We start from the raw sequence: 576,716 nt of genomic DNA on the forward strand, positions 1-576,716 counted from the left end.
TTTTCAAGTCAAGGAAAAAAGCAAATAAACTTCCTCTTCAGCACCACCTTTTTCAGCAGGATTATGGAATGCAACGTATAGAAGCGGAAAAACATTCTGATGCTTCCAGAAAACTTCCAGTACTTGGAGAAGGGGGAAAAAGAAACCTTGTCAGGACCTGCCACAAAGGCAAACCACTCTTTAGATTATAAACTAGAGTCATAACTGCATAAGAAGTTTACATAAACCTTGATTTCTTTTGCCTGAACTGTTAAAACCACATTGATATTCCCTCTGCATCAGCCTCAGTTCTATACTTTTCTCTGGTAAGTGACATATTCGGAGAAAAGAGGTATGGAAGCCGCCAAAATAAGTATAACGCTTACCACACACACTGACGAATGATGTATTGGGGGAACAAACCAACAACTTCCCTTGGATCACTTCCCTGAGTGGAAAACACTGAATCTGATACAGTTTACTGCCAGCAAGAGCTTATTTCTACATTTGGTAGAATTTCAAAGTTTAAAGTAGCTTTATGATCAAGATTATGAGGAAAGGTTTTCAGATACTATGCAAACATCCCTTACTATACATTACTATGTTTTCAATTTCAGTTCTACTTACTGCAGCAAGATGTTGCTATCTTGTTTCATTTTCAAGCATATATATTAGGATGCAATCATGTGCAACATACCTGTAAGAACTGGAAAGGCTTATAACAGCAAAACAACAATAATATGAAGCAGATTGGGAGCTGAAAGTCTTGGGTTTGATATCCATTTCTGCAGTAGATTCTCACCACTGGAGAGAGATTCACTGTTATCATGTTTCAATTTATGCAGTTTTCTCAGTTTTAATATGCTTGTTAGTGAAGATATTTCTGTAAACTAAAATCCCAAATCCCAATTCATGAGGGATGAACTAAACTAGGAAATTAAAGCTAAAAAAATAGCATAGCTGTAATAAAAGAGTTAAAAGCAGACAGAATTACTTCAGTGGAAGTCAAGAGTGCTCTGTGCTGATCCAGCTGCTGATGGCTCTGCAGGACTACTTGAATCTCATATTTTTCACAGTATCAGGACAGTGATCAGAACTTACTTTTCCAGCTCTCTAGATTCACCACTTTGAAATGAAAGTCAAAAGTCTACAGGAGGCAGCAATAAAATGAATTATTTTAAATTACCTATTGTTACTGTACCTGGTTGGGGAATAGAGCCAATCCGTGCTGTCACTGGAAACCTTCACTATTACCATGCAAAAAGAGCCAAGAAGGGACCCACTGGTGTTCTGCCAATAACTGTCCAGAGAGCAAACAGGCACTCAGTTCTGAGGATTATCATGGAATGTACAGCAGGGAGGAAGCATTTTCACAATGGACCTTCAGAGTTACCACCTTTTGTTAGAGAATGCCACAGTTAATAACTGCAGCTGATTGCAGCATTCATTAGCATTACTCAGACTCCTGCTCAAAAACACAAATCTGAAATGATTCTTCATATAGCCTAACGAGCAAGGTGAACCTGGTAGCCAATAAACCCTCGTTAAGAAAGGGAAGCTTGAGACAAAGAAATTCTCTCTGAAATTCACTTTCTGGAACATTCCCTTTTTAATTCCCACAGCCCCATGCCAGCATGCTCTGTTCCTTATGTAGGCTCTTGATATGTTCCTATCACCTTTCTCAGCAAAAAGTAGTAGTTGCTTCTTTTAGATCCAGTCTCTAAATGTTTCATGAGATTACATATATATTGACCTAAAAATCAACACCAGAACACAAGAACAAACCCAAAGGAACACACATTTCAGAGCTGATCCAAAGCCCAGATTATTACAGAATTTTCTGGGGATTACTTTAAGAATTGTTATATTTCTTTAATCACATGTTTATATTAAGGATATATATAACGAACCCATTTATTAAAAGTCCTTTAGATAGGCTAATAAACAGCACATAAAGGAGTCCTGAAAAAAACAAATTTTTCAAGAGAGTATAATAATAACACTCATATGACTCCTCTCAATCTTGCTCACTTACTGTGCCTCCCAGACTGAAAGGACAAGCTGCTTTAACTTGGACTTGTTAATTTAACTCTGTCCTTTCTGGGCCAGAGAGGCAAGCATGTATTACAGACACTTAGCAAGGAAGTAAAACTACTATGACCATCTAGCAACAAAATCTAGTGTAAAATAAATTACAACCCACGTATAATATCATTAAATTTACGGTAACTATATTGTGTAGGGCTAATATTGTCATCCTTCTCAGTAAACAGTACTTAATTCACAGGAAGACTCAAAACAACAATCCATGTGAAGAAATGGAACTTGATTCTAAAAGCAAAAAACCCAAACCATCACAAAAATACAAGATATTCTTAGGTAGCTGCAGTGCGTTTCTGAAGGGCTCTCAGTGTGCTCCCTTGAAGGAGGAATCAATTCAGGGCTGGCAGTCAAAGCCCTATTGTTCGGGGCTTTGCTCTTTTCAGTTGTCACACCCAAGCTGCAAGCCTTCGCAGCAATGGAGGTCTGAAGCAGTTACAGAAGGAGCAGCATAACAACGGAAAGGAACCAAGAGCTAATTTACTCTCTGAGCTTACCGTACTTGGTGCAAAACAAAAATGCTGTGACGGCAGAGTGACCTTATATTTACTGATTGACCAGATGGCAAGAATTACTGACTTATGTAAGCCTGGAGCCTTCTTCACCATCTGACGCCTGTTTGGTAAAAATCAAATAAAGGTCTCTGCACAGTCTTTAGTGCACAAACCTAATCATCACAAGACCATTATGTTGTGCCCTTAGAAGAAAATGCTGCAGGGAAAGGCAAGGAGCGAACAGGAGTGAAACTCTTGGATCCTCAAAAAGGGATTTTTTCACAGCAGAACGGAGACACACGGGTATAGCACAGCAAGTAGGTTTGTGCACCTGCTGCCCAGGCCCTAACTCTTTTGCTAATGAATAAGTGAAGCCAGCCTCCAGGGCTGTCAATCTGGCACCTTTAGTAATTCACACAAGCGCAAAGTTCTCTAAAAATAAATATCAAGAAAAGAAATGTAAGTTGTCTCACTAGCAGGGCTTTTGACAGGTATCTTGAGTAATATTAATTTTCCTTTTTTTTTTTTCCCTCCTTGTAAAAATACCAGTTGAATCGCCAATTATTTTGGGCAGTTTCTAAAAACAAGCACACATGGAAATCACCTGGTTCATCAGACTGATGGCAACAGAAAAAATAATTATTATACTGGAGGTGCACGTGTGTGTTTGCATGCACAGACATACAGAACACTTTTATTTAAGAAGCCATATTATTGCACAGCTCCAGTTCTTGTTCCATTACAACTAATGCAAATCAAGAGCAATTCCATTTGACTAAATTCACCCACACCAATGGAAAAAGGGCACAAATTAAGTCAGAATCACAACTGTAGCTCTCAAAAGACCTGTATAAAATACAATTGGTCCCAAACCATTTTACATCGGTTTTAGCAATACGACTTCAGTAGCTGCAGTGAAATAGCTCCTCATAGCATGAAACAAAGGTTGAAATTAGGCAGGATGTATTTCTGAACAGTACACCCCTGTAACCTCAAGTCAGATCCTGATTGAAGAAAAAGAGGAAAGAAACAATATCAACCGTGTCATAATCACATCTGTAAAGTACTGAACGTTACCTCGGGGTTTTGTTTTTTTTTTTTCAAAATTAAAATCTTGATGAAATCTGGATTTTCTTGTGTACATTTTCTGTGTAGGATGAACTTACTTATTGTTACAAAGATGAAAAAGTAGTGGTTGAGTCCTCCGTGAACAAAATCTCTGTCATTAAAGAGTTACTCTCAATTAATGTAGTTCTGAGACACATATTTGAATCCCTGTATAACATGCTGGCATACAGATAAAGAATAACTTCAAGTGGAAAAGTGGTAACATGGCTTCTTAATGACTAGCAAGTCACTGTTTCAGCTCTTGGAAAACCATTTGCAAATTTTACATTAGCTTGAGGATTCTTGCAAAACCCCAAATAGATACAAAACCTTATCCCTTGCTGGTATGCAAAGCATGAGGAAAAAGCCCAGGAAGAGACACGTAAAGTCCAGCAAGAGAAAAATACAGGTTGAATGTCAGGGGGAAGGGAAAAAAAAATAATCATTGAATGCTAAGAAGATAATATAATGGAATAATTCCTCAGGAAGATAATATTTCTTGGGATGTTAAAACTGTCTGTTGGAAGAAAAAAGGGCTACTGGGAAAACATTCTTTCTCAAAGCAAAAACCTGACATTAATGTTGCAAAAGAAGGACTAAACAAGATTTATGAACTGTTGTGTTCAGGCTTCTACTGAAAATTTAAAACACCTAGGACAAAATACTCTGTTCTTACAGTTAGTCACATAAGTGCTTACAAAGGCTATTTTGCATGCATGTGATGGTGATACCTTAACAGAGTCCATAGAATAAACAAAGCAGCACAATAAGCCAAGAGTGCAATATGGAAAGAATATTTTTCATCTTCAGCATCTGCCATGTCCTGCTCACTTGCAACAGGTACTCAATTAGTGCAACACAGTTGTGCAAAGCCATTTCCTATCCAAAAAATATTTGCAAAATATTGAACTAAACTACAGAACCGTAACCTCAACATTCACAGATCACCTTAAGTTTAAAGCAGCCTTTGTTGACATTACAGTGCCACATGCTTACACGATCTTATCAGAGCTGCCCTAAGCCCTCTTAAATTAATGCTGAGTATTTTTAAAAACAAGCATTGCAGAGATGAGTGATGTGGATTTCCTCCTTTCCCCAAAACACATGTAAAAACACATCCCCTCATGTGGACATGCAGCACACGCTGCCACAGCCAACAGCAAAACAAGCTCCCACACGCAGGGATTAACAATGCCCCGAACCTCCAAACAGCACAGCACTTCGCAGGTTGCATGTGCCTACCTTGCTGGGATGGACTCGGTACACTAGATTCATTCTCTCCCATTTCTAGAAGACAATCAAGTGGCCTGTGAGGATCCAAGCTGTTTTACCAAGTTGACTTGGTTGCTGTGGAAGTTTTGACCTTCTGACTTTCAACTGTAGCAGGTAACCGTATACCCGACTTTCTTCTGTGCATAATTAGTACCCAGCTTCCTGAGCTACCTGGGCTTGCCTGACCTGTTTCTCTATAAACTGACATCATATCCTTTGATCTCCCTTGATTAACATGTGCTTCAGGCAAGGCTGCTTTGTCTTCTCTTGGACTCTCCTGCTCATTTGCTCCCCACCCTTTCCTTTCACTTTCGCGCAGGTAGAGATCTGAAGAACGTTTCTTTTCCGCAGCAGGTGTTTTAGTGAAAAGTCCAAACCCTGTAAAAAGTTTGCAACTGGTTTTGAACATCCTCTGAATTTGCACTTCATAGGAAAGCTAAATGAAAACAATTCAGTTGGTTTGTGTGGGATGGGAACTTTGCAGCCACAGCTCTCCACTAAGGAGGATGATCATCACAGACGCAGTGCCCCTCGGCAAAAGCTGTGCAAAGAATCTAAAACCTAAAAACCAAAACCGCCCTTTTACCCCTTCACAAAGACTACCTCCAAGGAAAATGCTTTACTTGAACACTGTAATTTTTAGATTGTTTTGACGGTGTAACAGAGAGGGGTTATAAACAAAACTAAATATTACTTTGTTTCTTTTCCCCTTCCTTCTCCAGCACAAGGACACAAACTTTTAAGATAATCTTATCCAGCCAGACTTCAAGTTGAGTTCCCAGAAAATATTTACTCTTTCTACTGTGGAAATCAAATAAAAGGTGTCTGATACATTTGTGATCAATTTGTTGAACAAGTACACCTGCCTCTGCCTACAGAGTCAGTTTTATGTTAACATTTTAACATTTACATTTGCAACTACCAATGACAAAAATCAAAGAGAAATCACAGCACTATTTTAAAGGAATAATGACAATTTAGAAGAGCTAAATATCTCTCACAGCTCTAACCTCCATCTGTATTACACTCAAAATGGTCTAATCAATAGCATTAGAATTTTTTATCTATTAAAAAAATAAGTAATTTTAAAACTAAATTGTATTGTCTTCCCCTTTTTTAAGGCACTGAAATAATTATTTTCTAGAACACAAACATGAAGGAAGAATATCTCCCCAACTGCACAGCTGACACCCAGTGACTTTCAGTTCCAATGTTGAACATCATCTTGAATTAATTTACTGTTTCCACTTAAATGTAAGAGTGAAACATTAAACTGAAACATTCATTTAGTGGATTGAGGTCTTTCTCAGATCAGTTCTAAGACAGATCAGTTCTCTACTAAATTATTTTTGTGTGCAGAGAAATGCAGAATTAAGAACCTTGCTGGCTCCATGATTATTTCAAGAGTAAAAACCTAAAGTGGCTTTTCCTGAAATAATCCAGTAGTACAGTTAATTAAATGAGTATGCAAGAGTGGATATTGAGACTTTATTAATAGATCTATGTCTATTCCTGTACCCTACACTACTGTAACTTCTAAAAATGAGAGAGTTCTTACCTTCAATACTGTTTTCTGTGAAGTCCTCCCCTAAATAAAGCCAGATACTAACTCCAAAGAAAACAGAATTCTAAAGCAGAAAAAACCACAACTATTCTTCTTAGCTACTGAGTACCAACACGTTCCTTAAAGAGTAAGATTCTGATTTGAAGCTTTTAGCACCTAAAGAAACATTTTGTAGTTTAAGTTCTAGCATTTTGTCACATCACCTTCTGTTAACTCTTAAATATTTTTAAGAATTCAAGAGATGAGAGTGATGGTACTGAAAATACTTCTTCCTTTCAAAGGAAGTGAGAATAGCACAAAAAGGAATGAAACTCAAAATTTTTCACACTCTCTCTTCCAACAATGCCTGATGGTGAGAAACGGGTAGCTTGCTTTTATGTTCTCCTAAAACTGTCTGTTGTGCTCACTTGCATGCAATGATTTAAATGGAGTGCTTTCCAAAGGAAGAACTCTTAATTCATGCACTCTCTAGAAAAATTCAAATGTGTAAATGCAACGGTTTTCTTCTGCTCCCAGAAGAATAAAGTTATGCTATATATTTACCATACAGCAACTACAATGTTTCTTGATTCTAAGAAGTGCATTTGACAGACAATGAATGGAAATATAATTTGATAATGACAGCCATTAGGGTTACAAAAGAGAAAATACCTAACTTTTAATGTTGTTCATGAAGCCGTTACTGCAAATATTATGGATGACCACACGCCCACATTCAATGTCATGAGAAACAAGACTACTCTCCAGCAATAGTGATAAGGCATAGCATATGACTATTGTCTCAAGTTTTCTAGGAGAGCTCCACGAACATAGGGAGAGGCCCTCACAACCGAAAGCCTCCAGAAAGACAATGGTTTCCTGGAATTGCTGGCCAAATTGTTTTCAGGACTCTCATTTCTACCCAAGAATCTATGTTTTTTTTCTAGAGTTAATGGGAACAAAGTAATATAATTAACATCAGCTAACACAGATGCTGTAATTGTTTTTAGTAATGCATTTAAAATTCCCAGACATACTATGCTACATACACTACAAACTTATTAGAAAGTCTGGGGGAAGGGGGGTTGTCTGTCCAAAAGAAGAGAGTTTCCGTGTTTTGAAAAAGTTAACAGTGAGGCACACTTACCACATGTAAAACTGCACAGATAATACAAATCTTATCTACAGCTCAAATGTCAGTACACAGCTCTCTTATGCAAATCACCACGATGACTCTGTGATCCAGTCTCTGTGAAAGCTTGCTAGCTGATAACCAAGTGTTTTAACAGGTATCATATGAGAAGAGCAGTCCACAAAGTTTCTTGCAGTGACTGCCTGTCTGGCACCACAGACTGACATTCTTCACAGGAAAAGTAACAAATATTTCCCTTTCAACAATGGCAAGAGTGCCTGCAGAAAAGGGACAGCCCTCTGTGGACACAGGTACTGATGTTCAAGTTCTCGTATTGTAGTTGGTGGTGATTTGTTTGTTTGGGGTTTTTTTTTAAGAGCAACATGGCTAATTTTATTTGTTCCACAGAAAATGGCACAGTAAAAGGAACATGATTATTTGGTTAGCCTCCAAATTACAAGCAGTTGCTTAGCCTAAAACGTCAATTAAAATAGATGAGAAGGAAAAAAATATTTTCTTCCCCTGTTAAAATGGATTAAACACAAAAGCAAAGATAACCTGTCTCAAAAACCACACTGAAATAGGTTTTCGGTGTTTATGCAAATGATGCATTTAAAGAGTGACTGAGTGCCAGCAGGCAGACAGTGTACAGACAGAGCTAAGTAGCAAGTAAAACCCACAAAAGACTTTCTCCATCATGGATCAGACTTTCATCCCACATTCCTCCAGCTTGTCTGAGTTTTATTGCCAAGTCAAGTTGTGGCAAATAGTTTTTCACCAGTTACAAGAACGCTGTAGTATAAAACTTCATGCAGACACAAACATCTCCACTTTGGAGCTTAGCGGGAAACAAAGAAACAGTATCATAGAATGGCAAGGGTTGGAATTCACATTTATTTCTAAGCACTAATAACAGCTCAATGCAACTTTTTGTCAGAACATCACATACCAACAGAAAAACATCACTTTGTTGAACAACTGCTTTTGTGACTAAAAGATCTTGTTTTAATAAGTCTTACATTAAGAAAGTTTCTTAGGTTCAAAAATGCTCTTGTTTTTTGTTGAGTTTCTTCCTCTTCTTAAAATTTATTTTTAAATGACCAGAAAAGGCTCCAAAACATCACTCTAACCTGCAATATATATTGGTGTGGACTGAACAGAACTAAGATTTAAGTCTCCCAGACCCAATAAGAGGTGGTTTTCCCTCTTGGCTATCTTGTTGAAGGATGGTTGCACAGAGGAATAAGCTCCTTTTTACAAAAGCTCAACCAGCAAAATAACTAACATGCACCTCGAGCTCTCCCTGATCCCTTGTGGAGCGAGAAAAATCACATGCCAAGGGAATTTATTAGCATGCAGAAGAAAACAAGGTTCAAAACATCCATGGAGTTTTCATTATTTCTTTTTGCTTTGTTAATAATGCATACATTAATTTTTGCAATGCCTGGATTATGAATAATTGATCTGTGTCTCTGAGACCTATCGGTCCTGACATGATTGACAAATGTAGTACAGCAATGGGGATCCAACACTCCCATTCAATTTTTTACTCCATTTGATGGCATAATGACCACAACAAAACAACTCAACATCTCCTTTTCTTTACGTTCAACATCCCTATTTGGAAAGCTGAAACAAGAACCTCTTGGCAGCTTTCCTCTAACACAAGCATTTCTCTCTCCATAGAAAAGAGGTGCTTTGTCAAAATGTTGTTTCTGAAGTTTCTTTAAATATCTTTTTTTGTAATCTGCTCCTGCTCTTCCATTTTCATTCACAGCTTTAGCAACCAAACTAAAAAATGTTAGCAAACCAAATCAGCAACGGCCTCCCGATTCACTTCTAGTGTTTTTCAGACTTCCTACTTTAGTGAAAACTCAGATGAGCCTGTAGAAAATAACAACTCAAGCTGACTTAGCAGCTGAAACATGAGTGCACAGAAGCCAAAGCTACAGACATATTAGTCTGAAGCTGGTTCGTGGAAGAAGGAAAAAAGAAGAATTAGCTTCTCCGGTTTCCTTCTAATTTTGTCTTTTCAGAATTAAACAAAATCAAATTATGTAACCAAGCATAAAGATGTGATTCATGGAAGAAGACACTTTACAATCTGGGCTTGCAAATGATAGTCATGTAGAGTATAAGATACAGGAAAAAGGGTATCAATTTCACTGCCCTTCGATACACCTGATAATGTATAAAAGCACTGGAATTAAATGTGTGCTTATTAAATATGCTATCTGTTTTACTTCATCTCGGCACGATTTATTTCTTCCACCCCTATTTTTGATGAATCTTGTAGTTATAATTGAAAGCAAAGGATAAATTGAATGACAAAAGCAAGCAGCTTAAAGGAAGTGAATAAAACAGTGATAAAATGAAAAATGTTTCTTCTAATACTTGTCAGCAAGGCAGCTAACACTATAAATACTAATACTAAACTTCATTAAGTAGTAAATCTTACTATTACTACATTGCTACTCCAAGATGACATTAAGAAGCACAGATTCTAAAAATCTGATACAGGGATCAAAAGCTTATCAGCCTGAGAAGTAAATCAATCACAATTTTACTCTTACTCTACCCTTTCAGAGAAGGCACTTCATAAAAAAAAAAAATGGGGGACCTTGTATTTGGAAGATGGACACTTATCTCTAGATCCATCTAGCACAGCTGGAAAGGCTTGTGGTTTAAATAGGTCAGCTTACATTCCAGCCATGCATGCAAGCTTTTATAACAAATACACAATACGAAATACAGTAATTTAACATGGAGATGGATTTTCAAGCCAATAAGGACTTGGATCTGAAGTACTTTCTATCCCAGTAAATATAGAAGAGCCAGGCAGAAGCTTATGTGTGAATCTTCAGACACCAAAGATTGTTCCAACAGAAATGCTGTAACACATATATAAAGATACACATATATATGTGTATGTATACCATCTAGAGAAGAAATATCATGGTACCAAATTGCCTCTCTTTGAGATTGCTACATACAGCAAGACATTCATTCCCTGAAACGCTGGGAGTTACAATACATACATCCCACTGAGCACCTCAAGTTGACAAAGAGCTCCCTACTGAATGAAACAAAGCAACAGAACTCAACTTTGTCATGTCATCAACCAGGCTCAACAGTGAGTCTTTCCTTTAGAAGTCTGACAGATTATTGTGATAAATACACATCTATTGACAAATGAGGAGATATACTGAAAGTAAGTTGCCACTGAAATGATACTCCTACACACATCCATTGCTTTTATGACCAGTACACTTCCTGCCTCCTTGTGCAAGGTGTGGTCTTCTTCTGAAGCTATGGTAAGATGACTCAGATCACTACTCCCACAGTTTCCCCAGTAGGAAGCTATTTACTTTTTCCTAACACTTTTCAGTTTTCTGCTACTCCAAAAAAAGTTAATCAGCCCATGAAGGAGCACAGAGTACAGGAACAAGACAGACTTTTTTTGCTGCTGACAAGCTGTAAGGTGAGCACAGTCTCTTTGATCCAGCTGTACCATGCAGTATGCACATATACAAATTCAGCACACTCCATCTCCTCCTCTCCAGCAAGATATTTCCACATCGCATTTGCTTACAATCCTCTGCAGACAGAGCATGTACCATTAGTCTATAGTAAAGCACATTTCATTAGTTTTTAACAACTACTCTGCAGAATCAGATAGGTAGGGGACACAGCACTTGGACTATCCAAACTGAGGCTCACGTTCTGGCCTGCCATACCTTCTTTGACAGTAAAGCATAAGCATCACATTTAAATTGTGCTTCAGATTGAATAAATTCTTTTTTTTCCAGACTAGTTAGTTCAATTATTTGCTGTAAGTAACTTCCCATATAAAGCATTTTGAGTATGGAGTATCACTCTTCATAATTGCTTGCGTCTCTGAATTATCTATGTCATACTTCTAAAACATAGAATGAGCCCTATTTTTACAGAAAGACTAAAGGCAGCAAAATCTTATTTTCCCAAATTGAAGGGGGAAAAAAAGAGAAAAATTATTTTTAGATTAGCATTGTATTCCCTTCTCCCCAAATCTGTAATAAATTTTTATTTTTCCCAATTGCAGTGTATTCTTGGAAAAAACAACTCTTGGCTTTGTACTTACTAGTATGCAGTTTTGCATTACTCAATATAATTTCACAGTTTTTTAATATATAAGCAACATGGGAAATGAAATGTAAAATACATTACCTATTCCCCTTTTTCCCTGCTTGCACTCTACACACTTGTTTCATATGCTATAATCAATAAATTGTCTTGGTATCTCAGGATATTATGTAAAGCCACTGAAACAGTACAAAAGTGAAAAGAGAGGAAGAAAAGTTAATTCCACATCCATAATTAAGAAAAGGAATCAGAATCTCACTTCCAAACAATGCTCATGGTACATCAAAATAAAAATCTTAACTCTTGTCTGCTCTGGGTTCATCTTTGCATGACTTTCTACCTTTAAGGTTAAGAAGAAAAACAAAAGCCCAACAGAAATTGCAACATTATGAGGCAATAGAAGAAAATTAAAGAAAACTCATACAGAAGTAAGTTTAAAGTGTCAAGACTGGCTGATTTAAGACATCATTTTAAAACACAACTTGCATAGTTATGTTTCTTAACCAATGTTCTAACGTAACCGAAGTGTTTATAGATTAGTAGTACTAAAATTTCATAAAGACACCGGTAGGTAGTCTAACAGAAGGCTGAAAACACTTAACATATCCCACTTCCATCCCAATAATTATTTAAAACTATTTTGTTTGTTTGTAAATAAAAGAACATTTCTAGTAACATTACAGAAATTGGATGGACTTTTTTCAACAACACTGTATTGTATAGACACATAGCCTTTTTTAAAAAGTCTTATTGATATTTATTTTCTTGGTTTAGTAATTTTTTAAGGCATTTGGTTGTCTTTGCAGAAGAGGAATAAATAGCCAACAATCTGGACATCCTGACATGAGCTCTGATTCAGTCTTAAATTTGTTATCTTTTCCTTCATTGACATTAAAGCACTACTTGAAACACTTGGATCCAAAGTTTCTGTAACCTTAAGTGCAGTATGCAGTTCCTTCAATCATGGTGGTTATGTTTAAGTTAATACAATTCTATAAGCAGACACTTAAATGTGTAATCCTACCTACAGACCAAAGTTGCCCTTAGGAATACAAGTTACCATGAAATTCAGTCCAGAGCACTTTACCCTAACTTTCTCATGAATCATCATAAGCTACAAAACATTTCTCAATACCCTGTAGCAAACTTAGGGCTTATAATGTAAGTATAAACCATTAAAAAGATAAATAGGAAGTCCAAAGTGACAGTTTACAACATGAAGAATAAAGGAGAAAAAACATTTTGTTAATGACATCTGCCTTAAGGCTTTGGCTATACAAATTTCAAACCTCTCACCTGATTTTCTGAGTATCTCCAGTTATAAGGCAGTAATTCTACACAGTTGGCTGCTGCTGTCTTGCCTCTGTGTTTGCATGGGGACAGAAAGAGAATAGACTGCAGATAAAAAGTTTATGAAAATACTCTTTGTTTGGGATTTTCTAGATTATTTGAAGTCTGATAATTACAAAGTATCCAGTAAATATAATAGATTCTTTGCAGCTTCCATTAAAACAATTCCATACACTGGTTTTTGATAGCTGGTCAGGTTTCACAGTATCCAAAGTGCTCTAAAAAGTTTCAATCTTAATTATTAACAAAAACATTGAACTCAAAAAGAAAAAATGAAAGCGAGCATATAGCAAATGACAATTGCTTTTACTAGTAGGAGAGAGATTTATTTTTTTCCCTTTCAAGAATTCCAGGGTAAGACAATCGCAGCTGTATACTGGGTGGAAGAAACAGGCACAAAACAGCTAGGCAGATCTCCTGTCCAACAATTCAAGACAAGAACCCAACCTGTTTCCTGCAGCTTTGACTTGATCATTGGGCACCGAAAGAAAGAAAATTACTTCCTTTGGCACCATTGAAACTAAGCAGCCTACTACTGGATTGCCCAGCCTTTGCCTACAGGCCAGTTGCAACTTTTCCCTTAATAATCACCTCTGTAGGAAAGAAAGAAAGAAATTAGTCCAGTGTTCCCTTAACAACAACCACCTTCCAAAAGGCCTTCTCCAGAATGCCAAATGAATGAAAGCCATCCATGATCTCCCTAACAAAGCACTATGTACAATTACAGTGCAGCAGAAAGACAGTCTACACTGACACTCATATTCAAAATTCATTTGAATTGTTGTAAGTACAACTTGTACAAGGTCATGTCTGTCACATTCCTCAGTGTATACATTTTGTTCACAGTCTGATATTATTGCACTGTAAGAAAGGAGACAAAGGAGAAGTGTCACTTCCTAACAGTGTTTCAACCACAGAAAAGGCAATCTTCTCAAGGTTACAGTTGTAACACAAACCCCATCTCAACATCTGTCAGCATTGAGCATATTGATGTTGATTTTCAGAAGGCTCTCAGGCTAAGAAAACGTTACCTGGATTTAGATCTAAAAGCTTATCATTTTAGGCAAATCTTACTAAAAATGGTTCTCCTCTTGAAAGCATAACAACTGCATGGGACAGAATTCACAACATGTTTTGCGCCTTTAAAAAAATAAAAAAACACTTGGATTGCTTCCATTCTTATTGTGTTTCTTCTACAAAGAATTAAATACAGAGATAAAACATGTAATATACAAACCTAACCCAGCTATGATACATATTGAGAATAAAACATGCAAAAATGCAGAAGTCAGCCTTCATGAGCTCAAGAGATGAGCCAATTGTCAACTGCTAGGTTAGGACAAGGGACCTCAGCCCATTCTCCTCTCGTTGCCAGGCAACCATTCCTGTATCCTTAGCTGTATTCATTAGCCATTAGCCACCATCAGGCTTCCTTTTCTTTCTTCCCTCACATAGGCTCCCACTCTGAGCTGTATGAAGAGGGGGTGAGAGGGGGAAGTTAAACAAGATGTCTTCATCTCTGATCAGAAGTAACATTCTGAGTTTTAATAACTGATAGATTTTAGGCAATTCTCACAATTCATGCAATTGCATTGTAGTGAAAGATACAGCATGATTACATGGCATAGTTCTTCTAGTAAGAGGACTCTTAAAAGTTGACATTAACACAAATCATCTAAGATGTCTATTATTAGCCAGTGATGATCTCACATTGACAGTACTGAAGTGCCCTTTGAATTTGAAAAAAAAAAAAGCAAACAGATGACATCTTTTTAACTCTGGAAGAATGGCATTCAACATGAGAAAATGCTATTCTAAACCTTGTCAAGATAAATAAAAATCAATTGACCTCAAGTAGAAATGTGTTGTCTTTAATGTATTCCATGGAAACAAATAATACTTCAAGCACCAGAGGTATGGATCTGCTGTTCTTAATACCAACATAAACACGTATTACCTCCAGAGCAGTAGTTTCTCTGCCTGCCCAACCTCAAGTCACAGGTTAACTTCCTCTTGCAGACACTAGCAGGTAAGTTACGCAGCCATAAACAGAGCTAGACAATGCAAATAAAGACAAAAACTCTTCCCTTAGAGTTCCTCCAGCTTAGCTTCAACCAGAGCATCTCTCATCAGCTCCTCACATTGCAGCCCAAGCATCCATGGTGGTACAGGGAAAGTGGTAGAGCCATAGCTGAAGTTAGAGGAGAAGACAGATTCTTTCCACAGAAGTTCATACTTGAATAATGCTACAATATATTCCTGGTATTTCAGTCTTGTTATCGTGTGAGTTTCCATGAGACTGAAGTTTGATACAACTCCAGTGAAGAGAAATATTAAAACACTTAAAATTTTCTTCAGGGCACTAAAAAACATCAAACATTGCAAACCCCCCAATTCTACAATAGGGAAACACAAAATTCCCAGCGTGTTCCTGTGCTGAGGTCTCTCCTGAGCAAAGAAGATATGTTGTGTCTTTAATTTTTTTTATTTTTTTTTTACTTTTGAGACCACCATGAACATGTTTTTAGATTTGTTAACCACTACTAGAGATGGAGCTTGATTACTAGGACAGGGAACATATGCAAGACTGGGAAAAGTTCCTACAGAGAAAAGGCTAAAAGAGCTTAATCTGATATTTAAATGGAATTTAGGGTGTTCTTAACTAGAATTCTAAATAACTAAGGCAGAATCAGAAATGTGATAGCAAATAACTTCTGTTATTCGCACACAAAGCACACTGCACAAGAAAAAGGGGCTTATGTGGTCCATTTTATATTACAATTACTTTAATATAACAAGCATAGTTCTGCCTGTTTGCTAATTAGGCAAATGTAATAATGATCAATTACTGCCAGATTTCTTAAACATTTATCTCTGATGCTAGAGTATAATGAAGACTGTAAAACAATTTAAACCATGAAACCATCACGATATAACTGAAGAAACCATCAAATTTACTTGGTGGCACCGAACAGGGTGAAGAGAAAAAGCACTAGAATCTGAAACTGTTCTTGCTGTGATCACATGGCCCAGAGGCATCAAGAGAGGTCCTGTCTTTATGGACAGCAGTCTCTCCACAATCCCAACCCTTCATCTGTTGTGCCAAGGTTACTACTTACCATGCTTACATAAAATATTTGAAGTGCAGGGTGGAAATGGCTATCCTGGCCAGTCAGACTTATCCCTCTCAATTACTGAGAAATGCAATTTTGCTTTTGTTGTGCTTATGTTCTATGAGTATATTCTGCAAGTTCTAGAGTAACGTAATTTCACCATTGCAAACCCTTCTCTCTTGATCTGTATCTTATTAAAGCTTCAGTTCATTAACACTGTATAAGTACCATGACAGTAATTTAGAGGAATTCAATATCTGCTAAGAATAAGATGTCCTGGCCATCTGTGAGTCCTCAGGTATTTCCCAAGTACCTCATATATTAAGTTTTAATTCATGCTTTCCTGGAGCCCTCTCTTATAGGAGCATCTGCATTTTAAAACTGTTCAATTCAGAAAGTTATTAATAGCAAATTATTTAAATAACTCCACAGTCCTTAAAGAAATCTTCCCATTCTCATAAAGTCCTTAGAGAAGTATCCCACCCTAAAGGAGATACAACTGAGCCCATGATACAATATCATTAAGTAAAACAAATTATAAATTAAACCAAACCAGAACAGTTACAAGTTGCCCTCCTGGCCTGTGGACAGCTGAGCAGGCTCACTAGAGGCCCAGCACTCCTTTTGAAAACACTGCTGACAGCTTCACTTTGATCTTCTTTTACAAGCAAAACTGTTGAATCTGATCAGGGTCTAGAAGTACCTGATTCTAGAGGACGAATCCTGGGCCTCTAAACCAAATACACAACTGTATACATTTGGATAGGGAACTTTCTAAATGTATTGTGTTACCTTTAACTTGCTTTTATGGCAAGTGCAAGTATCATACTGCTGAATACCAGGGATAGGAAGTAGCAGGTACTTTCTATTATGGCTAATAGCATAGGTTAAATTTGGAGAAAGTTTCACTTGAAAATAATGCTTTTTGAGTACAGTAACGTCACTAACCTCTTCATCCATAGACAGAAGGACAGGTGGATCCAGAGAGCTTCAAATACTGAAAATTACCCACTTGAAGTGATTTCAAAGAATGAACATGAAATAGTGAAGCCAAACAAGGCATGGCCGTGATAAATGACTACGTAGAGATTAAGAATACTTAACTATACTTGCAAGCAATTGGCTGTTCATAAAGTTACTAAAATCATTTTCTGCAATGATTTCAGAAAACAAAACCAGTTCATCTCAACTTATCATGGAACACAGTAAGTTAATTCTGGAGAAGACTGAAAATATGCAGTGTTGAAGGATACATTTTCCATATACATGCATAATAAAGCATATACATATATAATCAAAGTTGTAGAATGCTGGAATTAGAATGCCAAATCTCTGGTTTAGTTCTTAATTTCCTACAGATATTTAATTACCCATTCATCATTTTCACTGCCTTACTCTCTACATCAAGTACCATGAAAATAAAATCAAGGATAAAAAAAAAATGTGAATTCCAATTCTAGCAATTTTGTTTGCAACTGAGCTCATGAAACACAGGAGCTAGAGCTGCAACCTGATTTTCAATTATTTATACTTTGCCGCCTTTGTAATTTCACATCTTCAATTCAATTATAATGATTTCTCCTTCATGTGCATATTCAATTTTTACACAAAACCAGATATTAGCCAAGGCAGTATGAAAGACATGTAAGCATTTATGCTGCTGATTGCCATTTTCTTTAATTACTGAAGCCTTCCTCAAATTACTGGCTCATGCTTACACTTTTTTTTGACTAAACAGTTATTTAAATGCTTTACTTCTTTGTTCTGAGCACATAATATCCTCACATTTCTTTCTTACTGAACAACTATGATGAGAAGAAAAGTTAGAATAGGTGTTTGAGATATTTTTTTAATTTACCTTAAAGCCAAGACAGAAACAGTTTTGAAGAGACTTTTTCACGAAGCCATATTTTCAGTCTGGCATCTGCATTAATTCTCTGCAAAAAAAGGAACGTATCACATTTCATAATACCATTCATTAAAACAGAAAACTAACCACTTGCAATCATTTCAACTTATAAGTAGAAATAGAGGACATATTTTCCTGATACAGCAGAAAGGTAGAATGTATTTTTAAACAAGATGATATTCAGGAAGTATTTTTCTCATTTAAAGAAATAAAGTGACTGCCTAAAATGTCAAAACCAATGCCCTCTCATCCAGCATCGTCTGGTTCATGAAACAGCAGGTTCTTTTGCAGGGGCTTATGGTGGTGGTTCTACTCTAGTACTAAACAATAGACAATTGCTTTGTTTATCCATCACTAAAGTAGAAGTGCTGTTATTAAAAAAAAAAAACAAAAACAAACAATTCAGTTTTTCACCTATTTCCTCACTTGCCATCTCATTATCATCCACATAAATCTTACTCCTTTTATTGAAATGCAAAAGGTGTCAGTGTGTTCCTTCCCCAAGCAAAACAAGGTAACTCAAAATATTACAGTCTCTCTATATATATCACACACACTGAATCTGTAAGGTTGGAAAGGACCTTGAAGGATCATCTAGTCCAAGTCCCCTGTATATCATGGCAGTTCAGCACTAATCACAGCTTATTATAGAGAGTACACAGGTAACTGTACTAAAAACACATAAATCAGATAAAACAGATAAAAGGGAAGGGGGGAAAATACAGTAAAAAAATAAATCAGTCCTTTACTTGGATGAAAAGGCTTATTTGATCACAGGTCTCAGGTAAAAGCTTCACATTAAGCCACTTTATCTGTCTTACAGTTTTACTGCTCAAAAGATGAACTACGAGATTAAATCCAACTTTCTATTAAGCTCTAGAGATAGCCACATGCCATGCAACTCATAAGACTTTAGGGTTTGGACATCAGTAGTCATATATTGAATATAGGAGAGAAGCATTTCAAAAAGGTATTAACACTAATAGGGCTTACATATGTGTGTCAAGGGAAAAATAGTTGCTACATTATGATACTACTCAGTCATGATCTAGACGTACAGAAAGAAGCCAACTGTACAGTTCCAGAGAATTCTGAGAGATTCTCTTAAATTTACCCACTTAGAAGTATCTTTGATTTGTTCTAAATATCTACTGAGAAGATTAAAAGGCGGGGGGAGGGAAGGCAAATCACAACTTAAACCCACAGACTTTTGCGGTTTATAAGTGTGAAGAACACGTGCAGGGGGAAATTTAGCACACACAGAATGATTTCTTTTTAAATTAAGAAGCAGACAGAAAAGGAACACAGTGAACTCTTTCCACAGACAGTCATCAGGTTGCAGTTTTGTCCAGTCCTGTACATTTAGACAGTCACAACATTATTTTAAACATTCAGAACATTTTAAGGTTTTTCTGTCACTATGACTAATAATTGTAGGCCTCACATCATTGCATCTTCTAGAATCATAGTTAAAAATGGGACAACACAATTTGTGCATTTACATAGGAACAAGATTCATGATCAGGGAGCTGAAAAAAGGTCATGTTTCAGTTATCCTTTTTAACATATAGAGACATTTCACTACTGAACACTTTTCTGTGCAGGAGTTACTATTTTTATTATATACTTCAAAATTTGTGTCTATGCCACATGTAGCTGTAACTTTTAAGCAGCTAGCAGAAGTACAGATAGTGACTCTGAAGTAATTCAAATAGGCAAGCATTAGCCCAAGGAAAACCATTCCTGTTTGCACATTATTCTCTCCTCAGCAAAGTTTATATTTGGGAAGGTAAGTATTTTTGCTGGGAGAGAATGTTGCAAATTAGAACAGAAATCTCATTTGGCTTAGAATTTTTAATTCCTGTATTTCACATGAGGCTCTGAACTCAGTGGAGAGAGAAGGCGGGCAGAGGAGGGAGGAACACAACAGCTAATGGATTAGATGTTGTCACTTATGATCCATCATCATATTTTCTCAGATTATGAAAATGAAATTTTCCCAGTAGAACATTTTATGCTTGACAGATTGGTTTACACATTGAAAATTGGAGCACTTGGATTTTACAAAAGTTCAGATCTTCTGAAACCAGTGTTTATGATATGCTTTGACAAAAGTCAAGAGCAACATTCAGCAAGACAATGCCAGAGACACTTTCGGGCAGTGAAATGGGTGAAGTCACAAACTCCTTAATGATCACTTCAGGAAGCCTGAATTTAACACTTTTTCCTTGACTATATAGCTGGCTCAGAAAGGTCATTAGACTATTATATTCAATGTTATGTAGAGCAGCACTACACACATGCAAAGTTTCTATAGCAACACTTTCTTAATTCACTCTTTAAGCAAAACACTAATTAGCTTTTTATTATAGCCAATTAAAAAAATCTGCACACTAATTGACAACCTCTCTACTCAGAATTTAAGCGTATGCAAAAGAAAATTGCAGTGAAATTTTCTGTGCTAATAGCTTACTTCCTATTCTTCCTTCTTAACAGAACAGTAAATTACTCTTGATAGGGGCTGTACGTCTATTTTCAATCTAAAAAGTTTAGATACACAGAAGTAACCTATCCTGATATGCCCGAAATCTTAGTAAAGTCTGAAGATTACAGATTTCAGAAAGGAAACAATGTATTCAACTGACTTAATTCTGCACTGCAGGAAATTGAGCACAGGCCTCTGCACCCAGAGATCAGGTAAGAACCAGCAAGCAAAACATTTTTTCTCTCAGAATATTTAAGCATGTTGAGTCAAGGGAGAAAGATGACAAAAACAGTACTAAAACTCAAATTCCTCAGGGCAGCAGAGGCATTTTCATTTGCTTCCTAATACTTATTGATAGTTTCCTCAGATGTCTTCTACACAGCTGGTGATGACAGCTTCTTTGTATGTCACTTCTAGTAACAAATATCAAGATATATTAGTCAGAAAATAGTCAGCGAGCACAACGTAAAAAGAAATACACAATGCAGAAAAGTAATCAATGACAAAAGCTAAACCATCCTTCTTGGTGAGATGTTATGCAGGATGCTAAATAAAAAACATCATTCTCCTTACAGTTTCATCATGTGAGATGTCAAGATTCACCTTACTAATAAATAAATAAATACACAGAGAACAAAGTAGCAGATGGCTCTTCGGACCAGCTTGGCGTATCCCAATCAAGAATTAAGGGTACTTGAGGTATCAGTAGGTCTGCCGGTTAAGGACAATCTCTGTTCACACCATCTTAAACTTATTTACTTCACACTGTCTTATGCTGCACTATTAGTATAGACACTTCAGGTATCTGACCAGTTATGTGGGAACACAGTAGCTGCAACCAAAAGAGCTTCCTATCAGCACCTCACCAACACATGACAGTTCACACATCTCTGCACTGCACATCTCTCCCTTCTCTCCCATTGGAGGAGAGCAACCTGTGCCCCAGAACAAGACCTGTCAGTCACAGTAATGCAGTACTGAATACCTGAGAGTACCAGAGCAATCACATTGACTTCTTTTCTCTTTTTTTCCAGTTTTTTTTTTTTTCCAATGTTTCTGCATTGCCATTTCAAGCCATTAAATATTTCAGATAATGGGTCTAACCTGACAGTGAAATATTAGACACAGACAGTGTTTTTGAAGGGAAGATTTAAGGTAAACTTCAAAGACAGCTGGTAATAGCAAAACTACTTACTGGCAGTAGCCAGAATCACTTACACTCCCAGTATCAGACAGGCTCCAACCAGTGACAGTCATTTCTCAAACATAGCATCACTAGGTACCTTTTTCTTCCTTTCTTCTCTGGCTTGCTCTTTGCCCACTCAGATTGCCTTGAACATGTGGTCAGGCAGGTGGTACGTGATGTGAAAACTCTTGTGGGAGTAAAACAACAGATAAGATTTCTGGCAGTCTCATCCCTGCCAAGAAAACACCTTCAACTGCCTAAAATATGAACCCAAGCCAGCTGTGCAGTCATCCTAGTCTTTGTAAAAGCAGACAGTTCACAAATCAACATGATAGGTAGGTATACACTTCTTTCAGCTCCATATTTCCTGCTATGATTATTAAGGATTCAAACATCTTCATTAAAAGAACAATTTGCACATTCAGTTGCAGGTGAGAGTTACATTCCACTTTAAGATTCCAAAAGCAATATTTTTGTTGTTGATTGTCTTTTTTTTTTTTTTTTTACTGTTGCAGCAGGGCTAACTGCAATTAAATTGACTTTGCCTAAGTATAGATGCTAAAAAAACCCCTGTTATTTCCAAAAAGTAACAGGATGGCTTTGTTACATAGCTAAATTACTCACCCACTGCTATGACCTACCATAAAACTAAAGCAGATTAAAACAACAGTCTAGGCATCATTGTGAGCAGGGATCTCTACAGTTTTGAAACATCCTTTTTGACTCCTTTCATTTACTTTTCTGATTTTGAAACACGTAGAACACAGAAGCATGATTGCAGCAAATTTTGACAACTACAACGGATTCTTCTCACTTGCTCAATGAAAAGTATTTCAAAAACCCTTCCATCACAATATCTCTTTCCAATTTCCACACAAGCTTGTGCCGGCAAAAATATATGCCTGGACCAGTGGATGATGAGAAGAAGAATTGAAAAGAAATCATCATTTTCCCATAACATTGTCCAACTCTGAAAAGAGTTCGCACTCTCAATCTGAAGTTTGGACATAGACCCCAAAAGCAAAATTACTGTACTAAAGATACTTTTCTTTCTTCACCAAGATATGAAGAAAAGTATCAACTTTATAAACTACTACACTAAGACTACCCCTAAACCTAAGACAACTCAGTTTCTATTACAGTGTTTGAAGAAATAAAATGTTTCTAATTTCTAATTCTTACTAATACTCTATTAAAGATCTCTGACTTGAAATCACATCAGAGAGTAAATACTGAAAAGTTCTCCTTCTTTTGTGCTGTCATTACTTCATTTACTAGAAGGCTAAAAGTTAGGAGTAGATTCAATATTTCTTTTGAAATTTTAACCTGGGACTCACACTTGCCACATAAGCTCTGAAACCAGAAACTGAGCAAATAGAAGAGAGAATGTTAGGATCACCATCAAGTTCTTAGACCACAGCATGACAGAGAAATTATTGCATCTTTATAATTTTTATAAGGTCTCCCAAACTTCATGCTTCTTTATCAAGCAAAATACATGCAACAAAACTCCAGTCTTGCTACTGAAGGCAGGTATAACCAGCTCATTTCTATAGGTGATGATATATATTTTCCCACTTCATCATTTCAAAGGTAAGTACAAAGACCTATAAAGATATGAGAGATTAGGCCTGGAAAAGAAACAAGTGTCTCCAAGGATTTCCTCATTCCAATTTTAGGAAAATTCATCTAAGTAAAAAAAGGATCAAACACTGAGGAAACTACAATTAAAACTTTCTATGGAGGAATAACACTATTAAAACAACCCAATCTATTTTCCCTCTCCAACTTCTTCCATCTAAAACTTCCAGAAAACACCTACTGCTTAGTACTTCATACATCATCTTATGTTCAGAGCAGCATATGTTTGTAGTATATGCATGAAAAAAAATCAATACACACAATTCCAACCCCAGCAACACACACAGTTTGATGAACACACTGCTCTAGATAGTGCAAGGCTACATCTGGGTATCAACAAGCAATTTCAGTGCTATCACACCCTTGTAGCACCTGATTGATTCACTTTGCATCTTTGTCGCTCAAAGTGCTAGAAGAAGGGTCAGTACAAGACACTACATGGAGAGAAACAGGGAACCTACATTGGATTTATGCTTTGTCTTTGAGAATTCCAACAATTTGCCTTTAGACATTCAGAGAAGAACAACTAAGGATCTACAATTTACATTAAAGGACAAAGACGGCTGCTTTGAATTGGAAGAGAAGTCAAATAAAATGGGTTTAGTTACAAATTCTCCTAATACCAACAGCAGAATGCTATATTTTTTTTGGGTGGAAAGAACTTTTATCTACCTTCTCTGCTCCTAATGGGATACCACAGGGGCTCTTTTTAACCAGTTTCAAAAGGTCAGTCATTGTCTCAAAGTGCTTCTTGTCAATGTTAAAGCCACAGTCTTTTCTTTGATGCTGAGTTAAAAGAAATATTTGCTGGTTTTGACCACTAAAAACTGAGATCAAGGCTCACTGCAGCACTTCAAAGCAGTAAGTGCATAACACAAAATGACCAAGGTAGGGTAATATTCTCAGGGAGATCAAAATAACTTGTAATGATATACTCAGTGATACATTTCACTTCCAGGCTGGTCAAAAATGCACTGAAGTTTGCAGAACTTCTGTCAATTTTAACAGGTTTTGGAATATGCATTTTATGCCCTCTGAAATTATATTGGGAAAGTACTATCAGTTTATCAGGTTTAGTGGGCACACACATCACATTTTATCTTTAAGCTTCTTCCTTTAACAAGAAGGAAGGTTCAGACACTTACCATTTTCAGACACTAGAAATAAAGCAAATGAGAGGAAATGTAGATTTCTCAAGTACAGGGAAAAAAAAAAGTTCATCTCCAAAATTTTCTTCAAAATTTATTTTCCCCCTTGGAAAAAAAAAAATCTGACAATGTTTATTGGTTTTATTTGTGTTCTCATGAAGACTTATTTTACTGTGAAAAGAAGGTATGTGTGTCTCTATAAATAGATTAAATAATAAAAAATAGCAAAAAGTCAATTTCTAGACTTCATAATTACTTTCATCTAATAATTTGTTGTATTTTGCAACTGCTAAGTTATAAACCTCAACAAAATAAGGTTTATTACAGCACAGCTACAGATAATCATCTGTCAGCATTTTTATTAAACTCCTTATATCAGCAGAGTTCATAAATTGGCTATATATATATATAAAAAAAATATCATTCCAATGGAAAATTTCTGTAGTAGAGGCCCAAGTTGTTTCTAAGTCAGGAGGAAAAAACTATACCATGCCTCTCCCTCTTCTCCCAGCACACAAGCAGACAAATTTTAAAAACGGAAACATTTCTTGACTCATTGGAACAGGTTACCCAGATGAGTTGTGAAGTCTCCTTCCCTAGAGACATTCAAACCTCACGTGGATGAGTTCCTGTGTGACCTACTCTAGGTGGTCCTGCTCTGGCAGTGGAGTTGGACTGGATGATTTTTTCAGGTCCCTTCCGATCCTTAACATTCTGTGATTGGCAAAGGCTGAGCTGCCATTTTGTATGTGCTCACTACTATAAAACCCTCACAGTGCTGATCCTTCATGATCCTCCAGTTCTGTGCTCACCAGGACTTTAGGCATCTGGCAAGTTCAAAATCTCCCATGTCCAGAGAACCACAGAGGATTTGTGAGCCCAAGAAAAGGTGATTCAGTCTTAGTGCTCACAAAGAACGTGGAACAGTTTTCAATGCACTTTTATATAGCAAAATGTTTTGTGGTTTAGAGATGCACAAAGTAGTAATCGATGAGCTCATTCAGGCATGTTACACACAGTACAGTAACTCAAGAGTTGCACACTAATGAAACCCGACTGCACTTGAGAGAGCTTATCCTGAATTATGTTAGGTATTTCTGTCCAGCCCTAAATTGTGTTACCTCATCTAATCCTTCAGAAGACATTTAAGTCTTCCCATGTTCTCACAAAGGGGATAAGACAGAGATAAAAGTCTCTTCTCTGCTTTCACCACAACTTACAAAACACCCCTCCAGAGAGTCAGCCCCATCAGGAGCTTCCCCTCCTTTTCCTTGCAATTTGAGATCAGGAGCCCTTAATGCTCCTGAATCAACAGGAGAGAAGATGCATGACTTCCACCCAATTTTGCCTTTAGTTTCATGGTTAGGATATGTCATGGATGTGGCACCTACATCTCAGATCTACTCTTCCTCCTGCCCAGATAGGCCCTCTGGACTGCTCAGCTTTAATCCATTGGCATCTTCTGATTTTCATCTTCCTTGGACAACCCCAGCACAGTAACACTCACCTGGTGAGCACTAGCAGCCCCATCATCTGTCCAAGCTCAGAGGAAAAGGAGGAGCTGATTCATTTTGAACAGTTCAGCCACAGAGTTTTGCTGGCTTATTATTGGTCACCACATTTATTATGCAACACATAAACATGAAACATTTTTTCTCAAAATATCCAAAATAGGCTGCTATTCTTCTACTTCCTGAGCAAATATAAATAAGTTTTCCTTCCAATGGCTTTTTAAAGTTATTATTATTAAAGAGTTAACACAATGAAAAGCCATAACTACACTTTTACTAGGAAAACAAAAAAGCCGGGATACAGACGATCAAATTTATATCATTGCTAGAAGCCAAATTCTGTGCTATTGTTGGTGCTGAATTATTTTAGTAATCCAATTAACTTCTGATGTTATCAAATGCAAAATCAGATAACTAATAACCAGTTTGCACAATGAGTACACCCACAATACTGATAGTAACACAATTACACAAATTTCCATTAGCCTACCCTATCAATTAAACACAAAAGCAAAGGATAAAATACCTATTTTACAGTAGCAATTATAAACTCCTGTGCAAGTATTGCATATAGTGTTGAAGAGCAGTAACTAATACTGAAATCTCGCTTGCTTGGTTTATAATTATAGCTATTGCACTACTGTAATGTATGGCTGCAGTTAACTGCTGCCAGATTTAACTATGTCACCAGCAAGTACCAATCAAGACCATATTGATTTAAGAGCACGCAGCACTAAAAATCAATGTTCCAATAGGTGGAACAGAGGTGACATCAGAATTGCAAAGTCCTGCCTAGTTCACCATCAAAACCCAAAATTTCTATCCTGAACAATTCCACAAAAGAGATTTATAAATGACAGCGAAGCCGGAACAGGGCAGAATGCACAACTCTGTTAATAATGCAAGCCCAACATTCTGCTTCACCGTGGGTAAAAAAATACAATAAAAAACAAATTCTAAGACCTTTACTGATCTTATTTTGAAATTAAACTTTTAAAAAACTGTAGAAATATAATCTTGCTGCTGAAAGGCCACTGAAAGGTGACTTATCATTCCAAACACAGGGTTTGATTCTCCACTAGTTCTCCACCGGGTAAGTCAGAAGTAGTCCCAGTGGCAATAAAAGCTACTGTACTGCTGGTGGAGGGCAGGTCAGACATAACCACTAGCAGCACTGTGATTTAAGACTCTCGTGGATAATATGTCCATAAAAAGATAGGGAAAGCTCTGATTGCCTATTATGCATCACTAAGAAAGAGATCAATATAGAAATCTCCAGAGGCCACTACCGTGCACTGCACATGTGATTTAACCTTCTGCAGGCACACACAGAAAGCACTGAAAGCTGCTTCCCTGTGGCCCCATGGGCAGCGTCTCTGTCATACAATACAGCATCAATCAGTACTGAAGATTTCCTCAGGTAGGACACATTGGGCATCTCTCCTCCTCTGCCTCACCTCCTTCCTTTCTCCCTGCTGGATTTGTTTTGTCTTTAGTAAAGTTTAAGCTTTTGCTTTTTCTAATGGGATCAGAAATTGACACTTTTTCACCCAGCTCCCTGGTTTCAGATTTCTAGGACGGTACTGACATTCTCAGCTCCATCCAGCAGGAATGGCTCTGCTGACACATCTGCACACAGTTTTGCTACCTCAGAGGAATATGCTGTGGATTTTAATGCACTATCAGACAGTGTGTGCCTTGGCCTCACCCCATCACTTCTCAGAAGCTAATGTATGGGAACAGAGTCATATACAAGTGCATGAAAGTTTGCCCAAGAAAGATTGTTTTCAGCTATAATGTCCAATGAACACTTAATGATAGACAAGTCACTATGACTCTTGCTTGGTGTGCCAGGTACAGCTATCTCATATTAACTTGTGCTCCTCCAGCTTTACCCACTGCCATCAAATGCCATTTTAAGCTTTTTGAGGCAGAGGTTGGGTTGGGAGATGGGGTTATTTGCATGGTAATGCAAATACCAAATACAAAAGCTGCCAGACACCAGCTGGAGCTTCTAAACATAACTTCAAACACCAAGTGTAACCTGTTATTTCTACATGGATTTCAGCTGAGGGATGGATTTAAAAAATCAGAGGATAGAAACCACTTTTTAAAGATAAAAAGTGAAGTATTAGCTACTCCAGACACTTAATTTTCTTCACAAGATAGGAATACTGCTTAAAATTCCCCTCTCCACAGAACAGCATCCTTTTTTCTTGAAAACATGAAAATAAAGCTAATTTTTGATCCTTAGCATATGTCACAAATACATGTAAGCAGCACCCTTGTGAGCCTTACACCCCTTTGCTAGCAAAGCTGTGCAGATTTGTGTTATTTACACTAAGCATAGTTAATAACTTACGATAATCACGTCTAGCACCAAGCTCAGAATGAACTGCTGCCAAACTGATAACTGTAGCTATGAAAATTGATAGCTTTGAAATTTGTTCCAAGGTTCATACCCAGAAAACCTGACCAGCAGACACACAGAAATCAGAACACTTTCAAGAATACAAGTACTCTGCATTGGACCGAATTAATTAATTATTTTTAAATCGCCCATTTTGAAGAAAAACTGTCTCCAACTTTGGTGACTGCCTGTTTCTTTCCAACTTTTGCTATGGAAAAAAAGGATGCCTGATTCTTTCTATCTTTTGCAGTGTAAAAGTAAAATATCATTTTAAAAAGTCTTCAGGCCTTAAAACATTTTCAATTGCAACACTAACACAACTCCCATGTGATTCTCCTGCTGCTCAGAGTTAATTGAGCCTTATTATTATTAACTCACACATTAAGTTGCTACAGGAAGGAGTTTGTTAAGCGTTCTTCCTCCATCCTCTTTGAGTTACTCTTTTAGACATTGAAGAATGTGCCTTATCAACAGTTAAGCTCATAATGATACCAGAAAAATAATAACAATGACAAAGCAATGCAGGGACAGAGCACTGGACACTAAAAGGACATACCATTAGACAGAATTGAAAAGAGTGGGAAAAAGGAACAGTTGTTTTCACATAGCTGACATGGCTAGAAGTCAGACTGGGTAGTACTGTCTATATATTGGATTGCCCAACTTACCACTGCCTGGCATCTGGCTCCACATGCCTAGACCACCAGATTTTCTGAAATGTGATTTCATTAATTCACTAATAGCAAACATCAAGTCTTACCACAGCCTGTCTACTTTCAGGGAAATTAAGTTCACAACATAGCAAAAGCAGACTCAGATCAGAAGAGTTGGGTAGAAGGGGCAGATAAAATAGACAGGTCAAAGGAGAGAGCAGAAACAGACATAAGGAGCAGTGAGACTCACAGTCAACAATGTTCTCCAAATATCTTACTGCAGAACCTAACATAAATCACTCATTTCCTTTTCTCATCTGGAAGCACATGAGGATCATACTAATAAGCTGTGCATCCCTCACCTTTATCTAACGTTGATATGACAAACTACTAGTGGTCTTGCTCCTTCCAAGATAACATTAAGGATCTGGTTACAGATCTGTAGTTTCCAGGCACATTTCTAGGTATTGGTCAACTCTGTGGGCACTGCTATGATTCTACATTGCACAACTGACTAGAATCATTCAGTCTGACTAGAAAATTGAACCACAAAAACCACATTAATTTGCAAAGTACCAGACAGCTATGAATTTCAAACACAGATACATTTCTTATATAATACATGCCCCACTCTGTGTCCTAAATAGACATCACTGGAGGTGAAATGGAAGCTGCTGTGGCCTTGTTCTGTACTTATCTTGTCAGTTATATCTGGTAAGAAAGAGGAGACAAAAACTCTGATGCAACAGAAAAACAGTTGAATGAAAGCTTGAAGAAAATAAACTGAATCAGAAGAAAAAAAAGGTGTATCATATTTAACACACACATATACTACAGGAAGTTGAATCAATATCAAAGACAGATGAAGTGTTTCTGAGTTGAGTAGCTGATAACTGAAACTTCAAATGAAAACACTTGTTTTGAAATTCGTGAGATTTTTAAGTATCAAAGGGGGAAGAGGAGTGTGAGTGAGGGCATGGAGGAAAGAGGCGTGAAGGACAGGAGAAAACTGTCCTTCATAGAAGTAGAAAAAAATCACTACAGGAGAGACTGACTGCCAAGTACAGCAACTAATCCCATGAAAAAAATCTTCAACTGGAAACACTCATGTGCTACAGGTAAAACAGACAGCACAGGAATGTCACCTGGAATAAGATGCAGTAAATCAGAATCACTAGCATATGGTGGTCTAGGAAGGTACAGTAATACAGCAGCACCTTAAAACTCTAGATTCAAACAGGACACTTTCAAACAAAGCTATCACTGTAAACAGTGCAATTTATTGTCTGCTTTCTGCAGTTTGAAACTGCTGATGCTGTTTAATCAACTTCTGTCCCTTAAAATATTATTCCATTTTGCCATAAAATATTCATATTAAGCTTCTAGCACAGGTTTCTGCACAGGGTCCTATTAAGCTCTCATGAGGAGCTGAGTCAACATATCACATGCTCAACCTTTTAAACCAGTGTTTCTCTCAGGTTATGTAAAAATGAAAGAAAATTGGAAGACATGGTTGCACTTTTTCGTTCTCCTTAATGAAAACATGACTGTAATTGAAGAGCAACAAGAGAAGTAACATGTATGCTCCATAAAGGAGTTTAAAAACATTCTAAATTAAGTTCCAGCAAATGGAAGGTATTACTCCAGCATCCATCTCTTACTCTCCTGCACATTATCCAACTTCTGTGCTAAATGACATCATCTTATCGTAGTCCACACCTGCTGAATAATTGATTGTTTTGACATTAAATGTTCATGCACAGCAGGACACATCAAATCACCTCTACGACCACAGGAATTGATCTTTTGAGTTGCCAGTCTGCCAAAACTTCCACAGAAGTCAATATCAGTTGTCCTTACACAAAGTGTACTGAGTGTTCATGGTTTTCAGCTGACTGTAGAATTTCATGGTCTTCAAGGTACATTCTCTGAAATTCTTCCTTCGGACCTTATTTCCCTTGAACGGCAATATATGCAAGGACTTGAATGACTGCCATCACTTGAATATAAACATGTTTTCAATGATATTTGGTTATCCTCACTTCCAGGCAAAACAGTAGGGAAATTTATATGTAAATTATTCAGTACATAAAGAATCTGTACAGAAACCTCAGCTGAAGTATCAGAAATATTGAGAGGATTACAGGTATCTTAGCTGTTTATTAAATTATACTTCCTGGATGTTAGACTAATCATGAAGATTAAAATAGTCTTACTGATTTTGAGAGGAGGCAACTGAGATGCTTTTGTGTACTTGTAATAGTACTATTGCAATGCTGAGCAAAGGAATATACCTTTGCAGCTCAGACCACCCAGGGATACTCACATCAGAGCAAAATTTGGGTAGTTTTCTTTTAGTTTTTCTCTCTCAATTATTGGACAAATCTAGAGTGACCAAGCTTCCAAAGACTCAGTCTCAATTAATCAGCATCTTAGCTGTCATAACAAGCACAAATGATTTGGTTACTGAAATTTGATAAAGATTCCTCAGAATGAGAATCCTCTCCTTCTTTACTACCTGATGTTTAGACGTGTTATCAGTATCTTCCCCTAAACCACATAATTATTTAGTCAAATGGTGTCTTACTCCACAGCAAGCTGAATGCTACCAGAAAAGCCAGGTGCTTCTCAAGCCCTGAAAAGTCATTGGACCGAGCAAAAGTTCAAAATATATAGTTGCATGTGCCACATCCAGAGCTCTACCATTCTATCATACTGTGAACCCTGCTGAAACATATGGCATGAGCAAAGAGTTAAAGAGTAGAAAAATGATAGGTTCAAACCAAAATTGTCAACATTTAAAACTGGTGGGAGGATTCAATAAAATGGCTTACCACAAGAGAGCATGCTTGCATATATAAACTGCTCAACAGTTAGGTAATTCCAGCATAGGCTTTTCATTCTTTACTTTTTTTTTAATTAAAAGATGCAGCTAACCTGCGTATCATCATTGAAACCAAGGACTTTATCAAAGTGAAAAGCCCAATTAGCATCAGTCCTCTCTGGATGTATGGGCTAACGTATCCCTCATCAGCTCAGTAAAAACCCAAGGGTGCCTCTGCTCTCCAGAACTGCAAAACTAATAAACAATTTCATTTAATTTGAAACAGACTACGCTGAAATCCAGTTTACCTCAGAGTAACAGTGGATTGCATGCTTTTCTCCAGGGCACGTGTGGAAAAATAAGTATTAAAAAAAAAGCAGCTAATGCATGGAAAAGTACACCGAAAAAGACTCACATTTATCAATTCAAGGGGAGAGAGAGTGCCATATTTATCAAATATGAAAATTCACAGGCTCAAAAATCTGTTACAAAGTGCACTGAAGACATGTTTTCATGGCATCTTTTAAGGCAATTAAGATAAATTTAAGTAATACCAAAGAAAGTAATTTTTCTTAAATTACTTTAAAGAAGTTCTCATTAAAACAAGAAACCAACTACCACCAAACCCAGAAAACAAGTTTCACGGAATAGTTTTGACCAGCTCTAAGATATATACAACGCTTACAGTTTCACATCTATTTGGTGTTTATTTGAACAACTTAAGTATTTAATAGATACCTTCCCTTTTAACTACCATAAATGTCAAGAGCTTCCTGTAAGGTAAGAAGAGCTCCCCAAATGTTTCAATGATTTTTGAGCTTTATCTGAAGTGGCCAACTTTAGGATTTTGTAATGAAAGCAACACTACAACATTTCTAAAACTAACAAACTTCATGCCTACACATTTTCATCGGAAAACATATCCAAGGACTTTCACTGAATAACAGTGCCTCTTCTTGCACTTGACATTTATTAGTCATGATTTTAAAGTGAGGAGTATTTAATTACAAATAAAGGATCCCTGCCTTTGATAACTCTCAAGGAACTGTTAAGTATAAAATAAAAAATGATTCTGCCTCCCCTTCGACTTTGCCATGTGTATTTTTTCTTCTGATAATTCTAATAAAACAGGTTGATAATCAAAGTCCAATTTAAGACTTAACGAAGCAGTAAAGGTTGGGGTGATGAAAAAGAAGCTGAAACAATAACAGTAAAAGCACAGTCATAGACTATGACGATCCAAGAAAAATTTTCTGGCCAATTAGATTTGATTGTGTTCAACAATAACAAACTACAGAAGTAATTAGAAATCACATACAGTATTAGCAAGTAACTAAATGTTGGTGCTGGTTAACTACATTTTATGCTTCCTGAAGACTGTCACATCCTTCTACTGCATGTGTTTTAAACAAGAATCCAATCTAATCATCAGAATTGTACTTTTGCCTCCCATTTAATTGCGGGAAAATTGTTTCCTGAATTTTATCTTCCTGCTGACTTCACTATTATGAAACATTATTAATATTAAAAAGATATTATGGAAAGCTTGTTCACATATATTCCAATGTTGACAGTGACACAAGAAATTAGGAAGAAAGCTCTGTCACTGAAGTCCTGAACATGGTTTTTGTAATAGACACACGTGCTTATTCTGCAGGTACATATTTTTGTTAAAAGAATATTCATGGAATTGTTAAAGTCCAATAGATATTCACTCTGTAACCTAAAACCACACAACCCAGATTTTCACATGCCACTTTATCAGGCCCAAACAGCAGCAAACCAAAACTGTTCTGCCAGCTCTGAACAACTGAAAGCCCAGTTGTTTATTCACTGAAAAACAGAAGAAGAAGAAAAGAAAGGCTTTGAAACCACAAAAACACATCACAAACACACAAAAAAAGTGCTTTATGCCAGTGTTCAAGACTGAGGGTTGCTCACAACGGCTCAGCTGAACACTACGGCAGGGAGTCCTTCTTGATGTGCAATTAAATATAGCCAATCTCAACATTTCATAAGCATCTTTGTAGTCACAAAGGGTGTATAATAACATAGCAGTGAACACACTGAAAAATGTGGAGACAGAACAATGCTTAACATAAATGCCCATAGTCAATTTCTCCTTAGTGCTTTGAAGTACTAAATAAACACAAATCTCACTGCTAACATCACAAGCAAATCCAAATTGCTATTGTGCTTTACTGTGCACCCCCAATCTTAATGTGTCTGAAAATAGAGACAGGAAAAGGGAGAATTTTCAGAATGCACAAACATGTTAGTAGCTTAATGGACTTCCTACAGGAAGTCTCCAGGTAAGGAGACTTTTCAGACAATTAATTACCAGGAAAAAAATGTAATTCACAGGAGATATTTCAGCAACATTTCCACTGGTGTATCACTGAATACAAACTGCATGCATCTGTCTGTGCTGCTGTATCTGATTAAAAATAAAATCAAACATTACAAATATTCTGTTGAGTACCTAGCAAGTCATATGGCAAGCTTTCAGAAAACCTGATTTCAGCCATGATTCCCATGGTCAAGGTCTAACAAGTGCCTATGCAAGATAGATCTTGTTTTATTGACAGTCACAGGACATGTGGTAACATTATATCATTCTTTACTTCACTCTTTCATATTTAAATTCAGAAAAACCTCTTTGTGGCAAGAGGTAGAGCAAGCTTGTATCTACTGTTCATTTTGGGTTTTCAATCTCAAACGTATTAAAGATTTAAATAAAATAAATAAATTCAAATTGTCTTTTCATACAGTCTTCACGTGTGAAGTAACCCAGTCAAGTTCCATCATCATGCAGTAAGGAAAAATAAGAATAAAAAAAAAAAGCAGGACTATAGCTAGATTGCTCTTCTATAGCAGCTTTGTGCAGTGTATGATCCTTCAAACCCTGACACAGATGCAGTAATTACAGTTCAAGTTTAACATAGTCCCTTTTACTCTGCTCTCACCTTTAAGCAAATTTCTATGTAACGGAGGGCTAGGTTCATCTTTTATCCCTCCCTTCCACACAGTGCTCAGAGATAAGAGGATTTATCAGAAGGTAACAAAGAAGCATTACATTTAGCATTTGCTCAAAGCAAACTCTGGTCAGAGCAAGCTCACCAAGTTTCTCTTTTGTCACCTTAGTCCTGTTCTAAATTGTACATTCATCCACAAAAGCACTGCATTAATCCTGTCCTGTGACTCATTATGTTGGGTAAGACTGGAATAAACTAAAGATGGGAGATGATTCCTTTCACACAAACCAATTTCAATTTTCAGAGTAAAACCTTGAAAGGAGGAAGAAATAACAGGAATGTATTCTATCCAAAACATGGAAAGTCATTACAATGGAACTACAGCTAAACATCATAGCAAAACAGCTTTTCCATGTCACCACTAAGATAAATACAATAAATATTGTCTCTGATTAAAAGTCAGAGTTGGTTCTTTGTAATCATGTACGTGTGCTAGACACCTGCTGCAAGATCACAGTGCACCTTTCATAATGTCAGCCTGGTTGCTGTAAACACTTCACTTGCCAGTGTTTCTAAGTCCTACCCTAACAAGAAGCAGAATTAATGTTTTGGCAAAAAAACTGACACCGAATTTCTTTGAACATCATAGGGTATCAGCTTTGCTAGGTCTCCTCCTCTTCAGCCTTTCCCCTGAAGTTGACAGGATCTGGATGTCAAGTTGTGGGAATCATTTCAGTTATTTCTGTTTAACACAGGGGACAGCGAGGATGCTTTCAGTAAATTTTCTTTAAGTCCTAGAAGCAAAAGTGATTTTTTTTTTAAGCTCAATTCTAGCAATATTTGCTCAATTTAACTGAGTTATATCACCATGATGTAAAAGGAACAAGACTGGAATCACCAGGTAACATGTTTATCTAACAAAATTAGAGTCATCCCAGTTCTAGGAGAGTATCTTCAACTTTCGTCAGCCCAAAATGCCAACATTTACTTACCTCTGCTCAAAAGCATCTCCTAGAGAGCAGCAGGAGTAGAAAGAGAATAAAACTATCTACTACCTGGCTTACAGATTCAACAAGCAACACCTGCACTGTGGCTCATTTTTTACCTTTGTGTACTACCATCTTAAAACCTGAAAATGATGAAAATTTAAACAAAGGTCTCATATCCCCAAAGTAAGAAAACAGTTTGTTTCACTATGTCTCATACTAATTGAACGGGAAGGACTGCTTAAAAACAAATGGCAAAGATGCAAGAACAAGAATATGGAAAACAGTATTTTGATTAGTGCTTCACTTCATAGGGAAGGAACAAATTACTCTGGTTATGTAATGGAGTTAGCGAGTTGCTCTGTTAGGGCACAGGAAATTAGCCAATGACCAAGAACCGATTTACCTCCAACTTTAATGGGAGACTCTAAGACCCACTTTATCCTTAGAAAGCTTGTCAACTGGTTTTGACCATGTCAGCTTTATTTTGTAAAATGGATCACTTAACTACTGTCTTGGTTTCTGACTTGAAATATTAGTTCTGTGTTCATGCCTTGCCATTGCTTTGCATAAAACCTGAAGTTTTAAAAATTAGATATTAAGACCATATTCCCTCAGTGCCAGTCTGAATCTTTTAACTACCAACAAATACAAATCATCTCTTGAAAATAATGTTATATGTCTGCTTGGTTAAATATTTAATAATTATTTAAATTCAATACTTACTAGTGTTGGAAACATTGAAATTAGTCAAGTAAAAAAAATGGCTTCAAACTCAAGCACTGGAAATGCACATTTTGTGCACTTCATTTCATTTTATAGTCTCCAAGAACTATTACAATTTTTAATAAACTTGTATCTGGGATGTGAAGCCAAACACTTATGCTCAAAAGGCACAAATTTATTAACTAAAAGACACCCAAAGTGGTAACAAAATGTATTCCCCAGTGGTATATTGCAAATGGGCTGTAAGAATTACATTGTATTAATCCAGCTGCAATTAAAAAATAACAGCTGTACCATTTGCATTGCAATGCCCCACTTTCAAGGAGGACAAACATGGTTCATTATTCATTATATATTGCTGATTGGCAAACATTTTTCTTAGTCCAGTAGTGATGTCTCTTGGGCATGACTGTTTCTCTTTACGATTGCAAACTGAGTTCTCCTGGTATCATGGGGTTTGCAAATGCTAACAATCTTTCATTCTTTCCTCTAAGATGTTCCACATATCAAAGAGAATGATAAATTTCTGCTGAAGCCAACAAAACTAAGCAACACATGTATATAGACAAGTATCTGGCTAACAAGTTTTTAAAGTGTTACTGACAGGTACTTTTCTACAATTAATAAGTATCATAGCCTCCATCTCGTTACTAATAGAACAGATTTAAATGTTTGGCAGGTAGAAATGGAGAAACAAAGAAAAAAGAGTAGCTAAAAGTTAGCTATGAAATGTACAGAACTAGTTATTAAATTTTACAATCAAACATAAGTACTAATGAGATGATCTTTCTTTGGAATGAATGCTGCAAGCAGTGGATCAAATACGGGCATTATCCTGCTTCCACAGTTTGCATGCTCTGACTTTGGACTTGGAGTACACACACTGATCTGTAAATGTTAAGACAGTTAGAAAAGCATTACAGTGCAACAGAACTTGTATGATTCCTTAAAACAGACACAAAGTAGCAGTAGGTCAAACAAGTATGGTCTGTAACAATCAAATACTGTCATTCTGCCGTATACATCAGAAAAATCTTAACTAACACAGCTTCATTATAATCCTGATGGCTCTAGCTCCAAAAAAACAGCTTTAGAAGTCTCCATTCAAAATTAATTTTAATTGAAATGTTATCTCCAGCCCACAACACTTTTTAATTAATATTTACTCAATTTCTGACAGGTTTTCTAACCACACAGTAAAGATAGCACCAAATCCTATTCAAGATAAGTATCATACGGAACTCTTCAGTCTTGTTTCTTTTGCTGACTAAAAAAATGTCAGCTGTTTAACCATTTGCAAACCCCGTGATTCTAAGGAGCATAAAAGCAACAAACACCTTTCTTTTCACATCCAGACTCTCAAGAAGTAGAGCATTTACACATGTAACAGTATAAACAGTATTTGAAAGTTGTATTTGACAAAAAGTAAAGATTTAACAAAGCAAGTTGTAAATATATCTCCCAACAAGTAAGGATACAGACATTGGTTTATCATTGATGTATAGTTTATCATTTACACATATCAATGTATACTTTAGGCAATTTGTTACACTTGTAACACATCAGCATTCTGAATACTGATGACTTCTACAATTACTTTGCAGTGTTAGAAGCAACTGCACAAACAGCAGAAGGTCAGGTTGCAGGCTACACATCTTTCCATTGCATTCAATGTTTTTTACTGAAGGCTTCTCTGACCAAGAGTACAGCAAAATTTCTATTGACTTTGCTTACCTATGAAAGCTGGAGCAATGAAGGTGAGGATTTCATGGGATTTCATTGAACCTATGGATACAGGCAGGATGCAGTTTGGTGAAAACTAGTAACGCTGAGGTGAAAACACTGCCACATGCCAAGCTTCATGTACAAAGATGCATCTATTGTCTCCCTTGCCATGGTGAGTATAGCTAAAAGGGGATTCCTGGAACCAGGAACCCATTCTAATCAGTCACTATCAAGGCTGGGTGCAAAGGAAGAACAGGTTGAGAAATACATTTTTAATGGCTTTCTACTAGGACCTCTTTTTCCCCTTCCCTCTGAAGAAATAAAATCCAGTCTTTTGGAGAAGTAAGCAAAGGTTTGCAAAGAAAAATGATGCCTACCAAACCAAAAGACAGCAGCATAGACTAGATATCTTCTCCATAAAGTTTATAGACTGAAAGCAATAAAAGATGACTTTACCAGATGAGAAGCAAAATAAAGATACTGTGGCAATGGAGCAAGGTTTCCTCACAAGCAAAAAACATTGTCTTCCCTCAGTTATATCTTCCCAGATTAGGCAAATGAAAAGCAGCCCTGTCACTTCTCTCTTGCTTTTCTCTGTGTTTTATTTTGCTTTCACAGAGTCTCTCGAGTGCATCAACACCACCACAAACTTTCTGACTTACCTCCATCATCTCAGATGTTCAATGATGTTCACCAGCAAGTGGCAGAACATAAACATCTATTTTTAAAAAGCACATGGCAAGTTTGTATCATGGCAGGCTGTCTTCTCCTTGTTACAGACAGAGTAAGAACTACCATTCCTTCTAGAATAAAAATCCAACCTAGGCAGCTATAACAGTACTGTTTCCTTGCACGATATCAGTAAGCCTTATTTCTTGTCATATCACATTTTCTAGGTAAAAATTTCAGACTGACAGTTTATAATCACTAGTACAGGGAACAACTTCGGAGTGTTTCCTCTACGATAATGGGAATACGACTTGACTCGTGGGCACAAGGATTGGGTTGTGAATATATTTTCATCCTCAAAAATCCGAACTCCACACTGAATCTAAAGATCTGTAAAAGTTTGCATGTAGACCTGACCTAGAACCTTCTTTCCTCACCAAAACATCTCTCCTTTTCATTGCTCAAATCCTACTGAATCCATCAAAAGGCCTTTACAGTTGTGATAGTCTCTATTAAGCTTGCTACTACATTAAAATCTCACCCACACTGTGGCTTTTTCAAGGTCCGGACTGCATGTTGCAAAGGTTGCCTGTTGACCCAAAGCAGCATTACAACACGGTACATCTGAGAACTGGGAAGAGGACAGCACAGGCTACCTATTTGCAAACCTTCTGAAGGAAAGCACAAGAGACTTTAAACACAAGTCTGAAAAGTCTGAATCAGAGAGAGAAAGAAAGAAGCAAGAAAAAAGCATTTAAGAAGAAAAATAATGGCACAACATTGATTTTTATTCTTTTCAGTAAATTCATTAATTTGCTGAAATAAACTGGTCTTCCAGGAATATTAGATGTGTGCACAGTACCAATTTTATCACCATTTGAGTTCCTCAACATTGCATTTATTACTTGCCATATGAACTCTACTTCCTTATAATGTTACTTCTAATATGATTTAGTATGATCCAATAGTTCCTTAATAGGACTGGTAGCTGAGGTTGGATGGTGGTGTTCGTTATTTTTAGGGTTTGTTCTTTTTTTAATAAAGGAATATGACAATAGTCATGAATCACTACTTCCAGGCCATAATACTGAAGCAATTTACTTGAAGGATTTTTTTTCTCCCCCCTCTGGAATTTTGTGTCCAATCCTAAACTGATTTTGGTGCAGAGTATAACAAAGCTTCACAAACTTTCTGTATAGAATCTATAAAAAGGAAAAAAAAAAAGAAGTTGTGCATTCTGAACTTGAAATCCAAGTGAACAGAAACCTCACTTCTTGCACACTGCTGGCAGGTGGTAAGGGGGAAAATTAATGCATTTCTTCCCACTCTTAATTCTCCAGAAAAGCAAAAAATGTCTTTAAAATAGGAAGTGGTTCACAGTTTATGCAGACCATAAGTGCTCCCATCCTACCTTACAGTGGAAAGCACAGATGCAGTGTCTGTCAGGAATGTCTTCAAGTTCCCATGACAAGTACAAGGCACTGCTTGTTGCTCTAGGCTACGCTAAAAGTCACAGATTACCCCAAAACTCTTTCCAAAACTGTTTGCTACACACAACTTTTATTTTCACCACATAAAGTTTAGCATTACCTTGGCTGCTACTCAGTGAAATATTTCTCAAGCACCTGAAGCGTTACAGTCACTTTCCATTAAGTGAAACGTTTGGAGACTTCAGATAAGCTCAGGGGAAAGAAAAAAAAAAAAATCAAAAATCACATGTAGGGCCTAAATGTAAGAAAACCAGCAGGCTCTCACACATTAGAACAGTGTGGGTTCCTGAATTCAGCTTCTAAGGAACCCAAATACAACAATAATGATCTTGGCACAGGGCATTTCCTGCAGATTAATGACCAGCAGGGATGAGTTGATGGCCCACAGGGAAGCCAAGGGCCATTAACCCCAGCCAGTCATTAATCCCCAGGAAATGAATGCCCTGTGCCAAGACCATTTTCTTATTTTAAAATGAAAAGCAGCAGAGGCTATGTAGGGTTTTTGTTTTGTTTTAATGAATGATGCTACTCAATTGCTATCTCCAGGGTATAGCACCTATGAGAGTCAACTTGCTATAGATTAACTAAGACTGCAAGTGCAGAGGATGGGCAAAGCAAAGCACAGGAGCCAAGCACAGGACCTATGCAAAAAATACTCACTGTAAATGAGGCTGACAGCAATTAGGACATGGCTACAGCCCTGTTCCTTGCTTAGGAAAATGAAGAAGTGCTGAATCACTGTATCGTGAGCAAAGATGATGCTGTGAGCCATATTTAATCATTCCTAACTCTGTTGCTGTGCACACTTCTCACTAATAAGAGGCATGTTTCCGCATCATCCATGCAAAAAACTAGTATAGTGCACTAGAGCAGAGGGTACCATGGACTTTATACAATGAGGAAGAAAAAGGACAGTTATGTTCATTGCCATTCCTGTCACACCCATACCAAAATAATCTATAACAATATTCAATTTGTGTGGACAATTTCATAAAAGCTGTCAGTTTATAGCAAGTAGGTTTGGCTTAGCATAGACACAGAAAAAGACAGAACAGTAAACCCATGTTTACAAGCTGGCCTGTCACCATAAACCTCATTCTTCTGTTAAACAGGCAATTTGAGTGCCTCACTACGGTGTTTCTTCAGCACAGGTAACAAAGCAAGGCAGGAGTGTTCCAACTACAGCCCATGAGTGAAGCCAACTCGCAGGTGCTGCTGGGATTCACTACGATAACCCTGTGCACCTTGGACAAAGTCACACAGTATCCGCAAAGACAATCATTTTTAAGGTAGAAAACTTGCACATAGAAAGGGGTTTTTTGAAGGGCATCTTTGGGATGTTAAATCTTATCAACATGCGGCAAGTCATATAGTCTAACACAAAACTGGCTGGCAAAGTAGTATGTAGGGGGAAGCACAAAATCCCCTGAACAACACTTTTAGAAACATTCTTTTTTATATTGACAGTATGTAGATGAAGAGAGGGTAAATCTTACCTTTAAATTCAGAGTTTAGCAGATATTCATGACGGCACATCGGTAAGCCTAAGTTTGCTGGTCTATAATTGTGTAATTAAAGCTTCTTGCTAACAGCATTATCACTGCTTTAAATACCAATACATCACTAGACTTCAGGTTAAGAGATTTTTCTTCTATAAATACCACCCTTTTGTTTTACAAGTTAAATGAGGTTTTAGCAGAAAAAAAAAAAAAAAAGATGAGGCAGAACAAAAGCCTTAAAAACTATTCTGAGCAACTTATCTCCAAGACATTTCACCATCCTCTTTTTTGTCCATTTTGTCTCACTTCTAACTAAACTACTCAATCCTAAATAAATAAGCAGTTCTCTTTTCTCAAGAAGCCCTCCTGCTTCCTCCTCTACATTAGAGGTTACAAATTTCCCTCCTAACTTGGTGCCTTTCAAAGACACTTGCTATTTCTCAGAGCTTTTAAACTGAGCTTACTGTATGGAGTATTCTCTTTTCAAAGATGAAAGTATATGAAAATGGATTTTTCTGTACTAGGGAAGAACTTACATGTGTTTTTATTTAGCAGTAAACAACTTAGCATGGCTGCTTGCTCTTAAAGTTCCTAATCTTATAGAAGGCTAATAATCAGGAAAGGAGTACATATAGTACTTGGGAGCAACAGACTCTCATCAAGGGGAATGATCCTAGAACTCTTAACAAGTGCTTGCTGTCCTCTGGTTATGTATAATTTACTGGGAATAAAAATAATTCATGAAAATGATTCATTAGGGACTAAGAAAAACCAGGAAGACTACAGAAATCTGATGCCCAGCTCTTCTAGTTTCCACGGAGTGGAATACTAGGAACCAAATCACAGAACTAATTCAGTTCCTTGTACAAAAATGCACGAAAACACTAAATGAAGTTCACACAGGCTCCATGAAACGCAGCTTTTAACTACTTGTCCAAGCCCTCTACAGACATACCAAGTGGGAAAAACCACTAGCAAAAACATCTTTACACAAACATATCATAATAGCCCTTTTTCTTCAGAACAGATGCCCTAATAACAAAGCAACAAAATCTTACTCTGAAAAACATCTGTTGCAATGCAATCTCCACACCAGCAAGTCTTTCCTGCAAAAGGGCAACAACCAGAAAGGGCAAGAAGCTGCAGATCAACGATGGGGTCTCAATTTCCAGGTTCACCTTCACCACTACATGAAAGTTACTACAATATATATCACACAGTACTGGATTTCAAAAGTAGTATAAAAATGTTATAAAGAACTAACCTCTTAAATACTCAAACAGCTGCTCAGGGTTTTACAGCCTCAATCCAGTCCTGTACAGCAGAAGAGATCTTGCCAGCCTATCCAGGAAAAGATAAAGATATCCTGATCTTACAACGAGTGACAGAGGCCAATCTTAATAGATTAGGGGGCAAAATTCTGATATACATCTAACAAAACTTCACTGATTTGGGCAAAATCACTAACCACAAACATATTATTGGGTAATATATGGTATTCAGAGAGAAAAGACAATTCTCAACTAAATTGTATTACTTCATTTGAATTGAAAATGGAAACCTTACTATGAATTTATGAATACAAGACTTTATCTAGGTTGACCTGCTTCTGGAGAGAGGTTGGACTACATAATCTCTAAAGGTCCCTTCCAACCCTACCATTCTATGGTGCTGCAGTGTAGTAGATATTAATACGGACAAGCATTGTAAAATAACCACTATTTAGTGTGGAATTTGTCCCTTGGCTTCTTTTTTATAAAAAATTGTTACCCTTTAATAGAAATAGCTCTGGTTTTTGACAGCAGAGGTCCCAAGTGAAAACACAGAAAAAACACAAGCACAAGCAAGGTCTGTAGAGGTTTAGGGTACATCCACCTTGTGGGCACATCCACCTTTCAATCCACACATCACATACATTTTCCTTAAGCTTCAACTTGAGAGGCAACTATACTTTTGGAGAATAAATGCAAATAAAAAAATAATCCTAAAATCATAGAATGGTAGGGTTGGAAGGGATTTCCAGAGATCATCCAGTCCAACCCCAACGCAGAAGCAGGTCCACCTACATCAGGTCGCATAGGAACATGTCCAGGCGGGTCTTGAAAACTTCCAAGGAAGGAGATTCCACAACCCCTCTGGGCAGCCTGTGCCAGGGCTCCCTCACCTGAACAGTGAAATAGTTTTTTCCTATATTTAAGTGGAACTTTTTGTGTTCCAGCTTCATCCCATCACCCCTTGTCCTGTTGCTAGCTACTATAGAAAAAAGGGATGTCCGAACCTCCTGACACCCACCCTTTAGATATTTGTAAATGTTAATAAGATCATCCCTCAATCTCCTAGACTAAGCAGCCACTGTACATCTTTGGAAAGAGAAGAAACTTTATACTCTTACACAGCTTAGAAGAGACTTTCAAGAATTATGTGAGCATTCCAAGGAAGTATTATCTATTCCTCACTATTGGTAATTTATTTCCAAGTTCAGATAGGACTAACTAGATCACTATAGTTTACGGAAAACTAGAAGAGATTATTCTCAAAACTAACAAGGAAGATACACACACATACAAAACTCTTCACAACTACTATAGTGGTAATTTGTACTGCCTGCAGCTTTTACTTTGAAGGTCAAATATACTCCGAGTCATCAAAGAAATTGCTCTTCAAAAGGTGAGAATAACAGTTCCTGTATACAGAAATATTCTGCCCAGCTATTTTGTGCAGAGAAGACCAATGACAGCCTTTTTTGTTCCTAGCTGGGAACTGCAGGCCAAATGTCATGCTAAGATAATAATGGGCTGATTTCAGAATACTGAGAAGCACCTTGAAAGTGAAAAACAACTTCCGCAGAATGAAGAAACGGCAACGTTTCTGTACCACTGCAGCCTGAGATGATTTAGGGGAGCAATCAAATTAGTTTCGGCATCTTTGTTCCTCTAATTTATCAATCTGCAATTACTGTCATTGTCATAATAATTTGTATCAGTGCTAATCTACTCAATTAAGAAAGAAGCAGATGCTAAAAGCTAAATTAGACAACTATAAGAACATTACTGATTCTCCAGTTAGCCACGGCCCTTAGAGTAGATAGCTTCTGTTACTTACTAACTCCATGTTTTTCTTCCACATCAACACCACCAGCTTCCATTTAAGAACTTGCATCTCTTATTTAAGATCTTCCATTTTGTATCTACTCGTACAGCTGTATTTTGCATAAATGAACACATACTTCAGCATTCCTTGATATAGCACCACTGCTGAGCACAAAATCTTGATCACCTTTTCACCTTCCAACCCTTGCTATGAAAAGTAGCATATGACCAAGACTGATTTGTGTTTCAATCTCACCCCGATTATTCAGCACACAGAAAAATTCTGGAGTCACTCACTCTTGTTTACAACTTATAGTTCACTAAGAATATTAGAGATGTTCTTTTCCTCTCTCCACCCGCAATCAAGAGGGAGTCACTGCAATTTACCTCATCTGTCCCATATTTCCACAGCAAAATGACTCACTCAAACATAATTTTTCACCAAACCAGATCATGCAGAAGAGGAATGCTGCTCTGCAAGAGCTGCAGTTAGTAACACAGATTGAAAAGGGACTTAAGGACTCGCCTGTGACCACAGGATTACAGTATGTTGTGGTTTCCATCATACTTGGCAGGTCTTTCTAAACATCTTGTTTAAAATGTCACATCCTACCCCCTCAGAACCTCCCCCCAAACTAATTCTATAAATGACTTCATCCTATTAAAACCAAAATGGATTTTTTTGAAAATTAAGAAGCTTAAAGGACTTTGTAACTCCTTGGGTTGTGGGGCTTTTTGTTTAATCCTTTGTAAATAACAGATCTTTCCATACCTTAATATTCCCTTTTCACATTTTAGGGCAAAAAGTCATCACAGATTTTGGGCTGGGATATTTTTCACCACATCCTCATTTTATTTCAAAAGTAAAGTAGTTAAAGAAAATTGCAGGAAAACACTACTGACTTTATTTACTTTCTTATTTACTCCACAGCAGCCAGACACGTCTGTTTGTACTGTTCCAGAGAGTTGTTACTGCTAAAAGGTAATCTAATTGAGCCAGAGCCCTCAACACTTCAAGGAGACAGTTATAAATAATTCAAAGATGCTGAACTTAGTGGAGCTATCAGAAAGAACATTCACGCTACTAAGTTAGTCCATCTTGTGTATAGCGTGACTTGGCCTAAACATGTTCTAACATCTTTACAACTAATTCCAAAATTCAAGACTCATTCACCAACGTATCACATTCTTCTTTGTCCATCTGTAAAGCAAATAGTGTGAGCACTTGTAAACCCCCTTGAAGTTCTGTTTCTGCTTACACTCCTTCCAAAAACTTGGGCTGAATACATAAACTGGTAAGAACTGGGCATTCTCAGGAAAAAAATTCAAACACCAAACTAGCTGAACCTCGGATGTTGAGAAAATGAAGCTTTTAAATTATTGAGTTTTTTAAAGAATAGCAAGCACAGAAGAGTACGATACGTGAAAAGGTCTGTTTGCTTCACTGCTAACTTCCCAACCTGATGTCTCTGTCACCTACATTGCTCAGTTTGGATTCCTGTGTTGAAACTCTGGCTTTAGGGGTGAAAAAAAATCTAGAAAGAAGGATTAAAATTAGGGGGGTTATTTTTCTGCTTCAGCTAACAAGGTGGCACTGAGGTTTAGATTCCCATTTCCTTTACCACCTCTTCTCTTCGTGTGCGCCTCTGTAGCACACTCCTAAGAAGAGAAAACACTCCTAGAAAAAACAGCAAGCATGTCAGACTGAGTTCTGCAATTTATCTTTAAATAGATTTCAATAGCAATCTTTCCATTTGAATAAAAGCTTGCTTAGCTATTTTGCAGAGAAAGAGTCTGAAGAATCAAGTATCCGTCTCAACTTGCAAAAGCCTTGATAAGCACATAAGGACAGTTCATTTCCAAAAAAGAAATGTTTTAACACCCATTTAAAACCATTTCACCACTTTTTAAAATGTATGTTTTTATAATCTGCTGCTTGTATAGAAAGTTTACCCATAAAAGAAACTGGAAATTCATGTCATAAACATTAAGTCTTACAGGTTTCCACCAACTACAGAATGAAAATAGCATTAAGTAGTTAACCACTACTTATCCCTAATTGCTGGCTTATATTTTAAAGGAAGTTTGGGATTCATACTTTCAGTAAGCCCAAGCACTAATGATCTCAAAAGAAAAACTTCAAGTAAATAGATTAAGCAAGCTCCATCTCTAACCTCTACCCTCTAGCAGAAGCAAACAGTCAGAAGTGTACCTCAGGGAGAAGGATATCAGTCTCATACTTCTCGGCTCATGCAAGCCTAGAAAAAACATGAGATTTAAGAGAGCTGGGAAAGCATTGACAGGAAAGATTAGCAGCAATGGTAACATGGGGAAAATAACACACGACATAGAGACAGTTGATGCAAGTCAGACTTTCTTTTACAAAGTAAGAGAAGCTTCTCATCAGCCTCCAATTTCAGGCTTTGGAATAAATAGCAAATATTTTTAATTCTCAGGTTTATTTTTGTCTTTCTATTCCTGTAATTCTACAGCTGCTTGACATATCATATATTGTCCTACCTGGTTTTTCCTCTGTCAAAAAAATAAATTTGTCACCTTCCCCTTGTTTTTGGAAAGGACTGACAGTATGTTGGGAATGGTACTAACATTACTTCATCATTTGAAAAATAACCCATGGAATTAATCAGCCCACCTCACTTTCAAGTGATATAAAACACAGTTCTACTGTAGTAAAATTCTCAAGGCGAAGGAAGCATTGCCATGATTGCTTTGCACATTTACTATAAGCATCTCAAAGTGCCACTCCAAACAAGGGTGACAAATTTGGCTACTATTAAGTGATATGGACTTGCCCTTATTTATATATGAATGTATTAAATGTGTGTTGCATTTTTTAAGTAATACAAGGCAGCAAGGATTAAGCAGGAACACAGAATCTGATTTTTAGAAAAAGAGAGAAATTAAATAACAGATGACTGTCTCCAGACCACCTGTCAACTTAAGCAGTAATGAAAATATCCTATATATTAAACCGTGACTGAAGTTAAAGCCTGTCAGTTTAGTAGGAATGGAGAACAGGCTTCCATAGTAACTGGCTTATGCTTGTTTTCCCTGCCATTAACTATTCACCTACACTGCCGTAAATTATATTACAACTAACCAAAATACTACAGGTAAGGCAAAGAACAGCAAGTGCTTTGGCCTCAAAGAAAGTCTGGCAAAAGAACAAAACAAAACAAAACTCTTCCTATACTTTGTTTTGCTCCTCAGCTTTCTTCTGAAGTACTAAATGTGGATAATTTTCAACAAAAAATATATACATCCAACATCTACATAACCTTTTTTCAGCTACTTCTAATGGGTTTTATTTGCTTTTGCACACTCTGTCTAGCACTGATTTTTTGTTTGTTTGTACTGTTTCCTTTTCTCTAAGAATAATATGCCTCCACTAAAGAATTAGGAAATCGGTATTTTCTAATCGATGAAAACGAAAGTATTCTAATGCATGAATCTTTGAAATACATTAAAAAAAAAAAAATAGATGGCTACTCCAGAAAGCCATTTCTCAAACCTTAACACAACCAAAAATCCTACCCTGATGAATGTACACAGTACAAAATGAAGAGCCACTACAATTCAGCTGGGTGCTATGACCTGTGGGGACATCTCGGCACCCACATTGTAGCAGAAAAGCACAAAATAATCTAAAGACAACAAGTCTTGCTAGAGGAAAATTTTTATCTTCTATCAGAAGGCTTAATCAGACTCCTAAAATTCATCCTATGTTTATGTGCTTCCCAAACAAGAGTCAATTTACTTTGGCAGACGAACTTTTAAAACACATTTACTGAGAAGTTTATGCATTTTATTTCTTACAGTTGATACACGAGTCTCCTCAAACTTTTTTCCTGAGATTTCCTGAAAGTGCATCACAAGCGTTTTTGTCACAGCTTTCACACATTATCAAGCTTTGTTACTCATATGAGTTCTGCTAATACTTAGCTATGAATCCCACAAAATTATTTCAGGATGAATCATACCTTAGCAGTCTCTGTAAACATCCCTGATGTTTCACATTTGCATCCTGTACTTATGACTCTTAAGCTGCCAAGCATATGGTTTTAGATGAGATTAGAGACAGATTTAAAGAGATATGGGATACACCTTTCCACACTACCTTACACTGGTATTACTTAATACCATAATCATTTAAGGAAAAAAAAGAAATGTCAACAGCAAGTCCTAGCCAGAAAAGAACACATATCTATCAGAGTACCTAGAGAGGATTACGACCCTCACCACCAACTCCCTTGAAGTTGTTCACACATCTGCAACTAGCAACACATAAACTTGTATTAAAATACAAGAAAAACAGGAGTCTGGAACAGTCTCTCTAGGATGTGTGTGTGACCAAGCACAGCACTGTAGCCTCTTGCATCACCCCAAGTGTGGGGAGGAAGCTGTGTAGGGGACTGACATATCCTCCCAAAAACTTCCCAGATGTAACGCAGAGCCATGAGCTACTGTCCCTACCATGGTACATCACAAGACTTATCTTCAAGGGTGGCAGCAAGATCAACTATGTTTGAGAATTTCCAGCCTAGAGCAGGCTTTCAAACTGCATGTCCTGCCTGCAAAATACTGAGAAATGTATATAGGTGAGACACTGAATAAAGGAGACTTCAGGAAAACTTTTGTAAACATCACATCAGCAGACTGGCTGGCATCTCCATTCAATGCACTTGCCAAATATTTCAAAGGCTACTGCTATGAAAATATAAACCCAGTAACTCTCTCAGTTCCACGTATTAAGTGGAAAAGGCTCTCTTTTGGCTGCAACAAACGGCAGTTACATCTTCTCTCACTTGGGTCCCACATCTGCCTACCAGATGCAAAGCAAGTGGTCCAACACCAGATCTCCTCAACCTCTGCCTGGAACACATCTCCTGAATACAGCAGTAGCAACTTGAACTTCAAGTAGGTCCTGAGACAGTAACTCCTGTGGGCAAGAAATTGTCATCCCCCAAAAAACAAAGCTGGTTTTCTCCCTACAGCTTTTGCTTGGTTTTCCTAGAGAGCCAAAGCAAACCTGGTAGTACTTCATCCATTTTCTTCCCTGTAAGAAATAGTACCAAAAATGCTGTAAGTTAACAATTACCTATAGCAGCAAAACCAGTTACAGTTTTAGTAGCATAAGTGGGATAAAGATAAAGGGAGTGTTTATACTGTATATGACATATTACATAAACTGAGGATCCTAAGAAAGATATTCAGAAATAACAACGTGCGTGGTTCAAGTGGGACAGTGTTCAACCTACCTAACAATGGGCTAAATTTTCTTTCAGTGCTAGTCCTATCCTCTTACTGCCCAACTAAGCACATCTGGCTATTACAACCCCATGCAAGAAGCAGAAGAAAGTCAAGTAGCCATCGAGCTGCTTAGAGGTTAGAAGGCCAACAGTAGTGTGATGCTGAAGTTCTCCAACAGATCATCACAAATTCAAATGAACTTCAATACATGCAAAAACCACTGAACTACTGTAGCACAAAAAATAACAGTTGTTTTGATGACCATACAGAAAATAATGTTCATTAAATAAGCAGGCATTACCCAAAGTCCTCATCATCCCTGTGAACAGGTGGCAGCATGTCACAAAGTCTCGGTGATCTGATTCAGCTCAGTTATTTTTTTATTCCCCTTGAGGCTTCTCTTCAGCAGTTCAACGGTGTTTAAGAGAGAAGGGACACACAATGTCCAGAACATTACACTTTGAATCTGTCCTGAAATGAATAACTGCATGGAAGTTTGGAAAATTAAAAATACCAAGCTAGTCTCACAGATCCATAATTGAATGCTCCACAATGGCACAAGCTGGGCAAGTCAGCCATAAATTTTTACACCTTAAGCTTATAAGTGGCAGAAGGGAGACTTGGGAGATATTTCTGGTTCCAGTTATCTATCACAGTTAGAATTTGCATTAGTTAGCATATCTAACACCAGATGATTCAGTCCAGTGAGACAATAAATTGATGCTACTCTAAAACTTTGAAGGGAGCAACAGAATAGAGTCTCATGTACCCTAGCACCTTCCTTGCTAAATCCTGAGCTTTCAGCCCTCCTCCTACCACCTACCATAATGAGCATCTAACAAGCTGTCAGAGCACAGAGCAGCATGCCTAGTGAACAAAATACAGCATTTCATTCATCTACAACTAGAAAACTATGAAAATCAATGTCACAGTGTCCCTGCCAAATGTCTTCTTCACTTCTCCTTTTCCTATTCCTGTATCCTCAAACACCACATCCAATTATTCAGGGTTTGGGGTTTTCTTTATTCCCCATTGCTTAGTCTTTCAGGACAGACATAGTACTCTACAGCACTCTTCCCTGCAAGTCAGGATTTTTCTTTTGTCATGGATCTCCTTACACTACCAATGAGAAAGCATCTACTTCACATGATGATAATAATAACAAGGGCAAGCATATTTCAATATTGATTTTCCTGACAACCTTAAATAATATTATCCTATTAGTAGTACACTCATGAGACAAGGCTAAACATATCTTCTTTAGGCTAACAGTTACAACGATTAGTACTACTACTACCATCACACTTTATTTAATCCAGTAGGTTACTATATAAACAACTATGTCTAGAAAAATGAAGAAAAAATATGTAATTATTTTTAGGAAAAACAAAAAAAGTCACTTCTGCCTCGAACACAGAGACATGAAGAGTCTCTGGTGTTTTCTGACACCCTGATGTTACCAGCTGATGGCTTGTGATGGCTTGCAAAATCTAAGTTAAACAGATCCTTTCATAGTTACCTGAGGTGTGAACCGTCTTGGTCTCACAGAGATCCTGGACTGGTTACACTTTGCACAAACAGAGGTGACAGTGCTCACCATAAGCCCCTCCTTATCTGCTCTGAAATTTTCAGTCAGCCTCATCCAAAGAAATCTATGGACTACTTGCACTCTACAGTATCACGTTCTATTATGTTAAAATGTTCTACTAGTCAGGCACTTAGAGTTATATACCAGTTGACTGCAGATCATAAACTAACATGACTTGCATTAAAGCTCACAGGAGATAAGTTACTGAAGTCCAGCAAGACCAGTACTACGGATAGATGTCATCCTGTAAAAACAAATACCACAGTCTTCTCCCTTTACATTATCACAAAGTCTTCTAGATATTGTCATCTTTGAGGCAGCAACACTATGCAGAATATGTAAAAGAGTCAAAACCACTACCAGGAATCATCCAGAAATGTGTTAAATAATGCAATTTTTTAAATGGCTTCTTTTTAAATCTCTGGAACACATTCTTCAATTCTTCTTTTTTTCCCTTCACTCTGAAGCAGACTCAATTACTGCATCAAAGAGACAGCTAAAGTGAAAATTAATACAGAAAAACTAATTCAAACAGGAAACTGGGGGAAAAAAAAGTTTTACGTGGTAATGGATTACATTTCATTTGGTTCCTCTGAAAGGAAAAGGGGAGACCTCAAATAAAAGAAGAGTATATACATTGAGTGGTTTATGGTAGTAGTAATCAACCTTTTGGTCTAATGCTCTGCTGAGAATCAGGAATGTCAGAAGCTCATTCAAACATGAGCTGCACTAAAAGAGAAAGCTTTGCCACATAGGGCTATAAACACTAATTTTATTCCCACTGGAGTCAGCAGCACAATCTCCATGAGCATGCTGCAGTTAGATAAGGAGCTCCAGAGAGCAGGAAGAATCACGTACGCCCACATCATTCATCTGGCTGTGTATTTGCACCCTAATGTTCTTCATCATTGGGGTTTTTGTTGGTTTTATTTTTGAAGGACGGTATAGCAGTGGACTGACATTCAGTTGTTCAAAAATAAGATGACTGAAATAGCTTTAAAGATGTGAAAAAAATTGCAGGAGACAAAAAACTTGTCTAGAATGTCCAATCTTTTACAGAAACCACAGAGAGGGGTCAGCAGAGCACAGTGCCTGTCATTCCCACTGCAATTATAATCACTGCCAGAGTCCAATCAACTTAAACACTCCAGGGGTGCTTGCGAGAATCTTTTGACATATGACTTATGGCATTTATTGACCAAACGCTGAACAAGTCAGAAACCTTAATGAAAAACTTCACAAATTAGTATTACAGGCATTCAAGTAAGAGAAAGGAAGAGGTACAGGCAAACTGCACACTGGAAATGCATTCTGAAAAGGACAGAAGTGTTTTATGATGGCTAAATGTCAACTTCACACCAACAACAAACTAAACACAGAGCCAGGGGTAACCCTTATAAAGCATGATATACATAATAGTGGCAAATTGCTGTGAAGAAATACTGCTGTTTTTTTGTAATGTGTATAAAAATACATGGTGTTAGTAGTATGCATGTACAGTATATTTACATGTATATCAATATGTATGTGATAAGCTTTTTGGTGGACCAAGTCTTCAGATTTTTTCCCCTCTTTAAAATGTTCTCTGGTCACTAAGGCATGCAAAATCATTCACACCTCTCTAAAGCCCTTCAAATCTCAGAAGTTCTGAAAATATAAAGTCCTTGAATAGAAAATAAAAAGCAATATTTTATTATGTTGGACAGTAAGTCAATCATCAACAGTAACTGAATCTGATCAATCAATTGTACAAGTGTTTTGGCTCAGGCTAGTCATTAATCAGAAGAATACACCTATTATCATATTCACAGAATTCTAATAGAGATCAAAATTTAAAGAGTGTGCAAAGGTCTTGATTAATTGCTGTTTTCACTGGCAGTTGCTCCAACATAAATTCTATCTGATGCCTTTCAACATGTAGTTCCTCAGTAAAATTAGTATTATACCTTTAATTTCAATGTTCTCCTCCAGAGAACTGCACAGCAGCAATGTGATGCAGAGGGGCTTCAATACCATCACCACAACTAAAACCTCCTTGAGGATGTAAACAGGTTCAAACAGGTATTACTGTGAAGGTAAACTGTTTTTATTTGGAAGCAGCCCTACACTGGACATAGCCAAAGCTTACAGTCATTGCTTGAGAAACACTCAGTTCTACCCTTCCACTCTTACCAAAATTGATTTGGTTTACTTGAGGTTTTGGGTTTTTTTAAGAATATTTTCTTTTGCAGACAAAGTTATTTTTGTAAGTTCCATGAAACTAATGTTGGAAAAACCCTAACAAATACCAAAACTAGGAATGGCTGAATAGTATCCTGTTTGTCTGAAACATTCTGTTCAAATCAAAGACTGTTTTTTTTTTTTTTTGTAGGTTGGAAGGGTGTTGTTCTTTTTTTAAGCTTAAACTTTAGAATCCCAGGAATAGGTAAAGTCAATCTTTTTCCTACAATTTCACAAGGTAGTGATTCAACTTCTAGGCTTATACTTCCATACCCATATAACATTCAGCCTCAGCCTCCAAACCCTGATAAATCAACAAGCAGAAAAGTCTGCTTTTTAATAAACAAGGAAAGCTGGTTTGAAGGAATGACCAAGATTAATTCCATTTGAAGTGGAACCCCCTAGCTAACGTGTATCATCCCAATGCCATGCAGAAAATCGCTGTTCTCACTTCTGTTTCTCGACAAACCTATACAGGCTATGCATATTTACATGCCTGGGATTTTTCACAGAATCAAAGGGGCAATGGGAACAAGCTAGAACATAAGATGTTCCAAAGAAACATAAGGAAAAACTTCTTCACTGTGAGGGTGAGGGAGCACTGGAACAGGTTGCCCAGATGAGTTATGGAGTCTCCTTCTATGGAGACATTCCAAACACACCTGGATAAGTTCCTGTGTGACCTATTCTAGGAGGTCCTGCACTGGCAGGGGAGTTGGACTAGAACCCCCGAGGGACTCCACTAGACACAGGCCTCCAATTAGACTAGGCCCCATTGATCACAACTCTCTGCCTTCTCTCCTTCAATTGGTTAACAATCCACTTACCTGATCATCCAAGCTCACACTTTCTCAGTTTTGTCATGAGGATGCTGTGGGAGACGGTGTCAAATGCTTTCCTGAAATCAAGATGAACCACATGCGCTGCACTACCACTATCTATCCACCTGGTTACATCTTCATAAAAGGCTATTAGGTTGGTCAAATGTGACTTCCCTTTGGTAAAACCATGTGAACTGCTCCTAATGACCTTCTTGTCCTTTAAATGCCAGGAGATAGCACCCAGGATAAGTTGTTCCATAACCTTTCCAGGGATGGAGGGGAGGCTGAATGCCTAGACAGTAAATGATTACCCTTGCTTTTCACAAATGCAGAGATAGAGGTCCATGAAATTAATACAAGCTCATTGGATCAAGAGAGATCAAGATCTAGCAAAATAGAGTATTTTGAGAAGTCACAATAAAAACCTTCCAATCTCCCCATTTTTAACATTAACTTTCACAGCAGTTTGCTGGGTCCTTTGACAATTAGTTACTCACCTAAGTTTACCAGCCTGTTATGTATCAGACATTCTATTTTTAATATCCAATTATAGATGTGACAAGAAATATCTGAAACTGTACAGAACTGAGTATTACACAGTCCCTCACAAACAGCACTCAGGGTGTACTGAACATTAAGATGAATAGTTTCACTGACAACCACAAGGATTATTGTGCTTGAAATTAAAGAACTGCTTAAGAGCTTTTCTCATTGAAGTTAAATGCAAGTTAATATCATGACCAAAAAGCATCCACAGCCTCCTGGTTCCCTCCTGATACGAGACTTTATTCAACAAAATTAAATAAAATTGCTGCAATTTCACAGAAGTTTCACATGCTTAAAACCAGATTAATGTCACTGGGGAAAAAAATTCAAAGCAAGTATTTCAGACAGACAACCTATGATTCAGTCATGTTTAGTACAGCACTTTAGAAGCCTACTCTCCTCTAACTTAAAGCACATCAACTGCACAAACAACTAACTTATTGAATAAAATCCCCTTTTAAGTAAATCCATAAATCCTTTATTGTAGTTGATAAGAGGGGCAGATGTAGCTCAGAAGTCTGCCTGAAGCTGACAGCTTTTGATATCAATCATTAATGCATATTCCATTTTATCAAAATTTATTCTTCAATATAGAAAGACAGATTTTTTCACCTTATTCCTGGATCAACAGGTCATTGATCTTAAACAGTTTGCAGAAGCAATCCTGAATGCAACTGTGTCAAGAACTTTCAGACAAAAGGAGTTGAACTGCCTGATAAAAAAAAATAAGCTTGATGGAAACAACCAACACGGATAACAACAATATTATTTTGATCGGTGACATAAGTTCAAGGAAACTGTCAAATTAATTAACCCAACATATGAACTGTGAGAACCAGGCTGCATTTCTTGTTTTCAGACAGCTGCATTTGTATTCTTTCATTTATTTCTTGAATCAAGTTGCAGGTGAAAATTCCAGGTCAGGAAGAGGTTAAGAGACTTCAATTGACACTAGCAGGAGGACTATGAAGCTTTTCTTACAGGACTCTGATCTGAAGACCACATCAGCATTTATGTCAGCTGTCCAAGTACCTGTACAGAAGCCAGATACATCACTTGCAGAGCTCAGATAATCACAAAACTTTCTAGACTCTACAGACTACCAGAAACATGTCGAGTCAGTAGCCACGTTGAATTTGGTGACAGAAGTCTGTTGCTTTGTGATTTCAGTCATGCTACTCAGACAAGAATTAATTTCATGGCCTAATGACCAAGGTCCTTATTATCCAATCTCTTCTGTTCTCAAACACAGAAGAGCCTGATTTGTTCCGTTCAGCAGGCAGACATACGCTTCTCCAGTCAAAACCAAAACAGACCACTGCCATCCATGAGGATGCTTCAGAGAGCCCTTCTCAGTGAAGAAACTTCTCTGCTCAGTCCTCCTCCACATGTCCTCAGGAGTGACAAATATAGAACTGTACTACTGACAACCATCGAGCTTCTAGTTACAGCCACGTAAGTGCAGTATATTCAAGCTGAAAAAAAAAAAACAGCTGCAAAAACACTGACCTGTTACAGGAAGGGCAAAATGACTTGTTCCCACAACAGAACTAGTCTCCATCCTACTCCCAGCGGCCTCAAGCAATGCAGAGCACATTTTTTTCCCCCCTATAAGAATGACAGATGTATAATGTGGTAAGAACTGTTTTCTAGTGCTCTAGTTGCTCTTTCTTTCTTACTTCACACAACACTTAGTCTGGAAGAGACAGATAAATATTTGACATGGTACCATTCCAAACGCTCCCCACGATATAAAAGTTTTTTTAAAATTGAAATGTTTTGTTTTCTTGTCTAATAATGGCTTTTTTCCTGCTTTTAAATTCACTGTAATCACAAAACAAATAACAATTTCACATACATATTAAAAAAACCTCTGATGCTATTTTACTGTTTCTGCCAGCTACAATTGGAATAAGAACAGGATCATACCTAATGAAGTCAGCGCTAAAAACCCTCATTTAATCTTTCTAAATACACAAGAACTTCCATATGGAGCAAAAAATAAATCATTTTTATGACTGTTTTCTGACACAGTTAGGAGGAGTATAAAAGACAACATGAACTAAAATACCCAACTGTGAGAATTATGAAAATATGTCAAACGTACAATGTGACGCTAGGATGTGATGAAACCAGTAAGAGACAAATGCAGAGTAAAAAACACACCTTTGGGTTTATTAGTGGCAAAGTTTTTACAGTGTACTTAAAAGAGAGTTACAAAACTAAGCGGGACTGAAATAAAGACTCAGAATGTGCTGTGACTGCAGTCCATCACAGGCTAAACTTAAGAGCGAAGACCTGTAGCTTTTTTTTTTTTGTCAGGCCATTAGTAACAGATCAGTTTAATAGTGTGATGCACCTTGCAATGCAAACATTTGGGAGATGGAGGAAACAACTCCCTGAGATCCTATGGTGGCCTATTGCATACCCCAGTTGATGGCTATCAGAAGTCTCACCAACACACATTAGTTGACAAGACACTATTCCTCCAAATGCTTGGAAATTGTTTTACTCTTAACTACCTCACCTATATTAGTCACAAATAAATACAAATATTCTTAAAATTCATCACTCATCATAGTTCATCTCCCAAGAAGCATATTGCCATGATCTGCCTCTCATCTACAGCTCCGGAATATCATGAAAAGCTTATGAACATGGTGAGAATGTTCTGTCACCTTGCAAGCAGTTCAACTCAGTTTCTGCAAGAGACCACACAATGTCCACTTCTTCTACCAGGGAACCTAAGAAAGCAAGGCTATGGGTTTCCCCAGTCATTATCATTCTTTCCTCCTTCCCTACCCGTATGCATACAACTCCTGTCAATGCTGTGCAAGGTCTTGGCTCAGTGGGCAACGGAGCATTATAATTCCTATAGTCAGACTAAGGATGGCCAAGGCATATGGGATGAAAACTGCTGTCTCCCTCCACTCTGAAACATATTAGAACTAGCTATGAAATTAGTAGTTAATATGATAGTACACAAAAGCAGCATGAACATCTCATTGCTCTTGTTAGTCATCTGAGAACTAGATTAGAAATTTTTTTCCTCAAATGGTTTTAGGCTTTACTCAGGAATTAACAGTCTCTATAAAAAGGGAAGCATTAAAAAAACATTTAACAGCTGGATACAACATCTGTCTTTGCCAGGTCATTAGTACTTAAAAACAGTTAATTTATGAGACTACAAGGTTACAGAGAGACTGTCAATTAAAACAATCACACTTCTTTCTACTTTAGATCTTGTTTGCTGAGTTTTCCAATTAATTTATTTTTTTTTGAAACTCAATTTATGCCAATGGGAAAGAGTTATCAACTTTTCAATATTCCAGCAATTTTGTCACAATAATGAGTCTCTTTTCTTTAGACTCCATTTCATGGAGTTGTGTGATTTTTTATAGTACTTTCTCAGTATATCTCAGATTCATGCTAGCAAAGTTTAAAACATGAACTTGGAAGGTTAGAAAAGGTAAATAAAACTCTCTCTCATGTAATGCATGATCTCCTTAAATTCCAGCATTTAGGGCAATCTTAAATATTTCTTTGGGACATGGTAAATGATTTCTGAGTGGATATGTAAGGCAGGCTGGACGTAGTCAACTGCAGTAGTTTTCTTGCTTTGATCACAAAGACCTTTACCACAGACACACAGCCTTCATTACTAGGGTAATATTTATTTATATTTAAGAATATAGCAAAAAAAAGAATGCTTTTGAAACAGTCCAATTACACACTCAACAGGGAAGCACTGGCTCCAATTATAATGAAGCACTTGAACATCTCTGTTGTCAAGCTCAGAATATCATACTACTGTTGAAATTCATTCCCTGTCAAAGGTAAGAAATTCAAACCTTTTCATTTCACAGTTTGAAATCCAAGTTTGAAAGCATCTTTTTTTTTAACTAATCCCAGTTCTAATTATGCAGATGTAGGCCTGTACCTTGCACAGGTATGCCAGTATTTCAATTATCAAGGCTTGTTAGGAAAATATGCTTTCAAGACATACTAGCATACAAATATCTCAGTGTGAACAAACACAGATTATTGAAAATTTAGCATCAGAAGTTACTTCTGCAGAAAGCAAAGATCAAAACCTAACTCACACCACCACAGTCATACAAATAGACACATTAAAGGCAATGGAAGAAAAAGGGCATCAAGTACGGAAAGGATAATTGACTACAAATTAATACTCAAGAGGGATCTTTGTTCACTCTCCATCTTCATGACTCATGCCCCAAAACAAACAGTTGTGGGTGAAGCGAGTTTCTTGCAATTATGGTTATATATCAAACTTACACCTGTTGTTGCCATTACCCAAAGCACAGCCTTTACTGTCTAGAACAATTAACGGCACATTATAATTACACCAGTACTGCCAGGGCAACATAGCCCTTTGATAGTACATGCATGTAGTTGTAACAATTTTCATGTCATATAATACTGTTGATGTAAGAAGTTGTACTTATTACAAAAACCCAAATATTCCAGGGGCTACAAGAATACATACCAGAATGAGAAACAAAGCAGAGCCTGCCCCCACATACAGGGCATCTAGGTGACATACGTAGGCTGAAACGAAACTCATCCATGACTTTAGCTGAGAAGTTTAGTTTCCCTTTTGCTAACCTCTGGGAGGCTTTCAAGAATCAAGCTCAGCTTCAGCATTAGTCCTCCTGAAACAGCTGCAACTCATCACATTATAATCCCATCTTCAATGGCTTAATCCACCTTTTCAGTGCACATTTCCTTTCATTAAGCCAGTTGTTGGCCTATGGCTCTTCATATTCTCCCAGACTTCCCCAAGACTCTCTCTATTAATATTCACTTTGTGTTTTTTTCCACACATAGCGTATTAAATAAATTGGTTCCATCAGTTCTTAACGTTTTAAGAACACAAACATATATCTGGCCTAAGATGCATGTTATAACTCACATATTATACTGTAAGTCTGCCAAGTTCCATTTCACCATCACTGAATGAAGGATGGGGGAAGTGCTAAACCAGATGTAGAAAAAGAATGTATGTTCTCCTGCGCTAAGAAGTTCCATGACAAGATTTAACACAGGATGCACAAACTTTAATCATTACAGAATCATGGAATCTTAGGGGTTGGAAGGGACCTCAAAAGGTCATCTAAGTCCAACCTCCCTGCCAGAGCAGGACTACCTAGAGTAGGTCACTAAGTTACAAAGCTCTGAAAAAAATTGTCTAAGGAAATATTGTGCCCCAAAGACTACAATGACAAAGTCCTGACTCACTACCTGTCAGGTGGCTGAAGGCAGTGGCTCAGGCAGCCTGCGGCTGAAGAGGATTATAGCTCACAAGTACTGCCAGTATCAGTGAGACAGCAAGTAGCAGACAGTTCATTTTACAAAAACTTAATGGAGTGTATGGCCCTGGCTGCTTAATACAAGCACTGTCAAGGCATCTAAGCAAAAAGTCTCAGCTGTCACAGCTGACAAGCTGAGCAGAATTATTTGTCACACTAGAATAGATAAGAGACCAGTAGAGTGGTGTATGGTAAGATTCCCATACATCTCCATGCTGCAGTCTCAGGCAGCAGGCATGTGGTTTCCTCCACTACACTGAAAGGATGTTATCTTCCAAGGCAGTATAGTTAAAATGTTATTATTTCATCTTCATATTTTAACTACATTATCCTTCTTTTTGCTCAGTGTTTTACATTTTCTAATTAAGTGGTCTCTGACTTCCTCTTCATTTTTTCCTGAAAGAGACAGCAGCAAACCCCTGAATAATCTCCAGGTCATTAGCTAGTGTAATCATGTCATCAATATGTCAAATTATGCCAGCTAAAGAACTAACCTGATGCATCTGTTTTATAACATAAAAGCTTTCATCTGGATATTTCCTCTAACCCCATCAAAAAGGCTATCATTTATTATCTTTCAGCACATATGTACTCATTAACAAAGCCTTCCAAAGAGCCAATTCTTCCCCTGTGGCCTTTACACAGGAAAGCTTTCATTATCCAAAGTCCTGGATGTACACAGTCTGATTCTTTAGGCTATGTACCATTTTCCTACACACAGAAACAGGGCCTTAAAATTCTACTATTCTTCACAACAGAGGAGAAATCAATGTTTTTCTTTTAGCAGCATTTACCCTTCAAACCCATACTGATATTAGCATTGAGCAACATAATCAAGAAGGCACATATTTTCCCAGAAATTCAATTTCCTGAAACTGAAAAAAAGTTGTTCAAAATCATCAGTCAAGACCTATGAAACGAACTTATTTGGACAGAAGCCAAACCAATCTGATGTACAGCTGTTGATCTAATCTTAATATCTATTATGCAACCTAAAACAATCGTAATTCAATTTAAAACTCCACTACTATAATGCACAGCCATATCCTTCATAAAATCATTTTCTGTTCAATCAGCTTACTGCAGCTTATCAAATCTGAGAGTTACCTTGGTCAAATGTCTTTTTCTGGAATGATTCTTATGAGACTAGGTCCTCAGGAAAGGCCCCTTGAGATTAACATAGTACATATGGCAGCATCACTGCCCAACTCTCATACAGAAATCTGGGTTTTTCCAATGGCCTAACAAACAGGTAGGTTTGTACTCTCTGTGCTTCTGATCCCACCTTTTACCTCCCTGGAGTACTCTCCACTGTAATACCTTGTAAAAACAAGGGCCTTACACTGGACCAAGCAAAGTATTCTAGATTTTTCTGTAACACTTGCAAATATTTAAGCCTTTATTCAGAAGGTATATAGTATAAAACAGTGCTTTACAGAATGAAACTAGGCTAGAGGTTTATCATAATTTAAAATCATTGCAATCAATTCATTGTCTAACACAGAGGACAGTGAAATGTTACTAAGCTTGGAATATTCCTTTTAATTATTTTAATATATTAAGCACATAAGAGAAAATTAGGAAGCTATGTCCATCCAAATTTTATCAAAAGTTACTTTAAGAATATAGTTTAAGAACATAGTTTTATTTGGTATCCTTTAAAAACAAAACATTATCTCAAAATCAAACTTCAAATGTTTGTAAATACATTACCAAAATTAATACAATGAAGATTATTTATGACTTCTTGTCTCCATGACCAATAATCACACAATAAACAAATGCCTGAAAGACAGTATTTTGCATTCAGCAAGGTTTCATTCAGGATCAACAGGTAAGTTGCCAGAGGGCAACTACTTAGTGATAAAAATCCTCATTAGTGTACCTCTTTTTTATCCATGCAGACTGTCCATAATTATTATCCATTCAAGACTGGGGAGGGTGCCACCTGAACCATTCTGCTTTTGGGGTGAAGTAATTGAAGGCAAGGTTTATGTTCATAATTTCAAAATTCTTCATTGTGTAAAGTTATTTCAGTACTGAGAGTGCCAAACACTGACGCATGATTTTCTGCCTGCGACCTTTTAAAGAGTAACTGATTTGTTATTCACAAAATGGTTATACAAGCAAGCATTAATAAAGAATGTATTTTAAAGCAATTCTCTCAACTCATTCTTTACACTGGCAACTACTATCATATGCAGATATATAAAATGAAGATCTAAGCAAATTGCAAAACAATCATTTGATAGATCAGAAAAGCTCTGCAAAAGTAACATAACAGCTTAAGTTTGAAGCAACAAATCTCCTTCTAGTCAATAGAAAAAAAAAAAAAAAAATCAGTATTTCCCTTCAGAGAGATTTCTCATTCAAAGTTTTAAGAAAAGATTCTGAAGGAAAAATGAAGTAATAGCAAGAAATGCAAGCAGTAAAACAAACTGAGCTGAGTTATAAAGCATTATCAGAAGGCTGCCTACATTGTATAAATGTCAATCTGACTCGCTTGCTCCTGGCACTTCTTGCTTTACATCTAGAGCCCAATACTAAACCATCAGATGGCAGAAACCCATGCCACCACTTAGGTACAGTCCTTCAGTTTGAAAAGTGCTATGAGGTTACCACTGGATGCGACACAAATACTTTGGCCACACTGTTTCCTAGACAATGAAACAGTCCCAGTGTCTCAAAGGCAGTTATTTCTCACATTTCCTCACAAGAGCACTATAAGCCACAATTACTGAACTCCTAGCAAGAAAGGAAAACACTTAAATGAATAAAATTCAGCTGAAAGCATCATTATCTAGTCTCTTATTTGACATGTATTGAATTTAGGAGTTTGACTGTTTCACCAAAATTTTTAAAAGGAAACTTCAACATGTCACCTTATTTCAAAGGCCTTCCTCACTTCCAACAATTTATTATTTCCTGCACACTGTACATTAACAAAGTTTCCACTTTGTCTATGCATTACAGAGGTAAGACCTGAAAAAACTCCTACACACAAAAAGACATAAATTTATGGACATGTAAAAGTCAGGGCAAGTATCATCCTGAAAAACAAACAAATATAAAGAAAAATAATAACAGAAAAAGTGTCTCATCACTCAAGCTGAGAGACATTCCCCATGAATAGAAGATTTGTATATTCATGGACATTCATTCAAGGACAGAAGACTTACACTTAGTTGAAATCCTATCCAATTCCTCTAAAGACAGCCCTTCATATACACGGACCCTTCACAGTGTTAACTTGGCCTCCAAGCAGTGACACAATCAGCTCCTTCCTTAGGAGAAGACTGACAGAGGTGTAATGTGCTTCAGAAAAGCAGCTTTTAGAGTCCTGACCAAGAACAGCCACATTGATGATGAGGTAAAATCTAGGGACACTGTACCAAATTGTGGCATCACAAAAATCAATATTGTGAATTTGCAGAATCAAGACAGGGGAGCAGGAGGAGATAAAACTAATCATGAATGAAAATTAGAATGAATATGAGAAATAAGTGCACACAGTACATGCTTGCCAATTCACACTGTTCAAAGTGCTTAACGAGTGCTCAAAGAACCTAAAAAAGCCAGCACAGACACCATTAATTTTTATTAATTCACACTTCCAAAAAAGCTCTGTCACTTATACAAGCAGCAAATAATGATTTTGAATGCAGTTAATCAGCCATACAACAAGAACAGAGAGGAACAACCATAAAAATAAATGTAAGTATTTCAAAATTATTTTTTTATAATTAATAGTTTTGGGGGAAAAAAAATGCTCAAGTTTTACTCCTCCCTATCAATTTGGCCAACCCATTAACAATGTTTTATATCGTGCTTTCTGAGAAAATATCATTAACTCAAGCTCACAGACCAAGAAACAGAATTACAACATCCTAATTACACAGAAATGCGTAACAGCAAATGGGCAAAGACAACCACATAATACAATAGAAAATTAGGAAGAATAAACAGTAACAATTTAAATCAAAGTCTAAGCAACAAGTGTAAAGTTACAAGACATCAACTTCTAAACGTAAAAGATTCTTGTCTTGTACCAACATAAAATATAAAAATGACACATTTTATCAGTAAATAACCTCCAACAAGAATCCATCCACATTTATGAACTTCCCTTTTCCCTAAAAGCTTCCAAGCAAGGATTTTGAGGCATTTACTCAGAACCACTTAGTAAGTTTGCACTGCACTGTAAGATTCTAAGAACTATGTACGTTGGCACAAGTTAAGTTTGAGATACTGACTGCATCAGGAAAATGGGAAGACTGACATTCACGGTAGCAGCAATTCATCTGGATAGCACAGCAATATATCTTTACTTCCATGTATAAAGAAACACGGTCTAAACATTAAAACTTTGTGTGTGCTGAGGAAGTAGCTCCACTACTCCTTTTCTACAGTGAAAGGAGAACATTTAACCTTAAGAGCCTTCATCCCATGCTGGAATGTAGACAAAGCTTTGCTGGTTGCTTTGGAGTTGCAAACGAGGAAGCCTTTTTTGACAAGGAATAATATCAAACTGCAGCAGCAGGGCCATTAACATGGCTGCATTATCCCATCTGAAAGATTCTGTCACCAACTCTGCTCATTCTGACATATACAAAAGGGAAGTGAGCCCACAGTGAGTTTCCCTCATCACTTACCTGACAGCTGGTGGAGACTGAATGATGGTCTCCTGGCAAACAGCATTAGGAAAATACGTAAGCAAAATACATCCCCTGATATCATGCCTCGCTCTCCTAAATCTCATCCAAAATTCATAATTACTAGAGCTTCAGGAGATGAGAGAATGGAGAAAGTAGAATGGCTTACCTGGAAAATGAGAAGGCAGTAACTAAAGCAGATAATTTCTTCCACTTCTCAATATCCTAGCTATTTCTGAGCCTTAATCAGCCAGCTCCTCCCCTAAAACCTGCTGTGGAACAAAAGGCATACCCCAGAAAAGAATCTTTAATATCATCTTCCTTGTGGGACCAAACTGATATATTTTAGCCTATTTCTTTATATTAAATGCAATGATTTTAATCAAATTCATTCAGAGGACAGAAGATTAGTTAAAGACGAGAAGTAAATGAAATATTAAATTAAGGTATCACTGGGAATTAAAAGTGAAATTTTATGTTATTATCGGTGGTATATTATGAATAAAGAACACACAATATGCAATTAATATGCAGTACAATATGAACAGCATTCAAGAAAAATGGATTTGATATGTAGGACAGGAAGGTCATGAATTCTTAAAACTCAATTCAACTTGCATTACTCAATTTTCTTATTGGCATCTGCTTAAGTATTTCCAGGTATAGGAAAAGTCACTACAAAATTCTGACATATTTTAAGGTGATTCAGTTTAATGACAGGCAACAGAGTATATTTCCTATAAAAGCCAAGGCACTAAGGTAAGCTTAGTTTCGTTTGAGTAAACAGTTGCTTGCCACATGGAGCTACACAGAAAGCAATATAACAAAGACCAGTAGTTCACAAGTCAAACAGTAGAATTATGCCACTAATTAAAAAAAGTTGAAATATTCCTAAAACTTAAAACTCCCAGCTTACCTAAATGTTAAAATGTATTGTTCAGAGTCACTAACCAGTGCACATTTTCCTAAGGCACTCACTGTTCTGTTTATGGATATTTTCATGGAGAATATAACTACTAATGTTGTATCAGCATAGCAGCACATTTCACCTGTAAGTATCACCGAGGGGAACAGTAATAGTAGTCAGAAAATAAGACAAATTATGCTGCATATTAAAGAATGTACATTTGATTTAAAAACCTTTCCACCTGTACTTAAATTATTTTTTCATCAACACAGAGGCACTGCCACATCATCATTCTTTGTGTAACACTGATATCACTAAGGATTTAATCACGCTCTTTCAGAGCACTGAAAGTTTTTCTTCCCTCACTAAACTATACCCAAAATCATGTACATTTTGAATTCATAGGTATCTGAAACTCTTCAGAAAACAAACAGTCAATATAAAGGTTTCTTTTATTGCCACTTGACTCTGCTCAGGTGCAACAGTGCATAAAACAAACTCAGTACAGGTGTGTACACAGGCATGGACACATGCAGACATTGTGGTATGCATTTGGGGAGCCTGTTTTCAGATTCCTTAACCTTTCCTTTCCTATTCTTTCCCTCTTCCTCTGGCAATCAGATTATTTAAGCATATTGAAGCTTAAAAAAAAAAAAAAAACACCCTATGTATGGAGTACAGTTTTTTTATATTAAATGGAAGGGCAGAGACAGTCCATTAGTTTTTCAAATCTCAACCATAATTGCAAGTCAGAGCCATGTATGTTTTACAGTTTAAGATTTCTTTTAAATAAAAAGATAAACCAATGTAACTTACAAGCTTCCATAAAACCAGCAATTTTTTCATCCGTTTCCTAAAGACATTCAATTTATTTATCCAGTATAATTACAGTTTCACAATTCTCTACGTATTCCAAGCCAAGTAATCTATTGACATCTCATTTCTAATAAATGTTTCATGCTTCTTCAAATGCACTCAGATGACTGTTCATTTTTGACAAACAGCATTTAGAGAGGGCAATTGTGATCACCCAAACTGACCTTCTACACTTCACTTGCCAAAACATTCTACTCTGTGATTTCTGCATTGAGATCACATGCATCTAGCTGAACTAGATCACATCTTTCAGAGTTATATATAACCTTCAGTTAAATACTTAAACCAACAGCAATACCATAGTTTGGTTAATTTAGGGGTTTGGATATCTCCATCTATAGCTGTGATCCTCAAATTCACACAACTAGTAGACTAATTTCTTCCATACATGTAGTACATAGGTCAAATTTCCAGCTTGATTCTTACAGTTCAAGCATTTGATAAATCCTCTCAATTTCGAAAGACAATTATTACTTCCTCTCAGTTCTGAGGTCCAATATTAGACTCAAACTTTCCTTCTATGCAAAAGGTAACCCTCCTAGAGTATTATTGCAGCTCAAAGACCAATAATTCCGTGTTTAAGCTTCTTAAAACATTACATCTCATGTATCAAATTTCCTAACAAATATCAAGGATGTAATTGTAATAGACTCATGAATAGCTTTTATGAAGGAGGACATTGTGAAGTACTTTTTTCAGGGATCAGCTCTAGTACACATCTAAATACACCATTTTTTGTTAAAAAAGTAAATTAAAAGGAAGTATCACTGATACATTTGCCAAATTTTCAACTTTGCTTTTGAGATTCATATTCACATATGATTTGGTAACCTAAGAGCAAACATAAAATGTGCAGATTAAGAATATTTTTCTAGGTGAAGCACATTGTAACAAACAACAGATAACGTCTGAGATACTGACTTATTGCTTGCCTTTTTAAATTCTCTTCTTCTGCAGAGAGCTAGAAGGAAGTGCAGTGCATTTAACTGATTAGACAGATATCTACTTAAGACTCAGAGTTCAAAACTTTTGCTTAATCCAGTTTTTAGGACTTAAGACATGTCAGACAAAACTAGTGAATATATTATGGTTTGAGAATGAACTCATACATGGAGAATATTTATTTTTAACTGCTAAAAATATTACTTGGTGTTACACTCACAGTAGAGGTATGATACCAGAATGCAAACAGGAACAGAATTCCACATTCAGCATGGAATAAGAACAAGAATTTTGAAATGCTAAGTAGAAACACAAGGAATATGGAGTAGTAGGAAAAAATCCATGTCCTGATTGTGAGAAAAGAAAAATCTTTTAAAGCAAAGCATCCAGCATAACACTTCCAGTAAAAATTGAAACATGGAGTTGGCATAACTTGCACATACCTACAGTAAACCCTATTTTGTGAAATCATGCAGTGAACTGAACATCAAGTCATCTTCCTATAACATAGTACCTATAGACTCACCGGGCTTACTACAGACCCACCATATCTCCTGTAGAAACCAGTAAGAGTTTTATCATTGGATTGAGCGGTTCTGAAGTGATACCAAATAAAACAATAGCTTTAATCAGCTAAATTGTGCAATTCCTATTAAACTAGAAGCATTGTACATTAGCTAACATTCACAGCAATAATACCACCAAAGGTAGGTTTGGTCTGATCCAGATTTTTGGGAAAGATGCAAAATGTTTTAATTTAAAATGTTTACGGTGCAAAAGATAATATTAAATAACAATTTGCCTCTACTGTTCACTTCTACTGAACTTCAAAGCCATGACAGCTGTGACAAAATTTTACTTTTTCTGCTAGTATTTTCCATGTAGTTTTATTGTGATGCCTTCACTCAAGCTTCACTCTCTGAAACAGAAACAAGAGTTGGTCAGGAGACTGGAGCATCTTCCTTATGAGGAAAGGCTGTAGGAACTGGGGCTGTTTAGTCTGGAGAAGAGGAAACTGAGGGGTGACCTCATTAATATTTATAAATATCTAAATACTGGATGTCAGGAGGTTGGGGAAGCAATTTTTCTATAGTAGCTAGCAACAGGACAAGGGGCAATGGGATGAAGTCAGAATACAAAAAGTTCCATTTAAACATAAGGAAAAACTATTTCACTGTGAGGGTGAGGGAGCCCTGGAACAGGCTGCCCAGAGGGGTTGTGGAGTCTCCTTCCTTGGAGGTCTTCAAGACCCACCTGGACATGTTCCTATGCGACCTGATCTAGGTGAACCTGCTTCAGCAGGCGGGTTGGACTAGATGTTCTCTAGAAGCCCCTCCCAAACCCTACCATTCTATGATTCTATGGTCTCAGTTTGTCTCCCACTCATGTGGAAGTTTAAGGGTAGAAAGATCCTGTAGCTTAACTGCAACAATTGGCCACACGATACAAAATTAACATACATATTTATTTCTGTAACAAAGAGAACCTGGTTAGGATCTTGATTTTACTTTTGGTTATACTGATTCAAGTTAGAAGTAAACTCATTAGAGGCAATAGACCATGGTGTAAATAAGAGAAAACTTAAACCAGTATCATAGTAATTCCCTGCTGTTGTAAGATGCAGGAGATTATTTCATTTAAATTCATATTGGATCTGTTGACACAGGGTACGCTAATGCAATATAGCATCAACAAAAAGTATTCTTCTGAAATAAAATCTGTCCAGTTAAACATGCATCTGATTTTAATGATACTATTTTTTTAAAACATTGGAACCATCAATTTTGTTACATTATCAATTAAGATAGTTTCACACCAGAACCTGATTACACAATTACAGTTATGGCACATAAAGTTAGTCCTTTAGAATATAAGTTTCATTCATATCTAATATAATCTATTATAATTAACGAATCATGGAAGAGTAGTTACTAAAACACATTAATGACACTATGGCAGTCATGAAAATTATATTGTCATAGCACAACACAAAATCAATGGGACTATAAAGCTTTGTTGTTTCAGTATGTAACTCTAGAATTAGTTCATTTCTTTTCTAAATTACTCATTCCAAATTGACCTTCACAGAAACAAACAAAAAAGATTTTTTGCCTATAGGTACATGCAAAATACACCAGTGTATACATATATATACTCCTTAACAAAATCATCCATATTTCTAAGAGTGGTTGTTATTTCTTCATTCACATATCATCATTCCTTATAAAAAAGCAAGATAAAATCATTTCACTAGTTTTCTATTAGAAAAGAAATTAAAAGGCATCATAAGACATCCGAACCACATTTCCCACCTTTCATGTCATGGTTGACTATATTTTTGATGCTGCAATACAGAAGCTGTAGATTTAGGCTGCATTTCAGGAGTTACTAAATCAAGTCCAACCACTAAGTTACTAATACTGCCAGGCCCATCCCTTTCACAACCGATCATCTTTGCTCCAATGAAAACACCAATAAGTCAGAAGGTACAAGAACGTGACCCTTAATACTGTTTTTTAAAAATCAGGTTATTATAAATCCTAAAAATACTTTAAAACCAGCTTTCTGAAGGAATTTACAGTTCAATCAGAACTTAAAGCTTCATGAGGTTTTATGTAAAAAGTAGATCTATTCTGCAAGTCACAGTTTTCATAATTGCCCAACATGCAATTGTGAAGTTACTGGTGTAACTTCATCCCAGATTTTCAAAGCGAGTGAATGAATAATAATGGAGACACTCCACAGGATTTCCCCGGAACATCTACAGTGGTCCACTACCTAGCTATAAAGATTTATAAGGATCAGGTTGCTCAAGAAGTTTAGTATTTAAGAATTATCAATTTTGATAATCGCTGCTAGGCACACCTAGAGAACATTGCAGCTCATTCCCTGGAAGCTTTGCTCTTACCGAAAGCCAAATGGTAATCCATACACTAGCTCACTATTGACGAAACCATCCAGCTAGCTTTGAGAACCCTGCTCTCTAGGCTGTGGTCTCAGTCAGGTAGCTGGGAGCAAGCACTGCCTATTAGCTCATGATAGTCCTGTGGGGCCTTAGCCATCCTACTTTGGTAGAAAACCACGAACTCTTGTCAGCATGATTTCCAAACCAAATTTGCTACGTCCCCTACAACTTGAAACAGAAATATGGGGAGGCTAAGTTTATTGGAGTCTCAGGGAGTAAGCTCCCCCTGATTCTCTACTGTCTTAGAACACTTGAAGCAGTGTCTACTACTAAAAGAGAGGGACGTACAGCTGCATATAGCAATAATCAAGAGATTTGTCCCCTGCTGCATCAAAGCTGCTGTCTAAATCTATGAATCATCACATCACCATGCTCCTTTTTGAGAATGTAATATAGTAATATAGAAGGAAGTCTCTGGATAATTCAATGAAGAGCTGCATTCTTTCTTACTTAAGAGGATCTGTTTAGGGTATCATCTTCCACAATCCACTAAAAGGCAGAAAAAGTAATCAGGAAAAACACTGGGTTTTTTTTTTTTTTGAAAACATCTATTTCCTCAAATTCAAGTATGCTTTTCACCATGAATCCTGCATGAAGCTCCTCGAAACAAGCAGCAAAAGAAATGCTATATCTTTAAGTTATACAAGTAGAAAGAGATGGGATATGACTCTGCCAAAGCATTACTACTGATCCTGTATTGGAAGGCATTCACAAATTCTGAGAAAGGATTGCAATAAAGCAAACATTACAGGATTAACAATCAATCCATATTTCACAGAATCCCAGCATGGTGGGGGTTGGAAGGGATCTCTAGAGATCATCCAGTTCAATCCCCTGCTGAAGCAGGTTACCCTTTATCAGGGGGCACAGGAACATGGCCCAGGCAGGTTTGGAAACTTCCAGAGAAGGAGACTTTACACTCTCCCTGGGCAGCCTGGGCCAGGGCTCCCTCACACTCACAGCAAAGAAGTTTCTCCCCACATTCCAGCAGAACTTCATGTTTTCCAACTTATGCTCATTACCCCTTGTCCTGTCACTGGGTACTACAAATAAATGACTGGTCTCATCATCTGGACATAACTCTTTATTATAAGCTATTTATAAGCATTGATAAGGTCCTCTTCTCAAGCTTCTCTAGGCTTTTTTTCAGATGAATTGGAAACATTTGCAACACTGGAGAATTATTGTTCCTCTCTCCACTTGCTTCAAATCCTAGAAGACCAGTGTTATGGCTCCATCATGTACAAACATACATTCATGTGGTCAGGGAAAGAAAACCTCAGACCACAAGTTTATTTAGTGGCTTAGTGAACCTTAACCTGCTATAAAATCAAGACCAAGAACGTAACACTGCTGTTTCAGCTCAGTGGTCATTTTGCATTTAGCATGTCATATCCTAACACTAACAGCACAGGAAAAGTTCTCAAGGCCTTTTCCACAGCAGGTAAAATGACTTGCTTTCCATTCCATAGAGTTTAGAGCATAGAGCGATCTCAACATTGCAAGACATTGACAACGATGCATCAAGGACGAATGTAAGCTGAGCAACTTAAAAGTGGTTTATGATGTTGCCTACATTCCAGGTTAATATGCGATTTTTATACTGGCACATTACTGTGTCTGAAACCACTGGAGTTATGCTGCAGCTTCTTTACCAGATTGCATTATATTTCTTCACAGTTCCTCTCTACTTTCAACTTTAAGCAAACCCCAGGGAACATAGTCATTCAGTATCTTTGTTGATAGCTTAGCTTCTTCAACACCATCTCTCTTGAGAGCTTGCTAGGTGTATCCCTCCAAGAAAAGGCTTAACTAACAATTTGTTCCAAGTCCCAAGAAAAGTAAAAATAATTTTAATTATGTTCTCATTTCAATGCCAGGTCATCTTCTTTACCATGACAACTAACTGCATTCTGTACTGCAACAGATTCTGAGAAACAAATGAAAAACAACGTAGGCTCCTTAAGCTGAGAAAGCAGTTTTATTCATTCAGCAGTAGGCACCTGAAATGCCTATCATAAAGAAACTATAAAAACATTTGAATGGGTATTTCTTACTGCAAAGTGAGGCAGAAGAAAAAAAATCTGAAGTATAGCTTGAAGACAAGTCGTAAGAATACCTGCATTTGTCAAGCTTCAGTTGATCCTAAGGTATAGAAAAAATATGAATGAAAAACACCAGGACAAAGAAAGGCAGCATGATTCTCCCATTTGTTTAAAGGAGCAAATATTGCTATAAAAGCTATAAAACAAGGCTCCCTCACTTCTTATTGCAAATGTATTCTTACAAACATTGCAAAACCACCAAACTATTCAAAACTAAAATGCCAAGGTCTATATTCCCCGTCTCCTGCTCTCTCTCCTAGCTGAGTTGTGCCCCCACTTTTATTTCTACATGTATCTACTTAACACACACACAGAGGAAAAACTGCTTAAGAAAAATAATAGATAACCAAAGACATGAGCATAGACACAGAGAAGCAAAGCAAATGGACAAAACATATTTTAGGAGATTCAAAAAGGAATGGAACATTTACATTGGGGGAGGAAGAATGCATATACTTTTTTTTTTGGAACGGTACTCTATAAATAGGGGAATGTTGAGCAGCATCATCTTATGTTTTACAGGAAACCAACAAAATTTTTTCAGATGAGGTAAACTGAATTAAATTGTATTTATGAAATCAAATCTATCATTTTCTGAAAGATATTAATTGTACAGCTGCTGACTAAAGAGTATCACCTAGGATACAGGATCCGAAGAAGAGACATACTTTATAAGAGTAACTGATAATATAAAGCTTGTAATGAATGTTACTCTGTGAACTCACAGCAAATCCATAAGGTTTCCAGTAAGTCAGTCAGCAGCTCCCAGTGCAGTGTTTTAAGATAACAACAGGCACAGCATAGATGATTTCAATAGAAGGCATAGGTGGACTTGGAGGAGTAGAGGTGTAAACAACAGGAACACTTAACCCTCAGAGAGCAGCTTCCCAAAAAGATGGACCTGCCTACTCTCACATTTCTCAGTCCCGTCACTAAACAATGCATTGGCATCTTCAGGCTTTTAAGCTCCATCTTCTGCAAGCCTCACATACCAGACTATCTTCCTCTTCCCCATTGAAGTTGAAACCCTTATTACTTGAAAACTACAACATCATGTATCTGCTGTGCAGGTGTTTTGCTGGGGAAGGGGAGCTAGGGTGATTTGTGTTTTTAATCAAAAATTGGATCATCATTTCTTGGTTATGGCTTAGCCAAAAAAAAAAAAAAAAAAAAAAATACTATCACAAAATACCTTGGTAGAGCTGAGCTCTCTTCTATAATATATTGAGATGCCTTAAAGCACTAGAAGTGTACGTACTGGGATTGTGTAATATTTTACTTCGAAAGGTACTGTATCTATACATATAAACTGAATCTCCAAGAGATAAATTCATAATGTTGCTGAAATCCGAAGAAATCATCAGGATGAGGATGGTTTATTCCTACAGGTGTATCCATAATCTAAGAATAATTAAAAAAAACCCAACATCCAAATCTACAGAGCTGACAAAACACTATATAAGGACTCTTAAATAAACAGTTTGATCAGCTCCATTTGCTGATCCCTTTTAAACATCGTTCCAACGTAGCATTTGTGCTTCACCCTGCTCCCTTTTAAAAAAAAAAAATCAAAACTCTGCCAAAAAGACTGTCTCCTTCATAGGTCCCAAGGTATAGGAAACACTTTCCAACTCAGATGTGCTGTATTTACAATAGCATAGTGTTACAGAATTATTACATATACTAAGAATGCCATGAGGATGCTAAACATTACACCTCCTCTCTGAACTACAGCAGGGTCAGAGCCCCTATGCTTTTATATTTCACTTAATTTTCCAATACTCATGTGAAAAATAATGATCATACACTTTGGCTGTTTTGAAAGTTTGTTTTGCACACCACTCAATATTTCTCAATTAAGAAATAGCAATTACACTATCTTGCTTGAAACCAAAATCTGTTTGTGATGTCACACGAGTCATTAGTTCTAATTTGCACATATGGAGCTGCCCATGCCCTCCTTTGTGCTAAGGCATGTAACCAAGATCATGGGAATGTCCACCTAAGCAAGATAGTCAAGACTGAGCTTAAATTAATTACTGCCTGAATTAGACCTCTGAATTTTTGTTGCACTTTCCCCAAAGTCTTTGCCACAGCAAACTAGATCTCAAGGTCTAGTTTACTCTTCAAGTAAAAGGGCTTTGCTTTGGGCTATGACAGACAAAGGACTTGCAAACAACTCACTTCCAACTCTGTTACTAAAAAATATTAGTAAAGGAAGGGTTAATGCCCAAGTAAGTTGAAGTACAAGTAGAAACTGAAACACAGCAGAAATACACAAGTCTGGTGAGCTGGAAAGAACCTTTCAAGTGTGATACACTTCATAGCACAACCAGAAAGATGTCCTACATGGGCACATGTCCTCCTGGGTTTCGCAATTCCTGCTAAGAGCAGGGGAACTTGTCAGCTCAAAGGGGTTGCACATAGAATCTTTTCTGATCAAGCTCACTGAATAACATTTCCAGTCTTTCTCCAAAGCTGTATATGAGCAGCTTCCTTCCCCTTCCAGTCAATAGTCTTCTATTACAAACACATGGTTAGAGCACTGGACATTAAAAAAAAAAAGAAACACATCCAAAAAACCTCAATTGAGGATAACTTGTCACAGTGTCTCACTTAGACAAACCCAGCTCTCCATCCACTACTGGGAAAATAAACGCTCAAAACTCTCATCCTTTTATTTTATAGTACTCACCTATTGCTGTATTAGTTTACACTAGCTGCAAAAACTCACCATTATCTGTAACAAAAGCAATTCTTGTGTTGGCACAGACTTTCCAATAGTCTTCAGTCCTCAGAAGACAAACATTTTACATACAGTTTCTTTAAGGCAAAGTACACAGTATTCCATTGACAATTTTTAATTTTAAGACAAACACTTTTCACTTTCAGTTTGCTACAAGCTAAAAAGAAAAAAAATCACTAGACATATGAGCCTTTTAGGAGTTTTATTTTATAAATATGCTAGCCTAGAAAAACTCTACTCATTTTGTAGATGCTTTATAGCCCTATAGTACTTCCACGGACAGTCATAAACACTCTTGCCCTCAGAACAGATGAAATAATCCCTCTAAGGAGTTAATAGTGCAATAATGCAATAGTGAAGGATTATGTTATGGTCTTCTAATTACTTTATGGCACCCTATAGAGAGAATCAACTTTAAACGGCAACACATTGCTGTTGATGAAAACATTGTTCTACTTATGTGTCGTTTTAGCATGGCATAGCAGGCTGTCACAATCTACCTCCTGCATGTGAGTCAAGTTCTATAAATTTTAGATGTCTTAATTATGTATAGAGACAGTTAGTTCAAGAACACTGAGACAAATTCTTTCCCAAAATAGGGAAAAATAAAGGAATGCCCTTAACAACAGATGTTGGAGAATGGAAGGTGGCATTTGCTGCTTTTATATATGAAGACATTATGTGAAATCTTGGCTCTACTGAAGACCACTGGAAGCAGTGACAAGTTTGCATAACCTGTTTCTAGAGCTACAGAAGAGTCACAGGAGATTTGTTCAGTTATCATTAACTATAGCTGTAATTTTCCAAGGAGCCTGAAGACATGCTTATCAAATACAGCCAATACTATTAACTCAATGGAAATCGATTGATTTTATAACAGGAATTCAAATCTATAAAATGGGCATATGTACTTGGGAATGAATTCTGAATGGATCACATGATTTTGTTCTAGTAAATACAAAAAAACCCTGCAATTATTATTTATTGCTTAAACAAAGACTATAATTTCATGGGGAAAAAATCCATTAGGTGCTAATAACACTTTTGAGCACTGAAAATATTCCTAAGATGTTCTAGCCGAAATAATGACTCAAGGAAACATAGTTAAAGACACTTTGCTCCAGCTCTCAAATATACTACACATACTACATGCATTTCAAGTCACTATTTTGACTAATGACTTTTTTGGAAGCTAGGGGTCAGCACATGAGCTTCATCCCCCTGATCTTTGCTCTGCTGATTAGGCTGCTATTAAACTATTACACCTTTAAACTACTTCATGGTGCTTTTCTGTACATTTAGGGGGATTTTCTGATTATCATTAACATGTTATAGCTAGAGTCAATCATGAGAAAATGATCAATTAAGCAAGAGATTAACAATTTCCTTTGCCCCATCTGACCCCCTAAAATTAAGTGGTTCAGGCTTGATTGCCATGCCACAACAAAATGATTAAAATGCATTTTACCTCGTTATTCACGTTTGAATAGCAAATTACCTAAACCCAACTCAGTCAGCCAGGGCCAAGAGGAACTGCAAATTGTTTGTTAGCATGGTCTTGTGGGTATGTCTTCTTCACGTATCCTTTCTGCCAAGTGTTCTAGTACACCACTTGAAGCAATGCTATTTATAAAGCAACTACACAAGACAGTTCAGAGTAAACCAGTTAGATGTTTTGTAACAGCTAAAAGGCAGCACCTACACAGACTCTCAGAATCAAAGAGGAGAGTAACAATTTCTTCATTCCATTTGAAAACTCCCTGAAGTCAATGGAATAACATGGATACTCCAGGAACAACATTGTACAAACCAGAAGAGGTGCTAGGAACTGGTGTGATTTTAATGAGCATTTGGATCTTCAGGATTTCCAAATGCATCTTCTAAAAGTGAGGCTGTAACAACTTCATTGACAAACTCATGAAAGGTAACTCCTCCAAATCTTATCTTTCCCTATTTGACCAGGTTATCCTTCCTTATGTCCCTTTCTTTAATTACTTTTTCTTCTTAGGCCATGAAGAGTTATGTATTTGGTGATTACAAAGGGACAAAGCGATACCATTAACATTATGAAACTAAATATCATGTTTATATGCAGAGATGTGGTAATCAAAAGTCAAAGCTTCTACAAATCTGAAGAGTCATATTTAGCCAAAACTTTTTTTTTTTCAAGGCATTATGGAAATATTCTAGATTTCTCTTTGGAGTACTGCTTCGCTCATAAGTGTTATGCACCATTTAAACTTCAAATACCACAGGCTTCTATTTATATTGACCTCAAAACCATTTACTGTATTGCTGAAGTCAAACGGGAGGGATGGAGTTTGAGGGATGTGTAGGCTAACAGTGCTGAGTTCTACTTCATTTTCATCTAATTTTCCCTACTTTCCTTCTCTCTGTTTACTATAGCAATAATTAATTATGTAAGTAAAACAATCCTGGAACTGTCTGGTTTATTCATTGAAATGATGTCATCAGTTTTCACACTGTCAGAACTCATTTTCCATCCTTCTACTAGATTCACATTTCAAATTTTCTTCCAATATCAGAAAATGAAGATTGGGCAGATAACTGCTGATAACACAGTACTAAGGATTGCCTTAGAGAGCTTTGTCCTAAAGTTTGTACTAATGTATCAATGAGATAGCATCCAAAGTACAAGTTAAAGGTGTTCTTCAGTAGTTTTAGTGAACATGTTTTGATTTCTAGGTAAGAGAACAAAAGTCAAAACTCTAAACTCTCAGCAAAGTTAACAATTATCTTAGATATTCATTTTAAAATCTGTTTTAAAACAAATTCAACACATTTCAAATACGTACACACTAATACAAAGAGATGTCTGCTGTGGTAAAAGCAGAGCTAATTGGGCTACATTAAAACCCCATATGAGAAACGAACAGAAAAGAAATCTGCATTAAATGCAGGTGACACTGAAGTACTCATTATTTCAAAAGTTCAGTTCCTTCCTGATTTTTCCTAGGACTTTCCACAGTCCCAAAAAAAAAAAAATAAACCCCTGCAAAGTTATTCCTCTGTTTTTAGAAATCTATTATTAGCCATAATGATAAAATGCACTAACTTTTAAAAATATGCTATGACAAAAAAAATAACGTGTACTGAGAGACTTTGTGCTGTTCGCCAGATTGCAAAACACATGCACATTGCTGAAGAACCCCTTCAGAAACACTCACACAAAGCACCACAAAACAATTCCTTCTATACAGTGTGAATTTACCTATTGCAGTTAGTGGAAAGTGGTAAACTTTTGTCCTATTACAAAAAGCAGGTTACACTTTTCAAACATCACAGAAAACACAAGGAGGACAAAAGTTCTTCTTCAGTGTAGCCCTGGACCTGTCGGTAAAAGCCACCAATCTCTATTTGAAACATCAAAGGCATTTTTAGACATGTTAATGAAGTTTCTTTCATGGTGGTTTTAGTAAAACACACTGTGTATTTTTGATTGCTATCACAAAACTGAAGTTCAAGGAGAAAACAAGTACGACATTTTTTATTAGAAGTGATAGTAATTTAGATACTTTGCCATATCAGAGCTATTGCAAGTATTTCTTATAATGAAATTCCAGTAGATATCCATTCTTATGCTAACAGTTCTGCATTAAAAGAGGTTTACTGATATTGCTCATTAAGTTAATTTACCCAGCCAGCAAATATATAAGAAAAACAGCTTACTCCTCGATATGTTTACAAGCAGCAATATGCATCATAATAACCATAACCCACATTGAAAGAGAATGAAATACGATAAATATTGAAGAAAAGAATACTATCAACTTACAAGTACATATTCTTTAGAAACAAATAAAAACACATAGCTATATACATATATTTTTATGTGGCTTGTACTGCTGCATGCAACATTTGCAAAGTAATTACCATAATTCTCAAATACTTCTATAGAATACCCGTGAAATAAATCCGTTATGTTAGCGGTGTTCTCGAGTATGGATTCTATTATACAGCTTTGATATACATTCATCAGGTAATTGGTAAGATCTCCCAGCATTTCATCCTTTATGAGCACTGAAAAGTCAGTATTATTTACCTGTTATACAAATATTAATAAAAAGTCATAATCCAGAGAGCCTACACCAGGTCAACAGGAAGAAGCCCAGAACCATCCAAAGTTATTTCCAACGTCCAGACAAGAGACCTGAAAAAGAGAATAACAAAGGGTTTGTGACAAAGCTGACACAGAGTACTCTGAAAGGAGCAAAATCAATTGTGACATTTTTCATTTATTTGTAAATGCCTCTTTGGCAGCATGCTCACTCAAGCCGACAGTTGACTCTTATAGAATAGAGGAGGTGATGGTAAAATAGAGGAACCCTGACAGTTGCTTTAATGAGATTCTGCATTAGGACCACTCGACCACTTTCCCTCAACAAGGAGTATGTACGCCCTTCACTTTCAATCTTACATCCCCCAATTTGGAAAGCATTAATCCTATGAAAAACTCTACTCAGCCTTCTCTAATCAGCATCACAGCTCTTCTTTCTACCTTTCTGGCTTCTTCTTTGCTATCTCACCGATACTTACACATGGAGCCCACTCACAGTTTTTAATACGTATAAGTAGAGCAAATGAAACTTCAATTTGATAGTATTCCTTTAATCAAAGTCTAGTTGCAGCTTGTGTGGTGACAGAAGGACAAGGCTCTTGAAATAGATCTTGACTGATATTAGGAAAGAGTGCAAGCTCACAGAGCATCCCACCAGATCTAGGAATTATGCTTGTGGAAGTGCTCAGTGCAGAAATCTCTGACATATTTTCTTTAGTGCAAAAATAAACAGGAAAATTGGTAACAAGACAGGAAACCTGCCTTGTAAATACTGAGAGAATGATCATTCTGAGAACAGAAGCAAACAGGGAATTTTAGTAACTGTAACAACGTGCAGCATGATACCAAGTATTTCAGGAAGAGGCCACTGGTCTGAAGATCAAATGTGTGAGTGTACTCTGACATACACCTCCAGTCTGAGCTACTTCATTCTCAAGTTTTGAAACAATACTTTTTGGAGGGGTTTACACCTGTTTTCTAGTCCCATGTCACTTACCTTTCAATGGAACTAAATGACAGTACTGAATATGTCACTATCTTCAGGCTGCATTGAAATTAGCATTCTATCCTCAGTTAACATCAATAAAACACTTGTTAGTACAACATTAAGGGTTTTTTTTAAAACAGACCTACAATCTCTTACATTAGAATTGCTAAGAAAAGTTTGAATCCTAGCTCTTTTGCATAAGGTAAACAAGTTTGAGTTGAAAAAAAGCCAAAACATCTGCAGTAATATTGCTCAGTCTGTGTTTCAGAAAACAATTCCATATCACCTCTGTATGAATCCTGGCCAAGTCACTTTCGGGGAGGTTTGCAAGGAATTCATCTATACCACAATCTGCTAGTCAATATTTACAGAAACTGTAAGTAAAGATCTTTCATTTCTTGAAAGGGAAGGAGATGCACCTTCTACATGAGTTAGAGCAGTTTGTTTGACAATCTTCAGAGAACCAGCACAGTAATCCATGCTTTAAACAGAACTTCCATTTGATTCACCTGCTTCAAGTAAGCCCACAACTTTTTAAAGTATGGCACAGCTTTCTAAAAGAAATATTTTTGGCATCTTCAATTTGATGATGCAGACAAAAAGCTTAACTTTGTAGTATTATGCAAAATCCTTCATGGCATATATGATCTTTTTACAAGTCTCAACACATAGAAACAAGGACAGTGACTCCCTTTCAGTAGTAGCTTACATTTTCTCTTCCTGAAGATTCACACTTCACTGAAGCAGTTTAAAATTAGCGTAACAAAGCCTAGCTCAACATTAAATCACTTACTGAGCATATCAATCTGAGTTAACAGAAAACACAAAGTACACTTCAAAACAAGTTCTCTGGCAGTTTCTTCTGACTGATATCAAGTCCCAAGTTAAAAGACCCTTCATATTTCATTTCTAGAAATACCAAGTTACTCCTAGCAACCTTTCACATTTGGATGAAAAGCAGAGAAGGTCAGATTCTGACCTCTGTTCCAGTATGGGAGCACCAATGAAAAATAATGAAGTCAACACACATTTATTCTAGAAAGAAAAAAATTACTATTTAGTTCCAAGGAAGGCTGCTTTGTAATTCAGACAGGTGATCTGGAGGCACAGCAGAGCAATAATGACTAACGTCACATACTAGAGAAGGTATAAATTTTAATGATACCACTCATAAAATACACATTTTAAAGGTTACAAAACAGAAACGAGCTTACAAAGAAAACACATAAATCATTCAAGGTGTTAGGTTGCTACTCCTTAGCTCTTTTAAGAATTAACAGCCTGCCCATCACTAAATAAACTAGAATACACTGTACTTATGCAGGAGTGAAATGGAAAGCACACTAGAGTTCAGCGAGCAAACACCACTATAGTCTCTCTTCTTAGCAACACAATATCTATAAACATTTATATCTTCAGTAATTTTATTGAGTAATGAATAAATCAAACAAAAGCACTTGGCCAAATTCACTTACATCTAGACAACATCACATAACCAGCACTATACAGGCTAGGCAATAGACTAGGTAAGTTACATGAAGTTATTATCGCTATTTGCTCAAATGCAATTCCTTGTAGTCTGTTAAATATCTTTAATACAGCATTGACATCAATGAGAGTAGATCACCTGAATGTTCAAAGAGTTAAATATCAGTAAACAAAGTCCACTACCACACCCTTCAAAATGTCACGATTTCAAATTTGTATTTCCTTTTTTGTACCATCATAATAGTTTAGTCCGGTTTAGTCTAATCTATACCTCAGTTAACCTCCCTGAAACAACAGGGTGGCTTTGGGAGTAAATTACGACATGAACAGACTCCTCGGTCCTGAAAACATGTAAATCTTGTTTTCAAGAACAGGGAAACATCCTCTGCACATCTTTACGTGCCTCACTATGAGACTGTTGTCTAAACTCCATGACTGATACGGCATACCAGTTATGCCAATCAAATGGTCTAAAGTACACATCAGCTGTGTGCAGTAACAAGGAAGGACACTCAGAAAATACAAACCTTTTCCTCATCTTGTCTTCCACACTGATGGACAAGAGTGTTGTAAAGCAGTTTTCTATCCCACTTTCCACTCATACCATGAGGATGAAACATGGCCCTATATTCTCATTTTTAATACTTTAATTGATCTAAAACTGTACATATTGTTCTCACCATACAGAAGCTATCAATGGAGGCAAGTGGTTGTTCAAACGGTGACTTAGGGCTAATAAGCCATCATTAATGTTGAACTTTGACAGACTTGTCACTCAAATCCACAAACCATCTTCTGAGCTGAACTGGAATTTACAGAAATCACACGTAGTTATTTCTCTTAAGTCACATCAACTGGTACCTCCATTTCACTGCAAGTAACTTACACCTCCACAATATGCATGTACTCCAGACTCACCACAAAAAGCTTTCACTGCACAAGGCTTTCTGCATACTGGCTCAAAGATCATGAGAACTTTAGTTTTCGGTTTTGAGAGCTAATTCAGCTTTGATGTTGCTTTTCTTAATATCCTTCTACATTTAAGCTGTTTAAAAATAACTAATTTTTGAGTTATTCATTAATGTTTGTCTACTTTGGAAAAAGACACTTGCGTAAGGTCATTTTGACTTGCTGCGAAGTCCAACAAGGCTATCAGATAAGGCTTCACCCAAGATCCTTCCATGTCAAAGGGAATATTTCTAAAGTCTGGATTTGAACACAGAACGTAGATTTGGGATCTCATCTCAATCCAAACAGGAGCATGGTAATCAGCCACACAATTCCACAGCTTTCACTGGAAAAGTTCATTAGATTTAAAGCTGCAACCTTGCATTCAAAAACTCTGCACTCAATTACCAGTTATCACAGGCAGCCAATCTCTAAAAACTGTTCTGCTTAAAAAAAATTCTCAGTATTGGGTTTACAATGGCAATTAACATCTACATCTTTTCGATAAGCTGTTGTCCTTATGCAATGGTCTTCAGTTCTGGAATCTTTCCCTGTAACTCTGGACGAACCTTATTTAAGTAAACTGCTAACATATTTTTCCAATCTTTGTTTTCTTTAGGAAATTATTTAAGAAAATCCTTCAACAGTGATCTCAGCATTCATACAGCAGTGAACTTCAGATACAGTAATTGCATTGCTGTGAGCTATGACGACTTTCCCATGGGGGAGAAATGACCTGGTAATTCAAGAACGACAAAGTCAAAAGTAAGGTAAGCTGGGGGAGGGAAAGGATTTCCCCCTAGGATGAGATAAATATAATTTCTCACAGCAGTGTATATCTCTCTTAAGCCTCAGGTGGTTTTAAGTTAATGAGATTAGTTCCAGCAGGCAGTGAAATCCCAGGATATAGGATTTATATTTCAGCAGTTTTCACTTCATCCAGCAAGCACAGTGAAGTCAATCTTTGTGTCATTTTGTTATTGTGCTGGTTTGGGTCTCATTCTCAGACTCAAGCCTGGCTAAAGCACCTCATAACTTTGACTTGAAAGCTTAAGCATCATGTAAAGAGTGTTTTTAAATGTTTAAAAGCGAGGAGAAAGGCAGCAGTCTTAATCCATAGGAAAAGATTTTTATTTAACTTTTCAGATGTACTTTTATGCCACAGAATTTGATCTTGTATTTTTTTTTTTTTTAAATACCAAGGTCACACACATTTTTATCCTGAACAGATACAGAAAAGCAGTATGCATTGCTGGAAAAAGCACTGCTTGTTGAGATTTAGTCTCTAAGAAGACAGCTGAGGTAGACTGGCTACCTCAGTGTCTTCTGCATGTTCAATGATTGCCAACCAGCTTGCTAACAACAAAAACAAATTCCTATCCAGTGACTAGCCACTCCAGCCCACAATTTCACTCCAGTCCCCAGTTCTGCTCATCCAACACTACTTTCACTTCTGTCACCAATTCTAGCTGTAACACAAGTTGCACCAGGGTAGCCTCTTGCAGTGCTAGGAGTGGGCTGCATTTTGTCTATCTGATGACAAGGCACAGAGCAGAAGGATTAAGAAGTGTACAGAGTAATTATCTGGAGCTACCAAAAGTATAAATCATTATACAGAGCTCTTAAGCAGAAGGCTTTTAGAAGGTAATAGGGGAAAAAAAAAAAAGGGGGGGGGGGTTAGATAGTAACACTGATCTCTATGCACTAAGAATTCTTCCATACCCAGCCTGATTTTGACTTATAATCATTGCATATCAATAACTGCTAAAATAACAATTGTTTCGCACTCTGCGCAGCATTTTTAACTGTGAACTGAAGTTAAAAAACACCCAAAACATTAACCTCAGTAACATTCCCAGTGCAAAGAAAATGTAGATAAATCTAGTTTAAGTAGTTCTTTCCCATCCAACAGAATGACCACAGCCCTTTCCTCCTCTATTGCAAAACAAAAGATGTAGACCTCACATCCAGCAAATGCTTACATTAGTCCCAGGCTTTTTTCCAAGATAGTCTGATTAAACTACATATCCAGAAAGCGCACCAAAAAATTCTTTTCATTGGGGTAATATAATCTCAAAATACAATATGAGTTTTATTCAAAAGATTTTCTAAGCCTATCACAGGAAAAGTTGTGTTTATTCTAGTTTTAACTTATGAGTCTGAACTTAACACAAGCAAATCACACCCATCCAGACATTACTGTTTTTAAACATTTTTATTGGGTTTCATTTTTCATCTGAAGTCTGCCATCTCGTTCTGTGCCACTGCATCATCCCATTACCTTTATTCTTCATCCTCCACAGATGTCCTTCCTACTTCAGTTTTTGGTACTTCATTAGCCAGATTTCTTCAGTTACATCTGTAAAGTTCAGTCATACCTTTGCCAAAGGAAAGGGTGTGTTCTGTCATCTGAGTGGCAAAAGCTTACGTAAAAAGGGCAACCCTTCAAAGCTGTGAGATCGACTTCCTCTTTCTGTGGAAATAAATATTGAGCTGGAACCCCACCTAGTACAAAAGTGTAGCATTTTTAATTGGAGAGGCAACATCAGCCAATGAATCTCAGGACAGAGGCAAACACCTGACCACAATTTTTTTTCTGACACTATATAAAAATTCATAACCATTGGAATCTGATATGCTGAATACATATCTAAGCTTTCAGTACCAGCCACTACTTGGACTGGCTATAACTTGGAAAAACACAGCTGTATGGGGATTTAGTATCACATGCAAGTGATACTGTAACACGTTCTGTCAGGATAGCTAAATGTTTGCTTACCTGTGAAGTAAATACACATTTGCTCTCAAGTTAAACCCAATGAGTATTTTCAGATGCACATAGAGCAAAGCATGCCGTTTTCAATTAAATGTAACATGCAAATACGATTTCCAACAATATGAAAATGAACTACCAGGGTAATTGTTCTGGAAGTACTGCAGTTATAAGTGTCATCAGAATGCATTATGTTCTCTGTTGGCATAGGAATTATTTTGTAATGGGTCAGGGAACTCCTTTCACACAATTTAATCATCAGCACACAAGCTTCAAAAAGGAAATCTATTTTAAACCTCTCCCATCATTTCACTATCAGTCTCTGAAATTAACAGGTCTACCCAAAAAATATTTCTACAAGTATGACCACAGAGCAAGTTACTTCAAAATAATTATTTGAAAACAACAACATGAATAGTCTGCAACATTCAAGGCCACAAGGGTCAAATGAAGCTAACAATTTGGATGTCTCACACAATCACAAGTCAAGAACCCTTACATAGAAATACCTGCCACATGAGATAGGCTTCAAAAGAATGTCCATTAATAGACATACAATGTTCTTGAACTTTGCAGGGAAAAAAAAGTGCAGCTCTGTCATTCTATTTTAAAGTGTTAATATGTGTTCAGTGGCTTTAATCTACTGACTAGCTTTAAAAAGAAGTCTAAATACCTGCTTTAACCTTATCTTTCGTCAAGTCCACTTCTACTGCATGCAATTTCATTACTAAATGAATCATTGCACAGAAGTTCCCTTATAGAGCCTATTATCAGCATTTGTCTGAAGACAGAGCAAAAGCATTAAGCTTCCTGAAAAGTGAAAGGAACATCTAGCAAAGAGGGACTGATTTTGAGAAGTCTGCTGCACTCCTCCTCTAGTTGGTAAAGAGCTGCAATTTTATAACTGCAAGTCAAGCTACCAATAGCATCTTCTCCATCTACCCAGTACTATGCATCTGTATAGCTGGTTGTATATAAGTAAGCACAAGAATGTTGTGCCTGTCACTTCATTTCCATGGAGAGGATGTAGAACAAAGTGTTTGAAACAACACTTCCACCATAAACAGAATAAACTAGTCCAGTTCTGTCCTGGAACGTATGACAAAAATATCTATACAGAGTTAGGTATGAGTTTATCTACTCTATGCATTCTTTTTCTCATCTGTATGTTTCTCTTAGTATTTGTAACACTACAAGAAAGTTATCCTAATAATGTGACTCAAGATCTGCTTTACAGAAAAGAGGAAGGATGTTAATCTCCACTATAATTCCTTTATACTGCCCTAACAACGGTGAAAAGGGTGCATATACGAGAGCAAATATACTTAGGAATACTACACCTATACAGATACACACTTTCCTGCATGAATGGAAACCAACCTTGGTACAAGTAGAAAAATATCACATAGTTGAGTGAAGAAATTCCACTTTGCACATGAACATAATCCAACAACTGCTGCTCTGCTTGGCCTGGGACAGAGCACACCCTGTCAGAGGCTGAATATCAGGCATAACATAACTAGATGATAAGACTGATGCTAGAGAACGGCAATACTAAAGCTTCTTTGCTTTGCTTACATTGCAAAATATCCTAAAGCAAGACTACTTCTGAGAAAGAAAAATAACAAGACAATAAAACATCAAATTTCAAGTCTCACATTTCCTGAAATTTTTGCTCCTAGGTCCAGAGGTCTGCCTGACACAGCTGCCTAGATATGTCAGGAAAAATTTGGCTTCCTTCTGCTTCAGGAATGCAGCAGCTTAACCTAATGCATTAGAACCTTGTCTGGGAGAAGAGAGAGCTGCTGGCATCAGACTGATGCATATGAAAGAAGACAGACTACAAAGTTTAAGGAGTGTGGAAACTTTCGGAGAGACAGTTCTGTGATTAAAAAACAGATAATGAAATGGAAAGAAGTTGTCAAAAGAATTTTCATTTTCCTTTAGGTTTACTAAAATAAGTATTGATTGGTACATTCACCGTTTCATTGCAGTAAGCATTAGATTGGGGCTATTGAACTAACTCAATATGATGCATCGCATGACAGCGAGAAGAAAAATCAACCGCTCAAGTAGTAATCTTGTCACATCTCTGAAGCCAGACAGGACATGAATGATCCAATAGGGAACTTCCTCACAAAGCTGGGAAATACAGTTGGGAATTTAGCTCCCTGCCCAGCAGACTTGGTTCTAGAGACTGAGATTTCAACTTAGGTTTCTGATCACAGTGATCATTAACAGTCACCAGTAACACCTTTTGCAAGTTAATCCTCTTGTTCTTGAAAAGCACTCCAGCAACACTTCCAGGCATCTCAACACAGAATAGCCCTAGCTGGCAAAGCTCACATACACACAGGAATAAAAATGAATGCTTTTGGAGAGTCCTTGAATGGAGCTGCTTGAGTATTTTTATTATTTTAATAATAGTGAAGACCCATATAGTTAGAAAACAGGGCAGTTATAAATAGAGTACTCCATCCATCTTCCAGTACAAAGTGCCCTTCACTTTGCACAGCAGACAGAAGCACTGCACTCTTCTGTGCAGCAACAACTCAGTGGCTGGAAAACAAACACCCACAGACAATCCTGTTGAACCACTAGACCACAAAATCTCCCTGGAACAACTATGTACATATCAGGATGTTACATATCCCTCATTAAAAGGAACACAGAACCACATAAAAAAACAGCATGGAGGAGTTCCCCTTGCTCAGCCCTTCACATAGCAGGGCTAGAGGGGGAGTTTCCACAACCTAATGATAAGTTTCGTTTGCTGAAGAATGGTCTATTTTAAATTAGTGACAGTGTGCCAGTGCTTTGCAAACATTGTAGCAAGGTTTGCTTTGTAATGTTTAGATCACAGTGTAGATTGTGCTGGAGCAAACTGAGTTCTGCTACAGTTCACTAATGATTTTCACACTTGGGACTCCAGTGAGTGCTTCAGTTATTTCACAGGACTCCACTTACAGAATGTCTCATGTATTAGCTTGCAATAGCTTCACATTCCTCAGGAAACCTCAAAAACGTCTAACAATCTCTTTTAATACTATGATGGAAAAATCATCACATGAATATTAGCAAGAGTGGTCCAGAGAAAATTGTCAAGTTTTAGTGTCTCCTACTTTCAACCTCACCGCACTGAGTTTTCATATTCATTGAATTGTTGGGGTTCAAAAGAACCTCAAAAGTCTTCTAGCTCCACCTCCTACTACCATGGGCAGGGTCACCTTCTACTAGCCCAAGCTGCTTCAAGTCACATCCCATCCGCCCTTGAACACTTCAAGGGATGAGGCAGCCACAACCTCTCTGTGCAACCTGTCCCAGTGCCTCATCACCATCACAGGGAAGAACTTCTTAATATCTCATCTAAACCTCTCATCAGTTTAGAGTCATTACCCCATACCACTACATACCCTTGTAAAAAGTCTCTCTCCAGATTTCTTGTCGGTCCCTTTAGGTACTAGAAGGCTGCTCCAAGGTCTCCCTGGAGCCTTCTCTTCTCCAGGTTGAGCAACCCCAATTGTCTCAGCCTGTCTTCATAGGAGAGTTGCTCCAGTCCTAATCTTTATGACTCTTCCCTGAGCTCACTCCAACAGGACTGTGTCCCTCTAATGTTGGGAGCCCAGAGCTGAACACAATACTCCAGGTTGGGTCTCAGGAGAGCACAGTAGAGAGGGAGAATCCCCTCTCTGGAGCTGCTAGCCACAATTCTTTTAACATAGCCCAGGATACAGTTGGCTTTCTGGGCTGCAAACATATGTGGCTAGGTCATGTTGAGTTTCTCATCAACCAAGATCCCCAAGACCTTCTCCTCATGGCTGCTCTCAATCCATTCTCCCCTCAGTTTGTATTTGTGTTTGGCTCAATGTTGTCAGGAAACTTGCTGTAGGTGCCCTCACTGACACCGTTCATGTCACCAACAAAGACATTAAACAGTGATGGTCTCAGTAACAACCCACAAGGAACACCACTTGTCACTAATCTTCACTGTGACATCAAGCCATTGACTGTAATTCTTTGAATTAAACCAATCATCCAATTCCTTATCCACTGAGTGGTCCATCTATCAAACCCAGGTGTCTCAATGTAACACTGACTTCAGCACCGGTATAAAAGTCCTACTTCATTGCAATGGAAATAATTTCTGCAAACAAGCAGAGAACATGATTTACTTTTGATCTAAAGAGACTTGATAACCTTGAGTTTTAAACTGTACATGGCATTTCCCTCATCTTCACTTACCATAAGAAAGGCAGAAAGTCCTCATCTGCAAATTACTAAAAATAATCATCTGCAAGATGTGACCTTGGATAAAGAAATGTTAAATTGGCCAGCAAATTTTTCTGAGGCATCACTGTTATTAACTTGCAATTTTTCCATTTCAGTCTGCCACTGATGCTTGGCAGGTTATAATTTTTCATTTTCTCACTTGGCTGATGCTCACTCAAGGAGAGATTATGGAGATAGTAGTGGAGAATTTTTACAAAGAGATTTTTTTCCCTTTTCACTCTATCATATCAGGATACAAATACAAATCATCTTTATCAGGTGGGTTACCTTCTAGGTATAATGGAATTACTGTTAACATTTAGAATTCCACTGGTAGGAATAGTTGTTGTCTCATTTGGAACTCAAACTTTCAAGTGTGTTAATAGTTGTACAACTGGTACCTGTTTAGTGCATTCCCTTTGAACACAATATGGCTAAACTGCACCTCAATTTCATAATTAATATACCATAAGAGTTTTAGAAATTTTGGTGAATTAGCCCTTCTCCTTGAAGTGACCACTCCTTACCTCTTTTTTTTTCCTCTTCAAAAGCCATTGATCAATTTCTCCTTAAGGAGAATATTCCTTACTCTGGACAAAAATGTGTTTCAACACATCCTATTTACATGTTTGATTTTGGAGTATTGCTTTTTTCCAAACATCCTCTCTTCACAAGGAAAATGTCCAGAATGTAAGTATCCAAATGAACATAAAAGAGATTTAAAAAAAATGCTATTTCATTTAAGTTGTTCTGGTGATGAACCAAAACATCCTCCTGCCAGAAGATCCATTTTGTGACAATTAGCTTTGACTAAAAATGCCTATCCACCAAGCAACCCAACACAGAAATTGTATACAACATGTTGTGAATATTTGCAGAGCTTTCCTCATTAACGGAAAAGATTCTTCAATTGCTATTATTCTAGTTAGAGCTTATGCTAGAAGACACATTGTTAGAGGAAGTCGAAGAACACGTTAAAGCCTGGTACACAAGAAGCATAAGTCACAGTGGAACGCATTGTTACCAATCAGAAACTACAGTTCAGATGAAGCTGGAGCCACTCTGATGTTGTTACTGCTAAATCAGCATTAAGTTACAGTCCAAAGGATATTAACACAGCCTGACAAAACATGTCATTGTCTCCATAGCTATGCATTTTTAGCCTTCTCATTCAAACCACAAATATTCAGTACAAAGCATCATAGACCTGTTGCAATCATTGACCTGAGTGCACAAAGAAACAAGGTCATGTTTATTTATTTCATCTTTGCTTTGTCTTTTTAAATTGTATTTTCAAGTATTTAGTATCCTAACAACTGTATTGCTACAAATTTCATTCTTGATTCATTGAGAATAAGCTTCATCATTCACTCAATGGGTTTACAATTGTGGCTGGTAACTAGAGCAACATCGTAAGGTTTCTAAGTCGTGTGACCACACAAAACTAAATCTTAAGATTTGAATTCACCACTTTTTATGGGTTTTTGAGATTTAAACATGAAAACATCACTCATTTTAGAATAAGACAGTGAACTGAAAGCACAGGAAAGAAAAGCAGCCTTGGCCAACACCATACAAGGAAACTGGCTGCATATGAGTATTGACCAAGTCTTCCAAACGCAAGCTCATTCTCTATTGTGTTTAGTTAGATATTCACATTCTGTAACTTCTTGTTAAGGGAGGTTATTTACAAAATAAACACCCAAACAAGCAAAACATCTACTTCAGTTCTTAAAAAAAGGGTTGATAATTTTTTTTTAAAGTTCAGGACTGCATTTCCAATAGCCATACAGTCTACAGAACAACCAGCTGTCAGCTGAGGAGCTCCCCAAAAGCCTATTCCCCAGCCTTGACAGAGTTACTGGTTTCTGTTTCCTTTCTTGTAACACTCATGAAAAGCTCCTCTTAACATCTCTCAGTCCCATTAACGCATCCAGCAACACCACGAAATCAGCACTCGGGGAGCACAGGGAACTCCAAACTTCTTGCAGCCTCCTGGGTAGCTCCAGCAGCTAAGGCATAGAGCTGCACAGCATCAATCCTGCTTCACTTGATGTAGAAGTCATGCCAGTTTGACTATACAGAGTTTCCAGAATTATGTAACTTCTGCTCATATAAAATATTAGCTCTGCTCTTGGCATTTTAATTCTGACTCCAATAAAACGTTTTCCTGTTAACTTGGAAACAGATCAGAGAAACTATATTTCACTAATATAGAAATGTATTATTCTAAACTACTTTATAAGTGGGGAGGTTGGGTTTCACATTTTGTAATTGGACTCATTCTATAAACTGGTTAACATTAATTCATTTCTGTTAGTGATCACTTGTTCCAGTTGGGAAAAAAAGACAACTTGTATTAGTCTGCATTAGTCAAGATTGCAGTACAAAACACTCAGTCTTTTCACACCCTTCTTTACACAAAATTAACTCTCTTCAGACTACCAAAACATGAGAACATCCATGAACTTCAGATGTGTTGAGCTGCATCTCTCTAGCAATCTCTGCTTGTTAAAAGGAAACAAAGTGTGATAGTACTACAAGTTGAATTTTAGAAGAAAAAGAATTGTTTGAACCCTTATGGGCCTGCCTAAAGCAAATAAACTCATGCATAGATCAGGAAAAATCAATTGAAACAAACTGCTCATGAATCTTCGTTACTTTAGGCATAAAATTTCCAAGTTCTCACTAGATACTCAATTCAGAAAGCTGCTCTTGAAGAGAATAATACTATAAAACTGCATTCCAACTTGGTGCCAAAATTCTTTTGTTTTACTAAATCCCACCCAACTTCACACTACGACAACATTTCGACTTTTCTTAGGTGTTCATTATTGAAGCCTTACCTTTACAACTGTATATATGATATTCTGCACTGTGTAACAAGAAGAGACCTCATTCTCTCCTCCTTGTACCATCTTCTACTATTAACTAAAGAGATTCCATTGATGCCCACTGACTTAAAATTTAAGTTTTATACCCACATACTCCAAAAGTCCAAGTACTGCTCTTATGCCAATCTATGTACACAAGGACTAACTGAAACGGATCCTGCATGTATGAGAATAGGGGTTATCTATGGAAAGGAGGAATAAGCTGTTAACAAAATTAAAGGATACAAACTAAGGTATGTATTTTAGTAGCAATATTTTAGTAGACCAATATTTTAAAAAGCCACAATAACACAAGCTACCCAATACCAACTTCAATACATTCAATTGCAAAATTCTGCGAATTTTAGGATGTATATCTTTATATTCTTTGAGTTAGTCCACATGACATAGCCAAGGGAGAAAATAAATCAAACTCACATACTCTACAGCCTTCAGAAGTTCACCCTGGAAAGTCTTCTGAAATTTCTCCTCTTACTAGTGTCTTTGATAAACACAGAATCCCTCTTTACTTCCTATTGCTATTGTTTTTATGAAGCCCCAATAAACCAGATTGTCACTACTTGAGCTTGCAGAACACACTCCTGAATAATTTAATTTTCATTAGCACTTCCTTTTAATTTTTAGCATGCAACAAAGACTAACGAAATACTGTACTGATCTCTTAAGACCCCAATTGGCATTTCAAGACATCGAGGACTAAAAAAATGACAGAAATCATATACACATTACTGCATGTTATGGTACAGTCAGTGCCTATAGGATCTACTAGAAATTAAGTCTTAATAAAAGCCCTGGCTTGATTTTTTTTTTTTTTTTAAAAAGATGAATAGGAAAGACTATGGTAGTATTTATATGAGCTTCTGTAAATATAAGGAACTCCTTAGGAAGAGTTATTTAGCTAACCAAGATAAGAACATTCCTATGTCTAGATCTCCATCAGTGAATTTGCAGATTGCTGGCTTCCTTTTCTTTGTAAAATATCTAACAAAGTTTCCACTCTGAGCACTTTAAATTTGTGAGGCACATCTCATATCACTCAGACAATTTCCTCCGTATAATTGCAAAGAAAATTCTGTTTTCTTCACAAACCAATGTAACTTGGTGTCGATTTGCACTTTGAGCAGAAGTACATTCACATAGCAGGTTGGAATACTTCACTTTGCTCAAGGTAACTGAAAAGTTTCTAGATGACATTCCTCCAAAGCAAGAGATTAAAAAATAAAGGGCTTAATAGCTCCTATAGAGCACGGTAGCAATAATCTGAAGTTTTCCTATGGCTTTCAGTTATTATAGAACCAATATCATAAATGTGAGCCTTTTAACAGAATAAAAACCAAATTTCCACTAATGTGGATTTTAAGATCAAAGTATCTTGACAGTTTCCTTTTAAATCGCATTTATTACAATTCTCAAAAACTGAATTACTTTGATATATCTTTTACTCTGGCACTTCTAAGCCTTCTCAGGACATCAGTGATTTTCAGACTTTTGAACTGCAGTAAAAATAATTATTCACAAAAGGTCAAGAAAATTCTGCCCGCACTCTCTTTTTTTTATTGGAAATATTTCTATCTTGTCTTTCTAGGAAGTGTCATTAATTAGCTCCTTTCAACAACAACAAAACAAAAAAGTAGTATCACCCTTAAATGTTGAAAGATTTGGACTTCAAAACTGATTCCCACAAAGTATTTGCTAAATAAAGCAATAAATTACTTAGGCTTTGCCACTTGGAACATATTATGTAACTTGAAAGACATTTTATTTCATAAAGCAAAAAAAAAAAAAAAAAACAACCACCAAATCAGGCAAAGAGCAGAAAGCACTCCTTGTACATCAGTATTATTTTTCAAAAATAGACTTAATCTTGAGAAAGATGGAACAAGAGTAAGTTTTTTCAGATCTTTTAGGCTTGAATGATGTACCAAAGAAAAGGCAATTCCGCATTAAGAAGTGGCATCAAGAACAAGTATTTTACTTACAATAATTCAACTATAAATTGATATTCACTAATGCTTCTTTCCCCTCTCATGATGTACAGGAACAGTCTTTACTGGAAGGAAGACTAGTTAATAGCTCCCTCATACCTCACCTCACCCTTCCAAGGACAATCAATTCATCTGCCTCCAGGTACTAATGCACAAAGACAACATCATCAAATTCTGATATATTACAAACTGGACAACTTGTTTCATTCATAGCATTATATATACAGCATACAAGAGAAACATAAATCTCTGTTTCCAAGAAAGACTATCTCAGGTTACTCCCACATAACTTGAAATAACAGTATTTGCTTAAACTACATGTTTCTGAAGAAATGTACATTTCCTTTCATACATCTCAGATCCCTCTTCAAATAAGATCTCAGAAAAAAATCCTATAAATATTTTCAATAACCTTTCTGGAACTCTTTTCCTATTCAGAAACTACAAGCCTATCTGATCAAGGCTGCACTTATACAAATAAATTCTTGTATGCTTTCATATTTTGGTATATAACCATTACTTCTATGAAGATGTGTATTTCATTTCAGTTCCCTAAACTCAGAAGTATATTAATAATTTGTAGGTGCAAGAACCATTTGTACTTTACTCAACAAAACAAACAGGCGTATGTTACTTTTTACAAACAGAAAGAACAAAACATAACTTAAGAAAAACCCCAAACAAAACAAAACTCCAGACTTGTGCCACAGAGTATCCTATGTTTGAACAGACATCCCAGGAAAAGCCACACTCACCACAAAGATTACTTGAAATACATTCCATTTTTTTCCTTCAGAGTAAACCTTACTTGCTCTAGAAAACTGAAGTGTTCTTTAGAAGTCATTTAAAAGCTGAGACTCACAAAATAGACATGCAAATTTAGGAAATTTAAAATTTAATTATCTACTGAACTTCAAAATCTAGACTTAAGTGCTGATATACAAAACACATCAAGCAAGAAGTGTATACACTGAATGACTTTTTGTTACGGTGAAGTATGAACAATGCAGAAGAGCCACGAGACTGCTTTGTAAATGAGTTTTTCCACACACACACTTAGGAAAAACAGTTGTTAAAAAACATAACTTTTTTTGACCAAAGATGAGAGTGAAAAAGCATGTCCCAAAAATAATAATTTTCAAAGTGTTACAAGTAGATAAACAAAGCAAATGAAATGAAGGCACAAGTCAGTAATCAAAAAAAAAAGCTCTGTAATGAAATTGCAAGTCTGGTAATTGATCAGAACTAGAGATGCAATTGGGGTTCTTTTCCCCTTGGAAATATCATGTTCCTCACAGTCTCTTTGATCACTAAATGTTTTTGGGGTTGTCTTTTTTTTTTACTATTTTCATGAAGATATGAATCAAACCATCTGGCTTGTGCCAGACATGCTTGCCCATGTTGTATCTGTTTTTCAAACAGCAGACACTCACCAAGCATCTAATACATGTGATTAGCTGGTAGGAAAATATGAATTCTATCAGATTTTAAAATATCTTTGCATTTGTTCTCATTCCAACCTGGGAGAAAACCAGATACTTGTGCATGCTTGTCTGGGACTGAGAAAGAAGACTGAATAACTAGTAATTCAGCATGTTGAACACATGCTCACACATCAGCATCTGGACCAACACTTTGGCCTGAAAACAAGAGCAGGCTTCTCAGAGTATTCCAACATATGCCCCTTGGGTAAGCACTTACATAAATAATATTGGATAGGCTTTATTCTCAATTGATACAGTAAAAAACACACAGTAATGCAGCACCTCACTACTAAATAAAACTCTGAGGCATGTTTCTGACACTATGTAAATATCTCCCTTTCTAATTAGAACTTTTTTTCTCCCCATTCTCCACCAGCTCCAATGCACAGTCTGAATGGCTGTTACAGTGCTGTTATGGAATAAAGGAGAGAGTACTGCATCATAACTGTCTCCTAAAGGTGATGGTATGGCTGAGAAGCAGTAGCCTGATGTGATATGCAAATCATTTTCTTCCATAGGTATTCTCAGAGACTTCTAAATTAGTAAATCCACTAATATTTTAATAGATTTCCATAATTCAGCCTTAGACACTATGTACTATACAAGCAAGAAGCACAGAACAATTCACATTTTTATGCAGTTGACTCCCAAGGTTCCAGTTTCCCCCTCAGAGGTAGTTCCTTCACATTGTATGTAGATGCACTACAATGGTTCCCACAGCACTAGCTAGTATCACAGGGAAGATTACAAAACTCTGTACATCCCCAGCATAATCCTCCATTTGTTGTAAATATAAGGTGTGTATCTACAGCAGTTCAATGTTCTTTGCTGTCCTCTAATTATACTCTCAAACATTCATGCCAATCTACAACCAAGTTATTTGATGCAAATCACCACAAAAAAGTACAGTTTAACATGTCCAAATATTATCATTAAAAAAAATCCCACCACAACTACACAAGGGAATGGTGAAAGACAGTTAACTAATTTAGACTGCAGTACATCTGTCCTTAGTCTCACCCAGCATGATGTTTGTGATTCATAGATATAAATCTCTTAGAGCATAGTTTCAAAAAGTCAGATTTCATAATTTAATGTTTCAAAGCAGCCTGCAGGTCCCACCTATTAATTCCTCTGAGACTTTACCATCAAATTGTTTTCTTTCCCCCACAACAGGCACGGTCACTCAATTTCAAATTTCACATGAAAAGACAAATAATAAAATTAATCATCTGGCAAGTATTTTTCACAGGGGCTTTTGCATCACATTTAGTGCCTACAAAGTGCACCAGACTGCCTGTAGATAACCAATGTTATGGTAGATGGGATGTGTCCAAAGGTGTTAGAGGACCTAGATAATGTCACCAAGAGACCACTGCTCAGCTTTGCAAAGTTGTAACGGCTACAGGGGGTCATAAAGCCTAGAAAAGCCAAGTGTTATGCTCATCTGTAAAAGGCATAAATGAAGACGCAGGAACCTAAGATCAATCAGCCTCACCACAGCACTCTTGCCAAGGTATGGCACAAACAAGTTTTGAGCAGCTCCTGCCTACGCATGGACATCAACCCATATTACACAAGCACGGTGAAATAAAGCTATTGAGGGTCAAATGTAACTCCATGACTTTGCTGACTTTAAAAACACATTGACATCAAGTACAATATAACCTGGTATCCCTCCAAAACAGCTAGAAACACTGATTTCACTTAGACAATCTGGAATAAAACAGCAGCTTCAAAGTGTAAAACTTACTTGAAGCCCCGCATACAAACACCATCTGCTCTTTCGAAAAAGGTATAACATTTGAAATAACATTATTTTCTCTTCCTCTTCCTACATGTCATCATTAAGAGAATAATTTTATTTATATAAAGAGCCCACAAAATGGAGTTCCATAAAAACATGAACATATGGTCAAATAATTCTGAATAGCACTTAGCATATTCATCCATAAAATAAGAACTATAATGGGTAGATAAATACACCGAAGCCTGCTTGGAAACTGACAGTATACACATGGTTTGCTGCAAATTATTTTTTTCTTAAGAATTTCTCACCCATCACTCTACACAGATATTTCTCATTACAGTTTTACCAAAGTTACTCTGCTCAAACCACAAACTTGGCCTACGTCACCTTTACATTACACATTAACAGTAGTCTTAGGCCTAAATGAAGTCATTTTTAAATGCTCTCTTGTGAAAGTTAAATTTTTGTCATCACTCCAAAGACAAAGCTTGAAACAAATCTAGGCAATCCCCTAGTAGGGAAGGGAGAATCTATGTGGAGCTACTTAAAACACTCAATAAAGTGCCCAAATACAAACTTACGAAATGATCATTTGAAAACAAAACAAGCCCTAAAGGAGTGTGTGTATATACTCATTAATTACTTTCTGCTATTAGGAGAAAAACAATAAATGGTCAACTATTTACACTTTGTTCATGCATTCAGGCAGGACTCTGTTATTATAGCATTTGAAATCCCATTCTTCCTTCTAACAGTACTTGATATACTATCATCCTTAGTAGCATTTGATGGCTTAGGAACTGATGAAACTGTGCCAAGAAAGGTAAGTGGCTTAGAATTTGTTGACAGATCACTAAAAAAAAACAAACACAAAACACACTTCTTCAGACATCTTCAACTCTTACAGTAGTCAATATTACAACAAAAATATCACCTTCTCTTCAGCATATATCACAAAACTTAAGACACTTGCACACTATCCATTTGAGATAAGCACAAACGTCTTCACATCCCCCACGATCCCTCCAGCTGTAGTCTGTTCCAGCTGTAATTTGCTGCAGTATTATAACCAGCTGGTTCTCATTGCATACAGGATTCAGTTCACCAAACTACACTCTTTAATCAATCCACTGGTCATTTGTTCAGTATCTTCAGGGATTTAAAGGAAAAGACTGGTTTCATTGAGTGACGTGGATTTGCTTAGGTCTTTTTCATTTCTGGGGACAATCCTCTCCTCATATTGAAGGCTGATTCCTGATATCTTCTCCAAAAAGCTGAAGACAGCCATATTCTACCTGACTTGCACTTCAGCAGGATTTCTACTCTTCTTGCCTCACCTAAGCATCACTATTCTGATTTACAATTGTTTTATTTCTCCTTATGCTGCCTACAATCCCACCAAGACTAAGACCTGAAGGCATTGCCTGCTACAGGCATGTAAAACTGAGTACACTAAAAACTACAGAACAGTCCTGCTGGCTCTTCACTGCAGGAGACAATGCATTATAACACAGATTTCCCCAAATCTCTGCAGGATCTACAAATCCCTCCTTGCAAACCCTCCACTAATTCCCCCTTTGACATAGTATGCTCTTCTGTTAACCAGCCTGTTGTACTCAGCAGTTTCCTAAAGCAGCTCAAGTGCTCTTTTGTATGAAAGTTACTCAACAACAGCAGGATTTTTTTTTTTTTAATTTCACTTTTCTTTCATATCCTGGACTTCAACTACCTTTATATCCACAGTACTTGTAAGGAAACCTTAGTCACCGGCATGTCAATCTAACATTTTCAGACAATGGCCAACATGTAGCACTGGTGAAATTGAGTGTAATCACATCTTCTCATCACAGAAGGATTTCTTTGCCAATATGACTTGGAGATCTTCAATCCTAAATACAGAACTTTTAAAACAAGTTCACTCTTTCCAAGTATTTTAGACACTTCTATGCTGTTCTAATTTCAACATTATCCTGTTAGGAACGCATTTTATTAGTTTCTTGTTTACATTTATGTATTTAGATACAGAAATATTTATTCTCTGTGACGGTTTGGGAGCTCTGGAATGGGCTGCCCAGATGGGTTGTGGAGTCTCCTCCTCTGGAGACATTCAAAACCCACCTTAATGAGTTCCTGTGTGACCTTCTCTAGGTGGTCCTGCTCTAGCACAGGGATTGGAATGGATGATCTTTCAAAGTCCCTTCCAACCCTTAAGATTCTGTGATCATCTATTTTGACATCTCTAATTCTCACCTACTCTTAAGATGGACACAGGCTCTCAATTTTTACTCCTAAAGGAAAAATAGCCCATTCAAATTAAAAATCTTCCTTTGATGAATTATCCTAGCTTATCCTGCAATAAGTTACCATCATTGCTGAAGACACATTTCTTATTTCTACTGCAAATGTGTCTGCCTCATTTTAGTCAATGGATCTTGTTATACCATCATTTTCTACTTCATCACAGAATTTTTGTTCACCATGCACACACTTAAACATTGCAATCAAGACCATCCTTGCCTTACTCTGATAATATTTAACATATTGAGCTCTTGGAATTTCTCCCTCAGGAGCCATTTTCAACCCTTACTCTTTCTTATAGTTCTTCTCTGAATTCTCTTTGACTTTAACATTCTCCTTGAAGTATTAACATCTAAACTTGACTGAGGATTCATGGAGTGATCTCATTAATGTCAAATACAGAAATGTTTTACATTTTCTGCTGAGCCACATTTAATTTGATAATACTGAGCCTTTTGCTCAAGATCTCCCATAAGTTAATCCATAATTACATGGAAAAATAGTTAAATAAGAAGCTCAAAAACAACAATGAAAAGAGAGTAAAGGAACAGATCGGCAATCCCACCAAATCAACCTCCTAGATGACTGTTACATACTTCTCCACATAAATACTGTATGATAGATGAAACTTTCGTCTCTGTATGAAGAGAACTGTTGAACTAGAGAATTTAGAGTTAACCAGTCTGAGTTAAAAGTAAACACTTACTGATGTCAACCACCAATGTCAACAAAGTCAGGATATTGACATTCAACACAAGTAAGGGATCAAAAATAAATACCACCATATTCTCACTTCTAAATCAGCTCCTGTATGTATTCTGTGCTTCTCAGATCTTCATACAGAAAAGCAAGCATGTTTTCACAAGAAACCAGAATAAACAGAGTTCACAGACCTTTACTTGATTGTTTCTTCACTAAGTTTTCAGATATTCCAGTTCATAACACTTTTTGCCCTGCTAGATACCAGATGGCAAGAGATCTCATGGCTAGTAGATCACTCACAGAAAATAACAGCTCTTCTCCACTGGACCCAAGTGCTGTACTTGATTTTAAACCTTATAGGAACTATATATTTACTTCAGAATGAATTATGACCTTCCCTACCTCCCTGCACAACGACGTTAACCAAGCATACACAACTGTCAGAACCAGTAGATGCATATTTGAGGAAACAAAGTGCATTAATGTACATGTTGCTACAGCTCCAAGAATAGAGCACATTGTTTTCAACAGATCGTAACTAAGTCAAAACAGAGTTAGTTCAATAGAAGCAATTTCCATGTCAAATTTCAACTCTCAACCACTTCAGCAACACAGCTAAGGAACATGAAAATCTTTAAGAAAATTAGAGGGAGAAAACAGGGGAGAAGAGAATGTTTCTTCTCACTTCACTTTTTGTTTTAAGAGCAGAGTGGTAGTGGGGTAAATCAGTGTTTTTTTTGCTGTGAACTAGTATTTGTGTTGATGCAAGTTTTTACACTGACATGACCTGGAAATCTAAAGCTTTTAAATAAAAAAAAAAAAACAAAAACAAAAACACACACACACACATACACCACAGTACTTACTTGAAACACTCAAACAAAAAAAATATACACAAAAAAGTACAGGCAACTATAGAAGTCAAGAACAAAAATCCCCACATGCTTACTTGACTGCGCTAGCAATTGTTCACAAGATTTTGTAAGAGAAATAGGTGGACAAAGAGAAGAGAGATATCATGTCCAGAAGACTTCTATTCAAAGGCATTTGATTTGCAATCAAAATAACATGTACATAAGTTTCAGAAACTTATAATAGAAAATCCAAACAAAAATGCAAATATCAACAGAGCAGTTTTCTGCAGAAACTGCTAGCCAACATACCAGTCTTGTGAGCTAAGCTGTGGTGCATGTTCCACAAAAATAGGAATATAAAACTTTACATTAGCACAAGTCCATTTCTTCACACTAACATGAAATCATTCTGCAGTTCATGCTATTGACAGTCCATACACAGACCTGATGGTTGCCAGATTGCCAACAACCTAGACAGAAGATATGAACAGAGTTGGTCCCTTCTCTACACAGCCATCTAACAGAAGGTTTAGGTATATATTAAAATAAACATAACTGACATTCCCGACACCAGGTACTAGGTTTATGCTGAGATATATCAGGCAAGGAATAAAAATAGTCCCAGAAAGCTGCTACTTCCCACAGGTCAAACACAAAATTACAACTTCAGTGAAAACAAGAAAGGTATCAATGTATCTCCACGGGGCAGGAAAATGAAACAACTTTGTCCCTCAAGACACAAATAAAAAGGACATTCAGTATCTATTCTGTATCTCATAACTGGTGATAACACCTATATTTCGTAGATGGATTAATTCCATTTATCTTCAAGAAAATGTTACGACCCTTGTTTTACAAATCAGTAAATGAAAAAGTTACTACACAGGAAGGCAACTTACAAGATCCCAGTTCTATCAACAATTCAGAGCCATCTATCAATGGCAGCCCCACATTACACAGCACACTCCTAATAAACTCATTCATAAATACGTGTATATTTCTAGATGCCTGTGCTTAGACAAAACAAACACCACAGTGGAAAACAAACAAACAAAAAACCATAATAGTCTAAGCACCATTGTGCTGCGAGCACACGGTCTTGGTCAGCAGAAGTACATTTAGAGTAAGAGCTTCAAAGACAGGGAAAAAGCCTGAGGATCTAGGATATGGCTCTTTGACAGTTTAACTGTAATGAAGACCTACATCACATGCTCAGAGAAGGGTTACATGTGTGTCACTAAGAACTATTCCTCTGAAGTAAATCTGTTTATTAATAAAAAGAAAAAACACTTTACAGGTCTGGTTTTGCATTGTTTGTATTTCTACTCAGAGATTGTGTGAGAAAGGGAAAAAAACCACAACAATTCTGCAGGTATATACCACAGTAAGTGACAAGCCATGACTTCAGCTATGAAGATGGACAGCGCAGGCAGTCATATGATTCAGCATGACTACTGAGAGCTGCTACCACAAAAAAAATCTCCAGCTTGTGATACTCACATGAACCCTGAGCATCTTTTTATCGACTCTGGGCAATTCTGACATTTTTACCACTTAATAATTTTTCCTGCTTTAGAAAAACAACCTGGACTATACCCTTCAAACCAAACAAAACAGCCTCCCACTAGCACAAACATAAGCACTGCTTCACTATTGAGCAATTTGGCCTATTAGTATTGTCTCAGCTAACATCTTGAACAGTGTAAAACTTTTTTGGCTTTAAGGATGTGAAAAGAACCTGTAAAGTTTAGATAGACTTTAAAACAAGAAAAGCCTGATGAAACTTTGGAGAAAAATGTTTTTCTGCAGGATTACTGTTTCAATAAAGTGTTGTATCACTCTACAGCTTTTTAGTTTCAAAAATCCAGCTGAAAGACACTGCAAAAGGTCTGGTGCAAAAGATCATTCTTTGGCTTGAGGTGACTAAGCTTTATGGTAGATTATCATACAGTTCAGATATCTACTAGGCACGTGACCCAGGACCAAAATTCACTAGATATTCTTTTGTCATTTGACAATACTGAAGATAAGTGCTGCATTATGGACGCATTCAGACTCATAGGAGAGCTCTTTAGACTATAATTCTTAAAAAAAATATGGAGTATTACTTGATATTCAGGACTCTGGCATAGGTACAGTTTCATCTAATGCTTTCCATGTGCTAACCACTGAACAAATATATTTGCCTGTAAATGCAAGAAATATGTACCAAGTAATAAATAAACCAACATGAAATGGGTTATTCGTATTAGGGTAAAAGTCAAAAATCTTTATTTCTCCCTTGAATACTTCTAAATCCAGATGACTCAGCAGAACACTGCAAATTAAAGCTGAAGTCAGCAAGATGGCTCAGAAACGTCTGCAAGTGTCAACTCTGCAGCCTTTGCAGAATACATTTTAATTACAATTTTGAGACCATCTCAGACAAGGAGCTCCCCATGGATGGAGAAACCAAGACACTGTGGATCACACAGCAGTCATCCTATACTGAAACCTGCAAAACAACTCACCTGGGTTTCAGATAATCTGAGTACACACAAAACAAAGAAGGGGAAAGTATGTTTTCGTCTAGTTCGTTGTTACGATGGCTTCCAGAAAGTTTCCCAGATGTCATATATCACTGTGTTTTGGGGGTTCAATCATAGAATAGTAGGGGTTGGAAAGGACCTCTAGAAATCATCATATCGAAACCACCTGCTACAGCAGTTACTCCTCAATCAGCAGGCACAGGAATGTGTGCAGGTGGGTTTGTAAAGCTCCAAAGGAGCCTCCACAACCTGGGTAGCCTCTGCCAGGGCTCCCTCACCTAAACAGTAACGAAGTTTTTCCTCATGTTCCAGTGGAACTTTGTGTTCCAGCTTGTGCCCAGTACCCCTGGTCCTGTCACTGGACACGACAGAGAAGAGCATTGCCCCATCCTCCTGATAGTCACCCTTTCACTATTTATAAATGCAAAGAACTACCGCATAAATTCAACATACAACTCAGTTTCTAAATCCCGCCGAGAAGACGCTTGCATCTAATTTCTCCCGGCAGATAAGTGAGCAGAAGGCAAATAATAAAATACTCCGAGTAATTCAGTGGCGCACTAAGAACATAAAAGAGAGCGGGAAGAAGGCAGCTAATCGTACGTAGGGCACCCTTACAATGCAGATTTACCTGCTGTACTGCACATGGGAGCGGGCTCGAGCCGGGCCCTCCCGCCCGGCCAGTGCCAAGGGACCGCGCGGACTCGGGGCACCGCGGGCACTGCCGCCGGACCGGCGGCGCTCACGCCCGATGGACGCGGTTCCCACGCCCCGCACCGCGAGCGGACCCGGAGCTCGGCACACTGTCTCGGAGATAACTTTTTTTTCCCCACCGACTGGAGAGTTACTTTTAGGAAAACACCCACTAAACTGCCTCTCTTTGACAAAGTTTTCCTCCGCTGCCTATGTGGAGTGAGAGCGAGCTCCGGCTGACAGCCAGGCTCCACAGCAGCCCGCAGCCCGGCGTCCCGCCTGGGGAGGGGGGGATGCCGGTACCGGGGCTCGGCCGCTCGGCTCCGCGCCGCGCCGCCCGCCACCTCCCCGCCCCGCCGCGCCGTTACCTGCCCGCCCCGGTGCCCCGCCGCCGTACGGCCGCCCCACGCTGGCTGAGAGAGGTTTTCAGCAGCCGTAAAGCGGGCAGCGCGCTCTCCCCGAGCGGCGCCGCGGCCGAGCAGGGGCCACCCCAGGAAGCGGCTCTCCGGGCGGCCGCCGGCACCGCGATTTGCCCCCAGCAGTGGGGGCCCGGGTGGGGCCGGCGGGCGCCGTGGCCTCTCCCTTGACACCATGTTCGGAGCACTGAGGCTTGCCCACCTCCGGGACTCCCTACCTGCGCGGGCGGTGAGCCGCTTACGCCGCTGCGAGCGGCCGGGGCTGCCGTGCCTCAGACCCCCCACCACGCCTCAGTCAGCCGGGGCCGAAGTAGAGGTTAGCGGGACCCTGATTCCCCGAGGAACGTGGGGAGAGAGACACAAGGAAGCTTTTCGTAGGATAGGACAACAGGTGGTGAGGATCACGGTGAGGCCGGTACCTGCATTCAGGCTGCAGAGGCTGCAGCTGCTGGGGGATGAGAAGATTTCTCTCATAATCTAGACTCGTAGTATCTCTCAGATACAATGCTGTTGAAGTCTTGTTTTTAATGCTTTTTTGGTTATAGTTTGGTATATGCACAAAACCCTGCAGGTCCCTGTTAAATGATAACCCACTCTATAACCACAGACCCACCACCTGGCAAGACCCACACGTTTTCCCAGCACAGCTCTGGGAGCAAACATCAGAGCACTATGGTCACAGGCTGACACTAATATCAGCAGGATCAGAAACAGGTGCATACCATTTTATGGCTGTCTCACCTGCTCTGATTATATTGCTTTTACAAGGCCTCTTAATGTCCATAGGTAAACTTTGATCTTGAATGCAATCACATTACAATACTGATTCCTTATAAAAGAAAGGAGTTTCCTCAATACAGATTAATGACTTAGTTCTGCTTGGAAGCATTTAGCTGTTCATTTTGTACTCTATCTACAATTTGTCCTGTAATCCAGGACGCTATCACACAAGCTGCAGAGCTCAGACATCTTCAACAAAAGGCAGAAGAAGTAACAGCCTGTTGCATTTCACTGTCTGAAGTCAAGGTTCACATTGTTTACCCCAATTAGCAATAGAAATACTAGTTTTAAAAAGGGAAATATCAAGGAGCATTTCCCAGAAGAACATTTATGATGTTCCTCCCCATGGGAGGGAAACCTTTCTTACAAAAAACAGAAAAACAAGGTGTTTTTCCAACTAGGTGATAAGAACTGCTATTAAAAAAAAGGCATCTTAACCCAACAACTACTGAAGAGAAGGCAGAAAACAGTCTTTCAAAAGTCTTCTGTGCATATAGTACACATACTATCAGACAGAAAAGCAAATTTCAATCATTTATAGCAGAAGTAGGTTCTGCTAATAAAGTATTAATGGGAAAGTCTGGTTGGACTGCTATAGCTCTGAAAGCAATTTCAGAAAGCACAAAGCAATGCAATCACTGAAGAGCAGGTGAACTAATCTGCAATCCTCATTAATAAAGCAGTTTTTCCAACATTAAGCAGAAGCAAAACAACTGCAACTGGAGGCATGCTTTTCTTGCCCAAAGAAACAGAAATCTATCAGGCATTTAGATGTACAAATACATTATGCAAAGCATGATTCATCAGGTTTTAGTCACAATTGTCTCGCCTCCTGCAAGAAGATATTACAACTCTCCTCCTTCCTACATTCTTTTTTCTAGATCACCTGCAGGTTAGAGCCATGGCTCTGGTTTTGCTACTCACATAAGCACAGATTTGAGGTTTTTATCCTGCATAGCTTAAGCCAGCCAGTCATGCCCTTTCCGTGTGAAAGGCTGAGACTGAAATTCAAGACAGATTTACCACCACCCCCATCCTGCATTTCCTTGCTTCAGCTGTGAAACACTTCTAGATAGTCCAGAGTGGGGCACAAGCAGTGGACTAATATTGCATCAGAGAAATTGTATCCAATTGGTGCACCAGCCATGATTGAACATGCTTTCACACAAGGCTCTGAATACTTTGGGTAACCAGGAAACTGACTGCTTGGAGGCTTATGCCTCTGCTGTATCTTAGTAATAAAATTCCTGAGCAAGCCTCTTACTCTGAGCAATGACAAAAAGTCACTTGAGTCTAAAGTTTCATTACCCTTCTGCTAAAAGCCTTTTTTCCCCCCCCAAACCCTTGTCTTCCTGCTGCCATTCTAATAGTTTTTACCTTCCTACAACTTTTTTTTCTAGAAATTAGCCTCCTTACAGGCAGCAGGAGGAGCAAACATTCACTTCTCACAGTACAGAGGTGCAGCCAAAGGGAGAAGTTTGAGTCAACTGACAATGAAATGAAAATTATTTTATACTGGATCAGGACACACACTTCAGAAGCAAGTCACAAAAAGCCAAATAGTACCCCAACATTCAGGAAATCTGATGTGGATTTACACTAGGAAGAAAAAACCTCCAAGCAATTCTATTTTGCAAAAACTTGATGTGACATGACTAGAACAGAACATGCAAGACCTTCAACTTAAACCTCCCATAGAACTTTTCTGAAGAGTAGTACTTTAATGCACATAAGTAGTTATGTCCATTTACCCTTATCAAAAGTATTTCAGGTAATTTGGAAAATTACAGTAACATGGAAAAGTTGAATGTTTAGACATTATTGGCACGAAGTTAGTCTTGAGACACTGGATAAAGCAGAAAGAAAATGTTTCTGCTTTACAAAAGGGCTAAGTTGAAAGGAATCCATTTGATGTTTAACTACTGACTTGAAACTGCTTTCAACAAAAAATAAGCTTGCTTTTCTTCTCTAGATTGAAGTACGGTTCGTTAGCTTCTCTCTTTTTGTCCTCTTTCTTTTTTTACCAGCCTGCTAAGTGATTGAGCTTCAGTCATTACACGAAGCTAAAGTGCCATCTCGTGGCTCTATTAGCACTTGCTGTTTAAGACTGACCTTTCAGGTCTTCATTAGAGAGACTAATATATACATATATATTTAAATATCTGGTTTTTTAAAAAGAAAGTTCATCCTAAGAACATTAAACAAGAAAGCCTACCAAACTCACATGTTTCTGGACTGACGCTATGAGGATGATGATCTCCGGTCCTTGCTGGAGGACATGGATCACTGAGGTTGGCAGGACTGTTTATTCCACTGCAGGAGGACAAGGGCATCCACACTGTCATTTTAAAAGTATGAAAGGGACCTACAGTCCTGCTTCAAGTTTTCCACTCACTTGGTATTTAATCAAGGAAGCTACAGAGACCAAGATGACTTGTAGATATACCTGCAATATCAAGTCTGTCTTCCTTACATGGACTAAGGACACCACACATTTAAATGACAGAAACCATACCTGAGGAAACAAGAAACTAAATACCATTAAAAGCATGTGCCAAATATAGTTTGAAGATCTAAAATTCCTTTTTATGAATACTCTCTTTTATACTGAAGAATTAATTGAATACATGTATTTTACAGAACTAATCCATGATTCAGCAACAAAATTAATGAAATGAACAGCCAGCTGGGGCTGCTGCCAGGAGTGGTCATTTTAGACTTATCAGCCTTGGAAAATGACCTGTTAAATAATTTGGAAAAGTGCACTACAAACCAGGAAAAATTAGTAACATCTACCTATGAAGTCTAATAAAGAATTGAGACATTTAATGGATGGTATGAACTTGCTAGAGCTGCTATCTATGTATCAAGCATCCTAAGGGTTGAACACACCTGCCTCAACACACCCCCTGACAAAACTCCAGTTTTGCTCAGTGTATGTCTCTCCCTCTATACAATGAAGAATGCTAGTCTGTTGAGGCAGTCAAGAGCTAAACAGCATTATGAAATGAGAAGGTTACAGGATTATGCCTGGAAGGCTAGCATGGATTCCCCAAGTACTTAGAAAAGGCTAACCAAACAAGAAGCAATGCACTATATTAAGACAATGCCATTGGTGATACATTATCACATAAACAGTGAAATACCTCCTAAAAAAAGGCAGTAGTAATACAATAAAAGTTGTATGGTTCTGCAGTTTCTTTTAATTCCTTAATTTCCTTGTAAAGTAGAATAACCAGCAAAAGCAGGCAGTTCTGATTTTTGTCCAAGCTTTCACTAGAGTAGGATTGTTCAGTAGAAAAGATGACTCCCTGCTTAATAGAAGTATCACAAGTTCTTGGAAACCTATAGGGTTGAAATGCAAAGAAAGTCTACCATTTCTTGAGTGCATTTCTGTGGGGGAATTTGTCAATCTTTTCCCTCCTACTCCAGAAAACCCTATCCTAAACTGAAACATAGTTCTCAAAAGCCTGGGCATAGTTTATTTCTAGTATTTCTTTAAAAATATACAAAGCTTGTAGTTTTTAGGGAGCACAAGAACCAATCTGGAAGTTTTTGGCTTCTGATAGCTGCTCAGGATAGGCGGCAGATGAGTACAAGGAAATACCTCTGCTATGCAGCTTTTAATATAAAAACAGTTCCAAATAAAAAAAATAATTGCAAATCAAGAAGTAAAACTAAAAATAGCTTCCTCTTCTGCACCACACCTCCCCAGTTGTGTCTTGTTCCATTTTCCTTTCAGATAATAACATTATAAACAGGAACAGGATGAGTTACTGCTGAATCTCCCTCCTATGCCCAGACTGGCCCCAGGATGCTGTCTTTTAGACATTTTTTTGTAAACTATCTCCATAATTTTACTCTTAATCAAAATGTTGCCATTTTGTAACTATTGAGAAACACAAAAAGTACCATTGCTTGTCCTTAAGTCCTGTTAAGGATATTAAGGACATTTCCATGTATTATCAGAAGCAGGTTGTTTTGTCACTGACTTGATAAGATCAGGACTTTGTGTTCTTAACAGGCTATTTCACTTTATTATGACAGTTCAGTATATACGTTACAAGATCTTCATTGACCAACTCGTTGAAGAGATGTAAATTGGTGACTACAATCAACATCCATAATAAGCAGAAGCAACACTCAAAGTTGTTTCACAAAAGAAACATCTTATAGCCACAGATTATGGAGAAGAAACTCTGCCTCTTTTAATTATTTAAAGGGAGTCACTTCAGTGGTGGGTTTTACCAGGTGTTTGTGAATTGAAACAGAAAATGAGATTGCAGAACCTGAACCTTAATCCTCCAATTTCATTTCCTTTAATCTTGCTTATAGAATGTAACCTCTTTTCCTTAGCTATCCAATTTTTCACCAAAGCCTGGAAGGTTTAGATCCTCTTAGGTCTTTTTACCATGAGATACATGCATTGCTATTCTCCAGACAGACATGCCTCACCTCTCTCCAGGTTTCTCCACCTCATACTCAACACAGCATTCAGCTTCTAATATAAGATGGCTAGTACAATAAAACTAGAACAGGAACAGAAGATAGAGCATTTCAAATGGTCATTTGGCAACCTGCAGGGCTCACACTTACAGCAAATACTCAGAGCACAGGTAGAGTGGTGAAAACAACATTAAGACTAAATAAAAGCCAATTTATATTTACCCCCATTGAGGTGTGAAGCTGGGATAGATAATTTGTTTCAAATAGAGGAGGAACATTACAGACATTAGTGCTCCAGGCTTTTCTGGGTCTTGATCATTTAACTCATCCTGGGGTTTCTTCACATAACCTGACCTCCAGTTTGTGAACAAGAGAGGTAACTGCTGCAGGAGATTGTGGGGAGGAGATAACCCCTGATTACTTAGTTGATTTCATCAGGAGCTGCATTATAATCAGCACTTGCTAGAAAAATAAAATGCTTAAACCAGCAATTTTTAAACCAACAGAAACATGAGTTTATTCTTTACCCTATCAAAGCATTTTATTTAAAAACAGCAGGCCAGTGAAATAAAAGACAACCTAAAAAATCCTGGTAACTTAGACACATTCCATTTGGTGTGATAAAAGACAAAGACCCACATTTCTTGCAACATACAATTTACTTCAAAGGACAGTAACATAGCCTATTATTTTAATGATTGTCCTGGAACTGATCATTTTGTGAAGTACCAAATAAAGTGCAGTTAAACTAAATATTATCCTCTTACCTTCCAGAGAACAGTATTTCATTTAAGCCATTCAGATAGATAGAGGTAGTTTTAGTGGTAGAATTGAAAGCTTGTTTGTAGTTATTTGAGCTCCAGGACCTCAACCTTACTTAGACTTGTTCACCTTTTTAAAACTTCTCAGAAACTTTTAAATTTCATATGTCTTTTAAATGCTCAGCTGAAAAACAAAGCCAGCTTACAGGGCTCAGGTCTGACGTCGCATATGCCAGTACTTCTGAATCAAGACAATAAACTTCTACCAGAAAGAGAATCTTCTTCTTTCACTACACAATTCACCGCCACCACTCAAATTAAGAGGAAAGCATGGACAGCCTTTACTCAAAGATGCTTCAATTTGCCCTTACAGCGTTAATTGGAGTACTGACATCTGAGAGAGCTCTCTGACTCACAAGACACATTTTCTTCTTTACTTGTATTTCACCAACTTGAAAGAGAAACATTTACCAGACTGGTTTCCAGACATTCAGTGTTTTTAATAATATTTTTACCCTGTGGTATAAGCAGTCCTACCCAAATATATAACTGTGCCAGCAGAGGAAATTGTCTGTTTTGCTCTTACCTCCTATCAGTGGATATCAGGAAACAATGTCAGATATGCTCATCAGTCACAAGTAATTACAGATCCCTATCATCATTGTTTTTCCACACAATCACCTTACCTCTGATAAGACAAAAAAAGCCTACACATTGTGGGAAGGATTCACCAAGTTTGCTATCAGAAAAGTAAGAAAATAATGAATAAGAGCATTGTCCAAATGTTTTTACTGTTGTCTGTAAATAGTAAGAAACTTTGTTTTTTAAAAAAATAAATTTAGGCCCAATGAGCTTCTGGACACCTCTTAACACTTGCTTTTTAAAAGTTTTCAAGAAAATACCTAACAGTGCTCTCAATTTAGTTTGTGATTCATTTTAATAACTAAATAGTTAAACCCACATTCCAATCAACATCCTAATGAGTAGAGGATTTGCCCAGTGATCCATCAGAAGAGTCACTAGAGACTATGCCCATTGCAGTGTTTCCTTACAAAAGGATCCAATTAAGTGAACTGAATGAATGAAGTGACCATGTAGAGCAATACTATAACTTGGAAGCAAAATTATCACAAGAGATTCTGAAACAAGGAAAGAAGGTGCAAGTTGCAAGAAGGTATCAGCTGAATGTTCAAAATGTTGGAACAAGAACTGTGTTTAAAAGAGGAAGGTACCAAAAGAGTCTGTAAAAAAAACCACCAATAACAAGCTACAATTGTGAGGCACTTTGCAGAAAATAGTTACAGAAACAGAAGAATTTAATTTCTATTTAATACCAACTGCAATGGACACATGCTGTTCTGTGTTTGCATTTGTTGTGTATTTTTGTTTGTGCTACCAGAAAATAAGTTGTTCTGAGCAGGGCCTGGCTGTTTGTTTGGCATAAACTCCCCTATTACACAATGCTAGTTATACTTAACTAGAGGCTCTACAATGCTATACTAATCCTCTCCCTGAGGCGGGCTAATTAAATCAAGACCTGATAAAATGCTCCTACAGTTTTCATATAAATCAACAGAATCAAGGACACTTCATTTTTAGCACACCAAAGGATCAGTGCAGAAAAAAAAAAGGAAATCTCATTTAAAAACACATTAATATAGCAAAACTGTACTCTAGCAGTAGTGACAGAGATAGACTCAGGCCTCTGTGTGCCTGTTGGGAAGCTGCAACCTGCAACTCAAGACATTAGTTGCATTCAATTGACCTGTTAATATGGCACCAAGCAGAGACAGAAGAATCCAGTTTATGGCTTGCATTTCACATCCTTGATGTAGTTTCTTTTCACTATCAAGCCAGTTGAAGATTAACAGATCAACACCTTTCCATTCCAGGACCTCATAGCTTTTACAGGTTCACAGAGGAGCGAGGAGCGTGATGTGCAGCAGGAATAGCCCATCATACCACACTAGGATTGTTTCCTGGTACCTACTCCAAGTTACCCTTGCAAGAGTTTGCACATTCCTTATTCTGCTGCTGTCAGGAGGCCTCTTCTTGCCATAACTCAGACCTAAGTATCTAAAAAACCTGAAGAATACCTGAGTCCTGTACCCTCTTTGCTGTTTCCATGGTATTTTCTGCCCTGTTATGTGTACTATACCCACAGCAGAGCAGGTTCTGTTCAATAGAAATCCTTCATGCAAGAGCATTCATGAAGCCTCCATTTAAACCTGTACCTAGTCTCATGATTAAACATAAACTAAAAAAAAAAAAAGAAACCCAATGTTTGCATTTTCATTCTTTTACCTTTACACAAAAGACTCAAAGTACAAAAAAGGAGAAGCGCAGTGAATTGACTATTTTCAAAGGTAGCTTCAGGTGATTATCAGGGACCAGAGGATATTTGTAAACATTCTGTCACAATATAGCTTTACAGGAAAAGCATTTACATGAGCTGGTATGAAATCCATGCAGTAAAGTTCATTCTATAGTTCAGTAGCTATAATTCTTCCTTGTTTTCCAGATACATAACCAAGCAAACTATAATAAAGGGAGTCAAAGTGTTCAAACACTAAAAGATAAATGTAAACTTAATCAGACACTAGAATCTTCTCTGCTTCTATCAGTGCTACTCATTTGTTGCATATAGCAAAAGTAAAGTAATGGCAATAAAATAACCCAGATTAAGTGGATTATTTTAGGGGGTTGTTTGTCTAGGGCTTAGGTTTTCTGTGAAGCACGGCTTGTACCCAATTTACTTGTCCTAATGCAGGCCACTAAAGAATATGTCATTAAAGTTTTTAATTTCAAACACACTTCTGTGATTGCAATTTAAATGAAAACACACAACTTGGAACCCCACTTGATTTCTTTGCACTAGTTATGGACTTTAATTCTATCAGGGTAAACAAATCCATAGCTGAGACTGGTAAAGAAAATGCAGGGGATCTCGGTAATTACAAACAGCTAAATGGTGGATGTCAGGAGGTTGGGACAGAGCTTTTTTTCTGCTGTGACAGGACAAGGGGCAATGGAAAGAAGTTGGAACACAAAAAGAAAAAATATTTTACTGTCACAGGGTGAGGGATTCCTGGCCCAGGCTGCCCAGGGAGAGTGTGGAGTCTCCTTCTCTGGAGGCTAACCCACCCAGACATGTTCCTGTGCAACCTGATCTAGGTGGACCTGCTTTAACAAGGGGAGTTGGACTAGATGATCTCTAAAGGTCCCTTCCAAGCCCTACCATTCTGTGAAGCAGAAGGGATCCAGAAAAAAACGTGAGAGGTAGCACTGCTTCAGTAAATGTTTTCAGGTAGGGCAGAGGGGTGTTTTAGTATTTCCATTGATTCTCATTTGAGTTTGCATCGTCTTGGGATATAAGAATTTTGCTCTCCATGGCCAAAGCTTTTAAAACTAAGAGTGATTAAATTACCTTTTGAGCAAAACTTACCACACAGTCTGCTAAGGTAGCAACTTAAGTAGAATAAAAGACCATTTCAACCTAGCACAGGCCTAAAGATGCCACCATATAATAAATAGCTTTTCATTGGTTTGCTTTCATATGGAGCACCAGCACATGCAGCAAGACAACAATTTGGCTCTCAACGGTCAGAGTTTTTGAAGTGTGATGGTATAGCTGGATCCTTCCAAGGATAAAAATGCTGTCAAAGCAGCATACAATTTTAGGTTTATAAGTGAAAGAAAGTGGAGAGCTCATCAACAAGAATGTCATTTCTAAGAATAAAGACAGGAGGGTTTTTTTGCAATGCTATTCATGACTTCAAGGGAAAAATTAGAGTCTTTTACAGAACTACTAGGAGAAAGCAGCAAGGACAACAAATGTCAAGTTAAAGCAGATATATTTGCTGGTGGGTCATTTAAATTGTGCCTGAAGGATAATCCCAGCAAGATCGGTATTTCAAGTTCGTTTAGCAGCACCCCTAGCTGGGATAAGGAGGTCTAATCTCTTTATTAGAACAACAATGTCATTAGAAGAGAATTTGGGAAGAGGAAGCTTTTCAACTTTTTTCATTTTCATGAAGATTTAGCAGGATGACTTTAGCAACCACCTGGAAGCTGTGGCTGTTTATGATATTAGCTATTAGTCTGACTGTGTGATAGATTGAAAGGCTGACTAGGCAACAGACTAACAGTTACATAGGTGTTGCTCATAGAAAAACAGAGACTAAAATACATTATTTACATTTGTTTACTGTTTACCCCTTTTATTTTACAAATGGCAAGGTACAGCCCATTTCCTTTTGCACTATAAATGTTGTAGAGTGATACACTCTTTACCTCCAGACATCTTCATTCCCTTTCAGGTAGTATCTAGAATTCAGATGACGTAATCAGGTTCATGCGGTTTGACCTTCCTTGACTTTCTTCCAGAGCTCCTGCAACTCTGTTACCAGCAAAGTTCAAGACACAAGTAAAAGTCTTCATTGGGGCTTAATTGCTGTGGGAATATCCTCTAACAGAGTATTAGGGTTTATTATAGAGTCTTTGTACTGTCCTTTAGCCTCTTCCCAATCTAACCACTTACATCTGTGACAGAACAGTGTCACTACCTTCCTCTATAGTGATACCTTTTTTTCTGTACTGTGAGGAAAGAGATACTGATAAAAACATGCAGCACCATTCCTGAACTGCCAACTGCTGAAGACTCTCCGTCTAATTAAAAGCAAGTGATTGATCAGAGCACCTCTGAACTAAGAACTGAAAAGTTAAAAACCTGTTTTTATTTTAAGCTGAAAGCCAATTTTCATGCCAAAGGGTCCATAATATCTGGGAGCACATAGTAAACAGATGCTCAAGAGCCCCATCCAGCTGAGGAATGAAGTACAATATAAAGCTTAGAGCTAGTGCATAAAGTCTCTAAACTGAGTAAAGATAACAGGATTTTTCTGGTCCTTGCTTGTACAGGCTCATAATCACTTGTTTTTCAAATTTCCTTGCCTCTTTTTTTTTTTTTTGCAAAACCAGAACTGCATGAAGAAAATGCCCAGAAAAATGTTTTCCATAGCATGCAAAGAATTCAGCACCAATGTGAGACATTTGACATACATAGTGCCCAGTTTTTAGCTACCAGTGTAATATTCTTTAGCAGCTTTGAGTATGATTCTTAAGAAGATGGCATATGTCCAAAGCCATTCTATAGACTGCCTGACTGCTCAAAATGGTATATCCTAGACTGAAAGCATCATCATTGTTCTCAATGGTCTATCACTTAAAATAGACTCACATCAGTAGACCACCATTAACAGTTAGTAGCTGCTCCTTTGGGTCTCCCTCCTCGTTTTACTCAGACTTGAAAGAGAAATGGCCTTAGACAAACATTTTCATTTTGAAACACTTCCTAATCTAAAGTTGTCTCCAGCATCAAAATGAACAACTGCAGGATGAATTAAGCCTTTTAAAAGGTATGACTTTTGCCAAGTATCACCATCTGGATCTTTAAGTCCATAAAATCTCTGCTACAGGGGCTAGTGCAGCACTTGCATTTATACAAGTGGGAAATCAGCCATTCCTCAGACATAGCTGTACTTATTGATGCAGACAAGGTGAAAATTACAACAAGATATCAACCAAGGTAAATCAATATCAAAGCCTGTTCACCTGGTCTGACCGTAACTAGCTATGCTGAGACTGACCACTTAGAATCTCCTAAGTACGTTGTATTAGCAACAATATGCACACACATCTGAAAAAGAAACAAGTCTTCATAGCCCATTGATTTTGTCCTCTTGGACTTCTCTACCTGAAGCAAAAGGGTAGTTGAGGGGCAAAGAGACACAATAAGCTGACTAGTTTATAACTGTAGCGTAACACAATGTGTATGCGTGACGGAGAAGGAGTTCAAACCACAAGCAATTACCTTTTTCCATTAACACTTTCCCTTATAAGTTCTCACACACTTTAAATTTGCTCACTGCTGGTACCAGACACTGCACCTCTACAGAAATTGTGATGAGCATTATAAAGTATGCCATATTAGGCTAAGGGGAAAAAAAAAAAAAAAAAGTAGCTTATTTGCCCTATTCCTAAGCTTTATTGTCAAGAGTAAGTTACCTGACTTACCTTTCAGTAGTCTAATGAGAACAGTATTTTGGAAATTCTCTCACAGATAATTTAAACAAACTAGATCTGATATTTAAAGTCAGGAAGACACCACATTGTACTGTACCTACTACAACCCTGATATTTAGCTAAAATCAAGACCATCACTTTTACTGCCAAGTCAAGAGAAAAAAATCCCCCCAGGTTCCTGGGCTATAATTTGCTTTGCCTGCCAGTATACCCACATATATTGAAAGGAGTTTTATACAAGTGCACCAAAGCTTGTAAAACAAAAAGTTAGGTTATGGTCCACAACTACTGTGTGTCTTCTCTAGTTGCTCAGAGCTTTATCCAAACAGGTTTTGGAAAGTCTCCACAAATGGAGACTACACAGCCTTAGTCAAAATTTGTTCAACTAGAATCATAGAAACATTACATTTGGAAAAGATCTTTAAGATCGAGTCCACTAACTTCACACTGCCAAGCCCATCACTAAACTAACTTAATGAGAAAAGTTTTCCCTTAAATCCAGCCTAAGCCTCCATAATTCCACTTTATGTCCATTGCCTCTTAGCTTCCTGCCATGCACTGCTGGGAGGAGCCTGGCTCCATCTTCTCTGTGTCCTCCTCAGAGGCACAGGAAGGCTGCTGTCAGCTCCTTCATAAAACTAAATCAGTTTTCTTGTACTCACTCAATGCACTGTACCATGGGAACTATGGTTTATTTTGAGAGATGCAACTCTATGTCCAAATTATGATTTCAAAAAGAAATTGCAGCAGTTTTATCTAGAAACCAAAGAGCTCATGTCTTTGCCAGCAGTAAAACAGAAAGGCAAAAACATTTAAAAAGGAGAATTTATGTAAAAATCAACCACCAACAATTTTTATTCATTCTTAATCAAGTTAAAAAAAACAAACCAGCCAGCCCTACTTGCCAAAAAATATTCTTTTAAAAGCAAAAAAGAAAATCCCCAATAATACAGTGCTAGAACTAGAACACCCACCTCTTTTTTAACCCAGGATCTCAGCCATAAGAGTGCTTTGTAAGTACAGACACATTCACAAATAGAACAGTAAATCCCTAGTACCATTTATGCAAATACTGAAAAGGCATATTCCATACAAAAGTTTAGCAATAAAAACAGAGAAGGTCTGATTTAGTAAATCCAGTTTGTCTTTCTTGTTATTTAGCAAACACCTTCTACTGAAATCCTACAGTTTGTTGACAGCAATCTAAAATGTGTTAAAGTAGGATACACATCCAGAATATCTTATTTACTAAAGCAGAATTATTTTTGGAGAAGCTGAATGCAGAACAAGCTACATCGTGCTCTAATTTACAGCTGAGTATCCTGTTTACATGCTGATGTCCATGTTTACTTTTTTGGTTACAGGAAGAAATGCTGAAAGACTCAAAATAATTTTGCCTCACACTGCCTATCAAGTTATTCCACTTCCATAGAAAACAATGACTTGGAGTCGAGTTAACTCATGCAGAGAAATGAGAGAAATCAGTGTTGTTTCATTGCTCTAAGACAATGCCATATTAACAGCTTTACTACAAAGATTTTCTTTGCCAGGCTTCTTTGCCCACTCTCTCTCTCTGTAATATACACAACTTCCTTCTGGCACTTTTGCTCAGAATATTCTTCAAGTTATTTTTCATTCTATCCAAACCTTATTCTGCCCTCCCCTTCTTTTTCCACTTTCACAGGGCAAAGTACTAACATTTTTACAATATTTGTCCTCTGTCTTCAAGCTACAGTCTTAACACATCAGTGTCAGCTGTGGAGCTATACACAACAGAAGTTTCTATATTATATGCTTCCTTTTTAAGCTTTGTTAATTCATATCCTGAAACACAGGAGAGCTGGCCTTATAGAGAGAGTTAAGAGGAGGAAGCCAGGACAGTTTTCCATAGGAAACTCTGTACAAGCACCAGCTGGATGTCACAGCCCAATGCTCTGCACGGCACAGTGGCACTAAAATGCTGTTACTACGCTTAGACTGCTCCAAAGAGGAACAAGAAAAAGCAAGGAAATAATCTTATTCTGTATCAGAACGAAGTGCTGGAAAGTCAAAGAGGAGAATTCAAGCTCCATCCTCCCCATTGAACACAATCAAAATCACTCAGTCACTCTCATGCATCACAGTGACACTAAAGTTAATAAGCTGTACATGAAAGAAGGGAAATATTGAGAAGGTGGTGTTGTAACACATTCCCATTTCCTCTTGTTCTCCATGCCCTCAAAAACTTCTCAATGCTTCCAGAATACCAAAAATACTCTTTGCTTAAGGTCTGTCTGGGAGGGTACCCACCTTGCACCCAATTCCTACCTCCTCAAATAGATTTATTAATAACTTATAGCAATACACTCATACAAATAACTAGAGCTGACTTAGTCTCTCAATTTTTAATTTAATGGCTGATTTACCCTACCTTCAAATCACAGCTAAGGAGCATGAGGCAAGCCATGAGGCATTTCCCAGCCACAGATAGAGCCCTAAAGCACAGGCTATGATGTGGCAATATAGAAGTGTTGATGACTCCCTAATACTTCAAACAGGATGTGCACAATGCCCAGTGCCTCTGGGCTGGTTGTGTGCACATGAACAAGTTAAAACAAGCACCCCTAATTTTTATCCATTCTTAACAAAAAGCACTGAAAATTGAAAGAAGTCCAGAACAAAACCAAACAATAAAATCCCTACTCTTCCCTTGTGAGGAGCAGCTACATGGGGGAAGCACAACAGGATAACAGTCCTGTCCTATTCCTGCTGCTCTTACTTGCCTAGCTCTGCAGACACACATATTTGCCCCCACCATTCTTAGCATATCCCAAATCACTACACCTGTCAGAAGCAGTGCACACGAGGAAAATCCTCCAAATTCCAAGGTTATATAGAAGGGGGAAAAAAAAATAGCAGTTTCTTCACCTCAGGGGCAAAATTGGACTTCACATGTGTGATGGACTGAATAACACTTCATCACAAGAGCCAATTTTCTTTCAGCTCCCCTGCAGCTCTTAAAACATAGATCTTAGTTTTGTACCTGATTTGCTAAATGGCTTTCTTCTCTATCATGCATTTAAAAAACTAAGAAGGAATGATAAATACCTAATTTCATGATATACAGTGCTCAACAGAAGGTATATATTTTAGGAAGGAGGACTGTTCTCACCTAAGAAACATATACTAATAGAAAAATCTGAACCCAAACAAACTAAAACAAAACAAAAACCTCACAAAAGACCCATGCCATTGCCCCTCTTCTACAAGGGGAGAAGGGGTATCATTTCCTCAGGGAAAAGAAAAGACAGAAGAAAAAGCTAAGTAGCTATTAATATGGAAATCATCTTTAAAAAAAACACCCAAATCTGTGATGTATAACAAAGAAAAAGCCCCAGGACAGTTCCATCTCACATAGGTTGAACTGTAGTGCTAACTAGAATAAAATGAGTGGTGAAAAAAGATAGGACAAAAATATATATACAGTGTAAACCTTGACTCAATAAAGTATTTTAAAACATAAGTATCTAAACAAAGTAAACTCTTAGGCATTTTTTTACTGTGTAAGGCTTCATTGGAAAGAATTTTTTTCTTACTTTTTCAAAAAGCATTCTTTCTCCCCCAGCTCTGAATTCCCTCTTTAGACTTGTTATATTGCTTTACTGCATGAAAAGCAAGGTGAGGGGGTACAGCTCCTTGGCTGCACTTCTATTAACTCCCCAGGTTTCCCTCCCTGCCCTCAAAACACAAAGGGTTCTTACCTGCCCCTTAAGATGATCAAAAAATCCACTTCCACTCTGAGCAAGGATGTTCTTCCCTAACTAAAACTGTTCTTCCTATCACCCTGTTTTAAGCCTTTTCTCCAAACCTGCCTTGCAGCTGTAGGAAATTAGGGCCCCAGAGCCACAGCTGCTCTTCCAATACCTACTCACTTCTTCCCTTCTCACCCATCATCTCGGGTTTTGCCCCCTCTTTCTGGAAGTTTTTTCCCAGCAAAGACTGGGAGAGTTAAGATTGTGGACATGGAAATTAAAAATCATAGAATCGTAGAATAGTAGGTGTTGGAAGGGATCTTTAGAGATCATCTAGTCCACACCCCTTCTAAAGCAGGTCCATCTAGATCAAGTCACACAGGAATGTGTAAAAGTGGGTTTGGAAGCCTCCAGAGGAGGAGCCTCCACACCCTCCCTGGGCAGCCTGTTCCTGTGCCAGGGCTCCATCACTCTCACAGTAAAGTACTTTTTCCTTACATTTAGATGGAATGTTTTGTGTCTCAGTTTCTTTCCATTATCCCTTGTCCTGTCACTAGATACAATATAAAAAAATGATGCCCCAACCTCCTGACACACACCATTTAGCTATTTGTAAGTATTAATGAGTTCCCCCAAAAGTCTAAAACAATGAGGAGGTTTCAATTTGTTAGATATGAATATCATCACAGAAATTCAATTTATCAAAATCAGTGCTATGGGATAAAAGCTGGTTTTAGAAATCCTCACTAGACAATGCAAAACTGACCACTCACAGGGGACATCACGAACTAATTCGAAGGAAGGTGCTTGATTTATTTGCCTTTGCTTTTGTTTAACATTGTGAAAACCTGAAAGTATCCAATTAGAAAATAAAGTTGAGCCAAAGATATAAGGTGGACTGAGTACAGGAAGGTCCCTCACTGCTTTCAGTGTATTACAAAATATGTGATACCTTTTGTAATAATGTATCAAGAATAAATCAGCCTTTCACAACTGAGAGGAGACAGTCTTACTTGTTCTGATGCTTTTCTGCCTTTCAGAGGCGAGTGTGCTCCAAAATATTATCACTTTTGTTGCTTCCGATATGTCAACTTGGAAAGGAGATCACAGAAGTGAGATCAGGCCTAGACAAGCATTTTAGTGCCTTTTTTTCCCTTGTTTCAATAGCTTTCAGGTGGCTATCAGTGTAAATTTCAGTATCTCATACCAAGCAGATGAGATTTTTTTACTGGGCTCAGTGTCCTTACAAGGTTCAGACTTTGATGGCATCGCATTTCATTTTTAGCTATTGCCCAACTGAAGAATAGCAATTATTTAGATATATCTTGTGACTCACTCTGCGGTTTTCACTCTGGAAGAAGTTGTCAGGAAATCACCACATCTCAAACCACCTTCATAGACCCAAATCAGAAAGTATTATTCACTCATTCTCAATGCAATGGGAAGAAAGACCCAAACCAGGTGTGGTGCAACACAGGAACTGGAAGCAGCTCCTGCCCCGGCCACAAAGACTGGACTTTGCACGGCACTACTGCCTTCTCCAGGTCCCTTTTAACTGAATCTCACCTACAGAAAAGCACTGATTTTGTTTTACCTTAATGCTGCCTACAAAGAGCTTCCCAATTTCAGTCCATTAACATATCTTTCCTGGGATCTATTAACATGTCACTATAGAACACCTTATTCTTCAAAGTTTAACATGGTTTAACTCTGTCTTAATCATATTGTTCTACCACACTTTATAGCTTGTGGCTTCAGGGAACCTTTGCCTTTTATTAGTATCCATATACAATCATGATGTCAGTCCAAAAATCCGGTGCTGCTTTGGGTTTCATAAATTCTTATCCCTTTGATTTACTTCATATATCTGCAGCTCTCCAAGAAGGATGATGTGCAGGCAGGGCAAGGAATGAAGTGTTTGAGTCCTGAACTGTGCCAGCTTTGCATGGTGGAGCTGTACCTGTCAGGAGATACAGTCACTTCTGCCCTGCAATGAGGCTCGTCAACGTTAACAGTAATACTAGCTCAGTCAAATTCTTAATACAGTCAAGGTGAGTGCTGTCCTGACAGCCTATGAGAGCTGACAGACTTTCATGCTTGCAGCTTTGCGGTGTGTGACTGTGCCTGGCTTGACAGTGCCCCATAAGGAAGATCTCTCATGCCACAGTCTTGTCAGAGTCACGGCATTTCTGGTTTGGGCCATCTAGGAACTCTGCTGACTGCCTTGGTGAGGTGAGGACTGGAGAACCTATCTGTCACCCATTTTGAGTCATTTGCTCCTCCAACTGGGGAAAAAGAAGACAAGGACTGAGAATCCTTCTTAGGCATGCAGTTTCGGATCTGTGTTTTATCCATTGTTTAGGGTGGTATTTTACCCTTTGTAATGATGTTTGTGAGGCACATAAGAAAGTTTCAGTGTGCTAAATGTATGGCATCTATATGATAAATCTCTTATTTATATCACTGTCTTTGTTACTGGAGATGACAAAACTAAGTTTATGCACTTGTATAAAAGTAACTGCTGGCAGTTCTGTTGTCTTTTCCAATTCCATTTCTACTGAGAAGCATGTTTTAGTTCAATCAAGGTGCCGTAGACCTAGCAGCATGAAGAAGATGGATTCACTAATTACATGGAAACAAGGTCCAGCCTGCTATCTCAAAGCTACAACAGATCCCTCATATGCACATGCTTGTATCCCTCTTGTTAAAGAGATTTGTCATATGCAGGTGCTTCTGTTTTGTCTTTGCATCATGTCAAAGCATCTGAACAATATTTCATCTATTTTCTAAGACACCATATGACTTCATTTAGAGTAGCATCCAAGCAGTCATTGTTTGGGTCTGCTTAGACATTTGTTGCCCTTTCCCAGTTTCTTTACAAGAGTTTTGAGTTGTTTTTTTTTTCCAAGTGAGAGCTGCTGCAATGTTCTATATGTGGTGCAAGTGTTCAAAGGCACTGGAAATGTGCAGCTTGTACAGAATGCAGCTGCCTGCCTGTGAAGTGGTATTAGACACAGAGAATATTGATTCTTTGGCATCTATATCAGCTTCCTGTTTCTTTCTGAGTATAATTCAAGTCCTAGTTTTTTACCTGTTTGGATCCTGAAAGGTTACTGCTTTTGTCTATATGAATTGCCATGGCAACTGTGGTGCTGGAGCAAAGAGTCATGAGCTTTAACAGCCTGGGGGTAAGCAGCAAAACACTCTTAATTTAGAGACTTTCATCTCTGAAATCTGGCTTGTTTTACCAGCTTGATTGGGCTGTATTTTCCATACTTCAGTATGACTCACTGTGATCTGTGAGCTACAGGATCCTGATTTCCAAGTGGTAAGGAGGGAAGAGACATGAGTGTGTTTTTGTTTATTTAGGAAGGATTATATTCTTTTTCCTTCAAATAAACACCATATTTAAAAAGTCTAGAATGAAACCCGAAGGATATATTAGCTCATAGGCAGAGACTATGATCTTACACTTTACTGCAAGACTGTGGCTCAAATCTGAGGCTGAGATGAGACATTGAGCCCTGTGACATCACATTTGCTTATGCTAAAACTGAATTGGGCCCATAACCCTGTGTCTTAGGTGTATTAGTGCCCCAGCCTTAGCAGTGCTAAGGGGCTGCCCTTTGCAGTTCTGCAGTCTTTCCCATGAGCTGCTGAGGTAGTGTTTTCCCATTTTCTCACATCTCTGTTTATTGTTCCCACGGCCTTGCACCTGGAAATCGCGATAGTGTTATACAGCAGGTTCTCATGGGAAGCCAGTACCACTGGTGTGAAAATCAGGACTTTCCCCCAACCTTTTCATACCACATTTTGTGGATTTTAGTTTATATTAAAGACAACTAAAACACAGCCCACAACAAAGCCGTATTTGCATGCTAAACACTATTAGTGTTTTAAATGTTAAAATATTATCCAATAACATATGTGCACAGGTTAACGACCAATATGAGATAATTTATCTAATTACCATATTGAACTGTAATCATGCCACAAAGAGGAACATCCAAGGGCCAGTTTAAGTTGATCCAATTGGAAAAAAAAAGAAAGCATACAATAAATAATGGCAAAGTGTGCCAAAAACTTTATTGCTTTCCTCTTCATCCTTCACCATTGCTGCAGAGGAGAGAGTCCCTGGAGGCCAGTTATGGGAGGATGCACCACTGCTCTTCTCAGCTGCCTGTAGAGTTTTTCCTTCTGTGTGTTCTCAGCTGCAAACTCACCAGTAATACTCTGCACATGAGAGGCTGCCTCAACCTCCTGCATACAACAGCCCCAACAATGTGAATCTATGAATCATGTGCTTACAATCACGAAGGCAGGGAGAGTCACAAGTGGTGGTATGACAGATAACTCCCGTGGCATTTTGCTTTTTGTCAGTGGGTCTATCTCACTCTTCCACTGGCAGAGCAGAAAGCAGTGGCTACTTGCATTTTACACCATAAATACCTTGCCTTAAGTAACACACAATTTAAATCTAGGTAATGGCAGACAGACAGTTCCTCATTTGACCAGTGTTCACACATATCTACTAGCCCTGACAGTTTGACCTGCCATGCTGCATTTATTTTAATCAAAACTGGTCCAGCTGGGGATCTTCTCAATGGGAGCAGCTGAATGTCAAAGCCCTTGTTCACTATAGAAAAAAAAGGCATCCAAGACTGATGCCTTCAGATTCTAGAGGGTGTTTCTGGTCACGCTTTTTGTTGTTCTGTAGCACTCTGACATGATTGTTTAGTGATACTGCTGACCTAGCTGATGAAATCATGGGAATCATCAAAGTGCATTCTGTAGTTTGCAGGGGGCTGGCAGTTTTGCCTTCTGAGTAAATCTTTTCCAATCTGATTGTTTTATGGCTGCATTTCATGTGTTTTATCGGGACTTTGGGATTTAACCAAGATGTACTACACAGCTGATAAACAGTTGAATCCATCCCCAGAATTTCAAAGCCAAACCTCCCAAGTAGTCTGAGTACAAGAAGCAGACATCTGCCCACTCACCTTTTGACAGATACGGCTTTATGTGAAAGTTCCTGTGAAATTCAGTATTATTGAAAATACTGTTTTCCCATTCACTTGCCTCATTTTTACCACTAAAACAGTTTTTAACAGGGGAGGATGTCTCCATTTTCTTTGGGTAAATGATGTGTCCCTACTTTCTTCCTAGAACTGAAAGCATCAAACTCTTACAAAGGGAGCTGAAATGGCCCTAAAAAAACCAAGTTTATGTAAATTCAGGATGTCCAGAGGGGCACTGAGATTTTCACTCATGTTCCTTTTCCTCGAATACCATTGCTTGCATGTAGGGGGATGAGTTAAGCCCCCGGGAAGTCATTCAACTTCAGCCTTTGAGGCAATTCCCCTTGCACTTCTCCTTACTTAGAAAGCTTCAAAAGCAGCTATTTTCACAACCCCAGTATCAAGAAAGCAAGATGCTGTGATACAGTGAGCAGGGCTGTGGCTCCCTGGCCAGGGGTGTCTGTCAGAAACAGATCTTGGTCTCCTATGGCAGCAGCGTGGAATGAGGGAGGAAAAAGGAGAGAAAGTCTGAGACAATTGTAGTTTCACAGTCTCCCTTTTCAGCTTGCAAACTGGAGATAAGAGCAGACAAGCTTTATGACAGCGTGGAGAAATCGATAGGTTTTTATTGATTCTTGTAGCTGCAGAACTCTCACCCAGCACAAGTACAGGGGTCAGAGTATGAGTACATGACTGTCGTGCTGCACTACGAGTGTGCTCCTCAAATCGTGCTATTTGATTCACCAAGGATGAAGTCTGCTCCATTACATGACTGCAACAACAGCAGCTGACCCAGGATCCCCTCTCAGCGGGGGAAGTTAGGTGCTGCAAATTATCCGTTGCACAGGCTGGAGACTACAACAAAGCCAGTGGCAGCTGCAGCTGAAAACATAGCTTCATGTAAGGAAATATTTCCTTTACAAAAGACTCTTTTCAAGCAATTATACAGAGCCTATTTCAACAGTGTGCCATTCCAAAAGAAAGAGGTCCACAAAGTTGCATGTGAGGAACGACACAGAAGTGAAAACATCAAAACCAAACCTCTTGGAAAACTAGCTAAGGAGTGGCATTAGTCAAAATAGAATGAAATTGAGAACTTGGAACAAGGATCTAGTTGGGAAACAAAAGGAAATGGAAACAAAAAGCAGTCAAAATTAAATGAAAATGAAATTAATGAAGGCTAGCATGAAAAATAGTTGAAGAACCCTTGTAAGGTTTATATTTGTTGTTTTGATTTAGCAGAAAAATTAATTTCCTTAACTGACATTTTCAAATTGTGTTGGAAGTTATTTGACCTGCTTCAGCCCTACTGAGGAGCTGTGCATTAAGTGTGGGTTCTGTTGCCATTTTCAGTTGCTCTGAAGCTGCCAAAGTGGCGTAAAACTTACTGGAAGATCTTTCTAATATTATGACCCACCTTTGCAGGTGGTATTTATAGTTGATTCGAATGGGTAGCAATGGACCTGACCTTTGTGTCAGGTCTTTCATTCCCTATTTCTTCAGCAGAGTCCGTTACCACTTGCTCCAAATTCCTTAAACTCTTCTCTTTGACTTTGTGCTACTTTCCACTTCATTCCCAGACTCCACCATCTAACACTCTACACCTGCTTTTGATGTCACCAAACAGGGACAATGACTATAAAGTTATTTTCCTTTACAAGTCAAACCTGGAAGGTCTGTCTCTTGTTGTTCATTCTATTTCCTTTGCCGGTATAAGTGTCCTTGTTGTTTTTCCCACTAGTGAAGAAAGGGCAAATGTCATATTCACTGAAGCAAAGCCTTTCCTTTGAAGCGGTATTGATTTTTCCTTTTCCCTTCTGAAGCTTTGCCAGGCTCCATAAAAGCATGCTTCTTGTTCAGAAACTCTTTGGACTGAGATACAACAGGGGCAGCAGAACCAGCGGGACACAGTGAGAAGTTGGGGCATCTGATGGGGAATGACAATTATGACAGCAGCTAGAAAAAGAAAGAGATCATTTTATTTTTAACTGCACTGTGAGAACAATCGGGGATCAGAAAAAAAAAGCCAAGTGGGAAACACAGCTTTAATTCCAGCTTATGATTCCTCTTTGTCTCAACCTGAATGGGAGTATTTTTCTAGGGTAAGCTGTCAGCAGCGAGATGCTGAAACCGCCAGAAGGTATAGCTTCACTAGAGGCTTGACCATGAAGGTGACAACCACATGACTTTCTGGCACAATGCTATAAAGATATGAGCTTTCCACTGCACCTATGTCGAAGGAGCAGCATCACATGGAGCTGCAGAGAACGTATTTATCATCTGTGTTCTAGAGAGTCTCTCACTCTTAATAAGGAGATGGGTGCTGGCTCTAAGCCTTATTTAAAGATGGTGCCTCCCAGAGCCTCCAACACTTGCCCATGGCATTTTCTTCATGCTGAGACTCAGAGGAAAGAATGTCACTTATTGAAACATCAATGCCAATTTTTGCCATGCTTCTGTATTTCTTGGGGCTGTCAGGCTGAGAGAGCTGGTCTTCCAAAGCTCATTAGATAAACAGCTGCTGCTGGAGCTGCATGTGAAATTACAGCAGCTGCCTTTTGCAGAGTAGGTCAAGTAATAATTATACAGTCATTGATTTTTGTAGAATTAGTACCTACTACCAGGAAATAAATAACAACAATAAGAATTATTCCTAATGCTAGTGAGTGTGGTCTCACACTCACAAGAAGTATATCCACCGAGTGCCGCCTTCTTATTACCTTTTGTTATTCAGTCCCATCTCTCAGTCAGAATGTTCTTTAAAACCTGAAATCCATAAAAGGGCTTCCAAATTCTCAGCTATTTTTAGAGCTGTGCAAATGTGACAGCTGGAAATGAGTTTTTTTTTTTTTTAAACACCTGTGAAAAAACTGTTATCAACAGCAATGAGAGGGTTCTGTTGATTAAAGGATGTTTTCTGCTCCTCATTTGTAAGGGAAGTGATTCATTAAGTGCTGTCTGAAAACCATCTTCATACTGAATAAACCGAAAATGTCTTGTGTTCACTGGGGCTGACAGGAATAGCTTGAACACCCACCACCACTACCTCTGATGCTGACCTACACTTTGCACATCAGCACTGCTCCAGCTGATGATGACACTTGTCAAGGCACTTCAGCCTCCCCCAGCACAGCCATCACTAGCTGCTGCTTTGTCCTCCCCCTACAGCCAGCTGCATCCATCAGAGCCATTTTGCAGTCTCTTTCTCTGAGGATTGGAAGTATCTTTAAACTGTGACACCCTGCATAGGGGAAGAAAAGCATAACTGGTACTATTTGCCCCATCGAGACCTAAGCACAGCAAGTAATAAATACACAGAAGCTATTTCAGTGTCCTGGGTCAGCTTTGGCTTTACACTGTTTCCTGCAGTACATTTCGGGGCACATCACACTGTTGACTTCTGCACCGGTGTTACCCGTCCAGTTCTCGTGTACATTTGTTTTCATTATTTGTGCCCCCTCCTGCTGTTTTTTCTGACAAGCTTGGGATCTGAAAGCTGCTTTCCCAGGCCTTTAAGTAACAACCCATCATCAGCTGTACTGTGTACAGAAGGCTGCAGCTTGAATTTGTTTTCACAAAAGGCACATCACAAGACCTGTCTAATCAGCAGTTACCTAGCTTGCTCACACCAGACAGAGTCAATTTACAGACCATGCCTGCTGTTGACCCTGCTGTCTGCTCTGAATTATTCCAGCTTGCCTCCACTTTCTGAAATTAAATGTTAGTATTTTTAATTGCTAGTTTTAACTCTTGCCTAATTGGGCACAAGCTCATGTTGTTATGGATCTCTCCAAGGTGAGCAAGAGGGATGGCATGTAAAGGAGCTATAGCAGTGTTTGCTGGTGGTAACTGAACAGGTTTGTGTCTTTCTGGTCCTGTCCATCTTCCACAGACTCTGAATGATGATGAAAAAGGTCAGGTACTGTTGTCCTCTCACTGTCCCTGCTGCCCAGTTTATGCTGCAGACACTCCAGCTCTTGGAATGTGACACCTCATAGAACCGCCAGTTTAATTTGAAACATCTCTTATTGCTGCTGCAGCTGAATGAGCTTGTAGATGTTGATGGATGTATCTCATGGGTAGGTTTCTCCAGCTTGCATATGCTAAATGCTCAGTGAGATCACAGGAGGTACCTTGAAAGATCATCTAGTCCAATCCCCCTGCCAGAACAGGCCACCTAGAGTAGGTCACACAGGAACTTGTCCAGGTGGGTTTTGAATGTTTCCAGAGAATGAGACTCAACAGCCTATCTGGGCAGCCCATTCCAATGCTCCCTCACCTGAACAGTGAAGAAATTTTTCCTTGTGTTTCTTTGGAACTGCTTATGTTCCAGCTTGTACCCATTGCCCTTTGTCCTGTCATTGGCCATCACTGAGAACAGCCTGGCTCCATCCTCCTGACACCCACTCTTTACATATTTGTAAACATTAATGAGATCACCCCTTCAGTCTCCACTTCTCCAAGCTAAAGAGCCCAAGCTCCCTCAGCCTTTCATCAGAAGAGAGATGCTCCACTCCCTTAATCATCTTGGTGACCATGCACTGAAACACAAATTACTGGGGAAATTATAGCATTTCTTCCTCTGACTTTTAATGAGACTTTTATTCCTTCTATGTAATCAGTTGTTCCCTTCTTAAAATTAATTTCACATTATGGGAGAAATACAGCCCATCCTACGTGGTTTGCTATATAGGATGCTAAAGACTTACAGTCAGCAAATTCCCAGTTCAGCTTCTTATAGCTGAACTGATCAGTTTTCCCTATCCATGACCAGATTCTGACCATAGCAACACAGTCCCAGGATAAGCATTCAGGAAACATACTGAGCACGTACCTGAGGTACTGTGAACAGATCGCAGACCACAGACATGATGAGGCCGAAGACGTAATTTCAAATGTGCTCTACTTTGGACACTCCAGCTACTGTCGCTTAGTGTCCACCAAAACCACAGCGAGGTCTGCTGTAACATCAGTGACTCAAGGTCACTGTAACCAGTGACTCAGATTAAAATTTTAAGGTTGGAAAATGTTTGCTTGTTTTTCCTTAAGATTTTACCAAGATTAAATTTGCTCTTTCGATTTCCTTAGCACATCAAATCGTGGACCTACATCCAGTAAGACCAGTGGTAAAAACCCAAAATAAGCTGTTTGGTGGCTCCCTATTACTGTGTTTTTCTGATGTCATGTGGAAGGATGCCTAATGGACTCAGCAGGGCAACAATCATTTATCCTTACCAGCCTGCAGGAAGAGATGCTTGCCAGTGCCAGTGTTGCCTTTTGATAACCTTTCTTGATTTTCCAGTGAGGCACTTCCAGGACAGCCCTTGGGGCTATGGAGACTGCAATGTTTGTTGAGATGAATGATTGTTTTATATCATAATGCTTGTACAAACTGTTGTATTCCAGCATGACTTGCAATGACCAACTTAGAGGGTGTAGATGTAACAGCTTCGTAACATCCCAGGGTTTTGTCACTAACATCAACAAAGCAAAGAGGTTTTTAAACTCAAAAGCTGACACAGAAAAACATTTACAATTTCTTCTTTCATTAGCATATACCTGTAAGACTAAAGGGAGAAGATAAAAAAGATAGATGCAAATCTAATTGCAGAAGCTGTCAACACCAGCAGGGAAACTCCTGTTGTTAAGGATGAAAGACAAGATATTTCCTGTTTCCTAGAAGTACATTAACTTTGTGAAAACCAAAGAAAGCTAATGGGCAAGTAAGAATGCCACACAAGCTCCTTCTCCTCTTCAGAAAACACTATGTATAATGTAAGACTGAAGCTCAAGACACAGAGGTAACAGCCACAGTATCAAAGCAGCTTACTTTCTGCTGATCAGATGTGAACCACATGTAACAATACCAACCCTTAACCAAACAATTCTAACTTAAACCAAAGTCTGCTGCCTGGTATCTAGGTTAGCTAGAGGACAACTTCTTGGCAAATTCTTCAAACAAATGAAAGTATTCCTAGATGATATTACAGTCCATGAGTCTCATGAATGCTCACAGCTGTTCTCTGAAATTCAGAATCTTCTAGCTTTGCCCTCTGATCTCAGAAACCAGTTTTACAGAAGCCTTACAGACAAACAGGATGGACATGCACCTGATGGTGATTGCACCACAGGTAGTCTCCATTAGCTGGTGCTTTTCATATTGATCTCTCCTCTAAATGGATAATGTTTAGTAGTTTCGTAGGCACCGAAGCCCATCAATATCTGTCAGTTTTTACACTTCTTTGACCTCAGCATGGGGCAAATATTGCTATCAATTTTATCTGTTTTGTTATGTGTGTTTTTAGTTTTTCAGTTAATCTGATTGCAACACACAGCATGAGGTTCAGAGGTTTGAAGAAATGCAGCCAAGGCATTCATGTAACTCCTCTCTAAGACATAAGTGATTACATTTTGCATAGTTATCTTAAGGCTTCTAATCATTTGCAGAACGAGTTCTCTCTCCAGTAAAAGTAAGTTTACAATGATTTAAATGAAGTACTGATCTAAAGCATGTTTTTATAAATCTTGTGGTCTTAAGTGCTTGTCAAATAGATGCCAGAGACCCCACGGAAGTCTAAAAATACTTATGTAAACCCTTGTTCAAGGGCTTGACATCGATCCATCTATTGTACATCTTCATGCTGAACACGGGTTAAAATCATGCAGCTCACTGTGACATTGTATCTAGAGGCTGCTAAACTGACAGACATAATTTGTTATGCTGCTTACAAGTAATAAAACCCCTTCAGCTTTCGAGCTGTTTTTGCAAGCACAACTCTCATTGTTTTCACATGTGAGCTCTCGCTGTTCTTACCATCTCTTACAGTCCTTAGAGAAAGGTTTGAAGCCTACAAACAGACTCAAAACTAGCAGGAGAAAGAGGAACATCTGACTACATAAAAAAAAAGGACTCTGCTGCACCAGAATAGGCAGCTAGTCTTTTTTGTTCAGTATAGCTATTCTGTGTTAAATGCATCTAAACCCATACTAACTTCTAAGGAGAATCAGCCTACTTGATCAAAGAAGCTCAAACTGGCAAAACACAGCAGTCTCACCAAGTGCTACAAGAAGCATCCATTTCTGCTGCTGTGCCAGACTGCTCAGGAGTGGTTTGATGCCCCAAATTCACTCTTCTGGGCTGATTTTTCCTCCAGTTCTTCCTCCCTGCTTTCTTTCCCCTACAGCCTTTCTCTGTTCTGCACTCCTACTTTGCCAGCTCATTCCTAACAAAGCTTTCCCCTCAACAAAATAACATCACATGAAAGAAAATTATGTTGTGGAATTGGCAATGCTTGTAAACCACAAAACTGCACCTAAGCTATGAAGGGTCTTAGAGCTATTTAGAGAGATGGAAGAAATAAGAAGAATCCACCCAACTGTGCCAAAGCAGAATCCATCCTGAAATGCATTCTATGTTGTAGGAGACATATGCACCTGCCTCCAATCTTAGATATCCTTACCATTGGGAAGCTTCTATACTATGAAGTTTTTAATGTGAGGATTGTTCATTACTTCACACTACCTCAGAGTCTTTGCTGTTTAATTCTTATCACTGCTAATCTTTTTCCCTTAGCCATAGGCACTATGGTAATAAAATGAACAAAGGTTGTGAAAAGTGTCATTCTGATCTACACCACTAAAAAAATTATCTATAGCACATACATATATACAAATAAAAGCTTTAGCTCATGAAAAGGTTTCTAGCTTTCATAGATAAGTCAACCTGAAGGACAAAAAGAACAGCATTTTTTTCACCTACTTTTAGTTCCTCCTTAGCCAACAGGAAAAACCAGACCCAGCAGGCAATGATTTATGTAGTACTAAAATTCCTCTTCTTACTAACTTCAAATAAGATGTAGGCAGCTTCCTTATGCTAAGCATGTAATATTGGTGGTTAAATTTAGAGAGTAACAATTTCATCCTCTTAACCTCCAACTTCCAGCCAGAAATATATAACAAAAACACTTCATCCAATCATATCTAAACAATTATGTTCTCCTGCTCTTTAAGAACCAAGGTAAAAGACTATTTCAAGTTATAAACCAGTAGAAAAGCAAGTTTGATGCTTCACCTGTTATTCATTCCCTTCTGTTATGGAAGGTGTTCATCCTTCTCAGGTGCAGTCAATAGAAATGTTGCTGCTAAAGCCATGGGGTGAGCAGGAGCTCAGCTCCGTGGAATAACTGTAGCATAGATGCAGGCACTGTGAGAAAGCATCCTTCAAAACAAAGGTCTTGGTGTCTGTGCAGTCAGGAAAAAATACATTAACACTTGTCTGAAGTGTGGCCATGAGCTAGAAACTATTCATAGTCTCTTTAAGCTTTTTAATCTAGCAAGCAGCAGAGTTTACAAGTCGCTGCTTATTTCTGGAGGCACATCCTTGCCCTAGCTTGAGGTTGGTTTTTGGCTGTGAAATTACACCTCCAGCATCTTGCAAAGGGAAAAATTATCATCTGGCATGTGTGTGAGGATAATTCAGTGGTGGCTGTGAACTTCCTGGCATATGCCTATCATTATTGACTGAAGGGATTCTTGTACCTACCCACAAGCAACTGGTCTTGGCTGTGCTAGATGTAGATGGATTTCCATTCCAGCCCGAATGTCAATTCCTCTGTGGCTGGTAATTCATAAGTTAACAGAGGAGTTTAGTCTCCAGAGCTGTTCTGTACCCAAACACTACTTTAATAGAAAAAGAGATCATGAATGTGCAACTACAAGAAAAACAAGAGAAAGGAAATTCCAGTCATAAGGAACAAGAAGATTGATAAAAATAAGTGAAGAAAAGAGAGATTTAAGTTATTTCAAATATTTACATTTGTGTGAGACAGTATTAACGATGTGAGAGGGCATGAAGAAGAATAAAGTGCACTTATCACAGAAATGGTTTAAAAACAAACCCAAAACCTGAAGTAAGATAAAAATAAAATTAATCATAACTGAAAGGATTGGGGTAATGTACTTGAGTAAATGATGAATGAATTGGAGAGAACAAAATGTACCTAGTAGTGGTCCATACTGAAACAACTTAAAAAAGATCAGTTTCTAGTTTTACAGTAAAATTCCTGAACTGAACTGTAGAATGGAATGAGAAGCAGCAGGGGACAAAGAGGAATTCACATGCAGTATTACAACACAGTCCAAATCCCAATAACCCCAAAGCCCTTTCAGGTTTAAGATAAACTGTATTGTTGAGAAAGGATGACTTTTTTTTAAAAACAAAGTTAACCATCTCAAATGTACAAGCATTACTAAGAGTTTATTAAATCTGACAATATAGGTTCCCTCTTCTGTCAAACACAGCAGAATTTGCAAGCGTTTTCACACTTCCATGGTGTGTCTCAGAGCTACAGTTGGGAGTGTTTTTCTGGAGAAGTCTCCTTGCATGAACTTAACCCTACCATTTCCTCCTGGACAAGGAAAATCCAAACAACCATGGTTTAACATGGGAATCTCTACTAGCTGGCTAAGAATTTGGATGTTCGGAGATTGGATTTGGATGTTACCTTTTTCAGTGAAGGTCTGTGCTTCCACTTTCATGAAATCACTCTAGACTTACCTGTATGCAAATGAGAGCAAAGTTTATTCATCTGCTTAGCCAAATTTCACCACTACACAGGAGTAACCTTACGAAAAGTAGAAAACCAACACTGTACAACCATATCTTTATCATCACTCAGCAAAATATTGCATGACTTCTTCTGAAAAAGTATTTGGTGACAAACAGACCATATCTTATTTTTAGAACTTTTTATGTGGTCTCTACTGCTTTAAATTACTGCTGAAGGTGTTTCTAACAAATTACTGGATGAAATAGGTAGCTGTGCATCTCACTCTCCCAAACAGCCTCCTGATAGAAGGTTCTGCCACAGCCCTCATTTTATTCTGGGGAAAACTTATTTTGAGTACACTAATACTAGGTCTCACCCATGACTGATTTGCAGGCACATGGTTTCTATTCCTCTTCTTCACATCCATAAGACACATTCACACTCCAACCCAGAGCCACGTGGTTTCACTGACTCAGTGCTGAGACCAAGCTCAGAAGACCTGCTGACGTAGGTATAAGGTATATTATGGTTTTACAGTATCAGGATGATGCGCCTTTTTGGGAAGCACCTATCTGTATTCAGCTCCAGAGCGTGAATACCTGAACAAACACATTCCTCTTTGCAGAAATACAGATGGTTAAATAACTTGGGGACGTCTAGAAACATCCAAAAGCTCTTAGAAGCCCTGGGCACAGATGTTTAACTTACACTTGGCCCTCGCAGGACTTCATACGAATTTCTGAACTGATCCTTCTTTCAGTAAGTCAACAGCGAAATTCTCAACTTCCACAGCCAACTTCCACGGACAAAATCACTACATGTTTGGGGTTTTTTTAATAATAAAATGTTACCAGCTCACATGGTCTTTCCCAAACCTCTTGTTAATTTGCTATTATCATCTGTGGTGCCAGTCTTATCAGCTTGTGTTTGAAACAAGGTAACTGACTCATATAGCTGTAAAGCAAGAAACCTGAATACTAACTGCCCAACCCTAGAGAGTTACAAACTCCATTTATTATTGTTTTAAATGGCATCATTCTACAGCTAAACTCGTGAATGCCGAGTGCCTGGCACTGCTGACACTGAGAGGGGAAGATTCAGATGACAGGCAAAATTCAGTTATTTCTGTTCTGAATTTACAGAAAACATGTGGATCAGTTGTATGTCTCTTCCCTTCCAGAATGGAGCAGAGCAGAGCAAGCTTACAACTGCTGTAAAGTGTCATTGTGTCTTTGCCATAGAGGTTAACATATAGATTTGAGGATCTGACAGAATGAAATGTTCCTTTAAAAAAAGATTTTAACATAAAACTTGCTATAGCATAAGCCTGCAAACTTTTCTCCACATCACCCTAATTCCTGGGGATATTTTTTTACGTAGAAGGCTCTTTCTGAATTTGACTTACATGCAAATAACTAAAAGCATATTTTAAAGCCCATTTCAGCTCCTGATAGTCCTCATAAATCAGGTAGTTATACTTGTAATAATTTCTGTGAGTGGGTGTTCATGTGCGTGAGAGGATACGCAAAATTGGACGGTGAGATGAGCCATGATGAACATTAAAGGTCCAGAAGCAGATCAATAGCTGGTGTAAATTGTCAGGGCTTCATTGATTTCAATGGTCCTATGATAAATACTAATTCAGTCAGTACTAAAAAAAATGTCATCGTCTGAGCATCTGGTCAATAACAGTGGAGAATGCAGAATGAGCTATAGGTGTTAGCTCCACGCTGAGTACTTGCATTTACTTTTTATTTGACTCTGTTTGGTGCAAAAAGGTCAAATTCCCAGTTGATTCACGTGTTTTGAAATCTCCCTTGTTGCCTGGAGTAGTGCTCATGGGTATGTGTGTGGAGAGGAAGATGCATATACATATACAACTATAAACACACACAGGAAGGCATTTGCTGTGTCAAATACTAACATCATTCTCACTGCTGTGACAGTGCTTATGTCTTCAAATGTAAAAGAATCAACAAAGCATTTTAAGACACTGTATGGAAATTATTTGTACGAATTTGCTGCACTTCTGTGAGATGTTTTTCAATAGCAAGGGACACAAAACTCCAAATTGGCTTTAATCCACAATTGACATACAATACTTAAATTCCTTTCAGAAACCAAAACTTATTACAGGAATAATACTTTTCCATGGATGTGAATTACTATTATAATATCAACAAAAAGGAACGAAGCCAGGTTGCACATAAAATTCTACATTTCCTAAGTGATTCTCAACAGTTTCTTCTAAACGTTTTCCACCAGACACAGTTCATTACTTTGCTCTAACCATTTCCCATTTCACAAAGTTAAGCCTTTACTGGATCTGTAAATAAGAAATCAGTTCTACAACAGCATTACCACAATCTAAGAGCAAAGGGGCGTTTGCGTGTTGCTGGTTGTGAACTCATCGATTCTAGCACGTGGTTCTCGCAAATGCCTTATCAAATGCTGCTAATTTCTAGCCTGCATACAAACGTATTGATGTGCCAAAAATGAAAACAAATTAGAATGTTTAGAGTAAAAGCCTGTCTCAAATTGTTCGTATTTATTTGGAGGCCTCAGAAGGACAGCTTAATCTTGTAGTGTTATTCTTTCAAACAGAAAAGAGATTTTTAATGTTATTTGAAGAAAGTCCCTTAGCTTACAGACTGAAAAGCAAAGCAGAACTGCTGCAACAGATATTTTGACAAGAGCTTTGAATGAAAAACAACAAAACCTCTGTGGGGAATTTCCCATTAATCTAATATATTTTGGAAGCATAGTTTCACAATAATAATTAAATTATCCTGTGTTCACTTACATTAAAAGGCAACCATCTATAATGGTTCACAACTAGAAAAAAGAGGGTGAAATAGGCCAGTGTTTTAAACTAACACCACAGGAAAAAACCAACAACTTACAAACATCAAAGGGATGCCACGATGTTTGACAGCTTCCTATAAATTCATCTGTTTCATCTCCTAACAAAGTTGGCAACAGAATTTTCAGCATTTTCTGTGAAGTGGTATATTTAAAGTTGTAACATGTTGATTTGTTAAAACTTTACTTATCTGGTTTTCTCACTGTTTCAATAACCAAAATATCCAATAATTAAAGTCTATTGACATAGGAATCCATGTTCAGTACAAACACCATTCTCCTGTGGAACATCACATTCACATAGTTCATCCGTGTCATGCAAGTCTTTAGGGGGTGGAGAATACCACATATAACCGAGATACCATTGAGCAAAATGCATTTTTATCTGCTTTATTTCTCCTAGAAATGTCAGCACAGCACATTATATTGCCTGTAGTTTTAATAGATAAACGAGACAATGATTCCATTGTTATTTTTTTTCTCAAAATGGTAGAACACATTTTCTTAAAAAGGTCTGCAAACATATTTACAAAAGTGTGAAGGAAATAAATGCAGGCTTTTTATATCTTTACTGAACTTCCAAAGACTGACTGATATCCTGATTTTATTGGAAATCTGATACAAGAAATTAAATATCACACTCAGTTTTGCTTTCTTGTAGGCTACCATGGAAAACAAATCAAACAGATAAACAAACACTTAAAAAAAGAACAAACTCACACTCCATGAAGCATAATGAAGATATTCCAAACCCATTTCCTATGGTTTTCTTTTGTCTCAGCTTTAAACCATCTCTTGGTCTTTCTGAATGTTGTTTTAAAACGTGGGACACCATCTTACTTTTGGAAAGCCAGCTGCTGTAACGTAATTATAAAGTAGCCACTAGAATATTGTTCACAGTATCTGCATCACAGGAAATTACTTTTTTTCCCCCTTTTTTTCTTTTTCAAAGAGGAGTGATAAAATTTGTGTTGTTGCCTTCATCTTTCACATTTTAAATAGTTGGCTGACAGAAATAAAGTGTAGTGTCATGCTTGATTTACCTAAATCATTTATTTTGTAACTAATAAAAGTAAACAATTACCAGATACTGTATATATAGAGATATATAGATATATGGCCACAAATAAACTATAGTAGAAAGTTATTTTGGTTTTGATAAAGTTAAGAAAAGCACATAAAATCATATTTCATTAATATCTTGTTTTATGGCCATCAATATTTTTATATTTTTATGTTTTGTTTCATCAACATAGCAAAATACAATCTTCCTATTAAACAATAATTATCAGATGGCAGACAATTCTTTTTATTGGTTTACATTGGCAGGTCACAGTCTAAAAGCACAACCACATCAGGCAGAAATTTCACACAGACCGCCCTGGATTTTGAAGACTAGTTGTTATGCTTCTACCAAAAGAGCTTAATTTAAAACTGGGGACTGTAACAATCACTAATTAAATATATGGATTTCTTTTTTCTTGTTTTTTTTTTTTTTTTAATAGGTAAATGAAATGACTGAAATTGCAATACTTGATTTTGCTTTCAGCTTCAATTTTAACATTTGTGCTTGACGTTTGCAAACACACTTTGAACTTCTGAGCACTCGACTATGAAAGCTGAATCAGTCCAATAAAACCCAGGTGATTTTTTTTTTTCCCATCATGAAATACTGCAGATTTATTTTGGTTAGGCCTGTTCCTTGGCTTTTATTTTGGTGTGGATACTTGCATTTTTAACTTATTCCTGAAAACTAGGGGAGATTTGCATGAAGAACTATGACATCACACAGTCACACTGTCAGTACTGGCGTAAGAAATGGTTGCAGGTGGGACTGGCCCATAAATATGCAGTTGTATTAGCTGTAGAAGGCATGTTCATGTCTTCAAAAACCAGACTGGTCTTAAGATATTACTCTTTATTTGAGACAGTTACCATTACTTCATTAAAAAATGACAAAACAGCAATAAACATTTTAGCTCTTTAATGAGCAAAGATCAGGTCTCTTAACATTGGAATAATATTCGTTATCCAGATTATCTTTATTTCACTCAGTGACCAGTAATATGGCCAAGAAGTACAAAGTAATTTTCCATCAAGTAGTATACAATTTTTGTGTGTAATAAGCTTTCATTCTTGAAAAAGAGTAACTGAAAAGAAATGTTTCTGTTACTGCAGTTAGTTTGTCAGAGAAAGTTCTTCGCATTATCTTACAAACTATCAAAATTGCTAGTAATTTGAAAAAATGTAAAAAAAAATCACATAACTTTAGTCTAATAGAAATATAGTACAGGTAAGAGAGAAAGTATTTATCAGGGATGTGCTCTTAAGTCCATCTCAATTATTTCTTTTATATAAATGTACATCTGATTACATATACAAACATTTGGAAAGGACTGTGGTGTATAATTACTGCAAAGCAACAGGGGAATGAAAATTCTTTTTGTGATTTTTAGAACATTCATTTCAAATCACACAAACATATGTAGTACTCGGATCTTTTTAAGTTTTCAGGGTTTGTCTCTCTCCCCATTCTTACGTAACCTCTTTTTCTACATTGTTCCCATCTGGTCTAAAGAATTCATTTGAATGGCAAAGCTAATGTATAGCAAAAGGGGAACTAACTTTGTATTAAAGTATTATAAATAAACTTTGTAACACACAACATGGTTTGAAACAATCAGCTGAAAGGTGTAATCAGAGCGGTAATGCTGAGACGTGATATTGCAAAATACCATTGCAATGAAATTTTTGGACACACTTTACCTTACCAATTTGAACTAAACAGATTGTAACTAAATCACAGCAAATTATATATCCTTTATCAAAGGAGATTCCATTAAAGTTATAGTTATGTTAAAGTTAGAAATTATTTAGGTGGAAAGGAAAATGTATATTAATACTACAGATATTTTTTGTCTGGGATTTGTATAAGGGAGGGTTCACCCCTGTATGCCTAGAACGCCACAGATACCTTTAAAGAACTGTTGCAATTCCTTCTATTTCTGAAGCTACCATGAAGTATATGACTGTAATTACTTTTGCCCCTTTAAAGAACTTCTTTAGGTTGTGCCAATTGATGGAGAAAGCTTCTATTAAAAATTCCAATGGGATGAGAAGAATTTTAATTACGGCTTAATCAGCAGCACAGCCACCAAGCATATAAATTATCATGCACATCGTGCTAAAAATATCCAGTTTCCTTTATTCCCACAACTTTTATACTGACAGCACTTATGTGATAATGTTGTACCTGCTAGTCTGTAAAACTTCTTTGACTGGCAGATTTCAGCATAAGCCCCTTTCTAAGGCCTTAACAGCATTGGTGCTTTGTGTACTTATTCAAATATGTAAATATGGTCTACACAAGAAAACAGGTCCAAATAAAAATTGGTGAAAATTATCTGACATTCCATTAGTGTGTCCCTTGTGCATATTTATAGGTTTTTAAAATTTTCAGTCATAGTTCTTTCCTGTTTGTGTTGCACATGCCTAATTCCATTACGTAACTTAAATCTTCAAAAAATTAATACTTGAATGTGAATGAAAAAAGTATCATTCAGGACAACTGCTTCAAGCAATTGCAAACAGTTGGGTTTTTTGTTTTGTTTGTTTTGCTTGTTTTGTTTGTTTCTTAAGTTCATTTGATATATGTACAATTCTTTTTTTTTTTCAAAACCCCAAAAGTTCTTGATATGTATATTCACATAATATTCCTCCATATTTAAATAGTAAGAGTCTTGTAGGTTGAAAGCCAAGTAATCTTCAGTAATATCACCTACTGTAATCCATCAAAAAATAAAGTTTGTTTCGTCTTGTCTGGCTATACCCTGGTTGTTGAGTGTGAATGGGGGTGGGGATGAGGATGGGGCAGAGTATTGTTCTGTCCTCCGGTAAACGTATTGAATGTGTGTAGGGGTTGAATCCCTGGTATAGTGTTGGGGATCATTGTGATGGTGTTGGGTGTCATTAAGGGAATGTCATCAGGAGACCTTCTCATAGCTAGCGTGTAGTCTGGGGGACAGGCGGTCCTAAGAACCACCTCATGTGGATGAATGGACTCACATTCATGATCCAAGTCAGTGTGCTTCATTTGGAGGGACATTATCTCCTCTTCTTGTGCATGGGTAAGATCATTGGTAGTAGTACGTTGTGGGCTACATCTCCTATGGACATCATGTCTCCGCTTGTCTTTTTTGTAGTACAATGCCGCAAAGGCCAAAATGTTCAGGAATAGCAAAGATGCACCGACTGCAATAGTAACACTCAATTCCGTCGAATAGTCCCTTTGATCCACAGAAAAGGGGCTGGGCTGTTGTTTGGGATCATCCTGTTTGGCTGTAGGAAAGGCTGAAGTAACAGAAACTGAATTTTTCCTTGTTGGTCTGAAAGTATTGTCAGTTGATGGCACTTTAGTTGTGGTAGAGGTATACTGCGAAATGTCGTTAAGATTGTGCAGATGAGGTACCAGTTCCAACCAAAGGTTCACTTTATTGGCCCTATAATGTTCTTTCACTCGTGGTTTTAATCCAATGTGAAGATACAGTTGGTCTTTCTGAGAATATCGGGTCCATGCTACTTCTTCAAAACGATTTGGTTTCGTATGGATGAATTTTGTATCTTGTGGCACTGGTTGATTTGGGTCACTAGAAGAAAAACAAACCCAAAATCTTCAATGTTACAAAGCATCTCAAAAGGAATTATAAAAATTAACATAATTAAGATTTTATACTTAATGTTTAAGTCTACTGTGAACAGAGCAGAATGCTATTACCTAAAATTAAAGGCCTTAATAATCTTGATTAGAAACAGTATTATGCAAATGAACCCTTCTTTTACACAGACTGCAGTGACTTCCCTAGGTCCCCAAAAGGCTAGTATCTCTCACACTGCAATCTGCTGCTGCTCAGGACACATTGCTAGCAGTGTGGTAATGGTGACAAGTGTCTACGAGGCCAGTGTGAGAGGACATTAACCTCTGCTTTTTAAATTTTTTTGGTAACATCATAAAGCTCAGTCTTTCAGTTCATATGCAGTATCTCCAGCCTTGCAGTGGTGAAAGATCATGGTAGGCACAACTCAGTACCACACAGACTGACCGAGGGTCCAATGACCTCTAAGAAGGTAGAAAAGTGTTTTGAACTACAAGTGAAAGGAGAATTCAGGCAAATGGCAAAACTTTTCAAGTTTAAAGTCACACATTTTATGGTCAGAAACATCGATTTAAACCAAAATGCACTCCTAAAATAAAACTGTATTACATTTGATGCAATATTTATGTAATTTTCTGTCTCATGGGATGAAACTATCAGTGCTGGGATCAAGTCAGTTACTCTTGTAACCACTTTTAACTATACAATATGTTAAAATATGTTAAATGCTTAGTTTTGCACTTTTCTGGGGATCCTTTAATTATTTTTGCGTCCAAGTATTTTTTCAACTTCTTCACACAGAATGGCTGCAAAGATATTTTTTCCCCTCTTTTTGGCTAGAGTGTGTGAGCTGAGGGACTTGACAAGAGCTATAAATATTCAACCCCAGTCTTAATTCCTTATTCATCCTACAAGCATAGAGGCATTCCCAAGGGAGAGAACCCAGGGTAAGCACTACATCATTACATCCCGAGTTTGTAGACAAGACTATTCATTATCTGGTACTCACCCAGTTTTTGCAAAGTTAGTCCAGTACGTCATCACCACTGCACTTAGCATGACATCGTTTTTGGAGAAATTACATGGGAATAATTCGGTAGGACCAATCATGGGGATTCCTAGTACGTAAGGAACCTCATCTCCGTGGGCTGCATCTGCCCATGCAGGTACCTGATCTGTCTGGCAATGATGGTAGAAGGCATAGAAATATGTAGGCGATCCAAAATTTGAGTGAAGATCTGCTGTAGCCACTGCTGGTGCAACCCACTGGTGATCAGTAAACAAAGCCAGCAGTGTTTTCCTCCTGGTCTCAGGATTGTGGCGATCTGCCCAGTCTGTGTACATAAATTTAATAGTTTCCCTCAATATATCTTTGCCTTCAGGGTATCCGTATAAGTTATCGACAAAATTAGAAACCGCAAAGTCAAAATCACTGGCTGATATGCCATCTTCACTATCCACAATATTTTCCACGAATTTTAACCCTTCCCCTTGGTTAACTCCCAACATGATGTCGTAATTGAGGAATTCTCCTTGCTCCATCAAGATCTGAGGATCATCTGGTATCACATCACCATCGATTACTGGTCCGAAGGCTATGTGGTATCTTGCTGGTTGAATGTCCTGGTCGACAAGTTCTCTATAAGGCTTCTTCTGTAGACATTCTACCAATTCTACAGTGTCTGACATGTTGCAACCAACTTTTGTAGCCAACATTCTGGCGTATTTTGCAGGCTGAAAACTAACCGCCCAGCTGGAGAGAGCTGTTCCGCTTTGAGCTATTGCTCTTTGAAAAAGTCCTGTGGGGAGAAACATTTAAAAACTACTGAAGTGACCTTGAAACAGCTGCATACTCGAAAGATTCAAAGGAGTTCTTTGAAACAACAGAAAACTTTAACAGAAGAGATACTTGAATCTTAATAGCATTAAATGCACAAGATGGAGAGATCTGACTGTCATTGTACCTACAGGTAATGTATACAAAATAAATGCAGTATGGGCAGAAACTGAAGCAAATGATTCTACCTCAATGTAGTCTAGCTGAGGAACGTATTTTCAAAAGAAACTCAGGAAGAAAAAGTGCCATTACCTTATTTAGGCTAACACTATCAGCTTGAAAATTGTTCCTAAAGTTAAAGCAATTCATACATTGGAGGCAAAGCCAACAGGTTGCTTTGTAATTCAGAGATTTAAACGCATGTTCAGCTGCTCATTTAGGGAAGAGAGAGTATGATCTGGTGCTGCATATAAACATGCAGCAAATCCCAAAGATTTCAGTGCAATTAGTCTGAATTTATGCTTATTTAACTAGCACTCTGGACCAGGAACTGCACTCACAGAAATAACAAAATATATATAAATAGATGGTTTCCTCTCCCTTCTGTAAGCATTTTTGAGCATATCATGGTCTCACCCACTTGTAATCAATGAATCAATCAAATTTTTTTGCTACTGACTTTAATGCAATCAAAACCTCCCTTCTTCTTATACTACTTGTGCTCTCTTTGTGTTGAGGCTTTGCCTTTTCCCACTCTCTTTGGGGAGGGAAGTTCATGTTTTGAAAGACATTTTTGAGTCTGAACTTGCACAAAATAACGCTTATCTCTAAGGTCAGAAACAGACCATATTTAGGTAGCTATCAACTTTCTGGGGGTTCTTTTGCACTTTCATGGAAGTGCAGCCAGCTCATTTCAGTAGCCCATCTTTTGCACTGGAAAATATTTTATACTGGACCCTACATCCTATAGCTCACAGTAGGCAATGCAAAATGGTCTACAGCATACTTAAGTTACACTGATTTATTGTATATGGTCAAAATTTGGTCTTACTTATGCTGACAGAGACTTGGAGTAATTCCACTGACTTTGGTAGAGTTGTTAAGGGACTGGAAGTGACATCTGGCCTCACTCAGTTTTGCTAAGAATGTAGCTTTGGTCTAATGCTTGATGAATAGCTGGATACTCTCACTAAAGGACTTGGAGTTGAGGTGCTTAGTTTACCTCAGAATTTTATTCCAGTAATGCAAAAGATGGCTTTTACTTTGATAAGTAACATATTTCTATTGATAAAAACCTTCCATAGCCTCTAAATCAACTCACAGATGTGGCTTTACAGCCTCTATAGCAGTACCAGACCTTGTACACTTAGAAGTTAGTTGGAATCAGTTGCTGGCAGGAAACGTTTTACAAGCTTCTGAGGAATTTTTAAATCATTTTTGACTGTATTAGGTCCAAAGCCAAAAGTCTTAAAATCAGATAGGTGTAGGGACTGAAATATGTAAACTCAAACCTTTCCTTAAATTTATGAGAAGTCATATCCAAGATATTATTTCCTTGCAAGATACGAGTAAAAAGTTAGAAAGAACTTAAGCTATAAAGCAGGTAAAAATATATTTGCATGTTTACAAGGTCAGATATTGAGCTAGCATAAATCAGTTCAGTCAGTGGAATTACCACAGAGGATCCAGCCATTGTAATAAATGTAACTAAATGACAAAACTGAATTTTCACAAAGATATATTTCACGACACTTCATAATGTTTCCTTTTTTTTGCATATTGTGTAAATCTATTTTTATGGCTTTATTAAATATTTCTGAGCAAGGACAGAAAGTGTAAGATCCATATTAAGAAAATGCTGATAAAAACACTATGCCCTGCTAAGTGCTACATACATACTAAAGGCTGGATTAAGTCAAAGTGGTCAGGTTCTATGGCCATGAAGACACCTTAGGAAACAAAATCCTTCCTCCTGATGAAGAATGCTTACAGAAACATTCCTCCTCTCAAAACATTAGGTAAAAGATGAACAACAGCAGGAAAAATGATTTTCATGCCACATAATTCCTGGCAAACATTGGTACCACATGGGATGGTGAACTACATTTTTATCTCACAATGTGTATGACTGTTATAGCTTATGGGCTTCAGACTGATGGAGAGAAGATTTAGATTTTCAATGGACCACATCACTTTGTGACTCCTATTCAAAGTCTCACCAAAGTAAATAGTAATGATAATTTGCATATATTCATCTACATTTTCAGAGCACTTTCTAAAGATGGGTGCTGTCCTGCTCACTTGCAGATGGGTAGCTATGAACAGCACCATCTTGAAATCAGCTCAATACTGCCTCTCAACTACCAAGGGATCCTTTCAAAGGGAAATGAAGGAAGCAAAGGGAGCATCCATACTTACAGCTTATGAAAGAGGCTGGTTAATAATGTGAAACAAAAGGTTTTTTGAAAATGTTAAGATAATTGAAAATGTTTGACAACTAGAAATAACTTTTCTAATTTGAAGCTGACTACCTTTTATTTTAATACTGTCTTTAAAGGACAGGTCTAACCATCCCGAAATGAAACTTAACATACATGGGGCTGTGAAGATTTAATTGAAGATTCAGTCTTCAATAAGGCATGTTTTTGCTTCCTTACAAAACAAATCCTTAAAAATTTAGTTTTACAATTGGATTTCAAGTGTACATCCTCAAGCTCTATCCCATCTTCTCCCAAATCCTTCGATCTGCTATGTTGGTAATTTACTGCAACAGTTTCCCCAAACGAAATCTGCTTCTGGCAGAATTCTGGCAAGGTAAAATTTGCTGATAAAAGGCAACACACGACTGTCCAGATATGTAAATGTGGCATTTCACAGTAATGTCGTGTTACATCAAGAAGATCAAGATTTAGTTCAAGACTTAGAGTGGGATAAACCAGGTCTCATTCAATCTTAAGCTAAATCCTCTATGACAAAAGTTATTTTTGTGAGTTCTGATAAAAAAAGATGGTGCAGTGTGACCCTCAGATTACAGTGTAATGAGGCAGTGCTTACATCTTGGTCTTTTAGGCCAGTTTATATACATGTCCTATTTAACTGCAGCTAGTTATGAAAAAAAAGATTACATTAAAAAAATCAAATTGTCGAAACAGACTAAAATTTAATCCACAGTCTACTTTCCACTACACTTTTCTTATGACAGCTATATTTTTCTCTCATTTGAAATAGTGTAAAGGCCTGATCTAAAGAATCTGCCACTTCCATTGACCTCAGTGGGCTGTGCATCATGATTTTGGGTAAACTCAGCTCTTTTAATGTCAGTGAAATTATTTTTTTATGACTGGCCAATTAGTCCCCCAGGGAGATCCAGAAATATAAATCAGTGAAGGATTGTATGCATAGGGCACAGTGTGAGGTCCTGCTAAAACTAAACAATACAGATAAAAATGTGTGAGAGCAGGGAGACAAAAGTAATGTGATCAATAAGCAACAGCCATGCAAATGAGAGAAACTGTGTGGAACTGTGGTGTCAAAATCATAAGAAAAAAACATTGGGTGCCTCAAACAGCGTAGTTTTAATTTCCTGATGTCTGCCTCAACTAGAAAGAAAAGGTGTTAGTTATGGAATAGGAAAAAACATAGAAGAAAATCCATTTGCAACTTGGATGCTTTGACAATTTTGGATCATGCATGCAAAACATTCAACCATTCTTGTATTAGATGACAGCAAGTGAAAGTTCATGCAGTTTCAGACAAAAGATTTGTGAACTAGGTACTTGTTTCCTTCACACAAAATAACAGTTTTAAGGATTTCAGCTGTTACCCTGAAAAGAGAAACCATGTCATTTTAGTTTTCTTTAAATACTGCTCCTCATGGGAAACTAAACATGCCTTTCACGACTGTCTGAATATAGGTGACCTCATCTACTGTGAATATGACTGACTGGTTTTCCAAAAAGGACACCCTTGGGTAGGAAAGAAAGGAGATAAAAATGATGTGCCCGGAAAATGCTGTTCAGAACTCTGCTACAGTGTTTCTACAAAGCTCCATAGGAAAAAGAAGAAAGTGACCTAAAATTTAAACATGCACAGAAGAGCTGAGGGAGAAGGCAGCTTGTACAGCCTTTAAAAAGTTTGCATAATATTGAGCTGAACTCAACAGTTTGTAGGAACAAAGAGAATATACAGAGCATCACATAGTACTAATGGTGGTGGCATGCAGACACCAAAATTGTCAAAATTTGCAACCTGCATAATACCTTTGGTTGAATTGCTCCAACGGTTACCTTCAGAATAATGGGATAAAGTCAACAGATTGACGCATGAACCGCCTGCACCAGATCCAAAAACAGTTATTCTTAATGGGTCACCACCAAAGAACCCAATATTTTCACTAGTCCATCGCAAAGCTTGGATTAGATCAAGGAGGCCATAGTTTCCTTTTGCTGCTTGGTCCCCAGTGCTCAAAAATCCTGTGAATGGAAATTAAAAAAGAAAAGGTTAGTGAGTGCTCTTCCAGGTAATCCTCTTGCAATTTTCTAAGCAAGGTTTCAAAAGTATATGCCATTAAATACTATGTAACTACACCATTTTCCATGTTCACTGGACAACAGCTTTCAACTGTGCACTCCTCCTGAAAAGAGTCATGTGTTATCTACTCTTTTTGCTATGATATATTAATGTAGGGAAGATGAATATACATCTCATGCAAAACACTTATCTAAGATTTCACATGACACAACATATCACTCCCAAAGATTTTGTGTCAATTGAACTGTTTAAGAGTAAAGGCTTAGCAAGCAGACAGGCTGTAGTCATTTTCTAAGTGATTTGATCAGCTGCGTATTGCAGTTCTGTACTTATATGCTTTGCACACACGCCTGAGAGGCAACAGTTACACTCCTCTGTAGACTGTGTTTGGTTATGTCCCAGCAACACTTTATCTTTTCTTCTCCCCCTTGAAAATGCAGCTTCTGTCACAGGACAGACAAGCCAGGTTGAGCAATGTGGGCAGCTTCTCAGTAGCCTGAGTTTCATCCCATAGTCATTAACCTGAGATGATAGAATCTACATTAAATGCATAAAGGCAATTTAAGTCGGTTCTGTGACCCCTTAAGATCAAAAAGATAAAAAGACGGGTAATCTGCAAAGCACAAGAATTGCTCTCCTTTATTCATACTGGAAGAAAAACAGCAGAACATATCAGGTGCAGGGATGACCGTTTTACACTTCGTTCACAGCAGCACCCTGGCATTTAGCACTGCAGTTACTCTTTTGTCACTAGGCTACTGACTCTACAAGGTGGACAGTAAAAACTTTTAAGAAAGTCTATATTGATAAAGGCTTTGCTTTGCTTCTGAATCCCATTTGTTGATATTTCCATTTTTTAGCAGCTTAATAAACAGATGTTTAAATAGTATCAGCATTATGAAATAGCGCGGAACCTCCATTTGCATATAAAACTGATTTAATGCTCACTAAATCGACAGCATAACTGTTTTTCAGCACATGCTTTGTAGAGAAATGCAACCATTACAATTATTTCCACATTAATTAGATATTAGTGGGTCTTCTAGTCTCATCAAAGTTCTACTAATTTAACTCTCGAGTGCAGACGGACTACTCAAAAGAAGTTTACAGTAGTTTTTCAGACAAACGGTTCTCAAAGGAGCTCTACTGTTTCATTATGACAATAAAAGCAGGTTTTGAGACATTTCTAAGAAGACAGACACACGTGTGTATGCATACATAAAGTAAGGAGTTGACAAGAATACAGAGAGGTGAATGCCTGTACTTATATTCACATGTATGAGCAAAATGTCATTTGTTACTTTAGTATTCTTCTGATTTGACTTCAAATGACAAGCTTACTTTTGGTGTTTTATACTGAGACCTTCTTTGCTGTGAACTGCACTGAAAGCTAATTGGCCTCGCCGCCTCCGTAGTTGAGCTATGCTCCGTTTAGGGCGAGCAGCTTTGTTTGTGTAGGTCAATCCTGGGTTTTGTTACCATGGAGAGGGAACAGAAAGGTGACATAAGATGCCAGACCAGCAATTCTCTCACTTCCAGACCTAATGTACCAAGTCTAATGGGCATACTTCATTCACTGCAGCTGTAAGTAAATTGTTACTCTGATACTAGACTTTGAAATAACCAGTATTCTACAACTAGAACCTGCCACATAAGTGCATAAAAAAAGCAAAGTATCATCACTACCACAGAAGAAAGTACCATCTTGATATTTAGGGAAAGTCCAGAAAGAAAGTCATAAATGTAATTAATTCATTCTCATTTTACCATTACACTTGAGATGAAGATTATATTATTTTATTCTGTTCCACTCTCATTTTCTTCTGTGTACCAGAGGGGTTGATCTGCTTGCCTATGTGAAAGGATGGCCCCAGTATAACCCTTCCTGCACAGACGCATTCATTCCTATCTTCACGCTCCAGTAAAATGTTGTCCCCCATAAATAGTTTTTAAGGACACAGAGAGATGATGTCTTAGAATCTGAGATAGCAAATCTAATGAAAGCTTCCCAATCACTCTCACTGCCTTTGTCAGCCTGCTTGGAGTTGAGACATGGTACCAGTGACTGTAACAAAATTAAAACGTAGAGATATATGGAAACGACGGCGTCCCGTGGCTGCACACGCTGGGAAAGTCTTCCCCTTTCTTTGCATAAGTATATGACTGAGGAAAATCAGTAACAAATGAGTTCATCATATTAAGTACATAAGTGACTGCACTGATTTAAGAGATTAGAGGAAGGACTGACAGTGGCAGTCCTCAAAACACAGGCAGTAGTGAGATGAGAGCAGTTACAGCAATTACCAAAACCGTGCCCTAAGCAAGTCCCTCTCTGCTTTTTTCCCTTTTCCTGACTTGTAGACTCCCTGAGCCTGGACAGGATCTCCTCTCAGCAGAGCTGTAACATTGGTTCAGCAAGATCCTGTAGATTTCTCAAAGTGATTCCAAAGCATTTATTAAGAAAATAGATGGTAGGTTTGTAGCTAACACACAGTGATCACCCTGAAGGAAAACAAATGCTAACACTAAAACCTTCAGAAAAAGTTGGGGTTTTTTTTCCTCTGTATAATATGCAGGCAAGTGGGAAGCAAGTAAATCTTGGCCTGGAAAAGCAGCAGATTAAAATTATTGGCAAAGCCTTAGGGCAATCTTCTGCTGTTAAATGAGTTCAAATCAAGCCCTGAAGCTTGAAAGGGAAATATGAAATCCTTGGGAAATTATAAATATACTACATTTAAAAAATCTTTGTAAAAAGAATCTTGAGAGTGAAAGAGGAGATGTCTCCTGTTACTAAGAGTAGACACCAGGACCCTTGCATTCAGTTCAGGAAATGTGCCAGAAGGGGGAGCCTTCAGTTTATTTAAAAAAAATAAAAGAAAAGGAAAAAAAAGAGGATGTATTGGTAATATTCCCCTCGTTTATCTACATTAGACAAATTATGACTTGTGTCCAGAGCAACAGCTCCGATGAAAAAGAAATATCTCACACCTCCTCAGCAAGAACCACATTGGCTGACTTCCATCCCTACACAAGATGGATGATTATTGATGTTGACTTTCATGACATGAAACATTTCTATCTCATTTTTCAGAGCCATAAGAAGCCTGTTAATATCACCACCTGTTCATGCCTCCTCTTGTATGCAGTAGTATCAGCATCACTTAGAAGTGTTCAGAATGTCATGAAATCAGAGATAGGACTGATAAAACAAATGAGGTTTTTCTTTCCAGTTTGTGATTTTCATTTATCTAGTGAGGAGTGCCTCGATACAGATAAACTCATCTAACTAAACACCCGTAGAGAAATGCTTTAACACACAGCATCATGCCCAGTCTGCAGGTCTGTAGGCACAAGTACTTATTCCTATTTATCATTTAGATGAAATAGAGATTGCAACAATATGTTTTGTTTTACTCCCAAGAGAAGCTTTCCAGTTTGTAATTAATATAGATAACATACATTTCTTTGCATTTCTATGACATGATTATTACACGATCTAGATATTAAGCTAGCAATTTTGAGTCACAGAGGGGAACCTGCTCTTAAAACGGCTTTCAGTGTGTCTGAAAGCTTGTCTGTTTTTAAACTGCATCAGCTGGTCTAATAAAATATATTATCCTCTTCTCCAAACACTGTCTTATTATTATTATCCCTGGATTGTCACCTCACCAAGATGCTGTTGTCATATGCTACCACCTTTTGCTCTTGTAAAAAAGAAAAAGTGAAGTAAATGATTCCTTATTTTAGTTATTCCAGGAAGACATTTGCAAAGAAACCCCATATTTTTGTATCATTCACTAAAAAGGTTAGACTGAGTTAATTTTGTCCCATAATTAAGTCCCTCTACTGGAAATAGTCCAATCATCAGCTGAACAATTGCTATTTGATATTCCGATTTGAATGGTTATCTCTTTTTTTTATCTCCTCCAAAGAAGCAGACTCTAATAGAATTATGGAAGTAAGGATGTGGTCTTTTGTGAGTTTAAGAAAGAGATTTATTAAGCTCATTTGAACCATTTCTCTGTTACTTGTCTGTTAGATAAATAGGCAGAATGTGCCACAACTAGGCCCTATATTTTGTGTTAAGATAAATTTTAATGCTTTATAGGCTTATCTGCTTGGTTAATGATTTCTGCTTGCCATTCAGAGAAATCTTTTCCTAATATGATTCCAGCATTTTTTTAAGAGTAAATAAAATAATAGAGTTAGGAAAATGAAAATATTTTGTTGAAAAACTTAGTAGAATTATTTTAAGCTCTAGCCTAACTTGAGTATTCAAATTCATGCAGAGGAGAAGGCCAAGACAGATTTTTTCCTAATGTAAGGGACTGCTACAACCCAGTGATGCAGTAAAAGACGAGGCACAGGCTGGTGGGTACAAAAGTGTCATTTCACATCACAGAAAACCAAACCTTCCCTCTGATGAGCTCTGTCCATAGAAGTGTTTCATAACCCAGTAACCTTCGTGGCTGGATCAAAGTAAGGGGCAGAATGTCTTTTACAAAAAAAACCCTAACCTGGATGTGAGAAAATACACAGCAACAAATGCTCCTCGAAAAATAAAACACAAGTACTTACAAAAACTGGTCAAAGGATTTTTTCAAAGAGCTGTGTTACTGAAAGCAGTAACACTTAAGACTTTAACATTACCTACCTGTTTAGGCATGGTCTTATAATAACTTAGCTATGTTCCCAGTTACAATTCACTGTGCAGTCAAACATCATCTTTTATTTTGTTAAAAGCAAATGTTAAATTGTACAAGAGTAAATGCATCAATGCATAGTGGAAGAATAAATGACATCTTTTGAGGGAAGAATATACATTCCTTCTGGATTGCAAGTGCCTTGGTTAGGACTCTTCTAATATTGAATGGTAATTGCTGTATATAGAAAAATTCTGTTGCACTTTATACCTACTCAGTTAGAAATGTGAGCAAGACAAGCAAATTTTAAGCAATGTTGTTAAAATTAAAGAGCACATTTGTTTTCATCGTAGACATCTCTCTTGAATTCACATCAGTTAACTAATCTGAATGAATTACATGGGCAGCGGTGCTGTGAACATTAATGTATATGTGATATTCATGGAGCAGGGGATATTGCTCCTTGCTTTGCTGACCAGCACATCCTAATATTAATAGCATCTTTTAGCAGTGGATATGGGGTAAGGTGACTAAAAGGACTAGGAAGTCCCATAAGTAAGATATAAGAGAATATAAACTATTCAGTGCAAGAAAAGTATTCCTTTGTAGACATCTGCAATAAACCTCTGCTCGAGAATCAGATGAACAAATCTTCTGAAAATGCTGCTCAATCAAGAGTTTTGTATCACATTCATTTAACATAAAAACAAGTAATTGCACCATTAGCAAAGTACTCATCCATTTCTGCTGCTTTCTGCACGTACATATTAGTAATAAGATTAATGACTTCAGATTTTAACTTAACTTCATGAGATGTGCAAAACATCCTGCTGTATCATTATGCACTCTTTCCTGGCTGTTTAAGATATGCGAGCCACTGTATTTATATACAGATTTTGTTGTATGTCTTGTAGATAAATGAATGGCAGAATCTTTGCAGGTGGCCACAATGTGCCTCTAAACAATTAGAAGACAAATGTTCTGTTTCAAAACATTTGTTAATGGGTATACACTGTCTGGTTGGACGGGGCTCTGAGCAACCTGATCTAGTTGAATAAGTCTTATTGCAAGGGGGTTGGATTAGATGACCTTTTAAGGTTGCTTCCAACCAAAACCATTCTATGATTTTATACATTATATGCATATACCTGCAAACTATTCACTTTTCACATAGTAAGGTTACATGATTGTTCACATAAATTGTTCAAAACAATATTTCTGTTTCCTGATGTCATACCATAAACTCCATACCTTAACGACAAGTATCTTACAGACAGATAGTTTGCACTGATTTTTTACAGCCCATATCTCTGTTTTGGGATGCCTTAGGTTCGCATTTCTGCAGCGATCAAGTCCTGACTACCAACAGAGATGAATGTGCCATATAACACTGGTTGAAGTGACAGCGAGGAACAGAAAGGGTTCTGATATGAGGTCAATTTAATTGCAAATGTTTTAGAGCTGTGGAGTTCATTGGGGTTTTTAAAACAAAGACTCTCGTATAGAATGAAAATTCATCCAGTCAATAGAGTTGGACTATGTGGCTGACATGAAAAGAACATCTCAGAAACCGCAAAGTTCTTTGCATAGTTGTTCCCACTGTTAACATAACCTCAGTCAGTAAAAAAAAATACAGAACAGCTCAACTATTTTAACTGTCTTAATGAAGCTGTGTTACTGTAAGAACAGTACTTCAAGGTTAAGTGTATCAACAATAAACTGTACTGCGAGTAATGTGAAACAGCTGCAGTAATTCATTAACTTACCAAACTCTAAAGTGCTGCATCTGGGAGGTAAGATTGCTTAGAAATATCAACAGTGCCAACTTCACTGGCAAGTGCCGTTGACCAGCAATTGGCTTTTGGAAATTCCCATTCATTCCATCACAGTAAACAATTTACAGAATTGAACCAGTAAATACAAAAAATTGTAACTACATCCTTTGACATGTTGAAAGCATACTTGGAGAACAGTGTGTGATGATGCAGAAACTCTGATGTACTTTTTCAGCACTGCAATTTTACTGTTGGAATTTTTAACACTCCTCCCAGAGTACCAAATCCTTCATACTGATATTAGTGAAGTGCGTGGAGCCTACAAAAAGACTGGTCTTTCCTTGTGGCTCTGAAACAACAGAAGTTTTCACTTCCTTGCATATTTCTTAATTTCTGCTCCCATGAGAGGCTAAACAAATTGAACATTGCAAATTACAGAATTCTCTTACAGCTGTTTCAGTCTGGCATCTGTCACTTGCCAGCACTGATGCATTACAGCAAACTTCTAGCATAGAGGCAGAGTGCAAAAGAGTGAAGTGTCTCACATCAGAGCATTTTATTCCATTGTCAAAGATGTATTGGCATGACTGTGTTGGGTACAATGCAGCCCAAAGCAGGCTTACCCTCAGTCTCTTTCCAAAACACAGGTTGTTTTTCCCAAGCTGTATCAAAGTGTTTTAAATGACAGGAAATGTCTGGATGAAGCCAGATTCTTTTCTATCCTGGAAAGATTATTTTCAATCATTATAGAAGGAAAGATTTACTTAGATTTACTGTGATATTCTTGGCAAGTATGCCATAGATGTTGAAATGGTCTCAGATTACAATTTCTAGCATTCTCTGAAGGCTGTGAGAAGAAGGTGACTCTCTTTGCCTTGAAAGTTTCAGTAAGATGAAAAAACTCTGAGGGGGCTTTCAAAATTCATTAGCACTTATTCTTCATGTGGTCATTGGTTATTTTCCATTCCGTTGTGGGGAGTCTCTCACACTGTTAATATTTTCTACATGAGGCATTCATGCCTCAGTCCCTGTGACAGTGCCATGCATAGGCAGAGAGGAACCTCATGAGGTTCAACGAGGACAAGTGCAGAGTTCTGCATCTAGGAAGGAACAACCCCATGCACCAGTACAGGCTGGGGGTCAAATTGCTGAAGAGCAGCTCTGCAGAGAGAGACCTGGGAGTCCTGATTGATAATAAACTAACCATGAGCCAGCAATGTGCCCTCATGGCCAAGAAGGCCAATGGCATCCTGGGATGCATTGAGAAGAGTGTGGCCAGCAGGTCAAGGGAGGTTCTTCTTCCCCTCTACTCTGCCCTGGTGAGGCCTCATCTAGAGTACTGTGTCCAGTTCTGGGCTCCTCAGCTCAAGAGGGACAGGGAACTGCTGGAGAGAGTCCAGTGCAGGGACACCAAGAACATCAGGGGACTGGAACATCTTTCATATGAGGAAAGACTGCAGGAACTGGGGCTGTTTAGTCTGGAGAAGAGGAGACTGAGGGGAGATCTTATTAACATTTATAAATATCTAAAGGGTGGGTGTCCGGAGGCTGGGACATCCCTTTTTGCTATAGTAGCTAGCAACAAGACAAGAAATAATGGGATGAAGCTGGAACACAAAAAGTTCCACTTAAACATAAAAAAAACCTATTTCACTGTTCAAGTGAGGGAGCAGTGGCACTGGCTGCCCAGAGGGGTTGTGGAGTCTCCTTCCTTGGAGGTCTTCAAGACCCACCTGGACATGTTCCTATGCGACCTGATCTAGGTGACCCTGCTTCTGCAAGGGGATTGGACTAGATGATCTCTAAAGGTCCCTTCCAACCTCTATCATTCTATGATTCTATGTGTACTCAGGGAGCTGTGGCATGGGGCAGACCCACACAATGAAGCAGGCTGACATCTGTGATGTACTGAGCATCAGTGATGTTTCTCTCCAGCTAGCAGTGCACATAGAAAGGCTTGTCAGATGTGGGGCAACAGGAAGAACAGAAGTCAGATGTTTGCTACAGCACTGCTAACTGGGGAGATCAGTTACACAGAGGAAATTCTCTAAATCCATGCTGTGGAGTTGGGATCAGGGTGGGAAACATAAACTGATCCTGTTCTCTGCAGGCAGTTCCTGCAGCCAACATTTTGATTTGAATGCAGGGGGCACAGATAAAAGGGGCTTCAGCCACCCTCAGCTCACCATATCTCCACTCAAGTACAACATAGCTGGTCCCAAATGATCACCCAAGAGATCTATAGTAGATTATTATAGATGATCTTTACTGAAGAGTCAAATGAAAGTGTGATAACAATCTCTTGAAAGAGTTATATAGCCAACAGGGCTGGTCCACTAGAAGTGATCTTTAATACTGATTTCTGAATGTGCTGTAAAAGGAAAAAAGAGAAGGAGGAGGCAAGTCTCAGCTCAGAAATACAGCTGCAGATACTAATTTTACAGGATTTTAAGCGATGTGCTACACATAATGGAAAGTACAAGTAAGCCTTAAGAACTGATGAATGACATTTGGCATAGGTGGATGCAAAGGCAGATGCGGTACATTTGATTTGATTGTCTCCTCTTCTTAAAAAATACAGACAAAAAGATGGAGTTTGCTATAGGAAAGAGCTGCTATCTATGAATATTTTCATCTTTGAAGAAATAAGCAATTCTGCTGCCAGCAGAGAACATCTGCTGAAGTGCCTTCCACAAGCTAAAAACCACAGTTGTTAAAACATGGCTGAGTTATGCTCTAGGGTGACACAACTTTTAAAGTATTTTTAAGTTGCATACAAACTTTTCACAGGAAACAAACTATACTGTATTACTAAGTATAACAATAGATATGGTCTTATGAACCACTGTCTTAGAAAACAGTAGTAAAAACAAAATCAATAGTCTCTAAAAGACATCAGAGGCAAAGCCAAATGTTATTATATGATAAAGTGTGGAATAATAAAAATGAAACACATACTGATCCTTTCAGATATACTCAGGCAAAGCCCATATAATGAGGAAAGACCACATGAGAGAACAGAAGAGTCCATAGCCAAAGCCATCACTTGACTTTCCTACTTGGCAGAAGAAAGGGATGCCCTGAGGGAGAGACTCTTGTCTTCACCAAGACAGTGCATAGCTGTTCCAGTCCTACTTACTTCAAGTAGTGCAATATGCAAAATTAAGTAGCCCACAGCACATTGCATCTATACAAATATCTGTCCTTTACTATAGGCTTTCAGTATCCTCATTTTCAATAGCAAGATCAGAAACAAGGCATTAAGTTTTTTAGGTTTTCATGCAATATGCCTTGAGTTTTAACTTTAGATGATACAATTAAAGGCAGCAGCTACAAACCTGGAAAATATGTTATAGTGGCGAGTTGACAAATATCAATGTTCTTAACGTGCAAGGCCTTAAAAATCAAAATTGAACCCATAAAAAAGTCTGCTTTCCATTTTCCTTCAAGATTTAGGCAAAATGAGTTCATTATCTCAAGATAGCTCAGATGATACATAAAGATTTTTCTACCCATGAGAAATTTTTCCTATAGAATGAGCTGCATAATAGGTGCAGCTACTTAGATTTACATGTAGTTTGGATTCAGCTTCAAAAGCATCTTTTCGGTAGTGCATTTTAATTGATTGTTACATGCCAGAGAACACTTTTTCTAACTTAGGCCTGGAAATGGTCTTTGCTTTATAACAGTCACTTTGGTTGTACATTAGTACACCTTTTCAGTAATACCATGCAGTTTTTCAGAATTTTCAATACATATGTGAATGGGAGAAAGGATGGGTTTAATTTCACTAGAAGTGAAAAATTTATGTTTCAGAAATGAAAAAAAAAAATAATTACAAGTTCCATTGAAAGGGACGGCACCATAATTTCTGATACTTCTTCACAGTGATGAGATTTGCAACGAGGGTCCAATCAATGCTAATATATCTTTAATGAGCTGATGAGAGGGAAGTCAGAAATCTTCATGTAAAACTGTATATGCAAATCACTAGTTCGAAGCCTAGCAGCTATTTGAAAGTGCAGTCTTTCAATCAGAACACAGAAATTATGGAGCTAATTTACTGTGACCTCAAATCTCCTTATTTGAAAATAAATAGGAAAGATTAGCCATTGGATAAATCTACCAAGAACCTCACTCAGTATGTCATTACTTGCATCTCTGAAACAGAATTGACAGCTTTCTGAAAACACAGAACCATAGAATTATAGAATTGTTTGGTTGCAAAAGACCTTTAAGATCACAAAGTCCAACCCTTCATCTCACACTGCCAAGCCCATCACTAACCCATGGCCCTCAGCATCTCAGCTGCCTGGGACAGTGTCTGACAACCCTCTCAGGGAAAAAGTTCTTCCTAATATCCAATCTAAACAATCTATACAATTTAAATATGTCACTGGTCAGATAAAAAATGTTTAATTCAGAACAGTGTAAAACAGGTAGAGGCTGTTCTAGATCATAACAAGAATACCTTCTCTCTTTTGAAACTGTTATTTAAACAATATATGAGACTTAAATAAGATCTGACTTCTGTAGCCTGATCAGTGCACACAGGTCCTTTAAATGTGATGGGAGTTTAAATAAGTTTTGAGAAAGCCTGAGAAAGAAAGCTTTTCTATATTCCTTCTGTCTTTCTTCCTCTACCTTTCAGCTTCTCTTTCCTTCTCATTTTGCAAAGTTTAATAAGTGTTTGCTCTTGGAAATATACTTGGGGGGCACATAATCAGTTTATCACTTGACAAATCCTTGGGAACACCTGGCATTATTTTCACCCAAGTACTAACCATCTGCCACGCTCTCTGCAGACCCTACTTGGTTGACCAACTTGATCTACCTGTGACATCACATCTAAATCTGTTTCCCTGCTGTGATACAATATGCATCAGTAGCACAGTGATCGGAAACATGACACTCTGTCTCTCAAAACACCTAGAGGCATACTTGTCTTTACTGAAAACACTGTATTTGTGGCTACCTTAGGCTGCATGCAAGATTAACTTCTGGTAAGAAAAAGTAAGAAGAAAAAGCAGCAACCCAGTTTAAGCTTGAATTGATAAGTAAGGCAGGTTGGAACACACACCAACACCTCCATAATTACAGCTCATCAAGTTATATATCATGGCTCCCTATTCCAGCTGCTGTTGGTGTTTATGATGGTCAAGATGCTGAATCTATTCTTACACAGACAAAAAAACCTCATTCAAAAGTGAGAAAGTGTAGAAATTTAGCAGGTTTTTGACTTATACCTGTGGACCTCAAAAGGTCTGTGGCCTACTTCTAGGGGCCAAAGATCACCAAGAAGAGCAAACCAATTAAGAGCAAACAAATGCTCTTTACAACAGTCTGAGCCACCAAGGAAGACCTTGAGAGGTCTGTAATGAAAAAGTGTTACAGACAACTATTTTCATACACAGGCTTGTGCTGGAGAGATTCTTATACTGCTTTCATTTCTATTTACTGAACACCAGAAACATTTGTAAGAGCAGATTTGCCTTGACATAGGCATCAAGCCCAATTTTCTGGTAAATATCTACCAGTTGTGGTAAAATGTGAAGTAGCTAAGAGTTAACTGGATCACTATATGCCTGTTCCTTTCTTAGACAGCCTCTTACCTCTCCTAGTACAATGTTTGCTTTCTGCTGTGTCTAAATTTCCTGTTCCATAGGCAAGATGCTTTATCTCCTCACAATCATTTTACTGCGTTGCAACATGCATTTTGTGACTTAAAGGCAAGAAGCTGAAGAAGAGTCACAAATAGGATGAGGGTAGCTGTTACAGAGACAGTAACTGCCATTTACCAAAAAAATGATTGCTATTAAACTATTCCTTCCCAGCAGAATCCTGAGGGATTTGGCCACTGCTGACTGTACAGCTGTTAAACAAAACAGTGGGACATAAAAGATCTGTATTAATACACAAATCATCCACACAACTCCTGTGTATCTCTTCAGAGCTGGCTTATAATACACCAGGTCATATGCATATCCCTTAACTTTTCTAGGAATAATTTAAATAAATACAAGATGTCAAAGAATAGTCTTTAGCTCAAGGAAAAGGAAAGATAAAAATCTCAAATCCACACAAAGTTAATTGAGGCTAGAATCACTGTTGCTCCATCCATTGCAATTTGACATTGGTGCACTTCAATTAAGGCATAATAGAAGTGTAAAGTAATTTATATTTATGGATTAGATGTTGTCTGTGAAAAATCACTGATTAACTCAAAGTAGGCTTCCGGAATACCAGACAAACAAATATTGAGGTACTCTGAGTCTCACTTTTCAGTTGGCACCTCGATACCACAAAAGCAAAGTTGAAATATCTTTAAAGGTATTAGTAAGAACTACTTTATGCATGTGAGCACACACAGACACATCCTATCAGCATCTTGATCTTCAGGCTTCATGACATATAGTTTTGTTCACCAATAAAGTGCCAACACAAAAATACCTGTACTATTTCTAATAATTACCTCAAATGTTTCTTGAGTTGCTGAGAGGTAACTTTTGACTGTTTTGTTACAATTAGAGAATTCTTTGAAAGATTACCTGATGCAGAGCTTTAGTTTTCTGGAAGATGTTGCACAATGATTCCATTCCGCAGAGAGTATCATATGCATCACCATCACATCATCTGAAAATATGCATATACCCATCTCCAGATGGACCAGCCTTACTGCTATTCTAAAGTTAACTAATTCCAGTGAAGTTAAGAAAATTTGCCAGTTGAAGCCAGGTGTAATTCCAGGCCCTTATTTTTTTGAGGTATGTAAAAACAGGCCATTAGTAGGTGCATTCATAGATACCGCATCAAATACAGAGCATCAACAAAGTGGCTAAACTAAGTAATACTTAACGAGTAGCAGAAAATAATTAATGTTTCAGATAATTAAGCATGTGAGATGACTGGAAGCTGAAGTAAGGCTCTGGAAATCTTTGAAAAGAAAAACATGTGCACATATGCCATCTCAACTCGCAATAACTGAGATTGCTCTACATTTAAAGATTTCTGCATCAAATACATTGAAAGTAAACCAGAGTCCAGCTGAGGTAAATATACAGTTAAAGATGCTAACTTTGCATTTAGTGCCCCTATATTTGGTCCACAGCAGGAAGCCAAGTATTCAGCCTAGCTGGAGAGTATCACATAACAGCCTCATCTAGCGTTGCTAGTTTCACCTGTTTGCCGTGAATACAGAAACCTGGGAAGCACAAAGTGAGGAAAATAAAACCAACAAAATCTAAATTATGTCATGTTTCTGTCATGTGTTCTAAAATCTAATCTAGCTTTTATGAAAGCTACTCTACAATTATGAAGTAATACTTTGATACAATACAATTAAACAGTGTTTAAGTAGGAGGATTCTTTTATGGAGAGGGTAATATCCTTCAGTTACTCACATTTGGATGATATTAGGCATCTCAAGGCTTACAAAACTCACTTATAGCCAAGCTGAGAGAAGGAACGTGAATCTGAGGGAACAAATTCTGAGACCTGAACAAGAACTGAATTTTTGCAAAATGGTGACATCTAACAAAATAATCCTCAAAAGAGGACAAGGGTGTCAAGCACTCCTCTAACGTAGCTGAGAAACATGGCATTGACTTGCTCATAGACATCAGTTTTATTATTTTGCTACTATAACTCTTACAGTTTACTACAAAATGAACTAACACAAACAGTGTTCACATAGTAAGTAAAATGGTGCTAATTTGTTTTGAACACAACCAAATACTACAGGTTCTAAAGGCACTTTTTTAGCCTCAGATGAGTTGGAAAATCTAATCTGTGCTAATTTTCCCAAAACCAGATGGCGTATGAATTAAACGGTGCAGACCCTTTTAAGCTTCCATTCTCACTAGGTCCCTTTTGGGATAACTAATGTTAATTTCTTAGGGATCTCTTCTCCTACATTTACTTCTCTTAAATAACTGAAAACAGCCTCCTTAATTGTATAGAAGAATACACTCAATGGTAAAAAAGTGCCAGAATTCGGGCCTTAGAAGGGTAATGTTATGTATACAAAGCTTTTCATTAAAACCAGTATTTTTTGCATGGACAGTACAATGATTACTGTGTTATTTACAGTGGAAAAAATGTTTCATCACAGTTCAAAAAATACTGTTACCTATGGAGAGTTACCTATGAGAGTAAATGGAGAGTAAATATGGAGAGTAAATAAAGCCAAGAGTATGTCAGCAAACCTCATTCACTTACATCACTTGAAGGCAGAAGGTATGAACACATGGAACTAAAGATTACCTCATCTGAAAATAAAGATCCCAGACAGCAGGTATTAACAAGTGATTTTAGGTGTTGTTTAGTATTGTAAATGGCTTAAAGCCTCACCGCAGCCCTGGGCATAACTATATTAGAGACGTGTTTCTAGGCTTTGTGAGAAGGAAACGAATCAACGTGTGTCAAAGAAAAGTTGGGAAGGTAAAATAAGATGAAAAGAGGTTATTAAACCAACATGACTCACAGTTTCTCAGTAGCCTAAGAAGAGCAGATTTTTGCCCATGCCATTGCAGTATATCTTTATAAAACAAAACTCAACAAAAAAAAAAGTTTCCTAAAACCCGCAGTAGCAAGTTTGAGACTACCCTGTTCTCCTGGAGCTGCTGCACCTCCTTGCACAACATCTGCCATCACTCCCTCCTCTAAGTCAGATATTTCCATACGGCACGTAATCAAGCCCAAGTCCCAAGGTCTCTGATTTTGGTCATGATCCTCTCCTTAAGGAAGTAGGCTGAGGAAATAAAATATAAAGGTCTATTACTGTTCTTCCTTTCTATGGCATTTATACATTACCTTGAATTACTCTGGAATCAGGGTTGTTTACAGTATGCTACGTTTTTATCCTTAATCCTAAGGTGGTAGCAGTAATGCTCGGTTCCCAGAATGAGAGAGATACAACACAAAGAGAGGAGTGGCAGATCCAAGATTACAGAGGGAAGTTGTGATGGAAGAAACAGTTGAACCTGCCTCTGAATTACGAGGTCAGAAGTAGTATCTGGTAGACTTAATGAAATAGCTAGAGAATTATTGTGTCATTATATTTTGAAGATTGTTTGCAACCACATGACCACCTTTAAAATTCCAGCGTGAACATTCTTTTATCATACTGTATAATGTAAGCTGGGTGCTAACTGATGAAATAAATTGAGTTTTAATAGACTTTGCTCAACAACACACCCCAAATGACACATCAGTAATTACCATCAGATCGCAAGCAACATCCTGACAAAGTTACTGAATGTAAAGCGCATCTGCCAGATTGCAATGGATTGCACTCTTGGTGTGCTTGAGATTTGTCAGAGAATGTATTTATACCCAACATTAATTCTGCTGACTCCAAGGATTGTTTCAGTTAACAAAGGCATCTCTGACATTGCAATATAGAATCACGTCCCAATTCTGGTAATGTACTGCTAGCAAAATACCAGCTGTTTTCGGTGGAGGATCAGTGTGACACAAGGAGTTGATGTGCTGGCTTGATTAATCTTTATATGATTTCTCAGATTCTAATGTAACATGTACATAACTTTATATTTGTGTCAATGGTGTACAATACTTGACAGCTAAAGTACTTATGTTGCTCTTTACTCATGAGACAGTTACTGAAGAAAGAAAGTTCATCTCTTTTAATTTGTTAACTTCTGAAAACATCAATGATGGGTTGACTACACAAACTACAGAAAGGAAGAGAGTTACTCAGTAACTAGCAGTTTCATTTAGCACCATTCTGCAGATTATTTCTGTTTTCCTCCATCAGAACAAAAGGTACCACATGGGTTTTGGTTTTCAGTGAACCATCAGTCAAATTTAAAGATGAGGATGAATCATAATTTCAAAATATTAATTTTGAAAATATTTAACTAACTTTCATGAGAAAAAAATCACATGTGGTTTAAGAAATAAGTAGAATGGTGTCCCTAAATTTTTAGAACTAGTCTCGGAAATCTTAACACAACATGTTTCTTTCTAGGATAGAAACTAGAACTTCTTTCGTATCCTTTTATCTTCCCCTCAAAATTACAACTCATTGATGTAAATTTGGAAGACTATTTAAAAGCATTATGGGAGAGCATTTAAAAGCATTACAGAAGGTGGAATACTGTGCTCCCCTCTGCTGTCAATAAGGCAATCACAGCTATCACGGTCTATGTGGGAGTGAACCTCACCAAACCTTGAACTGATTTTTTTCCCCCAATATTCTCAAGATTTTAAAAAATTCTTTAAATATATAGTTTATAGTCAATTTCCCAGTGTCATTAGCTGCATGTGTTAAAAAAATATAAACCACCATAGATTATTGTCTGCTTCATTCAAAACCATTTTTAAATACTGCTGTGCATGCCCCCAGCTTTGTTTCATAACATGTATACATCATAGTCAACAACGTGTCATGTCTCACACTAAAAGTGACCGAACACAAATAATGCTGGGCAAGGTATGAAAAATATTTCCTTTAATGCTATAAATCACTTTCTGATAGCTGTTGGGAACTGGCCATGTAGGAGAGTTTATGCTTTGTCCTTTTTCCCAGAATTATGTCAAAACAGATATAGAGGACAGTGAAAAGGTGCTAGGTACTAAAATAAGGGCAGATAAAAGAACGCTACAGCTGGGCAGTCAAAAATGGGCATAAGAAAAGCAAGTGTTCACACCCCTGTGTAGTACAACACATCCTTATTTGTAACTATCTGGTGGTTATTTTCACTGATACTTTTGCCTTCACAGTGCTCTAGGTGACTTAAAAGCTATTTCTGATAAGCTCACAGGTATTGTGGGTTGTACTTCACTTTGTACAGCAAAGGACAATATCCATGTCTAGGTCACAGTACTTAGTGTCTCCTTTGGTTTGCTATTGCTTGAGGGCTTCAGTCTTACTACATTTCAAACATATATAATTTTAATCCCTTATCTTGTTCCATTCATAGGAGGAGTTGTGGAACTAGTAAGCTGTTCTCTGCTTTCGAAGTGTAACAGTGAGTTGAACAGTATTTAATATATATATATATACACACATATATATCTCTCTATATCAGAATCAATGAGTTTCATTGTTGACAAACAAAGATCAGACAGCTTTCTGCATATCACAATATCCATACAGCACCTTCCTGCCACACAGATAGAGCAGGTGCTGACTGATGTATAAAACAGAATAAATAAGGAGGCACAGTTATTATCATACCAATGGTAAGAGATCAAATAATAAAGAAAACAAGCTGGGATATAAGAATGAACTTATCCAAGACCTGTACGAAAAAGTCTTCAAAAATCAAAACCTTTACTCACCACTTCTTCTGAACTTGCTCATGGGGATTTTGTTATGCTTTCAAGGACAGATGATTGTTTTCTGAGGCAGTGAAGCCAGTGAAATTAATGAAGATATTTCCATTAATTTCATAGACTCTGCATTCTCCATTTAAAATGAGAATTGAACATTGGTACATTTCCTGCTGTTTATTGCTGTTGCAGCAAAATCTTGCATATATGTTTTAAAATCAAAACCCTGAAGCTATTTATTCCAAAGTGATTAATTGATTGGAGAAGATGAGTATTACAAAATAATGGAAGATTTGCTTCATAGATCACCTATTGCATCTATTTACTATTTCCAATAATACTGAAGAGAGAAATGGAAGTAGCAGTTATTTCATCACTGTATTGGCTTCTTTCATCTGTTTTCAAATTAGTAATCAGATTACCTTTCCCCTATACTCTCACTATGGAGAGGTGAACAGAATGAACTTTTCACCCCTAGAATCTTTTATATTCAAAGCATTTGCTTTCCCACAAGCTAAAGAAAAAAATAATTATAGAATCTTTGTTCCCACTGCAGGTACCTAGCAGGTTTTAAATATAATAAATGCATTCTGGCAAAGTTAATGTACCATAAAATCAAGCAGACTGTATCACTCTTTGATACATATACCTGGTAAACCATCACTGAAAATAACAGTAATTTATGCTAACAGATTATTCCTCCATAGCAAACCCACCTTCTCTGTCAGGAAATGTATTTTAAGATACAAAAACATAATCCCCTCCTCCCATATGTTTTTTCTGAGTATATTATTTACCCAGGATGCAGTGTCTGGTTTAAGTCCTGCTTTTAGTCAATTTTATAGCACAACTGAAACACTGGAAGTCAAGTGACTCAATGCAAGGTCACACAATGAATCTGTACCTCTGTGCTAAACCGCAGCTTGGATGCAGCCAACACCTGCTCCTTTGCCCTAGATCATCCTGCCTCTTCCTTTAAAAGCATTAGCCTCAAAAAGAAGTTGGTCTTGCACATTCAGTTTACAGTCATTAATGGTGGGTGAAGCTTGTGACTGGAATGTAGGGAAAGCCGCACTTGTAAAACCAACTTAAAGGGCTGCCGGCTTCCTCTTTGTTGTCACGATTGTACTTATCTTTCATGCAACAACACAGTGCAGATGCCAAGGTCATAAAAAGTTTTATATGGTTCTGCCTGCTGTCTCTTCAAGGTGGTTTGGCAAGGCGAAGGGCTACAGACAGAAAAATGGAGCAATAAAGTTTAAGTAGTGGCCCATAATATCCATCTGCAGTGCTGCAATGGCGATTAGGGATTGAAAAAAACCTTCCCGTGGCTCTAATTGGATTTTCTTGTGTTGTGTATAACCCTTGGGGACCCTGCACTGATGAAGGAAGACTCCTTGTGCTGGCTCTTTATCATACATGGTGACTTCATGGAATGGACTTATCTGTAAAAGGTACAAATTCCTACGGTGCTGCTGAGCTCTTACAATACTCTTTAGAGGCCACTGTATATTATTTACAAATCCACAATCTAATGAATTAGCATGACAAGAAACAACACTAATGGCCATCTAAAAATGTCTTCTTTACATTATAACAAGAGCAACACAAGCACCTGAATGCAGAAGTCTATGTGTGGTTTCCTAGTTTACATATAATCTTACACCTTATGGGTTTCTAACCATGAATATGAGTAAACTTGAAGAGATAATACAAAGCACATGCTAAAACGAAGTTTTGAACACAAAAAACCTATAGCATCTGAGAAATATTGCCTTCTGCTGAACTGATTCTGGTCTAATTTACTAAGCCTTGTGCTCTAAATAAAATTAGAAAAGCAAAATGAAGACCATTCCTGAGTCTACAGACAGTTTTCATGGGTATTTTCTTTCTTCTCACAGATTTTCTAAACTGCAGACCGAAGCAATGGGCTATTCCTGTTCACTGCTAATTTCCAAATCATCAAAACGGGAGAGAGAAAGCTGAAACCATTTAATTAAATGAAAAGAACACTGCAACTATTTAGTAGGAAGAAAACTCCAGAATGAATGACATTTTAGAAGACTGGAAATGTATTCATACTTTTGATACAAATAGAAGGAAGCTTGAAGGATAAAGTAACAAACCTCTCAGTCTACTGATAATTAGAGTGTTGAGAGTCTGGAAGGGGAAATCAAGAAGCTGGGAATATACAGGTACATCTGTGAGTCATCAACATAGAGCTGACAGCGTTATTTGAGAATTGAACGCTGTTTATCAAATTTTGTTCCTTGCTTATGATTGTTTGCTTCTTGCAATCAGACACTTTCTAGATGATCTGAAAAATTTCATAAGTTCACATGGACTGAGCTCTTGATTTTGGGAACTAGATTAGTGGTACAGAGTATTGAAGAGAGCATAAAATAAATGGGGTTAGCACCTCATTCGAAACCCTGATAAATGACAGCAAAGAAGGAAGAAGATCAGTTAAATTAACCCATGACACTGAAAAGTAAAGAAGATTGTGACCACAGCAGCAATAAAATAGAGGCAGAGAGTGCAAAAACACTGTGAAGAAAGATTAGTTTCAGAAAAACCAAAATGCAGACTGCTAAACCTGGAGAGAAATGGGAGAAGATAGGATAACTCCACTTCTACCCCAGTTAAATCCATCACAGGTTTGCATTGTCATATAGCAGGCAAAAATGATGCTTCTGCAAACGCAGCTGAGAACTTGTTTAGCAGCTGAAAGGTACTAAACAACCCAGGTGTCACAGTGTGTCTGTCTTATCTGGAATACAAAGCAAAAACAAATGGGAGTAAGCTCACAAAAGAGAAACAAAAAATGATAAGCTGCTGAAGAGGAAAGCATTTGGAAAAGATTAAAAGGTGGGTAAACAACACAAAGTAAAATGAATATAGCTTGGTCAAGAAACACCCTAGGGATGACAGGGATATTACAGTATGAATTATTCAGGTTGTCACATAAGGTTATCACCAGATATAATAGCATAAAAAAACTCCCATCAAACAAATGCACTTCTTGGTTATGAGAACAGCTATAAATAAGGGAAAGTTTCCTGAGAGAATAGGTGGCATACCTCCTTGATCTGAACTTTTACAACTAAGACACATAAAGCACCAGAAAGTTTTGCATTGGTGGAAACGGGGAGACGAAGACGGGAAATAGCTTTTCCCTGTCGGATTTCTCTAGTCCTACGTTTTTGCACCTTTGCCGATAGCATGATTGATAAATGATCCTTACAGTATTTTACCATAACTCTGCTCCTGCTTTCCAGTAATGAGAAAACTTTCCTTAAAAGGGCAGCATATGGGAGGCTTTCTGTGCTTTATAAATTTTATCCTCGAAGCAGGCTAGCTGCCAATTATTGCAGAAGGTTAGAGAACCTGGATGGTGAGTGCACAATATGCTTCAGATCCTCTGTATAGCTCTCTAGAAAAAGGCTGCTTTTTTTTTTTTTTACATGAAGCATGTTGATGTGATTTCAGTAACGCCTTAGAAGCAAGGGATAGGCTTTTCTGAAGAATTTTACATTTTCTGTCATGAACTGCCATCTAGAAAAACTCTCCTTCATGTCTCCTTTTATTTCCAGAGACAATAAAATTAACTCATTACCAGGGTCTGGTTGGTAACCAGGCCAAGTTACCAGATTTTACTCTGATTAGCAGCTCTTGTCCATTCCTACTGACATTTACATATCTATAGTCCATCATTTACTGAAAGGAAAATAACAGATATCTCAAGCTCTCCAGGGGTCACATAGCCATTAAAGAAGGACTCGGTCATGCAAGTTTTCCCTAACCAGGAGAGAAAAAGGCTCCCCACCTTCTCAGGAAGCAAGCAAAGATCTGAGCATGAAAACAAGCTTCAGGCTGAAATATAATCTGAACTGGTTGATTTTTCTTTTTCAATGCAAACTTTGATGCATTATGTACCTTGGCAGCATTTTTTTTGAAAGTGATTACAGAAGCATATGAAGCATTTGTGCTGTTTACCAGTTAGAATTTGGCAAATAACTCCTGTCTGCAGGCCTTTAGGATTAAAAATACATTATTTAAAAATGCCTCTAATAAAACCTTTATTTTTCCTTAGATGGTGAGATGAAATCCATGACAAATGAAAACTGCAACCATGATAACTATGCTTAGAAAGCTACAAAAATGGCTGTATTTGTAATACAATTGAATAGTTCTGCAGTCAAAGAGCTCTAGAAAACTAAAAAACAGGAGAAAGAAAAAAGGGTACTTTTTCAGCACCTGCTATTCAACCCCCAGTTGCCATGTTCATCAATCCTGTGCAGCCCTGAATGCCTGCAAGCATCCTTCAACACAACTGACACCTGCACACGCACATCAGTAATGCTATTAGAGCCTGAAAAGAGCATTTATGAAAGCTCAAGGGGATAAACTCTAAAACCCTCATGCACTTTACTATTGTGGCTGTTAACCTGCACAAGTGTAGCTGCAAAAACATCTGTTCTCAGAAGTGGAGGAGCACATTTCTGAAGGAAATGTGGTTCAAAATTTGGTTTCTAGCACACAGCAATTGAATACAAAACTGTTGAAGCAGGTGTAAGGGTCAGCACTAGTCACAGCCACAAACTGGTGTCACTCTTAATGCACTAGATTTTTATCAGTGCAGACCAGGGTTCAATATTTGAAATGTATCTGTTAGACTACAGCCAGCTCAGAGAGAAGTTAGCCTACAGTCTGAAGTGCTTGGCAGCTTTTTCTGGCAAGTCCTTGTCAAGGAAATATGCTGCTTCAGCTTGGAAATAGGTGTACTTTGAAAGTGGCTTCTGTACTCACCGAAGTCAAAGTAAATTGGATCAGGATCCCATGAAGAGTATTTGGACTGTCTGCTTGACACTGTCAAAATACTCTTAAGTTTCTCATTTGCAATAATGAAGACGACATTTAGAGTTCTGAAGTGGAAAGTGGTTTCAAACAGCTCAGGAGAGCTCCTATATTTAGCCTGTATAAGTACAGAATGAAATCTAGAGGCAAGAGTGGGTCATTTAAGTGGCACACAGGGAGGGAGATAGCTGAGCTCAAGAAAGACCCTGGCTTCTGCTGCTCAAATGGTACTGCTGGCCCTGTTGAGGGTTCCAATTTACTTCATATCTGCTAAATATCTTCAAGATGATGCCTGTTCACGGGGCTGCACTGCTGCTTTGTTTCAACACCTGAGGCAACCGAGACTCCAGCATTTAGTCCTCAGACTTGATTCTGCAAGGAGTTTGAGTACTTAGATTTAAGTGCTTTGCCCAATCAGGGGCTAGATCTTGAAAGTGATTAAAAACTCCTTGTAGTCTGAAGGAGAAGTCATTACAGTGCTCTTGCATAAATTTAGATTAAACACATCTCCAAAAAAACCTAAGAGCTGTGGAGCCAATTTGTAAAAAAACAAATGGCAGTACAATTATTGAATCATGTAAGTCTAAACATCGCTGGTTTTGTTTTTACAAGCATAATGAAATAAACCTTAGATCTAACCTCAGGCTAATTGTATTTCGAAATGGGTTAGATAGCAGACACAAAGTAAAACACTTCATGGCAAGGTTCTGAATCTCAACACTCTCCTTAGAGGGAAGCAGAGAGTTCCCGCAGCTGAGAACTAAGAGGGGCATGCATTGAGGCTATTGTTTTTTCTCTTTGCACTCTCAGCAAAGGCTATTTTCTTTGCCACAAACAACTCAAAGCTTACAGACTGCACTCTTAGACAAAGCCATGATACGTGAGGAGTGCTTGCATGTCTTATTCATTATGGCAAACGAGAAACTTCAAGTTCCAAAGAAGGTAAGTCTGTATTACTAGATCAAGCATAATAATATGAATAATTTTCAACATACTCTTCCTGCTGGCCTTTTCCCAGATAACACATTTAAATTTGTCCTTAATGAACCCCTACAGACTAGGAAATGATGTCCAGAGGCAGGTAATCCAAAAGGATTTTGCAGGAGCCATCTGCAATAAATCTGTTTGAAGTTTAGTTAATCTGCATTTTAATAGTTCACCAGCCAGGAAATTCAAGATTTGCAAAGTTGGAGGTTGGTAATACACCAAGCTCTATGGGATGAAAGTCTGTAAACACGAGCAACTCAGAACTCTTATTTCACTATATTAGCTTTCTACAGGCATCAGCTGAGGAGATGTTGCAAAACTTGGATAGCTCTGCATCCACAAACCCTGATTAGAAAAACTGAATTATTCCCCTGCTAAAAGTACCATTCAGTATTTTGTGCCTTCTGCTTTTCATCTGCATAACCATCAGCTCCCATTTTCTAGCTCTCTGTATTAATCTATGGCAGCAATTGGTTGAATTTTGCTAGTTCCATAAGAAAATCTTTTGTCATTGAAGGTGGAGAGGAACTTTCTGTGTCTTTCTGGCAGCAATCCATCTGCCAGGCAGCTAGGTAGCTCCAAGAAGGCATTGTCCCTGAAGATTATGGACTGTTAATTCAGTTTCTGGACAGTTTAAAAAAAAGGCAAACTATTTAATGGTTGAAGTAACTTGGTATTTGTTAGCTTTCATATGTGAAATATCTGAAGAGTCAATGTTTGTCTAAGCCTGACCTCATTATGACACTGTATGTCTGTAAAGACCAAGCATATCTTTGATAATCATCTAGACAAGTAATGATGCAAAAGTGTGAAGAAACCATGGTTTTGGTGTAGGGTACTTCCTTTTTACTTCCTTATTTTCATGGCTTGGTAAGCCCTCAGAGAAGACCTGCTAAAATCTCTTCTGAAGAAACCAGTATGGTCTTTGGATCCAATTAGATGAAGGTCACAATGTGACAGGAGATATTTCTCACCTGTGTTATAGTTCTATTTTAATTAGAGATTTCTCCTGTGTCATAACATTGTTGTTCCTTCTTCAACAGTCCTAGGTGAACATGTACCTTGTTTTGTACAGACACAAAAACAGGGCCATATTTGTGTGTGGACCAATTCAGTCTTTCAATGATTAAGCAAGAATCCCTTGGGTTTGAGGCAGCTATGGCTTTTACAGCAACTCTGAAATGGTCACACAACATCACCACACAATCAGCTTAAACATAACAACGCAAAAAAGATCTCCTCAAAATCTGGTATATGTGCTAATTCTTTTACTGGAACACAAGAAAAATCACCCCAAAGAGAAGGTCAATACATATTTTGGAGTTTGAATCTTGTTTTTACCAACAGATGAACCAAAAGCTAAATTTCTACCTAGTGTAACAAGTGCAAACTCTCTGCCTACCTATCCATGGACTGATTTTGGATTTTCGTGCTGTATATTATTTCAGCTAGTATACAGCTGAGAAATAAGTAGCTATTGAAGAGCACTGCTTGAGCATGTTAGGATACAAAGCATCTCTCCAGCAGTAGGTGGCAAGCCTCTCTTGATTTGTTAGCTGCCTCCTTTCCTCTTAGCTTGAGACAGATCATAGCTCCAAGGCTCATTTTTCCCACATAAGAGATGAGGATTACAATTCTGTCTTCTGAGGATTATTTTGGTGTCTACTGGTATAAAATGATATACATATCATTTATTAATAATATATGTTTGTAAAAACCTTTGAAATTGTTGCAAGACAATTACACTGAGATTCTTTGAAAGGTAAAAAAAACCCACCTTAAAAGCCCAGAGGTTCTAAAATGACAGTAACAAGGGATAACACAGACAACTCAATCAGACATTGCCTTTAAGAGACATTTCAAGTTATAATAAATAAAAACCTTATTATTAGCGTGGCTATCCTAGGGCCTCTGTAAATCCTCGTCTGATAGCTGCACAGTCATTAGCAGACTGCCGATGAATGACTCATTACCTCTCAAACAGTAATTTATGAGGCTGGATTTTAATTTTTCAGGATCATACTAACCCAAAGCTAAATACTACTTCAGTCTCATCGATGCATGATCCCTGCCTGCTCATCAGCTGCACTTGTGACATTTCTTGTTTGCTCACCAAAGCAGCACAGTGAGCATGACAGTAGAGAGATGACATTTTGAAAAGAGTATCACTATATAGCATCTGTTCTGAACTGTCTGGTTTTTAAACTACCTTGTAAATGGCAGGTTATTTTTCACATGTCAAATATTTTCATGTCATGTTTTCAGAATATCAGAAACCTCCTCCTCTGTCAATTACTGCATAATTAAAAGAATGGGCTAAATCAAATTAAGTTGTTTTTTTTTTTCCTGGTTTAGAGATTGACTGGGGAAGAATATCTTTTTCATCATGAGATTAGAGGATGGAAAAACACAGACTTAAAGCTGGAGCTGTAGGATTCTATTCTTCACATACAGACAGATAGTATTCACTTCTTATGAAAAAGAAAACCCTGACAGCCTTGTTTAAATTCATTCTGTAGGTGTTCCACATATGGAAGGGAAGTTATTGTTACTAAAGACAAAATCAAAGGACCTTATTTTGTCCACCATCTACCAGTCAATTAAATAATGTTGATTCAGATTTCAGTTCCACTTCTGAAAAAGAACCACCCAAACAAAAAAAGAAGCCATCAGATCCTGGCTTATTTTGCACTGTGAAAATACAATAAAGAGAGCTGATATATCCTAAATGAATGGCTCCACTCCTTGCAGTGCCAGCTACTCAATGCCTTCCTCTTGACACAGCTGGTCTCACTCCATGGCTCCTGTTATACCCGAGGTCCACGGGAAGGGGCTGGTTTGCACCACAGCTTCCTTAGGGGAACATCTCAGATACTGGATTCCAAGTATATGTGTATTTATTTTTAAAACAAGCCCAGTGTTTACAAATGTTTATCACAGCTGCAGTTGGAACTAGTGAAAGTAATTTGCAGTGGCCTGAGTATTTAAAATACCGCTGTGGAACTGTTATCTTCTGAGTTGCACATAAAGTGACCACTGGAACATGTCATTTAATTAACTGTCATCTACATCATGCTCTGAAAGAATGATCTTTTTCTTTTCTTCAAAAACTAGCTACAGTTTTAAGCTTATCTTTACTTCACAATACTTTCATGTTCATCACATTCAGGTTTTTGCTCTTTAAAAAAAAATCTTTTTAATAGAAAGCCAATGTAGTGTTTCATTAAAGAAATGTAAATAGGCTATGTAGATAATTTTGTTCATCTGAGTTGGTTCAGACCTTGGTGTAATCTAAATAACCTGATTTAGCTGTGAAAGATGGAAATGAAGGTGCTGAATATAAAAAAAAGAAAGCATTATAAGAAGGTTTTATTCTAATTCCGATTCAATAGCAACTCTGTAGCTCTTGGTATTTTTGGAAGAGCCATAGATGTCTAATCTTAGATTTGATGAATGGGGGTTACAGTGCTTTTAGGAGGAAAATAACAAGAGAACAGATATTGAATCAAATGAACAGGCACATTCTCATGAATAAGCCTGACAAGAGAGACATCTAGATTAAGCATATAGGAAAACTACTTCTCAGTACCTTGGTACCTATCTATCCGGTTCACTCATTTTCAGGTCAAAAACCCAATTAAAAGGAAAGCATACACAAACTGCTTGTCAAAAACAATGGAATGGTTTAGAATACATATTATTTTACATATACCATGATGGCAGCCAGAACACGCAAAGCAAGAGTACCTCACGAGTGCTGTTCTCTGACCAGAGATGAACAATATATAGATGAACAATAGATGTAGAAATATATACAGAATCACTCAATCTAATGCTGCCATTTCCTGAGTCAAAGAAAGTTCATCTTTGCCTAAAAAGGTATTTAAAGGCCATACATAACATCCTTCAAACTCTTCCCATGAAAGAGATTTGTATTCAAGCAATTCAAGAACTTTCAGGTATTTTCAAACCTCCCTTCTAAATGCCTCTTCTAAGTCAGTAAAAATTCTATGTTCTTACAATTCAAATAATTCACATCAGTGTAAAACAGACCCACATATGCAACAAGAACAGAAACTGACTGAGAAGCAGCAAAATGTCATGCAAGAAACTCAGAATTACACGTCATATCTGCAGAAAGAATGGCTAACAAACTGTGACACTGGCATCTCATCAGGCCAGACAAAACACATCTCCACGTATCTATGCAGAAATTGAGTTTTAAAGTGAATGTAAGAAGTACCATCATTTAAGTCATACAGACATGTACCTACTTCTTTCCTTGTCTTAAAAGGTAGGAGATTTCAAGAGCAATTTCCCTAGTATTCAAACATGTTAAAAGTTAAGGTTTATGTCATTCAGTAATTTAATTGCAAAACTGAGTTACAATGCCATAGTTGTTGGTGTTATACCTTTTCACCCCAACTCAGTCCCAAGTGTTGTTATGTTCCCATTTATTGAACCCTCTGGATATTGATGTCATGGTTGCAAATTGGCTTCCCTCCCAACCTAATAACTTGGAGACTCTCCCTAAAACAAATGTAATATTAAAATGCAGACAGGTGACCTAAAAATGGCCCCTGAGAGCAGGCCTGCAATTTCCTGAATCACACTTTCCTTATTCCCTCATTTGTTAAGTTTCGCAACATCAATTTTTATACTGTTGCTGTTTGATTCTGTCCAAATGATTGCTGAATACTAATGAACTGTCTCTCTTTGACAAATGAGTTATTGTTTAATATATTACATTAGGGACATAGAGACTAAACTGCTTACAGATACTAGACATTTATAGAAAATACATTTACATAATAGTATACTATTAGCGTAATGAGGTCCCATATCTGCAAATAAATAGGAAAGTTTCAATCAATACACATTTTTGTCAGTTAACGTGGTAATATTTTGTAAAATAAACATAGGGAAATTTCAGAAAATAACTTTCTTTCCAAATACTTGTTGATTTGTCCTACATTCGCCAGCTGTGCAAACGCAGCAGACATCACAAGTGTGGTGACACCAGCGCGCTTTATCATGAGTCACCACTATGGTTATCACAGGTTGGCTTTATAATGTAAAGATATACTATCAGGGCTTGAGACAAAGTGTATTCAAATTGTTCACCAGTATCATATTTTAGTTGTACACTCTTTATCACCTTCTATAGGAAAACAAAGGGAACATGAACAAAAAAAGTCTTGACTTGTCTCTATTTACACAGTGCTGTACAGAGCACCTGCTCCATGGGAACTTTTGCATTGTTCATTATTAATTTCTTTTTCCAAAAAATTAACTAAGAAATTCTGTGGAGAAATCCCCTCTCCTTTCTATTACCTGTCAGAGGCTGGGTACCCTCAGAGCACATAAAGGGAGTCACTGATCATCCTTGAAGACTACTGAGTCTTCTTAAGTTGTAACTACATTTTATTTTGACAAATATTTTCTCTTTTTTCACAGTTAGTTGTTTGAGGTTCTTTCAGTTGGAACTCAGACTACTTTATATTTCCACCCATTAAAGAATTTTAGCTGCAAGTGTTCAATCTACGTGTCTTTTTCCTGAAGTTTATTCCGACCTCACATAAGAGAAATCAAGATTGTAAAATACTGCAGTCCATACTGACTTTGTTACTTCATGGCAGAGTTTTCCAGTGCAATAGCGCACAGATCTGAGCTATTGGAGAGTGCTGTAACAAAGCTTGTAACAGAGCTTCCTCTTCAACATGAGTAGAAGACTGAGATCCTAAAAGTGCACTTGGCTGAATTTTCTCTGATTTTTAAGGCTTTTTTCTCTTATATCAAGGCATCAATATTTTCCTTTTGTTCAGTATTGCCTGCTGTAGGTGGTTTGGTTTTCCTTTCATGAGCTACTTCTGAACAAAGTCTATCCTTACTAGATCCATTTTATTAATATTGGCTGGTATTTCTATTTGAACATCTCAGTGAAATACATTTATTTCTATTTTGTGTTCTATTAACAAAAATGCACCTTCTGGAAGTATGAATGGATCTGTGTGCATGCAGCAGCACAAGCACAGCAGACTACCTTTCACTGGTTCAGATCACAGATGATAATGAAACAAAGGAGTAGGATCTTTTTATTTTTCAAATCTTACAGATTAAAAAGAGACAGAATGAAGCAGATGTGACATGCCCTTGTTCAGCTCTCGTATTTGTACTCAGCAGGATACGTTTACAAGATTAATTTTTCTGAATTTCTTTATAATCAGTGGCTAGACATAGAATGTGAAAACTAGCTTCTCTAGAAATTCACTCATACGTTTTATTACTGTTTAACTACATCTCCCCTTTGTTCTTTTTGTATTTTACGTATAGTCATTAAGCTGGGGGAACGGTTCCACTCGGTACTGTAAGTCTTTTTCTTATTTTGACACTCCCTTTTGAAAAAATCTTGAACTTTATCTGTTTTTATTTATGCTGCTTCCACATACCTGATTCAAGCAACAGTGCAGATACTGACTTAACCAATCAGCAATGTTATGATGCTCATAGAGACCTAAATATTCTGGACTATAAATTTTACAAAGTAGTAAAGATCATGATAGCTCATGAAATACTCTAATTGTTAGCACACTCAATGACACTTCTAAGAACAAGATAATGCTGTCCTTCAAGGCCGGGGCCAACGCTGCACTGAATGGATGCATTTAAACATTAATTAATTTACAATAAATTTATACATAAATCTCCAAAACACTTAATTAAAACAAAAATCTAGTAGAGACAATCCTTCGCTTAGAAATATAGTGTATTTACTTTGAAGTGATTGGTATCTTTTTTTGTTAGTTTTATTTCATTTGTTACAATTAAGTACTGTCTCCCAACAGAGCTCACTAATAGCAATTCACAGAGATTATCTACTATTTATAATACACAAGCAGATTTGTCTGATTGAAGGAACAAATCCACATACAGCAATAGAGACAAATTGCATCCAGAAATACACATTTAAAATGCTGCACCTCATCAACTCAACAAGAACTCTGTAAAACTATATTTTTATTCTAGCCCAAGTCTCTTGTCAAACGTTGTGCTGATCCCAGGCTCTCATTTATCAAGTCACTCACTAGTCAGCATTCCTTTGCCTTTTGCTTTTTCATCTTTGTCGTTGCCCTTCTCCCAAATACTAGATGTTGTTCTCCTTACTCAATGTCTTTATTAAATCTCATTTATGAGATTTCCCATTTGTGAAAGTAATATGCACTTTCTGCCCAAACAACTATGAAACATGACTATTACTTGGCAAATAGAACAAGCTTCTGCACTGTGTGGTTTTGATTTTCTTAAGGCAAATCTCCGGATCTTAGTCTCTTTAAAGAAATTTCTTATTCATGTAGGACAGCCAAGATATTGGCAAAAGACTGCAAGGTTCAATGCTACACCTCTGACTCCCCTCATGAATACAGCACTAACAGTAAAACACTACACTTATATTTTCAACACATTCATCCGTCTCTGAATTTTTAAGTTAGGCAAAGTGCAAACATTGCTACAAAGCATGCAGCATGTCTGGGTAGTTATAACCAGAATTATTGCAATTACTGTGAGCATTCAAGACATTGCTAACAGCAAGGAAACATTATCTGTCTCATTCATTTCTATTCTTATTTTGACCACACAATATTTCTAATTAAGTATCCTGTAACAATTGTATTTTATGAACAACATTTATTAAAGGCATTGCTGCTTTCTCATTTATTCTCTCATTTATTCTGTAAAGGTTATTAAGTTAATGCAACTGTCACTTTTAAATTGTGAGGAAATAAGCCCAAGGAGTATTATAAACTAAAATCAAACAGAAATTAGAGGTTGATATACTATGTATGAATTAATGCTGGATGAATGAGTCATTTATTGAGTGCAATTAAGAGACTTGTGGATTGTTGTTTTTTTAAGTTTTTTCTAAAGCTTTAACTAAAACTAATAAAACTAAAATAAATTCCTTTTAAGATTACAGTACATTATGAAGCCAACACACATAGTTCTGGACTTGCAGATACGATGTAATTTACTGCTGCTACCCAAACAACGGTGAACACCAACCTATAAAACCTGCTATATCCCACAGAGATTAGACCGCTCAGGTCATTGCATGCTCAGTATAGGGACAGTACCTTCCTTTCCATCTGCCTTCTTTTAGATCTAAAACGTTTTCTCCCATTTAGCTACACTTTTAAAACAGATATTTTGAGAACAACTATTAAAATATACAACAGAGAGAAAAATGTGCATCTAAACCTTACATCAACTTTTCTTTTGGATGTATTTGAAAATCACTTTTCCACATCCCTCAGGTGAAATATATTAAAGAGAACAAGATCATAAGAATCATAGATTCATAAAATGGTAGGGGATGGAAAGGACCTTTAGAGATCATCTAGTCCAACCCCCTCCACAGAAGCAGGTCCACCTAGATCAGGTCACACAGGAATGTGTCTAGGCAGGATTTGAAAACCTCCAGAGGAGACTCCACATCCTCTCTGGGCAGCGTGTGGGAGGGCTCCATCATCTGAACAGTAAAATAGGTTTTCCTTATGTTTAAATGGAACTTTTAAATAATAATTATAAAAATCTCCTTGGATTATGAAAGCTTTAACACCAGATCCAAATAAAATCTATGCTTAAATTTCCTGCCATAAAAGAAAAACACCTTTCCCCTGGAATGATCAAAACCACCCAATCTGATGTTGTACATGATGAAAAATATTATCTTTAAACTGCTGACCCAGGTCAAAATATCAAAAGGAGACAACATGTTAAGTGACAGCAACTAAATGTGAACTTCTTCATTAAAAGCATTTTCATAAGTCACTGAGTGATTTAACGTGACAGAACATTCCATGAACTCCACGTATCGGTACTTTGGTAATCAATTACAGAATTGGGTTTCAAAGCCAGTGTTTTGAATAGATCTTTAGTAGAAAGCTACCCATAAAATGCCAACTGAGGAACTCTTTGCTTATGTTTCTACTTCAAAAGTATTTCCAGAAGCTGCAGGAGTTATGAAACATGCTTTCCTATGACCTTTGCTCTCTAGTAACGAGATTAAATTTCCGTGGTAATTTTTCGCTCATTTAAGGCACTAACCTTTATCTTGCTCTTCTATCTGGCTTCTCATCTCAGAAAGCACGTAGGTACCTAACATATTTTTGGATCTTTACCCTTCAGCCATATTTGCTTGAAATTGGCCAACAGATTTAACAAGCTACTAGCATGGGAAACCAGACAGAAGGCAATACAATAAAACTAGCAGGTGGTATAGCCATGTAAGCCTTGTTTCTTTAGCAAGCCAAACTAAGGTTTTTCTTTGATACAATTTTCAACTCAAGCTTGAAAAGAAAAATACTGTAACACTGCCATCACATATGTCAAAAATAGTCTTTTTTTCACTAATTTGCTTGTAAGACTTGACTGGAAAACAAAATACAATAGCAACAATAAAGAAATAAACCCTAGCAAAATTAACTGGGCAAAAGAGAAAATATTTCAACAAATTGGGCTGGAATTTGAATTACAGTTTCTTAGATTACAATAAATGACGTCACTATCAACATTAATAATGATTGTACTGATATACAGAGAACTAACCAAGAGTATTTCCTATCATATCTCTACCAACTGAAAAAAATCTCATTTTAATGAGACAAATGATAAAGGTTGCTTAAAGCACATTGTTTTTCCTCTGCCACTGTTATGATGATATATTGCACCAACTAAGCAATGAGGCTGCAGTGATGTATTATTACAGAATATTGTAATTGTGCCCCTTTACAACAGATGATTATTTGATACACCATGAGAATACTTTTGAACACACGGACTCTGGCACATAGATCGGTTTGCCAAGGTTTAAACTTTGTGAAAGTAAGTATTTTGCTAAAGAAATCATTTGAGGTGCAGTCTGGAAAACAGGCTATTATGAGTCAACACTTGGTGTCACTGGGGTGAGTGCAAGAAAAAGCTCTCAATTCAAGAGGGCATCCCCTTTAAATAGCCTGTATCTCAGAGCAGCAATGCAGAAAACCAGTATGTCATGGGGCTGTGCCTAAATTTCTTCAAATAGTAGAAAAGAAAGTGTTTAAGAAGCAGCTGTAATGAGGGACTTGAGAAGAAAAGAAATGATGCAAACAGGGAACTGACATTGTGATGGATGGATTACTGGGAATGAGACATAAGAGAGGTGACGGGAGGATAATGTTATCAAGATGCCTCTACAGTCTTCATTACTTTTGTTACTGAATAATACACCTGGAACTGATATAACCAGGCACGATCATTCCAAAGGGAAAATAAGTGAAATAATATCAATTCTGTACTGATATTAAAAACTTGGACTAACATCCAAGTGCTGAGCAACACATGAGAAAAATAATGAGTATCGGTTTTGCTGCTAGAGACTGATTTTACACAATGGAAAAGCAACAGAAGGGGGTGAACTCCAAAAAAGTGAAAGGTCCTATCCTTGCATAAAATGTCTTCAGTAATTAGGCACAAGGGATCCATATGGCACAAGGCATGATGTACGTGCTGTATTTTCTAACTCACTTTTCCTAAATGTGAAGAAAGCTCACGTTTGAGTCTAAATGAGCAAATTCCAGGTTTCTGAAAGTCTCCTATTAGTAGGTTGTCTGAAACAAATAGGAGCAGGAAAGTTCAGTAGGAACACATCAAATACAGTTTAAGACTTACTGACAAGTTTGGATTTCAGTTTTATCAACAAATCCAGAGGAAGAGACATACAGCCACTTACTGTTTCCTGTGAACATACTGAAAGCACCTCAAGGAGCCTTAGCAGTTTCCCACTTTTCAATGAACTCTGCAATCTGCTCACAAAGCAAAAGTTCTACATCTGAATTTACAAATGTGCAGGTCCTTATAAACACTGGCCCTCATTTTACACAGATTAATAGGTCATTTGTCTCCTGCTGCTATCTCTCTTTTTAAAACAAACACATGCACACGAAGCTTTCAAATGGTTTGACAGTTTTCAACTAGCTTTCCTCTCTGTTTAGTTACTTGGCTTCTGTCACGAAGCTGACTTTCATACCCAGGCACAAATCCACTGCCCTCCCACGGCGATGCTTGGCAGTAGGCAGTGTGAAGCTGGAGCTCTGATTTCATTTTAGCAGGGGTTCTCGCTCGACATCCCAATAAGCTTCCCTGGGGCCGGGACTGCCGAGAGGGGAATTCCTGCTGAGGATTCAATTAGTGCTACACAGAAGTAGACCAGTGCCAGCCAGCAACTCATCAGCCCCTGTCCTGCACGCACATGCATCAAAGTCCATGTCTGCACCTCTAATTTGTGACTACTGCTCACTGTTCCCATTTTAAAGGGCAAGCGTTCAAGGGAATGGATGCACGTTCTGCTCAACCAGAAGCCGGGTTCATGGAAGCAATGTCAGCAGTGTACTTGGCAGATTTTTAGGAATTCATCAGAAAATAATAATGAAATGCTGAAAACTTATTTCAAAGTGAACTGGCCAATCTATTTTATTTATTTTAGAGGCCTGGCTTTTCAAAAGTTGGACTTGCCCTGGATCTTTGGATCTCTCTTTGTCCATCATTGAAAGAATTCGCTGAGATTTTTTTTATGTTAATGACAATTTAATTAGTAACTTTGCGTGGAGTTGAGGCTGCTAAACACATCCGGAGAATCAGTTTCTTCAAGATGAGTATCCAAAACTTGAAATAGATTGATATCATGAACAATTCTGAACTGTCTAATTGTCTACTCTGGCAACATGCTTCATTCTAGTTCTCGAAACAAGAATGACATTTCCAATTGGAAGCCCACAGGACTTAGTGTTTCTCCTTTCTATGAAACACTTATTCCTAACCAGAAGATATTGTCCATGCACCTTCTATGTGGCATAATAAAAAATCAAAACAGTCAATTGAAGGATGCATTTGCCAGGCTTTTCACACAAGTATCATATGAAGCATATTGAAATAAAATAGTTGTAGGTTCACTGTTTGGATGTCAGGTGTGCACCAAAGCCACTCTATCACTCCCTTCCTCAGTTGGACAGGGGAGAAAAAATATAGTGAAAGGCTTCTGGATCAAGATAAAGACAGGGAGATCACTCAGCAATTACCTTCAAGGGCAAAACTATTAATTTAATTTATTACCAATCAAGTCAAAGTAAGATAATGAGCAATAAAATCTAAATCTTAAAACACCTTCCTCCCACTCCTCCCTTCTTCCTGAGCCTAATTTTACTCCTGATTTCTCTATCTCCCACCTCCAGCAGTGCAGGGGGAGAGGGAATGGGAGTTGTGGTCAGTTCATCACATGTTGTCTCTTCTGCTCCTTTCTCCTCATGCTCTTTCCCTGCTCCAACATTGAGTCCTTCCCATGGGAAATTGCCTTCCAAGAACTTCTCCAATATGAGTCCTTTCACGGGGTGTAGTCTCCCAGGAACAGACTGACTGCTCCAGGGTGGGTCCCCCACAGGGTCATATGTCCTGCTAGCAAACCTGCTCTGGCCTAGGCTCCTTTATGTCTACAGGGTCACAGGTCCTACTAGGATCTTGCACCAGCATGGACTTCCCAGAGAGTCAGTCTTCTTCAGGCATCCACCCACTCTGGTGTAGGATCCTTCCTGGGCTGCAGGTGGATCTCTCCTTCTCCCTGGCCTCCACAGCTGCAGAGGCAGAGCTGCCTCATCATGAGCTGCACTGCTGGCTGCAGGGGAATCTCTGCTCCAGCACTTGGAGCACCTCCTCCCCTGCTTCCTCACTGACCCTGGTGTCTGCAGAGTTGTTGTTCTCACATATTCACACTCTCCTCTCCCACTGCAATTGCTCCTGTGCAGTAACTATTTCCCCTTCTTAAATCTGTTATACCAGAAGTGCTACCACCGTCACTGATGAGCTGAGCCTTGACCGGGGGCAGGTCTGTCTCAGAGCTGTCTGGCATTGGCTGTATTGGACATGAGGGAAGCTTCTGGCAGCTTCTCACATAAACCAACCCTGTAGCTCTGCTGCTACCAAAAACTTGCCATGCTAATCCAATGCAATCACATACATGTTCACTGTCACCAACATAATTAAAAAACATTACAAAATAAACTGCAATGGAAAATCAGGTTGCAAGGGGAGGTGTGTGTATTTGTAACATTTAAGGGAGTTGAAAATATAGTGAAATTAAAATAGCTCACAACAGTCTAATCTCTACAGTGGTCTATGTATGGCACAGCACAATATTCTGCAACACAGGGGAATAACTGGTCTTTTTGGAGAGCTTTAAGATGTAAAAACATGCTTTGTGCATTTCCTCCACTTTCAAAGGAAGCTGGAGCCATCCTACCACCTGTCTTGCAATAGCTCAGGTTTTAGATACTTATTTGTGAGGAAAATAAATTTACTCTGACTCTCTAATAATTTCTCTTTCAGAACTTCACTTCAGCCTTATCTTTAAGCTGAGTACCTAGTAATAACAGAGACTACTGGTGAAGGAGCTAGGGCAGATGGATGCTGAAACTTTCACTTCCTAGCACCAGGCACTATCATTATGTCATTTGGGTCTGCTCAAAGACAGAAAGTAGATAAAGATGTCGTGGATCCTTGTAGCTGAAATTTCCCTACTGCTGTGACACCAAAGGGGGAGAACAGTTGGCTTACTGCAGTGATGAATGAGAAAGTCATTATTATGAGATAGGTTAACATTGTGGTTTTTCCTCTATTGGCACTATATTTACCACTACAGATCTTCCCTGAAGAAGAGAAAAACACTGCCGCTAACTTCATTTTCCACTGTTCCATCTGCAGTCTATGCTGATACTGCACCGTACAGTGTTTTACTTCAGTAGCAAACAGAATGAGAACACAAAGCTATTTAAACTTTTTTTTTTAAATACAGATCTCAATGTCCTTATTCATGGAATTTTAGAATAGAATAGAATGGGATAGAATACAATAGATCCGGATGTCATTGACATCATCAAAACAGTCATTATAGCTCAGATCTTGAACAAATGTGTGTCACTGGAATATAAATTAAGCATTGTGATTGCTATGAAGCATCTGCATAGTACGTACCAGTCAGTAAACTTGTGAAGGAATTCCATTTTGCAGGAATCCATTAGAGTCTTTTCCACTCAAGCCTTCCTAACCTGAGCAAGTCTCATTAGACTGTATACCTATGCTCATATAAATCTTCATTTAGTGAATGATACTTTGGTCAGTCCAATGACAGACTGACAGGCAGGTTTCGTAGTAGTACAGATGGTTTGCAATATCTTTAGCTTGGATTCTTTTATCCCTCCTGTTCTGCTTATTCATGTTCACTCAGACTTTAAAAATTTACATTAAAAACTCTTCTTAGTCTTACGAAAAGTAACAGAGTGTGACCTTATGCAAAACACCAAAAAGACGCTAAATATAACATTCATAAACCAGATAGGTTAGAATGAAAGCCTTTAAGCAGTCCAAAACTGAGTCTGGCTTTCACCTACACTTACAAGCTTACAAATTCAGATATTAAAAAAAAAAAAAGAGTGCTTTTCCAAAACTGTTTTGTTTTCTTTGTCCAGCTTGACCTGAAATTGAGATTTATATGTTAAAAATTGCCTTTATACTCCCTTGGAGGCTGCCTGAGCTATTTTAAGTACTGTGTAAACCACATAGACATAACAGTGTTTCTTCCAACGTTGCTATATGAAAAAAAATGAAGCTTATTCCCACCATATATTGCTCACAAATGCCTCATTGTCCCTTTGACAAATGGTCTGTGGCAAATTGCTGAAATCATCTCTTGCAGCTCTGCAGCTTAAAAGATTCATGCCATTGAACACTCTCCCACAAAGGCTAAAGTCTAGCCTCAAAATTCCAAATATTGCAGCTTAATAAAATTTTAAAGACTGAGAGACCCTCTCCTGGGATCAGCTGTCAAACATCTTTTTGAAAAGAAGAGACATAAACAGCCTCCACCCTAGAGTCTGAATGGCTTCATCTTTGGGAAAAGAAAAGAAGAAAGAAAGAGGAAAAAAAAAAAAAAGACACAGCAAAAGGTATTTTTCACTGAAAATCCAGAATATGCTTTTTGATGTTCAAATGATAATGTTTTGATCTGCTATTGAAGACCATGGCAGAGATACTTATTTTATGTGTTAGGATGCTGTTTGTAATGAAAAAGCACAACTGATGTTATCTTTCTTCTGGTGTTTTTAAACATCCACTGCTCTTGTGGAACTTTCTTGGGAACTGAATTTATGTTTCTATCACACAACAGAGCCTTCCCCTGATACCTGCACTCAGTCTCATCAGCCCAGCGAAACAGCCAAGCTTCATCTAGGCTTTCATCCCTGCCCTTATGAAAGAACAAAGTTCAATGTAGTTCATGACACTTCTGATTGTGTTTATTTCCTTCTAATCAAGCCTTATCACAGATTTTTAGGAAGTTGCGGTAATGCTCTGTTACCATATGCTTGGAAAGCTAATCCCTCCTGTAGTCTCTTCTTAGAAGGAAAACAGACTCATGTTTGACGACCAGAGGAAAGCCAATATAGGGCCGTGCTTGCATGGACCACAGCATGCATGTACAATCCAGCATTTGTGCACAAACACCTTGCACTGGTGGTTTAAGGTTACATATAAGGTTGAGAACTGGAGCAACACATGGGGACACATGTCTTGATCTGTCACCTGAGTGGAGGAAAGGGGCAGTGGACTTATCTTTCAGGAGCATTGTCAGTAATTGTCCTCACTAGACCTTATCAGTCAGAGCACACTGTTTACTCCTAAACCATGAATGGCATTGTTCTCCAGCCCTCAAACCCACATCTTTAATTATGGATGTCTTGTATATTCACATCTAACCTATGCTAAAAAAAAAAAAAAAGATATCTTTTGTTGCCTCTGTCCAAGTTATTTTTTAATATAAAACCCACAAAATCTGTTACAACCACTTTAGATCTTGAAAGAGAAGAAGAATGAGAGCTATTTAATGAGAATTAATGGGAGCTGTACTGAAATCTGAGCATCCCCCGTGCTCTCAGACATGCACTACATGGGCACTGAGAGAGAGTTTTAAAACTTTGAAATTCCAACCTATTAATCAATACCAGAACACTTAGTGGTAAAACTCTTGAGTAATTAATGCTTAGCTGAAGTTACAAAGCAATGGGTTGTTTATGTTGTTTCAAGCACACTAGCAAGTCCCCATGTTCCAACTACAACATAGGGCTTAGGGAATAATCAATCATTTCTACCAAGTTAGCAAATATTATTTATTTTGAGTACTAACTGCAGAAAAGAGTTCAAGCTACTCCAATTTCAAATACCTTTTCTATGCAATATGACAGGAAGAACAGAACCCCCCTATTTCCACCCACACCATACTAAAATTAGAAGAATCTAAAATCTATTAAAACAACTATGTTCTCATTATATATTTTGTAACAAAAAGGTTCCCTGTGGCAGTTTTGCAATACATTGCAATCTAGCCTTTTGGTTTAGTGCCCACAGAAATTAAAGAAGACACTCTCATAGCTTCCAGAATCTTGCTCTTACCCTTCATTTCACAAAACTAGCAAGTGTGTATCCTATAGGAAACGTAAATGTAAACCAAGAAGCCTGCTCCATCCAAACAAAATTAAGCCTGCAGAACTAAATGAACTAATACTTAACTCAACAATGTGTTTGCTGCGCTGTTAATCTGGGCTTTGTTTGAACACCACCATTACTCAGTGGCATTTCAGTTGTATTGGCAGAAGCAAAAATTCTTTTCTTTTTAATTTAAGTGCCTAAGTTCAGCCTGCTCAGATAAAGTAATTGAGTGACGGTAAAAACAAAGGCACAAGCAAGTGAGGCTTTGTGTTCATCAGAAATTCTCTTGAGTTGAAGCAAATTTAAATTACTGTTATATAAATAACATATATATACACACAAAATATACTCTTAAATATACTCTTTTTTTAATTTGTCTCTGTATACATAGATATTTATACATATGTACACAAAAGGCAGCTAAGAGAATCAGCCAATATACAACTCCTTTCTAAAAATACATGAAGCTCTGAAGCTAGGATATGTTATTGTCCAAACTAGTCCATGCATGAAAGTAGTTACTACTTATGGTGTCCAGATGAAGAAGAGAAGACAATGGAGGCAAAATCCTTAGAAGGTCAAATAAGATATAAAATAACTTGTATGTAAAATTAAAGTATGTGAGTTTATATACACTGGAGGTTAAATAATAATTCAATACTTCAATGAGGAATGAAGAAAATAAGTAATTATTGGGTTTAAGTGTTATCAGCTACACTTTTTATGGTACAAACTATTTTTTGTAAGTAGCATACTGCCTCCAGCATGCTTGTAAAAAAGTAGAACAACAAAAAAAAAAAAAGAAATGGCCTTTCACTATTCCTGAAAAGCCCAGTTTTTTGAGTACATGAGAAAAAATAAATTCCCAGATCTGTGATCACAGCTGGAATGCAGCTTTACAAAGTTTATAGCTACATTATATTAGCCCAGTCATCATACATGAGGTCACTTTTGAAGAGAGGTCTCTAAACAAGAGGACTTCAGCAATGCTATTACATGAAAAATAACCACAGATATAAGTTAAATTGGAACTTGTAAACTCAGCCGTGCATTCAAGATGTATGGGAGCAACTGGAGGATCAGGGAAACTCCTGTGGCAATCCAGTGAAAACTGCAGGCTGCAATGCAGCTTGACCGGAGGGATGCAGAGCACACACAGCTGGTTCAGCAACATCTGCCTGGAGCACTAACCCCAGGAACCAGCCCGTGTGGGCAGCAGCTTCCCAGCCCATGCACGCAGTACCAAACCATCACAGCCAGCTGCTGGTACAAGGCAGTTGGAAAGTTCAGCGTTGGAGAGAGATGGCCTCTTTTCCCATTATCACTCTGGAAAGCCTGACCTAAGCATATCACAATGATATCAGTGGCACTGTGGCACATTACTGTTTCTTCACCTCTTGCTTTAACTACAGGTGACACAAATGTTTCTTCCTTTAAATTATAGTGCTCAGAGCAATCTTGAATTTCATGTTCTCACACTCTGGCATATAGAAAAAACTCTCAAATAATGGTGTAAATGTGGAGCAGACAGAGGTAAACAGAGCTGACTTTAAAAGATGGAGTAATTTTGTAATAAATTGGTTGAAGCATTTAGGGGACACTTGTTAAAGTTCTGAAACTGGCAGGTCTATGAATGGTATTGGCTTTTAAAAAAGCATTTAAAGCCTAAATGATTTCTGCCAAATGCTCTCTGTAAGTAATGGAGGAATGCCTACCATTTATGGGTAATTACTCATTTCCATCCATTTCTAAAAGCAGTGGCAGGAGGTAAGACATGAATTGTGCAGTGTTTCATTACATAAGGACACACTGGGTCTTTTTTTGGAACGTAACCTGCCAAAATCTAAAAGAATATATCTTACTAATAAATGATGTCTTCTCAAAGGCACTTTGCATTTCATAGAACAGAGGACAACAGCTAGAAAGGGCAAGAAGACTTCCAAAAGCTGGAATGATGAATATGATGGCTTCTTTCATGCCAGATCTGCATTACTCTGCAGCCTCACGGTGCAAAGACTTGAACTTCAGAGCTGTATACTATGTAATCTGAAAGTTGAGAAGAATAGAGATTTCACCACTGACACCTGATGATGACCAAGAAGAGGTTCCCAAGTTCTGGAGCGTCAAGTAACTTTCTGAATCCTAGACACTACCATTTCTTAGTGGGCAACCATGGCTAGATTGGAAACATGTTTAGTCTGTTATAAGCTTTTGCTAGGCTGCCTTCATGATTTACAATTACAGGTGAATAGAGTGTTTCCTTCATCCTATTAGATGAAGGAAAGGCTGTGGATGTTGTTTGCCTTCACTTTAGTAAGGCATTTGACACTGTTTCCCACAGTGTTCTCTTAGAGAAACTGACTGTTCTTTCCTGAAAGGGTTGTCAGGCATTGGAAGAGGCAGCCCAAGGAGGTGCTGGAGTCACAGTCCCTGGAGGGGTTTAAGAGACCGATGGATGTTGCACTTAAGGAAATGGTCTAGGGGTTGATAGGGCTGGGACAAAGGCTGGACTCCATGATCTTAAAGGTCTCTTCCAGCTGAAATAATTCTAATTCCAGCTGAAATAATTCTAATATTATAATTCGTGCTTCAGACTAAATGGATAACTGTGGCTACTGGGACTTGTGATAGCTTAGTTTGCTCTTAATCTCTCTGCAATTCATATGTAAAACTCTCGAGTTTGTGTAAAACGTGAATTCCAGAGGCAGAGCTCTGCCCTTCTAGACTATCAGCTCAAGGCTCCAGACAAGGAAACTCCACACTTTGCCACGTGGCCATAATAAATAGCTGGAACTGAGTCTGAGTGGAAATGTGATCTAATCATTGCAACAGGAATGCAATGAAACAAGAAATTTATGATGGAGTTATTGCGCTGCTGAAAGCGCCAGGGATAAACAGAAGCAGTGTCACGAGAAGGACTCAACACAATACATACCAATTAATTAAAAATTAAAATAATAGACAGTAAAATTGTCTGTTGTTCAAACAGCTAGAAATGCAATAAGCTGTATGGGATAGGCATAAATGTAGCAGTCTTGAAAACAGAAAAGCTGTAGGGCTTTAATGACATGACCACACTGACACAACCTATACCCAGCGTGTCCGGGGGACGGGTAATTCCCAGCAGTGCCACAGCCAGTGACATCTGAGTGACTGAGTAATAGCACTTTGGGCAAAGGGAGAGGAAGGAAAAAGGCTCTGGATCATTTCCATGAGTAAGGCCTAAGCTGGGATCCTGCCTGCTGTTTCCTCTATCCCCAGAGCTGAGCACTGCAGAGATTACCATCAAGACCAAGTCAGAGCCCAGGCACCAAAGCAGCTGTGATAAGAGCCCTGGTGATATGGGACTTGTCACGAGACACAGAGATTGATGGGGCAGGCATCATAGGGAACAGCTTTGACAGGGCACTCTGATGAGGGCTTGCCTACGTAATGCCACAATGCCTGCATTTCTCTTCAACATAAACTTTTCCAGTTAACCCTGGACTCCCTGATAACAAGCAGGCATCCCCCAAACCCAGCTAGGGAGTGCCAAGGGTGGGCTCAAGGCAGCATTGTTTGCTGACTGTTTATTTAAATGGTAAGCTTTAGGAAAGGAATCTGGTCTTTTCCCCCAAGTATCTTTATCAGTTGTAGAACTTTTAATTTGAAGAAATATAATTTTTAAAGCATCCCAAGTGAATAGCAGCTGTTGTCTGAGTTCTCACAGAGCCCACTGTGAATTCCAGGTCAGTTGGATATTTCAGTTGATTCTGGAGCTCTTGATGGGAGGGAAAGGAAAGATCAGGGGTAATGTATTGTCTGCCACTATGGGAAGTATACAGCAGAACACATCCCTTGGTATTGGATTCCTGATAAATAAAATGAAGGTGGTTATTTTTAATTTAGTATTGCAGCATGTAGGTCACAGGGAATAACAGAGGCTTTTATGCTTAGAGAATATTCACAATATAATTTACCTCTAATTTTTGTTTGTGTACTGCAGGGTCTTGTTTTAGAAAACTGCTCAATATGATCCTTAATTTTAACCCTATATTAAAGTATTGCAGAAGTCTGGAGCATAAATACTTAAGGATATTAACTAATTAGTTCTGTAATTGTTTTTGAAAAAGGAATGTTGCTATTTAAAATTGCAACCAAAAAAGAACGTTATTTTTAACTTATGAAATCTCTCAACACCAGCTGTCTCAACGTTAACTGAAAATATGCATGACAGTCTTCTCTCTTCCTCATATTTTTTACCTCTACGCATCTTTATATCTTATGGTGCTGCAAGCAAGTCCTGCCTAATCTGAAGTTAACTGCCATATCATTCTGGGTGAAACACCAAAGCTGCTATGTATTTCAGTTAATTAGTACCCTCCTTTTACACTGCTTCTTAATCTTTTTTTCCTTAGGTCTTGTTTGCTTATTTTTTTTCTCAGTCCTCATATTTAGACAGATGTTCGTGTCCCAGTGAGGCCCCGCAGTAAGCTCCATGTAACTCAGGGAACCAGGCACAAATCAGTTCTCAGGATCCTCAACAAATTCTAGCTCATCATTCCAAAGCCTTGATGAAAGTATCAGGTTTTTTCTGTCCTATATATCTGACTAGGAATAACTTGTGAATTTCTTGGGGAAAGTAAATAGCACTCTCTGTTTTCTTCCTGAAAAATAATTTCATGTCAAGGGATTTTCTACATTTGCTTTTTCCTTTCTTTTTACCCAATTTTACTGTATCACTACATCAACAGGGGAGAAAATCAAACCAATCCAAACCAAACCCTGGAGTATTTTTAGGAAGATCTAGAAAGCAATGTCAAACATGAAAAAACAATCTTGCGGTAATATTTAATTGCCTATATTCTGTCTGTACCAGTACAAATCTGGGTAGAATTTGGCCCAGTATATTTAACTTGTCTACACTTTTTCCAAATTCTCACATGTCCTTGATAATTAATTTTCAGATCTAAATACTGGGTAACAGCACATTGCAGAAATTAGGAGGCAAAAAATTAAACTAGTTGTCAACATCATACTGAGTAATTCAATAGTACTGGAATATCCTGAGGGTGGATATGAATAAATAATTCATGAAGAGCTGGTAAATTACATTTCAGCTTCTGTTTATTGCAAAACTAGATACTAGTCAAATACTTAGCTCTATCGAATAAAGATAGCCCATTGGGCTTAGATTAAAGAGTATTTAAGAGTTTTTCTCCTATATTTATTTTGTGCAGGATAGATTTAAGTTTTCTAAGTAGTCTTGAACACAAACAGATAAGATTATATCAGACAGGTCAAAGAGGAAATCTGATGACCTGCATAAAGCTGGGTTAATCCTTAATTCTTTCATAGCGTACACAAAAAAAAAAAAAAACCAAAAAACCAAACCTGAAAAGAATACATCTTTTCAGGTTTCAGACCAGTTTTTAAGACAACATGAAAACAAAACACAATTTAGAATATCTTCATGGTACACTTAGCATTTATAACTTTAGATGTCTAGTAGACAAACCAGTAGCATATGATTTCTCTAGGATCGTAGCTCATATTCACCTTAAAACTCTAAGCAAAATTCTATTAACACTTTCAAGCCAGTTTTAAACCAATTCAATGTAGAAGAGGTCAACAAATAGCATTCAGTGTGAAATTGCTGGCAAAGAATCACAAAATCATTTAGGGTGGAAGAGACTTCTGCAGGCCACCTGAGAAAGATGACCTTTCAAATCAGAGACAACTTTGAAGTTGAACCTAACTTTGAAGTTGGGTCAGGTTGCTCAGGGCTTTACTCAGTTATGTTTTTCATACCTCTAAGGAAAGAGATTATGAAACACCTCTGAGCAACTTGTTCCAATGTTTGACCATCTTCATTATGAATACTTTTCCTCATATCTGTTCAAAACTTCTGTTGTTACAGCTTGAGCTCTGTTTGTTTTGTTATTTACCAACAGAAAAGCCTCTGCCATTCTGCCTCAGGTTACATCACTGATTTAACATGATGCTGGGACAGCAACACTTAAAAAACTGAGAGCTATGGGAAATTTTTCTACCTACGTGGTGGTTGTGAGAATCCCCTAAATTGGAAAAATACCAACTTTCCTGCTATTGGGTCAGATTGAAAGACACATCTGCTTGTTATTGAGGAACACTCCTCAATGAAATCATCCTCCTTTCAGTGGGGAGTAAAGAACATCAGGAGAAGAAAGAAAGTGCCACATAAAGGTCATAGGAAGGGGAAAGCCCTAATATGCTGCAGCCTTTGCTAGTGTAAAGAGAAGAATCCCTTTTATTACCATAGTGATTATTCATACATACTAAGAGTAGTGTGATCAAGCCCTGCTCTCTGCAGGACAAATGCCAAACTGAGATTTTTAATTTACATACATGTATGTACAAGTCTCATTTGTTCTGTACAACTGTAGTTTGATAAAGTCATCAGGACAAGTTTGAAATCCATTGTTAATTGCATTAAACATTCTTTATGTCCAAAAATACCAGATACAATGCACTGCTAATTTATTCCTCAGCAGTAATGCTGGTGAATGAGTCTTTACATGCTTAACTTGGTTGCCCAGTTAGTTCCAAAGTGTCCAATAAAATTTATGAGTTTTGCATGGCTTTTGCTTTTTGGATATAGTTTGCCATCAAGTGCAAGACTTGTTTGCAGAAGAGGCCCTAGGATAGCTGAAATATTAGGATCATAAGAGCTGGATGCTACTAGTCTTTAGGGAAGTAATATGAAGAAAAGCTAGCAAGTACCTTCCTACCCTTTTCATGCCAATAGGAATGTGATTTGGGGTAGTTTCAGGAAAAAAAAAAAAAAAGAGAGTAAATGGAACAAAGCTACTGCAAGGTGAAATGATGAATAAGCTTCTGGTGTATTAAATCAAGCCATTGCATTATTCTCTGTTTTAGACCTGGGAAGACAGGTGAGGTGGGCCTGTGGGATTGTTACCAAGACAAAACTCATATTGTTAACTATACCATAATACTGTATGAGGTATCAATAAATAACAACGAAGCGACGATCTCTATAATGAGATTTACAATCATTCTCATCACAAAACCACACAATTTATTAGTGTGAATTGATACTCCAGTTGGAGATGTCCTGACAGTCAAATATTAACTGAAGGCTGTAGGTAATTTTAACAATATTTTCCTGTTCAGATGTTACATTTAATTTGTTTCTACCTGCTCCCACAGTTTGTACTGACAGCATTAAAAATCGGTTACTGCACTGTGGTATTTTACAAAGGTTCATGTCACTTCTTGTTACTTCATTTCATGTTGCAACATGACAGAGCACAGTCTGGTATAATGTACTGTGGCCTCCTATATTAGAAAGGGTCAAGCATTTTCTAAATAGTAATATTTATATTGCAATAGATATTAATATGGCAGTATTAAATGTTATATCAATCCATGGCAGCATGTTATTTTGTGTTTCTGTTAATTTAGATGGCTCATACACGCTTGGTTACATCACTCAATGCTCAGCACAAGAAATTTTTTTCTGTAGCAAAGAGAGTGAGGAAAAAAAAAGGATAAAAGTTAGATAAATAATCATCCTCCCACAAAATACACAAAGAAACTATTTTACATGGTAAATTCCTAAGCTTGCACATGTGTGCACCCTTCAGTTTAATACTTTTTCACTCTTCAATTAAATACTTTCCGTCCTTGGAAAGGTGATGGACCCACTCATCCTGAATGTAGTCACTAAACATATGAAGGAAAAGACAGTTATCAAGGGAGTCAACATGGATTCACCAAGGGGAAATCCTGTTTGACTACTGGTTGACCGACAGAACCCAGAGGGTGGTGATCAATGGCTCAGAATCTATTTGGAGGCCTGTGGCCAGTGGGGTTCCAAAGCAATCGGTTCTGGGGCCAGTCTTACTCAACATCTTCATCAATGACCTGGATGAGGGGACAGAGTGTGCTGTGATGACTGGTTGATTCACCAGAAGGCTGTGCTGCCATTCAGTGACCTGCTTTAGAGCTGGGCAGAGAGGAACCTCATGAGGTTCAACAAGGACAAGTCCTGCATCTGGGAAGGAACAACCCAACAAGTTCATCTAGTCCAGCTCCCCTGCTGAAGCAGGTCAGCCTATACCCTTCCTGGGCAGCCTGGGCCAGGGCTCCCTCACCCTCACAGTAAAATAATTTTTCCTTAAGTGGAACTTTTTGTGTTCCAGCTTTTGTCCATTACCCCTAGTCCTAACACTGGACTTGTAAGTACTAATGAGATCCCTTCTCTCCAGACTAAATAGCCCCAGTTCCTGCAGCTTTTCCTCATAAGGAAGATGCTCCAGTCCTGTGATCATCTTGGTGGCCCTGTGCTGGACTCTCTCCATCCGTTCCCTGTCCCTCTTGAGCTGAGGAGCCCAGAACTGGACACAGGACTCCAGATGAGGCCTCACCAGGGCAGAGTAGAGGTTGGGAGAACCTCTCTCAACCTGCTGGCCACACTCTTCCTGATGCATCCCAGGATGCCGTTAGCCTTCTTGGCCACGAGGGCACATTGCTGGCTCATGTTCAGTTTCTTATCAACCAGGACTCCCAGGTCTCTCTGTGGAGCTACTCTCCAGCAGGTCAGTCCTCAGCCTGTACTGGTGTATGGGGTTGTTCCTCCAAAGGTGCGGGACTCTGTACTTGCCCTTCTCTTAAATAAATTTTTTAAAGGGTCACAAGTGGAAAGTTCAGATGAAATCAAGTGGCAGTTTCCACTTGTGTTAGGGTGTTACAGAGAAAATTTCAAACTACAGAGATATTTTTATCATAGGAGTCTTGCCTGTACTGCTGCTTTTCCTCACCACAGAGGACCCTCCTATCATCCAAACTGCTTCAAGTTCAGTTTGTTTTGCAAGAATTTGTTTTTTTCTCATGAAAGCCATGGAAAGAAAGGAAAGCATGTCAGAATACTAAAGCAAAAGGGTAGGAATTCTAATAAAAGCCAGAATAAAGGCTAATGTTTAAAAAACAGAATATACAAAATGATAATTTATTTGACTGTACAATAAGCATTGGGAAATTAGGATTGAAGGAATGGAAAATCAAACATCTGGTATTGATAAGTTTCTCAGAAGCTTATACTAATTAAATAGTATTTTACTCTACAAATTATACTGTTGAGAGCTGAGTACACATAAGGAATCTTAGAATATTTCTCTATTTGGTACTGCATAACAGCCTAGAAGTGTGAGCTTTCTGTGTGCTGACTGCTGATGATGGTTGGCAAAAGTATAACTGTTGGTATAAATTTAAACCAATTTTGCTTGAAACAGGTGCAAAAGACTGTGTTATTTGGGCTTAAGCCAAACTCATTTAAGGTAATTTCAATCAATATGAATTGACTTATGTTAAATTTAATTAAATCAGTCATAAAAAAAAATTTAAATTGAAAGTGCCTTGATGAGAAGTTGTACAGAATTAACTTAAATTAGGTTTAAAAATTACATATGGTAAATTGTGCAACCATCTTTCATACATGAGTATCAGAAGTTAAAGAGGTAAGTCAGTAATGTGAGAGAGTTTGTGTTCCTGAATGCTGCCTGAAACAGTGATGGGGTCTGAACTAGACCTCTTCCTGAAGAGCAGGATGGGAAAATGAAGTCACTCTGGCCATTCTCTTTTTCCCAGAGTGGTCTTACTACAGACCACAGGAAACAATGGCAAGACTTTTCTTGGAAATTATCCATCAACTTAGTTTTAAAAAATGAAAACTGTCAATTTCTCAAAATCTTAGTATTCTAACCAAAGTATTTACCCAAAGAAAACAAGCACATAGAAACATGTTTTAACAAATGAATACTTTTTTTAAAAACTTCAAAATCCAAATTAATTTCCCTTTAAAATGTATTTTGACATTGCCTTTTGTTTTCCTTCTTTATTTTATTGCACTCTATGCCAACAGTTCTCTACTGCAAATAGTAACACAGTCAACTATAGCATAAGAGTTGAAGTATTTTTTCACTTAAAGTATTAAAGACATATCTGCCACTCAGCACTGATTAAAATATGTTACATTTTCTGGACTGAAATAAATCCTGTTTAGTTTACAATAGAACATTCTGACACCTTGACAATCAATAAAAAGTAACAGGGGCCCTTAAAATTACTTTAACCCAAGTAAATCCAAGTATTTCAATTATACTGTTTGATATTATGTCAAATCAAGAGAAGCAGTGAAAACCATGGCAGCTCCCCTTCTCTAACATCATGACCTGTCTTTTTCTACAAGTTCATAACAACAACCCAAGGAATTTCCATGAAATGTCTGAGTTGCCCTGAAACATAATTTTCCAGGAAAAAGTATTCTGCTGGAAAATTCCTGACCAGCAGGAATTGTTTCTTTCTCTTGTTTCTTTCTGTTGTATTTACTTCACAACTCTAAGAGTCCATACAACATGCAAGTGTACTACAAACCAGAAACCCAACTCAGTCATCAATAATAAATAAAAGTCCCAGTGAACTAGGAAAATAAGTTTCCTGCACCTGTATCTTCCATTTAAATACATGGAGAAAGAAAAAAAAAAATCTATTTCTTCCCTCGGGAAAATAGTTGCAATTTCTTTATAATCTGATGCATTAAGCTTCTGATTGCTTTCCACACCCTCAGAATACCCAGCATGGCACAAATTTTGACGTGCTGTCATGTAAAATGTTGTTAAAAGGTGGGAGGTTTTCAGCTACTTTCTAATTAGCGATTTGACAGAGTTCTTTTGGCCTTACTGCTGAGTGTGGCCATGGCACTGCATGGTTTCCAGCCATGGGTATGTGATTGCATCCTTAGCACCAAGGGAGACGACAGAGGAGCCAACCTCACTAGTCCTCTCACTTTGGCAACTGCCTTTGAGACATAAAACTACCAACAAAAACAAAAGTAAGAAGATTTTTATGGCAGAAAAAGGGAGAGAAACAAGGTCCAAATGAGAACCTTGGGAGCTAAAATCACACATAGAGATGCCCAGAGCCAGACACTAGGGAAGCACAGAGGCACAAGTATGCAGCCAAAGAACAGAATTGGGCCATCGAACAGGAACAACTGAAGTCCACCTTCATTAGAGAAGTAATAAGAAAAGGTGGGAGAAAAAAGGAAGCAGATGGGAGGGGGAGGAGGTGTAGAAGAGCAGAAATGCAATTAACAGTTTTCGAAGTGTTTTAAACGGCTATGAATTAAGAACTGCTAAAATTCACAGATATCAAATAAACGAGCATTTTCCACCTGTAGGTGCCAAGTACTCCAAGAGGAGCCATGCAGCATTAACTCCATCTGCAGACAGCAAAACTGAGATGCACAAAGGGAAAATAAAAGGCGTCCTGCAGGACAGTTTCAGAGGCAGCAACAGTGTCTGAAGAGCAGCCACAGCTTCATCCCTGCACCAGCTACAGGCCTTGACTATATTTTTTCTAAGCTAGTAATTGCTTCTACAATTAGAAAAATACTTTGTGTACAGAAATGCAGGCATGGGGGAGAATCAACCTATATGCAAATGGAGTCTATGAAGTTATGTGCAACTGGAGTTAAGCAGCAGTCTCAAGCTCTGCACGAGAAATTGAGTTTTTCAGAAATGGTTATTCTTAAATAGTCTTCTAGATAAACTCTGTGACCTTATCCATTTGAATTAACTGAAATGTATGAACACGAAGGGAGAAGTAATTTTTCAAGGATCTCAGACTCACATTTTGCACAATTTACAGGGAACAGAAGGTTCTCAAACCTTGAAGATGGCCATTAGCGTTTCTCAATATTTCAGCATTTAGTATGTAGCCAGGTCATTTTTAATTACCAACTCTTCAGACAGAATGTATTCTAAAGATGTATGCTAGAAGTGCTACAAAATCTTGTCATTATAAGTGATAAAAATGTTAGCTGATGTAATGACATTTGGGAAATAAAATGTGTAGAACATTCAAATTCCAGCAGAAATGTAGACTGACCTTTCATAATAAAAATGAGTAACCACATAGTAAAAAAAAAAAAGAACGAAAGAAAAATAAGATCAGACACATTAATATGTGTAAAAGTGAGGAAAGAGGCAGCAGCATGTCCAGCACCGGCTCCCCTTACAGTAACAATGAGTCAAAGGACTGTTGTGGATTGAAGCTCTCTCCCTTTTTTCCTGCTTTCTCCAGCTACTCATTTTCTTACTCTATTAAAGAATCTTATCAGTGAAAGCTTTAAGGTCAGACCTTGATGTGCACTAGAGCCTGTGTTCTGCTTTGGGGTGGGAGCAAAATTCTTTTTTCCATTTTTATTTCTAGCTTTAATTTGAGTTGATAGCTTGTTGCACTTTGACTTGCAGTGAGTGTTTCTTCCGTGAAGAAGTCGCATCCAAAAGTTAAAAGACTGTAAAAATCAAAGTTTCTGTATAGTGAACTTCACAGCCTGCCTGACCATGCAGGGACCATCTTGCCCTGGATGTAAAGAACTCATCCCTACAGAAAACTCTCTCTGGAAGAGCACTTCTAGGAATGCTTTATTCTAAAATTAATCAACCAGAGGCATCAGTGACTACCGACAGAAGAAAGAAAAATGTAAGCATTGAACTACCAAGTCTGTTGTGTGAAATGGCTACATGGAAAAATCTGCACATTCCACTAAAACTAGAATGCTGAAAAGAGACAAAGAAAGAAAAGCATTTTACAAGTTCTTCATAGTTTCATATTATTGCTCAAAAAATCCTAAAAAATCAGAGTAACTAGTATGTGGTAGAACATTTTCAGATCACACAATGAAAACATTCTCTTCCTTCCCACTGGTAAGACTCGTTCCACATAAACTAAATTTAGTTAGAAAGAAAGAACATCATTACTCTATGCACTAATCTTTAAGATAATGACATTTCAACAGCAGTGTGCTGTAACTCAGGGCTTTACAGAGCACAATGAAAACTAAGAATTTAGACATACACTGATGCCTGTAAAGGTTATTAAGGATACTAAACTTTCCTTCATTTCTTCACCTAAACTATGCAAATTCTGTTTTTAAAACTCTTGTCAGTTCGTACATTTTATACTGGTGAGATCTTTTACCTGTTGCACGTGTGCATCTTATTTGTGAGAGGGGGTTTTTTTTCTGATAAAGCATACATAATCTTGGCACTTGCTTTCCTGAGACATCTTTCAATCTTATTCTCTGTTTTACCAGACATCTCTGCCTGCACTTATACTGAAAGCAAAGGTCTTGCAATTACAGAAGTTTTGAAAAAATACTAGAGAAAGGAATTGATGGCATTTTCCAGAGAAAGTACTTCATTGTTCTTTGCACTAGAGAAGTTTCCAAAGGAAAGTATTGTTTAATTTAATCTCATAGTATCACGAAACAAGAGTTATTACCACATATGCCCCAATGCATTTTGTTTCCTTTCTATGCAAAAATTCTGCAGGTCATTTCTGTTTGAATGGCCAGTTCTTCATGTGGAAATAAAGCTCAGACAATGTCTTATTGAATAAAACAGGCTTGTTTCATGATTCATTACACCTCTTTTTGTCCTTATGTGTAAGCCAGCTCCTCTCAGTTCCATACCAAGGCCCAATGCACAGTGGAGGTTGTGCAGAGTCATAAAAATAATGCTGCAAATTCTCATCTATATAGTAAAATGCTCAATAAAAATAAGAACGTTTTGCAAAAGGTACTAATAGTCTCCATTTTAGAACTGATTTTTCATTCTGCATAAGCTCATTTTTCTTTGTACTTAAACAAAATGACAGATGTTCATAAAAATGATATTAAGGATTCCTTTTGGCACTTCTGTTCAGCATTGTCATTTATTACTCTTCTGGTAATAGAGTATGCAATGTTATTCTTATGAAACCAGGATCATCAAAATTGCCAGGTGTCTGATGTGTGATCATTCCCTCTATATGCAAAGTGCTTCCAAGTGCATTAGTCTAGTGAATTCTATGCTTATGGCTCAATTCTTCAGAGTGTTGTGTACTTCGATTATATACACCTTAAGTCTATGAGCTTAACGTCAATAATGTTCAGCCTCCTGTAAGACTGAGCCCTTGAAGAAAAGAAAATCTAATTGTGATTCTTATAGTGAATAGGTTTGTGTTCTTGAGCAAATCTATAAACTCAGACTACAAACTATAAAATCCATTCACATTTTCAAGCTCTTAAAAAGTCCTTTTTTTTTAGCAGAAATGCTGGACTGCAGATAAAGTTTGCAGTAAAGTCAGTGATAATAATAGCTGTCTAAACATAAAGCTAGGCACTTAATTTAAGATGTCTGGATTTGGTGGTGCTTGTGCAATCTTTTGCTTATGAATGATTTACAGGGTTCCTCTTGCCCCTAACACTTACCCTTCCTTCCTCAAAAAAAAAAAAACCACCAAACCCCAAAAAACTCAGATCCATTCATTGCACAAAGTGGACCCTTACATGGATAGAACAGGTTATGATGTGAAAAACAGAAACAACCAGCATAGAAAAGTTGAGAAATGTGGTCAAGGCAGCAGCTGGTAGCTGAACTCCACCATATAGACACTGCATGTGCACCTTACATACTCCCACCTTAACATCTCCTTTTTGAAGCCAGTAAGTAAACTTTCACGGTTGGTAGAAGAATAGGACCATCTGACAGGAGCTTTACGTATATCCCGTAGCAGCAAAAGAAATGGGACTCTCAGGGGACTCCTTCCAACCTTTGAAACATAATTTGATCTACTAGGGAAATCCTCTTTGTGCTTCCCCACATTTTCTGCCTTCTGATGCATTCAGTCTAGTGAGTTCCTTCTCTGGTTCTCTTCTTGTTACATACACAATCTGCCTTTTATTCACCTTCTTATTTGCCTTCCCTGCATTTCCTCATTTCAGTCATCTGGTGCAAGCAACACCAACACTCCAGCACACTCAGCCTCTGACCTCCAGGGTCTTCTCACTTCTATTTCAGTTCCCTCTTATTATAGCTTCAGAATATCTCAGTTCCCATCTCTCTACATAGCTCATATTCCCCATTTCTACAGGGCTCCAACTTGAAAACTACTAGTAAAAAAAATAAACATAAACTAATGTATCCTTTAATCATTTATGTGTAAAAAGAAAATGCTATTGTAGTTGATAAGAGTCCAAATATTTTTCCAAATATTTCAAGTTCTAGGGTATATTTACAGTATTTTTAGCTCAGACACATTCCCCTTTCTTATTTGAAAAAAAAAAAAAAAAGCTCCTAAGAACTTCAGTGTCACTATGAGGATCACATTTATTGGCATATTTCTGGTTTTGGATAAAGTGTAATGTTATTGCCTTAGCCACAGGGCAGTTAAATGGTAACAGATTTATTAATCACTGCTTTAAGAGCGATAAATCTGTTTACCCCCCAAATAATAGAGAGATCCTGCCTCCAGCTACTTTTGCTTCTTATCTAAAAGTTTTTATCCCTTCACTAAGAACTGAACAAGAATTTGTTAAAACAAAGGAATTTGGGAGATGTATCATAGTACTGAGGAGTAGTGAGGAGGCTGGGGCTAGAAGGAGAAATCTCCTAAAGCAGATCAGAGAGAAACTCCATTACTAGCAAAACTAGTTAGAAAATCCTAACCTTCTTACATGTGTTCCTACTATCTCCATAAAGGATTTCTTTCCTTCATTTATGCCACTTTAGAAATCAACCAATTATGTGACCATAGTCTGAGTGAGAACACGTGAAATGACACAGAGGATAAAAAAAAAAAGCAGCTTAATTAAAAAAAAACCCCAAACCTAAAAATTTAACTCAAATAAAACCCCTGCACCTTAATTTTTAGAAGACGATTACTATTGTAATATGAATCAAAATTACAAGACTTAAGACAAGGGTAGCTTCTCCCTCCATTCAACCCCATAGAACATAACAGGAAATTAGAATGAAATAGAAAAAATAAAAGTCTGGAAAATACAAAACTAGATTTCTAATAAGTACCCACTGGATTTGTGTGAAAGCTGAAATGTTAGGGACTCGGAGAAGGATTATGAAACAGATATTACTGTAGGAATGCTACCTCTCCATAGTGGCAAAATATGAGGGCGAAACTGTGTTTTTCACAGATAGAATTTTTTAAAAGATGTGAGTAAAATATCTTTTCTCCTATGGATTCATACTTTGATTAAATCACTCTCATTTTCCATTTTATTCATCCTGAGACAAAGATCTGTTGAGAGTTTCTTCACAAATACAGAGTAAAAGTTAGAAAAGCAACTCCCCAAAGCATTTTACCATCAGAAGCATCAGGAAACCCAAAATATAGCCTACATAATTTATCTATCTATACTGAACAGAAAAACACATCCCTTACAGTTAAGTACTCTCCCAAATCAGTACCTTAAATAATATTAAAACTAAAAAGAAAAAATCTAGATAAAGGCTGCAAATCTTCAGACTATAGTTGTTTAAGAGAAATTAAATACCAGAAGTTAAAAGTGTTATGTATTCAGATGCCCTTATTATTCCTAAAAAATTGACTCGTGAATTATATGAGGAAGATTCTGCCATTATTCTCTAATACATCCAAGGTTACGGTTGGACATGCTCTGTATTACTTTTTCTTTACAAACCTTGCAAAGTCTGAGGCCATGGAAATGAGCAGAACATTTGGATGGTTTTACAGAAGACCACTATGTGCAAAGCTGAATCAGTCATCCAAAGGTGCACGACTCATCTTTGCATTGAAGAAAATAACACCAAGACCTACAGATAGGAGTTCTTTTTTTTTTTTTCTCTTGTAAGTGTGGGTATATCTCAGCTTCAAAATGGAGATGCAAATTTGTGTATAGCTATAGAAAGGATGTAATCTCAGGCCAAATCTTGATTTCATACATAATTCACTTTTGCCACCATTGAAGTCATGGAGGATATGTTTCTTTATTCAAAAGGAATAAAATTAAGCAATTAAAAATGACTCCAACAGTTCTTGTACTTTAATCTCCTCATCATCCATCATCTGTCCTGTTCATTTAATGACAAATTATGTTCTTCCTTCATTGTTTACATATATTCTTGTTGTTGCTGTTTTTAACCTCACAAAGTCATACAGCTTTTTTTTTTTTCACTCCATGTCATAACATGGTGTAATCAAAACCTCGTTTTGGCAAGAAATGCAAGTTTTCTTATAAAGTTGCAAGCTTATCAAGGGTATCTGTTGCAGTGTTGCCCATCCCTCTGTTTTATGAGCACGAGTTACCATCAATATGAGAGAAGTATAGCAGAGTTCCCTTGCTTTGGGAGATCAATCCCCTTAATAATGACTTAAAAACAAAGTCACTTCAAGCTTGAAGGGCAAATTTAGCATATAACAGTCATGGGGAAATATTACAAATTGTTCCCCACTTTACAGTCTGTCTCCCTGATGAGGTTATTAGAGAGCAAAACCAAAAACTCAGAGGTTAAAATGAAACCTTTCTCCCTTTGGACCAAAACCAGCTCCAGATCTAAACAAGCTATTTGATTTTTGTCATTCCATGTGAAATAACTTCCTTTCTTTCCACAATTTTATATTCTAGTTCTTTTACTACTCACAAGGTAGATTTCAGTGTCAATCCACCAGTTTTAAAAGTTGATTGATGCCAAACTCTGTGCCAACTGCTACCGGGGGAGTTACGGTTTACTTCTTTTCAATAGTGAAGTGTTAATTTAAGGGCCGTGATACTGTGTCGGTAGTGGTGCAGAAGTCTTGTAAGCTTTCCACAGCACATAAAGTGGGAAGGATACAAGATGATGTTCAGAGTGAGGAACGAGAAAATCTCTTTGGTATATCCCGGATAGGACAAAGTTTAGACTGGAGGGCTCTAAATATTTTTGTTTCTGGATTTGTGCCTCTCCACATCAAAACTAATTATTTTCTGATGAGTAGATGCACTTAGGATATGCAAAACACTTGCTGTGCTTTGATGATTTCTTAGACTTCTGTTTCTGCATTTTGCTTCAAAACCCAAGCTTCATCTCCCAGCAAGTATCATTCTTCAGATGCTTTTGGGAGTAGTTTGGTTCTTCCTCCCCATTTGAAGGCGGAAAAAGAATCTAGTGATTAATTACCTTGCAAACACACAATTATCTCTGATCATCTGTCATCCATGTGGCATCTCTACTATGGTTAATGTAAGTCAGCAGATACATGGGTCTGCCACCCATCTCTATAGCAAGATACTTGTGGGAGAAGTACATAAAGAAGACTTTGTCTGAGGGCATTCAAACCAGTCATAAAATCTATCTTTTTTACTCATGAGCAACGCTGATTCCTAAGCTTTATGGTTCTTACAATGAACAGAACCGGGAGAGCGAGAGTGGAGTTCATCAGTGGTTACACTCTGCAGAAAGTTCATAGCCCACAGCATCTGCACATAAATAACAGGCCACAATGGTTGAAGGCAAACTGTGTCCGTTTGGGAATTTCAGACTACATTGCACCCTGGGACAGAGCACTGACAAGCACTCGTTGCACTTGGGACTTGAGGACAAAATCTCAGGACCTTGGGCATGGGAGAAGGTCACCCAGCCTGCAGCTTGAGCTCTGAAGTGTTTTCATTCTCTCGCACATTACGAGCAGCCCTGGCTGTAGGAGGGGTACGTGCTGGTGTGTTGACCTTCATTCTTTTATTTTCCAAGCTATGTAGCACATTAGTGGAGGAAAGCTAATGCAATTGGCATCAAAGAACTTGCATGCTGTCTGATGGGCTGGCAAGCTGCCAAGCCTCTAATCCACTATGTGACTGACAGGACTTCAGTCCCCAGGAGAAAGTGATTTTTAACACAGTTTTCTATTTCTCTGAAGTTATCAGCAGTTTCATTCAGATCATACAGATCAAATGCCTTCAAGGTAAGTGATTATTTAAGGAATTATTTTCAATGAGAGCCTTTGGTCCTAGTGTTCATCGTGATAGTAGTCAGAAGGAGAAAATGTACTTCATTTCTCTGATGTCAAGATTTTTTCTATACCAACTAGTGCCAGATGAGTGATGATTAATAATAATAATAATAGTTTGTATAGCTCTTTATGTATTTTTAAAAAAGGCAAGAAGTAAAGTTTGCAGCTAAACATGATATTCATGCCAAAGGTCACCTAATCAGATTAATCCAAAGCTTATATACTTGCACTGCAGTTTAAAATGCCAGCATGTATTCCAGCTGCATACATGGTGTTTGCCTACCAGAGCTCAGAGAGGAATAAAGGAGAAGGATACCCAGATTCAGCAAAGCTCTGCAGTGTGCACTAACTTTACTCATGAAAAGTGTCTTGAAGTCAGAAAATTAAATCACCTTGATGGCTTGTAATAGGATTTGAACTTGGCTAAAGCTTTGAGGTAAGTCTTTCTAGATCTTTCCCTTACAGTGAGTATAGAAAAGACGTTCTCTTAAAATTAAAATGGTGAAATGTCATTACAAGAAGAATGAGAATAATTAACTCTTTAGAACAGAGAATCCAGAGGGATTAGGTAAAACAGGAAACACATGAAAAGTGGTTTTAGGAAAGAATTCTCTCTTTCTCCTCTGTCCTTCTAGGCTGTTCCTCTCCCGCAAGAGCTTTCTGGATTGTGACAAGCACTGCCTGGCCTCCGAGCTCCCAAGGAAATTTCCTTTCTCTCTTTCAGAGGTCTGGGGGGTGCCTCTTCCCAGCTCTGCTCAGCATATGTCTTTTTCCCATGATGTAGACTATCCTCACTCACAATCTTCACCCACAGCTCTCCTGGGAACTGTGGGGATATCTGCCACCTTCCCTCTGGCTCACTGTGTTTTTAGAGGAGTGTATTTCACAAACTGAACAAACAGGTGAGACAAGCTGCCATGAGGCCTAAATCCAGGAATCCTCATATGCTTTGGTGGCCAAAATTTTTCAGTGAAACATACAAAGTGCAACCATAAATCTTGATCCAGGTCCTGGAAGGAGTGATGCTCTTGTTTAAATCTATGTCCCTCAGAAGTCCCATCGATTTCAAGAGGATGTCTTAGACATGTGAAGTAAAGCACATACATTTTGCAGGCTGTAGGTTTAGCTTTCATAGGAAGTGATAAAAGAGATATACAGCATTGCTTTTTCACCTGGGTTTTTACCCCATTTGTCCAGCTAGGTAGAAAAATGACCAAGGCTAGCCAGTAACTACAGAGAGTGTTTGAAGAGCCTTTTTACTGCACAGGAATATGAACAAGGTAAAAACTATCTGAAGTCCACATTTACAGAAAGTTTATGCTCCTTTCCTTTCATTTTAACATCCCAGATGAGGGGGTTGGGTTCCCAAAAAAGACTGTGTTCCTCTTAGAGAAAGCATTGAAGAAATGCTTAATGAATGACAAATTGCCAAAATACCTTGCAACTTGAATATGAGATGCAAAGGAATGAAGACTTGCATCCTCTGCTCCCAGTTGCACAGAATCAATCCATTTAAAATCCTGTATTTCCGTGCAGTTGGTTTTGCTCATTTTTACTCCACAGTAGAGAATAAATAATTAGGCAAAAATCTGGTTAAAATTCTCTAAGCAATGTTCATTTATCTACATTGCAGTTATCTTGTCTCCTAATTTACTAGTTAAGCTCCTTAATATATACTTTACAAAGTCTGAAATCCAGTGCAAGAGAATCAATTTTAGTATGAGAGATCCAGATGAGGTATTTGTTAGGGCTGGGTTTTTGGAGTGATTAAATACTTAGTGTAATCTGCCATCAAATTATTTTTGGAATTGAACACAATTTCTAATTCTACTATGTGCTAAAGCATACAAAAGATGTTATGCAAATCAATATATAGTCATATATATTGTATTCATGCTTTAAACATTGGGGGTAAGAGGGGCACAGAAAAAGGGTAGATTGATACCTACTACTTCATGTCAGAAAATTACACTGCTTCAAAAATTGATTGGAAATAAATAAAAGCTAGCTTTAGGTCCACATTTTACATTCCCAGAGATGGTTTTGAAATATAATAAATTATTGGAAACAGAGGCTTCACATCCTGCAAATTAAGTCAAAAAGCCCTCCAAGGCCAATACCACTTATGCTCTGCACATTACTGCCAAAGATAAAGCGCTCATTAAGGCTACATACTAAAGATAACACAAGCATGAGCAGTATCAAAGGAAACTGGATCTTTGCGAAAGCGAAATGATCTATTTCCATTTCTTTGGTATACTGCTCTTATGCATTATTTTCACAACCTATACAAATCAATATTCTCAATTTAAAATGTATAAACTGCACAAACACACGCAAAAGACTGGGGAGAATGCACTATTTGAACTCAAATCCAAGGTCAGATAATCTCAAGTCAATGCAGCTGGAAATATTCCAGTCCCTATGAATGAAACGCTAATAAATTGCATTGCAGAATGTACTATGTAAAGAGAATGTTAACTTCTTTCTTCCTTAAACACAAATTGAATCAATTCTGCACAAAATATATTCAGTGAAGATTTAGCTCCATTATGCTGCATCATGTCTAATATTCCATAAAGTATATTCTGAAAAGAACAATTTGTTTTCTAATATGCCTAATGGAATGTGATTTATGATCCTAAACAAAAATTGGTCACTGTGCTCAAGAAGCCTCTCTGCAAACAGTGAGAACTTGTTTTCAAAAGATGTTTTGCTTAAACTGAAGCAAAAATTAGCTAAGTCCACCTTAACAAGTGCATAAAACCATGTATCCAGATGGCAGTGAACTTGACTTTAAATGAATTTAAAATTTAAAGGGAAAATAACAGATTTTTATACGTCCAATAATTTATAAAGAAAAAGATATGGATTTAAATTTTCCTTTCTGTAACAAACTGTAATTGTTCCTTTGACATAGTCTAGTTTAAATTTATAGTTGCAATGAAAAACCAGAAAAACAGGCCTGAAGAGCTCAGTTAAGTATTTATAGAGCTACTAGAATTATCTATATTCTGCTTTAAAATTTTGGAGTATATACACATTAAATTGTAGCTTTATAACCTTTTCAGTCTCATGAATAAAGTTTTAAGATGTCACTCATAGCCTGATCTTTATTACTTCAATTTTTTTCAAGTACTGGAAGCGGAAGCTCTGGCCAAATTTACAACCAAAATTTACTTGGACTTTTCAGTAAGCTCTGAGATCTAAATCTAAACCATTGTGGTTTTAAATGTCAGTTGAACCTAATTATCTAGGATTTGGAACAGAAAAAAATCAAATAGAAATACAAGCACACAAAGAAACACATTCTCAGGTATTAGGAAGAACATACAGGGAACTAAAAACTACAGACAGCATCTGAAATGCAGTGAGCCAAATGGGAAGACTTTTGCCTGCTTAAATAGCCTTTGGTATGACTAACGAGCACCATGTGAAGGTACAGCCTTAATGGTTTATCTAGGACTTAAGGAAGAGTGTCTAAAAATCTAAAGTAAAAATCGATTCTGAAGTGACCAGTACTTGAAATGAAGAAAATTTCATTTCATATTTCTTGTGATTTATTATAGAATGATCACTTAGACCTGCATTGTGTTTACAACTGAAACAAAAAGTTCACTGAATTTAGAAAGCATTTGTCTTCTTTTCAAAATTTTTTCACATTTATGACTGTCTGAATATTAGATAATAACATTATTTTCTAAGAAGTTAGTTCCAAGTGAAAACAAAAATCAAAAGTATCTTACTCAAGACCCAATGAAATTCTGGTTATATATATATTTCAATGCATCAGATTTCAGCCAGACTGTAAAAAATCAGTATTTCCTTTCAAATAGACATATTTTGCCAAAATCAACAAGAAAGTATCAAGAAGTCTTCTCTCCTTTGAACTTTTTAAGTGTCAAACTAAGACAAGCAAAGAAATCAAAGCTGCAGTTCCCTTAGTATAATTAAGAGGTGGCTGGTGCCAGGCTATCAGTGCCGCTGTCAGCTTCTGTATTAACTCAACCCATTATTTTAAAAACTATCCTGAGTTTTGGCATCTGTTAGGAGAGCTAATCTGTTTAGCTCTTGGAATGTGTGTTTATTTATATCACATAAATAAATTATAATAACTTCAGAGAACTATTGTACTTGGGTAAGGTCTTGTATTTTTTTTGTACATCTGCATATTTGGGTGGGAGAATATGTAATTGTGTGTTAATCCTCTGCTTTCTACAGAGTCATACTTGCTATTTTACTGTTCAATATTTTCATTAAAGGTTGTTAATGTCTTTGCACCTTTAGAGACCACATGCTCTCTTACTGAGTTGAGTTGATGCCATTGCTGGCTCAAAATCCATTTCTTTACAGGAGGCATCAGATCCAGACTGATAACAAACCTTGATCTTGTAACAAAATTCCAAACCCACGCTATACCAAATTGTAATTTTATGTTTCAAATTACATGGCAACAGTGCATTGACCAGTTCCTGTTAAGACTGAACATGAGTAAACAGCTCCCAAACTATATCACAAAACTTTGCGGTAAAACCTAAACTTCGATCTGTGCCACTTTAAGACCTGAATTAATGAAATGCTGACCACTGACAACGAATGTCTCAGAGCATTCAATTCCCAGCAGGTCCAGCCCCCTCAGTGAGACATTTACACCAGAAAATGTCAAGCGTTCTCAGACTCAGACACTTGCTCTGTACCCTCCTACAACTCGATTAGTTCATCATCATGACAACTTGTGAACTTCTAACGCTCTACAAACATTCTCCAAAGATTAAATCAAGGTCATTGTATTCATATCTGTTTTTATGCTCAACTAAAGCAGACATGAGGACTGGTTGTACACAGCATTCATTTTAAACCACTCTGTCACTTGTCATTTCTTTAATCCACTAAAAGTAACCAAATAATGGAATAATGCAAGAAACATCCTGAACATATATTTGAAATATCAGATGGTTTTCTTCATTTATGATATGCACTTATACAATAAATTTAAAACTATAATCACCACAATCTGTAATGTGAAGATCTTTCAACTACCCTATCTCTGAACTTGTATTGAGTCCAGACTGAAGGGAGTCATAATCTTAAAATTAATTTCTTTCTATTAAGCCTGGTATAACCAATGCAGTAATAAACTAAGTGAAAAAAATAAATATGATCAAAGCAGAAGGGATTTTGAGATGAAATAAAGAGTAGCTCACTGGATCTTTAAATAGAGGTAAAGTCAAATAAGGCATAGTAAGGAGCAGAAATGAATATAATAACTTCCAATTAAGCTGTATCCATAGTGAAGTCAACCAAACATTCAGCTACAAAGAATACATATATATAACTCTATCACTTATAAAGTGGTCCCTATATCACTTTACATAATTAAATTCATATACTAATATGTAATAGACAATAAATGTAATACAGAACAGAGAAGAGGGTACAATAAATGTCTTCCATTTTAACCAGCCAACAAATACAATAGCCAAAACAAAGGAATTAGTGACCTTATATATAGAAAGTGTTCCTGATTTTACACATCTAATAGAAACAACTACTCACAGAAACACAATAAAGTGCAATAAACACTGTGGTCTTGCCTCTGAGTCTACTTAGGAATTTAGTGTAGATTACCTCTTAGAAGAGTCATGGGAAAGCAATCACTCAATATATAGACACTCTCCTTGACAGAAAAAGTTTTTAAAGTGTTTGTAAATTCTCTTACAAACTACTGCAAAAATCTGAAGTATATTCATGGTCATGGATATATTTATGCAGAATCTTTACTGGATGTTGTACATTGGTGCATTCAGCAACTAATAGTACAATTAACTTAATCAAAATGGCAGGTCAAAAAGTATTAAGAACCCAAATTATATATTTTCACTGTTAAATCACAATTAACTGTATACTATACCTACTGACTTTTGCCTCTAAGAAACAGGACACATAACAGACTGGCTTCAATTTGCTACAGTGAATAGCTCTCACTTCAGGTATGGAGCAAAGGGGAGCTGCCAGGTAAGGGAATTTCTTCCCCTATGTATCTGGTTGCTGAAAAGTGAGGCAAAGCAATGCACAGCAGTCTCTGAACACTCATATTAACATCCAGCAGTGGTCAGTTTAAATGCTGGAAGAAGAAAGGCACACATCTGCTTATTGCAAAAGTATGTCTCAAGAACTCTTTACCTCAAAGCCCTTCACATGCTCCACCTCACTAATTAGGAAAGAGGTAACAGAAATATCACCCTTATAAATTTGCATGCATGTGAGCAACGTCTGAAACCCCAGAGAAATGAAGGTTTAATCCAAATCAGCAATTTCGTGCAGCACTGAACTCTGGCAAATACAGGCTCATTCTTAACATTTCCAATGTCAGAAGCATTACATTTACTATCGGGTTTGGATGAGATATGTGTATGTTGATTGAATTAGGCAGATTAGTTACCTCCTGATGGCAAGAGGAAAGAGGAGAAGAATGAGAGCTACCTTGTGCCACTGAACTAGCTGGCATGTTGAGGGTGTCATCAGTAGTTAATAGTGAAAGAGCACAGGTCTGGTGCAGAGTAATTCTAAGCAAGACACAAACTCATAGGAGCAGAAACTTTCATTTAGGAAGCTCAGCACTGGCCAATGCATCTACTTGGTTTTTTTCTTTCTGTGTGTGTCTGAAAACAACTCCAAAACAACTTGAACAATAACAGGCAAAATCACAAGCTGCAGTAAGATTTATGATCATAGCAGTCTTATTTTATAGGTGCCATATGACATTTTATTTCTGGAAAGAAGCATCATTGATAAAGAGGTTTAATTGTCTGTCAGCATGCCTTATGCTGCAGTTACTTCATTTACTTCAAGCCTGAATCTCATTACTACTTCAATTCTTCAGGTTCCCCTGCATCTCGAGGTGGGTGCTTAATTAGAGCAGCCCTGGTAATGCAAGCAAATACAGCAGACTTCTGCTTTTTTCTCTCCCTGTCATCCTGACAAATCTAATAGACTATTGATTTTCCATTCTCAGAGAGATCAGGCTCCACTTTTACCATTCAATCATCATATTAGCTGTCCATTAACTCCAATTCCCTGGCCTGACAGCTTGTGGACACCTCCAAGGCTGTTCAATCAGCCAGTCAACACCCAGACAACAATGCAATTACAAATCTCTTCTAGACTGTAGCCCAGGTCTTAACCTTCTGCTTTCTCTCCCTTCCTGAGAAGTTTCCATTCCCTTCTTTGTATTTCTTATTTGTCAACTTAATAATACTATTGCTTATTTAATTGTGGTGCTTGAAAGGAAATATATTTCTGATTGACAGGACAATTGTGTTATTCCCTGGCAAAATCATAATTTTTAAGTGAAGTTATTCCTCCAGCTCTGCTGCACCTGTAATGGCTACAAACTAAAGCAAGCAGTATAAATGTTGGGTATTTGTTAGAGGAAATAAATTTGTCAAATCTGAGAGTTCTTCATTAACTTGAGCTATGCAATTTACCCTGCTGTCTTGAAAACCACAGTCAGAAATGATTAGTCCACTAAAGAGATCATGCAGTATTTGGTGAAAAGAGAAGAGTGATAATTTCACAGTTTCCCTTTGCTTATAGGTCAGTTCATTTTATAAAGAACGGTCAAGAATTCTGTGACAACTGTTCTTCTTTCCAATATTTTGGCATTAAAACATACATTTAGCTAAATTAACTCCACAATACTGACATACCTGTTCTTCACATACATTAAAGCACCATTTCATTTCTGTTTTTTAGCTGCTGACAACCACCAGCGCTTATCAGGCCATGGCATTTCTGCCAGTTGAAAATTGACTGCTCTGAGTATTTCATTCTGTGTTTTAATAGCTTCTAACAACTGTGGCATGAACGACCTGAGTTTGTCAAGCACAGCCATGCAATTTGGCATCAAAACAAAGAAAACACTTGTAGCTTACAGGGATTTCCTTATATAGATAAAAGGGTGTACTGAAAATTAGCTGCTTATGACAATCTGATCTATGGGAAAACAGCTTAAATTCCTTTTTATTGTTGTTTTAGACCAATAGATTGACAAACCCAGAATTCCTTGATCTCTAGTAACAATGGAAAAAGACTCACATGATATTTTTCAAAGCTTTCTCTAAGATTTTATGCAAAATGGGGCATTCTGGTGTTCACAAATTCTGCTTGACACGCCACATTTGACTCAAATATTTTACAACTGCAATTGTTAACAGCTACTTAATTCTGTACAATTCCACCTGTACGATGCTACCTTTAATTATTTGTTGATTACATTGCATGGCATTCTCACTGCATGCACTAGGGGATGCAGTCAAGCAACAGTGATCGCTTTCGATAATGGACATAACGTGTGGAAATATTTTGGTTCTTTGTTGAGGGTATGAGCAGGTGTTTCAATGTGAATCACCATTTAGATTTAATGAAGAAATGACTAGTTTTACATACCTCATTTTAAATAGAGACCTCTTTTAGAAGAAAAACTAATGTTCCATTTTAAACAACAGATACGCTTTCATTTATTACTGGTAATATTGTTAATTAGAAATCCGAACAGTTTTTACAGTGCATATGCAATTAACTAGTTCTGTAAATAGATTTTCTGCTCTGTCCCATGGATCAGGGATGTAACAAATGCCACTGGTTATACTACACCTTTTGCATCCTTTGATCAAACAATTTACTACTCTTCCAACCTGGCCAAATCAACATACCTCAAAGGACAGATTTCATTTACTACTCTTCCAACCTGGCCAAATTAACATACCTCAAAGAACAGATTTCATGTCCTCTATTAATTTCTCCCTAGGATTCTTCAAAAAAGAACTCTTAACCTAGTAAAGTACTGTGATGCAGAATATATTAATTGGGAAGAATGATACTGTCACAATATTCTAATAAGTTGATTTTATCATGGCATAAAATACCAATTCACACAATTCTTTAACCTTATGGTAAATATTTGACCATCTGCAAAATTACTGTCATCCTTAAATTCCACAGCAGGCTCACTGAGATATTAATAGTCGTTCAGCATCTCCCTTAAACGTCCCTCAGGGCAGACTGAATTTAAGCTAATCATTTGGTGGCACTACATACAGTTAGCAAAATTCAAAGACTATATGCAAAATGATAGAAATGAAACCTAATTGCACTCAAATTTTGACATGTCTTTCACACTTCACAGTCTAGCTGAGGGGAAACTGAGGCTATTTAATTTTATAACATCTTCATCTACTCACATTTCCACAGATCTCAGTTTTAAGTAGGTCTGCAGGAGACGTATTCTTAAATTAAAAATCAGTGTTTGTAGATATTCAGTCCAAGCCCATACACTCTCCTCATTCATGGTAGAATTTGTGTTAATGTGTCCATACTGCAATGGGCCAGGAAAGGGGCATGGTTCTCTACCTTTGCTGATACTGTGTATGTTTAATCCCAAGAAGAGTTCAGCCTCTAAAAGACTTCTATAATGTCCTTGGTCAATTATAAAATCTAAGGTTGTGTAATATATTGAAAATATAAAATATACACTAGTGCAATTTCTCCAGAACACTAACAATGCAAAGTTCATATTTCATTTTCTATATAGATTCTTCCTTGTTCAAGAGACAGTTGTTGCTGGAAGGGACTTAAACTTCCTACATTAAGTTAAGCACCTCTAACAACTCTTTCCATAGATGTAGGCTGAGCCTCTGACCTGAATGTCTCATGTAATTTTTGAGGCATATCTCTGCAGAAGTTTAAGGTTAGCCAACCTGGCAGGCTCCACAATGGCTGATTATTTCCTTCAGTGCAGCAAATTTGACCAGTGCATGAAGTTTGATACTTGGTTGCACAAAGGACACAGCCAGCAAGTTTAGAGAGCCTCCAAGAAGCGATACCCTGCTGCAGAAGAACTACACCTGAGTTAATAAAGTGGTCACAAAGAAATTAAATTCATGTTACTGACTGGACATGGAAGCAGGATAGGAAAAAATAAAATACATACAGAAATTAACTTCAACCAGAAATATTTAGACACTTCTTCCCATTCCTTCTTTGGCATCATCTGAACCAGGACTAACCTCAGAACCTGACGTGATCACTGTAGCATGGCACAATCTAAGTAATTCTAGCAGTTTGTTAAATGCTGTGGGGGTTGATTATAGTTGAGACACTTCTAATAGAAGGTCTCAAAAAGGAACCAAATTAAGACATTGAATTTTCTGTGTTTGCAATGGTGCAGCGGTTCAAAGTTTCAAGCAAGAAAGACTGAGGACTGCATGGCAGCAAAGGAGTTTGGGGCAAAGTGGAGAAAGCCTTGGCTTGCTTTCTGACTAAATGTTAAGATATTTAAATATATAAACATGAAGTAAAAGAAAAGATACTATTAGTTCTGGTCTAATTAAGGCCTTTTTTTTACTCATTAAATTCTGACTGGACTTATAACTTTTTATAGGAGGACTGACCTCAGGATCACAGAAAGAAAACCTGCTGATCAGATCTCTGACTAATCCTTCCTTAGTAACCTTTACATCCACTGACATTATCTTTGCCACCAGTGCACTGTTTTTTCTGTGACAAATTAAACAGGACCATATAAACACAATTTCATTGAAACTGCTATGATGGCCTGCATGTACATGATCAGATTTTGTAATGAAGATGTAATTTCAAGCAGTAACAATATTAGCTTGATCATAAATCTATTCAAATGCAACTTATTCAAATAATTTCAAAAGTCATAGAATCATAGAATGGTAGGGGTTGGAAGGGACCTCCAGAGATCATCTAGTCCAACTCTCCTGCAGAAGCAGGTTCACCTAGATCAGGTCACATTGGAACATGTCCGGGCAGGTCTTGAAGACCTCTAAGGAAAGAGACTCCACAACCCCTCTGGGCAGCCTGTTCCACTCCTCCCTCACCCTCATACTCACAGTGAAATAGTTCTTTCTTATATTTAAGTGGAACTTTTTGTGTTCCAGTTTCATTCCATTACCTCTTGTCCTGTTGCTAGCTACTATAGAAAAAAGGGGATGTCCCAAGTCCCTTGATTTATGAAAAACTAGTCGTTCTATCCATTTATACAGATGTTAGCATACATTCATAATCAGCCCCCAGCCTGATTCAATAACATTTACGTAGATTCAGCAGCGCTTACTTAAGTAGGTGCAAAGTCAACAGGACTACAGGCGTGCTTAAAGACTACCAAAATGAGTTAAGGTTAAAAAAAAAGAGACAAACTGGAGCCTTGAGAGAAGTCTTCACTGAAATAAGCAAATGTGCAATTAAAGCTATGCTCTAATTTAGAGACCAAAAAATTCTAAGGAGGGACTGTTCTAAATAATACATCCTATTTCTAAAAGCTTTGCACATCGTCCCTTTTCATCTGCTGACCTTACCATAGGGAAAATTGCTATATCTCTTTTAATAAAAATTACATATCTCATTTGAAGACTTGCAATTTGTTTCATCTCAAATTTTTTTTCATCTATTCCCTGCAGATGGAACTCCTCTTTAGACCTTTAATTAGGTGGTGGGGCCTTGACCACTCTAGCTTAGATTCAGTTTAGTATTCTAAAACAGCCACTTGTGTATCTGCACTCCAATATTGACCCTACAAATTTGTCTCAGAATATTGCAGTGTTTTCAAGTGTTGGGGCTTTTTTCTTGTTCCAGTTCACTGAGTTTCTTTCTTAAGAAGGGCACTAGCATTCTTTGAGCCTTGGTTTTATTGTATCAGAATTTGCAACTGACTCTTCAGAAAGACACTGGAAAAATTGATTAACAGAAAGTACAGAGATTTTGCTCCCATCTTCCACAATGTACTTTCTCACGCATCGCAGTACACGTTTCTGAATTGTCATTGCTACAGATTACAAGCATGATTTTGTGTGATTTATGTACTGAATATTTCATGTCTTTTTTGATACTATCAATGATAAGATTTTAATTAATTACTTACATGCATTATCTCAAAGACCACAAAATAATTTCATCCTTCTGTGAATCTGTTCAGAGTTAAAATAACAAACAAACACAAAACCCAACAATAAATACACACAAGATATCTCCCAATAGAAGATATCTTTTGATTTCTAGTTTACTTCAGGGTGGAAACTTGGGGTCATATTTTAATGTTGATCCCTAACTTAGGGCACTGTTGCTTCTTAACGCACTTTGGTCTGAATTTCCATTTGTATGCAAATAAGTCTCTGATTTATGGCACTAGTAAAAATATTATTACTCAACAACTCCTATTTTTCAAAATTGCTTTCAGGGTTTTTAAAATTAGATAAGCAACAATTTTCTCTGAGTTTGCATGCTGGCGATATCCAGTAAAATATTATAACATCACCCAGGTTTTTGCTAAAAACCCCCATTTTTTAGGTACATTGAAAACATATTTTTTAAGGAGCTTATTTTTTAAAAAAATATGAAGAAATAGATTTCTACTTTAAAAAGCATAGTATCTTTGACTGTCTGGTTCTCTGGTATAATAGAAGCTGCCTGGGCTCTTCATTCACTCTTTGCTTCCAAGACATTAAAGGATTTGTAATAATACTTGAAATTCACACCTGGGGTTACTACAGTTTAGTCATTGGCAACAAAACTACACATCCAAATGAAAGGAATTAAATGAAAGCAGTAAGTAGGAATAATGGTACATCATTCTTCAACAAAAATCAAATTTCAAAATTATTTTTTCAACATAACCAATCCAAAGTCAGTTTTATACAGTTGCCTTTAAGTTAAACCAACCATGACATGACCTAATAAAGGATATGTCTATTGAAGAAACCACAGAGTTAATGTTTATCCATGTAAAACATCATTTTCCATAACACCTTCTGTACATTTATCAATTACTTGGTAAACACACTGACAATCAATGTTTCATTGTTCTTTTACAGTATTTAAGTTTGTACTGCACCCATTACCTATCTATCATAATTAAGCTTCTGGCTGCTTACTCATTAAATCCACAAGAAAGGAAAAGAAGTAAGGAACCAGAAGAGCAGCACAAGAGCATTTGCTAAGGAATTTTCTTATATTGTCCTTCCATACTGAAAGAGCTGGAAGAGGTCTTTAGGTCTGCTGGTCTGACATACTCAATTAGAAATTAAAACAATCTTTTCATGTACATACATGGTGTGATTCACAGAATCCCATTTTATCTGTCGTGTTACCTCCAGATGAAGAAATGCTGTCATTAGATGACTGCGCTTCAGATGAAACGAGTGGGCAATTGCTAATTGCAGCTCAAGGCTGAATTTTCTCACTACCTCCATATTGTATGGGAGACAGTAGATGGAAACTGTCATCATCAAAACCACCACCACATCTCTGGTTCTGGTGATACTTGTGCCCACAGATGAGTAACAGAGAGGTGGGAAGGAGCACCAGGAAAACAGCACCTTTGTATAGCAGAAATTGGGCAATGCAGAAGCAAGGGAGTCTGTCCATCTGAAGGTCTTTAGGTGAACATCAGTTTCTTTCATTGTTTCTACTACCCATAGCTTTTACCACTTCACTTAACAGACTAATACAGAACCCAGATGCTGAAACTGTGTGATCTAATTATACAGAGCATTATGCTGTGAAATGAGCAATTTATATTGGAAAGTACAGACTGAAAATAATGTTATTTCAACACTCTTCTAAATACAAACCTGTCATTTATGGTGTATATGGTGTTCCTTTTTATGACAAAGAACTCTTGTACTTAATCTTTTCTCTTTTTTTGGTTTAGATTTCCCCAGGGAAACAACGAAATTAATATGTTCCTTATGGGAAAACACATGTTGGTAATAACAGTGTAGACAAACTAGGTAGATAACCTGGAATCACAGTCAAAAGTAATCAGATCAGTGCTGAGTTGTAGGCCAGAAAATGGTAAGTTTTGCCTTCTGTAATATTTCTAAATTAGGTTTCCCTGTATGACCTAAAGAAAGCATTACAGAAGACTGTACAATGCACCCTTATTAGTGAAAAGAGATTGTCTTTGCTGAACAAAGAATAAACTTTTGCATTTAACTTTCAAATCTGCCATCTGAAGTGGGAGGGCTCAGGCTGAGATGATTTTTGTGAGGTAGAAATCAGAGTTAGCACTAGAAGAGCTCAGAATTATGAATGAGTGAATGGTATTACAGCTTCATCTCCACCTATTACTTCAAACTACAATCAGAAACGTGTCTTTCTCTTAACCAATGGAGTTTTCAACTTGAGCCACAGAATAGCTAAGCCACAGAACAGTAAACCATGCCATTTCCAGTCAGCCTAAATTTCCTGCACTCCATTATAGCCTATTATGCTAGCTACAACCCCTAAGCCACTCTAAATAAATCTTCCTCTGTTTTGTACTTAGAGTCTCTAGAAGTCTAAGACTGTTATGCTTTCCCTCCCTTACATATTTACAGCTTGATTCTTCTTCCTTTACAACAGTGTAAATCAAGGGCCACTCCAATGAAATCAGCACATTTGTGCTGGTGTAAAAGAGGCATTAGAGATCTATGAGGCCCATTGTTCTACTTACATTAAAGAAAAATCTGTTATGGCCAGACATCAGATGAGTACAAAACATTTCCTTCAATATTAGATATTGTTAGAAGTATTTCAAAGTTCGCTATTATTTCTCATTTTTATGTTCTTATAAGCTACCTACGCAATATATACTTCCTTCCCTGTCCTTCTAAACAGGTGGACAAGGTTTTGTTCACATGAATGTGTTTGCCAAGACAGATACATAGAAGTGACCACGCAAAGCACGAATTAACTCTGTGGATTATTTTATAATTAAGTGCCATGTAACATGATCCATTCACACAGAGAAGATAATTTCTTAGTACAAGTGGGTGCTACAAAGATTATAAGGATCTGAATACGTATATTTATAGAGATAAGGCATTTTCTTCCACTCTTTCCAGTCCAGAAAAATATGATGGAAGAAAAAAATGTCTCACGTTGAAAGAAGGGCAATTGCCAGTCATGACGTAAAGCTTTTTGGCCTCTACTGGCAGGTCTTCATGATCACCAAGAACCCCCGAGAAACAGAGGGATGGACTTAAGTCCCATTTTACAACTTATCACACCATCCCATCATTGTACAAGACTACCGTTATACTATTTAAAAAACCAGCAGAACTAAAGTATCTCACAATTATATTTTGTATAACATTAAGAAAGAAACTGCATTCTGTAAAATCCTTATAACATGGCTGTGTTGGTACAAGACACTTTCCATAGCACCTCTAAATAAGCATTTGGGAAAAGCAATCTGAGTAAACGGTTTTAAAGACAGGTTATTTATTTATTACACAAGACACAACTTCTCACATTATTGCCTCAAGTAAAATGAATGCTGATAATGCTCCCATCTCTGAAACTGAACACATTTATATTAAAAATGTAGAAAGTACAGTATACACTGAGGTGCAATCTATTGACTGTGTCAGTAATAGCAGCTTTTTCATTTTTCCCCTTGTAATAGAAGTCATTGCTTGCATTCAGAATGTATTGTCAAGCTTTATTAATCTCAGCACAGAGGCTATCCTCGGCCTTGAAAGCTATTGCTTTTTTTAAAGAGACGGTATTCTTCTTCTGTGGCCTACTCAAGATCTATTTCAGATCTGTCATAAAAAGGAACCTCAAATTACAGGACAACTTAAACAACTCTTAGTGATCAGCGAACTGTTTAAAATCTCTGCCCTGAAAAACTTGAAAATGAATTACAACATCTTCAATTTTTGAAAAAGAGCTTTGCAGGTTGCCAATAACATTGTAAGATACTACTTTGTCTCATTATTCTCAGATGAAAACTGATTAGCGACTGAAGGTGATACTCTGAGCAGAGCTGAATGCATCATCTAGAGAAAGGACTAAGAAATCTCCCTCTTCAAGCTCTGTAGAAGGAGCAGTCACTCTCATGTCTTAATTACACAGCTGAAATTCCGACCCCACTGAGGTCATTGGGATTATTGTTACTTATAAAGTTCTTTGGTTAGGGATTTTTTAACTTATGAGTGCACAGAGGAAGTATTTATGCTACAAGCCACCCTAATATGATTTAGGCTGCTCCATTTTGAAGTTGAAATGATGGATAAGCCTGTACGTATTGGAGAAGGTTAATTGTTATAAGGTGTAACTTCTGCATAAAATTTTCTCTAAAGGGGCAGAATGTAATGGTGTAGGATACATCAGTAACTCCTCAACAGTCAGCATTTAGATTCAGACTTGTTGCAAATATAATTTTCCCTATTTTGCAGCATTAACACTAATATTCTTATAATGGATATCTACACTATTTGTCTGTTAACCATTGAGTGATTTGAGACAGAGGATCATAGCCTTTTAACAATTTCTGACATGTCTCTGACATACTTGCAACCTTGTTTCTGCAACTGTTTCAAAAATTACTTTTCAAGTGATTTGCATGAAAGAACCTGTGCAACTCTTACTGCCATGAACAAGAAACAAGTATCAGCATCTGTTACTAAAATGCAAGATTTTATACAGCATGTGATGTTTGAATTCAAAACCATTAATACTAGTATAGACTGGTAAAGACATCAAAATAGGAAAATATTTGTTTAATTGGTTTTGTGGCAAGTGTTGATAATCTGAATTACTTGTCTTTGGCATGACTGTGTGCTTCTACTTCAACTTGTCTCTGGAGAAATGATAGAAGTGTTTTGCATCCTTTAGTAAGACAGAAAAAAATTATGATCAGACTAGCACTTTTTTTTTTTGGCTTTACATGCAGGTGGCATAGACAAGGTTATCAATTTGTTCTTACTCCTTGTTATAAACTAAAATCATCCTACAGAGCTGGGTACTTTCTGCTGAACCTCAGTTTCCATGAATACTTAATATTTTGTGTGCATTAAGTTAATAGCAACACTTAACAAGATTTCTCTTGGCACCTTTCAGTTAAGTCATGTTGGAAATAAAAAATGCAAGTCAAAGAGCAAAATACTGAGACCTAAATCTTGAAAAGCGAAATATAAACCAAATACAATTAACAAAATGAAAGCCAGCTCAAACCCTCTGTGATTTACAACTGAAATATGATAAACCATCAAGTGCCTGATAACATTAAGCTTTGTGATTTTTTTAGGATTGATTGTAAAGTTTTCTTTTAAAAAGTTGAAGGTAGTTTCAAAAGTTTAATTGTGAGAATCCCATTCAAAACCACACAATAGAAAGCTACTACTGAGTCTTAGTGCAACGCTGGCTAATTGAAAGAACTCTGTAGGACAAACTAACATGATGTCATTACACTAGTTCACAAAAATGTTACTAAGTTGGCAGCTTCTCATTTAATAAATTTATTTGTGATTACTTTTGGGGTAAATGCTGCTGACAGAGTCAATTCTATTAACATACTTTCCAGGAATATGCTTAACTATCTTGCACAATTGCTCGCATATTGGTAGCACTAAAGGTATGAGTTCTTATAATCTATTTATTATATGACAGGTTTTAACCTATTTATTTATGATACAAAGTATATATAACTCAAGTACTGCCATTTTTACTATATTTGTTCATTTATGCACATTCTGCCAACATGAGAAATCATCAACTGCAATTCAAATTCCAGAAGAAAATTCTCATTTCAGCTGGAATTCCCAAGAAGTACATAGGAGTCTGGCTTTCTGTTTTCTTCTTGAAAACAAAAAGTACCCTTTACTAGACCTTTGGCCTATGGAAATCCGGTGTTGTTTCTTCCCTATGAATTGCAAAACCAGACCTTAACAAAATGTGTTGAGTGGCCTTTGAGAATAATTTATGCTTTTTTCAAAATGAGCTCACATTGAAACAAAGAAGCATTCTTGCAGTTACAGAATAATTGTACTGTTTAATACAAGGAATTGCTGTTGAAGTCAGCAAGAAATTTTTATGCCAAAGAACTGTAGAACTGAATAAATTTTGGATAATTTGACAGTACCAGTAATCAAGACACTGTACCATATACTGAGTTCCTTCTGGAATGAAGGACATGGTAACAATATCCTGTTTCACTGTGTTATAGGATGTTGAGAAAAATTAAGATTCTGGGAAGAATTTGTAATGTTAAATGAAAACAGCCTTTAACACTATACACTGATGGGATGACATTGTCATATCTTACTTTTGGCCAAAACAGTTCTCTTTCAGGTTAAAATTTCTCTTAATTCACATTTTCTTTAACTTTTCAATTTTTAGACTCAGCTTTAGTAGATATGGCACACTGTTTAAATCTACTTTGAAAAGATCCCTTTTTAATTGAAACAATACACCAATTTTCACATAAAATATAGGACATTCTATCTAGAATGACTGATTTTTGTTAATCAGTCTAGTCAGTCCTTAAAAATCAGATCCTAAAGCAAAATATAGCTGCTAAGTGTCTATGAACGAGACAGGCATGCTTTATATCAGAGAACATAAGACCCAAAACTCCAGAGTTATGTAGCATAACTAGAAAGTCCACTCTCTAATAACATCATTTTTCTTCTATGCCTTATTTTCTTCTGTAGTGAAAATTTCAGAACTAATAGTTGTGTCTTTACCTAGAAGATTTGCAGCTCCACTTCCTACAATAGATCTGATATCTATTCATTATCAAGTGTTCTGTAACAGGCTAGAAATGCACATATATATATACACATATGCACACAAGCATTTATGTATATATTTACAGATATCCTTCATTCTATTTTGCCAGGCATACCAACAATGTAGTTAATATGGCCATTTTAATGATAGCAATAGAATAAGGATCTTATCATTCTTGCACACCTCCATTTAAGGAAATATCTGTGATACCATTGCTAATTGTAAATACTGACATTTTTGCCCATTCAGTCTGTATGATAGCCTCCCATCGAGCAACTGAATGTAGTAATCAAGACAGACTTATGCCTATGATAGCTGGTGGAAATCAGTGATCAAGAACAGAGTTAACCAAAAGGCATAGACCTGGGCCATAGACAGGAATATGAAGGAGGAGTGAAAATTTATGCTGGTGTTCAAGACTTAATGAAGAAAAGGAAAGATGTTATTTTTTTAGTGGAGTGTCTGAATAGGAAAAATAAGAAAAGGTTAGATTTGACTGTGAACAGTCCTCACTTGGTCTAGTGCTGCATTGCATAGACACAACATTGTTTTGCCATTCAAGGCATGTAGGCAAGCTGCAGACTCTTAGATTTTTTTAAAAAAGGTCTTTGTCCACACTAAATATAATTGGATAGTCCTTAATGGGTACCCTATGGAGATTCTGGGTTAAAAAAAGCTGAAGGTGAAATTTCTATGATAGAAGCCAGAGATAAATCTGAGAAAACAAGTTTCTCTAGAAATAGGTAGGTAAGGCAAGTAAGCAGCTAATAAGTGAACTTAATTTGCCACTTGAGCTTTGCATAGGTATAATCAGCTCAAACAGGACTCTTCAAAACCACTGAATGTTAAATGGCTATAATGTTATTCCAGGGGATAAAGGTAAAGCTAATGATAAAAGCATTGTCTTCCAATGGATTCTGTACAGAGGAAATGGTATCTATCCACTATTAAAAGCAGTAAGCCTGGGAGAGTCTTCGAACCCTGCTGAGAATAAAAGTAATTTGCCAAGAGAATGGGGGTGATGTCCTGAGGAGAGTCTACTAGCAGATAGTGCTGCAGAGAGTAAGTGGGTTACATAAACTATTTCCATTCACAAAGCTAAAGATAAAGGAATCAACTCCAGTTCACTCTCAGAATTTCTGAATCAATTGCTCATGGAGAGGCAAAGGAGGTAGAGAGGGAAGGGGAAGATGCTTACCTGATATTCGGTCATATTAGAAGGAGGATATAGAATAGAAAAGCATTTCTTCAGTTTAGCACAGGGATATCATTAAACACACATACTAATTACCTGATCTAAAGGAACACAGCAAGGACTAATGGTCCTATTAAGTAACAGTTAAACAGTTAAAATGGGGTTTTTTTATTGTTTGAGAAGCAAACTAGGCTGCTGTGTTTCTCATACAATCAGGTATTCTAAACATAACTGCTTTCCTCCTTAGGAAGTGACAACTGCTGTCAAAGAATTTTTTGACAGTCCCTGACAAGCGTTGGTCTCATGTCTGATGACTTGAGCCCTGTGAATGTGAGACACTGTGCACTTCATCTTTGGTGGAAGCTGCCTGGTACCTGGCAGGTCTCAAATCCCAATCTTTTGCTGGCAACATCTGTCATGGCACTGCATTGCAGTGGTCATGGAGTGGAAGAAGAAATGAAAGCAATACAAGAAGGAAGAAATAGTTACTTTACTATCTAATACACTTCTGGAGTATACACTATCCAGTCTGTAAAACCTGTTAAATGCCATTACAAACTGCATCTTTTTGACATATAGCTAAAGTTTTGGTAAAACCAATTAGTTCAATATGTGTTTTTTCATTAAAAACGAGAGCTTGAGATTACAGTCCTTCCTTCTTTTCTTCCAGCAAGGTAGAATATGCTAATGTAAAAAGGCACAACAAATGGACTCTTTATTTTTGCAGGACAAAGAGCATTTGAACTCTATCAGTGGCTCTTTGACTGCCTTCAAAGCTTGTCTCTGACTAAATGAAAGCCTCTACTAGCTTCTGATTTGTACTACACTGTAGTACTTTCCATTGCATTAGTAGCTAAATGCATTTAATAGATTAATTGTTACCTTACAAAAATACAGCTAACAAAAAAAAAAATCAGAATTAAGATTGGCAAAGGGCTGTGTTCTCACTTGATGCAAAGTAGTGTAGCTCCCCTAAGAGTAATTTTTATTATGCCACTTTACAATGCCTCAGAATCTGCCCCTTAATTCAGCAAGCTAGTTCTGAAAGAAAAGCCTTAACCTTATCCTGTATAACCAGGATAGCACATTTTGGGGTCACTGATAAAACAAAATAGTTTGACTGGAATTAAAGCAGTTTTGTGAAGTTACAAAAGCACAACTCAACAAATGAACCTGCAAAATTGACCTCAAAGTAGGAGATCACTGATCCCAATCTCACTTAAACTGAGGCACTCCTGTGAAATCTGGGAGATTATAGGGATACAAAAAAAACCCACACAATCACAACAATAAAGAGAGCATAAAAGTGCACAGAATACATTTACATGGCTATACTCCTGATACAGAGGCCTTTCTTTATTGTAACATTAAAATAACTGGTTAACACCTCAGCATTCACATATGGGGGTTGGGGGGGATGTCACACGTGCTATTAAATTGTGCATTTAGTTCCCCTTTCCTCAAAGCAGTTTCCTCTGCTGTCCTCCTGAGTGAGGAAGAGCTGTAGCTCTTGCAAGATCTTGCTGCAGCAATATAAAGAAGTGACCTTTTAGGCAACCTCTTCTAGATGTGAGGAGGCAAACAGCACTGGTTTACCCATACTCTTCCTGCATGACTGTAAGGTGACAGCTAATCAATTGGCATTGTTGAAATACAGCAAATGAATTTGCATTTTGCACCTTTACAACAGCATTATGCTTGTTCTACTCATCCTGGCACCATCCCAGTATTCACTGAGGTTGTACTACAGCTAATAAGCTTCAAAAATGCTTGAAAATCTCTCATTGATTTTCATTACAGAAAAGCAAATATGAAGTCACAAGAAGCTCCCTAATGATAATTAAACCAATAAGCTTTAAATGCTATAGTGTTTTAAGGCAGGGCAGTCTACCTTGTCTTTAGTGTTTAGAAAATGGGAAAATATTTATGGGAGATAAGCTTTATCAAAGATAATTTTTGAAAGAACTTCCCTACAAATGCAAGGCTACTCCCAACAATTTGAACTTTCAAGAGGTTGAAGAAGAAAGCATAGATGAATGTTCTTTTGAACTCACTAGAAATGAAGCTAGATTGCTAGAACTGGAACAATAAGAACCATAAAAGCTCTGGTACATATAGAAGCCATATGCAAGGTTATTTCCCATAGACACTTGCTAAAATCATAAACACCGAAGTAGCAAAGATGTGCTACATGCTGCAAATCAGGAATGGAAGACCTCTACATGCACTTTATAAAGAGAAAGAATAGTATGCAGTCAGACCTAGGTAAAGATATACTTTATCATTGGTTCTAGTCATTCATTATTTTACCAGTCAAATATTGAGTTTTAAAGTAACCGATTATTTCTTTCCTATCACTATAAAACTGTGCAGATTGAAAGACACTTTAAGAGACAAAAAAGAGTTTATTAACCATAGATACAAGAAAAAAACATACATGCTTAGTGTGTGCAAGAAATCTGAAATAAGTTTGCTTTGGCACAGCCAAGGGACAAACCATTCCTGTAGAAACAAGTAGTAATTTTGTCAAAATATTAATGTCCCAGTTGATTACTTCACTCTCCAGCAGGCAAATATGCTTTTCCAAAACAGTTTTGAAGACTCAGTTACTACCATATAAAATACACAAATAGAGCAACAAGTGTCAGGAGGAATTTGCTTGCTTTTCTCCTGCTTCTACTATACTATATGACAGACAGTGGAGTATCTTTATAGACTTCAAAGCTCAAAGAGTGCATCTTTACCAGAAGAGTCCTTCTACATTTACCATAAACTTGGATGCTGGGTTAGTTATTTAATGAAAGAATATTTGACACGTTCAGCTGCCTAAATCCATTGTTTGGCTAGGAAATAAGGTTTATTATGTAATTTTACTCCTTTCAGAAATTAGGACATTTACATATTAAACCATAAATCCTAACTTCTTAAATAGAAATGCCACTAATCCTAATGGGCTGGGATTTCATTTGAAGGGCAGAATTTAGATGTCTAGCCTTTTTGTCAGGCTCTGCAGATTACCCTGTCTTACCTCCAGCTGCTGGTCCGAAAGGCTGTGAGTCTCCCCTAACTCCTGTGTTGTATTTATCTTTCCAGATGCAGAATGTCTTGGATATCTGAGGGTACCTTGAACAGTGCTATGCACTCATACTTCTGTAACTGAATCTTGGCCCACAGTGCTGCATATTAGGGTCTGGACACACTGCAGATAGAGAACAAGTTAGATAATGACCTATGGTTGTTGGCCACATGCATAATTTAAGGCTTTCCTGGATTGTTTAAATGGTGAGATGTTTTTTTCCCTCTGCTGTGTTGGACTGGAAGGAAGCATTTTTACAAGCTGCCTGCCAACGGAACTTGCTAAACCACAGACATGATACTGTTTTTAACCACGTGTTCCTACAGCAGATCAAGCACAAACTCTTCCAAACCTCTCCACCTTCTTCCTCCATCTGCCTCAATCGCTTAATAGTACTTTCAAAATGTTACACGTTTCACGTCCTACTGCTCATAAAACACAATAAAGGAAATAGTAGCTACCAGCCAACAGGCTAAATTCTGCTTATTCCTGCAAAGTGTGTTTCAATTTGCTTTTTAAAGTGAATGTTTTATTCCTAATGATGCCAGGCTAATAATGCTGAAGATTTATTTTTCAAGTAAAACACTGTAAGTGTAACCAAAATGTTCTTATTACAGCCTTTATTTTGTTATCATACAAAAAAAGTAAGAGCATTTCTATTGAGGAAAGACCAATAAACCCAAGAGCCTTAAGCAGTCTGCAGTTCTCTGAACTATTAATAAATAGGTGGACTTTTTTTTCCCCAGACAGCCACCTCAGAATATGTAAATACACAGAGAGCCATCAAATAGAGATTTCTTCGGTTTCTATAAACTCCATGCTCAAAATATTTCAAATTAGAAGGCTCTACCTCAGCTCAAATCAGACCACATCACCTAGGAATGCATGTAAACAAAATATGTATTTTCATCAAGATGCCTTTCATTCCTTTGATCGGTTACACCTCCTGTTGTCTAAATTGATTAACGGTCTATTTTCTGGGAAATTTGCTGTTTAAAAGTTGCAACTGATAGTTTAGAGTTTGCTGAAGTCTCTTGGCTGCCAGTTCTAGAAGGAGTTCTTATTATTAGAGGTCATTGCACCGGCATGTTTGCACATTCTTTGTGGTGTTTTGTCATACAGCACTAAATAACTGTCTGTCTGTGAACACGTATATAATTTTTTTTTTTAATGTTTTCAAAAAGTCTTAAATTCTTCAGCTCTGTCAGTCAGAGAATGCAATTTCTACGTGAGTGTCTCAAGTGTTGCAAATTACTTCCCCCTCTCTCCCCTCTCCCCTTTTCTAAGCAGATTTTGTGATATATTGAAGCTTGGCCATAAACATGACTCCTTTGTGTGATTACTGCAGGCTTCTGAGTGCTGTGTATTAAGGGTGTGCCTGAACAATGTAAACTCACTTTAACAATGCATCATATGTCAGGATGGAAACTTGTCTCTGTAAACTCACTGGTTGTTTCCTTTGTATGTTCCACAAGCAATTGTGTGAAATATTTTCTCTGAAGCTACCAAGGCCACAATTGCCAAGTGGTCTTACTGAAAATTAGAAAAGAACGTGCTAAATAGAAACTCTTCAAGGATGCAATCCTTTTTAGTTCAAGTTCAGCCCATACTGAAGAGCTTTACTAGATTTGGGAGCAAGGTTCACACCAGCCTGCAGGATTCAGCTGAAGGCCGTTTCCGCAATAAGGAGCATGTGGTACCTCTTCGTTTTACAGGGCACATGCACACAGACAAGAGGACTATTGAAAATTAATGGAACACATTTCATTTTACTTTCAGCTTTAGTTTGTCACTGATATGCTATCAAAAATGGCTTTCATTTCTATAACTCTCCAAAGATTAATAGTTTCCTACAGTTCTATGCAGTCTGTATTAGTATATTCTGACTTTCACTACAACATCATTTAGTGAGTCTCAGCTAGGTTAGCTTAACAGCAGGTACTGTGCAGCCAGATTTTCCCCAAAGAATTTGAAACCCTGGTTATGATCAAGGGCACAAAACAAAGGAGAATAGAGAGAAACAAGCTAAAAAATATTCTAGAAACTTTTCCATATAGTTAAGGGCAGGTGTCACACCTGGAGAGGTTATTATTTATAAGTCTTGTAGTTCATTCTAAATAAGCTTTGAGAGACAGAATATAATGCTACCTGTTTGCATCACATAGCAAAGCAGCAACCAGGGAAGAAAAGAGAAAGAAATGAGGGAGGGGAAAGAATGAAACATTCCCTTTTAGTTACGATGCACATAACTTTAAACTAAGAAATCATTTGAGATCTTGGGAGTTGCCTGGGTGTTAGTTAGGACAGATGACAGGATGATAGGTAGGGGGTTGATTCAGTGTAATAAAATTGTTTATTTAAATTAGTCACAAATGAAATAAATCAAAGATGAGGCACATAAGTAAAAGAGAAAGAACCATGTCATAGCTATAAAGAACCTTTAGAGAAAGCAGGGTGGTATCAAAGGAGAATTTCTTGAAAAGCAGTCCACAGGAATAACAAGAGGAAGAAAAAGAATCAGCTTGCCAATCATCAACAGTTCCAGGGTAAGAACAAAAAATTAATCCTGAGGTTTGCCTAGGAAATGATCAAAACGCTTTCATTAATATAAAGGAAACTCAAAACTTGAATTTAGTCCAGGAGTCCAGAAGAGAAGTCCTGCATTTCATTGGGAAACACACTGTCCACGACCTCAGGATGAAAAGAACAAAAAGGTGGGGAAGCTGGGGCAAGTAACTTATCACATGTTCATGGCCGATCACAGCTCTGTAGATTCCACTTGGTCTGTCTATGCTTGGCGTTCATGTGCCTACTTCAACCAGCAACACTGTTAGAAGTACACAGCTCTGAGAAAAGCACTCTCTTAACTGGTGTTGCTGTAAATTCATCATGGAAAAAAGTGCAAAATAATTCCCCTATATCAGCTTCTAGGAAAATAAAGCAATTTCTCAGATGTTAATGTTAGGGTTTGAAAATACTGCTATTTATAGCCTGGGATGCACTTCAAACTATAAAACAAGTCACAATTTGTGTCTAGAATCCTTGAAACGATATTTAAAAAACATTCCTCCCAGCTCGTAACACTCAGAGACAGCATTAACTGCATGGACCTAATGTGGCTTATAACTGCCTTGTCTGTTAGGAACAAGTTTAAACTAGACAGGTAATTAAAAGTAATAAACCAGTTCTAATCGATTAGCTAATCATGTCAAAATTCAGTGCCAGCAGCAAAGGTATAAAAAACCAGCAACTTGGGTTTTGGTGTCATAAGTATCTCTAATGGTGTTGAGCCACAGTAATTTCAGATAGGGAAGTTAGTACTTCATTACTATGAATGTAGAAATCATTACCACATCTCATTCTATACACCTAAATAAAACAGGTAATATAGGTAACTGACATCCTGAACGTAGCAGGAAGGTGATTAAATAGCAAGTATCCATGAAATGTTGCCCATGGGGCACAAAAGGCATTTTTATTTTTCTTCTGGCCAAGTTAATAAGTGGCCCACCGACCCCATCTCAGCACAACCATCGTTAAATTTCAATAGGAATGATGACAAGCCTTCATAAATAAAAACACCCACTTGCAATAGCTTCCACTAAACAAGGGCTAGGTAAAGCTCTCTGCTAGCCTGTGTGCTTGCAGCTAAGGGCCTTAGCCTCTCACACTACAAAGTTCCAACAGACTCGCACTGGGAAAGACAGGCAGCACTGTCCAGAAGAAGAGAGCTCAGTAATCTCCTGTAGGCCACCACAAGAGAGAGTAAAGCTGTTAAGTTACATTAAATGTAATGGCATTTCTCAGCAGAAATACAGTAGGAACAGCAGTATGGATGAGCTGGACGTGCAAGATGAGTATCCCGAGGAACACAACTGTGGTGGGGAATATAATGAGTAACTCCAAAAGTTGGCTAGTTAATAATGCCTACAGGAAAGAATTCTCTGTCTAATAATAGAAGCAACACAAGCACAGATTCTCAAAACGATCTGAAAACTGTTTAATTCAACTGCTTTGGGAGTAGGGCTCTTGATTTCTCTTTTTCTCTGTCACTTACATAATTTGGGCACTGAAGTGGTAACTCTATTATACAGTTCAACATGAAAATGGAGACTTTTTTCCAAGCTTCATTAACATAATGTTGCAAAAATTGTCCTCAATAGAAGCCCAATCATTTTCCAAGGCAATCTCTAGGACAATGTTGCTGAAAATAAGATGATGCATTTTTGAAAAGCAAAAGCGGGATTACAAAATACTGTGTACGATTCAAAATGGAGAACTCAGCATAGATCAGAACTCGTTATAGTTCCTCAGAACAGGATTCCATTTGGACCGCTATACTATATTTAACACTAGCCATAGCACTGCAAGTTCATTGCCATCAGTGCTTTGCAGAAATTGGCTGAGAAAACAGTCCATATTTTGCTTAGTCAGGTTGGCAACAGCTTCCACGGATTAAAACTGATATAACAGTATGTAGCTGGCTTTTTCTTTCCAAATGTCATGTTCAGGATTTTTTTCCCAGTCTCTCCTAAACAGTGTCTATAGAGTATACAGTCAACTAGAGCAAGATTTCTTTGTGATACTGGGAGGATCCTACACTGGATGTACATGAATACTATAACACGTTCTTTACCTTTTCTGTCCCAAAATAACTGATAAATCTATATGATAAACTGGAAACTGTAAAAAAAAATTACCATTGTAGTGGTAGGCTACATTTTATCATGTGCCCCACTATATCCAAACTCAAAATACTGAACAAAATTTAGAAGTGTATGTTTACTATGAGGATAATGTTGCTGCATCCTACAAAATTCTGATTGCATCTGTTTTCATGGTAAACCATAGCATGCATTAACAAAATACACTTTCTAAAGCAAAGAAATTGGAAATTGGGCTGTCCAGAATGTCTTCTCTGGAGACATTCAAACCGTACCTGGTTGAGTTCCTGTGTGACCTACTCTAGGTGGTCCTGCTCTGGCAGGGAAGTTGGATTAAATGATTTATCGAGGTCCCTTCCAACTCTTAAGATTGATTCTGTGAAATGGCAAATCTCAATCTAATACAAAAAACAGGAAATAAATGATCTGCAATTTCAAATCCAACATCTTCTGATAATTGAACTCGAACACACATTTCTGTCTTACAAATAAGCATTTATAATTCAGGTTTCCATGCAGCCCCAAATATGTATGCCAATTGTTTTTATTTGGGTACAAGTCACATTATTAATAGAAGAAGAAAAAGGAATCAAAAAGCAGTTTTCATTTTTCAGCGACTGTGGGTGATTGTGAGAAATCAACTGAAAACAGATTACGTGCTTTCTAAAAAATTCAAGGCACAAGTGTTAATGTATTATCAATTTTCAGCTATTTTTGGCAACATATCTTTTTCTCTGTGTGTTTGCACTCTCCATCATTGAAACAACTGCACTGTCAACAGAGATAACTCATTGAAGGAATGACACTATAATGGGAATCTCATGACAGAACGTCTCATGTATCTTACATAATTAAAATTAGCAAAAACATTTATAACATACTAGCAAAAAGAGAATTGATAAATATAAGTGAAAGTCTTGCTACCTGATGCAATATATATCTTGAAAAGTGAATATAAATAGCAAATATTACAATCACCGTGCAACTTACATTCTTCAACATAAGTAAGTTTTTCAGATACAGCATGAAACCAAACATCATGTCTTAAAGAAATATAATTCCGATTTAGAAATAATTGGGCAACAAGGTGTTACTTACTCAACAGAGCTTTGCCTTATGGGAATGCACAGAGCGACAGCTGATTACTTTAATAACTCCATTTTTACTTCTCTACAGTTTTCTATTCCTTTCATCCTTATGGATCCTAGGCAGTGAAGTCAGAGGAGGCAGAGTAAAGATAATGAAGCTTCTACTTGAATATGCTCGTTATATTGGCATAGTCCAGACTTAACTCTTGGAAGACCAGCTCAGAGGTAAAATGCAGTATTAAAAGTTTCAAAGAAAGTGTTTCTAGTTAATTAAGACTGTTTGTACCTCATTTGGATTAAATAAATGGTAAATTAATGCATTTTAGCTGTGAGACAGTTTAAGACTCCTTAGCTTTTGAACCAAATGTATTTGTTATGACAATGACAGAGGAAAAATAGTTGTGAAGTCATACAATGGCATCTGTACCTTTACTGCCCAGAATGGATCAGCATTTTAGTCTTTATCCAAAGCTTGCATGCTCAAGCAGAAGCCTTTTCATAAAACAAGATGTACAATCAGAAGTATCACCTCTAGGACAAGCAGAATGATCCTTTCTGCTCTATTAAGCATTGGAAAGAATTCATCTAGAGTACTGCCTCCACTTTTGGATACCACCTTCACGGACAGGAACTAAAAGGAGAGTGAGTTCTTCAGGGAAAGCAGCGACGACAAGAAACAATGTATAATAAGATGTTTAAGCTGAGGAAGAGGATATAAAAGAGAGAGTAGTCTGCCAATATGAAAAATGATAAAAATAAGTTTGATCCAGTTTGATTCTTTCCACTGCCCCAGACAACCTCTGGGAACCTGAATCTTGAGACTATACTTGAAATGTCTACAAATGGGGTCTCTTTGAACCAGCAGCCAAAAGGATTTATGTCTGAAAAGCACTGCAAGAGATTTCAGGGATTTGGTTCTATAATACATTTAAGAGAAGCCACACCTGGACATGAGAACCTTCAATTTTTAACAGAAATACTACCTAAATATCCGAGTTGAAATTTTCAGTTTTGGAGATTTAAATGAATGATGGAACTTTGGATCAAACAAACATAAAAGCCTTTAAAATGAACAGGTTTAGATTAGCAGGACTGTCTCAGGTTCACAGCATTGGTGGGTGGGTGAGTGTGTTAAGAGAAATCTTTAAGCTGGTGTTAAAAAGGAATTTCTGTAATTTTCCATTACCTTTACTTCAGTAACATTTTTCTCCATTAAAACACTGTATGCTGATTAATTAAACGACTTGGTATAATCAATGCACTAAAGAATATGCCTTCAATATTGGTTTCACTGAAAACTTCTCAGAGCTCTTTTATCGTGGTCTGTAGAGAGATGGTATTTTCTAGAACAAAACAAAACTGTATAGCAAGTGTGAAAGGGTGACAGAATAAAGGCACAAAATATGTAACTTTTTAGCTAAAGATGTTGAAACAAAGCATGTTCAGAAATGGAATAATGTGACAGGTAATTTACAGTGATCTGATGGAAGCTGGCTGGATGCCAAATAACCTGTTGTCTCAATATTCTTTTTTCCCACTTCAGATACTTTTGAGTATCTTTTTTTCAAAGCTGGTTGTAATTGACACATCAGATTAGTTACAAGATCACCTGCCATAAAAGAAAAGGGAAGAGCACTGACACTTAGTTCTTTAGGAGTAATGGGCCTGATCCTTCCTATACCGCTCAGGTACAGAAAATGATGAGTATTCATGTGGATAACAATGAGATCAACAGCAGCTTTTGTTCTGGATTAACTTCCCTAAATAACAGATTAACAAATATAGGGATGAAATGCAAAGACTTTGGAAGACAATGTGGGAATCTTGCAGGCTCTGATAACTGAAAGTAATGGAAAGGCTCTTGGTGACTCCTATACTCATTAGATGAGATTGAGAGATTTTTTGATATTTTTGGTTCCCCCAGCTGATGATCTGCATATTTAAACAATTAACAGTGTCTTAGACTGGTCATGCCAGACTGGTGTCTCTTCTGTGTTAAGGAAGCCACTTTCTAGGAAATCCAGTTATTAACATGAAGAAAGATTAAAAATTGCTGATTTTTTCCATTTGTATCAAAACAGCTCTAACTTTATAGAGCAATTGAGGAAATTCCTGTAGGCAAAACCATAAAACAAACCCATAGCCTTTTCATATAAGTTCTTGTCTATGTGCAGATTGTGACAAACTACGTCAGAATATAATTTAGAATATACAGACAGTAAAATTGTTCCATAGATTTTAGTTATTCCTAATTTTTCTAAGGGCATGGCAGGTGGAGTTTAGATTTATCTTCCACTTTATTTTACAATGCACAATAGCTGAAATTAATTTCAAGTCCATTATAATGCAAGGAAGTTACGTGGTCTGTTAAATGCTACTCTATCTGGTGAACACTTACACTTCTGCAATTACATGGGGCTATTTGCAGAGAAACAGGGGGAAACAATGAAACTGAAGGATACCTTCCTATATAGATATGATTGTGGAACACCACTACTTCTTTCCATGCTAAGAACCATAAAGGCAGCCTTTACAGTTATCCCAGCATTCTACGTACATTCAACATAACCTGCCAAACAAAACCCCCAAACTTGCAATTATGTGGTGTGGTAACTCCAATTATTTACATACACATTTTCATTTGGTACAATTTTTCTCTTCCTGTCACCAATGCCCTGCTTTTACAGATGAGCCACATACAGTTCTGTTTATCTTCTGTCTTTCTACCTACAATGCATTAACTAATTCCAGTGGCTTTCTTGAAAGCATAATGACTTTTCCTGTACTCTAGTAAAAATATATCCCCACAAATCAAGAGGAAGAAGGCTCAGACTAAGTGGCTGAGAAGATTTACATTCTATCACTAACTCAGTTATTACTCCGCTGAAAACCCCATAGCATCAATATAATGAATCCCTCAACCTCTGCTGCTAGCACAATTTTTCTTCCCAACCTCATTGGCTCCCAACTTTCTGCTTGACCTTTTACAATCTGTGTGCGGCAGAACTTCATTACAACCTTTTAATGATGCACAAATGGCACACAACACCAAGGTCACAGCACATCCCCAGTGACAACTTCTCCAACACCTCCTGAACAGACAGTGAGTTTTCATTTAAAGAGACAGACAGTCCAGTCAGAAAACAAAACCTTAGGATCTAGTACACTAAGCTACAGCTACTAACTCTCAGCTCAACAGCTATCAACACACAGAAAAGTGACCATGTCATAAAATGAGTAACTGTCCCCGCCAAATGTTTTAAGAAACAAGTTGACGTCTCATGTTGTCTGTGACCAAAGGAATAAAATGGCTCATTTAAGAAATTCAGCAAAATAACAGTATTTTTTCTGTATAGAAAGATTTTTCAAATATAAAAACTAAAAATACTAAGAGGTTAGCAGCATTCATCCATCTAGCACATTAGAAATCTTTCTAATGTCACAGCAGTCAAATGAATATCAGATGATGGATTCTGTTTCAAATAATCACCAACTTTATGTTAAAAACAGTTCAATCTCTCTTCTGTAATTTTCCATCTGAGACGTGAGGACACCAGTGCTTAAGCCTATTTAAAAAGTATTTCATTTTTTTTATATCAAGAGTGCTATATAAATGCAAAGCATCTCACTCTTCAAGCACGTAAACTGTAGAGCACATTATTCAGTATTGGTTAATGTTAAGTCACTGAATATATGCACACCTCAGCTACTGGTGATGCATAGTACAATGTTCCAAATATGTACTTAATACTATCTTATATACTTTTTGTATAGGAAGTAATTATCACTCCAAACCCATACAGTCATATCTAAAGTTACCTACTACGCAATTCCATGCTCCTCCTGACATTTTGATCTTCAGTTTATAATATCCATTCACTGTGTGCAAGTGCCTGAACATGAAGGTATACTAAATGCACTTTACATATGATTCTTTTCTTTCTCATAATGTGGAAATCAAGAATAACAAACTGAAGCCAGTGCAGTCAGATATACAACTGTGCAGATTATCTTTTAGAAGAATTAGGATCCAAACTAACCTGTCTCATCATATGCTACTTACAGTTATCACAGAATCCTAGAATTTCCAATGTTAGGGATCCACAACTTATCTGGGCAACTTTTTCCAGTGTCCTACCACTCTCATTTTAAATAATTTCTTCCTAATGTCCACACTAAATCTTATCTCTTTCAGTTTAAAATAGTTGTCTCTTGTTCTTTGGCCTGGTTTTGGATGGGTTAGAGTTAATTTTCTTCCTAGTAGCCAGTATAAGGCTGTGGTTTATGTTTGTGCTGAATAGCATTAATAACACAGGGATATTTAAGTTATTGTTGAGCAGTGCCTGCACAGTATCAAGACCTTTTCTGCTCCTCACCCTGTCCTGCCAGCAAGTGGGCTAAGGGTGCCCCAGAAGCTGAGGGAGAATGGCTGGGACAGTTGACCTAAACTAGCCAAAGGGCTACTCCATAACACAAGATACTATGGCCAGTACTTTCTTTTCCAATTCTCCTCCCCATCCTACAGGGAGGGAGGAGTTGTGCACAAGCAGCTCCAATTTGTGCTTAGTTGCAGGCTGAGGCTAAACTACGACACTCTGTCACTACAGGCCTTGGTAAAAAAAGTCTCACTCTATCTTTCTTTTATCTCCTTCTATATTGGAAGGCCACAATAAGATCTCCCTGGAGACTTCTCCTCTTCAGGCTGAACAACCCCAATTCTCTCAGCCTGTCTTCAGAGGAGAGGTGTTGCATACCTCTGACCATTTTCACAGGCCTTCTCTGGCCCCGCTCTAACAGGGCCATGTCTTCCTTGCACTAGGAACCCCAGAGCTGGATGCAGCACTGCGGGTGAGGTCTCATCAGAGTGGAGTAGAGCAACATAATTACCTCCTTTGACATTCTGATCAATTAACTGGGTTAAATACCTCACATTCTACTCGAACTGTCACTGATGTCACTTTCTCCTCTTGGCCAAATTGTTTAATCTCCCTGTACTTCCATTTACCCTTTTGTGAACACGGCATAAAACTTACTTCTCACCCGTGGATGAGTACAGAGATTGCTGTAGTCATAAATATCTCTGAAATCCTCGGACACACAGCAAACTAAAAATGCAGGACCATGAACGTGATTTCAGGTATTTTGCTATTATTAAAAGGAGGTATCAGGAGTCAAACACAATCACTGATACTAGCACGTTGTTATTACTGTCATATTACCCTGGATCTTAGACAAGTGTGGAAATAAAAACCCAAAACACATTCACTGTGGGCACTTGAATTGTGCTTCCTTTGGACAATGACTATTAGGGTCAAATCCTGCTTTCATGACTTTCAGAGAAGTAACTAATAAATTGTTCCGGATTTACAGCAACATAAATAAAACCAGATATTGGCTATGTTCCTTTAAACAGTTTGTACAAACACATAGATATGGTGCAGGAATATATTGCAAGTTTTACAACCCATGAAATAATCTTGGAAAGCAACAAATCTTAAATCTTCACTCTTTCATGCACTTAAAAAAACTAACAGATTCTCACAGATATTGAAATCAAAATACTGGTTTCCAAGTCAGGACAGGGACAAAACCCCAAAGTAATATTTTGTCTTACTGTCCTACAATACTCACCCAGCCTTGAGCAATTTGTAGTTCACAAACATCTTGAACTAGGCTGGTGTTTTCAAGTCACTAATGGATTATTCTTCATTAATTTTTCCTGTCATCTCCTTCTTTGGTCCTATATTCATCAGACTTGGTTCATTTGGTATTTACGTTAAAGAATTATTTTGAAGTACAAGGAGTGGAATATGGATGTGAGAAAAAATGTTTTAAAAAAATAAGTAAATAAAGCTCAATATAATGCCTGACATAGCCACTTAGAGTTCAGAGCTTGATTTTGATCTTGTAGTTCTACAGAACTTCACTACAGTCACATCAGGACAGAACTCCTTCCACAAGAACACAAAAGAACAACCAACCAAAGAAACTCCACAACACAAACCCCAACCAACTACTGAAGTTCACTGTTAATTATCACACTTTTGCAAAATGTTCTTTAAGTTTCTTGCTAGAATAACTACTACAGCTAGAGCTTCTAAGAGAGAAATCTAGGATTTTATTTTAGGGATTGCAGATAGACTTTCCATATGTCACTAAGACAGTAGGAGGTTTATATGCACTCCAGGCAGATGCCTCTATTCACTTTTTAAAGCTTTTTCACATTTCAAAAAGTGCATTTCTCCTTCCAACAAGGCTTCCAACCCCTACCATTCTATGATTCCAAGACAATTGGACACACATTCTGGAGAATACTGCCTGGTTTACATTTACAGAACTGTAAAGCATCAAGTGAGAAATCAAAGCATTCAAAGGTTCTGATTTTTGTTGTAATGAAAGTACCAGGATTTACTTCTCTTTTAATTAATTAGATTTAAATTGACCTAAATTGTAACTTCTTGGCAGTTTTCTTTTCATCACTAACAGGCCCTAAATTACAAAAAGATAAGACACCACAGAAATCAATCTATAGTCCCAATACTTTCATTAGCAAGGTCATGAAATTATAAAAGAATAGCAAAATTACTGTATGTAATTAAGAAGGAGGAGAATAGGAACAACTCAAATCACCAATCAGCAAATAATGAAGCTTAATGTATGAAAACATAAAGCAGTAAGTGTGGTTTAATGCACTTTTTATTCAAAAAAAACCTAAACCCAAACACTCAAAAAACCAAACCATCAAAACATTCCCTACAGGACGTGACGCTTCTGAAATACATTGGAAGTTCATTTCTTATAAATTTGACCAGATTGACATATAGCAAGACAAATGAGTCTAATTTTACTGAAGCTGAGACTTCCTTACAATCTAAAGCACATTGCTCTTTGCAATGGTAAGATTCTAATAACTTACTGAGAGAGGCAAAAAGAATATTCCTTTTAAGTGATACATATGAATGGAGATCTAGGTATTTGTGGAGAGAAGTAAGGCCCAAATCTTCATGGAGAAGCAAGCTACAGTTCTATCTAAATGAGCATGAGAGCAAACCAGAAAACTGCATCTGCTGCATATGATACAAAGTAGAGAAGTATATATTTTATCTTTTCTTTTTCGTACACTAATTAGCAGTCAAAATAATTAACATTAAAACCTCTACAAAATTATATTCTGGAAAAATACAGTTAATTGGCCTAATGGTTCAATTTACTGAGAACATTGCATGCATCACCTAACATAACTTCTCCAAAGATTTGTGATATTAAAAGATCCCCAGTGAATCTTGTACAAACCTTATTCTTGGACGTTTTCACAAAAAAGGCCCAAACATTGATGGTAGCCCTATTTTGGGGCATGAAACTGGAAGACAGACCTGTAAAAGTCTCTTCTGACCTAAATCCTTCTATGATTCTGGGGCTGGTGGCTTACTCCTACCAACCCATTTACACCCAAGGAGTAAAAGTACTTTAAGAGCATTTTTTAACCAGAATCTGACTTGACTTCTTCTAAGTTTTGCGGGGGCTTTTTTTGTTTGTTTGATTTGTTATTAGTTTTCCTGTTAGGCTGGTGGTTTTAGCCGTGTCTCTTAGAGGAGTGAAAATAACATGCTTACAGAAAGACATAGTTGGTCCTGAATACCAGTTAACATGAAGAAATATCCTTTTCTACTAGTCTCATTCTTGTAAATTTACTATATGATCTCACAGTAGCAAATCTTCACCAAAAAATTACTTCAGAAAGTCTTGTACAAGCAACAAACATGTGCTGGTACAACCATGTTTTCAAACTCTGTGTTCTTCTGCCTCATTACTCTCATCTAGACAGAGTAACTGTACATTACCAGGAAGCATTTCTATTCCTATACCTCTTGCACTAAAATTGTTTTTCATTTGTCCAAATGGCTCCTACCAGTTTAAAACCTTATGAAAATATACAGCTAACATGCACATGGATATAGTCAAAACACCTAATTGATTTAGGAACCTGTTTAGTCTGAATTTCATTATTAGTATATACAGCAAAAGAGGGAAAAAGCCCCAATAGGTACATTGACTTTTACATTACCTTAACTACAAGGACATGCTAACCACTTTTCAAACATGGAAGTAGGAAGTCATAACTAGAAGACAAAGGGTTTTTTTCCAGAGCAGGGAGTCACCCATTTACAGGATGACACATAATCAGTATCTGTGATACTTTATTCTACTATTAGCTCTCCTGGCAGTGACAGAGAACTTTTGTAATATATGTAACATACTTTGAACTCCACATCTGTTAAAACAGTCAATTTCAGTTCATGAAGACTACATATATGTATACCTATAGAATGCATACCTATAGAATTGATATGGTTTGTATCTATATATCCACACCATATCAAGACCACTCTAGTAAATCAGCAGAGAGTTTTTCATTAACATAGGTATTACTGTAGTGACTCAGCCATATCTTGTACAAGGTAGTGGATCATGTTGAAATGCTGTTCTGTCAACGTGGCTCTTCAATTTTATTGTCATTCCAATTTGCCCCTTTTCATATTAAAAATTAGTAATGAATTCCCCTTCTTGCTGGCAGAAAGAATCTTGTTACTCCCCTAAAGAAGTCCCCAGACAGAACCAACAATTTTCTAAAGAACAAAAGAAAACTGTTGCTCTAAGCTTCAGAACTGACCCTATTGACTGAAAGCTGTGTCTTGTTGCAAATGAATGCATTGGGCAAATTACCTCACACTGAAAAGACAAGAGAAAAGGCTTAAATTGCATTCATAGTCCATGTTTCCCAGTTGGTATTGTCAGCAGTTGTTCTGAGGCAAAACCAGTAACATCTTAATAGAAGTATACTACTGGAAATAAGTGATAAAATTGCCATCTCATAGAAAATCTGCCTGGGATCACTTTAAAGAAATATCTAGCACAGGTGGTGCTCTCCAAAAATGGAAAGAGACCATTTTGTAGATGTGTGGGAAAATGAAAGTTGTAATTCGAGGCTTCTTTAGAATGTCTGTTCCTTTCATGTTGTCTCTGTTCCAGCCCATCAACTGGGTTATATTTTTTTTAACTTTTCAATAATAGAAACTCCTGTTATGAATTAATGCTCAGGAGCCATATTTTATTCTTCTCCTTTATCTTTTTATTCTTCTTAGCATCAGTAATAGTGCAGTGCTACCTCTGCTGCCTTGCTTACCTAAGGTATTGCTATTTCTTCTTTCTCTGAGGAATGCAACATAATCTGACCTCCCAACTTTCAAATCTCAATCCTCCTACTCCATCTAATACCTTTATTTTCATTACCTGTTGCTATTCTAGCTCTTAAACTGTATCTTGTTTCAACCTCTTCCTTCTCACTGAAAGAATCTGCTAACATAATGCCTCAGTGTTATGCTTATCTATTTTTAAACCAGAATTGTTTTAAACTTTTGGCACATTACATACTTTAACAACCAAAGCACGATATATATATATTTGGCTATGATGTTAGCCAAAAGGAGCCCTTTAAATGTAACTGGTTGGCACAAATGAAACAAAAATGGGATTGATTACAGAAGACATCCAAAGTAAACACAGTTAGTAGCTTTACCTTCGTAAGTTACATTTAACTATACTTCTCAGTCTCACTTTTTAACCATGCCTCTGTATAACAATCAGGTGTCCTTTTTTTCCCCACACACATTGTGCATGCAGGATTAGGTATGGTCTAGGAGAAAATTATTAATCTGGTTAATAGCCACAGAAGGCAGCTTGGGTTAACTTGCTACAAGGTTAAGCACCAGCATGATCACCTCGCCTGACCATGGTACCCACTGAGTCTCTGCTGTCCAGGCAGTCATCAGTCAAGAGTGGCTCTGCCAGCTACTGCAGTTTTGAGAGTGGGCTGATTCTTCTTCATCTTGTAGAACTGCAACCTTCTGACCCTGCTTTTTCTAAAGTTTCATATCTTTTCAAGTAGGTATTTTTCCCTTGAACCTAGTTTTACTCTCATCATCTCAAGACTTCACTTTTCCATTATTTATTTCTTTATATTGCAAAGTTTTTATTTATATATGAGCTTTTTCAACTGAGCCAGTCACACAGCTGTGCTTCACAAACTTGGATCTGAGATAGGGAACCAAACACCTGAGACATTGGTCACAACCTGAGCTCAGCATTACTTGGAATTACAGCATACTTGTGTCATGAAAACTATTCAACATTTTTCTTGCATTTAGTATTAGAAAGCCAGACAGTTTATATTTTCTCTAAGTATTGAATTCTTTTTTTTTAAGTGTCCACTCCAAATAGGCTTTCTGCTCGTTTCATTTGTTTTGTTAAAATCAATTTGAAATCAGGATTTTATATTGCAGGACCAAGCCAATCTCATAATATGGCCACAGCATAATAACAAACTGTTGAAAGTTTCCATTGCAGTTCCTTCCTTATAGTAATTAGTAACTGGTGTTTTGCATTATAGCATTATTTAAATTCAATTGCTTGACAGACTTGCTACATTATTAAACCTTTTGCTCTTGGGGCCTCTATTTCAATTTCTGGTTGTGCTGGTAGAATCTGTACAATGCTCTCCAACGTCAAGTGGCAATTTTCTGAAGTTCATTGTTACTGCTAAGGACCAGTACACCCTCACTGATAGCAAGTTCACTTGCTTCCAGGAAAGAAGGAAATGATTAGGGTTAAATTCCCTCTGGCCCTCATTACAGAAACAGATTGGAGGTTTCAAGTTGGTAACTTCCACTATTTAAACATATTTAACTATAGCAATAGAACAAAAACAACTTGAAAAGCATTGTTTGTGTCCCTGTTGCATACATTGTCTGGGCTTTCAAAGAGGAGTGGAAGAGTACTTCAGAGAACTGCTTTTATTCATCTCTAGTGAAGCAGCTGAAAATGAAATACTGAGTCAATCAGTGGCAAGATCCCCAATGCAATGTTATTAGAGAACTATCAGGCCCACTGACAAGCAACAGGAGGTAAATCCTGCCTTCATACAAAGCCAAACCAGTGTCTACTGAGCACAGCAAGATCATAAAGCTTCTGCTAAGAACACCTTACATGCTGGCATCTAAAATATGTAACGCATTATCTATTTATATGCATATTATGCTAATTTTATACAAAGTACATGTGCACTTATACCAACACTCCTCTAAAAGAAACACTAATTATTTATTGGTACTAATCATGGCAACTGCACAGGCCAAGATGTGTCAGAGATGATGTGATAGTTGGGAATGACAATGAGCTCCCTGTAGTGATAATGATCCATCTTATCATTTTAGGGATAGGACGGGACAAAGAAAACATGTAGTTTCGTTAAATATAGTAAATAATTTCAAGACAGAAAAATTGTTCCTCCTAGAGTAGTTTCCTTTAAAATACCCCTGTGTCTGCAATGTGAAGTGCAAATCCCATTTTATAAAATGGAGGCCAGTAAGATTAAAAGCTGTTTTTCAGATGAAATTTATCATGCAATCATTCATTGTTCTCTACATCTTTCACCAACAAAAAAAAAAAAAAGTCTCAAATTGTATTGAATCATTTTATATTTATCTGTTAGTGGAGTAATTGGGTAAAACAAGAGTATTGGCTCTACCATGAAAGTCAAGACAAATTCCTAAAATTATGTTTAAAGAACATGCCTTGAGTTGTGACTATACCCAGACAGATATCCTGAAGAACAAAACTAGCAGATATTACAGGTAAAAGCAAAGAGATAGCTTTGATCCTTCAATCTTAATCTTCTAGGCTGAAGCTTTTTGTTAAAATGAGCAGGTAATTTTCAACTTTCGTGGTAAATATATATGATCAAGCTTGAGATATCTCTATCATCTCTCAACATCCCCAGGTACACAGTGCTGCAGAGGATGAGATGCACCTTCCCCCAGTTCAATTTTGCCTGTTACTATTTAAAGACGTTTCTACTCTTCAGAAATGTGTCTTGCATTTTTTCAAGATGTGGAATCTGCTTGCAGATTTTTTTCCAAAGGTGGTACATTACAGCATATTTTCATAACATCAGATCTTCCTTTTGCTTATTCCTGACTACTCATGCTATTCCTCTTTCTCCCCTAGGCATTCCTCTGTATATTTAAGACTTTACTACATCGGCAGACCAGGAACAGTAACACTGAAAACCAGAAGATTCTGCAGAGAGAATCCCTAACCCAGTCTCTTCAGCAGCTCATTAGGAAATAAGCACCAGCTCGAAAATGAAGGACTACATTGTTATGTTGTTGTAGAAGAAAGACACATTTGGATACACAGCATAGAATAACCACTGGATTTTGCATTCAATGAAGAACGATTTAGACAATTACAGTTAACACAAGATCTGTTTTCCAATCAGGTGCAGCAGACATGGCACTAAACTTCTTTAGCAGGCCAAAGAAATGAAAACAATACAGACACAGAGATCAAATAACCATCAGGGGATGGATGCTTCTTGGAACATCTGTCACAAGAGTGGGAACAGCACTGCTACCTATATTGCTCATCTTTTACAGAAAAAAGAATTCACCTTCCATATCTGTCAGTTTAACATTTACCTAGGCAGTAAATCAACTTTTAAATAGATGAAGATAAAGTCACAATAAATGAAGAACCATCAACAAAGGTAACATCAAACATAAGCCAGCATGCAAAACATGCTTATTATTGAAATTCTGGTTTTAGAGAATATACTTTTTCTTGAACATGGAAGTGACTAGATCTGAAATGGTAGGATTTTGCTCCTAATCTGACTTAGTCCTTGTGTGTTTTACATAGAAAGAAATGCATGATGATATTTCTGATTTCTGTCTTGCTCTTGAACTAATCACATCCTCCCATGGGCCACTTTAAGGAGAGTCAGTTTGAATTACACTGATTGCACATAGGAAAGAATAGAAAATACATATACAAAAAGGTAGATCAAGCAATTTTAATGACTATAGAAAATGAAGAAACAAAACTGCATTTGGAGTCAAGCAACTTGAGACAATTTCTTGAATTTACCATTACTATGGTTTTTACAGCAGGAAGAATAATCAGAAGACTTACCCCATCCCCAACCCAGGAAATTAATATTTAAGTGATAGCTTTAATGCTATGAAGTGACACAATTGCAAAGTAACGCTTACCAGTGATGAAATTGTCTGCTACATCTTTCAAACTCCAAGCTTTGAAGCTTCAAGATTCTCCGTGGTCTGGGTAGAAGTGTGACATTAATGCATCATAGGAAGAAGGCATGTAAGGAAAGGAAAGGCAGAAACTAGCTAGAGAACTTGAGAGTTCACAGATACAAGACTGCTCTCTGTGGGTTCCATCAGGGAAACTTGTTATTCAAAAGCCATAAAAGAAAACTATTCCCTCATCTGAGACTTTCTGTAGAATTTAAAAGAAAAGTGGCTTTCTTGAACAAATCAAAGAAAACAAAAAACCAAGAAGCATTTTTACAAGAAAACAAAGAATCCAGGAAAAAGCTATAGCATTGATGCTGTTCCCTGTCAAGCTATAGATCTGAAGTAGAAGGATTCTTGCTGGGATGTGTGCCACAGGGGAATTAGAGCACATCTAGACCTTGCAGTGTGGTGCATCACAGTTTCCTGGATAACGTCAGGATAAATTTGAAGACCTAGAAGCTTTACTAAGATTTTGCAATACTAATTGCATTGCTGGTTCTGTCCTCAAGAGTAAACTAATCAAATTTTCACATTCTCAAAAGGAGAATCTCTGTTTGAGAGATTGTCATTTGCAGTTTAACAGTCTGCTCTATAATCTAGATAGGACATTTTCTTAAAAATTACCAGTGACATATTTTATAATTAAAACACACTGTGGGTTGGAAGACAGGATAAAAGGAATAAATACTAGTGGGGGGAAGTCACAAACTAAAGCAGAATAAACAGTCATTAGAAAAGACCATCTGGCAATGAAAAGCAAGGGTCTGAATGAAGTTGTAAGATGGCTTTGCTGGAAGTGATGAAGGTATAAGGAACAAAACTAGTTTCAAAATCACTTGACACATATCTTAATAGTGGTGTGTGATTTGGCTGTCTGCATCACTAGATACCATGAACTTCATGACTCAGGGTGTCCCCTTCACTTCTGTGATGTGTTATTTATCCTAAATCAAGTAGTTCACTGGAGACATAACTCTTGCATTTTATGTAATCTGAGGCATGCTTCCTATTGGTTTGAGCATTGTCAGAAATTTATAGACATGCTGTTAGTTGCTAAACAACAGAAAAATGTGTCTTAGCCTTCAGTTCTGAAACGAAGAAAAACAAGAAAAAGCAAAAAAAGTCAACAAAATCTCCCCACTCTTGCAATATTATCTTGCTGAAACCTTGCAGCAAAATTTAAAAACACAGCAGCTGTCATTTACCCGATTCTCCAGTACTCTTCTAATGCCAGATAAGATGAATACAGAAATCTCTAAGGACAGTATATAAACTGCAGTATGAGAAAATGTGAAAGAGAATGCATTAAAATACATCAGAAGCTCTTCTACTGGCTTAGAATGGATTGATTCAGGAGAAAATCCTGTACGGAACTTACTGAACTGCTGCTGGCAGACAGCAAAGGCCCAACATGTGCAAAAGTGATAACTGGTGAGACTGCAGAAGACCTCTTGTCCATTTAAATGCATAGGTTGCGGACAAGTAAGACTGATACTCCACAATGATTTTTGGTGTTTTATTTTATTACTTTGGGCAGCAAATGTTTGGGGACAGAAGGGTAGCTACTTTTTAAAAAAGGTATCAATACCCTTGCTGCCTGCCTGAAAATTTGAGTGAGCCAACCCATCACCAAGTTGTCTCCTTGAGGAAAAAAAAAATTCTATGATCATGACATGCTCTGCCAAGGTCGCTGGCAGTGAAAAAGACCCTCAGGTCAGGAACATATAAACAAAAATGTTAAGGATCTATTCAACTTTGCCTACAACGAACCTTAGAGTCTTTACATTCTCAGGTATACCAAGGGAAAACTAAATTGTGAGTCATTCAACAAAATGCCATCCAGTGAAATAATGGCAAAACCAGATAGAATACCCCTAAACCTTGAATGATTATTAAAATCTTTTCTTGCCCAACAATAATGCACTCTGATTTTTTTCTTGACACATAAATTCCAAGAAGAGTGTGAATTTAGTTACAGACATAGTTGCAAACCACATTTGATATTCTATTTCATCCCAGCCATCCAAACATGTTATGATATCCTAGCAAAGTTACTGGAGGTGGGAGGCAGGGCATCTCTGGGCTGTGTAAATTGTATACAACCTATCTGGATTTGATGATTTTAAAGTCTTGCCAATAAGCAAATAGATAAAGCATTCATATCCACAGCTGATCCAAATGACCACGTCACCAAATGTCCTTGGGGAAGAGAAGAACAGATGTTTTGCAAGTAAAACTATGTTAACATATATGTATCTACAGAACACTCAAATGAAGACTATGAGCTTAAATTACATATCAATCCTAAAAAAGATTGAGCCAACTTTATTATAATCCAAGTATTCACCAATTGAGCCCCTCCACTGCCACCAAAATCAGTGTTTCAAGGGAAGATGTGCTGCAGCAGCCAGTTCTAGCCAGTATGCAATAGCAAATCCTGAAAATACTCCTAAAATAAATTTCTCAAGTCCCCAAACAAAATGCACAAACTTAGTGCTGATTTCCAAGCTATAAGAGTTCTTTTAGTACCTCTGATGCAACTGAGCTACTTCCAATGTTTTTTATTTGATACACTCAGCGTGCACTTCCTTGCACACAGCTTATTCCTCAGACAAGAAGCAGCACTTCACAATTTCCCACTGGCAGCAATATTCCTGAAACTTTTGAATTGAAGAACGTTAAAGCTTTGTGACAAAATCCAGACCATCTTCTGGATTTTCATTTCCAATCAACTAGAATTTATAGTATATTTTGAACAGTAACTCATTACTGTTGCTTTCCTTATCTGTGATTGCTTTGCTTGCCTGATATTTTTTTGCTGTTTATTCTTTACATTTGCTTTGACTCTTCCACTAATTGTCTTAAGATCTTTTCATCCACCGTGGGTTCATTTAGAGATATGTCACAAAATCAGTTATCCCATGTAAGAGTAGATATTTTTGTAAGTTATACAGGCAAACGTATGGGGCTTATTTAACAGTTCCAAATACTGCAAGCAGAGAATTAACGCACACAGGCAGTCAAACTAAAGCCATTAGTATCCTGTTCAGTTTGTCGATCTTTTTCCTGTAACAAAAGCATAAAATACTGAAATGAAGGGAACAGAGCTATGCTTTAGCTAATCATGGTTAGGAAAAAACTTAAATTCATAACTGCTATTTGTTGCCATCTTAACTTTGAATTATGGGAGGGGTAGTGAAACACCAGCATGACTTGGGCATATACAGCACCATGTTGTCAGTCCCTGCTCGGAAATTCTGCTGGAAATAATACTTCTGGGAATGACACTAATTAGTCACCAGTCAACATTACCATCTCTGGAACACTCTTCCCAGAAACAGCATCTTTCTGTAGTCATATTTCCAGGAATAATACATTGTATGTTTACGGAGGCAGGCAAAAAAGGTACTAGGAACTAAAAAATACATGAGGCCAGAGAGTCCTGGTTTTCAAAAGGTAGAGACCTTCATAAGGTCTGTTCTTTCAAAACACTTCCAAGTATTTTTTACTTAGAAAAAACATTACTATTGATTAAATTGATACAATTTTTATTGAACTGGGCTCCTTTGCAGCATGAAGTGTACATCAGTTTTTTGGTGGTGTGTGGCATAGAAAGATAAGAAAGCTGTGACTGATCTACTTGCTTTGCCGTATTGGAATCTTTTGCAGTCTACTTGGAGAAAACTATCTGCCTTGCAGCCTTTACTACATGAACAGATACCTTCTTCAGTTTTGTTAACTGGGTTATATAGGATTTGGACCCAAATAACAGTTTCCAAGGTAAACAGGGAGGTATGGGATAATTAAAAGGCAGATGAACAGGTTAAAGACATTGATTTTATAGGCAGTTAGGTCCATAACTTCGTTAGGTGCCTTATGAAAACCCAAACTGCTGCACAGCTGGATGCTCAGGGAACAGGGAATCTGGCTCTAGCTTTTCAATATTTAAAGCTATTGCAAAAAATCTTGATCACTTTATCATTTCAACAGAACTCCAAATCCCTGCACAACCTTATATATCACTTCCAAGTCACCACATAGAAATGCATTCTCTTAACCAGATTTCTGCAGCTGTTTTTTTTCTGCCTTATGTACTTCAGGCTCAAGGAATGACCTGATAGAAGAACACTGTTTAAAAAGCAATGATTTTAATTTGATCACTAAAGATTAAGTTGAAAGTCACTGATCTGTAGCATATTCATGGTCCTTTAAAACCAGGTGAAGCATTAAAATTAGAACTTATGTTGGAATATAGCATGGATGGTAATGTGAAATAAATCCTTTACAACTTCATCTGGATTTTCTCAAACAGGTACTGTAAAATATTTCCTTTTGAAAGTGGGTCCAATTGCAAGATTTGAAAGGAGAATATTCCATGAAATAGATATCTCCAATGAAACAATCAGAATTACAATATTAACTACCTGATCAGGCAGGCTGGGGGAATGGGCTGTTTTATAAGCAGTCTGTAAAAGTAAAAAGGTGTTCATACAATTGTACGATCATCCTTTTTAAAAGAGGAAAAAAACTGTTTATTCCACTTGTTTCGGCAGATATCCAAAGTGTGTTCAACAGAAGTCAAACCCACATTTGCTGAGGTTTCACCACTAAAATACTTAAATTTTGGTATAAATATAAAAAATAAAAAAATTGCTTCATCCAGGATTTGCTACAGAGAAAGTCAGCAAAAAAACCAACTGTGAACTAGTTCTCCTCTCCCTCATGAGACCACATCTCGAATATCGTGTCCAAGTCTTGGCCCCTCAGTTCCAGAAGGACAGAGAGCTGCTGGAGAGAGTTCAGAGCAGGGCCACAAAGATGATGGAGTGGAGCATCTCCCTTATGATGAAAGACTGAGGGAGCTGGGGCTCTTTAGCTTGGAGAAGAGGAGACTGAGGGGTGATCTCATTAATGCCTACAAATACATAAAGGGCAAGTGTCAAGAGGATGGAGCCAGGCTGTTCTCAGAGATGTCCAATGATAGAACAAGAGGCAACAGGTACAAGCACAAACATAAGAGGTTCCAAAGAAACACAAGGAAAAATTTCTTCCCCGTGAGGGAGCACTGGAACAGGCTGCCCAGATGGGTTGTGGAGTCTCCTCTGGGGACATTCAAAACCCACCTGGATGAGTTCCTGTGTGACCTACTCTCAGTGGTCCTGCTTTGGCAGGGGGGTTGGCTAGATAATTTTTTCAAGGTCCCTTCCAACCTTTGACAATCTGTGATTCTGCAACTCAAATTATACACACTGGCTTCGTAATTTGGAGTGAAAAGGGGTACCTTAAACCTTTAATTGATTCCAAGTGTCAGTTGTGCCAGGGATAACTTCTGTAACTGTGCCAGAAGAAAGCCGAAGAAATCACTTCAATGGAAACCTGCAGAATGCATATGCTAATTTTCATGAAGGTGACAACAATTTAGCCACTTGAATCTTGGCTTAATTTAAGGCTTCTTGGAAGATTAAATTGTTTCGGGTTATGTCCCTGGCTGATGTTCAGAAGATACCCTTTCCACATCAGCGCTTTTCTTAGTGACCACAATCCAGTAAAAACAACCGCAACAAAAAGCAGGCGGAAGCAATCAAAGCTATCAGGATTTTATGTCTTAGTCCAATAAAAGAATTGGGGAAAATTATTGAACTTCTGTTGTTTTCGTTAGCAGTAACTATGAAAAGGTCAAAACGTTTTGGCATTCATTAGACAATAAAATATTGCCAAAATATTTTATTCAGAAGACATATCAAAGATAGAGGTGGTAACAGAATAGGAGCCCAGTGCTTTTTTTTTTTCCCCTGCTTGAAATTTTTGCTCTCTTTTCCCTTTGTGCTTGTTAGACAGAAAAGAGGACCAACATGATTTTAAGATTACTGGCTTTGCAGACTGTAAAAGGAAGGTTTCTTTGTTTGATACCAATTGATAAATAGCAATGACAGCTCACTTTCCAAAATTTTATTCCTGTCTCTTCACGGACAGCTTTAAAGAGGAACACATCCATATGAAAACTCTCTTTCCACACTTGCTGAGGGCAAACTTTGACAATACATAGCAAAATAACTACAAAAACAAAAAAGAAACCCATCCAAATCCACAAATAGTAAATATTTTATCAACGACATCATGGCGCTCACGGCAGCATAAAACCTCACAAATGCTCTCAAGTATAAACAAATATGGCTTTAAGTCAACCTGTTTAGTACTTTGTGACAGAGGATGTGAAATAATGAAAATGATAAACACAGTGAAGATAGTGAGTGTCTATTCTACAGGTTATTTTTATTCTCTTTACAGATGATCTGTTTCCCTAGTTATATTTTCTTGCAGAACACGTAAAGAAAGGAATGTGAGGGAGAATATGTATGTCATTTTCTTGATCTTTTTAAAGAGCTTATTTATTGAAATTATTCTCTAAAATGTAAAGTAATATATGTATCAACTCCTATTAGAATTTCCTAATAAGACTGTAAATGTAAAAGAAACCTATTTATATCAAATTCCATTATCTATGCAAGACGTCTCAAAGAATACATAGATTCAGATGTGGCATATACAGCATTAGAAACTACTAGAGTTCCAGATAATTATGAAGAAACAGCCTGCAGATCTGATTATAAATATCAAACCTCTCTCAAGATTTTAAAACCTATTTTAAGTAATGCTGGATTCTATGTTCACACCCTTATTTCCAGAGCTGAAAGAGAATGAACACAGTATTTTTTTCAGTATTCTCTGTGAGAACGCTATTTCACATCTACAGCTTGAGCCCTACTAAAATGCTAATGATGAATTGTTAGTTGTCAAGTAAGGGGATATCATCCTTCTGCCTTACAGTTGTAACAAGCAGCAGGACTACATGATCTGGACCTGCATCAGAGTCTGGTGTAAAGCAATTCAAGAAAGCCCAAGCAGATTTCTGCCTGAAACTTCCCAGCATGGAACCAGCAAACAAGAACTCTGGGCAGTAATCAGGTGATCCTAGTTGCTGTTTAATTGAAACTCTATGGTGTTGACCTGTAACCTGCTGACCTGTATAACTGTTGACCTGTATACTTCTGCTGGTTAATGGAAAATCTTATGTACAGTGCAATTATTATTATGTACAGTAAATGTACAGTACAGGATTCTGAAAATAGCATTGTCTTAAGAACTGCTTTTGATAACTAATATTTCATTTGATTGGGCCAATCTACTAGAAATTTGAGCATATTTTTATGTCAGCAAGACCACTTCAAAAGTGGCATTCATTACGATTTATTCCTGTGCTTTCCTCCAAGGGAATTGAAATACAGTCATTCACGTTACGATTCTCTAACGACAATGACAACAAAATAAGATTAATAACTGCTGCAAAAAAGTTGCCAAAGAAAGTAATCCAACTAATGCTACAAAGAAACTGCCAACCCACTGAAGAAAGAAGCACAATTCAGAGATTGTTTCATTTACTGTAAGTATATTTAGCAAAGACCCTGGGCCAGAAAGACAGACGACAAATGGAGGTGTAAATTATAGACTAGTAAATGGAGAAAGGCAGAGTAAATTGGCATAAACTGAAAAAAACATAATTCAGAACCTTAATTTCTGAAAATGGCTGCAACATGGAACACAAGACTACGGATGACCCCCTGACATAGTGTTGAGAAAACTTTTAAACAGTACTAGAACTCTTGTTTATGTATCTCTCTGGTTGAAAAATGACAAATTACCATGGTTTCTAAGATAACATTTAAAGATTTATGAAAGTAGTTACCAAAGACTTGTATGCCTCAACAGCCACACAATTTATAAGATCAAAATTACAAACATGCCAACTGCTCAGCAGAATGCAGATATAAAGGGTATGTGCAAGAGGAAAGAAAATTAAATGGCTAAAATTGAACTAATAGGATTATAAACTTTACAGCACAATTTTTTATCAGTATAAACTTAGCTTTTAAGGAATCAGACATGTCACTTTGACAATATAACTATGCACATCTTAACCAAAACTCAATAAAAAAAACCCCTATTCAGTGAATAATAATGGGAAAGTATTACATTTATTTAATCTCTCACACAATAGAGCCAATGTGCCTACCAATTGGGCTATTCACACACAAATTGTATTTAACGACTTCCTGTTAATATGCTCTAGTTACATAATGAAAACGCAGCAATCTTAGAATTCAAGCATCCTTGTTCTCCGCTGGTGTCAAGCTGAGCAGTAATTGAGTCACTCAGGAAAGTACATTTGACCTTGAAGCTTTAAAGTTTGATTATCCCACCACTTCACAAAAACAGATGTAAAAGTCCTCTGTAATTTTCTTTTTCTTAAAAGGTGGGAGGCAGTAATAGATCTCGCATCTTAACCAATGCCATTTTCCCAAGACAAATAGAAAATTGTGGTTCATTTCAACAAAAACTTGATCTGGTGAGCTTTTGCAATGGCCTTTCAGCACAAAATGAATTTTCTGAAGACAAAAGACAATAAATCATCAATAAATTCATAAATTTTCATCCAGAACACTAGAAAAATTGATGAAGCAAAGCCTTAACTCACAGAGATTCAATTTTCTAATTGGGTGTTTCACCAACCATAAGCCATTTAACTAATAAGCAATTCAGAAATCTGAGAGAGTAGAATTTGTAACTATATTGTACTACAGGAAAAATATCAGTTAAGAACACGTGTGGCATACATAGTCAGGTTTACAGAGACACACCTTTATTCCTATAGTATTTCCAAGGAAAGGAAGTCCAGAGTACATGATACTGCCAGGTGGTTTTCAAAACTTTGTGCTTTGTAAAGACTACAGTAGAACATGCACCACGTAGTGAAATAAATTCTTGGTCTGGTTTTGTCAACTGTTATTTTAGATGTTAGAAAGAAACAATTCGTTTTGTTGGCCAAAAAGACTATCATGCAAATCTATCTAACCAAAAAGCTTCCTCTGAGTCAAGACTATCACGAAAAAGAAAGTCCTCTGCCAAGTCTTGTTCCATCTCTTGTCTCCCTCTTCCTCAGAAAGAAAACAAGTGCTCTCACGTCCTCTAGTAACCTAAGCAGTTTCTACAGCTTAAAGCTGTCCTAGTGCCACATCTCAGACTGTGATAGCACAAATAAAGAAAATTCCAACTGCACTGAATATATCACAGATCTTACAAGTACTATTGCTCTGCTTCTGCTAAAGGAGAAAAAAAAAACATAGCTCAATATAGATATGGCTGATGGTGAACAAAGCACTGATTAGCAAAGCAGACACACAACTTCAGCAGATTCTAAATGATGTGTTTGATTCTTAAATACTGAACTGACTTGTGAGTTCTTGAGGTTCTTTTTGAGTATGTCATAAGGGCCTTTTCATGTAATTTAAGATTCAATCAAGCAGCAGTATCTTACTACAGTGTTCTTCAACATGTCAGTAAACTTCCTTTTCTTCAGACTCTTACTGGTATACATGACTAACAGCACTGTGCATACAGCAGGAAACAAACTGTATTTATTTTGTTATAATGGAATATGATACAATTCATGCCAGTAATAAAGGTTTCTAATCAGAGTTCCCTTATGAAGAATGGCTCTCTGTAAAAACATAACAAATCCTTTGTCTGTATTTCAGTAAAGTTTTACCTATCCACTTTAATTACTTAAACATTCACTTTAACCAAGTTTGCTTACAATATGGAGCATTTGCTAATTCATGTCCAATGTCACTCATAAGCATTATATGCTAAATCTAAAACTAACTAAATGTACTTAAAGCCAAATAGATTTGATCTGAATTTACTACTATAAATTAAACATACCTAAACTAAAATTTTACATTATTGACAAAACTATGTAACATGGGAAAACTGACAAGTCTGTAACCTGCTGCACCATCTATTGACTAAAAGATACAACAACAGATCTCAGAAAAATACTACACATTTCAAAAGAACTTATTTTAAAACAGAATAGGTGTATGTGTGATAGACTGGTTTATCTAAGCCACAGTGCTCATGACCCTAATATTTCAGACCTCATTGAAGAGATACTATGTACAGTATATGTATGTAGAACATAATTGCTCTAGGTAATATATGGCAATAAGGACAGGGTGTAGTTTTGTTATTTGGGTTTAGGGTTTTATTTTTTGACTGAATTTCACAACGGCTGAACTGCCCATAAGACTTTTTTAATAAAAAAATAATTACTAGATCTTTAAAGTACAGCTGTCACACAACTCAAGCTCTCCAGCCAGAATAGCTGAAATATCACGTGTTCACTGTATATAGGTCACACATTATAACAATGCTGAGATTTTCTCAGTGACACCAAAAGCTATCAAAAATGGCTGCAGGATGTACCCTGCTTATTTACATATTTTAACAAGAAGAAAAGAAAAGAAAAGAAAAGAAAAGAAAAGAAAAGAAAAGAAAAGAAAAGAAAAGAAAAGAAAAGAAAAGAAAAGAAAAGAAAAGAAAAGAAAAGAAAAGAAAAGAAAAGAAAAGAAAAGAAAAGAAAAGAAAAGAAAAGAAAAGAAAAGAAAAGAAAAGAAAAGAAAAGAAAAGAAAAGAAAAGAAAAGAAAAGAAAAGAAAAGAAAAGAAAAGAAAAGAAAAGAAAAGAAAAGAAAAGAAAAGAAAAGAAAAGAAAAGAAAAGAAAAGAAAAGAAAAGGTCTATTAGTCCAAGGGGTGTGGATATCCTCTTCTATTAAACTTTATTTGTTTTAATTGTCTCCTTTTTTAAAACAAATTTGGAAAACTAAGTCAAGACACTTTTATTACTGGAAGGAAGATAAATACTGCACTTCCAAGCTGTTTATAACAATATGCTGTAACTGCACATGAATATTTTTCCTTTCCAAATAAATGATTGCTGAATAGATGCAGTGGCACATGATGAATTAAAAAAGGTACTAGTCCCTATTTATAGAACAGCAGTATAATTACACCACAAAGAATGCACTCCTTTCCAGCTATGTGTGTACAAAGAAGAGCCTAGCAAATTGTAAGGCAAAAAGAGAACTGCAAAAGTAGTAATTATGAAGATGGAGAGAGCAACTTATGAAGAAAGAATATAAGAAATAATATGCATAGCTTGGCTAAATAATTACTAAATGGACTCATTATTACTGCATACAAGTATTTCAAGGATGTAAATATGAGTGAATTGAAAAAGGACTTTGATAGCATTAATAGGTTGAATTAACACAGAAAAAAGTTGAACGGTAACACTTTATGTTTTTCATTTGTAAGCAATCCCAGATCCTTGAAATTCTATTACTTTCCATAAAGATTAACAAACAAAATAACTAAGTGCACTTTTTTCTTTTACACCACTATCTTGCAGTACCACAAGTGGAATGTTATAGCTCTAGGTTTGTTATGTATTTTAATTAAAGAGAAAACCACCCCACTTAATTGTATTCAGCGTTTACAGTGTATTCAGTAGGAAAGAGAAGGTGAAAGAGGAGAAAAATAGCATACATTATTGAAAAAAAAAAACATAGCGTGAAGAATCTTGACTTGTTATTTTCCGATTCCATCATAAATTCATTACACATCCCTCAGTAAAGTGAAAAGGAAAAGCTTTTTAAGCACTTGACAAGGGCATACACGTGTTCTAGAGTTGATTGAAATCTTTGTGTATATGGCTGCACACAGCACTACAGAAAAGGGTAACAAGGCTAAGCAAAACAAATCATGCATCAAGAAAATAATCAGCTAATTCTTATATGGTTTGGTTAATAGTTAAATAAGAAAAATAATTGATTCCATGCAATGGAGACACTACCAAAAACTGGACCGATATCACCAAACATCTATCTGAATGGTATAGTTAATATCCTGTTCTTTATAGGTGGAATATGTGACAGGAGCAACACTTAAGTCACACGCCATATAAACAAGTTGGGGAACTTAAAGGCAGGCTGCTTTGGATAGCAAAACTATTACATTAATAAAGTTAAGCTTAAAGAAATTCAGGACAGAACTTCCTGATTCAGATTATAAAATTGCATCACCTGCAAAAACACAATATGCAAAGGAAGTTGGGTAGGGATCTGCTTTATGTTGTTCAGAGGTGTAGAGCACGTAATTCCAATGGTTACCTAAATTTAGAGCTCATGGTGCCCAAAAACTTCGGAAAAATCTTACCTAATGCCTCTAACTTGTAGCCTAATCTAGCTAAAGTTCTTTTCTAAATCCATTGAAAATCCTTACAGGACTTTACAAGCTCCAGTGAAGCCCAGCCTATATCCTCAGCATGAAAAGGAAAATGATCTATCAAATTATTGTGATTTTAAAAACTTTTGACTTTTTAGGAAGAGTTCTGCTCGTTAAGCAAGTGTTAAGTAGAAAAATCTTAAAAGTCTTCTTCCTTTTAAAAGTTCATTGGAGCACCACTAAAGGAAGTCAGTACCAAAACTAAGCTGTTTCTCGAACACTCCAAAAAATCTAGTTATACCCTAAATGGAATTCAGTAGTACAATGGCCCTGTTCTCCCTCAAGGCTGACACAGCACTGAAGAAATCATGAAGGTGCTGGTGTTCATGTTAAGCTTGCTTGGAAAAGTAAAATGAAATGCATTATCTCAGTTCTATAATTTTATACTAGATCAGCAATTCATTTACGGCAAGGGCTGTAGAGCTTTTTCCAGCTGCCACTTGGGAGAATACAAGTGTCTAGCACCTCATCAGATCCACATCCTCTGAAAACTTGTGGAAGACAGGTAAAGTTTCCAAACAGTAAGTGTTCAGTGTACCTAATCTTTGCTCTTTTTCGAGAAAAGGGAGAAGAATCGGTGAAGTTTAGACTGCTTCACTTCATTGTTTCTCAGGAAATCAGAATTATAAAACTACCTGTGAGCACTTCAAAGATGACATGGATCAAAGTTATTTCAATGTGTAAGTCAATCACATCTTGTGAGAAAGAAAGTGGTAATTTCATATTTTAACTTCAGAAATACCTTCTACACAACCACACTTAATAGTTCTATAATCAAGACAAAGAAATATAGTAGAGATCTCAGAACAGAAAGAAAGAACAGTTGGTTATGCATCCATTCTTTTCTTAAAAAAACCAAACCACACAACAGCTCAGAATTAAAGCAGATCATAAATTTACCAACTCTTAGCTGTATCAGACAAAACAGACATCATAATGAGTTATGTTCATAATACTTTGTATGGAAAGCAAGCTAAGCTTTCCATCCTATCAATTAGTGGTACAGCCTACGCACCTCAACTTTGAGTACTCCATGAAACATGTGGGTTAGTTGAACTACAAGGCTGGAAAGCACCATCTAAACCAATAGATTATTCCAGGATGCTATTTATGAATAAAATGGTACCAAAACAAGAGGACTCAGAACAATGACATCCAAATACGTAAGAAGTGTCTGAAAAGATGAGGGGAATTAAAATATTCCCCACATCACATCTGTAAATGTGATAAATAACTGTGGCATTAAATTGCAGAGATAGAAAATCTGGTGTACAAAACTAGAGAACGATCTAGATTTGTACGTTCTTCTGGAAATCATCCGGCCTAACTTTCTCAAAGTAGAGCTGACTTCATGTTATATCTTTAAAGTTATTCTTTAGGAAAGGAAATCTGTTTCAAGGTATGGCTATGAGAATAGACTGCTTCCAACCATTGGTAGCTCCACTATTTGAAACCAAGAACAGATCACATGGAAAAAGCCTAAGAGTTTTTGCTATGTCTGGGAAGAGGGGTGAACCCCTTGAGGCCCCATTCTACACTTCATAACCTTGATTCTTTAGTCCCTTCATACCTAGAACACACATGGAAAATCATTTGCCTCGATGATATTTCAATCCTCCGCAAAGAAGCTTTTTGCAATCTTTAGTGAGAAAGTACATGTAGGGAGATTCATACATCACTGACACCAGCCATGAAAAACAAATGCATTATTTGCCAAACATCAATTTATAAGGTATCATTTAGTTGTTTCTCTGAAAAAAACAAATTAATAAGTGTTATTGTATGAAATATTCATGAATATGCATTACTATACAAACATTTTGCGCAACAGCTGTAAGATGTTTTCTAACTCATGGTTTAAATCATAATGACAATATTTTGAGGAGGTACATATTGCTGTTAACTATGATTAAAAGTGAGGATTAACCAAGTAGCCAATGGAATATACAACTGCATTATCACCACTGGTATCACAGGATCTTGGAAGTCACATGAATTTTTTTTAATTTCCATAGAAGCAGAAATTTTCTTTTTGTTTTGTGGTAAAGTACAACAGGCAGAAGCAAGAAAAAGGTTGTCAAATATCTCAAGGAATATTTTTTTCCAGACCCATTTTGATGCAAGCTCTGAGAGAAGAATAAGAATGAAATTTACAGCAAGGAAATAAGATGGAAACATGAAAAATGAAAGACTTGGGTTTTTCACCTGAGAGCTTTCACTTAAAAATAAAAAAAGCTGTACATTTTGTGCAAGGCAATGCCCAGCTCTAAATTGCATAGCTGTCAAGAAAAAAGTCTAAGATTATTTTCATTTCAATGATCCCTGTTCTAGATCACAGCTGCTTCTTCTAAAGAAGGAGATCCACTACCAGAAGTTGTGCACACTTACATGAAATCAAAACTGTGACTGTGATAAGTTGCAAGCAGAGCATGTTTGACATGATTTTTAAAGCTAAAAGTTTCTCTTCCCTGTTTTCTCCTTGACTGCTCACTTGTAGGATATATCATTAAGAACTTTACCTGTACCAACAATCCTTTTCAGAAATACTTGAATTTAGCAACATTCTATTTAATGATTCAAGGGCAAATAAAATCTCCCCAACTGCTACAGAACAGTGAATCCTGTGATGAGATGGTGACTAGTATGTTGTAATACCAGAGTATATCCTGATCCAGGTGCAGGAAGATTCAGGCTTTAGATTGTGGTATGGTAAAGAGTCTAACACTCAAGGAAAAGTAGTTGTGAGCAAATGAGATACAGCAGTCTTGCTGAATGCTGGATCCAGTGTTAACATAATTTTGCATATCATTAAAGGCTAAACTAGATTTGAAAGTTAGAGAGCTATATTCCTTAAGATTATGGGCATCTAATTGATGCTGAAGGTATCTCTTTCTGAAACCTTCAGGAGTATATTTCCAGCCCCACTTGCATTATACTAATGACATGAAAGCCTTTATTATTCACTTCTGTAACAGAGGATTTCATCACATGAGGTGGAGCTACAGTATCTTACTCAACGTTTGAGTCTATATACACATGTAATTTATTGCTAAACATAAACAAGACTCCAATCCTACCATATCTTACAGGTAACCCTTGCACAAACACACTCCACTATGTATTTGCACAAGAATACACAAAACAAGCTACTTACTTTTCTTTTGCAATCAAGAAAATGTAAAAAAAAAAAATAAAACCCCGAAACTACAGTTTTCCTAAATAAATTTAGAGAAAAATTAACAGCAGTTTTTCTCTTCTTAAACTGGGAACCACGTGGTCATCTTTATTTCTTCCTTTCTCCCTAGATTTTCTTTATCACCTTTCCATGCCAATGATGGCTGAGATATACTTCTGTTTGTCTTCCACTATACTTCCCAATAGGTTCTGGATCTCTATACTACACTGAAGGATATTGGACAGAGAAAGGTAACACAGTTCACCAAATGTTGATTCTTCAGAACTACCTGACCTCAGGAGTCAACTTTTAAGTTCTACATGGTAGGTATTTCCTACTTCTTTTTTGTCACATACGATTTTTTTTCTTCCTCTTGGAAAACGCAGAGGTTTTTGCAGCCATAAAGCTAATTTTTTACTTCCATTATTAATATACTCCAGTATTTTGACAGCTGTTACAGGAATATTCATTAATAACATACAGGGGAAATCAATTAATATAATGCAATAAAGGGCATGAAATTAATCTTTTATACAATATAAATGAAAAGCATACATAAGCTTTGATCTTCTGCCATGAAGCATTCTGCAGGAATTGATTTGATTTTATTTGTTATCATAAACAATGTGTTTACATGTCACGCCTATTTTAGGCAGGAAACTTCCGATAAATCTTTCAGTTAAAAAACATCTGTAACTATTCATGGTAATCCTATACATACAAGACAACTTCTATCAACACTAATTGTTCACTGATAACACATCTGATTATTTGCCCTAAGGCAGCATTATAAATTCTAAGTTGTTTTTTCACAGTTGTAATTACCATATGTTTCCATTAATCTGATTCTGTTAGCTCACTCTTTGCTTAGTGATCTTAGTGTCAATCAATTATTCTCCCAGCACATGCATCAAACCAATTAGAATGGATTCGAGAAACTGGAAATTTAATTTTTTACTTCCGAGGAATTGTTCCAATAATCTGAGTCACAGCAACTGCTTTTTAAACACAAGTGACAAAAAGACCTCTGTGTGTAAGGGGTTGTAAAGCTCAATAAATTATAATATCCAGTCTTTCTCTGTCCATTTTTTTTTTTTAAATGGAAGCACATAGATACCTTATCAAAATAGTGGTAAAAGTCAGGTTTGTCTTTTATATTTTCAATGTGTCAGAAAGGGTAAAGGAGAAATTGCTCTAGAGTAGCTACACACTTGATAGTGTTTCTTAGCAACAACTTCTTGGGAGCAGTTTGCAAGGAACTCCAAATAGGATTCAGGAAGTACTTTGTAGTTTAGCAGCTCAGTTCCTTGCCCCTTATTAAAATGACCCTGAATCTCTTTTGTTTATTAATAGCTTATTTAACCCAAAGAGTCTAGGCAAAGATAAATTTATAGTTACTACTTGTAATTCTGGTTGTGTTAAGATGATCCCTGCAAAAAATGTGAACAAGTTCTGCATTCTGTATTTGAAGCAATTTTAAACATTGACTCATTAAAAAAATAAATGGTGAAGCCTATATCAAACACAGAAGTGGAAACTTAAGTTGCAGTTGTTATAGGATAGTTAATGGACGCTTTATTTTTAAATTACTTGAAAGAATGCTTATACAAAATTTTTGTTAAAATGTTTTAGCAGCACTATAAAAACTGAAGATTACTAATCCTGATACTGACAACATGAGGCATAGTTAAACCATGAATTTTTACATGACCTTTGTTTACAGTATTACAGCTTTTTTAGTTATTGGCTTTTATTACAATCACTTATCCACATTGCCAACTCCATTGTACAAAGTACAACACATCATCTGGCTGTACAAAAGATCCTACATGTTATTCATTTAACCAATTTCATTACTGTTAATCTATAGCACGAACACCACAGAAATCAAAGCAGGTTCATTTTGAATGGAGCCCGATAAATGTAGCTACTATTACTGCACAGATGACAAACTCACAGTGTTTGCAAAGAACTGTTGATATAAAGCAGAAATAACAATGAATATTCAAATAGCATCACTGTTTTGTTCATTTCATCGAAATTAACTAAAAAAAAACCATTTTGCATTGGACAATTGCCTCATCTTTATACTATTAATTAAAAATTATACAGAACAATCTTTGTGTTCTTCGGTGAAAGGACATCAAACAGACGTTTGAGAGGGAAGACAGATAACTTGAACTGTAAAAAAATTTGGGAAATATCCTAGCTCACATATCTTTCTGGATCATGACCAGAACTATCAGGTACTCCTGCTTCTCCAATAACTACCAAAGAGATGCACTTGGCAAATCTATATGGCCTCGGGGCACTTCAGAAGCCTCTGGGCTAGCTAAAGGGCTGCTCCAGTCTAGTAAATCCTTTGACTGATGCCAGCAAAACAAGTGGCTGGTACACCTCTGTTCCTTCGTTGGAGAAAGCATCGCAGAACAGCTGTTCATTTGGACAGGTTGCAGATTAAGACATCTCAGAGCACCTCACCCTCTCCTACAGTCATCCAACTGTCTATGTATTTTAGGTGCTTGATAAAAATTCTGGTATTTCCAATCCTAGTGAATACAAACTGAATGGACATTGAGTGCCTTCCTGCCAGCTTCAGATTTTGCTCAGTGCTATTACTGCACATTAGTATGTTTTTATACTTGGATCATCTTTATCTGGAAGATATTTACAGGAAAGCACCCAAATTCCATTTCTGAAGGTCAAGTTCTAAGAAGATGAAAAAGCAATGGTTGCTGACTTTTAGGATCAATTTAATTTCAAAATAATCTAAACTAAGCAGGTAAAGTTTAGAAAATTTAATTTCACAATGAGAACTGGATTTTTTTTTTTTAAGTATTTTTAATTTCCTGTAAAAGCAAACCACAGCTTTTCATTAGCTCAAAAGTTACTTCATGTTTTGAATACAACAGCATGTTCCCTAAACAATTTTTATCCAAAGGTAATAATAATAAAGTGATTGTGGATACAGTCCTACGGAGGTGCAGGCTCCTCTCCAATGGTGCTGGTCTTCATTATACTTTAAATCTTCAGTTTACCAAGAAAATGCTCACACTTGTTTCTCATGTTTGATAAATGGACATACTGCTAGTGCCAAACTTATTTACATGATGAACAAGTTAATTACAACATACTAAAGACTAAAAGTTCAACCTCCTAATACTATTATTTTGAATAACAAAATGCACCTCAATGCTCCAAAATATAATTTCCATGCTAAAGAGTGAACATTTATAACTTATTTATATTTCTACATTCAGAAACATCCCTCTCTACATTCCTGACTGCAACACAGGTCGTAAGTACATTTATAATTACAGCTTCCATTCATGCAAATGACAGTTATGCCTCAGTATTTATCAATGGAAATGCTAGAGGATTCTAAGTGGAGTGTGACACTTCCAAAATCATGAAAAAACCTCTCTATCAACAGCTGACATACAGTAATACATTGAACAGAGTTAAACGTTTCGCTTTGGAGATTTTGTGCCTTAGCTTAAAAAAGTGATTGATAATGCTAGAATTAGTGATGGATTTGCTTGTGGCTTGCTGTTGCCTGTTTATCTGAGATGCATTACTGGAAATAATCACCCTGCAAAATAAACATCCCAATGTAAAAACAATCTTAATTAGAAACTCAATCCAAGCAAGCCATTTACCAATTCAAAAATAAAAATGGACAATTATATTTGAGATTAAAAAAAAAAAATCCCACCAGTTGCCTTTAACAGAGATAAACATTGTGAGTCAGACTACAGAGGTGATGTCTGTTAACCTAAGACATTCATCCTCACAAACATTAGCACAGAAGAGACATATACTGACAGTCACTACCCTTAAAACAATGGTTTAAGCCAGGTTGAAACATGTTGAAAAAGGGTAAAACATGTCAAAAAAGGGAGATAAAAAACAAAATCAAAGTTCATACGGAGCTATCACATTGTTTTAGATAGCTAAAGGCTTCTTGCAGTAGACTGATTCTGAAAAGTTGAGTCCAATAAATTCTCTAAACTATGCCTATAAAATAATTCATACCATATGTTCAGGACTTAAAGCTACAGTACAGCCCTGAGTGGGACAGCTTGCTGAAAGCTGAAATTCTGCTTAAGAGTTCTCTCTGAACTCAACAGGTCTTCAATATCTTTATCTACAAAATACACATGAAAGTTTAGGGGTTCAGCAACAGCAACAGTACAGAAGTCCTCAGAGGATCAGAGATTTACTTGCTAAATCTCCACTGAATAGTGATAGGGCTTACATATCTGTTTTTACAGTAGCTGATACAGTGATTAATCCACAATGAACTGTTAAAATACAATAATGACTTCATGAAGTACTTTGCTTCATTTCATCTGTTCTGCCAGAGTTGTTCTCCTGCCAGTCTGATCCCTCTCTGAGGATTTTTTCCTTTTCTCCACAACCTTACACGAAACTTCAGTTTGTTCCATCAGTACTGTCGTCACTCATAAATAATGCAGAGGTATGTCTAAATATGCCACAATCACATGTTCAATGATATTCAAATCTATCCTGGCCCACATGCTTAGACCTTAAGCTCTTCAGAATAGTGGGGTCTTGATGCACGTTTAGGTCTCTTGGTGTTATGATGAGTGAAATCATAAGGCAGAAAACAAAATAACTACAGTTTTTAACTTAGTCCAATTCCATTTGTTTCATTCTTACATTTAAATTCTTTTCACCATCATAACTTCTTACTGTAAGTTCCTAATCTATAGATGTTTCACACTCCTATAGTGTGGCTCCAAAACTTTAAGTTATATATAGAAGTATAAACATTCTCCTTCCTTTAGCAACATTCTTCACAATTTTGGTGTTTAAGTGGCTTCCTAAGGTGGGTGGGAGGAAGCTTCTTGCTGGGAGTCCAAACTGCCTCTAACAAATATACAAGAGAAGGGCATTAAATGAAAGGCAGAATAGCTTCTCTGAGGAGGAAATAGAGATATGTATAATAGTTTTAATCACGCAGATAGAGACGAGCACAACTGAGCAGATCCCCTATACTGAAACAGAAAAAAATGAACTTGAAATGATTAAATGGTTCTGCATCTATCATACTAAAAAGACCTACTTGCAAATCTGAAAAGACAGAGTTTAATTCTTAAAAATTCTACATTTATAACATTCAATTATTTTACTACACTTATGAATTTCTACCTTTTACTTGTACAGTAGTACAGGAAATACACATAGGTATGAACCAAAACCTGAAATTTACGTATTAGACTTACTCTTGAATATCTCTATTAAAAGATATACATAGAGGTATTTAGAATAACATGTTTAGAATAAACATTGTTTATTATCACCACCATCACCTCCAGAAAGAGACACATTTACAGACTAGTTATCTTTTTTAGGACGGTCTGATTTTAGAGTTGCTTTCAATTGTTCTTCCTATTAAAATTAAAACTATTAATTCACTTAATCTAATCCATGGAATGACTTCTGCTAAACCAATTAGCATAACCTTCTCAGATGTCAACCATATTCATTTTGCAGATTGTGGCAATGCTTAATGGCAGAACTAGAACTGATGAAGCCTTAAGCTGTTTCAGTGCTACACTTCATAGAGCTGCAAATTCAGCAAATCTTACCATTGTCACCTACAGCAAATACTGTGTACAACGTTAAGTAACTGCTGTAAACTTCATTAAAGCCATCAAGAGATTCATGCAGTTAGTCACAGTAAAGATTAAAAATAACATCATGGGCGTCCATGCAGCACCCTTCCTCAGCTGCAGGCTCTCCTAGGCTGGTGGAAGTGGAGCAGTTACGTCTCAAGGAGGTGATACACACAGCTCGAGAGCATGCATGGCAGCATGCCCAGACAACACAACTGTCTAGAGAGCACAGTTCTGTATCTCCAGTCACAGCATAGATATCACAGAAATCACCAAGAAGTAGCAGAGTCAAAGATCCAGAGCCCCATGACCTGTGCAAAAGCTTTTCTAACATTACCTGAAGATGCTGCTTGAGTTTACACTCGTTACAAGGTGACTCAGTGATATCCAACCCATGCTGGATATTGGGAGGTAGGTGTTTGCCAAAAATATCACTGGTTCCTTTTAGAAAATTAGTTTTGCCAGCGATCTCATCCACTGTTGGGACCAGCAAATGTAAGGGCATTCAAGACTATTACAGACAAGTGGGTTTGTCCAAAAATAAACGGGGAAGAAGCTATTATATTCCTGATCTTAAGCTAGATGTATCCTCCAGAGTAGTGCTAGAAAACGGTTTGAGTTCCATACAAAATCCTGTCTTCTCAAATACAAACTACAAGTTACAATTTCAATATTCCTTATAATTAATTTCATATAAATATTCTCATAAGCAAATCCTAAAAAGCTGCAAACACATACCTAATCCCTTTGGCTTCAAGAACACTAGACTGATTAAAAACAAATGCCTGATAGTACTCAGGATCAGAGCTTTTCCTCCAAGTAGTCTTTCACACACTTATCTCCAGTCACCCATGGACATACATTTGTTAAGAGCATCCACTGGCTACAAAAGTTATACAATATCTACATCTTCTATAAATTACAGTCACGTTGCTTCTCCATAATGATACTTGACAAACAGCTTCTTCAAACTTTGCAAGAATCCCAAGAAAATACAGTCTGGTTTCATTAATGTTTATAGAGTCATTCAAAGAGAGAATATCCTTTACAAACAATTCAAATATATGTAAATGGTCCGTGAGACGTGGTTTCTTGTTATTTTAATCCTTTGACATACAAAAGGACACACATTCATGTTAAATACATTAACCTACTTTTGTATATACATAGTCCAAACACAATTACAGAAACCAATAATTTATCCACGAGCCCCCAAGCCCTGATCCTGCTTCTCTACCTTTCTAGACATTAGTGTTACAAATGTGAATGTAATTAACAAGGAAAAAAAAAAAAAAGCTTTCTACTGGACACAGATGCCTGTAGCTTCCAGGACAAGTAATACAAATAGCAGCCTTCCTCTTGGTGATTTTTAATTGGAATTTTAATAAAGGCTCTACCACACTGGAACACACTGCCGTTAGCACAGCTCTGACTCTTTTAATCAAACTCCTTGGTGATCATTCTTGGGACTGAATGCAATACAGAAAGCTATTTTAGCAATATTTATATATTCTCTGATTTATAATTAAAACTACTTCTCAAGAAAAAGACCGAAAAAAAATTATTTGCATATATTATATTGGATGGCTCCAACTGTGGGGTTGGATCATGTTTTTATAATAGTTCCATTCCAGCAGAACCCAGAAACAATAATAACTGGATTTCCCAGATAAGTGCCTAACAGGCTCACAGTGCACCATTCTTCAACAAATGTTTTGCTCTTAACATGGAGCTTCAAATTCCTACAGAACTTCAGAGCATTAATACCTTTGAATAAAAATTAGTCCCTTATCTCAGAAATTATTGTAATAACAACAGGTCACAATAAATTCAGATAACTAAATTTCCCTCTTTGAAAGTCTCCTCATCCTTCCACTAATTTTTTTTAAAAGCACACATAGTAGTCACTTCATTAATATTTTGAAGTTCATGCTTTGTATTTCCTGCCTCAACCGGATTCTGAGGCAGAGGGAAACAGAAGTCTTAATTGCTTTGTAAATTTTAGAATATACATGTCGATTTCTTATATCATGCAAATCAAACTACAGTTATCAAATTATTTCATAGAAATCCTTGTTCTGAAAGGATTCTTCAAAATTGCAGCTAAACAGACACAAATGCCTGTCATTGCTTTGCACTCAACGAGCACTCATGTCAAACACCTTTTCATGTCTCTGCAAATTAAAACCTCTCAGTAGATGGATGGCTAATATCCTTCAACAGCAAGAGATGGAATTTATTAAATTCCATTCTTCAATGGCATGGTGAACAAGGTAATTGATGCAGTAATGCAAAACATTATTTATACTATTGCCTCTGCTAATTTTAAGGCTACCATGCAGTCTTTATACCCACTGGGGCAATTTTCATTATCACATCCCCCACTCTTGTTGCTGCACTTCACATTTCTGCAAAAGAAACTTTCAAAGTTTTCTGACAGTTGCTTAAATGAAGACGAATATATAACTTCTTAAATATACCAGTCCAAGTTGCTCAAAAAATAAGACAGAAGCTACAAGTTTAATGCCAAGTAATCCATGGTCCACTAGTAGTTAAAATCATGACCGGAAAAGATGGGGGGGGGGGGTTTGCACCTAATATTTTTATTATATAATTAATATACACATCGACCAAGTCCTTTTGAAAGAACAGTTCCCCAAAGTCCTTCTTTTTTTTAACAATAGCACACCACACTGAAATAACATGCACGGGAAGTCTTGATTTATAAAAAATACACTCAGAACTGATGAGAAAGAACTTCAGGACATTGTGACCTGAATACTTGAACTGTCTTAAACTACAGAGTAACCAGTTAACTACAACTGTCCTTGATTCCCTTGTATTTCTCTTTCTGCAAGATAAATGATCAACTAAACTTGGAGCAGTGGCACAGGCTGCCCAGAGGGGTTGTGGAGTCTCCTTCCTTGGAGGTCTTCAAGACCTACCTGGACACGTTCCTATGGGACCTTATCTAGGTGACCCTGCTTCTGCAGGGCAGTTGGACTGGATGATCTCTAAAGGTCCCTTCCAATCCCTACCATTTTATGATTCTACGATCTCTGGCTGATTGTGCTGACTTTGCCATATCAGTGTTCCATTTCCAAGATTTTAGGCTTGATAATTTGAGAATGTGTTAGTCTCATTCATTTATCTGACTTCTAGCTCCCTCTCAGAGGTTCACCTCTCTCCTCCCTATTAAGTGTAAATATCACAAATAAGATGACTGTGGATGATGTGCCCACATTTCTTTGGTAGATGCTCCAATACAAGTGAATCAATTCACTACTACTCTGAATCATCTCCCTAGGAGCTAACCAGCACATCAAGGGCAATACAGGAATGAAGACTAAAAACATACATTCACAGAACCAACATCTGATGAACTATTTTAAGGAATGCTTTGATTGCAGGTTGAATCTTTGAATATGCTCTTAAAAATTCAGTTATTCTTCCAGTTAAAAAAAATGGATAAAAGGATAAGTTTGAATCACAATGTTGATTACCACTGTACTCAGTCCTACATGAGAAAACTCAGCAGGAATGAGTGTTCAAAATCAAGAACAAGCAAAGGAAACAGCTTTATTACTATGAGAAATATTTTAATTAAATGGCATTCAATAGTTGCAATTTTTTCTTAGTTTTCTACAACATAGCACATCTTTCACATCTTGTTTAACTGGCCCTTACAGCAGTAGAGGAGCTCGCTCTCAACTTCTAATGAGGTGGCTGTAACCTTAAGTCTGACAGTAACGTTCACACAATACAAACTTGGATGCTCTCCACTCTATTCCTGCCATTCACTAGGCCAGCTTGTGTGGGAAAAGGTAACCATGACCACCTATTTCAGAGAGGCTACAGGCTAATATAAAAAAAATTTAACACCTTTATGGACTTTTACAGTTTCCAGTCATATAAGCAGAAGCGGTGTGTTACAGTCACAGATTCTGCAACTACATCACATTTAATCCGGGGGGGTCCATTTAAATGTCCTTGCAATGCATTTACGTGACCACTGTTAGAAAACAATGAGAATTTGATAGTTAAGTTTAACAAAAAGTAAATCACCTACTACAGGCAACAAGGAAGTCTCAAAACTAGTGCTGCAGGACTAATGCTGCTAATCAATTCTGAACTAAGAACCAAGACACCTTTCTCACCACTGGCAATATCAGACCAGCAGATTTAATGTCTGCATTACACAGAAGACTCGTGTCTGAGGCACTAGCAAGCATGGTTTCAAACGGAACTTAAGTGCCATTGCAGAGAAAGTCTAGGCAAGGAGTGATGGGAAAACAAAACAAAATAAACCTCAAGCTATTGTACCACAGTCTGTTTCAGCTGTCTCCATGAAATTCTACCAAAGCTGTTCAAATATGATTTAGAATAATAAAAGCACAGCTTCATTTCAAGGCCAGTATCGATCATTATTTTTCCCCAGGTCAGTACCTTTAATGTTCTCAAATCTGGAAAAAGCTTGAGTAGAAGGTGGTTTCATTCCTTTTCTATTTTTTTCTTAAAAAAAATAAGAAATATAGATCCCACAGTACTCCCACTTCCATTTACTTTCTCACATGGGATTCTGGATCAGTCTGTGAAGTCAGAAAGGGAGAAAATGCTCTTCGTGGAGAAAAGAACAGAAGGCAGGCAGGATGGGGACTACAGAGAAAGTTCCTCTGCTGGCAAAAATGCACCATCTTCCAGATGGTGGGTGAAGGGAGCTGATTATGTTCCTGTGGGAAGAACTGCATAGCCAAGTATTTGTCAGGTGCTTCAAGTCTCTTGCTTTGTGCAATTGTCCTGCCCTCTTCTACTCCCTGTTGTTTAGTACAGAAGCTCCATTTTCAGGACAAATTGACTGTTTAGAGATTGGAAGAAAATGTTGCCATTGAGGCCAAGACTGGCAGACATTTCTAGGAGTATAACTTGAGCACACTCAGGTTAATAGGTGAAGGACTTGGAAATCAAAGTAAATAATATGAGGGAAAGTTCAGTTTGTCACATCTTCTGGCTAATGTCCAAGAGTGCTAAAAGGCAGAAAGAGAACTCAAGGTAGCACTGAAGATCCAAGTTTCCACAGTTGGACATTAAGCGTGCATCAAATGCTTGATTTTCCCTTAAAAGGCTGAGCTGCATATAGCACTAGGTAGATGGAAAGGACTATTCATTAAAGGGTTACTGTATTAGGGGTATAAAGAAACACTCCACAACTCCTACACTAGCACCACTTGAAAATTGCCAAGTACACCAACAAAGCTGCAATGTGAAACTTCAAAATCATCCCTTTAATCACATGCCACTCAAGATCATACAAAATCATAATAAACATCAGACTGACCACTTCAGAGTGCCCACCACTACTCTGAAGCACGTAATTTACTGCAGAGGTGCAGGAAAAAACAAACCACTTGTAACAGTGCATTTCTAGATAAGCAAGGAAACCTACAAATATAGTCAAATCCAATCTTTTCCTGACAAAAAGAAGGAACCATCCCACTCGAGTTCAGATGGGTGACCTTGTGTGTGCAGGTATGAAGCTTGCACGATGTCCTTAAGAATGTAGCAAATGTTTCATAATGATATGTGTAAAAATTTCAATGTCTTTATCCCACACACGTGTGTTTGCTCTACTATAAGATCCTAGTGGGTTTTTATATATAAAGACAAATAAAAAACCCCTAAGAGAGTAGCAGATTTTCGAAGATTCAAAAGTACAAGAACACTGAGCACATGGACTGAACTTCCACTTTCTACTGATTTGCTTAGTTGTGCCTCATTAGCTGAATTTCTTATCATTGCATTAAAAAAGGCAGTATGCTCATTACCAATGATACATATTGGACAGGCTTTTTATGCTGGTAGCTACATAATGAGTAAATAGTTTTAGTAGCTATTAAATGTGAAGTGTAAGGTAAGTAAAAAGCACTTTCCCCCAACACTAACATGTTTTAGACATAGCAAAGCTCTCAGTTGAATAACACAAAAAGAAAAAAACTTTGTCTTAATCTGTGATATTTCAGAAATTACTTTTACAGTACAGTAATTCTAGAAATGATGAGAAATAAAGACTAGCAATGACAGCTGAGTTTAGAGTTAAGCCAGGGTTCCTCTGGGGAGAGCACAGCTACCAGCATAAAAATATTCTTCTGCTGAAAGAATCCTGGTTTCTTGAAACAGGTTTTGCTTCTTCAGTTTACAGTATTTCCAATTTCAGAGAAGGAGAAAACCTAGATACACCCCAGAATGGGCCAAACAGAAATGAAATGCCTACAAAGAAGGATGATAAAAGGAACCTGTAATGCAGATAAGTTGCTTATCTGAGGTGCATTGTTGCCCCAACAAAATGGTAAATACCACAGCAGGTGCAACTTGACTGCTCAAAGTATACACAGTGGAACACTACGAAACACAGTAGTTTTCTACTACTTTTTACATAGTACACTACAAAAGTCACAGAAAGGTTTATATAAACTATAATTTCAGGATAATATTTCCTCAGCATGATCATAACTATACTGTCTGCTCATAACCCTAACTCTCATTGCAGGTGTATAAACTGTAACCATTTATACCAGTGTAATCTGAACACGGGTTGATCTGAGGGACTGTCAGAGACAGGAGAATCGTGGAAGAGAAAAAATTAAAGAAAAAAAAAATGCAAAGAAAGAAGAAAAAAAAAAGTCCCAAAATCAGTCTTGTAGAGGTGAGAAGAGAGGGAAGAAAAAAAAACTACAAAACCCAAACCAAAAGTTTTATTTCTCCTTTCAGATAATTGAGATCAATTTATTTTTTTTCTCCCTCTTTTTGCACATAAAAAAATAAATACATGAAATAGGCCTAAACTTGTCCTCCTTTCCCAACAAATTACCCTAGTAATACCAATGGAAAAATCTGCCAGAAGGAGTAAACAATGCAAAGCGCAGCTGAACCTTACTGTTAAGTCCAGAAATTATCAAGAAAGAAATGGACTAATTTTACTGAAGGACTCATAACTTATCAAAGGCTAAAATATCGGCATCCTTGTGATTATCAGAGCAATATCAAGCAAGATATTGTGGAGTCTCCTTCCTTGGAGGTCTTCAAGACCCACCTGGACATGTTCCTATGCGACCTGATCTAGGCGAATCTGCTTCTTCAGGAGGATTGGACTGAACGATCTCTGGAGGTCCCTTCCAATCCCTATCATTCTATGATACTACTTTTTTTTTCTATGGTTGCTAAAAATATGTGGGGACAGAACATATTCAAACATTTAAAACTTATTCATTCTACAGTTCTATAGGTCAAGTCATGTTCCTCTTACATCACAATTCAGGAAATACCTTGAGGAAATCAGTGCAATTAATTATAAGTCTTCACTTCAATGAGAGAAAAGGATAATCTAGCCAATTATGTCTAACACCCTTAAGTACTATGATTCTACTTCCCCCACCCCAAGACAGACAGTATCTATTAATAACTTTTAACCACAGCTTTGGGCTCAAATCCTTATTTTCACATTAGTGACACGCCTACCTCAACATACTTCTGGAAAAAAATTATTTGGAGAATGAACCACGTAAGGTGCCTGCTGCTTTCAAATCCTACCAATAACCAGGTCTCCTTCACATCCAGGCAGGATTCTTGAATAAAAGAAACAGTATTTAACTTGTGTGCTCTCCAAAGTACTTATTGTATGTATCTAGTAACCTATTTGAAGCTCTTGATGGCTTGTGGCAGATGAGTTATGTTTTCATTTAGCACTTGAAAAATTATTATATTCACGTTCAAATCAGAGTGATATTCCCAGGCTAGAACACTGTAATCTGAGATCTAAAGGAACTCCTCATCAGCAAATGTGATTTCATTCATCTTTTATTTGATGGGTTGTGCCAGTCTTTGCTTCATCTGCAATAGCAATTCCATTTTCCTGTGTATAATTTGATATCAAGGTGTGAAAAGTTATGTTAGTCAGCTTCTCTAACTAAAACTGTAATATTTGAAACTGCAATTCAGGGGAAGATTGGAGGAGGACACCAAATGATCTAACCTGTCAGTCATGAACATTTTGAGATGCTTGATACTAATTAAACATATCAGCTCTGATGCGGGACTTCCATAAGACAAAGGGCTCCATCAAACTGATAAGATCCTGCTAAGCAGGGTTTAAAATTAATTCGTAATTTCTTTTATGTTTGTCATGTTTTGTGAAAATGAACTGTCATTCAATTTTTCATAAGCTCTGCACAAGCAGAAGCAGCTTAATTTCAAGCAGTATGCTGACAGGCCTGGGCAGTTTTATGAACAAATTATGATTACACACAGTGATCAAGCTCCAGATAATTGAAGCGGCACACCAAACTATCCAGCACGCAAAGATTAATGGATGTCCCCGAAGTCTCTTTGAACCTGCATAATCTAAGAAGTTTCAGCTTCTTTTTGCATTTGGAATATTTCCAACATAAATAATTAAAGAGAATTATCTAAAGGATATTCCAATGAAGATCATTCCATCCCAGATTTCATACTGCTTGGAGATGATACAGAGTGAGCCTATGGCTGTAGCCTCAAATTCAGAGCACATGACTAGGAAGGGCTATTTCTCATCCCACATCTGATTGCAAAAGTGAACACTGTGAAGTCAAAATTTACCTATTTTCAGGGCATCAAATTCAGCGTTCTCTAAGAAATCAGCAGAGTTTTGAGAACCTCCAAAAATACCAGAGCCAGTGTGTCTGAAGCTTTAATACCAGAAACATGGCATGATAAACTAGAAAAAAAAAAAAGTAAGTTGATGGCATTAACTCTGCCTACACACATATCTAACATGTGTTCATTTTATCGTATCTTGGATTTAATAGATATGTGTTGGTGCAAAAAGACACATAATTATCAAGAATAATTCAAAAGCCATTTTGAAGATTTAGTTAACTTTTATGTCTATTCTCCTGGTAAATATCAAGCCTGTCAATTAACAAATTACAGTGAAGAAAAACCAGTAAAAATCCCTATCTTTAATATTAAAAATCTAAAGCCACACTTTGTTTCAAGCTAGCAAAGAAAATGGTGAGACTCTTTGCTTTAGGCATTGGGGGGGGAAAAAAAATAGCATTAATATTGTCAAGGCAACAATGGATATATTTTACTATTATTAGGTGGAAAATTGAAGGTGCAGAAATCCTTCACTTGCTTTGTAATAGCTTGTTTAATAAAGGAGGACCAGAATAATCGTTTTTCAACTTTAATATTATTAGAGAAAGAGAAAAATAGTGTCTGTGATCTAATGCTGAAAACCATTTTCCTGCTGGCTGTGAGCAACTATGTCTGTTTTGACAAATCTCTTGCTGCAGTAAACAAAAGAAAAGCCTTATAGTATCACCTCATAATGAGTCATGAGTGGTTTTCATCGATTAATTCCTATTATAGCAAAAACCTTCAATATGCTGCATGCTCCATGTGAACACTGCTGTTTGTAAACAACTACCAGTGATTAGTGATCAATGAATAATTTTAACCAGAAAGATAAACATAATTGGATGAGAACATATTAATCACTATTTCATTTAATTCTCCCAATGCTCAAAGAAAAAAAAGATGCTGAGAGTTATCCCACCTTGTTAATTAGTATTTTCTTATTAACATAAACATTAGAGTTGTATTAGGCATTACATCCAAGATGTATCCATGCAAATAAAACTTTATGTAATTACAACTAAGTCCCACATTTCTGCCTTTTACCGAGTCTTCTAAAAAGATATCTAGAGATTAGTGTATACTTTTCTATTTTACAAAGAATGGCTGTAAGAGGTACACACTTAATAGCTGCAATAGCTGCAGGTTTTCACACTGATGAACTAGAAATGAAAGGGAGCTGCAACTACAGCACATTTCGGTCAAGTTGTTTCTCCAAAGTCCTGGAGCTCTCCCACACAGCAGCAGCAGATGGCCAGTCCTTCGTGTGGACTGACTGGAGGTAAACCTCAATCTTTGATTCAGGGGTTTGATAGCTTTAGGAGCTTCTTTCCAGAAGACTGAAATGAAGTAACATTTCTAAAATCATCGGGAGGCACATGGCCATTCTTCCACCTCTGTCCAGTTTCCAAACAAAGCACGTGTGGAGCAATATTAAGCAAAACACAATATTTTGCGCTCTTGTGAGAAGTCACATGGCATTTAACTTCAGTCTTCTTGTAGCCTAATGAGCATCCAATCCCACGTAATGGTTGGTCTAATTTTAGAAATGTGGGGTTTTTCTCTTATGGAAATAAAAGAATAATATTACTGTCACTAGGAGACTTTATCCCTGACATCTGTCTGTTGTTACAGATATTTATCCACTGTCATTCTCCCTCGGTTTTAAGGTGACTCACTTTCTTTGTTCAGTTTCCCTTTCAGTTGAATGCAAACACTACTGATGCCCACATATTCACACATAGTATGTTCTCAAACAAAGTAACATCTCCATTTCAGATTCAAGTAAACACATCAATAATGTCATCATCAGTCTAACTGTCCTGAAATTAGCTTTAGCTGTAAATAAGGCTGTGCTTTGATGTTCATGACTGGTTTTGACTGTTCAGTCTGTGTGATGAATCCACATGTGTACTTCATTCTTAGCCTTTCTCTTCCTTCAGGCTCAAGGATTCCATAAATTATTCAGAAAAAATTCACTGTGAAAGAACTGACTAGTATCCTTTCAGAAAAGCGGGTCCCAGAATTGTCTGATATACAGCTCTTGGGCTATGAAATGTAATGTAAACTTACTGAAGTATTTCACAAGTTTTGATTTAAATCCAGATTCTGGCAAGTTAGCTACAGGGCTGGTAACAGAGGTGGTGAGTATAACAGGGAGCTCTGCCTCTCTAAGAGGCAGTGAGTTTTAAAAACCTACTTGAAGATTCTAACACCTCCTACAGCATACCAAAGAGTGCAGAAGCAGAGTGGGCACAGCTATTGCAAAGGAAACAATTATATTTAACAATTCTTATAAATAGGGCTGTGTAACTGATGCAGGAAAATAATATGAGGGTAAGGGAACAGTTGGCTTTCACCCGGAAGACCATGAGATAGGCACTTTGCAAGTACTGGGAGAGCAACTCTTATTTATTCTCTGTAGGATGAGACATTTTTACCATGACTCTTCACAAAGCTCAGTAACAGGCTGTGTCTTAACAAGTGTTATCTCATCTCATCCTTTTGTGCTCTCCTTAACTCACAGGGGATGTGCTCTCATGGTCTGAACTAACATGCCAGAATGGTCTGGATTGACACATTCAAATTTGTTTCAGATGGTCATTTATGACCAACATTTCTAGTTCCTCTTCCACTTAGTCAGATCTTGTATTATTCTGTCACTTCTTTCCCCTCACAAAATTACTTCTGATTTTAACAGTTCATTCCCAGGTGAAGCATAAGTAACAACTTCTGGCAACATCCATTTCAGCATTCCTTGCCAACATCACACCTCTATTAAGGAACGACTTAGAAGGCTTGCCAGTATCATCCTAAGGCTTCTGTACCTTCACACAAGCTAACATTTTCATTTGTGAATGCTAAAGCCTTCTAATTTTCAAGTCGAGAGGGTAAATCAGACCCTTTGAAGTTCTCCTTGTGAATCATTATTTTCTATTACCATATAGATTGTAAATTGCTGCAGACATTTGCCCTTTGTTTACAAACACTTACAAAAGTAAATTCCTTTTTATTAGCTATGGAATGTACACTTTTACAAGTGCATTATTAAAAGCACCTAATTGTTCTTTGAAACAGTAAGTCCTGGTAAGATTATTCCCAGAGTAATAACTAGGGTAAATAAAAATTTCAGTTAAAAAAAACCCAGTAAAAACGTGGTCAATAAAATTATAGCTAGTTCAAAAATACATTTTGTTTTTCCATCACCATGATGGAAATAAAAATTAGGTAACAACAGTACTAATTTTAGTGAAAACTGCACTGGAGAGAAGTGTTTCTCTCAAATCTGTAACATTATTACAGGAATGGCACTACAGAACTAGGCACACACCTTAAGGCCTGTAGGAGTGATAGATGTAACACATTGATTCCTGATGGCTAAAGGATGTTATTACACTGTAAAGGTCATTTGTTCAATCTTGCGATACATCTTCAGCTGGCAACTTAAAAACTTTAGCTAGAATGGTACAATCAACACGTAAGCTATGATGGCAGGTAAACAAATTAATGACCAAAAGACAAGCTCAAAAAAATCAGTTATACTCTCTTCTTTGAGATATGGGGAAAAGCAGCTTCCTGAATCAATTTATTCTAATTATTTCAACATTTCTAGTTCTTAGTTTTGAATTGATAGTGTCAAGCTTCCAAAGGGAAGTAGAAAATGCCTGACTAATTTTGAGCATAGACTAATAATTAAGGATTCAAAATACTGCATTTGTAATTCTAAGTATGTCTCGGTCTATGTATTTGAATAGGTTCCCCTCTTATTCCCTTTACCTTTTTTGAGGGAGATGTGTACAGACACAAGGACAACTTAGCATATCGCGCATAATATTTTAAGGTACAAAAGTTTGGTTTGCAACCATTTGCAGGGTGCCTATTTAGTAATGGTAGTTCTCACAGAACATTAAGAGACTGAAACAGAAGAAAATATACAGAGAAAGTTCACAACAGTTAAAGTTCGGTTCTAATATGTAGATACTAGCGTGGAATAGGATAACAGATCATCACACAATGTTACTGTATGCCAGCTGCCATCAGATCTCAAGAAAGATCTTTTGATAATCCCTACCAAGAGATAATTCTCCACTGCCTCAGGTCCTCCTCCTATCCCTTCTGTGCCTCTTGGTGAGAGCTACAGCAGATGTGAGGCCTCTGCGTGGGCACTGTCAAGAGCAATAACAAAAACAGCAAAAGCTGCCATGAGGGATTGTTGTTATCTGCCCTAGTTTACAGACCTCACGCCCTCCCCTTGTTATGGCTTGGGCAACAAAACAGTAAATGAGTTTTAAACAGAAACTGAACGTGATTCACTTGATAGTGACATTACTGTGCGTGTGTCAAGTCCTGTGGACACTCTTGTGACTTACACAACATTTGAAAGAAGTCCAAGCTTCATCCCAGCAGGATATTTGCTATTGCATTTTCATTACCCATACTGTAGTATTATCACTTGATAATACTACTATGAAGTCGTTGGTTTGGTTTTTTTTTTTAAAGAAAATCTCCCCCAAGCTTTTTTTATTTTTAAGAAAGAAAAAGCAAACCTTTGTATTCCTCCTCCTCAGGAAATTCTTTAAAATAATAGATTAGATTTATTAACTGATGTTTCACCAAAATCTTGTCCATAATGAAAAATTTACAGAAGTCTGGGGTTTTTTCAAATAAAAAAATAAAACTACAAGATTTAATCAGTTATGCTTTTAGTCAAAGATATAATCTTAAATAATTAAGGAGTTATACTGTATGCAAATACATATTTACTTATAGCTTGTAAAAAAAAAGGCAGTAATGATTCAATATATACTAAATTCTAGATGTTATTAATTTAACTATATGGAAGGTGAGCATATTCCTTAACAATTCCAGATAGAGCTTGATACAACACGTGAATCTTATCTGAACTCAGACTAAACAAGCCATGAAGGCATCAAGAAAGGATTTAATGCAACACACTACAGCAATGCTAAGCTCAGGGGAAACAATGACTCCACCTGTTCTTTCAATAAACAGCTTTTGAGTAAAATTACTTAACCAAGGAGGCAAAACACATTTGTCCAAAAAGACATTCTTCAAGAATCAACTCCCTCACATTATCCTTTCACAAGTGGGATGAGAACATCCACCAAGTTGATTTGGCAGCCTAAGACCATCTCAGTCCCAACCAGTCCTGGCTTTTCAAAGTATCCATGCCTTGGTTTACTTGAGGAGCTGCTCTGACACCTAGTCAGTCTGCTTCACAAGAAACACTGGCTGCAATTTAGGAGAGGCAGCTATGTAAATGCTTAATGTCATGTTGTGTTAAAAAGATTGCCCTTCTTATCCTGTTTCGGGTTATTGCACTTACAATGGAAGAGATTTCTCAGCTTGAAGACCTTCTGAAGCACAAAATGCATCAGGAAAAGCAAAGGAGGCACCAATAGCCCAAGGCACTGGGATTCCCAAGACAAGAAGGAAACATAACTACTGTCAGCTCATAGAGCACCGAGGGGAGCATGTTTACCTGGGAATTCAAATTTTGCACAGATTCCGCAGCCCATGGAGCCACTGAAAACTGCTGACTTGAGAAAGCAAAAGCAGACAAAAAAAAATTGTCTCCTCATTCAAGGGCACAATGGGCAGTAAAGAAATTTGCTTTTCTAATCTTTGGACTCTGTCTCATGCTACAGATCAGAGTTCTCCCTATTTCAAAAGCTACCCTGTTCTAATAAAACCAAGCTCTAGAGATTAGAAGCCCAGTAGTATCTGTCAGCATAATTGTTTTGAGGAAACAGTGCTGGCAGTTACATCTCAAACCTATGGCTAACTCGAGATCCTGTCAAAACTTTCAGAAATGCCATCTGTTTAAATATGTAGCATACACTGAGATACAATAAATGAATCACCCCTACAGGCATCAACAGTCACTTTCAACACAATGAAGCATCAAACATTGGAGCAGGCTTGCTAGTTTACCCAAATAGCTGACTGAAAGACAACAGCAGACCAAGGTGGCTTGAGTTTGCTTCCTTTCTGCTGGACATGTGATCAGTGGGGCCACCTGGCTCCTAACCTGGCTACCTAAGTAAAGCACCTCAAACTAGATGGGATGAGTGCAAGCTGTCACCAACAGCCATGCAGGACTTATTCAATACATACAAATATTTCCGCCCCTCATTTCATACTGTCCAGTCACAGGCTTACTCATAGCAAGAAGCATCCTCAGTATGCATCACCCTTGTGCAGGAAAGCAATGGTGTGAAAAGATGTAATTACTGTCATGTGAAGAAAATGAAGAGTCATAATCACTTCCATCTGCAGTGGAGCCTATTTTATTCATCCTCCTCTTGACCTGCTACTTGTGAGAGACAAAATGGAAACTTTAAAACAAAACGTAAGAGGAACTTTGCTTTTTTTCTTTCCTCTCCTATGCAGATAATCTTGCAGTTTCTGAACTGTGAGCTACACAAGACTTCACTATTTTTTCTTGATGTAAAGAACTGAAAATCCTGACATCATAATGCCAGGGAAAGATGTAACTGCACATGTCCAGTCCAGGGGAAATGCTACTAGTTTTCCATCAAAAGCCATGAGGCGAGGCCTTTTAGAGACATTAACCTGATAGTGCTTTATTCTATAACTTTTAAGATCAAGATGCAGGTCAAACTACCCTACTTACCCTAGCTCTTCCCTATCCTGTTTCCAAACATGTCTGAAAAGGCATCTCAAATACTTTTATTCCATTACCTTAAGTGCTTACATTTCATTTTCAGTAGGCACCATTTAATGAATATTTATGAATAGATCCTGCAGTGTTCATTGAAACAGCAGACTTCCCTTCACAGCAGGCTACAGATTTACATTTTGCTTTTTATTACTAAAATGTTAGCCACACAAATTGATGTCACTTAGAAAATAAGATGACACTTCTTCCTGCAACTCTAGCACCTTCGTCTGAGTAACTTCATGTATCACATTACTCATTAGCTCTGGAGAAACATAATTTATATATTTCATATGCAATACTTAATAAAAAATTACATAATTATAAAACTTCCAACAGCCACAATTCACATATGGCAGCCTCAAGTCGGCAAACCACTGAGAGTAGTCTCCCTGAAGTTACCGAGATCACCATTGTGAATAAATTATTCACTTATATACACAATCACAAGCCAAGACCTTCATTACAATGAACCACACACACCACCTGATAAACAGCAGTGTTAACTCTGAGGCTTCCTCTTCTGTAGGTACTGATTTGAGACTGTCAGTCCCAACAATGGGGAGGCATGGGAGCAGCACTGCATGGCCATCTTGTCACTTTTTTGCCAGGTCCAGAAATGCCAAATTTTGCTTCTAGGTGGCAATGATCACTTAAAGAACTTATTCCACTACAACAAATACAGAAAACTAAAACCATCTGTATTTCTCCTTATTAACCTTAATTTTGCACTTGCAAAAGCAGGGATAAGCAGATCTAGTTTTATTTAAAACGATTCATGTTTGGAAAATATAATTTTTTCTAAAAGAAGCCTAATTCTCAAGTGATCCAAATATTTTGCACACAGCTAACCAGTACATAAACAATAAACTCTGCTCTATGACCAGCTACAGTCCAAGATGAACTTAATATCAGTTCAAGTAAACCAGCCAGGAAGTGAGGAGAAAACAACAAAAAAAAAAAATCCAGACTGCAGCATTTCCCCACTTTCCTGAATTTTACTGTTAAATTAAGTTTCTCTGTCTTTTTCTTTACAGTAGCAAGAGGTGTGACACACATCAAAATGCCCATGGTGTCAAACAGAGCTTCAGACATATATACTTTGTAGTGTTTGTTTAGGAGTGTTTGTTTCCTCTACATAAGACAATCTGCATTGGCTATGAACAAGTTGCAACTACCTGTAATACAGAATTTCTGTGGAAGATGTTAAAAAAATATGCTTTTAGTTACCTATTTATACTAATTTAGTTTTCATAAGACACTTTTTCTGAAGGGCAAGACACACATTACACTCCTGGCGTTTCACTACAAAAGAGGCAGCACTTCCATCTTATAACCTTCTGGGTAGGAAGTTCACAGGAGTAGGAGTAAAAAATTTTTATATGAAATAAAAAGATAACTAGGCATTGTCATTTGTCAGTTGCAGAAATATTTCCAATGCAAATGATACAATAAAATCTGGCTAATTGCAATCAACATTCAATTTGTAAGCTCACAGTTCAGAATGGATTAACACTCGCTACTTCCTTATCTTCTATCACATAGAGAAGACTTGCCATTTATTTTTAAACTAAGACTAAAAAGAAATCTACTGTCCAAGTTCAACAGTTGGAGCCTGCAGAGCACCATATCATTCGCTTGACAGTGTGTATCAGAATAGGTCTTCACAACACTAGTCACTGATACTGCTAAAACTGAGTCTACACTTTGATGTTAAGGTCTACATAAATATATATATAAACAATCTCCATTTCCCTTTAAAACATCTTTATTATTTCTTGTCTGAGCAGATACTGTTGTATCATTCTTCCCCTGTGCTTCCCCGTTATTGGGTTACCTCTCACAAAATTAGGTCTCAGTACTGTGAACAAAGTGTGGAATCAATGCCACTGCTATCAGTATTATACACATAAAGCTGACTGTCACTTTTGTAAAGTACAAGCCCTTAGAGATACACAGTCTGGTTTCCATGTCATCAAGGTATCTAGAACAAAACATGCTTTCTGTACATAAAAATAAGAGCTCAGCAGCAAATGTGTCTCCCTCTCATTTGCTCTAATTTATACAGGTGCTAGGAGACACATAGTTCCTGAACTCAGCGGTACTTCTCTAATACTTCAAGTCAGTTACAGGTATAATATCTTACTGATCAAGACTACATGATGCTGCAGAAAGGACCTGAAAGAATAAGACTAACATAACTTACAGGTATAACTGGATACTGTGACAGGCTGTCTGTATAATCAAAGACAGAAATAATAAAAATGCCAAACAAAACACACCAGAGGTTTGTATTAATATACAGTTTCACAGTATTGATCTTCTGCCATCAACAGATGGAGAGATTAAAATGGCACTGTTACACCTCAGGAATGAAAGAAGCACCGTATGAAATACTAAAGGATTTTCCAGGGAACACTCTAACCAAAGGGTCTCAACAGGAATTGGGCAGATAAACATACAGCGAAAAACTGAACATGAAGCATGGTACACGTACTGTTTCTCCTTGTTGAAATTCCAATAGCCAAATCACTTACATAGAACAAAAGCAGATTTTCAAATAAAATCATCCTCACCTGGAGATACACAGCTGTCATCCACACTTGCATTTTAACAGCCTGCCTGGGAGAGCCTTGCAAAATGTTTGAACAATTACTACATTCACATTTCACTTTGTCCTCCTGCCAAATTTGCACTCTTTTCATTTATGAGCCTTCTGCAAGAGTAACTAATTTCTTTCCAAATTGCTTACTTCCATTCAAAGGTTCATGAAAATCAGGCACCCTAACGAAGGCTAAAAGCTCTCAAAAACTCTAGGGTGTTTATTAGCAACAGGTAAGAACAAACACTAGATTCCTGAAACTCTTACTCTTTCTACCTAGCCAATAAGACTTCAGTTGGCACTTGCTTTTTCTGTATAATATCAGAATTAGGAGGAGATACGAAGTAAATAAAAATAAATCCAAAAATAACTTCTATTAGACATGTGTACAACCAGCATGAGGGTAGAATTTTGCTTGTAATGAAGTTTCACAACACTTTCATATTTAGAAACAAGTATTTTGAGGTAACTGATACACAAATCAGAATGACTAACAGAAGCCAGTCTGGAAAGGACCATGCTATTGCATTTGCTAAGAAGCTTCAGGTAAATGTTTCCACATTAGCTTTTATATATCCTTCTTTTAGGAACGTCAATGCCACCTTTACTTAGCTTTGTGTATTTCACAGAGAGGCAAAACTAGGGCCAATGAAAGTGTATGGGTATATAAAATTCTCCTACAACACAACTGAAATAAAATTCAAGTCAGAGAATCAGATGAGAACAAACAAGATTTTGCTGTAAAATCCAAACAAATGGTTGTTGATTGTTGTTTCATTAATAAGTAAATACAAGGTTTGTATATGGCACTGTAGGTATGGATGTCAAAAACCATGACAGACAGGAAGCAATCTTCAAATTGCAATGATAAGCTCTAGGTTGCCAACAAGTTTTTTTTCCCCCTTCCAGATCAATAATGTAAGGACCTGATTTAGTCTCCTTATTTACATTCAGATATGCATTAACTCAAAACAAACCCCACTGCAGTAAATAGACAGAAGTAATAAGGGTATCTGAATCCATGTGACAGAGATAAATTCAAGTTATTATGTTGGTTAACATAATTGGTTTGGTCTGATAAATACATAATTTACAAAATTACAAAGTATGAAAGAAAAAAGTAGCCAAAATAATGATCCTATTTTCATTCCTTAATCAAGATCACTTTAACATGTTAAAAAGAGAGAGGGGAAAAAGAGAGAAGCCAATTTTAAGGACTTACTGTCACCAAGTCTGTATTAAGCATCTTGTTGTGATAAGGAAAACAAAGGAAAAGAAAAAAAGTTCTTTCACTGAACACCAGTCTCTAGACATTTGATTTAATGGATTACACTATTACATCCTGTTACTAAAGAGCTATCTTCCAAGTCTGCTAGTTTACTCTCACACTACAAACACATAAATATTTGCATTGCACAGAGGTGTATTTCCTCTTGTGACAACTCCCCATGAAATATCTTGAAGTCCTCTTGTGCATTTCACTGTACCTTTTACACCAAAACACGTCCGAAGAGCTTGAATACAGTTCTAACAACTCTGCTGGGGTTCCTGGTTCCTTGTTAAAACTGGAACAGAATCATGTTTCTCCCTCAGGCACTGCCTTAAAAAAACTTTAGGCCATACGTTCTTGAATTATTTATCAGAAGTTATTATGCAAACAAGGATTAAATAATTCTCTTTGAGCTGCTTGTGGTAAGCAGAGCAGCTAGAGGCATATTGCCTGTGTGATATCTACATTTTATCCAGCCTTCCTGGCAAACAAATTGCATTTTGCTAGAGATGCAAGACCTGATTTTCTTCTTTACTCACACTGGTGTAAATGAGAGAAACCTCCTCAGAATTTCATGGAGTTACATCAGCATAATACCCAGTAAGTGAAACAAGCCCACTATTTGTCTCCAAATGCATTTGGTTAATGAGTATTGGACAAAAATAGTACAGGCTTAGGCTATATTCTGTCCTCTTGCTCAATTCATCTGGCATTGCTTTAGAAAAACATTTAATCTGTTAATGAATAAAGAAATAAACAATAACTATAGGATAATTTCAACTTTTAAAATCAAAGTCTGTGTCAACCACCTTATGCAATGGATGACGTTCTCATATTTAGAGACTGATTTCATAAAATACTGTTTTAATAAACCAGTTGTCATTTATATGTACTTAAACATCTGTTGTTAATTCTGTACAATCTCAATTCAAGAAAGTTACCTGCCTGCTTAAAAACATGAATTTTCCCAGTTATGTATTAGAAATAATTTTAAAAGAATAAAAATAGTGAGCTGTATCTGAGTGTGTTACATGGCAGAAAAGATTGTGGACAAAGAGAGCAATTATTGCTGCTGCCTGGGATAAAAACAACTCTTTTTTTGCTATTTTGTTTGATACACAAACTTCGGAGTATTTGGGAAAAGCCCATTCCCTTTAGTAAATACCTAAAGAGGATAGATTGCTTTGTTCATTTCTCAAAATTGACTTATGTACACATGCACACAGGAGACCTTCACTTTCTTCACGTGGCAAGGCAAAAATTCCATCTGCTACTATTTAGAAGAAGGGACACTGAAAAAGTAACCACAGATTTCCATGAAAAGCAATGCGCCCATGCCACTAGTCTTTGAAAGCTATACCTTAATACTTAGGCAAACTCCATCATCCAAGATGCAACATACTTTGGAGTCAGATCCAGGAAAGATTTATTTGAATTTCTACCACCTAATGACAAAAACTGAACACACACCAGCTTCTTAAGAAGCAGTAACTCTGGTTCTTCTGTACAAAACTGTTCCATCTGAGGTAAGCCACAAGCTCAACGTTTTGTTGCCAAGATTATTTTATTTTGTCCAATGGGTTTTTAACCCACAATAACAACAGTAAACTTGGACTGAAATTCAGTCTGGCCATTCCCAGGTAAAGGCCTTAACTACTAAACCAGGCTCATCTCCCTAACCTTCTGCTGGGCTCATGCAAAGTATTTCCTACCCTTATACAGACCCCAAGTCTTTTATATTCCAGCTGCAGCAGCTCAGCAGATCATGCAGACCACTATGATGCCAGATAGCAACTACATGAGCAAAAAAGCTGGGGTAAATTCAGCAATTGCATATGGTGCAGCCCCAAACCAAACCTCTCAGACTGTGGAGGCTGGTAACTCAGAGTCCTGAACCTCCTGGGCAGTCTCTCTGTCCACCTCTAGCCCCTTAAAAGATGCTTCTCAGTAGTTCAGACTTCAGATACTGCCCAGGTGGAGTCCTTCTGGCAGCTTTGAATCAGTCAGCTGTGTTTCTAAGGCAGGTGGAAGTTCAGACTCACCTCCTTGGGTTAAGATACTGCAGTGGCTAATTGTGTAACTCCCCTGAGTGAATCTAGCCCCAAGCAAAAGCACTGACTGATAGCTAAAGCCAATGGAACTTCTTAATTAGTGTCAATGGGTAGAGAATAAAGTCCTTAAATAAGTTAATTAAAATTGAGGGGTTTGGTGCAATATAAAGATGAATGATGTGCTTCATGTATTGCTACAGAATTAAAAAGAAACCCCCATAACAGTAGCTCCAACATTGTTCAGGAGTATTACAAAACTCCCAAGGAGAAAGAATGCAAACTAGAATACTCTTTGCTGAATCTTAACCATAAATGCTCAAAGGAAAACAACATCACTAAAGAAAAAAAGTTTTAGGCCCACAGGATTTTACCTTTTGGATAGAAACTGAGGAGAAACAATATAAAACCTTTTACAGTCCAGACCAAAAAATGCTGTCTGCTGATTTTGGCGTAACATCTCTCAAGAGCAACAAATCAAATCAAATTCTACTGAGGCACACAAACCAGAGCAAGCAAACAGCTCCACTGCCAGGTACCACACGTGCTGCCAGCACTTGCTTCTCCAGCCACTGCACCCATTTGTGGATGCCTGCCTAGCCCACTACAGCTGCTTTCTGCTGGAACTTTAAAAGAAGCATTAGTCTCAACATTTTTTATTTTGTCCTTGAAAATTAATACTCTCTGAGAGACTGCAACACACAGGCTAGTCTTGCCAGATATTAAGTGCTCTCTTTTTCTGTGCACTAAGTGCCTCTCAGAACCAAGATAGGAATCAAAATAAAGCACACAATCAGATGCTATTCAAGCAGACTATTTTCTTTTCCCATATTTAAGTTGTTGATAGACAGATGCAAAAGCCTGCATCTCCTCACACCTCATTAATTTTTATATTTAGCAGTTTAAATTTAAAAAGTCCCCAGAAGATTAACACTGTTGCTACACTTTGTCTTAAAGAAAAGAAGTCACGTGCTTTACAGTTTCTCAGTCCTGAATGAATAATCATTTTCTTTAAAAAAAAGCATAAATACCAAATATTTACCACTGACGGGCTCTGATGAACGTAGCTGACACCACAGTGACTTGCCAAGCTGAAGAACACACGACAGCAAGGCGAATGAATACAAGATCTCAGGGTCTCAGCGACAGTGGAGAGGCATCTTTCATGACCAACCTTGCAGAGTGGCCATGACCACCTCCCCTGAGGCTGAGCATCCCCTCAGCCCCAGGGCTGGGCCTTCTGGACCTTACTGCCTCCTCCTCCTTCCTCTTCTTGCTCTTGCTTCTTTCCCCTTCAGTTCTGAGGGAAAGGAAATAAATGCCTCCAGGTGCCACATTTGGGATTGCCCAAGTAGTGGGAGGGCTGCTTTGCACACATGCAGGTTTCTGTGTGGTGTGAGGAGGTGTGGGCCCTCCTTGGAGGATATTTTGCAGGAGAGGTTAATGAGGGTTTGTTTTAGGTGTAGTCACTTCAGCATTGGCTGGTAATTGAGATAAATGGACAGATTTAAAGCTGGGCAGGGTGGTAGAAGAGAGTACTTGTGTCTCTAATGGCCCAAACAATTATTTCTTGTAGACTAATGCTTTCTGTTGTGGTGTTTAAGATAACTTTCATAGGCGTCTCAGAATTTGCTCCTAATTGGAGCTTCTGCTTTTGAAGGTGAAGCCTCTTTCATTTTTCTTTGTCTCTGAAGTTTTTATAGGTAAAAACTGTACATTATTCCAGAGATAGCATGAGATAACCTTGCTATTGCAGTTGCAAGCTTCCTAGAAGACTACTGTTTGCAGTATAAAAGAAACTATTTTAATTACTTCACTCATATTGCTACTTGCATGTTAACTAATACTCCTTTCATTTGAACATACAGAGTAACACTAAGTCATGAGACCTTTGGAACACTCAGTATAGCCTACGTCCAAGACCTGAAGTGCATCTGGGAATTGTAATGGCTTTCATGGAGGCGGCAGTAAAATTTGTCAGACCAGCTATCCTCTTGCAGACACACAATTCTGTGATAAAAACCAAGTTCTCCTTATCAGCTAAGTTATGCAAGCTATGAGGAAGATAGTAGGTTCCCCGAACCCAGGGGTTTAATCTTCTCTAAAGGAAATGGTTCATCAATCCAAATCCAGTATATACTGGTGGGAGCAATTTGCAAAGATAAGGAAGCTTGCCTGTATGTAAGCTTTTTTCCTTGTATATAAACAGGTACATAGTCATTTGGATTGGTGAGCTGAAGGCATGGAAATGCAGTATTAGCCAGGAAAGCAAAAGAAAATAATTAGCTTTTCCCCTCATGTGGGGTTAAACTAGCTGCTACTGGTGTTGGATCCAGAAGCAAAAAAAGGTAGATGCAGACTCCCTTCCCAACAGACCATTTTAAAAAGATCTGTTTGCAAATCCTAAGGCTTGTAGTGCTTTCTCATGCGAGTTTCATGCCCTTTAGGAAGTACACCTTCTAGACAAAAATTGTCCTTTCAGGTGACCTGTACACTACAATGTTGCTTAGTACTCACCATAAGATACCAAAGATGAAATACTACAGGTTACTGCTAAATAGCTACACAGCTTTTAGGACTCCTGTTCTAAATATATACTGCAGTTATCATGAATAGAAAAGGTACAGGTTGTGGTTTTTTTAGAGCCAGATTTCACTCTCATATATACCATATGTTAACCAGAAGTTAAAAAAATGCTTGTTTACATTAACCTATATGTATTCATGACTTCTGTAGTCTGACCATGTTTCCATTATGAAGCCATTTGCCAAACTTTGCGCAATACTCAGATCTGGATGGGGTCTGACATAGTGCAATAATTCTACTTTCAGTCACCCTTTTTCCTTAATATCATGTTTTAAAAAAATGCATGTTCATTTTCACACAAAGCAGCTGCAACACTGCTTTGACACAATTTTTGCCAGACCAAGTATGTTCACATTCTTTAGAAGACATCTACTGATTTTAAAGAGGTTGTTTTAATCCCTCCCCTAACATTAACATTTAGGAATTTAATAATGCATACAGTCACAATCGCATCTGCTCTGAGCCCCTCTTGATAACATTTTTCCCTCAGCTTCCCTCCCCTCCCCAGTGGATCTCATTCCTTCTCTTGCCTATTCCTGCCTCATCATCTTTCCCTTTTCCATCCTGCTTACCATTCCTAATTTATCTTCCCTTTGTAGTAAGAATTTTGAAAGTATCAAAGCATCTGGGACATACATCTGTATGTTATTTGTAAATTGCATAGAGCCAAAAGCCTATATTCTTCTGGCTGAGCTGCATCTGTCAAAGCTGGGTTAATGTTTTCAGAAGGGATCTAGCCTTTCAGAGCAGATGCAAAGCATCTTCTTGGCTGCAAAGGCCAGCAACACTTAACAGAGCTTCTGCAGACAACAGATGTAAAGACCATTTTGAATCCTGGGAGAGCAAGATGTGAAGTCTTTTTCACATAATTTCCTTTTTGTGCCAGGAAGTGTGCTGCTTTTAACACCAGTCACTGGGTTACGTTGGTTAACTTCATGTAATTGACAAACTGTCCTATAAATCTTATATCCAACATTTTAGTGCTTTATAATCATCAATCTTGCCTTCCTCAGATGTGCCTATTCCACAAGTGCAATCCAGTACAGTACAACAAAGGAGGAAAGGTGAGGGCAGGGGGAGGACATGTCTCATCAACTCCACTTCATTTTATCTTTGCCAGGGTTGGTGACTACAGGATCTAGTTGCCCCAGGAAGGAATCCCAGATCTCAGTATGACATAGTAGTAGAATTTATGTCTACAACCACACCAGTCCCACTCATCTTTGAAGCACCTCTGCTAGACTTCAAGATGATCTCTAGGTAAATTGGTAGCTTCATATCACAGACGAAAAATGAGCAGCACTGGAAAAATCACCTTTGCTAGTGTTGAATGAGGGGTGAGGTAAACAGGGAAAAGCCTTCTAGGAGGTTTTCTTTGAAGAAAAGCATCTTCCCTTGGAACCTCTGCAGCAGCATGCTCGGTTCCCCAGCCTTTCCTGTAAGAGATTATGATGAATAATGTGGGGCTTTTCACCCTCAGATAGGCAAAACCAGCTCCACCTGCTCTGCTAAAACAGTGAGTTAACTCACCCACAGATTACATCTCAAATCCTACTCAGCTGTGTTGCAAGTGTGTAAATCTCACATTTCTTTCAGGAACTGGATATTCCAAGGAGTGATCCTACACTTGTGGAGCACTGTGGACATTTAATGACGTAACTGAGAGTTATATCACCAGTTCCCACAGATGACTTGCTCTTTGAGCAATCTATTTAGTGTGAATATGACTCCTCACCTTTCTCTGTGTATCAGACCCTAGCCCTTGGCTCACTGGTAATGGAGATGGCTATGCAAATCCACTAGAAGCTCTTGTACTTAGTGCCTTGAGGCTCTCAGGATTCTCATTCATATACTTTGAATAAAAGTTGCTGCTGAAGACATCACATGTAACTGGTTGAAACATGAGGGATCACTCAATTTTCAAGAACTGTTCCATCCTTTTTACTTTCATAGAATCACAGAATGGTAGGAGTTGGAAGTGACCTTTGAAGATCATCTAGTCCAACCTCCCTGCTAAAGAAGGTCCACCTTGATCAGATCACACAGGAATGTGTCTAAGTGCGTTTTCAGAACCTCCCGAGAAGGAGATTTCACATTCTCCCTGGGCAGCCTGTGCCAGGGCTCCCTCACCTGAACAGTGAAATAGTTTATCTTAAGTCTTAGTGGAAGCTTTTGTGTTCCAGCCTCCTTCCATTACCCTTTGTCCTGTAACAAGATATAACAGAAAAAAAACAATGCCCCAACCTCCTGACACCCACCATTTAGATATTTGTAAATATTAATGAGATCCCCTCAGTCTCTTCTTCTCCAGACTAAACAGCCCCAGTTCCTGCAGCCTTTCTTCGTAAGGCAGATGCTCCAGACCCCTGACTATCTTGGTGGCCCTGCATTGGACTGTCTCCATCAGTTCCCTGTCCCTCTTGAGCTGGGGAGCCCAGAACTGGACACAGGACTCCAGAAGAGGTCTCACCAGGGCGCAGTATAGCAGGAGGAGAACCTCCCTTGACCTGCTGGACACATTCTTCTTGATGCATGCCATAGATTATCTTCAGACACTATACCATAGAACAAAAACTTTTATGAGCATAAATGATCTAGGTGAACCTGCTTCTGCAGGGTCGTTAGACTAGACGATCTCTAAAGGTCCCTTCTAACCTCTACCATTCTATGATTCTGTGACTCAATCCAGTACACGTGTGAGTGCTGCACCACTCTGCTGACATCGATTCCAAGTTTGAGTGGTGCGTGCTCCACAAAACAAACCTGTTACCACACTTGTTGAATGAAATCCCTGAAGCTCACATAGGTCAGTAAACTACTTTTTGCATATCCCACCTTCTCCATCCATACTGCTACTGAGATATACCTTTAAATTTAACAGTGTGTTACAGTGTGATAACACATTTACTCTATTAAGCAATGTTATCCAATTCCTTTCCTAAGCAAAGGAAACATAAATCATGTAAACAGTGGGGAGAGCAAGAGATACATAGAGTAAAAATCTCAAGGCAACAGAGGAAATTTTGTGAATAGCCCAAAGACAGGTAAATAGAAAACAGGTGCTAAAGTTAAAAACATACAGTAAAACATACTGTAAAAATCAGTTTATCTAATTTGACAGCTAACATGATTGTCCAAGAAAAAGTCCATCCAGATGTCATTTTTCTTCCCTCAGTCTTACTCCAAAGTCAAAGTGTTTCATATCTACATGCTGCCATTGCAAACTGTTACAAGTTCCTACAGTAACCCTGGACATTTTGTCCTTCAGCATATATAGAGCTCCTCCCACAATTACAGTTTTTCCCTATAGAATACTTACAACAATAAATCCTATGTTGAGAGATTTTTCTCTCCCTGCCCCAATACTGTAAGTTAGAGGAGCACTGTTGGGGGCAGGTTGAAGGCACACCCATAGCTTATTATGTTTAGTGGCAGCCCTGTAGGTAGTTATACCAGCCTAACACATAGAGCTATGCCAAGACCCTGGTATGCTGACGAAGTAATTCAGGGCAGCCTTTCTGCATGTTTATTATTATTAGCATTTGATGTCAATTTTATTATCATCCTTATGTCAATATTTTCAGTGTAACTCCATCTCACACAAGTTTTACAACTGAAAAGTGATTTTAAGTGTAGCCGTTCACAAAAGGTCAGCCTTTGAAGACTTCTTTAAAATAGAAACAGTTTCTTAAAAAGCAACAGTCTCCCTTCAAGTCAAAGCTGGATAGCAAAGGGCAAACCAATTGAACGGTGTTTGTTTCTCTCGAGGACTATAACAACCTAATTTTTTAACATTGCTGACATACAAACATAAAAATCATTATCTTGTGCCACAGAGCACGTAAGGAATCCAAACAAAGAGATTAAACGCTATAAAATCTCTTTCAAAGTCCCACATTTGTGCAGGAAGGACAATAGCAAACCTCCAGTTACAATGGTCTTGGCAGAAATTGAGAAATTCCATCACCAATCAAGAATAAAAATAACAAAAAAAAAACCCCAACAAACTCCACTAATACAAAGATCAGCAGTGGCAGAACCAGGAATCACTCTAACCCTTCCCAGACCCCAGCCTAACATAGAGCACCTGTGACTGCACTCATCAGGAAAGGCAAAGAGGAGGATTGCACACAGCTGCTTTAGGCCACTTCAGAACTGCTAAGAACTATCAACTGACTTAAGTATAAGCATTTATATCAGCATTTCATATTGGTGAACTGTGTTGCCTGCATGAAGTTCAGTGGTGTTTTTTCTATTTTCTGAAGTTATAGTCATCTCATAAATCCTGGGACCTTCCCAAATTTACCCACCACTTATTCCCTGTAAGATATTTTAGCATTGTCCAAACTATAAAACCCTCAAGCAGGCGAGATCTGTTGTTCTATATTGTTGTGTAAAAGCAAATAATTCTGTTAACTTTTAGCTAAAAACTAAATTACTGCAGGTCTCTACTAAAGCTCAAATGAAAAAAAAGTCTTAACTGTTTAACATTGGTTAAACCAGACTTACAAAAAATAGCAAAGCAGGCAGATTTACCTTTTCTTGGGAGATAGATGCAACAGACAATTCTCAGGCAGCTTTGAACTCCAGCAAGAACTCTTCTCAGGACAGAGCTAGAAGTGCTCTTCTTAACTGACCCTGGCCCTCCCCTTTTACTTCTCCCTCTTCACCAAGAACCTGCTACACCTGTAGTGCCCAACCACCCCAAGGTGCTTTCTGATCTCTAACACTGCAAGTCAATTCTATGATGAAGAACTATTCAGAGTTCACAAATCTTTCTGATGTCCTCCTAACTGCAGTTTGTACCCATGGTGCTTTACTGTAGCCCTATGCACTGTATCAGTAACATCCACAGGAATGTTATGGAGCTTAGTAGATGTTGAATTCATAAAGGGCATGTGTCAGGAGGATGGAGACAGGCTTTTCTCAATGATAGGGCACGGGGGAACAGGTACAAGCTGGAACATAAGAGGTTCCAAAGAAATATAAGGAAGAATTTCTTCACTGTTGAGGTGAGGGAGCAGTGGAACGGGCTGCCCAGATGGGCTGTGGAGTCTCCTTCTCTAGAGGCATTCCAAACCCACCTGGAAAAGTTCCTGTGTGACCTACTCTAGGTGGTCCTGCTTTGGCAGAGGAGTTGGACTAGGTATCCCTTCCAGGCTTTGAGATTCTGTGAATTCAGTTATGTCTTTAGCTGTTTAGATGAACTGTGGGGGAAAAAGTATTCTTCTGTCACCATCTACAGCAACTGAACTATTGAGACAAGCATTACACTGAGAAAAGAAAACTGTGTTTTCCCACACCAACATATTCTTTTTGTAATCACCATCCTATTACTAGAAATTTCTTTCTGCCTTTTCTATTTGTGCTGCTGGTTTGCCTTGGAATTCCTTATCTCTTTCTAATGAAGGAGAAAGTCAACGACTCTCCCCCCACATTATCTACTGAAGCAGAAATGTATGTTGTTGTGTGTGTTATGTACACAGGATGTGAGGTCAGAAAGGAAAGATGGATGCTATGGTAGGTTGACACATCTTGCAATAGTGCAGTCAGCCAGAGATCTACTTGCTGATGTACTGCTCTGTAAATTATGTACTCTTACTGCTGTGTTCTCTAATCTCTCCAGTACCACCCATTAAAAAGCCATTTTTTTATACAGAAGATCTTGAAAGCTTTTTCTTGATCTATTGTGGCTATGCATCTGTTATTCAGCTGTATAAAGTAATTAAGGAACGCTCTCATGGAAAGAAGAGCAGAGCTATCTCTTGGGAACACGTGTGTGCATACAAAAAATCACCACCAAAAAGTACTTTAATTAAAAAAATAAAAATTATTCCTGCTACTACATTATGTCAATTCTCCAGTTATTGCAAATGCAGATTGTAAGAGGGGAACTACTATGCACAGTGTATACAAAAGAATAAGTAGTTGTGAAAAGATAGTAAGAATTTTAATATGAGAATAAAGTTGTCCTTGATTTTTCAAAGTTTTTACTTTCGCAGCTTATTTGGCACTGCTCTCTGCCATGTAATAAAACTCCACCTCATCTGCAGAGTTCTGTGCTGTGGTCCATGGAAGAATTTCAGCAATGAGCTGGACTTTTTGTATTTATAAATACAAAAATGTTGTATTTATAAATAAAATATACAATTTGTTTGCTTCCAGTAAGGTTTTAAAAAACAAATAAGTCAGGTAAATTAGACATGTGTGCAGAGAATCAGTGCTGTTATTTGCACACGTGTGTATGTTTTGTGTGCAACTCCACGCAGTCCCCCTGGAGGGACTAACAATTCTCCAGTAACTATACTTCTGTTTAGCTTTTTCTCCTCTCACACTTCACATTTATTAAAAGATCCTTTGAAGCAAAGACTTGCTTCCTTGAGGTCTGTTATGAAACAAGCTAAAATTGCTGCTTTTGTTGTGAACCCTTCTTAGGGACATTGTGCGTCAAGACCCAGTAGAGCTCCTCTGCTGGTGCAGTTGGTAATGCCATGTTATGCCATATGGAAGGTGTAAGCTTGAAGTGATTCTGGGGATGTTTGATCTTTGTGCCAACGAAGGCTAAAATAGAAATGAAGGCAAATCCCAGCTCTCGGGACTCGAAATCACTTGTTGAATTACTCTTCAGTGTCTCCTAGTGGCTGACAATATGTATGGGACTTTAAAGTGTCCCCTTTTAGTCACATAGTTAATTGTGTAATGGGGAGGAGTAACCAGTTAATTAATATCACCTTTTCCTAGAGGATTACCTTACATGATTTTATTAGGTCCATGAACTTCCCTTGTATCAGAAATAGATAGGCCAACTGGAAAAGGCTGGCAAAAGTTAGTGGAAAGGGATATTTAGATAAAATGTTTTCTAATTGGATGATACAACAACTATAGGAGTAGTTTCCTGACTGCTGTAGACATTAGAAGAATATCAAAAAGCTAAGTATATATGATTTATATAGATTTTCATCACTTTTTTCTCCCCACAACACCAGGATATTTTAAATACTTTTTAACCACTAATTAAAACTAATTATTTTTCCAGAACACATATGTGTGTATAAGGACTGTGGATTGAAAGCTCACTTTACCTTTTAAATTGAATTTCATTAATTGGAAATAAATTGAGTATTCATAACTTGTGTCCCTACTTAAATTTCCTGTAGAAAGCATCTTCAGTTTTTCCCTCTTAGTTATTTCTGACTTAATTAATAAGTTGCTTCAAAAATAAACTAGTTTTGTTTTGTTTGATAGTTTGGATGTCCTTCTGGGTTATGTCTGTCTCTTTAAGAATAACAGTTGTAGGTTGGATTGCATTTTTAGTTTGTCTCTTCAATGAATCCCTCCATCACTATCTCTGATTCTGGAAACAGATTTTTACAACTGAAGCTACATTATATTCATAAAGCATTATTTTGACTTTCTATAGTTGATTAATTTTAGGCAAGAGCTTGCTAGAAGTCAGGGCAGAGCATCTAGTAATAATTTTATGTTCAACACTGTTGCACTATTTGTAAATCCCCTTCTGCAGTGAGGAACCACAATTAGTGGAATGTTGGCTGGTTTTTTTTCTCTTTCTCCATGAAGATTTACCAATTTTAAAATGTGACTGCTATAAAACAGCAAGCAGTAAGACTGCTTTTGATATATCTGGCAAGTAATGAGATGCAAAACCCTATTGCAAAATACACTTTCCATATCAGTAAGGAGGACAGGGCCTCATAAAACATTCAGTTTGGGCTGCATTTACGTGCTCTGCTATACTGAACCTATATAGCAAGTTGTTTTCAAAATTAAAGCCAGTTCCAGTTTTTGTAGTGTATTCATATTTCTATAAAATGGCTCAAAACAGCATCTAGGGCAAATGTTGCCTCTGCTCAAGGAAAATTCTTGGGATTCAGCTGTGGTGAAAGCAATTCAGAGTATATTCCATGTGTCACAATTGTATAGATTTGTAGGCACATAGTAAGAAAGTCTGTCAGAACAAAATACAAAAATGACAATGCTGAGGCCTTTTAGAAACCCCAGCAAAATATAAAGCCAGGCTGGAAGTGAAACATCAGTGCTAGTATGATTATTGTGTTTACAATATCCGATGAGTAATCCACAGCCTGGTTGGTGTAAAGGGACTTTACAAGGTCATAGTTTGCAGTAGAGAAAGCCTCTTTATTTTTTATGCTTCACCTTTATAATCGTGCTATTTTTTTGGAACTGAGCTCTGAAATCAGTTTTGATTGAAGTAATTTTTAATTGTCAATTTTGTAAACCAACCTGCAAGAAAAAGTGGGCATCTCTTTAGAGCCTCTGAAACTTCTTAGATTCAATTTCAGTGCAAAAGTTATTAATGGCCCATGAGAAAACAACAGAAGAAACTGAATTTGTGGGAGGTATTAAAAAAGTAAAAAAGCGAAAACCTAAAGGATGTCCCAAGGCTTTAGCCCTGAGCACCACTAAACATGGGGAACAGAAGGAAAGAAAAATGCTTCTGTAAGATCAGTACCTTCCTACATGAAATAGCTTTGCTGGGAGCATCCTGGAAACACTAAAGACAAGACTTTCCTCTGCTGGAAATTTACTCTAGGCTCCTGCACACTATATGAAGCCAGAATATAGGAACAGAAAGCAGAAAAGGTATTTATTTGTTTGTTTCTTTAATATTCTGAAGGAGTTAAGGGCTTCTGCAGTTTTCTTCTCAAGTTGTGTGGTGTACATCCTAGAATTTTCCTGACACCATCAGCTCCTTCAGTCAGGAGAAGATGAAAATATATTTGTGCAAATGAACTGTCAGTTTCCCCGGTGAAATCACTGGTGTGGGAGAAAGGGAAACTGTCTTCTTTCCTGGGAGACTCATAAAGCTACTGCCATTTCTTTTAATAGATTTGCCCTTTCAATCTTGTATTTGTAGCCAGGAGCTCAAAAAGCAAAGTATGAAGGGAGAGACAATGAAGGAAAAAAGAGTAGAGTTGATTAAACAGTAGGAAGAAAGACTGAAAGAATAAAAGTAAGAGGAAAAGGGAAAGGAAAAAAAAAAGGAATCTACATTGCTAGTAAAAGCAGTTCCAGACATCCAGGAAATACAGATGTCACAAGAGAAAACAAGAGACTTAAACAAGCTTTTTGATAAAATGGAGATTAAAAAACTACATGATGCTTTACTTCAACTGGAATAGATTGCTGGTTTACATATTTATATGTATGTGTTAGTGAGTGTGTTCATTGTATTTTGAGGTTTAGAAGGCTTGTTTTCATTACATTATCTCTATCATAAAAAACTTCACAAGCTCTGGTATTGCAAGAGTGGCAAGAGTGTAACATGCACAACTGCTATCGTCACCTGCTCCACTGAAATTAATTCAGTTAATTAGTTCTTAAAGGTTCTTGAATTTTGTTAAAGTAAAACTCCTTTTTTTGATACTACTCACATCAAATCAAAAATTTTCTGAAAACTTGCTAGGCTATTAAGAATTTGGAATATTCAGGTGTTCATGGTGAACATCCTACTTAATTAAACAATCAAGAAAAATAAATCCCTTTGCTTATGTGGGCTTCAGAAAGGGAAAACTGAAAGCAGCTGATTTTCAGCTGCTGTAACAATAAACACATATATGGAAAGAACCAACACAAATTCTTGCCACGATCATACACTTGTGGTTTGATCATAAGCTGTAATAAGAACAATTTCTCGCTCAAAAGTGAACACTCTGTTCATTGGAAAATCTCTACTGTTGAGAGTAAAACCACAAAGGCTTCAGCACTTTCCTAAGTTTACAAAAAAGAATTGTACAGGAGGCAATGTAGGAAAAGAAAAAAATGAGAAACTTTTTAAATAGCTCTTGTAACCATAGATTATCTAGATCTATGTAGACATCTATGCCCTTCTCCTATATAAGCAGGTGTTCTGGAATATGGAGGAGAAAATAGTCCAGGTAAAAAATAAAAGCCACCATTCTGCTCTGAGATGTTTGCATACAACTCAAAAAGTCCTGAATGAACTGCAAACGGGCAAAAAGGAAAGTATGCATAGAAGCATAGGATAAATATACATGCATAGGATAAAAAGATGTGCTTTTTGGATTCAGAAAATGAAGTCAGACTCCTATTCACATATTTCTAGGGTAAGAAAAATGTAGATTAGGCATCTCTAAAAGCCTGTCATTACATTAAATTTACCTTCACACATACACATACATAATAGGCACTGGCTAGAAGTACAGCCTTTGGGTCTGAGTTCATCACTTTGTATTTTATTCTGTACAATGCTATCTGGATGTTTTAGCTGGGAAAAATGTGGTTTCATCTGTGAACGGGTCACTGACCTTAGAATCGAAAGATTTATCAGAGTATGTTTGCATGACAAAATACAGCACTATACAGACATATACTTCTCTAAATGTGACATTTCTAAAATGGAAAAGGATTTAACTGAATTAGCACAGTCCTCTGATCAGCCTCCTATGCCCTGCTGTTCAGTAAAGCTACTTAACCCAGACAGAGCTGGAGTAACACAGTTTTACTTGTCCTGGTTTCTGTGCCAGCCCAGCTTGACCCTTCACTGAATTTAACTCAAAAGGGATTTGCATGATGTTTTCCAAAAAGGGCCACTAAAACTCCGAATACCTAATTTCAACTTAAATAACACCCTTATTGGTAAAGGTAAGAAAGATCCAGCAAGGTAAAAATACTTTACTTATTACTGTCAGTCCTGAGGAGCTGGATCCATAAAATTTTTCATGTCCTTACTATGGAAGAGGTGGAAGTGTATAGAACAAGTGCACAGTTACCAGCACATCCTAAAAACATCTGGACTCCCAGATAGCAGTGACACAGCAGTTAGCAGTACCCGCAAAGACAGGTACTCAGGGGAAAGGTTGTGAACTCACTGCAGCCAGAAATTTGTCTGAAAAATACCAGACAGAGGAAAAAGATAAAATTAAAAAAAAAAAAGAGAATTAAGTATTAATTTAGGTCTAAGTGCCACTGTGAAGAAAAAAATATACTCAGAACTCTGTAAAATGCAGAGAGAAAACATCCCTGCAAGGTAGCTAAGAAATAGAGAAACACCATTGCAGTTGCTTCTTTATGGACACAAACATAACCTGGGGTGATGCCCCTGAAACTTAGGTAGAAAAAGTATCATTGGAAAAGTAATGCTAAAATAACTCTTTAGAGGGGATTAAGGGACAATGAGGAGGGATAATATTTTATGTAATTATGTGAGTAATTATGTGAGTATAATAACTAATGAAGCCTCATCTTTTAGTGAAATTCTTCTGATCACTTCCTCTGAATGACTGATGTCAACTAAAAATGGCTTCAGCTGAAACTTTTTCACAGCTCACCATTTACAAAAGCTCTGCCACAAAGACTCTTTGTCATCTCATAAGCCTTTCCCATTGAGTGGGCACTCCTAGTCACCATTTTCTACCCAGGAAACTGTTTTCCTAGCTAATACGAGCTCAAATTGTAGAAAATAAATTGTTTTTTGAGACTGCCAGTTCTATGCCTCATATATGTGAAGAGTCCATAGAGGAAAGAGACAATCAGAAGCATGCATAACACTGTGAGACCACCTTGTCTTTTTCTGTAGGAGAGAAAGAGAGAAAGAGAAAGTTAAATCTAAGAAGTCAAATCCTGAAACCCACCCACTGCTGGAAATAAAATGAAGCTTTGGAAATTACAGAAGAAGGTCTCCTTCCTCAAAAATATGTATTAGGCTGTAGTTGCAGGTTACTGTTCTGAGGAAAGCACATCTGATGTAAGAGGTTACTATCTCCTTCCTTCATTTGCTTTCTCGTTCTCAACTTGAGCTACATTCAGACCTTTCTGGAACAGATTACTACTCCTGAGTTAGGGCAATCCATCTGTTCCTGTGATTTAGATATCCAAGCTGAGTATGTGAAATAATGTAGTTTCCAAACAGATTTTTTTAATATATTAAGCCAGATTATTTTTACAGATGCTTTATAATAATGGTCTCCACAACTGAAGACATCAAAAGAATTCATGGCAACTTTCTGCAAGTGACTATAAACTAATGCACTTTGTTATAATCAAACAAAATTTAGAGTTTATTATGTATTCCTTTTTCTTTAAAATGGGTAATTCCATAAAGATGAAAATAATTATGAACCAAATTGCTTGGGAGAAAGAGCTAAGCAAGGGAAAAAAAAAAAATTGGAATCACTTAGTACATGCTCAATTTAAATAAAAAATCATGAATTCTAATTGGGAACTGCTTAAGAGTATTTTCCTAGATGCTGAAAACCAGAAACCAGTAACTCAAAACACAACTCTCTAAAAAATTTACAATAAAGCAAAACATGTTTCAAAGCAAAACTGAATGCAGCTATTTACAAAATGTAAAAAAATGTTACTGCAGCAAACATGGCAAAAAAGGGATAAATGGTAATAAATATAAAGCTACAGGCAGGATCTCAAGGAAACTAGGAATAGCAGCAAGACATTTAAAATCAAGGGCTGTCAGATTTGATTAGGATGGCAGAAAACTCTGAAGTACATAAAGGATGAAGTGAATCATAAAACTGATATAAAGATTTAGAAGAGTTACCAGAATAATCCAGCAGAATAGTCCAGCAACTATTTTGTTTCTGGATTTTAAACCAACCAGGCATTGTCATAAAGGAGTATGATAAAAAAACCCTTCTCATCATAAACAAGCAGAAAGTTAGTGGGACAGCTTTTGTGCAGGAGGTCTAAGGCCATTGCTTGAGAATCTCTCTGAGCCATATACATTAAATACAATATGAAAATACAGCAAATGCACTCTGGATACTGAGGAAATTTAAGAGAACTAGGAAAAAGTTGAAACTGTACTAATGCTAATTAAGTGAGGGATACAGAAAAAAAGTTGTGTTGATTTTCTCTTGACAACTTTTAGATAAATTAAGTTTGGTTTCTAAAGTATTGATATATATGAGATTTTTGTTAATAAAGGGGAATGCTTCAAAACTCAACATTAAACACATTGAATTAGTTGCAACCTGGTTGCCTTCTTGAAACTGCAATTAAAAAGGGAACCATCACGCATTATTAACACCGCAATTGCACTTTGTTATGAAAATCCATTGACATCAGGTATAAAAAAGCTGTCACACCAATAGACAGGTTGTGCAGTTAGTTATTTAGGTTTGCTTTTGTTTTTCCATACGAACTATAATGTGCTGACAGGAGAGTAGATCATTTTTCGTGAAATTACTATGTAATTGATTATTAGTATGATTTCCTAAAAGCTCTTTTTCATATTTCAATTTCATCAAGAAAGTACAAAAAAATCTCTGGGTAAAAGCAGGATGAACTGCAAACAGAGATCAGAATTTACTTTAATGGCATGCTGTATAGTACCATAATGTAATAAAGGTTACAAAAGAAGCCCAGGTGTCCTAATGTAGTTCCACTGACTTGGGCAGAATATTATACCTGCTGATTTTTCTATTTTCTCCACGTTTAGACTATGTCTATATTTATGAGAGGAAAAAAGTGATGAAATATTAAAACCGTAAGCAGCTTGAAGATCTTCTATTTGTTTGCTATAATTTAACACATGCTGCAGTAAAAGACCAAAGTCCTAGAAGCAAGCTGCAGGGTTTTCAGTGGGACAAGGAGCTGTCTTGGTACATGCCCTGCAGCTACAATAGCTCACCCCAAGCATTTGGGAGTACTGCACAGAGGGTCATTGCCGCTGGGCCTCCGGAAACTTAAGATACATTTGAGAGGACAAAAATAGGATGTAATGCTCTTTTTGTCCTTAGGAATGGAACTGACCCAGAATAAAGGAGGAAGCTATGAAAGTAACATTCCTGACTCATATGTAACATGATATAAAGATTATTAGTAATGTTTCCTCTTGGAAGAGTAGCTCTCAACATACTGTGAACAGACTTAGGAAAGGCCCACGGCTTTTTCTTTTGGACCTACATAAGATGCTTTGTCTTTTTTTTTTTTAGCTTCAATCATATTTTCAACCCAACCACTCTGTCAATTGACTTCATTTTTTTTTAAACTGGTATGCAAACCTGTCTCTGAAAAAAAAGTCCCAGAGGTCAGAACTTCTAAAAAGTTTCAGAACTCTTGCTTTAGGGGAAGGACATCACAGGAAAATATTTTGATGAAAAAAGTAGTTTACATAAGACAGAAATGACCACATTGCTTCAGTCTTCCATACTTATTCTGTGGCCTCAATCAGTCTGCGTGTATATGGGCTGTACAAGTGAACCCACTCTTCAAAATATGAATGTCACAGATGCAAGAACCAGCTATTTGGACACTGAAATATTTTTAACCATTCAAAAGATTCTACATGTTTTCCACCACATCTTCTAGGCTGCAAACTGAGAGGAACAGTGTTTCAAACATAACCAGTCAATTAATCTGGGTATTATATTATTAACTACAAGTTATCTAAGTATTTCTAGGTGCGAAGCTTCAGGAGGGAAAGCGTTCCTATTCAACAGAGAAAGTGTTTCAGGCTATAATCTCAAATAGCTTTGGAAATCCATCATTGCAAGAGATCATTTTAACTGAGGAGATACTAATTTACACCGAAAGGCACAAGTATCTGTATAAACACTGGAAATTTCAAGTAGTGATTTACAAAGTTTTGCAGAAATAAAAAACACCAGAAAAGACTGGATTTAAAAGCTTACTTTTTACCTCTGTCTATTAAACAATCCCAAGACAATATCTGGGACTTCTTCTGTAAATAAATTTGAGATTTACATAGTATTAATAAAAAACAGAAAGAGCATCTTTTAGGATACTGATAAAGTGAGACATATCTCTTGGTCTGAACAAGGTGGACGCTTTCCTTATCCAGTACTTTAAGATATGTCTAGGTTTTTTTATTAAACTAAGCTCACTAGTTTAATAAAAAGTTGATTTAAAGGAAATAGCACATATCCAAGCAAAGGAAGAACAAATCTACCAGTACATGTTAGAATAATAGATTACTTAATATAAGATACAAAGAAAGAGAAACAAATCCAGCAATTTATTTCTTTATTTCTTCATTTTGGCTTTTCTTTCATTAATTTTTATTTATACTTCTAAACACATAGAGATAAGATAATGAATCAAAGAATTAATGAATTTAAAATAAAACTTTGTTTCAAGAAATACTAGAATAAAAGATTGAAAATTTGGAAATTAAACCCCAAAATACTCAGAAAGCATGAATTCTCAATCTTAAATCAAATGCATGTATTAATTCAGAAAAACATGAAAAAACCTCTTTGTTTCATCAAAATATCTGATAAAAACCCCAAAACTGTGAAGAACAAGTTTTTGTTCTGATGGATTCTCAGAGTAGACAGAGACAATCACTTAGGACTGAATGGAGAAGTGACATTTGTAACAAGAAAGATCATATTTGCCATTTCAAATGGCCACATGACCCATAGTTGCATTTGGGGATCTATTAGAACCCTGGAAATTTTAACTTCTTTAAAAGGTATGGTGCCAAATACTCAACAAGAAAAAACACAGTTCAATTGTCACAAACATGAAGCCTTTCTCTAGGGAATGTTGTTTACCCTGACAACATCAACTTGTTAAAACCAAGTCCCAGCCCACCCTGTGTTTAAACCTTGCAAGAGCAGTCAGTGGCTTGATGCAGAAACACAGCTGAATGTTCCCATATATACAGTGACAACACTAAGCAGAAAAGGGGGAGTAAAATAATTAAAACATTAACTAGATTGAAAATTAAATGGTATGGATCATTGGGTAGCTCTGCGCTGGCTTATTGACTGTTGATAGGTTACTTCAATTATTTGCAATTTCTACTGCAGTAACATTAAGGGCCCCGTTGTGCTGCACACTGTGTATACACGTCTGCTCTTAATGAGTAAATCTAAAAGGACAACACATGGGAAGTGACACAGTCATAAAGAGGTTAATGGACTTAACCAAGGTTACAAGACAAGATAAAAGGAGGGACGAGAATAAAATAAAACAAGCAAAGACTAGGAGCCATACCTCCTATGTCTTTGTCATGCTTAAAGTAACCACTTATTTAGATAAGTGAGTTTCACAAGCAACTAGCTTTAACAGTCTTAATACAATATATCTCAAAGTCACCAGATGACTTTCTGGTGGTGTTGCAGGAAAGGTATGTTGCAGGAAAGGTGATGGCAGGTGATGCAACTTTGGCCCCATCCTCTAAAAAATTTTTGTGTAAATGGGAACAAGTTGCGCAAAACTTTTGTTGGCATTGCAGACTGTCCCATCTTTCAGTCTATTATGATGATACATGCAAATTTGATAGCAACAAGGCCAAGGAAAGGTATTTAGACCCAAGGCATTCTTTGATTCTGAGAATTTTCTATGTAAAAGCAGACTTCAATTGTGGTAGACTAAAATTCAGAATTTAAACTGTTTTCTCTGTTTTGGATTTTTCAGTTTCTCCTGTCTTAAATCCTAACTGTAGTAATAACTGATTTCTGACACTGATTCCATTACAACGGCTACATGTCTTCATAATGTTAGACAAAACTATGAAAATATAACATTACTCACCAAAATGAGGCTTTGGCTTGTTTACACATGCTGGCAAAGCTCAGCTCATTTTCTTAGAAGAGGCCAATACATCAGTTTACATCCACTTCTTATTGTTTCACATTAGTTAATAATAAATCTAGTTGCTATAGATTTTGAGAAAGTGACTATATTGCTATTTTAAAGAACTTTTACACTAAGCTTAATCAAATGTAGCAATACATGGCATTAAATGTTACACAGCTGAAAGTTTTCATTATGTGTATTAAAAGCTGAAAAGCCCGTCATTAAAAGAATATATATAAAAACAGAATGTGACAAATGAGATCAGAGTGTAGACCAAATAATGGGTTTTTTTCACATTATCTGATTCTGCAATATGTCCATCATCACTAGAGGCAAATTCTCTTGTACAGCAAATATAGTCATTGAGGAAGGAAAGGTCGTTTTTCAGTTCTGCCAAGGGAAACTCATATATCTCCACACTTTCCACTTTTAGAATGACTTTCCTGAGCTGTATAATGTTGAATTAGTAAATAATTTGGCAAAATAATACCTATTTGCAGGATTTTGCTGTTAAAGGTGCATATAATATTTAATATCAAATAAGATCTTCCTGAGATTCTGCTTTTAGTAGTTGGTACTCAAAGGCGGTTCACTGAAAAGCACAAATAAATCAGGCCAATGAAGAACTTAAGAAAATGACTGCCCTTTTCATTAGGAAAAGATTTTCTTTTGCTTTCCATGACCTTTGAGGACAGCTCAGCTCCCATTTTCACATCATGAGAAAAGGATCTAGGGAGGAACCAGAGAATCTGCGGCATTGTTTTTTCTTTTCCATTGAAGCACCAGATGATATTTCTTCATATGATTTTACCTTCTCTAATTTACTGCTTTCACTATAGCACATCCCTTGGAGTCTATGTAAACTAGAGTCCAAGGCAAACATAGAATGAGGATGTTCTTTTTAATTTATCTTCTAAATGCTTTCTTTGTGAGGAAATGAAATATTTCTTTCTGTAACTTCAAGCATCTTATAAGCTGTTGAAAGTTACGTGCTGGCACTGAAGCTAGTGATAGGCATCTGAACTAATATGAGGAAAAAAAAGACCATTCATCTTGTGTGAGTTGTTTTTTGTAAAACTGCAGTGAAATGAGTTTTATTTATTTCCCAGTGGGCATCTGCTATTCCAGCAGGTACAGATAAGGTGTTTTGCCTTTGTACCATACCATGCATGCAAGCAGAAGATGCTGAGGTTTTCCATAAAAACCAGTTGTCTACTTCTCTTACTCTGCATTTCTAAGCACTTGCAGCTATTTCTTAGACTTTCAGTTTTTCACTAGGACAACTTTGGTTTTAATTTTTAACTTATCTTTTTAGAGCAGCAAAACTACCAGCCTGAAAAATCCTTGTGTTACTCATGTGTTACTTATTGCCCTTTAGTTTTTTCTGGCCTTTTGAGGATACTTTACTCATTCCTTGTTCAGGTTCTGTGTCGGACTTTGTAATTCCTTAACTAAGTTCTGACGTGTGCACAGGTACCAAAAAATAGAGAAAACAAGAAAAATTCATTTGATTGTACAAAATTAATATTCATTGAACATGACTAGGTATGGTTACCTTATACATTCAGGATTCACAAGTCACTACTACAACAGGACAAAGTTAACTGAGGCAACAAAAAGTGGCTTTTAGCATAACTAAGCACTTCCTCCTTGTGCTCACATCAGTCGAAGTTATAGTAAGATAACATCTCCAAGAATCTCCTCTTGTATTTTTCAAGCTGACCATCCAAAATCAGAGGTCACTCCTGTGTGATGTGAACATTATAAGTTTTCGTGCTGCCAGAATAATTTCCTGAAGCTTAGAAGATACAAACTGCACTGTATTTCCCAGTAATATTACTCTGATTAACAAAATAAATAGTTTCCTACAATATCTACCATGACAGAGACCTGGAGAGTCAAAGCAGTTACAAAGTTCACTTTGCAATTGGTGTAAAATGAAATGAGAGTTGAAGAGAGAATTGCTCTAGGAACTACAATATATCAGCACTTATGATGTGGCTTTTAAAAAGCAAAATCCTGAGATTTTAAATTATTACAGTTTTGGGTGTTCTCTTCCTGTAACAGTTGGGGTAAAATTATTTTATGATAATAAGGAATTATCCTTAAGGAAAGAAATTTGTTATTCATGATACAAATAGATTAAAGACAATGGAAGATCATATTGTTATTTTCAGAAATGACAGTAAATTATAATCTACTAAATAAATTGACACTATGTACATCTATTAGCTCTCACAGCAATGAACAGCAACACATTTAGAAACCAGTGCTTGTGTCTCATTTCCACAACTGAGAGACAAAGGTGATTTGTTCCAGCTCGATTCACAAATAAAAGCAGAGATATATTGGGATTCTCAACCAACACTCAAATGCTTTATATCTATTTTTAAAAGAAATTTGGCAGTCTATCTTCCTTCTAAAAAATGTATCAGAATGACCTGTACCTTATGTTCTCATTTCTTCTGTTATAAATAATATAGATGAGTAATTTAATTGTAGTGTGTTAAAGATGCTACTAATTATTATGATACCTTCCATTCTTCCTTTTGGCTCTTGTCTATCAGAGCTTCTCTTACTTTTAAGCTGAGAGATATGGAATCCACAGACAATGACACTGCTAAGGTGATTGTTTTAGAATATCACAACTGCCCCAGTTATGCTGATTCCAAATACATAAAAATTCCAGAAGTAACAAGCAGCAAATCAAATTGGAATTGGGGCAAGTCTTCCATAGCTCCCTTTCAACAGCAGCAGGACCTTATGGGAAATAATTAGGAAAGGGTTCAAAAGATTTTTGGGGTAGACAGTTTAGGACATGAAATGACCCACTGTCTATGATTGTCACCTAGTCATGTAAACTTAGTGATCTTTCCTACTTTGCATTGCCTCAGTGTCCATTCTGCAAATCACAACAGAAGCTGACGAAGAACAAAAGTTCAAGTGCAAATGTTCCATTTTCCCTTTTAACACATTCTCTCAAAATCAGTTTGTTTCCTTGTGAGAAGTTACTTGATAGAAGCCTTTACTGTGATTTCTTTATCAGGAACCAGTCTTCAAATAACCAGCCCTTCTCCAGGGTTAGTACTTGAGGAACTTCCATAGGCAATGTATTCAAATCCATAAATAGAAAGCCTAACTCTCTAACAATTAATATATCTTACACAGCAAGCTTATCTGTTCCCAAAGTACTAGCAAGAGTTTTGTCAAAGGATCTTCTTAATCTTTCCTTAACTATTTCTAATATACCATTAGAGTAGGAATCAAGCAAGAGGGAAGATGTTGGGTTTTTTTCCCAGAGATATTGTTCTAGTGAAGTGTCCACCACTATATAAATGACCTATTCTAGACAATTTACTTCATATCATGAATAAAGAGTCCATATAAAAAATAATTTGGGCTCAATTCTTAAAGGTTTAAAATTGACATTCAAAAGGAAATGAAAACCAATAATGTGTGGGTTGAGGATTACCATAAGGCTCAGGAAGGAAGATGCCTTTGGAAATGAAAGTGGTGTGTTTACAGTAGGATAACCCATGATAAAATCATGGGCTATTTTAATAAACAGCAAGAGTGAAAAAGGAAAGTGGAATACCTATCCAAATGGCAGTGTTTGAACAAAACAAATCAAATCTCTGTATGATAGAGGCTCAGTTTTTTTAACAACTGTAACAGTTAAATCCAAGACTATTGTTATTTGGTGTACTAGAGATCCCAGAAGAATACATATTTTTGTCACTATTCAGAATGTGGATATATTCTGAAAAGAGAAATTGCAGGCAGTGTTGCCTTATATAGCTTTCAGAATGCAAAGGTAAAAAATAATTGCTTTGTTTTGTTTACACGAAAAGAAAAATAGTATACACTTTCCCAACTCAGGTAACTAAGTAAATTTTAAAATAATATTAATAATTATTAATACCTCCGGGGTTTTGGAGTGAATGATTATTCACTATCAGGATAGAGCTCTCTGAAGATCTTAAACCACTTTATAAATATTAATGAATAATGACAGCTTTATAACAAATATAATAAGTAACAATTTTCTATTCTACAGAAGAAGAAATTGTCACAATCTTTTTAAACAAGTGGAAGGGAAACAAAAAGAAACCAGCTCTGATACCCTCCTCTGACATTACTAAGACTGTTCTTTCACGTTTGATATTGCGGCACACTGCCACAATTGGGCATGTAGCATTCTTGGAAATCCTTCCGAGGGAGGTAAGGAAATAACTTCAGATTGGGTCTCCACTATAGGAAATAATGAAATTCCTTGTTTACAAATCACCTTCACACGAATTTATATTTCCTTTTAACTGCATTTTAATCTCACATTTCTTTCAGAATGCAAACTAGATATTTTAAATAAAATTTACATAGACATGCAGTTAGAGAAATGGTAACTCATTAACAAATTGTGTCAAAGTGGTAAGGTAAAAGAAAGCAAGTCTGGGAGTAAACTAAAATGTACACAACGTGGCTACTTCAGTGTGAAATAGAAGATACATTTCTTGACAGTTTAGATGTACGCTAAGGCTACTGGAGGAATGCAACAGCTTTTCCAAATACTACACTCTTCCCTGTAGCTCAGCCTTTTTCTTAAAGAGAGAGTCCCGTATGAGAAAGGGAAGCCCTGCCTCACCAAGTTCATGATTCAAGGAGATTATCCACTTTTTGAACTCCCAACATGCCAAGGAATCCAAGATCTGCCCTTGTATAGGCAGCCAGACGTTTCCAGGTGACTGCTGACCAGAGCTCACAATGTCATCATACAAACTGTCAGATGCCCACTGCCAGAATACTTCATTCTTGTGAGCTCACTCATCAGTAGGAGACAACTTACTGTCATGCACAATGATATTTCAGTGGTAATAACACTTCAGTCAAGGATTCCCTGCTAGAGCTCCTTAACAATATAGTTCAAGAGAGAAGGTAAGTGGCAAGATAGAGTCAAGGGCATGTACACAGTTCATATTCCCAAAGGCAATCAGTCAGCAGTACAGCAGGAAATTGCCTAGACTGTTATAAATTACATGTACAAAGAAATATATACCTATTTTTTTCCCCCTAATTATAACCAAGGAACTGCATTAAAATTCTTTCAACCATTCCTTGCATATTGTTCCTAAAGCAATGACTAAAAACTAACATCAAAGAGGAACAAATGAAGAAGGGAAGTGGAAAAGAGTCTACTAGTAATTTTCCCTGAAGGAAAAACAAAAAAACAACCAAATAAAAACAAAGCCCAAGGAAAAAAAAAAAAAAGAGGCACTCAACATATTCTGTGCCATCGTAAAAGGAAAAAAAGAGTAATTTTCTGAAGAATTTTATGAGTCAGAAGAAAAGTTATTCCTTTTGCCAGTGTAGCTGAGCACCGTCATGGCACACAAGAGAAGCCAGAGGCAAAACCACCACAAAACAAACAAAAACTCAAAACCAACATTGCTTTCCCCAAAATCCTCCCGGTCTGTACAAACAGTTTGCTTACAAACACAAATTATGGTTTTTGCCTCACAATGAACAGCACGAAATTGTTTGTGTGAAATCTGTCCTTAATAGAATTCCTTTTTTTTTTTCTAAAAAAGCTGAAGAGAGGAAGCCAAAAAGTATCTGAAAAATTTGTTAGGACCAAGGATAATTCATTAATATGATCTTCTTTATCTGATGTACAGTCCTAACATATCCAGTACAAAGAGAGATATGTCAAAAGTTGCAGATGAGCACAGATGTGAAATGATCTATGCAACAATTATAGAAACAGTCAACTGTGTACCACCCTAACTTTCCTAACGAGCAGCTACTCAGATCTATTTTTAAGGCCTGACTCATTCTTGCTTGCATTTGATTCCTATATCACCTGGACCACAGAGCATCCTTCTTTTCAGCTGATTTCATTCAGGGTTTAATCTAATATTTTCATTTTCCTTTAGTTTTAAAAAACAAAATATTGCCCAGAAGTGGAAGCTTCCCATTCAGGTAAGCAAGCAACATCTGTAGAAAGGATTTTATGACTGTTAGAGCAATAATCATTCCCAGTGGCACATAGGCCAAGTGATCTGGTGTCACTAAGGCACTAATATAGGGCAATTTAGTTATAGTTGGAAGGCTGCTTTCTCACTGAATTCCCAGGGGGAAGAGCCAGACCTGATGTTAGAAAATTAGAAAGTATCAGAAAACTATCTGTCTCAACTAAAATCCCAGGATAACTGCTTAACTCATATAATAGTGAAATAAAGACAAAAGATGGAAAGAAAGATGTTAATAAGCGTTTGAATTTTAACTTGCATCCTCACAAGTTCACTAAGTCTGGTGCTCCTTCCCATAAAATATATCTGCAGTGTTCCATTCCCTCTATACTGGACCCTTTGGTAACCTTAATTGCTCCTGTTAACAGTTGTCCTTGATTTGTTTAAATTTCCTTTTGTTTTAAGGACAGAAGAAACCACCATTGCACAGAATCACAGAATCTTAAGGGTTGGAATGGATCTCAAAAGATCATCTAGTCCAACCATTGGCTTGTAGACATACTCTGAGGAAGGAATGGCAGAGAACACTATAGTGATCTCTACAGAGACTAATGATTTTTATTTACCTGACTTACATGTGGTTTAACATCATGATTAGAAAGTGAAAAAGATAGTATTTCACATTTCAGATTGATATATTCCAATTATGACCTGGAGATGAAGAGAAGACTGTTGGATATTACTGACTTACCGGTTCTAGGCAAAAATCAAAATATTCAGACTGTTGGGTTTTTTTTAATTGAGATTTGTCCATTGTCAATGACACTGATGTTTCAGAGACTTTGGTCACTATCTATTTTTACTAATCCCTTGAAACCATTTTCACTTTTCTGCATTCCTTATCCATGTACTTTTCAGACATAGGATACTATTAAAAAAAATCCTTTCCTAATCAGAATCAAAAGTGTGAAAAACTGCTCTAAAGCAGATGGGGGGAGGAGAAAAAAATGTCATACCAAACATTTGTAACCCCTAATTATAGATTATTTCACTTAAAGTACCTATTTATATTATGGATAGACCTATATTTCTTTAAAATCTGTAAGTTTAATTATAAATTAAATACAATTATAAAAGGCAAAGCATTCCTCTGACTGTCTGAAAGATTCTTAAAGATTCCTCATTTCCTGAAAATTAGGTTTTGTCTTCTCATATGCCAAGGGATTTGTTAAAGCAGCATGTGAGATAGCTGAATTAGTGGAATGCTGGTCAGATGGCTAGTTTTGTGCCAATGTTTCCAGATGGTTAGATTATCTGGTGGGATTGCCATCTTTGCAATCTTTGGACCCAGTGCTGGACATTTGGAAAGTCTCTTATCATACCTGGGATAGAAGTGTCATATATATTTTATGAGAAGATCATGAAAAATTATTGTTTTTCGTAGAGTGATGTGACACCTCAAGAATATGCCAAGTGTTGCTGCGTAACTGTAGCATGTATGTGTGCCTGGATGTATGCACATACAGTAATATATAAACACACATATGCAAGTACAGGCACACCTCTTCTGCAGACAGCACAAGAGTCACACTATCTTTCTTACAAGACTTTCTAGGACTGATCCAATTAAAGAATAACATTGCACACAGAGTGATTACTCCATAGAAAGCAATTCATAGTCTTTAGAGAAGTTTCTGTTTCTTTTACATATCATCTAAAAAAAAATTATAATGAAAGCTGCCACAATTTTTCCTATTACTGAATGATACAGACTTGTATTTCACTGAAAAAGTCTCCACCTACCCAGGTTTCATGGAAAATGTTTGCCAAAATCAGTGCAGTCTGTTGTTATGCACCATATGTATTTAGCTGACACAGACAAAAGCTTGACTGTATGCACCATCAGGTCTCAGTGACACTGTAATTTAGAAGACTATGACATTTGGGCTTGCTTTTCTTGCTGATTAGTAAAACAACATTTTTTTGTATTCCCTTGTTTTCCTTTCCTTGTTGTTTGATAGATGTTGATACTCTTCAACTCTCAAACTCTGATGTGGCAAACAAATCCACATGAATGCAATTAATTGAGGTGAAACAAACTGGACCACTTACTGAGAAAAATACTTATGTACTTAAAAACTTGATGAATACTTCAACTGTTGGCTTGCGCTAAAGAAAATTGCATCAATTTTAGGCAAGAACATTACTGAAGTAACATCTTCAATGCCCAAAATATGCTTGAGAATACACTTGACAATACACTACATTTTTTTTCTTACAGTTTTGTTGACTGTTTATCATAGGATTGAAACCTGGGCACTGCATTTCAGTTTCATAGTCTCATACATTAAGGAAAATTACATAGCCGATCAGTTTGTAAACAGATATGAACAATGATGTTTTTCTCTTTGGAAGGCATGGCTCTCGTTATTTGCCCATGTGACTTGAAAGAATGGTTTCTCTGAAAATACTAAAAAAAATAATCCTGTCTTTAGTTTTACAAAATACTGCCTTAAACAAGTGGCATATGGGGTAAATATGGATTTATTTCAAACTCTGTTGAAAGATGCGTGGAGTTAAAACACTTCAGACTGATGATGTCAGAAAGTAATGCAAGGAGTGAAACAAATAGAACTATTAGAACAGAGTGCATCAAAATATAGCTGAATTTTCATGGCAGTGAGAAAGATCACTTTATAAGGAAATAGTGTTACTGTTAATATTTGTTGCATGGAGCATTACCCAGTATCAGGGGAAACATGATGATATCTGTAACAGTTAAATTCTCCAGGTAAATCTAGAAGGGCTTTTTCTGTGATTCATCAACAAAATCAAGCTAAAAATTGCAACAAGTCAGAATATTCCCAAAGGCTTGAAAATGAGAGCTGCAAAATATAAAAAACCTTTTGTGTCAGATAAATCAACTAAATTACTTTGGGACATCTATAGCTGCAAACACTGTAGTGGGGATGGCATGCAGCCTATATCACAGAATGGCAAGGGCTGGAAGGGACTTCTAGAGATCATCTAGTCCAACTTCCCTGCTAAAGCAACTCCAACTAGATCAAGGGGCACAGGAACGAATCCAAGTAGGTTTTGACAACCTGCAGTGAAGGAGATTCCACAACCTCCTTCGGCAGCCTGTTCAGATATATTTCAGTTATTCCCAAGACTTGCTTGTGCTGTAGACATAGAGTAAACTACTTATGTATTAGGTCACATCCTACCTCAAGTGCCCCAAATGTTTTCATAAAATTCCATTTGACCTTTTGCAGAAGCCAAATCAGTGTGCTGCCCTGTGGCCAGGGCTAGATTTGCATTGTGGTTTTGCCCTGATTAAAAGAACTCGCCCTTCAGGCCTGATTGAAAACTTAAATACCTGTTTTGTTTCAAAATCCTCAGAGAAATCTCACTTTATAATGAACATAATGTTAGTTTCTAAGTGGGCTTCTTCTATAAAAGACTTTTTGGAACAAAGCTGTGGTTGCACTGCAGTTCAGTAGTTCACTGCTATCTGCAGCAGCATTTTGCAACTCCGCTTTGAAGGGTTGGAGTCCCATAGGGAACTGTTCTTTTTTCCAGTGTATTTGACACGTTCAGCTGTTAGTGCTCATTATGGTCATTAGGAGCTATTACTTCTCATTATGCTGTTAGGCAGATGACACCTAGATTTACTGAACTAATGGTGATGGGGGTGGAAGAGCCTCTCTTTTTAGATACGCGAGTGATCATAAAGGAGAGCTAAAACTCTTCGAAATCAGAGGAAGAAAAAGATGTATTGAAAGAAACACTATACTTTCAAACTGAAAACAGTAACATCAAATCATGTGTGCCGTTCAGCATTATGGGTACACATCCCTGTTACATTTGTGTCTCTCTGGTTTTCTATCTATTAAGCTCCAGAAACCATATCTCTCAACTACTAGAAACAACAATGAATCTAAGCTAATTAGAAGAATAATTCAGATGTTATTGTTCTATTTTCTCGGTGCCATCCCTCATGCAATTTCACTTTGGTGACTTTACTGATACAATTTCAGACAGCCTGAGGCATAACAATTTAATTATTCTCTGAAACAAAACCAGAAATATTGGCATAGGTAGGTTCTGAAAATAGCATAAAGAGCTACAGCCATAGGACTGTCTGGAAAAACTATTCAATCACATACTTGTTTTTCCATTGTATATTAATACAAATCATATGAATTTAAAGTCTGAAAACATGTAACAGAAAGAACTAGCAAACAATATCTGTCCCATGAAAACTTACAGCACAGTGATCAACAGGTTAAATTGTTTAAATAATAGTTATTAACACAGCCATTTTTTCCAATCATCCTTATTTTTTTAAGATTTAGATGAGTTATTCTGCGGGGGAAATTCAAGACTAGCTATGATATTTAACTTAGTTTCATTGGAAATCAGGTTTTATTTCACCTGAAATTAAGTTTATGGGAAGAATGATTCCGTGATTCTACGAACAAGAGATTAAATATAACTTCCTGAAAAATAAATGGATACAGAATACTCTGGCTTTCAGATCTACACAGGTCCTTTATTAACTTCCTTGCGTGTCACACAATTCAACACAGCACTCTAGCTCCTTGACAAGCATCCCTAGAATAGAGTCTCTGAGGGTGCACTGTACTGCAATAGCTTCAAGTATTAGGCACTCACTAGTGTAAAGTGCCTAGTATAAGCTGGAGGATCAAGGGAAAGGAAATGCCATTGCTACCTGCTATTTGGTGTAGAACAAGAAAGAAGCAAGTAATAATCTTTCCCCTCATGGTTTCCACTCAGCTGTCTGCAGGCAGGCAGCGAGTCCAGTGTTCACTGGCTGAGAAACAAAACTAATGCGATCATGATGAAAGTGTGGAATGAGATATGTTGTATTCCTCTGCCTGTTGCATCCCAGAAACCAAATATTTGTATATGGGCACAGCATTGGAAGTCAGAGCCATAAGCCCCATCTATCTCTCTGCAATGAACCAAAGTCAAAGTCATTAATGAATTGGTCAGGTATAATTAACAAATGGATAAATAATATGCAGTGCTATTTGTGTAATCAAGGGTACTTTTAACAATATGGATATTTCCAATACTGTTTCTTCTACTGAGTAACAATCATAAAGGGCACTAAAAATCTTTAATTAAATAAACCAAGCCAAAAAAGAATATCACAACACTGTGATGCAACATGCCAGCTCAAACTTATGGTGTGTCAGTTCTTTCCTGCTAGCCAAATTTTCAGTGGTGGCAATCACTGAAGGATAAAAAGTACGGAAAAAATATGCATATTCTTAAATCTCTAACAGATTGAAACAGAGTTGTTCTGTCAGGAACAACAGCTTGTATCAACTTTCAGTTGCTATCATCATGACAGGAGCTATGTAACAAATAAATATAAATCAATATACATTCTGAATTAATTTCCTAGATGTTGATGAAGGAGTTCTCTGAATAGCTTTTTGCTCTTGACTGAGCATTGTCTGATGGCTAATCCTACACCAATAAATATAACCTAGTGCTTTCCTTCTGATGGAGAATTACATTGACAGATGTCATGAATGCAGTTGACAATTATATCACATTATAAACGAGAGGCTTGATTCAATACAATTAAAATTCATGAGTTTTTATTGCCCCAAATTTGCTAGAGTCAAGGCCATAATTAAAAGATATAGTCACACTTTTAAAAGCAATCTTTTGTGATTGCATTTATGATATACCTATTCCACACATGATCATCTTGCAACTTTCCTGTCCATAAAAAAGTCAGTATGGGTGTGGTTTTAACTGGGAAAAAAATTGTTTTCAATGATCAGGTTTTGTTTCTTTAAAAACAGACCATTCTGACTGTTGTGATCCAGTACAGTAATGCCAAATCTTTATTAGGGTAATTATGAAAAGAAATTTTCCAATGTCTTTAGAGTTATTCATATTTATTTTACAACTGAGATATGAAACAAATATTGTCAAGTGGAATTCACACTTTTTTCTGTACTGATAGTCAAAGGGGAAAAATATTTTTTTCCAGTTTTCTTAAGAGCAAACATACTATTTTCTTTACTGTATTACCCAAGACTCAGATAATAAACATCTATTATACGCTAATTTTATATATGTAAGCAATCTGACTACTTGTATTTATAGTTAACCAGGAACAATGGAAATAACGAGCAGTTAAAAAAAAATCAGAACAGCTATTTTAGCAATTAAGACCAGGTGTACTGAAGGAAAGAACTCTATTAGACTCATGGTGTTTTTAAAGGGTCTAGATTTTCTACTGTACTCCCGTTTATTATCCTCTTGAGAGTCTTCCTTCTCTTTCAAATTGTCCTCCTGCCTCACATTGATGTGAAACTATGGTACTGTCACTGATACCTCTTCAGAGATGTACCACTGTAAGCAAGAGGAAAATTTAGTGTAAAGAAATCTTTAAAAGCTTTCACTTGGGTGTTATTGAGGAAGGATGTCAAGGTTAGCCACATCATCTGGAATGTGTCAACGTGCTATACATTGAAGAGTGTTGGATGAGTGTTGCCCTCAGCAAGGAACAACGTGCAAATGGGATAACTTCAGAAACTTTAAAAGAAGTAGATATCTTTCCAAAGGGATGAATGAGTAGGAGAAAATGGAAATTATAATGTTTGAGAGCAGTTTGGTAGAGTGGGAAATGTCATTTTGTCTACTACAATTAAAGAAGCATTGCTTTTTATTTTCTTTTAATAGTACCACATAACCTACAATTTCATTGCTGGATTTAAGTAATTTCATATAGCATTAGAATTTTCAAGATCAGCATAATTGTTTAGTATTTGATATACATTCATTTCTATAGTGCTATACATTAATGCTCACAGTACTTTAAAGAAAATATTTCATAAACACACGTTTACAATGTCTTTAAATTGCACAAATTTCTAAACCGCCTACATTCTCCCTTTTCTTCCTTTGGCATGCAACAAGAATGTTTGCTAGCATGGCATAAAATAAGGAACTGTGAATTTTATACTGCAGCAAACAACTGATTGTTCCTCCTGCTGAGTGTTAGTGCTGACCCAGGTAGCAGTGTTTTATAGCCTAAAGATCAAAGTGCAGCTTACCCATCAAAATCACATTCCAGACTTTGTTTATTACTCTCTTAACCTTTCATCTGTGCTTCACACAGTACTGAAAAAAATAAAAAGAGTATTAAAAAATGATCTTTATTTCTTGACTTATGATAGTATTAGCAAGTTCTTTGCTTTTCTTGCAATTCTTTCATCATTAAAACTATGATAATCCTCCTGAAAAAAACAGTGACTTAATATTCAAAATGCATTTTCTGCTTTCAGAAGAAAAAAAAAAGTCATTCAATTTGTTTGACCTTAAGGTGATATATTTATGTTAAAGAGTTGGTATTCATTAAAATAATTTATAAAATAATAAGGTTTATCACTAGCATTGGTTCCTCCTTTTCATATTACATTTAAACCAACATTATTTTAGGAGGATTTTTTTTTTAAGGAAACGTAGCAAATTATACCATATATGTAAACACTCTCAAAGGAAAACAATGTAAAACCATTTATCAGTTGTGTTCTTACAGAGAAATCCCCCAAGACTTCTAGATTCTGCAAGTTGTTAAGCACGGGACATTTAACCTGCTTTTTGCAACTGCTTCATTCCAAAGCATTTCACCACTTGTATCTACTTAGAAGCTGCTATTAAAAGTACCTTCAATCTGTTCTATACATGTCAATTGCAGAAAGCTATTAGCTGTAATTGGCAATTTATATTTTTTTGCTGCTGCTGCTGCTTTTAGTGTATGATCAGCTGCCAAAAAGGAAGGTTTTAGAACTTCATTAACATACCAAGTGATGTATTCACCCATGGTGTAGGCAGGTTTTAGTTAAGAAATTGGTCTTCACCAACATATGATTTTTCAATATGTGTCAAGGGATGTGAAAAAATATGTGCTCAGGAATTGCCAAATTGTGTAGAAATGGAACAGTGAGATGAGTGACAGCACAGAGCAAACATCCTGGCATGCTGAAAACAAAGGAAAAAAAAAATAGGGTGCCATATAGGTCAGTGGCTGGTAAGCTGAATATACATAATTGGCATCAAACTGAAACAAGTGAGAATTTCATGGCTATAGGTACAGTTTATACTGGATCCCTTCTGAAGAAGGAAAAAGGCAAAGAAGGGAAAGAAAAAGCAATCTACCCTTCACTTAAAACTTGCAGGCAGTCTTTAGGAGTCCTCGAAATCTGGAACTCCTTTCCAGAAAAAATGAAAAGAATCTACAGTGCAATGCTTCACTTAGTCTAACCTGTGAACATGTGATCCTTCACTCCCCAGCATTTACTTTCTGGGTAATATTAGGATAAGCATTGGACTTACTAAAAGAGCTTGAAAGGCTTAGCTTAAGTGTGAAAGCTCTGTATCTCTGCTTTGGACATAAACCACTGCAAAGTTCACAAGAGATAGATCATTGTGTCTCACTGCAGAACTGACCAAACAGAGCTAGTTTATTCCATTGCGATGCCAGAATAAGTAATCCTTTTCGTATCTGTGACACCATCTGAAACTCATCTCAAACAAAGTTAGTAGGGTGGCGACTGCTTTGCAGAAAAGCATATTTTTTGCCTAAGACAACTATAACAGGTTAATTAATTTTCAGAAGAGTCCAGGCTATTGCAGAGACAGGTTTACAAAAATAATCAAGAGTTAAAAGATCAGGTTGACCTCTAGAGAACAATTCATCTGCCACCTCATAGTACTTGATATCCCATCACAGAATCACAGCATCTAGGTAGTAAGGACCTCTGGAGATTCTTCAGTCCCACCACCTCCCCTGCCTAAACCACAGTAAACTACAGCAGATTTTTCAAGACCACATCCAGGTGAATATTTCTGTTCACCACCTCTCTCTGGGCAACTTGTTGCAGCATCTGATCACCCTCAGAGAAAACAAGGCTTTGTTACAGGAATTGCCTGTACAATTGGTACTCATTGCCACTTGTCCTTTTGCTAGAAGCCATCTTCCTCATTCTATAAAAGTTGAGACTAGTGGAAACCAAACCCCTTCATATGCTTGTTTTCATTTCTTTTAGTTTCCTGCATATTGCTCACCTGTCAGACGTTAAGAACCATCTTCCAAATATGTTTCTTTTGGATTCTGCTACTTCGCTGGATGACTTTAACAACAAGTAGCTACTAGCACACACTGATCATCACAAGTAATTCTGTTTCTTTCTGAGTAAGATTGATTGTCTTTACCTCATTCATGCAGATCTCCGGGGAGGATGCACTGAGGAACCAGAAGAAAGTGATGGAAAAAGCTTTTAAAGTTTTAGCACCGAATGACTGAGCACTTGTATAAATGCAAAGTGCAATCTCATGGCAAAAGGTCTCTGTATAGTCAAAAAATTTGGTTTATCTATTTCTATCATCTAAATGGCAGTATTCAATCATTAATAGAAAATAAACATACTTGGCCTCATCTCTTCAAAAATTATTTCTTTTGTAGTTTTAAAAGAGAATCACATAAAAGCAGAGAAAGACATATTGCATATCCTACTAGTGCAATCTTGAAACTTTGCTCAAAGTCATTCTGGAAGACTAAGACTTCAACAGTGGTCAGACACAAAGAGGCTTACAAGAACAGGACTCACAGAGAAAAACATAATGCATAGACCTAGTTTTCTTTGGTGCTCTGGGCTGCAGAAACAGACTCTCCACCTCTCTCAAAGGCACTAAACCAAGTGGTTCTCCTACAGATGCAAAATATTATCATTGATGGCTCTTTGGAATAAAATACTTAACATTTCCTATTTCTGGTTGGTCCTAGTAAAAATAGATAAGATTCTAGCAAAGCTCCTGATTCCTAATGACAGCTACTTGCAACCATTTTGCAAGAGGGTCTTCTCTGTGGTAACCTGAAATTGGAAATTGTTACAAGACAACATTATCTGCAAGAGAATGGATTTTTTCACATGTCCTTCAGATTAACCAGACTTCTTCTGTCTCTCAGCTGCATCTTTGATACACTACAGACAAAGAATGCTATATTTTGTTTATTTGTATTTATTTATGCATGAAGAAAAAGGGTTAAAAGTGACCATTTATTCTTAATAACACTTTTTCAAAATTATCAGTTCCACTCCACCTACTGAATACACCCGTTTCTGTATTTGTCTGTACACAGGACTTTCAAAAGAAACTTATCAACAAAATCATCTGCATCCATGACTGAATTTGAACCAGAGATCAAAACTCTTCTTATGAAATATTTATTTCAAATCACAGGCACAAACTATATAGAACTTTCAAAGGATGAAAATACAACATTATGTGCTAATGGATGGTAAAGAAAAGGAAGTTTGTGCATCATTAAAACCTTCATTGTTAAGAATGAAACCTTACATTTCAAATTGTGGTTTTCACTTCCATAACACTTAGCTCAGATACAGCTGCAAAAACAGAATTTGGGCACTACCACATATGTTGAATTTAGCAGCTGGTGGAAAAGGCAGGTTGTACCTTGTTATTCATCAATAACACTTTAAAAACACACTTCACCTGGAGAGAATCCAGCTGAATTAGCAAGGAAGATTACGTGAATTCTTTTCTACTAGAAATAAAATATAGGAAATAGTGAATATATTTCCATTTAATCTTTTAATATACATTCAAGAACCTAATGATAAACAAATCTAAGCAATGTGCACTCAAACAGCTATTAATTACAATAACAGGAGAAACTCATCAATTAAGTGCTTTGTAAGCTTTCAACATTCAGGATGTGAAAAGCCTATGAAGTGTTAAAAAAGAAAGCTTTAAATCATTAGAAAGAAATGATGAAAAGAAAGGTAACACTCTTTTTTTTTTCCCTTTCAGTCTACCATAAATCATTCTTCCTAGTTAAGGACTATATAAAAGTGCAAGGAAAATATTTAGAGATTTTTTTCAAGAGGCATGTAATAATAAAGTGAGTAATTATAACAGCATTAGGATGCTCAGGAGTGTATTTTACAGGGTCATTAATATGGTTCATGGGTAGCTGAAAGCACATGGCCTTTAGCCTCATGCCTCACAACACACAGGGGGCATGCATTAATGGCTCTGTAAAGAACACCCTATTGCATTTCACCGCTTTAATAAAGACACGGATAAAATCCAAAACCATTTTCAGTTGAGCTGGAGTACTTTGCTGAAGTTGAAAGGAAAATTTCAGTCTTAGAAGCAAATCTAAAAAACTAATGTGCAATAGATGATCCTGACAAGTTGGGATAGAAAGAAACTTTTTTTGGAAAAAATTAATTTACCCATATGTTCCCCATTGAAATCAGTGAGGTGACACAAAGCAATGCTCATCACATTCATGAGACAGTGCAGCCCAAGTAAGGATAACAGGTTAGGAATACATTTGCCTTTTCTTTTTTAAATGATTTGGAGATCTAGGGTACTACGTCTCTTCTATCTTTATATTTTGTCTTTCTGTATTGAACACTTCAGTCTCAAGTTTTTTTGAAAGTCAAGAATTTTTTCAGCATACCTATGGCAACATAAGGTCCACCAACTGGAATCCTGATGAAAAGTGTTGAAAAGATGAAAAAATTATAATGACTGTTGGAGAGTTCATAAAATAAAACATTCATGAGCTGACAAAAAAACACAAGATTTTTAAAATCAGCAGAATTCTTGAATGTGTAGGGAGTCTCCCACAGAAAGACTGCTCATCTCCTTTTGAATAGCACAAAAAGAGTGAAAAATTACTGCACAAGAATGAAAAAAAACCAATAAGATCTATTTCTGACAGGCTTCTCATTTTGAGCAACGATAAACTACCTGAAACATGAAGAAGATATTTCAAACACATAATTAAGATATATATGTAATCTTTCAAAAAATATGTTTAGCTTGCAACACGTACAGCACAAGAGATACTCAAAATACCTTCTACAAATACATTTGCATCTATTATTTATATTTGCTTGAGGGCAATTTTGATACTTTGCTTAATAAGGGATGTTAACCAATACACATCATTTCCTTTGGCCTTTCATGTGCCTTCATCTAGCAGTTTTTCAAGTAATAATGTATTGAAATTCAGTCTTTGCCAAGATAATATTTTTTGCCAGTACATCGTGGGATATATGAAATCAGTATTTCAAACAATGCAGTCTTCTATATATCCTCCATTGGAAAGTAATGCAAATTGCTATATTTTACTGTAATATTTTCTATCTTGGTTAAGGCAGTGATCTGCACATGGATCATACATTAGACAGAAGAAAAAATTTAGGACCCTCTCTTGCCAGTACTGCTGCCAAGAGAGTTTTGGTCCTTTAGACTGATTGTTCACATTACTGTTACAAATCATTAACAAGTGCAGTTACAACCTTAAAATACAGATTTTGTTCAATTGATTCAAAACCACCATGAGGTATTATATCAAACAAGTACCATAACAGTATTTGAGCTAGTACCCATATATGTAAACTATTTTTAACTTAAAAAACCTATAAAATGAGCAAATTTATCATTTGAAATGTGAGCAAACTTTGCAATGGAAATTCCTGTCAAGTTATCTATTTCTTCCAAAGCCTCACAGTATACATTTAAGTGCTTCATTTAAGCTTTAGAAAACTTGGGACTACTTTACTATATTAAATGCACTGAACAGGGATTCAGAAGTATGCTATCTACTTGTCCTGCCAATTCTAGCAGAAGTGTTAAAAGAGTCTTCATTTGCCTTTTTTCTGCACTTGAATTACAGCATCCTAGAACTCAGGAGTGAAGAGTGCCCAGCCCATGGAGTCTGGCCACAGATCTAATCGAGATGCTGAACTGTGGCACATTTCTTACAGACTTCCTGCCTTTGTTAAAAATCAGAATATTGGAAACTCAGAGGATTCTTTCAGTACTGGAATGTTCTGCAGTGACACAAATTGCATAAAAATGTTTATTATCCCCACATGTTGGTTTGCAGTCAGACAGACCCTTTCTTGGGAAGTTTGGCATTCTGGCAAAGCAGAGCAGCCTAAATTCTATTTGTTTCCAAGGATGTGGCCAAATATGTTTTCCTAACTAGTTTCCCATTAGAACCTAACCAAATGCTAAGGAAAATGTATAGTTTATAATACAGTTTATTTTAGATACCTGAAACATTTGTAATACTGTAGATTAGAGGTTTTGCATAGGAATCATTGAAGGTGTACAAGTAATTTGGTCAGATATTAGAGGAAAGTGAAGGCAGCTACACACAGATAGATCATAAAGATAACTTAATGTGGGATAATAGAGTCAAAGACTTTTATCATTTTTTTTCTGAGGCAGTAAGGTGTCTATAATTTGTCTTCAGTGAAGACTTCTTCTTTCCTATTTTGCAACTATTATCAAGTTGAAGCTTATTATGCTTTCAAAGATAAATCTGCTATTTGGGAAAACTGGAATACGTTTATTGTATGATTAAATATTGATCAAGGGAATTTATCTTACCAAAAAGTAATTTCTCTTGACAGAAATGACACAAACTGCTCTTATGCCAAAATGAATAGTTTTAAAGTTTGTTATTTGTCATTTCTCTGTTTACCAAAAAAGAAGTCTAGTGACAAACGTTAGAATAAACCTGTTACTTAAAATGTACCTGTACCAAGATAGAAACCTATTCCACGGCAAACAAAATGATGTCTTTGTGCCCTGAAAAATAGAGAATCGGGTGTGTATCCATCTATCCAAGCAGGTGGATAATGTCAATTTGCTGTGCTAGAAAAAGCACAAATAGAAAAGAAGTGGTTCATTTTAAAAGTGCACTATATATTCAGGGTTCCCATTTCATAAATATCTTGCCTGCTGTGCACTGTAGTTGACCCTTTAAACATATCTAGTCAATAAGCTATTGTTTACTGCAGGTCCATTTTGTCATTTTGATAGTACAGATTCAAGTGTGGCAATCTTCCTCTCTCTGCTTCAGTGCTTACATGACTCCCTTTGGCCGGTACTAGCTCACAAAAAACGCCGCTAAAATGTCATTAATTACAGCAGGTTTGAGATCTGAATGCTAATTCTATTAATGGACCTATGAAATTAGGACACTGTAAATCTAGATGAGCTGTGCTTGGGCCTCCTGCAAACTAGGCTGACCTGAGGTTACCTACTGTATTAAATAAGAACTGTCTAATACATTTTTAAGTATGTGTAAATCAGACCTCGTGAAGTACACCACCAGAGGGAATAGATAACTGCAGTATGCTCTCTATCTTAACTTCTTCTATTTATCTAGCATCAAATTCATTTGGAGTGCTTCACACCAAGAAATAGTGATGCCCAAGGCTAAGGTGGGATCAGATAAGGCCTCCTGGACACTTTCCCTATGGTATAATCTCAAAATGTTAAAATTTTATTTATAAGCAAATTAACATTCATACAGCTAAAGGAGACTTGTTATGAAGCTGCCAAGGGTGCTTACAAGTACTTATGAATTAACATTCTCTGCATGAGCTTCCAATTCAGAAAACTTAAATGAGTGATTTTTGACTGCAGATTTTGATGTGTTTTGCTATTAATTTCCCATCTTTACTTTCGATGTAATGTACTTTTAATTAGGCAATAATATATAATCTTCCATTCATCCATCATTTTTACTCAAACATGTTAGGAAATGGATAATAGAAAAAAGGCTCATCAGAGACCCTTTGGTGATACAGTAAAGCTGGAATAAAATGTCATCTCCTGACAGTACCTTTAAGGTTTCATAAAAACATAATGGATGTGCTTGTTACTGACACTAATGATCAAATATTGTCCCAGTTTTCTGGATATAAAATCATGGACTGTAAAAGAAAACTCCGGTCTAAGCAATGTATGAAAAAGAATCTTGCTATTTTCATTTCCTCTGATATCAAACAGAAACCTCCTTATTCCACTGTTAACTTTCACCAAATAGTCAACAATGCCATTAGTGGGTGATGCTTACTTTCACTCAAATGAAGTGACTGATCTCCAGGACAGATCTCCAGGTTGCAGAATAGGAACATGATAGGTTATACATGCAAAAATACTCCAGTGGCACAGGACACTACTTCATCACAATATTTTAGGGAAGTTGACTAAAGGCTTTTTTTTATCTGACATGAAGCAATTTTTGAAAAGCTTATATCTAAATGTTATACATGATTTTGAAACATATTTGAAAGATACCGTCTGTTTCATGCTTTCAATAGCATTGTCATGATTTCAAAATAAATAGAAGAGCAAGACAGCAAAAAGAGCCCCAAGCTCTGTGACAAGAACAATATCAAGTAAATAATTATCAAAATAAGGATCAATCAGCTTGTCAAATTAGATTAACACTGAAAAAAACCCAGATCTCTTTTGAAAGCACTGGAGAAAATGTTATGTTATTCTATTTAGAAACAGAAAAATATCAAAACAAAACAAGATAATACCTTCTAGGCAGTCACAATGGAATTAGACTCCTGAAATAGGCAGGTACTTCCAAGTAGTTCCAAATTAGTTTTCATTATAATATATTCTTATCTCCACATTCAATCTTTCAAATACTCAACTACATAATTCTTCTTTTCATTCACAGGTTTGCTAGGCTACATTTTTGAATTACTGTAGTAAGGGGAACAAACCTATGGGAATAAACTTATTCATAAAGGAAAGGTTGTTTATGATCTGTTGCCTGTTGTGCATGTGCAACGTCTTGCTGAGAGAAAGATGGGTAAGGCAGAAACACTGGGCTTGGCACAGACTGCCTAGTGCTTACTGTGGGGCTGTATCCTTGTGTTATATGTACCTCTTTAGCTGGTAAGATATTGTTGGATGTCATGATTCTGCATAGAAGCAATATTTATTTTCAAACCTAATGTGTCTTCCTAATGTATTCTGACACACAGCAACAAAAAATGTTAAGGTATATGACACAGGCCTCCACTACAGCACCCATAAAGCTCTGGTAGTCATTAAGAAAAGTAGGAAGGGGGGTTTGTCACAGTATTTTTGCTTTGCTCTTTTTTGTTTTACATGAAGGTTGAAGCCCAATACAGCCAGCTGACACAATACACTACAGAAAAATTGAGGTTTTCGGATGGAAAGCACAACAGGCCTCTTCTAAGAGTACTCAGAAGCAGTTCTGTGCCTCAGTAACAATTTTCCAGTATCCCTTTTCCTCATTATATAATTTCAAATTTTGAGCAACGAGGTTCTGTCATAAGGAGAAGCACTTACAGTTCTCACTGATTTCAGTGCAGTTATTTGGGAAATAATGGACTAGTAAGAATAAGGATATTGGGCTTTTTGAACAGCATGCTGAAGTGACTTTATGTTCATTAAAAGAACAAACTAGCAAAAAACCCAAAGTGGTGGAATACCTGGATAGGTGTTTTCTATGTTGTAATCCCAGACAATATCTCCAACCAAAGGGTGACTATACAAATACAAGACTAAATGACAGCAACAGTTCCTATACCCTCCTCCAAAGGGAAAATTGCTCATAAAGAAACCATAACCATTACAATGTCAATTATGGATATGCTTCTATTTTGGCATAAATTTTGGTCTTAAGTTATAGAACTCTGTCTTTTCAATGCAGAGATTATTCAGAATGCCGAATGAAAAATACATATATTTTTTTCCTTTAATCTTTTAACTCAGACCCGTGAAATGATAATTTACTGATTCTATAGGGAAAAGCACTGTCTCTTACAGAGGGGAAAAAAAGGACAATTTAAAGTAGTGCTTAACCTAAAGATTCCTCTGAAACATTCTTCTATCCCCAAGTTCAGTGTGTTAGCTGAGTTTAAAAAATGCTTCTTTCAGTTCTACTAAATTCCTGTTGTTAAAAGATAATCAAGAGCAAGAATTAGCAAGTAATAAAAGGAAGAAATTAATACATAGTTAGCATAAACCAGCTCGCTCCTTTCTCTCTCCTCAAGGAGAGAGAAAGCACAAGGGGAAGCAGCCAATGCTGACCCAAAGGATTCTTTTCTAAATAAACCTTTCATGAGAAAGGACACAGGAAATAGCACTGGCAGTATTAAATCTGTCTATGATGGTCTTTTCTGGATGTTAAATAGACTCCTTTTATAATCCATTTATGTTTCTTTTATCAAATTTAAATGAAAAGCTCATGCTTTTTACCAGATTGATATATATTAAATAAACACTTGAAGTCTCAAATTAGTTGAGTTCAAAACCCAAGCTTGTCTTCATATCTGTCCTTTCTGAAAAACAAAGCATAAAAATATAGCTGCACTTACTCCTATGCTCTCCTTCAAGGATATTACTCTACTTGTACAGTATTCATCACTAGATGAGATTGCTTGCACAAGACTCGCATTTAAAGATAATCTAAAGAAGATATCAATTGTGTTTCCAATGACTTCCTATTCAGCAGTGCACAATATTCCAAGGCAAACAGTTCTCTTTCCATCTTCATCTCAGGAAAGATTCTAACAGACTTTCGTTCTCAGACTTGTTTCAAAGACAAAATTAGGCCAACAACCTCACTTGCTTCATCCTTCTTTAGTTTTTATCGCCATTTTCTCTTTACCAAATGAATTTAACTTCTAAGCAATATCTCACATTTCATTTAGGAGCAAACCTTGCATCTTCATAAAATGCCAAGTCCTTGAGCAGATTAGACCTTAAGACAAAAGTTGTTTCAACTCAGAATAAACAGGAAAATAATCCAAATTCCACTAATATCTGCCTACTGTGGACTTAATAATAGTTCTGCAAGGTGTCTAATATCACAGCATATCTCCCCCATCATTGTTGGTCTGAAAGAATATGTTGTTGTGGCAGCTCTAAACATCTATTTTACTGGTTTCCTTATTATAACATGTCACAGCGCAAATCTGGGTGAAACAGCAGAACTTCCTAGGACTCAAAGAATCATCTGTATTACTACATATATCCACTAAGACTGATACAAGGAACTGAGACCAATGGAAGTGAGAAGATAAAGACATTATTTTGTCCCTGCATCTTCCCAGGTGAAAAAAAAAATATCCTTGTATTACTTGTCTCTGTACAGCCAGACATTTCACACAGCAGTGAAGTGAGATTTAAGTGTCCCACAGGCAATGGACAGTGAAACTGAACCTCTCACTTTATGGGATATTACCAGATAAAGGACGCTGAGAATGTCAACCATAGATACCTGTAAAATCATGTCATACTTAAATGTGACTGTAAAGGGTAATGCTCTGCTGTACAGTGATAAACAAGAGTTTCCAAACAGCAAAAGTAAAAGTTGATATCTAACATGATTATGCAAAAGTTGTACTCTGAGGCTATCTTTGGAGTAGGAAACAAAGAAAGACAGAAAAAAAATGGAAACTGCACATTTTCTTTTTTGATTACTAGTTTGTTTCTACCAGACAGGCATTGGAACAGATACAAAATCTATGAATGACTTCTACATAGAGTTAACATGTGCATTTATTTTAGTAAGAAAAACCTGCAAGTCTGATACAGGGTTATTTTAGTTAGTTTGAAAGTAATTTCAAGTATTCATAACAATCACTGGATTCTACTGTGAGTTTTAGAGGTTTTACTTTAATAGGTCCCACTTTAAAGAAAATTAGCTCTCTGCCCCTTGAGGCTCTGTAAAGACCACAAAGTCCAAAGAACCGCAAAAGCATGAACACAAATGAAATCTTCCTCAGCTCAGTAAGATGTCTGCAGTGGGTTACCTCAGGGATCAGTGTTAAATTACAAGTGGAAAAGCCATTACCATCAATGAAGGTGAATTAATTTTCATCTTTCAGGCAACTAGCTACTTTCAGACACTGCAACTACAAGTGATTTAGGAAACAGACTATATAATTTACAAAAATAAACAGTGCTTTCACATAATAGATACTGTATTACTGGGAAAAAAACATACTGGCATATAATATAGACAAGTGTTGAAATATCAAAGATGAAAGCACTAGTGTAAGACTGAAATGTTAATTAGAGGCACACAGATTATTAACTGCCACACTAATATATGCCTAAGATTTAAGCCACCATATAAATTAGAATATGGCAGGAGGGAGAAAACCATACGAAATACCAGAATTTCCTTGCTTAAACATGTACATCACTAATGAAACTTCCAACTGGATTCTACAGAAATAAATCCAGAAAACAAAATAATTACTGTCCATCAAGAAATTATTCAGCCTGGTGTACACAAATGTAGTAATCCAAATCAAGATCCATTCCCTCCCCCCAACATTAGAGTGTATTCAGATGCCAAACTTAAAACAAAAATTAAATTGTTGGAAGAAAATTACCCAGGTGAGCAAACCAGAACCAATGAGTTTGAAGATTGTGCTAACTCAATTCATAACACAAAGAAACAGATCGATGATGATATAAAATGTCCACATGAAAGAAAACCAGAGTAGCAGACATTGCCAATGCCCACAAAGCCAAAACTGAGTCTTCTTCAGAACCAACTCACTGCTGAGAATGACACTGGCCTTCAGGAAATACTCTTATACCTATGTAAGTTTTCTGAAGTTCCTCTACTGACCTCCATAATATCCCAGAATTGAACTGTTTTCAGGAGTCTTTATTAGCATGCAACATTTCAGTAGGATACACAGAAAAAAATCAACACAACAATCATATTGTCCCAAGAGCTGGCAAGCTTTTATCTTGAACGTGACTACACTGAACAAATAGCAAAGCATATTTTCTTAGAAATACAAGCTACCAGAGAGACACCACACAAATCTACTGATAGCATCAACATATCCTATTCACTGTATTTGAAACAATCAAAACTCCATTCGCTCTCTACTTTGGCATAGAAAAGAAATTCCAAAGGTACTTGAATTACACCAACAAAACATTTCAAAACCACAATGAAGCTCAAAACAAAGAGGCAAAAAGTACAGCTCTTCTTCAATAACATTATCGTAACCTCTTTTCAAAGTATGCAAAAATCATGGTAATCAAAACTTAGTTTCTTCCTTCCAACAAAAAAAAATCCTATTGTCCATGACTTCACACTTACTTTTAAAAATCTAATTTATCTATGAAGTAAAACATCCAACTGTTTCAGAAAAAAAAAAGAGAACTCTTCTGGCTTAGCAGCTCAGCAATGAGAATATCTATTTCATACCACTGAAAGCAAGACATCAGGTTCTTCCAAGTAGTACTTGCAATGTCTTTATGTCTCATGCCTGGAATACAAACCTTTTCTTTGTCAAGGAAATTTTTTTTTAGCTGTTGTTACTCATTTGCTTGAGTATTGTTGTTTGTTTTGTTTTGTTTAATACATTCTGGTGTACCACAGGAATTGTATTGCAGATAGCAGGGATTAACAGAAAGCTGAAAGCTTCTTACCAAGTACCCCAAGGCGATAGTTGACTGTGATGACTATCACATTCCCATAACTTGCTAGAACACTGCCATCATATAAATTTCCAGTGCCTTCCATGTAGGACCCTCCATGAATATACACCATCACAGGCTTAGGTCCCCCACTGTCCCGAATGTCTGGAAAAAATATTAAGACACATTTTATCTCAAGAAAGTACGAAAAAAAGAGACATGCAATATTTTAATTATTTTCTTTTAGTGAGGTTATTTTTTCTTGAAGTGTTTCTCAAGCAACATCTTTCACATAAGGAACTGGGCAGGTGGGTATAAGTTTCCTTGTGGTTTCCTTGTAGTTTAAATTCATATTTTTTAAACACTCCTTGACCTCAGAAAAGCAGAAAGGAATGGAAAATGGTAACATGGTTGCTCAAATGCAATGGGACACTGCTTTCATTCTGCTCCTACTGAATTTGACATAATATGCCTACCAACATCATTGTAAACTCATTTATGCAAAATCTGAACACTTCTGAAAGCTCAGTTCATCTTTCTGTTCACTCAGGATGATTCATCATATCAAATAAACAAGATTTCTGCTCATACAGAAATTGCTGATTACTTCCAGTACAGTGAGATCAATAATTTATACAAAAGGTGGGTAAGTAGTTGTCTTTTGATAGGTCTGAAGTCCAAGTTCTCAGAAGGTTTTTAGAAGCTGTTTGACACTTGGACTTCAAATACATACTAGTTGCAGGCTGAAGTTCAAGGTGTGTGGGTACTTCTTATTTTACTAAATTGTGAAAAAGACTGTATACTTGAAAATAAAGCTGCTTGGAGCATTGCATATAAATCCCAAACATTCAAACAAATTGTAAGGGTCTCAAAAGTGACACAACACAGGTAACAATTTTAAATCTTAGAAGCTCTGCCATTCTCTCAGACAACATAATTAGATATTGACATATTGGTTCAAATTTCTTTATAATGAAGACATTGATTTGGTTAGCCCTCCCTTCAAACAGTCCTGTTTGCAAATTCATGTATCTACTCAAAATGAAATTTTGAACATCTGAATGCCATGGCTGCTTGTGAAAAAGTTAATCATAACTGTCAATTCCAAGTAAGTCAGGGGTGGGATAAAATATGTTTTTAGAAGTTTTTCTGTTGGACAGGAATTAAATCAGCTAAAGTATAATTTTAAACTTTTACTTATGGGTTAAATTGTATTTTGATCTCATTTACTAGGTGCTTGAGAGTTTTTCCACTGCCCAAAGTCACAATATTCCATAACAGTTCCTAAAAATTCAAGACCGACAATAGCCAGAGAGCACATGAAAGCTTCCCAAGGAAGAATCGTACTGCATATTCTGATTTGAAGAGATTTTTTTTTTTTTGTGACTATGACAGTATTCAAGTGACTTCCATGATTACACACTTCAGTGTTAGAAGAAGTCTCAGATGTATTGTTTACTCCTTCGCTTTGGAGGAATTTTAGTTAAGAAGCTCTCTGTAGAATTGTTTGAATCGTTTCTGAAGCACTGTAAAGACTACTAGGTGAGGGCAGCTTCACTAAAATCCTGCTTTTGAATTTGCTGAAAAAGATCAGCACAGATACATCTGTTCAGAGAAAGTCAGTTACTATTATTATTTTTATATTGATTCTAATTTGACAAAAATGCCAGAACAGTCAAGATCAGAAATTGGATCTTCAATATTGCAAGTACTAGAACAATCATTTATTCAAGACCAAAAAGATGAAAGGGTGTGCATGAAATAGCCTGAATTGCTTTCCTCACTCAAGCACAGAGTAAGGGCTTTCCAACATGCAATTTTCAGAATGTAAAGCTAAGGAGATTATTTATCTTCATATGTCCATAGGATAGAATTATGAGCTCCTGAGGTTTAAAGTCTACACTAAGAAAAAAACCTTTTCAAATTCATATACTGTTTTCAGTGGAAAGCTATGCTTCTTTTTTTTGATACAAATATGGAAGTAATAATAAATTATTAATCTGAAATCACTGTGTGACTGTTCCCAACAGAAATTGTACACAGTTAATTGTATGCTTGGTGGTAGCACAGGGGGAGACTGTCTCAGAATTCTTCTTTAATTAAAATTACATAGAATTACACAGCGCCAACTGTGAACAGTAATGAAATGTTGGTAGTACTGCCCTGTTTATATAGAAAATAATATTGGAATATTTAGAAAAGAATGGGTGTTCTTTCTCTGAGAAAGGAGGCATATATTCCTGAGTAAAACCTGACATATAAAGAAGTGCTTCTCTGAGTAAATTCTGTCTATACTTTTGTTATGTCCTACTACTGACATTATTGTAAGAATTACAGAAAGACAGGCTAATTTTCAGCTCTGCCTGTGTCTATATCAGAGCAGGTGACATGCAGTATGAATTTTCCTCATTCTGCTTTTCAAGTCATTGGTCTTCAGAGAAGTCCCTTCTACAAAAGAAAAATGGTGCTTCTGTATGTCTCAAGCACTACTCTTGTTACAGAGACGTCAGTGAGGCTATGCAGTATTCAGCTGAGGCTAGTAGGACCTTCGGCTATGGATTATATAGAAGCTATAGAGCTCTTATGTGAAGAAGGGAGATCACTGCATTTTGGTCTTCATCTCAGTTTCATATCAGTTGAAGTCCACAGGTAGGAATATTTGAAAGGTTCAAATATTCAGCTGGGAAATTACTGTTTAAGTACTGTTATTATTAAGTAGTGGATGTTATTAAATAATAAGATCAAAGGAAAAAAGCAGAAAATGAGACCATAATTAAGAACTGATTCCTACTTGAAAGTAAGTAAATGTTCACCCATGAAAACTATCATCTTTTAACATTAAAATAGAGGAAGTGTTAAGATAATACTTTCTGAGGAGAAATATTGTACTGGTACAAAAGTGACAGAAAGATGCACTTTTCCAAGTGCTTATTGGAGTAAAGTGGCCAACTCAACAAAGAAAATAACTGAGATTCTGGCACTCAGATACTTCTCAAAAATCTCATCAGAAACTGAGACATCTTTCTCTTTTTTCCCTGCAGGCTGATATCAGTCCTTTGTGTGCATGTGCAGGAGTGGACTCAGTAAACTGCAGTGAACATTTGCTCACACAGATTAATAGTTGTTCATGGATGCAGATTAACAGTTATATGTGGAAGTATCTTATTGTGAACCCAAAGAATTGGGGTGCAAATGTGGCATTTCTGATCAGTGTAGATTTATGTACTAATTTTAGTCGTGTACTGTACATTTTGTTGCATTAAGTGTTGCTGTGATTGAAAATATTAATGTATCTGCTTTTTAAAGACATATGCAGGGACAGTGCTGTTTAAAATCCTCAAATTCAATTCTGTTCTTTTTTACCACAGAAGATAAGTTTTGCATGCTGGGATTTGTTTGGCTTTAAACTGCTAGTTCATAAGACATCTAAGTACATCTTACTGTATAGCACATAATTATTTTATTTACATGATATATACATGAACTTTCTTATTACTATTTCAATCTTCTGTATCTTTCTAAAGGCTGTAGCATCTACTTTTTATGCCTGATCTTAAGTACATTACAGGCAATTTAGAAATCAGGCTGTCTTTTATTCTATGTTTGTTACATCACACAATAGGGAACCAGGTCTGACTGTGAACACCAGTCACAATTGTCATATATAACAAAACACAGTTATAGCTTCAGTCATTTGAAGCTGATGTGAATTGGCCACGTGTCTCCACAAGTATAATTTGCAGGGAACAACCAAAATGGGAAAGGAAGAAAGCCTACCAGGAGACAGCTTAGCACAAAAATATAATTAGTTAGCACAGATGTCACTAGCAGTGTTTTTGTAAATGCTTTTTTTAAAAAATGTGACATATTGATGTAGAGTATTAAGTAAATCTTGTGTTTCAATCAGTGAAAGAAAAGATAAACTTTTAGATTGGTTACAGTAAAACCTGTGTTCTTTCTATAGAATATTATATGGATATGTATGTAACCCTTCCATTAGCTTTCGTCCTAAAATATATAGGTAGACTGTGGTACCAATCAGTGCAACTCTTGATCATTTAAAAGCCTTTTAACAGTATGTGACCTTTCAAATGTAGCAGATGTCTCATGAACGTACTGCTGGTATAATAAGCCAGTGCACTTAGTGTTTATACGTAAACATCCATTAATGCCATGTTTTTCACATGCAATATAAAACTAGATGTCCTGAGTATAAAAGTAACTACTGAACTTCATTTAGGAGCAGCAGTGAGGTTCTAGACAACATTTAATATTTCAAATACAGTCTGTACCTATCAAGTTTCAGACAAATAGAATTATTTCCTTCATTTGTTTAGTTTTGTATGTCTAACCAATAGATCATCTTGTGCACTCTCGCACACTTAACTACCTTTACTTGAAAGTGTTTTGAGATGCTGATGGGAGACTATATGAATGTATGTTCTAACATTAAAGAAGATCTATGCTTTTACAGGTAAGCACCTGGAGCAAATTGTCATTAGAATAGGACCTCAATAGCCAGGTAGGTAGTAATTTTAAATTATTAAAAGATGATGGTGAGAAATGGAAAAGCTGACAGACTCTTCCTGTGCAAGCAATGCTTGGCAGTGCTAAAAGTATAACAGAGCCCCAAAGAGGTGCTTAAATTAAAGGTCTGTCAGAATTTTTATTATGCACATTGTCAAGTACTAATAATATCACTGCAAAAATTCAACATAATCTGAACTGAGATTCTCAGTCTAAAGGGAAAATATAATCAGTAAAATTCCATATGCAAGTGACATTGGAATCTGTACTTGGGAGTTGGAAACACAAAACTAACATGAATGGGTGACAGGATGATCAGGAATCATGAATACATCTATGTGTACCAGTCAACAAGTTTATGCAAAGTGGCAAGTTCTGTGCTACTCCAGCCTGCTGGCACTCATTAGAGGCTATAATTAAGGCTGAAGCATGTGGTTGCTTTGCGAGGTAGACAAATGTGTTCTGCTGTTTACTGATCTCTGAAGTCCATAAATGTACAACTAGTGCCAGACGGAAAGATTGTTTCTCTTCCTGTTCTTACCATGACAGTTGAAAGCAGATAAAATGCTAAACTTGGCAACTTAGTCTATTTTAATACTAATGGAGTGAGAGGGGTTTTTTGGAGAAGATCCTCAATTCTGAAATGTGTTATTTTTCATCAATGATACTGCAGTCTGTTAAGCATGAGAAAGGATTTACAGATGCATTCTGCATCATTAGCAATTTAAAATCTGAGTAGATTTTTCTTGGTTTTGATTTAAAACATGCTCTGGACCAAGGACTTGTTCAGTCAATGAAGTCCAATAGCCTATATAAGACTAAATGATCAGAATCATCAGTTACAGCTTCTGAACAAACAGCAACATCTGTTCCTAATCTGTCTCCTTTTTCATAGGAGAGATTGGAATCGAGAGGGAAAGAGTAAAAACATTTAGCAATTGCAGTGCAAATCCCGCTTCTGAGGCATGTACTCTCAGTTCCATGCTTTACTATGGACATGATGTCTGCAATCCTCAAACTTAGCATCTGTATCCCTCACTTCTAAAAATGGAATAACAAGGTTCCTCTGTCACTGAGGGATGCTGTGAGACTGAATACATTAAAAACTGAGAGATGCTCAAATACCATTAGGGACTAAATAGGGATCTGAGATTGACAGATTGATGTGCTAGGTAAATTGTCTGTGACAATGGTGGATGAGAAGAATTTGTTTGTGAGCAATCCTTCATGGACATCTCATGCAGCATTAACTACCTAGAAGTTTAATTCTGATACATGAGTACATAGGCTGATTAGTGATTTGTGTTGCTGTATTTTAAGTCACACTAAGGATTTTAACATAAAGGAACTCAGCCACTGGTTCACGCTATATCCACCAATATGAACACATAAGATATTAAGAAAATACTATACTTTTTAAAACTAAATCTTGTTTCTAGACAGGGGAAGGTACAGTTTATTCATTTGCTGAGCAACTTAAAGCTAAATATTACATCTACACTAGATATTGCTTACATGTCAACGAAGAGGCAACCCCACCACTGCTAGAAAATGGGTAAACTTCAATGTTCATTGGTTGTGGGTTGCCACTCTTGGGTTTGGTTGCTACTCAAGTAGTTCAATACTTATGAAAAATGAGTAAGCAATTTCAAGTGTAGACATTAAAGTGTTAAAAAAGAAATAAGACTGCATCCAGACTGGGGAAAAACAATTTCTGACTGTTTCCACACATTCCATACTCATAGAATTTGAAAACACCTTCATTTTTTAAACAGCAAATTTGCAGATCATTAGCTGGTAATGTGCACTACTGCCTTTGGGTCTTTCGAAAACAAAAATGAAAAATGATCTAATTAAGCCTACTGGTTGCAGCACATACGAGAGATACAAGTTTTATTACTAATTCCAGTGCTGGTGCTGGCAAGGTTTGGACCTGTGGTAGTGACATGTAGCAGCAGATGGGAATAAGATTATTGAGTACTTTTTTAAAATGAAGTCTTCTAAACAAACTGTGATGGTTGAGTGACACAACACAGAATACTTTCTGGGTATTTGGTCCAAGAAGCTGCTATGAAAAAAAAAATACTTTCTTCAAAAAAGGTGCCATACAAGGAATGGACATGAGAGCTTTGAATTTCTTAACACATCCAGAGCATTTTAGTAATCACTGGGTGTTTCTGTAGCATGGATTCTAGGGTTATATGACCCAGTAGGGTTATACGACCCAGATGTTTCACACTACCGTACTGCAAAAGGTGAAGAGAATGAAGGACAGCTTAGCAGAAATCTAGACAGGTAAGGTGGCTTTTTGCTCTGCCTCTCTCTCCTGCTACTCATATCCAAATACAAATGACTTGAACTCTTCTGCTCTGCAGACACAACAAGTATGAGTTCCAATGGAAAAGGTTCACGAAATGCAGGTTATCTCATACTGCTCCTCCACTGAGGGACAAGGCAACACACAGCCTCAGCAGACAGGGTTTCTACCAACCCATCAGATGTCCCAGCAGCCTTCACTGTCTACTGATCATAAAAGTTTAAATTTGCCCTGTCTCTCTGTGGCTCTCGGAAGCAGTAAAAGTCTAATTACTGTCTGCATTCTTCTATCGGCACAGAAAGGAGAACAAAACTGTCACTTGCATGCCAGAGAAAATTAATCCCTGTTCTATAAATTACCAAGATTTATTAGTGTTATAAATGTGTTTCTTCCCCTCTATTTTGTCTGCCATGTTCTTACAGTCCTTTCTCTCCCTCTCCTACAATTGTCCATGTGGGAGACGGGTTTTCTCTGACATGGATACTTGCTCTTGGAGAGTGAGATCCCTACTCTCATCTGATTCTACTTACTAAACTGCTTTCTGATAGCAATCACTCTCTGCTGAATTTCAGCAAACTGAATAGTCTCTTTTAAGTCTAAAGCAGAGAAGGATTCAACAAATGTTAAGCTATTAGCATGTGTCTTGGCAATTATATAGCAATTTAGGAGGACCATTAAGGTCCACTGGATGAATAACCCAGGTTTCAAATAGTTTCTTAGAACGTATTGTTAGGACAGAGTAACTTTTACAATGGCTAATTCAATATCAAAGGTCTTGGAGAACACACAAGAATCTCCCTTGCAATATTTTGTCATGAACTAATGTAGAATGACTTGGCCTTATAGAGCTAAGTGGATCTGAATTATCATACTTAGCTCTGAATAATGTGAGAGCTTTCAAAGGAGGTTTGTCAATTAGGATCTTCTTTCAAATCTTGGGTCAACTGATGAGCTCTCATTCATATGCTTAACTTTTGTATTCAGTAGAGGATCATAAATCAGACGTGTATAAATTTAGTGTTTTATTTGTAAAATCTCTATTTAGGTATTGGGTAAGAAGTTAAAGGCATATATTTACCCTCCTTATCTTTTGTGGTAAAACTGGACATTTCTGTTTGAGTAAAACAGTTAATGTTCTGTGTGATGAAAGATTTCCTAATTAAGGGACCTGAAGTTAAGTTTCATCTGTGAATCTGGGAAAAAAAAAATACCCCAGATATTAAGAGAACCAAGCAGCGACAATATCAGTCTTATGGTAATTTGTTTGACTCACTGACCACAAAATATACAAAGTGTGTGTTTAAGATTCAGAATTTTGAAGCACATCAACTTGAAGGAATGAGACTGCTCAGAAGAAAGAGCTCCTTGTTACCATTTTCATAGCCCTGAAAACAAATATCAAATCTGGATAGCTTATGATTAACAGAAATAATTCATAAACAGAATAACATGCTTGATATCTCAAACTTTTGACTTTACTTGATAATAGGGGTTTCTCAGAGGAAGCAAAAGCAGATAAGCATCTTTATATGCTATATAGAAAACAGAAGGGATCAGATTCTTTTAGATGACATCAGATTAGTTCCACTGAATTCACTGGTGCCTCCCCAACTGCAGACATTGCATGCCATTCTAGTGTTGCCTTTTCTGTAGGGAGGTGAGATAGTCTTGCATCTTTATATTTGTTCATGGCAACGTAAATAAAGAAGGTTTTGTATCTGGGGAAATTCAGTTGCTTGAGACACTTTCTAAGAATTTTCTGTATCTTTCCTTTTATAAACACAACATTTTATATGGTTATCAAACTGAGATCAGTCAGTGAAAAAAGAAACATCTTTGTATTGGTGAAATACATAGGGTTAGAAAACATGCAAAAAGGTGTACAGAGAAACTTTAAAAGAGTGTTAGTTTAAATAGTATGGACAAAATTCAGTCAAAAGGTGGGATGCAACATATCAAAAGTCCATTTCAAGAAAACAAAAAAAACCCTCCTCTTTAAATATTGTTACTGATTTGTATCAAAACGTAGAACTTAACAACATTCTTTCTTTTAAAAAATTAAAAATATATGTATGTATAACAACAAGCAAGAAGACAAAACACATCAAAAATGGGAATTAAAAAAAAAAAAAACTCTTCAAAAGAAGACAAGAAGTCAAAAAAAGAGGGGAGAAAAAAGATTTTCAGGGATCCTTGTCATGCAAATCAGTTTGGCGGCAAAAAAAATACCTTCATCTTCAGCACCGTCATTATCACCTAAATCATCTGTCTGTTTCTTTGTAAGGGGACCTAGGATTGAGAACGGAGAAAATGGAGGAAAAAAGACAATTCAAGAATATACAAGACTGAGGAAAAAAAACAGTGAATATTAAATTCCCGTGGACGTTTCAAGAAAAGCATTTGCAGGGAGGGAAATCTTAGCTTATAACAACCAATTTTTCATTACCGTTTTCAAACATCACAGCAAAACCTTCCCTAGGGGGTATGGCTATTAGAAACATCTAGCACAAGAATCAAAGAGTGCCCAGTGCTTTATTGTTTTTAAATGAAGAATCAAAGCCTGTTTACTAAAAGCATACCCACCATAAATGATATTTATCCACTTAATTGTTTTTTTTCTTGGTGGTGATATTATTAGGATTAGCAGAGTCAAGAATTGCTAAATTACCTCTTGCATTTGATGCAATAAGGTGGCTAATAAATGTCTTGACAGTTAGTTAAAACAATATTTTCTGTGAAATGCTAATTCATGTTTCTATGTTCAACCATTTAAGTCTGTGCCTTACAAAGATAAGCATAAGTTTGGCTTTTTGACACGTTCATTACACATTCATTTTTAAATAGATTCCTTTGAAACATTTGACTACCTGATGAGATATTTGTGAAGAAACATGAAAATCCACGTGTAAACTAGAAACAAGAATGAAATCCTAGACCAACTGAAGACAACGACTTTTGCCATTGATTTCACTGGGGCCAGGGTTTCACACAGAGTGTGCAAAAGTTGCATTGAATACGGAATTGACATTTTAGCTTGGGTAGTGTCATAATTCCTTATTCATATAAATGGCTGTCAAGACAAAATTCTTTCATGCCCAGCATCTTATTATTAACAAGTATTAATAGATTCATCATATTTTCCAATGGGAAAAAACGTCTGCTCCTTTACTGAGTAATAAAAATATACACCAGAAGGAAAGTCAAAGGCCATTCTGAAAATATTTCCACGTCATATATTTTACACACTTACGCACAAACAAAAGACAGTTGGAACTCAGCATTATCTTTCTTTTTTTTTTCCAGAGCTTTCTCATTTCCATGACATTCTGTAATTTGCATGCAAAAAAGCAATCAGTACGAACACAGGACTATAGCAAAAAAAGGAAAAGTCAGTCAAGCACAGAGTAGAAAACAAGAACTTCTCATGCATAAAATAGCAATAGACAAAAACAACAGGAAAAAAAGAAAAGAGGTGAACACTATGTGTTGATATTTGCAGTAGATGTGGGCAAGAGACATGCATTAACTCCAAGCATTATGGAGTATTAAAACATTTGTATTAAAAAAGCTCTCTCTAGCTCTGTTATCTTACAGCATATTACTCCTTCAGCTTTAAACTCCTTGTTTATAGGCAAAATATCATGTATTTAAGTGATACATTTATTAAAAAATGTCCATAAAATGTTTGTACCAGGTGCACAGATTTGAGAAATAGAAACAACCCACGAAGTACCATGAGATTTCAACTGTGAATGGAGGAACTGGACCATGTTTTTTAAAAACAAAGCTGAATATCTTAACTACTGCATCAGTGAAGAGTATAGTTTTAAACCGATTCTAAATACAGACTACTAGAAATATACATCAGAAATTAAAGACAAGCATTTTTACAGTCACACCTGCAACATTTACTCTGTTTAGTACTGAGCCTTGGTGATACTGATCTTTTCCTAATGCAAGCCCTGAATATAACCATTACAATATCTGGTCACTAGATATCAAGACCCTATCCTAAATCCACACATTCAAATATCTTGCTGCCCTTCATTCTCAACTTCAGCATACTTCACCACAGCAACTTTAACTCTAAAAGGATAAAACTAGAAACATAAAATATGTACATAAACAATAAACAAGAGTTTCACGGTGGGTTTTCAGCATGGCGAACGGGAAGAATGAACTTAAGAATTTTAAGAGCTTAATAATGGAGAGCCAGACACAGCCAGAGATATCAATACATACAAATTTTTAATGGCTTCTTGTTATCTGTTAAATTTTTAAAAGTCACCAGAAAGGTACAAAGTAGCATCTTGGAGGCAAATAGCAAACATTTCTCCAAATGACTTACACAGATAGGCAATTTCATTTCTGGATGAAACCAAGACAATGAATGTTACATTTTTAATAACTTGCCTTTGTGAGGTATTTTTTTGTAGACAGCAGTACCAGCAACTGTAGCAACTGTAGTTGCATACTGTACCAAACATCAACACACGTGACTAATCTAATACCATCTCTGACTTTACAATAGGGTGAGGCATAAATCGGGCTACCTATTAAAAATAATCTGGGTCATTTTAGTATTTATACAGTTATGAGTTTCTCTAAAAACCATTAAAAGTAAAATCAGCCCATCTTCCTTAGAATCATAATATTGTTTAGGTTGGAAAAGACCTTTAGATCACTGAATCCAACTATTAACCTAACACTGTCAAATCCACAACTAAATGTCCCCAAGTGTCACATCTACAAGTCTTTTAAATACTTCCAGGGATGGTCACTCAGTCACTTTCCTGGGCTTCCAATTTTGGAAAATTCCATTTGCACAAGGGCTAACCTATCTTTAAATTGCCATAGATTAAACATGGTTTCTAATGCAGCTACAAATGTGTTTTGCAATACTGGGGCTCTGTTTGCCACATTCTCTAAACAGAAGAACTTTCCCCTGATGGAGGCATGTAGCAGAACCATCAGTTACCACTAACACTATTCTGTTATGAAAGAAATGAGAGATTGTTTCTGCCACAAGTTCACTCCAATCTGCAAATACACTCACAGAATCACAGAACGTTAGGGGTTGGAAGGGACCATGAAAGATCATCTAGTCTAATCCCCCTGCCAGAGCAGGACCACCACATCCACTACATTTCAGCAACAGGTATGTTAGAGAAACAGACCAAATGCTTCATACATTTTACACAATTATGGTTGGCAAAAGTCTTTTGTTCACAATTACTTTCCACTGTTGTTTCACTGTAGCTCCTATTCACCTTTCATGAAGTTCCACTTATTCCTCTTCTCTGAGCATTTCACAAAAACATGCACCCATTACAAAAAGGCTGTTTCATTATATTTAAGACATAAGCCTTCAAACAGATATACTGCCTTATAGTGCTGGCCTAAATTTTAGCTACAGTTTATGTAAAATGTACTACCTATCAACAAAGGTGCCAGATACCATAAATACGGGGCAGGGGGGGAGGAATGACTTTAAAACCTCTAAAATGCTGATGCAAAGATTATTTACTTATCAAAAGGCTCTCTAAGGTTTAGTCTTGTTTAGTCTCATGTAGCTGCATACCGATAATTCTCCTAATGCTACTAGGAAAGAAGACTCCTAAGTCAGTTTAAAAAGGGGAAGAAGCAATTATTGCATTTTACATTTTCTAAAAGCAATGAACAGTCTTGCTACAAAAGCTAAAGGAATGCTATGTGCAGAAAGAACTCCTAACAAACTCTCTACTTAATTTTTTAAAAGTTCTTACATTATTTAAACTATTACTCAAATATTTATTCTATTTGTATGGCAATCAATGCTAAGCAAGTAACATGATGCATTTTAACATCTCAGTAGTTGACTGCTGTATGCTTGCAGATGGCTTTCCTTTGCTCAAAATAAGAGAAATAACATACCTCCTGTCCAGTTAGCTAAAGAGTATTTATGCCCTCAGAAATAATTAAAGTCCAGCCATATGAATTCTGGTTTTTATAATTCCCTTTGATGAAGGACTAAGGTACTTAAGCTCCCAAATACATTAAAGCTGATTATAAATTCTCTCTTTATGGTCTTGATTCTGCAGAAATTATCTGTGGCCTTTTGGATCGGATGTGTGGGAGGCGTGGAAGCTGTGGATATCATTAGCTTTTCGGCCTGGAAAAGCTATCCATCATAAAAAAGTCACGCTGAAATTTGACACCATTTTGTAAAAAAAAAAAAAAAAAGAAGAAATCCTCTAAACTTCCTAAATCTGTGCTCATGTACACAGCCATTGCTCAGGACAAAATGTTCCCCTTCAGTAATCACACAATCACAGAATCTTAAAGGCTGGAAGAGACCTCGAGACCACCTAGAGTAGGTCACACAGTAACTCGCTCAAGTGGGTTCTGCATGTCCCCAGAGAAGGAGACTCCACAACCCATGAAAAAGTGAAAAAGGACCTTTACATTAGCTTAAGTAGACTCCATGGATCTAGCAATTTAGAAATCAAAAAGAGAAAAGAGATGAGGTTAAGGCTAAGTGCTAAAATAATACAGGTATTAGAAAAAAATCACTAAGTGGGTTGCAACACATAGAGTCTGGTAGTGCATATGTTAAACAATTATATAGATAAGTGCCTCCATCCATTGCTGTTTCTTCCCCAGTGGTTCATTTTTCACTTGAGCATTGAGGATCTGTGAAGAAACACTATCTCACCTTTTTAGGCTATACCCTCTGATCAAATATAAAATAACCAATCCTTTGTTATTTCAGCTAATATTTCCATACAACTGGCTCTCCAAGTAAAAAAAATCAATAACCTGTATTGAATTATCAGTCTCGCAGATGTTAACAAAGACACTACAACATGCTGTACCTATCTCCTGTTTTTAATTGCAATTAAAATATTGGGTTATAATTAATAACCTTCAGACCTCAACATTTTCAGTGAGGAGAATTCAAAAACCAAATTCCTACATGTTGAAATTAAAACATAACTATATAATAATTTGTAAGAAAAATGTAATGACTACTTGGAAAGATCCAGCATAATAGTCATCTGATGAATAATTTTAAAATGAAAGAAGATGATTTTATAATGTTAGAAAACCCTTAGCAAAAATAAAAGAACTAGAATTCTTTACAGAAAAGAGATATGGAAGGTATAAAATGCAGCTGGGCCTGAAGAAAAATAACTGAAAAAAATCTCAATGTTGCATTTTCTGAAACAGGCAAAACAGTTTACTTCATGTATTTTGTTGTTACCATCTTGCTTTACTACATGCTCACTTCTTTCTTTGTTATTTCCCCTCTTAAATTCATTTTATTTTCATATTGTACTCATTTGTACTTATCAGCAGGGCAAAGCCCTGGTCAACTCTGCTTTTTGATGTTGACACTTGCACTCATGCTTTTAACAACAAATGATGGCACAAACCTCAGTCATTTCACATCTTACTACCTGATTTGTGATGACAATCAAGTACTGTAATTAGAGCTGCAACTAACTCAAATTTGCAGCTGCAAGTGAATGACAGGTGCAAATTGATCCCACAAAAGGATTGCCAACTTTCTTTGAAAATTTACATGTATAAATGCTTTGTCACTAAAGAAGCAATTCTGACACTTCAAGACTAACTCCTGCTGTGTCTTTTGTAACAGCATATTGCTGAAGTGTCACACAGAAAGAATGTCTAATCCCAAACCTTTTTATTCACAAGATTAATCACATTGACTGGATCTTGATTTCCCTTAAATCTGAAGGAGTTTCATTACTGAACACTAGACTTATGTGAATTTAAATGAGATTAGAATCTGGGATCATAGAAACATAGAATGGTAGGGGTTGGAAGGGACCTTTAGAGATCATCTAGTCTCAACCTCCCTGCAGAAGCAGGCTGATGTAGACTGAGTTTCAGTCTTCTGCTTCTGATTTTAGGTACAGCCTGAAACTTATGTATTCTTAGAGGTGAAGGTACTTTATGTACACATGTCCTACAAAGAGCAGCCCAAATGAAGCTGCATTTCAGGCTCTCTTTAAATCCCAGTTCCTTTGCAATAGGCCACTATAAATCCAATTCCCTTTCCTGGGCTTTTGGTCATGTGATATGCCTTACCAGGAGTCATGCAGCATTACTAGAAAAGTAGGTAGGATAAGTACAGATCCCTGGGTGAGCCATGGTCCCCTGGGGCCCATCCACACAGAGACAAGCTCAGCCCTGAAGATGCACACAGCATGCATGTCATATCTTTCTAGATGGCTTCCTTCACTGAGCACCCTCACAGTGTCCTGCCAGACACTGCTGTGGCTCTGCTCCAATCTGCCCCTGCACAGTGCTGCAGACACAGTGATCTCTCTCAAGTGAATGAGATTTGCCAGAACAAATTGAAAAATAGCACAGGTAGGTTTTTCCTAATTTTCCCTAAAATACAAAGGTAACATCCTAGGTAAGCTGCCTGCTAATCCTTATAGGGTTGTAATGAAAACACAGCTCATGTATGGTGTATATTCCACAGCAATTCAGTGGAAGAGACATCAGCCTAATTATTTTATACATTGTTGCTTCAAAACCAGCCTGACTTCTGTTCTAGACAATGTAAAAACACCCAATTACATTAGAGAAAGGAGTGAAAGTCATTCATTTATTCTCTGTCCAGTGCAAGTAAAGAAAGGAACAGACACTTGTGGTAAAGCAGTTGCTATCCTACCCATTGAATCTGGAATGAGTGCGACCAAAATTGGAGTACAAAGTTCCAGAGGTGAGGGATGGGCAGGTAACAGTCATGAAAAATGAAATTTCTAAACTGTTTGCTATATGGCTGTTATCATCAGCATTTACCACTCCAGTGCCACCTCACTTATATCACAAGTTCATGCAGCTTTTAACATTTTACTTGCATTAATAATTTATGTTGGTTTATAGATACTCATATTCCAGGGTGACATACTGCTATAATGAATTGAATGCAGTATTACATAGCTGTGCCACCACCTGAGCTTCGAGATCGTGAATCAGTTCTCTCTACAGGTAATGACTGCAATTGATATCCTAATGAAGACTTATGCATATGCTTAACTTTAAGCTTCCAAGTAAGTTCTCTGAAGTCAATAGGCTAAATCTCCTAATAACACAAAGATCCACTATCATTAACAGGACTGCTCCTATTTGCACCTGGTCCAGGAGGTCAGCTCAGGAGTAAAAGTTCATCTTTTATTTCATTATCCCCTTCTGTTCTCAGCCCAAAACAACAACTGGCCAAATTGTCTTTGTCATCCTGGCCCCTAGATATCTCTCTCTTGAAAGAAACTAGCCCAAAACAGTAGCCTTGATAGGTGAGTAGTATTTACCTTTGCTAGGCACAAACACTGTCAAGTTAGCCTTCTGCTGGAAAAGCCTTCTCCCCAACTAATTCTGTTAACTGCAGGGGCTGGTGTCACAGCAACTATATAGTTTTGTTTATGACACAGCTGAGCATAAAGTCCAGCTCTCTTGAGACTCAGTTTCATAGCCCAAATAGCAGAGCAAAATGCTCTTCATGTAACCACATAATTGAACATTGCAGAAAAAATCAAGTTAATTGTGCATAATATTTTCATAGAGAGTCTGGAATGAAATAAGTTCTCCCACCCTTCTCCTCAATGTACCTCATGTCACCTGGTTTTAATACACATGCTTTGAGCTCTATATAATTCACTGCTGCAACCTGTGCAGTATTTTGCCATCCAGCAATCCACACTCTTGCATATGATAAAGATCAATGTGTAAGTCTTACTGTCTCAGTTTCTTGAATGAGCTGTCAGTTCAACTTAATTCTCCAGCTACGTCGTAGAGCTGAATTTCTCCAGAAAAGTGGTAAAAGGAGGAGAATATTGTGTTGTATAGCTGACTGCAGTCCAACCCTCTCCTTGCAAGTACTCAGCAGAAAGAGAGGCAGGGACTGTACAGACAAAGCACCTTGTTGATCAGCTTTTCAGTTCCCTCATATTAACTCCCAGTTGCTGCATTTCCTGCTGTGCTTTGAGCAGCGCAAAAAAAATCTGACTCTATAGTAAGCAACCAAGGCAGATGTCCTGTACACTGATTCATTCACAGTAGGCTAAATTCGACACATCTGCAGCCTCCATCGTTAATTGTAAAGGCTCATCTTCAGCATTAGCCACAACTTCCAAATAATCTAATGTTGATACTGGTTCCTAAATCAGTTTCCTTGTTCTTGCTGTCATATCCAGGTTTGTCTCTTGTGACTTCAAAGGCAGAGATCGTACTTCTGATATGCTATCTCCCACTGCATGTACAGTCACATTATATGTTTTAATACAGTCCCACAACAACATTTCTTCCTGAGAAGTAAAGGTGTCTGTATACGTGTACATGCACAGGCACTCCCCCCCACACCCCTCCTGTTTGACACAGAGAGATTCTTCCTACAGTTTGGAAGCTCCAGGCATTACATAAATATAAATAGAATTACACTTTTATACATTAAAAAAAAAATACTGATACTAATAACCTGGTGTTCAGAACTACAGTTTTTCCATTAACTTGGAGCCTCAAAAGAGCAAAGACACTTCAAGTCAAATGTTTCTCTGCTATTCAAAGCTTTCAAAGCATCCTTAAAAGACCATGTAATTGGGACTGTGGTCACCAGCTTTTAGAACCATAATTATATCTGCTCTCATTACTACACCTTTTGACAGAATCAATGTGCCTAGCTCTGTGAAACTGCGATGGCAGAACCGAGAGGGCAGTGTTTGTATAAAAGGCTGTCAGAAGAAAAGTGCCTGGCCTCCCTTATTTTCTTGTATTTACATACTGTATTTTTAGAAGAATGTTATTTTAAGCAGGAAAACTGAAAAGATCTCAGCAATGGAGCAGTCACAAAACAAGAGCAGCACAGCCAGCAGTTGAAGATTAGTGGGATCAAATACTTGTCAAAAGAAAAATATTTTTCATTTTGACATGTTTTCAGTGTTAGCATGGTGCTTGTTTTGAAACTACAGTTGACTTGCTCTGCATGTTATATTAAGGATTCCCAAATGGATAGATAAAATCCTTACACTGAATGGAGCATGAAAGGAAATCAGCACATCACTTCTAATCTTGCAGAACTTACCGACAGGCAGCGATATTTGGGACCACATGTTTACACAGCTACTGTTGACTCCTATGTGGACAGAAGCCTCAAAACCCTGCCAGTAGAAGCTTTGCCTTCACGCTTACTATTTAATAATTGAATGCCTTAACACAGAAGCTGGTGAAGAGGAACTGATCATTGAAATAAAACAGATTTACAAAATGTCAAGTCTAGGACTACAATATATTATTTACGAAAAGCAGAGCAAATTTAAGAGCAAAATGTCAGAGTAGCCCTTGCTTCCATTTTCACAACAGCCATTTAGGTGAGACTTGACAGGTTTGGGACAAGATGACATTTCTAATTCTTTATCTGCTGACAATAATCCTGCTCTCTGAAGGAAAGCAACAAAATGCACAGCAGGTAAAAGCATAACATTTCTCAGCATTGGACAAAAGGAGCTCTCTGCTGTATTTTTATGTATTTTCCCTTCGGAAGTCTCCTTGCTTGGGATCACAGTATGGGCACAGTTACCAGGGGGTTTATACTGAGCTATGTTTCTTTTCTAAAGCTGATCCAAGTTGAGTAAAAGGTACTTACTTTTCCAGAACAAAGAGAGAATTTACATAAACAGTATGAAATATTAATTAACGATGGTCCAAGGTTTCACGCATGGGTCCTCTTGATAACAAAATTGGTAGCTAAATTAAACATGGCATTTTGTAGCAACTACACACATAGCATCTAATAACTTTGCAACCACTTTAACTCTTTAGTGATAAATGTTAAGACTAGTCCCTAATATGACTAGAGTATCTTCTCTTTGGAAAGTAAACAAACCTATGCAGAATATCTCTGAGAATATGTGAGCCAATAATCCTTCTGACTCCTTCCTAAATCACCCGAAGTTACTGAAAATATATTGCAGTAATCCAAGCTCCATCCTGTTGAGCTGAATGAATGTCTACAGTAACTAAAGCAAACTTCTGGTACCAGAACAATACTTCAGATTATCGAACTACCAAACACACTGCAGAAAGAGAAAGTTTTTCCTGTAACAGACAGCTAATATCTTGCTCATATGAAGCAGCAAAGAATACTTTTGCTAATGGACCCAACAGTATCGATAATCTCAGTCTTTGTTTCCACTTGAGCATCAGTAATGAATGATTTCCCCTATAGCAGATAAAATTTTAAATTTATGATTTTCCTTTAAGACTTTAGTTTCTCAGAACTGTCAATTTAGCAGAGTTTTGGTAAACTTAGACAGATTCATTCCAGTTCCTCCACTATGGGATTATTAACTACACTGTAAATGCCAAGCATTTAACATACACAAATGGGAAAATTCCAATTGACTTCAACAGATTATGAGGGCTTTTAACTCTTGCCTTCAGAATGTCTATCACTAGTCGGACTAGATGATCTCTAAAGGCCCCTTCCAACCCCTACCATTCTATGATTCTATGATTCTACCACTGATTAACAAAGTAATTTATGTCATAATGTGAGCAAGCCAGAATGCATAGGCATTTCATTAATGATTTAAGTTCTACAGTGGGATACCCAAATCCAAGGGAAAGAGCTATAACTGTATGAGTTCTGAGCTTTAAACTATGAATCATACAACAGTAAGGGTTAAAATGGGTCTCTAAAGATCATCTAGTCCAACTCCTCTGCTAAATCAGGTCCACTTAGATCAGGTCACACAGGAGCACGTCCAAGTGGGTTTTGAAAACCTCCAGAGAAGGAGACTCCACACCCTCCCAGGGCAGCCTGTGCCAGGGCTCCCTCACCCTCACAGTAAAGAAGTTTTTCCTTAAGTTTAAGTGAAACCTTTTGTGTTCCAATTTTTGTCCATTACCCCACGTCTTATCACTAGACAATACAGAAAAAAAAATGTTGCCCCATCCTCTTGACATCCACCTCTCAAATACTTGTAAGTATTGATGAAGTCCCCTCTCAGTCTCTCCTTCTCCAGGATAAACAGTCCCAGTCTGATACTCTATTGTCTTGAACAATTAGCGCATATCATTGACAGCACAGATGGGTGATTCAAATAAGTATGTATCATATGCAAAACTCACTTAACCTTTAAAGTCTTCCAACTAGTTGCATCTGTCACATCTATTATGTCAAATAATAAACTGCAGATCCCATTTTGGGTTTCAAGCTCTCCCATCTCTCAGAGGAAAAACTAGATTACCAGGAAGTATGAAGAGAGAAAAAAATATTTAGAAACCTGTGACATTTTGGTAGCAACAGGTTCCGCTTACATCTGTCTTCTTACAACCACTACTCAGGCCAAAACAATGTATCATTTTATACCCACCCGCTAAAATTTCTCATTTCAAAAATTTTCCAATCTCCTTTTGCTAAACATTTGCCCCAAAGTTTCTTCTTAACTTTGAACTTTAATTTTCTTAAAAAGAAAATTATATATTTAACAGACCACAGCTGTCTGGAAAGTACATATTTGATAGGCATACAGTACTCATTTGGAAAATGAGTATCATTTACTTGATGAGTCACAATGAATGTCTGTAAATATATATCCAAGTTCTTTACTAGAGACTAGTCTTGCAAGCTGTATTACATAGACATTATACTTAAACACACGAGTATCTCCCCTGAAGAATGAAGGCCAAAGCTAACAACTCCCATCCTCCCTACTGCTTTCACACTGATGGTTAATGAACTCTAGAGATAAGATACTGTCAGAGAATGCAAATATTGAATGTAACAGATTTTCCCAGTTTAACCTGTTTTGCAGAAGAGAAATCTCATGGCATGGCAATGAACAGCCCCAGCTGTAGATGAAACAGCAGCTTCACTAAAGTCAGGACTTCAGGCACTGTCCTGACTATGAACACTGGGAATGGTTCTAGCATCCTGCAGCACACTCTGGCTGCTCTCTCTCCTTCAAGTCCTGTAAATGTGTTTGCCTAGTTATCTGTCAGAAGAAAACATGGATATTGAGTCCTACAGAGGAAGCAGGGTGGACAGAACAAGCAGGAAGAAAGTGCACGGACATAGCTGCATCTCTGCCTTAGTGAACACAGATTACTTAAATCAGTACCTGGTAGGACAAATCAGCTTATCAGGCTTCCCTCAACTTTGAGGAAAATTGTACAGACTATTCTGGAAGTATCAAGAACCTTTGGATTTCCTACATTTCAATGTGAGGAAGGGAAAGGAGGGCATTTTTCATCAAGTCATACTCCACCTAACAGATATTTGAATAATTAGCACAGTGCATTGCCAGAAACATGACATTTCAAACTCAAATCTGAAAACATATCATTGATAGCATTATTTGAAGATAATCGGGTAACTAATAGTGTTAGTGAATAGGAAAAGAAGTTGAGATGGTAATCAGAGGCAATTCTCAGCTCCCAGAAATAAACTAAGCATAATACGGAATACTAAGCCATACTGATCACATACTTACTTCTTATTTGCTGATATAAAATGCTGAAGTGTCTAAGATTAAGAGAAAGTATGTTTACTACTATCATAAGCCATCAAGTTCAATCTACTGTATTGGGTTTTTTTTTTCTTTACTTTATAAAGGAAACAAGCTTTTCAAAGCATTACAACTCAGCCTCAAAGAAGGCATTTCTTGGAGCAGTTTTGCCTAGAAAGTAATGAAATGAAAATCACCAAATGTACCTAAATATGGTACATGTTGTACACATGGGAAATCAAGGCTATGGTTATAATGTGGCATAACGTTTAACGTTTAAGCATTTGAGCAACTTTAAATACGAGTAACTCCTGCTAGTGTCATTGGATTCATGCTGCTTACACGAACAGGATCTTCAGAAGACATTTCAAAGGAGATAATTCAGAGAAGCTTCAAAGTGTACTTTAAGAAAGACAACAGAAGCAAAAGGAGATTTTTCCATAGATAGTTACCACCTGAATGTTTTTAATTATTTCAGCAACGTTGGTGCTTTGCACTTCAGTTAATAATTATACATTTTTGTGCCCAGAGCTCTGGGTAGTACTTTCTAAAACATACATGTAAAGTTGTAAAATTATATCTTAACCATGACTTTCGAAGAAATATTTCTCAGGACTAGGGCTTTAAACAACTGGAAAGCAGCAGAATGCCAGACAACCAAGAAAGAATTCCCCAACAGCTAAGTTAACTTTACTAATTTAGATTTTTTACTGTGTCCTATTGTGAATTTTATAAATTCATTTTTACTTTACAACAGTACAGTAAGTACTTCCAGCAAGAAAACTCATGGGAGCAAAATCACCACTTTATAAACTGCTGCATCTGCTAATAGTTAGGTTAGTCAAAGGTTAATTGGCATCTGTGAAAGGGAAACAAGTTACTCCAACCTTTGAAATCTAACCCTTTTTTTAAAAAAAACCCATTAAATATTACATTAAGATGACTATTGGAAATGTGGATTGATTCCTTACTTGTTAATAGTAATGACTGATACAGTCAGGAATAATTGCAGAATTATTTGCTGTCTATTGTTAGATCTGAAAACAAGTGAGGGAGCGAGCTGTTGTATTATTATAACATAGTATCTAAGGATGGGAGTTGTTTTTACAACTCTTAGATCCCATGACTCCCTGATTACATGAAATGCCCCCAAATGACTATAAATGCAGTCCTTTCTAAAAAAGAAAAAGCCAGAAAGCCAGGACACAGCCTATATTACAAAAGCAACTTGCAGTTATGCCCTACTTTACAGGCCTAAGTGGAATTCACGTGGTTCATAAGCCTTTGGTAACCTTTTGTAAAAACATGAATTTCCGTTTTGCAGTGTTTTCTGAACAAACCTAGGTCAACATTTTGCTATTAAAAATAAGTAGTTCACACAGCACTTAGATGTCCAAGATCTTTTTAGAAATATTGCAGGCATCTACACATATATATAAAGCTATTTTCAGAAGCAGTTGCAGCATTTTATTTCTGGAAGGGTTAAAGGATAAGAGTAACTTTAGATGTAGGTTTGCTTGGGCTTTGGAGAATGAAAGGGATTACTGGAGGGTCACAAGAGGAGGATGGAAGAAGAAATGGAAATAAGAGGGGAGTGCTATTGGATGTAGCTTATCCTTTCCCTAGGCAGTGGTTAGAGGTGTCTACAAGAAGAAAAAGGATTGACTACTTCTTGCTGCATGTTTCTAAGTTATTCCAACAGAAGCATGAGTATGGTCAAAATGGGATTTTCCTATTCCCTTTGTTAAGAGTAAGACTAAGGATGTAATGTCCTTTATGCAGAATTTGATTTAGTGTAAAACTCAGCTCCTTCAGGCTAAGAGTTACTGCAGTGGCTGTGTAGGGCTCTACATGCTGCTTGTTTTGTTATAGGATTTGGAATAAAGCTGAGAAATGTATATCATGCAGTTATGTGTTGCTTCTTTGGAAAGAATATATATTAAAAAGACAACTGCTTTGAGATTCATGCACTGAAACACTGAACTGGGTTTACAACAATTCAAATTATTACAGACAAAGCTACGGCAACTGTCTATCAGGTACTTGGTATAGCAAAAGGATTCTTCATCAAGTACACGTTGCTGTATTATGATTTTTTCACTACAACAATGTTGCCATAAGTGTAGGAATCCTTCCTATAAAAAAAAAGAAAAAAGAACTAATAATATCATAGAATGGTAGGGTTGGAAGGGACCTTTAGAGATTATCTAGTCCAACCCCCTATTCCTAGGAGCTTCACCTTTATAAAAAGTCCTATTGGACTGCAAAACCTCCTACTGCTAATACCAGACTTTGTACAAATTAGTGGCAGTGGGTGATGCAAGTAACACAGCTCTTCTGATACACTGGCAAGAGAAGAAATTCCACATTTGACAGAGTATAATCCATTACTCCATGAATATTTGATAGACTTTGCAAACACAGCACATGGAATTTTAAAAGCACAAGCTTTTAAGAGACCTTGCAAAAAACAGAGGGGTTAAAACTTCTTCTTAAAAGGTTTAGCCTTTTCCTAAAAATACTAAGCTACACACTTTGCGAGTCATCATTCTAAATTTTGAAAGAGAAATACATTGAAAACTATGCCATACTTAATGCTTTGTTAATAAGTCTATGCACAATGCCAAAGGCAGAAAAACCCATTCTCCACATACATAAATTTCAAAAACAGTATGCTATCACCCATCTTCTGAGAGGGTAGAAAATTACCTGGCAGGCCTCTGGGCCTGCTAAGCACATAATGAAATTGTACAGGGAGTAATGTGTGCATTCCTGACTATCAGATTATAGGAGGCACAATGCACTCAAAATATACAACAGATGGGAATTGAAATGAGTCAGTTTCTGTAAATGTAAGACATGATACAACCTTGCTAAAATTAATTCCTAGTTTTCAGGAAAGAGGAAACAACAGATATATAACAGAGACAAGAAAATAAACAGATATGTCAGTGAGCTGTTTGAGATTAAACCTACTAATGTACAGGCATTGTATGGTATTAGTGGAAAAACAGGAGGACCTACTGCAGAAGCAATATATCTAAAAGACTGAACCCAGGCTTAACATAAGGTGACTTAAGCATAATTCTCCCTCAGCATGGTCAGAAAGAGAAGCTTTGTGCAGTTTTTAAAGGCTGAGCAGAGGGAAAACAAAGTCAAAGGTTCAACTACTGTGCAAATTTAAAATTAATTGCAATTTATAGGTTATATATGCCCTTCTATCCCATAAGATTCTGTGATATAGACTCAGATTATCCTGAAATCTGAGCTAGAATTTCTCAATTGGAGAAATTTTCAGAGGCACAGAATGGAGTTAAGTACCATTTTCACTGCCTTCTGACTCTTACTTTTCTGCCTCCACCATTTCTTGTGTTTGTTACCATCCTTAGTATTTCTCATAAATGCACAAATTTACAACCACAACTCACCTGTGAGGTACAAATGTTTATGCATTTCCATTGGGGAGAATAGAAAACAAGTGAGTGAGGAAACAGTTTTCTTGTGGTCATACGAGAAGTGTGGCAGAAACAGATTAAAAACTTCTCATCTTGTCGTGCATTTCTTTTCATCAAGCTCATACACACTTTGAGCACTGAAAAGTTAGATGCATTTTATGCACCCTCTGTGGGACTTGCCAAAACACAACTCGACCTTTAGAAGGGCTAATAATACGCTTTTTATTTCTACATAACTTTGAAAAGAAAAAGAAGACATACTCTTCTCGATATCTTACTGTATCAGTATCTTAGGGTAACAATATATATTTTTTTCTTATTCCTGTTTCTGATAAACCCTTTATTCCAAGAAATACCAGGGAACTAAAATTCTTTTGTTTTTTTTCCTGGTCATTTACACTGAGCTGTTTTGGTTTGGTTTTTTTTTTTGTGACCTTGAGAAAAGTAACTTCAGGATTAACAGAGAAACACAGGACAGACTTCAGCAACAAACAATAGCCTAAACGGTTTCTTACAAAGCCTCATAATTTAAACTCTCTATTATGAAAATTTTCAAAGCAAAATTAGGTTTTTTTACATCCACTGCATGTGTATGTCCTTTATCTTTTTTCTGCTGCTAATTGCTTGCTTCATCTCTGTGGCTTCTTTTTGATTCTTTTTAAAACTGGAAATACTGAAAAAACTAGGTTCCTTCTTCTACTCTCCAAATGGAAAATAGTTTAAATGTCGGTATACATCCAAATGCTACTTATCCTGCTTCATCTCCCTTCAAAGTTCATAATAATGCTTTCACATTTAGTTTAGGTCACAACTACTCAGTACAGAATAATTTCACTCTGTATAAATAAGAGCACAGTGCACAGTATTGCACAATGTACCACAGATAACATCTGCACTGGGAAAGCATGAAGGAGCTATACCTTAACATCCCTGTTGAGTCTTGTCCTGTAGACTTAGAGCAGGTGTTAACGGGTGAAACCAATGCTGACTTACATACAAGGATAAATTAAACAGGTTTTGTGCTTTTTCATTTCCCCTTATGAGATACATTTAATTGTGACATAGTACAACAATATCCTACTTGGAACTGCAGACTCTTTGGCTACGACAAAGGGCAGAACGTCTGTCATCTGATGTGGCTTCCCCTGGGGACAATATCATGCATGTGTGTTGGTCTGGTACACATGGTCTCACAAGTCACTTCTATCTTTCATTTTTAGGAGCCTGTGGAGGATCTTCTAAAAAAATCATAACTTAGCTATACTGACAAAAAACTCTCCCTGTAGTAAGCGCAACGACCTGATCAATGCTAGGCCCATGCCTGTATCAAAATGTGCACATGGTACAGAACATACAGTGCAGGGGACACTTCCTCATCACTCAGACTTGCCCTCAGTCTCCCATACTTTGATCCTGGCAGAGTCTCTGTGTTAATACTTGCATTCATTTGGTAAGGCTGAAATAAGAAAGCTTTTGCTTTTCTCCAGCTAACTGGCTATAGAGTATTTACAAGGCTAGCTGAGAAAAGCCTATTGTAATGTTTTTGTGTCGCTAAGTGTCACTACAGTGAAAAAACCTAAAGTAAACACTTGAGCTTTACTGGAAACTGTGGAAAAAGGGATGCATTCAAAAGCAGTGAATGTGTCCCCTTTATTTCCCATAGCTGTCAAGGCAAAGCAAATCAAGGCTCTCCTACGGCATCTAATCATGAGCTCATTTCAAATACTTCAAGTAACACGTCTCCTAAGGGTTAAATCTCTTTGAAGTGCACAAACATGTCTGTCACCAAGATCCTGGCATGCAAAGAACCCTGTAGTCTTCCTACTCGCTGCTCTTCCTTCTGTTTCCACTTTAACTTTTCCAAATTTCCACTGGCATCTTTAAAATCCTTTGTTTTTTTTTTTTTTCCTTGAAGCATTAAAACAAAAAAATCTTCTCTCCAGGTGACAGAAGAATTTACTCAGAAATGGGATTTCCTGCAACTCCCCATCATTCCACTGTTGTTTTTGCTTGTTTTTCTTTCCCTCTTTTTTTGTTTGTTTTAAATCTGAATACAGTTCTGGCTTCAGCAGATAGAATGCACTTCCATTTGTGGACAATCACATTTTACCACTATGTCAATAGAGGGTTCTTTTAGCTTTATTTTCAAGTCTTAGTACAACATTGATCTAAATCTCACCAAAATTATGATTTTGCTTTTGTACTTTGTTGTTTCCTGTCCTCTTTGGGAAACCTCTGTGACTAATCTTTGTGTGCTACTCTCTTTTGAAGTCCCAGTCCTGAACAGCGTTATGCTACTATTGCAAGAGTACATGTAAGAATTGTTTGCAATGTTCCCTGAAAGGGTAAGTACAGAAGGATAAGAAAAAGAATCAAGATATTGGGAATTAAATCCAGGTCTTTATCATTGCAGTTCAGAATACTTTATCCTGGCAACTGACAATTAACTTTCAGTTCATCATTACAGTTGGTAAAACATCTTCAAACAAAAGATCCCTGGGGGGACCCCAATGTTGTATGGTCACTTTCTTTTTTTTTTTTTTTAATCTTATCCTTTAAGCTGATTTTCAAAGTCCTTTCCAAGGTTTCTCAAAAGTTTAGTCTATGCTTTGCATCTTTTGAGTGATCTTATATATCATCAGAAAGTATATATATCTCGAGGAAGAAGTAAGTGTTTATGCTTTTAACTCCATCAGATTTTCTTTTGGTTTTCCTGTAACACCTACTGATTTCATTGCACATTTAGAAAGGATTTTTATACCTTTGTCAGAAAGAGTGCTGAGGCTTTCCTAGAGTCCAAAAATGTTAATAGGTCACTAATACTAGCCACCTAAAAAAACAAAGAAGATTGTCTAACCATAAATTCCCACTTCTCTCATTTGTTCTGCTTTCACTCTATTGAGTTTATAAAAGTCAATTCCAATGAAGATATTCCTAGATCAGTAAAACCCAACTCTAGCTCTATACTTACTCAATTTTAATTTATCCTGTCTGTCATGATTAACACTGTTATGTTAAAGGGGAATCTTGCCTGGATGTGCTCTGTAACCAATTTCTCCCCCACACAGCAAAAAACTCAGGTGTGGGGTAACTAGAGCATTCCTGTTGATCCTTTTAGTACAGTCTAACATTACAGTGCTGCTTACTGTAAAATAGTAATCCACATGCGAAACCTCTAAGGTAAAAATAATCCTATCACAGTTATTCAATGTTTCTCCATGGTCCTCAAAAGACAAATTTGCCTGTGCTGCCCTTACAAAGAGAAGAGTAGACCATCTCAGCTTAGTGGGTCTCTGTGCACTGTGAAGGTAATATCTGATATCCTATGGACACAAGAAAATGTTGACATCACTAGCAACAAGACAGAAAATCTAGAGTGGCTTTTAAATATAGTTGCTAAAGCAGAAAGTCAAAGAAATGCCAATCACTGCAACTATCTTCTGTTCAGAAGACTCTTACTCTAAGGTAGACCAGACTTCCAGAGGAACCAAATGCAGGCCTGCTTCTTTATTGAGAGTTCCTAAAAGCCATCTGGCTTGTGGATTAGATACTCCATAAACTTCTTTTTCAAACACTAAAATCATTACTAACTACTAGCAATTTAGTGCCATACAACATTTTGTAACTACACAGAGATGTTTCCAAATCAGATATCTGAAAGTGTAAGAGAAACAATGCAACTTTTGTACAATGAAAAAGTACCTATTCCATAAGCTGGTTGTCCACAATAGAAATATTTTATTTGCAGTTGCTAGAGATTTAGGTTCATGACAAATTTTACTAGAGAAATCATTTTGTCTTTCCTGCTAGTATTAAATTACCAGTCACACTCAGTTTTATTCACTTGGTTCTTTTTCCCTCAGAATCTTAGCCATTAATTTTTTATCAAGTGTTGTTTATAAAATATTTAAGAAATATATAACCTTACCTACAAAGATATATTTCCCTCTAGTATATTTTTTCACATAAAAATCAGAATCATTGAGTATGAACCCCACAATAAATTAACAAGAAACCTCAATTAACTGGAAAAAATAAATTCTATAAAACAATACTTAACAAGAAGTCCCCATAGCACCAAAAATCTCAAAAACTGTCACGATGAGGAGAAGCAAACAAGTAACACCCAAAAGGCTCCTATACCATAGGGCTCCCTGAGGCAATGTGCACCCACCAACCAAAGCTTAAGTTTCATTCCAAAATCATTACCTTTGCATTGAAAGTAAATATACAAAGATTGGACATGATTCTGCACTTAAAAATATCAGTTGTACCTTGATGCCTGTAACCTCTTAGCTAAGCCATGCTTTTTGGGGGGAGGATATGGTTTGTATATGAATAAAAAGGTTCAACTAATTCAAAATGCAGCCATTCCATTCCTTAGTCCTATCAACAGCTAACAACGTACTGTCCTTCTTTCTTTCTCTACATGGATTTCCCATAGAATACTCAATCAAATTCAAGGTCTTGCTGTTACACTTCAAAACCCTCCAAGGAGCTGATTTGAAATACCTGTGGGAGCTCCCCTTTTCACAACATCAACATCCCATGAGAGCAATGTTCCCTAGAAACTTTGAAGCTGTCATCCTCAAAGATGACACTTATGATTACAGGAGACAGTGCTATTTCCACAGAGGACTTCAGTTTGGGTTCACACCAGAGGAGTTTAGAGTGATCATAAATATAACGAAGTAAAATTCACTTCTGTAGCCTAGTATTCTTAAAGGTGGAATATATAAGTAAAAATAAAGGTGGGACGTTATTAGAAGAATGAGAATAAATTTTAAAAGATATATAATCCCAAATATGTCAAATGTAACAGCATTGCAGTTATTGCAGTGAAAACACATGGTTTCTACAGGGAAGATATATGAAAAGCCAATAATGCAAATGGGATTGGACTAAAAACACAGTGGTTTTTTAAGTGAAATTTATGCCTCTGATAACAGAAATTTTTAGACCTGATAGGAAAAACACTTGCTAAGTTTTATTAAAACAATCCTCTAAGACAGACACATCCCTCATTTACACTATATGGGTCACAGTTTATCCTGTATTTTGCCCCTTGTTACTGGAACTGGAAGAAATTTACAGCTGCTTGTCAGCTTAAAGGTTGCCTTCTTTACAATTTAGATGGCCACATTAGTAGAGGTTTATAAAGTGGTGATATAACATGCAGAAGAACTGCACAATGTCAGGGGTTTGAAATAAACCCATGAAACCAGGCCATTTCAGAGCTAAGCCTATCAGTCTATCTTTACCTTATCTCTCCGTGTCTGGCTATTGCAGTAATCTTGTACAAAATCATACAAGGATATTCTATCCCATGCGTGCTGTAACACTGACCTGGAGAAGGGCATAGTGTTGAATTGATAAGCAAGAGTTTTAGTTTCTATTTTCATTGATTTTATGGACTTAAAACCATTTAGTTATCTGAAAGCTTTTTCATTCTTAATGTTATTTATTTAAATATGTCTCAAGGATACAGCCTTCCAGATGATACAGGAATATGGCTCATTAAGATGCAATATTACATTAATCAGTAGCATCAATTCTTATTGCTTGTTATAATGATAATGTGCACTAAGACAATTACAATGGATGTTACAGCAAAGAGGGACAAGTATTTCCCTCCTTGCTGAAGCAGTAGTCAACATGAGAATTTTATTCAAATGAGGTGACAGACTTCTTTTGGGCCTTGTATTCATTTGAATAGCACTACTGAAACCTACAGGAGGAGCAGATATAGGACAGAACTCTTCCCAGGATACAGGACTGTAACCACATTCATTTACAGTAAGTGAAGTCATCTTCACTCTTCTACACGTAAAATAGGGAAAAAAGTTTTATCATAGATTTGTATCTATTTTTCAAACCCTTACTTCCTATTTCAAATCGAGATACACCAAAGCTTCTGACTAAAATGGTCTCTTTTCTCAGAGCACTTGCAAAATCACACAAAAATGTGCTCCAGACAAGACTGCAAAGCCAAGTGTTCCATACACTAGAACGGTGGAACATAATTCAAAGGTTACACCATATTGGGAACATTGCTATCCCAAAAGCAGGTGAAAGCTTCACAAAGGTGAAGTTGTATCTATTTACCTTCTATTTCCTCTAAAGTACCACTGCAATGCTGCAAGCTAAATTTCCCAGTGTTAAGCCAAAAGCTTTATAGCCTCCCATCAGCCTTGTTCAGGAAGAACTGCTACATTATGTGACACAACCACAGAACTGTGTAGTACCCCTCCTGGCTAAATACCCACCAGGATATTTTATGTCCTAGAACATAAGTGCAGCTAGAATAAAGATACCTGGTGGTACAAGCTCCTTTACTCAAAACAGGCAAAATGACAAATCAATTGTGACAGTCATCCTTTTATTCATATAGGATAAATATATAAGCTCATTACTGCTCTTGCTTACTCTTCTATCCTATTTCTATAAAACCATGTGGAAATGTTTAATGCCACGAACATACTTAGATTGCTTTCAGCTGTCTTAGTTGCAAGAGAAATGAGCCAAACTTGTTTAAAAATAGCATTATATGTATACATGAGTCTGTTTGCATCATGTATGCACAAGATACTACTTCATCATGTCTGTGTATCTTTCTGCCAGCTACTTGTTTTACTTCTATCACCTGACTGACAGAATATCTAACCCAAGGCTGTGCCTCAGCCAAAGCTTGCAGTGCAATGTGTGATGTGTTCCTGCCAGAAATTCATCTATTTCTGTAAAGCCAGCAGGTAATATGATCATGACATACCATCTGGATTTACCAGGCTATTTTGTCTTTTTTAAGAGGTATTCAACCTTTAAAAGGTCAGATCTGAAGGATCTGTGATGTAAACGGATTGAGATACCTGTGATAAAAGATAAAACCTCAGCTCAGCCATTCCAGCACACTGAAGACCTGCAAATAATTAGGGAAGAAAAGAAATGGTACTAATCTGTCTCATTTGTGTTGTTTTATGTGAAATATCTGACATGGGTAGATTTGGTTAGGTGTGTATTGGCAGTAAGTTTTGAGCTAATCTACTACTATTTTATATTCAAACACCTTGACTCTTCAGTTTTTCCAGTTGTGGTCAAGGAACATGAATTTCACATGATACTTGGATGTACTTTTAAGCTGTTTGGAATGTTTTGCAGCATTAGAATCAAAGCAGAGATGAGCCAAGATGCAGAAACTGTTGGAATACTGTTAGTCACTACTACCAAGGTCAATGTGAGCTCTTGTCTGAGCCCTGAAACCATAGATGAAGTCTACATATGAGAATATAAATTTGGAATTTCAATATTTCACATAGATATCTACCGCTTTTGGATACACACCTAAAACAGTGTTATCACTGTGATGATCCAATAGCATAAAAGCAAGGTTTATAAGAGAGGAAGTACCTTTTAATAGGCCTGGCAAGTTGGAAAAAGTAGGTGTTAAATATAAAAAATCGTGATTTGTTATAAATGATCAATAACACTGAATTAAACCAGAAATTCTTTCCTACTTCAACTTAGCATGGACTTAGCTGTTACTCTGACCCAAGGAAAGGACATGTGTGTAAAATCACGTCTTTTTTCCCCTACTACTTCAGCAGCAGGAAGAAATCATGGACTAGCCTTGCCAAAGTAACCTGATATTTCAGTAACTACATACAGCTTCACAAACTTATAAAGAAAAGAAGGAAGGAGTAAAGAAATAAAGCAATGATCTAAAACTAGAAGCTTTTATTTCCTAAAATATTCTACACTTTTTTTTTCTTCCTTGAGACTACAATAGGGGAAGTTATGCTAAGTTGATTGATAGCAGTCACAATTCCTAAATACTGAGTCAAACTTTGAAAAGCTATGCAGAAGTAAATGAGCCCTCATTTCATTTTATCACATCACTAAAATTTCCCAATGTCCTTTTCTCTGCATATTTTATTTGCTCTCTGCTTCTTGCTTTTATTTTTCTTAAATAAAGTAATGGTTTCACTGCCATAGGAAAAAAAAAAAGCAACCTTGAATGCTATTTATTAACTGCAAGGAGCAAAACGCTGATTCAACATAAGGTTAGGATTGTAATAATTGAATGCAAGTGAAGCAATTGTCTTAGATATGTTTGTGCTGACAAGAGTTCAATGGACTAAAATGCTGTATATATATAGTCTAAAGTAATTTTAAAATAATCTGTAAGCAAATAGATGTTTCCAATGTTTTCTATATAAATCTAACTCAGATGGCAAACGAACTGCACGTCAAGCTGTATCTGTATTGAAGGCAAAGTGTACCATTCACCGTTGCAATTAGCATCAGAATAAAACATGCATATGATATCATTTTGATCATAAATAGCTCATGCCATGACAAAGCCGTACAATCTGTTCCAGCTTTTAATTCTTTAGGTATTTTCCCTTTTCAGTCTATTAGTGTTTTCCCTCCAGAAAATTCTAGAAGCAGCTAGGCTGGATTGCTTTGCTTTTCCATAAACATAGATATAATTTTGCTTCATAGGCAGCACATTATGAAAAGCAGTTAACATGGCAGGAAATAATCCATATTCTCCAGCTAAATTCTTAGTAATACTTAAGACATTCTAATTATTATTTTGGCTTTTGCACTGTCAATATGAATTTATCCACATTACTTGTAAACTACCTTAACAACATCCTAGACTCACTTAGAAACCAAAGCAACAGGAGAACATGTCAGATCTTCCTATGTACCTATACTTATATTTATTTATACAAAAGTTTGTTAGGACACCTGGCACAGAATACAGTGACTTGATGGTGTTTCTTTCCCCTCTACAGACACTGTAAATGCCCCTTTTTAACTCAAAAAGTCAAATTTTTAGTAGTTAATTAGAAATGGTGAAAACAAGTGCTTTTCAAACCATTATTTGAGAAGTGTATGTGTCAGTCCAACAGGTCAGTCTTTAGGGAAAACATATCAAATTCTAGCTATTTTCATTATACTTCATTATACTAATCTAGCTACCTGAACTCCAAGCATCGTTCACCTCTTCCACTGCACAGCAGCTGGAGCCACTACTGCCTTTTTATTAAGGTAGGAAATTAGATGGCAACTGTATCTTTTGATTTTTTTTAGTTATTTAAAGATACTAAATTTAGAAGGTGTCCTCAATTAAAAGTCCTTGTGCTACTTAGAGTATTTTCAACCTGTATAGGCTACAAATCAAAAATATAACCAAAGTACCTGATGGAATATATTACTAGTACCAATAGTGCATTTCTGAAGGCTGTGAAAGCTGAGACTGAGCAAAACTGGCAGGTGACCTAATGACTATCATAAGATTCACAAACCTGTACTGAAAGTGCAAAATGGCCCTAAACCATTAGACACAGAGAAATCAAAAGTATACATTAAAAGAAAAATAAACAGCCTCTCCAAAAGCAAAGCATATATTGTATAGTCAAATTCTGCTTTATCAGATAAGATATAGGCAAATACTAACCAAGCATGATGGACATTGATCACATTGCTCAATGTCCTTTTGGAAGGAAATGTTCTCAGGAAGAGGATGGCAGAGGGCTTCTTGTAAAACAGCACAGCATGAAACACACAAAACAGAGCCTTTCGGTAAATGTTTAGCAGATACAAGTGAGAAGTGATCCAAAAAATGTATCCTTTTTTTACCAGTATTATTACTCAAACTATGGCAAAGCTCACTGCTTCAAATTGGCCAAGCCCAGCAGCCTCAGGGAGCATCTGAAACACAGAGCAGCATTACACAAAATCTCCTCAACAGCCAGAATCACTACAGAGGCAAAGGGAATTTCTAAACACATGGTTGAGTTTTCTTCAATAGAGACAACTCAGTTAAGGTTGATGAGTCCTCAAGATAAAGTCAAACTGCAAAGGGGAACAAACTCATCCATTACACACTGGTGAGGAGATGACGTTTGGGGAGTTCATTAAACTGCCAAATAAAGCTGTGATGTCCTCCCAACCCTCCCATGAATTCTGACCTGTCAGTGGTTTCACAACCAGACATGAAAAGCAAGATTCAAAATTGAGCTTTCTCTCTCCAGTGTTAGCTCACTGAATTATCTAAGCATTACAGACTGTCCAACCTCAATTAACAAACAGCATATCTCTAAATAGTAAGTCTTCTTGGATATCACAAATGCTGCAATACCAACCAAACAGCCTGCAATCATCTTGTTGCAGGTTTATTTTAACAAACCTCTCAGCCCATCAAGCAACTAGATGCAAAAAGAAATTAGCAAATCTCTGAAATATCAAGCAAATGTTTGTGCATGCTTAATTTGCTTTATAGGAAATATAGTGTAATTAACCCTGACAGGTCTGAAAAACATTGCATTGGAACAAGTCTTCATTGAAATCAGTGGAAAAGGCTGTCCTGGAAGTATTTAAAACACATGTAGATGTGTCACTTAGGGAAAAGGCTAACACTTTGACTCAGTCTTAAAGGTCTTTTCCAACCTATATGATTCTATGACTGTCATCCTGATAAATATTTTCTCTTCCTCAAAAATTAACTCAAAAAAAGTCAGCCTTAGTCATCAAAATTGTCATTTAAAGACTTCTAATAATATACTTGTATCCTGATAAACTGTACAAAACCAGTGCCAGAAGAATAAATATTGAAAAAAAAAAAATCAGAGGAAGTTCTTGTTACTAATGTGAGTCTCTAAATCAAGCAATACAAGTTGGGGTGAGGTCTCCTAGAGACTATAATGTTTACACTGTGTCACTGTTACTAGAAATTAACTTCACGATAGTGAACACTTTAGAAACATAGTATATCTAATCTTAACAGTGGTGCATAAAATATAGGACGGGAGAACACGCTAATATCACCATTCTGCTGAGTGTACAGTGACCTGTCCCTGAGGCCTGAACATCCTCAACTCCAAAACACGTGGCCTGGCAGTAAACTTCCCTTACTCAAGGGCCAGTCCCAGCAGTAACTCTCGTATCAGTAGGGCACTGTAGGAAAGGCAGCTTGGAGAGTGCTCTAGCCACAGCTACAGTGAGGGCAAGGACAATGCAGAAGTTTAAAGAGCCTTTGAGTTGGAACAAACGATTTAGAGAGGTTGCACATTATTTCAGTGCCTCAAAGCAACCTCTTGGCTCATCTCAAGAGACAACCACCAGAAACTAGAATGGCATTTATTCACGCTACAAAGGGAAGGCATTACCTATCTTCATTGTCATTTTGCAAGAATTTTTGAGCAAGTATCATGTTCTGCAGTTGACGACAGCTTAAAGCTTTCCAGGTAGCACGGTTTCAAAATGACTTAGTTAGTAAAACTGTTGGGGTGAAAAATTATTCTCTAAGAAAGTAGTAGTAGAGGTAATTCTTCCTGAAAAATTCAGTGCTCACAGAAGTGCCCTTGAAGATGTACTTGAACGGTAAGGAAAAATAAGTATGCATGAAGCTAGAAAGGAGATGTTAAAAGGTCTTAAGAGAGAGGAACTTGGAGATCTGCTGGTGGCCTCTCTTTTTGAGAATTACAGGCAATCCAGAATCTTGCAAATGCAAAGACTACTTCCCTCCAAAAAGGAAAGAAAGAGCAGCAGACATAAAAATCAGTGGTATAAAATACAGCTTGTGTTGTAAAAATAGGATAAGGAACAAGAGTGAACAACAGTAAGGGGAAACTCCACAATTGTTTCCTTCCATTGGAGCTCTGTGGCTGTTGGCTGGTTTTTCACATTACAGTATGCAATAATCAAAGGTCATGAGTGTAAATCCCCTCTTGCTTTTAGTTCACAGCTAAACCGAAATGAAGGTAGGTGATGAACACTTCTTGATTGTTTCTGTCAATCATGTTTCCAGTTGAAATGAGAAAAACTACACAGGGTTAACTGCAAAAGCAGAGTTGGAGCTCCTTTGATATAAATGGGAATTGAACTCCTGGGACTGGGCTGCTCAGAAAGATTTTACAATGTATTTTCATCTTTCCCAAGATTTTTTTAAAGTCTCTAGGCATCTTGCAAAGCCCACATTTATTCACTGGCATTTAGGGAGTGCGCCAAACCCACTGAAGTCAACAGGAGTCCTTTCATTGACTTCAGTGACCTTTAGATCAGTTTTTTTCAGAGAGACTGACAGAACAGAGATAGAAGGAAGATCTGATAAAACTTCCCAATTTGGTACAGGCTATGACCATCACATTTTTACTTATGAAAGGATCTGTTAACATGGACTTTTTGTTCAGTCACATGTGAAAAAACCCAATTTGACTGACTTCTTTTACTGTGGTAAATGTTAGGAACACTGGATAGTTATCTGATGAAATAAAACACATTGTTCTTAGACAACTCATGGAAGAAAGAAAACATGACCCCACATACAATACTTTTCTTCCTGTTGTTGAACATACATTGGATTAGCTTGTGAAGTGAAAGAATCCAGTGAAATGTTAAATATATTTAATTTTTGCTGTAGTCCACATACAAAAAGCTATACCAAATTTAAGATAAAAATGACACATTTAACTATGACAGCATGACAAAATAATATGATATGTCCTGGTTTAGCCAGGAGCAGCTTTTGGCTTGGTAACAGGGGGAGCGGGTTGCAGTGAAGACCCTCCCCCGGCTCCTAGGTTCAGACCCACCTCCGGCCCGGCTGGGCCAATCTGGCGCCTCTGCGATCACTATTTAGGGGACGGGAATTTGAAATGCGAGTCGGGAGGTGGAGAGTGATACAAGATGGAGGCCACCACGCGGACCCTTCAGCCAGAGAAGGAGGAAGGAACGAGAAGCAGTAGACCGGAGACCCCTCTGCAAGCCGTGGCGAGAATACAAGCTGTGCCCCTGAAACCTATGGAGATTCGTGGCAAGACTGAGAGCCACCAACAGCTCCGTGTGGGTGAGCCCGGACGGGCGGGGGACTGTGTGGGGAGATGGCCATGGCCCAGGCCGTGTTGGAGAGCCTGCGCGCCGCAGAGCAGCCCCACACGAGAGGCAGAGAGGAGCTGCAGCCTTTGGAATAAGTGGGCATCGGAGCAGCCCGTGCAAGTCTGCCATGCTTGTGAGTTACCCCACGGACTTGCAGGGAGGACTGGTGTGGAGTTCACCCGTCCTGAGGAGGGACAAACGGCAGAAGCTCTCGGAAACCGACTGACTGAACCCCCCACTGCCTGCCCCCCCGAACCGTTCAGGGGGGGGCAAGGTAAAAACACCGGGATCAGGGCTCTGAACCCGGGAAGAGGGGAGGGGTGGCAAGAAGGTGTTCTTAAAAAGGCTGGTTGGACTCTCCATTGATGTATTACTCTGGGTTGTTTCATTTTGGTTATGTTTTGGTTGATTTTGCATTAAATTATTTTCTGTTTTCTTCCCCAAAACCGAGTAGCCTGGTCTGTTTTGTCCTGAACCTTAAGCGGCAATTAAGCCCTCCCTGCCCTCGAGCAATCCTCAGCCTCTTCGGTACTCGAGGCTAATCGTGGCCCTTTGTTCCCTGATGGGCCTAAACCACGACAGATTTAACAGAAAAAGGCTTAAAAGGAGAAAAATTAAAGCATTTGTCTTCAGTGGTTACACAAGACATTTTTATTCTGTTCATTCAATCTATTCTTGTTAGCTGATATAGTTTAAATATTAATATCAACATAAAAAATAGATGAGAAAAATAAATTTTAGACCCCTAAAAGCAATTGTCAACATTCTAGTACTAAAGTAGAGCTTATTACTTGCTAACATGCCACTTTCCACAGACAGGTGGAAAATAAGCACTCACAAGATGCACCAAGAACAGAATTGTTATGTCCAGCCATGCCAATTAGCATGGGTCATCTGCTGTCCCTAAGGATATCACCTACGTTCATGGTTCCATAATCGTTTTGCACTGTGCCTGCACACAGCTTCATGACAGGAACAAGCACACAGTTTGGTAAGAACTCCTCCAGTTCTGGCCTAAGTACTTCAATATGCTTCTCAATTTGAATATCTTTCTTACATTTTAAGAAAAGGATCATTACAGTTCTTGCACCTCATCATAAGCAGGAAAGCTTTTCTAAGCTAAGTATTCTATATGAAAGAGTATTTGTCCTACATGGGTTTCATCACATATTTCAAAGTAAACTGCAGTTCTCTGGCCACTCAGTTGGTCTCAGCAGCAGAAGCTGAAATGCCAAAGCTACGTGAGAAAAGTGGTAATTTACTTTCCACTGAATAAGAAGCTATTGGGAGCCCACTTTAATGGTTTCAGTTTTTAAATTACTGGAGGATATATGCCTAAATTAATATTTCATGTTATTTTTATGAGATTTATTGCAGGAAGCTACCTTGTACCAGCACAGAAATGGATGATCCCATAAATTTATACACTGTTTCAATGTTTACCTTCTTAGACCCTTCAGCCACTGCTTACAGATGCAAATGACAATCATATATTGATATCTTCAGGGACTAAAACTTGGGGCCATATGACAACTGCCATTAACCCAGAACCACAAGACACTTTGGTGCTCTAGTGACACAAAGCCTCCACACAGCCTAAGGCAGAGCACAGAACTTATCAACTTCTAGAAAGGTACATGTACTCTTAAAGACAATTATAAGCAGATGAGATTAAAAGCTGTGCCAACAGCTAAGTATGTTGGACTACTGAGGATTTCTATACAGACCGCTTCCTAACTTCTCTAACTTTTAAATTAAGTTCCTTGAAGTCTGTAACACATAAAACCTTTTTCTTTTCTATTGCCCTTACTATAAGTTGTCCCCTCAGTAACTTTATGCATCCTCTCATATTTTCTAGTCCCACTCTATTTTTCCTATTCCATACTCTTTTAGTGCTTTACCCTTGCAGTTCTTGACTTTGTGTCTTCCTATTTGGATTCTCTTTTAACTCCATTCTTCTCTCTTTCATTCTCACTTTCAAGAATCATTGATTTTCTCGATCCTTCCCCTCCAATCAATTTATTTGATCAATGTTAAGGTACGCAGCTGCGTGCTCACTAGTAACAGTGCTACACCGCAAAGGTAAAAACACAAACTTCAGATTCTCTCAACATCTGCAGTCGGGGACACAGATTAGCATTACTAATCTGATCACACATGATTTCAGACTTGTTTGGACTATCTGAAGGTCTTGATATGTTCCTTACTTTTGGTTTTACTTCCATGTTTTTTTCAACAGTAGAGATGTATGGTTTACCAACCACTATTTCTTTGTTCAAGCACAGCCTAAGAGAAAAGAGATAACTCCTATGGCACATTATTTTCCACATACTTTGCCCAGGATCTGTAAGCCTAGAAGCCAATGAATTTCATTCTAAATTGCACAAAGTTCTTCTCAGCTCTTTAAAGATAAGGAGGTGTGTGATTCATCTTATTTTGTCACACACTTCGATTAGGTATTTAAGAGATAATTTCTGTTTTGCAATGATAAATTCTGTATTGCTGAACAGAATACTTCCTTATGGCACATCTGTAACCAGTTCTGAAAGTCTCCAATATTAAAATGGGAGAAGCCAAGTAGTTCTCATTGTTTGCTATACTGTTGAAAGATTTTCAACACTAGGTTTTGAGAAGGTGCAAGAAATACTTCTCCACATATTAGAAATTTGAATTACTTCAAAAAAGCAATCATTATTGAGATTGTTAGATACAATGCATTGCTCTGTCATTAAATAGCATGATAGTGAATATTTGCAAAATGACACGGTCATGCACATATTGTCAACACTTCAGTGAGCTATAAAAAAACCCGTTTCTTAGTTCTTATTGTGCAAAGAGTTTTCATTTACATTTTGTATAGCTTTGCCCACTCCACAGTCTGACATTTAATACATTTAATTATGAATTCTCAAGAAATCTTTCCCTCCATGTAAAAAGTTCCTTTTGTACAAACAAGGGCTTTGACAAAAGGACAGAAAGGCTCCATGATTTTGCCTGTCTTTTATTAAATCATGAGCTAATAAAAGCAAACCTCATCATCTGTCGGGATAAATGGCTCTATTACTTTGCCACTGCTGGCAAAGCAGCAGACAGGCCTCTCAAGTCCGCTGACAGTAAATGTACTGTAATCACTGAGTTGACCTGGACAGATAACTACCATTTCATTTTGGATTCCTAAAAAGTAATTTGACTACTGCTGTTCCTGTTAGGAGATATTTATAAATCTTAAAAATGAGATAAAAGATTCTATGTTACAAAAGATTACTGAGCGTTTCAGTCATGCCAGACAACCTCATTGATACATTTGCTCAGCATTTACAGAAGTAATGGCATGATGAGGGAAATAGTTGTTGAAAAAATGAACTCTTGAAATGTTAAGATTCATCTTTTTCTTCAATAGCAATGTTGAAATCTAGAAACCTTATAAAAACACAAAGACTTTTACCTAAACAAAGTCCGTAATTATTGGAAAGATATTGCTCTTTAACCTAAGCAGTGCTCTCAATGTCAGTTCACTTTTGGGACAGTTTTGCTTTTTGTTTTTTGAGTGAAGGTGTCACCTAAAATGAAGATCGTGCAGTAAAGATGCCACCTAAGTCATTTCTTTTGTACTTGGGAGATTTTAGGAACCTAAAGGGTGCACGAGAATATTACATCTATAAAGCTCAGTTCTGAAAACCTACGGTCCATCGAAAGGCTCCGTGGTCTTATTTGGTGACATTAAAAAGCAGATACTTACATCTAAATCAGTTTTCATTCATAGTCATAAATTCACTGCAGCTTAAATAGGGTTTGAGGAGCTATTTATATGAAGTACATATCAATTAGTTTAGAAGTTTACTTTAAAACTGAACTGTTTCCACGTGTCAGTGTTGCCTCTCTTTACCATCCTTATTGATTAATAAATGAAAGTTGACTACGTAAGAAAACTTAAGTATTACCTTGTAATTATCTTCTTGTTTTCTTGGATATTCCATCTTCTCTGCAAAGACAGATACTGTTGTAGAATAAGTTAATAAATTTCTTAATCTCCATTAGCTGCAAACTTTAGGATATCTTGCATGTTGAATTGTTTTGTTTATATGTACCTGTAGGTGTGAATTTTGGAAGACTGGTGGCTTCCTCATGGAAATTTTGCTATAAGCAAGCTACAGAAAGCATATGTAAATAGTGTGGCAAATTAAATGTAGATGACTTCAAAAATGATCAATAAAGCAGGTTGTGGCACTTCAGTTCCATGCACTCAAATTTTATTGAGCACTCCAATTTACGTGTTGTCATCATTAGAGTTAATATTTACATGTTCCAATCACACTAAACGAGCAAGTCCTTAATCTCAGTGATTTTTCAGCAGTTGCTCTAATTTCTGCCACTTCACTTGTAGCTGGCAGTTGGTCTCTTTCTGCTACTGAGATATGATCGGCTGGAGAGGTATATGTACTCCTCTTCCATATTAGTGATATGCACTAAATGTTCTTACTTCCCTAAACTTTCTTGTTCTGTTCTACTTGGAGAAGTAAAAATATAAGGAATTAATGAACATTTTTATAATCACTCTCAAAACTCCACAGCCTGAGATGTGTAAGAGAAAGTAATACATGAAATGGAGTGGATGTTTCATAAAAAGAACGAGATTGCGATTACTGTCTATTGAGATCACCACCATATAAAAGACATAGATAACAGATAACCAGAAAACATAAAGATGGCAATTTATGGGGCAGAGGAGAGTGCAAAGCTCTCATTCTGCCACCATGTCCATAATGCAATTGATCTCTAGGACAGAAACTCTACTGTCAACCAGCTTATCTCAGCATTTTGTTGACAGTCAGCCCATGAACAAAAGCTTTGGTGGCTGCTTTAGGACAAATTCATCCAGTCATTTTCCCAGCATGAGAGCTGGGCTTTTTGACAGGCAACACTGAAGTGCGAACAGAGAAATCCAAACATAAATGGAATTGTCTGATACTAGCTTCTCCCTGCTGGAGATCACCAACACAACCTATGGTTGAAAGGTCCTAGATAATTCTCCAAGAGAGATCTGCTTCAAAGCCTCACATATATCAGCTCACTTCTGCCTCCAAAGTCAGCCTGCACCATAACTTCCATAATCATATATTTATTATCTCTGTAGCTGAAAGAGACAGGATCTGGTTTTACACAAGCAGCTAAGTACAATGCTCTCTGAAGCCAGTTTTTCAACTTATTGCACAGTAAATCTGCTTCAGAACTCACTGAGAATACTACTACCAGAAAAGGGAGCTCTTTCTTCTCCCATTCACAAAAATAACTTAATTAGTGGCATCACTTTCTTAATGGAAAATTATAATGAAGACATGGAATTAATGATTTAGTTAAATCCAACACTCGGGCACTTCAAAGGTAAGCTGACAGAGGCTATCACCAAGCACCACAATGGATCTTGGCCCAACGGTATTTTACATTACTGTTAAAATGGCTCTGCAGTCATTGTACTTTGTTCTGGCTGACCTCAAGCACAGACAAGATGTTGAGCTCCTGCTATTGGGTGCTGCCAGGGCATAAACAGAAATAGTCTCCAACAAAACTGTCAAGCAGGGACAAGGAATTTCTTCACAGCAAAAATCTCAAAAGGTGTGAAGTGAGATAAAGAGAGGGTCAAATTCAGCCAAGGTCCTGTTGAGAGCTCAGCACTTCTCTGTAGCCATAATGCTCAGGTAAATCGCCCCTTTCCAAGGGCTCCCAGGTGTACAAGTAGCTTGAGTTAAGGTAAAAGTACTAAGATTTTAACATGCAGCACTTAAAAAGCTATGCCACTGCCAGCACTGAAAAGGTTCTTTACTATGATCAGATAGGTTGCAATTTAGCAGCTGAAGGGAAAACACATTTATTTGAACAGTTAATTTGTTCTCCTGGGGGTTGAAAGCCATCTCAGGTGTAGCTCTTTGTTTTGGAAACAAAACCACCACCACCAACAGCAGGGGAGAAGAGTACCCACAGGATCTGCTGATCTGGGAATGGCATTAACCTGGATACTTTGCCAATACACAATAACGCTTCAGTAAAACAACACAGACACAATTCTCCATTCTTAATCATCTCAAAAAAATTTAATTCTCATGTGTTATCCCAGAGTTTAGAAATTTGCTGAAATAGACAGAGCAAGGCACCAGTGTAATCCACCTGATTTGAAGCAACTGTTTATTTCCCCTGTTTTCATTTTACAAGAGTAAAGAAAATATATATATAAAGGAATAAAATCAACCAGACTATCCCCTCCCCTTCAGCTCAGACTCTCCTTGCACAGCCATGGCTGCTACACCTGGGGCAGCACTCACAGCAGACAGTTAAAGCAGCATTGGTAACATTTTTTCATGGGTGCTTCATATTACTACTCTTACTATTCTTTTACATCTTTCCACCTATAAATCCATATTAAATAGATCTGCAGCATTTCAGTACAGCCTTAAACAAGTGCTGAGCAGTGTCTGCGCCTGACAGGGCCTGCGTCACCCAGGCAACCGTGCGGGGCCCACGGCACTGCCGCCATGGTGCCCGACGTGAGGCGGGCAGCAATGAGGGCTCCTCCAGCGAGGAGGCCCTCCGGCCGCCTTCCTCCTCTGGCACTGACTTCTGTTGCCAGAGGTCTGTAGTCTGGATGGAAAAATTTGCCCCTGACAAAAGCATGGCAGAAAAAGGGTCGGGTTCTGTTGATTTTTCTCTTCCTTGCTGTTGTTTACAAGCCAAAATTAAAACTTCTTGCTAAGGGATGTGAAAAAAAACTGAGCAGAAGTCCGCTTACCCTGAAAATTATGAGCCCATGAAAACTTAAATTTGACAAACTGCTAATTCACGCAATTTAACTGCTCTTTATAATCCAAGTAGCAGAGTAAATAAGAGAGATAATAAAATCTGATGAGAGATTAATGTCTGACTGAACTAGTAATTCCTTTTCAAAGAAATATAATCAACAGATTTATGACGTACAGTGGAGAAGCTATCATAGTTTAATGGATAATGAAGTATGGGCCAAATCCTGCTCCCAGTTGTACTAAAACCATTTTTGTTCTAGATACAGAGAAGTTTTATATAGTTTTAATGTATTCATTTTTCCAGTAGAATTCCTCAGCCTGTAGAAGAGATATGTTAAGCTATATCATTACTAAAACCACTGAAAGAAGCTATAGCAGGAACATAAATTTAAGTGAGGAAAAAATTGGAATAGGTATTTGCATCACTTAACTGTAGTCGTCTGTAATGCAATCAAAAAATGCTGTGGTAAACAGAACCACAAAACGGTAAGAAGCAGGAATGGTAGAAGCAGAAGCACTGTGATGAGAAGAGGGGCTGAGGACAGCCAAGCCCATGGAACAGCCCCACATACACCAATGGCAAGGCCATTTTGGAGCCTGGTGAGGGAGAAGGGCTCCAGCCTCCCCAGATCCAAATGCAGCATCAGGAGCACCTGCAAGTAGTGGGTTTGGGGAAATTTTACATTATCTTAGAGTAACTGGAAATGCTTTATCTGCAGATAATCCACCTCCCAGCAGGAGGACACAATCCCCCAGATGATAATCTAGTTGTACTAATTGACATAAGACCAAGGACAGTGAGAGGTTAAACGAGGTACTGATAATCAAACAAAGAACTCACTGTGAGTGTCACTGAACAGTGAATCAAATTATCAAGGGACATGAAAAGCAAAGTGATCAGTTGTTTTTAGGCTAATGTCAGAAGTCGACACAAAAATATCAGAGATATTTAAAAGATGTCATTTGAAGACAAAAATCAAAATTATCAACATGTGCTGGGAGGATTCATGACTGGAGTCATGTCTCTACATCAGGAAGAACAGTGTGCTTAGCTAAGGCTGGGAAGAGAAAGTGTTATTGCTTCAAATTATTCACAGAACAGACATCCAAGCTATGGAATGGATTAAAGTCCTGTCTGACAGCAGCAATAATTAATGTTTGCTACAGAGTACCATATTAGATCAAAGAGCAGGATGTAACATGTATGATAAAGAGAAGAAAAGTGCATTATCTAAGGTGACATCAGTCTGAAGGACATATGCTGGTTATCTTATGCTGCCATTACTAAAATCCCTAAAAAAGGTGTAAATGATCACAGTCTGGTTGCATTTGCTGTGTACAGACACATCTTATGCCCAGCAAGACACATCCAATCCCAAAAATGACAGCTGGACTTCTTAATTGCTCCAGGAGGAAAAAAATCACAACCTATAATTTTGTTATTATATGAGGATATTTTTTTTTACTTAAATCATCCTGAAAAACAGGGAAGGCAAAAGCCCCACTACAAAAAGTCTGTCGCTTTTTAAAGAAGGAAGGGAAAAAAAATACTGCTTGTATTGCATAAAGACTTAAATTAAAAAGATATCTGGAAAGCACTAATAAAAAGAATTGTGGGAAACAGTGAGGCACAATAATAAAGAAATGGAATCTATCAGTGAAGCATACATCTATTAGTATATTAGGATTTTTTAAATGTCAATAAAAATGATTATTCAGTAAGTACTCCTCTGTATATCTGGAAAAACAGAAGATCTGTGGATATGCTATACAGTTAATTTAGCAGGGTTTTTTTTCCCTTCAGTAATTAAACAAAACCAGTCATCTACTAATGGTGAATTTTAAAAATGAAGAAATCCTTTTGTCCAGTTCTTCTACAAAGAATTAGCTGATGTCCAATACATCTTGGTATACTGCAGAAATTCTAGAAGACTAATAAAGGACACTGGGCAAAAATTGTAAAGTGCAAACCAAATGAATTCTGTACCTGAAACTCATTAGGTTGATTTTGATCCTGAGCAAAACAGCAAGCAGCTGCCAAGTGAGCAAAAAAATAAAGAACCAGAAGGAAAAAATTCATGTCATTCACCTTGGTTTTATAAACACATTTTTAAGTCTTCTCCAAAAAATTGGCCATCAGCTTTAGTTGACAAAAAAAATATCTTTGTGACATTTAATGTTGAAGCACACAATGTTCTAATGAAAAATAGCACTACACAGAATTAAAGTGGCACATTTAAATGTGCTAGATGTATATGTTACTATGCCAGGCTGACAACTTTAAAAGTTCCCGTTAGATATTATTTTCTCACTAGCAGTGCTGCTACTTGAGCTTTTTTTAACATCTCTTGGCCCTATACAATTTTGTAGTACTTCTACCAATAACTTAGGAAAAATGTACAGTCATATAGCTTAATATACAATGTTTTACAGAATTGTGAATACAAAAAGTTTATACATAGGTGAATTCTAAATGCAGTTTTCTATACTGGAAAGGTCTGAAAAGGCCATATGAAGTGAAGAGAGCTAACATAGATCCTGGTTGTGTAAATAAATATCAAGAAGGTGAAGAGAAATGGTATTATGTTTGTATGAAATTTTAATGATGCTATTCAAGTCTTCTCCAGTTCTTCAATGGGTTCTTTAAAAGAGGTTTCTTAAAACATGAAGAAATGTTCAAAAAATGAACCCTAAAATACCTGTATCCTGGTTAGGTTTCTTTCCTTTCCCTGAATGAAGAATTTCTTTCTAGAAACTGCCAAACCATCTTTTCCCAAAGAAAAAAAAATTATTCTTAACACTGAGACACTTCTAAAGAGAAAATATTTTGCCTTTCAAATACACCTCATTGCACCAGATGGTGTGTGTATATATATATTTTAAAATGTTCTTGTGGATGAATACTCCCACATATTCCTTACAATAGCACCTTCATCACCGCTCGAATCATCAAGACACATCAAAAGCACACAATTGCAAACTTAGTCATGCAAAAGAGTAGCAAAGTGGAGTAATCAGGAACTAAGAATGCCATTCAGCTGCATAATTTTTTTGTGCTTGTTAACATTCCTACTAGCAGCGCTACTATTTAGTGCTTAACACCAAGCTCTAGAAACCATACAAAAATCTAGCATACCGAATATAGGGAAGTTTAAGTTGTATGTATTCATCTAACAGACTGGAAAGACTCCTTCTAGTTAGTTCATGTTTTATTAATATGCTTTTATGCACCCAGTTCTTTAAGGTATAAAGCCCAAGCTTCTCACTGTTATCTTTTGGGCCACCCATAGCTTCACTGCCACTGTAGTTTGTGAGGCAGTTATCACTTGCGCAGGTGTAACACCAATGACCTTAGTAGATTTCTGTCTATTTTACAACACAGTAGGAGAACAACAGACCTTATGGTCACATCTACAGCTGATCTCAATAAGGCTCAATTATTCTGCATGAGGCTATATTGGTTTCATAACAGAGAAATCTTGACTCATCTCCTTCACTTAGAAACAATGCAAAGTTGAACCTTTTTCTTCTAATCTGTCTCTATATTTTCCCCTGAAGTGTCAAGAAATGGAATCTTTTGCTGGGACAGTAACTCCTACATCACATCAATCTTACCTTAATTTTTTTCCTTACACATTTGTAGGCCTTAATGTAAATGCTATCATGGAATGAGCATGTTTTTTGCTGTAAAATGAACTTAACCATTAAAACTAAGCCTTAGACAGCAACTGCCATGTAGACCTAAAGTACTGACCTAAACTGCAGTCAATAGCCAAGTTGTCAGCACAAAGTAATCATTCCACTGCATGTAAACGTGTCATCACATCATAGCTGACAAACTTGCCCTACCAAACCAGAAGAAATTTCTTCTGAGCCTAAAATGCCTGGCGATATTATTCAGGCCACATAGGAAATTACCAAAGAAACATATTCATTGCTTTCAGTACCGCTTACCAGTGCTTTACTATTTAAGCAGATTATTCATCTCACAGTGTAATACGTCCTAGCCTCTGTCTCTCAAATACAGATAAACACATAAAACCCACACAGAGAACTGAGCATAAGCTCGAGCACGCAGAACTCTATACACATTTCTGACACATCCACTAGAAATGAATCAAAAATGACAGTAAGGGAGAAAAAGTCCAGTATGTTCCCTGATTACTCTTGCACGTGGTAGAGAAGGAAGATAGTCAGGTAGCTGGTTATAGCTTTTCAGATTCTCAGAAAGAATTTTTACCACCTTGAGCATTGCCATAAGGTTAATTTAGTAAGGATCAATTGAAAAATAGGAATGATTAACAGAAAACTGATAAAAACATTTCTTCAAACCTGCCCTCATACAGGAATTACACCAAGAATAAAAACAATTTCTGCCATCACTATGCATTTTTCTCTTTAGTAACTTCGCAAACTGAAGGCCCAAATATAATCTCTACTTTCATCTCTCCTTGTCTAGTTGGTGCTACAGCAATAGTGCTATTTCAAGACTCTAAAGGGTTTTTTCTTTTTTTATTTAACTAGCAAAGAATGTAGAAAGGCACCACATCAGAAAACGTAGAACAAGAAAAGGGGCTTTGAAATTGTTATTCCTTTAAGAAGGCTGCTGAGTAATAATGCTGGTTAAATTATGCAAGGAACACTGCATTCTCCCCCAGACATACATTTAATGTCTCCTGAGATTTGGCGTATTACATAGTCAAGCAGAAAACGTGAAGATTCTTTTATAAGATTTCTTTATAAAAATGCTCCTGGAGATAGTAATCATTCCACAGAGAAGAATTTAGTGTCAGATAATTTTCCATGCATATAGTATCAGTATTAAAATGGAAATTAAGTTCAAAAAAGTTTAAAAAGAAAACCAACAAAAAAACCTGTGATTTGGAATGTATAGTTCCTTTCAAAGCCCCAGCTCCCAGCTCCAAAAGGAGCAGTGCCTGTTTGTGCAGCACTTCCCAGACAAGGTGCTGCATGTCGTAATTCTGCACCAGCATCATTCTTTGCCTTTTCATCCATGGCTCTTGTACCATGATGTAAAGCATTTTTGATGAAGCATTTCATTTAGATGTGCAGTATATAAAACTCGCTCTCATCCAAAGAGAAACGCTGAGCTACGATGGCAGCTTGAAGCAGAATTTCTATTTAGTTGTTTATTTTTCCTTAGTGACAGAATATGTTTTGTTTTGGTGTATCTTTTTTCCAACTCCAGGATGCACAACACACACATCTTAGATCTTAACAGAAAAGTATTCACTGAACAGTGATACAAATGGGAAACTAAAGACGAAAACTGTGTAAATCTGAAATAAAAGACCATGAATGTTTACCAAAGGTCCATGTAAGCATATTTTCCCTGCATGGGTGCTGAAATCTTTTTGTCTTTTTAAAAGACTCCACACAAACTTTAGCAATATTTTGCAGAAATCCAAGTGACTTTTAAAGATCCTTAATTGTGGATACTCTCATCTTTCTTAAGAGAATGATTTCTTAAATACCCTACCCATTTCCAGGGGCACACAATGGAAAGCAGGATGCTCATCAATGAAAACTCTGGCCCTGCAAAATTTAATTGGCAAGATAGAAACAAGACATGGTTATATTCTGATATGAACAGCAACACAGAGCAGGAAAGCTTACAACAGCTTCTAGAGAAGAAGAGAACAGCAAAAAGTAAGGAAGGAGAGAAGAAAGAGGAAGCGAGGGTTTCCAGGGACCATGCTGGGGTTGAATCACACTGATAATTTATTTGAAAAGAAAGGGGGTGGGAGAGGAACAGCATAGGAAATCACAGCTCTGTGGATAAAAATGGCAAACTTCCACTGACTTTAACAGGCGAGCATTCAACCCAGGCAAGCTGAACAAACCCTTGAAACAGAATTTACATCCCTGCTGCAGCAGTTATGCAATAATAAAGTCTTATTTTTTTCAGGAGAAGGAAACACAAGTTACATATAACTTCATCTTTCTCATATTTATTAAACACTAACAACACGATTCACGGCAGTTGAAAAGTCACTAATAAGAGCTGGAAAATTCCCACACTGAGCAGGACTCAGGTAATCACCATTAGCAGTAAATATTGAGGAAAAAAATGTGAAGTATAATGCTATTGGTAGCGTAGGACTGATGCAATCATAAAATATAGCAAGCTGTGAAGTGCTAGTTTGGTAATATTGATGCAAGTAAAGACACTGTACGAATTGAAAAGATGGGCAAAGAGTCATTTTGTAAGAAAAAAAGATGCTAGCAGACAGAAATAGATATCTGCTACAGTATTCTTTGAAATCAATAGATTTGATTTGAGCATGATATGAATCCCGTACTAGACACTAAGAGCAGCAAGACAAAGAAAAAAGGAGATAAAAAAAGCAATATTAAGGGGAGAACTTGTTTTCATTTTGAATTTTCATTTTACAAGAATGAATGCCTAGGTCCCAAGGAAGAATACAAGGCAAGCTAAGTATCTCTGATCTGCATAATAATCTGAAATTAACTGACAAGCAATTATTGACAAGTTCCTTATTAAACCAAATTATCCAATACAAAACATTAAAAATTAAATCACCATGTATGCCAAGTTTGTCATTAATCCTGGAACTGTGCTCATGCATGTACACAACATAAAAGTAGAGACAGTAGGAAAGGGTTAGGACAAGACTATTTTGATTGAACGGGACATTTTAGCATAAAAAAAAATATTAAACATTTGGTAAAAAATTGTTCTCTTTCATGTAGTCATCTCTTTCCAATACCTCAAAAGAAATAAAGCATACAGCTGATATGGGTAGAAAATATGTTGCATTTTAAAAAAAAATAGAACATTAACACAATTTTAATCAGTCCAATTATTTCCGTACAAAATCTGGCTCATCCATTTTTACATTAAGAGAAGAGTAATCAGTCAAACAGTACAAGTCTAAATTGCAGAATATATTTGAATCTTTTTTCAGGAGTGCTGTAAAAAGAGAAGAAAAGGGGAATTATTGCTGCATTCAAACAGTGTGCATCTTGCTTTGTAATGTAATCTGTTTTTCTTTTCCTTAACACCTACACAGCTTATGTTCCTAGCTAGTACAGTTTAAAGAATAAACACGGACGCAGGGTATTAACTTCCACAGAAAAACCTGTAAGAAGTTGTTTGCAGATTTGCATTTCGTTATTCCAGAACATGATAGTCAAGTTCAAGTTTTTGCATCTTGAGACACTTAAACCAGCTGAAAGGATTTTTGTTGCTGTTTCTAGAGTTCATATCTAAAGGTCCAATGCAGATACTGTTATCTGCTAATGTAAACTCTTTCCCTGAAGACTTTCATAAAGGAGTTGGGAACTACTAAAACACATACAGAACACAAGACATTTTGTTCTGGAAATGGAAAAGCCCGTTGCACTGAATATGTCCATGATGATCCTACACATACGCAAGCCAAGAAGAGTCAAAACAAGTGGTGGCAAGCTGAGGAACCTTTCCATTGAAGGGAACTGCCATGGGGGGATATGTCTAACTTGGAAAGAACGGGTTTTCAAACCATTCTTGAGTTCACACTTAAAACTGCACATAATCAGAAACATTTCTGAGACTCAAAGAGGGACAATAGGCAAAGAAATTAAACCACATCTACAATTTCAGAAACGCCACAACATATATGAGCGTGTCCAGTAGGACTAACACCTTGCCTCGCTATCAGCAATGACAAATGTTAAGCCATACCTTGAATGCTGTTGAACAGAACTTACCCTTGGGAGGACATATATCAGAGGAGGGCTGGGAGTGGAAGGAGAGGGCAAAATTTCATGGAAGGAAGGAAGAAGAGAAAGAAGAAAGGGCCAGGTGGTCAGTTTTCATCAAGTATTTGCTAAATGAAGACTATTGTCTACTGTGCTGTTCTAAGAACTGGAAGGCTGAGCTGTGCAAATTCTACTCCTGCAAGTATGTGCTCTCTCATGAGATGCATTTCTCCCAAGTAAATGGAGCATAGAGAGTACTTATGGTCCTCTTCATTAAACTTTGTTTTGTGCCAACTTTGAGCAGCGTGCTTATGAATTAAGCACCAGTCGTTCCCCAAATGGAAAAAAAGTGATTTTTAAATGAAGTGACTTATTAGAGGTGGCTTATACAGACAAGTCACATAGTGAGATAATAGCACAGCCAGAAAAAGAATTATATGGGTCTTCTGGGACCAGACTGCTAGGGATGAGTTTGTATAGGAACAGCAGCTGACTAAAACTGAACCCAAGGGGGACAGACACCATCCTTACTAGATCATTGCTTGTTTAAGTATGACCTCAAAGACAAGCAATTTATTCTACACTGACAAGTGCTCCAGGATTCCCCCTGATGTTCAGTTTGGCATAGTTTCTCAGTTTACAGGAATATTTTCTACCATCTCCAATTGAGGACAGTCCTCCTCATTCTGAAGGGCAATAACCTGCTCATAGGTAGGTGTACTTTTGTCACCTCCCAGCTGTTTAACATCCAGAGGATCTAAATCATCACTGAGAAGTCTGCCACCAAGAAGTCCATTCCAGAATATACCTGTGCAGGGGACAGACTGTTCATCAAGGCTAGCATGAACATTCACAGTACTTAAGTAATACTTCAGAGCTCACTACTGGATTTCTTATACTGTCAATTTGAACATACATTCAAAAACAAAAACAAACCATAGCAGGAGAAAAAAAAGAGTATTTAGATAATTTTCACTTCTTTTCTGGGGTTGTCCTAGAGGTGAAAAAGATGTTCATAAAGAAAAGCAACTCTACACCTATAGCACAATGTTATTCAAAGAAAGGGTATTTCTTCCAGGTGGAATTAAATTGTATGCCTAAGGAAGCAAAAACGAATGGGCAACATCTATCATAATTAGTCTTGAAATTTACACAAGATAAATAGAGCTGTACAACAGGGAGCCTGTCCTGTCTGTGGCAGCATGCAGAGCTTAAAGTACACTCTCATAGTTCAATACTTTTATCTCTTCCTCACTGTACGATGCTTCTTGGCAACTCCACAGTTCAGTGAATTTCACACACTGCAGAACGTAAGAATAGAGGAAAAAAGATACATCACACACAAGACAAGTGGCAGCTGTGCCAACTTAGGGCAAGAAAAGAAAATGATATAAAAATCCAAGGCAGGCAAATTCACAGGTAAGGAAGAAATGTGGAAAGTAGAATACACATTAAATGCAAAGAGGTGAGAGAACAAATGCATCTCTGTTGATGGGTGCAAGAAACAGAACAATTTGTGATCGGAGAGACAAAAGATGGAAGATGACCAAGTGCAGCTGTAGGAATAAAGCAGCAGATAGGAATGGGCAGGAACAATCATGAACACAACACGGGAGGGTTCTGTGATATTTCTTTCATGACTACACAAAGCAGGAAATGATGAAATAAAACATGACCTGCTCACGTCAGTCACAGCAGAAACCTCTACGTTTCTCTGTCTCAGTGCTGGTTTCCTTGTATAGACCACTGCAAAAGACAGAGAGCTTTCCTAGCATTGGAAAGCTTAGTATCTTGAGGAATCACATCTGGCCTTCCACTGGTGAAGGATGACAGCATTCATAGAGGACAACCAGTCACAGCAGAGTTGCTCCAGTCTAACCAGTTGCTTCAATAAACTTGTTTTTTTAAAGCTTGGCATAGAAGTGCCAAGTCTTCTGCACCCATTACTCACTGCCCAGGTGGGCTTGTGCACTTATCCCTCCCAGAGCTCAGATGTCCTCCTTCAAAACCTTCCTTATACACACAGGAGACGTACATATAAAGCTTCCTTATACACACACTATGCTTCCTGAGACATGAGTTAACAAATTTGAGTGAACATGCTTGTCACCTATTTGGCAACTATTTTCCTCATTCTCTGAGAGTAATTTAATTCTCAAAGGCAGCATGCAAACTGTGTTCCTGAGAAACACACCCAACAAAACTAGTCAAGACTCATATTTTTCTAATGTTGCCATATAACAGCTTCCTGGAGGTTCAGGACAGAAGAACCCTGTATACTACCTACTACTGCCGCAATTTTGTTCTTCTCAATTGATTGCCTTCTCCAGTATTACCACTTCACACAAGTGATAATCCTGTCTCTTGCAAAGACTATCTATTTTCTCTGTGAGATTATTCATTTCTTATCAGTTCCATGTAGAGAGCACTTTTATCAGTCACCTTGCATGGGGATAAAAAAATATCTTGTTGTCAGTTGATCTAGCGAAAGAATTAGAAGAACCACCTCAAAGTGGCAGGTTACTCTGAAGTTTGATCAGCTAACACAAATAAGACAGACTTAGATGACTATTTCTGCAAGCTTGTGGCTGTATGAAACACACGAAGCAAAAAGACAGAATTCCTCAGAGAGGGAAGGCAAGGAAGAAAATACTGGAGATTATAAAATTGTGCACCTCAGTCCTGGAAAAAGACTTTCATTACTTTTTTTGTTGCTAGGGATATTTCTCACTTTTCTAGAAACCTTTTATAGGTCCATACAGGGATAAAATTAACACTTCAGAGTAAATTATATAGAGTTCACATAATGAATGATGGTACTTGGTAACTAAGAGTTACTCTACCATCACAAAATAAAACTACATTGCTTAAATTTACTTCTGTCAGGGTAGGTTTTGTTTAATCTACAGTCCCCAGTAACGCAGGGAAGGGACAGAACTGAGAAGAGGTTAAAGTCATCTACTCATGAGAAGTCATTTAATAAAAAGTAAATTGTAGTGGCAGCTGGAGGGAAAATCAAATACAAGAAATGAATTCAGACTCTGGGATCGAAGCTGCAGTTGCATTGATTAATGTCTGCTAAAATAAACCGCTGGGCTCTAGACTTTCCCATTTATTGTCTTCTCCATGACTTGGTTGCTATGATATCCTTCCAAAGATATGTGGCAATTACTTCTCTGAGAGTTGCAGGCAGGCAAAGACAGGACAAGCAAAAAATCCTAAATTAAAAAGGATGATTAACAAATAACCCAAACTGAATTATTGTTGTGCCTTTACTGAAAGGCTCTTGGAAAACCTTTGTACCCATCAATAGCAAATTTCTTATTCTGCCCCATTAACATAACAATTTCCTTGTCCCTTGATTAGACAGGGCTGAGTGTTTTCAGCACTTCCCAGTGTCTGGGAAGTATTAAATGAGCAGAAGTGGAGTCACATTTTGCACAGATTCGGAAGTGATGAAAAGCTCAGGGCTGTTATTTTATAGTAGTAGAGCACAAGCATAGCTATAAATTTATGAAGAGAAACATAAATTTCCCTTTCTCCTGCCCTCCATTCAATGTTATCTCTCCTTTCACTAAACATTACTCCTGCCAGCTCTGCCCAGTACTCACTGACCTCTTAATGCACCCACTAACCTGCCCAGTAGCAGCATGCTCTCATCCACCCTGCAAACTGGTCAGCTCCAGGAAAGCCAGGCTCTACGATGCTGAGCTCCCAGCTTCAGTTAGTGCTGACAATGGCTAAAGACAAATCAGGCTCCCCTCTCCAAACCAAGATATTTGTGCACTAAACCCTGGTCAGCTACACCTGCATGAATGGGCAGCAGCTGGACCAAATGGCTGTGGGCACAGGCTGAAGAGAACAATAATGTGCAGGTGGGAAACATGGCAACATTTTTACATGCTAGGGAAGTTTATTCTCATTGATGACATGAGAAGTGAGCATCCAGTTTGCTTCAGATTCCTCGTTTGCAGTGTGTTTAGGTGGGTTAAAAAACCCTGTCATTTTCACTTGTAATCAGAGCACTGGAAATCACTAGAAAATTAAACCTATAGAGCTGTTATATCAACAGCACTTTCTCAATACAAGTCTTTTAAACTAAAGCTAAGCTAAAACTAGAGGTATCTATAAGTAACTTAGGAAGTTTCCCCACCCATACACAACATATTCTCCCAAACAAAACATGGCTTTCTTAAAAAAATCTCCTAAGATTGTGTAAGAAGAAACTGACATATTTTGGAGGCTACATTTTAGTTCTGATTTGATATATACCTAATTTCCTTTAAGTGATATTTACTTCCTCGGGTTCAAAGAAAGTCCTGTAATATCCACGGAGCCATATAGCCATTATCTTTCATATAACTCTATCAGGCTTTGCTCTTAAGAAAGAACAAGTATTTATGTTTTTAAATAAATATAATTTTATAATTTGCTGTGTTCAGGCATCTACATGTTCCAAGGGCATTTTTCTCTTATTATTTCTAAAAAATTTCAGGAACATCTTCCTATAAAAATTTATTCTTTAATACTATAAATTATTGAACATTTCCCTTACGCTTTAACAATTTGCATTTAGCTGTTGAGTTGGGAAAGGCACCAGATTGTTGTGGAACCAACCCTTATATGAAAGAGTTATCAACATCATTTTGGAAATTAAAAACTTGAAAATATAGATGCTGAGTCATAGCACAGGTGCCCCAAGGTTTCCAGTTAGCAGCTGTAGCATTTAGAGAAGAGCAATGCCTTCTCCCAATGCCAAAACCACATGAGTCAGCCATTTCTGGGGCAATCTTTTCCTGTATCTGCAAAAAAAGTGTTTTCACTAACAGAGTTGAAAATGACTTGCATTCGATCACATGCCATACCAATGTACTCACAAAAGCAAAACTAGAACTTCTGAAAACTGAGACCTAGACTTACAGAAATGTCTCCATTTGGCCACTGAACATAGAATCATAGAATGGTAGGGGTTGGAAAGGACCTTTAGAGATCACCTAGTCCAACCCCTCTGCAGAAACAGGTTCACCTAGATCAGGTCACATAGGAACATGTCCAGGTGGGTCTTGAAGACCTCCAAAGAAGGAGACTCCACAACCTCCCTGGGCAGCCAGTGCCACTGCTCCTTCACCTGAACAGTGAAATAGTTTTTTCTTATGTTTAAGTGGAACTATTTGTGTTCCAGCTTCATCCCATTACCCCTTGTCCTGTTGCTAGCTACTATAGAAAAAAGGGATGTCCCAACCTCCTGACACCCACCCTTTAGATATTTGTAAATGTTAATAAGATCTCCCCTCAGTCTCTTTTCTAGGCTAAACAGCCTGAGTTCCCGCAGCCTTCCCTCATATGAAAGATGCTCCAGTCCCCTGATCATCTTGGTGGCCCTGCGCTGGACTCTCTCCAGAAGTTCTCTGTCCCTCGAGCTGAAGAGCCCAGAACTGGACACAGGAATCCAGATGAGGCCTCACCAGGGCAGAGTAGAGGGGGAGAAGAACCTCCCTCGACCTGCTGGCCACACTCTTCTTATGCATCCCAGGATGCCATTGGCCTTCTTGGCCACGAGGGCACATTGCTGGCTCATGGTTAACTTATCAGTCAGGACTCCCAGGTCTCTCTCTGCAGAGCTGCTCTCCAGCAGTTCGACCCCCAGCCTGTACTGGTGCATGGGATTGTTCCTTCCCAGATGCAGGACTCTGCACTTGTCCTTGCTGAACCTCATGAGGTTCCTCTCTGCCCAACTCTCAAGCCGGTTGAGATTCCGCTGACTGGCAGCACAGCCTCTGGGAATCAGCCAGTCCTCCCAGTTTAGTGTCATCAGCGAACTTGCTGAGGGTACACTCTGTCCCCTCATCCAGGTCGTTGATGAAAACGTTGAACTGTGGAACTCCACTGGCCACAGGCCTCCAACTCGACTCTGTGCCATTGATCACCACCCTCTGGGCTCTGTTATTCAGCCAGCTCTCAATCCACCTCACCATCCACTCATCCAAGCCACACTACTTGAGCTTTCTGATGAGGATGTTATGGGAGACAGTGTCAAAAGCCTTGCTAAAGTCAAGGTAGATGGAATCCGCTGCTATTACCTCATCGAAGGCTATCAGGTTGGTCAAACAGGATTTCCCCTTGGTGAATCCATGTTGACTCCCCCTGATAACCATCTTTTCCTTCATATGTTCAGTGATAACATTCAGGATGAGTTGTTTCATCACTTTTCCAGGGATGGAGGTGAGGCTGACTGGCCTGTTGTTTTCTGGGTCATCCTTCCTGCCCTTTTTGAAGACTGGAGTGACATTGGCCTTTCTCCAGTTCTCAGGCACCTCACCTGTCCTCCAATGATTGTTGAAAAATGATGGAGAGAGGCTTAGCAATCACATCAGCCAGCTCTCTCAGCACTCTAGGATGCATCCCTTATGAGCCTTAAGCTTGGCCAACAAGTCTTTAACCTCTTCCTCTTCCACCCAGGGCAAGTCCTCTGCTGTCCTGGCCATCCTGTTATCCTTGCCAGACTGGGCTTCCCGAGGGTCAGCCCTGGCCGTAAAGACTGAAGCAAAGAAGGCATTCAGTACTTCGGCCTTCTCTGTATCCTCAGACACCAGGGCACCCTCAGCGTTTAGCAGCGGGCCCATATTACCCCTCACCATCCTTCTGCTGCTGATGTACTTGAAAAATGCCTTATTGCTGTCCTTAACATCCCTGGCTAAATTTAATTCTAGAAGGGCTCTGGCCTTCCTAGTTGCACCCCTGCATGCCCTGGCAACATTCCCATGCTCTTCCCAAGATGCCAGCCCCTGTTTCCACCTCTCATAGATGGCTGCTTTCTGCCTGAGTTGTCCCAGCAGAACATAAGTGTGCATATATACATGGATGTGTATGCATGTGTTTGCACAGCAAGGTGCAAACAGGTAATGATTATGAGAATAGGTAAAAACAGGAAAAGTAAAGCTTATGTAAAGTTTGTCTTCAGTTTTGGTATAGCAGCAGTAACCTTCAAGCAAAACATGTTTAAGACAAATTATTCATGTTCAACTAAGTTGTTTAAAGAATTCAGAAAAAACAATGTTCACTATTCACAGAAGGGACGAAAACAAGATGATTGGGGGTCTAACAGGACAGTGAAAAGAGACAGGAAATCATTGCCTCTGGAATGCAAGAAATTAACAGAAATCAAAATCATAATGTACAATAAAAGCTCTGCTGAGTCCCTGGTTTTAACGTCAATAGATGTGAATTATTCTCCTCACATAGCATCTTGAAAGTATTTTGCCGGCTTTCCCTAAGGATTTGTAAGAGAGGCTGGAAATGGAGTCATCGTCTTGGGAAAAATATGATTTTCATATTTTTTCACCAATTGTCTGTGTGAATTCATTTTAATGCACAGGGATTCTTTTCACCCAGAGTTTCCCTAAGGACATTTGGTGCACTGGATGAAATATGTTGCAGTCTGAGATAGATGGAGAGAGTGAGAGAGAATCCATGAATTTTGATAGTTCTGTTGTAAGAACTATTTCTTGCTGTGGTGGTGGAAACGCATTTGCAGATTTTATGCTTGTTTGCTCTGCATGAGCTGGCTTCTTTTTGTATGTGGTGGTCCTCAGTAAGTTTGCTTCTAATGATGAGTTTAGCAAGCCTATATTGCATTTGAAAGCTAAGAAGAGAAATTCTGAGAAAATATCATTCAAGGTACGGTGGTTCTTGCATAGGCTGCTCTGCAAAAGCTTTCTTGGGTAAACACCCTTTTTTTGTCGTGAAGCTGATAACATGAATTTTCTCACAGTAAATGTGGTGCTATCCAGCAGCGAGGCTACACATCATTGAACCCACATCCTCAAAACAGCAGCCACCTCCAAACCACAGCAAGAAGCTAAGCTTTTGGTTCGATGGAACATTGCAGTTTTCCCCCCTTCGTGCTCCAAAATCATTTTTACACAGGAAACTTGAATTTTGTGTCACATTTTTTGATGTCGTGATCACCTTGTTTTAGAGCCTCCTGTGTATATTGACCATCTGTTTTCCTGAATTCTCTAAAGGTGTGTGTCAATGACCTGTGGGACCCTTGAGAAGATCAAATATATTAATCTATGGACTTTGTGCAACTGTTTGAACTACAACATTTTCATGTTCTCAGTCATAGAAGGTTAATTCAGTACCCTTGATAATGGAAGATTCACGTGAAAACAACCCAAAATAGCACTGACTGCTGGATTCTCAGTGCAGTCAGATAGATTTTAACCGCAGTAATTATATTTTCCAAACCAAGACCTAAGTCCTATTGTCATCCATGAGTCATATGGATGTGAATATTTACTCACTGAACAACTCAGTGAGAGACTGCAAAACAAGTACTGCAGATTAGACTCCCTTTAGTGAGAAGAATGAACTTCAGTGACTCTAAAACAAAGGATGGAGACAGACAACAGTAGAAAATATTGTCCGCCATCACAACCATTGATGGGGGAGCAATAAGAAAGCAAGTTCAAGGCCTGTAGAGATTTCAGAGACACATAAAAGATGCTTCTTCATAAGAAATTATTTCATGGGCAGGAATGAACACAACCAAGACTTAAACTTCAACTGAAAAATTAAGTTCTTTCTTTGTGGGAGTGGCTTGAGAGTAGTAATGAAGAAGCAACTTTAATATCCATTAACCACAACATTATTGTTCAATCTATAAACCTTTTTTTTAAGAGTGAAATCAAGACACTCACAGCAATTCACAACATTGAAATTTGAATCTTACTTTTTAACATGTTGATGATAGTAGAACTTTCCCCACTGATTTTAGTGAAGCTGGCATTTCACAAATAGTGTAATGTTTTATTCCCCAAACTATTCATTAGGAAAAAAACCTACGTTATTCAGTGTTACACTGATGTGAGAAATGATACAAGAAAGCAGTGACACTGAATAACAGTGAAATGATATATATTGCTTTAGTTCTATCTACACATAATAATGTGTTTTATAACAATTTATTTGAGCAGCATCTGTTACAAATTTACCAAAACAACTTGAATATGCTTTTCAATGAGCTGAAGAACCGAGCTCCTCCTATTAATCATGAAATATACGTCAATGAATAATTTATAAATTGTACCTTTATTCAAAGTGCTGCCAATTAACTAAACAGTCATTGCATTCATAATTGTATCAGTCACCTCTAAACTTCCAACCTTTATCAAGATTTCAACTAGAGAGGCAGAGAAATTGAATAAAAAGTACAGTTTTAGCATAACAGCTTCACACTGACTTTGATATTCTCTGGTATCTCTGACAGTTTCCTCAGGAAAAGCAATTCTGAACCCTTTAATGTAAAAAAAAAAAAAATATTCCTATTTCACACCCCACAGCTTTTTAAAGACAATCATAACTGCACACTGTAAATATAGCAAAATAAAAATAGGTACTGTGTACTTCTACTAAAGAAGTGATGCTAACTTAATAATTCTGCTCAAAAAAAAAGTCTATATGCTGTATTTTGGTATTTATTCTTCAGCAATACAGGTAGAGAGCTATAAATTTTTTTTCCAGGTCCATGCCCTCTCCTACTCTTCCAGCTGCATAACAAACAATGCAATCTTATGTACTGTTCTGTCTTCCAGTCCTACTCACCACAGTGAGATGATTACTTCAAAACCAGTGTAGAAACATTCGTACTGCAGGTAACACATTTGGGAAACTCCTCTTTCCTGCTTTATTTCAATTAAGAAGACAAATAATTGCAATCAGCTACATTAATTCAAGATTAAAACTGCAATTGTAAATCATAAAGGGTCACATGTAATGGTGACATAAACAGAAGTCAAAATTGTCTGCATTTTTCATGTAAATTGGTGTTATTTGCATGTCCAGAAAGAAGGAAGGATGGTAGGAAACAAAAAAGGCAATCAACTGCCTTGCCTTAAAGCTTCATGTTGGTTTCCTTTCCCTTCTACAGAAAAGCCCTCTGGCCTCTCAGCATGGAGGCTGAGCAAACACCGACTTCCTGATGTTCAAGATGCAGCTGTGATATTTAGCTAATTGAAAAACATGCTTGAAAGTGCATTAGTAAATTTTGAAAAGATTGGGCCATAACAAGGTGTTATTCACACAGTCCCTCAATTTAGCCCCCAACGTTGTCAGTTTTTTAATCGGGAACATCAGTTTGGCAACACTGCAAATTTAGCATTTATTTTGTCCTCCAATTTTCATAATCAGCTCATTTGGCTTAATGTAAAACTCCCATTATTACAAAATATTCACCAAATACATGTAGCTTATTTTTCAATGTTATTTTTTACAACACTGTTTTTCAAAGTGTATCTATTGCAATTGCTTCAGCTTGTTGTCCAGCTGATATTAATGTACTGTGGAGGGTGTTGTCATGTGTTTCTATTCCTGTGCAATGATCAAGATTATAGTTTTATGCAGACATGAAATCACAATGTCTACATGTATTTGTGAGTATGCACTTATGAATACACACACAAATAATAATACATATCCTTATCCAATACAAATCTTTGTATCATATAGATACTTGTTGAAAGACAGTGGTCAGGCGTGGGATAAGAGGAATGCAGTTGTGGTATGGATTATTATTATCACAGTATGGAACATTTTGGTTTTTTTAAACAGCAGAGAGACAGCAGCAAAAGCACCCAAAGGAACAACAAATTCTTAAGAACATGAAGAGAAGTCAAAATGGAAGATGAATCTACTTCGCCTTGTAATATAACCTCATTTTAAAAGAAAGATATAAATGAAAAGTCAGTGAACATGTAGACTGGTAATTGAAAATCTCTGTAATTACCCCAGTTACCAAGGGATTTCTCGTCTATTTGTACTCAAAGACACTGGTTTTTAGAACTAAGGCAAAATTATAAGAAACTAGTAGGGAGCACTTTAAGATAATATTTTTAAGTATGTAATAAGAATAAGGAACATCTCTGGTTTTATGTTCTATAACAGCACCCAAACTGCTTCAATTAAATTTCCTGTAGTGCCTACAAACTACAGAGGTACTGCATTTTCATGGAGACTTTAACTGCCTGAGTAGCATTCATGACAGACAACAACTTTAAGCAGCCGTTGGGGTTTTGTCTAACAGGAAGAATGATATTTTACAGGCATCTTCCAAGCTCACCACTGAACATTCCCACCAGTGGAGCACATTAGTGTATTACAGGAGTTATGATCATTGTTGACTCAAAATCATTTTCTAATGGCTGCTTCGTAACTTGGAATTTTAAAATAATTTCAATCATTTTCAATCTAGAAACAAGGAGTGAGGGGAGAAAACCCTCTAAGATAACAGCTTAAAAATCTCTCTTCTGATTCATTTGTACTTTAAATAGCTTAAATTAACAGATGCTGGGACTCTAAGCATTTTTCCCTTAGATCTTTAGTCATGCAACAGAAGCAAGCCAAATAAGTGAACTAGATTGAACCTCTACCAAACTAAAGTTAGTAACAAGCTGGAGGCTAAAATCATGTCCACTGTCCCTATCAGCACACATCTGATGTATGTGTTAAAACTGATGGCATATAAAAACAAACAAACAAACAAATCTCATTTTCATTCTTAAAATCCATTTACCAAACAAACTAGGGATACATATCAGTAAAATCCTTACTAGCAGCAGTAAGGCTACATGGAGTTTACCCAGAAGAAAGTAGATCTTAATGGAGATACCTACCCTTAAGCAACAGGCTGAGCTTCCAATGTTGATGGAGGGTGCAAAGGGCAGATAATAGCACTATTTTAAAGAAAGACCTGATGCATACCACCAGAAGATACAAGAAATACTCCTGATGGAAGGAATCTGTAAAGACATGAACAGCAATGGATATTCAAGATGGCTTTATAAATCTTTTCTAATTTCTAAAGGGTCTGTTACCAAGGAGTTAAGGACCTGTTAACATTTCTCATATGGCTAAACTAGCAACATCACCAGGACTACTGTCCTTTTTGGATGTATCCTGCCTCTTATCTTGTCCATTCCTCTCTCTTACCTTTTATATTCATCAGTTTCTTAGTGTCTTCATTCTAATTCTTTTTTTTTTTCTCTCTATCTGTCCATTCAGCTCTATCATACAAAGTGAAACAATATGAAAGCTATAAATCACTCTTTTTCATCTATTTCCTTCCTGTCAAACTATTTGTATTCCTTTGGACATACTTTACTACCTTGAAATGTAGAAATTGATGAAATTAAGAAAAAGCAGAGAACACAAAAAAAGAAAAAAGATAAACAGTAGAATTTTTTTATTCATGAAAATACATCAGTGACTACTTTCCCTGGAATCCATCAAGAGTGCTTCTGCAAATTTCTGTTATGGAAACATTAAGACAGTGTGATCCAGATCACAGAATCACAGAATCTTAAGGGTTGGAAGGGACCTTGAAACAGTCCAACAGTCCAACAGTCCAACTCCCCTGCCAGAGCAGGACGAGCTGGAGTAGGTCACACAGGAATTCATCCAGTTGGGTTCTGAATGTTTCCATATGCTTAATATGATGCTGAAAACACAATGTGCAAAGTAAAACAACATTTTGAGTTCAGACAGATGGCATAGTTTTTTTCCTTTTTATAATTATTTGTCTCTAAAAATATACATTTTTAGACTTCCCAAAATTAATAAACTAAAGAAAAACATATTTTAAAGTTACATTTTTATATAAAAGAAATAATGTAAAGCAATTAGCTTTTGCTTTTGCAATTGATATATTTGGTAGCCACCCAAACCTCTCTCAGGCTGTCAGTTTGGTCTTAGTCAGGATAACAACATACTGAAGTTATCATTTCTCATTCACTTCAATAAATGTCATTCTTAGGTAGAAGGGAAATTAAGTGATTAAACAGGAAGAAGATTGAGCTGTCACTGGAAAATTAATATTTTCAAATTAAGTTTAGACAAAGGAGGCATAAAAAGTCATGTTGATGAAAACAAGCAGTTTCTCCACAATAAATAAGTAAATCAAGCCATTGCACTATTGGTTATTATGACAGTCTAATGTCTCAGAAAAACTTGCTGTGGTTCCAAGAAACATCCATGCAATGATGAATACATATGGTAGCAGATCAAGACAGTAATGCATAACTGAGTACTTAGAATGCTTAAAAAACTCCTTTTTATCAGGTAATTTTTAATATAAACAGTTTCTAATTGTAAGAGCTTTATCTGTCAGTGTTAATTAAACTCATACTTTGTCAACATCCAATAATCCATTTATTATAGTAAAAGCCACTACATTTGAAACCACTCACAAACTGCAAACCATAATTGCTTGGATTATTTTATTTCCAAGTGCAGGCAGCAAAGCCACCTTAAGATTCAACAATGGGGAGATAATTTTGGAGTGTAACCATAGCTTTGTCTCACAGTCCATTGGCTTTAGTATTGGCAGCAGACAAGCGGTAATTTTTCATTTCTTAATTAGATTTAGCTATTAATTTAACTGTTCTATCATATTGGTGGGATAGAACAACCCTATTTGTTTTTCCTCATTGTTTTTACTAAATACAGCATGATAAATGCAGTAAATGAGAGAAAAAAACCACGAGGATCTGAGTATACATACCTAGGTACTTCCATGCTGGCATGTAACTAGCTCATTTTGAAGCACCTGACTTCCAAACTGCAACCTGTGGCATTTTAAGGGGTATCTTCTGGTAGGACACATGGAGAAATTAAGTATTCTGGGAGGAATTCACAATATCTCACACACTCAAACAGCTAATGGGGAATGCTGAAACATGAGACTGTTAGTAACACAATCCCGCCTCCCTGTAGGAGTCGTTTGCCTTGCTCTGGGCTGCCAACATCAGGCAAGAGTTCAGAGCAGTGACATGCTCTGTGATTCAGGGAGATGGCAGATGGGCTCTGGGCGCCTCGCAGAAACCATGTGAGAAGTTAATGCTCCACACTGTCTGTACTCTGCCTCTCTGTTAGCTGTCAGTCACAAAGCAGACCCCCATTGTCAGACTGGGTGAATGTTTCAAGACCAGTTCAATAACAAGTCAAACAGATTAGTTTAAATCACCTTTGATGCTGGTTCAGGCTAACCTGGCTGACTCTGGATTGACAGGGAGTAAGAATGTCTGCTTTGGAGATGGTAATCACTTACAGGGAAAAGGTAACAACACAAAAAGTCAGCATAGTGGTTGCTTCTTAAATTCTACAGCCAGTCCCAAAATAATCCTCCACTACAACATTTATGCACCTAGACATTCTTTTTTTAAAAAGTGAGAAATTCCTATTAAAAAAAAAAAACAAAACACAATGGGAAGAAGAAAAGCAGGTCACTTTTCTTTTATGCAGTACTGAGAAAGAGAGAGGTAAATCTTCCACATCATTCTCAGCATGAAACGGTTCAAACTCACACCTTTCACCCATTTCTCTAATGCTCCAAGCACCTGCTCTCGGCCAGAAGCACTCTCTACACTCCATATCTCTATGTTAAAATTAACTGGAACCAAAGTGGAGCAGAATCATCTGTAATCGTAGAATTGTTACAGTTTGAAAAGACCTTTAAGATCCTCAAGTCCAACCAGTCACCCCCCATTGCCAAGCACATGCTAACCCTCAGTCTGGGGGTTAGAATGCCTATTCACAAAAAGCAAGAATGAGGGTTGAGCACTGATCCCTCTTCTGGGTACGGCTCATAATTTTTACATGGATGATTTTGACCAATGGCAGTTTAAAGCATACTTGGATGAATAACTGGACCAAGATCTCTGCTGATCCAGGCGACTGCCTCAGTGACATAACTACAGACATACTGTGTCTGTTCAGTCCAAGATGAAAAAGAAAGGTATGAACTTGGTCTCCCTGAGGTTACAAAGAGCCCATAGTTTCAGTCTTGCAAGCCTGGATAAGTGCTTTATCTACTGAAATATTGTACAGATTTCAGAAGTCCTGATTCAGCCATTACATTCTGTGTGGGCATCACAGCAACCATGCTTTAGATGAATAGGACTGCTAAGGAGATGTAGACAAAACATCACTTTTCTTGAGGATCCCAAAGAGCCTTAGGATTGAGATGAATCTGTGCCATGGAGAAAGCAGAGAACACAGGGACTTTAGTGGAAAAATAAATATGAGTCCATTCATGCTGGGCAAGGGATTTTTAAATCCACTTCTGGGCACTTAAGAGTCCTGCATTTCATAGAGTCTCCACTTTAGATGGCTGGACTCGATATTTTTTAACAAACAGCTCTAGTTGTGATGTTTTAATGTTCCACATCTTCCCAGGAAAGTTGTAACTTACTGAAAGTATTTTTAAGTAGATGTCTGAGTTCCAGTATAGTCATTAAAATACAGAAAATCTTCCCTCAAGTCTAGCAACTGAACAACCCCCTTCGGAGTTGTTTCTTAAGTAACTCCCACATGTATTCGTAGTGTTGTGCCTTTAGGATGAAAGTACATCTAAATTAAATTTTACCCAAGAATTGGTAAATAGATTTTGGAGATGGCTAGATTAATGTCAGGATCTACTAATACAGGATTAACAATTACAAGTTGTTAAAGAAGTCACTTTGTTGCAAGAAAGAAAAAATAGTATCCTCCTGTTTTTTAAGAACCATCCTAGTAAGAGGGCACTGACAATGGAGGGTGTGCACAATGCAGCACTGACAGACACCCTTGGAAATCCATGGGGGAAATGTCTGGAAATGTAAAATGCAGTCCTGAACAAAAGATATATAGAATCTTCTATTCTGTACACAAAAGAATGCATATTATAATGACTCAGTCATACTGTTATTTTCCTCTACTGTCCATTTGGGACAAGATTCTCCTTCTAAAATCATTCAGAAATGTATTAGCCAACAAGAGACTTTGGTACTTATACCAAAAGGGCTGAGATCCTGCCCCTGAAGCAACGAGCATCAGGTTTGTTAAACGTCTCTGACACACTGTCCCTTGGTTTCCTATAAAACCTCAGCTTAATTCTGAGATTTCCTACAACTGAAAAACATGAGAAGGGTTCCTCCAGAGACTTCAAGACAGAGAGAATGACCCTTGCTACGGATAAGCAAATCTTTCTTCTATGTGAGCAAGTACCACAAGGCTAATTAATCCTCACATATAATCATAGCTCACCCAACCAAAAAAGCAAGGTCAAGCAATGAGTTTGTAAATCACTGCAAAAGGTATATGATTATGTAATGTGCTGTCAATGCCTTGAGGCTTTACATTTTCTGATTGCAAAGGCACAGGTGAGGTGTCCTACAAACCATTAAAGGATGTGCTAACATTAGATGCGACATTCTGAAATCTGCACGTTGCTAACTGAAATGGGTTTTATTTGTTAATTATTGACATTTTTCCATTAAAAGTTAGAGATACTACATCTGCTATTGTCACAAGAAAAAGAAAAAAGAATTTGAAGGGAAAAGGAGGAAAAATAACAAAACCCTGTGATTTAAAATGAAACATCATCACTACCACTAATTGCTCTCTGAATCTGAATTGGTAAAACCATAAGATTATCAACAAGACTCAATACAGGTAGAACAATAAAACCTAATTATTTCTCACAAAGCAGCTCATTCCATTTAAAATAGAGGAAAGCTAAGAGCAATAAAGCCTATGCCATTAACAATTAGTCTTCTGCACACACGATTAGACTCACAGAGATAAAGAAGCGTCTGAATTTAATGATGAATCCCATATTTCTGGCTGGTCTCAACTAATTATGTTGAAAGACCTTGTGCTACTTAAAAGTACTTAGACTACAAAATATGACACTGTCTCCACAGATTCACTGTGAGCACTTAACATTTAATACTGGGCACTAAACTACACTCTGAGTTATATCAGCATCTAGGGTTATTCATTTGTTTATTTTGTTTATAAAAGTGATTCTGAAGAGCTTGAGAAAAGTGTTTTATGAGCTGTTTGCCATTTTAAACCCTTAAATATGGGCTGTATACATCTGTTACCCTAAATTAAAACTTGGTGTTACCAAATGAACTTGGGGCAAGAGTATCAAGTGCTTCAGGAGGATGAACGAAGTATCTGACATAGGCTAGCTCTTAGTAAAACCAAGAACAAACAGGATTACACTCAACATAGAAGATGATGTGAAAACAGAAAAAAATTAATGTGATCTTTGCGTATATAACATTCTAATGGTCACAGACATGTTAAATATTGCCTTTATGCAGAGAACCGGCCACAGAAAAGGTACGGATACACATCTTCCATTCTATCATTTGGTTTGCAATATATATTTCTTCCTTTTAGTCTTGGAAAAGATGCAAAACAAGTCCTTTCTCTTAAAAGAAAAGAAACAACAAAAAATACCCATAACTTAATTACTAAGCTACTGGAAACTGCAGGAGAGAGGGAAAAAAAAGAGGATTAGTCTGTAAAAAAAAAAAAAAAATCTGATTTATAGTAATAAAAATGTTTTTCACCTGCACTGTGCTTTAAAACTTCAATGAAAACAGTCGTATATATTCCACAGGTTATTATGTGGTTGCTAATATAGATTTGCTAATATATTGCAACAAATATATTTATTTGTTGCAATAAAAAGTATATCTCTGTGCAGTGCTCTGTGTCTGGTATCTCAAGAAGTATGCAAACACCTACACAGAACAATGTTCTTAGCTTGATGTACGCATATACCACAGGCACATATACACACCCAAGTATACATACCCAATAAACTCTCTCTGTGTCTTCCCTGTTAAAGATGTTCAGAAATCTCTCTGTCATTTGTGGATGGTTGGATGTGGTTTCTAATTTGTAGAAGCCGCTAATTTTGCTCCCAACTAACAGATCGTTTCACAGAATGCCGCGTGGGAGGGGAACATGCACAGCACTGTTCAAACGGCACATACAGAGGCACAATTATTTTTACTAACTTCACAAAATTTGTCGCTCTCCAACTGCAAGTAAAACCAGAAACATGAACAATTTAATCAAAATGAATCACCATGTTTTGGGAATATATGTCTCTCTATACTCCCCATGCAAAATTGTTGCAGAGACAAGGAAACAGATTTTGATAATTCTAATTAGAAAAAAACAATCTAATTTCAATGGCTGGATAAATTACAGTGGCTCCTTGTTATCATAAATGAAGGTGTAAAGTCACTCATGTGTGAACTATGAATTTGATTGACCCAGCAGTGATAGTAAAGTCCAACTATAAAAAGTTGTATTATTCCATTGAAGCATCTGGTACTGACCACAGCAAGAGACAACGCGTTCTCTTCTATCGGTCTTTTGAGCCCACTCCTTAAGCACCATGGAGGCACCTTTGAAAGTCTGTCTGTAAATATAATAATTGGAGCTATGAAGTACTAGCAGTATAATGTGCATATGCTGATATGCCCAAAATACCTAAACAATAGTGTCTGTATTTTCCAAGAACATCTTCTATTCAGCTGCTTTGAAGTTCATTCAAGGTCGCAGTCTAATTCATATTTCCACTGAGATCAGGTATTCAAGTTTGTAGGTTTTCTCATAAATACAATTAAAGCCTGCAGTATTACTGCAGCACAGTGTGGTTCAATCTGTATTTCACACAAAAGAAACGCTGTAAGAAGTGTTGTAATGTATTTCAAAGCAAGAAATTAACAGGTAATAATGGGTAGCCTGGATTGATGCTGGTAGAGCCTCCATGATGAGCCTTGATGATCCCTGTCATCAAACTCAACAGCTCCAGTAAGACTGGCAGGTCAAATCCTGTTGTAAGCCCAGCATTACTAGGGACAGTTTCCTGCCAATACATCCAGGCAAAGAAAGACACATATGATTACAATATTCCAACTTGACTTTCAAGGGAGGCATTCTACAGACTTGCTAACGGTCATTGTGGATATCTAACAATGCAAGGCAGAAATATCAAGCACGTTAATTAAGCTCAGGTTTGATTCTTCCAAATAACCAAGCTAGATCTGCTGTTGCCTACATGCTTTACTGAAATTTTCTGAATGGATGTCAGCAAAAAGCTCAAATTATATTCCTTGGGTATTACTTGAAAAAGATGTATTATTCTAGGGATTAATTTCAGCATAGTATTGGAAAAGTGTAAAACATCTTCATCCCAAGCTTTCCACTGCCTTTTCCAATAGTATTGACCAATTCCTAGTGGGTGTAAGATTGCTTGGCTTCACAAAGGCATGTCTGTCATTCAAATGGCACCAAGGAAAGCACACTCTTCACGTAAATGCTCTCCTCTGATGCAGAACCCTTTGACTCACAGACCTTACTGTATGTAGACTGCTGCCAGATTGCCATACTTTCTGCCCTATGTTTTTTCAAACATTTGCATGACAAGATGAGATAAACAGATCCTCATTCTGACAATATGAATCATTACTCATTGCCAGCAGCATATCCACTCAGCTCACATTCTTAAGGGCACATTAAACAAAATTTACGTTTTGTTACTGTACAGGCAAAATGGTAATCCTGGTTTATTGGCAATAATTCACTACCTTCGTCTCACAAATCAGAAGTGCCTCACAAAAGAAGCTGATGTGCAATGATTTAAATTTGGCAGAAGCAAGAATCAAGTCAAATTTCTTTATTGACGCAGTTGGAGGACATGAATGATAAATGATTCTCCATTCGTTTATTAGATTTCTTCCTCTTTCCTCTGAGTGTATTTAAATACTTTTCCACATCAACTGTGTCTTTCATTGTTGCTTTTAATATAAAGGAAATTCTTCATATATACAGTAAAATTAGCTTTAACAAAATCTTTCCATTGACCATTCAACATGTGTTTGAGAATTTGTTTTGCAACCCAAGCATGTGATTGCTTAATTACAAATGTGAATTAAAACCTGGACACTTACATCATCCATTTCAATTCTGCATAAATACTATTCAGTAAAACATAAATCAAAAATATGAATAATTAAATTTTCCAACATGAGTCAAAAATCCTAACGAGCCATTATGTGCTACAAGAAACTCACTGACTCAGCTTACTCACATACACATGTGCAGATCCTTCTGAGCAACGAATCTGAAGGGGGAAAACCCAAAGAAGAACTCACAACCACTAATTTACACCAAATCATGCATCAAAACACTTAAAAAAAAAAAAAAAGAAAATGTCATTGCTCTCAACCTTCTCAGCACCTTCCATAGCCCCTGGTGACCAAATTGTTTTCAGTCAGTTCAGCACATCTCTAGTGTATAATTTGTTTTATTCAGTAGAATTTCCTGTCATGTCTTGTCACATCAGTCCCAGAATGGCTCACTGCCTTTAAGAGATACAGAACAGTCTATGGTAAGGGGAAAATGTCAAAGAACACCATAGTCATAGCTCACTCAACACAAAGGGAAACATTCATAGGAAAAAAAATGTCTGAACTCCAAAAAAAATAAAAACTTCAAGAGATGGATAGATTATTTGGTACTGCAATGAAAAACCAAATGTATAGCAAGAGTTCTTTACTTCAGAACAGAAGGCAGAAGCCATTTTCTGTATATCCCATTTGGGAGAAGTGGAGAAACATACAGTGTAAGTTTCTCATGCTCATATTTCATGCAGAAATCATAGTGCCTACAGAGATTTTAGCTTGCTTTCATCTCAGTGTAAGTGAAAAAGGTAAATTTCTAGTCAAGTTGTACCACCGTCACCTGTGCTCCACCTTAATCCACTTTTTCAGAAGTATTTCACATTTCAAGTTCACAGTGTGTTCAATTTATTAAACAATTTAATAATCAACTAGTGACATATTTTCAAATTCCTAAGAAATTATAGAATCATTTATTAGAACAGGAAAAAAACTCAGTCTTTAGTCGGCAACAGCAGCTCAGCCTCATAACTTGAGTTTATCTAGGTTAGAAACAGCAGCTTTATACCACAAAATTGATAGGGTGAAGGCCTGTAGATAGAAAATCAAATTGGATTATGATGTTTCCTTCTGATCTTTTACAGTACGAATCTGTGATTCAATCCTCAGCTTTCCTTAACACATGATGTTTGGCTGAAAACCATTTATATTTTTAGGAACACTACTAGTCTATAGCTTCCTTTCTTGTTGGAAAAGCTCCTTCAGCAGCACTGTAATTTCACCAAGGAAATGTGATGCACAGTTTTTCAGAAGTTACCATAGTACTGAAGAGATATATTTGAAGAGCCTGTGCAATTCTGGGTTAAATACATCTGTGCTACTAATTCGTGCTCAGTTCAGTAAGAGAACATTCAGGCAATAATTTAGCAATACAAAATCTGACTAAACGTATGACTTCAGACACAGGAAGCCAGTCTGTGATAAACCTTACAATAAACTTTAGGTATTATTTAGGAGACAAAAAGATACATTAGCCACATCATCACAGCACGGTAGGGGTTGGAAGTGACCTTTAGAGATCATCTAGTCCAACAGTATTGGAGGTGTTTAAATGGAACTTTTTGTGTTCCAGCTTTTTTTCATTACTCTTTGTCCTGTCACTGGATACAACAGAAAAGTGATGCCCCAACCTCCTGACAGCCACCATTTAGATATTTGTTATACTCTGCATTCAAACAGCATGGTAGGATAGGGTAGGGTAGGGTAGGGTAGGGTGGGATAGGATAGGATAGGATAGGATAGGATAGGATAGGATAGGATAGGATAGGATAGGATAGGATAGGATAGGATGCAATAAAAAATATTTACAAGTTTGGGAGTTCATAAAGCAGATGGAGAGAAATCAAATCTTCGGACTCAGGGAGGGGTGTGCATGGTCTGTATACGTGCACGGCAGGGTCTCCCTCCATTCTGGGGACACTTAGGTGAAACATACACAAAGAAACCAGAAATAAGCTAACAGCAGACAAGAAGAGACTGAGCTCAAGAGAATCAATAAGTGAGGTCTTATGTCACCATGAGAGACATAAATGTCCAGAAGAGGAAAGTGAGGCACGGTTAGATTCCAGAGAGGTTGTAAAGGAAAAAACCAGATGTGATTTGGCATGTCTGACCACAGGAAAGAAGAGAAACACAACCCGAGGTTGAAAAGAGTGTGATAAACACGCTAGAAAGTGCTGACCTCAGTGCTGTGTCAGATTCTTCCATTAGCTGAAATACAACATTGGCATTAAAGAAGTCCCAGTTTTCCCAATTAGAAATCCAAGGCCGTAAAAAATGCTTGCTAAGAAAATGTAGGGAAATTTTGTGATGTGGTAAAGGATAACAAGTTCAGGATCATAAAATCTTGGAGTTACTTCAAAAAATATTCACAAATGTTCCAGCAAAGCAGAAGATACAACACTCTGGGATTCTCATACAGGATTCAGTTTCAAAACAGTCGTGCAGCTGGGTTAGGTTTTTATCAGGATCCATCTTACAAGGCATCAGTTAACCTCCTGTGGGCATACGCATTTCCAAATGAAATATACACCGAATCACCCAGAACACGACAAGATCATTTGGCACTTTCCTTAAGAGATCAAAAGAGAAGGGAAAAAAGCACAACAAAATAAAGCTCCCTGCCTCCACTGCAGGCATCTGAACACGGCTGTTCTTGGACACCGTCCCAAAGAAGGGCATATGCCAAGGGAGCTCAGAGCTCTGCGAGTGATACAGAAGCCAGAATTATCCCAGATTTACATTTCTTTAATTCCTGCTCTAAAGCAAGGTGATGTAGAAATCCCACTGGGCACCACAAGGAGTGAGGGAGTGGGACAGAAGTCAGCATCCATTTAGTTTAAAGAACTGGAGCAATTTCTTGGTGGCATCCCCAGGTTAAAAAGCATCTAGTTAGAGGTTGCTTTTGAACTCAGGCAGCAATACAGACAAGTGCAAGCTTCCCCTGCTGGGATAGCTTGCTCATTCCATTTTGCTAGGATAATTAGTTTTGAGCTACTCTAATTGTAAAAAAAAAAAATCATATTCTCTGCTTCATTTTCATAAAGTGTCAGTAACTCATGCCTGTCAGGTTCACTAAACCTGGGAATATGCTATACTTGCATATTAAAAAATACTGAGCGAGTATGTCAACACAGTTTACTAATTTAGCCATTTCTGTCCTCGTATCTCCACAGAGCTCTTTTGGCTGTCTGCTGTAATTAGTAACTGTCAAGTGTGTCTCACTTTGTCTATAACTAGTGTCACGTTAACAGCAACTTATTTTAATTGATTCTCAATCAAGAAGATCACTGGAGATCACACACTCCATCTTTTATTATGTGCATTATTAGACTACCCTGCTCGGGTAGAGAAATGACCCTCTAGATGCTCTAACAGTGATGGCTGACATGCTTTTTTCCAATCTGCTGGCAATGAACTGCATGCTAATCTAATCAAATGGCAACACAATTTGGTGTGTGACATTTAATTCTTCACTATTATGTGGCATTCTATACATTCTTGGCATATCGTCCAAAATTTACCTTCAGAACATTAAAAATAATCCTACCTCTTGAATAATACGGTGCTCAACCTAATGAGAAAAGGCTGTCTGTGTAACATGGTTTATATACTGCTTCATTATTCATTTTTTACAGGTACCTTATTAAAACTGGAAAACAGAAGCAGGAAGACTATAAAAAAGCTTCATAACAGCAGTTAGCATTCCGTTTTTTCTGTGCCAATTTCTTTAAAACACTGAAACACTAGAGAATATTGTTTGTCAAAACTGACTACAACAAACCATCTTTATATTTAAAATTTCATCTCCCGTCTTTGCATAAGGAACGAAACACTCAAAATATTTAGTGCAAAATAAGAAGACGTATTATTCAGAGATAGGGCTTCCTGAGGTCTGCCCTTCATTGCACATCATGTGACCAACACAATGGCTGCAGGGAATTGCATTAAGAAAATGAAGGATTGCAGTGTAATATGGGTATCTGAAGAATATGTTCCTTGCACATAGGTCTTTAAAGGCTAGCATCTACAGAGAGCTAATGGTCTGTGAGTAAATTAGTGCCATGAACATCTTTTACATCATATTACCCCAGGGAGACCTTAGACCTACAAACTTCAGCACATGAAAGATGTATTAAATGTGTTCTGACTATTGACTGTCAGGTTTATACTTGTCAAAACGGCCTTAGACAACAAGAAGGTATAGGCAATGTTTCGATTCTGATGATGCTCATGCGAATGGGTTTGAGAAATGCAACTGATATCAAAAGCATGCACTGTCACATTGAGTAAAGGAAATGGGGTTTTTCATCTTTTATGTGTTGCTAAGTAGTCACTTTTTTCCATATAGGGATAAAAACTCTTTGCTATCAGTGCACTGACTACCATATGCCAAGTACTTTTTCACATGTTGGTTCTTTTTTCTGGACTGTGCTCCAGTTTCCAGTCTCTGGTAGCTTGTGAGAAATTACTGAGATTTTCCATTAAATTTTCTGGTAAAAATAATCATATAGTATATGTATTGCATCTTCCATTTCTGAACCATCCACTTATTCTCAGCTAGTGGGGAAGAAAAAGGCAATACATGACTGGGAGAACAAAATAAGAGAGAGAGGCTATGAAGAGTGAATAAAACAAGAGAAAGCAAACAGGCAGCACATTGTCAGGAGGGAAAGCATCATGTCAGGTTTCTTTTGAGTAATCAATGGGAAGCAACACACATGTATGCAGTAGAAAAGCTAAATACACTTAAAGGTGGTTGAGCACTAAACCACAGCTGAAAGTGTTCTGTAATGTAACATATGCCTTTTATCTCCTTGGATTCATGATGAGAAAAGGTAAGAACTAACCAAAGAAAAACCCCATCTACAGTGGTAAGAACACTACAAGATGCCTCACAGAGACGGTAGCTGTGAGCACAGCGCACTTAACCTGTCTGAGAAACCTGAGCTTGAAAGTAAGCTGAGGTTAGAGTCTCGCCCTGCACGTGAGAAGCCAGCAGCTGACAGCAGTGATGCCTCAGCTGGTGGGCAATGGCAGATGCTGCACGGTGTGTCGCTTACACGCAGCCCTTCGGGAACAGGCACCAACAGCTCAGTGCTCAGCCTCACTCTCCATCTCTGCACTACAGTGACAGCTTATGAGAGATGATGGAGGGGAGACTGGAGAGAGACAAAAACAGTCATGTACAACAAGAAGAGAAGGAGATGACTTCTGAAAGGAACGGTAAAAGCTAACTGAAAGCACCTCTGACTTGAAGTCACCAAAAGCATATTTTTTTTTAGTGTCAAATGGGATAGGCTTTAAAAACTACCTGAAAATCCCCTTGCAGAAATTCACCTGCTTCCTCTGGATAGCATAAACACAAGTGAATTGCTTGATAAAAATATCAGGTTACTGCTCTGGGTTACCAGAGCCTTTTGCTTATTGAATACACTCAGAAAGAAATATTTGATGTGTCTGAACTTAACACTGATATTCAAGGACTGCATCCTAGGGTTGTTCATTTTCTCTTCACTCCAGCTGTCAATAAAGTCGTTAACTAACAACAACTTCAGCTGCAGATGTGCATAAGCATGGAGCATATAAACCAACAAAAAGAGGAGTAAAGATGACCTGTTTATACCACGGGCCATCAGAAACTCCTAGATTAGTAATCAGTGAACTGAACTTGTGAACTCAGATGCCAAATCTGTAGCTTGCTCCCTATCCCAGGAGTCATTTTTCTGTTTACAAAACCATACAGCCTGCTAGAAATATTGATAAAAGACTGAAACTCAAATGTTCTTAACAACAGTACCAAGATAACAGCCTTGAAACTCATTACTGGTTTGGGAGATACCTTGTTTCACAAAAAACTTGTAGAAAGGTATCAATTAATATTCATCAAGACATCAATCTTCTTCCATTCTCTTTTTAAAACTAGTCCACAAAGTCTCTATGTTACTTTGCCAAAAGCAAATAATCTTGTCTTTTTGTCTATTTCCTAGCATACAAAATGTTATACAGTATACAAAACTCCTTCTCTGAACTCTGTCATCTGTAAAAATGAAAAATTTATATGACTTTGTGTAACTTCATCTGGTGACAGTTAGGTTCATACCATTGATCAAATTTTGTAGGAAAAAACCCCACAGCTCTAACTGCAATAGTGAAACCAGCCTAACGGTTATGTGTAGACAAAATGCCTAAATGCTTTCTGAACAGGGTATTACACTCTTGTTATTCAACAGGCATCCATCACTTGTATCTGTGGCATGTTTAACAAATACCGTCCCTCAGGTGTTGCCAGCGCAGCAGGTTGCCCAAGTGAACATCAAAGCAGAGAAATTCACATATGACTTGCTTAGTTTTACCAAGATGATCAGAATTAACCTGGCAGAATGGAAACTATGTGTTTAAACTCAAATAATTTAAGATTTCAGCCACCTCTGCACATTTTACAGTCTTTTAGGAAAAGGAAATAAGAGAACCCAAACCAAAGAAATCACAGATAAGTTCTCTGCTTTACCACTTTTTAGCCTCTTCCAGCTACTAAGACCACTCTCAGCAAGTAGTTTAAAAACACTGGCTGTAAAAGTAACATAATTCTGCAGCTTTGCTTACCTAGTATTGTCTGAGAAAGCATTAGGCAGAGGTGGTCAAAAGCCTTGCCAAGAAACTTACTGTGAAAGAAAATTTCCTGTATTTTTTCAGAGCCTCATACAAAGCCAAGGCAAATGAAAGCAAATGAGGATAGAAGTGATATATTGAGGTTCCCTTATTCCAGCCATGCTTCCCTGACAAAGCCATTGGGTGCAATGGTCCCAGATACTATGACAGAGTACAAAGCTACAGCTGGAATATACAACTGGAATATAAGGGAACTGTACCAAAGAGACAGAAAAAAAAAAAAGAGAGAGAGAAATGGAACAGGTGCCGATCTTCCTTATTTTCTGTGAGGAAACATGACACAGCAGAGTCTCATATTAAATCCTTTATCTTCCTGCTAAGGTGTTCTGACATTTTAAATATCAGCCATGATGATTAACATCTCTCCTTAAAGCCAGAAGCTAAAATCCGCCAGTCTGCCACACACAGTGACACCTTTAAACACTCACACACTTCAGCAGTTACTAATTTTCCAATCCACTACCTGGATATGACATTTTGACAAGTTTGCAAAGGATTTGCAGAACTACTTATTACTTCAACATATAAAAAAGTGCTTTTTTTGCAATACCTTTCAAAACTAACTTCTGAATACATTTTATATGTGATTTTCTAAAGTGCCAATCCTATTGCTTTGCTTTCATGTGCCAAAAGAGCCTAATGGTACTTGCAGCATTCAAGCAACTTAGAACATCTTAATCCTTCAGCATTCTTTTGAGTAAAAGCAAACTATTTTCTATCCAAGTTCTTTTAAGCAATAGAGTCATTAGGCAAATGGGTGGATCAAGAATTCGCGATATTTGCAGTGATTTAAAGTAGATACCACTGGAGCTATCCAATGTCTGGTGCAAAACAGGAATAACGGCCTGAAGCTGCAAAAGCAAAGCTGTGGGTGTTTTAATAAAAAGGTAAAGGCAAGATAATAGAAAAAATCCTCAGAGGTGAATGTAGCCAGGGACAGAGCAAAGGCTGTGTGAGGAAGATGCCACTGCTTTTTTCATAAAGTGAGATGCTCAGTCCAATACTATTGACAACTACTAAATTAGTTATAGAAAACAGTTTCTAATTCGATTAGCTCCTATAAAATGCCCACATTGTCCTTGAAATTCTCCTAGGTCAAGTGATTGCTTTCTCATTACCAGAATAATGAGAGGTTATTCTATGGATCTGATACATTCACCTGAATAATCTAAGAAGCTTTTTATTATCTTGAAGGTAAACTGGCTCATGTGTTAGCTCTGGTACAAAGTACATGCTGATTTAATAAACTAGAATCACACATAGTGGGGTGGCATTCAGCACGTATTGTTAGCTAATATTGGCAGTATAATTATTATGCCATGCTAAGATAGACTCAACACTACACAAACATCACATTTCCCCAGTAGATTTTACAAAGCATTTGAACTTGCAAAGAGGTGGAAACCAAGATTACAAATGACTTTCCAAAAGTCATAAAGCAGATCAAAAGCACTGGGAAACAGGAACGGTACTCAGAGTTAAGCTCAACTCAGAGGCCACTTATTGACTGAGCATCCTTATTTGAACCACAGGTCTGGTCAACAATACAATGTTCCAAGGACAAAATGCTGTCTCAGACGCATCCAAATGCATCTTCAATCACTCTAAAGTGACCCCAGAAGAACTCAGTCCTTAAAATTTCAGAAAGTTAGCATCATTCTAGTGCAGGTCCTCATGGCTCTCCCCTCCACCTAGGAGTCATAGGTTATGCTTTCTGGAATACAACAGTACTCCTCACAAACTGCCAGAAACCAAAGATTACACATATTACAAGCTTTCTTCCCAAGAAAAACAGTCCTCATACGATGGACATTGCAGCATAACAGTCTTAGAAATCTGTTTTTAAATTAAAAGATCCTGATCACACAGGGTGTATTTTGCTGATATATTGCCTACTGTTTTGAACTTTATAAAGAGATGCTCATTCATATATACCAGGATTTTATTTATATGGAATACCTGTTATCAGTGATTTCTTTTGAATTACAGATATTTTTAGTTTGAGAAACGGATCAAGCTAGGGTGTGGGGGTTGAGGTTTGGAGCCAGGTCCCATTTTCTGTCAACACTCAGAATGTGTGCAAAAGCAGATTCTGAACTGGCACCGAGGGCATCATTGTGGGTTTGATTTCTTCTCAAGTGTGTACCAAAACACATTCAGCTGTTACAGTTCATATCTGTAATTCCACACCTAAATTTAATGTAACAATTTCCTCCTCTCCCTGTCTGTGAAACAAATGAGTTTGGTTATTCTAGTAAAATATACCAATATGTTAAAATGAGATAAATGTGATAATCTTGATATAAAGTGTGAGGCAGATAAAAATTGCATTATGAGCATGGAAATAATGCATTTATAAATTACACGGTGCCACTTCTGGTTTACAGTTTACTTTTTACAAGGGCTTTTAATTAAAAACCATCTTGTTTTTTAAAACTGCATTTTTCCTTTATAGAGTTTAGCTTGTCTGAATGAACTGCAGAAACATGGCAGGCTTAGCCCCATACAAGACCTCTGCAGCAGCTAAACAACAAAGAGGGAAAGGTATTAGATTTTTAAAATAAAAAGATACCATTACAGAATTATTGCTATGACATGATTGATCTATTAATTAAGTCCTTACATCTGGACAGGATTTTCATAGTAGATGGAGACAAACCAAATGTCATTGAACAAAAGTGTCTCATCCCAACCCTGATGCAAATTGTTTTCAAAAGAAACAATCCAGATAGTGCCAAGGAAGTTACTGGATCTGTGCCCACACTCCTCCACTTTATATCTTGGCATTTTTAATAGAAGCTTATTGATTTTTGTATAGATTTGAGATCAGACATATATAGGCTTTTTATAACACTGAGTACAGTTATTTTGAAAAATATCCAAGACTCTTCCAGAAGATTTCAAGGATTACAAGAAACATGTAAAAATAAGAGATATTTTCGGATCTAAATGTGCTCACCATTAGCAAGAACAGGAGACTGTTGCATTAGTTGTTTTAAACCAATTCCATCACCACTTTCACTGCAGGCTCAGGTTGTATCACTCCGTAATGCTCCCAAGTGCCACCTGGTGTTTTATTTTTACATTGCAATTCTTGTTAGAGGAATATTCTCTAGATACATCATTGTATTCAGCTATATGCGGGGGGGGGGGGGGGGGTGTCACAGAACAACAGTTCTAATCTGTTGCTTTAGTCTAGGCAAAATGAAACCTGGAGTCTTTCCATCTCTGATTCTTGAACATAGCAAATACATGCAAAAATACAGTACATGCCATGCCTTCTATCATATAAAAATATCACAGATGACCTCTAAACATTTTGGGCCAAGATTTAATGCTGACCTACCTGAATATTTTTAAATACAACTGAAAATATAAATGAATGAGGCTGATATCCTTAAATGTAATTCAAGTGCCCGACATTCTCCTGCTGTACTTCAAACAAGGCTTTTGTTGTGTCTTTTGTTCATTTAAGGCTTTGCTGTCTAGCTTGAAGGCCAAGCTACACATAGGGTTTGGCAGGCACATTATAATGCTCCAACACCCAGACAGAAGAACAGAAGTGATTTCAATTTTCCCCTATATAAATAGATGAATGCTCTTGTATTTCTCTACTTTCCTTTAAAAGCGAAATTGTTCTAAAAATAAAGGTCAGACGTGTCAGGTAGAATTATATTTAGACAGACAGCATTAGGCCTGATACCCCAATTTCCTTTTACAGTGAAGTCAATGGGAATTTTGTGCATTTAAAGAAGACAAAATTGGGCCTTTATTACGACCATATTATGAGCTTCTTTCTCACCCCGATGAATAAGTTACTCAACGGAATAGTTCCATTGACTGTAATGAAGCTATTCCAACAGAGTGCTAAGAGAGCAGCCGAGTCAACCTGAAATGTCTCTGAAGCATCCTGATTGCTGCACAGGAGGGGACTGAGATGTGGAAGAAAAAATTCTCCCAGTTTCCCGTTGCTACTTTGTCACTGCTTTGAGGGCAGACTGAATGAAGGCTTCAGTGCCGGGCGGAGGAGCTCAAGAAACACGGGGATTCTGCGACAGATCAGTTGCTGAAAGAGGAACATCTTGCACCTTGTTAGACACTGCAGGACATCCAGGACATTTCCAGAGACTAGCACAGGGCACGGGACCTCGGGGATATCTGTGGTCCTCTGGAGAGCAGCCAGGGGTGGACAGAACAGTCCAGATCTCAAAGGGTGACAGTAAGTACCCCGAGCATCTGTTGTTTCCCCAATGAACACTCATGCAGAGTTCTCATACTGTATAGCGCACACAGCAATAGGCCGTCAAATGGGCAGAGATTTACACACTAGAGTAAGTAACATACAGCAGTTGGTATGTGCATGTATATTTTTGCCAGCTAATACTATCTTGATCTGTCTTTTCTTTTTGAACCTGTATGCGATTTATCACAATCTGGCCTCGGGATCACAGAAAATTTGCTTCTTAAGTGAAAGAAAAGAAAATAAGAATGTTAAGTGTTCTGTGACAGATGATAACCCAAGCATGGACAAGGGAAGGGAAATGATTGCTCGGCACACTATGTTTAAATCCCAAGGGCAGAAAGAAAGTGCAAGACCTCACTCAGTTACTGACACACAATAATTTCTAATTATAAGAAACTGCTCATATGTGATTAGCACAGACCTAACAAATGGTCGTATGCTTATATCATTAATTTTGGGTTTTCTCTGAAAATGCCTGCATGGGAACTATATATTCACATCCCAGGTAAACACTTCTTCATGAAACAGGCTGTGCACAAGCATAATACCTTTGATAGTACAGCCTCTTGTTTTCTGACTTATGCAAGTGCATAAATACGTGAATCACTGGAACACAATCTCTAAGAGGAATTCATTTAAATCAAAGTTTAATAATATAAATTATTAACACTAGAAACTGATTACATATGAAGTAAAAGTGATCCTGTAGCAGATAAGTGTTCAAATTAAACCTTTTTTCCAAGTCTAGCTGGAATAAGATCTTACCTATGGCCATACCTACTTTTGAAACACATTAAATTTTCAAGGAAGAAGATGGGTAGAAATTGAAGGCAAATATAACCTCTAAATAATATATTCCCATGGCACAAATGCCTTTGAGTGACTGTCACTGCTCATGGAGCATTCTGAGAGCTTGTAAAGGGCAATATAAAATACAGCACTCATGACTGATCATGGGAGTAGCAAAAGCAGGGATAATGTGTAGATTACATGATTTCCCCACACTACAGCAGTGACAGTAACAAGACCTAAGACTCTTCCACATTATAAACCCACTGAGGAGATTATTTTTAGGTCCATAATGTTTAAACTAGTCATTTTGCTTTGCAGAACTTCCCAAACTCCTACTTACATATCTAAATACTGACACAGCTCCCTCTGCAGCAGAAGCTGAGCATGCAAGGGAAAGTCCACTTCACCATGTACATTACAACTGTAATAGGTTTCCTGGCTTGGAGAGACAACTCTCCCATTTCCTGGTATTCTTCTTCTTTATTGTGCCAAGTCTTGGAATTAAATACCCCACTGTCTCATGAGTTTTATGCACTCTACCCAAATGGCTACGACACAGCTTTCTGAGTACATCCTACCAGGCCAAGTCCTAACATGACACCTTTCTAACACGCCAGTAATTTCATTTGCAGAGCTTTCTGGGTTTAAAAGCAATGCTATTCCTGCAGAGAGTTACCCTAACTACTTCCTACAGCGCAGGAACTCTAAGGTCACGAAGCAACTGAGTCTACCCTTGTTTCATAAGCAGTTTCCTTCAACAGCTGTAATATCTGGGACGAGTGTTCAGAGAGTGTCGTTTGGCCTCACTGAGTGATTCATTGTATACTGGAAAACTGCTCTGCATTCTTCTGGATGCCTTTGCGGCGTAGACAGGACAAAGCCCCATTTAGCTTGAAGCGCAGCATAGTGGCTCATTATTCACCTGCCACAGCAGTCACAATATTGTGAGGGCTTCTAGACAATGGTTAAAATTTCTACCTACTTTTTATTGGAACGCACTCCATTTTCTACCTTTGTATCCCGAGGAACAGAAGCTGCGTACAGAAAGTGTGAAGGGAAATGCAAGTCCTTTTTTTTTTTATGTAATAGGAGAAAAATAAATTGCCACAGTGCTCTACAAGCTGCCACAGAATGCTCAAGGTTCTGTCATCCTGCCTCAGCACCAGCAATACATACTTCAGAAGGAGAGAGGGAACAGGCAAGGAAAGAGAGGAGGAGGAGGGAGAGAAGGAAGAGGAGAGAGTGGGAGGGAGAGAAGGAGGTAGAGAGAAGGAAGGAGAGGAGGAGATAAGAGGAGGCAGGGAAGAGACGGAAACAAGTTACTCAGTCATCTCTAGCCTGTAGTTTACCCTGTGGCCAGTGCTCCTACAGTGCTCAGCCTGCTCCTGCTGACACCCATAGCAGCCAGCCAGGGCAGGCAGGTCCTGTCATGGAGACCCCATTGCCTTCCCCCTGAGCCCAACTGCTCACAGGGGTGGGCACAGCCGCTCTCTCTGGGCTGAAGAAAGTGCCCTGAAAGACAGCTCTTTCAGGAGAAGTAACCTAGATCTCTAAATTTGCTTCTTACATCCAGTACTGTAGCTTTTGCTGTTTGACTTTGGGATAAATACATTTTGAACACCACTCTGAAGTAAACACGCTTGCTCCAAAAGTGCTACATTTAACAGCTGGGCTTTTCCTGAAGTATATTTTTTTCTCAGAGCAGTAATAATTCAATAAAACTAAGAGGTGGCCTTAACAGTTTTCCTCTCAAATGTGCGTCCTGTAATACACTGCTGCACAGGGATATCCTCAGCACTCTTGTGAAGGCTTTTAGCAAAGAAAGATTTCTACCTCAGCAGGGAAGTAAACAGTATCAGCAGGCTCTACAGCAATACCCTAAATGGCACCTGCATTTAATTTCTGCATAGCCTTTACAGTATTTTTTGTCTTTGTTTTGGTTGCCACCTTCTCCCTCTACAAACTCATCACTGCCACATTTACAGAAGGCACATATTACACCGCAGCATATTCTAGTTACATTCACTTACTGCATGTGTGTGCTGGAAAAATCATAAGAAGGTATTTGGGAAAGAAATGCTTCAAAAAACCATGCTGCATCCCTGTGGAGATTGCCACCTACTTTCTATTAAGCCAAAGCATGCCATATGTTTTAAGGGCTTTTAACCTCCTTTCTCTCCCGTACAGTTCTGTACTTGAAATCATACTGCTGGCTCTGCTGCCATAGGATGTGCTTTTTGCTGGGGGGAAGGGAAAAAAGGGAGTGAGAGGAGGAAGGGATGGAGATTTTATAGCCAAAGAGGGATGCTTTGCTAATATAAGCCGCAATATGAGCAACTATTTATCTGGCAAAGGTGAGAGAGAAGTATTCACTGCAATAAACCTGTGCACGCAGGGATCTGGACAGTGATGCTGAGGACTCGCTGCCTCCTCCTAACTGGGGGTTCCTCACTCCAGGGCAGAGACTCATGAAAATGTAACTATCCATTTAAAAATCCCCTGCAGGAAAAGTCTATCCACCTTTCTTCTGTGCCATCCCAAAAAGCTGGATGAAACCTGATGGCCATCATGGGTCCTTGGAAAAGTGTGGGCTGTACATCTGCAGTGACAGATGATCACTGTCACACTAATGCCTGCACATATTGGTCTGTAAATCACAAACCTCACTCTATTTCTTTATTTAAGCCTTCTGAAGCCAAAGCTATATGACCATTTCAGCTAATGTGCTTCTAAGCTTTCCAATTGCTGAAAATGCCTTGAAAAAGTAAATTAAAAAATTTGGGGGGAAAGGTGACGAATTAAAGTAGTTCAATGTATTTTTTTCTGTAATCTCAAACAGGGGGCAAGGTGAGAGCAGCAAATGATTTAAGACTTTCTATTCTTATAATCAAGGAAAAAAATCAATGTATTACTGTATTTTGTTTTAATGAATAGGAACATCTACATAACTCTGTTGTCAACATGGGTTATAATTAATATCACAAGAAATCCCCAAAAGCATTAAAATAATACATATGTTATGCTCTTTGGCGTGTTTATTTCATATGAGCACTAACACATGCATTAGATACAATGCTAATTAGAACTTGCACTGCTGTACTGTCTGATACTTTAAAGCTTTAAACCAGATGAATGCTTAATCGTGGAAGATCAATTACATAATTCTTTTTGTAGCATTCTTAATCCAAAGTTAATATAAAATCTGTTAAGGAAATGTAACTACCTCTCCTCTGGTAAGGAACCCCAGAATTTAAGTAAACATACAGAACTATTCAGGTGAAAACTAATGAAGGAAAATGACACCCTTTTTTTGAAAGAAAGAGTCTGAATTTTATATTTGGGTTATACATAATGCAAATAAGTATACTTAGAAAGGGAACTTTTCTGCTGTGGGAAACATGATGGGATCCTACAGAATACTGCTACGGAAATCTACAGAATTTAATAGTTCACTATGTCACTTTAAAGGCTTCTTTAAAAAATCCTTCTGCCTTTACTGCAGAAGATAACTCTTCTGCGATAATCACATAAACTCTCAAGTAAATCCCTTTGATTTCAAAGGGATGGAGATTTCACCCTCTTTTTGTGGTAGTTTACAGTTTTTCTGAAAGCCACCGTAAAGAGACATTTTCTCATTTCCATACGAACACACATTTCCCTGTTCTTTCTCAGAAACATCTCTTGTTAGGTTTTCCATGCGGTTATCACATTTATAGGACCTATGGGGACTCTTTGTCTGTATTAATCTCAAGAAGTTATATTAAAATAACATTAAGGTTGCTGAGTCAAAGACTGGGAGGCTAGGAAACACCAGAATTAAGTTAAACTAATCTAATTTGTCTTCTTATGCAAATGCCTCATGAAACAGTCTAGAGCCTTATAATTACATGCTGACATCTACCCCATGCCTGCTTCGGAGCAAGGGGGAACACTGGCCCTCCATCAAACAGCTGCAACAGCTTTCTTTGCAAGACAACACAGTGATTTCTACTGTCTCCTGGCAAACAGCTACATTTTTCCCACTAAATTCAGCCTGATGTTGGTACCAGCATAGATTATTTTACTTGCTCAAACTTAAATTAAGAAAGACTAGGAAAAGCAAGCAAATGGATGAAGCAGCTCTATCTGTAGGAGGCTCTACCACCAGTACCTGTAATAAATCTGTGGAGAAGCCATGTGCCAGGACAAGAAGACAAACAGGAGCCACGGCACCACAAACTACCAGCTGGCAAGCTAGGCCCAGCTCTAGCAGGATATCACCATAGGGAATGTGCCATGGCTGGAAACTGCTTCACAAAAGCAGCCTGGGATTGGAGGTGTGGTTTTTAAAAGAGATTTGTTCAAAACCGCATCCATACAGCATCCACACAATATGTGCTGTGACTGCTGGGTATTGTGAATCATCGGCTGATTTGGAAGTGTCAATATTTATGGTGGTTGTTCAAAGAAAGAGGCTGCCTTCCACTCTAGTCTTTGCTGCTACCTACCTCCAGCTTCAGCTGGATTTTCCATTCTAAATGGCAACTTTTTTTGTCAGTGTCTCTGCCATAACGTTCACTGTGATTTGTGACAAAATTTTTCATTCTAAAATGAAATATGAAGAGGAAGAGTCAGTTTAAAGATGACATGCAAAGGGGGAGAAAAGAAACAAATAGGTTGTGCCCTTTTTTCCCCTCTGTTACAGATGAGAAAAGTTCGCTTTGGATTTCAAAACAGTTTCAAAATACACAAGCTGCTCTTGTTTTTCACATTAGAAATGTAGGCCACGAAAAGCCTACAGCAGCCAGGAAAATGAGAAATTTTATCAACTCAGAGGCAGTCAGAGAGTTGAATTTAACTTCTGAAAGGAAGAATACCAAGAATAAAAAATATTTCAGACAACCAAAGTCCTATTATCTTATGTAAAGGTAGGACCCCAATGTGAGTATCGGAGGTATTTATGTCTGACCCCTAAACAGACCCCTAAAAGCTCAGGGATTAGCTAAATCAAATATTCTCCTCTATTCAAGATAAGCAAAAACTAAATTTAAGCAGATTAAATGTCCAAAGATTTCAATGGGCTTTTATACACATGAGAAAATCATTATACTCTTTTGTTCTCTTTTTTTCCAAATCATATGTATAATTACTTTTTAATATTTGTATCAGGCACTTCAGCCAACATAACCCAAATTACCACAATAAAGTCACTAAAAGATACATGCATGCCAATATAAACATCTGCCTAAATAAACACAGAATGCATCCGTGCTGATAGAAAATAGCTGCTTGCCCCACCGATGGTAAAGCACCACTACAGCTGAGGGGTGAATTCTGCCTTCCCCTTCTCTACAATTGCTCCACACAACTGAAAACTTTCAGCTTTCCTGGAAAAATCTAGTGTACCATAAACTACAGTGCAGAAGAGGACAGAGGATGTGGACAAGAAGACAGATACAACATGGCAGAAGCACTTCTGAAGGCTGCATTGTAATCCTCAATGTTGCACTGATATTAAATTTTTATACTAATACAGGATTAAATTGGGTTTTTTTCTCTTTCCTTTATTAAGAACTTTGCACATCTTTATTCCTAAAACTATCCATGATGTGTGAAGCAGAAAGGACTTTTCAAATCTAATTATTATGTTTTTCTGACTCCTATTTTATGCATTTCTGTCAGTCTGAGAAATGAAAATGAAAAAATAGGTTAACTTTGAATTCAGTTGGGTCCAAGTTAATTTTCATCTCAGAAAACCCTGTGTTATTTCATGACAGAGTATCTGAGCTACAGAAATCTAAAGAATTGTGCTTTAATGAATAATAGGAGTATTGAAAATCCATCAAATGTACTCTTAGCTTTTTTTAGATATTGCATTTATTTTAAAACCCTAAAAATTCATCTTAATTTCATCTAGAGATGTTTCTGTGATAAACAAGATGTATCACCATTTTACCAATGATTTCAGCTACTAAAATGGTAACTCCCAAGCACAAAATAATCAGTGGGTTACTACAAGTCTGTCTTATAATTATTTAATCTGAATAGCATTTAATTTAAAATATATAACACAAGTCTGTGGTTCCTGCTTTAAAAAAAAAGGAAGAGGGGAAGAAAGACAATCTACATCCCAAAACTGTAGGTACCACAGTTTTTAGCTACTACACTGCAGAATTTTACCACTATATTTCACCACATGAAGACACAGAGGTATCCAAAAATGCAGTGTCATATCTGAAACATATTCAATTTAAAAATTAAAAGCAATTTTAATCATGGAAACCAATACAACATATTGCCAAAGTAGAAAATGCCTGAGAGTGGGGTTTTTTCCACTCTTTTTTGTTGTTGTTAAGAAAATGAAGATTTTAATCAATGAGAATAAGTGTTTTTTCCCTATTCACAAGGAAGGAGGGCAAGATCACGTCAGAATCTGGATTGCATCAGACTGGCAGCAAGATAAGGTCAATTAGGGATCAGATTTTGCCAATTCAGGTCTCTCTTTTATTACTGTGAGGAATTACTCTGATTCACTTACAGAGAGCAGGGCTCAACCCTACCTACCACAGACCATAGTAGCGACATTGAAAAGCCATGCTCTTAGAAACACTGACATTAATGCAGTTGTCACTGTATCCCACACAATCTAAACATCTTTTAAAAAATTTCTGGGCTATTAAGATAACACAGAAGACTTAAAATTAAGTACCATAATTTTGTCACATCTGCTGCCAGAACAAATGACATGATGGCTCCAAGAAAGACATAAAAGTCATTTTAACAATCTCTTCTTTGAAGGCAGTGCTGGCTCAAGCCAGACAATCTGAATGCAAGTCTGAATCTCTGCAAAGCTCCAGGTGAACCTCAGACGTGTTGTTAAGGTCCCTCTCTGCTTCCAGTTAAGTCAGTTATCAGGGACATCAGCTCTTCTTATAAAACTGCTAAGCACCTAACATCTGCTTGAGCAGTCAGCAGTTTGGGCGTTGCTGGATCTCACACCAAAAAAGCAGCTAACAAATAATAAGCACTTGCTCTCCAGAACAGCATCATCGGTGCCAGGTGCAAACCCAGAAGATCGAAAGGAGGTGTGGGCACTGTTCACAGTTAGTGAAACACTGCATTTTCCCCACTTCTCCAAACCAAAAGGGTGATGAGCACACAACATAGCTTGTTCCGTGGCTTTGGTGGGTTTAGTGCTATGATCCAAAAGTGAATCTCAGTGTTGTAGGATTGTTTCCTCATTTTTCCAGCACTGGATGGATGCCTTTCTACATACCTACAAATCTAAAGCTGTACAGGTGACATACTGCAAATATAATTGAAGCTGGTGCTTTCATAATAGCAATCAGCAATTGCTCAAGTGGCAATAGATGACGGCCTCAAAAGAATTGCTGCCCTGGCAGGGAAGTAACTGCAACTTACATTACAGTCAAATGTTCTGTTCTTTAATGCTATTTTGTTATAACAGGCAAGTACAAGGTTGCTGATTATGTATTCATTCCCATGTATAGCTTTTGGCTGATCTTTTTGTCCACAAACTTAGACACACACACTCCACCCCTGCACCTCAAAATATTCCCTCTTACATTTAGTGAAAAGAAAGTTACAGTAAATAAGCAAATAAATGCTACTGCAAGTAGAGAAGGCCTTTTTATCTCAGAGTGAGATCACACAACCATACAAATATTTGTCTTGCTCAGAATTCATACAGTGACTATAATCATGCCTATTTTGTAACATTCTAACTAGATTTACAGACGTTTTTACAACCACTTTAAACTGCCAAAGCAACATCCAGGGGCTTTATGGTCCATAGGAGTCATCCTTCCAGTTTCAGCAAACTATGGGACAAATCCTGCTCCTCTAACAGTAAATGGTACTGTTCCCACCAGGCAACTCTTTAAATTAATGACTACCTTGAACTACCCCTGGATAAGCCCCAGGTTCCACAACTGCTCTCCTCAGGAGCATGCTTAAGTGAGGGCTTTAAATCCGTGCAGATTGAGTCTCTGAATATACTCTGCAGCTCTTCAGTACAACAAACAGCATTTGATCAGAGAGGCAGTGATGCCCAAGTAACATGGTCAGAAGGGATTTGGAGCAGCACTTGGCACTGACCAGCACAAAGTGAGACCGTATTGCACCCAGATACATTGGTTTTTCTAGGCCAAAGTTTGTATGAATATTTTTTAAGCTACAGCTGATTACCAAAGATGATGCCATTTAATAGTCACAGAATCACAGAATATTAAAGGTTGTGTAAGGGGCCTCAAAAGCTCATCCAGTCCAACCTCCCTGCCAGAGCAGGGACACCTAGAGTAGGACACACAGCAACTAGTCCAGGTGGGTTTGAATGACTCCAGAGAAGGAGACTCCACAACTCATCTGGGCAGCCCGTTCCAGTGCTCCCTCACCTCAACAGTGAAGAAATTCTTCCTTGTATTTATTTGGAACCTCTTCTGTTCCAGCTTGTACCCATTGCCCCTTGTCCTATCATTGGTCATCACTGAGAACAGTCTAGCTCCATCCTCTTGACATCCATCCTTTACATATTTGTAAACATTCATGAGGTCACCCCTCAGCCGTCTCCTCTTCAAGTGATGTCCTTAGGAGCAGTTGTACCCCATGGGACAGCTGCACACTCCCACACAGTGCATTCTGACACACAATGGTCACTGGAAATAACACCAGGATCTGTGGATTTCTGTAAGGCAAGTCCAGCCTATTCACCTCTGGTTGCTCTGTGTTGTTTATATATGCTTTTACTCTATGGGCTTATCCTTTCATGTATCTAAAAATAAAGTAGTATTAGGGAAAAAAAGAGATAAAATTATCATGGTTCTACGTGAGTTCAAAGACAGCTTCAGGGGGCATCTGATGCAGCACTTTACCATCACACTGCACCTCTGGGAAGGACAGAAATACAGTAGCTAACTCTCACTGGCCCAGAGCAAGCCCTGTGCCAGGGGATGAATGTGTCATCAATTCCTCAGAAGGGGCCATTTCCCATTGTTTCACATGACTTTTGGAAACACTCACTAACTGGCCAGCACACAGACTGCCCATGGCAGGGAGAGAGCCCCGTTCCATGATGTTGGTCTCCATTTGAAGCGTGCACTCGCCTCTGCCACCCATTGAGTTAAATGATTCTATTCGGGAGCTGAAAGAGTACTGCTAAGACGCTGAGTGGTAAACACACAAATCAGGTCAATCCTTTTGCTTTCCTTGTAATCCCTGTGCGTTATTTGTTACTGGCTTTTACTGCTGCCTCTTTCTCCTCTTCAGGCACTCTGTGCACGCATCAAGGCACTCTTGCTCTGCTTCTCCTTCACATCATGTGTTATGGCAATCCCTTCTTATCAAAACTCCTGTAGTCTGCACTACTTTACTACATCCACTGGCTTTATATCTTCACCTCTGTTGTCTCTTCTCCACTGTAAATTCTCCAGAGCAGGGAACTTGTTTTCTCCAAGTTTGTACTAAAGCCTGTAAATTTACAGCACTCTAGGAATGTTTGATAACAGCACGTAAATAATTAATAGAAGCTGCACCAACCCTTTCTTTTTCCCTATTTGGAGACTGTAAGGCAGCAAGACAAGTGGGAGGCAGAAAATATTTCATGGGCTAAGATAAGACGTGACTCTCACCCTTATGGGGGGTAACTGACTGACAAATACTTGCACTTAGGAAAGATCAGGACTAAGTTGTGCAGAAATTAAAGACCTGAAAAATTGCTTCAGCTACATGAACGATCAAAGCAGCCCAGGAGCATCATAAACAGCCTGGTCCAAAAAAAAACAAACATGCAATGAAAAAACATGGGATGTTGTCATTTCAAATTCACAATGATATGCAGTCTCTTTCCCTCTGTGTGTGACTTTGCAAAAGCCCACTCTTTTGTCCTAGTTTCTCCATCTTCAACGGAAAGGGAAAAATTAAAGGATATAGTGGTAAATTAATAGCTCATGATTTTGTATCCTTAAAGAGGTAGGAAACATTTCTGAAATTAAAAAAAGATAGAGGTGGAAACATCAAACTGAGATGAATCCGACATAATAAGATTAGAAGTGCTGGAAACAGATGAATGTACAAAAAAGGGAAAAGAGATTTTTTTTTTATTCTTATCCAAGACACTCTGAAATTATCTCAAGGAAACAAGAATAGAGAAAAAAAGAACAAAGAAAAGGCAAAATATTTATGTAGCTATGGGAATTTGAGCCTGGCCTTGTAAAACTTGATTGGAATTTCACGAAATGATGGAATTTCATTGAGTTTTCCATGGCCACGAATTTACCCACCGAGTGCAAGTGGGTACGGGTGCTTTCCACTGGTGCACAATATAAAGGACATTATGGGTTTGGGGGCCTTCAAAATAATCAATAGTGTAATTCTGACACTTATGTCAGTTTTGGTGCTAAATTTCATAGTTTATGAAGGCAATCAAGTACTTTGGCACCAAAGAACAGTAACTGCACTCAAAGAAATTTGAAACTGTTAAGTGCTGGGACGAAACCAGAAGCCACTATGTCTAGTACTGAATGTCTAATCAGGCAAAACATCGTAAAAAAAAAAAAAAAAAAACAGCAAAAAAGGGCAGTAAATTACTTGATTTTAGTGCAGTGAAGTCTTCAAAATTAGTTCTCTTTTAGAACAGAGACATAATGACTAGCTTCAGAATAGATATTGGCACAGCAGGGCACACAAAAGCCCTGATTAGCTGCTGTATGATGGAACATTCAGTTAATATTTATTCTATTTTGGTGTTGATTCCTGACCTTTCCTCTTTGACTTCAATTGGTCAAAACTCACACCTTTTTTAATTTATTTAATAGCAGATAACTGTTTCTAACTTGCCAGAGTGTCAGGTCAGATGCTCCCACTAAAGATGGGGAAAAAAGGCACTTTGCAGTTCTTCATCTAATCCTGAAGTAGCAAGAAACATTGCGAACAGTTGCAACATCACTTGTGTTGCAGCAGTTCTTGAACTAGTTTTAGGGAAAAAAAGAAAAAACAACCTATGAACTATGTTATGTCAAGCCTGATTCAGATATCCTTCAACCCTCATTGAAAGAGAGCAACTATACTGCAACTGCAAACCTGTACTTCTGTGCCAGTCTTCAGTAAGAAAAGAATGAGATACAATCTCGCTCTAGATTTTAGACAAAAGCATAAGAAGCTTCTTTGTCAACTCCTAAGCCAGTGACAATCCTGCAGGGTTTTTTCACCTCTCTCCATTTACAGTTAAGAATATGGGAGAGTATTTAATAGTATTTCAGAGCTGCCCTTGTAATACTGTATGAAAGCCTCCTCATTGATTGATTTATGTCCACAGCAACTCTTCCAAGAGGTTCCTTCCCAAATTAAACACGCTAATGATTTTCTATGCAAAATTTAACAACCTAATAGGCTGAACAAGTCAAATGAAAATACACTAATTGTTGCCTTTGATGTATACTATTCTGCCAGTTCTCTCATGAAAACAGTATATTAACATTAGCCAGAGTACTTACTAAAATATATATTAATAAAGATCATATACACACACACACATATATATAAACAAATGTTAATAAACCAACACATCTTCAAGGCTTAGGACTGACACAAATGGCTATTACAAACTGGAAAATCATTTTCACAGGGGCCCCGAAAACAAACTACTTAAGAAGGAATCACAAATCTTTATCTGAATTAGCTAGTGTTGGTTCATCACACTGGGTTTATGCAATAAAAGCAGTCAAGATAAGATTCTGCAGTCAAAATAATATATACAGAATGAGATGAGAGAGATAATGAAAGGCTGGTGAGAGCGCAGGAGGCTTCCTGCCTAACCCTAGAGATCTAAAATGAGCTCCCCCAAGAAACTGCCTCATTGCTTTATAAAGCAAAATTTCCATGTGCATGTACTTTTGTCAGCTAGAGTACAAGCAGTAATATGTTTTATCATATGACCAGCATCACTGAAAGAGCTTTACTGTAGAAACTGGTTTATTCTGTCTTCTAGCCCAGTTCTGAGCATGAGGCTTTGTGCCACTGTAGTCTTAACATATCTAACTAAAACAGAAGCAAACAAACAATACCAGAGTATAAATATTCTCTAAAGAAATACAGTGACACAAGATTACTTTCTATTGCTTTGTCTTTAAGAGTTTGCTTATAATGATTTGATAATCTAATCTAATTGATCTCTCCAAGTACTTCTATGGCTCTAATCACTGTAGTATCTGATTAGTGGAACAGATCCATACTTTATCTCCAGATTTAATAACTAAATCTATACTCGAAATGGAGTCACACAAGTTCACCAGAGGGAGAGGGCCAGATGCTGCTTAGCCAGAGGAGGAGGAGGGAGGGAATGGGAAAAGGCTAGTGAGGTCCAGAATGACTAGACAGGGACATTTGGCTTTGTGTCAAATAGTCCCTCTGCAACCAAGAGAAGTAAAGAAGTAAAGCAGGAACGTGACAAAACTAATGGGGGCAGAACCAAAAATGAGCTACTGTCTATAGCCCACTCTCCTTCAAACTGTCTTCTTCACAAGCATAAAGCAAATGTAATTATTATTATCATTTCTTTGTTCTCTTCCAGGCTAGTACTTCATCAGCATGAAAATTATGACATTTCCTGAATGTGTTTCAATGGCTTCTTAACCTTTCTAGTTCCTGAGTGCTGATACAATGTCATACTGTACTTAAAGAGATTTCAGCAGTGAAGTGGTTAACACCCAAAACTGCTAATAATAACAACGGTATTCAGTGAGCCAGATAATAACTCACACAGAATTTCAATCCCAAGTCACTTAAAATGCAAAAGAAATCACTCTTATTTCTTTAAGGAAGTGACAGCATTTAGGAGAATATTCATAATTCAAACCACGGGCCAAAATCCAACTTACTGTTGAGCTTATCTAGTTTCAGTCAGGCAATACTAAGGGTTAGCTTCTGGTCTACCTTATTTGTGACATGTCTTCTAACACATGGCCAGGTGTTCGACAGAGAACAACATGCAAATATCAAGTGCAGAGGGGTAAATTGTTTCTTCCTCCCCTGTTTGACTGCTGCTTGTTTGCCATGCTGATACTCGGCCAAACTAGGTTGTCGCTGAGTCTGTCAAAGTTCTGGGCAGAAAAACAGCAACTACTATACGTTAGCAAACTCTGGAGAGAAAAATAGTTTCTGTCACTTAAAACTGCAGGGTGGAATTGTGCACTGCCTAAAGGGAAAGAGCCTTTTAATCCCATTTCTATGCTCAGTTTGCACACTGCCTGGCAGTGTACACCTGCTTCAAGATGTGTGTCAGGAGTCTTCTTTGCTGTCAAATCCCCTTCCTGCTTCTTTCAGCTCATCTTCTGTCTCCCAGCTCACCTCCGCAAGCGAACGTCCCTCTCATGCCTTACCACATTTCAGCAGCCATCTTTCAAAGATGTCAGGAAAAGAAACAAAATCTGCCTGTCAAAAACACATGACTGGTTCACAGTTCAAGGGGCAACGTTTTCTTTCACACGTGAACGACACAGGGTATAATGCACACAGAAGGAGATGCAAGGGATTTCTGCTAACAAGCCCAGATTCAGGATGGGATGGGGCAGGGAATCTTACTGTGACCTCTTTGGCAATCATCCATGTCTCTATTAAACTCAAGCACCCGCTTCCCATGATATGGTATCATAATGTGGTTTTGCCCACCTTCAATATCTGAACTGCAACACTGCAAGAATTGCCAGCTAATCAAGGGTTTCACGGTACTTTGAAAAGACAGTTGACGTATCTTCTGATTCTTCCTTTATGTGAGACTTCATTTGTGGAGATTACACATAAAAGAGACTGCAGGTGCTTTGGTACTTAAGCATGGCAATTATTCTTTGTTTCAAAAGTTACTGTTTCCAGCAAAAGTAATCCATTTGTCATTAACGAACGGCTCCGTTAATGACTGAAAAGCTCAGAAAACAAACTCAATTCTCCTTCCTCTTCCACATAACACAGCTGTTAATTGATTCATATGGAGAGCTACTTCACCCAAGTTTAACATCATAAAGAAACAGGGAAAGGACTAAGTTTTTAATATCTCCATTTACAGCCTAATGATTTCTTCTGAAAATTCCCAAAATAAACCTTCCTCTGCAACAGCTGTACACAGCAACATTTCTGTGCTATATAGATCATGGGGCACTGTCATTAACAAAAGCAGCCTTACAGTAGGCACATGTGCAAACACTGTTTGGCTCATGTAAATACCTCAGATCTTCCTTTCTGCAGCTAAGATCAGATTTGTTTCTATGAAGTTCAAATTCTTTTTGGCCCTTTAAAATAAATATGGAAACATATGAATCAATACCAATTTTGCAATAAGACAAACCGTACTAGCTTTCCTTGGAGCTTTCAAATCTATTTATGACTGTATACATATATACATATAGATAGATAAATGCATGTTTCACATTCCCTTACCACTGGGTCCATCTTGTTAAAACTGTTGCTTCAGGAATGAGGATTCTGGCATGCTAAATTTAAATTGGTTCCAGTAGATCCAGCTGGTGAATGGTATGTTCTGTTTGCCTGCTCACCATGTTAAAACACTAAAGGCTGAAAAGTAAAGATTATGGAGCATCTCTCTTTCTAGGAAAGGCTGCAAGACCTGGGGCTTTTTAGCCTGGACAAGAGGAGGTTGAGAGCGGAACCTTATCAACACTTATAAATACCTAAAGAGTGGGTCCTGAGAGGATGGGACCAGCCAGTCTTTGTTCTGACAAATACAAGGGGTAACGGGCACAAGCTGGAACACAGTAAGGGCCACTGGCACAGGAAGAGAAACTCCTTTGGTATTGAGGTGAGGGAGCCTTGGCACAGGCTTCCCAGGGAGGGTGTGGAGTCTCCTTCTCTGGAGGCTTCCAAACCCTCCTGGATGCATTCTTGTGCCCCTTAATCAAGGGGAATCTGCTTTAGCAAGGGTTGGACTGGATGATTTCTTGAAGTGCCTTCAGGGAGCTTGACAACAACAGTGGTGCTCAGCTTCTGGTTAAAGGGCAGCAAGTCCTTAGAAAAGCGTAACAACTGTATCAGTAAATCAGTTCCTGTCTTGGCTGCCTCAGTGACGAATCTTGACACAAGATAGTACAGAGAGCTCTTCTCCAAGCCATAAATGGATGGTTTTTCTTCAGCTTGGGGCACCTTAAGACATTATTGCTATCTCCAGGATCTCCTGGATCTTTGTTTACATCCTTTTGTGGGACATGAAAATTGTGTAGTATAGTAGACTCTGCAAACCCTTCTTAATCAGGCTTGAGCAAAAATGACCTGACATGAATTAAAAAAATTAAACAGAAGGTTTGTCTAACCTGCCTGAACGCATCAGAAGTAACCGGGAAGAATGTGCATGAGTCATTCCCTTAACAACACTGGGAGCAAAGACTGGAGGAGGAGCTCCAGCTGGTAGGTGGGAGGTAAGCAGAGGGGTGCAAGAGAGAGGGGAGGTCCCTCCAGCTGGTTTGTATGTAACTCCAGTCTGCCCAAAGCCTCAGCCCGACCGCAAGGTGCTGGCTTTCAATGGCAAACCGAGGCAGATATCATGGTAAGGGTGGCTGCATGGTTGCCAGTCATGCCATAGGTGCACTGTTTTAGCTCCATCACTTGAGAACACACTGTATTGGATGTGAAAAAAACCCAGAATGATAAAGTCTAAAAATTTTATATGCCTTATTGCCATTTTCAATGACTTTTAAAATTAACTGAAGAGAGAGAAGAGAGATCATCTGCACACTACAGAAGGTTGGCATAAAAGAGGATGAGAAATATGTGATCCTGAAGTTTCAGTAGATTCGAGCATATGTTATCCTTGCCCACCATTCCCCACCCACTCTGGAGGAGAGAAAGGGAGATGCTCCATAGGGTTCCTCTGCGTCCACACTGCTTAGTCCATGCTCTCATGCTTGGAGCATCACATGGTTCTGTGTTACAAGAAGAATTCTCTTTTTCTCTTTCCTCAACACCTGGAGTTGCACTACTTGGACATTCCAACATATAAGTAGATGATCAAAACTCAAGATGTAATGAAAACTTCCTTATACATAGCAGAGCTTTTTCACCATCCTGAAGCAACTGTTGGATAGGTTTTTCCTTCTGCAGAGAAGAAGGATGCCTAAATACAGACTGTGCTTGCATGTTGATCCTGTTTGTTCAGCAAACTGTGCCATCTTCTTCTTCTTATACAATGCACCTTTCCATGAAAAACCTGCAGGCAATTTTTGGGTGTAAGAATATGAAGAACAGACAGTAAAGACAGAAAAGCAATTGAGACAAATCCTTTTCCATGAGCTCTGTGAAATTTTTTCTCAAAATAACTTTGGAGGGGTTTTACTGCCAGTTCATAATGTGGATGAATCACTTCTGATATTTCTGATAAAACAATATTCAAAACTTCAAAATCACTTCCAATTCATTTATGCCACCCTTTAATTACGGCTTCTGCAACATGTTACAAGGACATCATTATCCCCTATAATTGTATAATAATTACAATTTTTAATGAAATAATTGCAAGTACACTAGTTGTGTAGATATAATTATGGTAATTACATAAATACCTGATTTTCAGCTAATAATTAAAGAAGGCCTTTCACAAAAAGGGTGAAATTTAACACATGGAAGCATTCCAGAAAACAAATATAAATAATAAATGGCTGTCTCTCCTATAGATTTCACCTTACTCAATTATCTCTCTACATATATTTATGAGTTTCCACACATTATAAAACAATACATGGATTTAAATAAAAAATATTTAAACAAATACTAAATCATATTGAGACACCTCAGTAGTTCACCTTTGCAGGGCCTGATCCCAAACCACTGACATTAACATAGCTCGAACCTAATAGCCCCATGATAGTTCAGCACCTCACAAGACACAGAATTGTAAATTGCCATTGAGAGAGGGAATATGTGAAAGTTGACACAAAAGAATTTTAACTGTATATTTTGATTCCTCTGCAAAATAAAGGGACGGATCCTGGGCCACCATAAAATACTTGGGAAACAGGCCGTGTGTGGAGCAGTCCCTGACAGCTGCTGAGGGACTGTGAGCCTTCCTTCAGGGCACAGCACTCCAGCAGAGCTGCTGCTAAAGCTTACCAGTCATACTGGCTATGATCTTCTCCCAAAATGTGTCTTTTCTAGTCAGATCTACTGGCTATACCTCTGCTAACACAGAAACCTGGAGGAAGATTTATTCTCCCTCCATCTCCTTTGGTAATTAAACCTTCACAAGGAAATGATATTTCAATAAAGGAACTTCTTCCAAAGCTTTATCAGCTGAAGAATTAGAAATTCTCCAGCCAGGTAACTTTCCTTCTCTTCAAACATTCCAAGGTTATGCATTTACTGCAATATGTGTATGAACAGAAAAGGAAAAGCATATAGAAAACTTTCCCAGGGAAGACTCTGATTACTGCTCTGATAGCGTAAAGGGATATTAAAAGAATTCCCACAGCAGAATTAGCAACGCGATTTACAGTTGCTGCTGAAATGTTTCAAAACACTTTGGCAAAACTCCGGAAGGGAAAAGCAACTGCAGCTCCTGCACTATGTCATTTCCATGTGTCTTGCAATTTCTGCATTCGCTTAGAGCAGCCCAGGGGTGCTTCTAATTCTGGCCAGAGACCACTCTGGTCCCAGAAATGTGTGCAAACGTAGCTTAAAGCCAGCTCTGTCCCACTTCCCTTAGCCTTGTGTTGTTCGGCGCTGCTTCTTTTCATTACAAGCATAAGAAAGTACCAGATATTAATATTAAAAAGAAGGAAATGGTTTGATAGCCCAAAAACAAATCTCATTTACAGTTAAGCTCATTAAAGCAGTTGAGTTCTGAATGCAGAGTATAATTAATACTATACATATCAAAGTTGAAAAGACATGTAAATTTGACAACTTAAAGTAAGTAAAAATGAAGAAGGCTAAAGAACTAGAAGTTAAAAGAATTGCAAAAAAAAATCCACTGAAATTATACCACAGCAATATTCAAGCAATAAGCAGATTACTAACATTATATTTGAGATGATCCTTAAGAATGGTTTGACACATGTAAGCATCGTGTTTCAAGGTTCAAAAAATATACAATGAATCCTAAAAATATTTGTATCTATGTGCATTATAAAGAAACAAAGAAAGGAACAGCATGAAAATAAATAAGAGCAATGGAATAACAACATTATATCGAGGGAAAAAAAATACCAAAAAAACAAGCAGAACATAATAGTTATCTAAAATAGTTACTCAATGCAGCTGAACTACTCAAATGTTCCTCCTGAAAATGTACAAATATACTGGTGTAGCAGCTTTTTATGATATTTGTCCATCCTGCTTTAAATGATAAATTAGAAAGCAGCAGATTGAAAGGAAAAGCATGTCAGGGCTGTTTACTGAGTACAACTGGTCCATCCTGAGAAAGGCCAGGGGAAGAAGCACAAATCAGTTTTGTGTGGGAGGATACAGAAAATGAAAAGCAAGCAGTAAAAGAATGGACAAGGAATGGAATTAGATCAGAATTTAAGACCTGTTAGAGCTATAAGCGATGTCAAGGTATATGAACAAAGCAATGACAGCACAACAAGCGTGTGGTCAGCAAGAGCTCAGAGTCTGAACAACAAGACATTTACAGAGGACTTTGACCAGTTTTGATGGCATTTAAGATGACTGGAGTCTTAAAAAGCACTCTGCAGTCTTCTATTGTCAAGCATTGGCTCACCCAGAAACAGGGCTGTAGCAAGTACATTAGAATTAAAGCATTTTATTTCAACTATGGCATAAGCCTACTGCATATCTTTGAAAAATGCTGCTAACTGACACTAACAGCTTTAGATTGTGAAAGGATGAAAAGGTCTGTACAAGACAATGTTTGCTTCATTATCTTCTTCCATGTATTACCAGTATAATAGGAAATACTGCAATGGTATCCAAGAAATGAAAAATAGGAATACAGTGCTTCAAAAAGTAACAGAAAAATAGAACAATCTGGGTGTCTCAGTGCATAACACTGGCGGTCAGGCTAATGTACATTCCTGCTTGCTGATACTGCAGGGGTGAATTTTGGCCTCATGAGACCAGAATGATGATAAGGGCTCTCCAGACAGAAGCCAGCAGGGTGAAAGTGGACAAATTTTCAAATATGTGCAGGCAACTACTGACACAAATATAATGCAGGCAAACAATTCAGTATGAACTTTCAAAGTGGACTAATGAAGATCTACACCCTTTCTAACAGTTGATATACACCAAAATATGCACTAAGCTAGCTCTGTGGGTCTTGGCACTCACTCTCAAGTCACCAAGAGCCCTGGTAAAGGTCTGCAAATGCATCTTCTTAGTCTACTGTCAATGCAATGTATTTTGACACAGCTCAGCCTACAATGATTAGACGATCACACGTTATAATTCGTATCTTTCATTTATATGGTCGTGGAGAAAGAATCTTTCACCCATTTTTGACAACATACCATCTATCTACAAGTCCATTACTTGGATATTATTTTCTACATTACATATTTAGGAAAAAAAATCTGATAAATCTATTTGCAGATTTTACCAGTGGAAATGCTCATTTTAACAGGTCTCAGCTTGTCTTTTTCTGGTTGATTTCAGAGCTGAAACAAGTATACAAAAAGAACATCATTTAATGAAGTCCACAGGAACTGCACATGTTGCATTAATTCCTCCCTTCCAAAATCTGATGATAAGTAAACAGTACTAGGATAGCTGAAAGGAGTATTAGAGCAAACACCCAACAGACACACAGGGTAACGGGCTAAATTGGGCTCTTTTCACTTCTGCTTAGATTTGTAAAAAACATTTCACTTTGCTAAGCTTAAAAGCCTTGAAGTTGTTGGTGCCATTTACAAATCACAACTGATGTAACATTCTCTACTGAAAACAATGAATAATCAAAGCAGGAGGAGATTATAACACAGTGATTTGCGTTTCATTTCCGATAATCTCTTTGTCTGTATGTATATATGTTCCTATGTGTCCATAGTAACCACAGTACGGTGTTGGGAGTTTTGCTCTGAAAATCAGGTAGCCCATTAGGAGGCATAAATATTAATAGAGCTGTCTAATGCTACACTCTCAAATGAGGTAATTCAGATTGTGATTCTTTGGATTTAAAATTTATTCACTGCAGCAACTAGAACAAGAAACAGAATCCACCATGTGAAGAAGTCATTGATGATGGGTGGTCTCTTAGCCACTGTTAATTCCTAAACATAAAAGTAAGGATCAAGTGATTTCTTTCCTTATTCCACTCCCAGTTCTCCTACAAATACTAATGTATCCAAAACTGCATGTGCCTAGTTCCAGGGCACTGAGTGTGTATCATACTAGAACTCCACATTTTCACAGTCGGGTATCTTCAGACAACACGAAGGCTTTAGTTACAGGTTCATAAGAAAGAGTACACCATCATCCCAAGTGCAGAACACATAATACCTGGGATTCCTTTCAGTGGTCATATTAATCTTCATTTTTAGTTTCTCTTTACGTACTTGTCATTGAAGTAGGAAAGCCACGATGCAAACTTTTGCAACACAAAGACATTAAAGTAATAAAAAATCCAGGCATGCAGCTGAAGGGGCATGTACAGTCCTTCTAAGAGACAATAAGTTACCCTCTCATTGTGGCTCACAAGTAAAATATTTGTGCTCTGACTATAGGTAAAATAGAGGTCTGAAATACTAAGCAGAATGTAAAACTTTTCAAGTATTCCCTAGAAATGACGCAAAACTTGGTCAGGAAATTCAGGAAATACCACATGGTCAATATAATTCATATCAGCCAGTAAAATAGTATCTACAATATAACCTAGGTTCTGTAAAAATTAAGAATTATGGAGTCTAGCCTCTAAAAAAACAACACTAAATCAATTAGTTGCTTTTGCATGGACTTTCTAAAACCAGTCCTAGCAAATAGAGAGGTTTCTGCTTGTACGCACACCCATAACACAATAAGCGATCTCTGACCTTTGTGTACCTGAAGCAAAAGACATGAAAACAGAAGATTTTTCTTTATCTATTGAATCAGTAAATTGAAGATGAAGCATTTTGAAGTATAGGCATCCACATTTAGAAAAAAATGCTAGACTGTCTCATTCCTTTTCACCCAGCTCCAGCCATTTTGTAGTTTCTGTGGTGTTCTTATCCAAATCCTGACAACAGGTTTGCAACCTCTAGCATGACTCATGGATAGAATTCCTTTCATTTCTGCAACTGTCTTCAACATATTACTCCCTGTTCTCAAAAATTTTGCATCTTCTCATATCCATCAACTGACAAGTACATAATAGTGGTTCCTTTGTCTAATTCCTATTTCACATAATAAGAATCAAAAAATACCTGCACTTATTAATTTTTAGAAATGGTTTAAAACTCTCTTTCCAGTAATTTTCATCACTAAATGTAATGAAATTATTGCAGCTAGAAAAACAGAGACTACTGAGCCTTTTCTTCTTTCCCATACAAACCCCTCTCGCTGCTAAGGTGCTGTGACTTCTCTGTCTTTGCTCTACAGCGTGACTCCTTTTACTTCTAGGTATGGGAGCAATCCAAGCCAGGGATGATCTTAGGTGATATACAGGTGAGTAGAGCATGAGTTAGTTACTTGAAGAACAGAGATTATTACAGCTATGCTAACTACTCAGGCTGAAGGTATTCAGGAGTTCTTTGCACTTGTCAATGGGGAAAGTAGGCTTCTGCTGCTCTTTATTGTGCTGCATGCACAGCGATTTAATTGGAAAGGTACCTACTGAATTTCAAATGACTGTTCTCCTTCAGGCTCACAGGACGATAAACATGACTTTCTCATCTACTGGGCTCTCTCTCCCTTTATTTTTGCTATTTTTCTGAATATTTTTTTTTAAATATTCTCTCATAGGAAGAGATGCTCTCTGAGAACAATGATGGAGATCTGCATCTTTATTTATGACTTTGTGAATCAGCGTCTGGGTGATAGGAAGTGAAAGTTGCTCAGCTAATTACACACGCTTGATGAACTGCGTAATAACTGCTGCAGCACTGCACATTAATTGAATGCATATAAATGACAGCAGTTATTCTAACTTGAATGATGTGTGAAGAAGTGACGTTGCTCACAGTACCCTGATTATCTTTGTTTCCAACTTTGGGAATCCAGCTTAAACAATTGTATTTTTACAGTAGTGAGCAAAAATTCTCCAATAGAAAACATCACAATTTGCCTGACATCTTAAAAACCAATTGCCTTAAGTGACTGAAAGTAGACCTAGGCATCTAGAAAAGCATACATTGAGCAACTACAATTAGTAACTATCAACTAGCTACAACTAAGAGTCGAGAGGAGCTGCAAGAGCAAATGCCTTGGAAAATAAAGCCATCTTCATTTAGATGCCTACATACCACCCAAAAAACCAAATGCAGAATTTACAGAGTTGGCTTTGCCCAACTCTAAGCAAGTTCCTGCTATGACGCTTTCCTAAAATGTATTTGTTCAGGAATAACACGGACTTATAACAACTGATAAACAAACTAAGGACTACAGTTAGAAGCAACAATGGATGTCCACACTACTCTTTGTTTACCCTAAAAAGTATTCTAGACTTAAGTGTAGTCCAGCTGTTAACTAACACATTAAAGAGAAGGATAAAGAAAAATTATCTGATGTAAAACCTCAACCTAATACCGAATACTTGCTTTAAATACTACCAAAATATACCTTCTGTATCACCCAGCAATCGCTTTGGGAATTTGCAAATGTTCACAAAGAAATCTGCAAATTCTCCCACCCTATCGAACACAAAAAGGGTAGAAGCCAAGTTTCCAAAGCTTCCAAAAGCAGCTTTCGAAGCTACCCAGTTTTCAAAGTACCATGTCACAATATTTTAACATTTCCCTACACCCCTATTAAGAGGTTTTCAGCTTCACAGAGAGAGAGCTGTAATCACATAATAAAGGGAATCAACGCTCACTTTTAGAAGCATGTAAACGAAAGAAAACTGTTTCATATCTTCATTTCAGGAAAGTTAACACTGCTCCAAGAAAATAGAGTGTATCACATAGAAAGTCAATGCAGTTTTCAGCTCTTCTTTGCTATAGTACATCACAGTCATTATGCTATACGATTAGAATATAGAGCTGTGGAACTGTGCCAGCAACTTCAATGGCAAGAGAACCAGGTCCCAACGTAGCAGCTACCTCCTGTACATGCACAGACAACACACTGCATCTACATATGACCGACACTCCTCTAACTCACCAGGCCAAGACAGAGAAGCTGCCAAATAAGGTCAGCATGAGATAGTGCAAGAGAGATGATCAGGTATAACTGAATTCAGGCTTTACAAATGTTATCTTCTCATCTGCTTCACAGAGTCCCTTCTCTTTTAATATCTTTCTGGCTTCACTGTGAGAAGGTAGTCCCTAACAGTTCACTTCACAGCATTAGCAAATCAGCCTCTTTCAGCTGTATTACTCGTTCTTCTTTTGCAAGGTTTCGATCTTTCCCCCATTTAATTTTTTTGTCCACTTTATACATACCTCCTTTTCTACAAATTTTCTTGCCGGGTTTTCTGGCACATTCCTTGGATATTCTTTTGACTGAAAAATGAATAGAAGACTAGAAAATAACATGGAGCTCCATCACAGACAGTAGGAGCATGCAACACCACTATCTAACTTAAATATGACCTGCTTTATTAGGTACGGAAGATTTCCCAACTTCTTGTGCCTGCACATGCAATGGATAAGATGTTGATGCATCTTCCCAGAAGTCAGTGGGTGGCAATGAGAATTAGGTACCAACTTTGACCTAAAAAATACACGTGCTGTGGGAGAAAAAAACATGAGAATAGACAGAAAGGAAAACCAAACAAAACGGAATCAAAGAAAAACGAGGACAGATGCATAGACAGAATAGCAGCATGCACACACATAATAGGCTGGCATGCAAACAAAGAAAGCCATGCCTGCTACCAGTACACGTGAATTAATATTGTTAGAACGTAGAACAGGAAAATAAAAAGATCTCCCTGTTTCGCCTGCTATTAACTCACCATCCTCGGTTGGGACATAGATATTTAAATAGAGGCAGTCTTCGTTCTGATCTTGTACATAGGTGGAAACTACATCCAAGTTATTAGTAAACCACACAGGAAGCATGACTTCAGGCAACCTGCCTTCTATAATGTTCTGGGGGCACACTGGAGCAAACTGAGTGGTATTTTTGATATCTGCCCAGGGAGATGGAGGCTCAGGAGGCTGGAAGCGGCGCTCCCCTGTTGGAGGGGCAGCATATGGAACCCCGAGAAACTGAATAACGGGCCCCAGAATCTCATTATTAAGTTCCTTCTTAATCCCTCTTATCTTGCCAAAGTTGGTGGTCACCACTGGGTTGGTATCATCCAATTTTTGGGAGGACACAGCTGCAGCGTGAAGCAAAAATCCAAGTACACACAAAGCAAAAGTGGCATTCAATCCCATGTGTAACAGGTGGACTGCCGTCGCTCTCCATACACAGTTCAGCCACATGGATCTTGCAAAGGCCATGGTCCCACATTAGTTGTGTGACTACAATGAAGCAATCTGATTTGTATCCACTGGTGTAAAAACAGGGCGAGCGAAGGAAACAGCTCAAGTTTCCTAAATAGGTTCCTGTCAGAAAAATCTCAAAAGGCTTTTCACGCGGTAAGTATCTTCCATTGATTTCACACTTATTGGAGCTGCATCTTCACTCAGCACTATTTATCAGACTACATCCTATTGACAATTCTGTTTTCCATAGCAGCAATATGAAGAGAGCAGCCATTTACTGCAGAATCCCCTCTTATAAATCAAATCCAGTTAGCCGCAGGTCTATCTCCTGGAGAAAACGAAAATAAATCATTAGTACGAAAGAGCTAATATGAGCAGAGTGATAACTAGATGTTTCACAAGTTATTTACATACATTAATAGCTGCTAGAGTCATGTAAGCAAAACTGCAGTAGTTTATGGGTCCATGAAATGGCGGGTGAAACACTGATTACTGGATTATCTGTAACGTCACCTGTTGAACTTGCAGAGATCTTTCAGGAGAAACAGGGCACACAGGAAATGCATTTTTAAAACTTACCTTTTCAAGAATAAGTAATTTGCTGCCAGGCTACATCTCAGAAGTGTTTATGTTAATATTTTATTTAACTTAATCAGCTCATAATCAATCTTCACCTTGTTTTCACAAGTTGATTTATCAAAACGGAAGTAATTACTTCTTAAAGCAGAAGATAGTGAAATTAAGACAGGCATCCTGAATACTCAAAGGCATTTTATTTCATTAAAAGCAGATTAGAATACATACAAACGTGTTTTTTCTTCATTTTAAAATACAACTTCCAATTAAAACATTGAGGCAACTGGAATATATTTGTAAGGAGAACCTGAATTACTGTGCTTATTAGTGATAACCCGAATTACCATCATTTACTTCTTTTTTCTCATTCCACAAGTTTCCGGTAGCTTATGAAAAACACCTACAGAGTGAAATGTTCACATCAATGAAGGACCAAAACCTGCTCCCACTGAAGTGAATGGCAAACTCTGAATTTGGACAGAAGTGTAACTGGACCTCAGTGGTTTCTTTCAAGACCGATTTGGATAAGGTATGAACAGACAGTTTAGGCCTGTGTATCACATTTTTTTACTTCAGAACACTCCTGCATTCCTTATAAACTACTGACTCAAGTGAAAAATGAAAATGCATGATGAGTGCACTCCATCCCTACCACTCTTAAGATAAACAATAAATGTTCCCATAGGACAGTAGAAATCTTATCTTTCATATACCCACGTGCTGACTGAACGAAAAACTAGAAAATTAACCAGTTAGGATCAGAGGCTGTATAATCTCAAATTCCAGATCCTATTTTCAACTGCTTTAGCTCAGAAGTTGTCACACAAGGCTGTGTTCCAGCACGTCTGAAAACCACTCAGTGCACATCATTATATCTTCCATATTCATGTTGAACATATTTCCAACATGACTTACAATATCCTATTATTTAACATGCAGTGTTATACACAACATAGCAGTGTAATCTTACACTCCCTATTAAGCAGTGCATAACGCACAAGAAATGTGTTTTGCTTTGTATAGGAAACATTTTAAACCACCTGCTTTTTGAAACAGTATTGGCAGCCTTAATGAGAATTGTTTTTTTATCATGTCTATACACATTGTGGAGAGAATTCAAAAGAACGGCTTGTCTAATAGTCAGACTACCCTGCAGTTTGGGTTATTAAACAGGAGATTGTAAAAGCTATATAGGACAGCAGGAGATTTGGTTCATGTCTAGTATTCCTTTAGCTCTGAACAATCTATCTCAGGAGGCAATAAGGAGATAGATGAAGCTTTTCTGTAATTTTCTCTCTCCCTTTCTTTCTCTGCTAATTCTAACACCTTCACTGTGAAACTGCGTTAACAAACAGCTTATATTCTTCATTCTCCAGCTTCATATTCTGAGCATTTGAACACACACCAGTTGAGCTGCAGAAAATAATTCCCCAAACTTGTATGTGTTTACATTTAGTCTAACAAACTTACACAGAATGGCATGCAGATAATTGCCTCTTGGAACACTGCTGCTTTGTTGCATTTCAAATTTTGAAGGTAGCAAGATATTACTTGAGAAACAGTGAAGAAAGTGTACATAGACAGGTGGTAGAGCAGAAGGCACCTAGTACAACTTTGCTCTTCTGAGTTGATGTACAGTTATGCAAGGATGGAAGCATACTCCTTAGTGGTACTCAAAAACCTCCACAAATTTAAACCTTCTCCACAAAGTCTTAGAATCCACATTGTTCTTTTGGTTTGCTTTTTTTTTCCCCTGTCAGGAGTGGAATAATGTACTCTGTCTTCCTTCTCAAGCTCAAACTTGTACACAGCAGGAACTTAATCTCAGTAGCCCTCCTGCTAATTTACATGGTGTGAGAAAGGTCTGAGGACAAACCAAATTGAACATAGCTGCACCAAAGAGCATCCTTTTCATCCTTTCAAGTTGCTGAGTTGGTTCAATGTGGAAAATTACCAAGATGCTACTAATAATTCATTTAGCATTTTCACCCTAAAAGCCTTCGATCTGTTTTCAGATCTACAACGATTTTCTCACACACTTTTGATACAAAAAAAAAATGTTAAATTCAATGTAAATGTATATTCAGAGCAAATTCTAGAGCCAGGCTACAGTTTTAAGCTTATCCATCATCTGTTTTGCCACTGCAGCTTAACAGCTCTGCTGTGATCTGTAGTACTGGTTTAGTCTCCCATGGACAAGGTTTTTACTCTAAGACAGAGGAAGAAGGCTAAAAAGGTAAGAATATCTCAACACTGTGTTTGGCTATTCTCAATTAATTAACTAATAGGTAGTAGCTAGCTTCGGGGAATAGATTTATAGGTTATACAGAACAGTAAACTGTAAAGTGCCTACAGAACTAGAATCAACAGATTTTTATTGTACTTCACTTGAATTTTGGATTTGCCTTTTTTTTTTCCCACTGGCCTTTTAAATGGCTAAGTAACCATTTATTTTAGAGACTGAGAGGTCAAACATTCAAGCCTGTCACTGGCTTCCCCGAAGCTACAACATTAAAAACACGAACACACAAATAAAGAGACTGAGATTACTCAAATCTTTGGAGTAGGGAAGCCAGCCTGGAGCGTGTCTTACTTGTTGAGAGTCGGTGTTTGTCAAAATTTTCCTTAGTCTTCTAGCAGATGATCTACATAGGACTCTTCCCTTGGTATCCAAATTTAACTGGAGTCAGTGGAAAGAAAAAGATGCAATGAACAGAAACAGAAATGATCAGGGAGGTGGGCAGAAGAATAAACTAAATGGTAATGATGATCAATTTGAGGCAAGCTTCAGCATCGAAATTCTGTGGATCCAAGGAGGAGGAGAAACATGTTCAGATTTCATTACTGCCTAGATGTAAGGATCACAACTGTTCCCTGCGGTAACACAAATGAATTTTGCTGTAAAAGTTATTTGATAAAGTCTTTGGAACAGTCCATGCTATATAGATGTTTTTTCTACCATCTATTATTTTATTATCTTCCTTTCTGAATTTAAATTACTTTACAGCTCAGATTCTGAAATACTTTAGAGAGGTATTTAGTATGCTGAGGAGTGAACAATCCAAGATAACTTCAGCGCATCTTTGCATTTCCAATGACATAGGGCATCCCACAACAGGTCACATATGCTGAAAACTGCAGTAGCTAAACTCCTGTTTGTTACTCGTGTACAGAGCTTCAGATCTTCAGGGATGTCTTGAACTGCACCACCTGTCAATAGCTCCAATGGATTAATAAAAACCTTTGGTGGCACTCAAGGCCTCTGGCCGTATGCCAGCTTCAGCACACGTAAAGGCATTGTTATGATATCTTTAAACCACCAGCTGTTTTCTTTTCAGCCGAAGATGTACTCTATGATTTGATATTCATGCTTTAAAATTCCTTTCCACCTCACTTTTTGCTAGTAAATCCCAATTGCACAAATATTCATAGAAAGTGATTTTAACAGTTTTGAACACCACACAAAGCCACTTCATTTCAAAACACAAATGCTATTTTGTAAAGCCAGCTACATTTGCATCCATTTTTCCTTACAACAGTCTCTACTTAGACCTAAGAGCCCAAAGATGTTTCATGTCTCGAAAAAGGAATCCATGTTCTAAAACCCACTTACAATGTCAAACAGGAACATGGCCAGCAGAACAGAAGCCATTAAAGGAAAGATTGACTCAGGGTGAACACTAGATCGGTGTGACACACCAATTGTAAGCATGATCAGACAAAACCTCAAGAGATGCATCACAGAATTTCCCATCTCTTCTTCCACATTTCAAGTTAGCAAAGGCAAGCATATTTTCTTTCTGTGTAGTAGTAAAGATTTTGAAACAGACCTTGCTCTTGGGTATTTCCATAAATACTTGGTGAAGGGAAAGGATTTATATTGATTTAGTTCAAGAAATGATCTACATGCATTTAAAAACAAAACCCCCAAAAGGTATACGGACTGCTAACAGAGGAGACTGCAATCCTCAGTACGCACATCTGGGAAGGGTACAGCTCTGGTGGTGTTTGGTTAGCTCCCACATGCCCTCTATCCTCTCCACCCATGAGCTGCTGCAAGCCTGGAAGCTCCAAAGAGCAGCTACAAATCCAACCTTATTGAGATGCACAGCCTTTGCTGGGATCACCAACAAAGGTGTGAGTAAGATATTATTCTGATGGGCTCACAGTCCCACCCCACATTAGCATGAGATTACAAGTGTTAGGCTACACAGGTCCACAAACAAGGCAGTGGTAAAGATTTCCAGATGCTATGAGCTGTGTAAATACATCACTCCCAGATCAGAGAGGCTGATTCCTCAGTGCCATTCTCATATTTACCTCTGTTTAATATTACTCTTTGCACACAAAAGCTTCCAACCAAATTAGTTACAAATACAACATTTAAATATAAAAATACAATATTTAAATTCAATGCAATGTAGCGCAAATTAGGGAAAAGCTGAACTAAAACTGAGTGAGACTTATTTAAATTGTCATGCATTTTTCAGCTTCACTATATTTTTATTCTTTCCCATTAGTGGGAATATTCACTAATACTAACTCATTATTAACAAGTATATTCTTGATCAAAAGATACCTTTAAATAATTTCTGCAACTTAGTTTGCCAAAATAGGAAGACTTCTGATCGGAATTTTCTATTAAGATGGTTTTGAATTAGACAAATTAAACCTATGAGAAGAAGAGGGTTGCTTAAGTCTTCCATGTACTCCTATAAATAAATCATTTTCATAAAATAGCTCTAGTTCTTAGCTGAAGTAATTGTTTATATTACTAGCAGTTGCCTACCATTTTTAACGTGGAGTAGAGCTGCCTGACATTTTGCACAGTAAGTAGGTAACGAAATGGTGATTTTACCCATAATAGAAAGAATGGGTAACTCTGTCACTTACGTGTAAAGTTTTAGACAGTTAAGTAATACAGATTTAAATTAAAAATGACAGATGCACTGGCTTGGAATATAATGGGCACTGAAGTGAGCCTTTATTCCTTTTAGCAGCTTAAAGTTAACTCTTAAATGGACCACACATTATACTCACTTTTGAGTGCTGGAACTATCCAGCTAAACAACCAAATGGCTATTCCATTGATGGCAGTAGCATGCTTCAGGACATGAAGATTTTTTTGACCTGCTGTAGAAATTCAACTGAACTCAGATAATCAGAGGTCATACCAGAGAAAATAATATCCCACGTGCTTCTCATTTGAGATCTTCAGTACTTAAACCTGCACACTGTCTACCATAAAGTCAAAGGGATTTAACTTGCATTGATTAACACTTTTCAAAACATTCACAGGCTTCCCATCTGATCACTTTAAGAGTATACTAGAACCCACCTAGAGGCGCCTGAAACTAAATGTTCTCCTACTGTCTCTTTCAGGTGAAAAATTAAGCTACAGAATTAGTAACAAAGTTTGTTACCTGTTATATATTTCTGGGTAACCCTTGGTTCACCAGGATTAGTCATATGAGAAAAGTAAATTGGATTTTGCTACCTTTAATACAACCGTAGCGCCAATGATAACACTATCTTTAATGCTAGTTCATCGCCCGAGGCAAGCTTTCACATCAGATTCATAAGAAAAATATCACTTTTTATTTTCCTATTCTTGAAGCATTAGAAATTCAAGATAAAAAGTGCTAAAATGCAGTTATTACCATTGAGAGAAAGAGAGCTCTGAAAACAAAGATGCTCGAATGAACTCAGATTTGTCTAGGAATTGTTTTTCTACTTGGATACCATATAATAACAGTTCTAAAGCATCCCAAAGTCTTGCTGTAGAGTTAGATCAATAACCAGCTCTTCAATACGATGATTCTTTTCTTAAAAACAAAACAACTAAAACAAAACAAACCCAGAACAAAACACAACGAAATTCCTTGTGGCACAAAAAAAGAGGAAACGCTTTTCTTACTTGATCAGATTGTAGTCTCAATTCCATCAGGGTAATTGAGATCAAATTCCAATCCATCATAAAATCCATGGAGGTATTTGTTAATCACAAACCTGACATCCCTAACTCAGCTTTGAAAGTGCTCTTGAATGGTGTTACCATGCTTTCCAGAACTGTAGAGTGCACACTACACTTCAAGTGCAATATTGGCATTATAGGGATCTATCAGCTTCAAAGCCCGCTTCCTGTGATGTAGTATTCTGTACATCTGTGATTTGACTTGTATTTGTTCCAGAATGAATTTCATGCTTAACTTGTTTTTCTTAATTAAACTTCCTTTAGCAGTTTCTAATATATGCATTATTAAAACTCATTAGTCCCATTCATGCCTCCCTGTCATTTTTGGCTTCACGTTCCCGTATCGAAGAGCTCTGTTGCTTGATACGGGAAGCAAATTAAATAATAAATATGAGAACTTGAACGTTTTATGCGTGTCAGTATGAGAAAGTGGCTGCAAGGCCCATAAGGTTTCGCACAAAAAAAGCATTACAGCTAAAGCTAACATGCTGACACATCTCTGATCTATAAAGTCTGCAGTAATGGTAGCAGTAAAGTGTTGTGCCATAGATGGGGAATTTTTCTCTCTCACGAAATAGAAATAGGATATAGCCCAGACTATATTTACTGTTGTAAAAGAATTTCAAGTAAAATTTCCAAAAAGCTTAGACTATAATGCCATTAAATGTCCACAAAGATTTACACTTTCCATCTGACTTCATGTGTAGCTCCTGTTGTTCAGCTCCGTTTCCTGTTTTCATTTTCTACCAATATCTGTGAGAAAGACACATATTTAAGTTATAGCAACCAGTCTCAGGTCTCCCTGTAGTCATGGTCTTGGTCACTGCTGGCCCCTATGCCAGTGATAGAAGTGTTTCCTAAGTCAGCAGCAGAGTCTGATGGCAACTATTTCAAGGCCCAAGTCTCCGCAGAAATAACCCATTTTAATAAACCATCTTTGTGAAACCAGTTGAAGAAACAAAAAGCTCCATCCCACAATGCCTATTTCACACAGGTTTGAGGATGTCAAAATATGCAGTGTATCTCTGTAGTAAGGTTTCTCCTAAATAAGCTGTCATTTTCTCCTCATGAATATTCCTAACACAATGTGCCTACATAACACTTTACTCCTTTCAAGTACTTTTTTGGAAACTGGGGGACGGGGTTGGGAAGGCAGAAGTTAAACAATGATTTTAAGTTCAGATATTCAACTTAAACACTTTAGACAAGATGGAATTAAATAAAAGTATAAAACAGAAAATAAATGTATTCCCCTCATTAAATGCCCAGAACCAGTTCAACAAGTGGGCTAATAGCATCTGTGGGCAGGATGTGATTAAGGAGATTTAGAAAACGTACTTTTAAATTGCCTTTTAAGTTTTCTGCTTGGTTAAAGGAATAGGAGTCACTTGAAATATAATATTTGTAAAGTATCCTTGATCATTTTTATGATTTTACAGCCACGTGTTGCTAATTCCCAAGTATTACATTCTCCTTTAACGTGGTGCTAAAGACCTAACCAAGCATCAATGGAAAGGAACAGACCACCCAAAGGCAGCACTAAAACTGCTTATTCAGGAAATATTATGAGGATAAAAGAGAAGATTTCAACAAGTGGGTGAAAGAGAACTTAAATTACTTTTCTTTTAATGGTCTCATCTTTTATTTGCCTGTAGTAAGGTAAAAAACTTTTTACACTGATGTATGCAGCCCAGACATTTACATGGCTTGATTACTATAAGGATATTTCCAGTAGATGCTGTGTTCCATGGTCTCACACAGAGTGTGTCCCTTTACATCACGTTTTGTTTTGTAGTGAAAAGTGACGTGGTAGAGGGAGAGCACAGAAAAACTTGAACATGCTCCTAAGTAGCCATGTAGTCACTTTTTATCCCTAGATAATACACAGCACATCATTAACTAGCAATTCATAATGACGAAAACAAGGTCTGTGGGAAAACATGTAGGGTCTTTAGAGGCAGGTGGAACTGTCGGGCCGAGACACTAAGAAGTCAACACAATTTGCCCTCTTAACTGTGATAATTCAAGAGTCATTCTGGGGAATGTGATGTCATCATTTATCTTTAAAACTATAGGATGTGCTTTCAATAACACAATACATGGTGAAGTTTCCCCATCAGCCTCTTCTTTTCCCATTCCTTAACTCCCTCCCTCCCATATAAACTCATCTGCAACCATCAGTAGCAGGGCGGGCATTCCCCTCTGAATGCATACATTCCTTCATAATGCAGCGCTCAGAAACAGGGCTACAGTAATGGAAATATGCTTTTATAACAGCCTTTATTCATCACTCAGGATCTATTTTTTATTATTACCCATTTCACTTAAAAATGGATGGATATATGGGACTACTCAGAAATTACATTGTTTACTGGATCAGTTTGATTGCTGCCTGTCCTTTATTAAAAGAAATTCTCAAAGGTTTCCACTGAATCTCTGGCAATATGTTGTCTTTTTGTTATTTGTTTTCAAAGAATGTCTATCTCCTTTTTGCCCTCCTTTTTCACTACTTCATCTTTAAATAGTTATTTTCTCATGTGATTAAAAAAATAATAAATATGATATGAAACCAAGAATTCAAAGCTAGTCACAGATCTGTAATCCAGCTCCACGTCTCTATTAGAAAGGAATGTATATTTGCTTTTCATAAAGGCAAGCCAATCCATTATGAACTGAGACTATATCTAAGCCTCTGCTTGCTTCTCTTGTCCCCAGACTCCATTTGAACAATTAGAGTGGTTTATGCCAGTGGATATTAAGCGTGCAAACTGATAAAAAAATAAAACTATGACCACTGCCATGTTCAAATCCTCTATTCACTTGCAAATTAATTTATCTGCCTACATCTCTGTCCCAGTCTTTAAATAACCCTCCTCTGCAGACTGCTCCACCTCCAGCCAAATAATCCAGAGCAAACCCACTTTGTTAAGGATGTTTAAGTATCAACAGCTAGAATATCTTCTTACTCTACCGAAGAAAAAGCAGTTATCAAGACGACAGCTCTTCTTCTTGCTTCTCCACAACTTACTGTCTTAAAAAGCCTGAACACTCTCTGATGGCTTTCATTGCTGCTTTGGTTAATCACAAAACAGAGGTGTTCAGCCAAATCCTGCTTCCCGGCACACTTAGTATGATTATCCTCTGCCTCGTTTTTCTTCCCACAGCCTGCATATGATTCACATGAGATCTACAGAATAAATGGGTTCTCGTCATAGATACCTAAGGACCCCCTAATCATTTACTGCAAAAGTGCTTTTGCAACACTGTTGCAGTCTGTAGCTATAGTCTAGGAAAACTGGTGTAATTTATCAGAGGTAACTAAGCAGTCTTCTTTAACCTTGCAACGTGCACTGGAAATAAAGGTGGAGGGGGAGGGGGAAGAAAAAAAGGGGGGAAAAAACACCCCACACAAGCAGTATTTCCAAACACTGCTACTTAGCTTTTGGCTCCCAGTCTGTAAATCTAATTTCAAAGATGCAAAAGTGGGCTGTGTGTTATAGCTGTTGAGCCCACACAAGTCTCAGTGCAGTCAATGGGAATCAGTATCTTTGAAAATCAGGGCCCGGAATAATAGGCTCTATTTTTAAATGTTCATTTATATCATGCATGGTCTTCCACTTGTCAGGTGCCTGTAATAAAGTACAAGGCATTTCATAAGTGTCCTTTGCTTCAGTTAATCCATCCCAGAAAATAAAAAGTAGGAGAAAAGGTCCCAAAGCTCACAGTGTTGCTCTTTCAGCAGTAACCACGGCCTGTAGATGCATTAAAAATGCCGCTACTATAAAAAACAAACAAACAAGCACCAAAAAAACCCAACCTAGGTCTTAAGAGAGCATGAAAAAGTTATTTTGAGCATTGTTACATATATATGGCTTCAGACAGGAATTTTCTCTGTGAATTTACCAGCAGAGCCTGAACCTCACTAAGGTTCTGGAAAAATGCTAATATTGCCACAGTGAATGGCAATACTGGAAAAAAACACTGGCTAAAACAATTTCTTATATTCGTGCTGGAAAGGGGTGGGGGGGGAATCTGCTTCATTTCAAATTCACAGAACACCTAAACATGCTGAAAACATTCACTTTGATATTCATAGCTTCTATATTTCCATTTCATACTAGTGGATTTGTAAAGCCATAATTGTTAGAGCTGAAGCAAACTGGCCTTCCAGAAAGCAAAAAGCCAGCGTGAAACTAAAATGATATTCCTTAAAAAGGTCAGCAAATTTTCAGAAGAAAACAGCTTGTCCAGATTGTGTCACCTGCAGCAGCATGAATGCAACACTTTAATCAAGCTCTCTGTGTTGTTTCATTTCAACAATTATTTGAATGCAATTGCTCCGAAAGCCATATGTATCCCCAAAATGATTCGCGATAATATCCCTTCTCTTGAATCCAAGGTAACTTTCTGGCTTTAATTATAAGTCAATTAATATTAAGTAATTTGACTGATTAATTTTAATTAAACCTGTTGAAAAAACGGTTTTCCTTCAGCAAGTAAAGATGAGGCTCTAGTGCGATCGTCGGGAAAGGAAGAACAGGGAGGGAGGGAGGGGGGAGAAAAAACAGTACTTAACACCCGAGCCAGAAGATGTCTGAAGAGGGGAGGAAAAAAAAGAAAAAAGCCCTCCATCAGGCATGGCAGCCTGGGAAGAGGCTCAGCACCAACCGAGGCACCGCGGCTCCGCGCCCGGGCCGGCGCCGAGCGGCACCCCCGGCCTTCCCGTGGGCAGCGCCGGAGCAAAAGTTGTCTGGGGCGGCGGCGGGGGCAGAAGGCGGCGGGCGGACCGCGCTGGTGGCTGATACGGCGGGGTTGCGTGTGCGTGTGTGTAAATTTCCCTGCAAACACCCTCCATACACATCCCCCCCGCCACCTACCCCCCTCCCCCGCAGCGGCTCCTGCCTCCGCGCAGCTCCCCCGAGGCACTGCTCGCTCTGGCCGCCGCAGCCGCGCATCCTCCCTCCCGCACCCCAGCCCCGCTCCCCCGGCCAGTTACAGCAGCTTAAATGCCATCTCCCTTCCCGTGAGGACACACGCGCGCACACACACGCACACACACACAGGGCTCGCAAACCGGCCCCGCGAAGCGCCTGCGGGCTGAGCCCCGCACCCCCAGCCCCGCAGCTGCCCTGCCCTGCCCGGGGATGCGCAGCCCGCCCCGGCCGCCCCTCCATCCTGGCTCCGGCTCGCCCCGCACGCCGAGAGCATCAAAGTATTTACCAGTTCACGGCCGCTTTTCTGCAATCGCAGCTGAAACTGTAATTCACTGGCTTCACCTCCTCCGTCTCTCTCCCAGCCGCCGTGAGCTGGAGGTTTCCCAATCGTGCCCCGGACACTTCCGAATTATATCGATTTTTATATATTTTTCTCCCCTTTCCTCGGATCGGGGCGAGGGGAGGGAGGGCTGGAAATCCCCATCCGGAATTCAGCCTCATCCGCGCCGAGCCACCTCCATTTAAATCCGACCATCAGGCAAGCAATAGAAATGATCAAACGCTACTTCTCTCCGTCTGCAAGCAGATAATCCTACTAATCCAATAGATCTCCCCCGATCCGAAATTGCCCTCCAGACGAATCCCCTTCGCTTGATGTCCAGCGGGTGATCCCGGAGCCGCGACGGTGCCCCGAGGGCTGCGGGGGTGTGTGTGCGGAGGGGAGGACGGGGGGTGGGGGGGAGGAGGGTTAGGGGGGTTGTTAATCTTTTGGCTCCTGGATGCACGGCTCGCTAAAACCGCCGAGAACCCTGCTTGCTTTTTTTTTTTTCCCCTCTCTATTACACGTTTCCACTCCAAATTGCTGCTGGATGAAAAATGGTACAAAGATACCCCCAGCGGCAGCGCGGCGAACAGCGCGGGCAGCCCCGACTCCGCTCCGCTCCGCACCGCCCCGGCCCCGCTCCGCTCCCAGCCCGGCCCCGGCCCCGCTCCGCCCCGGCCAGACCCCACCTCCGGGGAACCCTCCTGCAGCCACCCAGCGAGGCGCGAAAAGCAGGTGCTGGGGTGCCCCGCCGGTGGCTCCGAGCAGCCGCGTGAAGCACATGCACCCTGCTGTAGAGAGGGGGTATAAAGCGTTGCCAATACGGGATTTTAAAAAAGCCGTGTACACCTCAGGGTTGTTGCCTCTTCTTAAATTATACCTATGTGCAGCACTCAAATATTTCACACGGGTATAATTTAGCTACACAACCATGATCTTACTTCGGGCTGTCGCTGTCTGCACATAAGATATATGTGACACTTTTTTTTCCCCCTACTGTTTCCTGAAATCTTTCAATTATTTTTCATTGCCTACTTTATATTTTTAATTGAAGGGGAAAAAAAAATAAGTATTCTGTGATCCTGGCCTTTGTGTTTTCTAGGATCACAACAGAGAATGAATGAAAGTTAACAACTCGTGGTATGTGGGAAGAAGGGAAGGCCAAGATCAGAAGGGAAAGGAAAATAGCCCTTTGAATTCCAAAAGGTCTATTCATTTTTTTTTAAGAACAGGCACAATCACACAGTAAAAGATTATAAGCATCCTGAGTTAAGCCTCTTGGAGAGAGCTCATTAACATCTCCTGTCATTGCAGGGGACACTTCCCTTCACATCGTGTGAAAAATCTCTTATTTTGTTGCATAAACATCCACCTCTTTTTAAAATATTGACGCTAATCAAGCACAGCACACCCACTCATGTTTCCAAGCAGATAGCCCCAGGCAAGGTCTGAAGGTGCCCCATAATTTGATAAGCTTTTACACCCTCACCTGAGAGCACATCGCAGCGGAGTGAAGGCCAGTCACCCCGGGCTGGTTACATCCCTCTGTCCCACGGGGCAGCTGCAGCTCAATGTCCACAACAGGACTGACAGGACTTCACTGTAAAGCAGCAGTTTATCCTGTGACACGTCTGTGCACTGGGATAATTGTGTCCCGGGCATATTTTTCATCTGGTAAATATCAATAATTAGTATCATGAATAATGTTCAAAGTCCAGCATCCTTTAGGAATCTGAAATTTAACTCTTGTGCTGCCCCCGCGAGCAGAAGGCTCTCAGATATGGGAGAGAAAGGCAGAACTCTTTGCTGACAGAGCAATCCTGTGCATGTTGTTATGTTATTCTCAAGGGAACACTAGAGGGAAAAAAACCAGTTTCAAAACTAGAATGAAAATGTGCATATGAATATCAATCACTTCCCACCAGCCACAGATCAATCAACAGCCTAAAAAACTATCACCAAAGAGGGCAATACCAAGTGAGCTATGCTGCCATTCTTTAGATGCACCAAATCCTGGACTGCTTTTATATTTATTTGGGTTGCTTTTTGCACCAAAAGTAAGAAACAATAGTGACATAAAATAAGTTTACCCTTACTGTCACTTGGTGAGCCACCGGTATCCGGGTCTGTAAGGTGTCCTTCAAAGAGGATATCTGTATCTTCACCAGGTTCCCCAAGCCATCATGTAAACACCTCATTGCTGCACTCCAAGTAACATTTAAGCACATTGTCCCCAAAAAACTCTACCCATTCATCCCTTTCCCAGAGCTTTTTGTAGGCAGGAGCTGATCGTTTCCAGTTTGCTACAATCCCATCCTTAGCCATTTAGCCTCCACTCCATCCTAACCCACCTTCCTTGTGCAGAAATGGCACAAAGTTGTTGTTTGAGCATATTTTTGCTTTAACTCCCTCTCATGGCAGTGACAAGTGATACCAATTAATACATTGCATCACTTTTGCTCTGGCCCATTCCCAAGGTTGAGGTCCCTATCTAAGAACTTTCCCACTGTCTTTCACTCTGCTTCCCTCTTCTGTGCTTCCGTGTTTCGCCTCTTTCCTTCCAGGGACCTTGGCAGCACACAGATCTATTCTCACCATAAATACTGATGGGGAAAGAGGTTTGTGGGGTGCAACAAGATTTGTCTTAAACTCCAGAAAGGGTTGTGCAGGTCTAGAAAGGGATATAAGGTTGGGAGAACAACATGTAAGACTAACCTCTTTTTACTGAGATGTGATAGTGATAGCCAGGCCTGAACATAGCTGCAGTAATAACACTGCCTAAGGCCTGGCACTACTGTTTTTCTGGTATAGTTTCTGATACTGATTCAGTCTATATCCAGAATGTCTTTACTTTAAAGACCTAAGTGGCCTACACATAGATTTATTTATATGTATGTATACACACACACATATATGTATAAAAAGTTTTTAAACTCCTTTGAAAGAATGGGGAGAAGAGCTGTAGTCCATTAGTACTTTGTTAAATATGTTTTAATATGCTGCATGTCAAGAAATCACATTTTTATTAAAATCTAAGGAATGAAAAACTGGTTTAAAGGATGGCATTAGTTAATATTTAGTTGGGATAAGTCTTGACAGGGATGTGTTATCTCCATTTATTAAATAATTGAAAGAGAGATAAATTTCCATGGACTGAACATCCACGGAAATGTCAAAGTCCAGCATGCTGCAATGTTCCACAATTATTTCTTCTGTTGTAAGGACATGAAAGTCCTCACAAAAATCCTCACCTAAGCATTTAACTTCTAAAACCAGCAAAACATACAATCAAAAGCTGAAAGAGACGAAGCTACCAACTAGCAACCTAAGCTAAAATACATATCTGAGGTATATAAAGTATGTGCTGGAAGCATTAACAGTAACAAAGTTTTATGTGACAAGTTTTGTGAGTTCTTGAAAGACATAACTAAAGACAGTAATACATTTTTCTTTCAAGTATAGATCTTATCAGACTGTGTTTCTCAAGCAAAAAGATTAACCCTTCTACTAGGTAAAAGACATGGAATTGTTACACACATAAGATTCTAAATACTCATTAATTTTGTCTCAGGATAGCCCATTGAATTGTTTCTTGTGAGTAACTTCATTAAATACTTTCTTTGCTTTCACGAAACTTAGGATTACTCACCTCTGTCTGTTTCTGTTCTTTATATTGCCCCTGACTGCCAAATGTTTAATGAAATTATAATGCCTATCTATAAGCTGCTTTAGGTAGCTGTAACTGCTTAGTTATTGCCATTCATTTGGTTTAACCTTGCCAAGAAGAAAGCCACTTTAAGAGGCCATCCCTCTTCACAGTGTAGCCATTAGAGCTCTTCACAAAGACATAGGAGACTGACAGGCCCTCATTCACTTCAAACATTCATCATTACGTGCTCATCGTTTGCTTTCTTTAAGATTGTTCTTTTATACTAAAATGACCACAGTAAAAAGAAAATATTTGCTTGTACAGTAAAAAAGCCTCTATCACTCAGGAACAGCCAGACTTTGACACCTCAGGAGTCAAGAAAATATGCAGCACATAGTCTAAGGGTTTCAACTTCAACTACTGTCACTGATCCACAGAGGTCCCTGAGCCCGTACTCACATCCCGTGTGTCCTTACCACTGCCTCCTCTGCAACGCCTGACTTCAGTGGTCTGGGTCAGTGCTTTTCTTCCTCCCTGCTTGTGATGGGAATCATATGTTTTGTCATCTGGTAGGGTTTGTATTCTGACATCATACAGTTTGTCCTTGGTGACATTAGCTTTTTCTCATTAGCAGCTTGTACTGGAATATTTAATTGGCTATGTTGTATCTCTGCACTGTAGATTTATTTTGCATTTTCATTTAATTAACAGCCATGACCAATGGTCTGATAGATGGCAAAGCATTCTGTGAAGTAGAATCCTACTGGATTAAAAGCTTTGCTGGAAGATTTCAAACACCCATTCAGCTGAACTTGTCACTGGCACTTTTCTTTAAAACCCTGCAATTCTAAACCACAATGCCTGAGGACATGGGAAGAGGAAGCAAGCAGGATCCAGGGATGACAGAAAACCTGTTCCCACAAACTCATCTGTCTCTAAAAGCCTTAGCTTGACTAGATGCTCCAATGTGCACAGTCCACCCATGGTGGTTCTTTTGGGTGCTGTTAATGGACTAATATTAATAAAGTAAGCCACTGCCAGTGTTCTTACCAGAACTTAATCAGTAGATCCCAACACATTACAATACTGTGCTTGCCAGAGAACTCTAAAGTAATCATAAAATCCCATTCCTTGTTTATGTGAATACTTAGCTGTGAATACTTTCAGTCCAGAAGAGTTTTATTACTCTGTTCTTTCTCAAAAATTCAGTCAGTCTTCACCATCAGAACCTACCAGTACCTTGGTTTGCAGGGACTAAATACAGAGTATCACAAAAAGCACTTCTACAAAGAGGTTTCTGTTTACAGTAGTGAAAGCCAATCTATTTGTAGCTTTTAATTACATTAGTTTAAACCTATACTTGGAAAGGGCACATGCTGTACATTCTGACGTAGTGAATTTGAAAACCTATGGGGGCATTCCTGGTGGAAGTTGTTAAGGTAAGTCAGTATCACGTGCAGTTTATACTCTTTTAGACCCAGTAAGTGAGTGATAGAGAAAGACGGGCCAACTTCCTTTCTGATGTAATGAAATGAAGTTAGAGGAACCTCATCAGGTTTCCTAATACATAACCACAGTAGAAAAAATGAACATGCCGGCTGGATTGTTAGCATTTGCAAGTAAAAATAGGACATTGTTTTCCACATGCATTTACTGAGGAATGTCATTTACTTTTTCACCAGCCAGTTTCTATAAGCAGCAAAGTTTCAACTCCTGTGAATTAAGACTTGCTGAAACCTTGACATTCTCAGTACTGATAAAGCATTTCAGGTCTTCATTTAAATCAGCCAGTAATAAGATGATTGTGAAATATATCATGATTTTACTACCAGTTTCTCTTGGCGTCTGCTTGCCTCCAGTTACGATTGCACTGATAACTTGGTGACCACTATAATTAGCCTGTCTGTCATTATGGCAACTGGCCAAGAGAGCCAAACACTGCAAAGATAATTCTTAAAACTTCTTTTCAGATGCACCAAATAACATGATCCATTAATTAAAACTCACACAGTCGCAGTTAATTCCTGACAACTGAAAAAGATGCAAATTTGAACTTGCTTTTAAAAAGCCTTAAAGTAAACCACTTCCGACCTGGTTTGTGCAAGCTGACTTTCAAAGAGGCCAGAGTTGTCTTGAGTTTGGGTACTGGGCTAGGTAGGAGGCAGAAAACTGTTGTTAGGGATTCCCAAGGAGGGGAGGAGAGGGAGGTGAAGAGGCAGTGCTGGAGAAGGTGGCGGCACAGGGCTGCGTGGAGCAGCCTGGCTCTGACCCTGGCACTGCTGCCTCTGCCAGCCCCAGCTGTTTGGCACTCACAGGTATAGACAGCCCTTTGCAGGTGCAGCAGCAGGTCCATGGTGCTACGGGTCATTGACAGACCTCTCAAAGAGGCCAGGCACCAGAAAGAGTTGTGTGGGACAAACTGGTGCTCTGGTACAGTCAATATAATGAGTCCATTAAAATTCTGCTATAATTAGCTTTAGAAAATAATGCTAATTATTTTATGGACAGAAAACCTGTCCATAAAAGAAAAATTCCTCCATTCTGGGGGCATTAATCAGCCTCAGCAGCAATGGGAAATCCAACAGATAGTATCGATATAAAAATACTATTGTACAAACAGTAATGCATTCACCTGCTTATCTTAGTAAGTTTTAAAGCTTGCGACGTCTGGAGAACTGATTCACTGAGTGATGGCAAACAACACAACGCAGACAAGTACAGGCAAGAATACACAGGCAAGGCAGAGAGGACAGGAATTGTCAAGAATTTCCAAAGCAGATACACCTACAGAGGTCCTAAACTGAGGGGTCTGGAGAAACGACATCTTTAACAGGCAATGGGAAGGGAGTGGGGCTGCACTGATCCTTTGGGAAATGTAATTACTTTTAAGAAAGTAAACTGAAGACAGATCAAATCACCTCCATTTCCGAAAATCTCACTGTAGCACAACCAACTCATTATTTATAGCACATTAATATTATTCTTGTAAAACTTAGTTATTCTAGTGATTTAATAGCAGAGTAGCAACAGCAACATTTTTCATTGTAGCTGTGCAATGGCTGCATGTTAGATTATGTGCTTTTGTATCTCTGGCTGCACACAGACATGTGACAGTACCAGATCTACAATAGTTGGCTGTGAAATCCACTGGAAAACTGGAGACACAGACTGCACCTATGTTCCATGCAAAATATCTGCAGATACTTCTGTTTGCTATGACAGGGAAAATATAACCTCAGGAAGCCTTAGCTGGAATCCTTGTAAGCAGAATAAAAGAGAAAGAAATGGCAAAAGAGAAACTGCAGCATCCTAGAAGCCAATTATTTAATTGATGTTATACCCCAGGAGAATTTATTATCCTCTGCACACTATGGTCATGGTACATATGCAGTCTACATGGACTTGGAAATCTCAGTAGCTCTTTATACAAGATCTTCTAGAGCCATCTGAAAGCTAAACCTATACAAATACTTTGTAATACCTATCTGTGGCTAAACTGAATCCCACACTCAGAAAGACATGACTTTGAATGTTAATTTTCAAATTTCTAGAACATCTTGGGTGTACAATACTATTTTTTTTTCTCTACATCTGGCATTTGCAGAACTTAATGAACAACGTCTCCAGCATTCAGAATAAGCACAATACAGCTCACTCTTCCTTCGTGGCAAACTCTGGCATTCCCTTGCCATAGACAGTGAGCAGAGGGGCTCTCAGCAAATAGTTTCCCCAGCAAGATGAAATAATTCATTAGTTTTCTATTTCTCAGACCTTTCACTTTCTCTCCTATGCCAAACAAACAGGGTATCCAAATTTCCTATTACTTTTAATAATGATGCTATAAAATTTTTGCTGGCAAATATTATTGTTCCAGGCTGAGAAAATTATTGCAGTATCTGAGGAAAAACATCACTGAAACCCATCTGTGGTCTGAACATTAGCCAGTAGAGGGGGCAGGCAGCAGGGCTGCCTTCCTTACATGCCTGAGCTGGTCACCGCTGCTGCTTCAGCTCCTTTCTAGAGGTAAGCAAATATAATAAGGCATCTGATGTTACATTATGGATGCAGTTCAATACTAAATAATCTGTACAAATTGCACAGCATCTGTTTTTCTCAGCTTCTCATTTGCTTTATTCACAAGTGTCCTCAGTGTTTGTAATGATGCAGGGCTCGTGTTGCACACATACAATTCAGAGACTGCAAGAAAGGCTGGCAAGCTCACATATCTTATGATTGCAAACATAAAAGATGTGTCTGTAACATTTTAATAACCACAAGACTACAAAAGGTGCATTTCCTACCAATAGAAATGTTTATTTCTATTATATCTTCGGGTCTTTATTCAGGCTTCAGACAAACAAACCCCCACTGAAATAAACTAAAAATATTTCCCTGTCACTGGGAATATTCTCTTTTCAAGATGATTTAATTTAGAGCAGGGCTAAGAGGCACTTGTTTGCAAAGGGGATGTCGCAGTGGCCCTTGTTATAGGGAGAATTATCTCGAGGCAGTATTTGCCGCCTCCTACAACCACCTGTGGGATAAACAGTCCTGGGCTATGGGACAGTGTGATGGGCACTACTGCTGAGCAGGCAGCTCCACAGCACTTAGCAGCCTTTTGTGTTGTAAATATTTTGCAGTGCAACTGACACAGCTGTGAATAAGGCTATATCTGTACAACGATATTAATATAACTCCTATAGTCCAGTGTTCTACATCCATCTTTCTCCTTGCAGTGCCCAGACTACTCCATTGTCTTAGTGTCTCTGAAGGCCAAAAAGAAACACTGGGATTTAGGTGGGATTTAGGCTGTGGGAACTTAAACCCAGTGTTTCAATCAGCCTACAATTCTTGTTAGTTTGAGTTCAGTACCTACAGGATAAATGAAAACACAAAGCTGTGCTTAACAATGATGAACTGTAGAGGTGAACAATTATCAAAGAATGAGCACAATGTAATAATGACAAGGTACACCACATGAAAGCTTTTGTGACAGGTGAAAATGAACACATTTACACAAGTCAGAGCGAAACTTTGAGTCTAACATGAAAGATATACTTTACTTTTTAAGGAAACATTGTTGATCTAGAGACAAAAACAACAGTGCTTGTCTCATTAGTAGGTGCTGAATAAATTACAACCTCTTTCAGCATTATCTTAGGTTTGATTATAGGTTCCCTTTCAAAGACTAGGCAAGATAAAGCACATTGTATTAGCATAATGAGATGGTAAATTTTGCAGGTCAATAATCTCTGCCTAGTATGAGTAAAATCAGTGTTGGCTACTCCTTTCCTACAGAGCTACTCATGATGGAAAGAACTAGCAACATCTCCAATGCAACGTCTCAAATCTCAGTACAGTCCCTACAGCCATTTGGTTCATCAAAGTAGGAAACAAGCTGAGGAGAGCTCATGTTCAACGATGCTCTGAGGAAAAATGACTGTCTGGCATCAGCACTGGAAGTGGTGTGTGGCTGACTGATGATTTAAGCTTGTTTTTTGAAAATACCGGGTAAATTGAGTAATTTGAACCAATCATGGAATATAACATGCAACACAACATTCTTCTACCCTGCAGTCTCCCTTCTGGGAAATATCTGGGGTAGTGGTGAGTACATTTATCAAGAAAATAATGACCCCAAACAGGCTCCTTCAAGCCTAAGGGTTTTTTTATAAGAGGACTCCAGGGAACTAATTAGGAGGAAACAGCTCCTCAATGTCCTGAGTGAACTCCCACCGTGAAAATAAACAATTTACTGACTCATACAACTACAGACATCCAAAGACAGTAATCTTGATGACGTGGGTTTTTGCAAGTATGCAACACAGAATGGCATGCAGAAGCAATATTTGATTTCTTTTTGTTTTAAAGGCATGTATTCAAGGATCCACACTTGTTGTGATTATACCAATCTTCATCTTTGACTTGAGAAAACTAATGAAGTTGTTTTAACTTTCATTAGTAAAATTCTAAAAGTAATTCAAAATGGTGTATAGGACTGTATTTTACTCAGAAATTAAGGTTTAAAGATGTACCTATTCTTTTAGCCTTTAACCAAATATATTGCTATGTTATGTTCCACTCATTCTTGGGAGAGCAGTTTTGGATATGGATATTTGCTGGCTGTCAGAACAGCTTTGAAAACGTTCAGGTTTGCAGATATTGAATCTTTTGGACTTTCTCACCAGAAGAGAAGGCCAAGTATTTTAATCAACAAAGGAATAAAGCCATGAGAATGGAAAACAATGACAGTACATGTATTCAGAAGATATAGGCACCCAGGAGTAATGTAGAGTATCAGAGGGAGGTATGACAAGAAGTAAGGGCAGCATATTAATATTTAGACTGAGCATCAGCAGAACTGTCCTGTCAGCGTGATGTGTGGAAATATCCTAAGGGAAGTAACTGAAGCTCGTTGCTGACAAGCATCACTTTTCAACATTTTAAGTTGGCAGCTCTGTATCTTTACCAAACATTCTCATCATCCCTTTCATTTGATCATAAACACAAGAAAAAAAGTATATAATCGATAGCAGCACCAGACCTACAGGAAATAGCTTTTGTGTTGTGAAAAGCTGAAATGGAACACTGATATAGATGGAAGAAGCAAGCAGGATTCACTTCGAATTTTATTAAAATCACAGCACCCTGGAAATATCTGATTATGTTTCTATGACTCATCTTAGGGCCTTATACGAACAGCTCAGAAACATTCTGAGTATTTGGAAAGAGGCTAAGTTTTCTGTTGAAGAAAACTTAGCGACTGTGGCCAGGACACAAAGCTAAATTGCTAATTGTTTCATTGCTGAATATCTACAGATAGAGTCCCATTCTTTTAGGACTCTGAGAATACTTGTTACATGGCCAATGGAGATGAAAAAAAAAAGAGGGAGAGGGCCTGATATAGTAATAAAGCACACTGGTGCCATATTAAGTCATACAAACATTCACTCACACACAGTATCTTTTCCTTATGGTTCAGTTCCTTGTACCTTTAATATGCTCTCTTTAAAAGGGCTTGTCAAGACAAATTGTCTTCCAAGTAAAACAGGCATTTCCTTAATATAATTTGATAATCAGCATTTCCTAGAGAAACATATTCAATTCCAGCTGCTCGACTCCTCTCCATTCCATCCTCACGGTCTTTCTTTTTTTCCTGCTGATGTCCCAAAACATTCTCTCTACTTATGTCCGTATCAGTCAGGCTGCCAGAGTTGTGGGCAGAACCTATTCTATAGCTTGAATTTTACACTTTCTGGAGCTTGTAAAAGAAGCATCCAAGGAGTTTCATACTGGGCAACTCATCCCTGACACTTTATCAATGTTCTCACTTTCACATAACTGACATGAATGTCTTCATGGAATCTTTTATGATCCCCATGGTCTATGCAGTTGTGATTCACAATTTGAAGCCCATATTACTGCTTCTACCCATGGTACTTCATGCAATTATTTTAAAAACACTGTGTAACTTGAATGCACATAAATATGGATTTGCTCATTAGCAATGCTCCTTCTGTAACTACTGTTCAAGCACCTTAGGGAATAAAATACTTAGTTCTAAATATTTGGGAGGGACAGATTCTCAGTCATGTTGCCTGAACTTTCTGAAAACAAAACAGTCATTTGATATGTGGTTGTCAACCCAGTAAATAAATACTGCAAATGCAAGATGCTCAGGAATCCTTAAACTGCCAACAGACTATCTGATCAAGGTTTTACCTTCCCTTGTTCCTCACAGCTTACCCTAAAGCCACAAGTATAAAGTGCTCTTTTTACAACTCTTTCTTAGTTGTGGTTTGGCTGTGCTACCACAAGCTGAAAAATAAGACAGCTTGTGATAATAACCTCATGAGGTTCCTCTCTGCCCAGCTCTCAAGCCAGTCGAGATCCCACTGAATGGCAGCACAGCCTTCTGGGGAATCAGCCAGTCCTCCCAGTTTGGTGTCATTATTGAACTTGCTGAGGGTACACTCTGTCCCCTCATCCAGGTCGTTGATGAAGATGCTGAACAAGACTGGCCCCAGAATCGATCCCTGTGGAACTCCACTGGCCACAGGCCTCCAACTCGACTCTGTGCCATTGATCACCACTCTCTGAGTGGTGTGAAATGGGGCAAGCAATGCTAAGATTATTTGTCTTATGTCCTTATTGTGTTTGGGGCCTTTGAAAAAGTTATGGGTGAAAATTATTTGAGATCTATAAAATGTTGTTCATCACATCAATGTTAGCATAAACTGTATCTGATTTACAAAAGAATTTTGCTAAAAGGAATATTTAGAGAGTTCATTCTGACTAGATATTACCCAAAAGAAGATTTATACATTATAAGGTTTAGATAATTGTATGTGATTGCATGCAACTGCCATTTTCATCCTCTTTTTTGGGCAGTTCTCTGAAAAAGGCATCCAAAACACCAAACATTTATCTCGGATTTAAAGCACGGTTTGATATCTACTTAATATACATAAAAAATAATTCAAGACAGCACAAAATGCACATTTGACAGGTTTCCAGGAGACACCAGTGCATATTAAAATGTTTGCATTCAACAGGCATAAATTCACGGGCTGCTCTTTTGTGCCAGCTGATTTGAAAAAGTCTTTGCAATAATATCTTCTATATAGATTATTCATTTATTCACTATTTTAGTGGCATTTTCTTCGTACATTATTTCCTACAATGCTCACAGGATCATGTTATTCCAAGATCTTGCTACTCTTTACACATACAACACCATTGCTACTTGAAATACCAAGAAAATGCTGATTTGCAGGGCTTTTCCACAGAACAGATTGTAATGATTATAACAGTCTACAGAAAGTCTCTATAAAATATGACAGACATAACTATGCCCTAGAGAACAATGGTTAAATAATAATATAGATACATAATGTCATTATATTGATTTATACAGATGTGATATCACCTGGACTATATGTGAAAGAAAAAAGTGACAGCTTTAATAAAAGGAAAAACTAGTCATACAACTTCTGCAATCAAGAAGAAAAATTACACTGGTGTTAAACAACATGTGTATATTATCCTTGAGCTCACATCTGTGTTCTAACACATCCCTGAAGCAAGCATTTTATACATAAAAGAGCAAACCAGCTCCTACGTCAAAATCCTTCCTATTCACAGCAGGTTTGATCTGACAAAGCCAGAAAAGAACATTTATCTAAACAAAGCCTTCTAAATACAACATCTTTTGCCTTAAAACCATCAGGTCATTATTAATTCTTTAGGAAAATGGACTATTAGCAGCAAACAGTAGGTTCAAGAGATGCATGAACTTCAGTTACTGAAGGAGGACTCAAACTTATTTTAGCCTACAATGGAAACTTTTGAAGTTACACAGCTTTACCAGCTGCAAAAAGAAAGGGCACTGACGTACTCCTATGCTACGAGCTGATATACACAGATGCTGTTATATTTGTAATAAAATTCTTGAGGGCATAAAACTCCACATAAAATCAGGTTAAAGGCATTCTGACCAGTCATTACTGCAATCAACATATGTTTCTCAAACTGGTTTTTTTTACTTAAATAAAATTGAGGCCAGAGGACAGCTGGAAGCTTATGGCTCCTACTGAAAGAAACACATCTACTGAGACAAGATCAGCTTTTGTTTGGGGTGGGTTCTTTCCCTGTTAAACATCCAGATCATATTTTCATTGATTCAAGACCCAAACTTCTCTCTTTCTGCTCTGTAGTGATGGAATGGCCAGACAGAAAATATACTTTTGTGCAGACTGTGTCTCGATGCCTTCACTGATTCTGTAACCCATCAACAACACAGCTCTTTAAAGAAAACACTGGGTTCAAAAGGACAGACAATGAAAATATTAAGGGAGCTATAACAGAAGATCTAAATCCTTACCCTTATTCAGATTTAATGTTTGATTGTTCCAGTGATATCATTGTGTAAGTCATGCAAAATGAGATGAAGACAGAAGGACAGTAAACTCAGAAGTTAAAACCAAGATTTTTCTGCACTCCTTTTTTATCGAAAATGGAAGTAATTTAGAACTTGTGAAGCAAAATTGCACCTTAATTTCTACTGTATGTTATTACATGCACAATATACAGTTTTATACGCTGTATCAATTCCTTAGACTAATTTCCTTAGATTATGCAGCATACAAAAATTAGACACCAGCCTCATCTGATTTCATGACATCCACTGGCAGGTTGAAACAGACAGATAAAGTGAGACTGATCAAGTGAAATGTACTAGTCAAATAATATATAATATACAAATATACTAAAAGAATCAAGTCATGTACTATCTTTGGACACTACACGTTAACATGCTGATATTTGGGATACCCAAACTATTGAATGGAACAGATTAGCCCATAAGAAAACAGATAAGTCCAAGTAAGGGAGGAAGGGCAATGAATGCCTACTCCTGGGAGTGTGATGCTAGGATCAATCTCAGATAACTGCTCAAAATATAGAATGAAACAAGAAGGGGAGAATTTCTGATGTGAATAAGAACACAGATACAAAATTACTGCCATATCTTATGACAGGAATCTGACAAGTATTGCACAGGATCTGAATTCCATACTGACTTTAGAAGTCGGGCATAGTTGCCCTTCTGTAACATTTCCCATGCACCAAGGTCACATGCATTTGGCAAGTGAAGATGCCCCGTTGACTGCATCAAGTATGCTGGTTGGGCAAAGTCCACCTGTACCTGGCAAACTATGAAGACATATGAAGATAATATAAACACTTGCTTTCTTCTAGTTTTAAATCTATCCAAGAAGGCAGCATGGATGAAAATATAGCATATAAATGGGCATATAAATGCTTCAGGACAGGTTCTGCTCAGCACCAGCAGGACTTTATTTTCACAGTTAAACACCTGCAAAAAACAGCCGATATTCTCATCTGAAAGCTGCCATGTGCCATTGACAGCTGAGATGATTTCTATGAGCCATCGGAAACATCATCCTGTGCTTCCAACAACTCATTTTTATTCAAGACAAAAAAAAAAAGTAAAATGGGTTGCACATTAGGCCCTCCTGCTGTCTTAAATCATGAAATAATTGTTGAAATTGATCATGACCTTGTGTTGTGCTTCTCTAAATATCTAAGAACTATTCTTCTAAAGCAAATCAAATCAAAACAACTTGTGCTCCCAACTAAAAAGGAGCCTAATATCAATAACAAGCTTTCCTTTCCATTAACAGCCAAAACATTACCACTCCCAGTTTATAATATCTGCAAATTAGAACATCCAGCAACATTTAAGCACTGTATATCAAGTGTAGGCTTGACAGGGATTCCCATCAAGTCCTTCTTTCTAGGTAAAGAGAAGACCTTCAGAGAAACATGATTGGTGATCTATTTCTCAGGTCCAGAGAGGCTTCATATTGTGCCTTAACGTATTACTTCAGTACATCATTTATATGCCACTTCTACAGCATCAGTCATCACTAATGGCCTAAGACCTTTCCCATCTTTTACACAACATTCATCAGAACTGTCTGCTCTCAACATTCCTGTCCCTTTTTGACAAAGGTACCAATTGCCATCTAAATTCATTATCATCAAAACACAACACCTATAGAGTTCACTGTTGAAAAACAAGCTTAGATTTCAGAAAGCAGAATTCTGTTCCTGGCCTTTGGTTTCAGTGGGAAGTTGTGCAATAGTGCTTCCAGATTGCAGAGGTCCTCACCTCTCAGACTGTGTCTCCAGTGTAGCAAGCAGCTGCTCTGAAGCTCCACCAGTATAACTGGCTTGCAGCCACCTTTCCCTTTCAATCCAAAATACAAGAAAACTGCTTTTTAACATAATGCATGTGCAAATCCATCATTGTTTTGCTCTAGTGAAGTATAAATGGCTTCCACTCCTAGTAACACAAGTCTTTTCAGGAGAGAAATAGAGGGGCTTAGATAGGTCTCTACTACTTCTTTCCAGGGCATGAAGACAGCAGAGGATGCCTTTCCAGGAGTGTTTTTGCATGTTACACAGGATCTGTCCATTAAAGTTGCCAGAATAAAATTCTCTTCCAAATCTTTCCCTAGCATAGGCTACAGGTTTATCATAAAAAGTCTACAATGTGTTTTTAGCTGGAATAGTATAAAACTTCCAAAGTTCTTGCTTTAGTCTTGTTGATACATCCCAAAGTAAGACATAGCTATCCTTCAGCAATATTTGCCAAACAAAATGTGCTTTGTATTGCCAGTGCTATGCTTCAACCCAAAGAGTAATGCCACCATTCTGGTATAATTGACATAATACAGAATAACTGGTCATTATAAATCACAATGTCCTAATGAAGGATAAAAAGAAAAGGAACCTTTAAGTGGCACACATAATTCACAGCACATTTATATTGGCATTTTTCAAGAGGTATATGAATAGAGAGAGAGAAAGGAGAAGTGAAATAAATAACTGTGTGATATACTCACAGGATGTCTCTTCTGAGCCCAGACAAATTTCTGAAAACTTTTTAAAGGTTACTCAAGTTTATACTGAAAACTTTAGGTTTTTTCTATCTTCCTTGCTGATCTTAAGTGTTCTTTGTGATTTCGTGCCATATCTAAGCTACTGACTCATTTTCTTAGGCTTGTTGTCACTATTCAGGAATGATGTTATGCTTATGATACAGTACAAAAAATAACAAATTACGTCAGGTTTTCAATTAATGTGACTGATGACATGAAATATGGTGCAGAATACAGTAAAATTATAATGTCAATAATAGAAATAACAACAGGAGATGTAAATATCCACACAGTACAAAGAAGTTGCACCTATTTTAGGAGAACTTGGTTTTCAGTAGGATTTAATCAGCATGATATGAACCTTTTATGAGCATGTGAACTTTGATGTCTGAAAAGCCTTTATTTTTGTGTAATTATTTCATTTCTCCTGTGCCCTTTTGAAGGTTTCATTGTCACTCCAGACCAAACTCAGTAATTGAGATCCTTAATTTTACCAACCCCTGAAAGGCCATTTAAATCATCAATCTTACCACAACATTCCTGGGAGTCCCATGGAGGGAGCTTTAGCAATTGATAATCCGTGTGCAGGCATTAAAATAGGAAAACAAATGCACTGCCTTTTCCAGAAAGGGAATGGTATCACTGAGCCCTTGCAACACATGGAGCGTTTCTCCAAAGTTGTGCCATGCCATCTATCTTCTGGAAGGAAATTCAGCAGCAGGCATCTTGCCCCTGCTGCTAAGCCACTCTTGGCAGTCTCTGACAGTTTTTCACTTCTCTGGGAAAGGTGAAAGCAACAGACACGTCTCCACAAACCCTTACATGCTATGAGTTTGGCTGCTTGACCTTCATGCTTTTAAAAGATAGGGAACTCCACATCAGTAATCACAACCACAGAAAATGACACACAGCAGTTAATGCACTTTTCTAGGCTTCAAATATTTTACTTCCCCCCACACCTTGTCTGTCAGGATAACAGGATTGTTCATATTTACTGCTGGTGAGAGATGAGCAGGTTAATGACAAGACAGTAAAATAAAACTCCACTTAAAATCAGAGTTACGGTAGAGGCAACTACTGGTATCTGCGGAAAACTTAAATGAGTCTGCCAAAATGGTTACATATGTAGCAAGAGCTGAAAGTAAATCCAAGTCTATGGTCCTAAAGAGTAAATGTAATCACTATTTTATCTCCATTTAAGTGATACATTAGGACAGAAGGAACACCGCTGTGTTCCTAGCTGCACAAACAGATATTTAACAATGGCAGCATTTTATGCAAACTACCTATTAAGCCACTAAGAAAGTGCCAAAAAATGTAGCAAAGTAATTAAATAATGGACAAGTACTGAATTTTATTATAAGCTTTCCAAACCACAAAATCAATGCCCAAAGATAGTATAAATTCAGTACTGTTGGAAATTCTTTGGCACTGTAGATTCTTGAAGTCCTGTACTCTGAGCTACTCTTTTATTACTCACCCACAAAACATCTAGCAATTTTTATTACAAGTCCCATCCATTACAGTATTAAACTTAAATTCAATATACACTGCAAGGTCATGATCCCACCAGTGATGAAAATCTGTGTCTGGTACAGCCTGCTTCATTTAAGACTTAGATCTCTTGACCTACTAAAAATATGAGACTCAAAAAAGGCACGCTCGTATGTCAGAAAGAGAACACTCGACATCAGAATGGAAGTTTACCTAGTATCTCCAAATGGTTTAATTGCATGTCAGACTCTATTTATGAAGCCCTTCCAGAACACTAACATCAGAAAAAAACCCCTCTGGTTATCTGATGTCAAAGTTGAAATTAGTCCTTCGGATCAAATAATGACAACAAATAAATATTTAAGCCAAGCTGCATGCACATTACATTTGCCGCTGGCTACAGGAAGTCTCTAATCTTTGGAATCACTTCAATTTTACTCAATGTTTGCTAAGTTAAGTTGTACTTTAGGCTTTGTGGTACTGCACCGGCAAATGTAATAACTTCAATAATGCTATTTTGCAAAGGGTAAATAGCACATTCTGGGCTTAGGATATACCAACGATGAGGTCAGAGTGACATAGCCCAAGATGTGACATTACCAAATTATAAAGAACCTTAGAAACAGTTCATTACTTACACTGAAAAAACCACAATTGTTTAAACTTTTTCACATCTTTACCTCACTCTTTTTTGCTTTATGATTTACCTTCCTACTATCTTATTATCTTCTTTTTTAGCATCTGAAATTGAGTGATTGCTTCATCTCTGAAGCAGTGTGATACTTTGTTTACATTTCAATTCTGGAGCAAACAGTCAAATAAACAAGCAATATAAGGCACATATTCTTGATGTATTAGGTTATTAACATTTATAAATATCTAAAGGGTGGGTGTCAGGAGGTTGGGACATCCCTTTTTTCTATAGTAGATAGGAACAGGACAAGGAGTAATGGGATGAAGCTGGAACACAAAAAGTTCCACTTACACCTTCTTCAGTGCAACTCGAGGCCATTTCCTCTGTCCTACCACTTGATACTAGGGAGAAGAAGCCAACCCTCACCTCACTATAACCTCCTTTGAGGTAGCTGTAGACTGTGATTGTGCATCCCCCTCAGCATCCTCTTCTCCATGATAAATCAGCCCAGTTCCCTCAGTTGCCCCTCATCACACTGTGACCAAGACAGCCTCCAATTATCATATCACCCACAAGTCCTTCCCTCTTTGCGAACTACAGGTCCAGCCAGGCACCTTCCCAAGTTGCCTCTCTCACCAGTCTTGTCAGGAAGTTAAATTCCACACACTTCAGGAACCTCCTCGACTGTTTCCTCTCTGCTGTACTGTATTTGCAGCAGACATCTGTTAAGTTGAAGTCTCCCAAGGGAACAAGGACTAGCAATTGTGAGATTTCTCCCAGATGCTTATAGAATTATAAAAACACAGAAGGTTTTCTCTATCTGTCTATCCGGGCTGCATTCTTGATGAACTCCAGATGGAATGCACAAAGATATATAATACAAATTCTCTCAGACTCCTTTCTTGTCTGCATAGAAATATGACCTTTTCCCTTTTTACACCCAGAATTCTCCTGATGGAGGTATTGGAGTGGGCTAATAAATGGCTGACCCTTCCTTCTACCACCTCCAAAACTCATGAGATGGATGTTGGTTGTACCTTCCTATTTAGTGACATCGTTGTTGTTAGCCACATAATTTTTCCCCTCCCTGGCACAGAGAGCTACTTTCAAGTCAGTCTTCTGCAGCAAAGTACCTGCTTGTGGTTATCAGGAATGAAGATTCCTAATCTGGCCTAATTAACTAATCTAGAATGGACAAAAGTAGAATTGGGCTTTGAGCAAGGACACTGGGATTTGTAACCCACACTGGGACCACAAGGGCAGAAACACAGACACTGTCAGTTATGTTGTTCTCACTGTGAAAACAATGGTAGAAGCCATTGCAGAAATTAAAATAGTGAGTGCACAATAAAGAGTGGAAGACACATTTTATTAATGGAGACCAAAGAAAAGCATTTTCAAATACTTGAGACTATACATGACACTCCCATTGTTAAGGGATGGGAGCTGAGCCAAAATGGTTATACTCAAAAGGGAAAAGACAGTTTTGGAACTGTTAAATGGAAATATTTTGTACAAAATGTGTAATTAAATTGTGGAACACTCTTTCATTGTAAAATACTGAGTCTAATAGCTTAGGAGGATGTAAAAAATACCTAGATACTGCAGACACAGGGACACATGCAATATATTATACCCAGTTACTCTAAAATAGTATATTAGTCCACGTTGGTAGCACAGAAAAACACATTTTCCTGTTCAAGATATGGTGTTATCAACCACTGGTGTATATATTAAAACTGCTTCCTAGAAGTACATGTCCAAAACTGTCAAAGCAAAAACAAAACTACGAGCACGCACATTTTTTAAATACTTCAAGGAATGATATAACACTGATCTTGATATGCCAAGCTGAGCCTTACCTTCCTATTGAAAGGGTGTGTTTTCCAAAGGCAAACAGGGAATTAAGTATATAGTGTGTTAATTCACAGTTAATTGATGGAATTCTTGATCTACTAAGGGTAAAGTGATTAAATAATTTGTTACTTAAGCTGTTAATGAGCAAAAACCGTACGACCTGGAGATGGTTTAAAGCTGGAATGGTATTACAGGAAGGAGCAGGTAGACAGGTGGCGAGTACTGAACATACTTTACTGAACATGGTTTCTAGTCCACAGAAATAGATTAGTGGGATAAAATTAAAAATCCCTAGACAATACCTACTACAACTATTTGGCACTACAGAATGTTTTGAAAAGAGTAGAAAAATACAAAGCATAGGAAGACAGGGAAAGTTTGATTTTGCTTTACAGACAGAACACAAAGCTTGCCCTTCCCTCATACCAACAGTAACATAGTGACACCTTGTTATTTTGGAAATTGCTACTACAAACAGCTCTGCCAAGCAATGAGCGACTGAAGTCCCTGCTTCCCCTTTTGCCTTTGTCTCTGCAACACACATCAAGCTTAGTGTATTCTCTTTAGAGTTATTCTTTCTCTTGTTTTGTCTTATAGCAAAATACTAATTTTCATGGTGAAAAACAACCTCAAAATAGCATATCAGAAGAAAGTAATAGCATTAGCAACTATCCAATTGCAGTAACCAAACTTTCACTGAGTGCAATAGACTTGTCCCAAGCATTAGAGGTTAACATTCATCTGCAAAGACAAAGTTGTTAATTTAATGGTAAATTCTTGGAATTCTTGGCTTTGTTTTCAAATGTTCCATTATGTTTCACAAAGTTGGCTAAAATTAGTCTTCCTTGGATTCTGCAAATTATACTTTACAGGAGTAAGCAAAAATTAAGGTAAGAGATTTCAGGTACAAATCTTCTCTGAACACTTCCAGTGCAAAAGTGCAGCAGGTCATAGGAAAGCTCAGATCACTGGTGACATCAGGGTAAATTTTATATCTCTCTGCTGAAAGACATAACATTGGCTGTAAGAACTTCATTAAGATCCGCTAGAACCTCAACAGTAAAAGAGAGATTTTAAATGTGTGAAAGACATGCCAATGCTGTCATAGGAGTTGTGCTTTTTACTTGCTAGAATTTACTTCATATTATCTACTTGACAACTAAACTTGGTCTGATTCACCACTGTTCTTCATCGCGCACAGGCAACATCTGTGGCAAAGTATTACTAAATGATCATAGGCTGCTCACGCATCAGACTGGGAAATTTCCACACTCGCTTTGCGCTAACAAAATCCCTCTGCATTAGACGTAAAACAACAGCTAATCTGATCCCAGCACTTGTATGGAAATTGTCCTATCATGTGTGAACTCTGATTTTAACAAACAATGAATCTACTTACTGTTATACCATGTCTTTATTTATAATAGTTACCTAGCTTTAAAATCATCCAGTTGCCTTAGGTGACTATTGCAATTTCAGTTGTAGTTCACATGCAACAAACATTATTTCAGGATTTGAGATGGCAGGAGAGCCTAATGTGCAACCCACTTTACTTTGTTTTCTTGAATAAAAATGAACTGTAGAGAAGAGATAGCATTTCCTTAGAGGCTCTTGTGGATTTAGAAAGCAAGACATGTATGCATATCCAAAATATTCATTAGACTGTGTTAAGAAAAACATGCCAAAATAATGGACTTTACACAAGGTAGATTTAGGAGAAATGAGTTTCAAAAAATTGATATGAATTAAGTAGAGTCAAGTGTAGGTAAGAAGGATATTACTAGCTATGCTTGTTCCACTAAAATGTCTATAGGATGTGTCACAAATGAGAACAGAAGCTTGTGTTCAGAAGCAAAGGATGAGGAAAACAGTACCAAGGATAAAATGACAGCGCTAAAAGGTAGAAAGAGCCTAGAATACAGAAGGATTATGTAAATTATAACAAGAGCCTGAGGCAATCAAAAATACTTGAGAAAGCCAAATTGAAAAATGAGCATCAAATAGCGCAAAGCATCTCAACTAATGCAAAAAGATATTTTAAGCATAATTATACACCAAGCAACTGACAGGAGAAAAAGGTGATGGAGTGTTAAGGAACAGGAAGGCTATATAGCAATTATTCCTGTACCTATCTTTACAACTGAAGAGGGCAGACGTTTGCCTAAGACTCAACACAGGGAATTGACAGTGAGGAATTAAAAGAAAAGGTGATAATACACAAACTGTCAATTAACTGGATTGTTGTTCTTAAAGCCGATAAGGGACCAGAGCCGAACAATGCTCATCTAAAAGTACGACATGAAGTAAGCATAGAAATTGAAGAAGGTGTAATGAAAATTTATATTTAGTACCATCATTTCAAGAGACTGGCATGGGGCCAAGTAGACACACAGCAAGAAATTACCAGTCAGTTCATTTCCCATTAGCTGTCGAGCAAGTCTTAGACGACCATTAAAAGGATCACACTGGGGCTGGGGAGGAGGGAAACATGAAAATACAGAGCATAATCAAGGACAGCTAATATTGTTTCAGGTCATGCCTCAGTAATTCAGATTTCATTGAGTCTATTACTGCCTAGCCTGGCAAAGGGGTGCAGTAAATGTCAAAGATGTTGGTTATTTAGATTGTCAAAAAACATTTGACAAAGCTCCACATCTAGGAGGAACTTATCAGTGTTATAAACTAACAGACAACAAGCTCTAACATGTCAGCAAGTTCTAAAATTCAGTTATTCAACATGCAGTGTCAGTGCAGAGTTCAAGGTGTTAGAAACCAACGTAAGAGCTGGCAAAGAAAAATCAACACTAGATGAGGAGCAACTAAAAGAAAGGTTACCAATTGGATATGCTTCACAGGAGTGAAGAGCTCTTCCATCAAGTCACCCTGCAAGGCAACTTACAGGGTAGTTAGAGCTGCATCATCTCGACAAGTGGATCCAATTAGTTACTTCCAGGATGTAGAAGTGAGAAGAGAACACTGGGGATCACAGTGATTCTGGAGGGGAGGAATTCAGGTTGAGTTTTTCCACTGTTCCTGCATTATCAGCAGGAAACCAGACCTGCCCCTTCTACCTGGATGGAGGCATATTTGGACACCCTCACAACACCAACCACTGGCCCACACAGTTCTGCCTCACGGGATGGTGCAAGTGCCCTTCTTGATAGAATAGGATAACAAGTTTTGCATGTTCTGCAGGAAAAAATCATTTTGCAGACTGTATTAACCAAGAACTGTTTGAATCTTTGTGTGCTGCTAACACCTTTATACTCTGTTGTTGTAATCATCCAAGGACTTCAGTTACCAAACATAAAACATCTTTTCCCCTTCAAAAGCAGCTTTTCTGCATGACTATCTGCACAATCACGATGATTAAGTGTACTTTAAATTCCTTTCTTGAGTTTATTAAAGGACCAGGAAGGCAAATCCTGCAGGAGGACTCTGAGGTGCCTTCCACCTTGTGCAGAAGCTGCTCCTGGGGCTGGATGTGTGGAGAAAGCACACTGTGGTGGCCTTTCAGCTGTGCCCTTGCTTGTCTCATCAGAGAGAGCTTAGAAGACAGCATGTTTTATTCCTTATTCCCACACACAGTCTGTATGGCTGCAATTGTGAAGTTGTGGGGTGAAGGACCACAAGCACCAGCATATGAGTCATGCTGCTACACTGAAAGGGATGTTAACAGAACAGTAGGAAAAGAAAAAAAAAAAGGAAAAAAAGGTCATATACTCCCTCTCCCTGCGCCCTCTGCCACCTCCACACAATAAGTGTCAGGCTGGTGTTTGACAGGCCTCTCAGCACTCTCCTCCTCCCTGCCCTCTTGCTCAACGCAATTTTTCCCAGCTGAGCTGCCAGAAATTTTACAGGAATTCAGCATAGGGCTATGGAGAAAAGAGGGAGGGAGATGAACTGTGTACAAGCCAGCCAGCAGGAAAAGGAAGAGAGGAAGAAGGAAAGTGTGCTATATTGGAGAGAGCTAGGAGAACCCATGCCTACAGGGGATGAGGATCAAAGACGGTGGGGCTAAGCAAGAGAACTGGCAGAGAACTCCCTCCAGAAAAGATTAACAGAGAATGGGAAAAAAAAGAGCCTTGGCTTCGACATCACATCTGCTTAAGTTCATGCTAGAGGAACTGCAGCAGTTCCTCCACATCAGGTGAGAGACACTTTCAGGTAATCATTTGGTGTGTGGTCTCTTCCACTCAGCAACTGCTGACACTCATCTTGGGCAAGTATGCTACTGTTGAGTAAAATGGCATAGGACTTCCATATGTATGTATTATAACTGTTGTCTAGGAGTTATAACTTCTATATCTATGTTTACACACCTTGTACATGATCCTGCTTATTGAAAATTACTAGACGTGACCACCAGTCACGCTGGAGTACGGAGAAAATTACTCTGTTTGGAAGGACAGAATTGAAGAAAATGGATAGCTGTCACTGAAACAGCCTCTAGAATTGTCATATTGATATTGAGAAATCATCCTTGTGGAAAGAATTGCAAAATATACAGTAAAGAATCAAAAAACAAGTCAAATTTTAAAAAAGTTTCCAATACTTCACTGTTGACAAAGTCAGGAGATGAAAGAAAGATACAACAGCATTTCATGAAACCAAGATAGTCAGGTCTTCACGTAGGGTTAGTTTAGGTAATTCCTTTGATTTTACACTAAGTAAAGCAGTTGCAGAAGCCAAGCTCCTTGCTTCACATCTTTAAGATGTAGCCTGATTTGATGAGAGGTTTTCCTAAACTCAGCCCCACTGTTAAGAAACTGTACCGTGTCATTTGCAACAAACCAGGCCTGTATTTGGTGTCAGTCTTCTGATTTTCTTTTTCTGTTGATATTTTATTACACCTAAAAGTCTAAATTAATAACTTGAAGCCCATGACAAGTTTATTGTAGAAAGAAATGGTACTATTTGAATCTTAATTTACTTTCTCAGAATCTGGTGAAGTACTACAGAAGAGTATTTAAGTCATTTCTTTGGCTGAATTAAACTTGAAGAAAGAGTATGTGGATTTATACACAGGCAGGGTTTTTTTCCCCACTTCATTTTATTTAAAATAAAACCAAGTGAAAAGGGAATTAATAAAACAGTGTTAAACAAAACAAGCCCCCCCCCCCACCCCAACACATTACCAATTCTGAGATTTGCTTTTCCAAGATATACACTTTTATCACCAAAGTGCTGTGTAACGGATTGCAGTAATAAAATTACTTCACTGGAATGATCTGGTTTACATAAGAATTCTTAAGCTTTTCTTTGCCTTTTCAAAGCATATATGAAAGCAAATTAGGAATTAGCTGCTAGGTTTAAAATAGTTGAATGTGTTCAAGAAAAAATGCAGATGTGTAATCCTGCAAAAGTATGATAATTTAACATAAATAATTCTCGAATTAATTAAAGGATTTACAGGTTTGTGTTATGTTCTTTCTGCTGGCTTTTCTTTCTGAAACCATGACTCAGAATTATCATCCTACATATATCTGGCACATGTAGCCATATGGGTGGGTTTAGTGCATAAAGCTATTTATAGGCAACATTTCAAATGTTTTGGACCTTCTAAAGTTCCAAGATCTGACAAATTTTGTCTTATGTAGCATTGGCATTACAGATCCTTATAACCAAGTGCTGGAAAAAAAGGAAAAATACACACGTCTTTAATTGGCCTGAGAAATGAGGGGCATGTCTCTTCTCACTTGGAGCAGAATGTATGGATTCTGAAGTAGTGTCAGTGCTTGCCAAATTGTGCATGTGTCAGAGAGGAAAGCAGAAGAGAAGACAGATATTTTTTAATGTTAGTAAGATCTGGATGTAATATTTGACTGTAGAATAAAAGCAGTGCCTCATTCAGCAAGATGACAAAAGGTTATTCAGCACCTGGCATAAAATACGCTTCTTGCAAGAACCTGGCATGAAAACCCAAGTGATAATGAGTAAAATGCCAACGTCTGTGCAATAAAATCATTGATGCTGAATGTTAAACAATCATAAACAGAATACTAAACCTTTTAAGAACATTACTCTTCTTCTGTGAATACCCCAAATTAGGCAAACCTGACAGTTTCTCTGATATTAATAAACAAACAATGTCACAAGATCTTACCAGCATTACCTTTAATGTCCTAGGACATCAGGTAAATTGTAGGAAACATATACTGCTACTTGTTAATGAATCACATGGGATAAAATTACATCAGTCCAGTTAATGGATACTGTTCTTTGCCAAATCCTTGGCTTTAAATTTAATTATAGTTGAGCTTCATCAATCATACGGCAAAAGAACATGGTGACGAAGACTTGAACTCCAAGCTGAGCTCTTAATCAACAGACGTTTGCCTCACTCATATAATACACTTGCCCATAGAAACCATTTGGTAGAGAAAAAAAGAACTGTGGTCCTTGAAGCTTTATGATTAATAGTTGCATTAGAATAATTCCGTTTTTGCCCTATAGATAGCTCTTCACCACAGACACAGATATGAAACACAATGTTTAGGCTCAGATCCAAGAGTTCTCTGATTTTGCAATCGCTTTATTGCTGCTAATCCATGTCTCCTTGGGACAGTCTCTTTTGCTCATGCTTCCCCATAACTGGTACGGTTCAGAATGTTTCATGGGATTGCAACAATTAAGCTTTATAACATGTCTGGCAGATTAAAGGTTCCTGAGACGAATGGAAAAAGTTCCGTTCCTATCAGCAGTCTGACGAGCATCTAATAGATTTTCTCATTGTGAAACGTTCTTACTTCTAGGTAAAATTCAGTGGGAGTTAACTTGGTTTTTTGCCACCTCCCTTTACGCATCTTGCGTGACAGGAAAGGATATAGTTTTAACAAATATATTACGTTTAATTACAGCTGCACATTATAATTTAAATACAAAAAACATCGCCCAGCAGAATGTCAAGTTTACTCTCATATCATGAAGAGGACAGATTATCCTTTGACAAAGAGTGATAAATCAAGGACTACCTTCTTTCTTAGAAATCTCCTCTCTGATTCAGCAGTGGTCCCAACAGCCGTGGCAAACCTCTCTTAGCAGGCAAAGACTCAAGACAGAAAATGCTCTTAGTGTAACCCCATGCTTCTCTCCTCCCCATTCAACACCCACTGAGGTTCCTATTCCTGCTTCTATCATTAGCTGCATACAGAGGAGAAAAAGACCATGCACATTTTCTTCAATAAATACATGTATTCACAGAAATCTACACTCAGGTAAACCAAGAGCACAATCCTGTTAACTACTCAGCCAATGTTTCTACTGACCACAGGTGCTTGCTCAAGCAAGCATGGGATTCACTGCAGGAATCCTGCAGCCACTTTCAGTAAAACATTTCTCTTCTAAGCAGTAGGTCTTTTGATATTACTCCAGTTCTTGTGTATAATTGTAAGCATATTATCTTGATTTTTCATAATTACGTACTAAACTGAGAAGTGTCCACTTCCCCACACTTAAACTGTGGGGAAAAAATTAGCGAGAAGTACTTTTGTTTTCAAAAGATATTTGCACTAAACCAGCACATAACAATAAAAATGTGCTCTTTCATAAAGACCACTGCTAGATCATTATGCATTTCATAAGAAACAGTCATCAAACAGGGAGCTAAAAGAGTTTAAACAAGCTGCACTTGCAGATGTCACTCTGTAAAACTTCATACCAAGATGACTGAGTTGTCTAACACTAATTAGTGCCTAGCATGAACACCATTAATTTAATCCTTACTACTTTTCCTGAAAAACAGGGATATTAGCTCCTCTACAGTAAGAGAAACTAAGATTTAGAAGTTATGCATAGACTTCATTATGGCAGATAGGTCTAAGAGGGGGTCAAAGCCCGCTGTATTCTCAGATCATCTCTTCTGACATCCAAGCTGCTGGCAAATGGATGGCCATGGACCAGCTCATCTCCAAATCTCACCCTGTATGATGTGACAAGAGACCAACATTGCTCACATGGTCTTTGCTGCCTGACCCATTTTTTCAGGAATATTACCAAACTTTCCATCCTTCACACCTGCCAAGCCACAGGAGCTGGCCGAGATCCCAACCCTCAGCATGTGCTTGTGTCCAGATTATCTGAACAAAAGGCAAATTTGAGTTGAATACATGCATAGCCAGGGACAAGTTAACTGGTATACAAAAATCACAAGGTAAAAAAACCCCCATAACAGGATGACAATTAGAAACCACACTCTTGGGACTCAGAGTGACCTCACTGTGTAAGACTGTGCTTGACACTACAGTGATGATGGTTAGTAAGCAAGGACTGACCACACCTCAGAGAACTTTCTTTTATGAAGCCTTATTATGTTCGGAGCAGACAGAGCATACTCAAATTTATTCATAAAAATATTGTTTTAATCACTAACCCATGACCGTCTCTGGGAACATCAATACATTCAAGAGAGGGGGAAGAAAACCAACAAGCATAATGCAAGCTGCAGAAGATCAAAAGAAACCAAGAGTGCAATTAATTTCACCCACTTTTAGAAGTAATTGTCTTTGCACCTTATCCAAAATTTAATGAGCATTACTTCTCTAGCATGTAAAAAAGCTTTGTTCTTTTGACTTAATTGATTTGTAAACGCAGTAGGAAAAGTGTATCTGAAGTTCAGTAACCTTGATAGTTGAAAGAAATAGAGCTTTCAATGAGTGTAAAACATGAGACTACTGCAAACCCTGAAAATGTAACTATGAAATTGATTTCCTGTTCTCTGAAACTCATATGCACTACATGTGTGTTCTGCAATTCCAGTTATGTTCATAAATGATCAAGCTACTTTTTTAAATACTATTTAAAATCTTTTCTCTTCCCTCCTTGTGACACAAATGTTCATTCTCCAGGAATTAATATAGTGGTTTCCAGTGACAGAAAAACAATGAAGACTGAATGACTGACAGAAAGAATTTCCATTGAAAGGGAGATCAGTATCTTTTGGATCACAGAAAACCAAGACCAGCCAGAATTGCACACATTGCGTCACAGAAGACTAGTTTGAATGTGGTCAAAAGCTTATGGATCAATGCATCAGAAACACGAAGCCAAGATAGTAGGGGAAGGAAAGGAAGGGCTGTGGCTGCTGTTTAAGATGAAGAAGTATATTTTCATTTAGTATCTTAAAGCCTGGAAGAAGCCAGGTTTACATTTCATTTTTGCCCCTCAAGGAAAGATTTAGCCTGGTATTGTTCAGTATGTAAATTCTAGTTACACTCTAATGAGATTCCTACAAAATATCGTATTAACACTAACGGCTCTGTTCTAAGATTGTACTTACATATGTTGCTTATCTTTTTCTCATCAGGGTTCTTTTATGATCCTGGATGAGTTTCACAGCTGGATCATTGTAAAGAACACAAATTATGGGATTGCCTACCTGTACTTCTAGGAGATTAACTCATACGTTTTACCACCACCCACCTAGACTCCGTGGCCACACAAAAATGCCTTTGTAAGCCAACGTATAAATCCACTTAAGATAAATCAGTGACCCAAATATAAAATGCAGATAAAGTATCATGTATAATATCAGTATAAATATCACTGCCTTTGCCTCTCCACTAAATTCTACAACATCAAAGCCAGTTGTTCTCCAGGAATAGTTTACAGGGAGGCCAGGGAATAGCATAACCATCTCATCTCTGCAGAGCTTTCAGTCTGGAGAGGTGCTGCGATATGAAACTTCAAAATGAGACTCACATCCCCAGAGAGAAGTTAGAATTACAACATGTAATGCTTCATTACCATGTGTATCACTATAATGAGAAGGTAGTTATATTACTGAACTTGCATTATACAGAATTATATATGCACCATGTAGATGTCATTTTAGTGCTACTGTACATGATTTGGAGGATTTTACTGGACGCACGCAGAGTTTAGGTGCCTTTCCTGATTCACTTTTACTAGTATTTGTACCTTAAGTAGAAGTAAAAATCACTTTTGAATCACAGCTACTCCATTTAGACTGCAAACATTTCAATTTTTAAATCTATCACATTTAAATTTCTCTGTGATACTATGATTAGCAATGTTAAAATATACTGTTAAAACATAAATGTCTGATAATCTATTAAAATCCTTTAAATGTTCGTTTAAAAATACACTGAACCAATAGTGCCTCACAAATCTTAATGAGCTGGAGAAGATCTTCTCATTTGGATTAATTCCTTGAACGTTGGAAAAAATGGCTATGAGCTGAAAAGCCAGCAGGCTTCCTCTTTCAGTCTATGACAAGAAACTAGTAGGAAGAATATATGATTTATTAATTTAAAAATTTGGAAGAAATGGATCCAGCATATAAAGCAGTTAGGTAGAGTTCCTGCTGCACTAGTCAGGTGTTCAGCCTGTGCAGGATTCAATTGCTACTGATGCAGTTTAATTTGGCTCTTCTGATAACTGCACTATGCATACATGTCCATTTTTAAGTATTGAAATACCTTGGAAAGTCTGTCAAATAATGACCAAAAGAAAAATCTAATTGCAAACAAAATTAATTAAAATTGACTTTGTTCATAACAGGTTTGTCATCCATAACAGATTTTTAAAAGTCTTATTTTGTTCCATTCTTGATGCATCTCAGCACTCTTAAGATAGTTTTATCCAACCAATTAAAATTATATTGTGCATGTAATCATCAAAACTGAATTTATATTTACGGATGATGTGACAGAATTAAAGTCAGAAATTAATCTACTAAACTATTATTTTAACATTATAAAAGTAAAATTATGTAGATCATGTTAATATTGTAAAAAATAATATTCTGAGTTAGTGTATATGAAATTACCTGCATATAGATAAGCATGAACTCACAGTACATAGTCCTGCTTAAGCAAAGCAAAACCCCACATTTAATTAGAGGTATAGTTTTTGAAAATCACTCTTTTTGCTGTTGCTCTAATTAATAACAAGGTTTTCTGCAAGAAAAGAACTGAACATTGTAACTGATTTTTTTTTACCCATTCAACTTAAACCCAGAGTTTTAAATCACTGTTTTAAATTGGTCTTTTCCACCTGTCAACCATTGGAAAATCTACCTATAGTTTCAACATTTAGGTGTTGCATGGACCATAATTTTCTACGAGGAAGGTAAATCTGAAAGCTCTGAAGTGCACCTTTTTGAAAACAAGTATTTGGAACATGATTAAATCATCCTGCTGTTTTCATGATATGTACTTCTTGTTCCCAAAAGAGGTGTTCCCAGCAATTTCCAAATTGCGTGACCTGTGTCAAAATGACCGTGAGGTCTGCCAGTTCATTACGGAATTCAGGGTACAGGTGTGGTGTGGGATTTCATTCTGCTGCCCCTAAATACTGATGTCTCTTGGACTTCTCTTCTTCCTGAGCTGTTCGCCAAATACACTCCTTTGACATCGGTCTCTTCCAAAATAGAAACAGGAAAACAAATCTGTTGAGGAAGCTGGTGCCAAGCCATTGTCTGCTTGGAGCCCTGGCTGAGGCTGGGTGTGAAGCCACCCTCTGTCATAACAGCTCACAATTTGGCTATATTCATGGGAGTGACTGTGCAGGCCTGCAACAGGTCAGCATCAGCCATACATTTATACTTGGAAGAGGAAAAAACATCTCTAATACTAAGCCACATTGATACTTCATGAAATAATTTTATCTGTGCATCTGTGATCTTATGTTAGGGCCAATATGCTTAATCAACAGTTTTTTATTCTGTCCTCTTCATCCATCAGAAGAGAATTGAGTATTGGTGTGTTAGCTTAGCATATATACATCCTGGCTGGTTAAGGAAAAAGCAGTTATGGCATGTTAGCCCAAAACCCACTTCATTTTCCCTGCCCTAGTGATGTTCTGTACACATAGTTATGGGGCTACAAACAAAAAAAGCACTAGCAAATTAGTACACTTTCCAAATGAAAGTAGCCCTTAGCTTCTCTGACACAGTATGAGACACAAACTGGCAGGAGAAACAGGTAGAAGCTAGAAAAAAATTATGGCTCTAGACCACAACTACTTCCCAAAGTACTTAGTACTAATTTGCCCTAAAGATCAAAGTTTATTAATATATTCTCTCTACATTTCCCAGGTGCAACAAATACATTCATTTTTCAGTTATCTTTACCTTTTTGGCAGAATTTTGTGCCTCACTGCAACTTTTACTGTGCTCCATGTGGTCAAAATAGATTTTTAAAAATGCTGCCTTCTGTATTTTAAAGATGAAATGAATATGAAATCTGGATATATACATCATAAAAAAAAAAAAATCCACCCAACAGTGAGGTCTAATAGGCTGTGAAATAACCTTCCAACGAAATGGCAGCCTTAAAATGAAACAGGAAAAGGCACAGGTAGCTGAAAACAGAGGGATGGTCCTGAAAGAGATATCCAAGATGAATTAGGTCATCTTTTCTATCTCTATATTCAAGGAAAATATCAGGAAGAATATAAAATTCAATAATTCTGCACACAAATGTCATGTCATATGCAATATAATGCTTTAATCCTATTATGTCTAAAATTTAATTGCAGTTTTGCAGAGAAATTGAAGGAGAGAGAGCCCTCGGTGTACATACAGATTAGATCAGTCTCCACTCAAACAAAGCAGCAAATAAATAGGCCATTCAGTTCTCAGCTTAACAACCCACATTAAAAGATAGGCATGTTCTCACTTGGAAACTCTAAAGAGAGATTCTAGCTGTTTAAATGCAAAAAATAAGAGATGTCCCTGGTTATCACTACAGATGAAATAAAATAAGAAATAAAATAAATACTTGGGAAATAGTAGGTTTGATTTCTGCTTCTCTGTAAGGCACTTTTCATTTCACATATATCCAATTAATATGCTCCATTTCCAATATGTGGGTATGTTGTTGTACTGTAGCTTGAATTTTCTTTCAGCTGTACTTTTACTAAAGAAAAGAAAGTTCCAGTACACATGGGGGTATATTGTCACAGATAAGAATTGCCATCATTTCATTAACATCATTGCAGTAAAACCAGAATATAGCAGCTGAGAGTGAGTCCCATAACCTCGCGTTCAAAACTCAGCAGAGGGAAAAGGAACAGTCCCCACATTTGAACGTGTCATCTAATTCAACAGTAAATTTCAGCTCAGGAATTGTATACTCTTTTGAGTTTGCAATGTTTCTATTATGAAGTATCTCAGTTGATATGTAAGCACTACTGCAATAAGTAAGATTTACAAGAAAACGACATGGTTTTCCTTTTTAATGCTTATAATTGTGATTTAAATGCTGTGATGGCAGGTAGCAAGACACTAAGCAGAATTAGTGTCTGACTAGGTACCCAATCGTGGATCCCTACGTACATCTCGGGGCCTTGGCAGTGTTGTTTAAGTACACTTACTTCAGAAATGTAAAAAACATTTCCATATGAAATCTTTGCTGAGTTGGGTACCCCACAAAGACAAAAGGAAGTTCAAATGCTGTAAGCCAACTCAAGTTTTCCATTAAGATTTATGTGACATGCATGGTTCACTGCCATAACAAATGCCAAGGCATCATATAGAGCATAGCTGGCCTTATAAGGAACAAAAAAAATACATAGGTTGCAAATCAGCTTTCTCTTCAGTGGCCTCTTTCACTTTTGCTATTACTTGTGCTCTTCTGAGATCAACCCATCTACCTTTATCTCAAGCTGCGTCAATTTTTAAATGGTTTTCTTTACTTTTCCACACCCACAGTCTGCTCATCTACAGTAAATGAGAAATTTTCCCAGCAGTACATCAAACTCCATCAGAGCTCACAATATAATGGTATAATTAAATGAATAGCAAATTTGACTTTTATCATCTCTTTCTCATTGCCTTCCTATAAACAGAACACAGAGTTGTACCATGGAACAAGCAACACAGATCTCAGAAGTTTAAAAATAACTTCAGTTAACATTTACTAAGAATATTTTGGTATAGGAGCCATCTAATAAATGCTCACTCTGAAAAAATGAGACATATATGTAAATGCCATGGGATATATATTTTTTCAAACAAAGAAAATACTAATCTCAAGTTCAGATGATAACAGAAAATAACCACAGATATGGAATCACGTGGTCATCTGAATGCTTCCATAAAATGGATAGTGGCCAAAATCTACATCTTGTTGGTTATTTCAGCCAGGAAACAGAGTTCACCAGAGATCTCATAACAGTGTTGTTCCAATATGATAGCACTGCATTTCAAGAAAAATGTAACAGGTAACAAAATTATCTATTGGACTTATGAAGGCTAATTATTTATGTTTATTTTTCCAGAAATAGCTCTCTGAAGAACCAACATCATTATAAAAATGACATTAAATCACCTAAAATCTTTTACAGATTGAGAAATCACAAATTAATACAGTTGGCTATTCAAATAAGACATGTACAGTTAAAGTCATTTCTTAACAATTGCCAAAAACTTTTGTTTAAAGAAACTGAGACCTGTCGAAGCTCTCTTGTAGAGGGGAACAACAATTTGAAATTCAATTTAAAACTCAATTGAGAGCAGACCTGAAATGCATGTGTTTACTCCGAAACAGTATGGAACTGAGAATCCAGTATATGCTGAAGTTAGATGACTAGTTTCAAGCTTTGCTTTACTTTCTATTAAGAGCACAGAAAACCTAGAATAATCTGCAGGTAAAGCAGACAACTGTTTGGAGCCCATCAGCAGGACAGAGTCCTGTTTCAAAAATGAATTAAAAGCTGTCTCTTGAAATGTGAATGACACAAAACATAATTTTCATGGCATATGCATGATTAGATTGCTCCAATTAAACTTGGGGGGTGGGAGAAAGCTGTTTAAAAAAGTGTTTCAGGAATTCTAGTTATTATTCATGAAAATGCAATGCTTCCCAGCATTGTGGCTTATCAAGTACAAACCAGAATCCCACATTTTAAACAAAATGATGTGTAAAAGTTGCTATTTTTGTGAACATGAGATATTAAACAATTTCAGAGAGGAATGTGTGAATCAATTAGACTCGGCAAAATAGGTTCTCAGTACCTGAATATTGTGGATACACTGAGACAACATGTCAGAGAATAGTGCTGAGACAAACATTTTTCTAAACAAAGCACTCAACGTTCACTAGTCCCTGCTATGAGATATATAATTTCATTTATACCTAAGTGCCAGAAACCCAAGGATAGTTAGATTAATTAGCTGTGTTGACTATAAACATTTCATGTAAGAAAAAAACAAATATTTAGTCCAAACCCATATTTTTGTAAGTTTAAGATAAAACAGTTTTCCTATACATTATCCCAAAGCAAAGCTTAACTATTATAAATTATTATATTGTTAAAAAGGTCTCAAATAAAACCAAATTATAATATCTCCTGCTGTTCATCCTTTGGCTTCTATCCCAGTGTAGGGTCATAGCTCTGTGATGAAAACACAGTGGGATAATAAAACTGGCTGGAGATACTAAAATGCTTATGTACAGCAAGTAACTACACACAACTTCTTAAAAAAAAAAGAATTAAACAAAATACATCAATCACTTCAACTTACTGATGGAAAATTAACTGTTAATAGTTTTAAAAGAGTATATGAGACAGTTACATGTGCAGAAGTGGTTGCTCCTTCGTGTTTATATTTTTTATACTGTTTTAATACTCTTTTTTTACATATCTCATATACTGCAACACTATATTTAGCAGACACAAATATTCAAATACAGAGTATGGACAGTGTAGTGTAGTACTGCTGATAAAGCAGGATTATGAATTTTAAAAACTTGATCTATTCCACTCTACCATCAAAAGAACAGGCCAAAAAAAATAATCACACTTCACAAGAAGCATGGCCATTGCCTTTGCTCAGTTGCCTGTAGACGGTGAGAGCTGTAAAGCACAGAGAAATGACTTCCCCTGCCAGAAAACTGCATCACTCTTCCTACAGCTTTCAAGGTATCTAGGCCACTAATACAATGGTACTTGATGGCAACGTCTGCTGACGTGGCTTGGCCAGGGTCTGAGAGGTTCAGGATTTTCAGTGTAAGATAAAGACATAAACATGGTTCACAAAGAGAAGCAAAGGGCTGCTCCATACTCCATAATTAGTGCAGGCATCCTGGGGCATAGTGCTTGTTTTCTCCAATTCAAGGGTATTATGCTTTCCCAAATGAGATCCATGCTCTACTGAGCACTTGTAAATGAAGGAGATATATACATTTATTATCTGTGTTGACACAAATCTATTATGAAGAAGGTACGTTCCCTTATAATCTGTTTATGGTGTTAGAGGGGAGAACCAGTGTAGAAGCAGCAGCCTATCCTTCCTCAGGGAAATCTCCAAGACAATAAACCAATTACTAATATTTTTTTTAATTTGGTGGGGCTTTGTGAGCAGATTCATAACCTCAAGTCCTGCCTGTGTTGAAGTTTCACTCACACAGTAATGGCATTATGTTAGGAATCAGCACAACAAAATGTTCTAAAAGCAATTAACTGAAGCGTGTGCTGGTATCATGCTGCTAGACACAGATCCAAGGTCAGCCTTCCTGAGATTTTTATTTCATGGTCACACATTGCTATGGTCCATTCACACAATTTTCTTCCATGTACCCTTGAGCTACCTGAGATTTGGACATGTGCCCCTGCCTGTGCATCAGCTCAGGGTCCCAGCACAGAGTGATGGCTCCCAAATGTCTTAAGACTGAGAACTTATGCTACTTCTCACATCCTCCCGACCACTTTCACCATGTCAGTGTCAGTTAGTCAATGAGACACCACAGCAGATACCATTCAGATTCAGAACACCCAGTCCTGCCAGCAGAGACTGTTATCAGAGGAGGTAACTGGACTAACAGAAGTAGGAGGGGAAAAATACAGGAGAAAAAAGTCTTGCAGAGATGAAGAACAAAGGAGAGAAGATCTCTCCCTACTTTAGCAAAGGAAAGGAGGCCGTACTCCCTTAGACAACCCCTTTAATTAAAACTGTGAAGCACATTCATTATATTAAGCTCATATTCAAAAGTAATCACCTGTATATACAAGTCATCCTGTTGCCATTGACAGCCATCAGACTGGGATGCTGGGCTTAGATTTGATTTGGGAAAAGTTATGGGGGAGGGAAAGGGTTCTAATCCTTATAATTGTTCACTGTAATCTGCAAGATGAATTTTCGAATAGGGTATATCAATACAGCTTTCACACACAGGAAAGGTTTTGCATGCAAAAAGCACTCACTTCACATGGCATTTGAAGAGGCTGTTATCTTCTGACATTTAACATTTGCTTCTTAATGGCAGCTGTAATTATTAAACAAGACTGACAGGACAAGTAACTTGTCCAAATAATATCAGAGAGGACCCTCTGCTTTCTATATTCATAAGAGGAGCTCTGCTGGAGGCAGTCATTTGTCATGATGGAAAGAATTAATTAGCTGTGACCCATTAACGTTTCATCATTAGAATCATGTAAAAATAAAAATCAAAATAACAGCTTATCTGGTGATCCTGACAGCTATAGTTCCAAACTCAGCAACAAGGGTAGACCTTATGATTAGCAAGAGATCTTCTTAAGCCCTGAAGGGATTTATTATGTGCTAGCGTGTATGACGCTGGCAAGTTAGAACAACAACTCAGATAGAAGAAGAAAGCTCAGACGTCAGAAAGTGATGACCACGCCCAAAGCTCAAGAAAAGCATCCCATGACCTCACTATAGCCACTTCAGAGAAGCTGGGAAAATCCTGCTGTCGTAATACTTATGAGACCTGGCAGTAGAGAAGACAGTATTCCTTACAGCTTCAAAGCACTTTAAAATCCTTAATTAAGGCTCAACAACAAAGATTGTATCTATGAGAATGTATTTTTTAAAAAGGAAAATCAAATTCTTTTGCACCTGAAGGACCACAAATGAGAACATGGATACATAGTCATGGAAAAATGGGGAACAGTGAGAACAAACGAAGAAACAAACCAAATTTCCACCTTACTACAACACAATTGGAACAGCATTGTGACAAATCTGAACATGGAAACTACTATATGTTGACAGAGCATTCCCAAATAGCATGGCCGTGTTTTCAGTACTGACTCAAAAGGAGGAAATGCCAGGTAATGCTATTAAGCGGTATATTTCCATTGCTTTGGGTAATTTCACATCAGTACTGACTTGCCTCATTCTGTTTGTAAGATAGAAAAAGTAGAAGAATGACCAAGCTTAACTTGGAGCAGACCAAGTGAGTGCCAAGTTGTTAAAATGCTATACTTCAAGGGTAACCCGGGAAAGTTCTTTCTTTCTTTCTTTAAATTGAATGATAATAGAAGCATGTCCTTATACTCATTTATATCAGCTGTTTAATAAAAAAAACCACAAACCCCACATTCTGTAGTGAAATATAAACTGAAGAATGAAAAGTAAATGCATTATTTATTCATTTCTGTTACCATCCACTCCGTCCCTAGAAGTGAGGCTTCTGTTGCCAGTCATCTTAAAGTAAGCTCAGCTATTTTGTCCCACATATAAATAATGAAGTGATGGCTACACGACAATCAAGAGAGATTATAAGATTTTCTGTGTTGGCAAACTGACTGCTGTATTTTTTTAATTTATTAGCAGTTCTTATACAAATGAGATGGAAAAACAAGAGCAAACAATTATCTTGAGTTATTCGGTTAAACTTGGCACATGAAAAAGGATAAATGTTTGTCATCTATAAAATGTAAGGTCACAAGTTACTACAACTGAGAACTGACATGTAATTATGCTGAAGTCCTTAGGTATTCACTTAATTGTCAGGTCAACTCCAGTCCTACTGTAGTGAGGAACAAAGAAAAACACATGTCCAAACATTAAAAACGTTTTTAACTGACCCTCAGAGATAACAAATGGAAGCGAGCTGTGGATTTTGATCTGAAGAGGATTCTTCACTGGCTGATCTTTCTGATTAAGTCCTTTAGGCAAGAAACAGCTTCTTTTATAATCTGACATCTAGAGAATCATCCTTTACCCATAGAATAATAATGAAAACTTTACACTTCTTTAGTAATGTTTCTAGCCATAGGAACATAAAGAGATTAATTAATATAATGGAAAGCATTCTACCAAAGGACCTAAATAAATAGCTATCATAAGTCATAGAATTTTTTGCATATGCAGAGTATCTTAGAAAGCTGTGCAAATTATCTCAGGATCTGGTAATAAAGAGGTTGTATAATTAAACTGCTGTCATTATATCTTCAGTAATATTTCATATATTGTCTTGGAATAATGGGAAAATGTTTTTCTTATCAACCTGATGAACTCTGACTAACACACCAATGGAGTTTACTCTCTTCTTTCTCCGAAACAGTTTCTGTGGCTGGAAACATCTCCTTGCCTCCTACCAGAAACACACACTATTCTTCCAAATGATTCATGTTTCAGCAGCACGCTGGATTCCTAATCGAGGCTCTTAGCCCCAGCACATTGGACTTCTATGGACAAAGGATATATCACATGAGATGAGGAAGCAGCCATTTGGGGCTGACAAACCAGATCCACAGGAACCAGTTCTGGTAATTTGCTGAGCAGAGTTTTATAATAGTTTTCCTTATATCACACTAGGTAAGTGACAAAAGAACCTACCAGAGAACATACATTCTCTTTTCAGTGACAGACAAAAGAGACGGATTAGGGAGAATTGGCAAGTAATTGTTGGGGGTAATTAGTTAGGTACTTCGGGTTACTGGGTTGGGAAATATCCCATCTGAAATGCAGATGAGCAGGGCATGGTCATACACCTGCACTCTCACAGTGTCTCTATTCTTTCTTTTAAATATTCAGTCATGTAAAATTGTTCAGTTTTACAGTCTTCTAAGTTGAGTGTAAATCATAGAATGACTATTTTCATAAACTCTAATCTTTCCATGATTTGTCAAGTTCAAGGCAGTACAGACCTACAGACTGTTTATGTTCATTTATCCAAAGGCTGTTCTAATCCGTTGACTGTCATGCTCACATCTAGCTGCAATTTTGAATTTGGTCACGTTTAGGTGATCTTTAACACTGTAAAATTCATACTGACACTGTAAGCATACACAACAAGTCACTGTGTAGCTACAAGTGCTTTAGGCTTTAGAGGACCCATTTATCTCATCAAAATTCCTCTATCTTGACCAATAAGGCATATAACTCCATCTGGCATAGATGTGTCAGTCAAGCTACCTGGGTCCTATTCATTAGCATTTTGTGCACCATTTACAACTCTGCACACATAAAAAGTTCAGGACACACTCAAAAAGTCTCCATGCTCCAGCTTTACAATACTCAAAAGGCTTTTTGCACAGTAAAAAAAAGAAAACACCCTACTTTTTGAACTGCAGGGCAGGTAAGTCAAATAAAACAACAAGTTTCAAATTAAACTGTGGCTACGTCCAGTTTCAAAAGATAAAACAAGGCTTTTTACTAAAAAGCAAATTTCACTCAGCTAAATTCACCCATGCTTCTGGCACATCTAGTTGCCAAAATGGCTCTAATAAAAAAATAGCCAAACATTTGGTATATTCTATTCAGTGACATCATATTTCCTACATTTACTGTGTCAACATTAGTTCCTTTTACTTTTATATCCATCCATGAGGCACACTGCTTGCTAGGCCTTGGTATTTCTGCTAATTACAATGCAAAAACACACATTTCTAAGTCTGGATACAGAAACTTACACAAACTTGTTTAAGTTTCCTATTTTTTTTAGTGCAACTCCCATTAATTAGGGATTAGGTTTTGGTTTTTTGCTTTACAATTAGGATACACATTTATGTCTTCTTAAAAGTGTACGATGAATTATTAATGCTCATTAAACCATCAATTTTTATTAGAATCTGGTATTGTGAGTCAACAGCTGCCTTCATTTACAACCAAAAAAGGTCTATGCACTGGAACAGCACCGAAAAGATGAATGGGATTATTTTATTCCATTTTGGGAGATGAATTTTCAGGCTTCCTGTTATTCTATGCCCTGATTAGATAAAGTCCTGAAATGAAGCGTCCAGTACAAGCCAGGCATGTGTTTAGGAAGAGTTCCTGTTGGGTTTTTCTATGGTAATGAGAAAATCCTCCTTCCATGAAAGGAAAGCAAAGCAGTAGTGTTCTCTGTATGGGATTTTCTATCTTAATAATATAGTTATATCCCTAACAGGCTTTCTTTTATCTTTCTCTAATTCCACTTCCTCCTCACACACACACACACAAAACCAAACCAAAGCAATAAAAATACAAGAGGGAAGACTTTTTTCCCTAGAATTAACACAACAGTCCAGACAGGGTCTGCATCGGTGAAGAATAAGGATAACATTTTGGTTTGAAGTTGTAATACGTGAAGCTTCACAGCTCCTCAGTAATGCCTTGCTTACATCCCAGGGGACTACATTCTCTCACCCTTCACTGTATCACCTGCTCTGCATCAAACCACAGATATTTACAGGAAGTTATTTGGCAACATGGGAGCAACCTTTCAATGGTGGCAGAATCAGGATAAAAGTAAAAGTGCTCACTAAACCTGTTAGAAGTTGTAGTAAATAATCATAGAATGGTAGGGGTTGGAAGGGACCTTTAGAGATCATCTAGTCCAACTCCCCTGCAGAAGCAGGCTCACCTGGATCAGGTCGCATAGGAACATGTCCAGGTGGGTCTTGAAGACCTCCAAGGAAGGAGACTCCACAACCCCTCTGGGCAGCCTGTGCCAGGGTTCCCTCACTCTCATGGTGAAATAGTTTTTTCTTATGTTTAAGTGGAACTTTTAGTGTTCCAGCTTCATCCCATTACCCCTTGCCCTGTTACTATCTACTATAGAAAAGAGGGATGTCCCAACCTCCTGACACCCACCCTTTAGATATTTATAAAAGTTAACAAGATCACCCCTGAATCTCCTCTTCTCTAGACTAAACAGCCCCAGTTCCCGCAGCCTTTCCTCGTATGAAAGACGTTCTATACCCTTGATCATCTTGGCGGCCCTGCACTGGACTCTCTCCAGCAGTTCCCTGTCCCTCTTGAGCTGAGGAGCCCAGAACTGGACACAGGACTCCAGATGAGGCCTCACCAGGGCAGAGGGGGAGAAGAACCTCCCTCAACCTGCTGCCCACACTCTTCTTGATGCATCCCAGGCTGCCATTGGCCTTCTTGGCCACGAGGGCACATTGCTGGCTCATATTTAGTTTATTATCAATCAGGACTCCTAGGTCTCTCTCTGGAGAGCTGCTCTTCAGCAGTTCGACCCCCAGCCTGTACTGGTGCATGGGGTTGTTCCTTCCCAGAAGGGAAATAATAACTCAGCACCTTCCAATATATACCTATGTAACAGCCACTGCAGAATGCATCTTGGCCAAATGCAAGATCATGCACATCCTCATAACTTCATTTGCCCACATATATACACAACAGCTTTCAATGCAAAGTAAGGAAGAGCCTGATGTATGTTCAAAGAGTGAACTAGAATGTCTCTTCAGTTTTGAAACACTAGAACAAGGTATTAAGGACCATCAGTATAGCAGGCATCACACAACAGAGGAGTTCACAGGTGGCTCCATGAGTGGCAAAGTCTAAGTATTGCATATAAATTAAAGAATTATGTCATCTTAGGTTCTTCAGGATGGATTAGTTGCAGTACCTTAATTTCACCCATTTTGCAGACTATTTTCTGCCTCAAAGGTTGAATTCCCCTAACTTAACATTGTCCCCACTCCTTCCTCATGAGGCACTCAAAGACTCATAAGATTTGAGGGCTAAAATAAAGAACGCCAAGACTATAATCAGCAACATACTCCTACTGACACATGTCTCTGCAAGGAATTGAGGACCAGTCAAGCAAAATTATTCTGAAATCACAAAAATTCTTGGGACATCAGTTTCTGACAAAGACCAGAAACCCTTCCTCTTCTGAGGAGCTGCTACCTAGAGTGTGTTGACCTCATCATTCCCAACAGTGACATGATGTAAAACTCCCCCATAGATTGGCTTCATGTGCTCCCTCCCCCAGATTGTAAGGTAGATAGAGCTCTCTAAAAGTGCTGCTCTTTAACTGCAAGATTATATTTCTTCAACCTACATTTATATTGTATGGTCTTATTTTCCTAGTGATACACTGCAGAACTTGTTGCAGATTTGGGTAAGATGGATGAGAATTTAAGACAAAGGAAACTACGTGAAAAGAGTAGCTGATATATAATTGAGTTGTAATCTCTGTACAAGGATTAAGTGTATGTATCTTTGTGTGTGTGTCTGCTATAAAAAAACTTTTTGCATTTTTTGTATATTTGTTATTACATAAGCACTAATTATCTTTTAATATGGAAAACTGGAATGATCAATATAGCTTAACACATCACATGGGAGGTTTTTTTGCAAGACAGTTTGCTTTCTGTTTACTCTCACGTAGATGTTTAATGAAGTGACTGCCACATCACACAAGTAGATGGGTTAAATGAATCAAACACAACATTTTGCCTAATGAGAAGAATTTTACAGAAAACTTATGTAAAAGGTTAGCTGTTTTTTTTAAAAAACTCAGAGCTGTAACAGCAAAAATTCACAAAGGTCTGTGTTCCTCAGAAAACCAGAAATCCTGATGAAAATATAATGATTATAAGTGTCACACAGAAGAACTCTTGGTAATTATCAAAAATTTCAATATTGTCTCTAAGCTGTTACATTGAAAATCCTAAAACCTGGATCTTTTTATTTTCTCACTTCTTCTCCAAACACGTACAACTAAAGAAAGACTGAAACTGCTGCCAGGATTTTTTTGAAATGATGCACTGGAATGATTCACATGAAAGCGTCTGAGCTTTTCCAACTTGCCAATATGGGGTGTTTCAGATTTTCTTGGTCTCAATTTCAGCCTCAGCATGATCATCAATGTAGTTCCCTTAATGGCATTATCCGATTATGTGCAGATCAGTGTTACATCTCTGTGTGGTTCTTGAGGACAGCGAGACCTCGAGTGCTTCCCCATGGGTTTTGGTCACAGGGAGCCCAGACTCACATGTCTAGTCATGACCTTTGCAGGATGCAAGAGAAAACTGTTGCTGTTGAAATAAAAATCTGCTATGTTCCTAGCAGAGCAAACAAATAAATCTATGAGCAATTAGGATCATCATCAATTCAATAAGTTTTGTTGTTGCATTTTCTGAGGACAAGGAAGAAAGCAAGTCCTTTCTTCAAACTGAGGGAATACAGTAATGTCTCTATACTCTAAGGCCAACTGGAAACCAGTTTTAACTTACTTTGGCTTTTGCCATAAACGAAAGAAACTTAATTAGTACAGCTCAGTAATACCCAAACTCAATGAATTACCTTTGTTAAAAAGCATTTGAAAATATTCACTGGTCAAAAAAAAAAAACCTGATGCTTGGGCACAGACACAAGACTGATCCCATAGTGTGGTCTCTCCAACCTGACACCCACTGCGTCACATGTTTTGCCTCTCCTCTAGGAGTCACTGTGATGCCCTCTCCTGTCGAGAGGGCAGCGGTTCCCAGGTGCCCACCCAAGCAAAGCTGGCAAACGTGCTTCAGCAATTCCAGTGCTATGACAGTGTTTCTCAGAAGTTGTTCCAGAATTTTTCAAGCCAGGTAGAATATGCTGATGGGTTTTTTGGTGGCTATCATGCCTATCTATTAGCAAGAAACATTTTTAACCTTCTCAGGTCACAAGCTGATACACGCAATCTCTGTGAGGTAACTGAGAAAAAGAACCAAAAAAGATGCTTTCCTCATTTAACTAGAAACATTTTCACTTGCTTATAACTTTCCACAGAAGCAACATTACACCATAAAGAAAATACAACATAGCTGATTAATTACAAACGTACAATCAACTCAAGACAAAGCTGTGCATTAGGTAAGAACACACTGTAAACAGTAACAGACTAGAACAACCAGACGAGTGGAAGTGATTGCCTGTAATTGTAGGCTGACACCAAAATTACTGGCTGCAAGATTGAATTTGGTGATAATGTAAATCACTCCCTGTTATTCTTTTCTTAGCATCCCATCTTATGAACTGCCTGAAAGAAGATCACTAGATTCTTCTGTGAGGAAAATGAAGTAAATGCAAAGTATTTCCCATTTCCATTAAGATTTCTTTTGCTACTCTATTGATGAGGTGCAGGGTTTGGAGCTCGGTTTTCAACATCCCTTTTACAATCTCCGTTGTTAATATAAGTCTATCTCCATGGTAGCTGCAGGGACATTCATTGTCAATAAAAGCATGCTCTGGTCACCTTTCCAGCAGTCTCCACTGGTGACTTGCTTTTATTACTGTTCCTTCTTTGCAGAACAAATGCTTACAAAAAAGGTTGTGGTTACAGTTTCCTCCTGCAGTTATGTATCATGACTGAGGATTTGGTGTAATTGCACAGGCTTTTTTGTGCTCCAGCCTTTTCACAATGAGCAGAACAGTATAAGCTTTGGAAGACGAGATATAAGATTCCCTCAGAGCCACTTGTATGGTGGGAGTTCCTCATAATCAATCAACAACCAAATCACAGTTAACACACATGCAGTCACAAAGCCATTTCTCAGTAAGGTCTGTCTTTCCTATAAGTAACACAAAGAGACAGGGAAGAAAAGACAGCACACATATAGGCACAAAGGCTGTTTTTATATTCACATTTTTGGCTCAGAGAAGCAGAGCAATTTTGAAGCAAATCCCCTGATCTCCCCCAGTTACTGAAGGCCGGTGTGGTTCACAAATCTTGATTTGGTGACAGCAAATTCAGCTCTGTGCAGAGGAAACAAAACCATTTGCTCTTCTGCAGGTGCAGAGTAAGAGCTCTCCACCTCTAACGAGTGCTTGGCCATTTAGATAGCCTCTAACAACATGCCTAGTGAAGATGTTTGGCCTAGGGCACCAAACTAAATATTTCAAACAGAATTATACCACATGCAGCATAAGAAAGAGCAAAATCTTTCCCAGGATCTACAGAGCACTTTCATATGCACCGTTCAGCATTGCTGGCAATCCATACAACTCGGGTCCTATGGGCCAAAACATTTGTTAGTGCTCTCCAGTAATTAGGTACGACACACCTCAACACAACTGAGTGCCAGACTAAAGCATCTTTGTATGGAGGGTACTGCAGAGGCAAAGAGCCTTTGGAGACAGCCCAAAACAGTAATTACTTAATACCCAATTGATCAGAACATGAATGAAATAAACAGCATGGTTTCTGGCAGCATAGATAGGCATTATGAAAAGCACCTTAGTTATTAAACAATCAAGTAACACTTATCTAAGGAGCTCACAGCACCAGATAAGAAATTGAATAACTGAACAGGAAAAGGCACAGGATGCAGGCAAAAGCTATTATCTTGTCAGATCTCTGAGATTTTCTGGAGATAAGTTAGAAAATGTTCTGTATTACCTTGTAAAAAAAACCTAAATACTTCAGCTGTACCCTGTTCTGTGTGACACTGAACATCAGAAAATGGGTCAGGAAACGCACACATGATGAAAAGTTGGTTTAGTCATTAATCAGGCAAAACCCCAACACATTAAAGCAATACTACAATTCACAAATACAAAATATAACTTGATTACCAGCCTCTTTAATTTCTGAAGGTTAGATTAAAATTAGCACTTAAATAATCCGCTATCAGAAAAAATTTGGAACAGAATTAGAAACATATAGATGAGATTCAAGCTACTTCACTGGGGTTACTAAGCAGATTTTTTTTCTTGAGTTTTTTCTTCTCAGGAGACTGTACTCAGAAGCAACTGAATCTGTCTTTCAATCAATTGAAGGTGACCTGATGAAAAGATGAGGTTCTAAAAACGTTTGACCAGATAGATTTGGCAACTTTGTTACAAAGGTTTGATGCTGAGGAAGGATAAGCACCTCATAACAAGCTGATATCCCCAGCTGCTATAGAATTCAAGATCATAAGTAAGCCTTTTGTTGCAGGGCTGTACTCCTTACATCTTAACATGACACGTTAACTTCTATATAGGCCTCTTTCTGCTATCACAGTTCATTCTAAAAAAACTCAAACCCCAGTTTCCAGTGATCTCTACATTAAATCATATTACTTTTAAGAAAGGAAATACAACTGTCATGTAAACTTGCACATGTTTTCACATGCCATGGTTGCTGGTGTGATGCATCTCACTGATGCACTGTGGTACTGAGTGATTATCAGATTGGATAACCCACAGACTTAACCCGTATAGGCATGTTGATCTTCTAAAGACTTTGCTAGGGTAAAAAAGTCCCATTATATGCATGGCAACCATCACGGATATCCCTTCAGAGCAGAGAATAGAAGAAATATTTATTTGCCAAACCACTTCTTCTGGACCAATAGTACTTGCACCAAACTGTCATGCCCAGTTCCCAGAGCAGCACCATAATTATTTCTGATAGCAGGGCATAAGCATAGAAGGTAACAAAAAGCCGTTAATATCAAGTCTCATCAAAAAAGCAGGTGGGAAGAAGCACAACAAATAGGCAAAGGACTAGCCATTAAAAAAAAAAAAAGGCTTAAAAGCTTTCCTTTCCACTTTCTATGAGGAAAAAATTACAAGGAAATTGTACAGAAACATGACAATGTCTCTAACTCCAACACACTTACCAGCTTACCAGTTATTCAGCACTAAAAGAGATATATAATACTACAGAGGAGATTGTGGGCTTTTCAAATAGATGCAGACAAAGAACATCTGAAATCAATATCAAAGATATGCGTAACAGCAGAAGTACACAAATACTCGGAAAAGCTAGGTCATGTAGAGCTGTAACCTGACATGTAAATCCAAAAAAAAAGTGGCACAATACTATTTGCTTGTGTCATCTATACAACTGGTTATTTTCACACCTCTCTGTCCCAAATACTCTTCAGTTTTACTTTGCCTTGTGATGTTCCTTGACGGGTATACACCATCTGAATGACTCTAGTAGCAAGCAATTTAAAACAACCACATTTGCAATTCCAGCACAAGTCAACACATGCTGAACTGAAACCCATCCCAAAGAATGTTAAAATATCAACTTCTTCAGAGCTACACGATTCTTAAAAATCATGTATATAAGTTTATATATTCCCATGGTGTTTTACCAATATGGTATAATATAACCTGCTGTCACGAAATGCCTCAATTCAAACGGAGATGAGAAGAACCAACATGAGAGAAAACACAGAATGACAGTTAGAACATGTTGAACGAGGAGTGATTGCTGGCACATTCAACTAAGGAGGAAAGATTTCTGGCTTGACTACCTTTTGAGAAAAAAACAACACAACAAAAAAACCATGGAAATGATAGGAGAAAGAAGAACACTAAAAATACACATAACAAGCAGAGCACAGTAATGATACAAGCCCTGCATATTTGAACCACTGAAAAATAACGTAAGGTGAGATACCTGGAAAGGTCTGCTCTATAGGGATGGAGTTTAGGGTTAGCTTCAGCTTGCATTTGAACAGTAACATAAGCATTTGAAAACGGTTTCTTATCAGCAACAAGTAGGGTAGGGGAGCAGGAAAACACAAACGGTACAGTTGACACAGCTGAACTGTAAATATGAGACTAGTGCAAACCTAATCCAAGTTAAACTGAAAATTAAAACAGAGCTACTATTTCAGTCAGAATTTCATCTTCATACAGAATTCATCCAAAACTTTCATTTCAAATATAACTGAAGCTGCCACAGAATTTCCCATCTGCCTCACAGGAGGCTGCAGACTCTAGGAGACTTGCCACATCAATGTAGAATAAGTTTGCTGTGAAAAGGATGGCTTTTTTCCTAGAACAGAACATAATTGCTAAAACAAGACAGAGTAGGGATCATTTTGTATTATACAATAGCAGTGGCTGGGACCTTGAGTTATTTTGTTTGATGAATCATGGGGTCAAGTAGGACAGACTTTTGTAGCAGTGCTTTGGACAGGCTAGAAAGAGGGAATACACATGGCAGAGGGACAGAAAGGAAACATTACGGTAAATAAGCCAACACATTACCAACATAGTCAAAAGGGCCTGTGCTAAATTGATTTTCAAATCCTGGCAGAGATTTAAATGTGTATTTCCAGTTAAATACATTCTGAATTATTAACATGAGACTGAAGAATGAAAACACTCAGAATGTTCTATTTGATGTGTTTCCCATCCATTTTACACCAACGGCACAATTGATATAAGTCAATATGAAAATCAATGCTGAATATTTGGCACAGTACACCAGTACATGGCAGAATCCACTGAGAGCTATTACATTCAAAAAATTAAGAACCTGCAAGGAAATAAATACAAATTATATAGAAGTAAATTACATAAAGGTTTACGGTTCCAATGATGAAAAATGATGCCATCTGTTAAAATTAAAGCAGCCCTTAACAGGACAGGAAATTGCTTCATAGTTAAACATTATCAGTGGAGAAAACCGTAAATGCACATTTTTAATCACACAGCAGTTTCCTAGTGTCCTCAGAAATAGACCCACATCCTTAAAACATGTTCTCAACTTTGAGCTGTTTGAACAGCCAGCATGAAAGCATGGGAGGAGGAAAGAAAAAATGTGCAATGGAAATGATACATCTAGTTATTGAAAGGGAAGTTCTCTCATCTCTGTTAGCACCTAAGTACCGTTTGTAGGTAAAGGTAAGCTAGAAAGGAACTGGTTACAGAAGCATTAATGTCTTAATTGTGCTGAGCTGGTCTACCCATTGCCCAAAGAGCGATCATCTGTTTTTTAGATTAACAAAGAGGACTTCAAGGACAAGGACCAAAAGAAATTTCTGTTAAAATGCAATTATAGGCTGAAAAATGAGCCCATAAGTGGTGTCAGTGAGTTCAATGTTCATTGTTGTGAGTCACTCCTGATGAGATTTACTTGATTTACAAGGTTCTCCTTTCCACCACTAAAATAAAGCCTGAAATCTAAACATCAACTTGGTCTGTTTATGGTCCATGTCTCATCATCTATAATAAAGAGTCTACATTTGGGACTTAATTAATTCAGTCAGGTCAGAATTCAGCTTATTCCTTTCCCAAGATGTGTTGGCTCTGCAATGCTAACTCATGTAAAGAAGGCACATACTTATTTTTCTGCAGGAGTCAGCAGAAAGACTGAAAATATACATGACACAGATCTACTGTCATTTCTTGCAGTCACTTTTCTGACCATGTACATTTTTTATTTTTTTTTTTTTCACTTGCCACAGCATTTGCTGTCCTTACTCAAGGGGTGTTTTACCAGAGAAAACACTTGAGCTCTATAGAAAATTATTGGTACAGTTATGCTGCATTGTGCAGCATCCTGCTTTTTCTGAGGCGAGTTAGTTTAGAAGAGCAAGTAATTCTTCTAAGTAAAGGTTGATTTCATTTTTCCCATTCATAAGTTGATCTCTTCCATTTTGCTTACACAATAACGTGCATATTATTCAAACACCTACAAGCTGCAGAGGAGTACTGATTAACCTTTTGTTTCATGTCTGCTCCTTCCCTTTCCTGTCTGCAAGCTGTATGATATTGGGTAGCAATACTTACGAAAAGGCCTTTTTCACTTCCATAGGAATATTGCTGATTAGGGGATGAGCCAGAGATATATTACATATAGAACTTCAAGTTCGATCTGGGCTTATGGATAATAACAGCACTTTGTTTTCACTGCTACTGGAAGAGAGTGATATGGGCAGAGCTACCTCATGCCAAACAGCCTCAGACTGACACTCTTAATTTTCAGAGGTAGGAAAACTGCCACCTCATTAAGAACACTGTGTTATTAGTTTATTGGCATAGTACCAGCACTGAGAAATGCAGCATGCATGTCCTTTTGACTAAAGGCAAAAACCTGGAGAAGCTTATAGAAAATTATTGCTTCGGACAGGAAGCAAAGAACAGAGGCCTTAAAGAGACCTGAAACAACAGCAAATAGTAAAGAACTTTCTACTTGTGAATAATGTCCTTCCTTTCCATAATATCATTCTAACTGGTGTGCTTTCACTCACTTCAATTATTTTAAAGACTCGTGATTTTAAGACAACTGACTGACATTCCAGCATCAAAAACTTCGCAGTCCAACAAAGGAGAGATGGTATCATCAGAAGGTCAAAGTGCACTCTTATCACAATACAGATTCCTACCCAAATTCTCCACCTTCTACATTCTAGTGACACATGGGAATCAGGTTATTAGAAAGAAAAAGCAGCTTTCATTCTGAACACTCTTTCTGAAAATCAGCACTTCCAGCATCTCAATACTTACTTGCCACAGCAGGGAGCTAATCCTTTAAAAAACCCTGACCCAATCAGCCAATCAGCCAACTGAACTGAAAGAATAATGACTTCTTTGAAGTTCTCTTTCACTGCACTGGGAAAGTTCAGATGCTCTTGCTGGGACAGTTCAGATGTCCTAACCTGCACTAATTACAAGACAAGTCCTTCTCATTCATTTTCATTGTTAATTGCAAGAGTCCAGAGAAGGTAGGTTCATAATGAGGCCACTGTTAATTTTTGCACAGGTATTAGTCTCCAGCCAAGAGCTAATTCTTCATCTGAAAAACTTTGTTTTCAGGCTTCTGAAAATGCTCTTTCAATCCTAGCATGCTTTAATTGACATGTAAACTATCATACATCTTGTCTTTCTGTCACGGGAAAGATTACTTGCAAATGGAAAGTATCAAAAATGAATGGCTCTGCTCCATCATTGTATCCTGCCCTTTGCAGAAGAAACAACTGATCTGAGACATGCATTGTTTCTGTTGGGATTTACAGCCTTGGATTGCCTAATTATCCATGATGCGTTATCCATCACACTGCAAACTTCACAGCACAAGCAAAAAAAGCATTCCAGTTCAGGAAAATTGCTAGAAGAGAGCTATCCAAAGCATATGCCACCTTGATCTAAATGTCTGTGATTCTTTATTAATTTTGGTGATGGTGCATCTGCTGAAATTTCCTTTTCTTCGAGCAAGACGGAAACCCTTTAAATGAATATCATCCAATAGCGAGATGAATTAAGTGCTGACTGAAACAAATTTTACATAATCTGTATACTACGAAATTATTTCAGCATTTTTACATTTCGAAAATCTTACTCTGCTTTAATTAGCCATTAACAATTATAACACAGTTGTAGAACTACTGTTAACACGTAAAAATATTAACTAAACATTTTAAATAGAGATAAATAGATCCAGAAACACCAGCTGGGATCACGCAGGTCAAAAAACTGCTTCCTGATTATAAAGCACTTCTAAACCACAGATTAAATACAGAAAGGGCAAATAATAAATGATAGCATTACCATTAACAACTGCTTGGGGATGTGGGGAAACAAAGTTGTTTATGTCTGACCATTTTCCACGCTAGCGATATGAGTATTTCAACCACAATTCTGTAAGTGGATGGCTTCTTTGCTTGCAGTCTTGACATTGTACAGAGATCATTGTTGTGAACTGATATTAAATTCCACTGCCTCTCTCTCTTGATTATAAACAGAAAAGGGATGAAATTTATCCTGTATCTGCACACGAGACTTAATCCTCCTAAAGCCTTCTAACACTAGTGCAAATAATTTTTGAAAAATTGTGTTGTAAAACAAAAACTTTTTTAATTACAAAATTGTTGCACATCTACGTGGGGTTTTGGCTGGCTAGAATGGCTTGTAATCTAGATTAACAGTTCTTCCCTGGCAACAGGAGAAATGACTGGGAGAGGACTCCATCACTGAGAGAGAGGTACGTGGTACCATGCTAGCTGCTGTGGGCGAGCCCAGACAGCCTTCAGCTCCTGTTCTGGAGATGTGTGGCTCTCTATAGGCTCTTTAGCACAGCACTACGAACATGTCCTGGACATCCTAGGATGCCTCGAGTGGTCCTGGACATCACTATGGGGCCAACTGGATCACTTCATTATTAGCTCTTCTGTTTCTGCTCTTGTCTTTCTGCAACCTTTTAATGACTAGAACTAGTTTTCTGTAGAGGTTTCAGTTCCTGGAGGGCAAAAATACTATAGGAGCATTCTGGTTACAGAATAAAACCTTCCAATAAGAGTATACAATAGATGGATTAATCTTGACTTATCTTCTTGCGGTGGACCCATGCAATAGGTCACCAACAAACACTACACCAGACACTACCAGAAGGTACACAGAGTGTCTACATAGACAGCTTTTGTTGCAAGTTTTCCACCATGTCCCACCTGAAATTTTAAGCACTTCTACAACCCTGACTCAGAGGTATAAACTCAGACACTAAGCATTTCTTACATTTAAATGGATTTCTGGCACTCCACATAGAAGCCAAGAAGCAAAAGCACAGCAACCAGAGCATTCATTGGGATGTTTAGTTTACTAAGCCAATCACACAGGATATTCTTTTTCATTCAACTTGTAAAACTAATGCTGTTTAAACTGAATCACAATTTACATCCCTGTTCGACACTACCGATAAGACAGAGCACAAAATGATTAGAGCATCACCAACAGCAGGTCTTTCAGCAATTTCTACATTAGGAAAAGAATCCTCCACACATTTTCCTCCTTTTCCATTCTGAGGTTATGATGCACCAACATACTTCTGTTGCAACATTACGAGACCACACACACCAAAATTATCAAAACGACCAGAAAGTCACTTCAACCTTCCTTTAATCCGTTTGCTACAATCTGTCATGTTCTGCCCAAGGTACTGTCATTTGTGCAGAGTACACTGTGCTAAAGCTTCAATCATACTATCTAAATATGATAAGTCTGGAAGCAGCCATAATGAAAACGGTCAGACAACCTCCGCTCACGCTAGATGCCAGCAGCTTGACATCTTCAAATACAAAGAACAGCTCCTTATTGCAGTTTTGGAAGTGTGTCCATGTTTCAGACTGAAACTTATACATGTCTCAGTATCTGTGGTGATTTATTTTCCTCTGTAGCATTTATAAAATATAAGAGAATACAACTCACTCTGCAGTTTATTTGCCATTTTAGGGAGGTTTGAGCCAGGGCATTGAAATTCTTTAGGGCTTATCTCACTCACTCCGTGTCCTAAGCAAAAATGGAGATGTACTATCAATTATCTACTGCACAAAAGCTGGCTACAAATGTCTTTTTTACCATAGATTAAAATCACATCTCCATAGAGACAAATTCTATACCTGTATAGGTTACTAACGCAAATTCATCAGTCCAGAAAAGTCACTTTGAAGCAGAGGAATAGTTAGTGGGACAACTGACCTGGCGTACAGAATCACTCCAAGAGGGTGAGCGTCACATGAGGAGACACAGTTGAGCATTTTGCTCGTAGGAAAACTGTTAGTTGGTTCCAACAACATTGTTAAATAGCTATTACCACTTCCTCTAAGAGTAAAACCTCCAGTGTAACCAGCATTCAAGTTAATGGAATATTTTATAAAGCATAGTACACTGAGTAAACTTCTCGCATGTTTGTTCCATACAGGAGTGTGAAAAAGAGCTAGAGGCTTAACTTCCTTCAGAGATCAACAAAGAATTTATGTTGTGTATATATGTAGGATTCTAAGCTTGTATGTTTATATATCATCTTTTTTTTCCCAACTTCTAGTTGTGTTTTTCATAACATACAGATGTCTAACCAGATTCACTGCAGCTTCTCTAATAAAGTCAGTCAGAAATAATGCAGGAGTTGGATATTTCCAGTACAAGCTTGTTTAAAGTGTAAAATTTTTCAGTTCATCAAAATAAATCTGAGGTCAAATAAAAAAAGGGGTAGATTAAAGCTCATTACAGAACCTACCTACTACTAAAACTTCTGGAATATATTGTAAGGCTTTGATTCTGCACACACTTAACATTGAGCCAGAATGAGTGGCATTCCTTGTAAAAATTAAACTATACATATGCATTTATAGATCAGATTGTAATACACAGTCTTTACTCAAGAAATAAAAGACCTAAGAGAAACAAAGAACAGATTCCTCCTGATGTAATGCAGCCACTTACATTAGAATCAGATTTGCTTCAGCTGTTCAGTATTCAGATTCTTAAATACTACCTATCTAACCCAGACTACAACTTGACTAATTATGATTAAAAGCTTTGTGCTTCTATTGAATCACTGGCCTATGATACTGAAGCTGTACTTAAGTATTTACAAGTAATGAATCCTATAAACACCAGAAACAGTCTCTCATTACTAAATGAAGTCTTACATAAAATAGTAAAAAATGTTTATATTCACTGAAAATACAAGGACTGAGGATACTTGATGCCTTACACAATCATGCACTACTGCAATTTCATTTGAAGACTTGCTGCCTGTTTTATAACTGACAAGAAAAAAAAGCTTTATTCCACATTTATCAATAGAGGATTTTTAATAACTGTTTCAGAGTTTAATTATTAGTTATATGGTCATAGAAGTCTTACACAAATCATCTCTTAGGGAGCACTTTAAACAAAAATCTTCAAGGAAGAAAGGATACTTATGTTCCTTGTTCTAGTAAATTTCAGCCTCTCCTACTTTATGAAGTACCTGTGAATGCTAAGCTTTTCAACAGAATTCTAAACCTTAAATGTGTGTTTTTCCAGACTTCACTTTTAGTTTATCAAAAAGGCAAAGTTCGGGCTGAAGCTGACTTGCACTGAAGTGAATGTGTGTTGAAAACGTAATGTCACATTTAATGCATCCCTGTAAGCAGATACATTCCTTGGGACACTGATGTTATTCTCTCTGGGACATTCAGTGGTTGCTCTTGTTCCCTGCATCTTAGTTTCCACACCTAAGAAATGTGAATGTAAGAATATCTGAAAGTGCTCTATAACGTAGCACAGATTTTAAAGATGTGAGCTTCAATCCTCACATCATGACAATAAAGATACACAATCATGTCTGACAGTCTGAAAACTACCAGAGTACTGCTAAAATAAGTATGGTAGCTGAGTGTTGCTTTGACTTGTATTTGTGCAGTGCTATTAGATTCAGTGAAGCTTTACAGATAGAGAATACAGTAGGTTTTTCATTCAAAAATGACAAGGGTGTTTTTTCCCTTAAAGGTAGTTCTAGGGGAAACAAACAAAATTAAGAAAAATAACAGATAATTTCCCTCACCATGGCAGTGTGATAAATTTATCTCTTTATTCTTTAGAGATTTCTATGGCTAGATGAGCTATGATAATTTTATATCCAAGGTACTGAGATATAGGCAAATACAAAATAATTTCTACCACCCAGTCAAAGCAACTGTAAACTGGTGGGGGTAGGGAATCTGTAGACTAACAGTCTCCATCTATTCACCTTTGATCACAACAAATACCTAATTCTTTAATACCCCCAAAGTATACAATAAATGCCTCTATCTGTAGTGTAGCACATCAAAACCAGACTGGCAAATCTTTACAAGCTGGAACCATTTGTGGTGGGACCTATTTCACTTACTGTGGCAGAATCCCTAGGCAGTTTTGTTGGGTTTATTTCATGTATACAATATACAAGAGTATCTCTAAGGCAACAGAGAGCTCCTGAGCAGAGACCAAAAGGCTTTCAGAAAAGATATTCCAAGTACAGCCAGCTCAAGAAAACACTTTATTCTGAGGTTTATTGTAAACAAATTCTACCATTTCAATCATTAACATCCTGCTGTAGGCTTAAGTAAAAGCACATTTTTATAATTTAGATCCTACTTTTAAAGTATTTGACTTCTGAATATGTACACAATCAATTCATTTCCACACAAGATAGGGTCCTCAGCAAAACTGAATACACCAGTGGTGACCAGCAGGAATCGCGTTTATCACTTCCACACATTACACATATTTTGGGTTTGTGACTGCTGGACCTCAAGAGAGTAAAAATCAAGCCTCAGTTTTGAAACTAAAGGCCTTGTTTAAAGGGTTGATTGATGGAATAAGAAGTTTGGATAAGAAGCAGCACAAGCATGCCTACAGATAAACACATTCCCGTGCTGGGTCGGCTCAACTTCTCATATAGAAATGCTGAACAAAATCTCGCCTGTGCAGTTTGGTCTGGCTCTGCAACACTGGTATTTTCTTATTCAGTGCAGTTCTCTGTAATCCCATAGACCAACACTTTGCTACTATGGTGATGGGACAGCTAATTGTAAAATCTTAATGATGGACTGATAACTTTGAAACCCCTGAATTCCTTTAGAAGAGAAACATATAAATGACTCTCTTTCCAATTCAAAATATTAAACCTAAAAATGTCTTATTAACAGCCATAGTAAACTGTGCCAGAGTACTTTGAAGTGGAAATTCAGAGAATTTTATGAATTTCTGCAAATCTTGAGTTACACTTGGAATACATTTCCACTAGGTTATCAGAACTGAGCAGCTACTCTATGAACAGTAATAGGTATAGATAAAGAAAAGCAATAAAATGATTACCACTGTGTGGAAATTATGAAAATGTTTTATTAAAAGTATTCATCTGGGGGAAAAAAAAGCCTGCTGTATATATTTCAGCAGTGTTATAGGTTTTCCTGCAGGTCTGCATCTGAGAACTTCACATGAATAACAAACATTGCTTATGTTTTTGCTGTTCTTTTCAAAAGAGAAGAATATTTCCTGTCTTATTCCTGTACGAGCCAACATCTTGACTTTTATGCCAAAGAAAAAGCAAAACAAAACTGCAGTAGAAGATTTAACAACACTCCTGTGCTTGTTTGAGCACTTCCAACCAGTGACAGGTATAGATTTACTGTAAGTTGAGCTGAGGCACTGAGGAGGTTCCAGATCTCGCCTTAGCTCCAGCCCCAACTTTGCTGCAAGAGCAGAAAATCCCAATACTATATTGCACATTTCCACAACTTTTCAAAAGCAATCTTCTGTAAATGCATGTGTGTAAAAAATACCCAACCAATCAAACAGATCCCATCTCATGGCCTCATGCTAAGGTCAGTGTCAACACATTGAGTGACATGTTATGATAGAAGGCTGCCTCTGCCATTGCTGAGGCTTTCAAAGAAGATGCTTTGCATCAGGCTTCCAGACTTATAATTCATTCCTGTGTCACTTGTAGCCTCTCTCCTGATCTCTAGGGAACACAATATGAACACAATATTAATCCATTACATTTAGTACATTACATAGTCACTCTTAATCCTGAAAACCAGGAAAAAACTACAGCCCACAATTTTCAGCTAAAACTCATTTGTTCTGGCAAAAAACATGGATGGTGCTCATCACAAATTCCTAGAAGAGAAAGTCCAGCTAAAATAAAGTATTGGAGGCAGCTAAGGCTATCAAACTGTTAAAGCATAAAGCAATCCAATAGAACTTTGTCATCTAATGTACTAGTGGAGCTGCAGGGCAAACTGTCTTCAAAGAACATACTGCACAGTCTGGGAAAACCCAAATCCAATTTAATAGTAAAAACCAAATAGAGTTCAACAGAAATTACTCTAAAATCAATGCAATTGAATCTTATCAGTTTGGGGGGCTTTGAGCATCTTAGAGAATGCTGGTTAGGGTATCTCGTTGCCTCTTACCTTATATTTGATTTTGCTAAAGGGTATAGGACTCTCAATTCTTTCTTTAACAACACACTACTCTTGAAATGGCCTTTGTTCACTGCAGTGCACTGGCTACAGACGTGGTTAGCTTCCACTGTGGAAGGGAAAAAATCTTTACGCTTCCCTGCTCCATATCCACACACCAGAACCCACCACAAACTGGGCCTAAGAAAACAAAACACATTCAACTAAAACAAGCAGAGATTCAATTACAGAATTAATCCTTTCGAGCAGGTGGTTTCTGGCGAATCCACTGCCAGAAACAGGCTCTGTAGCAGGTAAATCCAACTTCCACTGCCAAGGAGTTAATCAAAAAGCTATTATAACTTATTACTTGTCTAATTTGGGGCCTGCAAAGCATAGTAAACAATTCCTAGTTATTTATAAGTAGCACATCAATTAGCAATGTCCAGATACCAGGACAGACAGATAAATTGATTATTCTGTAATTAACACATGAATTAATATCTCTGTGTGTGTGTCTGTGCATGCACACACTATTCAGCTATCTATCACAAAGACTATTTCTTACATCACTTGGCATCTTTTCTACTTTTGAAAAAAACAGGAAAAATGGAAGGAATCTTCAAATCCGTATATGTAGCCTCCACCACATAAAATGCAGTAATTCCTACTAACAGCTTTAAATCAGGAAATACAAAAACAAGGTTCCAACATTAACGTTTGCTGGCCCTAGTTACTCATCATTGTGTGGACAAAAGAGCTGTCAAAAGGGATCAAGAAACTCTGGCCTTTTAAATGCTTTCACTGAGGGTGGTTAAGACTCAAAGTTTCAGAGAAAGTGAACCTCCTTTGCTAGTATAATGCACTAAACCAATTATGCCAAACCCAGCAGGTGATTAGCTTATGCCCTGAAGCATGAGATTTGATTATTCTTATCTTGGTTTGCACACTGGAGCTACAAATATTATTAAAGGCCACAAAATTATTCAGTCTTTAAAAAAGAAATTTCATCTGATGACCTCAAATGTGGCAAATTTCAAAATTGTTTATTTTGTTTAATCTAAATGCTTTACTATCACAGTCACCTGTATTCATTCACATCACAGGATGTCATTACAAAGCCCAATCATTCTGCCCTTTGACCACACTATCTGTGAGCTTTGTGATTGCATTGTTGGTAAGGAGGTTCAGTAGAGATCCAGATGAATAACTGAGCATACAATTTGCCCTGAGATCCTTTTAAAGGGAAGCAATGAAAAAGTTTATTCCCAGCAACATTCAGACAGGGAGGCATGTTTTTTCTTAGTAGGTCATTACTCAATGGAGAACATAACGCTGCCAGAGCTACTGAAATGTGATCCAAAGACCACCGCCATCAATGGCAATTTTTCCACAGACTTCAATGGATTTTAGGCTTAAGCCTCAGTTGAGCTAAATCACATTGCCTAGTTTTGGTTGTAGCCCTGAAGGATGATTCCCAGTCCTGTCTAAATCAGGGTGAACTGCCAAGAAACAAATCATAATCTCTGCAGAGGTATCCTCCCAAACAACCCAAAAACCAGACTGTCATAGTAGAAAGTATTTCCACCATGTGTCAATTCACAATTACACAGATTGGATCTCAAGTACCGTTTTGCTGCCCAGTTATTCCACCTCATTTTTTTTCATAATCCTCCAGGTTTTAATATATCACCCTGCACAGAGAAATGAGTTAGTGCAGACTCATTTTGTCTTAGTAATAAATAATTTCCTTCAAGACACAAACAACAGCTACTGTTTTCTGAACGCTTGGCTGAGAGAAGGTTCTTGGATAAATAGCCTCACTTTGAAAACATATTTGCAAAAGCTTTTGAGAAAGTGCAACATATATGACTGTTTCAAATGGTGTTTTAAGAACACTCTACTTGACCTGACACAAAACTGAAGACTTTTTAGAAGAACTTCCAATCCAAACGTCCTCCAGTTAACCAGCTAAATCATAATCAGAGTCACAGAACTTTAAGGGTTGGAAGTGAACTTGAAAGATCATCCAGTCCAACTCTCCTGCCAGAGCAGGACCACCTAGAGTACGTCACACAGGAACTCGTCCACCTGGGTTTGAAATTTCTCCAGAGAAGGAGTCTCCACAACCCATCTGGACATAACAAATTATTTGTGTTTGGTCTTTAAAACAACAAAGAAGTAAAAAAAAAAAAAAAAAAAATCCAAGGACCAGAAATGTGAAATCAATCATATATTAAAAACACACTAAGAGGTATCTCCACTGTTCCAGGTTGAAACATTTGGTCCACTTCTGCAAGTTTTTAGGGTCTGAACTTGCAAACAGAGCAAAAGAATATGTATGAGGTACCTAACAGACAAATGTACAGGTTTTAGGTTACGATTTTTTTATTATTTTGGTTTTTTACAGACTGTCAAAGACCACAATTTTCTCTTGTTTCAAAGTAGGAAAACTTTAGTTGTTGAAATTTGGTAAAAGATTGAAAAGGTAATGAAATCTGCGGTTCTTCTGTCACTGATCTTACACTCAGGAACAACAAAAGAAAGGGAACCAACTGGGTGATTTAATTGGTACCTAAGTTCAATTTGTTGCTCTGGACAATTTCTACCCAAGTTACATTACTAAGTACCAAATACCTTTTTCATCTGCATCCTCTGATCCTCTACCCACCTGTTTCAGCCATGAAGCCTGGGGAGGTATCTAGAACTGAGGTGGAGTTTTTCAGGTTAAGACCATTGTAACACCCTATTCCTGACTTGTAAGAAAAACTAATTGAATTATCAGCTACATATTTGCAAATAGTTTAACAAGAGAGAAATTTCAGGATGTAATAAACCTCGAGGGAGGTTCTTCTCGCCCTCTACTCTGCCCTGGTGAGGCCTCATCTGGAGTACTGTGCCCAGTTCTGGGCTCCCCAGCTCAAGAGGGACAGGGAACTGCTGGAGAGAGTCCAGTGCAGGGACACCAAGATGATCAAGGGTATAGAACGTCTTTCATGCGAGGAAAGACTGTGGGAACTGGGGCTGTTTAGTCTCGAGGAGACTGAGGGGAGATCTTATTAACATTTACAAATATCTAAAGGGTGGGTATCAGGAGGTTGGGACATCCCTTTTTTCTATAGTAGATAACAACAGGACAAGGGGTAATGGGATGAAGCTGGAACACAAAAAGTTCCACTTAAAGATAAGAAAAAACTATTTCACCATGAGAGTGAGGGAGCCCTGGCACAGGCTGCCCAGAGGGGTTGTGGAGTCTCCTTCCTTGGAGGTCTTCAAGAACCGCCTGGACATGTTCCTATGTGACCTGATCTAGGTGAACCTCCTTCTGCGGGGGGGTTGGACTAGATGATCTCTAAAGGTCCCTTCCAACCCTACCATTCTATGATTCTATGAAATGTGAAACTGGGAAGCAGGTCCATTCACTCAGGCCCTAGCAGCAAACAAACTGGGCTTTTCTGATCCCTCTAATCAAGTTAAAGAAAGCCAGACCACTCTACAAGTACTGAAATGTCTCAACTATTCCACTTCCAACAAAGTCTCAGCTACACTCAATTTCTAATTTTGACTATGAAATAACTAATTGCATGTATACATGTAAATACACATTCTAGACATGTGCATGCATGTGTATACAATAGATACTCCCTACACACAGCTCTGTGGGTAGGTACCTGCCTTGGAAAAATCTCCTAAGCAGACAGACTGAACACATTTAAATTGCTATAGCTTAATAACTTTGAAGCTCCACGTTAATTGATTTTTAGTACAACTATAATGCCTTATCAGCAGAGCCCCGATCCAAGGAAAGGATTTGTGAGTGAGTGTGTGTCTGAGTGTGCATGCCAGTAAATAAGTGAATTTTACTACAGCAGCAGTAGAACATATAAATCTAGGGGAGTTGTGGAGTCTCCTTCCTTGGAGGTTTTCAAGACCCACCTGGACATGTTCCTATGCAACCTGATCTAGGTGAACTTGCTTCTCCAGGGGGGTTGGACTAGATGATCTCTAAAGGTCCCTTCCAACCCCTACCATTCTATGATTCTATGATCTTCAGTGTACAGAAATCACTTTTTATGGTAGTAAAGATAAGAGAAAAAGGAATATCTTATGAACAAGATGCAAGATTGGGACTTCAGAGGCTTGGGTTCAATTCCTCACTCTGCCAGAGGCTACTTCTGTGACCCTGGACAACTTGCAGAAGCAGTTAAGCAAATGCTTTTAGTCATCTTTTGTTTATAGGGCAATACTTCCTTTCTCTCCTCTTTTGTCTATCCTAGTACATAGATTACAACTCCTTTACACCAGCGCCTGCCTCTTTGTGGGGAGGTGAGAAGGAGTTCTGTATTCTTTATGGGGTTTACTACACATAAATACAGCATCCTGCACAGTTCAGCAACCTGTGAACTTTACTGGCACACAAATACTTCAATAATTACATTTTAAAGATGAAGTCCAGAATCACTACATTGCACACATTTCAGTTCTCAGCAATGTAAGCCAACATGCATTAAAGCAATGTAGAATATAGGATTCCTAGGACAAAAAGAAAAGGCAGAGAGGTAAAAGAAGAGAATAGTTAGCTTTATCTGTATTGTATCAAGTATCTACACTGTATCAACTAAAGAATATAAATCTAAAGCTGCAACAGGCAAATATAAAAGGTATTTGCATTATTATAGCAAGCAGAGGATCCAAAGTTACAGATGGAAGTGAATATCATAGTTTTACAATACCCTTCTTTGTAAGCAGGAAAATATTTTTATGACTATCTAAAAAAAACTGCCTAGATTGGAATTTGAATGTAAAAAACTGAGACCATTCAATGTGAGAAAAAGTCAGATTTGGACAACAGATCAACACATCAAACATAGCTTCAACTTTTAGGTATTACTCTTCATGCGTGGACAGCGTTCAACAGGTTACCACGGGGTTTCTTTTCTGCCATTTTGTCCTCTTTTGTTGTTTTTCCCCCAGCCTTTCAGCTGTTACACGGCCAAGATCTGGGCAAGCGGCTCCCTCTGGTGCCGACACCAATGTGGCTCTAGGATTTACAGATCTTGCTCTCTGTATTTCTATTTAGGACCCAATTATGGAAACTCAGCATTACGAAAATTTTGGTTTGGTAGTCTGTAAAATAATTTCCTTACGTAGCCGTGGTTTAGTTAAGCAGTGAAACTGTCTTTAGAGAGATAGCTCTGAAAGCACCATGCTTCCAAGATGACATAAATACATGGTACCTTATTCACAGACAACCAAAGGTGAGGCAGGACTTGATGCTAACAGTTACACATTTCCCACTGCTTTGATTAAGAATCAGCTTGCATTTTTAAATAGCAAATATTTTCTGAGTTAAAGCAGGATTGCAAAATGGCAGCTCAAGTATGATACCAACCAAACATGGAGTAGCTTCTTTCACTAACACCAAGCACAACTTTTTGGTTAGGACTGCATACCTTGGTGTTTACGTATTTGTTCAGTTCTCCTAGAAGTCTCACGCTCTCTCTTCTGACAATAAGTCACTGAAGTATCACAGCTGCTATTCTTCTGGATTTCCAACAGGTTACCTGACCTTATGTAAAATGGGGGGGGGGGGGGAAGTGCAATCAAACTGGACCCTAACTTTCATCACAAATGCTGATTCTTTCAAAAATCCCATCTGAGTTTACAACAAGCATTTTACTTTTTTGGGGTTTTAAGAAACATTTAATCATTTGATGAGTGGACAGACCCATTCTCACAATGATGCTTTGTTATTTTGGAAGAAACATACTTGAAAATAATTAAATATTGCCACTTCACAAAAGCTGAACAGCATCCATGAGGGTCCACAAGATTTCCCTGTGTCAAGCTCTTTTCATGTTCCAAGGCCATTACATACAGAAGGCTCGTAAGAACAGGACCACTCATTGCACTGCTAGTCTCCAAACCAAGAATGGATGACAGATGAAGACAGACCTATGTCTCTTCTATCAATCAGGGAGTTTAATATTTTTTTTGCTTCATTTGCAGAGCCTTTATAACTCTCCTAACTTTTGAACTATGCAGTGTTTTACATAATGACTTGAAGAGGCAGCACTGTATTTTTTCCATCTGCGGTGAGCTTTCCAAGCATTCATTAATCCTCACAGCATCTCAGGGTAGTAGTTCAATTTATGGATGGGAAAACAAAAAAGATTGAGTGCTAGAATATATTTTAATGTAAGTGCCAAGCAAAGGCATGAGACTGAAAGTGCTCCCACTGTTTCTTTCTTGTGGACATGTGGCAGCTAAGTCCTTAGACATGGGTATGCTGGAAAAATCTGGCACAGCAGCACAATTGCTGCATCACAGCCTCAGCAGCTATCACATCAGTTCTCCTCTCTTTGTACCCAGCTCAATGGCTATGAGCCACTGCACACTTTTAGTGTATTAGGTAAGGTAAAGGGGGATGGGGCAGGGGTGGAGGACGGATACTCTCTCTCTCATGATCATGATGGGGACAAGAAAGAAGGCAATGTAAAATGTTGCTAAACAGTCAAAAAGGAAGGCTGTGATGCTCTTTTAAGGTCTTGATCATTAAGATTTACGTTCAGGTAGTGATCGTGCTTCTAATTACTCCAGCAAACTTAATAAAATGCAAAAAACTTAAGAGTCAACTTTGACCTCAGCAACATTCTGCCAAAACATCAGAGATGTAAGAGTACAAAATGGATGTGAATGAAGAGCAATGAAAACATTAGGGTTTGCATTTTCTAAAAAGTGCTCTGTTCTTAAATATTAGTTGCAGCAAATGTTCCAAAGCAACAGAAAATATCTTTAATGGCCACTTTACAGTTCCATTTTGTTCAACCTTTGCTTAGACCTTCACTTGTCAAACACCACATGTCTCTATGTGACAAACACAGGCTAAACCACAACAAACATAGTCTAAAGTCAAACTGCATTTTTCTACTTGGAATTTTTTAAAAAGCAGCTGATGAAATAGCAGGGGGAAAATGGTGTTAACTATGCATCTTTCATTAGTTCATTAAAAGCACAAGAGTTGACCAAGACATTGTCTTATTAAAATACTATTTGTGCATTTGCCCTACCATAGAATAGACTACATTTGTGTATATCTGTAGATATGCATATATTATTTTAACATGAAAAGTTCTCAAATGGATTAGTGATCTTTTAAAAAGTGCCTCCAAACGTTTATTTCAATGAGCACATTGAATTTATTGTTCTGACTGCTTTACTTTCACATTGTATTACAGTTTTCCCACAGTTCACAGTACTTACTCATGTTGTGAACACACAAACTCAGTGCAACTGTGGTAAATCACCCAATAAGAACACATAGCCAAGCCTAAATTTATTGGGACACAAAATGTATTTATTATTCATTTGTGCAGTGTCTTGTACAAGCAGGTGATCATTTTGGCTGAGGCTTCTAGTTGCCCATGGAATACAAACAATAATTAATGAAACCTCATCTCTCAGCTTGTCTATGATTTAGTAACATCTCATTTTCATTTTACTGCAATATAAATTGCTACCTTGTCTAACAAATATGCTTAATCGGAGCAAGTCCCACATTTTTTGGAGTTCAGGAGTTTGAGGCTTTGTTTTTTTAATAAAGTCAAATATATCTCAGCTGAATGTGATGCTTTATTAAAAGCAACAGATAAAGCAATTCTGAATAATTGTTGAACAAAAAGGCAGGAGTCAAAACACTCACAAGTAATTCCTGCTTCCTCAAAATAAACTTTCACTGTATTGAGTGTTGCCAAATGACTGTATAAACATTAACATAATTTCTGCTTCAAATTTCTATTTCAGAATTCAGAATCCCCCTGTACTGTTTTCTGGCAACTGGAATGCAGAGTCTCTCATTCTCTTCAGAGGAACAATACACCCCTGCCTCTGAATAATGAAGTTTCCCTCAATAGGAAATGGATCAAATCCTAAATAAATAAATAAATAAATAAACCCATCTGGTATTTATCTATCCCTCTCTTTGGAAAAACTATGCTAATTGCAGTTCTGTTACTAAGGCTCTGGAAAATATCTTATAGTTGAGTTTATGTTCTTTTACTGGAATGCACAAATAGAAATGCTTTCTTACCCAGCGTTTCTCCCCTCCATGCAAGTATATGAAGTTAGTACTCTTTCAATATATGAAGTTATAAACATGATTATCAATATAGCTGACCAATTCCTTTGACCTTCTTCTTCCATAATATAAAATCACATTATGAAGTTCTCTGTCCTCATCTCATCAACAATAATAAAGACAACTAAAAAGTAAAATCACGGTTCTCTACTGCTTCAGGCTTGTTGTAAATTAGCAAAACTCCATTGAAATAGACAAAATCAAGTGCACTTGGGCTACATTTTCACAGTGGCATTCCAAGATTAAGCATGACTACTTGTGTTTGCAATGCAGCTTTACAGATAATGAGGCATTTATTATGCTCTATTAGTAGCAATTCATCATCTCCGAATCCAACAGATGATCTTTTCTGATACATGTCTTCTTTCTAGCTTCACTCTTCCTGCTTTCAGTTCCTTCATCTTTCCCCTTCCTACTGTGCAGGTGGCTTGTCCAATCCCTTCCTCCACAGAGAAAAGGTATCTTAAAACATCCCCCAAAACATAGTCTGTCTCCTGAAGCACTGCACTTTCTTCTCTTCTGGGGAAACAAGGGCATGGGGGCAGTTGTTCCAAAGTCCTCACATTGATACAAGTACTACAAAATATTCTTTTGGTCATGTACCTTGAGGCAGATGCAGAGTTTAAAAACAAAACAAAACAAAAAAGGCTTAAAATCATTTCCTTTTGTTCTGGCTTTGCAAAAAAAAAGTTCTCCAGCACACAAGATGCATGCACAGGTCTTGTCACTTCCTAAAAAGATGCAGAAATCTTCCTAACATCTGATACCACAGGAGTACGGTCATTTCCATAACTAAAGCTAGCCTCTTGGGAAATCTTCATCCTACTTATGGCAAAACCACGGTCTTAACCATTTGGATACACAGCAGACTTCCTCTCCCCTACCCAGATCTCCACAGACAAATGTTCAGACCATTCCATTGAGCCAAGGAGAAATATCACTAGCTGTCAGCAGTGGCTAGCTCTTACCCTGTGCACCGAAAAGCTCTGAAATGAGAGATCCAGTTTACCGACCTGTTACGAGAGAAAATACATCATCTATGCAAAGCTGCAAGCTTTAGCCTGGTCTTCTATATCAGTGAGATCCACATAACCATGTTTTGTGTGCACTTCTACCAGTTTTTCATCAGTTGGTTATTTCAGTGCAAAGTGTCTGAGGAATATGCAATTTGTTTAAAGTCAGGGACAAGACAGGTATAAGGAACTCTGCAAGACTCTGAATGTATTTCTCAACAGGAAAAAAAAATAAAGGTAAAAACTCCAATACGTTACTGGGCATAGAAAGGTGAATAAAAGAGCTCTCGGTGTTTCAACAGGACTAGAGTTTTGCTCAACAATACAGAAACTTTTTGGAAAGCAGCCTTCATTACTTCTGGTATTTCTAAACAATTATGAATGCCATTTTAAATGGTCACAATTTTAGCACTTTTTCATTGAGCTCATGCTGCTGACTGTGATAAGTTTGTAAGAGTGTAAAAATAACAGAACTTAGCCACGTATTGCCCTTCAGCGCTCTGAAGCTCCTGCCTGTTGCAGATGGAGGTGCACACAGATGTCACAGGCAGCAGGATACCTGCCCTGAAGCGGTCTGACAGTGGGCAGTTGCCCGAGAGTGGCTTGCTGCTCCAATAGTGGAGGGCTCATCACCTGGAGGTCTCCTGCTGAGGCCAGACCAATGGTTCCAGCATCTTCCCTAAAGGAGTAGTATGTTTGACATCCTGAACCTTTTACAGTTCAGCATATAAACTGCTGTCAAAAGCAGGCAAAGGTTCTTATCCACTCTTTAAGCTTAGTTCTGTCAGGTATCAAATGTTTTGTTCCTTTAAGTATTCATTTTTCTTCTTCAGAAACACGTGCAACTCTTGCAGAAGTTTCAAACCCATCTGATGGCTACAGCCTGGAACAAAAGCCACACGTCTGATATATACACTTGCTACTGAATCACTGCACAATCTCACATTAGTCACCCACTGCAGGTACTTTTCCCATCAGTAAAAATTAGGGTATTGGTAGCTCCTCACCACTGAAAAGCACTAGGATATTTCAAGTAAAAGTTGAAATGTGATCAAACAGTAGTAACTGTGTGAACTTGGGTCCAATAAATTAATTTCTTTAGGGTCTGAAAGACTGTATTTTCTAGGTTTCCATTGCAAAATTATAGACTCTCATCCTGTGAACTCAAATGTGAGACTCCTGTAATGTTTACCATCTAGGAGAAAAAAGGAACAACAGAAAAAACCCAAAATCAAATAAATCCACCACCAAACAACTCCCAAAGCGAATTTAACAGCAAGTATTAAGCAGGAAATGCATTGTATCTCTACCACAAATTATTGTTGGAGATTTAATTTGCCATACACCTTGATCAGCAATTTTCTCTACCCATTCATGAATTACTGTGTTGACCCATGAACTTGAGTACTTGCTTGCAAATCGCTGCTGCTTCAGGAATTGTCGTTATTGCAGTGTATGGGGACAACCATTCAAATAGGAAAATAAACAAATAAATAAACAAAGAGTTTATTCAAGCAGTGACCTGTCAAGCACTAAATTATGCTCAAATGCACACACCATATAAAAGATAATGAACAGTAAAAAGGTATCTAGACAACTCTCCCAGTGAGTCACCAATTCAGTTTTCTAAATGTTCCTGATCGTCAAAGGAAAGACATTTTAAAAGCTTGTTGTGGTTTAACCCCAGACAGCAACTAAGCTGCTCACTCATTCACTTCTCCCTGTCCCCTGTCCTCCTTGGTGGGATGGGGAGAAGAACTGAAAACAACTCACCAGTTGAGATAAGAACAGTTTAATAATTTAAATTTAATAATAATGATGATGATAATAGTAGAGTGAAATAAAACCCAAGACAGACAAGTGAGGCTCAAAGCAATTGCTCACCACCTGCTGACCAATGCTCAGCCAGTCCCCAAACAGTGACTCAGCCCTCCCAGTCAACTCCCCCCAGTTTATGCAATGGGCATGGTACAGAATAGCCCTTTGTCCAGTTTGGGTCAGCTCTTCTGGCTGTGTCCCCTCCAGATGTCTTGCTGGCAGAACATGAGAAGCTAAAAAACCCCTGACTAAGGATAAGCACTACCTAGCAACAACAAATAACATTAGTTTGTTATCAACACTGTTCTCACACTAAATCAAAACCACAACATTATACCAAGCTCCTAGGAAGAAAATTAACCCTCTCCCAGCCAAAACCAGGACAAAGCTCACATCCGAGACTGTCCTCATTAGGTAACTGTTCTTTGGCAAGGGAATGACAGTGGCTGTACTGACGACAGAACAGGAAACCTCCTTTGAACTCTTTCCAGATAACAGTATGTTATCTCACACTGAAAAGATAACTTTAAATAAATAATATTAGCATCAATCTGAATTGTCTGATCAAGTTGGAAATTCTCATTGAAAACATCTTTATATATAGATTCATAAAGTCCATAGAAATTTTTGCTTGAATAAGGTCAGTAGAATTGAACTCAGCATCTCTGAGATACTTGATGCTAGTAAAAGACTCTATTCAGAGGGGCTCAGAGAAAGCACAAACATCTACATACTTTTCATGAAATAACTTCTTAGATTTGGGTTCCATTAACCATACTCAAATGACTACGCAGTGGCCAGAGTTCAGTCTAACACCCACGGCAACAGTTTTTGAGGGATTCAGTATATATCCAGAATTGTATTATGCTCAAAAGCTATCAGTCCAATTAATTGTATGGTGAACTGAACCTGCACATGTTCAACTGGTGATTAATGTCTTTGCACAGCAGTCTATTGGCAGCATTAAATGGAGCTGCAGCTGAACACACAGGGAGCTACACGGATGATCCACGTACACACAGATATATGTTACACCACCAGTTGCAGACCATGGTAAAGACTGTCAAAGGCAGCAGAAAGAAAATTCAGGCAAATGTAAGCCCTGTGGTTTAACCATTCTCTCAGTCAACTTGCTTCCTTTCCTCATAGCACGTCTCCCTCTCTAAGAACAGCAGCATTATAGATTCTGTGATTATTTTATTCCAGCCTTTTCAGTACATCCTGACTGTAAATAACAGATCCAAAAATACCATCATGAATACAGAAGAAGGTGGAAATAAAGCAACAGAAAAAGATAACATGAAAGAACAGCTTTCTTCACAGCACTGCAGGAGCACTGCTATACTCTGCTGAAGGACTGAACTCCACAGCTCCTGCTTATTTTTAAGAGGATTTAAAAAGCTAATGATAGAATCATCAAGATTACCAAAAAAAAAAAAACCAAAAAAAACCAAACAATCCCATTTGCTTCATCTTTTAATCAAAATATACAATCAGAAGGCCTGAGTGATGATGACCTCCTGCTTTCAACCCAAGTCATTGAAGCAGCCCGTTAAATGGGTTTTCATTCTTCTCAGTGCCAGGGAACGTGGTACTTGACCAAACAGGTACGCTCCCACACCACACTCACTTCACAATAACCTCATCTGTTCTTGTATCTGGAGGATAGCAGTCACCTACAGCTAAGGCACACTGTAGAGTTCAGTAGCCATGGGTCTCACATCACCAAAGCCACTTTTTAGTAATGGCACCTTTGTTACCACAAACATGTTCACAACTGTTAGTGCAATTAACAACTAGGATGAGGAGATACGCAGACGATTGAAAATTGTCTTTACTGGCACACAATTCCTTTTGATGATTTATGGAGTTCTTTATTGTGAGCGTCACAAGGGCTTTTTGAAAACAAGAGGATTCATTAAACCCGATAAAACACGGACTGTCGCCGCGGTCTGCTGCTAATTGATGACCTTGCTCGTGCCATTCATATCCCTAAATGGGGCCGGGAGAACAAAAATCCCTAAAGCAAGCTGACGGGGAGCAAAAGCCTGCAACATCCCAGAAGGAAGCAAGGGTATAATTTCCCTCCTTCCCAGGAGGAATTATCCCCACTTCCCACATGCCACAGCCCCAGGGAGCATCTGAAACTGAGCGCATGGGTTCTCCCAGCCCTCTCCACCCTGGATCTCTTTACATCCCCTCCCCCCTCCCGAAAAGAGCTCCGGGGCTGGGGAGGGGGCACAAACTTTGAGAGAGAGGGAGGGAGGGGGACGGGGTGGGGGGGCGGCTCTGGTGCCGCAGGCTGGGGCTGGACCTCGGCGCGGCACTAGAATCGGCCTCACCCCCTGGGAACCGCCACTGGGAGGAAGGAGAATTAATTGGCTTTTAGAGGGAGAACCCGATTACCTCCCCTCCCCAGTCTCTGCCCATTTTTTTTCCCCTCAGGGGGAATGGTAACGACTTCCCTCTCTTTTTTAAATAGATTTTTTTAAGAAAAAAAAAAAAGGTTTTACGTTGCAGGGTTTTTTTATGAGGATTTTCAAGAATCCTGCTGGGTGGAAAAAGTACAAGATAAGAAATTATTTTATACAGCAGATTGGTGGTTTTAGACAGTCCGCAAATACCAGCCAGAACATGTGCACAGCACAAACTCCCAAATCCAGAGCAGGCAGGGAGAAGAAATGTACGTATTAGTGATGAAAAGCAAGCAGACGTATTAGAAAAGAGTCAGAAGAACCGGAGAAAAGCACCGAAAATGCAAATAAATCAGCCCTTATTCTGAAGAAAAGAAAAAAATCTAGAAAAGCTGCTGATAACCCTGAGCAAACGCTGCTGCCTCAAAGATGGAAATAGCTCCCTTACCTTATTACTAATCCTCGCTTGCACCTGCTCTGCAATCATAAATACTTCGAGGTGCTTAAATATGAAGCTAAATTGATGGCTGAATTTAAGAACGTCTTCGTACACCTCATTTACAGATTCAAAAGGAGATTTTTAGTATCGTCCTCCTCAGTATCCATTAGCTTCCCAAAGAATTCCAATTTTCTTGGAAAAAAAAAAAAAGAAGGTAAAAAAATACAGTATGTCTATATACAAACGGGCACTGTGATAGATCCGAAAAACAGGGAGCGGGGGAATCTGAGAGGTGTCACTACAAACTTGGCAAGGAAAACGTATCCTCAGCAGGATGGAGAGAGTGAGAATTGAAGAAAAAAAAAAGCTGCAAAATACAAAATTCCCAGGGAGACTGTGAAGGAGATTAAAAAAAAAGGGGGTGGGGGGGAAGGAAAAAAGAAAAGCAGAGAGAGGAAAGACGTGTACGAGCGGAGCACGAATGGGCTGGCGGGATCTTTCCTAGCCAGCCAGCCATCCGTCAGCCAAGTGAGCAGCCGCCTCCCGCGCCGCCGCTGCGGGTGCGCTGCGCTCCCTCCCTCGGCCGCGGCCACCGGCGCAGCTCCCGCACGCCCCCTCACACCGACACCCGCCCCGCGCTGGTGCCGCGGCGGGCGCAGCCGCGAGGGCTCGGGCGGGCCGGGGCGCGGGTGCCGGCGGGGATCCCCGCGGGCGGGGGCGGCTGGGTGTGCGCGGCTCTGTGCGCCGCGGCCTCCCCGCCCCGCGCGTCACATGTGACGCTCAGCCCAGGCAGGGAGGCTGGAGCCGCCGCAGCCCCACACGGATGCCGGCGAAAGTTTTCCCCAGTCTCCCGCAGCCCTCAGAGCCTTCAAGAGTGGGGGATTTTTCCCCGCTCTCTTCCTTCTCTCCCCCGCCGCCACGCACCAAGCCAGAGCGGGGTGCAGCCTATTCCGCACCATGCGGCTGGATACGCTGCTTGTGTGCTTCCTCTCTCCCCATCTTCTCTCTCTCCCGAGCCCTCTCTTTTTCCCGAGCGAGGCCAGTTACAAAGCTGGAAGGAGAGACTAAGGAGAAAGCCCAGCCAAAGCCCCTGGGTGCACACACTGCCCGGGCAGCTCGTGGCAGGGAGCCGGCCCCGTCTCACTGGGGGCATTCCCAATATCCACACCCGCATCACCCTGCCACATGCCAGGGCAGCAAACGGGCCAGCGCTGCAGACACATCATCTCCACATCACTTCCACTCTCTCTTTTTCCCTGACCCGGTTCACATTTCATCTGAGACTATCACAGACCTTTAATTATTCTATTAATGTACACCCATAAATCTTCCAGAGCAGCATTTCATTAGACAAACATCAATATATGGTACACAGAGATGTAAAACAGAGGCACCAAGGGTTGAGAGAGGCAGAAAATTATGCACTGAAACCATAATAAAAACTAACCAGTCTTGGTTTCCAGAGCTTTTCTAGGGAAGTTATCCTATGATTTATTTTTTATTGAAAATAAAGGAACAACTCGTATCAGTAGATTACCAGGTCACTAGAGCAAGCCCCAGTTTATATCACCGTAACAAGTCTCCTGTGAATCCTGACCAGCTTACAGTTAGATTAAGTGGGGGAAAGCAAGAAAAAGTTCACGGGCATCATAATATCGTCATTTATATATTTAATCACATGAAAAGCAGATTTCTCTCCTCGTCAAATTGAGAATCAGAAAAATGGCACCTTGAGCAGAACAGGTAAAATACGGGTCCATCCAACTAAGGCAAAAAGAATCAAGGAAAACAGACTTCCTGGCTCACACTTGGGTGGTCGTACTTGTACTGTACAGGTAGTAGGATTTATAACTTGTTCTATCCCTCATTACACACTTGGAAGTCATCAGGGGTATGCAAGCAGATGGATGGGGAAGAACTCCAAAGAGAAGTAGGGGATTCAAAGCATGTCTTCAATATGGGTGCAGAGACAAGGAGATGAGGAGGCAAAGGCTGCAATGAGGTCTTCCTAGGCAAAGTGGAAGGGTGGAAAGAGAACAAACAGTCTGGGAATAAACTCTCTTAAGAGTTTCCTCAACTGGAAAATATGTCCTTGTGAAGGACTATTTCACACACTATTTTCCAGTGAGGAAATTAAAAATCACATCCCAGCAAGTGGATATCCTCTGAATTTTGAAGACTGAAGGCGAAGGGCATTAAATTCTCTTAACACTTTTTTTTCTCCAACAAAAGAACAGGAAAATATAAGAGACTAGTTTAAGGCTGAGCCCAGGAAAGATTCTTCCCAATTCCTATACTGCACAGACATGTTTACAGTAAAAGCAAAATACCACTCTTGAGAAACTGGTGCAAGCAGAGAACAGTTTTATTCCTTAATGGCAGTGTTGGAAGCAGAATGATCTGGAAATCCTGTAGAGATCCCAAAGACAGCACCTGTCTGTGAAACATGATGCATTTTTAAAGTCCTTGAGTCCGTGTGACTAACAGGTTTCCAACCCAGAATGCTTCTCTCACAGCTGAGAAGTTCAGTGCATGAAAAAGTTTGCTTTGTTTCTGTTTTCAGATAAAATCCTTGTTTTATTCTCTGGAGCAACGTATGGGACTTTAGAATATGCAATCTCATCTTCAATCACTGTTCCAATAGCTACAAAAGCAAGGGCAGATGTTCCCATCTGCTATGTGGCACTGGGTGGAGCAAAACAAGCCAGTGCCCAGACAGATTGGCAGAAAAAGCACCTCACACCACCTCCAAGGGTCTCCAAGAAAGGCAGCCATCTCCTCACACATGCATCTCACATACTGCTGTCCCAAACAGGTGTGCACATATACACACTTCTCAAGAAATGGCCGTTTTCAGGAGAGAGGACCTATGGAGAGAACTGGGGAGCAGCTGTTCTATACAGCATGATGCCTCCTGCAGTATGTGATTTTTCAGCTGAAATCTGCATGGCTGTTTCAGCTTAGGGAAATGGGAGATCAGCCGTTCACCTTCAGTCCCACTGGAGAAGGCACTACTGGCAGCAAGCTCTGTGCTGGAGCAGGCATGAAGGGAATAGGAAGACAGATGTAGGGGAGAGCTCTGCATGTCCGGAAGGTAAACCATATACCATGTTGAATTGATCATTAATTTGGTATTCTCATGTCAAGAAGCAGATTTAACCTTCTAGCCAGTAAGTTATCTACATAATCCTCACCATTGCAATATCTGAGTACCTTAAGAGCTTTAAACTGGGCATCCAGATGATCAAGTTCACAAAGTCCAGGTGCAAGCACTAACAGCTTCAGACTCGCTCAGGTTTTCCTACAGGTGGAAGCTCAAATGCAACACATGACAGTTTTAACTTTGAGCAAAAGGGTGATTTGTCAGGATTAGCCTCAGGGGTATTTCTAATACCTTCCCTTTACTTGTAGTGATTAAATGGGATTGAAGAGACCTTCCAGCCCCTCCCAACTCTTACATCTTTTTCCCAGGGATATATATGGAAGGGAAGTTGCTATAATGCAGCTAGTAGCTAATACATCTCACAAGGACAACATCAAGTCACTTTTATTAATACAAGTTTAGCCTTCCCCAGCTTGTAGTCGTAGCTCTGTGTTACCATGTGGGTCTTGCCACATTAACACTCAGCCAGAACCATCCCACTAAAATTTATGAATAATGGGAAATAATTCTATCGTTTACTGTCCAAAGGTAAGGAGAGGAGACTTCCACACTTACTGTAATCCTCTCTGCTTCTGTGAGACAGAGGAAATGAAGGTGCCCTAAACATGACAAACAGAAAATGTTATGCACAAAAATAGGGGAAAGAGCTGCATAATAAAGCTGTCTTTTGTAACTGTCCAAGGGAGACTGAAAAGGCTGAAAATGAATTGCAGCAAGGATGACTTTGAAGAGAAATTGTCAGCTTGCTTAGCTCCCAAATTCACACCCTCATGCACAAGCTTTAGACAAAAAGGAAAACGCAGATGCCCAGGAGTTTTGAGGCAGAGAATAAGACCATTATACTTTCTTTCCGAGTTTGTTACTTATTCACTCTGTGATCGTGGCTTAAATGTTCGTAAGTGGAGAAGTTACATAAATAAGATAAACATAATTATGCATGCAAAATATGAGTGTAAGTCATTTGCAAATGTCTAAGAGGGAGAACAACTTCAAACCTCAAATGTTATAAAGATGGACTGATTTTTAAAGGTGCTGGGCAGTTGAAGGTTTCCTGATATCATGGAAAAGTGAGTGACATCTGATCTCAAAAACAACACCCAACAGTTTCTTGAAGTGCTTACACTTAAACTTCAATTTGCATTTTCCCTTTCTTTCTATTATAAACATTCATTTCACCTTCTTTGAAAAGTCTATACTAATGTCTAAGAGAACTCTTGTAATGAGTCTAGTAGAAGCAGGTGTCATTCCAAAGACATGTTGTGTTTTCTCTTTGAACAGAATCAAAGATCAGTCTGGAGTAATAGAATGGTTGAAATATTACAGAGTTAAAATTTAAAGAAAAATTATATACTACTACTGTAGAAAATTTAAAAGCTTATTTGAATTATTTTAATCCATTCTGATATTAATTTTAATATCAAAGCAGATGTTATCAAAAGTTAATAGCTTACAAGGAACCTCAAATAGTCACTGAAATATTGTAATGAAGATGCTTTACAAATACAATGGAATACAGACAACATACTACACAAAGATACTCCTGCATTTAGTGGCTACTGTTTTAACAGTGTGAGAGTATTTTGTTTCTTCTTTAGATATAAAGGTGCCGTTCCTGAATACCAGGAAAAGAATAAATGAAAACATTAAAATAGAGAAAACACAAATATTCTAGTGCTGGGATCGTGGGGCACCCTGAGGTGATTTGTCTTTTTCACCTTACCTTAGCGATCTAGCAACTGCTCTTATTTCCCATGTTAGTATTGCAATTCAAAGATGACACATTCACACATGATATATATATCTCCTCTTTAGACTCATGCAATCAATAACATTAAGCAACAATGCTGTACTTAGGTCACTTGTGACACAAAGTTAAATTTCCTTATAAAACAGTAGGCACAGATAGAGAGAAAAAAAACCTCAAACCACAGAAAAAGAGTTCTTGGAAGCCTGATTTCACTCCTAAATAATCAGAAACCTGAAGTCACCCATTGCAGGTTTCAGGCATTGAAACTTGGTATGCAGAAACAAACCTTAAAGATTAGTATTTTGCCAGTAAGGCAAACAGGTACTTCACAGGATTTTGAAAAGCTTCTAACTTGGCCTCAGTTTCCATCACGATCACAGACAGCACCTCTTACACCAGATACAGCTTTATGAGTAGTCCCAGTCTGCACCAATCATCATTAACCAAAACATCAAAATAAGACCCTAGTTTTTTAGTATTATATTTTAATACATTTAGAGTTAGTGATACAGTTAAATACATTCTCACCTCACACATCTCTGTAAACACAGCTTGACACCATAAGAGTTCACATATGGTCTGTGACCCTGTGAGGTCCTGACAATTTACCTATCTGGTTGTCACAAAGGACCCAGTTTGTTAATAAACTTAAAACTCAGATCAAGGCCAAATTTGATGTAATTTCGTCTTGGTTTTAAATCACATATCTTAAAACTAGATCTGGCCAGCAGATAAACCTTTTCCCCTTCTTCACTAACAAGAAGTTGAGCTGCTCCTCAGTTCACGTCATGCAGAATAAAGTATTGAAAAACTATACAAGAGCTCATGGGTAGAAGAGTTTCTCCCCTGTCTGCATTTTTTGTCACACAGCCAAACTCTATCTAGCATCTATTAAATACATATGTAAATCATGCAGATGTTAAGGAACTCTCAATCAATGTTACTACCCCCAATATGAACTTGGCATGATTTCCAGCTGGGTAGTTTGAAGACTATTAAGTCCCATCTATTCCTTAAAGTTGCAATATCTTAATAGTCTCCTGGAATAAAGCAGTGATGTTACTTTAAAAAACAGAATAAGTTTCTCAAAATCCAGTTAGCATCATAAGAAAGGGAAGAAGCCACAGTGATGATGCCATCACTTTTAAAGACCACCACTATGGTGTATGTGTAGCACAGAATGTAGTACTCAAAACCAAGACATGAAAAAACTACTCAGGTTTAAAATATTATACAACATTCTTTGGCCTTTTTCCACTTTCTCAAACATTTTTAGTTGTCAAAAGTCTTATTTCCATATCTGAGACTACTAGGTCTTCTGGATGTAAAGGAGTTGTGATTATCCTTAAAGTGTATCTGACATTGCTATTAATGCTTTAAACTTGCTACCAGTGCATTTTTGCAGTTTCATCCTTTTGGCAGAAGTGACACATATAAAAGCTTTGAAAATACAAAGTATTAATCTCCAGAAGCATGTGTGTAGTGATTACTTAACCAATAGGATATTTTTTCAGCTCCTCTACAAGTTGGCTCAGTAACAATACAGTATTAATAATGCTTTAGCTTATACGTTTACAACCTGTTCTCCATTTCTCCCATCTGTCAATAGACGAAAACTGTGTTCATAGAATCACTGATTTCCTAACCTGTTTTTAAATTAATCCAAGACAACTCCTAACCATATTTGTCTATTCTAATGAGACTACGAAACTCCAAAACGTGAGGCTCTGCCTGGCTTTCAGGGCTGTTGATAAAATTGTGAAATAGTTCCATTGATTTGAAAAGTTATTTTGGTTACCTCTGGTAAATATATGAAAAAAAATAATATTCTTGTTACTGTTCAAATTAAATAGATGCCTTCAGTTTGTTTCACTCTCTTTTGCTCACCCAACTATAACGAGGCAACCCTAGTGTCTGTTACAACATTAACAGGCATATGTACCTAAAGAAACTTGACAATATTCAATGGGGAAAGACACAGCTAATTGTGATCTGCACTACAGACCTGAAACCTCTGGGGTGCCCAAATGGGATGGCAAGAAAGAAATAATCAGGGTGCTAGGTGCTAGCCACTAATTTTGGATAATCTACCAGCTTCAGTGCCATATCAGACCCTCACCTATGAAGTCTCTGAGCCCCCAGACACGTGGTTCTGTGCAGAAGTCACTGGAATGGTATCATTTTACACATCAATTTCTTTGTGTGGTCAATAAAAAAGGAAATTGACAAGTCTGGCTTCAGGACCCCGCACTCTCTCCCCTCATGTAGCAGGTGGGAGACCGGCACAAGGAAATTAAATCAATTAAATCTTCCCAAGTAACTCTCAGAACTATAACTTAGACCACTGTTTTTCCTCCCATTCAATAGATTTGCCGGAGTAAACAGTGGTTTAAAAATTGTTCAAGGACCTCAAGATTTGGCCCCAAATCAATGTATGTATAAATGACTTCATTTACGACTATGTTTTTATGCCAGATTTAATGTCAACAGCCAAGCGGTGCGTCGGATTTCATTTATAGGATTTATTAATTTTTATCTAATGAACAATTTCACAAGGCAATTTAGATGATTACAACTGTGAAATGTTTGCAATGAGGACCAGATCTTGCCAGCCTCGCTTGCCTGTAGTGCCACTTATATCAAAAGTAATTGAAAACAATTGTACATTAAAAGTACCAAAACAAATAAGAGAAAAGGAAGTGGAGTAGATATTTCAGTCAGTTCTGAGCCACGTGTTGTCTCTGTACAGACAGGTACAGCTGAACTTACTGGAGTAGACTGGTTTATAAGAAGACACATGGCACACTGGTGTGAGGATCACACCTTCACAGAATCTCAAGGGCTGGATGGGACCTTGAAAGCTCAACCAGTCTAATCCCCCTGCCAGAGCAGGGCCACCTAGAATAGGTCAAGCAGGAACTCATCCAGGTGGATTTGGAATGTCTCCAGAGAAGGAGCTTCCACAACCCATCTGGCAGCCTGTTCCAGTGGTCCATCACCCTAACAGTGAAGAAATTCTTTGTTTTATTTCTTTGGAACCTCTTCTGTTCCAGCTTGTACCCATTGCCCCTTGTCCAATCATTGGCCATCAATGAGAACAGCCTGGCTCCAGCCTCCTGACATCCACCCTTTATGTATTTGTAGGCATTAATGAGATCACCCCTCAGTCTCCTCCAAGCTAAAGAGCCCCAGCTCCCTCAGTCTTTCATCAAAAGGGAGATGCTCCACTCCATCATCTTTGTGGTCCTGTGCTGAAGTCTCTCCAGCAGCTCCCTGTCCTTCTTGAACTGAGAGGCCCAGAACTGAACACTTACACCTTTGGGTAAGAATTGCCAATGTGTTGTTTTGCCTACAGCAGTCTGTCCTTGGGACAAAACCTCCATTGATTGCAGTGAGAACAGAATAAGGTCAACGCTAAACATCCTAAAAATCTCACCTTGTCACTACAACACATTTGAAATTGAAAGCAAAGGAACATTTCTTCTGTGACACACCACTGTGAACCTAAGAGTGGCTTATTTACCAAAAAGGTCATCTGCTGAGCAATAAGTTTGTCATTTTTGATAGTAGGACATGGTTTTCTCCTCCTGATCTTGGAATTGTGCTATAAAGCTTCTCATTTATAATTAATGACATATTTTAGGTATTTTTTGCTTAGGTGGCTAGAATCTTCCCAGCACTGGCGCCCAAAAACAATTACCAGCAGCATGTTCGGTTCACTTCCAACTCCCCTTCACTCAGCAATAATTATATTTCTTTTGTGTGTTTCAGAAAACAGAGACTGTTTGCCATAAAATTAACTTGACGTGATTCAAAAGGAAATGCAAAACATTTTATAAAGAGTCTGAGAGAGAGCGAGAGAAATGCAATTGTGAATAGAGGCTTTAACGAGAATGGGGAAGACTTGTGTTTTCAGCCAGGGGAAGCTTCATTACAAATTAAGTTTTGTTTCCTTTACTTGCTGCAGCACAATGACAGCTTTGACAGACATATGGGTTGTTTAGAATCGTAAAGGCTTTTTAGTTTAAAGTGTTTCAGGAATATATCTAGCTGCAGTATATGATGTCGCCACGTTTTATTTAGCTGTATTCTACTAAATGTGTTTTGTAATTGGAGCACCTTTCAGTCCATGCGTAGGAAAATGTGTTTTGGTCTACTTCTGCATCCCTGAGCTGCTTGTGCAGCAGGTCCTACTGAAGCCATGCCTATTGTACTGCGCATTACCACACATTTCAACACCATGCATATCAGTGTCATTTATTTCTATGGGAACTGGAAGACACTTGAGGCTGTCCTGTCTCTGAGCAAGACAACCAAAACTACAAGGTCTTTTATGTCACTTAAACATTCTTCCAGAAAGAAGAAGAACAAATAAGGTCACTCTGAGTTGTTGGCTTTCAGCTTTTGTCTTGTTGCAAGGGTTGCAGTTTAAGGTCTGTTACAATGCTGTGTGGTTTTGCTAAAAATGTCATTCTCTGTCATTATGGCCCTGATGTACACTGTAGCTGTTACCCACATTACATCTTTTGCTTAGTTTAAAAGTGTGTTGTTCTGGATATTTGTGGGTTTTTTTTAATATCAGAACTGTACACTTTGAGACAGAGCTTGATGTCAATTACATTGTATAATACCTAGAGTAACACCATTTTCCTGAGTGGCATTAAAGTAGATGACACAAGCATGGCTGAGATTAGACTGTGGCTGATTATGGGATCTGCAAACCAAATGGTGCTCTTTCTGGCTCATGCATTAGTCACTGCCAATAAAGATGTTGCAGCTCTAGAATCTATTAGTTCAGAATGCAGAAATTATCTCATTCAGTGGATAGGAAATTGGAAAAGACTAGGCTTGTAAACTGCTAAGTACTGTTAACTAAACCAGAACAGAACTTGGGTTCTCTTTGCCCAGGCCGTATTGGTTCTGCCAGGAGGATATAAGACATACAAAAATGAAGCAATCCTCAAAGCCGACCAAATGTCCAGAGAAAGTCTCTAGGAAGAAAGGAGTCTGTATTTTCCACAGACTTAGTTACTGGTTCCTCCTATTCCAAGATCTATCATTTTACAGATAGAATAAAGCTTTTCATTCACTGTGGGGGGACAGCACTGCCTCAACCCCATGTCAATCCTTCATATCCACTTCCTATCATCTACTCTGTAACTGCACCCTTGCAACACCACTGTTTATTCATAGCTGTAGTAATACTTGGTCATATAGTGGCAGATGATCCTAACAAACAATTCCTTATTGCTATGTTGAGTGAAGGGTCAACTAAGATACCTTAGCACTGCTACTGCTTGAAGGGTTTTTACACCTTCACCATTAACAGCTTTGATTTAAGAGCCCATATAGAACATCATTTGAAGGGTCAACTAGTTAATCCTCAAGCTACAGTGGTGCTATGATTATTTTGCTATTCTCTGGAAAAAGCCCTTTGAGAGCTGGTGCTACCTGGTATAGGGTGAAAGAACAGCTGCCCCTTATAGACCTCTGCATTACGGGTTGCTAATTGATTATCAGTTATAATTAATACTACATTTGTAAAAAAAAAAAAAAAAGAGGCAGAAAAGGCTTATTTATAAAAACATTGGACTCAGAGACAGGGCAGATTAAAATGGAACTGTGAGAATGAAACAAAAGTCACAGTCTGACTTTTCTTTGAAAACTTAAAAATACGTTCTGCATGAACAAGTCTCCTGGGTGCCAGCTTCAGAAGTAACTTAAAGAAAACTCTCATGTCATTTGCAGTTGATGCAATGTAAGAATCCTTTCTTACAGTCTTTCAGTGAGATACAGAGCAGAGAACCGGACTCCCACTCACAGATAGACTTTTTTTTTTTGCCTTTTGCACACTTCTCAAAGAATATTTCTTTTCCTGTCAGAATAACGAAAGCCTGTTCACAGATATTCTGCGAGCAGAGCATCCGTTTCCCCATCAGTGAAGCAACGGCAGTGTCTAGAGTGTTTCAAAAGACTCATCGTAAACATTAAGTTTAAATATATACAAATCCTGAATATCCATTCTGTAACAATTCAGTGGGGTCACACCTCACTAAGGTATTTTTCTAGCACTTGATTTCATTTGATTCCCCCCCCCCCCCCCCGCCATTAACAAAACTAAGTAGGTTGGTCTTGTAATTCTGGGTTTCTAACTGAGCCTGCATTCAAAGGCAAAAGACTAGATGATCCTGACAAGCTTCTGTAGTGCCTGTGAACTCATTTGTTCCCAGGATCAGGCTGCAGATTTCTTTAAAAACAAACTTACTTTTTAAAGAATTCGCAATAAAATATCTGATGAACACTTGCCAGGGCAAAGTTCAAACTTTTCTCCCTATCTCACCATCTTAAGAAACCTTTATATACATCTGAGCTCTGATAACCAACTGAGAAGATAGCCTGCTGTTCTTACTCGGCCAAAAGCTGCAGTATGTCAGAGATACAGCAGGAAGAACATTTGGCTGCTTGTCACTCCCAACAAAAATCTCTTAACATTTTGTTTTATTTAATGGCTTCACTTTTCATAAGATGATTCAAACCCCTATAGGGGACCTACATTAGTCTGCTGACATTTTTCTGCTAGTATAATTATTATGTCCTTCTGCAGTCTGCTTTTCATCTGTGCAGAATTTCTCCCTGGCACAGAAGAGTTTAGTTAAAGACCTCAAGGTGGAAAACTGGAGACACCAGAATAGCTCTTCAGCATAAGGTGGAGGGTCACTGACTTGGTGTAACTGTGCATGTGCTGGGATACCTGCCAGTTGATGGCATCAAATAGTAGATGGACACAATGCAAATGAGAAGAAATGAATCTTCCCATGCTAATTAAAAAAAAATGGCGGTGAGGGGAGAGACATGTTTGCCTTTTCTATACACTCAAACAGGCAAAATATGTTGCAAGTTTCAGCCACTTATACCAGAGCAGGAATGTGGGTATTTCTAACACAGTATATCTTGTACATCACTCCATTCCAAACCATAACGATTTGATTACTCCATGCCAAGGCCTACCCTATTGCTTTTTAGTCAAAATAATGATTTCTAAATAAATAGTCCCCTCTGGAGTCTGATATTATTATAACGTGGGGCTGCTGCTAAATGCTTAGAGGTTGAGCTCTGGTATTTTTGTTTTAAGGACGATCATATCTAGACTCAGCTGTACTTTTAAGCCAAGGTTACGGCTAGCCCCTTGAACATGTGCCTTTTTGTTGCTAAGCAGGTGCAGATCTGAAATCAGAATAGAGCACTTGGGATAAAAAGAAAGCAAATCCACCTCCTCAGATTTAAAGACAATATTGCCTTGGTAACAGGTAACACATGTGAAGTACGTGGTTAATTAAGGCTTCCAGTTATAACAGCGACAAAACAGAAATGAAAATGAGAAGCGCTGTAGCAAAATACAGACAGTCCTTAATAGTCAGGTAGCTTAAAACACATTAGTATACACCATTAAACAATTGAAGACAATTGTGTAGGTCAGCTGGAAAAAAATGAACAGAAGTCTGGAAAACTTAGTGGGCTGGAGTGCTCTCAACAGGATGAGAAAGGATTCAGAGAGCTCATGCCCCATTCACTGGTGAATGAGAGGAGGAGTGAATGGATGAGAAGATGAAGTTATCTGAAGCTATTTCAAAGGAAGAACACAATTGCACTCATATTTTAAACTGTCCACTGTTACTCTGTACAAGGGTTAAACAAAGCTGAAGCGCAGATATCTGTGCTGAACACCCTTCATTCATCCTTCCTCACCAAGTGACTAACCTCACCTGCCCCTCTTGGAAACAGTACGAAGGATGTGAGCACAAAGTGAAGCATTACGGAGTTGGAAGAACTAGAATAGAGTCCCTTTAGCATAATAAGCAACACTGACAGCAAGAAATAGAATATGGAAAGAAACTCCTAAATGACAGTTGATGAAACAGACACAATTTACACAGTGGAGCATAGAGCTCACTAAAATTAAACTCACTAAAAGGCCAGTGAGTTTTCCAGGAATGTTAATATCTGGACAATACTGCAATAAAGGACTTGCCAAATCTAGAAGTATATATAACCTAAAAAAGAAAAGGAGGAATATCAATCTCTACTAGTAGCAGATAGATTTCTGACAATTAACAAATAAGTAACTTATTAAAACTCCATCTGAACAAATGAGAAGCCTTTGAAGTAGAATATACTTTTATTTATGATACACATTGTCTGCCCCAAACTAGAAGAGGTGGGTTAATCCTTTTAAGGTTTATTATGGAAGTGAAAAATTCAATTTGACACAATATTTATGACAGATACAAACGGAAGGCCATGGCATCCTGGGCTGCATCAAGAAGAGTGCAGCCAGTTGGTCAAAGGAGATTCTCCTCCTCCTCTACTTTGCCCTAGCGAGGCCACATCTGGAGTATTGTGTCCAGTTCTGGGTTCCTCAGTTCGAGAGTGATAGAGAACTTCTGGAGAGAGTCCACTTGAACATGAGCAAAGACTTCTTTGCTGTTCAGGTGAGGGCTCCCTGGTCCAGGCTGCCCAGGGAGAGTACAAAGTCTCCTTTTTGGGAGGTTTCCAAACCCACTTGAATGTGTTCCTGTGCCATTCAGATCAAAGGGAACCTGCTTTAGCAAGGGGTTGGGCTGGATGAGCTCTGGAGGTCCCTTCCAGTCCCCGCTCTTCTGTGATTTTGTGAATACATTCCTGTGTACAAGACTAACACTAAGCATATGCACCAGACCACTTAAACATCCTTTTGTATAGACCCTTTCATGTAGCACAAAGCGGAATCCCATGCCACAGCAGTGCCACCTGACAGACTTAGCCTAGTGTCGATAAGCCAAAGAAAATTATGCGCTTCCACTCTCTGTCTCTACATGTTCGTTTCCAGATGTTGCATTGACACTTGTGAACAGCCACGTGCAAATACAGACCAAAATGGTTCTTATGTGTGAAGGGTATACAGCACAAGGAGCAGTGCAGCCACTTAACACACACCCACAACTCGGAGTTTTAACCTAGTTTGGGAGACTACTAAAAAAAGTCATGGCAGAGAAACGCTCGCAGCATCTACAGTGAAGCTGTTTGGGTGCTGAAATATTGAAATAGGTGCCTAAATTCTTGCAGAATTGACTCTGTGCTTTTGCTGTTCTCTAAGAGGGACAACAATAAATATTTACCTGATTCACAGAAGTCTGACCAGGATTGATTGGTTTTTACAGAGGTCTTTGATGACATACTGTACAATAGGCATTACTGGTAATTCAGGGGTTAAGCCATATTTGACCCACTAAACCTCCAGTTGAAAAGACAGGATCAATCTATGTAGTCACCAGCCTTTTAAGAGAGTCAACTTGTTTTGGATGTTTTCAGAGAGCCATACTGATAAAATATCAGCCATATTCTCTTGCTCTGGACTATTTATATAACTCCACAGCAGAGCTTTTTGAGTAGATACAGAAACCTAATTATTGATCACTTGTAATGCTTAATTCAATTCTAAGAGGAAATGGCCTACATTTCATGGATACATTTCATTAAAAGACTATTTAATCATTTTGCATTTTGTAAATGCTTTAGCAGACAGTTATCAATGCAAGTTCACAGGGTGGTACGATGAATTGGAAGGCTTGTTACCAGTCTCTATCAAAATGAGAGCAAAATGACCTCAGTACACTATGATATCCTAATGTAATTAATAGAATCACATGAAAATAAGGAATGAATGGTCCCAGAAAGGTCATACCTATCTCCTTGCCTTAATGGAGGCTCAAATAGATTTGCATCTGACAAAAGCTTGTCTTATCCAATCCTTGAAGATCTCTAATGACACTTTATAGCCACCTCAGAAAAATCTATTTTAGTGATGCTTTATCTGCATCATTAGAAAGCTTGCAGGTTTGTTTTGGGGTTTTTTTAGTATCTAGTCTGAATCTTTCTTGTTGCAGTTTATGCTAGTTACAATCTGTCCTACCACCTGGAATACAGAAAACAGCTTAGATCCTCCTTTCCTATAAGATCCTTAAAAGTTTTCAGAAGCTATGCACCCCCCATCAGCTTTCCCTTCCTCCATCCTCTGAACTACTTTTGGTTTGTGACATTCACTCGGTTACATATCTTGTTCACGAGGCTCTGATCATTGCTGCCATTGGTCTGGATCCAGTCCACTGCCCAAAACTGAACGTTACATATTGAGCTAAACCTTCACCAGCTCAAGGCTTACAGTTCCCTCTTACAGGTGCAAGGAAGCCATGATTTGTCTGCTTCTTTTGTGCAACAGTGCAATCTTGGTCACTCACTGTTTGGCATGTGACCCAACATAACTTCCACCACTGTCTTTGGACACAAGTTGCCTCCTATTTTTGAACTGAATCATTGATAACTCCAAATACATCAATACACTGTCTTGCACGTCACCAGCCATAGCTACAGCATTTCCCTGCCTGACTTGTGAGAATGCCATAAAAACAGGCTCTTGCCTGTCTACAAAACATGTTGCTCTATTGCAAAAGGAAATTAGACTCACTCAGCTTTCTCAGTAAACCCACGCTAGCAATTATGTGTTTCCTTGCTATGTTAGAGTTGCTTATGAGTATTTTAATTATTTATTTTCCCCCTTTTTTATTTGAGAGAGGGTTGAGGTTGAGCTGCACCATTTCTGAAAACAGACACTACATCTGGTTTTTTTTGTCAGTTCACTGGTACTCTATCCACCTCCTGCTAGTTTGCTAGACCTGATGACTAACGGCTCAAACATCACTACAGACTATTTGTTTGCCGTCCTTGATCGAAGTTCAGCAGCCCCAGCTGATCTGAAAGGTTCTAATCTCTTGAATCTATTAAATTCTTTTTGCCTGTCTTCCTCTTTCCTTTTCCAAAGATTGCAGCTGCCAAATGATGGAGCTCACAAAGTAACACTCTTTTTTTTGCATGACCTTCCTGAACAAGATTTATCCCTTTTCTATCAATATTCCAGCATATCCCATCAAGGCTCTGCTACAGTAAGTCAAAATCTTAGTAAGTATTAAAAATTCTGTAGATAGATCCTGTGCAGGCAGCTAAATCAGGTATTCAGGCACTAACACAGCACTTGCTAGATCAGATGTGGAGTGGAAAGGGAGAAGCTGAGAGGAAAAGGTTTGGAAATCGGGGATTTTTTACTAAAGACTGTGAAGAGGAAATTAATATCTCATACATGCAGAATACTGGAATAGCACAAGACATGTTCCACAGCATTAGCCAGAGAAAGATTATCACCAAATAGAGGGATGGACAGTGTTTGTTGCACAATATAGGGCTAGAAAGTGCACAGAGCCCTGTGGCCATGTGCCAGCATAAAAATACATCTTTGACTAGAGCCAAGAATAAAACCTGTATGAAGTTAACATATAAAGCTGGGCACTGCAGAACATGAGCCTTAGCAGAGGCACTGTAACAGTTAAACCACACAAAGAAGTTATTCAAACTTCTGCTTTTGCTTCAATTTTCTGGGCACTGCCCTCTTTCAAAAACTCTGCATTGGAGATTTGCAAAATCATTTATGATGAATCATTGTCTATTTAATAGCTTCAGGACAGTGAGATTGTTAATGATTAATAGATTTGCTTTAAAGATCTAGCCCACACCCACAAAAGCAACAATAGGTATTTTATGCATACACATATGTTTATATGAGTCCCTGACCTACATTTCAGATTGACAAGGGATTAGGGTCCTTTTTCCCCCCCGCACAGCTCCTACATTTTATTACTTTTCCCTGTTTTAATAGTGTAGCTGTATAGTGCCTTGGGACTTTGTAGAGAAACTATCAACATTCATGCTATTAAAAGCATTACAACTTACTGTAAAATTTATTTACATTGCTATTATCTCTCTCAACATTTAAAGGAATTACATTCCCACCTTCAGACTGAGTGGGGCATCAAATCCAGCAAGTTGAGACAGATCAAGCAGAAGGCTGTGGCAGCCATGGCTGGGGAAGTAACCCTGTCTTTTCCTCCTTTTTTATTTCAAGTGAGAGAATAGCAAGTGGTAGACCCCCTGTTTGGTGAGAAGTGCTCATGGAACTATACAGGGATATATTTATTACCTTTGTCCCTTGTGTAACCTGTATTTCAAACTATTACGGGATGTTAAGTCACACAGCAATCTACTACCATGTATATGTTCTGGTTTTGCTGCAACTGGGCTTCTGGAAAAATGAAGGGACTGTGTGCAGAATATATTACTGTCATCAAGCCTGTTTATAGGGGAAATGCACCCCTCCCTTCACAAAAGTCACCTGCACACCAGGAACCAGCATGAGCTTCAGCAACAAAGACTGCACACATTACAAAGACGTTCAAAAAGTTATGCTATTTTTTCTGGCCTTACAGGGAGAGAAGTCAAGATGAAAACTTTTCAAGACTTTATATGGATGTTCTCATAGCAGCTATAAAGAACTTTGTGAAGAAAATCAGCTGACAAGATTGAGGGTCATCTCCTGATAAATAGGCAGGGAAGCAAATGCCTACCAGTTCATAATACACTGGCACACGTGTACAAAAGAGGGAGTTAATGTCATAAACACATTTAAAAGCCACTACGTCTGAACACTTAATTTACTTCTATGCTCAGCCACAATTTACTTACAATCTTTACAAAAGAGGCATTGGGAAAAGCAGGTCAACATAAATTATTCTTCAATCTATAACCCCATCGGAAAGTAGACAAAGACATATTCTTAGCTTTACATGTATTTTACATTAGTTACCTCAGCAATTTGATGATCATCTGTTTGTGGGCTATCAACTGCTTTTCCTGAATCTTTAAAAGGAAACAGTAATTGACAGGAGCCTCACAGAGGAAAGTATCTCCTTTATAATTGAAGTGCAAAAGCAGGGGGAATGGAGTCTTTAAAGCCAGCTTTGATTTGCTTGATAGCTGAAATCAAAAGAAATAAAACATAGCTTACAATCTGTGGTTGTTTCTGTTACATTAGAAAAACTCTATTTTTCCATTTGGAAAGGTGATTCTTGATATGGTTGCTTGTAAGATTTAAAGTCTATTCTCTGTCAAAAGTCCCAGTGTTCCTTCCACTGAAGTCAATGGCAGAACTGAAAAAAAAAAGCTTTTACTGTTTCCATACAGTCTCTTTATCTATGGGACCAGAGAGGAAAGAAACAGGGAAAAAAACCCACTTTCCAGTACTTGGAACTATAATTTCCAATAGTGAGAACTAAACATTAGCCAATCATTTTCACTTGCTGAATTTCTAAGGACTGATAATTTATTCTGTATGTAGAATAGGCTTACCTTAAAACTTGCATCTGAAACAACCTCTAACTACTCCCGAGTGCCTTTCTTCCAGAGCTAAAATGTACATTGCTACTAATCATTTGCTGATTTATATACACTATCTGCCTTAAACTGAGCAGACAACTATTATTACACATTCCAAAGCAAGGAAGGAAGCTGAAAATGTTAGGAAGACTGTTTTCACTATGCTGACTCTTGCAGCAACATGTTTTTCTGGCCAGCAGAAGTCAAGGGAGCTAACTTTTTTTGTGGAATACCAGTTAAGCCTATGGAATTACCCTTCACTGATCAAGCCTTGTCTTTGTTTCTGACAGTTTGCCTGTCTTTTTAATAAGCTGCAATTGGAGTTAAAGGTCTACAAATTTCCAAGTCTTACGTACTTTTCTCTGCAGCATACTCAGTTTATAGCTGTGCAAGAGGTTTCACATGCCAAAAGTCTTGCCTGTTGTTTTCAACCATTTCATTTAGGCTAATAAAAATTTTTACTTGTCCCTCCAAACCTTGTCTGGAAAGAAATCTTGGAAGATGAGAGTCAGAACGTTGGCTTACCATCCTTTCTGCAGTAGATGATTTATATTCAGGGAGTTCATGGATATCTAATAGTATAGTTCAAATGTTAACATAAAAGCAGGAGAGGATTTTCCCCACCTCAAGTTTGATCCGTTGTGTATTTTGTTGGGTTTTTCAGGGGACAACAGTTGGTATAGACATTTAAAATCTTGCATTGACTAGTTCTGTGAAGAAACCATTCCCAGAGTCCTGAAACATGCAGTAGGATTATGCTATTCTCGAGAAAGCTATTTCATGAGAAACTGAAACACTCTATTAGATGCAAAAAATCCATCACACAGCTTGTCCATCTTTTGCTCCTGCTGGAAGAGCCCTTTCGCTTTACTCATATCAAAAGATCATTTCATAACCAATTCCTTTTTCTCCCTTTTTCCTTCCTTTGTGTTGCCAGCAAGGCCCTGCTATCATATTTTCAGTCTGCTTTGAGACCACATGTTCCCTATTGGCCAGACTTTTTAACAAGGAGGAAGATGGCAGAGAAAAGCAGTACTGTTTAAAGCATAGGAAGCTGCAGAAAGATACACAGAACCCTTCTGCAGCTAGCAGAGAAGCCATTCCTCGACCTGAAAAATTACTGCATGAAATTCATCATCTCTGTTACATAGGATATCAATCTAAAAAGTCAAAATAGTCTCTTTATCTGAGAATTCAGCAAATATTTCTGAGTTACAACATACCCACTAATTCTTTTCTGCATGACTTCTGGTCAAATCTTCAGTTCAGTCGTTCCTGCTGGCCCATTCATATCAGAGTGAATACCCACACACCAAAGCTCCCATCAGATTTTTCTCTTTCTGGGGAGCCTTCCATGAGGCTTTCTCAGAAAAATTGAATGCTTTTTTCAGAAGAGATTTTGAACAAGTGTTTAGACTCTTTTTGCTGCTTGATCTCATCTGCATCCACAGCCAAAACACTCCACCATCAATTACAAACCCAACACTTCAATAAGAAATTAAACACAGTTCACCATTAATTAATTACTGAGATAGAAATACTGGGCTTTTAGCACATGGAGAGAGAACACAAGTACATAACATGCCATAAAGATAAATCACACAGCTGACTTGGTAACTTACGTAAAAATACAGAGGATATTAGTGTTCAGTTGATAAATTCCCTAGAATGAATTTTTAAGATGTTTAAACTTATGACATTTATGACATCAAAGGCAAACTATCACAACTGCAGGGAAAGTAAATAGGAGGAACTGTCAAAGCTTGACTACAATTCACATTAATTCTAGATAGTACAAACCAGATTCATTATGGAATCTCAGAGAACAAACAGATATAGATGTCTGAAAGAAGGCATCTTTCCTAGTTGTTGCCTAAACAGAAAGGCAGTTGAATAAAAATACAAAGCAAGAGGTCTGATACATATTCTATACAAAAACACATTACAGTTGTTTATATATTTCAATGGCAGACAAAAAAAAGAATGGAGAAAAGTACAAACCTATAAATCATGTGAGATATTACTGAATTAGTCTGAGAATTCAAAGGGGGAAAGTGAAGTAAAAAATAACAAAAAACCCTCATATTTCATCCCGTCAGTATCACCACAGTCCATAAGGGACGACAGAGATCTCCATTTTTATTCTAGACTAACACACCAGCTAATCACTGATTTCCATCAGCAAATTTATAAGCCCTGTGTCCTTCCTGCTCAAATCTGACCCTTTTTTCATTCATTAGGCATCTATTCATATGAATCCTTTCTCTCCAAACTCAAGTAATAGACAAATCAAAGGAATCACCTGTCTGTTGTTGGGCCAAAAATATAAACCAAATGCCAAAATAAACACAAAAATAAATAGGGGAAAAAAAACCCACCCTACAAAAACCTGTCAGTCCAAAAAATTTAAGCACAGAGACTTGGTCTTGGAAATTTTATTCAGGCAAAGGTTCTGTTGATCCGTGTGACATGTGGCTCTTCTGCAGGGGTGTGTATCGCTGGGCTGTGGCAGCCTTATCTATTTACAGCTAAGTTGCAACTCTATATAGCAGCCTTGAAAAGAGAGGACTGCCTATTTCACCAATAGGAACAGTCCCAAGAAACACAAGACAATCACAATCCCAAGAAACATTGTTCTTTAGAGACACACTTTTCCTTTCACTACTGCCTTCTGTGGTAGGGAACAGCAATTTGTTGTTGCCTTATATCAGAATATATTTCCTTCTTGGCACAGAATAAGTTATTCTGCCTAAAAGGAAAGGAGACAGACATAGGATTCCTCCCATGCCCCTTACTGAGTATAGCCATCAGTTTATCTTGCTTTCCTGCTTTGCTGTATTAAAAGGGAATACAAACTCAAGTTCAAAGGAACCTGCAAATGCATTTCCTTTTATTTGCAAGTTGTCTTCATGACAATTAAGGCTTGGAAGAATGAGAAGAGAAAGGTAGAAATGAAATCTAATATCAGTCATTTGCAGGATTCATTGCTATCACTAATATATAGGTATGTGCAAGTGGAAGGGACGAGAAAGAAATGCAACATGTGTACTTTAAAAGCCAGTGTCTTTGGACTTCCAATCATAATCACTAATGTCTTAAAATTAATCTTATCTATATTAAGAACAAATAAGAGTCATGACTTCGCAGTGTCCATTCATCTCAGAAGTCAGACACACACACATAGCCTGAAATCCATCTGTTTCCCTACCCTTACCGTCACCCATCCACTGGGTTCCCGCAAAAGCCCCCAGCCAGACAACAGGAAATAGGAGCTTAAGGGTCAAAAATAGAATTAGATTTTCATAAACTTGCACTCCTCATTTAAAAAAAAAAAAAAGGAAAAAAGCTTATCACATATCACATTTCTGGTGAAATCAGGAATACCACTTGAATCTCCAGCCCTCCAGACTACATGTCTGAACTGTATTTCAGTTTCATTTCACAGCCTGCCTGGGTCATACCAAACCTGGAGTTTCTGCAGACTAAGACTACACCCAAGTCTTACTGAATATGATTCAACTCAAAAATGTTTCTGGTTAACAGCTTATAAAAACAATTAGATTAAGAATAGACTCCCCCAAATCTCATGTGTTGGCACAGCAACAGCCTACACTTCTACCACCTATCATGTGACATGGCGCCACAGCCCCTCCTTGCCTAAGGGAAGGTTTTTTTCCTCACTAGCTCCATCTCCATGAGGGGAATGGACTTGCCAGATCTTCTTTTCCAGTTACTGTCTGGTGATGACTTAATGCTATTCCTGCTAGAAAGACATGATGAGAGTCTGATCTGCTCAGCACTCTGAGGGACCTTACTACACTTGCATGTGCATATTGTAATATCTGCCCCTTGTATGTACAAGTCTACTGGCAGAGGAAGAAGGTTTAAACAGCTTTAAACATGCTCTTCTTGCTGCTTTCTCACCATAAGAGCACTGCTGCTCTCTTCTACAGGATTCAGGGAATTCCTTGAAGGGATGGCATTGAGATGGACACTAGTGATGACAGACCTCCCACAACCAGTCTGCTCCTCTGCTCAAATAAGTTTATGGTTCCCAATTGGCCATTATTGATGTAAAGCAAATTTAATTGAATCAATATCACTACTAAACCAAAACAAAGCTGAAATCATTGTGGCCAAGTTCTTTATCATTTAGGAATCCAAGATTTTAAAGACTTGTTCATGTGACATTCACATGGACATTTTTCTTGTGAAAAGTCCTGCTACACTAGGGATGTATTACAAAAAGGACACTTACAGGATGTTCAGAAAGAGGTAGTGGAGCTGAATGTTCCCAACTGTGGCACAGGCCAAGCCTCAGAATAAAATAAGTCTTTTGCTCTCAGAGTTATATACCCTTGATCAAATAAAGATAAATCTATTAATTTTGTTTGTAACAGAAGTGTCTGGAATATTTGGGGGTTCAGTGCCCTGGTGAGAACAAGAAATAAGGTCCCTCCAGAGTACCTCATCCTTGCTTAAGCCTCTCCTTCCTCTTAGCTCTTTTGCTTTCTACAGCATAACTATACTGATGCTGTTCCTGGATATCTCTGTGTATGTATGTATCTCTAGAACCATATGGGGAAAAAAAAAAAGATGAGATGCTGTGTTTGAAAGAGATAAGACTGTGATTTCAGGCTTGCTTTCAATTTTAATAGAGATTTGGTCCCACTATGTGTTTTAGCCATGAAGAACTATAACTTCCTGTTAACATACACAACAGCTTTTAACGAACATGTAACAGTCAATATGGTGCCCAGTTACAAGACTCCTTAGTATTATATTGCATAAGTAACAGTCCATTGCCAATGCAACTCATTTGGTTTCTGGAAGGCAAATGTAACTGAAAGAAAAAAAGTCTTAATTTTAACTGATTTCAAGTGAATTTTTGTATATGAGAATGGTCAGTTATGTCAAAGGAGACTCTGTCAGGGTAATAAATACTGCATATATAAATAGGCTTTGATATACAAGCAGAGGAGATGTCTCCAACAATTTCTTAGTGCAGCAACAGTGAAATAATAAGAATGAAATCCAGACTGAGCATCATTCAGTATGTTGTTTAACTTCAAGTACTTAAACAGTTGCTTGTGAATCAATTTATTAATTATCTATCATGGATAGAGTTGGAAGTGGTGAGATAGGTCTGTAAATAATAAGCTGAGTGGGCTTGATTTCTCTCCTTCTTTTATAGCAGGATAACATTTGTTTTCCACTGCTCTGATGGAAAAGTTCCAAGACACAGTGATAAATTGAGCATATAGGTGATAGGGCCCTGGTATTACATGAGCAGCCAGTTTAAAAATTTTTGGAGATACACCAGCAACACATCCCATCAGAATCTGCTGCTGCCATTTCTACATTTGCATAAGGCAGGCTGTCTCACAAACTGCTGTTCCTGTTCCTACAGCTTTCTCAAGCCAAACTCCTTCAATCTGTTGCAGTTTTGAAGGCCAAACCCCTTCAATCTGTCGGTGCTGTTTCCAAGTGTGGCTGATGCTCCAGCAGTTGCCCAAGCCAAACTCTGGAGTAGTCTTTTGGTGTTTATTCTTAGCTTGCTCAGCTCTGATTCTGGCTGGTTTTAGGTAGCTAACAAAAACCTTAAATTAGGAGCCTACTCACCTCATACCCATCTCTGTTCAAACAGAAATGAGAAGCCAACCCTAAACATTTTCCCAGATCCTAGGTAAGCTGAATTAGTGCAATAGCTAAAGGATTTGAGATAATTCAGACCAAGCCCTTCACTAGGCTCCAAAAAAGATCATTTTTCCATTGAATCACATGATTCAAATGGGGATACAATTCTAACATGATGCACTTACAGTAATTTATTTGCATCATACTTGAATGATATCTTTGCTTTTGATTATTGTTGAAATTTCATTTGCATCCCTACTGCAGGAGGATGAGAGATTGGTAGCCTGGTGTGCCATGCAATCCCTATCACATCTCAACGAACAGGTTGGACTACTGCACACCCCTCATGTGTTCCACGGTCAAATCTACCCCCTAGAAATGCTTCTGAAACTTTCATTAACCTCAACCATTGGTTTCTTACCTTTCTGACTTGCCCCTAACAGAAACATCAAGCAAAGGCAGTGCTCTAAAGTAAGACCTCCAGCAGCACTTTCCCCTTCATAGTCAGGAAAGATATAGGAGAAAAAGTGTGTATTGTACCTGAACTGAGGATGATTTTACAGCAACTGCACTATATCCCTTTCCACTTCTAGATTTAAAATTTCCTGCTGGTTTAGTGCCTGTGACAACAATGCTGGCTGCCTTGAACTATAACAGGTGAAGACCTAGCCTACAGTAAGTTTCTGTCTTGTTAACATAAGCCATGCTAGAAAGAGGCAGGCAACATCCCTCAGCCAGGATTATCTTTTACAATTCCAGAAGTGTCAGTCGAACAAACCGCAGCAATTAAACCAACTGCACCTGCCCACTCCATCATCTCTGGGAATCAGGCACACAGGTCAGCCCCACGGCCAGGCAGGAACAGCCTCAAGAGACAAAGACATTTTCCCCTGCATCTCTACTTGCTGCATTCCATGGGCAAAATTATTTTATTCTGTGTCTTGATGAGCGTATTTCACATTCAAACAAAGAGGTATAGCAGTTCATGTATTCCTCACCAGCATGTTCCCATTTCTGTCTGCATATACTTGACAAGTGTGTTTATTATAGCTTCCTGCTTGTTACCCTCAAAGATGTACTTCAGCGTTGCTGCATATTTCACAAGGCTACACAATCCACATAAACACTTCGAAACTCAAAGGAGGTTATCATTAAAAAGGAAGATGTCAATTCTTGATGATCTATTAACATATTGGCTACAGAGCTCGAAAATAAGAGAAGTAAATGGGCTATAGAATCAAACTAAAAATATTCCATCTGAAGTACTGTGGAGGTTAACAGCAGGTATAGCTTTAATGGAGAGTCAGTCTCTGTGCTTGTCTTGAAATACGTCCTTTATTGTCCTGCTCTGTTTTAAGTATCAAAAAGGTATGTTGAAAATTAGCAAAGAAAGGTCTGAGCTTTGAACTGGGTTTTTTTTTTTTTCCTTTTTATATTCCTCCCCATCTAGAAACAAAGCAGTGTTATAAATACTGCTACAGATGTGAGAAAACAGGAGCATTTTATTGTTGTAAAAGCTTTACATATTTTTTTATCAAACCACCAGATATAGCATTTTTCATCTTCACAAAGCTTTAAAAACAATACTCAGTAATGATCAATCATTATTGTACAGTCCATGAATCCTAAAAATAGCAGAGCAGAGAGCTTTTCCTTTTCTTTCATAGTTTTGGGGGTTTTTTCCTAAAAAGCTGTTCTTTTTAACAGCCTGTAGTAATTGCCTGGTACTGTATCTTTATCTGTCACACGACCAAGATACATTTGGGAAACAAGTGTGCAACTTTTGGCTTATAAACCTATCATCTATTGAGAAAGATTACTATGTAGAAATCTGTTTCTCTTACTGTGGTTTATTCCATTTTCAAAGTACACATCCAAGTCTTGAAACAATAAACTATACAAGCAGACAAACTTTCTACTGGAATACAAGTTTTCCCTGAGCTTTCAACAGATTTTTCATGCACTCTTCAAATAAAATATTGCCTTTTCTGTGTGAATAAGTACACTCTGACAAAATACTTAATACATATTCATCTGGTTCATGAAGAACATGTTTAATTCCCTGAAGACTAAATATACTATGTAAGAGGAAAAACCAGAGCTGAACCTGAGGCATGTGGCACATTAACCTGTCCTCACATTCTGAATGGTTAATACTTCCAGAAGCAGCAAGTGCACCTGAAGATTGGGAAGTACTTTGATGCAAATGCCAAATACATATGTAAAAACACTGCTAGTATAACTGCAAATTAATTTATGTTAAGAGAGGATTAGAATGCTAAACACCTTTGTTGGAGACAAATGATGTTTTTTCTATTCTCTGAGGGTGTATTATACGTCACTTGTCAAGTTGTTGCTGAGATACCGTTTGATCCAAGTGCTTTTATTGTGATTTATAAAAGAAAAGGAAGAATTCTGCATGTATTATCATGAATTGTCTACCCACTCCTTTGCTACTTGCATCTATTGTTTACAGTAGCTCCAGCACAATCAGGTTCAGGAGGCTGCTAACATTTCAGTGGCTCTATTTACCCCTAGAGTTCATAACTCAAATAACTGCTTAATTTCACGCTCTGTAAGGGTTGAGTACCTTCAGTACATGCAGGTCTACTTACTCAAATAGCGGGTTTTAGAACTAAAAAACAAATCCCTGCAAAATTCTAGAAACACTTGGAAAGTTAATTAGTATTACAAAAATAAAATAAGGACCACCTAGCCTCATTATAGGAAAATCACTTTGCTGTTGTTGGCTGTGGAGCTTTTTCTTTTTAATCAAAATTATAAGCAGCAAATTGTCCAGTCAAGATACCAAAAATCAGAAACTTTAAAGACCCCACCAAAGCTTCCCAAACCCTTATTTTTAAATCCATACCAGCATCACTGATAGAAAATTCCCCTAAAAACTACCAAATACGTGATAAATTTTGCATCGGTCTGAGGAACTGCAGCCCTGAGTTTAGATGGCCTATGCTGCAGATGCCAGAAAGAAGGATTTTTGCTTCTCAGTCTGTCAGTCATATAAGCCAAACATATTAAGATACACACTACTTTTCACTACTGTTACACTACTGATCAAACGTTTTATGAAGATTGTATCATATTGTCCTCTACAAACAGATAACAGTACTCTAGTCTGTTGGAACCAGTGATAATTAAGTCCTGGATGCGTCCTGTGCCACCTGATCTAGATGACCTGCTTCAGCAGGGGGGTTGGACTAGATCTCTAATAGTCCCTTCCAACCCTTACCATTCTATGATTCTATGAATGTTCCTCCCTCTTACACACAATCAGTAAAAGTACTTAAAAAAAAAATCTTTCCATTAAAGTATCTGAACAACATAATCTGCTAATAACAAAGTGATCTCAGTGCCTTAGGCAGTCTTCAACAACAAGAGCTGAACTGCTGAGTAACCATGATCAATAACACATCAACAAAGATGTGGTAGATCTTTAAAATCCATAGTGCTTATTTGAATGGGGTTTGGGGGTCATCCTAAGAAACATGATCAAATTGTATTTACTTCTCTCTGAATTAATCCAAAAATACCTTCAATATTTACTGAATTGATTTTTATCATTTTTTGCCATTAAATGCGACATTATTTTTTTTTAAATCAAGTTAGTGATTGCATTCCTTGTTGTTATTATACACACACTACACTCTTACCTCATCTTTTACCACTGGAGAATTGGTTTAAGGAAAAACCTGCTTTACTGTTCAGATGAGGGAGCCCTGGCACAGGCTGCCCAGGGAGACTGTGGAGGCTCCTTCTCTGGAGATCTTCAAAACCCACCTTGATGTGGTCCTGTGTGAACCGATCTTGGTAGATCTGCTTTGGCAGGGGGGTTTGACTAGATGATCTTTAGAAGTCCCTTCCAACACCTACCATTCTGTGATTCTTGGCACCATAAAATTACACGACTCAGATGTTTGCAAACTCATACTACTAAAATAAGGAATGTCAAAATAGTCTAAAGGCCTGGTAGCAACTATTGCTCATCCTCTTGCTTTAGGGGTATTGCACTACAGTCCTTTAAAGAGACAAAGGAGATAAGCTTAGAACAACTCTGTCTAAATAAAAGAGGAGTTTTGACAGAGTTAAACTCCATTTAATACACCTCTAAGTCATGCATCTCTCATATCCCAAGCATTCTGTGCCATCACTCACTTCAACAGGAGGCATTAGGACTTAGCAGGATCCAGCTTATAGTTCTAACAGCAAGTGGCATATCAAGAGCATATTACACTCCATCACTGGGGTTTTGAAATGCTGAGCATTTTTTAATATAGCACCCCAGGTGTTTGCTGCTTAAAACATACTCTACATGAGCATCTGCAGATGGCATGTCAACAGGGAGCCATCCAGATTCAAATGCACTAGCATTCACTTCGGGACCCCACGCTGGGATCCTAAACAAAAAAAAAAAATAAAAACAGAAACCCAAAAAACAAACACACATAAAAACAACAACAAAAAAAACCCACAACCAAAGAAGAAACAAACAAAAAAAAAAAGAGAAAGAAAAATCCCACACCACCATGGACTAACCAGTCTGAAATGTTCTCATGTCCAGCAAATACAGGACCTGTTCCTGCACTCCTTATTCAAGTAAATCATCCCAATGAAAATAAACAAGAGACAATTCAAGCAGTCTACTACAAAGGTAATATTCTCCCTGGATAACTCAACCATGAATAATTCAGTGTAGGTTAAGCTCAAGTAAGACCATTACTAACTGTTTTCATGTATGGAGGATTGATTTTCTTTCAGTATGAAAGGAGACTCTAGTTGCTGTGCTTTTAAAATAAAGATATAGCACAAACTATTGATTTGATTGACATACACTGCAGACGATGTACCTACGTTTTGCTGCATAGCCCATGGGAGGGCAGAGACGGGAATCTTATCTCTTACAATTTTGCAGAGTTAAGTACCACATAGCAAATATTAGTTAAACATGACAGATCTAAAGAGGAACATAAGAAGCAAGGAAGAAATTATCGAGGTATTTCCTGCTCCTGTAAGTTAATTGCAACATTTAGAGGCACTAATTCCAGACAAAGATTGTTCAGCCTACAAACAACAAACAGTTCAATAGTCAATAATTGTTAGTAATTTATACACAGGCTGCACAGCCAGAAGGAGACACATGATAAATAAATGGCACACAAATCAAGACCTATATGTGAGCAGAACACCAATTGTATTTGACTGACATATGTAAAGCACTGCCTACAGAAAGGCCTATATTCAGAGATTTACAAGAACAAATATAGAGCTACACTGTGTAGATTATATTGTCTTTCTGAGATAAAGACATACAACTGTGTTATGGAAAAGAAAAGGTGGTTTTTGTCAGTTATAGATAAAAGAGTCTTCTCTATATAACTGCAAAAAAAAAAGTCAATTGCAGATTCTGATTCTCATTTGTCACTTAAATACTTTGGAAGAAAAACAGCTCTAGAAGAACATGAAATATTAAAATAAATTAGTTGTTCATTTTACATGATACCTTAACAGTCACTTAATAGCATGAAAACATTTCAGATCTAGGACTAAATCACTCTACTGTGACACTCTAGTCTGTAAAAGCCATCCTACCCACAGACATCATCACTTAATTTAATAACAATCTAAAATTAAGATAAATTGACTCTCTAAATGATTGAAAAAATTATTAGAATGAATCCTGATGAAAGAAAGCACTTGCTTGAAAACTGTTTAAATCATTTGCATTATTCCAGTTCACTTTCAAGAGTTACTTCAGGAAAGATTATTCAGATATCTCTAGCATGAAGTAATTGTTTACACCTGTAGCTGTCCTGTAGTCACAGGTTCCTTTAAACAAAAAAAAGATGATTACTGCAACTATTGCTTACTACTGCCCAAAAATTGGAACCATTCTTGCAAATTCAAATGCAGAACATTTTAAAAAAGCAGATCAAGATGAATCTTAAATGATTTGTCAATGAATAACAATCACTGTGAATGAAACTTACTCTATCCTTTAGTCAATTTTCCAGAGAATGTAGTCCCAGTGACTTTTCTCTGTTCTTATATATTACCAAGGATACCAAATTTGCTATTAAATTCTTTAAAATAAATGGGAATAGCACCTACCCACAGAGGTACACTGGCTTATGAGAACAGTCTTGCCTAGTTTCATTGCTATCATTGGAATATTCCAGAAAGATTACTCTTTACGTGCAAAAGCCTCATTGCTTGAGAAGTAAATTAGAAGCCTTCCAAGGCAAGGGCTCATTTACTGTCTGCAGACAACACTTAGTGCAATGTGATTAGAAGCCAAATTTAGCATTTCCACAAGTAAGTTTTACTGTTACTGAGCAAAAAAGTTGGAAATCAAGTGTTCTGAAACTGGAGTCTCCTCTGAAAATTGACTGTAGAAATGCCAGTGTTCAAAACTATGTTTGTTGCTGCTTTATGTAGGATGTGTGACACATCTACAGTATGGTTGAAGTGTCAGCCCTGCAAATGGGTTCTCATTTGTCCTGTTTGAGCATCATTATAGAGTATAGAAATGTTATGCTTTTCCCTATGCTTCTGCAGCAAAGGTTACAATGGAGTTACTCCTCAGGCCACAACCAGAAAAGCATAAAAACTCTGGAGTGCTGCAGTCCACCAAGATGCACACAATCAGGTTTATAAATATATGAATTGAAGGCTCACTATGACAAAAATGGGGGTGGGGGAGAATCCTACAATCTTTCAATGCTGTCTTGTCAAGGTTTTTAAGGGGAAAAACTGTACTGTTTCACCAGCTTGTTTCTTATCTTGCTAATGCTACTGAAAATCCAAGTTTCCTAAGCCTGAAGAAACCAAGTTTGATTCAGTCCTAATCATAGATAACATACAGAAGTAAAGGAACCAGCTGAAAGATTCCTATAAGCTTCAATAGGCTTTGGATCAGCACACATCAATTTTGTTTGCTTTTCTAATTAAACTTGATAGTGGTAGTCTTCCTCCATTAAGCAAATTCTTGGAATGCAGATATGATCTACAGAGTTATTTACATTACTGGGATGGTACTATTTAATGACCTAAGATTGCATTGTTTGGTTAAACAGAGGTAAACTATCTACCTGAGTGCACATTCACAAATATGGTCTCTTTTTGCTGCATATCATTTGAGCTAAATATGCACAAGAACGTTTCAGTCAACTTTGCCAGTGCAAATTCTTCAAAGCAAGTATTATTACTTCACTGATTTGATGCGAATGTAATATGTATATTTGAATGTTAATTCATTCATAGGCTTTCTGTGGTGATTTTCTGTGTACTTATTGTAATATTTCTCTATAAATCTTTTCTTGACAAAAACTGAAAGATCAGAATTCTGTTTTCCTGATTTAGCCATTTAGTTGATGTTTACACCTCCATTTTCAGTAGCACAATTTACAAATATACACAAGGACATGAAAATTAGCATTAAAATCCTTAATCTGATGGAAAGTGTATTTGGTAATTAAAAGCAAGGAAAACAGATCTTTGTTTTTGGCAACACTGTCTCCCTAGATGTTGGCTGAGTTCATCCTAAACAGGTATCAATTTATCTTCACAGCAGCCCTGTCAGGCAAAATCACATGTTTCTCTCATGCAGGTGAGCCAGAGTGGCTGAGACATGGTAATAGCTGCCTGTTTCTCTGCTGCTGCAAGGAGCAGGTCTTGTTCTCCATCTTCCCTCCATGCTCACCCAGCTCAGACCAGACCTCGCCCAGCACTGGCTCTGGCATCATCTGGACTTCTTCATTCCACTCACAAACCCAGACAGAATCTATCCATCTTTTTGTAAGTTGTTTCTCTCTCTTTTTTTGGCCTAGTAAGTAAGTAGAACTGACTAAAGGATAGGTAAAGATAAAAGCTACAGCTGACACCAGCCTTTCAGATAAGCCCAGAGAGCAAGGGTGGAGGAATGAAGATAGAGGAGAAAATGGAATATTCCCTTTAGCTGCACTAAGATCGGCTTGAGTTCATGCAACAGCTTTGAAATGTCACTGATGGAAAACTGAGATAAAGAGCATTAAGAAAAGTTCCAGCTCAAACGAGACTAAAAGCCAATGTCAAACACAGCGAGCTTGAAGAAACAGTCCTCCCCTTGATCTTTTGAGGGTGTAAAGTACTTCAGCTAACACTGAAGGTAAAACTAACCTCCAGTGAAAGGTATAGACAGCCACCAAGCAAAGATCTGAGCCATGTTGTTTAGTGAAAATAAATGGATATAGAAACAGCAGTAGCTGTAGAAAAGTGACATACATAGGATGGGCAATTGAGATTTAAACATCATTTTGAGTTGTGCAATTGCATCCAATTGCACATCATGCTCATTGTTAGGTTTTTTATTTTAAATCTTTGATGCATTTTTAAGTTTACCAAACAATACCATGAGCAAATATTTCCAAACCGCGCATCCTCTTTTGCTTGCAAACAGGCTGCAGTGGATGATGAAAAACACTAAGCCACTTCTTTGATAAGGTGTCTCAAGAAAATAGATATTTGTAAGCAACAGGAAACCTTCTAAATGATGAATACAAGTGCATTTGCAAATCCTTCCCAGGGGCACTGAACGGTTTAAGGAAATACCTTAAATTTTATTATGCCTTTTATTTAGTAATGCAAATCTAACCTAAGCTGAGAGTAGAGGTAAATAGCTATTCCTATCTGCTGGCTGCTGGGCAACCTGTGCAAAATGAACTGTTAGTTTTAAAGCTGTTCCTAATAGATAAATTCTCACTTTGTAAAATCACCTCTGTAACCAAAAACCTTCATCAGCATTCTCAGTGTCGTAGGCGTACAGAAAAGGAGATACACAAAAACTTGTTACTGATAAATTAGTTAGGTCTTTCCTGTCAGTGCAGAAACAGGGTTGCTGCTGCTGAGCTATAATGCAGTTATGCCTAACCTATTCCTAAAGTACGGGTGTTTTGTCTAGAGGCTTCTATGTGCCGAGAAACAGCCTTTTCCATTATTTCCCAGGAGGCCCAGATCTAAGTGTAGTAGAGGATTTCACAATTAGCCTATTTTCTCATGAGATGCAGCCTAAATTTTTTCTTCCTCTTAACTCAATCACATTTTTCCAACTTAAACTCTCTTCTGCACTACATAATTCTTACCTCTGTTGTCTGAATCATACTAGTTAGGTTTATAATGCCTCCTCCTACATATCGCAGAACAAAATGTTTTGGGAGTTGGCTTCCAGGTTTTTTTGTTTGTGGGTTGGTTTCTTTTTGTTGGGGGGAGTGTCATCTTATCCCAACTTCACAATTCTCTGATAGCTTCACAATTAATTTCTCATTTACATTTCTCATCTGCCCAGACTCCACTATATGATGTGACAGACTGACTCTTGAGATTAATGCTGGGGATGGAGATGGGGTACAGGCTCCCTCCAGGAGCCAGAATCCCCAATTGCAGGACTGTAGTATGGCTTCCACTAAGGGAAACCAAACCCCAAGTCCAAAGCTGAGGCAAGCTCCACTGCTTCTACAAGGTGCCAATAGGCAAGACATAGGTACACCAGGAAATGGAAAGGAGGAAAGAAACAAATTTGTTCATTGCCACAAGCATGAAACTAGATAAAATAACTGAGTTTTCCTAGCCTGAGAGGAAAACTAGGTCCTTGACATGGCCCATTGTTCCTTCTGTTCCTTACAATATTGCTTCATTACAACCATGTTTTAATAGTTTCTGAACTTGCTGTTTCAATAGAGCTGCTCTTTCCTCCATGGTCTGTGCTGTCCACTGTGCACCATGACAAGAGGAGGTCTGCCTGAAGCCTTCGAGATCATTCTAGACCCCCTCCCCACACTTCTCCCTGAGTCATGCTTCAGGCACTCTACAAAAATTAGCACCAACCCTGATCTTAAATATGATCTGCAAAGGTTTTGCTGAGAATTAAAAGCTTGTTTGAGATCCCTTAGGAAGATAAAAGTACACAGTTTGTCTAAAATGGAATTACTGCGGTATTAAAATGAGATGTCAGAGAAGACTGCCAATTACTTCAGACTTTCATTTGGGACACAGAGCTGTGGAGAAAGCAAGAGGTGACTCAAGGAGTCCTTGGTTCTCTCTGTTTCAAGGGCAGCTTCAAACCCACTCAGTCCCCTCATAATGACCCCACATCAGGGATGCTGCCCCACATCCTGTTAATAAGGGAGCAAAGTAGAGTCATTCCTGTCCTGTCAGCCACAGCCCCACAGAGCCCAGCATGGGTTACAGGCCCTGGCAGCATCCCTCAATTCCCCTGTACCTTATTACTTTCCTTTTTGAGAAGCTAGGAGACAAGCTGGCATCCACCTGTTGCATCAGCACCATGCAGGCATGAAGCAGACTTGGTAGAACAGGCCTCCATCACCCCGAAAAACAACTCTCATGGCTGGGAGGTGCCTCCAAAACACCCTGTCCTTACCTCGTCACCTCCAGCGCTCCCAAAAAACATTAGCTGAAGACTTGACTTCTCCCCATTTGCCTCAAAAAAGCATTGGAACACAGTCAGATCCCACCCTACCCACATCTGGAGCATCTCCCTTCACTTCCTCAGGACTGGTTCTTTTTTCTCCTCTTTTAACTTTAATTTAACCTGACTTGACAATTTACAACATTCTTCACTGCTTTGCACCTCGTGGAGTCCCATCTGTGTGCGCAAAATGCTTCCAAATCCAAATGTTAGTGCTCTGGACTGTGGTTTAACTGCTGGAGTTTGAAGATTTGTGTTTTGGAGGAAGGGGAAGGATGCTCTGCCTCCCACAGAGGGGAAAATAAACCTGAGATCCAAAATAAGCCATCTCAGTTTCTCATTCTGAAGTATGATAATTTGATGGAAGGAATAATATCTATAAAATTATAACATACATAGTATAGTAGTAAAGGAATGGTGAAACACTGCTGAAGAAGGAATTGCAACAGCAACACACACGTTTAGCTGTTCACCACCATTGACACAGCATGAGGCCTGAGAAAGCATAGTTCACATCCTATTGTCCACACATCTTGCAACAAATGGGAATCCAAACACCCCATTACCCCAGACTGTCATGGTCACACTTTTCAGCACCTGTGCTGCACATCCTGTGCCATTCCTCCCCTACATCAACTCCAGTGTCCCCAGTGTGAGGTGTTATCTATCACAGGCCATCCACTAAGGTGGCAGTGGTGTGAAATCTGCTTTACAGTGTCTCTGAATGCCAAGTCAGCTATAACGTGACTGTAGCAGTCACCTTGCAGCACTGGGTTCTCCATCTTCGTTTTTTCCATCTGTGAAATAGGTCTAATTGAAAGGGAAGTTCAATTCCCTTTGAATTGAAGGGAACATATATATTTCTAAGTAGAGGCCAAAAAGGTAGACAAAACCCTGGAAAATTCAAGAAAATATCATAATTCAGAAATGCTGATGTGGTACTGAAGCTCACTGCTGCGTTGTTCAGTGGAGATTATTACAACAGCCTTAGTCTGAAGCTGTCCTTCAGCTACCAGCACTGTTAAAGGGACCAGGCAGAGCAAACATCAACCACCCTGTTTCCTACAGCCATCCTTTCCAGTGCTGCTGCTCCAAGAGATGAGCAAACACTCCCTCAGGCTCACACCCTGGCAGGGTAAATGGCTTTTAAAGTCTGTGCAGCCTTTCAGAACAGACTGAAGTAGTATTTGCATGAGGCAGGAAGCATCTAATTCCAAATAAAATACAGCAAGGAAAATAAGGGAGACAGTCAAACTATCAACTTTTTGTTTTCCTTAATTTAGGATGAAAATCTGTACAAGTTGCAAGGTTAGCTGTTGTATTTTCTTTTTACATTACCCTACAAACTCTGTGGAAGTGCTACAGCAGCCACCAAGTTCAGCAATTCAGACTCGATATAGTAAGGGAAACTGTATGTGCATACCCTGATGAATATTTTCCCTGAGTCAGGGGAAGGTAAGGAAACCCAAGAACTGCAGAGAATGAGGAAAAATCGATTTACTGGGTAACCCATTGATTGTTTCAGATTTCATATGTTAGAGAAAATAAAGGAGTTTATGCCACAGTTTCCCTTACAAAACTAAAGGTTTTTTACAGAAGGCCAATAGGAAACTTTCAAAGTGAACTCTACCTGAACTACAGTAATTGTTTGTATGATGGTTAAAGTGCTGCAATGTGGCATATTCTGAAATGTGCACATAATTTAGATTAATTGCACAGGATGCTGACCTTATACAGCCTGCAGTGAAACTAGCTCTGTGGCAATACAGAACAGTAAGGCAGGAGAACCAAATTCAGGGTTCGCCTAACAGTGACTCGAGCTTTCTAGCACATGCAAGTAGAACTCATGACAACGAATTTCCTTGGTCCTCACTGATAAGCTGCAAAATTTAGCACTACTCATCATTCTCGAGTGAGTCATTTCAGCAGAAGTCTCTAACGACAGCCATTTGGTCCATTCTCACAGAAGGAACAGTAATAATTAATCATACCAAACTGAATAAAAGTAATTGACATAAAATGGGTTCTACAGAACTCACTTCAAAAAAGTGATAGGGCTGAATCCTCATACTGGGTAAGCAGGCTCCACTGAAGTCAATAAATTCACCAATTTATATAGGCTGACAACTGCCCCATTGAATTTAATTGCAAATTATCCCATTCTATAGATTTTTTTCTACCTCTTATAATTATAGTTCTCATGAAATTTTACAGGATGATTCAATGATCAACCTTCTTCAGACCTTTTCTTAGAAATTGTTCAGCCCATATTTCTGGAAAGCAAATAGATAGGAGACATTTAGAGCAGCTTTCAGACTAATCACAAACCGAAAGTTACTATTAGTATATAGTATGTCCAAAAGATGATATTCCAAGCCAAAAGTTCCTCCCAGTAAATAAGTGAGCAAACCTGAACTCAAGGAGAATGGCAGTGGCCATCAGGGAGATCCACCTGGATGCAGGAGTCACCTTGTGTGGCTCAAAGAGAACGTTCTACAAGTTCACACTTCATCCTTTTTCAACACTCACCAAATTTGAACAGTGTGTCTTTAAACACTGGGAAGAAGTTTATCAGAAATCTTTAACAGGTATCCAAATATATTCTGAGCTGAAGAAAAGCTTGGAGTTTTGCTGCCAATGTTTTTTTAACTGGGACAGAAAATACTTTTCCTGTGTAAGCAAAAGGGAAAAACGATTTCTTCAGCAATGAAGAAAGATAAATTTTGGGGCAGAATCTTAAGTTGTATCAGTTGAATTACACAGATCTACTCATCGATAAGACTCTATTAACTTAATTAAGAGTGGAATTAATAGTTAAATGATACTGCAAAACCTATGTAGGGAGCCAACCTTCCAGTACTGTAAGAAGTAGAAACTGTCTGTTCCACTGAAGTTGCAGATAAATTTTTCATAAATTTAAGAGATATTTCTCAAGCTAGTGGGAGTTGCTTTACAAAGAACTTCAGTGCATTTAAAACACTCTTAAAGACATTAACCTCCCACATTTAATGTTACAGTGTTCCCTAGGTAACCTTGGGGCAGAAGCACCTCATTCCATGGTGCATATTCCTGTGAGATGCTGCTACAAAGATGATAACCTTGAGACAGCAATAGTGTTCAGACAACATCTTCCCTTTGTGTTACACCCTTGTAACACCACTAATATTAATCCACCTTCCCTCCAAGTAAAGCAGAATTCTCTTGTTACAAGTAGACACACACACAAAAAGTGTTAAAAGAGCACATATAACTTAAAAATAAACAAACCCTTCAGCAAGCTAAGGATAATTGTGTAGGCAGATAAGATCGATGGTAAATCCCAGGATACTGAAGCAGTAATTAAAAATAAACAAACAGGAGATAAAAATAGAACTTAAGCAAAATATTTTCCCGTAAGGGTTACAGAATAGTCAGACACCCTATCAAAAACAGCAGGAGAAGAACAAATTTCTTTCTATTCCAAGTAAAATGATATTCATTCTCCTGTAAAAAGCAGGCTGCGACCTTCAATTAAGTCAATTATCAAAATCAGACAATTTCAATTTTTGATAATTGTAAATACTCATGATTATTGGAAAAAGCTCAGAGACTGCCTGCTTTTGATTCTGCAAACCTTGATGATGAGCCCTGAAATGTACACCAGTCATAGCCTCCTCTAGCACCTAAAGACCAAGAAGAATGTGGTGCTAAATATCATACCTCAGCTTCTGTGCCTTAAATATTTAACACAAAATCAGCATGTAAGTCCAGCGCTTAAGTAGATGTACTTAAGTCCAGTGTCATTTAAGTAGATGTATTTAAATGACAGTCCCTTGAAAATCAGAGATATATCAGGGTATATCAGCAGAAAAAAACAAGTAAGCTGAAAATCTTGCTTTAATTTTCTATTTTCCGTACTTTGTGAAGTGCAATGATCATGAATAGGTGATGAAAGGACTCAATAATTAACGTCACAGACGTGTAAAATACAGACCCACAAAAGGGAACTCCGGCATACTCCATTAATGATCCTTGTGTATATGATCTTTGTATTTTGCCTTTTGGGAATAGACTCAATTTAATTTCAAGTGCAAAACTCAGAAAGAAAATGCAGGGGATAAAACAATAAGGAAAATTACTTTGCAGTTCTTTTTACTTTTATGTAACATTTCTGATGCTTCATTATAGATACAATGCTCTATGCAGTTTTAGTTAAACAGCTTTCATTAACAGTACACAGAGTCATTTAGAGCCTTAAATGATGCTAACTTGTAGCTAAGGTTATAAAAACAGGGCATTTTATTTCCTCACTTGAGAAACTATGCATAATGTCCAACAGAAGAAAATCACACTTAGATGTGGAGAAGAACAGATGAGTTCAGCATCTATGGTATCCACCATTGGGCTATTTTGCTCTATCTACATTTACACCAATATTGTTCCAGTTAAGCTATAGTTATTATAACTCCATATCTTAAAGGTAAATCAGTTTCCTCAAGAAATATCCTCATTAAACACTAGTGCTAAAATATTGCATCCCTATCACCTTAGATGCTCCATAATTCCATTTTATATACCGATAGAATCTTTTCTTTCTGGACACTAATTTACCACAGATCTGAGGTGGGGTGTGAACAGCAACAGAGGGGTCTGGACCACAATGAGGGAAGAGACATTGTCCCTAAATTCCTCTAAAATCACTTTGAACAGAAACGGATTTGTGAGTACAAAAACGGGGGTAATGAGAACTATCTAATCCTAAATATGAAAAAGTACTGGTGATCAAGGACAACTTGTTTCAGAATTGATGGACTGTGGCTTTGCATAAGTATGGCTGAAAAACTCAGTCACCCATGTTACAAAGAGACAGCTAGAAAGCTGTGGGGGTGGCAGTTCTCAGGAGGGCTCAGTACTCTCCTGCAGCTTACACCTGTCATCCGTGAAGCTCTCTTGGATTTTAGCTATGGCTTTGGACCGTGAGGCCAGAACCCATGGAGAGGTAAAAAAGGTATTTAAATAAATTAGAGATGTTCAAGTCAGCAGGAACTGATTTAATTCTGCTTATTTTTAGTCCTTGGGGACTACCTGATACCACATTCTAAGAACTGTCTTTGGGAACTTCACAAAGAGACATGACATCCCAGAGGAAGGGCACGCAACAATTAAAACAACTCATTAGGCGAGGGCTAGACCTGGGCTACTGAATGCGTTTTTTACAAAACAGACACCAAGTTTTAGCTGTTGCAAATTTAGATTTTATTTTTCCAAAGTGTTAATATAGAATAAAGAACCAGGAATTAATGGAAATACCCAAGCAGGTCCTGGAATGCAAAACAAAGGTAAAAGCAATCTCAAGCTGCGAACTGACCTATGGAATCGGGAGAAACTAATGCTGGTTACATGACAGCTTACTACAGGACTTGCTCCATCTCCTCACTGTGTGTATTGGCCTTTTCAAGAACCAAGACAGTAACAGTCTGATCAAATATAGCCATATCAGTGTCGTGACAGTGGTTCACAGAAACTCTCCAGCAATCCAGTAAGTTAGAGGTTAATTCACTTCAATATATGAATTGAGTTCTCTAGCTTGCGGAGAAAACTCAATCAGTAAGCAGGTGGGATGCACTTGTATTTCTTATAAACTCTGTCTTTTTACCCTTGGTTAAGTTATTGAGATGATACAAAACAAAGTATGGAAAAAATACTGCAACAATCCACATTGTGCAACAGCTAGTGTCAGATACCTTGTCTGAATTAAGTCTCTAACCCAAAAGCTCCACTTTAAACCTCAGTGTAATATTTTCTGTAATCTCCATAACACACTTGTAGCCTTGTCAAAGTACATAGCTGTGGATGAACTTGGCAACATAAAAAAAAAGAGTAACATAAGACTATATTAAATTATGCATAATACAAGAGCAAGTGGCAGATGGTATTGTAGAGTATGCTGAGATACTGGTATTTATACAATAAGCATTAAAATAAATGTGTCTAGATAAACGAGGTTATTTGCAGGTATGACGCACCTAACGCTGAAATAAATGTTTATTTTCAGGTTGTATGTATCATGCACAGGTTATTTTAGAGGCTGCATCTGTCAAATTGCAAGATTGATGTGATGCAGAAATGCAGACACTAGTAAAGGGAGCTCACAATAGCATGTAGAGGAGAGAGGGGAGTACAAGACGACAAAGGCTTCATAAAACAACAGCATGGAACAACAAAAAAAAGCCATCTTGACATCAGGGAAAACAGGAGGGACAAAGGAAGGTGGCAGAATGCTTGAAAGAAAATGAGATCCTCAAGTTAAAAGTGACATGTCTTGAGAAGAGGGGAAAAAAAAAAAAAAAGACTAAGTTATAAAAGCAGCTGCTATGGAATGTGACAGACACCTAGGAGAGAGAGAAAAACCTAAGGCTCACATTTCACATATCCTGCCCACTCTTCACTCTCCTCTTACCAATGAACATCACAAACTAATGACAAGACTCAAAAATAGGAAACGCTGTAACAAAAAGAGATCAGTGTCCACCTCCTCTAGCACTCTTCAAGTCCACTCTGCTAGGGCTTGGACTAATTGTCTGATACTGAAATGAATGGTTGAGCGGTGGGGCCCTTCCTCCACCTTAATAAACAGATAACAAAAATCCAACGCAAACTACTGAGTATAGGATTGATTTAAACTAGCTTGACAACGCTTCCCAGGGTATGTCAGTGGGTTTTGACCTTAAAATCTGTTGCCCTAAATGAATGCTTATGTCCCTCTGGTTATAAAAGGAGGTAAAGGTGGACTCAAATAAACCTCCCTTATTTTCATGACAGGCAACAGGAGCAGACCTGTAGGAGGAGAAAGGGAAGAGATGGGTCATGTTGTATTCTGTCAAGTTCTACTTGGAAGAAATTCCAATAATCACATGGGAATAAAAGGGAGTGTTAGAGGAGAGTGGCAGGTGGTGAAAACTTGGTGGAGATAACAGTGAGACTTTGATCATAAAGAATATTAACGAAGGAGGAAGAATGCAAATATCAAGCTTCTGAATAGAAAGGGAAAGTTCCCCTCTGTAGTTTTCCAAACACACCAACAACTCTGAAGGTCTGAACAGCTGGCCCAGCCTTTCATCACTTTGTGGTAAAGGCACAGCTCAGTTTACCAGGCATGTAGCTCAGACCTTTTTGGTACTAAGGGAGGTGAAGTGCCTATGCACAAATTAAGCATTTTCTCCTTTAAAAACATCACAAATAAAATGAATTTAAAGACTCATTCCACTGGTGCATTTAGAAGCTCCTCAAATAGTCTATTCCAATTCCACAGCAATTCTATAAAACAAAATGAATAGCACAAATCCAGCAAATATATCTCCTGCCAAGATGAGCTCTCCTGTTTTAAAATCTTTTATAGCATCTAATGTATTTATTTGCATCAAGAGGGCATTATGCCAGTTAACATCTGTGTTCTCTAGAGTTGGTAATTCTCCCTTCCATAACTAGTCATCAATTCTGCATGAAAATACACAACTGTCTTTCCAGTATAGATTCTACATGCTGCTCAGTTTTTCCATGCATGTTTAGAGAAATGTTTAGTGAAAATACTTCTACATAAAGGTACAGACAGGAGTAGATGACTCAAACGTCTCTGGGTGCTCTGTCACCACCTGGGGAAGTTATTTATGGGCCCTTGGATTCAGATCAGATATTCCATTATGAAAAAGTCTAAGGACCGAATCTTCTGCTAATATGAATTGGCGTGGCTGCTTTGAAATATAAAGAAAATTCCCCAGATGTCTATCAGCTAAAGATTTGGTCCTGAAACCCTGGGACATGCAAATTAAGTAAATACACATAAACTTTAATGTGGGTTAAATGACCTCAACTAAAAATAAAAATCAAGGTAGACACAACAAATTTTACCAAAAGTAAGGAATTTTCCCAATTTAAGATAGCTTGGAAAATGGAGTGCTGGCATTCTAAACACATTTAATCTCACTTGAAATTATATGCCTGAATACCTTTCAGTATCTAGCATTAAACAATCAGCAAAGAAACCCATCCTTTGTGTATGAGAAATTATAAAGGAGAATCAAAGTCAGAGGAGACAAAGCAAGGGGCTGAGATTTGGGCCAAGATCATGAGCAACCGGGTGGATCAAACGTAAACCCTCTGCCAAGCAAAGTGATGTAATTCATTATAGTGCAGTGAAAGAGCCACTTTTGTTCCTAGCATCACCACGAACTTTTCTTCCTCAGCTGACACTCCTGCCAGCCTGACCAACCCCAGGGTACAACTGCACAGTATTGCTAAACGGCAACATCCTTAAAGGCTGCAAGCTAAAACGCTGCCTAGAGCATCTAAATCTCTAAACTTTCATCCCTAACACTCAGTTATTGTGATGACTGGCTTGTCAATATCCACATCCTCTGGATCTGATTTTATGAGAAAAGCTTGTGTTTATAACAGTATACCTTCTACAAAGAATAGCACTGCAATTAAATATCCATCCACAAACTCCATTTCTATGCATGCAGCCATTAAATGGAACCTGCTAGTACAACAGCATGGTCTGGTGACCATCTTACTAGTTAGTCAACTAACCATTGTCTAAATGACAAGTCATAATGGCCACGTACAGATAACCTGTAGAGCACGAGCAGAAGGCTGACTGACCACTTTTCACCACTGCTTTCAGTACTTGCAGTTCACATTTGGTTGTCTCTTTCCAGACCCTTTGTGACTGCAAGGCTGGGATCTATGTCTTGGTTTCTGTGTAGCTTCAATTGTACAAGAAAATAGCTATTTAACACTTCAGCAATCAGAACAAGAGATTTCAGTGCCATGTGCTCTGAATATCCAGAGAGAAGAAACATCTCAGAATTATGAGGTCAACAACATGCCCAGCTTCTCATCAAGAAAGCACATAACAGGTTTTACCACTTCTTGAGAGGTTTGCGAGCCAAATTATAGTTCCTATATTATTGTCAAACATAGTACTGAGGTTCCCAGTTTATTAGTTAGAGGCAGACACTTGATTTATCTGTTGCACTTACTGGTTTTTCTTTTCTCCTTCAGGTTTCTCTTCAGCTTAGTGTTTTCTCTTGAAATTGTTCATATTTTGGACAAGAAAACACATTTATTTTCTGTGATGTGCTTTCAATTGGCGATATCAGAAAACAAGTAGAAGAATGCCATATAGGTTTCAGGTTACGTGTAAGAGCCAATTTTCCAGGATTAATGTCTCAATTAAATGGAAGTATAACTTCAATATTCTTTTTTTAAAATGTGTGTCAAATCACACTGTCTTTCTCCTTCCTGGCAAATGTGTTAGTTATTTTACAGACCACTGAAGTTCTGAGAGTCAGGTCTTTTTGTGTCTCAATCACAACAGGGTAGACTTAATTTTCAAGCTTGTATACATACAGATTTCTTGCAGAAAGATTTATAGCAGTCCAACTTCAGTCAATACCTTGAAGAAACAACAGGGCTTTCACACTAGCTACGACTGTAAACTACTCTTTACCTCACTGTTCAGATTATTATTTCATTCTTTTCTTAGAGAGTCTTTTTACATAGTTCTCCCAGACAGAGGAGGGCTAAAGAGGAACCCTTCAACCAAGACAACTTTTGCCTTCCCAGTCCCAATATAAATACTGAAAATGGTTCTAATTCAGTTTCATGTATTTAAAACAGGAAATGCTGCACTTCTACATTTACCATAAAATGGCTTATGTTTTTTAGGGTTCTCCTGGCATGATGCAAGAATCAAAAGCTAATGAGCAAATTCTGAGTAGGTGAGAAATCCTTTGGGATTTTTTTTTCCCCTCACTTTTTCTAAACACTGAACTATGGCAGCCAGAGACTTTTTAAAATTAAAAGCGTTACACTGTTGCTGTATGTTCCAGCATGACTATAGCACTCTCTGGAATGAAGGAACCACATATTAATCTTACGTGATTCTAAGAAATTCTCCCACACGCTTGAGTCATGGTCAAGCTGTTTAGGCTAAACATATTGTGATTAATGTAAGCAGCAAGTAAAATTATTCGTCTCAGCCAGGATATTTCAACTCCACCTATACTATTTCCAGTTATCCCAGACCTCAATGCAAAGAACCATCTGAGTAGTTCTGACACTTCTGGATAAATGCTTTAATATTATTTTGGCAGGGACTAGTGCCTCCTAATCAACAAGCTTAATTCTTCACAACACAGACAGCAACAATAAGCACTACCATTTCCCTAGAAGTGGAGCACAAGTGTCCTCAGTCTGTTTGATTTTGTCTCAGAACTCTAGCTTCTCCAGGTTGTCCCTAAACACGAAATAGCTGAAAAGTTCTGTTGTTCATTTTATAATTAAATGTTTCAGCATTGTAGCTTATTGTTTGAATGGCAATGAAGTATTTTTCAATCTCCTTTAGTCTTAAACACTTTTTGTTGTTGAGCAAACTGAGGTATGTTCCTGGCTGCCACATTACAATTCAGTGTGGCAGATGCTGCACCTGTCACCATTTCTTGTGTCTCCACGCAAGAACAGGGAATTGCACTGGTGCAAACGTCCCCGTTGATTGGCTTCCCTCATCAATGACTTTTTTACAGTTTATGCTGACATCCCTCAATTCTCACTATGTTCACACTAGATGATATAAGAACACTACACATTCCAAATTTTGGCCACAGTCCAAGTAATACAAACTTAAATCATTTCTTTCTCAAACTTCACACTCCAACATCTGGAAAAACAACAATAACAAAAAAGATTGACTACAATGCAAATTCTTGAATTATGTTATCATATTAGAAGACCAAGGAAGCCGGTCTCGGAAGATGGGTAAGTGCATCTGTATGCAAGAAAAATCACATATTCTACCAAAAGTAAGAGAACATGACAGAGGTTCGTTGTGCTTTAGTGAAAAGGTCATTAGACATTTGAAATAGTAATTACCTGCATCTATTCACCATTTTCTATGACATGCCTAGTAAAAGAGTTCTCTTTTATCGTGCCTCTTAGACAATACCTTCCACAGATGATGTAGCAAGAAATTCAGGAACTTATTTTTACAGTTTTAAATAAATTACTGCATCATACTGGGGGGGGGGGGGGGGGGGGAGGCATCTTTCTTTTATAAACTTTAAACGAGAAAGTGTAATGCCTTGTAGCAAAACTATCGACAAATAGTGTTAGCTTTGT

The 576,716-nt window shown here is 37.6% G+C and overlaps 1 protein-coding gene across 7 annotated transcripts; it reads right to left on the reverse strand.

Moving 5' to 3' along the window:
• Positions 1–143,311: 143,311 nt before the first annotated feature.
• NLGN1 (neuroligin 1) lies at positions 143,312–447,162 on the reverse strand. 7 transcript variants are annotated; one of them, XM_062005562.1, is made up of 7 exons: positions 446,670–447,162; positions 446,155–446,214; positions 347,975–348,034; positions 338,914–339,066; positions 150,204–150,389; positions 145,150–145,939; positions 143,312–144,134 (listed from the first exon to the last, which is right to left on the reverse strand). In XM_062005562.1, exons 1-7 carry the CDS (start codon positions 447,160–447,162, stop codon positions 143,312–143,314), a joined length of 2,565 nt encoding a protein of 854 aa, XP_061861546.1. The 7 variants fall into 7 exon arrangements, with proteins under 7 accessions (XP_061861546.1, XP_061861545.1, XP_061861549.1 ...); XM_062005561.1 differs by having other exon boundaries at positions 150,177–150,389; XM_062005565.1 differs by lacking the exon at positions 446,155–446,214.
• Positions 447,163–576,716: the final 129,554 nt, after the last annotated feature.

Source organism: Colius striatus, chromosome 12 (assembly GCF_028858725.1).
Source record: "Colius striatus isolate bColStr4 chromosome 12, bColStr4.1.hap1, whole genome shotgun sequence".
NCBI classification, from domain to species: Eukaryota; Metazoa; Chordata; class Aves; order Coliiformes; family Coliidae; genus Colius; species Colius striatus.

Bases quoted from the DNA above. Each gene is read 5' to 3' on its own strand.
- NLGN1 (XM_062005561.1), bottom strand. From the start codon at position 447,162: ATGGCCTTTGCAAGATCCATGTGGCTGAACTGTGTATGGAGAGCGACG. The intron at 348,035-446,154 runs GTATGTATAAAG...TCTCAATCCTAG, and splicing joins GAAAATTTGTAGAAAAGGAG to GTCCCCTTACAAAGAAACAG. The intron at 145,940-150,176 runs GTATTATGCAGG...TTCTCCCCACAG, and splicing joins TTGGAGCAATTCAACCAAAG to GACTTTTTCAAAGAGCAATA.